We start from the raw sequence: 576716 nt of genomic DNA on the forward strand, positions 1-576716 counted from the left end.
TGGTTGTTTCCTTGCTTTGCATTATCTTGGAATTCATGGTATTTTGATTCATGGACGGTCCTTTTACCTTGCCTACCTGTCTCGACCCTTGCCTGCTTTTCACCTTTGGATTTACGCAGTCTTGTTGTGACCCAGAACGCTGCTCGGATTCCCCTGGTCTTCTGTATTCAGCCTTGGTTACCATCAGCCTGTTGCCAACTCAGAACACATTGTGGACTGCTTTAGCTTGTGACTTCATTCCAGTCTTCTTGCAAAGGACTCCTCCTCACCTGTTGGTACATCTGTCACCTGCAGAGTCTTGCAAATCCCCATTATTCTGCACCTGAACTTGAGACTTCCGAGGCGTGGGGCCGTAAGGTGTCCATGTGCTGTCGTGCATAGGGAATTGGACTAGAGACCTCTGCTTCCCGTTTAGTTTGTTCTCGTGCCATTGGGTAGGGACCAGGGGATATTGCATACTCTGCCATTTATTCACGCGAGCTGCAAGAAAAGCCACCTGCTGCCATGCAATCCTCTCTCATTCAATACTGGTAAGGATTAGCTTAACACATATTGAAACACCCTACTGTCCACAGCTAAGATTCACACTAGATTAATCAATACATCTGCTATCTTGCAGGGAATCCAGTGGTTCCCAGTGTTACCCTTACTATCCATTCCGCATAAGTAACTCACTGGATCAGGTCAGATTATATCTTGTTTATTTTGTTGTTTTTCTTCACCAACCTAGCTCATTGTTAGTGCTTATTACGCATTCTTGTTCTTTGTCCCAACAGCCTGGTGTTGCATTGCGTGCATATCTTCCCAGGAATAGATCCCTCTGCTTTGTTTAGTTATTCAGACAGAGGGTTACATTGCTTGGAAGAGTTCTTCTTCTACACTACAGGGTCAAGTGTACGGCGAGTTCAGACACAGTGGTGGATGTGGATGTTCTGTGTGGTTATGAGGGTTCCCCACAGTTCCATGTATAGATTGAAGATCACTGGGGAGAGGATGGAACCCTGCAGGTCTCCACAGGTGACAGGTAGCATTGGCGATCTAGAGGAGTCCACCTGAACAAACTGCTTACAGTATGTGAGGAAGGCATGATATCAAACAGTGACGACAGACACAAGTGATCACAGTTCAAGGGTGTTTATTGAAGTCCAATGGGTCGGTTGAACGCCTATCTAAACTTAAATCTAAAGATTTGAGCAAGCTATGACCATCAAATAATGATGCAGTCCTATTCGAGTTTGTCAAAATAAAAGGGCCTATACTAATAAACCTATTGCCAATCCTTACTTCTAAATACACAATGGTGTGGGACAATAGTGTATGTAAAAAGAAAAGTGTTCAAGAAATAATATGTCAGGATAGTCGAGCAGTTGGCTTCCCTTCCCCATGTTTTCAGCACGGGGCAGGCGGCATGTTCGAGCTTCACACACACTTTGGCTTCTCTGCCACGAAGATACAGTTCAAAGCATAGATATTAGGGACTTTTGCCAAAGCCCCCTTTCCAATAACAGTCTCTTACTGCAGAGGGCCTGTCGTAACAAACAACAAGCACCAAAGTTCCTTTCTTATCAGGATTTTCAAATGTGCAAGTTCTCGTTTCCAATATTCATCAGGGTTATCCCTCCTTTAGGCTTGGACCCCTTTTTACCACAAAGTTCACAGCTTGTCTCCCTCATTCAGGCCTGGACCATGGATCTCCCTCATTCGGGCTTGGATCCCTTTAGCACAATATCAAAGACTTTCGAATGTGCAATGGAATTTGCTTGAACCATCACAGGACCACTTCGATTCACCTCACACAATGTTCTTAGTTTCGTTTCTGCCATTTCTCAGCTGATACCTTTACAGAGGCCTTCGATTGGGCACCGACGCAGCGCCGTATGACTCTGTCACTGGTATTGTATCGTTCTTCCGTAAATGTTCAAACATCCATCAGCAATTAAGCTTTCCTTGCGTCTTTTATCACACGTGTTTCACTCTTTGTTCTTGCACTCTTTATACAATGTTGCTGTTTGCAACCTTGACTTTAACACACACCGGTCTTGTATTGGTCTCCCCAACTCACTGGCTGTGTTGATCTCTCAGGAGCTGCTTTACTCATGGACCCAAGGACGGGACCACGGCAGCTGCTGATTCTCCCAAACTTAGTCAGCCGTGCAGGAGGGCCCCGGGTATCTCTAACATACAATTCAAGATTCTGATGTTTGGTTTCCGGACCTTATGCTTTCTGATTAGCAGGGTTCTGGAAAGTAAAGGTTTCTCGCAGAAAAGCTCAAGCTTATCTCCCTCCTTGCGTACCCTTCTTGGTTTGCCGTCTTTCTTCCCTTGTTCAGCTGTCGTCGGAAAAGTACTGTTCCTTTGTGTGCTTTGCCTCACTCAGATTGTGCTCTCATGCTCCACCTTTTATCCGTGTGGGGAAGTTTAATGGAAGTCAGGTGTGATTGATTGTCAGTAATGTCCTGCTATTATGAGGCGATGTCAGGTAAAATGCTCGGGTGTGAGTCTGTTTTCTCCTAGAGTGGGCTGTCTGTGTGGTAGTGTTTGTGAGGGGAAAGGGGGGGGCAAAGGTCCCAGGTATTCTATCTGGTAGGATGGGGTAAAGCTGTTACGGGGGGGTACCGCATCTCACCATTTGGTGTCCCACTCCTAAAGACCCCTCAACCAGGTGATCCTCATGTACTGGTACACCTCCAGGCACTGGATCCAAAGGCGATGGCCGTGTCCTGGCCACCTGAGAGAGAAATCTACTGGGACTAGTCGGTGAGCCACCTTCTGGTTTTCCTACAGGTAGAACAAGGTTGCTGATCGCTGTTACACTTCGGCTCATGCCCCTCTTGCCTCCCCTCCTCATCAGGGCGGTTGGAGCCTCCCAAACATGACTTTCAAGAGAAACATGACTTTCAGGAGAATCATAGCTCTCTGTAGGGCTGTGCGCCGCTTTACATTTCAGGAAGTGTGGCTACATGAAGTATGTGGGGCATGATATCAATGATATTACTGTACTAGCTTGGTATAAACGAACATTATTATCCCAGGAGTGTGCACACTCCACTTTTACAATCCAAAATAGTATCCAGCGCTAATCAGTTTTGCAGTACCATAGTACGAATGGCTACTTGTTCATGTGTGATCAGAGAGAGAGATACTGCGGTATCGTTGGCTACCTTTTCAAGCAACTGAGATAATTGGGATAACCTACCCCAGGTTAATTTTCACCCAGTCTAGGTATTATATATCTCATAGCATCAATTATGTTTTCCCATGCAGAACATATCTTGTGTCAGGGAATAGAGTGAAACTTTGTGGAAGGACATATAGCTGGCAGAATATACCATACAACAGATCTCACTCCAATTGATAGGCAGCCAAGAATAAGCATTGACAGCACAAATAATGTAGACTCCCTGTAAGGTGTAGTGTACACAGAATCAAGGAAAGTGTTTGTCAAAATTGAAAGTACCATTGTTGATTATCACATGGGTACTGGTGGAAAGGTAATATTTACATTTACCTACTGCCATACATATATAACCCTTGATATAACACAGAAGACCTGTAGCTGAAGCAGAAAGGTGAATTCCATTTACCAGCAAGTTTCTGCATCAGTAAATTCCAAGTGTGCCAGTAGAGTGCCGGAAATTACCTCCAGCCAAGAGCTGAAGGTAATTCTGCCACCCTACCAGCAAAAATAGCCGGCAATACTGGAAAATTCCCCCATGCAGTCCTATTGGACTCCCTGGAAAGGGGATTTACTGCCCTTACCGGCACTTGTAACCTGTCAGTAATTCCGGCAGACCAACAGCTGGTAATGGTAATTATAATTGATGGTATCCCGCTGGATTTACTGGTGGGATACCACCAAACTTGTAATGAGGCCCTATGTTCATATGTTCTCCTTCTCTTTCCAGGAGCTGAACACCTTTATTCCAGAGAACATCCTCATGTGCTGACTCATTGGGTGTGGCTCTCTAGGCCTGGTCTTCATGTGCTGACTCATCGGGTTTGGCACGGTGCGGCAGGTAGGCTGAACCTGGTGGGCATGCTTCAGAAGCTCAGCTATATAAGCTGCTCTATCCGAAAGACCGGTGCTTCACGTTACTGTGCACTCATGTGCAACGTGACGCTTACCGCTGCTTGGACCAGTTTACTGACCTTTGAAACCAGGTGTTCTCCTGCATAATCACCTCCAGGAAACATCCAGTGATGTTGATCCCGACACCGCAGCACCGCACACCGCACTCCGCATCCACGAACTCAGATCCTGTGAAGAAGAAGAAAGACAAGGTTAGAACATTCGTCCTAGGGCTGCGCTGCATTTGAACCCTGAACGACCCCTAGTTAACAATTTACCAGCTACTGTACCACTGCAGCTTTGTTCCTCATTCCCTCCAGCTGCCGCCTCGAGCTCCGCGGCTTCTGCCGGGCCAGTAACATCACCTGCAGGGGAAGAAAGCAAAAGAGCAAACATCAAAAGTGGAACGGACAGCAATACAAGACAACAAACTTTACAATACAACAAAAACAGACGAGGAAAGCCAAATGCAAACAGGAACACTTACCTGAAGTATAGTGGCTTAGTCGCAGCAGGACAGGGCTACCAGGTCAGACGAACAAGATGAATAGATGCGGCTGTAGGTATTCAATATGGAGACAGGAAGATAGAAGACAGGGGTTTCCAGTTCAGAACCTGGTGCTATGAATCACATACCATCACGTCTCTCCACTGGGGAGATTTTCCCTGTGAAGCTAGTGTGATGGCACAGATATGATATGATATGATATGATATGGCATATGTAACGCGCCTATACACAAGTGTTTCAAGGCGCGAGATGAATGTGTCAGTACTACCTTCTGAGCCATTAACGCAAGCGCGAGAAATGTTACAAACTCAGACACCCCTACCAACACATGAACCTAGGGGTGGTTGATAATATGAGTTAAAGTTGAGCTCCATGGAATAATATGCTTAACTAAAATTATGAACATGCAGTCTGCTAGCTAGGTTGTGCAACACAAGTAAAGACTAAAAACAGTCTGTAGAAAGCACAGATAGTGTGCGGGATAAATAGTGCAACACCGTATAAAATGACAGGATGTTCCTGTGTACCAAGAGAGGGACTAACAATACCGATAGGACAGTTGGATTATAGGTAAATAAGATGCTGAATATATGGGCAGGGATAACATCATATGTCAGACGAACAAGATGAATAGATGCGGCTGTAGGTATTCAATATGGAGACAGGAAGATAGAAGTGCAGCCATTTTCCGAACAGAGACCTTAACAGGTCTCAGAATTAGCAAGGCCTCAGAACGCAAGATGCTGAATTTACAAAAACACATGTATTCTAGAAACTCATGGCCAGACCAAGGTCAGAAACTAGGAATGGAGAAATAGATGAACGGAATGAACGCACAAGATAACAGTTCCCAGGACAAGAAGTGGTAGACTCCCAAGATCAATTCATTTTAATAAGAGCACAACCAACCATTGATGTCCAGGTGCACACGATCAGTAAGTCAAAAGAAACTATAGACAAGTAACTGACTAGTGGCCCCAGTGGCTACAAAGAACACAACATGCATGTCAGAATTAGCTAAAACCTTAATAATTATCAGTAAATCCACTCTCAAACATGATATCCTAACATGTAATCCACATATAAGAAACACTGGCTACTCATTATGAGTCAAACACAGATAGGACAACTGCAGAACTCCCTCAGTGCACACACAGACACCAGATAGCACACAAGGGTGAGTTCAAAGGAAGGCCTCATTGCCTCAGGATAACTAGGATTATTCTTTATTGGAATTATGTCAGACTACGGAGTTCTCTATACCCACTTGTTTCTTGCTCATATGTTGACACCCTGTTGAAATGTCCTCATTGGTTGGCATTTAGCTTACCAACCTTGAAGTCCCCTTGCCAGACCAACTATGATCGATAATGCCAACCAATTAGCTGTTACTGTAGTGATGTATTAGAAATAGTATCAATAGTAGGATGGGTCCAGTCAGAGCCATCAGATAGAACTTGACCAGTTAAGTGACTGACCCCATATGTATCCTATATGTAGCTTGAACTATTAACCAACCAAACTCCCCCATACGTTTGAGTGTAATGTGATGTCGTTGTTGACATAGTTTTGGTAGAAAATTTGTTTGCAGTCACTGAAAATGTTGAGAGTTATGAGAACAAGATGCTTACATGCCTTCTGAGCTAGGATTCATTGGGCCTCATTAGGAGGTTGGAGGTAGGGAATGGGGAAAAATTCTTCCACATTCCCATTGGGCCCAGTAGGGCTCAATGGGAATGGGGAAGCTGGATGCAACGGCACCGTTATGAACGGTGCCGTTGCATCCAACATGCTGTGCTCGCGGGTGCTACCATGCCCACCACGTCCGGCCTGGCGGGCAGAAAGGAACCTGTGAGCACAACTCGTAGTTTGCCGGTCTGGGAACTACGCTACCGGCAAACCTACCGGTACTGTAGTTCCCGGACCGGCAAACTTGTAATGAGGCCCATTGTTTGAATAAAGACTAATTGTGTGATCTTGGGTGCACCTTTACACTGGGGAAATGAGCCCACTACGCAAAACCGTCGCGAGGGGTAGAGGCAAGTGGAATCTCACCAGGAGAGACACCCATTCTGATGAGGAACTCCTTAAACCACATAACATCATTGCATCTTCAAGAACATCTAATGAAAGAAAACTCGAAGAAGACACTAGAATGTGTTATTGCCAAGCAAGCTCTCTGTTTATACGATTGAGGAAAGACATGGATGGTACTGAGATGTAGAAAATGATTGGAGGAATACAGCGGGTAATGCAAAGAGAGAAAATGCTGCACTGAGGAAGTCCCACAGCATCATCATAAAGGTTGGAGGCAGAGACCATAGGGGAGAGAGAACCTGCAAGTTTTGAATCAGCTGGGAGAGGAACACTGAATGAAACTAGGATGCTAGCTGACCAATGAGAGAGAGAAGACTGAGTACATTCTCCTACACATGGCGTTGCTGGAGAGAGAAGACGTGAGTGGCCGAGCCAGAGGCAATTCATTCTGAGCCTGAACGATGGACAAGTGGTGGTGTGACTGCATCATGGAGGGCCTAGGTGTCCATAAATGATGCCAATACCCCTGCCCATAGAGTCTTTTGGTGTATGCGAATCAAAAGAGAAATGAAGGAGCAAGAAGCTGACCTGACATCCAGAGGAAAAGGTCCCAGCCCATCAAAAAGCCCAGTGACTTTACCCCAGAGCAATCCAGGTAACAGGGAAAACTGGATACCCGTGAAGTGGGAAAATGGGACACCTCTTTCCCCCCATTCTCATCCAGACCCTGGCCTAGAGGATCGCGACCCAAGCACCCCCCAAGAGAAGAGTTTGACCCACTCACCTCCTTACCAGATGACAATGTACCATGTTTTCGCGGCCCACATGCACGAGGAGCCTGCCCATTACCATGCCCCGGTCAAGCCGACGCCTGCGATATGGACCAGATTGACTAAAACAACAGGCACAAGCCATCAACATCATTAGAGATGCCATGACGACATAGCCAACTGACAGGAACAAACGTGCCACCATGCACACTGGTCACTCACACACCAACCCACACGAAGAACATACCCCGTGCTATGACATAGCGGACTGACTCATTCACGGGCATGCATCGTTGTTATTTTTCACATAGGCTCAAGAGCACCACAGAAACGCAAGATGCCTGAAGAGCTTGTGTATACGCTTGCCGACGATTTATGCTACCTGACCCCTATAGAGATGCTGTCATATACACATACAGTACTACTACTTGTAATACTTTGTTGCCCCGTGGCACCCATGTTGTGGATCATACATTGCTTCCCAGGAACTAGGACGAGTAGGCCTCAAGCAAGAGTCCCCACGCTGGAGAAAACCCTTTCGAGACGAAACGCACTGCGCTGACCAGGCAGAGCGAGCTTCAGCGAGAGCCCATCACAAAGGCCGAAATGTTGCAACCCACATACCGAGTTCCCAGCGCCAAGGTTACACCTGCCGCCGCCAAGCACCCTCCGGGCCAACAAGCCAAATTAAATGTTCATAATTATGATCCAACTACATTCTCTCCACATGTGACCAAGCCAATCTGACAAGGTGCCAGGCGCACGAGACAGAAAGTCGCCGGGGTCCCACGTCTGGGACACAGATTGCAACAACGATACATCAAGTTGGACATTTATACCGATGGGAAAGGCGTGATCATCTGCCACTAGCAAAGACCTGTCCATTGTCCCCCACTAACAGATAGTTACACAATGTTACAAATGCCAGGTACCTCGCGGACTGCGAACAGCGATGGTCCCGGGCTTGGGGGCTCACAAGGGAACCAATCAGGGGACATGGGGCTCTTTACTGACGCCATTTTTGTTAGCCAATCATTGAGGGTCCCCATGTAACAAGTTCAGTGTAGCAAGTGTTAGAGACACCCCAAAGTGTGCCACCTGACCCGTCCTTACCCAATAACCTTACTTCATATAAGCTTCTATACTAACCCTACCACTTGCGGAGCCAACCCGAAGTGGCGATAGGTTTTGTGATGATTTTCTCAGGTGACGCGAGTAGCGCGTCATGTTACGGTAAAAAGGGCCTGCAAGCCCTCCTAAGAGCAAGAAGGTCTCCCCGGATGCATACGGGCAAAGCTCTATCCCTGCCGTTGTTATAATAAACAGCAGTAACTACTTTGCTCTTGCGTGTGCCTCATACTCCTTTTTGGGACACGGGAGGAGTTGGGGCCTCCACAGCCTCGAAGGTCCACGGACAGCTCTGCCGGCCTCCGGGAGATCACCCCGACAAGTTGGAGTCACTGCTGAGATCTGTTTGAGATCTGCCTAAATTGCTCTAAGAGCACAACTACCAGACCTCCTGCAGCGAGGCAACTTGGCAGTGTGGCCCCCTCTGCTGTTGCCCCCTTTCAAGGACCACAGGACCATTGCGGAACTGCGAGAAGACTGGACGGTGCAATCTGGACATTGGCCCTCGGGAGCCGACTTGGAAAGTATCCCACCCGCGGTTGGCGAGTGTCCGGACGTGGTCCAGATGAGGGGCGGTGGCGAGCCGCTTTCTGGAGGGGTGCCCGCAGTCGAGTGGCCCTAGCTCATGAGGACCTGGTGAGTATGGCACACCCAACTAGCAATGTAATGTTGTGCGGGAGGGGGGAGGAGTTGTAAAGAGGGAGGAGGGCGGTTGACACAGTGTGTGGAAATTGATTTTGGCTGTTCCGCGGCAACAAAGGTGTAAGGCGTAAGGGGACAGACACGAGGGTCGTCCCCATAGAGTCACGGAGTGGATAAGGTGGGGCTTCGAGCACCCACGAGTGATTGGTAAAAGGCACGGATTGGTTGGAGATCGCGGTCACCTGTGTTAGAGGGGGGTGTGGCTTTCCTACGAGTTGATGTTATAGATCAATGAGTGGATGAGGTTCCCTACAAAGTGAGTGTTGAAGCTTGTTAAGTAGATGATGTTTTCCCGCAGGAGGTAGCTAGATTGTTCCAGAGTGCGGAAGATAATTGGCTGGTTAAGCTCCTCTGGAGAGGGGGCGTATCACACGCAAGGCGATGCAGCGTGCGCAGACTGATCATTTTGATTGTGGATTTCATTGCTCCAGTAGAGGCTGTGGGTTTAAAAGGTGGATGAGAGGGTAACTAACAAGCACGCATTTATAAGGATTTGACATTGTGTAGGTACGTACAGTGCATTGTAGAGACTGGTGATGTCACCCACAGGGTTTTGAAAAGGACACCGCGAAGCAATTCACGTCTCGTCTTGCGTTCATCCAAGGATGGTTAGGGACTGAGGGTGCGGAAGAAAAGGATAGGGGGAAGAGGCGGCCGCGCACAGAGAACGCTGGCTGCGTTCAGACAGGGGAGGGCCACGGGGGAAGAGGCGGCCGTGCACGGAGAATGCCGGCAGTGCTCAACGAGGGTTTGTGAAAATAGAGGGAGTGGTTTGAAAAAAAGGAGAGTGGAAGATGGGAGGAGGAGTTGCGGGGCAAGGAAGGAAGAGGAAGGTGGGGCCGCCCAGAGGCACGTCACACCGGACACATCACCGCAGGGGGCTTTGTGTACCACGGTCAAAGGGGGCCGTAGTTATAAGGGATAAATTGTTACATAAAAGTTGCTTCCTTTTCAGCGTACAATCGAAGCCCCCAGTTTACGGGGCCAGGTTAAAGGTTGACATTTGGAAAAGTAAACTTGTAACATGGCGTTGTACTATGGATCGGGGGCAGGAGTGGGGTGGAGAAATATTGGAAGCGCATTAACAACTCCATTTCAGCACATTTGCATGACACTGACACCACACAGAGAGAAAATAATAATGTACAGTATAGAATGGACACAAGGGATGGACAATAAAATAAGGGTACCATGGCCACCCAACGGCAGCTTCGATGCATACACGCAGCATAATTTGTTAACATGCATTCACAACACCTATAAAGGGAAGAAATTAGCAAGACATTTAGAGGTTTTTGACCTCTGGAAGATGTTCCAGGGAACTAGGCCAGGAGATACAGGTATGTACACAGTACAAGGGGTAAAAGAGGAGGAAGGACTGCAAGTGAAGGAAGGGAAAAGAAAGGAAGAAGCGGAGATAAGATAAATAAGAATGCGCCCAACGCTGAGGAAAGTGAAGAGGAGGGGGAAGGTTTGTTTGCGGTAACAGAGGTAAAGGTGAAACAAGAAAGGGCGGAACATGTGCAAGTGCAAAAGGTAGTGAAGAAGGAGGAAGGGGGTTGTACCCATTAACAGAACTAAGGAAAGCGGCCAGACAAGAACTAACGGCTGCTGAAGGGTACTCCAACCCCACATACAGCCCCCCGCCATATACGCCCCCAGATGACTATCAGAAGAAGACAGCGGAGGTAGGTACGGCGGACTCTACGACTGCGTAGGTAAGGAAGGGGGAGGACAGGAGGTCCCTGGGGAGGTTTGCAGACATGGGCCAGAGGAGTGGATAGCAGCACAGGTGCTTCTGAAACTCCGAGGAACATTAAGCAAGGAAGAGGAGGATACAGTGAAAAAGGTAAATAAAGAAGAGAAGAGGGAAAAGCAGATAGGAGGAGAAGGGCGACTATCGCAGGAGGAGGAAGAGATATTGGAGGAAAGGTTGGCGGAATTGAGGAACGCGCAAAGTGCCTTGCTCAGGCAGTTCGGGGAAGAAGCACGGAAGAAGCAGAGTGAAAAGAAGGCACATAAAGAAGAGCTGGCGAGAATGAAGGCGAAGGAGGAAGAAAGGAAAAAGGAAGAAGAGCGCATTAAGGCAATAACAGAAAGAATGGCATGTGCAGAGCAAAGGGAGATGAGGAGAAAGGAGAAGGAGAGAGAAGAGAATGACATAGAAATGGGAATGTGGAAAAAGAGGATCATAACTGAAAGTCCACAGAAGTATGAAGAAGGGAAATTAATAGAAAGCATACTAAGAAGGGAAGGGAGAATGAAGGAGAGAGATGGGGATGAAGAGAGCATACTAGCGAAGGTAAGTGAAGAATTATGGGAAGAAATAAAAAGGAAAAGAGAGGAGATAGGTGGTAAAGTTGCGGGGAAGAAGGGAGAAGAGAAAAGAAATACGTGGACGGAGAATGGAGCGTGGAGACACACACACCACGATAGTGAAATGACATCAACATCAACACGAGTAGCTGAGGGTAAAGGAGGTGAGTGTATAAACGAAGATTTAATTGATCTAAGGACAGTGACAGTAGGGGGCAAACGCACAGAGTGGGGATCGACATTAACTGATGGGTTTTGCAGTGAAGAAGAGGAAGGGTCGAGCGTAAACGAAAGGAATGACAGTAGGGAAAGTTTAGACAAACTGTACATTACACGCACAAATTGCAACTCACCATGGGCATGCGAAAGAAGGGGAGGACCAGACCGGAGGGAACAGAAGGATAGGGACACGACGGGGAAAAAGCCACAACCACTAACACCCACCCCCACATCTGCACAAACATCACGTCCACTGACACAAACACCCGTACACACTCCATATATTGAAAGGCTTAGGGATCTCCCTGGACGTAGGCAGGAAGAGAAAGAAAGTACACATGTAATAGGACCGCGGGGACACCAAAAGGGGAGAAGGGATACAAAGGAAGGAAGGGGACACATCTGCAACATTGGCCACGTTGAAGAACTACCAGACATAGAGGAAAAGGATGAATATAATACCATAACTACATATGGGAAGACAAAGGCAGAGGAAAGAGGATATAATTAAATGCCACTATTGGAGAGGGGGGGAGCGAGGCCACAGTACATCCACTGGACGCATGCAGACAAGGAAAATATAAAATGCAGACTCCCATCACTAAGTGCGGGAGCGGGGAAATGGATATATGAGATGGAAAAACATACTGCAGGGCAGATGCTAGCGGTGGGAGACGTGAAGGGCCTCCTAATTTCCATATTGGGGATGCTGCTGATGACATATGGAAGAGGGCGGGATTTCCATGATGGAGCACCATTTGCCAATTGCATGCATGCGCTCTGGCAGGCATTACGAACACAGTTTCCAGACACCTCGGACATAGGGGCAATTACATCACAAAAGATGCGTGAGAATGAAGATCCTGTTAAGTATATCCAGGAAATTCAGGAGAAGTGGTGCTTGGAAACACAGGAGCAGTGGGACAAAACACCAGCAACATTTTAGCATATACTAATACAAGGGCTCCCTGAACAAGTACAGAGACAATTAAAGAAGTTAGTGGGGATGGAAGCTAAAGGATGGCCGGAAATACAACTGACCATAGTACATTATTGCAGGATGTGGCAGGAGAAGATGAAAAAGGAGGAGGAGGATAGGAAAAAAGAGGAAGCTAAATTGGTTCAGAAGAAGTTACCAAATACGCCATGGAGGGAGCGCTGAAAACAGCCCCCGCACAACTACAGGCAACAGTGACACAAGACAGAACAGAACCACAAGTAGCACCGTCACAGCAGGCACAGGTAGTGACACAGCAAATGCTTCTTCCCCCGACATGTACAAAACAAATGGGGGGAGGTTATATGCACATGGGAAACGGATACTGGAACAGCTAGGGTATCAGGACTCCCCGGGAGGACTCCAATGGCAAGCAAGGGAACCACCGACATGCTGGATATGTGGGATGGTAGGACACATGTCTCGCACATGTAGAATGAGACCAGCACAAGCAGCTTGGGGGGAGCAGGGACAGCAGGGGCCTATGGGAGAACAACAAGTTTACCAACAGCAGGGAGTGCAACAACAATTACCATCACAACAAACACAAACACCACAACAACAGACACTGCAACCACAATTGCAGCAACAACCACAGGTGCAACCGCACGTGCAAACACCACAACAGCCAATTGTACAACAACAACCACAAGCTCCAACTGGCCAACAACTGACAAAAATACAAGACAAGGCAATAACGTCTACTAACATACCTATAGCACAGACACAGTTAGGGAAGGTGACAACCCAGCCACTATACTATGCAGAATACTAGCAGAGGCATCACAGTTCACTGTGATTGACCTCAAGAATGCTTTCTTCTCAATACCACTACACCCTGACTCACAAGATTTGACAAGTTTCACATACCGCAACACAAGTGGAAACACACAAGGTTGCCCCAAGGGTACTGTGAGTCCCCGTCCATATTTAATAGAGTAATACAAATGGACCTGGGAAACATTGAACTGGAAAGCACGGTATTACAGTATGTTGACGACATAATGATATGCAGTACAACAGAGAAATGTAGGAGAGACTCTATCAAGAAGTTCACAGTGTTAGCAGAGAAAGGGTACAAGGTAGACAAGGAAAAGCTACAGTACTGCCGAGAACAAGTGCTCTACATAGGACAGCTCATTTCACAAAATGGAAGGCACCACAACAAGCACAGGCCATTACAAATACACCACAGCCACAGACAGTGAGAGAACTGCAGCAGTTCTTGGGCTTATTCAACTATTGCAGAGCATGGGTTTTTGATTATAGCACATACACAGGGCCATTACTTGAAGCATTAAAAGAAGCACAGTGCCAGCCTTTGGAGACTGAACCACCTCCAAATCCGACCTTTCACCCCTTTCCTCCTCCTCACCTGCAGATTGGTCTAGAACAGAAGATATCTGTGGTCTTCTGGCGTGGTAATCCTTCTCCTTCTTCCTTCTTTCTCTTCTTTCTTTTTTTTCTAGGAAAGTGTCTTTCTCGCGGAAGGAAGCCACAGTGTACCGCTAAGATAAGCACTACCTGCGGCCCCTCTTCCGAGAGGGACAATCTGGGGAAAAAGCCTGTCGGCACAAAAACCCCAAAGGCAGAATAGTAGCAGCAGCGGTCTGCAGTGGAGATACCGAGTGGAATGTGGGCTCCGAAGGCACCGGAAGGAGGGCGAGGCGTTCAGACAAGGAGTAACAGGGAAGTAACGGAAGACTGATGGTGAGAAAGCAGTGAACCAACAAGCACATGGAAGGAGTGCAGCAGGAGAGACAGGCCGCAAGTAAACAACCGCGGGAAGCATGGAAAAAGGTAAACGTAGAGGGAGGCAGAGAAAGAGAAGGCAAGCGAGCCTGAGAAGGAGCAGCGGAGACTGAGGATTGGCCTGAAAGCCAACTGAGAAGGGAAAAAAGAGAGCCAGAGAAAAGGAAAGAAAAACACGCACACAGCAACCGGAAGAAAAACACAGCCGGCAGGGCTGACCATGCAGGCTGCAACGCACTGCGAACAGGGAGGGCGTGGCTGATAAGCCTCCCGGTTCACAGCGTTGGAAAAACTAGACCGCTATAGCGACGTCCGAAAACCTGGTGGGACGTTGCAATGTCGGCTCGTCAGCCGCGATCGGGACCATAATGTCCAAGGAATGCGGCGCATGACACACAGAGAGGAGATAAAAAGTTGACATGGACCACAGAAATGACAGAAGCGTTCAAGGAACTGAAACATGCCACATCCTCCACACCAGTATTAGCCACACCAAATTACGAAGAGCAATTTTTCATATTTTCACATTGCAGCTCGACAGTAATGAGAGCAGTGCTGACACAAAAAAACAAGCATGGTACACAAACCAGTAGCATTTTATAGTGGGCACTTGGATCCGGTAATGTTAGGCCACTTCACGTGTGAGCAGAGCTTGGCTGCCGCAGCATTTGCGGTGGAAAAAGCATCATCAATAACAATGGGGTGTCCAATAACATTATATGTAGAGCATGCCCTTTTTGCCATCTTGAACAAACCCAAATCAACACTGACAACCCAAAGGGCATCATGGTATGAGGTTATATGATCAAAGCCTGAGCTAACAATTCTGAGGTACAACACTGTCAACCCAGCCAGATTTATAGCAGAAGTAGTGGAAGGTGACAACTATGCACACAACTGCACACAGGCTATCGACACATATTGCAACACAAGAAAAGTTGAGGAAAATGCCCTAGAGGGGAAAAAATAATGTACATTGATGGGTCCTCAACAATTGACCAGGGCGATGGGGTACGCAGAACTGGTGTAGCAGTGGTAAAATTGACATAGGACTGGACATATGTTCCAGTAAAATGTGTCCAACTACCACAACACTACTCTGCCCAAGCAGCGGAGTTAGTGCCCTTAATTTTAGCACTCAAAGAAAGCAATGACAAAAAAGTAACTATATATTCCGACAGTGCATATGTCACATCAACTGTAAACTCTGGGTTAATTAAATGGCAGCGCAGAGGTTTCAGGAGGGCTGACGGCACTCCAGTGCAACATGCCCTACTACTTGCTGAATTAATTGATGTAATTGAATAGCCCAAAGAAGTGGCCCTGGTGAAGTGTCAGGCCCATGCAAACGGGGATGATCACATTTCCAAAGGTAATGAAACAGCAGACACACATGCCAAATATGCTGCGTACTATGGAGAGATATGGATCCCCCCAGGAAAAGAAAAAGATAAGGGGAGAACGGGGGTAAGGCAGATGCTGATGAGGGATGGGTACACTCATATCCCTGAGAATGAAATAATGGAGCTACAGGCACCAGCACCCATGGCAAAAAAGGAGCTTTGGGTCAAAAGGGGATGCACAATGTCCCCTACAGATGCGTTATGGTGACAAAATAACACGGGCAAAGTAGTTATGCCCCTAGCCTTATTAAAAATAGCCCTGGTGCAACTGCATCATCCTGCGCATACATGGAAAGGGTTGATTGCAGCACGAATTAAGGAAGGCTGGTTCTGTCCTGAGTTAAATTCACATGTTGCAAATTTCATTAGCAATTGCCTTACTTGCCAACAGTTTACGGCTGGTCACACGCTGCAAGTGATAAAAGGTGTTATACCCCGGCCGGAAGGACCATTCCGGCACCTCCACATAGACTATGTTGACATGATCAACGTATGTCAAGGGTACAGATACATGATTGTAGTTGTATGCCCATTTTCAAGGTGGATTGAAGCTGGGCCATGTTCCCATGCAGATGCTTTTAGAGCAGCCAAGTGTTCATAGTGAGGGAAGTTTTCTCGCGGTGGGGGGTGTGCAAGCGATTGCAGTCAGATAACGGCCCACACTTCGCAAACAAACTGATGCTAAGAAGGGTAGTTATGTGTTGGAACAAACATAAGTTTGCATGTGCATATCATCCGCAGGCGAATGGTGTGTGTTAACGCCTCAACAGCCTCCTGAAAGAAGAGATAGCAAAGTCAACAAAAAAGAGCTGGCTCTATTGTTTGCCCTTAGCACTATTTGAATTAAGAAACAGGCCAGGGTCGGATCACCACCTCACACCCCACGAGGTGGTGACCGGGCGACAAATGCACCTTGCGCTGACCCCCCGTCAAGGGCCATAACTAACTGTCACTCTGTACAAAATGTTTTTGGTGATGAAATGATAGAATATATAAATTCCTTGATTACTAGTGTCACCTTTATCTCTCAACAGCTCGAGAGGACGCGGTGCAGGACGAAGACCACCCAGCAAGAGGACAAAGAAACAGAAGGACTGGAACAACCTTCACAGTGGACAATTAAGGAGGGGGACCATGTCCTCCTCTGTAACTTTAACCACCGGTGGAACAGCCGTAGGTTTACAGGGCCCCACCAGGTGGAAGCAGTAGCTCCTAGAGCAATTAAATTGAAAAATAAGAGTGCCTGGAACCACCTGCATGACGTCAAGCCCTACAAAGATAAGACCCACCCTTGCGTCGACGACAAGGCCAACACAGCAGCAACGAGAACGGAGGAAAACACAGTATCAGCGTTAACAAAAGATACCAGCAACACAGACCCTGTCCCCTCCTAAACCCCAGAAGCACATAAGGACTTGAACGGACAATCGACCATAGCCCACCTCATGGTCACAAGGTCCCAGAGCAAACAAACACTGTCCCGTCCAGTACCGCCCCTTCCACTACCCCAGTGAAGGACATTGTCTAACAAACTGTAATATTGTACCACACTTGTAGACACGTGTATGTTCCCTTTTTTTTTTTTGTCTCGCACATGCAGGTACCGCGTTCTACTGTCTAAATTTAAAGAAAAGTAACTAACATTACTTTTTGGCCAAGAGTAAATGCTGCCCACAGACAACGACACACCTGAAGAACTGTCCCACCAATTTGTATATGTTATAAAAAGACCAAAGTATTTACAGAAGAGGAAAATACGTGTGTATTACAACACATTTCTTTTGGCCATAGAACAATCATTCCCGCATCTTCACGAGCACTTACCAGCCCTAAGAGATAGATCACTAAGGTACGTGTGGGAACAGCTTTTCGCTTGGGCATTAAACGACTACCTAATAGGGAGGGCTTAAAATAAACAAAACTAACAAATTAATGCTTGTTTTTAGACATTTTCAGGCGGGCATCTTTATCACCAGACATAATAAGCTGCAGGACTGCAGCAAAAGTAAGAGGAAAATGCCAGTGATATTAGCTATTGTATTAAAGATTATAGGAGTGTTGTTCATCACTGGTCTTCTTGCTGCCACTGTCTGGCAGGCACACTATGCTTCCCTTGTTATGGCTACATCCTCTACTAATGAACCCCCCACCACGGCTGCAACAGGTACGATTCCAGGTGTGTGAGAAACCACCCACGCAAACTTGGTAATACCAGAATTCGGTTGAGTGCATAGTGTAGCCGTAGAAACCTTCCAGACAATGCAACTCCCAATAGTACAAAGGAACTATTTTGGAAGGGGAATTACCCGAAGATTATAATGTTTCGGAACACAGCTACCTAGACAAAGAACACAATGTCAGGAGTTGAGTTCATGAAATAGACACAAGCAAAGAAAAATAAATGTCGAACAAACAACGTACTCACGTAGTGAATATCTCTGGGCAAGGATAGTAAGCCAGGCAGAGCGGAGGGCCAGGATAACCAGGAGATCAGATTAGGTGCTTGTCCGTATAATGTTCTAGCAATGGAAGGGAAGATGAAAGGAAGTCCGTCCGACGAGTCTGGTTCCAAAACAAGGACAATCCAACCTAAACCTATACCCGCCGGCACGCGGACGCCTAATGAAAAATGTCCGTGAATAATCCCAGTTCCTTGTGATGAGTTCCAAAAGAAATGTGCTCCGTGTGGAAGGTCCAAAGAACCGTGTTCCGAGTGATAGGATTTCCGAAGCAAGTGAGTTCCGTGATAAATGTTAGCAAGCAAATGATAGAAAAATGCAGGAGAAAAGATCCGAGACGCCAAATGCAGGAAAATGACAGGCAAAACTATGGTCGTTCGTTCCGAGGTCGAGTAACAGGTGGAATCCAATACGAGGTCTAGGGTTGTTCAAGATCAGTCCGTGAGACGAAAGCAGGGTCAAAGATTCAAGGCCAGACAAGAACACAGTAGAGAGCTCCAAAAGCCGAAAATTCAGAAGCAGCGTTCCGAATGCCGGGCGGAGATTTAAACAAATCACGTGACCGTGCAGGGAATGTTGCAATGCCGTAATCGTGCACGTACGTGCTCAGGCAACCAACGTTTCCACGGCAACCCCCAGCGTTGTCTGACACTCTGGAAACGCTTCGGCTCCGTGTGTGTTGGAATTGTGGAACTTGTAGTTTTAACATAATGCTTGACGGAACGGGGAGCAGACGCTGATTTCTTGACAGTATCCTCCCCCAAAGATGCCCTCACCCCCCGAGAGGCCAAGAACCGAGCCAAAAGAACCAGAGCATGTAATTTGGATTCAGGCTCCCAAATACGATCCTCGGGGCATAACCCTTCCAGTCAATAAGGAAATACCGAACACCTCGGGAAACCTTAGAAGCAAGAATAGCCTTCACCTCATACTCCTCCTCACCCTGTACTTTGACCGGAGGCGGACAAACGGGGAGCCTGGTCCCCTCCGAACAGGGCTTCAAAAGAGATACATGAAAAACCGGATGGATCTTCCAGTTATCCGGTAGTTCAAGTCTCACTGCAGACTGATTTATTATATCCTTGACACGATAAGGAACGACATATTTGGGTTTCAAACAACTCCTCATGGGAATACGGAGGTGTTTGGTGGAAAGCCAGACCAACATACCCGGGTGGTAATCGGGCGCAGGAGACCTATGTCGGTCGGCGTACTCCTTAGAACGGTCCTGGGCTTCCTTCAGATGGGAATGCACCTGTTGATGTAGAGAAGCAATATCCCTGAGACTGTCTTTGACCGCGGGATTGTCTGACAAAACTGGAAGATCCAATGGCAAAGAACGTGGATGGTAACCATACAAGGCAAAGAAAGGAGAAGTACCTGTGGAAGTGTGAACTGAATTGTTTTACGCAAATTCAGCTGTCACTAATACCGACAACCAGGACTCTTGATGCTGCATGGTTAGACAACGTAAATACTGCTCAAGTGTGGCGTTTAAACGTTCCGTCTGACCGTCCGTTTCCGGATGATACGCAGTGGAGTACCTCGCATCAACACCCAGGGACGTAGTAAGATGCTTCCAGAAACGCGATGTGAACTGCGAGCCTCTATCGGATATTATGATATCTGGAAGGCCGAAACAGCGGAAAACATGGCAAAGAAACAAGTCCGCCAGAACCGGCGCCGTAGGCAAACCCTGGCAAGGAACAAACACGGCCAGTTTGGAAAAAGAATCGATCACCACCCATATGGCGTCAAAACCCTGAACGGGAGGGAGTTCTGTGATGAAATCCATAGATATCATGGTCCATGGTTTGCTTGGGACCGGAAGGGGACACAATAAACCCATGGGTTTCATGTTTGTGGACTTACACTGGGCACAAATGGCACAGGTAGAGATGTACTCCGAGACATCTTTCTGCATTGAAGGCCACCAGCACCATCTCTTGAGCTGTTCCAGAGTCTTGCGCAAACCAGAATGGGCTGAAACCAAAGAATCATGACCCCAACGTAACGCTGTTTGTCTGGAGTCGACATCTGGGAGATACAGACGACCTTTGACATAAGGCATGGAGTTAATTATGGTCATATTCAAACTCTCAATCTCCGGAGGATTCCCCGAAACCCATTCTCTAATGGATTCCTTTAATGAAGGCTTCAAAGTACAGGAGCATATAACCTGATTAGGTAACAACATTCCACCAAATTTCTTGGGAGAGGAGTCATCCCCATGCCTCCTTGAAAGTGCGTCTGCCTTGGAATGTAGAGCCCCGGGACGATACGTAATCTGGAAATTGAATTGTGAAAAGAATTCGTGCCACCTGGCATGCCTGGCTGTGGTGCATTTCACTGACTGCATGGCAAGAAGATTGCGATGGTCAGTGTAAACTTGTACTGGAACAGCAGTACCCAGAAGATGATGTCGCCATACCTTGAAAGCATCACGCACAGACAATAGTTCACGTTCGGTGACAGTGTAGTTAGCTTCATATTTGGTAAGCTTCCTGGAATGAAACGCCACAGGATGAAGGAAACCTGTGTCTTTGCAATACTGAGACAACTCCGCCCCAACCGCTTGATCCGAAGCATCAGCCTCCACGTAGAATGGTTGCATAGACTTGGGATGCTGGAGGACTGGTGCAGAGGTGAACACTGTTTTGAGATTGTCAAAAGCTTTTTGTGCTTCCTCCGTCCACTTGAACCCATTCTTAGGGCTGGTAAGGGTAGTCAAAGGGGCAACAATGGCAGAGAAGGAGCGTATAAAGCGTCTATAAAAGTTCGAAACCCTAAAAAGGACTGCAAGGATTTGATAGACGTAGGAGCAGGCCAGTCCAGTACAGCCCTTACTTTGGAATCACTCAAACCGACTCCCTGGTTCATGATATCGTATCCCAGGAATTCCACATGCTGGGCATGAAAGATACACTTCTCTAGTTTAGCATACAGATGGTTGTCTCGGAGCCTTTGTAGCACCGTGGAGACGTGTTGTACATGAGTATCATAGTCCGGGGAGTAGATCAGAATATCGTCAAGATATACAATGACATAGTGGTCGAGTAAATCACTGAAAACATCATTAATAAAATACTGAAAAGTAGCCGGGGCATTGCTCAAACCAAAAGGCATGACTAAATACTCATATAGACCGTACTTGGTTTTAAACGCCGTCTTCCACTCGTCACCATTCCGCATTCTGACCAGATTATAAGCGCCCCGCAAATCCAACTTAGTGAAGATGCTAGAAGAACCCAATTGGTCTAGAAGAACCAAGATAAGCGGAATTGGGTATTGGTTACGGATGGTGACAGCGTTCAATGCACGGTAGTCGATGCAAGGGCGCAAATCGCCTTCTTTCTTTGGAACAAAGAAAAGGGGCGATGCCGCCGGAGAACGTGATGGCCTGATAAAGCCAGAAGCCAAAGACCTTTCCAGATACTCCTTGAGCACTAAGTCCTCCTTGCGGGTCAAGGAATAGACACGACCGGAGGGTACAACAGCATTAGGAACCAAATCAATAGGACAGTCATACTGTCGATGTGGTGGTAGGATCTCAGCCCCTCTCTTGTCAAATACGTCCTTAAAGTCTCGGTACTCCCGAGGTAATACCGGGTTCATGACTGCTCCAATGACCAGTGCGGAATCCAAGAGATGAGTACTGGGTCCCAAAGACGAGGATCCTGATGTCCCACAAGATGTAGCACAGTATTCAGAATGAAAAGAAACCGTCCCTTTATCCCAATCCACTAACGGATTGTGCTTCCTTAGCCAGGGCAACCCAAGGATTAACTTGAACTGGGGTGCTGTAATGACGTCAAAGGCTATGGTTTCGGTATGACCAGAGGACGTAGTCATAAAAAGATCTACCGTTCGTTCGGTAACCAGACCAGATAACAGAGTCGTGCCGTCAACGGCGTTGACCAGTTCAGGAGAAGGCTTGGGAATCAGAGGAATACCATGATTCTTAACAAACTGGCTGTCAGCATAATTCCCAGTGGCCCCTGAATCCAATATAGCATCCACTGTACAAGAAACCATGGAAGGAGCGAAAACATCAACAGTAATGGGAAACAAAACCATGGTATCAGAGCCTGTTTTCGAGGGACTCGACAAAGGGGCTCTCTCTATTGCCGAGCTTTGGAGTTTCCCTGTTTTCGTGGTTTCTTGGGGCACTGTCTCAGGAAATGTTCCGAGGAGCCACAGTAATAGCATAAGTTGTTCTTCCTACGATTCTCTCTTTCTTCAGACGAGAGCGGAGCCCTGAGGGTACCTATCTGCATAGGTTCAGGCGTACTATGGCTCTGATCAGCAGCTACTGGCGTAGGATAGGGAACCAGACTCTTTTCCCCTTTGCGTTCTGCCCTCCATGCATCGACTTGAAGGACTAGATCTACCAACTCCGAAAAACCAGTAGGAATCACTGGGACAGTGGACAAAACATCCTTGAGAGAATCCGAAAGACCTTTGTAAAATAGAGCCCCTTTCTTTGCCTCAGGCCAATCCGTCTCTGCCACCAGTTGGTTAAACTTGGCTAGGTAGGACAACAAAGGCAAATCCTTCTGTTGTAAAGAGAGTAGTTCCAAATCCGAGGCTTGGGATTTGTACCGTGTGTCAAAGACACGGGACATAGCGGAGATGAGAGCATCACAATCGTACAAAAGATGGCTCCCTTGTTCCAATAATGGATTTGCCCAGACCGCTGCTGTACCCCCAAGGTAGGATAACACAAAAGCCGCCTTGGTGGTGGCATCAGGGAAAGACGTAGGATGGCACACAAAATACAGCCTACATTGGTCAATGAAAGTGCAGAACGTCTTAGGATCCCCCATGAAACGTTCCGGAGGGGCCAAGGGAAACTAGGCCGTCATGTAAACAGGCGCGTTCTCTTGTCGAGGAGCGCCTGCTCCAAGGGCAGAACCAGAAGGAGGGGCGCTAGCACCACTACCTGCCTGCAAACCGGCCTGAAGGGCGTCGATCCGACGCTGGGTGGCATCATGAGCCGCAGTCATATCTGCACGTAAACCAGCAACCAACTGAACCAAAGCTGCCAACGGATCGTCGACAGCTTCCCTCATAATAGGATTTACGGCTTCTGAATATGTGAGAAACCACCCACGCAAACTTGGTAATACCAGAATTCGGTTGAGTGAGTAGTGTAGCCGTAGAAACCTTCCAGACAATGCAACTCCCAATAGTACAAAGGAACTATTTTGGAAGGGGAATTACCCAGAAGATTATAATGTTTCGGAACACAGCTACCTAGACAAAGAACACAATGTCAGGAGTTGAGTTCATGAAATAGACATAAGCAAAGAAAAATAAATGTAGAACAAACAACATACTCACGTAGTGAATACCTCTGGGCAAGGATAGTAAGCCAGGCAGAGCGGAGGGCCAGGATAACCAGGAGATCAGATTAGGTGCTTGTCCGTATAATGTTCTAGCAATGGAAGGGAAGATGAAAGGAAGTCCGTCCGACGAGTCTGGTTCCGAAACAAGGACAATCCAACCTAAACCTATACCCACCGGCACGCGGACGCCTAATGAAAAATGTCCGTGAATAATCCCAGTTCCTTGTGATGAGTTCCAAAAGAAATGTGCTCCGTGTGGAAGGTCCAAAGAACACTGTTCCGAGTGACAGGATTTCCAAAGCAAGTGAGTTCTGTGATAAATGTTAGCAAGCAAATGATAGAAAAATGCAGGAGAAAAGATCTGAGACGCCAAATGCAGGAAAATGACAGGCAAAACTATGGTAGTTCGTTCCGAGGTCGAGCAACAGGTGGAATCCAATACGAGGTCAAGGGTTGTTCAAGATCAGTCCGTGAGACGAAAGCAGGGTCAAAGATTCAAGGCCAGACAAGAACACAGTAGAGAGCTCCAAAAGCCGAAAATTCAGAAGCAGCGTTCCGAATGCCGGGCGGAGATTTAAACAAATCACGTGACCGTGCGGGGAATGTTGCAATGCCGTAATCGTGCACGTACGTGCTCAGGCAACCAACGTTTCCACGGCAACCCCCAGCGTTGTCTGACACTCTGGAAACGCTTCGGCTCCGTGTGTGTTGGAATTGTGGAACTTGTAGTTTTAACATAACGCTTGACGGAAAGGGGAGCAGATGCTGATTTCTTGACAAGCTGGCACGAGCAAGGAAGGAATAAGAAGGGGGAGGGTTAAAAGCAGCATGTCCATTGATAATAATGGGGTTGACACATATCTCACAGATTCTGCACACGTCTCAAACAACATGTGGTATCAGCACATGTCTAAAATTGGCAAGGGAACAACTAAGGACAACTGCTACGTGTGCTCACTGATCCCATACGCCATGAGTGCATCGAGAACGTTTGTGGCTACTGAAGTACCAGCAACATCAGTAGAATGTCTGATATATTTGGCCATGTTCCAGACAAAAGGAAGATTTCAAGGGAGAATGGCAATGATGAAATGGAAGACGAGGGATGAGGGATACATACCCATATGAAAATAACTCCATAAAGACACTACACATGTACAATCACTACTGGCAACTAGCAGAAGGGCTCCAATATGTGACGGATGGGCCAGACAAAGGAGAGACGAAGCAAGTAACGCTGAACTATCTATCATGTGAATGGCGTGCAAGCGAAGTTGCAGGAGTAATGGGGTGCTGGGAAAGATCCCTATTGCTGATATATGGGAAGGTATACACGAAGGAAAGATGGACAGATGGAGTTGTGGGGAGCAAAACGAAGCCAAATATAGCAAAAATGGACGAAGAGAACAACAAGTGTTTCAATGGATGGATAAAGACAGCTGGACTAGTGTCTTGGTTGGAGAAGGACAAAGACCCGGTGTCCATGCTTCCTCTAACTACACCAACACTATGCTACCAACACAGCGGAGACGTCCACGTCGGAAGAAACAACAACGGCAAGAGAATAGTGACAATAACGAAGGAGGGCGCCGGTACAGCAGTTTTAATGGATCACTATTGGGCCTGTGGAGATAAGGCTTTCCACAGCTTGCCAACATCCTGGAATGGACTGTGCACCATGGTACACATAAATGTACCATCCTTAGTGGTACCACAGAAAGATGTGAACTTAGAAAACTTCCCGAAGATGGATGAAGGGATTAAAAGGAGGAAAAGATCTGCAACTATTTCAGAAGAGAAAAGGAATAATAGAAGAAACGTGTTGTCAAGAGCAAAAAGACAGGGGGAGCCACTGACGGGGAATTAGTTGTGGGGAAGATCAGAAACAGCTCTTAGCGATATCCCACCAGGACACAGACTGTTTAGCAGAGTGGCGATGTTCTTCTCTTCTATAATACATCTGGGACTGCAGGCATACGCAAATGCCAAATGGCAGCAAATTACCAGGTCGGAGCTAATGATGACGATAAATTCGACAGTAAACGGATTCAACGCAATAAAAGAAGAATTGAGAGCAGTGTGAATGGTAGTGCTACAGAATAGATATGTACTGGATCTTCTCACCGCAATGGAAGAAGGAGTTTGCGCAAAAATTGGAAAATCACGCTGTACATTTATCTCTGCTAACGACGCAGACAACGGTACATTGAGTGAAGCGGTGTCACAACTAGCCAGAATGGACGCCAAAATGGAAGAAGAAGCTAAGGGAGTGAAGAAAGACGGCAGCTGGTTTTCTTATTTATGGTCCTGGATGCCATCGTGGTTGTCAGGTGGCCTTAAAATAATTGCTGGGTGCATAATATTGGGAATGGCAGCCATTTTAGCATCAAGGTTGTGGAGAGCTCTGACAGCCCGGACGACTGACGAGATGATGGAAATTATTGGAATGCACGCCCTGATGCCAGCTGAAGATGATAAAAACGCAGATATAATAATAAAAGAAAGAGAAAGATTGCACAAGCAGATACTAGAATCAGCACACCCGCCGTCTGTGAAGGTAGAGAACCCAAGGAACCCGAAGAGCTATGTTGGAAAGTGGGTTTATTGCAAACCCGGTGGTGGATGTGTGTACCTGTACTGGTCATTTGAAGATCATGTGAACCAGTATGGACATTTAGGAGGGATAACAAAAGTATGGAGGCCCCACGGAGAAAGACGGGCGGATCATTTTGTGACCAGAGGGGGGACTGAAGTGGGAAAATGGGACATCTCCTTCCTCCCATTCTCATCCAGACCATGGCCTAGAGGATCATGACCCAAGCACCCCCCAAGAGAGGACTTTGACCCGCTCACCTCCTTACCAGATGACAAGGTACCATGTGTTCACGGCCGACATGCACGAGGAGCCTGCCCATTACCATGCCCCGGTCAAGCCGACGCCTGCGATATGGACCAGATCAACTAAAACAACAGGCAAAAGTCATCAACATCGTTAGAGATGCCATGACAACATAGCCAACTGACAGGAACACTCGTGCCACCATGCACACTGGTCACTCAGAAACCAACCCACATGAAGAACATACACAGTGCTATGACATAGCAGACTGACTCACTCACGGATGTGCATCGTTGTTATTTTTCACAAAGGCCCAAGAGTACCGCAGAAACGCAAGATGCCTGAAGAGCTTGTGTATACGCTTGCCGACGCTTTATGCTAGCTGACCCCTATAGAGATGCCGTCATATGTACATACAGTACTACTACTTGTGATACTCTGTTGCCCCGTGTCACCCATGTTGTGGACCATACGTTGCTTCCCAGGAACTAGGCCCGAGTAGGCCTCAAACAAAAGTCCCCAGGCCTGAGAAAACCCTTTCGAGACGAAACGCACTGCGCTGACCAGGCAGAGCGAGCTTCAGCGAGAGCCCATCACCAAGGCCGAAATGTTGCAACCCATATACCAAACTCCCAGCACCAAGGTTACACCTACCGCCGCCAAGCACTGTCCGGGCCAACAAGCCAAGTCTCTCCACACGTGACCAAGCCAATCAGACAAGGTGCCATGCTCACGAGACAGAAAGTCGCCGGGGTCCCACGTCTGGGACACAGGTTGCAACAACGATACGCCAAGTTGGACATTTATACCGATGGGAAAGGTGTGATCATCCGCCACTAGCAAAGACCTGTCCATTGTCCCCCACTAACACATAGTTACACAATGTTGCAAACGCCAGGTACCTTGCGGGCTGGGAAGAGCAATGGTACCAGGCTTGGGGGCTCAGAAGGGAACCAATCAGGGGACACAGGGCTCTTTACTGACGCCATTTTTGTTAGCCAATCATTGAAGGTCCCCATGTAACAAGTTCAGTGTAGCAAGTGTTAGAGACACCCCAAAGTGTGCCACCTGACCCGTCCTTACCCAATAACCTTCCTTCATATAAGCTTCTATACTAACCCTACCACTCGGGGAGCCAGCCCGAAGTGGCGATAGGTTTTGTGACGATTTTCTCACGTGACGCGAGTAGCGTGTCATGTTACGGTAAAAAGGGCCTGCGAGCCCTCCTAAGAGCGAGAAGGTCTCCACGGATGCATACGGGCAAAGCTCTATCCCTGCCGTTGTTATAATAAACAGCAGTAACTACTTTGCTCTTGCGTGTGCCTCATACTCCTTTTTGGGACACAGGAGGAGTTGGGACCCCCCCAGCCTCGACCCCATCCCATCCTGACACCTGAGAGTGGGTTGAAGATAATTACTGGAATTCTCATACTCGTCCCAGTCAAGACAAAGAATCAAGTTTATATAAGAAGAGTGTGAATCATTGTGGAAATGCGCATATTTGTCTCAATCAGGACAAAGTGATAAGAGTTTATAAGAAGAGTGAAAATCATTATTGGAACACTCATACCCATCCCAGTTAAGATAAAGTATCAAGTGTACATAATAAGAGAGAGAATCCTTATAGAAAGACTCATATTCATCCCAGTCAGGACAAAGTGACAAGAGTTTATGAAAAGAGTGGGAATCATTACTGGAACGCTCATATCCATCCCAGTTAAGACAAAGGGCCTCATTACAAGGTGGGTGGTAAGGGTTAACGGGCACCGGTAAGGAGACCGGTGCCAGTAAACCCTTACCGCCCTATTCCGAGGTCCCTTAGCGGGTCCCGCTACGGGCGCCTGGTTTTAGCAGGCGCCCTTAGCGGGACCCGCTAAGGGTCCAGGGAGCTAATAACGGGCCCGCTATTAGCGGACCCGTTATTAGCTCCATCCCCATTCCCATTGAACCCTATGGGGTCTCGAATGGGAATTGGGAATGGTTCTCGGAATGGGGACTTACCGGGTCCTCCAAGGTTGGAATGACCCGGTAAATCCCTATTTCGACAACCCGGACCCGGAATGCGGTAAGGGGGTAGCCATGGTGCGAATAGCACCATGGCTACCGCCTACCTTGTAATGAGGCACAAATTGTTAAGAGCATATGAGGAGAGTAAGAATCATTACTGGAACACTCATAGTCATCCCAGTCGAGCTATACTATTGAGAGAAATGGAAAAACAAGAGAACCAGTATTTGAATCCTGAAATTCAAACACGTCAGGAGAAAAGGGGAACATTAATTAAAGAGGGAGTCTTAAGTTGGATAAGAGAGAGAGGAACATAATTATTCCCTGGAAGTAAAGGAATCGTTCCAAATAGAGAAGACGAGAGGAACAGAAGAGAGATAAAGAGCAAGCGAGTGAAAGAGACCTTTGAGACATTGAAGAACCCAGTGCCTGAACTGCATGATTTGATAAAAGCACTCGCTAAGAACTATCTGAAGATACGCTATTGAACTGAACTTGAAGAACAAACCATCTCACAGGAGAAGGCAGTCATTCTACTGTGTTTTAGTTGTTCTAAATAGTGACAGGGTCGGGATAGGTTAGTTTTGGACAGCGGACGGAATTGGTTTTTGGACTCTCATTGTTGACTGACGAGCCGCCTAGTTAGTTGTGTTAGGTAGGGTAAATACTCAGTCTAGGGAGAGTTAGGAGTTTTTACTTTTTCTTCAACAAAAGTAATAGTGAGATGTAAAATCGGACCTTCTGACTTGCCACACTGGACATATAAATAAAGAGGAAGTGGTGGCATCAGCAGCCGCCCTTGTTCCAGAATTAAATGAAGGATCAGGCAATGACCAAAGTGGGTCGGAATGTGTGATTAATGTTCCTATGGCAGCTTCATTTAGATCTGTTCCAGAGGTGAAGGTGAGTGACAATGTTCTTCAACAGAACAATGCATGTATCCAAGATGCAACACCTTGGCACTTTCCAGCGGTCTGGGTAGTAACGGGGTTACAGTGCTGACTTCTGCTGATGAGCCTTAATTCAAACATATTCTCCAGGTTGTAGAGTATCAGAAGGACCAATCGCTGGTTCAAGTAAGTAAGGCTGCTTTTCCTGTGAATGGAGAAAACAAACAGAGTTTTTGAGGGCCTCACAGTACTTCAAACTCTTATCAATCTCAAATTGAAAATTCAGATTACAGAAATACACTGGAGGTGTGGTGCTCATGCACATTAGGCTCTCAGGAAAGAATTTCATAAGGAGACAGACCATGTTTTCATTGGGGATTATTACACATATGTAACAATGCCAGTGGCAGTGCTTCTGGTCATTTAAATCTAGTTTCTTGAAACACTTAAAGCAATCAGACATTAAGATCTCCATTGCAGTGTTGTATGGTTTCACTACATTCTAGGTGATAAATCCTTACAGATCTCTTTAAAATCCTGTCCTGTACAATAAGTTCCCTGGTCACTTTCTATAATTAATTGAAACGCGAGCTCAAGGAATGAGCTCAAGCAGAAACTTCTTAGATAGTGTAATTTCTACCCAGCCTGAGAAAATGTTGACTATGACAAGAAAATATTTGTAACTCAGACTCTCAGGGAGCTGTACAAAATCACTGCACATTCAAAAAGGGACCTTCTGGTACCAGATGTGACAATGGCTTTGTTTTCACCGTTCTTCCCACATTATAGAGCCAGAAAAGCAACAATTATTACAATAAGTCTGAGGAACAGTAGGTAAGCGAGGAACAAATATTGGTTAACAATTTCCATTGTAGCCCATTCACCTAAGTGTGCAATAGAATGTGCCAGTCTTGCCAAATATGCTAAAAACACCGTAGGTGATATTATGAGGCCAACTAGAGTCAGGACACAACTTACAGGATTTTCGCAACCAGAGCACCTTCTCAGACTCAGATGCTGGATTGGCAGCAATGCCAGATTGGAAAGAGATGCAATAGATGACTGTTGAACTGTATCACAGATAAGGACTTCATTATGAGCCAAGTGCCTGTTTAAGGCTGCATTTAAAGGTCCTTTATCAGTTAAAGAATGTCCTGCTGCAGTAAAGTACTGGGAGGTGTTATGCCCTCAGCACTTAACAATAGCAAGACCAGAAGGAAGCAATAAAGCTTACAGCAAGTAGATACATATTGACCAATACAAATAAGGGTGTCAGCTGAGGTTATATAACCTCTCTGCTGCTAGAGGACAACAAAATCATTAACCACCCTGTGTGCGTACCTTGAGTTAGCAACGAAAGTAGCTGACTTATCCTCAGACAAGATACATGCTCCGGAAAGTGCAGTCAATTTGGCTTTCTGGCAGATTTTATATTAGCCAGGTGACAAACCTCCAACACATCATAAGGGGTACAGACAGAATATCCAGCAACAACTCCACCCCTTTTGTTAATGTGCAAACAAGATCTATCAACTAAAAGAATCATGTCTGAATTTTGTAAAGGTGCATCCTTTAGATTAGCTCTGGGAGGTTTCCAACCAGTACAAAACAAACATGTCAAGTGTTACATTTTCTGCTGATCTGAGGAGAATCTCAGACCTACTTAGTCAGGAGATATTCTGCATTTTACCTTCTAATAGCAAAGCAAGCACTGCATGCAAAGCTACCTGAACCAACACTTCTGCTCTTTTAACCAGTAGAGCAGTATCAGCAACCACTCTAAAACATGAAGGTAACCCAGCAACCAAAGGATCTAATGTCAAACTGTAATTTGAAATTGAAAACTTTTTGTCACCATGCATTTGTATTAGAACATCTTGAACAACTCCATCATGTTTAAAACAGAACAAAATAAATGGTGTTTTAAGTCAGGCAAACCCAGTGCTGGCACTTTTTGAAAGTTCTTGCATAATTCTAACAAAGGCTTCTTCTACTTCTGTTGATAATGGAAAAGGCTCATGGACCGAATCGTGGGTTATGTTTTGAAGGGGATTAACAATTGAGGCATATCCCGGGATCCATTGCCAGCAGTACCTGACCATCCAGAGAAATCCCCTAATGCATTTCTTGGTTTGAGGTTGGTGCACCTGATAGATCACCTTAATGTAATCTGGGGACAAATATATTTGACCACCAGAAATATCATGGCCTAAATAATGCACACGGGCCAAACATTGTTGCAATTTCTCCTAAGAAACCTTATGTCCCTTATCAGCAAAATCTATCAAGAGAATCTTGTTTGTAATCTTTCAATGAGGGTGACACCAATAAATGCTCATCGACATATTGCACCAGATCAGTCCTCATTTGAAATTTAGCAAGTCAAGATCTCGTTTCAAAATTTGGGAGAAAAGAATAGGGCTCTCTACAAACTGTTGGGGTATTTTGTGAGCCCCAGAGACACAGGACTACCTGGTGTTATGACCATTGTATGCACACATTATTGGACTGGTCATTTGAAGTCGATAACGTTTCCAATCTGGTCTATAAAATGAATCTAACTACACATTCTTCCAACTCAAGAATAAAATGGCATAGTAGCAATATAATACAACTTAATTCTAAATTTTTGAAAGACTATGCAGATACCCCCATTGATAGAAAGAGTGAACTCTTCACCCACAATAAATTCTCAGTCTTCATGGGGAAAGTAATTAAGGAAACAACTATGATTCCAAAAATCACCAGAACGCTGAAACATAAACACCAGTATGATAGTTTAGTTAGACAAAACAAAAATGGATTTAACATAGAGATTAGGCAATTGCGGGATTCAAGATTGTTATTGGAGGATAAAAGGGAGGGGGTGTGAAAGATAAAACAACAGTTGAAGAAATGGCTCATTGGATATAGAGCCTCGCTCCTGCAGAGGGATAGTGAGTCCATGATGCGTGCATTAAGAGATGCTTCAGCCTGACAATTCTGGCTGTTGATTAATAATATGGAAAGGACCCAAATTTTGGTCCAGTCGGCTCTAATCTTGGAAGGTGTCTGGGTGAGCCATTTTGGAAAGACCTACTCAGTAACACGCACCACTACAGATTGTACCATTATTAAATAACATCCATGGAATATCACTTTCTCTGTGCAGGATATCCAATTGCAAATCCAGAGATCTAGTTCATCCAGGGCAGTAGGCCCAAATGGCCTCTCCAATACTTTGATCACAGTTCGGAGTGACCCTTGAATAAAGGTTCTGTCGATCATTTTTGATGACATAATCCTGAGCCAAATAATCCCAGTTCCCTGGCACTACTCATACATTATCCACATATTTAAACAAGGGGATAGAAATAATCCCCAGAACTATTGACCCATAGCCATCTTAGATGTGGACTCAAAATTCTTTGCTGGCCTGGTTTTACAGAGGTTAGAGGAGTGGTCACCCAATAATACAATCCTTTCAATATAGCAATATTGTTTCCGTAGGGGAGTAGGTACAAACATGGACCTGTCTATGGCTTTTAATCTTGTAGACAGGTCCAGAATTTGGACCAAACTCAGTATACTGGGCATCCCCCATGAAATTCTGTCTATGCTTGTTTGCCTGCACAAAGACTCTCACATTATTGTTTGTTTTAATACTGAAGGTAAACTATCAAGCCCAATCCCTATTTTTAACGGATTAAGATAAGGCTGCATTTTTGCCCCTACACTCTTTAATCATTATGTCTCAGATGTAGGGGTCTGCCTTGATAAAGCCTCATATGCTCCTCCTAAAGTTGAAGGAATCGAATGGTGTGATGTGCCTACACTGATGATTTTATACTAATTGATCTAACTCCTCGATGTCTTCAGCACCTAATATTAACATTTCTTGATTATTTAAACATCAAGGGTCTAAAAAACAAAACAAAAAAAATTATTATGAGACTGAGCAGTCGCAACACCCCAATAGGCTACTCCTGGTTTATCAATCATGAGAAGCTGGCAATGCGGAGCACGATGAAATATCACGGGTTCCCTATTTTTAGCGAAAATCTTAAAGTTCATTATAGATTGACAAGGTTCGAGGTTTAATCGCAATGATGCAGAAGATCGATAGAAACTTTGGGAAATGTTCACAAATGCCACTATTTTATAACTTAATAGTGTCTCCCAAATGTGTTTACGGTTTAGGGCTATTTCCTGAATGGTTTGATGTGGAGCTACAAACAATTGAGGCACTGATTTGGAAAAGCCTAATTAGTTGATTACCGAAATCTGTGCCTATCACTGCAATTAGGTATGAATTAGGTTTGCAGTCTTTGTCAGCTGTTGTTGTCACCCGCCGCCGCCGAGACTGGTGGATTCTTCTTCATTGGCAATTGTGGTATAGGGTTAGAGAGTTGTAGTCCTTTCTCTTTGTTGTTGCTCAGTGTGCCATTCTAGCTGTTGTAGCGCGGAGCCTGCCGGGAGTACTTATTCCTCCTTTGCGTTCCAACCCCTTTGGATTGTTTCCGGCTCCTGGGTCTAACGCTCTTGTGCTACTGACAGTCCGTGTTTGGATTGCCAGTTTTTCCTTTTTCCTCGGCTTTGCTCTTTTCGCGAAGTCCCTTCGCTCTGCAATCCCGCCGCGACTACCCTGTTCCTCTCTTTCCCGGGCCCACGTCTCCGCTTCTCGAGGCACGGGTCTGCTCTATTTTCTCCACTCCTCCCTATCCCTCCTCCTCCTAGTTTTTCCTTACTGCTACCGGCGCTCCGGTTTTTCTCCTTTTCTCTCTCGCTTACCTGTGGTTGGTGCTTCCTGTGTTCCATCCGGGTTCCCGGACTTTACCCTCACCTACCTGTCCAATTCGTGCAGCTGATCTTCTTCGCCATCCACTCCATTGAGTTCTCCTTGCTGCTGAATCTTCATCGCCATCTACTCCACCACAAGGGGAGCTTACGCAGAGTTTGAGGAAGAGTCTATCATCGTGCCACATAAGGGTTTTTTCTGCCTGATTGGCTTTTTCCCTTATATTTCGGCTTGCCCCCGGAAAAGGAGCAACAGGTCTGCTGTCTCACAAGCATTCACTGTGGCTTCCTTCCGTGACAGGCATATACCACCAAAAAAAGAGAAAGGCTACCTGACCAGATGTAACCTTCAATCTGAAGACATTGATTCCAGCAGTTCAGGTGAGGAGAGGGTGGAATCAAGGGGAGAAGAGAGAACTAGGATTGAAATCATATGAGGGTCAGACTCCTACCTGTATTTCCACAAATGATAGCAATGGTTTCTTCTCTATAATTGTTGGAAATATTATGTAACAACTACTACAGTGAACTGAAATAAGAACGGTTGAAATAACTGATTGAGTGTAAATGTTCTTCTAGATATTGTATTTTAATACATGCTCCCAATAAACTTTAAAAAAAAGAATGTAGTCATTGTGTCAGATGCTTATAATTCCTCATTTAAATGTCTTTTTAAGGCCATTGTCTTTGCTTAATGTTTTTTCGCTGATCATGTATATAACATGTGAGAGGGATGATTTGAAATTAAATGAGGGTTTGATACCTATTTGTATTGCTATAATGGAAGAATTAGGTTTTTATTGCAAAGGATTGGTATTTAATATTATATCAAACTAATGAGTTTTCATATCCAAATGTTATAATTAAATGTAAATAAGAATGTAGTTAAAATGAGTTATAGACCGAATGTTTTGTTCTCTTTGTTTAATGTTCCGACTTTTAATGCTTTCTATTGCAAGTTTCTATTATGTTTTTACCTCACTCTATTTTGCAAAGATTTAGTTAAACCAAACGCAAATAAAGAATAATAAAAATAACTACCTGGTGTTATTCTTATATTGGGATCATGAAAGACAAGCAAAAACCGGATCTGGTTCACACAATTTCTCCAACTTAGTGGTATTGCATTGGTGGCATTTTATTGGTGGTATTTCATTGGTGGTAGGGACTCGGAATAGACTTACCAGGTCATCTGGAAACTATAATATGGGGAATCAGCTCTTTATGATTTGCCCCAGTTCACAGTGTTTTGGTGCACCTTGCTTTTTACCATCAGCAGTAGTAAACATATCTCCTTGCTCCCACAATAGATTTCAATTACACTTCTAGCACTGCCATCCAAAATGCTGCTATCTAATGGCCTTGAAATGTATTGTTCACTTTAGCAGAGCCTTGAGCTTTCAGTTTATATATACTTGAAATCTGCCTCTTGGACAGTGAAGAAAACACATGAAAATAGCTAAATACGTTTGTAATTGGAAGTAGTTACACACACCTCACTTATACCTATGCTCACATAAAGAAAGCTTGAAACATCCACACCAGCAGACTCAGCTAGAAATATTTTCAGTGTCCCCTCGGTCTCAGCACGGCTGTCTCCCCGTCAATGCAACCTCCTTCCTCTGCAGCAGGACAAACCCAGAAGAACACTTGCCAGATCCTCAGTCTGCCAATGCCGGAGGTCCTCTGACAGATATCCCCCACTCTCTCAGCACTTCCTTTTTTAAGGCCTCTCTCTCTGATCTTCCGCTTGATGTATGTTTTTTCTGTAGAAAGTGTAAGAATTGCCTGTCCATGACTGTGATGTCACATGCCAATCAGACACCACCTCCTCCGACCAAACCTCTAGGATCTTCCAGAAACATGTGTTTTGCTTGTCACCTGACAACAGAGATTTAGGGGAGCAAATGGATACCAAAAAGGTAAATTTCTCTATGCTGGCTTCCTGTAGAAGAACATGAACAACAGATTCCATGTATTTATTGCAGACGCAGCTTTACTTATTGCATTTTTAAAGCAATGCTGCACAGCCTCTGTTTGTAAACTAATGTATTGGGCCAATTGTACCCATACTCTGCACCAATGTTTGCACCAATGAGCTATGGACTGAGCTGTACATATTATCAAGGGATTAAAGTTTAGTAGGTTAGGGGTTAATAATTGTTAATCGTATGCTTCATTGCAACTCAGTCCATGCTCTACCATGGTGTGGTGTACTATGCTATGGTCTGGCTAGCATGCAAAGCTGGGTTCAAGCCCCCTTTTTCTTATTGTTTTATACGATGAAATTCTGAGTACTGACTCACATAGATGCACAGCAGAGACTCACACCGGAGTCACACAAAAGAGTTTCATACCAGAGTCTCACACCAGGGTCTCATACATCTCACTGTCAGTCTCCCCCCACGGAAATTCAGAGACCCATTTTCCCTACATACTCCCCCCTTTGTTTCTGTTGAGACCTGACCTACCTATGGGCTACTACAGAAACAAACAATAATCTCAGCTACCGTCTCATGAAAATGTGTGATCTTGTGCATATTGCAAGAAAGTAAGGAATTGACTGCAGAATAGTGTATGCAGAATCATTCACAAATGATCATGTTACCAAATACCATGCGATTTGGACCCAAAATCATATGTTTTTTAATTTTGTTTTTTTAAAAACATTTTTTAGATTATTTGAATGAGATTTTTGTATGTTTTTAGATTCTATATCTTCTCGTCTTTCTCTTTCAACAACTTCTCTTTCTTGTTTTTTATTCATGATCTCTGTTTAAAAAAACTCTTATTTTTTAATTCTTTTTTACAAATACTTTGTCAGCACACTAGAAATACCAAGTCCTTTTTCTACAAAGAAAATGAAAAATATATTAAAAAAATTATAATGTTGTCCCTAGTGCCTATTGCATGGCTGGATACCTGCATCAGTCCAACCCTGGAAATGAATCCATTGAAATAAATGTTTCTGTTGAAGACAATTTACTCTCAAAATGAGTGTTCAACCTTCAATTGTTTGTGAATGCAGATGAATCAAAAGAAAGAACACGATAGGATGCATAATACCAAGTGTAAAATAAAAGTTCTCTTAACCTGGTGGTGGCCATCACAAAGCCTAATTCTGAATTTTCAAGGAGGCCTGTGTCCGTGCCACAACTTCCCTTAATGTTAAGCAAGCTTCCACCCTCTGCTAGTGGGGCTTCCTTCAGGAGGCTCTAGACGTACATATGATTCCCCCATCTTTGGTCCAGGGGGTTTTCTGTCCATCCAGAAATCTCCCGTTCATCCGGAGAACTCCAATGTCCTAGGGTCTGGCGGTCAGCTCCAGAAACGCTGGAGAGGCAACAAGTTAGTTTCTAAATCAAAAGAAAAAAGGATAGATTCAGAACCAATTACACCAAACTCATTCATTTTCCCTTTGCTTTGAGGTTTAGCTGAAATAAAACTGTGGATTAAGCCACATAACATATACAATGTATACAATGATGATTTTTGAATCAAGGATATGTCTCTATGTCTACCTGTGAATAACACATGGATTAAGCACAAAAATACAATATTGCACCTCTTTTCATCTCTGACTGTAAATAAGCATGTAGGTTAAACATAACAAAATTCAACACAGCATTTTCAATCAAGAAACCATAGAAACAAAGTAATCATTGACTATAAATATTTAACATACATTCGTAACACCTGTTATTCTATTCATGCAACAACCTGTAAACTTACTATACTAAACAAGTGCTAATCTGGAGCTTTTGACTCATTTCTACTTTGTTTTTTTTACTTACCTGCTATACCCCTTTCTTTACCCCCCCCTTTCCACTTAAATTAATAGTTGCATCCATCCATATCTACTTACCGGCTACGGTGAATCTCTTCAAGGTAAAAGTGCTTCATCTTCCTGAACACAGCTACACTTTTTACTCCCTACTAGCTTCTCCAATTTGTTCAAGCCTTCTTACTTCATGCTTCGGGTGAAATGATTTGATTTGGTTACCATCAATAAATTGTTCCACAGTCAACTCTCCCTCTTTTACGGGGATCCGGTGGACTACAGATAAAACCTTATCTACAATTTTAATTGGTCTGTGCCAGGATGTGAGGAATTTGGCATTTGTATGCTTACCTTTCCCAAAGTCAAGCTTATAGAGTTGGTCACCTACTTCATATTCTCTCACAGATGTCTTCCTGAAAAAATAGTATGACTTTGCACTTTTAGCTGCTCTTTCCAGATTTCTCCATGCAAATGTAAATGCATGTTGCAAGTACTTTCTCAGCTCTTCCACATATTCGTGAATTGTGGCTCAATTTACCAGAACCTGGCCATGGGTCCGGTACAGTAAATGTTGTGGCAAAACCATTTTCCTGCCTGTTAGAATCTCATGTGGCTGAGGTTTGGTTATCTGAATGGTGTTGACCTAATAGCCATTAGCACCAGAGGGAGTTGTAAATCCCAATTGCACCCTGCCTCAGCTACAAACATCTTTAAAATATCAGCAATTGATCTGTTGCAGCGTTCCACCCCCCAGAAGAAGAGGGCTTGTATGAAATGTGTAGTTTCCCTTTTACACCCAGAATTTTCCACATCTTTGTCATCACTACACTGGTGAAGACTCCCACGGGTTGATTCTATCCTTTGAGGCAAACCAAACCTAGAGAATAAATGGTTGACTAGCAAAGTGGCTGCCTCATACGCACTACAATCTGGTGCCAGAATGCATTCTAGCCACTTGGACATTAAACAAGTGGCCTTCAACAAATACCTGTTTCCCTGTGCCAACCTTTTTACAGGACCAATAAAGTTGATTTGTATATCTGACATGGGAGTGTCAAAGCTCTTTTCATTAATGGCGGACTGGGTGTTGTGGAAGTAGTTCAAAACTGTGCACACACCAAGCATACCCTTGTGTATAGCTCTACATCTTGGTAAATGTGTGGCCAATAGGCATATTCTTTTAAAATTTCCAAAGATTTCTGGGAACCTCTGTGGCCTGCAGTTATGGCATCAAGGGCTTGATGTAGCATCGGTCCCTGAAATGACAATGAACCATCCATTGAATTTGGCCTGACAAAGAATTCCGAATCATCATTCCATATTGTAGCCAAATTCTGTTTTTGTTCTTCATCAACACTTTCAGTTCTTTTTACCCTTTGCAGTCCTCTTTTGTTAGAGCATTTTGTTCTGAATCAAACAAATGATTATATAATAGGCCTAAAATGGGTTCTTCTTTTTGTGCCTTGACCAGGTCCTGGTCTGGAGTATCAAAACTCCACTATACCACAGGCAGATGAACTGTTCCCTCAGTTTTGGAGCTTGTTATTACATCTGAAACTGGAAAATGAGTATGACCGACTAACAGTGTGTCTCGTCCAAGAAAGTCAATGACAGGAATGCTGCACAACTAGAAACTCGAGGCTATACTCCCAACCTCAAAAGTATAAACATACTATTATGAATTGTGCTAGTTGATCGCGCTCGTCTTGATAAATAATTCTAAATAGATGGTCTTTTTATTTTTTGAAAAACAAATACAGCTTTAATGAAGTACACTTTGTGAAATAATTTAGCCACCACGTGTTTCAACACAAGGTCTTTCTCAAGGCTGATAGGTAAACAATAGTAAAATAGAATCATTTGAACCAATGTATGTTTACAGTGACATTCACATACATGAAAATAATAAATCTATACCATGGTCTTGGTTGGGGACAGGACAAATGAGCAGAGACATGGGAAAAACATTTATTACAATCGGAAAATCAGCTCAACTTTGACTAATTATCATGCTTGACTTCAATCTTTATTTTACCCCACCTCGTTTTATGTCAGAGGAAGAGGTTTACAATCAAGTGTGAATTGTGGGCTGGTTTGGTTGAAGCATCCAAAATGCCAGAAAGGTTTTTAGCCAAACAAATGTGGGCAGATTAAATTCACGGGACACCCATGCAGTGTACCAAAGGTTGCAGATGCTGTAGTAAGTATAGATATTAGACAAGTGTATCAGCAAGTCAGTGCTCTCCTTTCGGTGTAAAGTGAAGTAACATGAGATAAACTCACCAATGGTCACAAGTTGTATTGTCCTGTAGATCCAAATGAACAATACAGTCTTGTGAGTCAACTAAGAACTTAAATGGATCTCTCTTCTCAGGCTAGTAAAGACAAACATAGAGACACGCACCCTTCTTGTTGTGGGCAATGCTCAAATAAGATTGGTTTGTCCCTTTGGATAGTGTATTGATTCTTGCTTAGTAGCTGTGCAAGTTTAAAATTTTAAAAAAATAACCTAATTAGAGGTTCATGTTGAATCTTCATCAAATGAAAGCAGTATATTGCTGTGGACTTACTTCTAAATAGATGGGGTGATATTTAAGATTTGACAATGTTTTAAAATGTTAACTCTACTTGACCCAATATATAGTCCTGCAATAAACTAGAAGAATGCTTAGTTAGAATAGTTTTGGCTGTATCTTTGAATCATCCAAAACACATCCAAAATACTGATGCTGTTCTAATTAGTAATAGGCAATAAAATTGAATAGTGGGTTGTAGGTTTAACTATTCTCATTGGCTGTTGCCATGCTGTATAAGAGAGATCCTCCCAGTGTATGCCTGGCAAGAGACCCCGTTTCCCGGTATCTGATCCCACAAAGGTAGCATGCAGGTTTCTATTCTTACCTTATTTGGATGGGGTGTCCTGTTCAGAATCACCCATGGACATCTTGCATTTCAGCTGCACACGGGCACCATATTGTGACATTATTTATGTGTAAAGTTAGCATGTGACATCACCCGTGCATTGCGTGTGACGTCATTCACAGGTTGCGTATAAGATCATGACTACTAGTAGTCAACATTGTCCACAACGGTCATGGTTGTTTTGGGAGCCATAGTCCACGTATAAGTGGCATTGAAAGGAAAGTGGCATTTGTTTATACATTAGTGTTGTCATCAAGAGATTACATGAATTGCTAATAATTTACCTAGCTCCCAGTTCGTAATAATGAGCACAGACTATTGCAGGGGTAATATTTTACCCCAATCGTTAAGTAGACACAACATTGTGTTGGGTTGGTCACAGACTGCTCACTACAGCATATATTATTACAGTAGTGACATGCTTAGACTGTTATGAGTTGTCACTAGTACTGCCGTGGGGCAGTGTTTATTATATCAAAGATGCTGGTTGCATTACTGAAATGCCGTTGACCTTTGATGTAAGTGAATGGCATTTGGGGTGCTTCTTCCCTCCAACCAACACATGTACAGTACAACATCTGTTGTTTAGGTACATGAAGTAAGTCAGTGGGAGATACAATGTTGAAGATGTGGATTTCACTCAGTAGGGGCTCAATAGGAAACAACTCCCCCACCGCAACCCCTATTTTGGCTAAATCATCTGCCTTGTCAATGCCTTCCTTGTCTTTCCCCTGTGTTTTCTCAGATGGCCTTTTATCTTCCTCCAGTGAATGATCATGTCAGGTTTCTTGTTGTAAGTGATCATTCCTCTCAATTTCCACCCAGGTAAATATTCCACAAAACTATTTCGGGCATAGTCAGAATCAGTGACTAAAACTATTTCTTTGAATTTATTTTCTACAGCTGTAGATACTGATAGCAGCCAATTCTGCAACTTGACTGCTTTCGGGGTCCAATCTCATGCTTTCCCTTGAAATGCAATTACACTTAACCCACACATTTCCTATTCCTGACACTAATTCCTTTTCAGAATAACCTCCCACATGGTATGCAGATCCATCTACATACACAGTTGGGAGATCACTGCACGTTTCTTCATTGAACGCCTTCTGCGTGGCTTAGTCATATTCAGTTACATTTGTTTCTAGCTCTGTGTTTTCATCTGCACAGACAGCTGCACAATCATGTAAATCCGCCAGTCCCTGGGCAATTGGACTATTTTTCTTCTCTCCATATCTCACTTCCACTGGTAATCCCTGCAATGCCAATGTTCATGACGTGATTCTTGTCTAGGCCAAATTCACTGACCTGATTCTTTTGCTCTGTCTGAACTGTAAAGGCGGATTGCTTGTTTCAACAATCACCTGTTCTCCTTGAACAATGGGGCAGAAATGTTGTAATGCCGGGACAGTGCTCATAAGTGCTTTTTCTCATTTGCTGAATTTTGTTTCTACCTGTGACAATGCATTACTGGCATATGCAATGGTTTTGTTATTTACATCGTGTTTTTGGTACAGAACCACTGACATACATTGATCTGTGAAACCTATCTAAATAAAGGAATCCTGGTTCTTTATTGGATAAGCCAAACATGGGGCTTTCATCAACGATTTCTTTAACTTGGTTAATGCTTCACTTTGCTCCTTTTCCCATATCCAGGGGACCCCTTGCTACAGTGATTATGTCAAAGTATGTGTGATGTCTTCAGAATCTTCAATGAATGTCCTGTTGTATCTCCTAACAAACTCTTTAGGCAGTTCAAATGGTGGGATCTTTAAGTTTCTTAATAGCTTCCACCTTTTCTTTTGTGGATTTAATTTGTGCTCTATTACTTCATGCCCTAGAAAATGTAACCTTTTTTTTACACCACTGCACTTTCTGTAAAGGTAATTTTGCCAGAGCCTTTTACAACTGACCAAGCACATGTCTAATTTAATAGAAGTCACTTTTTAAGGCTTCATTTCTGATTAGCACATCATCCACATAAATCACAGTTCCTCTCTCAGATGCGCCTTGGAGTGCTTTACTTAGGGACATCCCAAACTCACTTCTACAATTGATATAGCAAAGGGGAGTATGGGACCATGCATATTGTAATCAGCTAAAGGAGAAGACAAATACATTCTTTATATCTTCAGCTAGTGGCACGCACCAGTACCCAGCTGTGAGACTCAGAGAGTGAAATATGTTTGACCCCTGTAATTGTGCAAGACCCTGATCAATAAATGGGAGAAGCCACCATAAAAACAGATTTCCTCTTATGTAATTCTCTCAAGTCTGCACACAAGCGCCACTGGCCATTGGGCTTTAGTCCACCTAATATGGGAGTATTGAAGTACTGTGAATATGGTTAATGATGCCTCTAGATTCCAGATGTTTTGTTATTTCTGCCAGGGACTCCAGGCAGGGCAAGGGTAATCTATATAGTTGCACAAATACTGGTCCCTACCATCCCCTTCTGGTAGTGTAGCAATGTCTAAATCGGTCAGCTCACAGTTATAGGCATCTTTGGCAAAAACCTCTTTGAACTCCATAAATATCTTCCTCACCTGACCTCTCTCTTCTTCATTTGTGCAAGCAACTGCAGCTTGGATTTGTTCCTCTATTATTTTAGAAAATTCCGGGAAATCCTCCAAAGGAGAAACCTCTGTGCTTTCCTCTAGTTTTGTGGCAATGTCTCCTTGGAGAGCTGCCACTCTCAGATATTTTGGCACATTAGTCTCCATCTCAATTTCCGCAATTTCACTTTGCTGTTTTTCTCTTTCAGATTTACCTGTTTTGAATAGGATGTAATTATCCGATACAGCATATCATATCTTTAGGTTTGCAGGGGTAAGCAGACTGGATTCTATACCGAAGGGGATCTTCCGAATACAATTTACCCAGTGAAGTTACATAGCTTTCAGTCACTCCACCCAGCCTCGACCAAACCTTTTGGTTCAAGAAATCTAACACCATACACATTCTGTGCATTACGTCATTTCCCAAGTAGAACTTATTCTTGGTCCCACTTACAATCCAAACATTGTGATGAATGCTTTTGGAACCAACTGTGATCTTCAATATGCACTTTCCCAGAATTCATTGCCCCAATTCAATATCATCCAGCCCAAACATTTGTTGATATTGTATTTTAAAACTTGGTTTTTCCTCTGTGTCAAGTATTTGTTTAAACACACTTTCATTAAAGAAACTCTTTTCTTGCTTTAGGGCTAACACTGCTGGATGCCCTGTGGGATGTATTGACCCACTTTTGCACTTCTATGCTGCATCACTCTGTTATGATGGTGCCAGAAACAGCAAAAGGGCCGCAAAACCCTTGTGTGTGTGCCAAAACCCACAAATCACACTTTTCCACGCACAAAAAGATGGCAGCCCAATCTGCCACGCATGTTGTCAGTGGTGTAACAGAGCTCTCACAACTGGAATGTGTCACTGGGCTCCACAACAATTGAAATGGAGTGCAGAAGGAAAAAGCAGTGCTTTACTAAAGGAAACTCCAAATATTGCTTTAAATCACTTTTCCTTTGTTGCTGAAACTCCAGAATGCCAGTACAGAACACCTTTTAAATATTCAAAATTCTCACTGGGTGCTACAATTCACTTGGTTTAAGGAATCATTGTGAACTTACAATGTCTTGAAAAGCTGAGAGAATAAAGAGATTTCCACATCAAAAGTGGCCTTGCTGGGGATCTGTCAAAAATCTCTGTGCAGCAGAGGGCTGCTGTGATGACAGCTGTCAGGGGCCTGCCTGATTGACTTTCAGTTTATACATGTTAAAGTTTAAATGTTTTGCAATCTAAGAGGCCTGTTACTGATAGTAACCCATATTGTAATTGTTTTGATCCCATGGTTTAAAATCTTGAATGAGAATTCTAGCTGTTATTTGATAACACGTTTGTGTGTGCTAAGGAAAATGCCACAGAATTTAACAATTAATGTAAACCTGGCTGAAGCTGCAGAACTTGAATAACAGGTTTGTCTCACAGAAGGAAAGTCTGTCTCCCCAAGCAGGAAATCAAGGAGAAGTGTTAATTACAGGGTAGGAAGCTGGTCTACAGAGGCAAAAGGAACAATGACAAGCTGCAGAGCAGGAAATTCGAAGTGTAAATGGCCTCTGCAAAGAACAAATATGAGGGATGGTTCCTGGCCTTCCAGGGAGAGACCAAGGGGTGGAGCCAAACTGCCATTTGTTGCTTAACATAGACAAAGAACATATTTTAAAAAGACTGATAACTAACTATTTGTTATTGTTATATTTTTCACAATTTTAGAGTTGTTAATGTAATTTCTGGCTGCATGGTGAAGAGGCGCCAGAACTGTGTGACATGTTCTGGACAGCAATGGCAAGAAATGTGATTTTACGCAAAATGTATTTCTGCTAGAATTGTGAAACTTTATACACTTATTCCCATGTTAAACATGCATACTTGTAGAAATTTGCTTAAAAATTGGACATTGTGTTCATAATGAAAAGGGCAAAATTCTGTGAAAAGAGGAGACAAGATCCCACAGCTATGGTAGTGGCCGTGTAGTTATGGTTAAGTTGCTGTTTTGCAATGTTTATTGAGGATTCGTCCAGGGGGGGGAAAGTTATAGGGGGGGTCCCAAAACGTCTTTTTTTCCCATAGACTGAATGGGGGAAAAACGTTGCGTACGGCTACAGGCCAAACCGCTGGATGGATTTTAACCAAATTTGTGGCAGGGGCAGGGGCTTCGTCTCGAAAGCGTGCTTTTGTAAATTTGGTGACAATTCGTGCAGTACTTTTCTTTAAAATGATCAAAAGTAGGACAAAAAAAAATAGTGATATCTATGTCCGCTCCGCGGTCACACTTCCCTGTTCCCTGCACGGACAAGATATCGATTGGCTAAGGGGCTGGCGTTATGACCACGGACACGTGACGTGTCTGTGGATTGGCTGCAGTGAGACGTGTTGTGCGTCAGATTGTTTGGCTGCACCCGACATCTTGGATCCGCCGACAGCGCAGCGGCGACCAGCGGCAACATGCTATTTTGAAACCTAGTTTGCTGTTTCATAGTGCTTGGGGTGGTTCACACTGTGAGAGATAGGTGAAAAAATATATTTGTTCAGCGGTAGGTGTTAATATTGTATTCTCTATGCACGCCTTGTTCGGAATGTTTGTGTGTACACAAAATGAGGGTTTTATTAGGGGTATTATTTCAGTCTGTCCTGCACACAGGCACCTTAAAACTGTTCTAAGGACACACGTGGTGTTAGCGAACATTGCAATTCAGTACATGTCGTTATTATATCATTTGTTCCTATGGGTGTGCTTTTGATTAGTACTCTGCCAAGGGTGTGAGCATGTCACACCCATGGATAGAGCTGTAGTATTGATTATCGATTAGTTGGTTGTGGGGAGTTTGTACAGTCTTGGCTGCATGGCCGCCGGCCATGCATCTAAGAGCAAAGTTATAAGCACTGGAGGTTTTTAGCCCCTGCACACCCATAAATTGTAATATGTATGGATATACAGGTAGGAGTCTAGCCTCTGGACAGAACCACTGAAGCATACTACAACTATCGCTGCACCTCTACTACTACACATCACTGAGGTGGTTGTCAACTCTAAAGTTATAAGCCAACATGGATTTTACATAATGCGGTAGTTGTGGCCAGCACGTTCAGTTTTGGGTGCATGGCTGCAGGCTGTACGCCATACACTGAAGAGTGTAGACCGTGCCCACAAGCAGTGCAGGATATCACAGACATACATCTCAGCCACACATTTGATTATGAATCTGGTCGGTGTGGGTAGGGCCTAGAGTCTTGGGTACAAATTGAGTACATGCTACAGATAATGTTTCATTGTATGGGTGTGTCACTCATGTGTACACGACCATGGGTGTAATATGCTGTGCTGATTGTGGCCAGGGCGTAGAGTCTTGGATGCATGGCTGTAGGCCATAGGCCTTGGATGCATTATCGCCGTAAAGTGCATGAATGTGCCGGTTTTTCAATATTGCTTGTGCTTCCTGAGATAGTACACCAACTCTAATATTTTTCAGGATGTTGGCATAAGTGAGATCCACAGATTGCTGAATGTTTTCTATTACTTCTCTGTATTGGAAATGTTGCCAAAAGTTGACATTTCCTATCCTGCCAACAGTTTTACGGCAGAGTTTGTGTCCTACAGTTTTAAAAATAGGTTCCCCTTTCACTGGTGTCAATTGTAGAAGATCTCCAAAAACGATAATGTGTTTCCCTGCAGAGAGTTGTTCGTAGTTTGTTTTAAGTACTTCTTGCAATCAGAGGTGAATTTAAGCCAACATTAGGTTCGAGACCATGCTCAGTTCATCTATTAGTAGCATTTTCATTTGTTTTAATACTCTGCGTAGTTCCATTGCAGCTTCTGTAGAAAGTTTGTAGTAGTCTAATTTGTTTTGGTGTTCTACTGGAAGAAGTAGTAATCGGTGTAAAGTGACACCGACTATGTTGTAGGCAGCTAAACCTGTGGGGGCAGTTACAACAGCTGATAGTTTGTTGTTTGTCAATTGCTGAAGGAACTTGCTTATGATTTTGATTAAGAATGTTTTTCCTGACCCAACTTCACCACTGACGTACAGTAGTATTGGTTTGTAATTTTGGCAGGTGCATTCTTTATCGTCGTGTTCTACACCATGTGCAATCTGTTTTGTTACGTCTTTAAAAATGTTGCGCTGCTCTTTGTTCAGTTTTGTTTGTTGTACAGTTAAGTCTTCTATATTTTCTTGATAGTGACACATGGTGTTTTCCACTTCTGTCATAGCTAATTCTGCCTCATTTGCTATTAGTGGCTGTCCTAGTGGTTCTTGACTTCCTGTTACAGAAGGTTGACTACTGTCGGAAGAGTCCTTATCTAGTTGGGCCTGAAGTTCTTCTTCGTGTTGCTGTTCATTGTGCAACATTGCTTTGACTCCGTGAAGTTCACATCAGTGATAATACTTTCATTTGCTTTGAAAACATCTTCATAGCAGTTATAGTTATCTAGTATCTCTTCCTCTTTTCTCCATGGTTTAAAAAGTTGTAGCAGAGACATGTAATTCAGTTCTTTCTGTTGAGGAGTTTTTAATGAAAATTTAACATGATTAATCAAGCTTTGTTTTGTAAGTTTCACTAAGCTGCCTTCACAATCTGTGACTGTATATCTGAATTTGCTTTCATTGGGTTTTACATTGTTTTTGTATCCAAAGTTTTGAGATATGTGGTATAGACACATGCTTTCCAAAGTGCTAGTCCTGTTCGGATAGTATGTGTCCAGTAAATTGTTTTTTAAAATGTCTTGGCTGTTGGGATCATTTCTGGCAATTGTTTCTATGTCCTCATATGATTTCAGAACTCTTTTTCTAGATTTAGCAGGACCAAGACTTAACCATACTATGTTGTCTGATTTTCCGTACAAAGCAGTACCACTTAAACGATCTGCCACTTCATAGGCACCACATTCTCTATGAGAGAGAATTTTTATGCCTAGGCTGTACAATTTCTGAGATAGTGTTTTTTCTGATGATAAGTCATCCCAGAGGTCTTGAAGCTCTGTTTTTTCAGCTTTTGTTAAGTAGGCTGTAACATATCGTGCCACAGCAGTGGGATTGTCTGCAATGTACTGCACATCTATGTTTGCATTCCATAAGAGGTCAATGGTTGCATTGTAATCATTGATATATTTACATTCTTTGGTTCTTTTTATGTAGTACGTGTTTTTATGTGATTTACCTTTCACACTATGTCGAACTGAAGACATGAAGTTGTTCACTTCACCTGTTTCTGTAACTGGTCTAGGGAAACCAAACCGGCATTTGGTGTAGTATTTCCCTGTTTTTGTATTTGCGACGACAATATTTGCCACATTTGTGTCTTTGAAATTGTAAAATCTGCCCATGCAGGTCACTATGTGTCCGTTGTGAAGGGATTTCACAAGTGACATATTTTTGGATGAACTGCAAAACAGTGGCATCAGTGTCCTGACCAAATTTAGGTGCACCTTTGATCCATGAAAGCATGTGAATATGTGCTGTTCCTCTCGCTTGGTATTCTTTTCTCCAAAAAAAGTGCTGCACTTCTTCGAGAGGAGGAACTGTTTTATTGCAAATAAAGTGTAGCATAGCAAAGAAACAATGATGGACATATCTGGACACATTAACTGGATCTAGAGAGCAAAGTTCTCCAGGTGTTGATAAATGTATGGTTACAGTTGGTTGGAGTTATCTGTCCACTGCGCACCTTGTATATGTAAATCGGTGTTATAGCCCGCAGCCCGGCTCCTGGTTTATCTGGGGACCAACTCCGAGGTTCCCAATTGGCTGAAAGAGAACGTGGGATGGCAAACCTGTGGATTCTGGACAAGGCAGCCTATCTGCAAGTCCAACACTTCATCAAAGAGAACCAACTCCTAGGCCTGAGACAATCTGGGTTCCGCCCAAAACACGGAACCGAGACCGCCTTACTGGATTTCAAAAAACAGATGGATGATGCCATTGACCTGGGCAAACCTGTCCTGCGCCTCCTCCTCGATCTCTCTGCTGCGTTTGACCTCCTGGATCACAACGTTTTATGTCACCACCTAACCGCCACTGCAAATTTTTCAGCCCATGCTAGTGCTTGGATCACTTCCTTCCTACATGGAAGGACCATGCAGGTCTTCTCTGATCTAGCTACTGCATCCCCAACCATTATGCTGTGTGGGGTCCCACAAGGCTCCTGCCTCTCTCCCACCCTCTACAATATATTCACTCGCCCCCTCTTCCTCATCCTTGACACCATGGGGATCTCATACAGTAATTACGCGGATGACACGCAGATCCTCGTGACCCTGACAGGCGACTATGAGACTGACTCCAAGACCCTCAACACCATCTATAACGCAATCCAAACCTGCATGGCTGCCAACAGCCTCTGTCTCAACTCTGACAAAACTGAACTCCTACTTGTAGGCTCCCCCGACACCCTAAAAAAACTTGACGCGCAGTTCTCCCACTTCACCATTGACTCTATCATAATTCCAGTATCTGAGTCAGTGAAAACCCTAGGCGTCTACCTGGACTCCAATCTGTCCATGACCAGACAGGTGAACGCCATTGCCTCCTCAGCTGCCTACCAGGCCAAACTCCTCAATGCAGTTAGACCCTACCTCTCCAGTGACACCTGCACAAACATAGCTAGGGCTATCACGGGATCACGGCTGGACTACTGCAATGTCCTCTTCCTAGGGACGTCCACAAAAAGCCTCGAGAAACTACAAGTCACTCAAAAAGAACGCCCTCCGCGCAGCACAAGGCATCTCCAAAAGAGAGCATATATCTACTGCCAGAAGAGCCTCCCACTAGCTACCTATAAAAGAGAGGATCATCTTCAAAACCTTGACCCTCACCCACAAATGCATCCACTCTGCAGCACCAGCCTACCTGGCACAAAGGATCCACCCGGCCATGTCCTCAAGACCAACCAGGACCCCCTACACCAACCTACTCACTGTACCCAGGGTAAAAAAAGCAAGAGCAGGGGGTGCCAGCTTCCCCTACCTTGCGGCCCTACACTGGAATGCCCTCCCCACTGCCCTGCGAGCTGAACCTTCTCTGACCACCTTCCGCAAAACCTTGAAAACCACCCTGTTTGCTTGATTTTCTACCGTCTCTCATGCACACCCGCCATATGTATACCTGACCTGTGTAGGCCTCTATGCATATTATATGTCACGCCTATGTACCCAATCTGTAACTTATGCATAATGTAACTAAGTTGTCTGCAAGTAACAGCACCACAATGCCCTTGGGCTGCCTGTGCGCTATACAAATGTAAAAAATAAAATATAGTGTTGGGTGGTGGCGGAATTTGATACTCCAAGAATTCAGCTGATTAGCTTATAGTTTAGGTTCATCATCCGGTCAGAAGAGTCATGTTGGTGTTTGTAAATTGTTGTTTTATTATTGTTTTCAACAAAGCACCAGAGCAATTGAAGAACATTAACGTGGCCAATACTGCCAGTTTTTCACATAGGTGAGTGCACACAGCTGACGCGCGTTTCGACCTAAGTCTTTTTCAGGGCTAATTGATTAGGAAGGAGGCTCTGGATAGAGCTGGTAACTGGTCCTCCCGGATCAGGGTGCCAGAGTGGCTGTATAGCCAGTGCTCAAGCCAGTCGGCGTACTGGAGCAAGCTGTGTCCCATTGGGTGGCGTGCTTTGTTGAAAAGAATAATAAAACAACAATTTACAAACACCAACATGACTCTTCTGACCGGATGATGAACCTAAACTATAAGCTAATCAGCTGAATTCTCGGAGTATCAAATCCGCCAGCGCCCAACACTATCCACAGGTTTGCCATCCCACGTTAATAAATGTATGTTGGTTTTGTGGTTGTTTGATATGCGTAGGAACTCATGTAAATCTTCCCATGCATATTCTGCACAACTTAGTGTAACAAACCAAGTCGGTGATCCAAGGTTTCTGATCATACAACGTACTTCTCCGTGTCATCGGAACCAGTATTCTTTTGTACCACGCATGTTTGCAAACAAATTTGTTATACTTGACTGTAAACCTTCATCTTTATCTTGTATTTTTTGTATAATTGTGTAGCTGACATATTTTGAAAGTGGGTTCCACATTTCAAAATGTGTGCAACTCTGTAACATAGGGTTGCTAGTTCACTTTCAAAGAGTAGGTGGAATATGTATTCCACATTTTGTCTAAACCTGGGATCTTGGGAATACATTCGTAATGAGCGGCATTCTGATGCCGTAATCTGAGTGGTTGTATCATCGTACCTTCCACCTTTTCCACTGCTATTTCCTACTGGCAAAGCACGTGCTTCTATACTTTTTTCCCATATGCTCATTGGTGAACCTTTGGTTTGTCGCATTTGGTAAGTTTCTAGTGCATCATCTATGCTTTCATTGGAATGCAATGGATGAATTGTGTGCTGGTCCAAAAGAGTGGATACTGCAGCAGGATCCAGAAGTTCAAATTGTCCAGTTTCTGCTGACTGTTCAACTATTGTAGTTGTTTCCCTTAAGATTTCTTCAATATTTATTTTCTTGAAGTATTCATTATTGTCTTTTAGATATTTCAAGGCTTGTCTAACTTTATTTAAGTCCACCAGTTGTTGCCAAATTATTTTGTCTTTGGTTGGTACACCATTTTCCGACACAATTAAAGAATGTTCTATTGAACGTTGCAGTCCTAGAGTGTGCACATTTTCTGTAAGATCTAATGGCAAATAAACTACTTTGCCACAAATGCCTTTCACCAATTCAGAGGGAAGTAATTTGGCTGTTTTTGGGTGAAGGCATATAATTGCTTGAAATGGATGAACTGTTTGAATTATAATGCTCTCGTACAAATTGAGTTGTTGCAAGGTTTTTGGTAGTGGGAGCAATTCCAAATTATTTGTGATAGCACATGAAGGACTTTGATTGTTGTCTAGTTTTGTAGTGCAGTAACTACAACATATTAGGGGTTCACTTATTTCATATTTGTTTTCGGCTAAAAGGTAGAGAGCTAATTCAAACCATTTGGAATCTTCATTGTCTTCTATCTTGTATGCTATGTCTACATTTTTTGTGTTCCTTTTGTAAAACGTTCTGCGGCAACACACACACACATGGTTTGGTATTTCAGCCGATGCACTTTTAAATTTTACTATTTATTTTTTGTATGTGTGTAATAGAAGGTTGCTATGTGCAGAAATGTTGCTAGTCTGTTCTAAAACTATTGCATTTTGTACGTGACTTTCATTCCCAAAATATTTTCTTTGGATACGGTCAATTTCTTCTTGTAGATACTTGGGTGTACCATGCAGAAGAGTCTTATTTAAATTGGCCAATTCTGAAGCTGGACTTTTAGCATAATATATTTTATACATTTTAATGATATATTGATATCCTTTTGATATCATTGAAGGTGCTTTTGCAAATAGGTCCAGAAATGCAGGCTAATGAATGTCCTTGTAGTCCTGTGTATTTGCGCACTGGACAGATATCCATATTTTGCAGCACTTTCATTTTAATTTTCTCTTTACCTTTCACATACTGATTGAGGAACTGACGTAAAGATTTGAAAGATTTATTAGGAATGGCACACATTGACATGCACGGCCATTTGTATACTGGATGGTCTGATTCAGATGAATCGAGAGGTAATTCTGAGTTTTGAGGGGATACCTTTCTAAGCAGTGTTTCTTGTTCCATGATGGTATTATTGATTTTGTCATATCCTCGTCCGCTGCTATGGATGGCAATTGTGTTTGTTTGATTTTGTTTGTATGCTTCTTCATTAAAATATAGTTTTGTGGTTGTTGTGTGACTCCATTCACCTCCACAAATATGTAAGAAGTTGTTTTTGTTATCTTTTATTGATAAGTTTCTTTTGCAGTTTGGTACTTAGTTTGGTTAGTGGATTCATTCTATTTAACACCAATATAAACAACGTCCTTTTGAGAATGATTGCACTGTCCACGAGAGATTGTAGGATTATTTTTCTACGGTAGGTTTTAAGGGGTGTGGATGATTTCAGTCCTCTTCTTATTAGATTCTGTGGCGAAACATTTTTGCTAAAATACTTTTTTTAATATAGGTTCTTCTTACTATATCAGGATTAATGGGAACATTGTTAACGGTACTGGTAGCCGATTTTTTGTGAAGAGTTTTGTGCTTTGTGCCACATTTTGTTGGAGGAGGTAAAGTTTCGGTAGTTGAGGCTTGCTTTGTTTTGGTAAACAAATGAATTAGCTGTTTTGATCCAACGTTCTCTAGAAACTCTGCTACAGATTGATGCTTAGGTTGGAAACTTGTATTTCTATTTGCTCTACTTCTGCGTTCCTTTCTACAAACTTGCTTTTTGGTAGGCATTTATTGTGGTATGTTGAAGAAAAAAAGGCATGGTTTGGTCTGTTGTACAATGTATGTGTGCTGTGTGCTTGTGTGCATGAGTTTGCTGGGTAAGCACTTTGTGGTGGTGTGTGAATGTGTATTGGCCTCTTAGAAAACTAGACTTCCCAAATCCTTTTGTTTATATACTACTACAATGTGCTTCAGATGAGAGTAGAAAGTGGGCTAGTGGTGAGGAGAAGCATTAATAGTGGACGTAGTGGCATAAAATTAAAACAGCTATTTGTTTTCTAGTACTAACATTCTAAGGGGTCTGTATGTTATTTGAGAACCAAACATACAGGGATTTGTGAGTCATTCTGCCTGTTAATCTTTGTTTAGTAAATGGCAATTTGTGGGTATAATGGTTCAGAAATCACTGTTTGCTTTGGTGCACAAACTAAATACATAACCAACACAGTCTGTTTGAGGAATAGCTAGAATATAAAGGTTGTACTGTACTTACTTTTTTTTTGAGAATGTCCAGGTTTCTTCGGATATGTCGTTTGCAGTATAGATGCTGTTGATTTTCATGATGGTAGTCTTGACTGCAATTGTAAAAAGAAGAAGTTAGTAACTTTGTGTGTTTAAAACTGTGATGTTAGAGTACACGTTAATGTTGTATTTTTCGTCGCAGTATTCTTCTTGACATTTGAACACAGTGGATGTGGGCTTTTCACTGCGCTGGCTTCAGAACTGCGTACACTTTTTAGGTTACGCAAATGTCTTGTTTCTTTTAAGCTGTGTTATCTATGGCAGAGAGATTTGTAATCGATAGGTTAGTATAGTAAATGGGGAAAGAATCTGTACTTTCAGATTCTAAGTATGATTTCGAAAAATCGGGAGACCCTCGAAGGGAGATGTCACCACAGCAATCGGGAGCGTTTACTTTTTCTCATACGATCGCATTGGAAGTAGCATTTATGTAGACGGTACACAGTAAAAGAAATGTGCCATTTTCTAATGGAAAATCGAGTTTCCCACTAAAAAGGGAGGGTTCTAACGTATGTATAAGTTATGCGGAAGACAGTAAGAAGATTTAGTTGGAATAATTTGTTTAAATGAAATCATAAGGGTTGCACATGTTCTCTGAGTAAAATATGCATACCTGTAGATTATACGCGTGCATATGCGCATGGATGGAGCTGTACGTAGAAATCCGCGACACTTGCACAGTAGTTTTTGAAGTAGGTTCTTTGCAATGATATGCGACTTGCATTCACAGTGATCAGTAGTACATTTGAAGTGCAACATTTTGATGACGAGTTAGATGTAGGGCTAGTTAATGTGATTGGTGGATGGTTGTGTGACTGCTTAGCTGTGTCAATGAGGAAATGGAATCGCGAGTGATGTGGAAAGGGTAGAAGGACTGGCTAAGAGTTACGTGCCACACGTAGACACCGCTTGTCCGCGGCTAGGGCGTGTCACATACGGGTATCTACAGCAAATAGAACATGGAAAAGGGACTGTGGCCATCAGCCGATCAGATGTTCACATTATTCCTTTGTGGCGAAAGACGGTGCGTATACTGAAGATGGCAGAGGCGCAGAGGGTCAGGGTTTTGGTCCTTGGAGACATTTTGTCCAAGGTTTATAGCTGTATGCCGAAAGTAGGCATGTGGCTTGGCACATCATTTTGATGTGAGAGGAGTGGAGGTGGTTTGGAGTGCTGAGACTGATCGCAATGTTGCGGCACTTCTCTAAGTTTGCACCGAGATGCGAACGATGACAAGTCGTCATGTGGTACTTTTGCACTACGGTGCTTGCCCTTTGGGCTACGTGAGTTCACATACTTTGTTGAAAGATTTGGAACAGTTGGTTAAAGGAGTCATGAACATCTTTCCAACTGCGAAAATATTTTTTTCTGGGTTACTGCCTAGAGGAAAATGGGACAATAGTTCTGTTTTCTGTCCTGATCACCGTATTGGGAGGTGTAACATTAATCGTGGCATGTGTGCTTTTATGTTACGTGCTGGTATGTTTTTCTGCAGCCATGAGAACATTGTACCCAGTAATGCGGCTTATTTCGAAGCAGATGGTGTTGCGTTATCTTCTTTGGGAAATGCCATGTTCTTTTGGAATGTGAGGCTTGCTTTGGAGAAGGTTCTGTAATGGTTGTAGGAGTAAAGTAAGAATAAAAAAAGCACAAAAAAAAGAAAAATAACAGGTGTCTGTAAGGCATCTGCCAAAAAAAAACCAAAAAGGGGAATAATATTTAAATGTACAGTCGGCACGCTCTGGTGTTGTACGTGTCCGCGAACATGGCGGTAGTTTGCAGGTGCAGCCTTTTACAAACGGGGATTTTGGGGTGGAGACGCGTGCAAATGAGAATGTGCGAAGGTAGGGATTGGTCAGTGAAGGTCAATGGGTTTGTTTTGTACAGAGATATTTAGTCAGAACGTCTTTTCCCTGACAGGAGACCAGACAGCCATGACTCTGTGTGCTCGACAACAGATTATCTGGATTATGGGAGACTTGTGGATACATTGGCTGAAGGTGCATGCGGAAAGTTGTGGTCTATCTGCAGATCTTGGATTTCCTCTTGTGGAAGTGCACTGGCATGGCGTGCGCGGAATGAGGTGGTTGAACTTGGTACCTCTCTGCATTACTTTACAGACAGAATGTCATCCTGATATACTTATCATTCATTGTGGCGGCAATAGTTTAGGCCATGTTTCTGGCATTTCTTTGCAATTTGCAATGAAGGAAGGACTTGCGCAAGTCATGGACATGTTTCCAAATTGCCATATACTTTTTTCCCGTATTGCTCAAAGACAAAAGTGGCTGCATTCATCTGCATTTGGCCCACAAATGGAGAAAGCGCGGCACAATGTAAATAAGGCTGTTTGTGCATTTCTAAGAGATGTTGCATGTCCTCATTCCACAATGAAAACATTTTGTTTCACAGCTCTTTCATATTTCGCAGAGATGGAGTTCATCTCACATATGCAGGTAATCAAATTTTCTTCGCAACGTACAACATGAATTGCAACTTATTTTGGAATTATAGTAACCTATTTGGTAATCCATTTTTTTGCACCCTACAGTTTTTGAAGCATACTCAACACCACCGAGAGGCTCTTTTTAGAGCCACGACTTACTCCCAGCGAAACGTACATTGGTTTTGCTTTGCTTGCACCCTCCATTTTTGTGTGTCCCATGACTGTCCGCAGACTTTAAAAAAAAACGAGGGGCCCTACAACGGTCATTTCAAAGCTCTATTGTTGCACTGAGAAAGGCAGCTCTGAAAAGAGCCTTTTGTTAAATGTTGCTAACTTTTAAGTTCATTGCTTTTATGGACATGACACACTAGGAGAGGTGGGCAAGGGAGGGTAAGGAAGGGACACCAACCACGGGGATAAGAAGGGCCAGGTGGAGAGAGAAAGATATAGGGTGGACTTCACTTAGGTAGGGCACAGTTTTTCTCGTGCTCAGTGACTGTAGCCTCAAAAGAACTTTGAAGACTCTCCCCCTGTAGAGAACTGCGTCACAGTACATACACACTATTGTGACCCTCGAAAGGTAAGGGTCAACAGCATTGCAAATGGCTTGTGACACAGCTGGAGGAATGCGCTCCCCCACAATACTGTCTCTTGTGGTGAGAGGATCGGACACGGAGGATGCTGTGGGGGAACTCAATCTACTAGGTTCTTCACATGACACCACCTTACGAATGTACGCACTGTGGAACGACATTAGGAGTCGCTTCATGGTTGTCGTACCAAAGCTGTACGCACCAGGTTTCCCGCGACTTAGCACCAACTGGCACTGGTTGCACTTGACCAGATTCGCATGTGCTTTCGGTACGTTCCCATAAACGGAAAACAACCGCCACACCCACGACTCCCGCCGAGTGTTTGTAGTGCGGAGTTCCTCCACCTCATCCTCTTCTTCCGCTTCTTCCTCGAGCTCCACATCCTCACCCGTATATCCCTCTGCAGGCCCTTGGGAAGTTGGTGGCGGTGGAGGGTTTAGGGGTGGTGCTGAGGGTAATGCAGCAGTAGCAGCTATGGATGCCATAAGGATTTTTTGCCAAATGGTCGCTACAGCAGTAAAGGCAGCACAACTCTAACTGCTATAGCTAGAAGCACAATGAAGATGAGCTCGGGGGTGTGGCTATTTATAGGGATCGAAGGATGAGGCTCGTGACCACATTGCTTGCTGCAAAAATTGTAAACAACACAATCATAAGTGGAGCTATTGTATGGGAAGTGTCAAATGGTGATGTTATACTGAAAAATACTTTCCCATTTATGTGTCAGTTATTTTGCAGAGTTGCGGAAGCAGACAAAGTGCGCAAATTAGTCCACACGCTCAGCGTGGGTGTGGTCACATGATGATGACCTGTACACATCCGCGAGGGAAAAGCATGGCTGCACAACAGCAAATGCAGACTAACACATGTGCGCATGCGTGCCAGTGTTCTACGAACAGTGGTCGGGTCCTGCAACTAATTAAAAGTGCGGCACACGTGAGATGGACAGTTGGGGACAGGCGAGATGTTCACAGTACTTATGGGTGTACTGCGCATGTGCGTACGTGATCTCATGACTGTAAGGACAGATCCTGTCTCCTTAGGACACCTCCATTTTGTTTGATAACGAACATGCCGGCCACTGTGCGTGCTCTACGGACGGTTCCATCTTTCTGTGGACGATACGGACAAATATAGTGTCCTTAGAACACTTCTAATTTGCCTCATTTATATACATCCTGCCTATCTACTATGTTCTAGGAACATGTTTTAATTTGTGAGACATACGGAGAGGTATAATGTCCTTAGCATGCCCCATTCTGTTTCTTTACACACAACTTGCACAGATGGTACCTTCTAAGATCAGTTGCATCTTGGTTGCCGTTGCTACTGGTAGGTATATTGCCGTTAGAATATCCACATTGTATTGCTTATGGCTAACTCGAACAGGCGTGCTGTTCGCTTGAAGTCTTTTAAAAAAAAAAAGATTTCTCTGACCCGTATTCAACAACAACTATACAAACATTTTATAAAAAATTACACGCACTTTAATCAACAGAAACTCAGGGGGATGCAGACACTGACACAAATATAGGGGAAGTAAGGTTCAACACAGGCTGATATGATTTGTGTGGGGAAGAAGGGATGGATATTTCATCAAAACGTCTATTTTCGTCTTGAAGGTTTGGGGACGGTTCACTGGGGAATGGAGAAGGGGGGCAGGTACTTTTCCTCTAACAAATTCTTCCACAAATTCCCTTAAACTATTAAAATTGTCATTCAGTGTCTCCATTTTACGTTCTATCCTTTTCAGCCTGTCTTCATCTGTGTCCTTTGATGGCTTCTCTTTTTTTTCAGGCTCTGCTACAAATAAATATATATATATGTTAAATGGCCATAAAATACTGCATATTATTTTGCTTATGCAGAGCACTGTGTACCATTACTGTCGCTATCTTCAGACATTTCCCCAAGCGGAAAATTCTCCTCCAGCCACTCCAAAGTAGTGCACATTTCTGTAGGCAAAGAACAGAAAGACTTTATTTTTCTGCACTTTATACCAAACGCTCATATAAGAAAAAAGAAGTCAACTTACTTTTTTGCTGTAATTTGTCTTCCTTGAAGTGCATGCGTCTACGGTCGGTCCTGCCCACAGAGTTTCTGTGAGGTACTTACGTTGGAGTCATCCTTTTTCTTTTTATGGTACAATCCATTTCATTCTACATGGTCATTAAATGCATAGTTTTTGTTTCAGACATTTAGGTTTCTCTATTTATTTACTACTAATTGTAATGTCTTTCTGTGTCCTTTCTCAAAGTTGCACATTTTTTGTGTGACACAATAGTACAATTTCAGATGTCCCCTGACTGTTTTGGTAGTGATGACCTCGTCTACGTCCATCCGCAGACAGGCGCTCAGTCTGTGCCTTCACAATATCGACAGCAAGGAGGTTCTGTATGGTCTACATTGTATGTTTGTTAAGTAATCAAACTATACTACATATCTGGAATATCACATGCTGATAGTGTATATTCAGCATAAAAACTTCATTAACGTGCTGTTATGCTTATGTTCCCCTTCAACAAATGTATGCAATTCAGTTACAATAAAAATTTCGTTAAAGGGACGTTATGGTTAAGTTTCCCTACGAAAAACCCGTACAATTCACTAAAAAAAACTTTGTTAAGGGGACGTTATGGTTAAGTTGCCCAACCAAAAACCTGTGCTCTTCACTATAAAACCTATTCAAAAGTGCCATTATGGTTCAAAGTAAAACCGAAAAACCCCTGAAATTCGCCAGTTATGGTAGGCTAAGCAACCATAACTGGCTGCACCATTGTGCACTGCTAACACTAACACCCAGGACATCAGACATCACTGATGACATCACATGTATATTTGATTTTCGGAGAAGGGGTTGTGAATGTCATGTTGGCAAAAAAATATCAGAGGTTATTAGGACATGTGTAATAAACTACATACTCCATTACGCAATATAGGGTGCTAAAGAAAATTCCATTGCAGTGTTCTTTCTAATACCGGAACCTACTCATATAGAAATGTAGGTAGAGCCTGCAGCATACACCATAGAGGTTCTATATTTGCACTTTCTAAAGTTGTACAAGAAAGTGGTGAATACTTCTGTATCTGATTTTTCAGGTGTGTGAAACATGTACTAAGTTGCTAATAATGCATCACTTACTTCATTTGTCTAGTAATGCACACAAAACATAAATAGACCACAATGTTTACAAATATGGGGCTTACACATGGAGAGTACAGTAAACAAACAAGAGCCAGTATCATTAGCAACTGTGTATAATGTACATGATTGTATTCACGCACAAAAACGACAGCTTTCTTTCAGGTCTGCTTCTTCCCCTACATATGTACATTACAGGATGAGATTAAAATGTAAGGAAAGTTTTGTAAGATTATGTGAGAATAGCAATATCTATAAATGTGCTAACTTTTGAAAGTTACCTTTCCGACTGTCAGTAAATTAAACCACCTATCCTAGATGTGGCAGTGAGCAAAAACGAAGGGGCTACACATGTCATGTAATCAGTGATGTCATCAGTGATGTCATCAATGACATTTGTGATGTCATTTTTGATGTCCTGGGTGTTAATGTTAGCAGTGCACAATGGTGCGGCCAGTTATGGTTGCTTAGCCTACCATAACTGGCGAATTTCAGGGGTTTTTCGGTTTTACTTTACTTAACCATAACGTCCCTTTAACAAAGTTTTTTTTTAGTGAATATATATATATTCACTTGATCGTGTATATATATATATATATATATATATATATATACACGATCAAGTGGCAAGAGGTGCCGCGAAACGCGTCAACTGTTTTGTCTGGGAGAGCCGGTATTGATGGCGGCTATATACTATGGAGCTATGAGGTGCGATCTATTATGATGAAATAAAGAAGATATTTTTACATGGAATTCGGAGTACTGGATTGAGTGTTCATTTTTACTGAAAGGAGAGTGATCCTCACTGACTGGCGGTCCAGCCAAGTCCTGGAGAAATATATATATATACATTTAAAAACAGTTTAATAGTTACTCATTACAGGGATTACTTTCCTTAGGCCTGCCTGACTTCTTGCTAGGCAAAGGGGCTTATAAAATGACATATTACCTCCTTTTTTGCGCATCTTTCTTTGCATCTCTTTGTTTATCTTGTTGGACCCAGAACCCGTTTGCAGTACAGACACAGACTGCCCACCTGTCTCGGCACCACCTATGTTAATTTCCCATTCCTCTACTGCTCTTTCCCCATTGCTTGGGTCCTCTCCACTTAGCTCCATTCTGGAACCCAGTGAATCTATATGTTCACAAGTGTCATGTAGCAGAGCATGTCAGTTTCTGGCGTGTGACACTTACCTACATTTTGTCTGATACCTGTAATTATCTCCACCTGAAAAATATGTGGCTCAAAATATTCTTCAAGTGACTGACCTGTACCTATCTCTTGGGGGATTTTCACTTCTGTGGAGGTATGAACCGTATTTTGATTATCAAGCAAGGATACATTGTCACTTGTTTCTCTCTTTTCATGTATTACTGCTGATATACACAGTGTACCATCAGACCTGCACAGATTTATTTTGTCACAAACCATCATTCGCTTGTCGGCATGTGTTTCATTTTCATGCTGCACATTCTTTTTAAATTCCTGCTCTTTGGTTTTTTCCTGTTCCTTATTTTCACACACCTTAATTGTGTGGTTCAAATCTAAGTTACCACGCCATCTTTCTATGTGTGGTTTCATCCCGTCTATCTTGTTTGCTCATTTGTTTTCTTGGTTTTAACTCGCTAAGCAACTCAGTGTTTTCATCTAAAGGTAATTCATGGTCATCTGTGTTCTCATCATGGCAAAAATGAGTAACCAGTCACTTGTTGTCACTCCACGCAAGATCACTCCTGTGACATTCTGAACTTTCATTTGGCTGCAGTTTTTGTACTGCCCACAATTTCCCTATTTGCTCAGACAATATTTAACCTGGACCACTAAGCATTGGAATTTGCCCATGTCCCTAAACGCATCCATCTGTGCTCTAGACCGGTAGTGATTGAATTCACCCTGATCAGGCCTGTTCTGGTACCTTTCAGGAGATTGCGATTTCTGTTTGTGTTTCTTCAGAATTCCTGTGACACAAGAGGTGCAGAGTGACCATCCTTTGACCATGGTGAAACTGTGGTGGGGACTGACAATACTGGCGAGGTGTATAGTTCATATTCTGTCTTTCATGTGGTGGGTTTTGTTCCCTATGCTGATTTCCATTTTCAATGAATCTATCTACACATCTTGGTCTCGCTTGATTTCCATATGCAATTGTGTTAGGGTCACATCTACTCTGGGCCCCTAATGCCTGAAATGGCCCTTTGTAAATTTGATTCTGGGAGGTTTTTAGCCCTGGCCATATCATAGCGAAATCCCGCTATGGGACATTTACCAAGATACTGAGGACTAATGTATGAATTTCTGTTACTGGGATCTATGGATTGGAACACTGGGGTTTTTTGTAGAGATACGCCCCTTTGATTGTGTGGTGTAACATTCTTAGCCTGAATTTGGGCTAGGTCTAGTGGTATATTTATAGATTTTGGTTCTAAAACTGCCGGTGTGGATTCTTTAGCCTTTGGCTTAGGTTCTCTACTATTAGCTGTCTATGCCTTCTCATTAGATATAACCTCATAGATTTTAGTTACCTGTTCAATGATCCATTCTAGTGTTTTTTTCTTGTCAAATTCACAGATTAGCTGAAACACAATATCTTGCTGAAGTCCATAGAAGTAAGCAGTCTTGAATTCAACAAGGGTAAAAGGTCACATTAAAATGTGAGAATGCCCTTGTTAAGCTTTGAAAAGGTTGGCGAGACAAATCATTTGGATGGGCTGTCATGCTATAAACCTGCTTCTTGGCTTGCTGTATAGAATCATAGAGAATATTGGCATCTAATCTCTTTTGTAAAATCCTCCCAAGACAAGTCCTATTGCTCATTTAGACCTCGAATAACACTGGCAGAGGCATACTCTAATGTAAGGTGAAAATAGTGGCCATGTTGTGCCCTAGGAATTTGAAGCATCTTAACAATCTCAGTCACAACTGCACAGTGCATTGTGGGATGTGTTATTCCCCTCGCTCTCTTGTGGGAGAGCATGTGGGTGAGCAGTTGTGGGTGGTTCAGCCTCAAATACTCGACCATAGACAGGTCGTGTTGAGTGGACAGATGCTGGCAAGTTTCCCTGACTAAATTAAGCTTCAGTGAATGTGGTGCACTTTTGCTTTTCTTGGGTTTCAAAATCTGAGATTTGTCACTTCATTTCTCTGCACTGAGCAAGAAGCTATTGTGTTTCATGATAAAGTGCAGAATTCTCACCCTTCACTTTAGTGATAAGCCCTTGCAATTCATTCATTTGTGTCTGGTGATGATCCACTGTTTTGGTTTGTCCCTCATTTTCATCTAACAGCCTAAATATTTCATTTTCAATTGCACGCAATTCCTCAGCCTTCTCACTACTATCCTTCCTAAGTATCTGAACGTCTGAAATTACCACGTCTCAATCATTTCAGACAATGGGCCTCATTACGACCCAGGCGGTAGAGGGTTAATGGCACCGGTAGAGCTGCTGGCGCCGTTAACCCTCTACCGCCTCATTATGAGGTCTGCTCGCGGGTCCCACTAAGGACGTCTGGTAAAACCAAGCATCCTTAGCGGGACCCGCTAGCAGACCAAGATGCTAACAAGGGGCCCGTCATTTATGGGCCCATTGTTAGCATCCTTCCCATTCACATTGAGCCCTATGGGGGCTCAAATGGGAATGGGGATGTACCGGGTCCGGGTCCCGGGAAAGGGAATTACCAGGCCCTCCAAGGTTGGAATGGCCTGGTAATTCCCTATTCCTGGAACCCAGACCCGGACCCGGACCCGGACCCGGTACCCGGTATGGGGGTAGCCATGCCGCTAAAAGCGGCATGGCTACCTCCCTACTCGTAATGAGGCCCAATGTATAACATGGTTTTCAAATGTATTAATTCTTCCTCACTTTCTGAAAACTGTTTATCTTTCTGAATCAGCTGTACACTGAGATTGTTAAATTTAGTTTGAAGCTGCGTGCCCAGCTCTCTATGTTTCAAATTGGCTTCCATCTGTATCAACCGTTCACGTTCTGCATCTAAACTACAGTGCAACTCAGCAATGACATCAGAATCTTTTCCTCACAGCCTAATAAGCTTATGCAAGGAACACTGCAACTTGGCACATAACCGGATAATACAGTCAATGGGCCTCATTATGAGTGTGCCGATCCGGTAACAACAGTGGCGGTAAGCCTACCAGCACCATAGTTACCAGACCAGCACAAGGCGAGTCTGCGGGCGGATGCCGTCCCGCCCTCCAGATCAGACTGGTGGTGGGACGGCACCTGCCCGAAGACTTTCAAGAAAGCACCTGCACCGTTGTTAATGATGCCAGTGCTTCCGTCCTCCCTTTTCCCATTCAGTCATATGGGACGCAAATGGGAAGGGGGATTAACAATTTGCAGGCACCTGACTTCCAGGAACACCGGGGTCATAATCCCCCGGTGTTTCCGTGAAGCCAGGTGCCGGAAAAAATTGCAAGTTCGGCGGCAGCCTGCCGGTTTTACTGGCATGGCTACTGCCGGACTTGTAATGAGCCCCACCGTCTTGTTTGTGTTCTTTTGCTTGAAATAGTCGAAGAAGACAGACACGTTTGTACAATACCCCCCTTTTCAAAAATCTCTTCAGGGGTTTCTTTCTCGACTTCAGTGTTCATCCTGTCTTGCCAAGTTAACACATTTTCAGATGACCATGCAGCAAAAGCAAAAGATGTTGTCTCAAGATAATGAGACAGATCATAAAACTCATCTTCTGTTTCCGACATATCGGAACCCAATGCCAACAACACAATAAAAAGAAATTCATCATGCTCACAGCACAATCAATGCCACATGTCAGGTAAAGAGCACATAATTTGACTGTGCTATACTCTGCAAAGCCACGGCCAGTTATTGCTTTATAGCTTCCCAGTCAATGCACCATAAATATGTTGGGGTATTTTGCAAGCCCCATAAACACAGGACTACCTGTGTTACTCATATATTGGACTGATGAGCAGCAAGCCAAAACCAAACCTGGTGCACACTAGGGCACAATTTCTCCACCTTACTGGTATTGCATTGGTGGTATTTTATTGGTGGCATTTCATTGGAGGAAAACCTCAAAGAATAAGGTGAGCGGAGCTGGTGAGCCAAGGTAGGGAGCCAGTCTGCAGCAGTCTCAGTCGCTTTCCACATCGTTGTGCAGGAAGTGCTTATTTAATCCCCAACACACCGCGGAGCGGTGAGTGGAGCTGGTGAGCCGAGGTGGGGAGCCAGTCTGCAGCAGTCTCAGTCGCTTTCCACATCGTTGTGCAGGAAGTGCTTATTTAATCCCCAACACACCACAGAGCGGTGAGCGGAGCTGGTGAGCCGAGGTGGGGAGCCAGTCTGCAGCAGTCTCAGTCGCTTTCCACATTGTTTTGCAGGAAGTGCTTTTTTAATCCCCAACACACTGCGGAGCGGTGAGCGGAGGTGGTGAGCCAAGGTGGGGAGCCAGTCTGCAGCAGTCTCAGTCGCTTTCCACATCATTGTGCAGGAAGTGCTTATTTAATCCCCAACACACCACGGAGCGGTGAGCGGAGTTGGTGAGCCAAGGTGGGGAGCCAGTCTGCAGCAGTCCGCTGCAGATGCGAAGCCGGAGTCGAATGGAGCCGGAGGTACGACCTCTGAATTCTTTGAAGTCACTCATGAAAAACTCACCGTCGACGAAAACAGCAAAGCCGGTGGGGGCAATGGCCCCGGGAACAAGCGAGAGGAGGAGGAGCAAGTCTGCCTCGGCACCGAGACCACTATCAACACCTACAATTGCGGACTTGTTATCCATAGCCCCTGGGCAAACGCGTCTACAATCGCCGCAACACGGACTCGTCAAGAGAAGCAGAAAAGAAAAGGAAAAGGAAAACAACTTCTTAACTGAAGCCTGTGGACAAGTACGGGAGCCGGTACCATCGATGACGATGCCGATGGTGGAGGACCCTGAGGAGCTTGAGGGGCTTGAGGAGCAACCCGCCCGAGAGGAGGGTGCGGAGGGGGCCCAAGATGGAACACGCCCGCCAGCCCCTGCCTCCTTACATCCAGCAGGCAGCAGCCTGCCGTCACCGGACTCGGTGAGTGGAGTTCATCCGGGCGCGGTCGGAGGACAGCGCCCACCTGACTCAAAGCGGCTGCCCTGCACCGGGGTCGATGAAAGCTCCGAACCTGAGGCAAATGAGGATCTGGGTGGAGTCATCTCCCCTGAGAAACCAGACTGGAGTACGTAAGCTTCTAGCCCAACAAGGCTCCCGAGCAACAGGGGCTCATGGGGGGCAAAGGAGCTAGACGCAGGAACTGAAATATCTGATCATCGATTAGTAAGAGGGGGGCACAGCCTCCAGCACAGTGCTGAGGTGGAAGTGGAGACGAAGGCCCCAGGCTTAGCGGATGAAAGAGAAACTCTGCCTAATGTGATTCGAGTCCAAGCAATGCTCCACATCGCACATAGTGAATGCGACGTTATCACGCAAGGGCAGAGCAAAAGTCAAACAAGGGACCCTAAGCCCATTATTGAGATCAGTGATAGAGAGATGGATGCAGACACAAGCAAAGAGGAGAAATCTGATGAAGACTGCTTGGAAAGCGAAAATCAATCGGAAGGAGAACCGGAGGATTCGAACAAGGAGACTGATGGCGAGCAACTCAAAACTGGTTCTCTAGTGAAAAGAAAAAAGAAAATTAAAAGCAACACCCCCGTAAAAGCAAGACAACAAGGGGCTAATAATATGGCGAAAAGAGAATACCCAATAAATGTCCCGTGATGGAACAGAAAGCAAAAAAAATCATCAGAAGATGGGGTCAAAAGTCCAGAGGGCTGCCTAAGCCACTTCTGTCATGCCCGTTAAAGGCTTTCTTTACTCCACAACATTGAAGGAAACAGAGCATAGAGACTAAAGTATCGGATGCGGAAATGCTAGAAATAACAGTTGAAACACAGCTAGCCCAAAAGCAAAGGAAAGCGGAATCGACACCATCAGTAATAGACAAGCAAGGGCGGGAAGACGGCCTCCCCCATGAAAATGGAAATACAACCACTAAAGAAGTGAGTGAGGATTTAGAAAAGCCTAAGGAGGCAGGGTTTGTGAGCACTACGACATCAAATCCAAAGGACCATCCTAGACGTATGGCTACCAACACACCGATCCAACAGGCACCGAAAGGTGTCCCGGTGACCATAGATGAGACAGTGGTTTTGGTGGATGAACTGGAGGATGAGAGGGAAAAGGAGACAGAAATAGCCTGGGCGCCACACACACAGCCTGAAAGAGAGCAGCGTCTGACCCTTGGTCAGATGGGGCTTTGTCCAGGCCAGTCAATTTTTTCCCCCACCACGAAAGGGGACGAGTCAAAACCCTACTGGGACAACCGTCAAATGAACAATGGATTATCAAGAAATCCGGCGAACACTGATAGAAATCTAAGATCCCCAGTGCAATGTTCAGCTTTTGACTCATCAGCACCCTCGAGGAGATCAGAAAAGATTCTTCTCACTGAAAAAGAGACGACTCAGTGACATTGCAGCGTCAATGCAAAAAGAATCCCCAAATAAGAAACCCGACATGATAGCCATCATGTCGGCCAAGTCTATTGTGTTAGCACCTTTCTGCAAACTGTATGAAGTCATAAAAGAAAACGTACACGATAACACAGCAATTCTTTCAAACATGATGGGGAAACTGGCACATGTGGAAAGCTACATAACAGCAGTTGAAGACAAAGCATGCAATCAGAAAACCATCTGGGAAAAAAAAATTGAAGCCCTGGAAAAAAAATCGAAAGTATGCAAATACAAAATAGAACCGTAAAGTCAACAGCATTTGGCTCTGAGATAACTGGCCAAGAGAACCAGGCGCTGACAAAGGGCAATGGCAAAAGGCTTTCAACCTTGGCAGAAGGGATAACCGAAGAGCGCCAATTTGCAAAAGCCAAAAAGAACCCGTTGCCTATAACCCTCAGATTCAGACAAATACCATTCTTAAGGATAACTTCAAAATGTCGGCAAAACCAGATGCCAGTGCCTGTGGCCAGGGAGCACCACAAATAAAGGTAAACCAACATGAACCAACAATACGGTCTGAGGAAAACATCACACTCAGATCGCCAAGAAGAGTGGAAGAATTTCTAGGCTGTTCGGATTTAATGAACATATCCCTACACTCAGAAAAGGAGATGAAGGGGACAAAGGAGCATTGAACAGCAAGCAGTGAAAAAATGAGGCTAAAAGATCAGGATGAAAGTCCAATCGATGTGGAAAAAGTGGCCAACGAGGGACGTGCCCCGAGCGACAAGAATAGTCCTACTTTGCCAGAGTCCAACGAAGCCTGGTCCAAAGCTAAACCTCACTCAAGCGTCGAGGAGAAGAAGGATAAAAACAAAGAATCAAGAACGAGAAGGAGCCCAGTGAAGCCCCGACCTAAACGAGATCAGGTGGAAAAACGAGGAAGCTTATGGAACTACCGAGCAGAAAGAGGGGAAGTGGACAATCGAAAAAAAGCAAAAGAAGTGATATGAGTTTTCAGGTTGGAACAAATGGAAGCAGATAAAAACTTCCTGATATTAAATAGATCGACAGTATTGCAAATAACTAAGAAAACGAAAACATTGAAAAAAATCAGAATGGAGGACTTCGAGCTAGTGGAACCCTATCATAGGGAAAAGAAGGCTAAGGCTTTTTTACACCTGAAAGCTGCCGGGATCCAATATATTGATGAGTCAGCCTACGAAGAAATTGAACAAATGGGTTTTCGTCTGACTGAAATAAAAAGGAAGACGGACGGACACGATCTAGAAGAGGAAAAGAAGGAAAGGAGCAGATTTCAAAAGCACTATCGATCGAAAACTGAAGATCTATACCGCCAAAATCGATGGGATAAGCCCCAGGAGTTTTATGAACCCCGCAGAAGATCTCACCACAATGGTGGTGTAGTGAAACGTTTCATCGAGTCGACAGAGAGGGATGTTATGAAAATCAATCAAGGGCAAAGATCCAGCAATAAGGAGCACCTTGAGTCAGGACGGAAGGCAGTCAGAAGCCAAAGAGAGGAACAGCAGCAGCACTACGCGCGATAAACACAGACTTGACAAATCAGGGGAAAGCGGAAGTCTTAACACAACCCAAAGGCCCCTGGAAGTGGCTAATTTCAAACTGGAATAAAAAGACCGGCAAATAGCAACGACCTGGGTCAGCCCGCCTCAATGAGAACACAGTAATTTAGGAATCGAGCAAGCCGTAAAGGAAAAATTCAGTCTGGGTTCCTGGAACACGAGATGTCATGTTCACCTCATGACAACCGGAGATGTCGACCTGGGTCTCTTCGACATAGTCTGCCTGCAGGAAACTTAGTTGCTGAACCAACCTGCCCTTGATGGGTTCACAGTGGTGATATCACCAGCAGTTAAAGGCTTGCTAGGTAGACCTTCATCAGGTCTTTTAACTGCTATTAAAACTGGAACTGGTTTGAGGGAACTGCAAATGTGGAAAGAGTCATAGAAACGTTGGTAATTCTGACCTCACAGCTTCAGTCCAACGTCAAGAACCAAAAGGGGCTGGAAATGCCTCTGGCAATTGTCAACTGCTATTGGAACCCACAACGTATGTCGATAAAAACTTTCTGTGCCATCATGAGTGCAACGATAGACCAGCTTTACGTTGAATTCGACAAAATTGAGCTTATCATCTGCGGCGACTTCAACGCCAAATGCTCCGAGGTGGCGGCTGACCAACAAGGACACGGCCAGTCCCGAGGAGGCCTAGACTCTACCGTTGAGAGAGGAAAGGCGTGGAATGAAGTTATCCGTGCAAGAAACATCCAAAATAAATGTTGCATCACTGTTCCCAAAGCAAATAAACATCCTGACGTGGGAACGGAATTTCTCAAAAGCAACCCTCGATTAGATCTTTATCTCCAATGATCTTATACAAGGCTTGGCTGGCTTCAAGGTGCAAAAAACTCTCCATAGTGATCACAACTTATTGATTTGCACGTGGCAAACAAGAAGGCCAAATACAAGGACGTATGACCTGGCTATTCAAACTAATTTCCAACAGACCCATCTACGGCTAACTAAACAAGACATCGTGAAAATTAAACGGGCCTGGGAACACAGAGTCAACGACAACGTCTTGAATGAAATGAAAGAAAGACCAAATTATCTGCCTCTATTATTATCATTTCAAGTACTGGGCACGAAGAAAGCGAAGAAATCAGAGCATATCAACCACACCTATGACAAAGAAAAGTGGGCCTTAGACTGAAAAGAATAGCCAAGAAATCAAATGATTGGAAGAACTGACAACTCGAAGTGAAAAGCTATAACAACTGGCGTAAACAGTACAGAGCTGTCCAATACCAAAATGACGCTGAGGACATGATGAGCAAATTGCAAACAAAAAAATCCAGCGAATTCTGGACCTTGATAAAATCAATGAACAGTACTCAAATTGCAACCCAGTGCAACTCAGTGGCAGAAGCAAGGTGGATCAGTTACTTCACGTCGGAATTTGAGGGTACGAACATCGAACCAGTAATGAGTAACCAGGTCTCCAACACATCCTGGGAAGATCTTTCGAACGCAGAAGATATTGAAGTAACTATAAGGAAGCTCAAAACCTCAAGAGCTCCGGGCCCGGACGGACTGATGAACGTGAATCTTAAAATGTTCCCAAAGGAATGGTCAGAAATGATCAGTAAGATCTTTGCCGAATGTGGGAGAACAAAAATGATCCCTGAATCATGGCAGAAAGCGGTGATAATCCCAATTTACAAAAAAGGAGCTAGAAATGAACCTGAGAGCTACAGGCCAATTGCCTTATTGGACATAGTAGGGAAAATCTATGCAACTCACCTGCTTGAGCATTTGCGAATCTGGGAAAAAGATGGCCATTCTAAAGACTGTCTTCAAACGGGCTTTCAAAAAAATGGCTTCACAATAATCAACATACTGTTAATAAATATCTTGAAAGCCAAAGACAAAAAAGGTGTGCCAAATTTGGCTTTCGTAGACCTTTCAAAAGCTTTTGACAGGATCGATCGGAGCAGACTTTGGCTGAAACTACAAGGCTGGAATTGTCCCAAAAAATACTGGACCCCATAAAAGCCCTTCACTCGCACACGAAAATCAGAGTCAAATTAAACTACCAGGGTGCACTATCAGAAGAGATAGTCGTGAACAGAGGTGTCAAGCAGGGTTGTCCTTTGTCCCCAGCCCTGTTCATAGCTTTTCTAGGAGACTATCAGCTCTCAGAAATCAAAATAAGATCGTTCCCCTCTAAAATTGGGAAAATGGAGATTCCACGTCTTCTGTATGCCGATGACGTCATTCTGTTAGATCAGACCAAAGTGGGGCTTCAAAGAAAACTAGCAAACCTGGAGAAGTACATCAGCGAAAACCGCCTGGAGATAAATAAAACAAAAACCAACATCTTGGTAATTGAGAAAGTACCTAGTAAACCAACGAAAAAACTAAGCTGGTTTCTGGATAACACCAAAATTGAAATCGTACAAAATATCAAATATCTGGGGGTTCAGATTGATAGTTGGATTTGCACACTCTTGTCTGTTCTTGAACTATGGGAAAAAGTGAAACGTCTAACCTCACAAACTAGAGTGGTTGACACCAAGTTTGGAAAGTTTTCCTTAACACCAGCGATAACCTTCTACAAGGCAAAAGTTATACCAGCTCTGGTTTACGGAATGGAAGCGTCGCTATATACCCCTTGTCATCTTTGGACCAAACTAGAGGGTTATGTCTGGAAAACACTGTTAGCCGGCATGGCAGTCGAGTTTGGTAGAGCTATCAGGAAAGAGCTGGGTTTACTGTCATTAGTGTCGATGGTAGACCAAAGTGCAATGAGACTGTACAGGAGAATAATCATGTCGGATACATTACCCATCTTCAACATCATGAGGGAAGAAATCGAAACAGGCAAATGTAAGGCTCTGGAAAAATGGGTAAAGGCCAGAAAGGACGATCTAGCTCAAATAGCATGTACATAAAAAGAACTGAAGGAAAATCCAGATCGAATTAAAAGAAAAATGGAAGAAATGGACTGGATCTTGACAATAGAGAAAGCGGTGGGGAATAAACTCCTAAGCCACCTGCCACCAACATTCAAGTTGAAAAAAACGCAGAATTACTGGCTAAAATTTCCGGACAAAAAAATGAGAATCTGCTTCATGAAAGCGAGACTAAACCTACTGCTAACCCGTGAGATCATAACAATTCAAGGAGCCACAACCGACAAGAGATGTCGCCTATGCAAAGAGGAACCTTCTGCAGAAACTCTTAAGCATCTGGTGTTTGAGTGTTCAAAAACCAACGCCAACAGGAACATCTACCTCCCTCCCACTTTTTCCCTTCCCCCTACCTCTGCACTTGCGCGGTCTGAATGACACCTGGCCTAGTAGGATCGTTGTCTGTCTTCCCCTTGTTCCCCCCTCCCTGCCTCGTCGCGCCTTGAAACACTTGTGTATAGGCGTGTTACAAATGCCATATCATATCATATCATATCATATCCCTCCGCTGGTTGAAAACGTATGGATCTTTTGACCTGAGGATCTGTGGAATACACTGATTTCTGGCGAGAAAACGAGATGGACAATAGCGCTGGTCAAACTATAGAACTTGCATTGTAACAGATTAATCATCATGCGTCCCAGGGTGGGTCTCCATAAGGCGTGGGTTGAAGGAGGCAAGTTTCAGGTATCCTAGTGGCCAGTGTGACGTACCAGTTGTTGGGAGGTTTTTGTAGATAGAGATGTTTTAATTTTATCGCGATTAGCGGATGTGAATAATTTGATAAAACTTAGTTTTAACTGAGTAAAAGATCAAATAAAAAAAAAAAAAGAAATTGGAGGAAAGGACTCAGAATAGACTTACCAGGTCATCTGGAAACTATACTATGGGAAATCAGCTCTTTATGATGTGCCCCAGTTCACAGTGTGTTGGTGCACCTTGCTTTTTACCATCAGCGGTAGTAAAAATACCTCCTTAGCTTTGCACCTGTCTATATGCCAACACACAATAAATAAACCAAAGCTGATCTAATTCTTTTCAGGTGCTTTATAAGAAATTAAGGTTCATGAGTAATGCAAAATGATATGCACAATGCAATTAGTTCATCATGACATGTTTTACAATACAGAAATGAAAGTGCACATCGCTATTTAATATTTTTCCCTTTTTCAGTAATAGCAGACTCCACACTTCAGGCCAAAACAGAGCTGTGGGCACAGTTCATGGTAATTTCCACTCCCACAGTAAAACTCCTTGCTCCCACAATATATTTCAATTACACTTCTAACGCTGCCATCCAAAAACACTGCTACCTAATCACCTTGAAAAGTATTGTTCAATTCAGCAGAGCCTTGAACTTTTAGCTTCCATATGTGACGTCTGCTTCTTGGACAGTGAAGAAAACACATGAAAAAAGCTATGTTTGTAATTGTAAAAAGTTACACACGCCTCACGTTTACTTATGCTCACCTAAGGAATGCTTGAAATATCCACACCAGCAGACTGAGTGGTAAATAGTTTCAGTGTCACCTCGGTCTCAGCACGGCTGTCTCCCGCTCAGCGTACCCTCCTTCTCCTGCAGCAGGACAAACCCAGCAAGACACTTGGCAGATCCTCAGTCTGCCAAGTCCACGGGTCATCCTAGAGACATCCCTCATTCTCTCTACACTTCCCTTTTTAAGGCCTCTCAATGTGATCTGCCCCTTTATGTATGTTTTCCTACATAAATTGTAAGACTTCCCTGCCCCTGATTGTGATGTCATATGCAGGGACGTCATTTAGGGGTCGCCAGAGGTCGCAACTGTGACCTCTGATGTCTCCGTTGCGACCTCTAGAAAGAAAAAGAAAAAAAAGAAAACATTTTTTTTTGTTGTAATGTAAGCTCATGGGCTGTGGCCAGCACCATGTGGCTCTTTAGTTCTGGAGTGGCTGGCTTTCTCGTTAAAGCCCCTTAAAAAAAGACTGACTTCTTTATCAGAAGAATGGGGGCATTAATGGGCTTTGGGTGGGTAAAATAATTCTTGTTTTGGCAATGCTTCAATAATGGGAAAGATATTGGGCCTCATTACACGGATAGCGGTAGGGATTTACCGGTACCGGTAAAATACTGGTACCGGTAAATCCCTATCGCCTTACTACGAGGTCCCTTTGCGGGTTGGGGGATTTAACGCCTGTTTTTTGCAGGCGTTAAAATCCAACCCGCTAAAGGACCTCGGAGCTAATTACGGCAACGCAAAATTGCGGTGCCGTAATTAGCGCCTTCCCCATTCCCATAGAGCCCTATGGGGCAGAAATGGGAATGGGGAAGGGCAATGGTGGAAGGGGGATTTACCGCCCCTCCGACCTTGGAATGGGGCGGTAAATCCCCTTTCCGACAAGGCGGTGCCGGTATTTTACCGGCATGAGCCATGGCGCTAATAGCCTACCGGGTAATGAGGTCCATTGTCTTCTGCTTGTTTAGAAATCGGATACTGCAGAACACTGGGAAGGGGTTTGGCTGGATTTGGCATTATGTTTTCAGGCTCAACATTCAACATGCAGCCCTCATCATTTGAATGTTTGGACCATGGTTTAGAAGGAACTTGATACAACAGTCCCTGTTGCAATGGAGGAGTGTCATCCTGAGGTTCCAGTGTCAAATCAGTATTTTACTGTAACACAGCCAAAACCTCTGAGCCCTGATGAGCATGAACATCAAGCTATATACCATCAGGGGAAAGAGTACATTGTACAGCTCATTTTACACAATATATTAAGACCACATAAATTCACAGGAGTACAGGGACTCAATAGAAAAGCATGATTGTCAGTGATAGGACATGAAGTGACAGTGATGGGACGACTAAACAGATGAGGTATACGGGAGCCCTAATATCAATATCATCAATCACTTCATCAGAAGAAAAGACATGAGGAAATTTAGAAGCTTTCATTGCAGAGCATGAAACTCTGGTATCAACTGAACACAAAACGTTCTTTCCACTTACAACACGAAGTCAAGTGGTATGACCTGGGAAACAATGTTACGGACCCGCTGGATGTCCTATGTGGGTTTGACATTTGTGCTGGTGGATGAATGGGAAAGGTTGGTGTAAATCCCAAAGGGGTTTGAGTCGGTCGTGCCGACCGATTGGATACTCCGGTGTCCAAGGGCCAAGTTCTTTACAATACTTAAATTGATCATTATAAACATTCCCATATTGTCTTTCTTGAAAACCCCCATTGTTCTTATGGAGCGGGAACTCCCCTCCCCCTACCCCGCCCCTTCCTTGGAACCCTACATTTTCTCAAAACTCTACTCTTCCTTGGGAGGTCTGTAACTGTTGTGTTTGTAATGCCATCAACTTTGCTTATTTCCTTATGTCTCCCAGCTTTATCTCGAAAAACATCTCTTCAATCATTAAAGAAAGTGAACCAGATGTTCACCTTTGGTCTGCTGCCATGGAATCCTATTTTACCAATCTGTTTTCTTCAGACTTATATCCAAAACTGAGTGAACCAATATGTTGGTAAACGCTATTAAATTGTGGGGTGCAGGCCCTGCTGCTGGCCAATTACATTTTTGTTTTAGCAGAGTTAAAGTGTCAGCAGAGAGTCTAGCTCTCAATAATTGTTTAAGATCAGTGCACATGGGTTTGCCATCGATTATGAGTGGCAATTCCTTGTGAAATGTCATGGGATCCTTTTGAATCTTTGGAAACAGTTGGACAATGTTAAACAAATCAGTGGTGTTCCAAGGTGCACACACTCACAAAGGTGTTAACGCCCCAGGTAACTATCTGCAAGGAAATGTTGTGGCACCATGTTGAGGTGGGAAGTTCAGAAACCCATCAAACAACACACAAGAACTGTTAAAAAGGGAACACAAAATATTAGACAATTGCCTGAGCTCTCAAAGTATATGAAGAGCTGAAAGCGATCGCAATGGACTAGTTAGCAGGGGCGTTGCTAGGGGGGGGGAAAGTGGGCTATAGCCCCTTATCTTTTGGTTGTAGACCCGGATAGAATCTCAGGAGCTACAGCCAAAAGACTAGCTAGCCCCCAGTCCCAACAGTTCCGACATCAGCTTAGCCCCGCGTCTTTTTCAGACCTAGCAACTCCCCTGCTAGTTAGTGATTTTATAGGTACAGGTGTAGACTGCATATATGCAGGAGATTCACTTAAAGTTGAATCAGGGCTTTTGGCCAGAGCCAGATCCGAGACTGAAGCTTGAATATGTTCAGGACGCTGTTCCGGTGCAAAATTCAAAGTATGAGGATTATATCAATCTAAAATATCCTCTGGCAATTCTTTCAGCCAGGGTACTTTATTTATTTGTATTTATTTATTTCACTTATAAAGCGCACAAACATCTCGGAAATATTGAGGCGCTGTTACAAACTAGTTATTTACGTTCAACAGAGAGCATTTAACCAATAGGTACTGGCACAAGGTACCCCTTGTAAAACTGGATATACATGATAGTAACCTTTTTTATGTTTAGGGACTTCCAGATTAGACTGTTCAGTTTTTCATTCTTGTATCTGATCCTGTAATTTCCCAAGGGCATCTCTCAATGCTCACGATTTAGACTCGGACTGTCTCTTTGTGACTTCACTGTTCCACTCAAAAGAACTGCCCCATTGTTGCTGATGTACGCAGGGATGTCATTTGGGGGTGGCCAGGGGTTGCATCTGCGACCCCTGAGGTCTCCCTTGCTACCCATGTGTTTTTTTTAAATGTTATTTAAATGGACGCCGCTGGGCTGTGGCCTGCGGCATGTAGCTCTTTATTTCCGTAGCGGCTGGCTTTCTTGTTCAGGCCTCTTAAAAAACAGGGGTGTAACACTTTGAGCAGGTAACCTAAATAAGAAAGAATAATAAAAAATAGGAATAACAAATAATGTGCCTTTCTGGAATTCTATACAATAATTGCTAGACTCATTAAAGGTTTATTTCAGGCACACTTCAGGGGGTGAGTCACTGATTTAGTCTGTTCTTAAACACCTCAAATTCACAATGCAGACAAAAGCTTCCAAGAAGCATTTAGAGTAGAATAAGCATCCATTTCGGACTATGTATTTTGCTTTTCGCAAGTTGCAGTTATGGCATGATTTTTTTCTGATTTTTGTCTCTGCTACGAGCATCACAAGACATTCCATTTCGGTGTCCCCGGTCACTTGGCAAAATCCTTCTGACTAAAAGTGTGCAGTGTAGAAATGTGTGACCACAGCACATAAAGTGCCCCCTGATTTCACTGTGCCACAATTAATGCTTTGTTGTAATGTGTCTATCGTCCCTATCTCTATTTCATGCTGTTCAGCATGTGTGTTTGCTTGTATGAGGTAAGGAGTGCCCAGGGTACGGGATGCCGCGTGAGTGCACTGCTTCCCCTGTGCTACTCTAAACTCTTTAATACACAGTTATGAACCCCCCAATGGTATGCATTTTGCCAATCTCTGAAGCATGAAAAGTATATTCACATTGGTTTGACATGTGGCCAACTTTGCACCAGACCTACAGATGAACTGGTCTGCTGTTAAATCTCAGTTACAAGTTTAATAGTATCCACTACAGAGTGTAGTTTTCTTTCCAACTTTGAGAACATTCAAACATGTAATTGCTCATTTTACTATAGACTCTAAGATATCTAAAGCCAGCAAGATTGCTCAGAGGGTTGAGCACTCGCTGCAGAGATGTGTGTGTGATCTGCAGGTTGCAGGTTCAAATACCGGCAAGCCTACCTCAGCCTTTTATCCTTCTGAAGTTGATAAATGTGTACAAACACAGGTTGGGTGATATTTTAGGTATATTTGTTCTATATAAAGCGCTGAAGCGTAAGTGCTATATAATGACACATTATTATCATTTGGCCTTGGGCGTCTGCTTGCATTCACATTAATTTGCCAATATGGGCCTATACACACTGATATTAACAACACGTATGGTGATCTATTAATTTATTAAATGTATATCACATTACAGTGATATCGTAACCATATTTCTTATAATGTACTTAGGAACAATGTTATGTGATGCCACTTCCTGTTCTGTCAATGGGTGTAAGGTCATGTTCCATCGCTTCCCGTAATGTCACTTTGGGTTGTGGTCAAATTACTTCACTTCCTGTGATGTCATTAGAGTTCAAGGGTCATGTGATGTCACTTCCACTACACCTGACATTTTGGTGAAATGAAGTCCCTGGATGTACCTTTGCTCCTTTTGCTTTAAAAACTCTTCATAAGTGGTTATCTCGATCAATATCAAATGTGCCCATTTCAGGGAACTGATTCACTGAGTTGTCACGAGTAAAATATTGCCATTTGCCAAGTGTCCGGAAACGTACATGTTTTGGGAGAATATTGTCTGAGCATGAAGTGAGCTGGACTTCCTTTAGGAGGAATTGTCACGTCCCTAGACTTACTAGCTCCCATTCCTACAGGTAAACACAAGGAATGGCTTATTACAGAAAAGTATGTTCCACAATTACACATCTCCATGCACTACCACTCTTGGGGCAGGTGAAGTCGCCATAGCTCATGCTGACCAAGTTTATTTAAAATTCAGCACATATTACAATATAGCACATGTGTTGTTTCTCTCTCATTACAATCAGTTCCGTTTTGTATTGTTTTCAGTATCCCACTAACCATGCTTCATGCAGAAAGCATTCTGACACAGTTCATTTCCCCCATTAATCAACCCAGTTCCGATAGCGGTCCAGTGACAGGTTATGGAAAGTGACGTGGGAAACAGACACATGAGGACGAAATAAACCCCTAACCAGATTCTTTTCTAGATAATTACAGTCATAAGAAAGATTTAGCGATCAAAGCCTCTATCACATCGTGAATTGTCTATGAACTGTGAAGAAACAGGACAATATGTCCCTTCTCCCCCAAGGGGAGCCACCCCCTGTGAGGCTAGGGAGGTTAAGACCTTACGTAGGGGTCTGGGCAAGTGGGACCGCACTGGAAGTGACTCCCCTCTAGGGGACAAGGACTCCCTGTCCAAAGAGGTCCTCCTGGAAAGGACTACTTTTTCCACATATATGGGACTGCATAGAGCTGAAGGGTTCTAACATGACTACCACCCATAACAGCAATCACCCCCACCCCCCTATTGGCTTCAGGTAATGCTGACTGTTGTCTGAGGGCCACCATAAAGGAAGAAGCGTTAGTACCAGTAAGCCTTCTTCCAACCTTTTGGCTTTAGGTAATGGCGACTGTTATAAAAGGACCACCATAAAGGAAGACGAGTTAAGTACCAGCAGTACTCCGGCCACCCTCTTGGCTTCAGGTAAAGCTGAATGTTATCCGAAGGCCGCTGTAGAGGAAGATGGATAACACTTTTTCTGGCCTAGATTACGTATGTGCCCAGAATAAGAATTGTGAATGGAGAGAGAATGGGGAAGCCGTGCGCAACTCCTCCTCTGTCTGCAAAAGGGGCTGGCATACACAGGATGGGGCACCTGATGATGATCTGGGGACTGCTGTATGCAATAAGTGGAGTGCCTCTGTGGCTCCCTCCTCTGGAACAGCCAACCTCTCCCTCTTCACCTTGAGACAGATCTTCTCAAATTCCAGAACAGTCTCAAGACTTTCTTCTTCACCTCCTCCTACCCCCATGCCCTCCCATGCTAAACCCCTCAGTCGCTGAGATTGGTGGCCTGGGTCTTATGTGTCCTTCTGGATCCTGACCGTCCTCCCAATGACCTTCAAACTCCTCCCGCTATCAGCACTTGCCCTTGGGCACCCACTGCCCTGTGTTCCCTCACAGGACTGCACTTCCTTTATTGGCAGGCAACCCCTTTTATTATGTGACCTATGTCAGGCAATTTATCGGCTCATGGCAACCGACTCCCTGGCACGATCTGAATGCTCACAACACCTAGTACGACCGCCTCTATCCTGTTCATCATTTTATTCTATTGCCTTGGTCCCATGTTCCCTCCCTGTGCCCTGTAGGTGCTCTGAAACAGAATGTCTTGCTCCTTACGAATGGAATGCACAATAAAATAAATAAATACAATAAATGTTGCTTAATGGATAACATAGTAGAATGGATAGCCTGTGTATGAACTTGATCACTGCACCAAATTTAATACAGTGACTTGTGGGTTTTGGGGAAATACATGAATAAATAAGTACGCATCTGAGAAACGACACACTTCATGTCAAGAGTCCAGACTGGGGGCATGTTCACAGAGGTGACGTATCGATGGGCTAAAAGGAAAAAAGGAGGAATGGAGAGCAAGTTGAGGCTGCTGCTATATGAATGTGACACTCAGAACGCAACCAAGTCACACATTAATGCATTGGATGTAGTGGAACATATACTGCACCTGATGAGATGCCCCTTGGGAAGGTGGAAGCAAGTTCTCCTAATTGATATTGGAGGTACAGGGCAAACAGTAAAATCCAAGGATGGACATTTCATTTGGGCATGATAAGCCCTCAAGGGAATTCCACTACCAAATGCAAATGAAAAGGCAGTAATAATGTGACTACGTGTGAACAAAGATGGCATTAGTGGGAGGAACCGAGCATTATCAACACAACTTGTTCAGTGTCATACCAATGGAGATTGAATCCAAGACCACATAATGTGTCAACATAGGAGGAAGAAACCGGAGGATTTCACCCAGAATAGTTGTAATTATGCAAACAACACAGGACCAATGCACAAGGGTTCATCACCTGTAAAAGGTGCATGGTGTGAACAAAGCATGATAGATCAATGGCCATGCAAGCACAACCACGAGTGCATGAAAACCGACATGAACGCTATAAGAGATAGGATTGAAGAAGCAGAAGGTAGGACCAGGCAGGGGTAGGAAGCAACCAACATGGTTGACCATCTGGCCGGCAAAGTCTTTACTTTTCAGGCAGCCATGGTAACCTGGGACACGGATGTCCATCCAACATTGGGCCTCATTACGAGGTTGCCGGTCCGGTAACAACGGTACCGGTATGCTTGCCGGTACCGTTGTTACCGGACCGGCAAACTCCGAGTTGTGCCACGGATGCCTTTCATTCCGCCAGGTCTGCCCAGGCGGAATGAAAGGCACCCGCGAGCACAGCATGCCTGTAGCAGCGCCACCGTTATGAATGGTGCCCATGCTACAGCCATCCCCATTCCCATTGAGCCCTATGGGGCTGAAATGAGAATGGGGATGTACCTGCACAGGCATCCGCGAAAGGGCAATTACCGGGTCTGGCAGGGTCGGAATACCCCGGTAATTGCCCATTCGCGGGTGCCAGACTTTCATGCCGGTATAGAGGAAGCCTTGCCGCTCTTACCAGCAAGGCTACCTCCAAACTCGTAATGAGTGTCTTTTTTTTGCCATATACAGGAAGAGGAAGGCAGGTAAAACATCAATTGCTTTCCATGAAATATACATCCATGAAATCAGCAGTATTGCATTCAGAGCCATCAACTGACACACGCATAATCCAGAGTAGCCCGAAGTACTCAAAGAATGCATGTATCCAGGTACTATGACTGCATACTTCCAAGGAAATTGACAGATGGTGGGGATCCCACAGGAAGTCAAAAAGAGGACATAATCCATCAAACCTAAAGTCATGAATGTCTACATCTCTATGAAACTATGAAGACAGTGAACATATTCTTGGACATTTGACTATCTCTGTGAAAGCGGAATCCACAGTATGGCATGCTGGATCTACCAACGATTCTGGATACAAAAAGAGCATGAAGCTTCTACGACAGGGACAAATAGAAAACAAGAATCGGACATCAAGAATCTTAATCCACCAGTTTCAGGCTACAGGGAGAAAAAAGATCAAGTTGCTGTTTTGAATGCAGGAAATTGAAAGACTGATGGTAGTAGTCCAGATGAAGTGACATGGAAAGGCCAGAACAGACAGCATTTAAAAATAAATAGGCCTGGACTGTCTAGGGAAGGTATGAATCCATCTATCTACTGTAGTACACTAAGGACACCAACCAGAGCTTCAGCCTGACTGTCCATCAAAGCAGCATAAATAGATGTCATTCCAATCTGCCATCCGTGGTAAGTTGCAAACATATTGCAAAGACTTTGTAACTGACCACAATGGGATGATTTTAGAGCTGTCTGTCCCAACAGGGTTGGTGATGGATAATATTGACACACTCATCTATATTTATAAAAGCGAAGATTTGTCTGTGGGTTTCTGACTTGGCGAAGCATTTTTCCTTATATAATTCCACAACGTTTCACCAATCTGCAACAAATTGTGCATAGTTACCTGTTTGGACCCTCCGGAAATTACTGGCTACAGGACAATTCGACACCCCACACCGTCTCCCAAATTTCAGCAAAAGTCAAATGTTGTGGGATTGTGGCTTGGCGAATCATTGTTGCTTATACAATTCCACACTGTTTCACCAATCTGCACCAGATGTTGCATAGTTAGCTGTTAGGACCGTCCAATTATTACTGGCTATATGACACGAGGAACAAAACTTGAGGTTCACATTTCAAGGGCCTAGGATGCATGATTCCTGAGATATTTTCACTGCAATGCAGCACAACTAACTGCACCATGCCAGAGTGAGGCAACAGGAGGGGAGAGAGCACAGAAGGTCCCAGTATGCAGCAGCACACCAACTCTCGCCTCCCCCCAACGTCTGCTTCGGGGTATGTCAGCCAGCCAAACGTACCCATTCTCAGTGCAGTTTATGTTAGGGTGCAAATTATGTCAAACGATTATTGAATCGGATAGCAACCTACAGGATGACTGATTTTCAATAACTGATAAGAGTGTTGTCATGTATGTCTATAGAACCTGTTCGGAGAACAGGTACTTTTTACTAGTATATATAGTCAGTGAAAAAAACTTTAATTAAGGGACAGTTAAGGTGAATACATTCAGTGCAACAAATCCCTTGAAATTCAGAGAAAGAACTTTAGTTAAAGTGATGTTAAGGTACCAATTTAATGCAACAGAACCCCAGAAATTCGGTAGGTGTTTCTTATGCCACCTTCCTATGAGACCCCCTTTGCACAGCCCATAAACTCACTGATGATATCTCAAATTACATCACTGATGTTGTTACTTAAGGCACCCTCAATGACATCACTGGCGTGGAAACTGGTGACATTGAAAGGTGGTGGGGCATACATTTCTGACCCCGAATTTGGGAGTGATCCAAGAACTTCACAAAGGAGAATAGAAGAGTTCATGGTTGACTTCATGAAGGACCATGATGACACCTCTACTGCCTTGAAGTCAAAAATATCAGCCTTGTAGTCAGGATGGCACTCTGGGGTGAACTGACAACCAATGTCAATTCCCAGTGTGTCTCACGAAGAACAATTAAGGCAGTGAGGAAGCGTTGAGAGGCATGAGAAGCAGGACCAAGCAGAAGCTGGCAGCCATGCACAGCCATGACAGGGATACAAGAGGAGAACCATGCAACAGAAATTACCCTGAGTCCAATGGAGGAGGCTATTGCCACCATGATCCCCACAGTGGCAGTGGTCAGCATTGGGGGACCAGACAGAGCTGCAATACAACTAGGTGAGCAATACAAATGGATCATCACTTGTGTGTGCATGGACATGTGCTGTGTGTGGTCATCATAGAAGTGTTATCACTGTGTGGCACTTATCCATTACACAACATGGCCTATAGCTCAGAATGTCATTTTCTGGGGTGATGATTTTGTGTCCTCCATGCGTATTTCACCTCCTCACATGACACACCCTACCAACATGCCTGACTGTAAATTGATTGCAATGACGTGTGTATCATGTATATTTATCATCGGTATGTCATACCATCAGAGCGCCACTTTTGAGCCACTCTAAGTAGTGAAACATGCTTGGTGCATTATCATTAATGTATGTTGACCTTAAAGACATGTACAACCTGTGCACACCTCAGATATGTAACCAATGCATTCTTTTAGAGAGATGTTAGGTCCCTGGATGACACAGACCCACAGATACTGCCCATTGAGGGTTATGAAAACGAAGTGGCAGGCATTGCAGGGCACCACCACACACGCTAGGGCTCAAGGAGGTCCCCTTGCTATCAGTCTCCATTCAGATGAACAGGCAAGTCATGTGGACATCATGACAGGTGTGGCAACACCAACATCCATAAGCTCCTGGGACGATGTGCCTCAGACACCTCCAACATGTGTATGGGTAAGAAGGGGGCCCCATACTAACAGGCTACACCCAAAAGCATATATCACATGGGAGGAGGAGATGTGACAACATCAGCTAGCTATTCATACCCAGCTAAACTCTATGCAGTCCACACTGTGTGAGGGTAAGCAGAGACTGACAACACAAGTGATCACTGCCAGGGAGGCTCTAGTGGGAGAGATGCAAGAGTTGAGGTACTGCTAGATGCCCACGTGACAAGATGATACAACTGCAAATGTGTCAGCACACATACAACATTGCTGCAGCCAAAAGACAGGTATCTACCCTTGGAACTTATGTGGCTGCCATGAGGGGAACAGGGACAGAGCCTTCCTCCGGTGTCTGCAAAACCATCTGGCTCTACAACCTGCAACAGCCACGGTACTACACTGAGGCGTAGCTAGCACCATTCCAAATAGTAGTGTTTCTGTGGTGAATTGTCTCGTGTTTTTGTTTGATTTGGCTTCCTTTATGGGACATGATTTGGGTTTTTGCATTTTTTTAATGTATGCAAATAATTGGTTTATCTTAGGTGAAGATAATTAAAATTGTGTTTTGAAACTCTGCTGTCTGATGCATTTCCTTTCTGATTCCTGTGCTTTTTGGTACTTTCATCATGGATGCTGGGGTTTGAGTGATGCCACCAGTGGAATGCAGATGTACTGCATGTGTGCTGTTTGTTTTACGGCCTGCATATTATGGACAGATCCATGGTGCATTCAATTGGACATTACTGATTATCTTCAATACCTGGGGGAGAGATGCATGCTGGCATGTTATATCTAAGGGCAACTACATGTATGGTGATGTCGGGTAATGGTGGGTTACAGGACTGATCATCAACCATACGCTGGCAACATTGACATCTGCAGGTGACACTATGGATTGTTAGTTTTGTCATACATATTTGAAGCAGCCCTTCCCTTATGTGGTGGTATGTTATGCCCTTGCATTACGGGTGGGTTAGTGTCTGTCTGGAGACTACTATTTTTACTTGAGAAGGTGAAAGGTGATCCTAGGGGCCAGAACAGCTGACAGATCTAAATGACTCAGCCATCTCATGTTTCCTCTTGCACTTATCCTTCTACACATGCTGCTGCATGATGCCTACTGTGTCAGTCATTGTTGATTTTGAGCCAGATTCAATGTTCTGCCCTTACATACATGTAGCGTGCTTTGCTGCGAGGGAGGGTTAATTTCACTTTTTTGGGTTGCCTATGCATTTTACCCACTTTTTGAGGGCCTCAGTTGCTGTTGTGTTTGGAGCAAATAAATGTGGCCATTTTTTGGTGCAAATTAGGAGGCGAAGCTTTACGAATTAGGGTTTTGGCTAGTTGTTGCTCACTTTTACTGGTAAATACCCTTTTGCATTCCTAATTTGGTTGTTTTACAAGAAACACTTATGATATGGCATTTATAAGCCAGTCAACATGCTGTAAGGACGAGGAGGGAGTGAGAGAAAAATAGAGAACTGAGTTAGCAGAGTAGAGGGAGAGAGAAGGAAGAGGAGAAGCGGTGAATGAAACGAGCAGAGAGAATGTGTTCCTTCCATTTGCGCTCATTGCGGAAATACTGAGGCCACCTTATTCTCCAAAGTGACCTGAACATTTCAGCAGGGGCTGGACAATAGTGCAAAGATGCGCTGTCCAGCCACCTCACTGCGCACCCAACACTAATGTATAACAGGTTGAAATGACTGAGAAAATAAAGCATTTTGTTATGATTTGTCTCCCGAGTCTCCCGCCCTTAGAACCTGGAGGGATCAGAAGCACGATTGCATAACGGTTGCGGTTACCAGAGGCAGCTCCGTCGAGTCCTCATGTCCCCGCGTATTGAAGAAACCTAAAACCACTTACCTGCATACATGCCGTCTTTTAAGTGGTGACGAGGAGGGCGCGGGCATGTGTGGGACTCCCATCCAAACCTGTGCAACTCAGGGCGCAGAAGTACCGGCAGAAGGGCTAAGGCGGGTGTATCTTGCCAGAGCCGGCAGAACAAAGCGGGTGCACTGAAATCCCTGTCAACAGGTGAGGGGCGGGTGAGGAGGCAGCACCCAGCACCAGTGGCCCCAAGGGATTTGGAAAACAAAACGGTGCATCGCTCACGGGCTAAATGAAAGTACTCACGTGCATTGACACCACATTTGATCTGGAAGGATGCCATAGCAACCCGGTCACAAACACTGCAAGCAAGTCACAGGCGAAACAAACGGACCAGAAACACGGCAACAAGTGTATGAAACAGACACACAGAGCAAAGTTAGCAGTTTAAAGCAAATTACATTACAGAAAATACAAAAAGAGGCTGTCAGAAGAAAAAAAACAAAGGGAAATCCTTATGTTACGGCTGGAGGAGTCTCAAACAGAGAAATATAACAAAGTTGACAAACAGAAATCAAAACAAGCACCAACATGGCAGCTGCCAGGATGGCATCACCCCCACCCTTCTTGCCTGAACCAGGCATGCCAGAAATTAGATGGGATAGGTGGAACAAGCTTTTTGACACGTTTTTGTTGGCAATAGGAGGTGACAAATCTGTGGCCGGTAGAAAGCAAGCTATTCTCCTGCATAACCTGAGCGCAGAAGGGTGGAGTGTGTACAATGACCTACCAGAACTGGAAGAGGTAGGTCAAGGTGACACTGATGAGTATACCATAGCAGAGAGAAAGTTGCAGAATCACTTTAAAAACAAAAGAAATATCACCTTTGAACGATATACATTTTTTGAGAGAGCACAAGAACCGCAAGAACCGGTAGACTGCTTTGTGGCAGCGTTCAAAACACTGAGTCACACATGTGATTTTGGGATCCTAACCAACTCTCTGATAAGAGATCAATTGGTATGATGTACTAACAATAGTAAAGTCCAAGGAAAAACTGTTGTCGATAGATTTTCTGTTGGAACAGGCAGTGGAAGTCGCTAGAGGAATAGAGCAGACTTCCCAATATATGTGGAGCATGAGGAATGAGAAACAAGGAAATGAGGTGGCGGCATTAAATAACAACAGAAAAACAAATGAAGGAAAGGAAGTTAAATGTTACATATGTGGCAGCAATCGACACCTCTCTTCCAATATATTCTGTCCAGCGTGGAACCTGAATTGCATTAAATGCAAAAGGAGAGGTCACTTTGCAAGAGTGTGTCATGAGTCATCTTCAATTGAACCGATTGAAACAGGAAAGAGACGGCCAGAGCAAGAGGAAAGCCAAATGTATCAATGCATGACACAATACAAGCATGTGCTGGGAGTGGGTGACATGTCACGAAAAGAAAGAGGGACAACAGATGTGTTCTTAATAAATGGCAAGGCGGTGACCATGAAGATAGACAGTTGTTCTCCATGGACTATAATGTCACAAAAGACATATGAGGAGTGTGTTGAAGGAGAGGTTGAAAACTTACTTAAACATGGCATAGACCCTTACGCCTAAGGAAATGTAAAAATTGATTTGCTGGGTACATTCTTGGCAGTCATCAAGTTTAAGGGCAGAAGCTGCATGGCAGAGGTATATGTGACCAAAGAAGGGTTGTCGTTATTGGCTGGAATGAACAGAGCAATTTATGCATTTGCATCTAAGCGAGTGCACCAGTAACAATTACCATAGCAGAAATAGGCGATAAATCGGAAAACAAATTTCCAGATGTATTCTCAGAGGAGTTAGGAAGATTCAATGGGTTTGAACATTGTATCAAACTCAAGAAGGAGACAATGTCGAAAGTCCATAAGGTAATAATGGTTCCACAACAATTATGAAACAAGATGAAAGAGGAACTGGAGACACTGCTTCAAAAGGGGATAATTGCGAGGATTGAAAGTTCTGAATGGCTGTCTCCATTTGGGATTGTGGCAAAGCCAAACGGTAGCATGCGACTCTGCATGGACCTAAGAAACTTAAATAAGAATAAGAATATCTGGATAGATCGCCACTTACTACCTGTCATATTGGAAGCATTGTCGACCCTGAGCAATGCAAAATTGTTTTCATTTATAGGTCTATCTTCGGCATATCACCAGGTACCTCTCTCAGAAGAATGTCAACATCTCACAGCTTTTGTGACAATGGGAGGGACATTCAAATACTGTTGAATGCCATTTGGTTTGGCCTCCGCAGCAGCAGTGTTTCAAGGGGTCATGGAAAAGGTGTTAGAAGGGGTACCAAACATTATTATATTTCAAGATGACATTCTGATTTATGTCGAGTCGTGTGAAAGTCATGATAGTCGGTTGAAGTTGGTCTTGAGTAAATTGAAAGCTGCAGGTTTGACAGTACAAAAGAAAAAGTGCAGGATAGCAGTGGATAGTGTTGAGTATTTAGGTCATAGGGTGTCGGGAAATGGCATCAGCTCAAAACTGAGCCTTGTAGAGGCTATTGAAAAAGCTCCCAATCCCATTGATAAGGATCAACTGAGATCCTTTTTGGGTTTGTCTAAATACTACCACAAATTTGTAAAGAACTTTGCAGTTATTTCCACAACCCTAAGTTTCTTACTCCAAAAAAGTGTCAAGTTTGAGTGGTCAAAGGAATGTGAGGAGGCAATCCAGAAAATAAGAGAGGACATAGTGAAAGCACCTTCAATAGGGACATTTTCATCGGAGGACAGGTGTGTTTTGTCTGTGGATGCAAGTATTTTGGGGCTGAGAGCAACCCTCACCCAGTATGACAATAACAAGAAAGAAAGAGTAATAGCGTTTGCATTAAGAACACTGAAAGGTGCTAAAAATAAATTCTGTCATAGAAAGAGAAGCTTTGGCTGTGTATTGGGCAATATGTCATTTCATTGTAAGGTTGGATCACAAGCCATTGGCCCAAATGTTTGAATGTGGAAAATGGGCTTCAGGTTCACCCAGGATTAGCAGTTGGTATCTAGGTTTACAAGGATATGATTTCAAAGTCTGCTATTTACTGGGGAAAAACAACATTGTTGCAGATTACCTGTCAAGGATGCCTGTGACAGGGGCTGAAAAAGTGTGTATTGAGTGTCATAGGTTCGACTCGGGGTTGGTCTGTCTGGCGCCGTTGGCGTTATCTACATGCGATAAGGTTTCCCTCTACCAAGATGGAATCATCACCTATAAGTGTAGTTTCAGCTTTCCCACGACTGGTAAAAACCGTAACTTCGCCCCTTTCCCAGGAAAGAGTATTTCCGGAAACAACGCCGGCAGAACAGTGCGTTGCTACAATCATCGTCAGCCACGCTTCGTGAGTTCTCAAGATTCACCGCCCAACATTTCTTATTAGAACAAACTGTCCTCTCTCCTATCTCTGCATTACTTACTTCTATTGTATTTCCCTAGCAGTTCTCTCGGCTTCGAACCTTCCAGTCTGTGCCCTCCGGTCCTCTCCCCGAGCAGACTTCCTTCCTGTACCTCATTGGTGTAAGTGGATTCCAACCAGCCAGTATTTGCATTCCGCCATTCGGGTCATTTAGGGTTTATAACATTTTCCTCTTGTCTTAGTGCAAGTCCGATCTATTCCGATTGCGGACTACATTCCCCATCATCCTCTTGAATCGGACGTATTGTGCTGTCTCCACGAGGAAACCCAGACTCCTCTCGCTTACTGGTAGGCTCTACCGTAATTCAAGGCTTAGTTTGTTTTCCTTCTGCCACTACCCTGTCTCATTTCACAAATACTTTTTCCAGGACCAACCCTCTAAAGAGCCCATTAAGCCCCATCTTCTCTTGTTACCCGATCAAGCTCCTGACACCGCCACAGCCCTTTCAGCCAGGTAGGATCTTCAAAGATTCCACTCAAGGTATCCCGCATTCTTAGATTTACTTACCTTCAGACAGTATTGTATTCTCATCTAACCCCTGTTCCTTATATCTACAGACAGTATTCCAGGGCCTGATACGAGAATCCTCAGAGTCCATCCCAGCTGACATCTACGTTCACCCACTCCGTCAGCTCACCCCAGAGATTTTCAACGCACCCCAGCCTCACAGGGTTTTTTCCCTTCAAGGGTTTCCCTGGCACCCTCACTCCATGTCTTGGCTGTCAGACGGGGCGAGGGGGGGGGGGGTCAGGTAGATTCTTACATTCAGCCAGGTCGTATGAAGACAAGCATGTGCTCCGCATGAGAGCACATGCAATCCTCAGATAGGAATCCTCAGATAGGGAGGTAGGTGTATCTTTTGTACCTTATTGGTGTTTAGCTGCCTACACTCATTTCAGGACTGCCTCTGTCAGATTTGCCTAGACGCCCTTCAAGTCAAGCAGTGTGGTAGACTTTTTTAACAGTGAATGGAAAGAGGAGAATATTGTTGCAGAAGTTAAATTGAGTGTGGTGGTCAAATGGATTGTGAGCACTGTGAGCACTTGGAGGAGGACATAAAGATTATTAGCGAGTGTACAGTGTGAGGATGCTCCAACAAAGAGTTATTAGAGAAGAGGTTTGAGGTTTGGTGGGAAGTTAAGGATCAGTTGAATATCATTGATGAGAGGCTCAGAAGGGGAATGTGCATTGTACCTCCTGCGAAGACTAGAGATTGGTTAGTAGGAATAGCTCATCAAGGGCATTTAGGGGGAGGTGCAACCAAGAGAAAGTTGAGACATAGTTTTTGGTGGCCAGGCATGGACAAGGCAGCAGAGAATGCTGTCAAGAAATGTGGCCCATGTTGTTTGAGTGACAAGAATAAGGTTGTCCGGGAAAGCCATCTCATTCCCGACTTTGTACCTGATCAGCCCTGGAAAAAATTGGTGATTGATATAATGGAACCCATTGAGGGGCTAAGTGTCTGTTTGTTTTGGTGGATTTCCACGCTAAATGGGTGGAGTGTAGTGCTGTCAGAGAGGTGGCAGCAAGAGATTTAGTGTCATTTTTGGAGAAGGTTTTTTTGAGAGAAGGCTTTCCCTCAGAATGTTCAGTTCTTTTCGGTATTCATGAAGAAGTTTCTCAACAGTTATGCCATCAAACATACACGCAAAGCTTTATATCATCTAAGGGAGAATGGGTTGGTAGAAAGGACCAACCAATTTATTAAAGGGGGTATCCAGTTGGCATTATGATCAGGGTTGCCGTGGAAAGAAGTGTTAGATCACATGATGTGGAACTATTTTACCACACTCAAGGACTCGAGAACAGTTGTGTCTCTCTATTATCTCCTCAAAGACTAGGACTGCACCTTTTCAGTTTATGTAACAAATAAGAACTGAGTAAACCTTCTCATATCAAAATACATTCAATTTTATTTTACAAAGAAAAAAGGGTTAGCTACATCATCATAAAACCACATAAAAAATCCTCATCACATTTCATCACAATTGCATATACACTAAAAACACACAATATAATATGTCAACATCACAACAATGAACAATACATCTGTAGCCTAAAGGCTGTTTTGATATTAATACAATTCTAAAGTGCAAAAATGCACAAAAGCGTTGGTTAAGGGAAAAAATTGCCACTCTTAATCTTGTGTCTATACATAAGAATATTAGGCGACCCGTACTATCTTACCACACACCATTCTGTAACGAAAGTATCACTGTTTGTATCTCTAAAAGGGAGAGAACCAGGTACAGAATTATGTCCTAGGTGGTTAGGATTGGCTAGTTCAGTAGTTGTGGACAGGAAGAGCATAATTACATAAGAAAAAGTTAATGTATGTTCAAAGAAACATTTGACAGGAAAAGGGGGGTGAAGGATCTGGAATGGAGAGACGGAGAGTGGGTTCTTATATTAAACCCCAGATTCACCCATAAATGTGTGGAAAGCAAATTCATTGGTCCTAAAATGGATCTCTGCAGTGAGGAAGGGTGTGGCCATTGTCGAATGAGGGGATGTGTGGTAAATGGGCCGATTGTCCAAAATTGAGAATGGTTGTAGTCAGTGCTTAATTTGTGGGGGTGGTTGCTGGCACTCTTTTTTGGGCACCGGAAGTGATGCGGGGCCAGCGCACGTGCAATTGCTTTGTTTGTTCCTCCACTTCGCTTTGCTTTGACTATAAATCATTGGGATTTGTCATTCTGATCTCGATCTCTCTCGTGCCTGCAGGTTGCAGGCCAAGGCTGGCTGGGCCTGGGAGGGGCCAGCAATAGCAATGAACAACAAACTGTTACAAACAACAGCCAATGAAAACTACCATTCTGTTGTTACTATGCAGTATTTGATACATTCTGTAAAGTAACACAGAGTGTGCAGTTTTCATTGGCTGTTCTTCTGAGCCAGTGAAATTACATGGTGACGTGTTGTTGCCACAGGAGGCAGTGCCGCGCCACCTTCATTTCACAAGTTACTGTGAAGTGAAGGTGTCGAGGCGTGGCGTCGTCGGTCCTGACTTGTGAGAGAGAGAGCCTGCCCTGCTGCACTGCGTGGTGTGGCCTAGTTGCTTCCTGGGGCCCCCTCTGCCTGCTTTTTCATTTGCGTGGGTGCCAGTGTGTGCACCCACCCCCCCACCCTCAGGCCCCGACAGGAGACCAAGTCCCAGCCGGCAAAGCAGGTAAGTCACTTGTTGTTGCGTGCGGTGCAGCCTGAGCCTGTCACAGTCAAGTGATCAGGCAAGGAAGGTACAGGTCGGGGCCTGGGCGGTGGCACGGTCCCCTGGTGGTGTCCTGACTGCCCAGGAGTCAGGATCCCACCAGGGGCCCATCCGCGCCCGGGCTTCTGTCTGTGGGACCTGTGTGCAGTGTGCTGCTGACTGCAGTCAGTGCCAGGCCCAGGCCAATTTCTGTGACCATGGGCTGCCGGCTGCTGCAGACTGAGTCGGATGACTCTGCCGGGGGCAGCCGGGCCCGTGGATTGTGCCCAAAAGTATGTTTTTTACTTTTTTCTTTGAAAACCTGACCTTCCGTGTGGCCGGTGGCCGGGGCCCCGCCCCACGGAAGGTAGGTTTTAAAATAAATAACTTATTTTGAGTGGCGGCTGTGGCCCATCACTTTGAAAGTGATGGGCCACAGCCGCCCAAATATATGTTTTTCTTTTAAAATCTTACCTTACGTGGGGCTGCTGCGCACCTATTTTTGTCATCATAAGGCTCAGCATGGCCGTGGCGGCGGTGGCCCCATGGAAGGTAGCCTAAGTGATTGAGGCAAGGCAGGGCAGAGCCCAGGTCCGGGCGGGCCATGGGCGGCAGTGTGGTCCCACTTGTGTCTTCACAAAAGGAATTAATTGTCGTTTGCAACTTTGGCCACTTTTTCTTTGGTGCCGAGCCCGACTCGAGACAATTTTATGACCCCAGTCCGACCCTGGATAGCAATCATCTAAGCGAAACATGAACTGTGAATTTTTGCCTGGGTGTTTTCGTTCTTACTTCGGCCTCATTAGTTCACAAACGAGCTTCAGCGAGGACACCTGGAACGGTGCAAGTATTCGGCCGAAACTGAACTGGCTGCACTTCACGAGAAAAGCCCATGCAAAGACGAACGTCCGAAATACCATTTCAGGCTTAAAGATACACACATGGAAACTAGACGGGGATAAACATGGTGCATGTGCCCACTAATCTGTCGTCATAAATAAAAGCACTAGTTGAGTATTCGTGTATAATTCTCAACCGTCGTTTGCTGTCATTTTTTTACATAATTCCAGCGCATATTTTCTATCCTGATGTGTGGTTTATACACCAGATGTGACCCCTTAACCTCGGTACAATATGCTCCGAGCATGTGCTCCGAATGAGAGCACATGCAATCCTCAGATAGGAATCCTCAGATAGGGAGGTGGGTGTCTGTTACACCCCGCAGTTTAGTGAAGTATGTCAAGAACATGTCAGTGGGAAGGAGATATCCGAATATGCACTCTCCTCTGGCTCCTGAATATTGGGTGACAAAACATATTTTGTTTTTTAATATGTGTTAAGGTGGAAAGAGGCCCTAAAGCAGAAGTAACACAGGCCGTTGATTTCACAACAATGTTTTGCAGAAATGACTTTTTCCAAGTTATACAACACCATGCTCATGCTTGAAGGAAGGGTGAAGGGGGATGCATTTATGAGATGTGATGACTGATAAGGGCTTGAGAGTAAATTAATTACACAAAACACCTAGATGAGGTGACTGAAGAACGAGCTGAGGGGAGGGTGCCCTTCCTGGAGTTAACCGATTAACAATACTTGGTGTACTTTAACAGACTGTCAGATGGGGCAGAAGGGGCAGAGACAAATACAGTGCAACAGTGACTGAAACAGAATGCTTTTTTATTTATTTGCATTTTTAAAGCTCTCACACAGCCCGGGGGCATCGAGGCACAGTAACAGGAGGAGCATGTCTTAGTTGCGTATTTACTACTAGACTGTGCGCGCAGTTGCTGCAGCGCCAAGCATGTGACATGGAGCAGCAGCAGTGTGATGGGCTGTGGTGGGCCAATCCAGGTAGGTCTAGCAGTGAAGTGGCGTGGCCGGCGCGTCGGCGCTGAGGGCGGCGCCGCGCCTGCACTGCAGGCGGCGCCGCGCCCGGCATTATGGGGCCAATATTTTTTGGGCACTGGCACTTATTTTTTTACAAATTAAGCACTGGTTGTAGTGGAGTGTCAGGGGATGCTGATTTGGGTGATGGAGAGTTGTTCCTTAAGAGAGTGAGGCGAGAACCCGAGTGGTTGCAGGATTTTGTATGCGAATAATGGTTACGGTAGGAAGGTAACTGTTTGGTGTTTGTCTTCTCTTTTCAGGGTGTCCAGTCATAATTTCGAAAACATAATTTCGAAAGTCAAAAAAGTCGAATCAAAAATGTCGAAAAAAAAATGTCGAATTGTTTTTTTTTCCGATATTTTTTTTTTGGGCTCTAGTTTCTGTGAAAAAAATAGGTAAAAATAAAAAAAGGGGGGTTGGGGGGGGGAACCCCCCCATTTCGAAAAAAAAACGTCATTAAAAAAAAAATCGACATTTTTTTTTCGACGTTTTTTTTTCGACTTTTTGACTTTCGAATATTTTGTATTCGAAATTATGTCTATGAACCTCTTTTCAGTACTCTTGTTCTTATATAACTGTGTTTATTCTGTTTTGTTGTGAATTAGTTTTCAAAGTTTTTGCCAAGTTCACATATGTTATGATTTGTCTGCCGAGCCTTCCACCTTTAGAACCAGGAAGGCTCGGGAGCTCGATTCCATGACCATTGCGGTGACCAGAGGCAGCTCTGTCGAGTCTTTTCACATTTCCATCCCAGTGTGTGGGATAGAAATTCTAGTGTGAAAGCCGCGGTTTAAAGTGCGGTTGTTACACATCAAAAACAAATCATGACAGGGTGAGAAATGACGCTACCATGATTTGCACCTTCCCCTGCGCCTATTCAGAACATGACCCTCTTTTCTGTGCGTTTAAAACGCATCCCGTTTGAGAATTAGGGATGCTTTTCAATGTGCAGAAACACCAAACGTGGGAAAACGGGCATCTAAAATGTGCTCATTCAGATGCCCTTTGAGAATGGGGCTGCTCCTTTTTTTTGGCGCAACTTGCACCCAAAAATGTTTTGAAAATATGGCCCCTTTTCTGAAGTGGCACATCTCCGAGATACGCACATCTGTGAATTAGGTGCATTTATATCATGTGCATTTGTTGCGCATTTGGGCCACATGTTGGATTTGCCCACTTCTTTACTTTTGAATATCGGGAACATAATCGTTATAATGCTTGTTACAGAAACTTCACACCAGGGCAAGTGCAACTTTGCGAGGCATGAGCACTAGGCCAAACATTGCCCAATTGCAAAAACATGTTATTTTAATGCAAAAAAGAGGTTGCCCTGGTAGCACATGGACAAACATTGCACGGTTGTAAAAATGCATTGAAAGAATACTTTTTTTAGTAGGGCAATTTTACCACTGGCGCTAATTCCACGCAAAATGGAACTTGGCAGGATATAACATTTCTGTAATACACATTGTGGTCTTCTGTGATACTCTTATTCTGTGTAACTGGTCTAGCATCAATCGTAGCCGCAAAACTCTCTGTATGGATAATGACTCTAAAAACTTTACATTTTGTCAATGTTTATTCCCTTTTTTGTAGTCTCTCACCTTTCCTTTTCCCGTGCGTTCCTTTTGTTTATCACGCAGGCGGGGGACGGCTTCCCAGTAGTAGGTGCACCCCCTTCTGGGTTATTTTCATGGTTGTTGTAGACATTTCGTATTGCAACATTCTCTACCCGATAACAAAATCCTCATGACCAAATACTATAGAAAAGCCTAATGCGCTTGTATTTATTTATTTATTCACATTTGTTAAGCGCACAGCAGCCCGTAAGCATCGTGGCACTGGTTACAGTGGTTACTCAAATCTTAGTTACATAGAACATACAGTAGGTGCAGTGGAGAAGATGCGCTTGTTGCTGTGGAGTGACATTGCCTAGTTACATACAATAATATACCATAGAAATTACCATACTGGCATGGCAATCTAAGTTGTGGGAGTGGTGGTGCAGAAGGTTGGTGAGCAGCGGGGGTGGATACTTAGTTGAAGAGGGTAGTTTTAGGTTTTTTCGGAAGGCATGGAGAGATGTTTCGGCTCCGAGGTCAGTGGGGAGTGCATTGTGTTTCATTGTAAGTTTCTACGTGTGCACTTTAAGTCGGTTATATGTGGTATTATTGTTGGAGAAAACTTCAGGGGTGTCTGGATATATTTTTTAAAGGTACTAGGCACCCTCCCCAACATATTTTAAGACTGATGCAATCATTTAAACAAACAGCCCTAGAAGTGACCCTCCATGTTTTTTCCAGCGATAATATTACTGGATACCTTTATGTCGAACCTAGAATTCTGCTTCAATGACTGCCATTCACACTCAGGCCTGGTTCTTCCAGCAGGACCCATTATATGACACCCAACTGTAATAGGTCATTCCAGGTCGGTAGTTATGACATTTGGGCCTCATTACGAGGTCAGCGGTAACACGCTGCCTGACTTCCCAGCGCCACCAGTGCATGTCCCGGCGGAGCCGGAAGTCAGGTGGCAGGATAGGGCTCAATGTGGATGGGGAGTCCGAATGCACTGGCATCATTCAGAATGGTGCGAGTGTATCCGACATGCTCTGCTCGTGGGTGCCGGTACACCCGCCAGATCCGACCTGGCGGGTGAAAAGGCAACCGCAAGCAGAACTCATAGTTTGCCGGTCCGGTAACTACAGTACCAGCAAGCTTACCGCTACCGTAGTTACCGGCCCGGCAAACTTGTAATGAGGCCCATTGGCTTCTTAGATGTGAGCTCTGAAATTGCAACTAAAATTGTCACCAGTTTGTATAAAGTTATAGGGAGCCATCTGTTGGATAATCAAATCATAAGGACTATTTCTCAAGCCAGCTAATCCATCATCCTCAGGCACTACACACCTTTGTCTAACTGCATTGCACCAAGGACAAGGTGTGCCTTTTGTGTTAGGTAATATTACAGAGCGTGGATGGAAGTTTCTTTTGGGATGCCATGTGCAGCGTTTTGAGCTGTCTGTATTGACGGTGATTTCTCTTCCTGTGATGTACAATTGAATTAACTATGCTGCGGCGGGTTTCCAGTTACACACTAAATACCCCAAAGCACAATACACGAAATCTATGATGCATTCCAGTTTTAAATTTGCCTAATTTCTTAATTAAAAGTTCAAAAATCACAATATAAGCATTTCCCAGAGGATAATCATTAAAACTTTCATAAGCTGGAACTTTATCATAAAACATGATTGATGATTGTATAGAGTACTTCAAAATTGTTGAATGAAGCACTGCTGGGTAGTTTCTCATTATAAGCAAATGAGGGTACATTTTTACAGTACAAATAACCATCTTAGAGTTTTCAAATGCAAGGGAGTTTTTTTTTTTATATAAACCTTTCGTTCATGTTCAGACTACTGATTTTGCAAAGTTTCCTACACCGTTCACGAACATGAAGAGAGAAACATGAAGAGCTTCTAATTGGCAGGATCAGCACAACGAGGGGCCGAGTAGAAGACACATAGGTTTATACTTTTCTCCTTTGTTTGTAAATACCCGTCTTATCCCACCAGAGGATTGCTGTGGGTTATGGATGGCCTTTGAAGTTCATCATAGTTGTGCCAAAAAAGAACCAGGTAGAAATTATGTATTAATATTTATATTATTATTATTATTATTATTATTATTATTATTATTATTATTATTATTAATAATAATAATAACAATAATAATAATAATACCAATAATAATAATATACTTGTGTATTCTTCTCCCTATGATATGTGATATCCTAGGTACGCAGTGCAAAGTGACTTTGCACTGCTAACAAACCCCGATTCACAGAGCGGTGCAAAGTGTATTCATGAATTTGGCCCACATTGGCCCGTAAAACTGGCCCACGCCGACCTGTGGGGCCCGCTCTTGGGGTATGTCCCTATAGGCCAGCTCCAGTCCGTTGGTAATGCAGGGAGGCTCACTGTGTAGCTTGTGCATTTCCTACTCGGACCTCCCACAATACACTCGTGCCTTTTTGAGAATACAGAAACTGAACTGTCCAGTGCAGTATTGCAACCTGCAAGGAGAACATTGCACATTGCGCATTTGCAAGTAGGGTGATTCAGGCGGCATGTTTTTATAGTATTTTATTGAAACCTTTGCTTCGAGATCCCTGGCCCTGAGGTGTGTTATGACTAGACGTCAGCAATTTGCTGGGCAGTGGGCAATGTGGAGTGAAGCTTTCCAGCGGCCAGATTTGAGGAATTGCCACATACGACATCACAAACAAACTGAGGCACTCATTTATAAGCAGACTGATATCTGAGTTTAAGTACCAAGCAAGTCAAATTGTGGTAATGGCGAATTTATTGTACTGTTCTTCCATTTTATGGCTGAAGGAACAGGCCTGTGTGTTTAGGGGCTGTCGGTTGTACTTGTCTGTGAATTTCCACTGGTGTGTGCATTTAGGCAGCTGAGCACAACCACTCCATAAAACGTGCGAGATGCTCACAGTCAAATTTAAGACTCACTCTTAAATTGCAAAATAATATAACATGCAACTGTGAGCGGCATATGTTGTGTTATGTTATCCAATATTTATACTGCGCCCATCACCACCCTAGTGGTCTTGCAATGCCTGACCTTGAATGGTGTGATTTATTGTCTGATGTCATCAGGAAAAGGAGAAGTTGCAGAGGCAGCAGGAAGATTCTGGTGTGATGGGATTTGGAGATAAACACAGAATTCACTGCGAATAACAACACTACGAGGTTCTTAGATAATAAAAAAGTAATACTTGCAATCAATAACTGTGCATTCTGCTAATAAATCACAGCAGTGGCGTGCTAAGTTTTATTGTATCGGAATAGCCACATGTACATGTGGCTATCCAACAAACCTAGAACTTGTCTACCATCTTGGGAGACACCTCTATATTAATATTCTTCAAAGTCAATGTCCATTGTTCCAGCCAATCTAAAACGGATCTCTTTAGCCGTGTGACAATTTCGGCCAAAATCATCCTGTACATGAACAAAGAGCGGAACTAATTCCTAATAGCAATTAAAAGGGGGACAATCTTTATCACCTTTTTAGGGTGCAGCGAACAAGCTGACTCTGGCAAGCAGATCAACAAGCTGTTATGGCTTCGAATCAGTTTGAAGTGCAATGTAATGCAAATTGGCCATACCTAGCACTGCATTGGCCATTATGTTGAACTTGGTGCATGGTTCTGCATGTGAAGGGGGAAGTGAGGGTTAATTGGAAGTGAGGGGATAAACATGCAAAACCTAAAATGTTGGTGGGTGCTGGCTAGAAGTACTCAGGTCCTTGGTGTTAGTATGTGTCTTGGTGGTTTGTGACTGTGATACTTGGTCATCTGTCTATGCAGACGGGGGAGCCCAAGACCAACTAGCTGTCATCACTGGAATACCTGGGGAGTTGCTGGTCTGGGAGGAGGAATGGTATGTAAAAGGGTGAGTGGTGCTATCAGGCGTTAAGCTGCGGTGTGAATTGAGATTAACATATGTAGTGTAAGGTAGTAATAGACAGAATGTGAGTAAATCAGTTGTGATGGAGGAGCAAGATCCTGGGCTGTTGGTATTCATCTAGAGGGTAGGTTGTATTTTGTTTGGATTGTTATGTGGTGCTATTTCAAGAGTTTCTTAGAGAGTCATTTGTCTGTGGATGGACTAGACTGGCTTAGCCCTTTTTCAGTCAGTGGGCAGGCATCAATGATGTGGCAAAGCTGGAGAGGGTTTACATCCCTGTGTCCAATGTGGAGGGCATATGACCTAATATTGAATAAATTGCAGCAGTATCCGTATTATGGTTGTATTAGGCCCAGTTACTTGCTATGTAGAGAGTATTACTTTTTTTGCCTTCAATGGATGGCCTGATGGCAAGAATAACTTTATCAAGTCCACTCTCATTTGCAGTCCTGTTTACAATGTCAGGAATGTTGGGGTACGGAGTCTCTAATAGTTAGTGTTGATGTTCCAAACCGATTTGGTGTGATCTTAGGAAGATGTGTATCTATGCTAGCTAGTTTGTTTTGGTCTGAAGAGCAGCCAGGTTTTTGGCAATGTTCATGTGGTCTTCCTCTGGGCCTATGTGTGTGGTCACGCTGATCCAAATGTTGATTGTCAGGAATGAGAGGGATTCCCCTTGGTATTCCTGGATGATTCGTGGGATAGTTACTTGATCCACATTTCTATATCAGGGCATTCAGACAACTACAAATTGAATGAACGTGTTATTGGTGGATTCTGGGTAAGGGTGGGTGAGCCTTGAAATGCTCAACTCAAATTTTGACTCGGGCAATGCAGAAAATGGTTCGACTTGACTCAAGCTTCCATTTCGATGGCTTGAGATGGAATTTTGATGAGTCAGTTAATGTCTGATTCGACTCCAACACAGTTGGAATAGGCTTGAAACTCTTTGAGTCAATAGGTCTCCAGTGCATACATTTGAATACAGCTTTTTTGACTGACATATTCTTTCAAATCAGCTTGATCTTTTTCAAGCTACTGGAATCTATTGATTTGAGTCATGTCGAATCAGCTCAACCCAGCAGAAGAAAGTGAAACGGATACCAAACTTCTTGTTTCCAGTTGTTGAATTTGAGTGGGGACTGAGAGACATTGATGCAGAGCCAACAGACACAGAGGAAAGGAGCTGGATGTGTGTTCTTGGTGTGTGTGTGTGTCTTTGGCTAACTTGAGACATAGTAAGGGACTGGAAGAGCAGATAGAAAAGGGAGAAGAGGAGGTTTAAAATTCAGAGTGGGGTGCTACTTTCCTCCACTGCTCCAAGCCAGCTGACCCCTGGTCTGGAACAGCAGTCACTGTCTCATGCTTCTAAAATGTATCAGCCTACACCAGTCACATCTGTACTTTAACAAGTGGAGCCTAGAAGACACCATACATCAGGGGAGGTGGCCACAAAAGGGATTCCGTGTCATGGCAGTACTTCACTACTTCTACAGGGGAGCCCACCAACATAAAAAGCAGTAAAGCTCGTGTGCGACCAATGTGGAAAGGGAGCAGGCATGGGGAACATGGCAGCCCCATCTGATCCAAAGTTGGTAATTTTCTGTGTTTGTTTTTTTCTACGTTTATGTTCCCCTTTTGATCCTTTACCTGCAACCTAGACAAGCGAGTTATCATCATTTTTCACTGTGAATTCTCCTCCGAGCGAGGGCCCAGAATGTAAGTGAGCTTTATACTGGATTGCATGATGGGATTTTTGCACGTTTCTAAACTATTTCCTTGGGAAAGGAGGGTATGTCTAACGAGTGCAAAAAGTAGCAGAATATTAAAAGGACTAGACCGGAATCCAGAGATACTTTGACAGGTAGCCCAAGAAGGCATGGCCACATAGGACTTGCTTAGCTGCCAAGTAGCCCCATGTCTTTTGTGATTCCTTCGGCCATTCCATATTGTATAACAACAAACCTCTCAGAGATCAGGCCCCATACCCAAATGGTACAATCCCAACCTCAAATCTCTAAAAACTCTCAAACACTGTCTAGAACGAACCTGGAAAACTAACCAAACTCCAACTCCTCTAAACAAAAACCCCTGGCAAGACTAGCAAGGGCCTATAAATCGGAAATCATGAAAGCCAAGAAAGCATTCTATGGGAAAATAATCTTGAACTCTTGCAACCAAGTAAGGAGTTTCCTAGAATCATCTCTGAATTCAAGTCACCAGGCTGCTCAAACTCTCCTTCACTTAAATCCCAATCCCTATGCAATGCCTCATCTGAATATTTTCACAACATCGCTATCAACTGACATTCTTCCATCATCTCTAAAATACCAACAATGCCCCCACCTGCTCTCTGCCCTCCCCCAGTGCCAGTTACCAACCTGCTCCTGATGCAAACCTTCACCTCTTTCTCCCTGATCTCGCTCCTAGCACAAAGCCACGCATTAGGATCCCTCGAGGACTCTTGCCCACCACCTCTCCACAAAAACATCCTAGCATCAACCTGAGCAGATTGCACGCTCAATCCTCAACCAATCCCTCACATAGGGAATCTTCCCCGTAGTCTTCAAAACCTCATATATCAAAGCCCTCCTGCAAAATTGTCATCAGTGATGTGTTGACCTGCGTCATTTCCAACGTAATCCTATGTGGCAAACTACAAAACCGGAGGGAGTGATTGGCTCTAAGTGAATATCTAAGTATAAATTCCATATCAGTATAGAACCGTGAAGGAGAGTGATAGGGTACTTAACATTAGGTGGGGCAACTAAGCCATTCCCTTAAAATGGCCACTAAAATGTCCACTATATACGTCACTAAATACACAACATTCCATTGGCTACACAAACTATAGGACCATTGATTACATGGTCCTCTACAATTGTTTGACTTCTAACCCCGACTGTACTTTTCCACCTACGTCTAGCAGCATGCAGACTGAATGTCCAGGTGCTGGTGGGCTCATTTTAACACTAGCTCTCCACTAATTAATATATCAATCCATCATCACCTCAATGGTCCAGTGTCAATTAGTGCCTTGAAGTTTGGCCTTGCGTTTGTACTGTGCTCTGAGATATTTTAAGGAGTGCGGGCACATCCTGCCCTCGAGCGTAGGTGTGACCACCTCGATCGGCCAACTTCCTTTTTTGAGATGACTGGACTCCATGAAATCGAGCCTTTTTGCGTATTTAATATTATTTTCTAATAGTCCTCTGACGTGTTTTGTTTTGATCCAGCATTCCGAACAGGAGTCTCTGACATTGGATACAAATCGTGTGAAAGAACAGCCAATTTCAGTTCTGATAATACCTTGGTTTCTTGGCTCATCCAACTCCTTCTGCTGAGGTTCACTTGTAAATTCAATTAGCTTTTTAACTGCAACACCCTGAAATGAGGCCTTCTTGTTTAACGTTCAGCACTGCTTATAATGCATGGTGGAAACATCCATCTTTTCCTCATCCATATGCATCTATATATACATTGGAGCTTGCTGTAATTTATTTACTATAAAGCTTGAAGCTAGTTTTTAAGATTACTTTGCTGCTTGCGTTTCTGTTGCATCTGTACACGTTTAAACTAGCTTAATATCTTCATCTGTTTCTGTGGCATAAGCTTCTTCACCTTGATCCCAAGATGTCACTTATCCTTGGTACTTTCTTGATGCTTTATAGAATATCTGCATTCTCTGGTCTCTGCATCTCTTCTATGTGCGTCATCTCAGTTCAGTTGTGACATCACCATTCATCTTTGCCTTTCATCTTCTCTGCTTCTTTAGGAATCTCAATTAAATGGCCATCATATTGTCTTGTATGTAGGTATGGTTTTCTCAATGGGTACCTTGCCTCCCAGATATTTTTAGGTATAGGTACTCTCACTGGTACTGCACAGAGTCCACGCTCTGCTCTATGTCTGTTCGACTGTTCCGTGTATGTCACATACTCTGGTTTCCCCTCTATATGTAATAGAGGCGGGGCAGTTGAAGTTGGTATACTTGGCTCCTCCTCTACACTATCTTAAGCCACCAACAGCACCCGCCCATGTGCCTGACCTCCAGGTTGCTCACTAGGGTCCAGCCAGCCCCTAAATCCTAATCCCGTCAGACTGCACACATGCATCTTAAAGTAAACTCTTCAAATTTTCACTTACACGGACTTCGGTCCACAAAGGCTCAAACCTCAAAACACACGGAGGCCATACAATGAGGAAATGGTGCTATATAAATGACAAATACAATACAATGCAATTAAAAATATAGAAAATGTAAAAACCCATCAAGAAATACAAACTGTAAAAAAGCAAACCAAAATAATGCCAGTTTATATAAACGCATTATGATTGATTGCTCCCACCTCTAATCATTGTAATAGTGGTTGTTACTATTGTTGTATGCATTTTAATATTATCAATTTTCTGATTCCTTTTTTCTAGGAATAACTGTGTTGAGTGAGAAACATTTATGACTTATTTTCTGAAGGCCAGAAAGAAACACATCATCCGCCTCGGCTATTTCTTTATGGATTCAGAGATATTATAGCTTCCGGCAAGGTTCATCCCTTGTACTAAAGCTGTGCTTTGAAAAATATTTAAGGTTCATGAAAAGCTGCGCCTTAAAGAATTAAAGGTCATCCCTTGCAGTGAAACCACTGCTTGTAAAATTGTTAAGGTTCATCCCTTGTACAAAATATGCATCTACAAACATTGAAGTCATTTCATGTACAAAAAACAACCTTGAAAAATTGTTAATGGTCATCCTTTGTATGAAAGCTGCTTCTTGAAAACTTAAGGGTCATCCCTTGTTGTGAAGTTGATACTTCAAAAATTGTTATGGGTCATGCGTTGTATGAAGCGCATACCATCATGAATTGTTAAGGTTCATCCATTGTGTGAATGCTGCTCCTTAAATAATTAATGGCCATCCTTTGTTGCAAATCTGCTCCTTAAAGAATTGTTAGGGCTCATCCATTTTAGTAAAGCCACTCATGAAAAAACGGTTAAGGTTCTTCCCTTTTAAGAAAGCCACTGCTTGAATAATTGTTAAAGGTCATCTCTTCTACAGAATTTGCTTCCTGAAAAATTAAGGGGCCGATTCATGGAACAAACGTGTGCCGAAAATTCAGCGCAAGCAGGCACAAAGTGGCGCAAGCGTGAGAAAGCAAGCGCACGCGCACGCGTGCGATTCAAGGAAGGCACTGCGCGTGTATACCACTGGTTGTGCACCAAATCCATGCGTGGCACACGCGGGCGCACACATCATCAAACGGCGTGCGCTTCATGCACATAGCGCAGCGCACACAACAAAAGTGGGCAGATCAGTGGGTGTACCATGCAGAATGGGGAATAACGCGTGAAAAAGAAGGCGTAACTGGGGAAGTACTGTAGGGAACTACACGGAACGCCCACACGCACGCGAACAGCCCGTATTCATTGATCTGAATACGGGAAACCTGCGCACGGCAAAAGACGGCATAGGCATCAACGCATCCGCCACAGGATGGCAGGCGGAAGCGTCCCGTGCACAGTATAAAAGTGCACGCAAACAACAAACACGTATATACCGCTACGATGAATGCCCCATTTGTTGCAGAACTGATCGTGGGACACCGCAGGAGGAGGAGAATAGCCAGGCCATGCATTTTTTCACCCCGGACAAGCCTTTTTGGGATGCCTGACGACCAGGTCTATGGCAGGTATAAGTTTCCAACTTAAATAGGGAGGAAGCCCGGTATACGGTTGACTGAAATAGGTTAGCAACGTATACTCTGTCTAAGTCCGGGAGGACAAAGATCCGTGTTTAAAGAGGAGACAGAGCTATAATGTAGATGCCACACATATAAAGAGCTCCCATAGTAGGGGAACCACAAAGTATTAACTCATACTCTGTACTGTCACCAGAGTCACCAATTTGTTGACATACTAATTCTAATTACTGTAGGGTACGTTGCACTATTTGTAAAGCGTACCTCCTGATGTTGAGTGTATCCCTGTTTTGATACACTGTCAATTAGCTAATCCTAGCTTATCACGTAACGACTGTTTGTTTTGTGTTAAAATGTTTATGAATTGTATGTATTGTGGACCGCACTATTTAATCACTTTTTAGGTCGTAATTCTATTAAATCTGATGTTTATCATTTTAACCACGACTGGTCCCTTTGTGGTTCCCCTACTGTGGGAGCTCTTTATATGTGTGGCATCTACATTATAGCTCTGTCTCCTCTTTAAACACAGGTATAAGTTTCCACCTCGTATCATCCTAGACCTGGTCAGGGAGTGGGAAGATGACCTTACATCCCTCACCCTCTGCTCCCAAGCAATGAGCCTCTTGTAGAAGGGGCTCAATGTCCTGCATTTTTTGGCCACTGGGTCATTTCAGCGGACTACTGCCATAGTGGGGGGGGTCTCACAGGCCATGCAGTCACGCTGCCTACTCCAGGTCTTGGCAATCATGACAGCGCGCCCCTCTCAATCTGCAGGCACATATACATGCCCAGAACACCCGTAGAAAGGTAGGCCATTGTCCAGGACTTTTACAGGGTGGCACACTTCCCCAAAGTGCTTGTTGCCATAGATTGCACCCATGTGGCCCTACGTCCACCTAGGGCCACTGAGCACATCTAGCGAAACCGCAAGCACTGGCATTCCATCAACGTGCAGGTGGTATGAGATGCAAAGGGAATCATCACCTCTGTCTCTGCAAACTACCCTGGCTCCACCCATGACAGTTTCATATACAGAATGTCCGCCCTGAGCCGTGCCCTGGAAGCTGGGCAGCATGGCGACACATGGCGCCTAGGTGAGTACAAATGCCTGTGCACATGCATGCATGTCACACACACACACAAATACACAAACCCCAATAATCACAACCATCATCACCTCTCCAGGGGACGGTGCCTACCCTCTGAGCAATCACATGATGACGCCAATCCGGAACCCCACCACACCACCCCAGGAAGATACAATGCTGCCCATATTGCAACCAGGGCCATAGTGGAGCGCACATTCGGAGTGCTCAAGTCACGCTTCCGCTTCCTTGACCGCTCTGGCGGGCAGCTACTCTATGCACCCCCAGTAGTGTGCAGGATCATTGTGGCAGCATGTGTCCTGCACAATGTTGCAACACGGCAGGGCATACTGGTGGACGTGGTGGTGCCCCCACATCCCCAACCACAGGCATAGGCGCTGCCCATGGGAGGGTCAGGGCACGTGGCGAGGCAGCCCGGACCCAGCTTGTGGCCACATTTTTCATCTAAACTCCCACCCCTGTGGAGTGCACACAGGCCTGGCACATACCAGGTGACAATCGATGATGACAAAGAGACAGTCAACTGTCACAACCTTAGCACCCTGAGAATGTTGCCATGGAAGTGCCACATTGTGTGCATCCCTAGCTACTTAAACATAACCAATCCTGTGTGACCAAAAGGCACACATGCAAGGTGTGAATCACACAGACCTGCAAAACAGGCCATGATTATCACTGCTATGTTACCCAAACCCTCCCAAACCACAACATGGGTACACATTGACATGTGGAAAATATAAAGTGGCATCACACAATGATGCCTGACATGGAATCAGATGAAATGAATGACCACCAACCTCCCACCCAAAAGAAGTCATACCCAAATGCATTCCAACAGTTGTAGTTGTAACATAACAATGAATGCCTGTCTACATACACATTGTGCACTGCAAAATCAACACTGCAGCTTCTGTGTGCTGTGCCCACCTCATGCACACTGCTCAGCGCACAGCATAGTGAACAGCCATTGTGTGTGACGCACAACCTGAACATCACATCCAAGCAACAAACTACATCAAAAAGAAATTACGCATGTACAGGATCCACAACTGGTCATAGATCATGTGCTGCAGGGACACAGTGGGCACCAGAAGGCAAACAGAGTGTGCAGGTGGACATGGACGGGTGGTTGTACATGTAGTGGATCATAGAGGGAGTGTGTGGGTTAGTAGGGACATGCACTCAATATATGCATGTGCAATCAAGTGACCATCAGTTTCCTCTAAACATCACATGTGAACATTCACCATGTTTACACACCAGCATGTCAAGCCACAACTATTCCCTCAGAGCTGAAAGGTAAACACAACACATGAACAGGCATTGATCAGCAGAATACATCATGTACATAGGATACTGCAATTACAATGTCAGGGTGTGCATCACACTGTAGGGCAAGGCAACTGTCAACAACAAAACACCCCCCCTCCCTCACAAATCACCATGACCCACTGAACAACTGCACCTGGGTTATCTAGCCTTCATCCTTGAAGTTTACCTGGCCACAGGATCACCCTTCCCCTTTGTTACCATCTCCCACCTTGTGTGTAAAAAGTGTCAAGCACCCTTAGAGGCCAAATTGACTTGCAAAAACACCACATCAAAGAGAACTCAAAGCAGGCCAACACAAAAGCCAATCAAAAAGCCTGCAGGCAGCAAAACAAAGCAGAAGACCCTCCAGTAGATGACTTGAAGTAGCAGTATGTCACAAAGCCCAAGTACTACCACAATGACGTAACAACCAAGGTAGCACAGTAAAACAATGTCACAACAGGATGCGTACCATGTGTGGTACATAACACAGAATAATGCACCACGAACTGATGTGTACTGTCACTGCTCCCGTGTCCAGGTGCATGAGTGGCACGAACCAACCACCCCCACCATTGCTGGGTGCCTGCAAGGTCAAACTCACACAGGCCTCTGAGACCCTGGTGGTGAAGGAGGGTCAAGGATATGCAGTCGGGACAGGCATTGCTATACTGGATAACCAGAATGAGGGGCAGGAGAGGGGAGTAGGATTCACATGGGAAAATAGGAAATGCACAAAACTGTACTACTCACATTAACACATACACAAATACACCAAACCTGATCATCATGCACATAGTAACAAATTACTCAAATGGACGACAAACAGAAACTCATCTCTGGGCTGGCCTCCTGCCTGCGCACCCTCAGGTCCGGTAACAGGAGCAGTTTAATGCTGCAAAGAGAGCCACAGTTACTAATCTGTGCGTGCCTATAACACACAAACACACCACCATATATGCCCCAAAGTAACAAAATACTCTACAAACAAACAATCTGGTGTGGATGCTTCGTACCCATACGTAACATTACCCCTGTGATAGTTCATACACAGTCAATGCAGTAAGTCATGCGCCGCTGGATGCGTTGCAAATGGAAGACCAATGTGTCACGAATCACACAACATGCAATGTTCCCTGGGTAAGCAGCCAGACGCACATAGCAAGAAATGACTTCAGAACAAGTCGTGTTCCACCATGACCCAAATAAAGTAGGTAGCGCATGTGTCAAATTCTACATGGTAATGAAATGCACTGCACACAAGTCTGTCCCTTGCTGTCTGTCCCTGTGAGCTGCTTCTTTCCATGTCTCGGAATGCTACATGGCTAATACAAGTGCCTCAATGGACCATGGTGGACCGGAGGGTATGTGCCACTGGTCCTGCAGGTGCCCCAGACAACTTTCCCATCAACTAGCCATTAATCCACCAACGCATCTCAGCTGTATTGTGCTCTTCAACACCAATATTTGTCCAAGCTCACCATCAGTGCTGCTACTAAGCATGCATGTGCAACTGGCGAGGTGGAAGGTCTGCTGCATTGTGGCCCCCCTGTCCTGCTCACCTTGCCTGAAGTCCCTTGAAATACGTCAGCTGTTTTCAGATGCATGAGCACAATCCCTGTTCCTCTGCTTGCGCACACATGCGCATGTCGGCACCACCAAATGTGTCCAGCTTCCAGACGTCCAATGGCCCATGTCTGCTGGCAAAGGTGGTCTGGAGGCTCATCACCCTGCAGAAAGGGCATGAAACACATGATTAATGCTTTAAAATCATCTGTGTGTGTCTCTTCAGGCATAACATGACTGGACCATGTCAGAGACATACAACACAAATCACACCATCAGTCCGTCTTTCACAGGCAAACTGTTGAACACACCATCTACGCCATGAATTGCAAGAAGCACATGTACAGTATAGATAATAAACATACTACACAATGAATAGCAATGAATGTACACATCAATCATGAAACCCCCCATCTAGTGAATGAAGAACAGTGGTCAATAACACCCCTATCATCCCCACTAGAGGTGTTAACACAAGTTTCACAGCAGCAGACATGCCACAGATATGACAGTCCAGAGGCCTTGTGTAATAGGCTGTTACACCGAACCATCCTTGTGAGCCCATGGATAAGGGAAGCAGGAGTGGCATATGTGAGTCAAGGATCCCAAGCTGCAAACACATTCACACGACAAGCTTGAAGGGCCCAGCTGGAACAGACAGTGGATGCTCTCAAAAGCCACAAAGCACCACACCGTCACATGAAAGCACAATAAACAAACAATTTTAAACTATATTAACTAATTACACTAACTATGAAAAACCTACATTACCTATTTAAACTATCAAAATGAAACTAAACTAACTAAACTAAAAGAAAAATCAAAATTGGCCACATACAACCCGGGGGGGGGAGGCACCCAGGAGGGGGGAGGTACAGGGTGCTGCTCAACACCCACATGCGATGATGGTGAGGAAAAAAAAAACCTCCATGGGCTCAACGCCTGCACAGCCCGACCTATGTGGGAGATAGATTGTCGTCCGAGTCTGGCTCTTCCTGGAAAGGAGGACGTGGCACACGAGCCTGACCACGCCTAGCCGCAGCTTGCCCCTCGTCGGCAGCAAGTCTGCCGGGCAGGTGAGCCTGGTTCTGTGGGTCGATCACACATAGGTCTGCATGCAGAACCTCCCGTGATACACGTGCTTCCTCTTGCAAGGTAGCACATATAACACAGAGTTCATCCTGCAAGGCCTGGCTGGACAACTGCTGCAACTCCTGGCAAGCATGTAGCTCAGCCGAGATGGTACGCTCAAGCTGCACAAACCTCTCCTCTGCCCGCTCCCTCTGGGACATCAGAAGGACACCCAGAGTGGATCTGAGGGAAGCATACTCTTGCCTCAGGGCTTCCATGTGTGCCTCTGCGTGAGCAGCAATTGCTTTATGCAAAGACATTTCAGCCTGGTGTGCCCAGTCTGAGGCCGCCATGCCCAGCCTGAGCGAGTGGCCTGTGGACCGTGCCACCTGCTGCTGGAGAAGCACCTGCCTAGCAGGGTGGAGCACGGATTGGGCCACACGCTCCATGCTCTCAGCGATGTTCTCCATTGCTGCCCCCTGCCGTTCAGAATTGGCAGTCATGTCTTGCTCCCTCTCAGTATACTGCGGTTGCGCGCGGCGACCGCGTTGCTGGGCTTGACCCCTGCAGGACCCAAGGACTGGGTGTCCTCGTTGTGTTGGCACCGCCCACGGCTGCACGACTACATGCCCCCGTCGACGTGATAGCCCAGGCACATCAGTGACTGGTGTGGAGGGTGACCCTGAGTCCCGATCCACCACAGGCGGGGGTTCCAAGACTGTCTGACCCCTCAGTGCAGGTGTCGCAGACAGAGGAGTGTCCACATCAGAATCACTCACCCCTGACATATGGACCTGATGCTCATCCAACTCGACATGGACGTCAGAGTGGTCATCAGGGCTGGTCTCATTGCCAGCCAGAGACAAGATGGACTGTAGCACATGTGGGTTTTCGTGGCCTACCACCCCACAACCCCCACTTGTGCCGGGTTGCTGTAGTGATGACAACCCTGTGCCTGGCATGACAACACCATCCTCTGGCTCCATTGCGTCATCATCTGAAAAGTAGAGAGAAAAAGGTCACTACACATGCTAGAAGCACACAACACACACACACACAGACACCAAACACATCAAGCAGACATGTCACACATAAAATAGAACCTGCCATGCATGCTGTGTCTACTTGAAATTGCTTCTGTGATTAGGCATGTCGAAAGGTGTCAGTTTGCACTGAAGTGGGTCGATGCAGTGCAGCAAATATGTACGTTACTCACTATCTACATGTACAAGAACTTCATTATGTGTGTCAGAAAATGTGAAGGCAGTGCAAGGTAAACTTCAGGCATCACATGCAATGTGCATTCAATGGGTAGCATGTCTACAAGCAAACCACCCCTACCCCCAAGTGCAAATGCAGGGATGCCTAGCATGGTATCAAAAGGCTGAACATAGACCTGTGTATTGACAGACAGTGTTGACTAGCATCAACTGCATCATGTGAGTCAAGTGACAACACAGCAAATGATGATGGGACAGTAAGCAGGACACATGATGAAACCTCTGGAGTACACCCACGTGTGAAGAAGACACTACACCAGTTGGACAGAGTCATTGGCCATTAAACAGGCTGAGGCCTGTGACCCACACACACTGTCACACCCTAAACATTTGTGTGACGCAGGACTGAGCCACAGTGGAAATGTGAAGGCTGATGAAATGCCATGCAATGTAGGTCCCCATGGACTCCTACTACAATGATCATCCAGTCAAGGACACATAGGGGCATGAGTGGAATACACATGGAGCATGAATTGGCACTCATGTCCCTGCGGGGCATCTGACCTCTGCACACTCCAAGTGAGACACCCTTCATCAAGTACAAAGGATGTACCACACAGCATATGTTTGGCAGATTGGCTGCTGGAAGTTAGCATGTACACAGGACGCATGAACAGGGAAGTACTCAACGGCAAAATTGAAGCATACCAGTGTTAAGGTGGAATTGGGGTGCAGAGGGGGGTTGGAAGGGCAAGGGAGCATGCCTACATGGAGTACCCGCATGCAGGCACAGGACACATGCACGTCAGTCATGCTATGACATAGTCCCTGGGCTGAGAGGAAGGTCACCCCACGCTACATGCAAAAGGGCCAGTTAGCTGGGACATGGACTTGAAGGGCATCCTGGTGACCAGCATGTGAGTAGGGTGCAATAGTGGTGATGCGGACAGTCCCCGTCCTCTCCACATGTCCACCATCCAGCAGAGCAGACATGTATCAGGGGAGCATTGCATTACTTGCACATCAGAACCATGTACACGTGACATGTAGTGGCAGTCATGCAAAACACATCATGCAAGTGAAACACACATGTCCACAACAAACACGCAGCAACACTCACTGGACTGGGCATCAAAGTCTGGCATCTCTCCCACTCCTTCGACCGATTCAGATGGTATGAACTCCGCAACGATTGACTCATGCGGAGTGAGGTCTTCCTCCTCAGGTGCAGGCCCACTGCCAGTCACCAGAGTCAAGTTGTAATTTGAGGCACGCTTAGCCTTAATGCTGCGTTTGAGGTCATCCCAACGCTTTTTGCACTCTTGCGCCGTGCGCACCTCATGGCCGAATGCATTCCGCAACTTGCTTCCAGTGGGTATCACGGTGGGCAGCCATAGTCTGACAATTAGGACCCACTAGCATGTCACGGCTGTGGCCCAGCACGTAGTCCACGAGGCAGTCCAGTTCATGGTTGCAGAAAGGCTTCTTCCTTGATGTGCTAGAGGTCGTGGCTGTGTGTGGGCTCCCAGCCTCTGCTGCAGGTGCAACCATCCTCCTCTTGGATTGTGGCGCAGACCCTGGCTGGCAAATGCCGCCCTGATCACTATGGCCAGTAGCACCGGTGGATTGAGCCAAGGGAGTGGCAGGTGGAGGGTTGACCAAAGGCCTGACTTGCGTCAGTGGCAGCTGGGTGCCCTCTAATGGACCCTGCGCAGCAACATCTGTTGTGGCAGGGTCATTGACCGCGACTGTCCTGGTTGGCAGACTCACAACCGGGGTGTTGTTGGCTGCATCTGCCCCTGCACTTGCCAACACCCGGCCGGTCGGGGCAGCAGATGACATTACTGCCCCAGGGACATGTGTCTTGGTCAGGGCAGCCCTGCGTGCACCTACGGTTTCCCTCCTAGCCTGATGGAAATCTTCCAAGGGCTCTTCAAGTGCCAACGCAGCCTGCGCTGGCAGACCCTGACCCTGGGTGGTGGTGTCCACAGCTGCACCTGCAGCTACCACTACCCTTGAGCCCGTGGCAGTCAATGAAACAGACTGCCGGGTCACACGGACGCCAGTGCCAGATGCAGAAGCTGCATCTCCCGGAACCACAGGGGGTGGTGGCAAGACTGCACCGACACATGGCACAACATTGTGCTCAAGTGGCGCACCCCTGCCTCTTCCCCCACTGCGGCCACCCTGGACACCCTGGAGTCCCCCTACTCCCTGGTCACCCCGGCCATGTCCCTGACCACACCCGCCACGAGGAGGACTTCCAGCTGAGGCACCCCTCACCTTTGGTGGCCTCCCAACCATGGCACAGATGGAGTAGTGCCAGCACAGATGGAGGAGTGCCAATGGGAGGTGTACACCACAATTGTCCTGGGCAATTGGAGTGAAGGGGGTGGGATGCAAGATGTTAACAGCCCCCCTGCACCTGCAAGGCTGTATGTGACCCCGGTGATGTAGTGACGGGTCACGCAACGCTCAGGCACCCCAAAACTGCAGTAAAACTGTGCACGCGACCCTGCAGCCTACGTGCGTGGAATCAACCTCCCGCAGTATGCGGTGGCACCAAGTAACATGAAAAACGCATACGTGTGGGACACGCAGACTACTATGACCTTGAAAACGGGTGCGATACACAGGGGCACCCACTGTGGGAAAAATAGCGTGCGCGACTCACCGTCTGACTAGCGTGATAATGAAAAAACATGCGTAGCCAATACCCCCGCCAAAAGAAGAAATATGTCCTCGATCCGCTGTGAAGTTGTGATGGCGCGCGAAACAACACGAAGCAGCAACACACGTCGGTCTCCAGGAAAGGCACATACAGCGAACTGCTGGCCCCGCTCACCTTTAACCCGTGCTGAGGGAAAGGCCCGCGCGCGTCATGTCACTTACGCGTAGACCCTTTACTCGAATTACACGCATTCACACGCGGACGTGCACTTTTTTCACGTGCGCTGAACCACTATGCCACATCACGAGGGAAACGCCCGCGTGCATAACGTCACAGATGTGCTTACGTGCTAAGGGCCTTTCCTCAAATTACACACAGACGTGCAATTTTTTCACGTGCCAAATCACTCCGTATCAAGCTGGCCCCGCAACAACACACGGAAGACCACGCTCCTGCCCAGAAGGCCGAATTACTGCCCCCCCAGAGCCCCGAGCACGCTACCACCTGCCATCTGCTGCTGCCTGCCTGCCTGCTGCCCACGTGCCCTGCTATTTGCTGCCTGCATATCAGCCATCTGCAGGGGTGCAGTTGTTGTGACCACCCCTGCTGGAATTTAAGACTCCCGACTGTGATACCATCGCTCCACAGCCCAGCCACAGGACCCAGTTGCCCACCAACACCTGCCTCTGGGGTTGCCATGTCGGGCACACCACCATCTGGCACCACTGGCAACCCCCAGCCAGAGAGGCAGAGGGCCACCAGCTTCAGTGCCAGGGAAGTTGGTGTCCTGGTGGAGCAAGTCCACCACGAGGAGGGGGTGGCAGTCCACGACATCAAACATGTCAAGAAGCGCTGGGAGGACTTCAGGTCCAGGACCCTCGACAAGGCCCGGCGCCTCTTGAAGGCAGCGGATGCCAAGGGGCACCGGGGCCACCTGTCCGACCACCAAATGAGGGTCCTGGAACACATATGCCCAGCGCTCTACGTCCAGGTCCTTGAGATGCAGACCCGTCTGGAGTCGAGCGGTAAGTGTACATGCATACTGATTGGACGCTGTGCGTGTCGTGGTATGCCAGTAGTGTGCAGATTGCACATGTATTTTTGTAGGGCCATGTATGTACAGGGGCGTGAGGCTGACACATACACCATCCATTTGTCTCACACATTAGAGGACTTGCATGTGTGGGTAAGCATGCAGGCCAAATGCAGATGTGGGAGCACACATGTTTGAATTACTGTGTATGTACGTTGGCAAGGTTGTGGTGTCACACATGGATGTTGGTTCCAGCTGCGTGTATCTGCACTGTGTACATGTGCATGTTTGTGTATTTGACAAGTGTGCAACTGTGATGCAACATGGATAGATGTGACACTGATATGTAGAAGGCTATGTACGTAGTCATCCAGGTTGGTGGGGGGTTTGGTGGAGGAGGAGGCCGTGGAAGGGACAGACACGGGGTCTGGAGGTGGGGATTCCACTGGTGCTAGTGGTGCAGTGCAGGGGCAGGGACAGGAGGCAGCACAGGCCGCCACGGAGGTGCCTGTGTGTTATCCTGTCCCCGATCCTGTGACTGCATCATCCTGCACCAGCAGGGATGCCTACGTCCAGACCTGTTTTCAGGAAGGGGATTTGCATACAACAACTGGCCTTCCTCTCCCTGCGGACGTGTCTATCCGGGACCGGGTTGAGCCTGTCCTGAGTGGGATGGCGTTGCGTCAACGGGGCATGCAAGGTGACCTGCAGTGTTTTCATGAGGACACTGCACGTCATCTCGAATGCCTCGTTGACCGCGTTGACCTACTGGCATGGGTCACCAGGGCCGGATTCCTCCGTTTGCTGGACCTTGTTCCGACCCCCTCCTCACCTGAACCCCCTATGCGCCAGTTGTCCTCCATGCCATCTTCCCACCCATGTATCACCTGGGTACCCTGTGGAGCTGCCTCTGACCCTGCAGCCAGGCTGGTGGAGGACACATCCCTGCGACAGTCGGGAGTCGGACGTCCAGCAGGGTTGGCCACCTCAACAACTGCACCCCAGCTGGAGGAGGACGTGCAGGCAGCAAGAGCCAGGGCACAGGCACAGCAGCAACAGCAAGGTGGGAGCCATGATGGCTCGGGGCCTTCAACATCAGAGGGGCAGGCATCGGCCAGAGGGCAGGAGGACCCAGGATTGGAAGTGTCTTCCGTGTGGCAGCGGTTGGGCCAGGCCATAGAGGCGGAGCGGCAGCGGGCGGAAGAGGCACAGCTGACAATGGTCAGGGTGGAGAACTCCATGCAGAGGGCTCTGAGGCTAGCCGAGTGCCTAGAGGCAATTCACAGGGAGTTGGAAGTCCACATGTCATCGTCCCTGCGTACCCTCGGGCCATGGAAGAGGACCGCCTGCAGGACATCGAGCAGGAGTTCGATGATGCCCTGGCCTGGGAAATCGGCAAGTGAGCCGTCAGACTAGCCCGCTGCCATTGTGAATAGTTTTTAGAGTTAGATTTCCTTTTCCTTTTCCTTTGATTTGTGGTGAATGGACTATGCCACACACATTTGTATATAGTTTTTTTATTAGGTAGTTTCTTAGGTAAGTTTCATTTCTTTCGTTGGGCTGATGGACCCTTGACAATGGATTGTACATAGTTGGACAATGGATTATTTTGAACTTTTTCTTTTGATTTCACCATGGATCGATGGATTTTTCTTTTTACGTTTCCTTTGGATTTGCGTTGGTGGAGGGAGAGTTTGGACTATTTTTCTTTCAGATTTCTTTGGATTGGTTATACTTTTCATTTACTCATCTTTTGCACATGCTTTTCATTTCATGTTTGCTATTTTGTTATGCTTTCATTTCATTGCTTTATTTTTGGTACATAATACATTTTGATATTTTAGTTCCATGTGTGGGATTCGCTCATTGGGTTAATGCATGTGAAAATGTGGGTTTACACAATCAATGCCAACCAGTGTGTGTGTGTGACGGACATGTCTTGATGTACATAGTTGACTTTTGGTTTGTGTGTTGAGATAGGCATGTCAGTGTGGGGTGGATTGGGAAATCATTGCATCTCAAGAATGGGGTGGCGTGCTGTGGTATTTTGGTGTAGAAGTGGGCCATGATTGTGCATCTTTATTTCATGTGGGGGGCCTGAGTGGGGGCCTGCTGGCAGGTGCCCCTCACTGCTGGGGGGTGGGGGTGCAGGGGGACATGAGTGGGGGCCTGCTGGCAGGTGCCCCTCACTGCTGGGGGGTGGTGGTGCAGGGGGACATGAGTGGGACATGAGTGGGGGCCTGCTGGCAGGTGCCCCTCACTGCTGGGGGTGGGGGTGCAAGGGGACATGAGTGGGGGCCTGCTGGCAGGTGCCCCTCACTGCTGGGGGTGGGGGTGCAGGGGGACATGAGTGGGGGCCTGCTGGCAGGTGCCCCTCACTGCTGGGGGGTGGGGGTGCAGGGGGACATGAGTGGGACATGAGTGGGGGCCTGCTGGCAGGTGCCCCTCACTGCTGGGGGTGGGGGTGCAGGGGGACATGAGTGGGACATGAGTGGGGGCCTGCTGGCAGGTGCCCCTCACTGCTGGGGGGTGGGGGTGCAGGGGGACATGAGTGGGGGCCTGATGGCAGGTGCCCCTCACTGCTGGGGTGTGGGGGTGCAGGGGGACATGAGTGGGGGCCTACTGGCAGGTGCCCCTCACTGCTGGAGGATGGGTGTGCAGGGGGACATGAGTGGGGGCCTGCTGGCAGGTGCCACTCACTGCTGGGGGGTGGGGGTGCAGGGGGACATTAGTGGGACATGAGTGGGGACCTGCTGGCAGGTGCCCCTCACTGCTGGGGGGTGGGGGTGCAGGGGGACATGAGTGGGGGCCTGCTGGCAGGTGCCCCTCACTGCTGGGGGGTGGGGGTGCAGGGGGACATGAGTGGGGGCCTGCTGGCAGGTGCCCCTCACTGCTGGGGGGTGGGGGTGCAGGGGGACATGAGTGGGGGCCTGCTGGCAGGTGCCCCTCACTGCTGGGGGGTGGGGGTGCAGGGGGACATGAGTGGGGGCCTGCTGGCAGGTGCCCCTCACTGCTGGGGGGTGGGGGTGCTGGGGGACATGAGTTGGTGATCATATTGCAATGTGACATGTAGCTTGGCTGGGGGGCATGCCCATGGTGGATGGGCTGCCTGCGGGACATGACCAGGGGTGCAGGCTAGTCCCCTGTGGTGTGTGCTGCCTGCAGGGGCTGTGGAGGGGATAGAGGGGACACCTGGGAGGACCCACACTGCCAATTCATGTGTGAGTATCCCCACGCACCCCACAGGATACACGTACCCCGCTCTGACAGCGAAATGGCTTGTGAAACTTCTGACAGCGAAATCACGTGTGAAACTTCACGCGCACCCCCGAAATACACGTTCCCCGCTCGCACAGGGCCAATTGCATGTGAAACTTCCTGCGAACCCCAGTAATACACGTACACCGCTCGCACAGGGCCAATCACGTGTGAAACTTCCCGCAAACCCCAGTAATACACGTACCCTGCTCGCACAGGGCCAATCGCGTGTGAAACTCACCGCGAACCCCAGTAATACACGTACCCCGCTCGCACAGGGCCAATCGTGTGTGAAATTCCCCGTGAACCCCAGTAATACACATACCCCGCTCGCACAGGGCCAATCGCGTGTTTAACTTCCCGCGAACCCCAGTTATACACGTACCCGCTCGCACAGGGCCAATCGCGTGTGAAACTTACTGCGAACCCCAGTAATACACGTACCCCGCTCGCACAGGGCCAATCGCGTGTGAAACTTCCCGTGAACCCCTGTAATACACTTACCCTGCTCGCACAGGGCAATCGCGTGTGAAACTCCCCGCGCTGGGGTGTACACGTATTCGGAGGGGTGCGCAGGGCGTTTTACAGGCGTTTTCGTGGTTGGGGGCCTGTGCGCCATGTACGGGATTTGTGCGCTGTGCATGGCGCACAGAGAGGGGTTGGGGGCGTAACTGGCACTGCTGCAGGGTCGCTGCGCCACTCTGTACCACGGTTGGTTTTGGATGTTAAAATCCATGAATACGCTGTGAGCAAAAATGGATTTTAGCGCACGTGGCTGGCGCAGACTGTTGCACGCGCACACTGTGCGCCAGCCGCGTGCGCCACTTGTGCGCTGGATTCTATGAATTACCCCCTAAATGTCAACCCTGATCACAAAACTGAAATGTGTATGGGTTCCCCGTTGTGGGAAAGAAGTGCTGTGAATACTGCTTCTTGAAAAATTAAAGGTAATTCCTTGTAGTAAAGCGGGTCCTTGAAAAATCGTTAATACTTTTCCTTTCCAGAAGTGCCGCTCTTTAAAAAAATTGTTAAGGGATATAACTTTAAAAATGGCTGCTCCTTGAAAATCTCTGCACCTGCAAAACTGTTGTCATCACTTGCACGGAAGATGCTTTTTTAAATATTATGGGTAATCCCTTTACGAAAAACTGTTAGGTTTCATCCCTTGTACTAAAGTTAGGCCTTGACAAATGGTTAAGGGTCATCCCTTATATGAAGGTTTCTCCTTGAAAAATTAAGGGTCATCACTTGTAGCAAAGCTGCATATTGAAAATTAGTATGTTTCAACCCTTGCACTAAAGCTGTGGATTTAAAAACTGTCCAGGTTCAACCTTGTATGAAATCTGCTCATTCAAAAATTAGGGATCATCCCTTGAAGTGAATCTGCTCCTTGAAAAAGTGTTAAGTGTTATCCCATGTATGAAAGCTGCTTCTTGACATTTTTTATGGGTTATCCCTTGTACAAAAGTTGCACCTTACAAAATTTGATGAAATAGGCACATTGAAAAATTAAGTCATTCCTTATAGCAAAGCTGCACATTGAAAATTGTTATGTTTCAACCCTTGTACTAAAGCGTTGCATTGAAAAACTGTTAAGGTTCACCCCTGTATGAAAGCTACTCCTTGAAAGGTTAGGGGTCATCCCTTGTGCAAAAGACTTGCCTTGACAAATCGTTAAACGTGATCCCTTGCATGAAAGCTGCACCTTGAAAAATTAAGTGTAATCCATTGTAGAGATGCTCCTTCATGAAAAATTGTTGAGGGTCATCCCTTTTAAGAATGCCGATTCTAGAAAATGAAGGGCATTCGTTGTAGCATAGCCGCTCCTTGCAAAATTGTTAAACGTCATCTCTTGTACGAAAGTTGCACCTTAAAAATGTAAAGGTAATCCCCTGAATTAAATAAACATCCTTGAACATTTTTTGAGAGTCATCCATTGTACAAATCTGCTTCTTGAAAAATGAAGGGCCATCCCTTGCAACAAAACTGCTCCTCAAAACATTTTTTAGAGTTATCCCTTGTAGAAAAGACAATCTTTGCAAAATTGTGAAGGTAAACCCTTGTTCGAAATATGCACCTTGAAAAAGTCCTCTCTTGTGCGAAAGACACATCTTCAAAAACTGTTGAGGGTCATCCATGTACAAAAGCTGGGGCTGATACATTTAGGAGTGAGGACCGGCACACACACACATACACACCACTTCTTTTTGATTCACATATTCATACAACTCTTTCATGCACAAATTCCTAAAAACATGCATACAAATACACACAAATTGCATTAAAAAACACATTTAACTGCATGCATCCACTGTACAGACCTGCAATGTAGACATGCTGCTTGACAGGAGAGGAGGTTTCGCCTGTCAATCGGAGTGTTCATGTTATGTGTCTCTGCAACGTGAACACTCTGGCTAACAGGAGAGGCCTTCGCTCCTGTCAAGCAGCAGGTCTACGCTGCTAGGACAGAGCAATCAGAGCAGCAGGACCTGAGTCCTCAAACCCGTGTCGGCTCTCATTACTTGTGGCACAGTCAAAAGGGCTCTGCAAGAAACAAAAAAAACACACACACACGTAGTGGGGAATGTACCCCTGCTTAGAACCAGGAATTGCAGTCCCCAATGAAAATAAAGCACACAAGGACTGTGTTGCCTGCCACTCAGGCAAGTGGCAGCACCTCCTCCCTCCCACCCAGCTGGTCCTGGCTCTAGAAAAAGTGGCTGATGATAACATTTAAGGCCATGTTAACACAATCCCAAATCTGCATATTTGTGAAAATAGTATGCTATAATTATTTGTGATCTGTTTGTTTGACCTCTCTCAAATTTTCTTCTACTCAAATGTGTTTTCTTGGTTTTACTTCCATCCATCGCAATTGCTAATAATAATCCGCCTTCTCCTCCTCAAATATAAGCAGTGTGTGCATACAGGGACCAGGGTTGTCTCATTGCATATCACCCTTTTGCTCGAACAGCAAAGGTTGGGGGAAATACTCAATGAGTCGAGTACATATCTCAGTCACAATATTTCCAGCTGAGCTAAATATCTGCTTGCAGTAAACATTGGTTAGCATGCAACTCACCATCCTGCAAGCTAATCTGGGAAGACAGGGACAGACAGATATGCTTCTTTTCTCTCCAGTATTGGAATAGAGCAGTGTCAAATGATGTGGCACCTTCCCTGAGATACTGTCAACAGTATAATTTATAGAGCGCTCCACTGACACAACCATAATGTCATCCTGTGGGGACATGAGTAGCTTGGTGCAAAAGGCTTTCTTAATTGGTACTGTTTGTTGTGTATGTTATGGAGTAACTTTTTAACCTGCATGTTCTATCTGACACAGCAGTTGTACTTTTTGTCTCCTAATGTCGGATGTAAGTGTTGGGTATGCTACCAGTGTGCTCATCACAATCCTCTGCCAAATCTTCAATGTCTTCTAGTACATTAGAAATAATCAAGTCATTATAAAATAAACGTTCCTGACACTTAGGTAGCAGTGTAATTTTTATACAAGGGTCAAGTAAGGTTGTTGACTGACAGTGGTTGGATGGTTTAGCATTCATCTTAACCTCTTCCACTCCTCTGGGCCATCCTCCAGACCATTGTTCTTCAGCCTGCCAAGCCATTACAGAAAAGGGAAATACCATATACAAATCATGCTTGGTCCCACCCAAAAAGGGGAATCAATCCCAAACAGCTTGGTCACATCTCAACTGCGCGAGACGACAAGCAACCTCAGACATATTTGTAAATATTGCCTTACAGTAATACATTATGTTTCTAAACATGAAACCAAACTAATATTGGGTGATGTAAACCCGGAGCGAATCAATGGACTTTGCCATGTGAAAAAAGATGAAATCCATGACTAAAATATGCTTCATCTGGTACATCTAAAAACAAATTCTGTCGTATTAAAACACAACTTTAAAACTATAATAAGCCATACCAATCCCAGGAGCCACAAAACCCAGACAACTACAAAATGTTTATATGTTGTTCCAGGCAAACTCCTTTAATAAATGACATTGGACCTGATTTAAAAAACTGTTTTAACATGGGAAAGTCCCACTGAAAACATTTTTGTAAACTCTCTCCGGGACAGGAGGTGACTTGTCTCAGAAAATAATAAATCCAATCTCGGCTGATCAGTGGGTACATTATGTTGAGAACAAGTTTCACAATCCAAATGCCCTTTCCTATTGTAACACTGAATATGCAGAACCGTGGCCGATTCCCATGATCTTTTAAAGTGTAAAACTAGCAATCACAAATTCTAAGAGGTCTAACGCACCCAACCTGAATGGTTTGGCAAACTATGTCTTGAAAAAAGACCCAGATAACTGGGCCCAGGTTCTTCTGACTCTCTTTTCCCGGGTCTGCCGATCTTGCTCTGTGCCTCGGACATGGCAAAGATCGGTTTTAATACCGGTCCATAAGAAAGGAGACCGTAAGGAGGTAACCAACTACCGTCTTTTGTCCATGTTGGATGCCACGGGCAGGATTTTTGCAACACTGGTACTTAGACAGCTGGAGACCTGGATAGTTGCAAATCAAGTGCTTAATCTTGCCCAGACTGGATTTAGACCAGGATTCAGCACTACTCACAACATCAGAGTGCTGGACTCATTGATAAATTCCACACTGAGTAACAAAGAAGCTACTCTATACATGGCCTTTGTAGATTTCACTAGCGCTTTTGACCTGGTAGTGAGAGAGAATCTTTAGTCTAAGCTGACTAGCCTTAACTGTCCCAGCTGGTTGATTCAGATTTTAAAAGCATTGCACAGTGAAAAAAGTGCTAAGGTTAGACTTAATAACAAAGGTATGGTGACCAAACCCATTAGTATTAACATAGAAGTAAAGCAGGGATGTGTGGTGGCACCCACGCTCTATAATCTCTACATCTCTGACTTACTCCAACGTATGGGATTAAAGTCAAAATGTCCTCCAAAATTGGGGACTACTCCAATAGTAGGTATGCTGTATGCAGATGACCTGATACTGTTCGACAGAACATTATCGGGCATCAAGAGTATGCTAGAGGATCTCTCATTGTACTCTTCTGAGCTGGGTCTTGCTATCAACCCAAGGAAGACAAAGATAATGTTGATTAGTAAAAAGGGTCCCCCCCAGTTGGGAATTGAATCCAGACTGGGCTTGATAGAGTGTGCCAATTCCTATTATTATTTGGGCCTGGAGATTGACATATCTCTTAACTATAATGGGATAATTGCACACAGAAAAAGACGAGCCAAATTACTGACACTACAGGCCTGCAAATTCTCAAGAGGGAATGCGGTGTACAGCTTGGCGGGTACGGTAAAGTTATACCAACAGTGCTTTGTCCCAGCCACACTCTATGGGTTGGAAGCTTTGGCTATGCAGGACCTAAACTGGCTCAATATTTTAGAGGGCCAGTATTGGCGGGCAGTATTAGGTCTGGGGCCCTACTGTTCCATGCAATATCTGAGGCTAGAGCAAGGTCTAACCTCCTTGAGGGGTATGACCCTGCGTGCCCAGGGAGTCTTTTATTTAGAATCCTGTACTGCACCAAAATGTAAGCTGCTTGCAATAGTGGGAAATAATTATGATGCTGAGAAGGTCTTGCAGGGAAGTAATTTCAAAAATCTCAATGAATCGCTCTTTTTTGGGATTGGTTGGATCCAAGCCGCATGAAACAATGCGACCATTCATCCATCTTAAAAATCATTTGTGGGCAAATTAAATCACTGGGATTGGTGTGAAAATGACTCCCACCTTGAAAAGCTCAAAGGATACGAGGCTGTGGTCAATGTAATCCATAGATACAGGAGAACACAGCATTATTTATTACTCTGCCCCGAAACGGTGGTGAGGAATTTCCTGCTAAGGTTGCGAACTAAACAATTGCAGGTCCTTGCCATTATGGGTGCACATCAGGGTTTGGCTTTAAGTGACAGGTCCTGCTGTATTTGTAAGGACCAGACTCCCTGGAAACTGCTAGTCATGTTCTTACCTCTTGCCCTAAATTGGGCCCATTATACATGAGCTTGCTGGGAAGACTGGTACACAGATATGAGAGTATTGTTGGAGACTCATTTTGGGATTACTGTCTCAACTCATACACAATATCATCACAACTTGCCCTGTTTAGAGTGTGGTCACAGGTTAGAAATGTATTGCTATCAACTTAACTTACTGTTGTTGATCTGACCATACCGTTATAGAACCCTGTTCTTTAGTTGCTAGTATTGACCGATACGGTCTGCTTTGGCACTGTCCTGAGTCATGCACTTGTTTATGCATGTATCTGTTTATTTAATTAGAGACATACTTATTTTATGTAATAAATGTTATTCTGTCTGATGATTTATGAAGTTTTTGGATCTCTGTATAATTGTGAAAGATGCTATGATTGATTTTTATCTTAATTCGGAATATGTAATAAGTTTTGTGAAAAGTTCACATTTTTGGACTAAAACACAATAAATTATTATTATTATTAGAACATTTTTGTAAATCAGGCCATCTAAATCCTCCAAAATGTCCCTATTCAAAACAAATTTCCAGTGCTCTCCATCTTCCAGTTCCTCTCCACTTTATCACCTGTCAAGTTTGTGCAGCAAATTATGAAGTGTCAGGAAAGATCACTGAACCTTGGTTGATGGGTCCAAATTACTCTTAGTCCTGGAACAAAAAAGGTTTTTCATGTGCACTCATTTTCCAGAGTAGCATAGACTTGTCCAAGTCCCACTTCTTCACATCTCCCAGGAAATAGTGTTGTGTGCTAGATTTGAAATTTTCCCAAATAGTTCTAGGTGTAAAATTGGTGTTCATAAGCACCTGTTATTTTGTCCTTAAAATATTCTTCATTTAATACAAGCCAACCCATTCCAAACTGTACTCAATTGACTCACAGCTCTGTCTCCTTTGTGTCCTCTGCGGTGTCTTTCTTCGGGAGATATTTGTTTAACTCTGTGTTGTCCTCCTTGCAGACAATATCTGCAAAGGATCATTACCATAAAAGATGCCTTGCCTATTCTTTTGCATCATTTCCTCCTCTAGTGCACTGCACACGTGTCCAAATATATCGTCGTTACATCATACGCCTTACAAAGAGAACATGATGTACCCCCTGCCAGTTCTTAGCTTGATGTGTGTGCAAAAGACTGGAGTGGGATGCCATTTTCCGAATTGCTTTTGCCTCTGCTGGTCAATAATTAAGAACCATGCTAACTTTGGATCTTCTAAGAATACGTTTAAAATGTTTCCATATACTATGTTATTGTTCACAAGGCTTATTTTCAAATAACTTCTCAATCATCATCTATGCATAAGGAACATTGAAACATGTTGAGACATTTTTCACAGGACTTGCCATAAGTAATTTCCTTAAGTAACATCCCAAGAAGTACTTTTCGAAACATGCTGCCTTAGTTTAATTTTAAAAAAGTGCAGTTCTAAATGTTCAACTATAAAAAATAAACCTAAAACCATTTTTAAATTTCAAACTTCCTTTCTTCCATCGTTCTTGTTGTTATCAAGTACTTCCCTTAGTTTCTTCTCTAAAAGTCCTCTAAAAAAACTGCATTATCGTCTTTCTCAATAATAAAAACAACTTTTCTGGGGTATGGTTAAAAAACACAACAAAAAAATGAATCGGGGATCGAAGCTGTGTTGCTCTGCGTCATCTTGCTTCAAAGGCGAGGGCGTTGCCCCTGAGATATCCTCCCAGCCGAATGCATAGACACCTTGAGTGAAGGAGAGAAAAGAAAGTCAATGCCTTCACAATGTACTGTTTACCAAATTACAACCCTCTCATTGCTCCAAACTACTTATTTGTTGACTTGCCTTATAATTCTCTATGGGTGGCCTTGGCACTGATGTGCTATTATATTGTGGGAGCATTATGAACATCCTAAGAGTTAGTAGCCATTGTTGGATCTGCCAAATGGTGTACCCAGGGCCAGAAAGTCCCTTCAGCTGCCGATGAAACCTATATTCAATAACCATACTGTCTTTGCAGCAAGGTGGCCTTAAAATGGGTCACATTCTACAGGTACATTAGAATGAAGGAATTGGCTGGATCATTCTTTGAATGACCAACTGTCAAATCGGTAACAAATTGCACTAACCTGGGCAGACTGCGACCCGAAATGGAGACAACTGGCGGATGCCGTGGAAATGGATGAATCCCCCGTGAGAGTCCTGCTTCCCAGCTCCCTGAATGATAAACCAGTTAGGAGGAGAGCAGGGTCCCCAGGGAAACCCTCCTGGGGGAAAAAACCTTGAGCCGCTGCAACTCTTCAGAACGGGAGGTGGAAGTCTGGACGGATCCTCTATGCGCGCTGGACAACGAAGAGGGTCGGAGACCTTTCCAAGGAAACAAGATAGAACAGGTAAGTTCCAGGAAGACTGGTAGCGAGAAATAAGTGAGAGTGGGAAATGTGAAACCACATACAAGGGATTAAGGAGGGTGTCCTCTAAGGAAAGAGACTGCTCTCGGAAGTGTCCGAGGGCTTGAGAAGCCGGTCCTGTTCCGGGGATGTGGTGGCGCTAGCAAACAGAGAATAGAAAGTAAGCTTTAGAATGCCGGGGAGAGAAATCTACTGAAGGGAGATGAGTCTGATTGTACTCACTAACACGGGCGGCCAACCCGCCAGAAAACCCACGAATCCCACCAATTACGGCCAGCAGCTGAGTCTAAGCAAGGGAATAGAAATCAGAACAGAAGTAAGGAATAAGGAGAAACTCTGAGTCAGTAGAGGAAAGGAGTCCTAGAAGCGAACTTACGGAGCGTCCACAAAGGCAGTAGCGACGCGTATACAGACAGCACTTCCTTCCTTATCAGGAGTCATGTGACCCGGCGCGAGTGCGTCAGATGTACGTGAAACAACTAGACCGTTGTTGTCTCTAGGAAAAGTCGCCGTTATGGGAGCCTGCATTATCACGTTATGCGCCGTTCTCCCTATTCTACGGCTTTGCCACCATGACCAACGTTGATAATGTGTAACAGTATGACCCCTCCTCAGGGGAGGTGCTCCTGGTTTTCTGGGGTGGAAACGGTAGAACCTTTTCACCAATTTGGGGGCATTAACCCCCAAAGCGTTTTCCCACGTCCTTTCTGAAGGTGAGTACCCTTTCCAGTCAATAAGGAACTGAAGTCGACCTCAATTGAATCTTGAGTCACAGATATTGGCCACTTCGTATTCCGTACCTGTGTCTGTGTCCACTGGAGGAGGGTGAGAATTAGGTCTTCGCGCAAAACGGTCTGGTATGGATAGTTTAATCTGGGAGATGTGGAAGACCGGGTGCATTCGAGACCAAGAATGAGGCAGCTCTAAACGTACCGCCGAAGATCCTACCAACGAGAGGATCTTAAAGGGACCAAAAAATCGAGGAGACAATTTAGAAGGAACTAAATGTTTGGGGAGAAAACGGGAAGCCAGCCAAACCAGGTCGCCCTCCTGAAGTGTAGGTATCGGTCTGCAATGACGATCTGCATATCGTTTGGCTCGGTCCTGAGCGTCCTTCAAAGACCTGCGGGCCAAGCGATGACCTTCCTGAATGTTGCTCATAATGTGGTTGACCCCTGGGCATTGTGACAAAGAGGGAGAGACGGTAGGGAGAAAGGAAGGGTGATAACCATAAGAGCAATGGAAAGGAGTAGTCTTCAATACAGAATGATACGCATTATTGTATGCGAATTCTGCTGGTGGAAGCAACTCCAGCCGGTCGTCTTGAGCTGCGGAGACAAAGCATCGTAGATACCCTTCCAATGTCTGGTTCAAGCGTTCCGTCTGACCGTTGGTCTGCGGGTGGTATCCGGAACTAAGGGATCTCTTGATGCCCAATTTCCGACATAAAATTCTCCAGAATTTAGAGGTGTATTGACAACCCCTATCGGAAACAATGGTGTCTGGAAGGCCATGTCGGGAGAATATTTCCACTAAAAATATCCTTGCCATCTGTTCTGCCCCAGGAAGCTTGTGAAGAGGAGAAAAGTGAGCCACTTTAGTGAGGGAATCGATAGTTACCATAATGGTCGTGTGTTGAGATGAAACGGGAAGATCAACAATAAAATCCGTAGAAATGTACTTCCAGGGTCAATCTGGGGTAGGCATACGGTTTAACAGACCGTTTGGAGACACACGAGGAGTTTTAGACTGTTGACACACGACACAGGCGGAGACATAATCATTTACATCACTCCTTATCGCGAGCCACCAGAAATGTCGAGATATAAGTTCTAGAGTGTTTTGAACTCCTCTGTGTCCTGCAGCCTTGGAATCATGGCACATATGGAGCACCTGTTTTTGTAAGGATGCAGAAGGTACAAGAACTTGATCCTTGTGAAAGTAGCAACCTTGGGTCAAATTGAGCGAGTGAAGATCAGCTAACTCTTCGCATCTTTGTCTGTTCTGGCACGTGGCCAGTCTTAGTTCTTGAAGAAAGTCACCCGTCATTGCGACAAATTTAGCTTTGGCAAATAAGGGTTCTGGAGAGAATTTATAGGAGGAGTAGTCTTTTCGTGAAAGAGCGTCTGCCCGAAGATTACGATTACAAGGGAGGTAGGTGAACTCGATCCTAAAAGGCAAAAAAAAATGTGCCCATCTTGCCTGCCTGCTATTTGTGGTATATACTTGCTGCAGCACCTTAAGGTTCTGGTGATCCGTGCGCACTTCCACTGGATACTTTGTTCCCAAGAGCAAATGTCTCCACTCTTCAAAGGCTCTTTTAATGGCCAATAACTCTTTTTCTAGAACGGAATAGTTTTCTTCCGAACGATTGAATGTCTTGAATAGATAAACTACTGGTTTCCCGTCTCCTTGTTCGTTCTTCTGGAGTAACACGGCCCCCAGAGCATGGTGAGAGGCATCCGACTCTACCACGAATGGTCGATTTTGATCCGGGGTAGCCAATATCTCAGCAGAAGTAAAAAGACGTTTAAGTTTTTCAAAGGCTGTCTGCGCCTCAGTATTCCATTCGAAGGAAACTCCCTTCTTAAGCAGTCTCGTAATGTGTTGAACGGTTTCTGAAAAGCTTCGGATAAATTTACGTTAGAAATTAGTGAATCCTAGAAACCTCTGGATTTCTTTTATTGACGATGGAGGAGGCCAATCCAACACTGAGGAAACCTTTCTGGGGTTCATAGAAATCCCTTGAGGGGACAGCACAAATCCTAGAAATATAACTTGGCTCTGGTGAAATTCGCACTTTTCTGCTTTACAATATAATTGATTTTCTTCCAGACGAGATAATACGAGGTTTACATGACTGATGTGTTCTTCCTTGTTTTTGGAGAAAATCAAGATGTCATCGAGATAAATTATGACAAAGTGAAGGAGGACATCAGAAAATAGGTGGTCCATAAATCTTTGAAAGATCGCCGGTGCGTTAACTAGCCCGAAGGGCATGACGTGATATTGGTAATGGCCAAAGGGAGTGCAGAATGCTGTTTTCCATTCATCTCCCGGTGTTATCCTGATGAGATGATAAGCTCCCCTGAGATCAAGTTTGGTGTAAACCAAGGCCCCTTGAACGGCCTCCAAGATGTCAGTAATAAGTGGCATGGGGTACTTGTCTGGGATTGTGATCCGGTTTAGACCGCGGAAATCAATACACGGTCGTAATTCTTCTGAGTTCTTTTTTGGAATAAAAAATAGTGATGCACCTGCAGGGGAAGTGGATTCTGAGATCAACCCATTTTGTAGGTTTTGATGAAGATATTCTTTTAGAGCAGCCTTTTCTTTCTGGGATAGTACATACATGCGGCCGAAAGGAATAGGCTCATCAGGCAGTAGGTCAATACGTCAATCATCTCTGCGATGAGGTGGAAGAGTAGGAAATTTGGGGTTAGAGAAAACTGACAGAAATCGCTGATTACAATCAGGAATCCTACTAATGTGACTAATAGAAAGATGTCTGAGCATTCCATCTATTTCAGACGGAATATGAACTCCTACTGTAGTATTGGATAAACAATGATTGGTGCAATACTCCGAGCCTAAAAAGAGAGTGCCCGCTGACCAGTTGATGAAGGGATTATGTAATCTCAACCACGGGAGCCCCAAGATTATTGGAAAATGTGCCGTCCGGATGAGATCAAATTCTATGTTTTCTTGATGTGTCCCTACAGCACAATGTAAAGGTTCGGTTTGTTCCCTGATAAGACCTGAACTCAAAGGTGTCCCATCAACCCCTTGAACTGGAGTGGCTAGTATCTTGTCAACCCTAGGAATTCCTTTCTTGGTCGCCCATGCATCATCCACAAAATTGCCCGCCGTCCCGCAATCAATCAGTGCCGGGACATTGGTAAGGATGATAGTTGGAAGGGTTATAGTTAAAGAAATCACAACCATAGACTGCTCTACCTGTCCAGGATCTGAGGAAGAATTCTTGTTAGTAGGGGAACCCTGTCGAAAGACTCCTACCGTGGTTCCCCCTACGGTAGGGTTCTTGTGTTTCCCGAAAGCTGAGATGGAATTCTGCGTGGTGGAACAAGTGGGCAGTCTCTTAGAAGGTGTAAGGAAAAACCACAATACATACACAGACCGCAAGTCTTTCTTCTCTCCCTTTTGGAGTTGGAAAGAGGGCCCTTCACGGTCCCAATTTGCATTGGCTCTTCTGGAGAGTGTGTCTTGGTAGTTCTGGGAAAGAATTCCATATGAACCCGAGAAGCTTTACCCTTCTTTTTCTCCTGATGGCGTTCTTGCAATCGATAGTCTATCTGCATAGAGATCGAAATCATCTCTGCCAAATTGGCTGGTCTAGGGACCTTGGACACCTCGTCTTTGAGCTCTTCTGAGAGCCCTCGTCGAAACAAAGTAACCAGACCATCATCTGGCCATCCTGTCTCTGAAGACAATTGTTTAAAAAGTGTGATATATGAGATGAGGTCTCTAGATCCCTGCTTTAAATCAAGTAATTTTTCCTGAATTGAAACTGAAATTTCTTTACAACCAAACATGGTTTTCAAGCTATTGTTGAAAGCAGCATAGGAATCGAGAATGATATTTCCCGAAGTTACCAAGGGGGTAGCCCATGCTAAGGCTGGGCCTGATAGCTGGGACATAACGAATCCCACCTTATCTTTTTCTGTGGGAAACAATCTAGGTTTAAAGGTGAACTGAACATTGCAGCTGTCAAGAAACTCTTTTAACTTAAGCGGATTCCCGTCAAACTTGTCTATCTGGAATGTTGACGGAGGAAGATCAGAAAATGCCCGACCTAACTGTTGTTTTAATTGTGAGTTATCCCGTTTTAAAGTCTGCATTTCCAATGTCACGGACTGCATTGCCGCCATAAGTTGGTGCATCTGTTGTTCCATTTCAGATTGCCGTCAACCGCAGCCAGTCTGTTTTTTGAGGCGTCGCTAACTGTCAAATCGGTAACAAATTTCACTTACCTGGGCAGACTGCGACCCGGAATGGAGACAACTGGCGGATGTCGTGGAAATGGATGAATCCCCCGTGGGAGTCCTGCTTCCCAGCTCCCTGAATGATAAACCAGTTAGGAGGAGAGCAGGATCCCCAGGGAAACCCTCCTGGGGGAAAAAACCCTGAGCCGCTGCAACTCTTCGGAACGGGAGGTGGAAGTCTGGACGGATCCTCTAGGCGTGCTCAACAACAAAGAGGGTTGGAGACCTTTCCAAGGAAACAAGATAGAACAGGTAAGTTCCAGGAAGACTGGTAGCGAGAAATAAGTGAGAGTGGGAAATGTGAAACCACGTACAGGGGTTAAGGAGGGTGTCCTCTAAGGAAAGAGACAGCTCTCGGAAGTGTCCGAGGGCTTGAGAAGCCGGTCCTGTTCCGGGGATGTGGTGGCGCTAGCAAACAGAGAATAGAAAGTAAGCTTTAGAATGCCGGGGAGAGAAATCTACTGAAGGGAGATGAGTCTGATTGTACTCACTAACACGGCCGGCCAACCCACCAGAAAACCCACGAATCCCACCAAATACGGCCAGCAGCTGAGTCTAAGCAAGGGAATAGAAATCAGAACAGAAGTAAGGAATAAGGAGAAACTCTGAGTCAGTGGAGGAAAGGAGTGGGAGTCCTAGAAGCGAACTTACGGAGCGTCCACAAAGGCAGTAGCGACGCGTATACAGACAGCACTTCCTTCCTTATCAGGAGTCACGTGACCCGGCGCGAGTGCGTCAGATGTACGTGAAACAACTAGACTGTTGTTGTCTCTAGGAAAAGTCGCCATTATGGGAGCCTGCATTATCACGTTATGCGGCGTTCTCCCTATTCTACGGCTTTGCCACCATGACCAACGTTCATAATGTGTAACACCAACATGTAAATATGAGCCATTTGCACAGGGCACCACCTTTAAATGCCACATGAACATGGAACCCATTCTCTCGGAGTTTGTGGCAGCCACAATGAACATTTTTCGCACGTGTTCAAGCCACACTGAATAAGCTAAGGGAGTGTCATTGGCAGCTCTGTTAAACCAATGGCAAAAGCCTCTCATGACCAACACTTGCTCCAAGGTTAAGTTCCATAAGAAATAAACTCCCATTTCAATGCTTACCAAGAAAACAGTGGGCAGCCAACATTTGCATTGAGAGCAGAAGAATGTTACATTCCCCGCCTGAGCTCTTCATCCCAAGAAGATGTGAAAATTAAATAAGAGCTGGTATCATTGAGATTTGTAATTTTCACCAATAGTCCATGCCCAGTCCCCAGTGACTATGAACAATACCCTTTGTACTGTAGTCTGGTGGTTGGTCGGCGATTGTTAAAATGAAAATGTGAACAGGTATAAACTGTGTACTGTACGGTACTGGACAATATTCTGAATGGAAAGAAATAACTGTGATCAATACCCTACTGTACAGTGTGTGTACTATAGTACAATTGTCCAGCAAAACGCGTGCATCTCCTATCACAGATGCAAAAAGATAAGACCAAGGTGGCTGCAAAATATCAGCGAAAATATACATCTTGGTGGCACAAACTGTACATAGTAGAATTATTGAAGCAATGAGAATTGTACTCGGTGAAATGATGTAATTCTAAGCCATGGCATAGAGGGTTTCTGTTCTGCAGAATACTTTTCTTTATGTGCAACATAGCAGTCAGAAGAACACCAGAGAGAAAAGGCCAGCTCTGCTTAGAAGTCCCATAATCCTGAATAGGTCAGGAGGTCCTATCCTCCAATCATTGTGGAGTTACAGACATAAAAATTCTCCGCACCAGCATTACATTGTCATTTCTTACAGCTTGATAAATTGGACACCTGATAAAATGAGAATCTTCACCAGTTACACATGTAGTGGCCTGGTTTACAATACTGGTATAAATAATATTGATTGGATAATACGTACATTATGATATTTGCATGTACTGGTTGCACATTGTGAATGTTACAGGGTGTGCAGACTTGGGTTGTCTCGTGACTGCAGGATGACATGAAGGCTGCAGGGTTGGTAAGGGGAAATATGCTGTTCACCCCATTCAATCTGCACATGCAGATTTTTGATTTCTCATGGGTCTGCTTAGATGGTGTAGGGCACATGTGCATGCCGCAACATGCTGCTTGATTTTAGATTATGGAGAAAGGAGCTCAGTTCCTACTATAATGGCCCATGCTTTAGTGTATCATGTGAGAGTGCTAGGTTATATTCATTGCCATCATTTTGGCTGCAGGGATTTTGTGGCTGGGCCTGCATGGAGTGTGAGAATATTCAGGGCCCTAGATCCTTTAAGCTGACTATTGTAGCCAGTGATGCCACCTCTGAACTGGAGTACTGTAGGGAGGAACCTCTGTCTTTTGTAGATACATTTGCCTCTCTGGCTGTCGATAGGGTTTTTGATATAAAACTGGAGGCCCCTTCCAGGTTTTTCTATGGAAAAAATGTTGGGGGTTAGACTATTAGGGGTGTGGGGGCTAATTCGGGGGGCATGAAATGCCAGAATGGCATACAAAATCTGACGATGAACGCCAGAATGGCTCTAGTGTCACCACCTACCAACCTGAATCATCCTTTTATATTTAGGAGCAAGAAGAGGGGCCAAAGGATGGTCCCAATTTGTGGATGTTATAGCCGACATGGATCTGTTGGAGGGTCCATCTGTTCTTTCTGTTGCCAAATGGCACACTATGTTCGATTCTTTCTTGGTTTTTTCATCCCAGTTCAAGGGAATGGGATCCCATGAAGATTGTGGGTGATTCCCATCATCGTCATCAAATACCTTTATTCAGCTATCAGACCATTGAAGTATATCCTAACAAATCAAAAAAATCTGATTCAATATAACAACACAAAAGCAGTACATGATTTACAACGACTCCCACGTCCTGCTAATCGCGGTGGGGCTCAGCGGTGCAAACCCCCCTTTTATATCTTAACAAGCCCATTTTAGAATCCTCAAACCCTAAGCCAAAGTGGCTATCAATTTTTCCTTTTCCCTAATGCTGTTATGTTGGCTCCGGATAAAACAAACTTGTGATAGCTATATCCTGAGCAGTGAGTAGTTCTGAAATCGTAGTACGGGCTCATTACAATCATACTATTTGTTGTCCGGTGTGGCTCTTTATACTACCCAAAACACTGTTAGCCACTCTCTGATCTCAGAATTCCAACTTCACAGAATCACAGGTACTATCGCCTCATTGCACACTGTCGAGCACTTTGCTATGGCTTCCCTGGTTACAAAGAGGCAACCCCTTGCAGTGAGGAGCCAGTGCAAACATTTGGTTAGGAGTGCATCCCTTGTTTCTCGATGATTAGGGTATAGCTTGGGTACCACGTGGAGAAATACAATGCCCTACCCTGGCCCTCATGGAATTTATTACTGGCCGTCCCTTCTATAGTGGGAGGTCTATGTGAACTAAGTTCTGCGCAATTGGAACCATGGTTTCTCACTATATTTACAACCCGGCCCTCCCTTTTTGTATGCAATATATATGCGTTAGGAGTCTTATTGGCTTCCTTTGATGTGTGCTGCTGGACAGATTGCTCGTCTTGGGTGCATGTCATAAGGGTATGTAGATAAAGATCACAATGGGTATTGACCTCAGGTGGTTTGATAGTGTAGCATTTATGGGCATCAGTATTTTCTTCAACCTTCGAGGGACCTTCTGCAGTGAGTATTTCTAGCGCCTCACATAGTTTATGAGGGCCCATTGAATGCATGGTGCATGACTGAATTCCCCCATGACTCCCCCTCCTCCTCTCCCTTGGGCTTTTAGCAAGACTATTAGCATCTTCTTTATATCTGCAAGCTTCAGCAGCACTTGCTTGCAGTTCCATCCTTGGTTGGTGCGTGCCTCCCTGGCGAGTGGATCGGCAGTGGGCAATAGACATTGGCCCAATTCTTTACAGACCCTTAATTGGGTTCGACAAAACATGGAGCTATACCCAGGGGACATATTCAGCATGTTCCCACTCCAAGTAGGAGGGGCCCTGACTTTGGGCACATCACCAACCTCCAGTTCCATTTGTGCCTTAGGTTCTGTGGAGCTAATAGTCTCTACAGGCAGGGGCTAGTGCTTAGGTTCCAGGTCCTGATCCAACACAGGCAAGGTCTCATGGGCCATATAGTTGCTCATTGCAATGTTCTTAGCTGTCTTTCCCACACCCAGTGTCCAGGATAGGGGTCGGCCAGTGATAAGGGCTGATTCTGTGTCTACCACTACTGGCATGGATCCTAGCTCTAGTTCATGACTAGTCAATATGGGTTGAGAGGTGTCCACATTAATAGCAACAGAAGAGATGACAGAGGACTTGTAGGGAAGGGAAGGTGCTGCCAGAGTTATCAATAGAGAGCCATTCACATATCCCACACCTTTACCAGAATAGGTATGGGGTTATGGGACAATTGACAATCCCTTGTTCATTGGCAAGTCATCTTGAGTTTTAACGGTGGGGTTCTCTGTCGGGCATAACTCCATCAAATTCCCAGTGCTTCTGGTGGCCTCCTCATTTGCATCACTTTGATGTTCTCAAGTTTTGTTTGCTGGTCCCCGGCAGGCATTCTGATTAGTCTGAGGAACTGATGGATTTCTTTTATCAGGAAGTAGGCCTCACCCATAAACTTGATAGGGCTGCTGACTTTTTCTATGAAGGCAATATCAGTGAATCAGTGGCTGTCTCTGCGCCATGTGTGGGAGAACAATTTGCCAGCTTTAGCTTCACAGTCAAGACCTCTAGTGTTTGGGCTCTGTACAGTCTTACATGGTTGGTGCAGGAAGGGAAGCAGGCTTAGTGAGGATATATGGGCGGCTCCAAGCAGCTCAAAATTAGGGCTTTCATATGGTCCAAAACAGGGAGTAGATCAACAGGCCCCCTGCCTCAGCCAAACCTTTCTATGCCCCCTTATTCTCTCACCTTATGCTGCACTTCCAGGGAGGTTCAATGGGATACCTCAGTTGCAGTTGCAGTATTCTGTGTTCTGTGCTAGGTTCAGGGCTGTGAGTCTTCCACCTTTGTCTAGATAGTTGGTGGGCTGCCCACCCTGCTATCGCGGAACAGCCCTCCGGAGTGCAACACCCTGCAACCTTAATCCTAGCGGGCTTCACAATGGAGGGCACAAAGCAGTCCTTTTACTGGATGGGGAGATGGCCTAGCAGGATCCGTTGACAGAGGCCCTCCTGGGCCTGAAGGAAACAGGGAGCAGAGCACCACACCCTGTGCCCTTAATCCCTACAGGCTTCACCCTGGCGGGCTTTCTGCAGTCCTTTTACTGGATGGAGGCATGACCTAGCAGGATCCGGTGATGGAGGTTGTCGTTGGCCAGAACGAAGCAGGGAGCAGAGCACAACACCCTGTGCCCTTAATCCCTACAGGCTTATTGGGTCTGGTGTACAATATTAGATAAACTGTTTCATAGTTGCATGAAGGCCGAATCTCCACATCCCAATTTACCTAGTGGTGCAGCTGGTACTCAGTTAATAGAGAAGAATATGATCCACCCATTTTGAAAATATGGCCTTGGTCTGTCTAAGGGTGGAGACAAGGCATGGTTCACATAGCAGGAAGGGTTACCTAACACCTATGGCCCAATTGTCAAGATCGTAGATCTTGCTGAGCAGACCAAAATAGGGGTTACTATGTTGGACCTTGAGATGGTTGGTGTCTGGGCATAAAGGGCCCCTTGTTCCCTGGGTAACAGTAACATCTGTTCGACTCAAGAAAGTAGGAAAAGTATACTGTTAAAAATCAACCCTTATTTGGGAATCCCTGAACTCAGGAGCACCAGGTCCCAACACGTTTGGGGATTCATTTTTTTCAGGGCTTGGGCAAATAAGTTACTGTGTTTACAGCTATTGACAAGGCCCAAGTCTCTAGAAAGATGATATGTTCTCTGCCATTCTCTGGAAAGCCCAAAAGTGGCAGAGGCCTCTTGTCCAGTCATTCTACTATATCTGTGGGCCTGTCCCGAATTCAGGATTCGTGCAGACTGGACTTTCAGGCCCTTGGCGCTGCTTTTTTCTCCAAAGAGTGTATGCCTTCAAGAACAGAATTCTCAGAGGACAGCGTGGCTAAGGTCAATTCATACACAAGGGTCTTCCTTTGGGCTGAGGGGGGTTTAAAGCTGTCAATTTTTCTAACACTGGGGTTCTATCTTGCAAGTTCCTTGGCTATTACATAAGGTGTAAGGTTTTAATTTAAATTGAAAAAGAGGGTAGAAGTCTTGTGCAAAACTATCGTCCTATTGCACTGCTAGATTCGCCAGGGAAGATCTTTTCAAAAATTGTACTGCGCGATTTCAATGAGTGGACATTAGCAAATGACTTCCTTGATCCTCAGCAGACAGTGTTCATTGCAGGGATGGGCACTCATATCAATTTAATATCCTTAAATGCAATTAAAGCACAATGCCATGACACTAGGCAAGCTTGTATTTAGCTTGCACTCCGCATTTGACTCTATCTCACGGGTGCTTCTCTTCGATAAAATGATGAGAGGTCATTGCCCAGCAACTTTGTTTGAGATCATTCATGCCTTGCATTCCGACACCTCAATTTGTGTCCGCCTGTCTTTGGATGGGGTGTTATCATCTCCATTCCGGCAGTTCGTGGGCTGAAGCAAGGATGCTTATTAGCATCCTCCATTTTCAACTACTTTATTCATGACATTAGACATATCTTTCAGAAAGTGATTTCCGACTCTCCTAAAATTAATAGTCATCAAATAAAAACACTGATATATGCAGGCGACATGGTACTCATCTCAAAAACTCAGTGGGGTCTACAAAATCTTTTGTCGGCCTTTGATGACTATATTGTGTGCAATGAATTAAAGGTTAATACAAATAAAACACAAATAATCCTTTATTCACCTAAAAGAAATGGCCATGGTAAATTCTTATTGTCTATTGGTCAGATGCAGTTAAATATAGTACAGCAATACATCTATTTGGGTATGATTTTTGAAGGTACAAGCCAGCCTAAAGCACATCTTGAGCAAGTGGAGAGGAAATTAGACACAGCAATATCACAAACCAAGTTCATTATGCATAGATGTGGGACATTTTCCATTAGACCAGCATGGTCCTATTGGAATCAAAAAGCAGTGCCGTCACTTGTGTATGGCCTGGAAACTTTACCAATAAATTCAAAATTGACATTTGATAAATGGGAGGCCAAATATGGAATAAAGGTTTATTTCTACCACTGTCCCTCCCATACTCTTGGCTTTGTTATGAGCTTGGTCTGATTTCCCTCCAAGCTTTATACAACTGATGATTGTGCTCCTTGTTTAGGAAATGCCTAATATCAACAGATCAAAATGACATTTTGAAAGAATTATCTGCATATATATTTACAACTAGCCACAGGTTCATCTTGTTATAGATCTCATCAGTGTATAATATTTTTGGCCAAAGCGGATGTTACTGTTGACATGTTGATTAGTAGCCCAAACAAGGCAAACGTCCAAATTTACAATACGGACCGGATCAAGATGTGTGAATTATGTCTGCTGTATGTCGATGGGGATTTACAGCGTTTTCCACCAAAATAAATGCATCTCTTACCAGCTTACCTTAATAGAGTCCCCTCAGTAAAATACCGATCTGCAATTCTGCGTTTACGCTTCAATATTCGGCCAACCAGAGACCTCTTAACAAAACGTAAGTTATTGGCAAAGCAATATAATATCTGCAGTTTTTGTCAAAATTCAGAAATGCAAGAAACTCTGGAACATTTGATTACTCAATGTCCGGAACTGGGGGTGTCAGAAGCACACACAAGATATTGTATGTATCTAGGCAGTTTGGAAATGGTCCAATGTTGGTCAGAGATATTGAACAGCTCTTTTCTTCCAATTCAATAGCAGCGATACATTTTTTGGAAAGTCTGCATTTAGGAAATAAGAACGATGTCTTTGCACTCAATAAGTACCGATGGCTGGATTATATCATCGTGATCACTGCCAACCAAATCTACAAGTGTTATATTAAGGTTGTTGTATTCCTTCTTTTGTTCTCTTGTGTTACTATGTAAGGTTTTATTTTGGGAATATTGTATTTTGTTCTTTTTTTCTGTTCTGTATTATTTTCTCTCTTTTAAAGATGGTTGAAATTTGAAAGGTTGATTCGATTCAACCAAAACAATAAAAAATATATATTTTTTTAAATTGAGTCATCCCTCTATAGGTCCCTTTCCCCAGGAGGGAGATTACGCCATCCAGGGAGGAACTCCAGGTAATATCTCAAGAGGTGCAGGAACCTTTGCAGAAAAAGGCAATAGAAAAGTTTAGTTGGCTTCTTTGAGTGGTGATGAGCAATATTGTCCTGGTCCGAAAGAAGGACAATGTGTTTTGCCTGGTGATAAATCTAGGGGATCTCAATAGTTTCATAGATTATTGTCCCTTTAAAATGTAGAGCATTGCCCATTGGCCAGCTAAGAGATATTCACGAGAGCAGGCTATTGGCTGGTCCGACTAGATCCGAACGATGCCTATTTAACCATCCCCATTTGTCAGGAATGTAGAACGTTTCTTCAGTTTTGATATTGGGATGGATGTCATTATAATTTCAGGGTTCTTCTTTTCAGATTAGCTTCAGCTACATGGTGCTTTGAATAACTGCTAAAACTAGTAGCAGCATGTCTTTGAACCAGGTGTTTACTTACTGGTTTGTCCAGCTTGGCCAATCATAGAAGCCCTTCCCAATAAACTTCTCGTGGTGTGGCTGTTGTGCACTCTGGAGTAAGCAGTCAACTGGGAGAACTACAAAGTCATTATTTCCAAGGCGATGCAGTTCCTGGTCTTTTTGATAGCCTGTAGAGACTCGAGACAAGGTTGATTATCAGGGAATGGATTCAGGCAATGAGGAGGTATTGACGTTATGCACGTTGGATATATTTATAAGCCTCTTGTGAATGTCAATTCAGGCAATCTTTACAACCCCCTTCATTATAGCACTTTTCAAAGGCTAGCACATCAGGTAATGCAAACAGGTTTGGGTCACTCAATTTGGGCAAAGGTTTCAAAAGAATCAAGATCTGATATAGGCGCGATTACCTGCAACAGTCGCACCCTGCTTCCTTCCTCCCCAGATGTTATATGAGAGTCTGATGCAAGTCTCAGTGGGTGAGGAGGAAGGTGCAGTTCATACCGAACTGGAGGTTCATGGTCACAAGTCCAACTGGCACATCAACCATTTAGAGATGCTGGAATCATCATTTCTTGTTCAATACTCCACAAAGGGTTGTTCATGGTGTGCAACATTGCTGTTGGGCAATATGTCTGCGGTAAAGGGCATAAGCAAGTTGTGGGGTCCCAAGTCAAGGAGTTTGTCAGACTCAGGGTCCACCTTCTTGGAATTTCTTCCAAGATCAAAATTCAGGAAGAATTCCTACCAGATTCTGGTAGCAGATTGGGGTTCTGGTTTCCTAAAGGACTGCAGAAGTTGGAAGCTTCGTGGTTTTGTGTTTCAGAAGATTCAAGAGCAAGTATATCTTTTGGTTTTCTGACTCAACAATTAGCTCCTGCAATCATTCATCTGGGAATCAGACCCATTTGCTCTTGCCATCGATGCGTTCTTTCAGGTTTGGGGTCCATGGATAGTCTATGTGTTTCCACCCTTTTTTATTGACAGCCAGGACCCATCTGTGCATTCAGAGAATGAGAGTGGATATAATTCTGGTCACTCACTGCTGGCCATCCATACCTTGGTTTCCGATTGCCCTCAGACTAGCTCAGGACTTTCCAATGTTGCTACCGATTTTCAGAGATATCCTTCTCAACAACAGAAGCTCTTGGGCAGGCAGGCATATTACTTAATCGTTTGGAGAGTGTGGTTATGCTGGTGCAGTGGTAGAGATGTGGATCCCATGCAGTGGCAGACTGGGCTGGGAGGAAAGAAGGCATTTGTCCCCCAGGTTGGCTGGTGTATATATGCCTGGGCTGGCAGCAAAGTGTGAAAAATGAATCGACTTGAAATGCTGAAGAAGCATGGCCATGGTCTGCAGGGCTTTAAAGGGGTAGTTCACTCAAAAATTGTATTGTTTAAAAAGATAGGCCATAGTCAAAAATATATATATAAAATATTGTAAAAGAAAGTTCCTATGTAAAACTATAAGGAAATGAGGCTAAAAGTCAGACATTTTAAGCACTAGGAGGCATCCATTTTGTGAAATGAATGAGCCTCCTGTGCTTATGTTAAACTCTGCTCTCACAGCAATAATAAAGCAGATGCCCCCTACTGGGAGCTTTTGCTTATTACAGCCAGAGAGCAGAGAATGCTGTTAGCCCCTGTGTGTACTCTTCTTTTACCTGTTTTCCCCGTGGAGCCCAGGAGACTTAAAGCAATAGTCCTGGCAATCATAATAACCTCGCCACACACCATGATCGGCGTGCAGCAAGGTATTTATAATTGCTGTGCCTTTCGTTTTAAGTCTCCCGGGCTCCCCTGGGCTAGGGGAGCCCATAGAGAACTAAAACGAAAGGACCTGCAATTATATATACAACTTTGTTGTATTTATAATTGCTGCGCCGTTTGTTTTACTTCTTCAGGGTCCGGGAGAACTAAAGCAAAAGTACTGGCAATTATAAATACAATGCTGTTGTATTTATAATTGGCGCACCTCTACTTTTGTGTATCCCGATCTCCCCCAAGCCAGGGGAGCCCGGGAGACTCAAAGTGAAAGCACCAGCAATTATAAATACAATACTGTTGTGTTTATAATTGGCGCACCTCTTGTTTTGAGTCTTCCGGGCTCCCCCAAGCCAGGGGAGCCTGGGAGACTCAAAGTGAAAGCACCAGCACTTATAAATACAACGCTGTTGTGTTTATAATTGACATGCCTTTCGTTTTAAGTCTCCCGGGTTTTAATAACTTCTACCGACTTCAGTTCTTCAGAACACTGATGCTGCACAAGTCACTACATCTCTTTGTGTTTCAGTTCTCAAATTCAAATTTAAAAAACGACATTAGGCAACGGAAGTGTCTATTCGCAAGCTCAAAGGATAAATAGCACACATTTTGAACAATTTACACAAGGATCAAGATGGGCCATGTAAACTATGCCAAATATATGCTGTTTACCCCTTGACATTGCAAATAGCATATATTATGCAAAATTTACCTCAGGAAAAATGTAATGAAGGTGTGGATTAGCAACCCTCTCCTTTGATTTCCAGTAAAACCTCAATGGCTCTACAAAGCCTGCTTAGCTGCGTTGTGAAAATACGAAAACCGAAAATCCTTAGCCCTCTTTCTAAGCACTGTATAAATGCAATTTTCAATAGGTGCATTTGACAATAAACGGGTTAGGCGTGTTGTTTAATGGAAGTATATGGACGAGTTGTTGGCCCCTTGTATTGGAGGAAGGCTGCACATTTTTCAGCGCTCTACCTGCCATTCATATTGTATTGCTACATATGGCAGGGCGCTGAGAAAAAACAAACTTAAGTGGGTCAAGCCATATCACACAATGTTTCCGAGGGAGGGAGAGTATTAAACTGTGGGATCTTCTGGTATGACATCTGAAGCGTTAATGCAAGTCCCGTCCTGCCTTCGACAACTAAACCGAAACTCTAAACATGCCAGTATCTATTGCAGTACCCAATGCAAAAAATACAAATTAAATCTCCACTTTGTCATACCCAAAACAAGTAGGTGTTGATGTGCCTGAACAAGATACACGCCCCATTCATGGAAAAGTGTGCATAGATCCCGCAAAGCCCGCGCAGCGAGAGCGACCCTGCGAGGCTGCGTGCATATGTTTTTCTGCATGTTCTGCATATGCATGGAATTGTCCCCACAAAGTAAGCCTATATGCAAGTCGCAGCCGGAACGCCCCGATACGCCCCCCGCAAAGCAACTACAACCACTAATACTTACCTTTGCATGGTCCTCGTGCGCAAACTCATGCACCCCTGTAAACTTGAGGAGAACCATCTCCGGTTCCAGAAGCACCTCAAGACCTTTCTCTTTGCTTCTGCTTTCTCTCCTCCTCTCCCTTGCTGATCTCATGGCTGATTCTGAAACTGCACTGGTTATCTGGCCACCCTCTGATCCCTGACCCAGGTTCCCTCCAGTTGCATACCTGCATTGCCCCCCTGGCAGCCCTTGAACTCGGGGACTGTTTCTGTATCCGTACAGCCCCTTCTAGCACTTGACACCTAATGTCTCGACTTGCCACCAGCAGGCCACTCTTTAATTTATTATGTATTGTCTATTTTTATTTTACTGTTATCTTATGTACTGCACTACCCCCTCCTCTTTCCACCCACACTTTTTCCCCTTTCCACCTCCCCTGCACTTCCGCATTCTGAATGTCACCCAGCCTAGAAGGATCGCTATCTCTGTCTTCCCTCTGTTTACCCTCCCTTGCCTCGTTGCACCTTGAAACACTTATGATATGGCATTTATAACGAGCCTATACACATCATATCATATCCTGCATGGGGTCCCCTGCAACCAAGCCAGCACCCCGGTGACACTGCATAGTGTCCCTCAGAACTATTCCCAGCACCCCATCGACATGCAGAACATGTATCGTAAAGCTTTACATTAAATATGCGTGCAAACCCTGTAAAATGTTCCTGCATCCTGCTACACTGCTAAAGTGCACCCCTAACTTCTAACCAAAACCTGGCTGCATGCACGCACCCCTAAATCCAACACGCAATCTTACCTCTGCACAGTGATTCCTATGTGCAAGTGTCTGTACTCCTGCCTTAGGGTGGCGGTTACATCATGAGCTTTGCGTGGTCTTTTCCCCGACATGAGGTTGCGTGGTCAGACCCATGAATACAATTTTACCTGCACAGTTGTGGGCGTGCAATCGCATTGTGCAGGACGTCCCTCGGAACGCCCACATTTTCCCTTGTTCATCCCCATTTTGCGAGTTCCGCCCCTACTTCAGTCTATGTGCAGGTCACGCTCATGCTCTGTGAGGTGTCTCGCGCAAGGCCCTCGGCCGATCGCAGAGACATGCCGAGCCTGCACAAAGTCCCTGCAGAGTACACAAAAGTCCTGCGCAGTTGATTCCATGAATCGACGTATGGGGTTTGGCGCACAGCTTGGCACACAAAGTTCCTATTTACCATGCAATAAATTCCATGAACCAGGGCCACAGTCTACTGAGTCAAGTCATCCATGTTTGATCAAGTGGCCACTACCAGCAATGCATGCTGAGCATTGTGCGTGTTGCAAGGAGGATGCGTGGGATAGGAACCACCCTGAGATAGGTTTCTGTGAGTTAAGGTACGGAGTGAATAGTGATTAATGATCTGCGGCCAGCTAGTGTAGGCCATATGCTCCTTTCAGGAGGTTCAAGTGACTCTTTATAGAGGAGCACAAGTATTAAGTGGCAAGGAACTAACAGGGACTGAATGAGGGCTAGAGAGCCCTTACAGATTGCTTTCAGAGTAAGGCAAAGCACCTTTAATTCTCTTCTGTGCCAGTAGCAAATATAGTCTGCGGAGCCCTGTGAAGCTGTGCTAAAGGTGCAGATGTTCCACCAGCAGGCAGTGAGCAGCTTTTAACACTCTCCGCAGTTGGCCTACATGATACAGTGAGGAATGGAAACCCAAGTATGAACCAAATTCAATCTGGAAATCCCTAATACATGGGCATCATTTCTTTGCTGTGGCTGGTTTGAGATAAGGACAGCTTCTGTTTAATAGATGAAGAAAATAGATCACGGAAGCTGTTGCATCCATCAGAGCCCCCAAATGTCCATCAGGAAACCCATTTGGCCACGATGGGGCTGCTAGCAATAGTTCAATAGTTGTCCGCAATAGAGTTGGGCCAAATACAATGATTTATATGTTAAGGGAATTTAATTAAAACTTATCACAAATAATCTTAATTATACGTGACTGTGCATTTTTACTTTAGAGCCACTCTAAATATCCATTCGGTCAGTTTTACTTAAACGGTATCTAGAGAGAGAGAGAATCCTTTGGCAGACTGTCAATCAAGGTTTCAGTCATTGCTGAGCTGCATCCATTCTGCTCAGAGCTGTGTTTCTGTTCCCTTTTTAGTCGCCTGCCACCACAAGCCTACTGGCTCTGCCAAGGTTGCAGTGTGGGTGGTCTCCACTGGCCGCACAGCTCAAGGAATAAGGGTAGCTCTTGACTCCTTGTTGTTGCACTTATCCCCTGCTGGGACGGACCATACTGGTATTGCAGAGGGATACTGGAAGTCTGTGGACTTGGAGGGCCCCAACTCCCTCCACCCAGGATGCACGTATGACTCAGTCAATGGCAAGTTCAAACTGTGCTTTATTGCAGACAAAACCAACAGGGATCAGCACAGGAACTGGAAAAATCCATGCACATCTCACTGTTCCTCGGCTCACAGGCCGGTTTTACTGTGATATGTCATCAGCATGACATCACAACTTGGGCCCTTCTCCAGAAAACCTATCGGGCCAATCAATTGGGTACTGAGTATTCTACCACCTATAGTGGACAGTAAAGATGTTATTCTACTGGCCCCAGCATTTCAGGTGGCTGGCCTGGTCCATCCCCAAGTCACTAACTATAAGATTGTTGCAGTGTGGTGGATTTACCATTGGTTCTTGCCCTTTGCTACCCACTCCTAGGATACTAAACTGTGATTGGCTAGACCTGGGATCTGCAAAGATTCTCAGCTCACTGTGTAGCTCTTCAAGGTAATAAGAATGACTATGGGCCTCATTACGAGGTGGGCGGTAAGGGATTACGGGCACCGTTGCCGGTAATCCCTTACCGCCCTAATACGAGTTCCCTTTGCGGGTCCTGTCCTTAACACCTGGAAAAAAACAGGCAATAAGGACAGGACCCGCAAAGGGACTCTACAGCTAATAACGGTACTGCAATTTGCGGTACCGTTATTAGCGCCTTTCCCATTCCCATTGAGCCCTATAGGGGCTCAAATGGGAATGGGGAATGGCCCTGGTGAATGGGGAATTACCGGTCCTGCCAACCTTCGAATGGACCGGTAATTACTCCATTCACCAGGGCGGAGTCGGAATGAGTTTGGAGGCAGCCATGGCGCTAATAGTGCCATGGCTACCTCCAACCTCGTAATGAGGCCCAATGTGTCTGCATTGTAAGATGTGTACACCACCGTAGCTTATAAAAGTGCTCTCCTGTACGGCTCAACACTTGTTGCATATCATTGGATACTTGCCGCTGTCGTATGTGTCTGGTGACCTGGGACCAGTGCTCCTTTCCCAAACACTGCTCTCTGTCCATTGTCTGCTTCGGCTGCATCACGTGTTCAGAGATCACAAATTTCAAATTTGAGCTCTGGATTATGAGGATCTATTGGCCTTTTCTGCAGCTTGCTCCTTTGTCATCTGGGGATGGGAATTCCATCTGTATATCTTGCCCGTGGCTGTGAGTTCTGTCTCACACATCTTGCTCTCTGTCCAGCCTGAATCGGCTCAGTTCATCACTTGCTCTGAGGTCTGAGGCCTGCTGTAATTTTCCTAAACCTTATAATGCAGTTTCTACAGTGTCCATGATATTCTACATTTCCATAGCTTAGTTAAACTTGGTTCTGTCAGGTCCCATAGGTGCTCCTGCAGTTCCATGGGGTTATTTGCATGTGAGCATCTGCAAGCTTTGCTCAGGATCTCTTAAGTCTTGTGTTTTCATCGTTGCTGCATTTGGCTAATGGCAAAAATAATAAAAGCAATGACAGTATGTATATGTAACTGTCCACTAACTATAGAACTGTACGCTCATGTTCTTCATGTATTCAAGTCTGTGTTTATGTCCCGAAGTGCGGATGGCACATGTGCTTCATGTCAAATGCTGCTAGGTCGTGGTGTCTCTAATGACTTCAGCAATATGGCTTCTTGGTGATTAGTGCAGGCTGTCAATAGAGGTTTCCCTGTTCATGGCTTGTGGCTCTTCATCCAAACGGGGATATGTCTGCACTGTCCCTGGTCTGTATGGCTGCCTGAGTGGATACCTCTCGACATACTTGTCAATCATGGGTCCATTGGCTATCCGTCCAAAATAGAATGGGTGATTGCGGTGTCTTCTGGCCTTCTTCCTCATCATGAATTTAGTAGGTGGGGGAGAGGGTGGTAAGCTTTCCCATCCCTCTTCAGTACCTCTGGTCAAACTGTAGATCACATCCTTATATGACAGTCCCTTTGCTCATGGCTGCCAAATCTTAGTTATTCCTCCGAGGTATCCTTAGTAGTTTGTGTGGTCATCGAAAGGCCAGTTCATATAACTGCACACTCCTTCTGGGTTGCACCAAACCCACTTCTATTCGTAGTACTTTGCATCAAATGGGTTGTCCAACTTCATTGATTCGGTTGGGAACAGTTGGCATTGTGAAATTCTTATCTTGTTATTTTCTGCTACAATCTCGTCCTTTGCTCCTCCTATGTTCACAAGTTAGGGAGAATTCTCTGTTTAGGCTGAATTTCCTAACCTAGTGAGTCCCCCAGCAGCGTTGCTGGATTTTTGGGGTTTATTTTTTCACCTGCCAAGAGTGAGACTCTTTTACCCTCACTCTTGGACATGACTTGAGAGTGTTTCTGTGACTTGCTATGTGCTTATTGGCTATGGGGTATTTTTTCCCCATAGGCTATCATTGGTTTTTGAATGTGTGTTACACAGCACCCTCAGTGCAGTAACACAGGGGTGTCATAGTGACCCCCAAACATAGACTCCGCACCCGGGGACTGACTACTGTCTCCCTGGGTCTGTAAAGTCACCATTGACTTTACTAGTCTTAACTTAGGAACTTAACCAGTACAAACCATCATACTGTGGAAGTACTGGTAGGGGCAATTAGATTGCCCCTGGGTCTGTTGTCGAGGGGGTACTGTCCCGTCCCCCCTCGCCGAGTTTCTGGCTGGTGACAGTGGATACCATGGAAATATTCCACTGGAATATTTGCCAATGGGATTTCCCATTGATTTTAATGCACCACTTTTTGGTGCAATGTTAAAGAAACCGCCGGTTTATTTATTTAATATAAATTCACCGGTTGGGATTTTTTGCCAGAACTCGCCGCCAAAATGGCATCTAGGTTCACTTCAGTAACCCTGAACCTGAGTCGAGCCTTTGATCCACTTTTGGATGGCTTCTGCACAGAAGCCCTCCAAAGTGATGCCATTCTGTCTGGGTACCCCAGGGGGTGTGGGAGGGGGTTTAGGCACCCTGGACTGTGTTGCCTTGCCAACTCATGTCGCACTCTGGTGTGATTGGCCCAAATGGTGAGCCGCCCCGCTCACCACTTAGCATGTTTGAGTGACAGCTAGGCTGTATGAATGGGGGTTTGCTGCATAAAAGCAGGGTTTTTGGGACTGGTTCTTCAGAAGTCGCCACAGGACCTAAGAAGCTGAAGAGGGAGAAGCGAGCCGACCTGCCAATACGACACCACCGGTGGAGCCCTGCGGAACCGTCTCACCACTTTTCCTAACGACAGAGGAGATCTCCAGCCGGGAGAGTCTTCGTCCCTTGACTGGTGGGGACAACCAGTTTCTGCCGTCTTTTCGCCTCCCAGAAGCATCTCGTGGCCGCCTTGCCTGTGCCAAGCACCCCGGCAACCGGGATACCACTTTTTACCTCAACCGCGAAAGAGGGGTAACATCCTTTTAACCGGAAAAATCCACGGCTGGTTTCTTCCCTGGTAGTGCAACGACCTTCAGCTTTCCTCCACGTCGAGATCTTCTCTTCTTCTGGACGATGCCGCGGCTTGCACCCACTACCAGGAACAACTGCCACCGCTGGAGGATCCTTTCCATTTTAAAGGTACCGTGTTCCGCCCGGCTTCCCTTGCCACCGATTGTACGGGATAGATTTAGCCCTCGGCTCTCGAACCTGGGTAAGCCTGGGACACCCTAACTAAACTTTTCTAAACTTAGTAAAACCTTTCCTACTCACCTGTAAAGACTTGTGACATTGTGTGATCTTGGACATCTTTTCGCCTGGCTTTCCCTAGAGTGGGCCTGGCAACCGAACTTCCTTGCTCCGCAATAGACTGCCTTTCTAAACTTACTGTGAATCTCTGAAGTGTTTTACCTTGCTGTTTTTATTACTTCTGCCTTTTCCCTCCCTTTTTAACTAACTTGTTGGAGTGCCATCTAACGTTAAGCACTCACTTCTGTTTGGAAATAAGTGGTGTTAACTTAGACTTGTCCAACAAATAACTAGGGATGTACATATAAGTAATAGTGACTGTGTTTTGACTTACTTACCTTTTCTGTGCTAGTGTAATTTATGTGTGTGTCTTTTAAATAAATAATTATATACTTTTACAACTAGCTCTGGTCAGTGTTTGCTCGTACTACTGTGCCTCTGTACCTATTATGTATGCTCTATATACTGCCTAACTCTTCTTGAGGGAAGTCTGACTGTTCAGCCACAACTACCAGATACATCTGGGTGGTACAGACTGCTACCAAGAAGTGGGTTTACTGCCAAACACCTGTAGTCTTAAATCTTTTGCAGTGGTCCCAGAGGGAACTGCACAGGTTTCTGCCTAACATCCCATCCATCAGGATCTGCATTCCGATAGCTTCTTTTGTTGTTTTATTGCATTTGGCCATGCAGATTTTGATCCCACACATTGATGTTCCTGCTAGCACTAGTGCTCCCATTATCACTTTTCTTCCATCTGACAGTCATGGTGGCATCCCTGACCATATGTACGCTATTCAGCTCTGGTCCTTTCCTGTCGCCTTTGCTTCATCTTCCATCTTGGAATGCATCCATGCCAGTTGTGCCACTGCATCTGATAGAGTCAGTTCTTCTTGTCTTTGGCAGGTGTGAATGTGCACCACAAACTCCCTATTTTTGTGCAAACTCCTCCTTCCATAGCTGTGAGGAGATCCAGAATGTATCCATTCTGGAGTGACACCAACCTTATTGCTCTGAGCTCTTCCTTTATTGCGTTGAACCCATTCACGGTAGAATTAATGGTCACCATCAACTTCCAGTGGGTAATCTGTAAACAGTTTGCATTTGTGTATGTCTGCACAGAGGGTATTATTGATGCTAAGAACGTTTGCATCCTACTGAACAACCTGTGTTCTGCTGTACCTTCATCTAGTGCTGTTTCTGATGCTCCTGATAAGTAATTCCCTTCTCTCCTCATCCTTCTCAATCCTGCTGGCTTCTCTGCCTTTTCTTTCTTGGCAATTGTTGCCACTTCAATCGATGTCTTCCTCTTTTTGTTATTGTCCATTTTCAGGAACTCATCGAGCTTCACATCCTGCCTTGGCATGATCAACAAAGGCAATGCAAACAGGGCTTTCAATCTGCAAGTCCAGTAATGATCCATCACTAATGCTGTTCCTGCCTTAATACCTCCGTGCTGCTCAATGCTTCTGCACCCAACATTGTTGCCAACTTCAACTTTGTCATTGTTCTGATAGCACAGTGCTGGTGTCTTCAGGGGTATTATCGGCATCAGACCAGCTTTGTTTTCCACCCATGTCAGTAGCTTTGCACTTGCTTCCCATTCCTTGAGGCACTTGTCATTTTTCTCCTGTACCTTGTTCACTAGTGACTGTGCTAGTGTCAGCGCTTTGCTTTCCACCACTCCATCTTGCCATCCATCGTTTGTGTATACTTGGCCATACACTAGTATCTGTGGTCTTTCGCAACAACCAGGCTCTTCTCCTGTCTCCCTCACTCTTGTCCAAGGACATGGCAGCTCCTTCAGTGTGATGGTCTTTGTTTCTCCCTTGTCTGGTCCATCAGTTATGTACTGTTTAGCTTCATCTAGCTGCCAATGATTGTTCATCATATCTAATGTCTTTATGTAATTATCTTCATACGGGAAGGTCACCTTGGACATCCACCACATAGTGCTCTGTCTTTCCTTGAAATCTTTCTCAGGTTTGCACCATTGAGAGATACATTAGGCATTGTGCTATTGCTGTGGGTATTTCAGTTTCTATGAACACTCTGGAGACACTTATTGCATAGGGGAATAAGGGGCAGACATATCAGCTCTCTGCCGGGGGTGTTTCGTTACCTAATTTTGACATGTGTTTGTACCACATGTTATTAGACACTCGAGCAGTGTTGGTGAGATACATGTCAACCCCCTTCATGTCTGTGTCAATACTGTGCTTACCTCTCCTTACCTTGTCAGCCGTGTACTCCTGTCCACCTGACATAGTTGTTCTACCTGCTTGGGCTGGGGGAGTGTTAGTAGAGGGCACAGTGGTGGCTGTAACAAGAAGATACAATCACCAGAATATGAATTCCATCAACCCACTTGGAAATAATAGACACAACATAATAATGATGTTCTTTATTGTTTCCCTAATTTCCACTTATAGTGCTTGATCCTTGCAGCTTGAAGATATAGTCGTCCGATTAAAATGCACAAAGAAATGCGTTACTTTGTTAGTGTTGTAAATGCTATTAAGCCCTACGGACCAATTAATCTCTGATGGCAAAGGCAAATACGTCTTCCCACAACTTTCTTACTGATGGGTCTCTTAACATGGCAAGGACTGGGGGATCACTGTGCTCAAGCTGTGGGTACATTTGTGTCAAATATTCTATAAATACAAGATACTATAAACCCGGGGATCGGGCTTGGAATCTGCTGGGTCTCCTTACAACATAGACAAATTGGTTGGAGAAAGTATCTGGGTGATGGGTAGAGAGCAGCATGGATGTAAACAAACATTACAGTCACATCAGCTTTCACGTAGACTCTGTGTGGAAAAGGAAAAAATAACAAACAGACAGTGTGCCCTTATTTATGTCTACAAGTTTTGCAGTCTCGACTTCTGTAGCAGAAGAGCGTGTGACCATCGGATATCCTCCTCTTGGTCGTAAAAGTTCAGAACGCGCTTGTAGCTCTTCTAGGTGCTGAACATTGGCCCTGTTGGTCAAGGTGACTTTGTTACCAGGTGAGGCTGCTGCTTTGTAGGGCTTGACGTCCGACAAGTGGTTCCAGACTGTCTTACCCTCTAGTTTGACAGCCCGGTCGGCCACTTTCTCGACCACATGAGATCCAGTGAAACTGGGCGCATTCCAGTGCCTCACAAAATTGCGTAGGAGGACAATGTATTGAGTCTTGTGGTGAGCTGTCGATGTTGCTCTTTTTGCAGTCTTCATGGCCCCCCCAGTGTCGTCGTATCTGGCGAGAGATAAAAGAAGGGCTAGCCACCAAATGTGTAACATAGTCATCTCTTGTCCTAACACTTCTGACCTATTCTCATAATCTTTCAGTGTTATTTTGTGAGGAGCCAGGGCAAGATGCATGTGCCATCATGTCACCACCTCATGGGCGTTAATTGGTGGTCGGACCCAGGCTTATTGCGCAATGCAGACAGGACAACAGGTAAACAGTGCAGCCACTTCTTTTTGGTACCCTGATGTGTATTAGCTATGCATTCCTTCAGGCGGCCATTCAGGCGTTCAAACACCCCATTCGCTTATGGGTGGTACACACAGGCAAATTTGTGTTGGATGCCCAACAGTACTGTGACCTCCACAAGGGCTAATTTATGACCACAAATGCCCCTCTGCCCTGGGAACTCACTCAGGCATGTAATACTACTTACTGTCTTGCCCAATGCAGTCTTACTGGCTCCTCCAGTCTTTATTCCCCTGTCTAAGCCTATGGTTTTTAGACCTGCCACACTGGCCTCTTCCAATCCATCAGCACATGTAGGCAGCGAAGCACCCCCAAAAACAACCTGGCTGTGTTTGGGGCTTGTGGGTGGGGAAGGTTGCTTGTGTCTGCTAGTACCTGTGGATGTATGTCTGGCTCCTGGTGTGTGTGTGGGGCGGGGGGCTCTGCCTCTGTGTGGTTGTGTGTGCCTGCCTTCCTGCATGTGTATGTGTCTTTGTCTGCTTTGGTGTGCCAGACTCACAGCACATGATGGTGTGTCCAAAAATGCAGTTTTCAATGTGATTCCTTAGCACATAAGGGAATTGGCCAAACCAAAATGTTCATAACTCCCTCATGGTGGACAGGGCAATATATGATGTTTCCCACAGCATTGTGGTCACCTGACAAAATGTGTCAATTTCTGTAGCAATATTGACAATGAGGAAACATATGTGAATTACTTTGTCATTAATGGCAATTGCAAAATGTGTGCTCTGGGAGGCGTTGTGGACATAAAGCAATAAGGCAGGTTCATGGATGTTTACTAGGGCATTGTGTAAACTGGCAATACACGCTGAAAACCATTATTCATGCTAAGAGTTGTATTCCTCATATTGTGATACCATGTTTTTCATTGGGGCTATTATTTGCTATGGCTTTCTGACACCTAGGGTCACAACATGCACACATAGCATAGGGGAACTATGCAGTGATATTTGAATCTGTTAGAATGAGCTTATGATGTATGAATAGCAAAACACTCCATGCTGTCACATATGGGGTATGATGTTTGGGTCACATTGGGTATTGGTATTTTAGGGTCACTGGAAGTGCACTTGTGGTTACTAGTACTGATTATGGGTCTGACTATGGGGAGCTCACTTTGATATGTACTAATACCAAATGTTTCCTCGTGTCCTGTTTAATTCCCATAACAACCAACATTCTTGCTTTGGGATTAATGCTCCAAAAACCTTCCTTGTGGCGGGGGAGGAGGGGACACCCACAAAACTCATTGCAAAGATGTGTTGACATCCTATAGAATGTTGACCAAGATTAGTCATTCAGTGTGCATAATAATGCACCCTTAGCCAAACTCACAGTGCAATTATATCGCAATGTTAACATATTGGCCCTCATTACAACCCAGGCGTTAAGGGGTTAACGGTGCCGTAAAAGGTGGCAGCGCCGTTAAACCCTTAACGCCTGATTACGTGGTCCCTTTGCGGGTTGGAGACTTTAATGCCTGCTTTTTGCAGGCGTTAAAAACCAACCCGCAAAGGGACCTTGGTGCTAAGTACGGTGCCGCAATTTGCGGCACCGTACTTAGCGCCTTCCCCATTCCCATTGTGCCCTATGGGGAAAAAATGGGAATGGGGAAGGGCCATGGCGGCATGGGGAATTACCGCCCCGCCAACCTCGGAATGGGGCGGTAATTCCCCAGTCCGCCATGGCGGAGTCGGTAAGTTACCGACATGGACCATGGTGCTATTAGCACCATGGTCCAACGCCAGGGTCGTAATGAGGGCCATTGTGTAGTATATGAATTCAATAATTGTTTACAGTTTTGAACAATGCAAGGCCAGAGCGTGCTTTAAAATGGAACATTACAATTCGGAGACAATTTTGTTTGTGTGCAGGTTCAATTTTACATGCAGGCCAATTCTGTTTGAATGTCATTGTACAATACCACTGCACCCCTTTCCAGACAGTGTGCATGTGTCCACCGATACCCACCCACTCAAAGGATCATGTGTCTGTGCCTAACCTCCCTCTGTGTCTGTTCAATATGACCTTGCCTGCATCTTACCTCCTGTAGCTGGTGAGAAGCACTGAGACAGTGCACATCTCACAGCAAGGTGTGCCTTGTATTTGGATCTTGGGGACCTGGTTATACAGTGGGAATGGTGGGCGTGCGATGCAACACTGTGGTCTATAGCTACTTGGTCATGGGTCACCAAATTGCACTTGCTCCCCAGGCCAAACATAGCAGTCCTCCCTGAATCCCTGAATCCTGTGTTTGTGGATGTTGTACAGGTAGTAGATTTTTGATCTTCCGGTTCATCAACATTGGCATATTGAATGATTAATGTGTACAGGGTTGTTTTTTCGGCTACGAATACCGATGAATGGAACAAGCTGGACGTTTTGAAAAAGAAACGTATACGTGGCGAACTACATGGGGCACATATGACTGAATATCTTCGCACACATTCAGCACATAATTGCTTAATTATCTGCATCGAACCATGTATTTTTCTAGACAACTTGCAATTTAGGAAAGACTAGTCTTTTATTGCAAATAAGTGTATGCAAGATTGGCTTGTTCTCATCATCAATACAACCAAATCCGTGTCTGAAAATCTAATGCAGGAACTGCAGGAGAAGATGGACCTAATTAAAGATCAAATGGCCCATGCAAAACTTTAAAACAAAATTGTCCGCCCTAGAGGCCACTAAGTAAAAGTTTCGCGATTTGAATCCATCAATGGAGGCTAAACAATGTTGGCGTGAAGCACAAATTCGAAACCAAGGCAAATTGCTCGTTCCTGATCGAGGTCGTCGGACTGGAATTATTCCAGCACTAGTTCCGAAGAGTGTTAGGGGGAATTCTCTGTTTAGGCTGAATTTCCTAACCTAGTGAGTCCCCCAGCAGCTTTGCTGGATTTTTGGGGTTTATTTTTTTCTCCTGCCAAGAGTGAGACTCTTTTACCCTCACTCTTGGACATGACTTGAGCGTGTTTCTGTGACTTGCCATGTGCTTATGGGCTATGGGGTATTTTTTCCCCATGGGCTATCATTGGTTTTTGAATGTGTGTTACACAGCACCCTCAGTGCAGTAACACAGGGGTGTCATAGGGACCCCCAAACATAGACTCCACACCCTGGGACTGACTACTGTCTCCCTGGGTCTGTAAAGTCACCATTGACTTTACTAGTCTTAACATAGGAACTTAACCAGTACACACCATCATACTGTGGAAGTACTGGTAGGGGCAATTAGATTGCCCCTGGGTCTGTTGTCGAGGGGGTACTGTCCCGTCCCCCCTCGCCGAGTTTCTGGCTGGTGGCAGTGGATACCACGGAAATATTCCACCGGAATATTTCCCAATGGGATTTCCCATTGATTTTAATGCACCACTTTTTGGTGCAATGTTAAAGATACCGCCGGTTTATTTATTTAATATAAATTCACCGGTTGGGATTTTTTGCCAGAACTCGCCGCCAAAATGGCGCCTAGGTTCACTTCAGTAACCCTGAACCCGAGTCGAGCCTTTGTTCCACTTTTGGCGGGCTTCTGCACAGAAGCCCTCCAAAGTGGTGCCATTCTGTCTGGGTACCACAGGGGGTGTGGGAGGGGGTTTAGGCACCCTGGACTGAGTTGCCTTGCCAACTCATGTCGCACTCTGGTGTGATTGGCCCAAGTGGTGAGCCGCCCCGCTCACCACTTAGCATGTTTGAGTGACAGCTAGGCTGTATGAATGGGGGTTTGCTGCATAAAAGCAGGGTTTTTGGGACTGGTTCTTCAGAAGTCGCCACAGGACCTAAGAAGCCGAAGAGGGAGAAGCCGAGCCGACCTGCCAAGACGACACCACCGGTGGAGCCCTGCGGAACCGTCTCACCACTTTTCCCAACGACAGAAGAGATCTCCAGCCGGGAGAGTCTTCTTCCCTTGACTGGTGGGGACAACCAGTTTCTGCCTTCTTTTCGCCTCCCTGAAGCATCTCGTGGCCGCCTTGCCTGTGCCAAGCACCCCGGCAACCGGGATACCACTTTTTACCTCAACCGCGAAAGAGGGGTAACATCCTTTTAACCGGAAAACTCCACGGCTGGTTTCTTCCCTGGTAGTGCAACGACCTTCAGCTTTCCTCCACGTCGAGATCTTCTCTTCCTCTGGACGACGCCGCGACTTGCACCCACTGCCAGGAACAACTGCCACCGCTGGAGGATCCTTTCCATTTTAAAGGTACCGTGTTCCGCCCGGCTTCCCTTGCCACCGATTGTACGGGGTAGATTTTGCCCTCGGCTCTCGAACCTGGGTAAGCCTGGGACACCCTAACTAAACTTTTCTAAACTTGGTAAAACCTTTTCTACTCACCTGTAAAGACTGGTGACATTGTGTGATCTTGGTCATCTTTTCGCCTGGCTTTCCCTAGAGTGGGCCTGGCAACCGAACTTCCTTGCTCCGCAATAGACTGCCTTTCTAAACTTACTGTGAATCTCTGAAGTGTTTTACCTTGCTGTTTTCATTACTTCTGCCTTTTCCCTCCCTTTTTAACTAACTTGTTGGAGTGCCATCTAACGTTAAGCGCTCACCTCTGTTTGGAAATAAGTGGTGTTAACTTAGACTTGTCCAACAAATAACTAGGGATGTACATATAAGTAATAGTGACTGTGTTTTGACTTACTTACCTTTTCTGTGCTAGTGTAGTTTATGAGTGTGTCTTTTAAATAAATAATTATATACTTTTACACCTAGCTCTGGTCAGTGTTTGCTTGTACTACTGCGCCTTTGTACCTATTATGTATGCTCTATATACTGCCTAACTCTTCTTGAGGGAAGTCTGACTGCTCAGCCACAGCTACCAGGTAAATCTGGGTGGTACAGACTGCTACCAAGTGGGTTTACTGCCAAACACCTGTAGTCTTAAATCTTTTGCAGTGGTCCCAGAGGGAACTGCACAGGTTTCTGCCTAACAAAGAGGAACATAGAACAGGCACCTCATTTTAATGCCCTGACCCATGACAGGGCTGACAGGTCAATTTTGAGGACCATCAGTCTGCAGTGTTGGGCAATGCGCCCCCTCAACCTTTTTTAGACCATTGAGGCAGAAGCAGAGGCAGACAGCGGTGGCAGAACAACTCCCCGAGAGTGACCGGGAGTCGCAGTCAAGGCCTGACACATCAGACAACACACTGATTGTCAATTTATCAACATACACTTTGTCCTCAGCAGAATTCCATATTCTCCAAGAGGGTCTTTCATTCATACCAACTGCCAGATACTATGGCTTCCAGACATGCATTGAGCTGATACAGTTTATGCATATAATCAGGTTAAAGCAGTTTTTAGAACATCAGGATACCATCACTGGGCAAGATGTGACCAGACTACATTTACCCTCCAAATTCTATCCTCCATCCAGCTCTACAGGATCAGCAACCTTTGAGCAAGCAATGTTCAAGAAGCTGGAGGAATTGGAAATGGCAATACCATTTGTCCATAGTAACTGCAACAAAGAGGAACTGAAAGCCCTATCAGCTCTGACCAATAACAGCTATATAGTGATTAAGCCTGCAGATAAGGGGTGGGGGTGATTGTCATCATGAGTGCCACTGACTATAACCAGATGGTAGAACATCTCTTGACTGACAATCATATCTATTGACAAATAGCCACACATCCCTCTCCAGCAAATAGGGCTTTAATCACACCCATAATTGCGGAAGCTGAACTGGAGGGGTATATTAGCTCTAAATAAGCTGCGTTCTTGGCACCTAGCATGTCTCATACTCCGGCCTTCTATGCTCTCCCCAAAATTCATAAGGTGGTTTGCCCTGTACCAGGTCAGCCTATTGTGTATGGGATTAATTCAATGCTGGAGCCTCTCTCACAGTTTGTTGATTTCTTTAACAGAGATGCGTTTCCCAAGATGGAATCATATATAAAAGACTCTCCAGCTATGTTGAATTTATTCAGCACTTTGAACCCAGAGACACAATATGGGCGTCATTATAAGGTTGCCGGTCTGGGAACTACAGTACCGGTAAGCATGCCGGTACCGTAGTTCCCAGACCAGCCAACTACGAGTTTTGCTCGCAGGTGCCATTGCGGCCGCCAGGTCTGACCGGGTGGCCGTACGGCACCCACGAACAGAGCATGTCGGATGCACCGGCACCGTTCATAACGGTGCTGGTGCATCCATCTTCCCCATTCCCATTGAGCCCTATGGGCCGTAATGACCCATTAAGGGCCCATTTCTGGGCACCGGAAAAAAAATGTACCGGCGGCAGCCATGCCTGTATTACAAGCATGGCTACCGCCAGCCTCGTAATGAGGCCCAATCGTTAGTAACCCTTGACATTGAGTCCATTTATACTAAAATCCCACAAGTGGGTACTTTGATTGCATTACAACATCTTTTGGACATGCAGGATGACTTTGGCGATACCACCACCATGCTCATTCTACAACTTGCAGAAATTGTGTTAAACAAAAACATCTTTCTGTTCGCAGGAGATGTTCTTTGAGCAGACATCAGGCATGGCCGTGGGTGCAATATTTGAACACTCACATATATATTCAGAGACCAACCCTTTTTCCTTCCAGATTGAGATCTGGAAACGTTATATAGATGACGTCATCATGATCTATGAGGGTTCAAAACATGATTCGGAAAAATTTGAAATCTAGCTAAATTAACGGAATTCCTATTTGAAATTCAGTTTTGAAGCAAGCCATAAGGAGGTCCAATTTTTGGATTTACACATCATTGTTCTGGCCAGCGGGTTAAAATCAAAAGTTTATAAAAAACCTACAGATCACACAATTTGCTGCTGACATTCAGTAGTTACCATCCGAGGCCGTTGCAAAGAATGTGCCCTTTGGCCAGTTTCTAAGGTATAGGCATACATGCTCTGAATCTGGAGATTATAGATCACAGGCAGAGGAACTAAGAATGCAGTTGACCCAGAGGGGTTACCCAAAAAAGACTGTTAAAGAAGCATACAAACGTGCCCAAAATATTCCCAGAGAGGTTACTCTGAACCAGAGACCCAAGCCACTGCCAAGATAGAAGATCATGGTTGTGCTAAGTTATTCACTGCTATTTAATTGCCTGAAAGAGGGAAATCTTGAAGCTTTGGCCAATTCATAATACTGATAAGATAACCCTGTAGAGACCCTTATTTGCCATTACACAAAGACAAAATCTACGTGATTGACTTGTTCACATGTTGCCCCACAATGTAAGAGATCACAACCAGAGTAGTGGTCAACATGAGTTACGAACCATGAATGAATTAACAGGACACGCACCGTGTGGGTCGTGCTGCATATGTGTTCAAACATATTGGAGCACCTCAATAGATATTGGCTTGATGGCACCATGGCACCAAAGGTGCTTTACTAACTTCAACAGCTCAGGTGTAATATATCTGCACACATGTTCATGCACATTAAGGTATGTATGTATGACCACACATGTAGTCAAGAAAAGGAATCCTATAAATTGACCACCCCTATGGTGGAACAATTTGTGGAAATGGGACACAGTGCCCAGAACTTCAAATGTACAATTCTGGAAAAAGTACAACTTCCCAGATGTGGTTGGAATTTTGAGGTCATGCTTCTAAAAAGGGAACAGCAGTGGATTTTTCATTTGGGTACCAACAAGAATTGGCTCAACGAGGAAATCAAGTGGCATGATCTAGCCACATTATAACTGGTGTTTGCAGATGCAATGTTCAGCATCCCCCAGGTTCTTTACAGGTATGCATAATGCATGTTCAACACTTGTTATAGGGGAGTTCCAATGGGAACCTTCCTGGTTTCCATGTCCACCCATGACACTATGGTCTTCTGTAGCAGATTAGACCATGGATATACACCCCCCCCCATCCTTGTTTGATAACATGGCAAGGTCTCCAGAAAGCATACATCCTATTGACATGGTACCATTAATGCATGGCATATATGATTAAGTTATTGCATCCAAACAGTCAATATCTGATAGCCTTTTCAATATGGCGCCCGACTATGTGCAACTGCCATGGCATCTGTATAGAATAGTGTGGGAAGCAGGTGAGCACTTGATGCTCATTTCTCCTGTAAATGCGTACCAAGTTTTATGCTTTTGCTTCATCAGTGGGGAATGAAAATGGTTGTTTGACCTGCAACATCTATTTCCTAAGAAGCACTGAATGTAGTGATAGGCTACACAATAGCTGTGAATTTCTTTAACTTTGACTCACAAGACTGTTAAGCTTTTCAAAAACTCTACCCTGATAGCTATTCCCCGCCTATCATGTACATAGCCTCACCATGGAGCGTTCCTAATGAGAAGACCACCAGTTTGTGATGACATTGAGGTCTGTTATAGGCTCCACTACTAAGAAAAGCCATTCAAACATAGTGTCCGTAACCATGTGATTGTAATTGGACCTGTCGCAAACAGCCTGACAATCGCATTACTACCTCCATGCATGCCTGTACATTAGAATGCTCAGAGTATCGCATTTGGTTCTATTTTTTGAGACACCCCAGGAAATCATAAAGGAACAAGTTATCGAGAGGTGAGCATTAACTTGATACAGTGGGAGATCCATCCATAGGGGCTACATATGACATTTTGGGATCAGTATAAATATCCTGCCTCTACAATAACCATAATTCAATGTTTGGTCTCTCTGTTCAGGGAGAACATTAATGTTTGCTTGACCCCCAAGATTATCACAGATGAATGACAGGCCTGACATAAGGTATGCAGGGTTTACTGCAGAGGGGATCTAATACAATGTCACAAATGACAATCTTCTTAAGCAGATTTGCAAGTGATGACACCGCAAAGCAGCATTCAGTCTTAAATGTAGACACATGTCCTCTTGTCCCTCATGCAGGTATGGGATGCCACATGCCTGAGTGAATAAAGACAGCGGCTCCTTGTATAAGTTGCCAGTATTGTTGGTTTGGTCTTGCGGAAGATGGCAGATTTGTACACATGTCATTGAAACTGGTCAATCATTCAGATAGGGGATACCCTTTGACTCAGTTAGGATACCCGGAAGACTTTATGTTTTGTCTTTGTGTGTTTTATTTAGCACATTCTTTATTAAGTGTTTACATGTGTTTGTGTTTTATTATGCACCAGGCCTACATTCTTTGTAACATATTACAATGTGGGTGAAAAACTCAATTAGAATTCTCTTTGTTTGAACCCCAGGATGGGTTTGGGCATAGTCCTGGGTTTATCAGGTGCTTTTAACAGTATTACATTGGTTTTGTTCAGGGCTGCTCCGCATTTTGTTTACCTATAGGGGTCCAGTCATAACCTTAGTGACAGTTTAGTGGAGTGTGAGGCAAGTCCCAAATCTAAATAATAAAAATCAATCCAACAAGCCAAAAATTAATGCACAAGATGTGAGAAAAACAAAGGTTTATTACACACAGCCCGTGCTGGGGAATAATCAAAAAGACATTCAACATTGCATCATAAAATGGCTGCATTTATAGTAAAAGGTGAAGTGACAACAAATGTTACAGGTTATTTACAAATCCCGAGCCTGTGATTGGGCAACGTCATTTACAATATAGATTCATCTGTACAATACCTAGCCCTATTGGCTTATCCTACACCTCGGGCCATGCTATGACAACAGTTTATTAATTAATGGGTAATTAGATCATCTTCCTTTCCATGATGCTGATATGATGTTAACCTTTTTCAACTCGGATCCTATAAGCTTAACTGTTGATTGGCTATTCCACAAGTAGTATCATTGGGGTGAGTGACTTGATGGTTTTGACCAATCCCTATATGAGGTGTAACAGTGTGGAAACAAAATTAATAACTTTACATCTTTCCCATAGACTTCATCGGTTGGCACCAACTTACTGTTCCCACCATTATGAGCTGTTCAACTGACAGTTAACATTGCAACTCCTCATTGGAAACATTACTCACTTCCCCTACCAGCTTTTCCTTTCTCATGACTTATGCATGACTTCATGGGATCTGCCTTCAACCTTATGAACTGGGGACTAAGGTGTTCTCAGGCTTCATTCCTGTGAAATGATATGTGTGTATAAATCAAAATAATATACATGTATTTCTGAGCAGAACTGTGTGTTGTTAGGGTTGTTCATAAATCTCCATGAAAGACCATCAGTGCCTAATTAATTATATTCTATTGGCAATGGTGTCTTATATGGTTCCTATCTTGGTGGTTGATCCTCTTCCAGTGAGGTTTTGCCAACAGGGGGCAGTGGTGCTCCTTGATGCACTTTCTTAACACACATGCTTGTCACTTGCTAATTGTTTATACCTACCTTCACTGTGTTGTTTCAATGTCCTAGTTAGGAATATCATTTGTTATATATCCTTTTTACTCAAGCTTGGAAATTCGGCCAGGCTGATGTTTTTCAATCAATCCGTAGCTCAAGGGTCAGTTATTTCTGTGTTGCCTATGCATGATCTGAATACTGCGATTCAGGGCTTAATAATGTGTTCGCCTACCTGTCTTGAACAAATCACTGCAGCATTCAGCCCTGTTATTGGAGATTACAGCTAAGTAAGTGTGTGCTTTTTGTAAAGGCCTGGCTGATATTTTCTGCTAATTCATCATGATTCTTAGGCTTCAAGGATGGCTGAGGTTTTTTGAAGACAGGTATGTGTTGTTTTTTCAGTTAGTGGAAAAGCCTACTTTGCATTTAATATCCTCTTATTGCCCCTAATGGTTTCCTGATTAGTGTTAAATGTTGCTATACTCTTTAGCGATAGGTGTGTATACTCATATATATGGTCTGCACCTTATGGCTTACCTCTACACAGGCTCATTGTTTACTGATGCACTACTGCTGGTGTGCTCTGGGCCTACAAAGGGTGTTTTGCATGAGTAGGGTTTCTTTCTTTACAGCCTTGCTTCTCTTCAAAACTCTTTCAAAAGTTCTATTTCCGTGCATGTTGGGGGCATTGGATGTACTCCCCAACATTCCCCCTTCGTCCCATTAGGGGCAAATCTATCTATATATTCTTTATTGTTCCTATCTTCTTCTTGTTTCCAATCACATACAGTCTTAGGTACCCATATTTTTAATACATTTCTCACATCTCCTCCCCCCTTGGCATATTCCCAAGGGCTGCATCCTAAGAAGTTGCATTTTCCATCTGCGATTTGGTCTAAGTAATATTCCAAATAATTTTCTGGGTCATCGAGTGGTAACCAGAGGATACCTTGTGGGCCTATGGGATGGTCGATTAAAACAATTTTTATTTTCCCTTCCTCTGTTTCTGGGTCAGTTTGACAGCTTTCTTGTTTCCGAGGAGGAGTAGAATCACCTGCCATGACAGCAAGGAGATTCACTTTATTTCCATGGGGCACGCAACATGGTATGATTATTTGGTAAACATACCAGATTATTATAAAGAAAATGCAGATTGGAAATAGGACTCAGTAGGTAATGACAGATAACCAATTCTCATCTTTACTAATCACCCTTCTTTTTCCATGTCTGTTTTTAGTTTTGCCATTGGTTTAATTGCGATTGTCAATGTGCTGTTATCTGCATCATTAGGAGGCACATATGTACAACATGTACTTCCAATTTTACGGCACACGTCATCTTCCATTGCTGTTACGTAATCTAATATTATGCGATTTGGGAGTGCCATAAGCTGCAGTCCATGTTCATTGGCATTTGAGAGCTCGAACAAGTACCAGTGGACTGCCTGGATCCATTTAGCATTTGCAGCTGTTGGTATTCCAGGGATGAGTAGGGAGGTAGACATGTTTCTGTGTTGGAGAAGTCTATATTGTGCTGGTATCTTCTCCAGGGCCCTGTCTGCTTCCTTTGAGAAATAGTTATAAAGCTTTTCCTTCGAATTGTTGCTTGTGACTGTCCGGGGCACTGCAGGGGGCTGGGACTGTCTCTTGGGCAATTATACGTTGCTTTCTGTGACCATACTGTACAAGGGCATGCAGGGTCACTAAGAAACATAGTCCATTCCATGAGGGAGGTAAATAAAACTAAGCTTATATACCACACTGCCACAGGAAGTCCATGATTATGGCTGTTGCCTCATCAAAGGCTGGTATCACATAGGTTCTGTTGCAGTTACTATTCTGGCCAACCGACGCACTTCCTTTGCCTTTGAAACAAAATGAAGATTGAGTGAGTTTTGGAACTTTTACTGGTTGTTCATGTTCATGCAGGTTGGTTAATTTATTCACATGTGATGCCCATACATTTCCACAACTCTATCTGTTCTCATTATAGATTTTTCTGTGAATTCCATTACCCCCTCAGCATTGAATATTGCTTACCCCTTCACCAACATTTTGTTCCAACACTTTGCTCCCTATATAACCGTCTGTGTTTTTATAAGACATTGCAAATCTTCACCTTTCCCCTTTCCTTTGCATTGTTCTTCAGTTCTTTCTTCCATTTTAATTTGTACTGTGTGTCCCTGAAACTACCTTGCACCTTGCAGAGTACTAAATGTGCTAAGCACTGTGCCTTTAAATTCTGCACTTCCTTAGATAAGAACAGCATGGGGATGCCAACCACATGCAGGATATGCCTGCATATATAAAATGACTAATTCACCTGGGCCCTACTGATTGCTTTCATTGTGTCATACCAGATATTGGTATCATCAGAATGGTCCTCATAAACAAATTAATATTTACACCTCTATTCAACAGTTTTTTTTATGTCTGGTCTCAAGGTCATCTCTAATAAAGGCTACCTTTACTACTTCTGTATCATTATTTCCTTTACTCCTCAGACCTCAAATCATTAATTTCATTAATGAGAAGGAAAGAAGACAAAAGAATAAACAACATATCCCTAGAAACATGTCCCTATTTTTCTATAATTGTTCCTTTTGGCTTCCTGAAAATGTGCTACTCCTAAGGAAATTTCTCATAATCTATAAGTTCAACTACACTTTGGCAACTGATTCCCTTTCTTTTCTCTATGTCTGCTGTGTTTCAATGTTGCAATGGTGTGGTGGTGTCCTTCAATAGATCGGTTGGGCACTCCCAGGCACAACAGTTTGTTGCAGTAGGTGTAGTGTTCTCCATCTCATAGGGTCCTATGAACTTGGGCTGATTCCAGCAACATGTGTTTTGTCTGCCATAGATTCTGTCACCTTGCTGTAGCTGAAGGGGTACATCTGTCACTGTGTCATGTTGGTCTGTTGGAGCTTGTTGATGCACTTTGATATTTATCTGGAATACATAAGCTTATCTCAGTTTGACAATTTTTCTGAGATGAACAAAACAATGTGCATCAGTTGCTGTTCATGTGGGCTGGGGTATGCATCATCCTTCCTATCACCACCTCATTAGTTGACAAGTGGTGGTTTTTGCTTGGCTGACTGCACAAACTGAACAGTGCAAGAGGTAGGCCATAGAGTCAGCTCTTCGTTAGTGTATCACACAGTTTGGCCAACTTAATCTTGAGTAAACAGTTAAGACCTTCTACCACCCCATTTGTATGGGTGTGGTCGGCTGTGAACAGCTTGTGCCTAATGCCTGACAATCCTGTTACCCCATTGAAGAAATAATTTACAAAATGAGGGCTAATATGTGACTACAGTATTTCACGGATATTCCATTTGGGAAACACGTCTCTTAACAGGAATGAAGCTGATGATTTGGCATCCACATTCACACAGAGTCCTGCTTTGATTCAAAGGGAAACTATTACATAGCTGTACATACTGCACCTATTTACCATGTCACTGTTATCGATGTGGAGCTCTCCTAAGGGCCCTGATGGGCGGGACAATGTTGCTTTCAATGTCTTGAGAGTATGTCCTGGATGAAACTTGTGACATGTGATTCAGTTATCCACAAATGTATCGACTTATTCGGTCAAGTTGGGCATGAATCAGTCCTCACTGATGTCAGCATCAATGTGCTGGTTAGGTGAATGCGTGGGGTAACAGAGGTGCTCCAATGGCGATATTCAATAGCTCTAGGGGCATATGTACTTTACCCTTTGCTGTTTTGTCTCTAAAAGATGTCAGTGGGTGATAGGCGCATCCCCTTTACACCCAGAATGCCTTTTCTATGGTTATGCTCTTTCTATAAATTTCCTCTGGAAAGGGCATATAAGCTGCCTTTTTGGTGGCTGAGTCAGCAGCTGTCTTTCCACTTGAGATCAGGTCATTCTCATTGGGGTGCACTGCTCACTTCATGATAACTACCTGGAGGGGACATTTCAATGCTTCTATTAATTTGGCTAATAATAATAATTTAGCATTTATATACCGCTACAAACTCTCAGGCGTCTGAGCATTGCTTATTATTACCCACAGTGTGTGGTGCTCATTTATGGACCTCGGAAGGATAAAAGGATGAGTTTGGCCCAGCCAGGATTCGAACCTGCGTCGGCAGGCTCTGCACGGATGTCAAAGAGAGCGCTCTACTCGCTGTGCTATCTGACCGGCTAGAAGGTAGCATGTTTGACTGGTGACCCATCTGCCCTTCTGTAGCCTCTTCTCTTCCACCTTGATAAGCCTGAATGCACTGTAGATGTATGCAAGATAAATCTGCATATATGGTGACGTCATCATCCGATGACGCTTCTAGCACTTGATTCAGTGCTATGAGTTCTGCTGATGTGCTGAATAGTCTAAGGTAATCTCTGCTGCATCACTTTTTGAAATTCTTCCTCTTGGTCTCCTACCTACCTTATTACTATTGTTGCAGTTTTTCTTCATCCACCCTCTTGTTCTATACTCGATGACCCGTCTACATAGAGCACTTCACCTGTCTCTAGGGCATCTTCACGCACCCTGTTGTATTCATCTGGGTCTCCTTCATAAACTGTACAGCCATGGACCTGATTCTGTCGCTCAACTGGTTTTGCTATGCACATTGCTGGGTTAACAAAGTGGCACCTCACTATGGTGTTAGCTATGTTGTCAAGATTACCTCATAACCATTAGTTCTCTGGGTGGTGAGGGGTGATTTATTTATTTCCAAAATGGAGAAGACTGAATGCTCAAAGTACAAAGTGGCTTGGCATCCCATCACTCTGGTAGTAGCTTTTGTACAGCAAATTATGCAGCAGCTAATGCTTGTTTGCATGGGAAATGACTGTCATATGCCATTAGTTTGTGTCTCTGCGATGATCGCTTCATAAGTACTGTTGTTATTACTTGTCCATTTGAGTGTGAGAATAAGTAAAACCGTTTTTTGTAGGGTTTGCTAGTACTATTGCACTGCTGATAGCTATTTTGAGGTCCTCAAAGCATTCTGTCTTCTCATCTGTTCATTCAATTGTGCCTTTTATCTTTTGTGCTTCTTGAGTGCGTGTAGCAGGGGTCTGACATGTGTTGAATAATCGCATATCCATGTTCTACAGTAATTACACAGGCCTAGGAATTAATCTGGCTGTTTTAGGCTGTGGTTAGTTTCTTACTGCTGTGCCTCTGTCTTGGCTTATCATCCTTCCTGCTGAGGATATGATCTGTCCATGGCATACTACTTTCTTTTGGCAGTACTGCAATTTTACTCTGTCCACTTTGTAACCTTTGTCTGCAAGGAGGGTCAGAAGTTGTATTGTTCTTTCCTGCACTATTCTTCTGTGATGCTGCATGTTAATACATTTTCTATGTACTCTAGTACTGTGCTTGTCATGTGGGTGTTTCCTAGGTCCTTCTGGAGGACCTTATTAAAGACACTAGGGGGTTCACAATATCCCTGTGGTAAAAGAGTGTTCTTGAATCTTTTCCCAGAATATGAACATGTGGTCAAGTACTGGGAATCTCGGTGTAATCATATGATAAAGAATTAATTCTTAAGGTCAATCACAGTGAGTGAAATTGACTGTATCTGAAGGGAAGTTCCATAGTATTGATGCAGGGTTGGGCACTAGTGGGTATTCTGCTTACACTATGTCATTCAGAGGTTTGAGATCCTCGATCAATCTCCATGATTACCCTTTTGCTTTCTTCAGGGGGTATATAGCTGTGTTAAATGGTGAGTCTGAGGGCACTATGATGCTTTGGTGAAGCAGTGTGTTGTTGATGACACAGGGTCCCTTGTTTGTCACTTTGGCTAGTGGGTATTGTTTTACTCTGGGTAGTATGGCTCCTGGTTTGAGTTTGATTTCTACTGCCACGATACTGTTCAGTCACCCTACGCCATGTGGATTGTCTATCCATAATCGATGGAGCACTTTCGCCAGGTCCTCCTGTAATTGTGAAGGCGTTGCTGTGTCTGTCAGTATTGTCTGGGGTAATTCTCTGTGGTGCACTACCATGTGGCATGGTATGATGATCTCAAATAGTATCTCTCTGTCCATTTCCATGTTGGAAATAACTGTTCATCTGTGAAGTCTCTTATAGACAGTGCGGGGTATATGTATAGAACTGTCCTCCAATCCATTTCTTCCTCGTCAGTGCCTGTTAGCATGACTGTGTCTTTCCTCACAATTACTGCCTCTATATGTAATGTAAGATTTGTTGCAGGGCTTATCCCATGTGGTACTGCTGGTCTGAATGGGAATTTTGCTGGTAGGAGGAATATTACATTCTTCACTCCTGATAACCAGCCAATCAGAATGGTCACTGCATATGTCAATAGAGTCTCATGTAATGGTAGGGCTTTGATTGTGTTTGTGCTACAGAGTGCTTGTATTACCTCACCTACCTTGTTGCAATGCATGCCTAGTGTGGAACAAGCGATTCCTTTGTCAGTAAATGAGATGGTCATATTTAACTTCCGGAGGACGTCCCTACCTAATAGATTCACTGGTGGCTATGTGCTATAAAGTAATGGTGCTACTATTTCATAATTTCCTACAGAAAGGGGTCATTCTTCTGTAAATGCAACCTTTACAATAGCCTCAGAGAATCCATGCATGTCGATACTTGGTTTGTCAATTTAAATCATCTCTCCCTTATGCATGATCTGTCCCCTATCCTCACTCCCACTTTAGGTTCCTTTTCTGGGACTGGGGTGATTGAGAGGACTAGGCACTTCAGGGCCAGCTGTGTGCTGTCCTATTGTGAATACGTGTTTGAGCAGGGATGAGGAAAAGTACTGCTCCCTAGGACACTGTTTCCGGTATAATGTGTTACTGTTCCTTGTAGAAAGGCATTCTGCTCCCATGGTACTGTAATTGATTGGGATGGAGCCTGATGGGTGACATTTTGCATGATATTTGGAGTTGGGTATTGCATGGGTTGTCTCTATGTAGGTGCAGTTAATTTCACTGGGCATACGTCTGGGTGTGTTCGGACCCTGGGCTTACATTGATCCTGGGGGCTATGGCTTGATTTGGGACATAAGCTCCCTGCACTGATCCTCGGTGTGAGGGGTCTGGTGTATAGTATGGAATTGGAGGCACTCTTGGGTGGTATTGCATAGGAGGGCTGCTTCGACAATCCCTGGCTATAGGCCCCATCTTTCCACATGTCCACCATGATACCCCTAATCGTGGTCGTAACCCTCCAAATCCTCCCCCTTGCCCCGTTTGTGAATTACTCCTTACTCCTTGGACCCCTCCCCTGTCTCCTTGATCATTATCGCAATTTGTGATGGTTCTGACTGCTGTACAGTGTCTGAGGGATATGCTATTAGTGCACCCTCCATACTTAACTTTGCCGATTTCTTTTGCACTACTTTCAATTTGTCGCGCTGTGTATTTTCTTCCGCTGCCTTTTCACTCTCCCGCTAGCGCTTACAGAAATGCAGCATGTGCGCCTGTATTTCGCCCCATCCTTTGCTTCCATACCTCTTATTTTATGTAGGAAAAACAAACCGGAAAGCAAAAGAAAGGTGGACAGAACACAAGTCCAGTATAAGAACAAAGAATGTCAAGTCACCGGTCAACAGACACTACCGAGACCAAAAACACAACATCTCACAAATGAGAATGGTGAACTTGGAAGTAATCCACCCACTACCCAGAGGAGGTGATCTACCAAAACTTTTAGCTCAAAGAGTACTCTACTGGATACAAAAACTAGATGCAATGTTCACTCTGGGGATGAATGAGGAGTACTACTTAGGTCCATTTCTGTAGACACACCTCAGAGCGTGGCCCAGGGATCTCTTGTTTTTATAATGACTATTTAAGTTTTGATAAAAATTAGATTTTCTACTATATCATTTATATACCTAATTACATTTTCCTCTAAATTGATAAAACTGAACCTTATAAGGGTAAATGTAAATTGAACGTAAACATGACAAGGTGCTAAGAATACACCTCTTGCTGGGTCAGCTAAAAGGTTTTATGTACAGTTGATACACACACAATATTGTTGATTTGTTTTAATGTACTGGTGCCTTATGGTTTAATGACAAACAGCTTTTTATAAGTTTTACCTTTACTTCCTACATGTATTTTTCAAATTCTGTCCATTTTACTAGTCCATCTAATTATGTATCTATCTTTTCCACCATTTGGATACTTACCTACTTTTTATCTATCCCTTTTCCTATTATCCCCATGGTATTTATTCATTTTGAGAACAACATTTTCCCCCTCTTTCCCCTGCTTCCGACTCTGAAGTAATCCCCGTCGTTCGCACGAATGTGCAAACGATAATCAACAAAATGGTTGCGAAGTAACGCCATAACGCACATCCCTGGATGACGTCACCCACAATCAATTGTTTCGCCTGCCAACATCCTTACAGGTTGTATATATATTTACTTCTCTTCAGTCATCTGTTAGACTCTGACGTCACCCCTGTCGTTCTCACGCATGCGCGAAACGACTATAAACATACAAAATGGCCGTGACATGACATCACCACGCGCATGCGTGGATGACGTCACCCGCGAGCATAAATACTCGATACGCTTCCCCACTCAAATGTAAGCGGATGGAGATGTTCCTGTTACAGCCACATCCAACATCTTCTGCATAATCCAACTCTTCTTTGTAAGTAGACCTGGCAAGGCGTTTATCCTCTGCTTAGCCACATTGAGCCCTCCAGCTATTATGGCTTTATCTCACCTTTCCCCTGGTAATTATTATTTTGTTTTTTCAGCCTTTAGAGAGGGACCACCTACCATCCCCAGTACCTTCACACAGAGATGCAGTAGATGCCTGTCTGTGGAACCATTTATTACTGTCACAAGTAAGTGTATGACCACTAATCTGTCCATTCTGGCCAAGCTATTTCACTATTTAATTATATTATTCATTATAGGTTAGGAAGCACTAGGATTCTCCACCTCACTACCAATCAGTTTGAATTGTAATTGCCCACACTGGGAAACCACTTTTCGCTTGTTAAGTAAGTACCCTAATATCTACCTTAGAGAAATTGCTAACAATAATAACTGTTTGATTACTTACCTTTACATGTCCGATCCACGAAAAGTTAAGTTTGTCGTTCACCTATGTAGGCACCTAGCATTAGCCATTAACTACAATGATGTTTCCCTTTGTTGAATATTGACTACTGATATTGAGCTAAAATAATGCAGTAATGATTAATACAACAAGAACACATGATGTGCTTTTCCTTAGTTAAAAAAGTTTTTGTTTTGCCTTATATACACAAATGAATATTAAGTATTGGAATTAACTATTAACACTGTATCATCAATCTATTTTCTCTCTAGAGATTAATTATTGTATAAAGAAAACAGAACATTTTTGCCCCTGATGAAGAGTGAAAGTAATACTCGAAACGCGTTGGGCTAGATCAAATATTGAATGTTCCTTTGTTATAATTGCAATAAATAACTGTTTTTTTGATAAACAGATGAATTGTCAAAGATTAATTTGGGCATCTCAAAAGAAAAAAATCTTCTGCTAATGCAAGGAGAATAGAATCACTACAAATACCTCTCCTATAAATCAAATAAGGGACATTTTAGTACTTAAAATCACATACAGGCCTAGGCCCATGTTGATAGTGTGCAGGGGACGTGGGTTTCCTTAATTAGGAAACCAGTTGTTCTATCCCCTGTCTCCTCTTGCCACTTCTCTTGGACGGAATGAATATATGAAGCTGGGTCCTCATTGTGTTTCATTGGACGTGCCATGATTGAACCTGCATCGGGTTATCTGGGTATTCCCTTCTCAATGCATCCCACACACAGGCTCAACAGTTGGTAAATGGAGCTCCATCGTGTGTATCACTCTCCAATCAAACCCCTGGGTAACCTGCTCTTTCCCAAATGGTGTTTGTGTGATCCCCTTTTATACTTGCTAATAAACTTTTCATGTCTCCTTCTGCTAAAGTGAACCCTGCTGTGTGTTTTTCTAACGCACAGATCCACTTGCCCACCCCTGCTGTAAGAGTGGCTAGGTATTGTCACACATCGGGGTCTGAATGACCCGCGCGTCTCCTCATCACGCCAGGTGAAACAGACCACTTTCAAGGTACCTACCAGAGTCGTGACGCTTCGTCACAGTATCCGATGTTTCTCAGCCCCTTACTTCTCTCGGTGGCGGTACCGGACCTTTGCCTGTCCTACGGTTTGCTTGCTTCCTGATTCTGTACTGTCTTTAGCCCGTCTGTGTACCAGATCTCTGCCTGTCCACTGGATTGCCTACCGCTATTTCTTCCCGTACAGAAACTTCTGTCCTTAATTACCTACCACCGCCTTCACCTGGTTTTCCACACCTTCCCAGCTGACTCCAAGTACTGGGAACTGTTTTCTTCTTCAATTCCAGTGTTCTTTTGTGGATTCCGACTCCGTTCCGTTGTGTTGGATTTATTCCCGCAAGGGTACGCAAGGACGCTTTGCTGATTATATACAAAGACTCATTTCTGAAAGTGCACAGAGGGATGCCTTGCTGAGAAGTGCACCTACCCGTATCTAGTGCGCCCCCCGTGCCGCCCGGGTATATCATCCCTACTAACCTTCCTGTTTATTGCTTTGTACCTCTGTTGTTTCTAACCAGGATTGATTAGGTTATTTCAATTCCTGTTCTGGTAAGACTTCCTTAACTTTTCCTTATTAATTCCTATCTGAGCCATCAAAATAGAAGCTAATATCTTTTCTATACTTACAGGGGAAATTCCATTTCTGTTCCTTTTCAATTACAAAGGCAGTTGGGGACCCAGGTACTTTCTGCTTTTGTGAGGGTTTTCTTGTGGTGAGCTTTGCTCTCCCCAAGTATTTACCAATTGTCTTTTTCTTTTTAGCTGGGTCCGTGGCGGTGTGTTCTCCCCGCTCTTTTGGGTGATTGGTCTCTCAGTCCGTGATTTAGTACAGCTAAGAGTCATATCATCAAAAAGAGCTTATTTCCCTCAACAGAGAGGAGGCTCAGGTGGAGGCTCCATCTCAAGCTCTTCAAGCAGCATCCAGTACAACCATCCTGGTTGCTTGCCTGGATCACTCGCCGGCCGGTGAGTAACAGGTATGTATTGCGATCGGCCTACCCCCTTTTGCTTTAATGGAAATTGTCTTTCTCTTTTTGGGCTATCCTTCTTCTTCCCTATAACTACTGCCATTGTTCTGGGGCAACGGCTTAATCGTCTCTCCGATGGAGTTCTCTCTTTCTGATCTTCATCTGTTTCTCAATTCTCCGCACTCTTTCATTGCTCATCTTCACTCTCTACCACCTCAGAGTCATACTATACATCTGGTTGCACTGGCTCTTCTGTTTCCACTTTCACATTTGTTATCACTTTTATATTCAATTGTAATAATATTTCTCCTGCTGCCCAAGTTTCAGCATCTATCATAGGGAAAGGACCCTCCCACTTCCTTGCTGCCCTTCACAATTCTTCTTCTGTTTGAAGTATTGCTGCTTCTAAATCCCTACACACTTTATTTTCTATGTTTGCTACAGCTGGATTTCGTTTCTCACTAGGTGCACCTATTCCCCGGAAGGTATTTGTTTCTGAATAGGCTGGGAGTTTGTGCCAGGGGTTTGTAAACCCTACTTCAGGTTTGGGCAGGGCTGTCGGCTGTGCAGGCACTGGAGCCTGTGCCAACTGGGTGCTTTCTTCTAAATCTGTCTGGGTTGGTGATGGTACAGGCATCAAAGCCTGTTTCATACTTGTGCTATCTTTTGAAAGCAGTGGGGCTGTTGTACTTTCTGTATCTGCCTTTCATTTATTCCTGCCCTAACTTCTTCATACAGATTCCACAATTCTAGTATATTCTGTATCTGTTTTAGCTTTTTACCGTAAAATGTGGACGATATATGGGTGTACATATGTCAAGGCCTGATGCTTGTGTGGAGTATTTATACCACCATCCCTAAGCAACCAACAGCAAGGTATAAATTACTTGCTGTTCGTAGATTAGGGCCACAGGTGGCAGGAACAGGACCTCGGATCCTCCAAGTGGCTGCTGGAAAAGAATTAACAGGTTAAGTGAATACAGAACAGAATTTGAGTGCAGACAACAAACTAGGTCAAAGTTAGAAGGCACCTACCAAGATGTGTTCTGCAGGAATGTTAAATGGAGGAAATGTGGGTAGAGTGTTTCAGGAGTAAACCTGTTCCCTCAGTGAGCCCAAGCAGCAAGTGGCTGAATAAGCAACTGGAAGGATGGTCAGTCACTGAAGGGCTCCCTGGAAGCACCTGCTGTCGTAGAACAAAGTTCAGGCATGAGACGTGAGTTTTCTCCAAAAGTTCAGAAGAAACAAGAGTCATTGAAGGAATGAAGTCTGTGTACCTCAACACAACAAGGAAAATCTAAAACAATCCGTGGTATGAGTCTGTGATCAAAACCAGTTGGAAACTGCAGTTCCAAAGTGAAGTGCCGACAAGGGGAAGGCAGAGGAATCCAATAAACAAGTCCGAGGACAAAGTATTCTATAATCTGGAGCTAGGAATCACGTAACACCAAACCGCTGAGTCAAACAGCTGAGAAGCACTGTGTAATGAAAGAACCGCAGTTTTAAACGTGTTCCTATGGAAACCTGGATCACGTGTTTCTGGACGTGTGTATCACGTGTCGGGAAGTGTTGCAGTAACGTGACGAAGCGTTGCTGTAGAAACTGTGCCACGTGATTGCTGTGACTGTCGATCCCTCCTACTTCGAGATCGCGTAAACAAGGAAATGTGTTTCCTCGTACGGTCATACATACGACAAGGTAATTTCCATTTGAAATACAGAGATGTTCTTCTTTGCTGATGGTGCTGCAGGATAACAGTATGTCTACTCCTGAGAGAGTTGTGTGAATCGGGGGTTATTAATGATCGTGCTAGTGACTGAGACCGGACGTTCATGACAACATATGCTGGATCATATTTCTGTCATGTGTGCCCTCAACAGGCCATGCTGTAAACATTTTCCCTTGAGTTCCCACTGCCCACTCATTATTTTTACTTAATTATCTTCTCTCTATAAGTTGGGAGCTCCTTGCACATATGCTCTAATGGAATTCTCATTTTCTTCTAGACAGTAAAATCACAAACAGAACTGGCCCATACCTACTACTCACAATGAACTAAAACAATGTCCTCTGTAACACCTCTAAGAGCTGTCCCCTTATGGTGCACCCCAAGTTACCTTTTAAACTCAAAAATAACAAAAGAAATTCTGTAGTATTTGAATTTGCGCCTTTATTAAAAAAAAATGTATAGAAAGTTTTGAAACACATTTCTTCTTTTTGCAAAACAGTCACTGAATTCCTTTTCAGTTGGTTTGTAAAATTAAGCTTCATTCTTCATTCACAAATCAGTCACTGTATTTCCATTTTTGTGCAGTTGGTTTGTAAATGACATTCCTTTGGACATTAGTTGGGTTGTTTTGCCAATATGATCAGTAGATATATGTCGTTAGATTGCTTGGTTGGGTTGAAATTTGTAGTTTTGTTCCAAATCCTTACTTATTCAATGCAATCACTACTTTTTTGTCATTAATTGGCTTTGTTAGGTTGAAGGTTCCTCTGGTTAGGTTAAAGGCTCCTCTTTTGTCATTAATTGGCTTATTTAGGTTGAAGGCTCCTCTGGTTGGGTTAAAGGCTCCTCTGGTTAGGTTAAAGGTTCCTCAACACATGTTTCCGTGTCTGAGTTTTTGACGGTTCTTCAGGACGTTCCTGCCTGTTTTTGCATTTTTCTATTGGTATTGCATGAGTTTTTATTGCTTTCTCTATTATATGTTGGATGCTATTGCAGCCATACTGTTGGGTCTTGTTCGTTTTATAATGAGCCGTTACTCTCAGTTACAGTGTTCATTTGCCATAGGTACAGTTGCCTCGTAGGTATTTCATCGCTCAGTGCGAGAGTTCATTTTCCATAGATGCAGTTGCTTTGTATTAATCTTTTTGCTTTTCACCTGTCTGCGTGTTTTTGTTTTTGGAATCTCTTAGTTTAGTTTACGCTCTCTTAAACATGTAGGATGTTTTAACATCTGTATCCTGGAAAGAAACTAAATGCTCGTTTTAGTCACGCTCCTATTAGGTAATTCGAATGGATGTAATCATGGTGGAATGTATTCATCGCACATTAACATTGTGTAAGCGTTTTAAATAGAAAAGCGTTGTCTAAACATAGGGGGTCATTACGAGTGCGGCGGTAAGGGGTTAACGGTGTCCGAAAGGATGCCGGTGCCATTAACCCCTTACTGCCGCACTAAGGCCGGGTCCCACTAAGGCCGGCTAGTAAAACGTGCCCGTTATTAGCTCCCTACCATTCCCATTGAGCCCTATGGGGGCTCGAATGGGAATGGGGATGGGTATTTTGAATGGGGATTTACCGGGTCCTCCAAGGTTGGAATGGCCCGGTAAGTCCCCATTCAGGCAACCCGGACACGACTTTGGAGGCAGCCATCGCGCTAATAGCACCATGGCTACCTCCAAACTCGTAATGACCCCCATAGTCATTACATTTATTCAGAATATATATTTGTGCGTTAATTAATTTTGTAAAGACGGTTAACAATATTGTATCCTCTAGATTAATGGTAAGTACCTTAGGTCATGGTAAATCTTAGTGAGCAGTTTCTCTCAATGAGAGCGTTCATTTGCCATAGGTGCAATTGCCTAAATGAAAGGGAATTGTGATTACTTATTGCTATTGCCATTTTTTATGTTCTAGTAGCATTTGGAATACAGTGGTTTACATTGCAGTAAGATCCAGTCTATAATTCATAAATTGCCTTTGGTATGACATTCCTCGGAATTACCTCTTTCAAATCTTTTCCTTGGGCTGTCCCAATCTTCTCGCTGTTCGCCGATCCTTGGTTTTTTTGATTTCTGATGTGCGATCATATGACTTTGACGTTATATAGCGTGATGACGTATTGTATTACATTATGTAACGTGATGAAGTGTTACGTTTGCGTTTACTTTTTTGTTTCGGCCATCATTTCCTTTCACCATCTTTAAATGGGATTGGTTTTTTAACTCATTTTGTATATAAATGGTATATTGTATTGGGATAAATAAGACTTGTATATTTCTCGTGTTAATTATATTAAAAAAGTAAATTGTGTTTTCAATTTTTCTTATGCCTTTTTCACTACATTTATTTATTTCAATTTTTTTTTAATGTGGGGTATGTATAAATATTGCTCAAGATGGCGTCCGTAAGCTCAAACAGTTAAACGTTTCAATTTCGAACAATATCATTGCCTGCATTGTCGTCTTACGGAAAAAGGTTTTGTTCGTATGCGCTGGAGTAAAGAACCTCAATCATACTGGATGTTAGCTGATGCGTGCATGCATCAGTGCATCACACGGCTCTCTTCACTTCTTCATGAAAGCGTTAAAGGAGGAGGCCTACAGCGGTGACAAAACGGACTGTGTCGTGTGGATGTCTCACCGAAACTCCTCCGGCATTGAAAGGGACTGTATAATAAGGTTAGAAGGGAGCCTCGTCTCTTTGCCTGCAAAATAAGATGATAGGGTTCCAATACCTACAGTGTAATGATGCACCGAAATCAATATTGTTGTTTAAACTTTCCGATGTGGACAAATGCGGAAGTCAGGGTATGGATTTATGCTACTAATCGCAGACACGCTGGATTGCTTTTATGCTTTAATTGTCTGTTGTTTTTCTTTCCGAGGCTAGATAGCAGTGAAGAGGGTTTCTTACTCCGTGGTATATGGACTATGAACTGCTATTCTATTTACTAATCATGGGTGGAAGTGTTGAAAGTTTGTTTTAAATGCAATGAGTGATACACGGTATGGATGCTAGAGAGTTGAGGTTAAACATAGAATGTCTTATTTATGGATTAAACTGCTTCAGGACCTGTCTAGGTTAACTAGAGTGGGTGATTTATTATCTCAGCTGAATGACTACAAATCTACATGAAACGCCATAAATTGCCCTAATTGTTTAAGATGATACGCAATGCTGCTTACACTGTGGCTTTAATTGGCGACTTAAATTTTGGTTAGCTCCGACAGAATACTTGGAAAGAATCTCCAATATGGCGATCTGAGTTTGTGATTTCGGTTTTGGTGTGAAAGCTAATTACATTCTTTATTCTTCTAATTTGAAATGGGACATCAGAAGAATTGGAGCAATTCATGATAAGAGTAAACATGAATGATTTTGGCATAATTTTCACAGGTATCAACAGCAGGACTAGTATCAACTTCTTGGACTTGGTGATCTACGTGGACAACAACAAACTAGTGACAAGAACATTCCGCAAAGAAACCAAAGTCAACTCAACCCTTTCTGCAACTAGTTGTCATTTCGAACCAATCAAACGTAACATCCCAAAGGGGGAGTAAATTAGGGCTCACAGAAACTGTGGAAACCAGGATATTTTCAAGCAGTAATGCAAGTTACTATTCAAGTGATTCAGAGAGAGAGGCTATAATGTAAAATGCATAAAAACTGCATGTGAGCAGGTGAACAGAATGACCAGGGAAGAGACCCTGATCCCGAGAGCACGACCAGAGAGGAGAGAACAAGATAAAGTCAAATTTATTACTACGTACTGTAGCAACAACTGAATACTATGATGAATTTTACGTAAGAACTGGTATCTGCTAAAATTGGATGAACACGCTAGCAAATATATAGATGACCATCCAAGTGTCATCTACCGGAGAGCTCGTACTTTAAAAATTAACATAAGCCCATCTATGTTGCCAGAAGAAGAAAAACCAACCCAAACCACATGGTTACAATCAATAGTACCTGGATTCAGGAAGTGTGGCATGTGTACGATGTGCAAGTATGCACATGCACCCACAAACAAATTCAAGGATATGAATGGAACCATAGCAACCATTAAAGACAACATAAACTGTAAGTCCAAATTTGTAATTTACGCAATCATTTGCATCTTTCACAAAATTTACATTGGAAGTACTATCCGAGAACCAGAATACGTGAACACATGTCCCTGATTGGCAGCCAAGGTGGCACATCGCCATTGGCGGTACATTGGCAGACCAATCATCAAATGGATGACAAATGTGAAATTAAATTTATTGGGCTGAAAAAAGTCAATTTGGGCAGACGTGGAGGATATAAAGAACAATTTTTGAGACAAGAAGAAGTGTGCACAGTCTGTATATTCAGATCTGCAGTGGTTGGACTTAACACGGAAAATGAGATGGGGGTTTTTCTGTAAGGTGACCCCAGGAAATGACTCTGTATCAATGAAAGTGCTTTTTGTAACCCTCAGAGATGAATGCACATAGTAATATTTGTTATTATCTAATATAACTATATTCATTATTATCTCTTAACTATTCTAAATCATCAAAATGGGTTTCTTTGTTCTTTTAACATCCCCCAACAAAGAGAAATGTCAATCCAATATCATTTATGAAAGAACAATGTGATATGATAATTTGCTCAAATCCAATAAAAATAGAGAACAGACTTCTGAATCTAACCTGGCCGATCCGTAGTACATGAATTCATAATATTTAATTTGTGTTTGCTAAGGTTATTAGAACTAATGTCACAAATTCTTAATAATCAAAATCCACCTGGCAAGACTGTAAAATTAGAGAAAAGACTCCCCAGTATGGGCTGGCTACTTGATGCATGAGTACATATTTACCAACCCATTAATCTTTTTGACTGCTAACAGCATTACAACCACTATTATAGATATACAAAGTACAATTCTGTGATGCTTAAAGTTATTATTTTATGAAAGTTTTAGTGAGTATGGGCACCGATAACTCATTCACGGCATCTGGGTCCCAAAATATGGCACCCGTGAATGCCGCGGTAATAGTAAGTAATGAAGGACTAGAGTTGCCATAGGAACGCCAACACAACACGAGAAGGAAAATAAAATAGAAGCATGCCCGTGTTACTCACCACTCCGAATAGGCAGAAGATGCAGAGAAAATGACCTTGGAGACGTTGGTGGTATAAGATTCTGAATTCAGCCTTCTATCCCAGCTCCCCTGATTATAAGACTCATGCTTCCTCAAAGAGGGGCTCTTTTCCACAATGTACCTCTCCGCTGTTTTAGTTAGAACAGACAGAGATGTCAATTGAGTAAAAGAGCGGGGAGAACACACCGCCAATACCAATGCTGCAAAAGAATACCAAAATATTAGACAGTTTTGATATTATACAAGTGATTAGAACAGTTGAAATGATTGGACAACTACCTAGATAGATATTGGAGTAGAGTTGAGTTTCCCCGGGATGATCTACAAAGAATAACACAAATGAGTGGACTTGAACTAAATCAGTATCGGTTCCCACTATAGCTATAGAATTGATAACAACTGACCTGAATAAAGATAATGGAGTAAGAGGAGTCCAGAATACTGCAGACAACGACAGGAGAGAATAACAAAAACACGGAAGTTAGTACAGGTAAGTAACCCCAAACGGCACGAGGGACGCACTAGTGCCGGGTTGGTGCAGTTCAGGAGGGCGTTCATATGCACTTAAGAGCAATCTCACAGGAAAGTCACTCAATGTCCCAGAATCCAACAGAACACAATATCCATGGAAGACAATAGGTATGTACCTGAGTACACGAGTATAGTTGAGTAGCTGTTGAGATGATCCGGATAGTAGACAGCAAATTGATGTGCAGAGCGCCAACCAGGAAAGAACTGCAAGACACAGAAGATAGCCGTATCCAGTAGCGTTTCGAGTCCAACGACCAGACGAGCACGACAGGAATAAAGGAGGAGACGAGGCAATCCAAAAGTCAGGCAAAAGGTCAAAACCAGGAGTTCAGATAAGGATTCGTGTAGGGAGACACGAAGAGGAAACGGATGAAACCGCGTGTAGTTGGTAACGTTAATTAGCAGCAACGAGCCCCTTGGAAGACGGTGGGTTTATAGTCGTAAGAGGGGCGTGGCTTGCTGTACGTCTTCCACATACAAGACGTGTCAGGTGACCTGGAGTACATCGACATTTGTACAGACGCCATGGTAGCTTGTACCTGGACCATAGAGGAGCTTGTAAAGAAGTTGTATTCCGCAAGGATGCCCGCGGGGAAGCCTGAAGTGTAATAGCATCCTCCCCCAAAGACTCCGGCAACCCCCTGGCAGAATAGAAGCTCCTCAGAAGAACCGGACAATGCAAATTGGAGAATGGCTCCCAAGTACGGTCCTCAGGCCCATACCCCTTCCAATCCACGAGGTAGAACAACGTACCCCTAGACACCCTGCAGTCCAGGATACGAAAGACCTCATATTCCTCCTCACCATCCACCAAGATCGGCGAAGGACGAGTAGGCTGACGGGTCCCATGGATGAAAGGCTTAATCAAGGAGATATGAAAGACTGGATGTATACGCCATGAATGCGGCAGAGAAAGCTTAACTGCCACAGGATTGATGACATCAGTAATGACATAGGGTCCCACAAATTTGGGCAGAAGCAAGCGTTTGCCTGCAATTCGCAAATTGCGGGACGATAACCACACCTTCAGGCCACTGCGATAGACTGGAGCAGGTGATCGATGCACATCAGCATACTTCTTGGCACGATCTTGAGCTCGGAGTAAATGACAGCGTACATCCCGATGAATCTTATCGAGATCTCTGATGCAATCTTTTGCTGCAGGATTAATGGCCGGTAATACCGGATCAAGTGGAAGTGCCCTAGGATGACCACCATACAGGGCAAAAAAGGGAGAAACTCCAGTTGATGTATGCATAGAGTTGTTGTATGCAAATTCTGCATACGGCAAAGAAGTAAACCAAGACTGTTGGTACTGAAGGCATAAACAGCGTAGATACTGTTCGATGGTAGCATTAGTTCTCTCGGTCTGCCCATCTGTTTGAGGATGGTAAGCCGAGGAATACCTGTCCTCAATACCCAGAGAAGCTGTAAGAGCCTTCCAGAATCGTGACGTAAATTGTGTGCCATGATCGGAAACAATAACCGAGGGTAGACCAAAGAAACGAAACACATTTGTCAAGAACAGTTTCGCCAATTCTGGTGCTGCAGGCAAACCAGAACAAGGCATGAACAATGCATATTTAGTGAAGTAATCAACGATTACCCAAATAATGTCATAACCCTGAACGTCAGGAAGTTCCACAATGAAATCCATTGACAGCATCTGCCAAGGTTTGTACGGCACAGGAAGAGGTTGTAACAATCCAACTGGTTTGGCTCTAGAAGTTTTACACTGAGTGCATATGGAACAAGTCAAAATGTAATCCTTTACATCACGAACCATGGAAGGCCACCAAGCCCAACGCCGTAAGGCTTCAAGAGTTTTTGACTTCCTGGATGTGCAGCAATAAAAGAATTGTGAGACCACTGAAGCGCTAAATCTCTAGCTTGACCTGAGGGTATATAGACGCGCCCTTGAATTAATGGCATACCCTGACTAATTTCCAGATTGAGGTCAGTGATCTCTTTTGGATGTTTTTTAACCCAATCAAGGATGATTGAACGCAAAGAGGACTGAACCGAACAACCACAAACAACCTTGTTTGGTAGAAGAGGAAGAGCTTCAACCTATTGAGACTGACCATCCGCATGTAAGCGCGAGAGAGTATCAGCCGGAACTTGAGCTTTAGCAGGACGGTATGTGATAACAAATTGGTATTGTGAAAAGAATAAATGCCATCGCGCCTGTCTAGCCGTAAGACATTTCATAGATTTGAAGGCTAACAGACTGCGGTGATCCGAGTATACAGTTACAAGGTGTTTGGCCCCCAAAAGATGATGCCTCCATTCCAAGAATGCGTCTCTGATGGCTAAAAGTTCACGTTCTGTGATGGAATAATTCTTTTCGTAAGCTGTCAATTTACGAGAGAAATAGGCAACAGGATGAATCTCTCCCGAATGCGGACAGGTTTGAGACAATACCGCCCCAAGGGCATAACCTCAAGCATCAGCTTCAACAAAAAAAGGAAGCTCGGGATCAGGATGTTTGAGGACAGGAGCGGAAGTGAAGGCTGATTTTAATTGATCAAAGGCTCTCTGAGCTTCTGAAGACCATACAAATGATACTTTGGCACTTGTCAGAGAGGTAAGTGGTGCAGATATTTCAGAAAACCCATTGATGAAGCGTCTATAAAAGTTTGCAAATCCCAGGAATGATTGTAATGATTTGACTGAATTGGGCACAGGCCATTCCAGGATCGCACTAATTTTGGATTGACTCATGCGCACTCCATTGTTAGTAAGGTCATATCCCAAAAATTCCACCTCTGAGGCATGAAATATGCACTTTTTGGCTTTAACAAACAATCTATGTTCCCTCAGACGTTGGAGTACTGTCTTGACATGTTTTTCGTGGTCTTCCTGGTTTTGAGAGTAAATCAAAATGTCATCCAGGTAGACAACAACAAATTGATCAAGAATGTCGTAAAACAGATCGTTCATGAAAGCTTGAAAGGTGGCCGGGGCATTACATAACCCAAAAGGCATGACAAGATACTCAAATAGACCGTAACGTGTTTTAAATGCGGTCTTCCATTCGTCCCCCTCTCTCATGCGGACGAGATTGTAAGCTCCTCTGAGATCAAGCTAAGTGAATATTTTGGAAGAACCCAATTGATCAAGAAGGACAGAAATCAGAGGAAGAGGGTACTGGTTTTTTATGGTTGCTGCATTCAAAGCACGATAATCAATACAAGGAAGTAGATCCCCTTCCTTCTTAGGGACAAAGAAAAGTGGTGATGAAATTGGTGATTTGGAAGGACAAATGAATTCCATGGTCAAAGCCTTGTTTATGTAATCTTTAAGAACTTCGTCTTCTTTGAGAGTGAGGGAGTACACTCTGCCGGATGGTATTTTTACTCCTGGAATTAGGTCTATTGGGCAATCATAAGCTCTATGTGGGGGTAGAGTCTCTGCCATCCCTTTGTCAAAAACATCTGTGTAATCTGCATATTGAGAAGGTATCACAGAGGTAACATTTTTAGAGACAGCTCCGATATGCATCGTAGGTGAAACTAGCGCCCTGACTGGACTATCATGGGTAATACCGAGTAATGTAGTACATCGAGTATTGCACATATTGGAAGGGAACTGAATCTGAGATGTCGACCAGTTGATGGCAGGATTATGAAGTTTCAACCATGGAATGCCCAGAATGACTTTGTAAGCTGGTGCTTTAATGATATGAAATGATATGTCTTCAGTATGGCCTTCATCAGTACTCATATGTAGTGGAACTGTTTGGTGAGTTACCATTCCTGAGACAAGAAGTGAACCATCCACTGCATTCACTGTTTCAGGTATAGTTTTGCGAACCAGTGGTATTCTTGACATGGCGGCAAAACATTGATCAACATAATTACATGTTGCACCTGAATCAATCACGGCTGTTGTCTGGAATGAAACACCATGATCTAAGGAAAATGTAACAGGTAGGCGGACTAAATGACTCGATTCTGTAATGTAGAGTCCAAGGGTGAGTTTCCCAACATAGGGACTCTGTCTACTGTCGGGATTTGGCGTTTCCCGCCTTTCTTTTAGGTTTTTTGATACACTCAGGTAATAAGTGATCAGAGGCCCCACAATACATGCAGAGATTGTGTGATCGACGATATTCTCGTTGAGCAGGTGTAAGCGGTCGCCAAACCATCCCAATCTGCATAGGTTCAGGCGCAGGAGATGACGAGGACGAGGCCTCTGCTGAAACCGTGCTGAATAATGCTGTTTTCTTTTCGCCGCGTCTTTCGGACTTACGAGCATCAATCTGAAGGACTAAGTTTAGCAGTTCTCCGAATGCCGCGGGAACTACAGGAACAGTGAAGAGGATGTCCTTTAGTTCATCTGAGAGGCCTTGATAGAAGACAGCTGTCTTCTTTTCTTCAGGCCAGTCAGTTTCTGCTGCCAACTGATTGAATCGTGCCAAATAAACAAATAAGGAATTGTTTCCTTGTCGATGTTTTAAGAGTTCCAGATCAGTAGCTTGAGTAGTATAATGTGTATCAAATACTTTACTCATCATAGCAAGAAGGGCATCACAATTGTAGAGAACATGACTATTAGATTCCAACAACGCGTTAGCCCATGCGGCTGCAGTTCCTCCCAAATGAGACAAAAGAAAAGCCGCTTTGGTTGTAGATGTGGGAAATGAGGCGGGGCGACACAGCAAATGCAATTTGCATTGATTAATGAAGGTTCTGTATTGTTTAGGGTTGCCTAGGAAGCGTTCAGGAGGAGCTAGAGGGAACTGGGTTGTAAGCATGATCGGGTTTGGTTCCTGCTGTGGAGGTGGAAACCCTGAACCTGATGCTGTAGCTCCAGCACCAGCCATCTGTGACACTGGTGTGGTAACCAAAGACTGAATGGCGTCCATCCGTTGGCGCAGTGCTTCTTGTGCATTGGTCAAGTCGGTACGTAGATCCGTGACCATTTGCACGATTTGATTCAAAGCATCACTGGCCTCTGTGGCTGCTAATTCTGTTACTCACCACTCCGAATAGGCCGAAGATGCAGAGAAAATGACCTTGGAGATGTTGGTGGTATAAGATTCCGAATTCAGCCTTCCATCCCAGCTCCCCTGAGTATAAGACTCAGGCTTCCTCAAAGAGGGGCTCTTTTCCAAAATGAGTGGAATTGAACTAAATCAGTATCGGTTCCCACTATAGCTATAGAATTGATAACAACTGACCTGAATAAAGATAATGGAGTAAGAGGAGTCCAGGATACTGCAGACAACGACAGGAGAAAATAACAAACAGGGAAGTTAGTAGAGGTAAGTAACCCCGAACGGCACGAGGGACATACTAGTGCCGGGTTGGTGCAGTTCAGGAGTGCGTTCATATGCACTTAAGAGCAATCTCACAGGAAAATCACTCAATGTCCCAGAATCCAACAGAAGACAATATCCATGGAAGACAATAGGTATGTACCTGAGTACACGAGTATAGTTGAGTAGCTGTTGAGATGATCCGGATATTAGACAGCAAATTGATGTGCAGAGCGGCAACCAGGAAAGAACCGCAAGACACAGAAGATAGCCGTATCCAGTAGCGTTCCGAGTCCAACAACCAGACGAGCACGACAGGAATAAAGGAGGAGACGAGGCAATCCAAAAGTCAGGCAAAAGGTCAAAACCAGGAGTTCAGATAAGGATTCGTATAGGGAGACATAAAGAGTAAACGGACGAAACCGCGTGTAGCTGGTAACGTTAATTAGCAGCAACAAGCCCCTTGGAAGACAGTGGTTTTATAGTCGTAAGAGGGGCGTGGCTTACTGTACGTCTTCCGCGTACAAGACGTGTCAGGTGACCTGGAGTGTGTCGACGTTTGTACAGACGCCATGGTAGCTTGTACCTGGACCATAGAGGAGCCTGTAAAGAAGTTGTATTCTGCAAGGATGCCCGCGGGGAAGCCTGAAGTGTAACAGCCCGCAACAGAACGTTGCTGACGCTCGAAGATTGAATGTGAACTTTTGTGGTAAACCCTTAACTGATTGCGGGCTGTTAATATCATCTGAGCTCTAGTATCTACAATGCTTTTAAACAAATTAAGGAGCACGCAAGACTACTGAGACATCATTATTAGCACGCTGGAAGATAGGTTTTGAAGCACAAACGCTGTACTCTTTAGCATCTGAAATGCCTCAGAAGCACGCAATGTCACAGAAATATTTTGTTTTCAAACCAAATGACAAAGTTGGATACGCGATCTCCGTGAACAGGACTGCGCGCACTTATCAAGGCACATTAAGAACAAATATTAATGTACAGTTACAAGAAACTATTTTTTAGGCACAGTGACGCCATGACTTGAACGGGAGAATGCAAACCATGCCCAAAATTTAGGTTTTTATCATGGAAAAGCCCTAATGGAATATATCAAATCTAAAGCTTCTATAATAAATTATAATAGTTAATTCAACTGAATAGTAGAAATACTGAGAACTCACAATGAATATAATTAACATTGTAAAGACCACTTACCTTGTAAAATGACAGTACATTGTTTCTCAGGTGGGATTCAACCCGTTATTTTTGTGCAACCACTACAGACAAAAATTGTCCGAAACCTAAGCGCTGTTTGGTAAGAAATCTTTCTTTTTCAACCCTTAACGCAGTAAAGCAGGATTGAAGGAATATTTTCCGAACATGACTAATATAGAATATGTTTTTTTTCCCTGTCCATGTGTAATTTTCTACATCTCCTAAACATCCACCCATATCCCCCTCCCTATTCTCTGTGATCAATATTCATAATATGAAAATAATATCTTATGTGTTATTATCATTTGATGTGGGACCTATGTACTTATGTTTTTTTTCTATGTGTTTTGATTTTGTGATGGAACAAATAATAATAGCCCTGATTGAAAAAGGCATAGAATTTGCTGAAACACGTGTCTCACAAAGGGCCATAAATATACATCAAATTAAAACTTATTGATCACAATCTTGTTGAGTATTCAATGTGGTGCTGCTAAACAAGTGAAGAAGGCTTGCTTCCTGTTATTTAACTCTTATATTCATACTGTTCGCACAGTTTCCCATTTATGGTTTACCAGATGGGTCAGTAATTGAATTCGAGAGAGGCTTTATTGCTTCTTGTGCCACCACATGAATAAATGTTCCATGAGGTTTTTACTTGCGTCCGTAGGATCTTAGCATACTGCACTGTGAAGCCATTTAAGTTAAGGGGGTTATTGGAGAAATGTGCGTGTGTTACATGCTCATTCTGGTATGAGGTAAGGTTCATGCTTTAGTGTCGCCTTTTATAATGTTGAGATTTAAATGTGTAAAATTAGAAAAAGAACATGTTATCACTTGGCTTTGCAAGCATTGCACTATGTAGTCCTGTTGGCTCATGGCCTATGTGATATCTACAAGGGACTATACTTGTGTAGAGATATGCTTGTTCAGTTGTAGCATTGTTTCCCTCTAGTGCCATGGCTGTTGGGAAGTAGCATGTGTACCCCATATGAAATTGCACTTATTTTGAAAGGTGGTTTTGAAACGATTTAAGGACAGCATAATGATTTGCTTCTACAATACGATGAATGGCCGGTTACATAAATGACGATGATGTCTCCATTAGGGTATGTAAGTCTAAAAAGGTGCAATAGTTGAAGTGAACGTTATTAATGATACAGTTGAATAAGAGCATTATTTTCATTATTGAATGTGTTGGTTTATGCAGGTGAATGATTTTAAGCAACGTTACAGTGTATGAAATCTACACATGAGTTGACCAAAGGTGATTGCTGGTCTTATTAAGGGTAATTTTGTACCTTAAATGTAAGCTATATTTGCTCAGAATATCGGTCTAGCCTGTGAGACAGTCCAGTTTCCGGTATTTATAGTAATAACACCTTCTGAATCTAAAGTTGACATTGGAAAACAAGGGGAGGGGAACAGTGTTAGGAAATTGAATATATTGATTACACAGTTACGATACTATGGTTACATTACAACCATGACGTATGTGATGGTGTTTGTTGATGAGAATGTGATTCGTTGATGAGATGTGTGTCGGCTCATTTACTTCACACATGCCTGAATTAGACCAAGAATGATATGTGATGATAATCGGAGCTTGTATTCAGATTATTTATTTTAAAACAGAAATGAAAATATATGCATGCTCCGGACATGACTAGTTTCTCTTTCAGCGTTCGTTGGGGGTTTCATTGACTTTGCTTTTTGAGGAGAGGAAGACATTTTGCGGCATAGTAATCAGCGCAGAGGGCAGGATAAATTTGTCACGAGCTTGAGACTACATGGTACGGGAGTGCCTGTGGGCAATATGTGTGTCTGGGTTTTAACTATTTTTAAGGTTTCATAATTAAGAATAGGCTTACTATATTTGCATATTGACATAGCTTTCGTGTACTAGTTTCCTGCTAGCCTTAATTCTATGTTATTATTTGTTGAATAGCTTAAGTATTAGGGTTCTATTTTTTGTTTTGGGGAGGGTGCCTGGGGCATGGAGTTGTGCATAGTTAGGTGGTGTTGGATTCCAACATTTTCATAAGAGGGTGGGGTAGCGGTGTTTGTTGTTTTTTGTGTCTATGGTTGGTACTGGCTCATATTTGTAAGTGCGTGGATAGCAGTTGCAAGATGTCTAAAGCAACAGGAACAGATTAGACTGTGACAACTTGGAATGTTAATGGAATTAACAACCAGGTTAAGAGAAAAAAAGGTTTTTCAGGGTCTGGATGACTTGAAAAGTGACGTTTATTTCTTGCAAGAGACACGCATTTTGAAGGGATAAGTTAATCATTTGCAAAAGGTATGGGTGGGGAATGCTTACGGATCATGTTATTCTTCTTGGTCGAGGGTGTTGCAATTCTGATCCGAAGGAACGCACCAAAACAGGTCATAAAGGAACGTTCAGACAGAGAAGGAAGGATTATTATTTTACTGGTAGAACTCGAAGGTTTGAGGGTTATTTTATGTATTATATACGTCACATCTGTTGATGATGGATTATTCTTTAGAAAAGTCTCTCAAATGATTCAGGATTTTGATACACCAAATATTATACTGGGAGGTGAGTTCAATACGGTAATGGATCCCAACTTGGACCGTAGTGGGACAAGGTTGATGAAGAGATCAGACACTCATGGTTCTTCACTCCGGGCACTGGCTGAAGAACATATTCTAAAAGATTGCTGGCGTTTAGACCACCCAGATTCAAAAGAGTGCAGTTTCTATTTGGGTTCTCATAAAACTTGTTCCCGCTTGGATATGAGACTCACGGGTGGTAAAATGACTGAAAATTATAGATCTGGTGTAATTGGAAATATTCTGGTAACCGATCATGCACCTGTATCCATAGATCTGAGGCTGGATTTTGAAATTTGCAAAACTTCTACATGGAGAATGAACCCTTCTATATTAAATGATGATGAAATACTTGATCACATTATTTGAGAGGCAACTCACTCTGTCCAGGAAAATCATACTGACATACTAAGTACCAAAGTTATCTGGGAAGCTTTTAAATGTACCATGAGAGGGGTAGTGTTGGGTTTATCCAGTGGGAAAAGGAAGAGATTGGAGAGAAGACACCTTGGGCCTCATTACGAGTTTGGAGGTAGCTATGCCGCTATTTGTGGCATGGCTGCCTCCAAACTCGGGTCCGGGCTCTTTGAATGAGGAATTACCGGGCCATTCCAACCCTGGAGGACCCAGTAATTTCTCATTCAATTTACCCATCCCCATTCCCATTCAAGCCCCCGTAGGGCTGAATGGGAATGGGGAGGGAGCTAAAAATGGGCCCATTAATAACAGGCCCGTTGTTAGCTCCCTGGACCCCTCGTGGGACCCGCAAATGATGTCTGGTCTGACCAGACGTTCAGAGCGGGTCCCGCGAGGGAACCTCGTAATAGGGCGGAATGGGTTTACCGGTACAGCACCATTACCGGCGTTGTTAAACCCATTCCGCCTGGGTCATAATGAGGCCCCTTGAGTTGGGACGGCAAATTACAGAGTTTACACATGCACTGATAATAGATCAAGATAGTTTACATAAAAAGAAGGAATTACATAAATTAAAGAAGGAGATTAATGAAATTATCACAGAGAGAGATGAGAACTCTATCAACTTAGATGTTCATACTTCGAGAGAGGTGAAAAATGTGACCGATGGTTGGCAAATAGACTACATCAGCAGAGCTCAGAAGGTGTGATTACGTCAATCAATAGACCTAATGGTATAGTCACTTTTAATCCAAAAGAAATTAATAAAGTCTTCAAAACCTTTTACAATAATTTGTATCGGAATGAACCCAGTATAACATGATGTGGTGATTCCTTCTTCAAAGATCTTGTAATTCCTAAAATTACAAACGAAGACAGAAAGAATTTTGAAAAGGATATTTCAATAGATGAACTTAGGTGTGTGATAAATAAACTGAACACAGGAAAATCACTGGGGCCGGATGGCTTACCGGTTGAATTTTATAGAATTCTCCCCGAGTCTGCCTTGGAATTCATGAAAGACATGTATATCACTTTGAAGAATGACTGTCTACTTCCATCGACTACTAACCATGCAACAATTTCAGTATTCTTAAAAAAGGGAAAGGACCAGAATTTGCCCTCTAGCTATCGCCCTATTAGTCTGATCAATACAGATAACAAAATCTTGGCAGTAAATGTTAAATTCTCATTGCTAGGACTTTTGCCAACTCTAGTTCACGACAATCAGTCTGGTTTTGTTAGAAATCGAAGAACATCTAGTAATATTCGTAACTTGATTCTAACGATGACACAGGCTCAGGGATGTTTGGCGTAAAATGAATCTGGGTGAAGATTTCATCTCATGGATAGCTCTCTTATATGCCCTTCCGATGGCTGATGTTAGGACGAACGGTTTGAGGTCAGTGTCATTTAAGTTAGAGAGGGGTACCAGACAGGGGTGCCCATTATCTCCACTCTTATTTGTTTTAGCAAAAGAGCCTTTGGCAATTGCACTTAGATCTGAAGAAAGAATGAAAGGGGTTGGCTTCCAGGGTGTTAAACAGAGAATTTGGTTTTATGTGGCTGATCTTCTATTGATTTTATGAGATTGTGATAGTTCTTTACCAGTATTAATGAATGTCTTGAACGAATTTAATGAGGTGGCAGGATACAAAATAAATTGGTCCAAGTCAGAGGTTATGCCTTTAACTTATTCATGTAATAAGGCTTCTTTAACGGCATGGGGCTTTAAATGGTGCGATAAAAGGATACGCCTTCTTGGAATTTGGCTAACACCATCGGTCAGTGATATGGTGGATGAAAACATGGGTGAGATTTGTAAAAATCTCAAACAGAGTTTGGAAGATGGGCTATGTTAAACTTGTCACTTTGGGGCAAAGTAAATGCACTAAAGATGAATTCGGCCCCAAAGCTAAATTATATTATAAGCATGCTCCCACTGAGAATTAGCCCACATTACTGGAAAGAATTGGATGGTATGATACAATCGTTTATTTGGGATCAGAAGCAGCTTAGGGTTAAATTGTGGAAACTTCAACTTCCTTTGAATAAATGTGGTCTTGGCATTCCTAATTTTCATGCATATCACTTAGCATTCTCTTTCCAGTTTATTGCGCCTTTCCTGAAAGATCTGCCAGATGACTGGACAATTGCTGAGCCTAATATTGCTGACCCACTAACCCCTAGGGCAATTTTGACAATGAAGAATTCGGTGAGCAAAAAAGTTCCCATGACTGATTTCTTGAGAGATACTTGGCAAAATCTGTATGATATGCTGTAGGCAGACGCATTTAAATCACCTAATGCTTCTATTTGGTTTAACCCCAAAATTAAAGACGAGGGGAAAATGTTGTTTTGGTCAGAATGGTATTTGAATGGCATGAACTGGAGTTGGGATATTTGGAAAGATGATAAATGGATACCTGTGCAGGATTTAATAGAAATGGGCTATTCCTAATTTTTCAAATGCAGATTATAGACGACTGAAAAAGATCATTGGACAAGTTGTGTGGTGTAATGATGTGACTGTTGATATTTTTACCGCCAACAGGAAGACCGGAGAAGGTTCTATTGCTAGTAGAATCTATACACTAATTGTGGCAAATTACAATAACAATGTCAGTCTACAAAAAGAATGGAGTACAAGGTTGGGTTGTGTGATATCTTCAGAGATGTGGGAGAATATGTGTGCAACTGTGAATCTGTGCTCGCTGAACCTGTGTGAGAAGTCTAGACAAATCTAAATACTTAATAGAGTCTACTGGAGTCCTGAAAGGTTGGAGAAGAGAGGTATGACTGATTTGAGTGATTGTTGGGGTTGCTATGGTGAGGTTGGAACTTTGGAACATATGCTTTGGAGTTGTGTGTGCGTACGTTACTTTTGGTCTGGGGTATGCAGTGTTTGTTTGAAAGTGATTGGGGAATTCATGGATCTTGATTTCAAAACAGTGATACTTGGATGTGATGAAGGACTAGATGCTTTGTCAATTTCGAAGAAGAAATGGCTTCTCAGGGGAGCTATGATTTGTAAGAAAATAATTCTACGTGGTTGGAAATCTCTAGTTGCACTGCAATTAGAAGACTGGTTTGAGGAGGTGTATAAACTAGCAGATATGGAAAACATAATTTATAGAAGACAGCGGAAAATGAATTTGTTTGATCAAATCTGGGGTACATTTTTAGATATGTACTAGTACCGACTTGAGGTTTTGTGGATCGGGGGAGGGAGGGTGATGGGAGGAGGGATCGAAATAGTTATCTGCATTCGTTTTTTCTTCTGTTATTTAATGGTTTATTACTCTGGATGAACTTGTATGTTCTAATTAATTATTGTTGTTTTCATGTTATGTATATTTTTTGAATATAAATAAAGAACAATAAAAATAAAGATCCACACTCCCACGGTAGGGGGGCGGCGGTAGGAGGGCTTCAGGACCACAGGTATCACAAGCTAGAATACCAGCATTAATACCAGCATTAAACCAGCATTAAACTAGCCAAGAAGAATGAACAGGACTGAATGAGGGCGAGGCACGCTTGACGGCTAAGGGAGCTGCCTTTGTCTGACTCTCCTCCACCCTTGAGACCCAGTCAACACAGTAGAGAACACTACCTGCAGCTGCAGTCTGTGTCAGACCGTCTGCCAGTGTGATTCCCAAATGCCTCGGCCACAACTGGAGCAAAACACATAAAATGAATTCAGCAGTTGAGCATGGGCACGCACACACGCCACTACACCACCACAGTTCTCCAAAGGATGCCAAAGGACTCACCAGGACTCTGCTCGCTCTGCTCCTGCAAACGCTTCTTGAGCAAGCAGGTTCCTCCTTCCAATTGTTAACCCCTTCCTTGCCAGAGCACAGAGACCAGGGGAAAGTTTACAAGGGCCCCAAAGGACTCAGCAGGACTCCTTATTCTTTCTTGGTGGATATTAGAATGTTGATTGGTCTTAGTGATATAATGGAGAATCAGGATACTATTGTAGGCATGGAGGTGAGTTCTATCCCACGTTTGACAGCCCTCCCTCTTGGTTTTTTATAGGTAAACAGCAGGAATGATGGTCAGATTAACCGTTAATCTAGTAGGACAGCAGGTTCAAAGATGGTGTGGAGTTGCCTGGGTGTCTTGCCAATGTTGCTGGGATTCCTTCCACAGACTGTTTTGCAGGGCAGTGAAAAGCATATGCTATGGTGGTGATGAGGCATTTTATGGGTGTATCACCTCCTCCTCCTTGGTGACTTCAACATCCATCTTGACTCCCTTGAATCATCCACCTCTCAGTTCTGTGTCCTCTGTGACTCACTTTCTCTCTATTCTCCCTTCTGGCCTGACCCACCAGGCCGGTCACACTCTGGAAATCCTCATTTCTGAAGACATCCCTACCTGTAATCTAGTCACCACCCCCCTATCTTGATCTGACCACTCTCTCCTTTTCTCCCGCTTGGGGCCCCTTGGCCCTGTTTCCGTGCTACCCCCAGCACTGACAGGCTACTTTGCCTTTATCCAACCTATGAAACGAGTGTCTCTTCGCTGCTTTTGCCTCCACCTTCATCCCCCCTCCAATCCCCACTCTGACTCTCCCTCTGACTTTGTCCTTGATAACCTGCACCCCTCCATCTCTAACACCCTTGACATCCTTGCCTCTGTTATGAGAATCTGCCCCAAAACCTGCCTCCAAGAACAACAGTTAGTACGATTCTGATCTAGCATCTCGAAACCCAAGCGCATAGTTGCTGAACGAAAGTGGCAGACCTTGGGTTTACCCTCTGACAAACTGGCCTGCCGCCTGCTCCAAAGGATATATCGCTTCTCTATCCATTCCAAGAAGTGGGCACCCATCCAAGCCTGCATCTCTGGAGCCACTAACAGCACAGCCAAAATTTCAAAATCTGCAAGGAACTCTCCAATCTATATGCAATCTCCACCTCTCTCCTGCCTTCCAAGCTCTCCGTAGCACTTTGGCCTCCCATTTCAATTCAAAAACACAGGACATCTTCCATCTCCATTACCGTGACCGCTTTCCTGCCTCACATGGCTCCCCTCCTTCCACCCCCTTTCATTCTTCTCCCTCCTGCCCATAGCTCTGGATGAGGTCTCTAAAGGAATCCGCTCTATGAAGGTCTCAACCTAACAGGTGCTCCCATGCTCTTCCAGAACCATTAAGGACAGAGGGCCTCATTACGAGTCTGGCGGTAACCGCGGCGGTAAAACCGCCTGGTCACCGCCGGACTCGTATTACCATTCCGCCTCCGTGATTCCCGGAATTACCGGGGCATTACAACCCCGGTTTTCCGGGAATCACGGAGGCGAAATGGTGTTAATCCCCATTCCCATCGAGTCCTATGGGACTCGATGGGAATGGGGATCATGGAAACACCGGCAGCATCTCGTAATGCTGCCGGTGTTTCCTCATCTGCCTGCAGGCGGGCGCTGTTAAACCCGCCAGGTCAGACCTGGCGGGAACATCACCTCCCGCCTGCAGGAGTTGTGATCGCCTGGCATGGAAACAACGGTGGCAGCGAGTTTACCGCCACTGTTGTTTCCATACCGAGCGATTTGTAATGAGACCCAGAATCTCCTCTATTGCCCCTGCTCTTGCTGACTTCTGTAACCACTCCTTTGCCACTGGCACTTTCCCTCTATCCCTCAAGCACTCTCTTGTGCACTCTCTCCTAAAAAAGCTGTCTGCTGACCCCTCCTTGATATTGGGATTGATATTGTAACGACACATTGAGATTGTTGTGTTTTGTTATGTGATATTTTTTGTGTCCTGTGGATTTGTATGAATTTTTTTTGATGCTTCAGAATTAGTTTCTTCTATTATTAGAAGCAGCACTGTGTTATGTGAGTTTTTTTTTATGTTTTAATGTTTTTTGAAACGCATTGAATAAATATTGTTTTTGTAAGGTAATCTAAGCATATGGTCCATTTTTTCAGGGCTTGAAGTGCCAGGAGATCACACAGAGGTTCTAAATCTGGGTGGGAGGGTGCGAGTGGAGAAAAAGAATCATCTTAGTCTTTACTTTATTATGTAAATCAACTTCCCTGTGGGTGGAGGAAGATGAAATGTTCTGAATAGGGACATTGTTCACCTTTTTTAACATACCCTCCTAAAGGCACCAGTCACATGCCCAGAGGCATAGTGGTGCCAACAGAGACATACGAAACAATAAAAACGAAAGGCAGATTCCCATCACATCAAAGTCAGGTCCCGCATCACCTGAACAGAAGTGTCTTAAATTCAGCTTTGAAAACTCCTAAAGATTGGCACAATCTCATATCTAGGGGAAGCTGGTCTCCCCCCAACTGACCCTCCACACTGATATTGTTGGTTGCCTTCATGACCATCAATCTGGATTCTGGGCATCCAAAGGCACGGGAACTACTCTCCTGGACACCTGTGAAACCATGCTTGCAAATCTCGACTCAAACATTCCCGCTGTTCTCATATTGATTGATCTCTCCTCTGCCTTTGACACAGTCAACCATTCTGTTCTCATAAAACAAGTCTGTACCACCCTGTGCATGACTGACTGGGCGCTGGATGCCTGACCTCTTTCCTCACTAACCGCCCAATGCCAGTAAAATGGAAAATCTTCTCATTGGGACACCTGCACCTTCTTGTCCTCCTACCCTCTGGCCACCCTCTTTGGACCCTCTTCCCCCATCATCCTGTGAGGCCAAAAATCTCGGGGTCATCTTCGATTCCGCTCTCTCCTTCATGTCTCACATCATGGAACTTACTAAGAAGTCCCACTTCCAACTCCACCTGCTCAGAGGCATTCTTCCTTTCCTTACCTCCCCCAGAAACTCAATGTCTTCAGAGCTCTGATCCTCTCCATGCTGGACTAATGCAACAGCCTCTTTCTCAATCTCCCTCTTTCCTTCCTACACCCCCTCCAGCTAATCCAGAAAAGGTCTGCAAGACTTACCCTTGGCTTCAAGCCCAGGGACTGTATATCTCTGGCACTAAAATGTCTCCACTGGTTACTGGTGGCTGCAAGGATCACATTCAAGACCCTCTGCATCACCCACAAGGCCATTTGGGGCATGGGACCATGTTATCCCCAACACTCCCTCCCTAGATAATCCCCTGCTACAGCCCTATGCTCCTCTAACTCCAACTCTTTGACTGGCAAATGCTTCTCCAAGCAGAGAGTGGGGGCAGGTCTCTCTCCTTGGCTGGCGCCTCCCTTTGGAACAGCCTCCCTGCCCTTCTCAGACTTCAGCAAGACCTCCTTAAATTCTGGAAACTGCTCAAAACTCTGCTGTTCTCTACTTCTTACCCGTTTAACCTTCCATGTCAATCCCCTCACTGCCGCTGGGTCCAGTGGCCTGATCCTCATGAATTTCACAGGATTCCAGGCCCTTCTTCCCAGTCGATACCAGAACCCTCCCTCCCACCTCACTCCCCTTGCGAGCCTCTGCTTGGTGGCTCTGCATCCCATCCTTGGGGGTCGCCTGCACTAGCACTTAGCCTGAGGTTCTCTTCCATGGCTCCCCTTAGCACTTCCATCCGGGTCCCTCCGCCTGCACTTGCCCACTCCTCTGCTCATCCCGTCCTCCCTCCCTCTCTCCTACACTTCCCCTCACTGCACTTGCATGTCTGAATGCCACAAGGCCTAGTAGACCAAGACTGTATTTTACTGTTTTGCCATTGTTATTATTTCCCCTCTTTCCTTCCAATTTAGCCTTGTGGCGGTTTGAAGCACAATCTTGTTTTACAAGGCGCCTTACAAGGCTCAGTAAAATAAATACAAATACATGATTGGAGGAGAGAATCACATGACCCATTTAGGATTATGGCACTTGTAGATCCTTGACAGTGCTGGATTTTTTTTTCTGGTGTACTCCTTATTTCTATGTTGTAAATGAAGAAAAAAATTCAGCATAATAGAATCCAGAATCTGAGTCATAACACCATGAGCAATCGACATTCCATTTATCCTGCTGGATTGAAGATTGGAATATAAATTGCTTTTGGTAATGTTGGACATAAATGTTTGCAGTTGTATATTACTTTAGAGGTTTGGAGTATATATCGAGGTGCTTTAAGTACATTGTTTGAGCATTTAGAAGAGATGAATTATGGAGCATGTACTGGGAACAAGCATTAGCCAGTGCAATTTAGTATCTTGTGCCGATAAGAGCGTAGTGATGTCAAGCAGGAAAACATTGTAGTTTTTTTTTTCATGAGGATTTCTCATGTGCATTTTGAAAAGCAGAATGTAATTTTGATAGTGCACGGCAGAAACAGCAGCATTGCTGTGAATTGAATACACAAAGGTTTATGTATGTTGGGTTTTTAGATCCACTTGGGAATACAAACAAATGCACCTCCAACATGGACAGAGTCGATAATAATCCCCATTTACACAAAAGGTCATTCCTCTAGCCCTGATAACAACAGGCATGGGACCAGCAATATTTTTGCCTCATTACTTTTAAGAGAGCTCAAATTTATCCCTTGTTGTACGGGTGCCCTCACTAAACGCCAGGTTGGCTTTGGGTCTAAGATGGGGACCCCACTAAGTGCCACCATAAAGGCTCACCTACAGGCATCTGTCAAAAATGGAAAAGCTGGGCCCATGTACATGGCTTCAATTGATATGGCAAGTGCGTTTGACCAAGTAATTAGACCAATCTTATGGTCAACGTTCTTGGCTTACAAGGTCCCTTTGAAACGTACACAGCTGTTTCCTTTACTACCAATTAAGAAGACCATCAAGGTTAGACTCACAAAGGAAGGTTGTGTACTGGCGCTCGTCCTATTTAATTTATATGTTAGTGACATTGATCGTCTTTGGACTGACATCAACTCACATCCTGTCAAATTGGGCCATTTGAAACTCCATTGGATTGCTTTTGTATTTATTTGTATTTTGTTGCAATGCCATTTTACGAAGGGTTAATATCTGAAATGTTATCTAATTTTAAGTCAACAGCGAATGTTAAAAATGATTTCATAATATTAAACACACTTTTAAGAATGAGAAAAAAACATTGGGTAAATAATGTGGGATTGTAAAATTAGAGCGTGTAGCGACGTGCGTTATTATGTAATGACGCAGAGCCCAACAAACGAGGAGCGCAGGGAGGGACAGGGGTGAGCGTCAAGCAAGAAAGCAGAGGCAGCAGACCTGAGCTCTGGAAAAGCTGAAAAGCACATTTGAATCTGTAAAATGTAAATTAATAAACTAACCAGTAATGATTTGCAACCTGTCATGTTGTTTGTGAAAATATAACTCCTCAAATCACATTGTGCCGAAGGTTGCACCTTGGTGTGCACACTCTTGGGAGCTATTTATCTGCATAACAAATTCAAAGTATTGATTCATCTAATGTTTGGCAGTATTGGGTGAACAATCAAATTGTTTAAAGTTTACAATTTGGGTTGGCTACCATACCTGAACTTTGAACCAAAGTTCTCCTGTATGATTATTGCTAGTGCTATTTCCGTAGGATCCATAGGCATTTTACAGCACAATCCTGATCAGCACTGGTCATTGGTCCGGATTTTCCCTGGTCTGGGAAAACTACCTGTGCCAATTAATGTGATCAATTGGCGTTTGTTCCCGAGATCAGGATTCGACCTCGAGTCATCAAGGCCAAAGTTTTGTATTTTGTATTTTATTAGGTTTTATATAGTGCTTTACACCAAGCGCTTTACATAAGGACAACAAGAATACATAACAAGCATTAACAACATGTGAGTCAAGTATCAGAAAACAGTATGTAGAACAATTTACATGAACAATATGGCATTACATGAGTGGTATTGGACCGTGGTGGTAGAGGTAGTAAAGATATAGGATGTGATGTAGGACTGTCATGAAAGAGACAGCACAGGCGTTAGGATGGTAATTGGAGGAGGTAAGATTTGAGAGAAGTGCGGAAGGAGGAATAGGAGGATATGGAACAGATAGGGAGAGGGAGACGGTTCCAGTGGTAAGGGGCCAGGAGCTGAAAAGATCGGAAGCGGGATGGGGCACAGAACAGAGGAGGGGGAGTGAGAAGGAAGAGATCAGCAAAGCGAATTGGGAGAAGGGGAATATAGAAAGTGAGGAGGGAGGAAAGGTAAGGTGGGGCAAGACCATAGAGGGATTTAAAGATGAGGCACAGGAAGTTGAATTTGAGATGGGAGTGAAAGCAGAGCCAGCTTAGAGAGAGCTAGAGAACAGGAGATGTGATCGTGAGGAGAGAGAAGGCAGATCGAGCGGATATCAGAATGGTAGATGGATTTAAGAGGGGTTAGATGAGTGGAGGGGCGACCGAAGAATATAGTGGATCAGTAGAAGAGTCTCGAGAAGATGAGGGAGGAAATAAGGAGTTTAGTAGCATGGAAGGTTAGGAAGCGACAGACTTTATATATGTTATAGAGGTGGAATCGGCAAGAGTGGGCCGTGAGAGAGATATGGTGGGAGAAGGAGAGGTTGGAGTCGATATGAAGGCCAAGATTCCGGGCGTGGGGAGAATTGGGAAGTTAGGAAGAGGAAAAGAGAATGTGAGGAGGAGCAGAGGGGGGAGAGTGTTGGCATGGAAGAAAAGGACTTCCATTTTGTCAGCATTTAGGGTGAGAAAGTGGGAGCACATCCAAAGATTTGACAGCGGAAAGGCAGGAAGAGAGCTTGAGATGGATGTCAGGGGAGTAGGAAGAGAAGGAAAGGAAGAGCTGAGTATCATCTGCATAGAATGGTGAGATATACCAAAGGAGGAGATGATAGGAGCTATGAAGGAAGTGTAGAGTGAGAAGAGAAAGGGGCCGATGACAGATCTTTGGGGGACACTGTGCTTAAGAGGATGGGTGGGGGAGGTATTACCACCCCAGGAGACTGCAAAGGTGCGGTTGGAAAGATAGGAGGAGAACCACTTGACAACATAGTCTTTGAGGCCAAAGGATGAGAGAGTGTTAAGGAGTAGAGGATGATTGACAGTGTCAACGGCAGCTGAGAGGTCGAGAAGAATGAGAATGGAGGAGTGTTTTGAGTAGCGGGCAGAGGGGAGAGAGTTGAGGACAGATGAGAGAGCAGTTTCTGTAGAGTGGTGAGGGTGGAAGCCAGATTGAGTAGGGGGAGGAGAGAGTGGGTAGAAACAAAGGAGGAGAGTTGAGAATAGACAACATGTTCAAGGAGTTTAGATAGGAAGGGCAATAGGGAAATGGGGTGAAAGTTGGAGACAAGGTGGGGGTTGGCAGATGGCTTTTTCAGGATAGGGATGATAGTAGCGTGCTTGAAGGAAGAAGGAAAGGTAGATGTGGTTAGACAAGTGTTGAAAAAGGAGGTAAGGTAGGGAATGAGGAGGGGGTAGATTTTAGGAATGAGGGAGGTGGGAATGGGGTCAGAGGGAGAGGCAGTAGGGTGAGTTTTAGATAAGTGGAGGGACACTTATGATTGAGTGGCAGGAGTGAAGGAGGACATGGTAGAGGGAGGGGGAGAGAGAGGAGATGGAGGGGGAGAGTAAAAAGGGGAGCTGAGAATGTCTTTTGGCGGAGATTGAGGACTTTGTTAGAGAAGAAGTTGGCAAAATCAGTGGCAGAGAGAGGTGAGGCAATGGAATGATCAGTGGTAGGGGGAGAGAGAAGACGAGTTAAGGTTTAGAAAATTCAGTGGTGGTGGGAGGATTGGGAGTGGAGTAAGTCAGAGGAGTAGGTTTGTTTAGCAGAGTGACAACAGTTATCATAGAGGGTATGATAGGAGAATTAAGAAGATTGGTTAGAAGAAGAGGGGTGTTTTAACCAGTGTCGTTCAAGGCGTCTCTGAGGCGACGCATGCAGGAGAGTTGAGTAGAGAGCCAAGGTTGGGCAGGTTTGTGAGAGGGGCGAAAAGGAGAGAGAGGGTGAAGAAGATCAAGAGTAGAAGTGAGGGTAGAGGTTAAAGTCAAAGATGCATCATTGGGTGAGAGAGAGGAGAAGTGGGAGAGAGGGGGAGAGAAGAGGAGCAGGAGGCGTGGAAGAGAGAGGGGTCAATGTTATGCAGGTCATGTCAGTAAAAGTGGTTGGTGGATGAGAGGGAGGGAGGAGGAGAGGAAGGACTGGTAAGGGAGACAGAGAGTAAGGAGTGGTCAGAAAGATAATTGGATAGGGAGGAAATGGGAGAAGCAGTGAATGATAAGGTAAACATAAGATGAAGAGTGGAGCCAGAAAGGTGAGTGGGTGGGGAAGGGAGAGGAGTCAAGAATGGATAGGAGAGGAGAAATGGGTCGGTTGGGGGAGAGATGGAGGTTAAAGTCACCCAATAGGATTTACGGGGTGGGGCTAGGGAAGATGAGGTTGAGGAGGTGATCAATATCCTTGTAGAAGGAACAAAGGGGGCCAGGAGGATGGTAAATAATAAGGAAAGATATGACATGCGGGGAGTTAAAGATTTTATACATGAACTCGAAAGAGGGGAGGACAGGGAGAGGAGAGGAACAGGGAGAAGAAAGATAGTTGGGGCGAAAGAGAAGGCCAATGCCTCCAGCTTGGCCTGAGGGTCGAGGGACATGGGCAAAGGAGGAGGAGGAAAAAGTGAGGGATGCTGGAACAGTAGTATTGTGTGGGGGGATCCATGTTTTGGTGATACAGAGGAAGTGAAGGTTGAGGAGTAAGAATAGGTCAAGGACCGCAGTGGTTTTCTTGCAAATTGATCTGGTGTTCCAGAGGGCGATGTCGATGGAGTTGGATTGAGTGCAAGCTAGTTGCAGGTAAATGAGGTTGTGACGTCTGATTGATGTGTTGGGGTGGGGAATAGGGTGGGAGTGAGGGGGTGAAGGAAAGTTAGAGGAGGAGATGGCCATGATGACAAGACAGAGAGTGATGAGGGGGGGTGGGTAGAGGAAAGGGGGAAGAAAAGGGAAAAGTGGTGGGATTGGTGGGAGGTCTGATGCATAACGGGGAGCGCAGGCCTATGAGAGTGCAGAGACAGGAAAGGTTGACTGGGGAGATGAGGTGTGTAGCAAGTAGAGTAAAGTCAAGGTAAGTGAAGTGGAAGGCCACTTAGTGGCTGAGGATAGAAGGGAGGAGGACGGTGGAAGTGGGCGAGCAGGGCCCCGGATGGAAGAGCTGTAGAAAAGTAATGTCAAGGTAAGTGACTGGCAGGCCAATTTTAGTGGAGGTCACTGGTAAGTGAACTGGCGGCCACTTAGTAGGTGAGGATATAAGGGGGGAAGACAGAGGTAGTGGGTAAGCAAGGCCCTGGAGGGTAGAGCAAGTTAACAGCAGTCAGGAATGGCTGCACGGCGATGTGGGTCGGAAGCAACAAGACCCAGCCCTTCCAGCCAAGGACAGCAAACAGCACAGACTAGGAGATGGAGGCAGCCAGGCACAGTCCAATAGGCAGGGTCACTGAAGAAATGGCGAGGAGAGTCAGCGGTGGACAGAGACAGAGACTCAATGCCGAGATGGGTGATGGTGAGAGGAGCTAGCTGCACGCAGCGGAGGGGAAAGATGAAGCCGTCCAGAAGGAGCTCCGGTACTGCCGACGGCACAGTGAGGTCTGGGCTGAAGGGGGGATGGAGGCAGTCAGGATCAGTCTCATGGGCAGAGTGACAGAAGAAATGGCAAGGAGAGTCAGTGGTAGACAGACAGAGACTCAAAGCAGAGATGGGTTAAGGGGAGAGCAGCCAGCTGGACGCAGTGGAGAGGAAGCATGACGCCATCTAGAAGGAGCCCCAGTACTGCCGCAGGCACAGTGAGGTCGGGGCTGAAGGGCAGATGAGATGTCGCCGGGTGGCGGCAATGGACCGAAGTGGGTCGGCGGCAGCAGGACCCAGCATGCCCAGATGCACCGGTACAGCCGCAGGCACAGTGAGGTTGGGGATGAAGGGCAGATGAGATGTCCCAGGGAGGCGCCAATGGGCCAAAGTGGGTCGGTGGTAGCAGGACCCAGCGTGCCCAGATGCAGCCGGGCAACGGTGGTGGCCACAGGATAAGTCCTATATAAAGCGCCTATACACAAGTGTTTCTAGGCATGACAAGACAAGCAGGGGAGAAAACTGGGAGGACAAAATAATGATCTTACTAGGCCTTGTGTCATTCAGATTGTGCAAGTGCAAGTGCGGGAAGAGGGAAGGGGAGAAGTGCCAGGGGAGGAGAAGGGGGAAGTGCAGTTAAATCACAAATGCAGCCTGCAAGTGGCTCATAAGTGTAGAGAGAAGGGACTGCAGGGTTGCCTATAAAGACCCTTAACTTCTGGGGAGCCCAGAGGCAGTGCAAGGGGAACATGGATATGCAGGACCCTGGGACTGAGTTCAGAGGGTGACCAGGTAACCAGTGCGCAGAGCAGTCAGGTGCATCCGCAGGGGAGAGGAAGAGAGAAAGCGGAAGCAACCAGGAAGGTCTTGAGTTGCTTCCGGAATCAGAGGTGGTTCTGCTCAAGTTTGAGAGAGGCAGGGAGGCTGTTCCAGAGGGAGGTCCCAGCGGAGGAGATAGATCTGTCCCCAACTCTCGGCTTGGAGAATCATCTGACCCTCATAGAGTTGGCAGTGGATGAGCTGAGAGCTCGAGATCCTCCATTTCCGGTTCGAGAACCCTGGACATTTGTTCCTCAATGGGTTCATAGAGGTCCTTAGAAAAACCACAACCCATTTTAACATTAAAATCCCCACCCCATATAAGTCTTTTCTTGACGTTCATTGGGTCAACCATATACATGTCTACAAATTCCTTTAATTTAGATCAAACCTCCCCCTCTACCTTGTTTGGACTTATACATATATAAGTATGTGGAACTTATAGAAGTTTAAAACATCAAACTCTTCAGTGCCCGGGGACTTAAACCTCAAGAGTTGTAGGAATACCAACCTGGTCTCAACCACCTCCACCCATCAAGCTAAGGAAGCTTTAACCATCACTGCCAAACCACCAGAGCTCTGCCCTCTCCTGTTCTTTTTGGCGGGGATGCAGTAAGAAGCATAGCCATCCTAATGGGGCAGCTCCAACTCCCAGGTTTCTTACAGTAGTATGATCTTGCAGCATTTCAAAAATTCCACGTTCTCATCCAACTGCAATTTACTCCTGGAACCAGATATAGTCCAGGAAACAAATTAGATTTTCTTATCCTCCCTAATTTGTTCGGGCCCTAAGGTATTCCCTGATTCCCCCCCCCCAAGGGTGAGCATGGTTCTCCCTCCTGTTCAGGGCCTGCGTTAGCCTCCACTTCGCCCCCCAGGGGCGATCATTGTTAATCCTGGGCATCCATCAACATAAGCAGCTCAAATTGATTCTGTATGATACAGTTCCCAGTCGGTTCAACCTGCCCCGGTCAGTCACGGTCATTTATCCCCACAGTAACCCATGAAGGCACATGTTCCATTGTGGGGGCGGCAGAAAGAGCAACACTACCCTGATACAAATCCCCCTATGAAAGTCATTCCCATTTACCCTCAGGTAGGGCTGCCGCAACCCTCCCTTGGGGATAAAAATATTCCAGGCCCACCAATCTACTGTCTAATTTTGAATGAGATGAATAGATGCAAAGAATTGTGGGATGAAACAGACATTATTGCATCATTGGAAACTCAAGAGGGTAACCTGATGGCGGGTTTAAATACACAGATTAGGCAGGGTTGTCGGTGGATGAACCTTATGACCAGCTGGGACTTAGAATATCTAGAACCTCACCTGGGTCCAGGTGTGGGGGCAACTTGGACTAATGGGAAGGTAGGCTATAGGTTAGACTATATGTTTGTAAGCAAACAATTAAGCCTATCTACTATCTCCTTTGAACATATTACTACCACTCTGAGTGACCATACACCCATTAGGGGCACATTTACTAAGGGCTCGGTAAGTAAATGTTGGGAAGTGAGTAATGAGATGGACATACAATTTTCAGCATCCGGAAATAAGATCACATGGTCGGATAAAAATCTAATCACCTTTAATGAGCTGTTTGATCGGCTGCCCATTGAGGGGCAGGATATTGCATTGAATGGTCTTAATCCAATAACTAATTTGTTGGGTATAATTCGGAGGCTAAACAGCAAGGTAATTGTGAAAAATATAAGGGGTAAAAATCACTCCCACAAATATGATCAAATGATCTATGATAGAAAAAAAGAAATGCTGGGTGAGATTCGCAAACTTAAGCAGACATGTGACTTGGATGAAGAAGAGAGAAGTAAGAGAATTAAAAACATAAAGACTCATTACAAAAATTGGATCAAGGATTATAAGTATAACACCAGCAATGCCAATTGGAGGTGCTTATACAAGATATGTAAAACCCATGATTCAAAAAAAATTTGGTATCTATATAGACAGTTCCTGATGGATGAGGATTGTAGGGAAAATTCTAATGTGAGCCAAGATGCATGGAAGCAATACATTACTGACCTCTACTTTAAGACTAGTGACATGTCTGCTAATCTCAATGGGATAAACTCATATGACCAAGATAGTATCCCTTTTGGTATACTAGATATTTTGAAAGTGATCTCTAAAATGAAATCCTCACGTGCCCCAGGCCCGGATGGCCTTGCAAATGCTGTCATAAAACAAAATCCTAAGAAATGGGCAGTGATTTTGCTCCAGCTGTTTACTGGTATATGGGAGACAGGCCGCATACCAGATAGCTGGAGGAAAGCCATAGTGGTCCCTATTTTTAAAAAGGGAGATAGAAAACTGCCTGATAACTATAGATTGCTGGCCATGGCAGATAGCAGTTGTAAGATCTTCTGCTCCCTTTTAGTGGAGAGGTTAAACATTTGGATAGAGGAAAAGGGACTGCTATCTACTCTTCAAACTGGATTTCGGAAAGGGTACAGTACCACCGATAACCTAACAATGCTGAATTACATTAATGCAGGGTCAAAAGATAAGGGGGAAAAACTGTATGTGTGCTTTGTAGACTATTCGAAAGCCTTTGATAGTGTTAATAGGGGGCTTCTGTGGAAGAAATTAAGTGAGAAAAATATCTGTCCCAAAATTTTGCACTTTCTAAGGGAAATGTATAGGGAAACTACTGTCTCCATCTGTTTGGGCAAAGGAGGGATGATATCTCCAGAGATCGCCACTAACACTGGTCTAAAGCAGGGATGTGTGACATCTCCCATACTGTACAATTTGTATGTCTCAGATATGTGGGAAAGTTTCTCGACTATAAATAACTTTCCACCAATAGTAGCGGGAAAACCCATTTGTGGCCTGATGTATGCGGATGATACCGTCCTCTTGGATAAAAGTCCAGTAGGGTTGCAAAGAATGTTGAATGGTCTATTATTGTATTCCGAAAAGAATAACCTAAGTATCAATATAAACAAAACTAAGGTTATGGTATTTGGAGCCACCAGGCTCGAAAAGAAAAGGCTTTTTACTAGGTGGCAGATAAACTCGATAAAACTAGAGGTAGTGGAGGCCTACCCTTATTTGGGGATGCCTATTCTGAGCAATCCCTGCATACATTTTTTCCAAGAGGCGGTAAGTTTAAAAATAGTAAAGAAATGGAAAGTTATAAGAAAATATATCACTAGTAAAGGAGGTCACTCTGTCGAAGGTCTACTCGAGATATATAAAAGTTGTATTATTCCTGGAATTTTGTATGCATTGGAAACTGTAGAAAGCAAATATTTGAGTAAGCTGCATCTACTTGAAGGGAAGATTTGGAGACCAGCTTTAGGACTCCCAAATTCGGTACCAATACAAGCGATAAGATGCGAATTGGGGCTAATATCCCTTTCGACCCTATGGAAAATAGAATGTTGCAAACTCTATTTAAGAATAATATTGGGGGATGGGGATGAAGGTAACATGCTCAACCTTATAGGTAAAAATAAAAGTGAAGGCAGATTTAAGAATCCCTATTTTTTAAGTTTACAGAAAATAGTATTAACATTTCTTGAAGTCCTTGGATATAATGTACATATGGGAAAAGATAGCATTATGTACATCAAGAAAAGCCTTAAAGATAAGGCCTTTATCTGGGATTTATGCGAAAACCAGTCCTATTTATACAAAAAGTCTAGATATTCCTCTTATGCTCTCCAAGGCCTCAAGCCTGCTACACCAAGACAGTATCTGCTTAACACGGGAAATAAAGCTATGAGAAGATTCATACTACAATTACGGCTGAACATTCTCCCGTGTAATGAAATTATCGGGGCAAGAACAAAAACTCCTCGTGCAGAAAGATTGTGTAGATACTGTAATATCGAGGTGGAGACTGTAAGACATATTTTAACTTTCTGCCCAAACTTAAAAGAATACTACATTAAAGGGTATTCAAATTTAGTAGGTGACATGCAAAGAATTGAATCAGACCAATTTTGGTCAGTTATTTATGATGGAGAAATTAAGGTTTTTATTGGGGCAGCCTTTTATATTTGGAAGCGTGTAATGGGATGTATTTTGTAAATGTGTTTTTTAGAATCTAGTCTGTAAACAAGAATTAATTATTAAATGTGTTGGCTAATGTTTTTCTATGTGAAATATGTAATTATGTATGGTTAATGTAAAAATTCTGTAGTGTATAAGGTTTTAATTAACCAAAAGCACTTTAAAATAAATAAATAAAAAAAAAACTGTCTAATTTTGAGCCTTTAGCACTCAGGCCCCCTTGTTAGGTCAGAGGTCACAATGTTGCTGACTAATGTGGGCTTGGAGAATGACACCACAATGCAGTCACCTTTAATTGACTTCCTGGTGGGGCCCACCCAACCCACTCTTCTAGCCTTTAGCACTGATTTTGGACTTATGCTAGGGCACATTATATTCCAGTTAATCCACTGTGTAGCTGTATTCATCAATGAAGAAGTGGTTTCTAAAGCACTTGCAGGTAGGCTCTGGACCCCCAGTATCACACCTAACAGGGGGGCCGCATGCGGGGGAAGATTAAGTACTGTACTAGACGTGCATTCCCACCCACTGCGCATGTTTTTAGACTGGACACGCGGAGGATTTACCCCCTCCATAATCAGCCCTGTGCCAGTGCGACTTATTAGTGAAGCTGTAGGAGTGGGCCGCAGAGGGATGTGGCTAGTGGCTATATCCTCCCTTTTCCCCTGCCCCATCTGACTACTTGCCCTGGTGGCAGTTTGCTCTAAGCACAGTCCTCTCCCGATACTATTTTGATTGATGGCATTGACTTTCATTTTTAGATCTCTAATTGAGTCATCCATTATCATCAAAGTTTCCATGACCCCTTTTTTATACGTTTGCAACATGGCATATATGGCCTCTAGTTTAGTTTGCCATTGAACATCCGGGGGAGGGCAACCCATCAGATGCCCCCTGTTTGCATCCAATAATAAAAATAGGAGTTTCAGTTTATTATCTAATAGCGCCTCCAACCAAGTTTTGGCGTCATCTTTTGTAGATGATACTATGGAGTCATCCCTGGATGGTGATGCAGGCCCCAGATCATCTAGGGTTTCCTCAACCATCCTATGGGTGACCAGTGTTATTACTCTTTCCCAGGGGGTGCAAGGTGTTTTGCTATCCTTATTTACCAGTGGCACCTCTGTGGCCCCCCCATGACAATTTCTTGGGGGCTCATGAGACACGGGATGCTGGGGACAGAAATTGTTTCTCCCATTTTCCCACCTGCCATTAAATTAGTAACCCCTATTGAGGAGGCGGCTTCCTAAATTGCTTTTTCTGTCACTTGTATTCTGTCAGCCAAGTTCCCTGCCATGGTTTTTAAATAGGAGTCCAACGAAAGTTGGCTCACATTTTGTCTGGGTTTAAGGGCCCTGACGGCTGGCTTTGTGATTATCTTAGGGATTCTGCTATGCTTAGATTTTTTGGCGCTTGTGCCATGGTTCCCTCCTCTCTTAATTTGCGCTTTACCATCATTGAGCCAAATCATCTTAGCCGGCCCACGCAGGGACCCTTAAAAGACTGATAGAAAAATAGTCAGGGGAGAACGCATAAGATAAGAGGGGTGGTTCCAGGGGCACCGAAACCCGTTGCTGCACAATAGAGAGTACCGCAGCCGAGCAGCCAAGGTACAGGGTACAGAGATTTAGCTAAAAACACAGGCGGACTATCTTAAAATTCATTAAGACACAGCAAACAAATAAAACAATATATTAGCACAAATGTTTTAATAAAAATAAATGCAACAATGCATATAATATTCTAAAAACAGAGAGTTGCACCATACATAAGTTGCACCCAAAGTTCAAATAAAATGCATGACCCACAAGGAGACAGTAAGCAAACTGCCTGCAATTTTCCCCAGAAGTGGGGAGAGGGGAGCAGCCCTATCCTCGCAACCCCACTAACAGCAAAAATCAAGCAAATGTGCTTAATGATGCACACTGCCTGGGTGAAAGGCACTCCTAAACACGGGGGAGAGTTAAATCTTGCAGCCCCCTAGAAAAGAGATGCCCCGTCACACAAGGAGAAAGGGGGAGAGAAAAGCCTTGCAGCCCCCTTTTACAAGCAGGTCAATGGAGAAAAACTCAAAAGCACACTCAAATAGTCCTGATCAATAGCTAAAATACAACTAAACATGAAATGTGAGATATTATAGAGCAAAAACTCACATATAACCCAACATGTGAGCCAGCAAAACAAATATATTGGATACAATGTTTAAACACGCTTCATGGGTAATGCATGGGCAATGCAAAAGTAAGATTGTATGGCATCAACCATCAGCAGTCAATGAGGAGTCCACAAAAGATAGGAAAAAATAAGAAGCACTATGGAACACAAGTCACCAGCACACGGGCACACAGACAGGGACGTTGTGTCAAATGGCTGATACGAGATTGCTACGAGATAGCAGCTTTAAAGTGTCACAAGAGCAGTCACAGTAGCAATGTCAGAATGGAGGTTTTTGGTAGCATTTCCATTTATATTTCCTCTTTCAGGAGTATGCCGGATAGGCTGCGGAGCAAAATAACACTGCAGACCTCTACACGACTAGCAAAGGCTGGACGAGACACCTGGCCATCAACGATCCTCCAAGACGGTTCAGGAAATGTATTTTCCAAAGTACCAAGTAAAAACTCTCAAACAGAGCGAAACGGGTCGGAACAAGATCCACACTCCCGATGATTCCGGAATGTTGGCCTCTGAAGAAGCAGCATGATCCTGCAGCTCATGGGCCCTCTTCCTGAAGAAATTTCATTGAAGATTATGACCTCAAAGAAGAAAGACCAGGAACCAGACAACCCAATTTCTAAGAAACAGAAGAAGCTCTTGTAGATGGAGGATAATCCTAGCACACAGGATGCCTATACATTACTCCTGCAAATTGCACAGGATGTCAGTGAGGTCAAGATTACCATGGCTGAACTGAACTCAAAAGTATCTCATCTGGTTGGCAGAGTCACTGACTTGGGGAAATCATCTATCAGTATGGGCTTGGAAATTTCAGGGAGCTTTAGTGCCTACAACAACTTAAAAGCAGATGTTCACAGGGAGAAGGAGAGGGGTATGGAATTGGATTTGAAACTAAGAAGCAAAAACATCAGACTGATTGGGATTGTGGAAGGCCCTGATTCTGGAAATTAAAACTGAATATCCCTGGTTCTGAATGTATTTAAGGGCTGCTATGCTTTAGACTCTTTGGGTGAAGCTGACATTGTTCATGTATACCTGGTTGGAAGGTTTACCAGCTCCAAAACCAAACATATCTTGTTTACTTTTGTGGTCTCAAGGACAAGAGAAGTCATTTTGAATGCTACTAGGATCAAAGGCTCTACCAACTTTGGAGGAATCTCAATGTTCATCTACCCAGACTACCCAAAGGAGTTTCTGGCAGTCTGGTAGTCTTTTAAAAGCACAAAAGACTTGGCAAAGACTCTACAGATTAAGTTCTTCCTCAATAAATACAACTCTCTTGCAATGCCGGATGGAGATAAAGTTACTTCTGATCCAAAAGAAGCCACACTTTGGCTTGAAAAACTCAGTGAGGATCCTATTACTGACTAACTGTGTAGTTTTCAAATTAACTTTTCTTTCCTTTTTTAGTTGGCTTCTGTGCTTACATTTTTATTTTTTATTTTCTTGTGTTTTTTCAATTTTTCTTATGCCTTTTTCACTACATTTATTAATTTCAATGTTTTTTTTATTTGGGGTATGTATTAATATTGCTCAAGAAGATCCCCACACTGCACTTGCATGTCTGAATGCCACAAGGCCTAGTAGACCAAGACTGTATTTTACTGTTTTTTCCATTGTTATTATTTCCCCTGTTTTCTTCCAATTTAGCCTTGTGGCGGTTTGAAACACAATGTTGTTGTACAAGGCACCTTACAAATGCTCAGTAAAATAAATATAAATAAATGATTGGAGGAGATAATCACATGACCCATTTAGGATTATGGCACTTGTAGATCCTTGACAGTGCTGGATTTTTTTTTCTGGTGTACTTCTTATTTCTATGTTGTAAATGAAGAAAAAAGTTCAGCATAATAGAATGCAGAATCTCAGCCATAACACCATGAGCAATCGACATTCCATTAATCCTGCTGGATTGAAGATTGGAATATAAATTGCTTTTGATAATGTTTGACATAAATGTTTGCAGTTTTATATTACTTACTTTAGAGGTTTGGAGTATATATCGAGGTGCTTTAAATACATTCTTTGAGCATTTAGAAGAGATGAATTATGGAGCATGTACTGGGAACAAGCATTAGCCAGTGCAATTTAGTTTCTTGTGCTGATAAGAATGTAGTGATGTCAAGCAGGAAAACATAGAAGTTTTTTATTTTTCATGAGGATTTCTCATGTGCATTTTGAAAAGCAGAATGTAATTTTGATAGTGCACGGCAGAAACAGCAGCATTGCTGTGAATTGAATACACAAAGGTTTATGTATGTTGGGTTTTTAGATCCACTTGGGAATACAAACAAATGCACCTCCAACATGGACAGAGTCGATAATAATCCCCATTTACAAAAAAAGGTAATGCCTCTAGCCCTGATAACTAGAGGTTCCACCATGATTTTTGACTCATTACTTTTGAGAGCTCAACCTTAGCCTTTGTTGTACGGGTGCCCTCACTAAACTGCAGGTTGGCTTTGGGTCTCAGATGGGGACCCTACTAAATGCCGCCATAAAGGCTCACTTACAAGCATCTGTCAAAAATTGAAAAACTGGGCCCATGTACATGGCTTCAATTGATATGGCAAGTGCGTTTGACCAAGTAATTAGACCAATTTTATGGTCAAAGCTCTTGGCTTACAAGGTCCCTTTGAAATTTATACAGCTGATTGCTTTATTACATATTAACAAGACCATCAAGGTTAGACTCACCAAGGAAGGCTCTATGTCTAGATCCATTAAAACTGGAAATAGAACTGAAACAAGGTTGCACTCGTCCTGTTTCATTTATGTATTAGTGACATTGATCATCTTCGGACTGGCATCAACTCACATCCTGTAAAATTGGGCCATTTGAAACTCCATTGGATTGCTTTTGTATGTATTTGTATTTTGTTGAAATGGCATTTTACGAAGGGTTAATATCTGAAATATTATCTAATGTTAAGTCAACAGCGAATGTTAAAAAGGATTTCATAATGTTAAACACACTTTTAACAATGAGAAAAAAAACATTGGGTAAATAATATGGGATTGTAAAATTAGAGCGTGTAATGATGTGCGTTATTATGTAATGACGCAGAGCACAACAAACGAGGAGCACAGGGAGGGACAGGTGTGAGCGTCAAGCAAGAAAGCAGAGGCAACAGACCTGAGCACTGGAAAAGCTGAAAAGCATATTTGAATCTGTAGAATGTAAATTAATAAAGTAACCAGTAAACATTTGCAACCTGCCATGTTGTTTGTGAAAATAACTCCTCAAATCACTTTGTGCCTAAGGTTGTACTTGGGTGTGCACACTCTTGGGAGCTTTTTATCTGCAAAACATATTCAAAGTATTAATTCATCTAATGTATGGCAACATTGGGTGAGGGATCAAATTGTTTAAAGTTTACGATTTGGGTTGGCTACCATACCTGAACTTTGTACCAAAGTTCTCCTGTATGATTTCTAGTGCTATTTCGGTAGGATCCAGAGGCGTTTCACAACACAATCCTGATCAGCACTGGTCATCGGTCTGGATTTTCCCAGGTCCTGGAAAACGTTTTGTGCCAATTAATGTGATCAATTGGCTTTTGTTCCAGAGATCATGATTCGACCACGAGTCATCAAGGCCAAAGTTGCCTGACTTACCCGTGAGACTACTGGAAGGTCTGCTTGTAGCACTTGTTAGTAATCCTATCTGGATTGTATTCTACAGAAAACAGTTAAGTACAGCTTTGTAAATATGCACACCTTTTCTATTTTAGCTGTAACATTATAGGAAACGCATATCCTTTCTTTAATAATGTATTAATGAATCTCCTGAAATGGAATTGTTTATTTATTGGCGGGCACCGGGAAAAATCTCCTGGATTCCCTCTCCCCTCTGCTTTGATATAATATGATATGATGTGGCATTTATAACGTGCCTACACACAAGTGTTTCTAGGCGTGACAGACAAGGAAGGGGGAAAATGGGAGGACAAAATAACGATCTTACTAGGCCTTGTGTCAGTCAGATCGCGCAAGTGCAGGGAAGACTGAAGGGGAGAAGTGCAGGGGAGGTTAAGGGGGAAGTGCAGTTAACTTACAAGCGCAGCCAACGGGTGGCTCATAAGTGCATAGAGAAGGGACTGTAGGGTTGCAGATACAGACCCTTAAATTCTGGGGAGCCTGGAGGCAGTGCAAGGTCAACTGGACATGCAGGAGCCTGGACCTGAGTTCAGAGGGTGACCGGTGACCGGCGCGCAGAGCATCCAGGTGCATCGGCAGGGGAGAGGAAGAGAGAAAGTGGAAGCAAACAGGAAGGTCTTGAGTTGCTTCTGCTCAAGTTTGAAAGAGGCAGAGAGGCTGTTCCAGAGGGAGGCCCCAGCCGAGGAGATAGATCTGCCCCCAACTCTCTGCTTGGAGAAGTGTCTGACCCTTAGAGAGTTGGTGGTGGATGAGCTGAGAGCTCAAGAAGGAAGATGTTTTTGAAGAGAAAGTCGGTAGATTGGTCCCGGGCCCCAGAAAGACTTGTGGATGATGCAGATGGTCTTCAACGTGATCCATCCAGCCATGGGGAGCCGGCAAAGAGATTTCAGAGCTGAAAAGAGAAGATATGTGGGCATGAGGTCAAGGACAAGTCTCGCAGTCCTGTTCTGGATTTGTTGTTAAGGTCGAAGAGTAGAGGCAGGACGATTTAGAAAGAGGCTGTTGCAATAGTCCAGCCCAGAGAGGACCAGAGCTCTGCAGACAGTGAGCTTCTGGGGGAAAGTGAGAAAAGCAAAAATACCTATGAGGATGTGCAGCTGATAGTTTGACTTCCTAGAGATGTCAGAGATGTGAGGAGCGAAGGAGAGGGTGGAGTCGAAGGTGACACCAAGGTTCTTAGCCTCACAGGAAGGAGCAGGAAGAGGGCCCAGAGTGGGGAGCCAGATAGAGAGCCTGAGAGATAGAGGAAAGGAGGGAGTGGGTGTCCCAATGAGGAGGATCTCAGTCTTACTGGCCCTAAGGCAGAGATCAGTGACGGCACACCATTCCTGAATTTCCGGCCTGACAATCTGGTATGAGAGAAGAAGCAGAGGTGGCTGGGGAGAGCCTGAAAGAGAGCTGAGTGTCATTCGCATAACATGGAAATTGGAGCAGAAAGTAGAGATGCAGTGGGCAAGATGTGGCAGGTAGTGGTTGAAGAGCCAGGGAGAGAGGTTAGGCCCTTGGGGAACACCACATGTAGAGAGAGAGAGAGAGAGAGAGAGAGAGAGAGAGAGAGAGAGAGAGAGAGAGAAGAAAGACCCCAGTTGGACCTCAGAGGGTTGGTCGGTGAGAAACAAGGTCAACCAAGCAAGGGCCTGATCAGTAATACCAAGGCTGTCGTGGAGGCGATTGAGCAGGATGACATGGTTGACCGTGTCAAAAGCAGAGGATAGATTGAGGAGAATGAGGACAGAAAGGAGATTAGAGTCAGGATTGGAGCGCAAGTCTTCATGGGTGTTCAGGAAAGTAGTTTCTATGCTTCTGGCAGCTCTGAAGCCAGACTGGTGGTCATGGAGGCAACCAACAGATTCAGCAAGTAGCTTAAGCTGGAAGATGGCCAGCTTTTCCCAGAGTTTGCCCAGGAAAGGAGTGATGGAGATCGGATGATAGTTAGTCAGAGAGGAAGGATCAGCAAAGGGCTTCTTAAGAAGGGGGTGCACAAGGGAGTGCTTAAGCAATAGGGAGACGTTCCAGTGGCAAAGGAGTGATTGCAGAAATCGGCCAAGGCTGGAGCAAGGGTGTCGATTTTGTTCCTTGATGGCTCTGGATGAGCAGGGGAGAACCTGCTTTAACAAGACTTTCATATATCAGACTTGTCTAGAAACATCGTCAGGAGTGAATAGGGGAAAGGAGGAGAAAGGAGTAGAAACAGCCTCAGATGGACCAGGAGTGGTAGAGGAGGAGCAAGAGGAGGTAGAGGAAGAGTGGGTGGACAGGATGTTATGAGTTTTAATAGTGAAATGAGAGGCCAAGGCCATGCAGAGGGCCTGGGAGGGAACAGGAGAGGTAGAGACTACAGCAGGATTGGCCAGCTCTTTGCAGATTTTGAAAATTACAGCTGAGTTGCTAGATGGCGCACAGATGCAGGCTTAGCTGTAGGCTCTCTTCTTAGAGAGGACAGAGAGTCTCTACTGCCTTTGGAGCAAGCGGCAGGCCAGTTTATCAGGGGTTGTGCCTGAAGCCTCCCACTTCTGCCCTACACTTGCGCTTGAGGGCGGCAAGGTCAGAATCGTACTAAGAGTTGCACTTGGATTTGGGCTTCAAGCTGATCCTCATGACAGGGGCAAGGACATCCAGAGTGTTAGAGATAGAGAGATGAAGGTTAGAGAGGACTGTGTCAGGGTGTGAGTCAGCCAAAGTGACAGGAGGAGGAGAAAAAACAGCAGCGAAAGCCTCAACTGATACATGCTTCATTGGCGGGATGACCAAGAAGTTGGTTGGCAGTGCTTGAGTTGGCTTGACCTGTGGGGAAGAGAGATAGAGGTGAGAAATAAGAAGAAAGTGATCATTCCAAGAGAGAGAAGTGGTGAGAGGGTTACAGAAGGGGAGGTCTCAGAGAGCAGAACATCCAGGGTTTGCCCTGCAGCATGAGTCGGGCCAGAGGGAAGAATAGAGAGAACAAGAGAATAACAGAGGTTGCAAAAGAGTCCTGAAGAAGGGCTGGTAACATCCAGGTGAATGTTCAATTCTCAGAGGAGGAGAAGTTGAGGGGTAGAGGCAAGGGGCGAGGAGGAGAAGTCAGCCCACTCAGAGAGGAAGAGGGCGACCTGGCCAGGCGGCCTGCAGATAGTGGCCACAGTGAGAAAGAGGCCAGGAGAGATAGAGAGCCTGCAGACCAGGCATTCAAAGGAGGAGTAGTCCTGCATTGGAATAATAGAAGCAGGGTTCCACTCCGGGAAAATCAAGGCTACACCCCCACTGGGTTGGCTGGTTCTGGTTTCGGAGAGGATCTTTTAGCCATCAGGAAGGAGAAGATCAAAACTCGTGACGGAGCTGAACAAGTTTCGGTGAGACCGATTACATCAAAATCAAGCTCTTACAGGAAATGGCAGATGTCAAAGGAGTGTTTGACAGTTGAACGAGAGCTGAGAGCAGCAATGTGGAGCAGGTTGCCACATTTGAAGGACTTCCGGGGAGGGGTACAGGCCAGAGGTACACCCTGCAGAATTGTTGGGGGTGCGCGAGAATGGGAAGAGGAGGCAGGAAGAGAAAGCAGGATAGAGAGGGTGAAGAGAGTGCTAGAGGGGCTGCAGAGGAGGGAGGCGGCAGAGGAGCCAGAGAAGCGTAACAAGGGATAGCAGGAGAGGAAATAAAGTTGATAAGTCACGGGAAGCATCTATCAAAGAGGAGGAGATTGGCCTGAGGGCCCTGGACCAAGATGGTGCCTTTTAAGGGGACATTAATGATGGTCTTAGAGGAGTGGAAGGGGGCCAGGAGCGTCTCCCACTGGGTGCCACCATTAATGGGAGAAGAGGAAAAAGGAGAAAGAAGAGAGACCATGTGGGGCACCCATAGGCCTGAGACGGAACATCAAAGTGTGTCGGTAAGGGTCTGTATGGAGGAAGCACTGGTGTAGGTATCAGTGATAGGGAGGTCTGGGTTGGAGACCAGGATGTCCTTTTTGAGCTTCTTCCTGCCAGACTTAGTGAGAGGTATAGGATAGTCGATAGAAAAGCTGTTAGAAAAGATAGGTATATAGAGAGCACCATAGGGGGTGTCAGCAGGAAAGAGGGGAGCTAGGGAGAGGGGAGACAAGGCAGAGGAGGGCGAGGGCAGGTTGTACAGGGGGCACACAGGAGGGAAGCAGAGGGGGGACCCGAAAGGGAGGTGGGCACAACATAGAACAAGAACAACAGACATACAAATCAGATGCATTACAGAACCATCAGCTAAGAACTGAGCACAACAGGGAACCTAGAAGTAGAGAATACAGATGTAGTATGGAACCAAGGAAAGCACAAGCACAAGCACAAGCACAACAGGAACATGGAAGTAAAGATTGCAGATGCAATACAGGACCAAAAGCAAAACACAGAGGTCAGCAAGAAACCTAAATGTGAAGAATGCAGGCATTGCAATGTGATGCCACAATCCGTGGATAGCAAAACAATATCAAGAAGCATAGAGAACAAACACCCAGTCAATACAGTCAACAAGGCACAGAACACAACAGGAACCTACAAGAAGAATGCAGGCAATGCAAAGTAATGCCAGAAAAACAGTGGAGCATGAGACAGTGTCAGAATAATACACACTAGATCGAAGAGGGAATGGCTGAGATGCGTGAGGAAGGAAGGGAAACACATGAGGGCAAACGGAACAGGATGTGCCGACCTACAATGTGATGGAGTGTACGCGGCTAGGTAAGCAAGGGAGCACACACGACCAAGTTGTGCGGGAGCGCACGTGAACCGGATGAGGGAACCTACGATGTGAGGGAGCTCATGTGGCTAGGGAAGCAAGGGAGTGCACACAGCCTGAAGTTGCAGGGGAATGTACGTGGCCTGAGTGGAAGGGAGTGACCAAAGAGGAGAGACACAAGTGCATTGGGGTTGGAGGATCAGTTGGAGGGGGAGCAATGCATATGCATGAGGGGGAAGGGGCACAGGTCAGGGGGCTGCGTGGAGTGAAGCGATGCTAACACTCCCCGGACCTTCCTACCTTGTAGCCACAGACAGGGGGGTGAACTCGTGTCCTCTTAAGTCCCCCATCCCCAGCACTTCATCCTCTGATCCCCATCTGTAGCTTGTGAGATCCCACAGTTAGTCATTTCCATTTCCAGCACGATCTGACAATGTTAATAAAGGAATTGGCCTTTCTCAAATGACTCGTGTTCTGTTGATTCCAGCATCTGACTGCCTTCTTGATGGGATCAATAATAACAGTGGATACCCACAGTCAATTGAAGAGTCATACCCGTGAATATTACATATTGGTTTGCTCAAAAGAGTTTGGAATGTGCTGTGATTCCATACAGGTTACAAGATGTGTTCAGTGACTTAAAGAACATGCTACAAATTCAGATTTCAGGCATACACTGGAAACCAGACCAACAAGAATGTCTGCACTCACATTTTGACAATACCAAACACTAGATTATGATGCACGATGTGTCTTGTGAGCGAGCGACCTTGCAGACAAGTATGCATGGTTGTGAAATAAGAGGATTGCATGTGTGGTGGACACGGATGCAGGTGGGCATAGACAAGAGTTGACATTAGAGAGAAGGTGTGGAGCTTTACTGACAGGAATTGATTTCAGTGATGCATGAAATTCATTGAATGCATGGGATCACAGCATTGTGTGTAGATGCAAGGAAACAATCTCAACACATCCTCAAGGCTAGTCTGCATCACCAATCATCTGAATTATACACTGTATTACATTATTCACTTTCCCAAGGCTGCCTCATTTCTGGGAATATGTTGTTTGGGCTCAAAGTCAGTGGAACTAATCCAATTAGTAGAACGTACTAAGATGTAGAATTTTGAATTAATTTGCTTTGCTAACTGGGGGCTAAGTGAAAGTTCACCATCTATACAATTCCTGTGTAACTTCACTCTGGTGTTATATCTGCGTTCCTCCTCAAAGCTCATTGATACCTCCTCAAAGATTCTCCTTCCTCCACCCTTCTAATAACTCCTTGCCAACTTTTCTCTGATGCACCATATTCCAATCTACACAAAACTCCTTGCCATCTCTCAATCACCCTCCTAACAAACAACACTTTGAAAACCCTTCTCTGTTGCGCCTTCTTCCATCACCTCAAAGCTATTTGCCAACTGATCCTGAGAATCCCGATATACTAACTCCCGACTCAGCATCACCCCGAGGGTGACGTCACCAGGCCCCTGTGACCACCACACCCAGCACTCCCAGTAAAGGACTGGCGGCATTGTCATAGGAGTCTGTATAACCCTATTCTACCTCACTGAATCAGAAGTGCAAGCATCCACTGTGCAGGCTCAGTCCCAGTTTCTGACCCACAAAAACGGATGTCTGATGACTTTCCACTGGCTGAGCCAGAGAAAGACCAATGTAGAGAATAACTTGAACTGAGGGCAGAGGTTTTCATAGCCTATAATTTGGAGATCACAGAAGCCCAAGAGGTGTTACATTGCATGAGGTGGAATGTTGATACACCATTCAGAGACAGATCAATGCAACCAGCTCCTGCAGATGTGGGAGATATCTGCTGCCACCTGGAGGAGCTGCATCAAGCAGATGTAATTGAAAATTGCTGTAGCCCTAATGCCAATCTCATCATGCTGGCTCACAAGAAGGACTTCTGCATGTGTATATAGCACCATAAATCAACAGCCTCACAGTGCTAAATGAGTACATGCCTCCACTTACCAATAAAACTCTGGATTGTCTCACCAGACCCCAGTGCTTTGTTGAGTTGGACCTACACAGTGTCTTTTACCAAATGCCTTTGTCCTTCAAAGATTGAGTGAAGAAAAACCTTATCTGCCCTCTTTCATTCACATGTATGCCTCAAAGCGTATTTGGTATCTGAGCCACATAGCAATGTCTAAAGGACCATACAGTTGGGGGCATGAACCCACTGGAGGTGCTTGTTAATATGAAAGATATGATCTACTTTAGGAAAACTGTGTATGAAAACAACCAGAGACTTGTGAATATCCCGGCACTGCAGAAAAGTTAGGGATTGAAAGTCTCTCAAGAAAAGTGACAGTTTTGCCAGGTCACCATAAAGTATAGCACATTATTTCAGTTGACAAGTCGCTTACCTATTCCCATAGCCTAACTCTGGTACCTGCTTCCTAAAGAAATCATGACTATAGAGGACCATTTGCCTTTTCAGAAACAGTTAAAAACCTGGTTATTCAACCTTCCCGATTTAGAAGCTGACAAATAACAACCAGATATCGATCAACCCTCTGAGAGGTGTTATGTATTTTCCATGCACTGCCCAAAGTATTTATGATAGTGAATTGAGGGGACCCATATAATCTTATGCGGGAAGTGCTATATCCTAGTGTGTCAAGACAAACGCATTGCTCGAGACAGATAGGAAAATCCCAAGTAATGACCTCTGCAACATCAGCTTTCCGTATCCTCTTCTCCACATTCAGACAAGCCCGACATCGCCATACCATGCACTGGAGCTATGCGCTTCGCACACCTGTGGGACAGTGGGTGCCCAAACAAATATGAATTGCATGGCTGCACCGTGTCCAGTGGCGATCTACAACCAGATACCCAAATACCTACTAACAATCTCCTACTCAACCACATTCACTCACTATGCTCTGACCATGCAAGCCTTAGACAGGTACAGCAAAGCCCCTCTCTGAAACACACAAAAGCAGCACCTCTCTGTAACCAACTCATAAATCCCAAATGATATCCAACATCTGACAAGTCAAACACTGGATGTTTCCCATCTGGCATTAATACGCCTCTGGTATACGCAACAAAGCGCAACTAGAAAACACACCTGCACAGATGCCAGCTACTCCAGGTTCTATACACATTAACAGCTCAGCACAAAACCTGTTGTTTTTTTCTCTTTATCCCCTAGCCAAGCAAGCCCACTTTTCCTTTCAGAACCACAAGCGCAACTGGAGACCATTAGAATGGCAGTGGTGCGTGGTGTTAGGAAAGATTTCATGATTGTAGGTAATTTTCCTTCCATGTGGCAACCCCCAAACTTTTTGCTGTTGTTTTACACCCTGATCTAGACTTTGCCAGAGAAGCGCAGCCTTCCGCCGCACACCTCTGGGCTTTCGCTCCATTCTTACGGGGAAACTGACATGCTCTTAAGACAGTCAGTACCGGGAGACTTTGTTTCACTTAGTCCTTTCCTCATGTTGCAGCTTTTGAGCAACATGAAACAAGAGTGCACCATAACTTACATTACCGCGCTCTTGGGGCTCTAGTCATTCTAATGGCCCTAGAAACTCTTGCTGGACTTATCATGAAATGTGCAAGTGTGTCACGGACGGGACTGGTGGCAGGTATCGTTTCTTTGTGTTTTGAACCCCTTTTTGCCATGTTAACCACGCTTCCCGCGTTTGGCCCAAATAGGTGGCCTGGCCTCCAAAATGGCCATGCCACGAGGTTCTTTGTCCTGTCCGCTGACCGTCTTGCCCCTTCACCTTCCCCCAGGTCGAGCCGACCCGGGGCAGTCCTTATTTGGTCATGCACTTTCCCGCAAAACACAACGCTTTCGCCGGCTTCTGCATGCCTTGTGTGTGCCTCCAGGATGTGGGCTGCGATGTCTGTTCCCAATACTCATCCTGGGTGCCAGAGAGTTTAGAGTGTCTTGAATGCCTGGGACCACCGTGGTCCGTGATAGGTCCATGTATGGTGTGAGTGTTTTGTGAGCAGATCTCCCTTTGGGTCCTCTCCGTTTTGGCGCGAAGGGAACTCTGGATAAGAGGAGGCTGGAAACACCACTACCAGGTCGATCTCCTGACTTCTCACGAACAAAGGATAAGGAGACAAGTATCCTGCAACTAAGAAGCTGAGTCGAGGAATCGCTGGTGACCCGCTGAAGGTTTGGCACCCTGCACTGCTGTCGTCCTGTAAGACCCCTCTGCCTCTGATCGAACGAGAAGGCCTGTACTGGCGCTTCAACCTTTTAGAATAGTGGGACCAACTATTCTCGGCATTGTCACCAAACCCTGCACGTAAGCCTTCGGAAGCGTCCCTGGGCCATCCAGTGGACTGACCAGCCTACACAGGAACCTTGCTCTGTCACCGCCGTCTGGCTTACTGCTAATCCTGTGTCCTCGGCACTCTCACACGATTCGTACACTTGGCATTCCCAGGTCTGAAGTGAGACGTGCGCTTTGGGACCGGAATACATGCGATTGCCGAGTTGCCCTGCTGTGGTAACAAACCTGTGCGTGTTCGCTGCATTTGGGACACCCTCGACCCTGACTCCTGCTGTCGCAGAATCTACACGGCGTCCAGACATCCTGCTGATCGCATCTGAACCTGCCAGTACCGAAACGGAACCAGAGAAGCCTGGGTCTGCCTGCATCGGGGAATGGTGAGTAGTCAATACCCTAACCGGTCGCCCTCCCGCAGGAGCCTGTGGCTCTCCACTGCTGTCGTAAACAGCAACACTTTTCCGCACTCGCGCCCTGCTTCTGCCCACAAGTGGAGGCCGCGATTGAGTAGCGGGGAACTGAACATCATTGTTTTGTTCACCTCTCTGAACTGCCTGATCTCCCTGAAGAGACTCTTCTTTGCCCGTTGGCACCCACGTGTGCAGGTACTTTTGAGTACAAGGCTCCACTCTTTGTAGGGCTCGGACTTCCTTCTAGTTAGGTGGCCTCTGATGTCGAACTGGGTCTAACGATTACTTGCACTGCCTGTTTTCCTCCCCATCCAGGTGGTCTGCATATTTTGTGCTTCTAACTCTTTAGACCCCTTGGTCTTGTATATATATTGTATTGCTTGTGATGTGTTGGTTTATTGGAGTTTTACCGTGATTCTTTACTATGGTCGAAGTTACAAAGGCCTTGTAATAAATGTATCTATATTTTTAATATAAGACCTGTCTGGAGTAATTTGTAAGCGTCCTTGCTTTGTGTGCTCATTGCGGGCTTTCAGTCACCCTCACCCCTCTTGAGACCTAGTCTTGACCGCCGCCATCGCTACCCTGATTGGTCTGGCTTGTCCAGAGGTTACCCTGTTCCAAGAAACTAGGCTGGCCTTCTGAACATCTGCCCCTCCAGGACAGAGTTCAGAAATCCATCTTAACACGTGGTACATATCAACATAACATAACATTAGACTCTGCAAGGATTGACGTTTTTTTTACAAACATATTTTTATGGTTTTAAAAAAAATGATTGGAGCATACAATGTTCAATTCTTAATATATGAAGGCAATCATCATCATTGAGTCGGTAGCCGTAGTCCATATACATATCTTAGTTCCTACTTAGAATGGCTTCCCCTGCAGACAACGTTGTTTCTCGCCTCCTACCCCGTTACCCACCATTCCTTACCCCCAATTGTTCACCCCCCAGCAATGCCAATGTCACCTGCTCCCTGCCGGGCCCAAAATTAGCCGAGCCAGGTGGGGTGTGAAGGTTAATGCTGGGTATTCGAGGTCATATTCCAATAGTGGCGCCCAGATTTATTGAAATTGGTGAAGTTTCCCCTCCTTCGATGCAGTCACCTTTTCCGCCACCAGAGCATCCCAGACCTTGATCCACCAGCAGACCAAGCCTTCCACGGATTTCCAGCGCCAGGCCGAGTGGTCCCTCACCTGACTTCTGATCAGCAGGCTGAAGTTAAAAATTTTGCTTAGGCAATTTTCCCCCCTGTTTTCGCAGTCCCCTGGTTTGACACCTTGGTGCAAACATAACATAGACACAGGAGACAGCGTACCTACCAAAAGTAGAGGATACAGAATGTCAGACAAAGTACGGTGTTACATTAAGACAAATGTCAACAAAATGTTAGATCTTGGGGTGATTGAACCCTCTAGTAGTCCTTGGTCCAGCCCTGTGGTTTTTCGTTCCAAAGGCAGGTACTTCTGAATTGAGGTTCTGTTGGATTACAGGGCTCTGAATGCTGTCACTAAGACAGATGCACACCTCTTGCCTCGAACAGATGAGCTGGTGGATACCTTGGGTGCCTCCAAGTATCTCAGCACGTTTGACCTCACTGCAGGCTATTGGCAAATAGCCCTAGCAGAAAATGCCAAGGAGAAGACAGCGGTCTCAACTCCATACGGTCTTTACCAGTTCAGGGTAATGCCGTTTGGGTTGAAGAATGCACCTGCCACTTTTCAGAGGCTTGTGAATCATGTGTTAAACGGGTTGGATGAATTCTCTCTTGCATATCTGGATGATATAGCAGTTTCAGCGCCACCTGGAAAGACCTTGTGAAACACCTCGGGATTGGGCTACAGGCTCTTCAGAAAACACACTTGACCATAAAGGCTAGTAAATGCTCGATTGGACAAGGCTCCGTGGTTTACCTTGGACATGAAGTAGGTGGAGGGAGGATACAGCCTCTACCCAGTAAAGTACAAGCAGTACAAGACTGGCCTACCCCCACTACACAGACCCAAGTGAGAGCCTTCTTAGGACTCACGGGGTATTACCGCAACTTCATGGCAGACTATGGTACCATAGCTGCCCCTCTGACGGCTCTCATCACTCCGAAGAAACCCAAGAAGGTAACTTGGACCGACGAGTGTCAGAAGGCCTTCAACGGCTTAAAAGACTCCTTGTGCCAGGCCCCTGTTCTCAGGGCCCCTGATTACCAAAGACGTTTTATTGTGCAGACAGATGCCTCTGACACTGGGATAGGAGCTGCTCTAACGCAAGTAGATGAGAAGGGTAAGGAACACCCTATTGGTTTCATTAGTCACCAGTTTAAGGACAGAGAGCTCAGATGGTCCACAGTAGAGAAAGAATGTTTCTCTGTTGTGTGGGCCCTACGGAAGCTGAGGCCCTACCTCTATGGGACCCACTTCACTGTGCAAACTGACCATAAGCCCTTAAAGTGGATAATGAACATGAAGGGAGAGAATCCAAAGTTGCTGAGGTGATCCATACATCTGCAAGGCTTTGACTTCACTATTGAGCATAGGCCAGGTGTCCAACATAGCAATGCTGATGGGTTGTCCAGAATGTTTAACCGAACTGAACAAGAAACTCATCCAGGGGTGGATTAATTCCCCCTGTCCTTAGTCTGGGAGGGGCGAGTGTTAGGAAAGATTTCATGATTGTAGGTAATTTTCCTTCCATGTGGTAACCCCCAAACTTGTTGCTGTTGTTTTACACCCTGATCTAGACTTTGCCGGAGAAACGCAGCCTTCCGCCGCACTCCTCTGGGCTTTTGCTCCATTCTTACGGGGAAACTGACATGCCCTTAAGACAGTCAGTACCAGGAGACTTTGTTTCCCTTAGTCCTTTCCTCATGTTGCAGCTTTTGAGCAACATTAAACAAGAGTGCACGTAACTTACATTACCGCGCTCTTGGGTCTCTAGTCATTCCAATGGCCCTAGAAACTCTCGCTGGACTTATCATGAAATGTGCAAGTGTGTCACGGACGGGACTGGTGGCAGCTATCGTTTCTTTGTGTTTTGAACCCCTTTTTGCCATGTTAACCGCGCTTCCCGCGTTTGGCCCAAATGGGTGGCCTGGCCTCCAAAATGGCCATGCCACAAGGTTCTTTCTCCTGTCCGCTCACCGTCTTGCCCCATCACCTTCCCCCAGGTCGAGCCAACCCGGGGCAGTCCTTATTTGGTCATGCACTTTCCCGCGAAAGACAACGCTTTCGTTGGCTTCTGCATGCCTTGTGTGTGCTTCCAGGATGTGGGCTGGGATGTCTGTTCCCAATACATGTGTAGGATGTCCTGGGTGCCAGAGAGTCTAGAGTGTCTTAAATGCCTGGACTACCGTGGTCCGTGATAGGTCCACGTATGGGGTGAGTGTTTTGTGAGCAGATCTCCCATTGGGTCCTCTCCGTTTTGGCGCGAAGGGAACTCTGGATAAGAGGAGGCTGGAAACACCACTACCAGGTCGATCTCCTGAGTTCTCCCGAACAAAGGATAAGGAGCCAAGTATCCTGCAACTAAGAAGCTAAGTCGAGGAATCGCTGGTGACCCGCTGAAGGTTTGGCACCCTGCACTGCTGTCTTCCTGTGGGACCCCTCTGCCTCTGATCGAACGAGAAGGCCTGTACTGGCGCTTCGACTCTTAAGAATAGTGGGAACAACTATTCTCGGCATCTTCACCAAATCCTGTATGTAAGCCTTCAGAAGCATCCCTGGGCCATCCAGTGGACCGACCAGCCTACACAGGAACCTTGCTCTCTCACCGCCGTCTGGCTTACTGCTAATCCCGTGTCCTCGGCACTCTCACATGATTCGTACACTTGGCATTCCCAGGTCTGAAGTGAGACGTGTGCTTTGGGGCCGGAATACATGCGGTTGCCGAGTTGCCCTGCTATGGTAACAAACCTGTGCGTGTTCGCTGCAATTGGGACACCCTCGACCCTGACTCCTGCTGTCGCGGAATCTACACAGCATCGAGACATCCTGCTGATCGCATCTGAACCTGCCAGTACCGAAACGGAACTGGAGAAGCCTGGGTCTGCCTGCATCAGGGACCGGTGAGTAGTCAATACCCTAACCGGTCGCCCTCCCACAGGAGCCTGTGGCTCTCCACCGCTGTCGTAAACAGCAACCCTTTTCCGCACTCGTGCCCTGCTTCTGCCCACAAGTGGAGGCCGCGCTTGAGTAGCGGGGAACTGTTCATCATCGTTTTGTTCACCTCTCTGAACTGCCTGATCTCCCTGAAGAGACTCTCCTTTGCCCGTTGACACCCACGTGTGCAGGTACTTTTGAGCACAAGGCTCCTCTCTTCGTAGGGCTCGGACTTCCTTCTAGTTAGGTGGCCTCTGATGTCGAACTGGGTCTAACGATTACTTGCACTGCCTGTTTTCCTCCCCGTCCAGGTGGTATGCATATTTCGTGCTTCTAACTCTTTAGACCCCTTGGTCTTGTATATATATTGTATTGCTTGTGATGTGTTGGTTTATTGGATTTTTCCGTGATTCTTTACTATGGTCGACGTTACAAAGGCCTTGTAATAAATGTGTCTATATTTTTATTATAACACCTTCCTGGAGTAATTTGTAAGCGTCCTTGCTTTGTGTGCTCATTGCGGGTTTTCAGTCACCCTCACCCCTCTTGAGACCTAGTCTTGACCGCCGCCATCGCTACCCTGATTGGTCTGGCTTGTCCAGAGGTTACCCTGTTCCAAGAAACTAGGCTGGTCTACTGAACCTCTGCCCCTCCAGGACAGAGTTCAGAAATCCATCTTAACACGTGGTACATATCAACATAACAATTGACGTTTTTTTTTAAAAACATATTTTTATGGTTTGAAAAAAAATGATTGGAGCATACAATGTTCAATTCTTACTATATGAAGGCAATCATCATCATTGAGTCGGTAGCCGTAGTCCATATACATATCTTAGTTCCTACTTAGAATGGCTTACCCCCGCAGACAACGTTGTTTCTCGCCTCCTACCCCGTTGCCCACCATTCCTTACCCCCAATTGTTCACCCTCCCAGCATTGCCAATGTCTCCTGCTCCCTGCCTGGCCCAAAAATAACCAAGCCAGGTGGCGTGTGTAAGTTAATGCTGGGTATTCGAGGTCATATTCCAATAGTGGCGCCCAGATTTATTGAAATTGGTGAAGTTTCCCCTCCTTCGCTGCAGTCACCTTTTCCGCCACCAGAACATCCCAGACCTTGATCCACCAGCGGACCAAGGCCGGGCCTTCCACGGATTTCCAGCGCCGGGCGATAGTGATGCGCGCCGCCAGCAACAATTGGGTTAGTAGCTTGGCGTGCATCCCGTATTTCGGGTATATGTCCTCAAGAGGGGCGCCTGGAAGTAAGGTTTTTGGGAAAACCGGGAGTTTAGTGTCCGTGATATCGGCTATGGTTTCCATGATGGCTTCCCAGAACGAGCGGATCCGGGGGCAGTCCCACCACATGTGAAAATAGGAGCCAAGAGCCCCACAGTTTTGCCAGCAGATAGGGAGTATTGTGGCCTGAAAGTGATGTATCTGTGCCGGTGGATAATACCAATGGAACAATAGTTTTAAGGCGCATTCCTTGTTAGTCACACACCTGGAATAGGAGTGATCTCTGGCCCAGATTTCCTGCCAGTATGCGTCGTCCAATTGTAGGCCCAGGTCTGTTTCCCATCTGGACATATAGGGCCTCATTAAGACATTGGAGGCAACCATACCCTTAATAAGGGCATGGCTGCCTCCAAAATCGTGTCCAGGTCCGGGTTCCCTGAATGGGGAAATACCGGGCCATTCCGAGTATGGAGGGCCCGGTATTTCCTCCTTGAGGGAGCCCGGGCCCGGTCCTTCTCCATTCCCATTGGAGTCCTCATAGGATAGGGCTCAATGGGAATGGGGAGGGAGCTAACAACGGGCCCATTACGAACGGGCCCGTTGTTAGCTCCCTGGTCCACTCGCGGGACCCGCTATGGATGTCTAGAAAAACTATCAATAATAGTGTGGAGTGGGTTTAACGGCACTGGCACCATTACCGGCGCTGTTAAACCCATTCTGCATAGTCTGGTATTCGGGGGGTTAGTGGATCATCCCTTAACAGTTTATTTAATTTTAAGATCCCACCCTTGCCAATGCCTTCCCAACTTGACAGTTTGAGTGGGCTCAGGGTCCGAGTGGCTTTTTCTTTCACTTCCGGGTGTGTAATCCAGTGGCGAAGTTGAGTGTATGGGAACCTATCCATTTCCAGAAGATGGAATTCCATTTTGCACTCCTCAAATGAGCACAGTTGAACCCCCTCAAATAGTTGAGCTAGCGTGAGAAGGCCCCCCGCTCTTCCAGTTCCCAAAGGCCCCTGTGGGTATGCCCGGTGTAAAGTCTGGGTTCACGAAGACTGGGGAGAGCCAGTCCATGCCCCAATGATCTTTTTCCTTTTCAGTGCCCCATCCCATGTTTTTTTTTAAAAACATATTTTTATTGTTTTACACGTGAATAAACATCAACACATTATTCTCCCCAGCTTCCCTTCCCTCCCTGCCCACCCCCCCATCCCCGGAAGAGTTCAGGTCTTCGTAGGTTTTCTCTTCGGGAACTTTTAAGTGCTGTATATGTCTGATATTTTGATATTGTTTGGGCACCATTGTTCCATATAGTCTGATTTCAAGTATCCCAGCACTGATCCCCATTCCTTCATGAAGGAGTTGTTTTGGCTTTGAAGATGGTTCGTGATTTTTTCCATGGTCATTTGGGACCACACCTTTTGTAACCAGGTGAATACCAGTGGTGGGTCTCGTTTCTTCCAGCTTTGAGCTATCGTTGCCCATGCCACGATGACTAGGCCCATAAAGCTCCTCCATTGTGCTTTGTGGAGTCTCTTGGCCTGTGGGTCCTTTAATCGGCACATCAACACCCTCATTCCCATTTGGTCTGCTTCTGGGAATATTTTTGACATTTCCATTTGCACTTCTTTCCAGAAGCCCTTCACTCCCTGACAGTCCCACCAAATATGTCTCCAAGTTCCTGCGACCGGACACCCCCTCCAACAGCGATCCGACGTGTACGGGTACATTGATTTAATTCTCTCAGGGGTGTAGTGCCATTGTGTAATTATTTTCAGCCACATTTCTCTGGTTTGGACGGCCCTGGTGAGTTTGGGGATGCCTGCCCACAGTTCCTCCCATTACTGCCTGGGAATTTCCTCCCCTAGCGTGGCGTCCCATCTCGTCATGTATGTCCACTTAATTTTTTCTTCTTGAGTGTTCATGAAATTATATAATGTCGACACCAGTTTCTTGTCACCTGGATTGGTTATTATGTACGTCTCAAATAGTGTGAGATCTCTTGTGGCCGCCTGGAAGACCTCTGGTGTACTTAGCCGATGTTTTATCTCCTCATATTTGTATCTATTCGTTTCTGTTAGCTTCCACATATTTTTACATTCCGCAAAAGTTCGAATTTCTTTGTCTTGGATCATTTCTCCTATTTTCCTGCATCCTGCTGCTTCCCATTTCTCAAAGCCACCAGATTCCTGTCCTGGTGGGAACTGTGGGTTCCTGCAAATAGGCGTGAACGGAGCCAATGGAGTAGCCATGATTCCCTTTCTGGTTTGGACATCCTAGGCGTTAAGGGTGGTTCTCATGACCTCACTTACTCGAAGATTCAGTGTCTGTGTTGTTTAGGTTTCCACAGTAGGTCCTCCAGGGGGATCCTGGTGACCGCCCTATCTATCGTCTGCTGGTCCTCCCCCAACCACTCCTTCAGGACCCAGAGTTGAGCTGCCTGATAGTATTTCCTGAAGTGTGGTAGGGACATTCCGCCTGCCTTTGTTGGTACCGTGAGAATGGCCCTGGCGACCCTCGGGGGTTTCTTGATCCACACAAATTGCGATACTGCTTTGAAGAAGGAGTCGGGGACTGCTACAGGGAGGGCATGGAAATAGTAAAGCACCCTGGGGAGTACGTTCATTTTTACTGATTGAATTCTTCCCCACCATGAGATCCTGAGCGGGCACCATTGTTCTAGATCCTTCTTAACTCTATTTAGGAGGTGTATGTAATTGCACTTATAGATCTTGTCCACCCTGTGCGTGAGTGTCACCCCTAGGTGTTTGTTGCCTTCCTCTACTGTTTTTAGACTTAGGAGGCCTGCCACTGTTTCTAGCGACTCCTTGTTTCCCGCTAGGAGCATAATCTCTGATTTTCTCCTATTTATCTTCAGGCCCGAAATCCTCCCATATTCCTCCAGTGTTTCTATGGTTCTCGGTAGAGAGGTCCAGGGATCTTCCAGTGCTAGGAGCATGTCGTCAGCGTATGCTATAACCTTATGTTGCCTGCCCGCCATCTCTATCCCCCTTACCCCGTCCGATTCCCTTATCTTAATTGGAAGGGGCTCCAAAAATATAGCGTATAGCAGGGGTGAGAGGGGGCATCCCTGTTTCGTGCCCCTTGAGATCTCTACCCTATCCGTGACTTCTCCATTTATTGCTATTCTAACCAATGGGGAGTTGTAATTGGCTTTTACCATATTTATAAAATGTTCCCCGAACCCCATGCGCTTCAGTGTTTTGAAAAGGATGGACCATTCTACACGGCCAAATGCCTTTTCAGCGTCTAATGAGAGTAGTATTGCTGGCGTATGTGTGATGCCTATTTTTTCTATCAGATGGGTTACTCTTCTTAAGTTGTCGTGTGTTTGCCTTCCTGGGATGAAGCCCAGTGGCGGCTGGTGAGTTTGAAAGTTGGTAGGGTGTAAACTTTCCAGGGCGAATTTAGTAGCGAGCACGCGCAGCGCGCGAGCCCACCCCCCCAAGGGGTTGCGTGGGGGTTCTCCCCCGCGAAAATTTTCTTCTGCTGTATACCATTCACCTGGAAGTTACCAGGACATCATGAGGTAAGTGGGAACCACCACCCAATCCTATCCTTCGAAAAACAGTTTCCAAATGGACAGGTTTGCTTCCGATGAACCATAAGCAGGCCTTTTTGCATTATATGTATGTCTTTACATTTTCAAATGCCACCCTCTCAGCTAGTCATAGATGCCATTCTGTAGTCTGTACTGTTCATCAGATTTTCCCCCACCTCATTGACCCCACAAACATGGGCTTCTTTTAAAAACATTTTTAAACAAGATAGCTGTGTGCCTTCTTTACTACAGATGAACACAAACAGAGTTGGAGTGCCCTGAGCACCAAACCCTACAAAAGACTCATGCTAGCTCACCTCGTTCTTGAGAATGGTCACTGCAATGAACTCCTTCGCAGACTATGGGAAATCCAAATCCCGGAAGGTGCACTGTGGAGGTTGAAGTCCGATGTTTTAGTTGCACAATTACCCTAGACTGGTTGGATTTGTTCATGTAAGGTGTTGCTGATGGTCTGTAAAGAGAAAGCGAGAGACTGATCTGAGAAAGGGCAACATAGGCTCACTCAGAGCAGTATTAAAATGGTTTTCACACATGAAGGGGAGAGAGTTAACTGCTTGTAACATTGAAGCTGCATCAGAATAATCATTAGTACAATGTGTAAAGAAAGTACCAGCAACTACCACCATGTGCCAGTCATCAGTTGTATAATGCTGCAATATATACATTTTTGTAATGTTTTCGTTCTAGGGCTTTACAAGTGCGCTTTGCGGAGCTCACATTACAAAATGAATTTGCTGCAGCCCTTTAGGCACCCGATTTATAAGCACTCTACGTGTCCTTCGCTGAAGTCCTGTTAAAAACAGCATTGGCAAAGCCACTGAGATCCTGTTCAAACACAAGCATTGACAAAGCCAACATTTGGCCTTGTGCATACGGTGTAAGCTTCTGCCAGGCACTGCTATTAGATCATGATGCCCAGGAACTTGCACCATGTTTCTGCTTCTACAACAACGGGTAGTTAATTCTGCTACAGCTGTGCCTGGCAATTTGCACTGTGCCTGGCAAGTGTAGCTGTGTTACAGCTGTGCCTGGCCACAACAAGGGATGAAGGGGTGAAGGTAGACAGATCAAGTAAGCACAACACAAGGCAGTGAGCCGAGGTCAAAGGGGAAGGTAGGTGGGTAAACAGCAAGAAGAAGAAGCGCAGGCTGACAGTTAAATACACATGCACATTTAAACCCAGGAATGAAAAGAATATGTTGCTATTTGTGAAGACTGCAGACTGCCAACATGAGGCTCAAGGCCCCTTTCATTTGAAAGGTTTGAAATGGCCTGAAATGGCCTGCAGTAGTGGTCGCTCTGGGGGGCATGACCCCGGCTCAGTAGGAGCTCTGTTACGCGTTGCTTATGAAACTTTATATGTTATATAAGAAAATGGGCCTCATTACAAATCGCCCAGTATGGAAACAACGGTGGTGGTAAACCGCCGCCACTGTTTCCATGCCGGGCGATCACAACTCCTGCAGGCGGGAGGTGATGTTCCCGCGAGGTCTGACCTGGCGGGTTTAACACCGCCTGCCTGCAGGCGGACGAGGAAACACCGGCAGCATTACGAGATGCTGCCGGTGTTTCCATGATCCCCATTCCCATCGAGTCCCATAGGACCATTCCGCCTCTGTGATTCCCGGAAAACCAGGGTTGTAATGCCCCAGTAATTCCGGGAATCACAGAGGCGGAATGGTAATACGAGTCCGGCGGTAACCAGGCAGTTTTACCGCCACGGTTACCGCCGGACTCGTAATGAGGCCCAATGTCTTCAAAGTGCATTTTTCCTTTGCTGCATTTCTTTTGCGACAGTTTGAGCACCACCGATGGGGGAGTTTTTGATGTAATGTGATGCAAAGTGTGCATTTGAGTCCCAGAACCTCACTGCAAACTGTTTCCCTAGAAAACATTGAACGGCGAAAAACGTGTGCAACACATATTATGAAGAATGGTAATCCTGCACACTCTGAGTAAAGGAAGGGTATGTCATAGTGTAGTGTTTATGAAACAACACAACACCGTGGTCATCCTGGGAGTAACTTACCTCCCCCAGCATAACAGAGATTCCTTTAAGGTAGGAACCTCTGCTTTAGAGCTGTTCACAATAGGGACATATTTAGCTGGCGGACCAGAGTAGACCAACTGTTTTGGAACTCTTTTGCAGGTCTCACTCCCCTGCATTACCAAATAAACTACTCTTAAATAATTAAATGGCACAACATTGGACATAATGTTAAACAATTTACAAGTCGAAAAAAATGAAAATGAGGGAAGAGCAGTTTTACTTCGAATTTGGCACGCCTTCCTAATTAGAGAATGAATTGTCATGTATTTAATATAATTAAAAAAGCACCCTTGCGAGATATAGGTCCCTGAGTGCACCTGTACACCTAGCGATCAAGTGACAAAACTCACCAAATTACCCAGCAACATGGAACACATTCAATCGCCTGAAAAAGGCACACTTGTGTTAGCAAAGAATTCCACAACCTAGAGGAAAACGTTTGGTAGTCTGTTACCTAGTTTAAAGTTTTAAGGCCTCCAATTTTAATGTTCAGATTTGTAAAGAGATGCCTCTATTGCTTAGCTTGCCAGAGATATCCAGCATTTGCGATGCATGAAAATCCATGCAGCTGAAAATGCTGGAGCCATTTGTTGAGGAGAGGAAGGATGTGGCGGCAATGGGTTTTGCCCCTACTCTGTGCCATACAAATGATTGAAAGTGGTTGGTAAAATTAATTGAAGGCATAAAAGCCTTACCCAAGACTGTACGCTTTCTGTTAACTGTACGCTTCCCATTCAACATGAGCCTGCTAGAAGTGATTCATTTAAGCGTGCACTACAAATATTCACTTGTATTATTTAAAAGACCACAGTGTTGTTCTCTACATAACAAAGATAGCCAGTGATCGAAGTGGTGTTCCACTACTTTTATTTTTTTTGTTTACCATTCCTCTACTTTTTACCACCATATTCCACATTCTATACGGAGGATTTGTCCATTCATGTCCTTGTGCCAGTGTAAAGTTGTAATAGGAGCCTTAGTTACTAGTCACTTAGAATATTTCAATGCCCTGGCAGCAAGACCTTAGCACATTTTGCACTATGCTTCCGCCTACCCTCTCCCCTGCCCAGACCACAGTTCCACTACTTTTTTCAGCTCGTACTGCAGGCCGAATTGCTTGCTTTTTACCTCTTTCATGTGAATGTTAACTGTTAGGCATGGTTCCCTCTTCACAGACAAGTGAAATACATGATAATATAGCGTTTCATAGGTGGTTGGCACAGAGGCGTTGCTAGGGGGAGGGGTATTTTAGGGGGCTATAGCCCCTGGTCTTTTGGTTGTAGTCCCGGATAGAAACTCAAGCACTACAACCAAAAGGATAGCTAGCCTCGTGTCCTGACAGTCCCGATATTAGCATATCCCCAGATCTTTTCCAGACCAAGCAACACCCCTGATCGGCAGTGTAACCCAGGGTCTTAGTCTTGGAGAGTGCTATGCAGAAATCTGGTTAGGAGGCACGAAGGCATTTGATTAAGCATATGATTATCTTCTGAAAATGCAGGACGGTAGAGTCATCTATGATGAGCGGGCAATCATCTTTGTAATGTTTTCCCATTTAAAAGTGACGATTACCAGCTCGTCATTTTCTCATTTTTATTCGGGGGCAACACAGTACTTGTGGAGTAATCTCAGAATGTATCCCCAGTCCCTCCTCAATTATTCCTGCCTGAGGTAAACGCCAGGACGTTATGTAGCTCTTGCTTGCTTCCTGCAGGTCGGGCTAAGGCAGTCTTGCAGTGGGCCCTGGAGCAGTTAATGCACATGTGTAAGGACGTGTTCTTGTTCTGCAGGGTGCATTGTGCTCCTAGAGGTTCTTGAAATTACACCAAGATTTCAATGCTGTTTTTTCATCAAGCTTTTCCCGATTGTAATACTCAGTCATCCCGTTAGGACGTACCATTGTATCCTTTTGGCTGTGCGGAAAAAATGCTTTGAATGCGGTATGAAGCGATTTTACTGCTTCAAGTATTCTGCTGCCATATGATGTTGAAGCGCTTAAGGGCTGCACCAACTTTACATGCCAGGTTCTTACTCAAATAGGAGATCGCGCGGCTACAGTGAGGCAGTCGGCGGCCTCCCGCGGCTGTGGGAAGTGGGTTGCTTCCACTGGCTCCTCTGATCCTGCAGACACTTTGTGAGCATTGGCGCAGCCTGTCTGGAGTGAGCGGGTGCTTCACCCCTCCAACCCCTGCCGTGGACAGCGGAGGCTTCCCCTGCTGCTGTCTCCTGGCCGTAGCTGAGGAGGCGAGGAAAGTGAAAGTGGATTGCCAGCATTGTTAGGCAGAAACCTGTGCAGTTCCCTCTGGGACCACTGCAAAAGATTTAAGACTACAGGTGTTTGGCAGTAAACCCACTTGGTAGCAGTCTGTAACACACAGATTCACTTGGTAGCTGTGGCTGAGCAGTCAGACTTCCCTCAAGAAGAGTTAGGCAGTATACAGAGTATTCACAATAGGTCAAAAGAACACAATAGAACAAGTAAACACTGACCAGGACTTGGTGTAAAAGAGATATAATTATTTATTTAAAACCACATCTAGAAAAACACACAGGCACTAATAGTAAGCAATTCAAAAACCTGGTCACTAAAAGATATACACTCCCTTAGCAGAATATTAGACAAGTCTTAAGTAAAGCCCCACTTATTTTCAGACAGCGGTGAGCGCTTAACGCACTCTAATAATTTGTTTTAAAAGGGAGAGAAAAGCAGAGAATAAATTGAAACAGGTCCCAACGCTTTTACAAGAAAACAACAAGAGAGGAAGGAAAAGTAAAACCGTGAAGTTAGAGTTCAGTAGGCCGAATCCACTTTAAGAGGATCAAAACGAAATGTGTCCAAGGTCACACGGTTGCAGTGCACAAAAGTCTTGGAACGGTTCAAAAAGAGTTCGACCAAAGAAAGGGACCAGTTAGAAGGTCAAGGCGGCCAGCCCAGTCCAGAAGGTTAAGGGGTTATTATTACCTTGTAGCAATCTTTAGAAAGGGAGGCCTGGCGGACACAGTACCTTAAAGTGGTGAGAATACTCCAGCGGGGGCAGTTGTTCCTGGCAGCGGATGCAAGTCGGTGCTTCGTCCGGGGGAAGAGGATCTCGTCGGGGAGGAAGACAGGAGTCCGTTGCACTGCCAGGGAAGAAACCAGCCGCGGAGTTCTCAGTTAAAAGGAACGGTCCTTTAGTTTCTCGGTCCAGTGGTAAGTGGCTATCCGGTTGCCGGGGTGCTTGGCACGGGCAATTCGACCACAAGCCGGTCTGGGGTGCGAAGGGAAGAAGGTGAACTGGTTGTGCCCACCAGTCAGGGGAAGAAGCCTCTCCAGCCGGGAGATCTTCTCTGTCATCGGGAAGTGGTGAGTCGGTTCCGCAGGGCTCCACCAGTGGGGTCGTCGTGGTAGGTCGGCTCAGCTTCTCCCTCGTCGGATTCTCAGGTCCTGTGGCGACTTCTGAAGAACCAATCCCCAAAGCCCTGCTTTTAGGCAGCACACCCCCATTCACTCAGCCTAGCTGTCAATCAAACATGCTAAGTGGTGAGCCGGCCGACTCACCACTTGGGCCAATCACACAAGAGTGCGACTTGAGTTACCAAGGTAACTCAGTCAAGGGTGCCTAAACCCCCTCCCACACCCCATGTGGTACTCAGACAGAGTGGCACCACTTTTGGAGGCTTCTGTGGAGAAGCCCGCCAAAAAGTGGAACGAAGGGCTCGACTTGGGTTGGAGTCACAGAAGAGAACACAAACGCCATTTTAGAATTGAGTCCTGGCAAAAAATACCAACCGGTGAATTAATATTAAATAAATAAACCGGCGGTATGTTCGAGGCTATGAGAATTAAATAATTAAAGTTGGTAGCCTCGAACAATGGGAAAATCCCATAGGAATATATTTGCGGTCGAATATAAAAAGTAGTATCCACTGCCACCAGCCAAAACTCGATCAGGGGGGACGGAGACGTGCCCCCTCGACTAACAGACCCCGGGGCAATCGAATTGCCCCGACCAGTGCGTCCACAATATGATGGTTTGTACTGGTTTCTGTTAATAATTTGGGACTAGTAAAGCCAATGGTGACTTTACATGCCCTGGGAGACAGTAGTCAGTAGCAGGGTATGGAGTCTATGGTGGGGTGTCACTGTGACACCCATGTGTTACTGCACGGAGGGTGCTGTGTAACACACATAGTAAAAACAGATGAAACCCAATGGAGTAAAGGACCCCATAGTCACAAAACACATTAGCAGTCAAAGGAACACCATAAATCATGTCCAAGAGAGGGAGAAAAAGAGTCTCACTCTTGGCAGGAGAAAAAAACAAACTCCAGAAATCCAGCAAAGCTGCTGGGGGACTCACTAGGTTAGGAAATTCAGCCTAAAGAGAGAATTCTCCCTAACAGGCATGTATCGAGAGGGCCACCCTGGGGCTTCCCTTCCCCTTGGACCCAAAGCATCCAGTGGGGTCGGGCTCCGGTGAGGACTAATGCAGGCTGTATCCTGCTGCGCCAGCTTCCCCAGCACTCGTGGCACTTCCCAAATAAATGCTCTGGCTGAGGTGATTGCTGTTACTTTAGCTGGCAGCCTACAATAGTATTCAACCTCTGCCGTTCATGGTGAGTTTCCTGTAATCAGTTATCAAAGTAAACCATGCACTCCAGTTTCTGAGCTGAAAAACGGGTGTTATTACCCTGTTCTATAGTACTCCATTTATCAACCTATAAACGATGAAAACTAATCTGTCTGGCCCTGCCACAAGTTACAAACTTTTAAATTGAGACTGCCCTCATGTCAGAGGCAATCGGTGGTGAGGTTACCATAACGTGCATATGTTTTACATAATGAATCACCGTACATCACCAGATGCTTGTGACATTAACAAACCAACGTAACTTCCCAAACACCTAATTCAGGATCATTTCACCAGAACCACTCCTTGGAATTATACGGCACCTTTTATGTGTATGGTCCACTCGATTGTAAACCACCACTCATAACGTAATACTACATCAAGCACATACCGCCCACTCCCCAGGGAAAATGTTGTATTGCACTGCCTACCGATGCGTGAAACATAATGCCCTGCTCGGTCGAAAACAGTATGCAACAGATTTGTAGCCAGGATTTGTCTCAACATCATCAAGAAGGGCCCCGTTTTCTCTCACGTTATAGCCTCAATATTGGAACACACCCACACATTAAACCAAAAATGCATTTAACAAAAATACTGCAGACAAAATGGTCACTTTCTCCCCAACAAGCAGAATTTGGTACTGCTTCTTAAATGTCGCGATTCCGACACCCGCAGCCTACCTAACTCCGCAGTGCCCGGGGGGCAGCCACCTCCTTGCGTTCTCCATCCTCTCCCCCGCTGCCGGTTTCGCACCACCCTTGTCCCCAACACATTCACACCAGCCGCGGCATGCAACCACTCCCGGCGCATCTGCTAATTGTGCCGTTTTATATTTTCTGCATTTTTCGACAAAAAATGCCGAAAATATAAAATGGCACAAGTCACCAGGGAGAGCCATGGCAGCGAGAGCCTCTCCCTGCCAGGGCTCTGCCTGGTGACTTGTGCCGTTTTATATTTTCGGCATTTTTTGTCGAAAAATGCCGAAAATATAAAACGGCACAATTAGCAGATGCGGGCGGGAGTGGTCGCGGGCCGCTGTATGGGCAGCCGCAGCAGAAGCGCACGCCTGCCTGCCTGCCCTGAGTCTTGCGTACCGGTCCAGTGTGGCCCAAGGCAAGGCCCTTGGGCCACGCACGGCCCGGGGTAAACAAAAGTAGGCTAGGCCCAGGCCGCAGGCGGCCCCCGCAGAGTTGACTGCTGTCTACTTGGGGCGAGCCTGGTGGTAGCGGGTGGCCCGCTACTACCAAGGCTCGCCCCAAGCTGACGGCAGTCAGCTCGGCACTCGGCAGCAACACTAAACGACGTGTAGGCCCTGGCCTACACGTCGTTCAGTGTTGACTGGGCCCTGGCTGGGCCGTGTGGTGGACCACATAGTTTGGGCTCCGGGAGGGGAGTGTAAGTAACACTCCCAGTCCCCGGGCCCAGAGAAGAAAGGAAAGGGGGTACTTACCGCGGCCGCGGCGCCTGGTCAATGGGCAGCAGCACACTCGTGTTGTTGACTCGTCGTCGGACTCGGCTGGAAAGAAAGTGAAACACAGGGTATGAAGGCGGCGAAGATGCACGCACACACCCTGCGCCTCAGATACAGTAATGTCATTGGCTGTTTGCCAGCCAATGACATTACTGTATCTATGGCAGGGGAGGGATAAGTGCGCTGTTTGCGCACATTTCATACTGGCGGGGCCACCCCTGAAGCGCCCCGCCAGGCTTCTAATTAAAGGGGCTACTTAGAGTGCGTGGAGCTACGAGCTCCACGCACTCTACTATAGAAAAAAAATATACTAAATTGGGACGCGCCCCGCGGCCCCACTGTGAAAGCCAGGCTGGCCTATTTCCTTGCCACAGCGCCCCCGCGTTGTTGGCAAAGGAAATGCGACAGCACTAAAGCTAAAAGAGATTCAATCAGAGAAGTTCTCTGACTGAATCTCTTTTAGCTTCTCTCTTTTTTTGGGGGAGGGGTGGCGCCCAGCCGCCCTATCATAGCAGCCGCCACTGATGAAGCCTGATTGATCTGTGTTTATCAGGGACGGGAGGAGGGGTGATAGTCTGGCTGCCAGTACCCTAGCATATATTTTCGCGTCCCGATTTATTAGGGCTATCGGGCGGTATGAGCCGGGGAGAGTGGGGTCTTTACCTGTTTTAGGGAACACGAGGACTTTCGCTTCATTCATGGATGGGGTTACGTTTCCAATGTCCTTGAATGTATTGAGTAGCCTTGTCAGGACCGGAACTAATATGTCTGCATATTTTTTATAAAACGGGGCCGTAAATCCATCCGGGCCTGGTGCCTTTGAGATTGGAAGGCCTGTTATTGCCTTGAGGACCTCTTCTTCTGTGATCCTAGATTCTAAAGCCTGTTTGTCCTCTTCTGCTATTGTCTGTATGGGGATAGATTGTAAGAACTTATCTTGTTTCTCTTCATCCGGATGCTCTTTTGTATATAGTTCTTGGTAGAAAGCTTTAAATGCATCCCCTATATCCCTTGTGTTTGTATGCGGCTGTCCTAGTGCGTCTTTGATGTTCAATATCGTCATCGATTTCTGTTTTTCCCTGAGTTGTCTTGCTAGGTATTTGTCCGCCTTGTTGGCCCTAATGTAGTATCGTTGTTTAAGGTAGAGGAGGGATTTCTCTGCTTTTGTGTTGCGGAGCATCTCTAGTTGTCCCTGCACGTGTTTCATTGTTTTCTTGAGGCTTCTTGTGGGATGGGTAGCTAGCTCCCCTTGAATTTCTGTTAATTTCTTCTCGAGGGATCTTTCCCATTCCTGATGCTGTTTGTCTTTGGCAGCTTTTAGCGCTATTATATGACCCCGAGTTACTGCCTTAAAGGCTTCCCATACTGACCCCTGTGGGACTTCACCATTGTCATTTAGCTCAAAGAATTCTTTGATTTTGTCCCTTAGTTCCTCCCGCAGCACCGGGTCCGTTAGAATGTCGGGCGGCAGTCTCCATCTCCAGAGTCCTCTCCCCCTTCCGGGGGTCTGTATATCGAGCCATAGCGGGGCATGATCTGATAGTGCTATCGATCCCTTATCGATACCCTGAATCCTCCCCACCAATCCCACTGACACCCAGATATAGTCAATCCTTGACATCGTGTTATGCACGTGTGAGTAGTACGTGAATGCGCTATCTTGTCCCTTCAGTTCTCTCCAGGCATCTTGTAATGCCATCTGCTCCTTTCTTTGTTTGAGTTGTTTGGATGGGGACCCGTGCGCCTGCGTTGCCCCCGCACTCCTATCCAGACTTGGTTGCCAGGCCAAGTTCAAATCTCCCCCCAATATAATCTCGCCCTTTGCAAATTCCTCTAGTTTCCCCAGGGTGTCTCTGAGGAATCCGTCCTGCTCCGAGTTCGGCAAGTAGATTGCTGCTAGGGTGAGCCTGTAACCTTCTATTGATATATTGGCAAATGCAAACCTCCCTTCCCTGTCAACTCGGATATCTATGAGGGTTGCCACCAGACCCCCTTTTGCTGCTATCATCACTCCTGCTCTTTTTTCCCCTGCATTCGCCTGCGCCCATATCGTGTACCCTCTGAGGTCTACTTTCTTTTTGTCCTGGGCCTTAATATGCGTCTCCTGGAGAAGCAGAATGTCCGCCCTTTCCCTTCTTACCAGAGCCTCCATTTTTTTCCTTTTCAACTGCGAATTCAGCCCCCTTACATTTTGTGAATAGATTCTAAGCATCCTCTTCCCGTCTAGTCTACTGCTTCAACCTTCATTCCCGCTTGTTGTGGTCCCTTCCCTCTTCCGGAGTTTCCCCCCTTTTTTCCCCCCAACTTCTATCCCGAGGAGGGCCCGGGCACCTATGGTTGCTATGGCGTTGCGCCTATCGCTCCCTGCCCTCTCATAACTCAGGATTAACTGTGCAAGGAGTCCTAAACCCTGCGTCATCCTCCGACCTAAGCGGTGTTCCTCCCCGTCCCCCACCGGGCCTCATGGCTCTTGGTATCCGAGGTTTTGATTATTCTTCCTCCGCCCTTCCCCTCGGGTGGGTGAGCCGTCAGACCTGATTGCATTTCCCTATTGGTCCCCCATCCCCCGTCTCTGCTTTCCCCCATCCATTTGTTTTCTTCTTTCATCGTATTACTTCCCATCCTCTTGGCCTTTTGTGCGGGTCCCCTTTTGACCTGGCATTTCTCGTATCCGTCTCTTCCATTTGCATGTCCATTATATGGAGGCCTTCCTCACAGGTGGTCACTCTTCTCTGCTTGCCCTCCCACTCGAAAAGTAGACCAAATGGGAACGTCCATTTGTATCTGATTTCTTTCGCCGCCAACTCCCTCACCAATGGGGCCATCTCCCTCCTTTTTAAAAGTGTCGCTGAGGCCAGATCCTGGTACAACTGTATTTCCACTTCGTTCATCCTAATGTGGTCCAGCTGTCTCGCTTTCCTTAGAATCAGTTCCTTTTGTGGGTAAGATGTGAGTGCCGCTAGTACGTCCCGTGGTCTCTCCCCTGGGGCGCCTGTTCTTTTCAGACCCACCCTGTGGACTCTGTCTATCCCAATGTTCTCTGTTTCTTGTGCCTCAATTATATCTCTAAATACCTCTTGTATCGCACTCTAGAGATCTTTGTCCGTCACCGATTCAGGCACATACTTGATGCGGATGTTGGATCTGCGGGATGGTTCTCCAGATCCTCACATTGTATTTCTAAGTTGTGGGTGAGTCTAACCAGATGTTCTTGTGTTTCACTGTTCTGTTTCGCTTCCTCTTCTATATTTTGTACGATTCTCTCCACGGTGTCAGTCCTTTCCTCCAGTTTGGCCACATCTACTTTCAGCTCTTGTACCACCTGCTTCATCTCGTTCCTCATTGTGGAAAATTGGTCCTGAACTGTGGACATGAACTTGTCCTGGAGCTCCGCGAACCAGGCCCGCATATCGTCCTTTGACGGTGGAAGGGTGCTCTGGCTAGTGGGGTTTATGTCCAACGAGGGTTCTTCGCCTGCCCTGTCTTTCTGGGTCGCCGATGCTTCCGAGGACCACAATTGGAGCAGGTTCATATCCTGCCTGCTGGATTGTGGTGTGGGTTGTGAGGCGCCCCCTTTCCCCTTCGCTCGTGACATATTCCTTGCTTGCAGGGGTCTGTGCCGTGCCTGGATGTCTCCCGGGGGGTAGTGTTGTGACGGTTTCACGTGGGCCCCCGCGTCCTGAATGGTATTGTCTTTTCTCTTTATGCTGCAGGAGTCGGGCCCCTGTAATGTGCGTGGGGCTGTTTCGTTTGAGGGGGCGTATTATGGCCTCTCCCGTATCTGCCCTGGGTGTAAGGATTGCACAGGGTTTTATAATGTCTTATGCCCGCACCCGGTTGGCCGCGGTGTCCCCACTGGCTTATTCGCTTTTAATATTCTTTTGTGAAGATGGGGGTGAGGGGGTGGCACTCCACTGACCGTGGGCCTGCGCTATGCTGGTTATACACCCCCGTCTCTGGCCTTGGGTACCCAGGAGATGGGGGGGCGCTTCTGCAGGGGCTCTCACCTCTGAGTCTCCTGTCCTGTTGTTTCCTCAGGTGAGCTGGTGGTGCCTCCGCCTCCTCTCGTACTTCTGTGCCGGGGCCCTGTGTGCTCAAATGTTGCAGGTCTTCCTGTTAGCGTTGTCTGTGGGTGGCCACGCGGGCCAGTCTGGCGGTCGGCACGGTGCTTTGCTCAGGGGGGGCCGCGCTCGCGCAGCACCCGGCTGGTGCTTCGTTGGTCCTGCCGCCGCGTTGCTATCTACGTGGCACCTCTGGGTGATTCGCGTATTCCTCTGTGCGCCGGAGCAGCGGGCTTTACTCTCCCCCCTGTTTCGGCGGGGGGTGAATCTCCCCTTTGGTCTCTGGGCGCTCGATTTCTGACGACAGCTCTCCGCGCTGTCACATCTGCTGGGCCGAAAAGCTTCCAGGGTTAGATGGAGAAAAGACCAATCCACCTTGTCGAACGCTTTGGTCGCATCCAGGGCCAGGGCTATAGGGCTATCTTTCCCTTGGTGGATTCGATCAAATTTACTGCCCATCTTAGGTGTCTTCCATCTTCTCCCCTGTATAAAACCTGTTTGATCATTATTAATAAAAGTAGGGAGAAGCGGGGCCAGGCGGTTTGCTGTTACCTTTGAATAGATATTTGCATCGATATTCAGGAGGGAGATTGGACAGTAAGAGGCACATTCTCATGGGTCCTTCCATGGTTTAAGTAATAAAATAGTAGTGGAGGCCTGCATGGAGGGAGTTACACTGCCCACTTCACCAAATGAGTTAAAAAGGGCTGTTAGGGGGGAGAGAAGCTGATTGCTAAAAAGCTTATAAAATTAGGACGAGAGCCCATCAGGGCCCGGGATCCTGGGTTTTAATGATTTGAATACTGCCTCTACTTCCTCCTGTCAGATAGGGGCCTCGAGTGCCTCCATTTCTTTGTTGGGGAGGCAGGGCAGGACTGTTTCCGCAATGTATTTCCTCTGAGCCAAAACCGATCTGTTAGAGCTAGACATGGTCTCTTGTGGGTGTGCTTGTTCTAAGTGAAGTTTATCCTGCTCCCCATATTGGGTTACTCCATGCTGGTCTTTAAGGCCTATGATAAAGTTTTGCTTTTGGCCTGTGTCAATTTCCTGGCTAGGAGTTGGTTGGCTTTGTTCCTTTCAGCATAGTAACCTTGTTTAACCAACAAAAATGTATCTGCAGTCTCCCTGGCATACAAGGCCTCTAGCTTATTCTGAGCTATATGGAGGGCGGAATGGGTTTTTGGCGACCATCCCAGCTTATATTTCCCTTCCATCTCCAAGATTTCTTGTTCCAGGAGGGACCTAGTCTACTTTTTCCATTTATGGTATGCTGAAGTGTTTGCAATCAAGATACCCCTGATGACTACCTTCATGGCATCCCATGTAATGGCTGGGGAGGTGGGTTCTGTTTTCCTGAAAATAGTTTTTGATTGCTTTTGCTGCCTCATCCCTTATGGTCATGTCATTCTTATAACTTTGCTCCCTCTGGACGAATCCTTACCAAACTTTGCACAAAAAAAAAGTACATGGCCCGCTCTGAATTGTTTTGGCAAGTTTGGTGAAATTTTGTGAAGGGGGCGGCAAAGTTGTAGGGGGATCCCAAAATTTTTTTTTTTCCCATATAGATAATGGAGAAAAAAATGGTGCACACCTACAGTCCAAACCGCTGGATGGATTTTTGCCAAATGTGTGGCAGGAGCGGCGGCTGATCCTGAAAGCGTGCTTTTGTAAATTTGGTGTAAATCCATCCAGTAGTTTTTTTTTAAAACAGGCAAAATGTAGGTATAAAAAATAAGTGATAACTTTCTCCAGCCCGCAGACTCATGTTTCTGTTCGCTCAGCAGGCTGGACTCTGATTGGTGTGGAGGGCTGCATGATGTCCGCGGGTAAGCGACGTGCCCGTTGATTGGCTGGAGGGAAATGTGATGTGCGTCATATTTTTCCAAAACGCCCGTCATGTTGCATCTGGATAGCGCGGTGGGGGCGCGGGCTGTGAAATATGTTTTGGGGCATTTGTGTTGGGAAGAGGGGCTGGGAAGGGTGGGGAGTGAAATACGGTTGATATGATGTACTTGTTTAGGTGGAAGAAGACCGTGTGTGGTGTGGTAGTCTGCGGACACTGCGGTAGTCCACGGGAAAGTCTATGTTAATGCAGGTAGGCTTTATTAGGGTAGGTAAGTGGAATATAGGTGATCTGAGAATGTTTGCATGGGTAATAGATATGCCATGTACTCAAGGATCTAGGCAGTGGCACACGTACTGCAGTGTCAATGTATCCACAAGTATTGCAGTAGGTAGTGTTTGGTGGGAAGTTGGAGAAACATGTTTGGGCTTATTTGGTGATTGCAAGAGAGCTTCGTAGAGTAGGGGAGTGGAGCCTGCATGCTATGGTGATATTGGCATTAGGGAAAAATAGAGTTGGTGGGCTACTTCAATATGTGTAGTTGGTGTTCAAATTGCAAAGATAAGGGTTAATTGTATGGGTTGTGGATACTGGCCAGATTTTTGGGTGCATGGCCTTATTATTCTGTGGAGGTTGTGGCCAGCCCCTAGACTCTTGGGTGAATGGCCGGAGGCCGTAATGCGCCATGCACCCAAGAATCTGTACACTGGCATGCGCATTGCACAAACGTGTATAGAAATCCAATTTGCCCAATACAAAGAAGAATGATATCAATAAGGGTGTATGTTATACTGTTCAGCTGGCCATACACATACGCTGCAGACAGAAGACACGGGAGCCATCCTGCTCTCCAACCTTCCCTTTATTCCTCCGTAACATGACTGCCCTTTTCCTTCCCATGCTCCTCCCCTTCCTCCTGCCTCCCGCTCCTTCCCATCAGTCCTGGGCTTCCCTCTTAAAGGGGCTCTGTCCTTTTCCCACTTACAACACCTCCCCCTTGCTAAACATGAGACTTCCCGGGTCACATTTGTTCGATGAGACGTTGGGGTCTCTTTGTGGCCCGGTGGGGCCTACTTGGTTGCTCGTGGGTCTCTTCCACACTCTCTTGTTGCCGTGTTTCATAGGTCTTTGCGCTCTCCTCTTCCCTTCTCTCAGTCTCTTCTCCCTTCATTGGTTCCTGCTCTTCAAAGTATAGCTCGTGGAGGAGGGAGTCCTTTGGCGTCATTTTGCCGTGGTTCTCTGTCATAGTTGTCACCCGCTCTTCGGGCACGTAGTCTTTCTTGTGGGTTACTTTGAATGACCTGTAGCGGACGCTGATGAGTGCGTGCTGTAGTGCTGTCCGGTGACTGAGACGGCTGTGTCCTCTGGCAGGACTCGGTATCATGCGGATGGTGTCCGGCACTCTGCGGTCTCCTTGGTTCGGGTCACGTCGTGACTGTCCTTTGGGCTGTTCTGTCTGTGCTGTCCTCCATTGGGCGGCATGGTCTTGGGGTTTGTCTAGGGGGTATTCTTCCACCCTTGTCTGGTACGGTTGCTTTGTACTGCCGTTTTCTGTGACTTCTATTCCCCCCCCGTACGATATTTCCAAGGGCACTGGGCGGTTGCGAAGCTCATAGTCCTCTCGCAGGACGGGTGGGATTCGTGTGCCAAGTGCTGGTCCGTAAGGGTCGAGGGGTTGTGCATTCCTGAGACTTCTGGGTGGGCTGGTGTCCACAATCGTGATGTCTTTTCTGATGTCTAACCGTGTTCTAGGTGTACTCGGGACTCTTGCCTGGGGTGTGGGTTGGCATGTCGAGCTTGTGGGTGGTCTTGTCCTGCACATTCTCTGAAGGTGACCTTCCTGGCCACAGCACCAGCATGTTCGTCCAAAGGCTGGGTATGGTTGTCTGTGGGTGTGTTTCCACCCTCGCCCGTGGCGTTGTTCTGTGTCCGGGCTTTCTGGCCAGTGTCTTCTCGGTTTCCTCCTTCTCCAGGGTCGAGTGGGCTCAGAGTATTGCGGTTGCTCTTCTGTGAGGGCTGCGATGGCGTCGCGTTCCATTTTCCTTTCAATGGTGTCTGCCTGTGCCTCAACTCTCTCGTATGTTTTTGCCATATTCAGTATTTTCACTAGGGGTAGGGGCTTTATGAGAAGGTGTTTCCTGAACGTTGACGAGGTGCACCCTTCTATGATCCTTAGTCTTATAGCTTCTTCATCATTGAAGTTGGCGAAGTCACAGTCTCCTATCTTCTGCTGGAGACGTATGACGAACTCTCCAATCGATTTGTGTGGACGCTGCTTGTGTTGGTTGAATGCAATGCGTTCGTAGTCTTTGTTGGATCCTACTATGAATATGTCGTTTACTGCATCGAGGAGACGTTGGTACGTGGTTTTGTCTGTGGCTGGGATTGTCTTGATGATGTCCTTTACCTCTTTTCCTACCAAGTTCTTGAATATGCTGAGTTTGTTTGGCGGGTTCTGGTTCCCGATTGCACCTAGAAAGTCTTTGAATTCTTCGAACCATTCCTCCCATCTTGTTCTTTGGTCGTGGTGCGGGATCAAGGCAAATGGGCTGGGTCTTCTCATGATGGCGGCATATGATGTGGGGCACAAGTCTGCTAGGGCTTGCGCACTTGCGTCGGCATTTGCTTGCTCTTGGTCCGCCATGGTGGCTGGTGTTTAGTTTGGTTGTGGAGTCGCTATGCACTTTTGTATGGTCCTTTGGTTTGTATGGGTGGTGCTGAGTTTACTTCCGTTGTTGCCGGTCCTGTCTGGTACAGGTCTTCTCTGCTGCTGGTGCGCATATGTCTGGGCAGCTTTCTAGGTCTGTCTTCTTTTTATTTCCTGTACTGGCCCGTGAGGTGGTGTTTGGCCTGTGTGTGCTTCAGTTTCCTAACCTTCGTATTGCGTTTCGGTGGCTCCCCGGGCCTGTTCAGACGGCTTTTAGCCCTTTCCCGTAGGTGTTTTACTCAGCTGTTGGGTGGTGTTGCAGCCGTGGGCCTTGGCTGCTCAGTGCACTACTGCTGTGTTGGGCTTTCTTCTTGGGTCGACCTGTGTCGTGGGTGCTGGTGGCGAGCCCTCCACTGTGTGGTTTCGCTCAGCTTTGTGCTGTTTGATAAGCTTTGGCGCGGGCCTGTCCTCATTTAGGATGCAGGTGGCTGTGTGTCCTTCCCTTGGGGTTTGGTTCGTGTAGTGACTGTCACGCCTGTGCTGGCAGCCGTTGGTCTCGACCCCTCTTGGGTGCAGTGGCTCCTTGTGGGAGGCGCAGGGTTAATGCTGCTTGATTGTTGGTGCAGCTTGATCCGGCTATTGTTTTCCTGTATGTATATATATATATTTTTTTTTTGGTATGTTGTCACTTCGTTGGGAGACACGGGGTTTCCCTTTCTTTATTCGTTGGGGTGCCCAGATGAAGTGTCACTTCGCAGGGAGACACAGGGTTAATGCTGCTGGGCCCTGAGTTATGGCTTTTATTTTCACTGCTTGGGTTTATTATTATTATTATTTATTTATTTTTAATGTCACGTTGTGGGAGACACGGGGTTAATCTTGGTAGGCTAGTGTTTCGTCGCTTTGCAATGTCACGTTGTGGGAGACACGGGGTTCCTTTCACCCCCAGCCCCCGTCCTAGCTCCTTACTTGAGGTGTTGCGACCGCGGCAGTCGGGTGATTCCTTTCTCCTCTGCGGGTGGGCGGGATGGATCAGCTGGGCAGCCGGGTCTGCAGCGCGGTCGCGGGCGTCGCAGACACGGCCTTCTACTCTCCCTCTCTGGCGGCTCCGCAGTTGCTGGGTCTCCTCCCGCACGGCTCCACTTCGGTCCTCGGCTCCTGCGTAGGGCACACGGGCCCTTCCGGAATGCTGGGCGCGTAGCCCTCCAGTAGGGCACACGGGCCTCTGCTTAGTTGCAGGGCACACCGGCCCTCTCGAACTGCTGGGCGCACGGGCCCGCCAACAGGGCACACGGGCCTCTGCTCAGGGCACGCAGGCCCACCCAAACTGCCGGGCACACGGGCCCACCTACAGGGCACACTGGCCCTCTTCAGGGCGCACGGGCCCACTGCTACTGCCGGGCACACGGGCCCACCTACAGGGCACACTGGCCCTCTTCAGGGCGCACGGGCCCACCGCTACTGCCGGGCACACGGGCCCACCTACAGGGCACACGGGCCCTCTTCAGGGTGCACGGGCCCACCGCTACTGCCGGGCACACGGGCCCACCTACAGGGCACACGGGCCCTCTTCAGGGCGCACGGGCCCACCGCTACTGCCGGGCACACGGGCCCCCCTACAGGGCACACGGGCCCTCTTCAGGGCGCACGGGCCCACCGCTACTGCAGGGCACACGGCCCTTCCTCTGGGCTCACGGGCCCTTCTTCACTGCAGGCACTCAGGCCCTCCGTTACTGCTGGGCGCACGGGCCCCTCTTTTCTGCTGGGCACACGGGCCCTCCATTAATGCTGCAGAGCGTGGGGTCGCATCTGTCTCGTCGCCAGTTGTTATACTGTTCAGCTGGCCATACACATACGCTGCAGACAGAAGACACGGGAGCCATCCTGCTCTCCAACCTTCCCTTTATTCCTCTGTAACATGACTGCCCTTTTCCTTTCCATGCTCCTCCCCTTCCTCCTGCCTCCCGCTCCTTCCCATCAGTCCTGGACTTCCCTCTTAAAGGGGCTCTGTCCTTTTCCCACTTACAACAGTGTACTTACTAGATATACTGTTCAGATACTGCATACGTTTTGGAACACAGTGACAGAATACTATTGAAGTTGAAATAGCACTTGTGAATATGGTGCCCTTTCGGGCAGAAATTCGGTTTGTTGTATGTGGAAATGCAGGAGAAATGTTTGTTTCGTTGTCTGTGATAAAATAGCATTACATGTTTGGGAAGGTGCTTCATAATGTTATATTGTAAACAATTTCACATATTTATGTAGTTTGTGGACCCCTTCCCTTTCCTGCCTCCCCTCCCTCCTTTTCCTTCCCTCTTGACCATCTCCCTCCCCTCCCTTACCTCCCACCCTCACCTTTCCCTTCCCTCCTCCTATTTTTTTTAAATTATTATTATTTGTTTTAGTTGAATTAAATCAACCTTTCAAATATAAACCTAACATGCTATGTACAATAAAATACAAACTCCCTCCTCCTATTCCCCTTCACCCCTGCCCCCCCACCCCACCCTATTCCACTACTCTCCCTATTCCCCTCAGTTAATTGCTCTTCTTGCTGTTTTGTTGATTGATTCATATTGTTATTTGCTTCTACCGTTACTGTTTATTTTTATATATTAAGTTGTTCAATTGTACAGCGCTTTGGTGTAAAGCGCTTTATAAACTAATAAATACAAATACAAATACATTACACGTACTGTAGAAGAGGAGCCAAAAGCCTCTACCAGACCCACCCCTAACCTGCCTATATGTTGGAAGCCAGAGATAGCGACAAGAGTGACACCTGTAATGATGCCAATAACATGAGCAGCCTTTGAAGCAAAATACCCATTGAGGAAGCCATTCTTTATATATCCACGAAGAGCTGACAGTCTCTTAGAAAATATCCCCAAAGAACGAGAGAAAATGAATGAAAGAGCAGACTGTTGATGTCACAAGATGTAACATGACACATGGAGAAGAGGTAGTAGTGGAGAATGTAAAGAGAACATATGGAACCTGATGAAGAAATAAAGAAATCGAGTAACTTGTTATATGCAAAATGGGGATTACACATTTGAAGAGCACAGAAGAAAATATAAGCTGTTTTACAATTGTACAGAGCTAGTAACGCAAGCAGACTAAGTGATCATAGAAGCTATCTACATGTAGTATATAGATTGTAGGGGGTGCCGCCAAAGTATATATGAAGCATAAGAAACATCACAGTATATATATGAAGCATAAGAAATCTGGATATTCCACATTGTGTTTTGAGCAAACTGGTATCCCATGAACAAAAAGTCTGAAAGCATGTTACAGTTGATAAACAGTGGCTAACGAGCAAGAAAGAATCAATGAGGCTTGTCTGGCCCAGTGTCAAGAAAGGCCAGGACAGACGAGAACTGGTTGTCTATTCAAAGGATACTATTAATACAAGACAAAGGCAAGTTCCTGCCAAGGTGCAGTCGAGAGACAATGAGTGCCACGTTTTATTCGTCTTATTACCATCAAACACAAAATTAAAGCTCGAAGCATGGTTTTCAGACACGTGACTAAGATGGAAATAGACACTAGCAGTTGACTTCGAAGCAAGCAGATGCGAGTATATCATACCTCCGAATTTTCTCAGGAGTTGCAAAGCCTACAATGTCATGTTCAAAGGTTAATTGACTGACAGAGAGTAAGAGTGATGATGAATGTCAGGACTAATTGGGTGGGAAGCTATGGTCAATACCAGCCCACCAGCACCTAGGGTGCCAGCTTGTGCCCCGAGAGCGAGTGGAATATTCCAGAAAGGTACAAGTACGCCAACCAATTGTAGAGGGCCACATAGCAAAGATCCCTATAGTTTGGGAATCAATTGATTGTCGTATATTTAATGATGATGTAGATGACTTGCACTAGAGGAGAGCTTAGGTGCCCATCTGACAGTAGAGACCCAATCACAACTTAAACCCCCATAGAAAGTATATATAGATGTTCCATATTACCCTATCACAGACCCACATAAGTTTTACAAACTGCTATGTAGAATGACGTCAATGATGACGAATGTTTAGTATATATGTTTTTTATGAAATGTGTGGAGATGATGCTATGTGGCATCTGCCGATATTCATTGTACTCCCTGTTTTAGATAATTGTTAATAAAACAGAGTACACCTTTGCCAACTTCTTGAGTAAACCTTATTATTGATGTTTGAGTAATTTCTGCATCTCCATTCTTCCCATAAGAGCGCCACCTCGCCTTAAAGAGATCCTTTATCTGGGTTCAAGTGGTAGCGGGTCGGATGGTTCAAAAGAAAAGTCAGTCGATTTAGTAGACTTGAGTCTCTTGTATTATCGGACAAGATCTCCCCCTAAGCTGGAAGGTCCTGAAGTTTCCTGTGGAGAACGGCCAACATAGTCAAGCTTGCAAGTACAGAAGATACAGGTGGGACAGGTCCCTCTTAGACGAAATCCCTCCTGGTTTCCACAGGCGCTGAGCAGACAGAAGGGCGACAGTGGTCGGATTGCGGGAGGGGAGAGGATACAGAGGGCCTACAGCTGAAAAATAAATCGTGAGTAGTCTAAGAGAATGGCAATAGTGTGGGGAAAAAGGGGATTTTAATAGTGGATAGTAACAGGGTTTATTTTAGTGTGTGACGAAGGAACGTCAAAGATACTTGATAAAGTGGTATGGTGAGGCATATAATGCCTGAAAGCTTGATAGTCCTCATTTAAGAAACATAGAAGAATTTATTTAAAAATCCAAGTGGATAATATAGGCTAAACACAGATAGATCGCTGAAAAGACTTGATTTAAACTCCCATCTGAGTATTTTAGGGGCAAAGTGAAAAGAGGTCATGACATAGATGTGAAGTCGACTGTCTGTTTGTGTGTTTTATGGTTAAAGAAATGTTAGAAGAAACGGCAGAGATAGGCTGTGTTGTGTAGAGACAGAAGGCCATTACTCATTTTAGGTCATTGTCGGCAACGACTAAAGAGCATGTTGATCATAGAGAATATTGAAATTATTGAGACGTAAAGGCTTTGAGCGGCAAGTGTGGAGCACGCTCATATTGATTGTTTTTCTGATACGTACTTTTGTGTAAACCCTGGTAAGTATAGACAGTCGATTGGGACTTGTAAAAATGGGAGAAGACACACCACTGATCCACATGTGCAAGACATTGCCCAAACACATGCTCAAGATCAAACAGTACAGTGGTGAATGGGTGAACGGTACTGCAGATAAGATGTTCATACTGTGGCCACAAGGGGGATCATTGTCAACAGCAGTTTTGCAACATATGACCACATCCCTACACGCAGAATTCACAGGGAAGACATTAGAGAAGAGATTAGCAATTTTAGAGCTCTGGAAAAAGTACCAGGAGGAGCGAGAAGATCTGCCCCCTGAAGAATGGATGCTTAACCAGAGCAAGGAGAAGGGTGTTGAGCCTTCTGCTCCCTCTACTCTGTTGGAAATAAGCAGCGATAGTGCAGAGGATATAGGACTGTATTCGTTAAAGGAACTGAAAGCGGCGACAGGGTATAATAAACCGATATAAGAGCCACCTGCGTATAGCATTGGTGATAGTTCAAAAGACAGTAGGAAAAAGGAAGAAATATTTACGGCCTTGCAGAACAAGGAGGAGAAGAGTGAACAATCAAACTTTACCACAGAAATAGAATGTGCGATCAAGCAATGGAAAGGAGAAAAGGAGAAAGTTGTCGAGATAATGCTTGTGCAGAACAAATGGGTGGGTGGACAGATTTTGCTTACACTTGATTGGAAAAGAATCGAGCAAGTAAGGCAATGGGAAGGTCAAGCCAAACAAGATAAAATAAGAAGCGAATGAGAAAGAAGGTTGAGGGAAGATGAGACCAAGAGAAAGAATAGATAAAGGCGAAAACAGATGTATCAGGAAGAACAGCAGAGAAAGGAAGGGACGAAGAGACGAAGAGAGGGCAGAGGAACAAAGGAAACATGACAATAGGCAGAGAGCACTCGAAGCACAAGACAGATTGGAAAGAGGAAGAAGAACAGAAATTGCGAGATAAAAGAATGCAAAGACAGAGCGATAAGGAAGTGCATAGAGCAAACAAGAGAAGGGAAGAGAAAATAAAAGAGGAGGAAAGAGTTCAATGGGAAGCTAAGAAAAAAAGAGAACTAGATGAAGAAATTGAAAGAGAAAGGAGACAGAGGGCATGTGACATTGATCACATTCAGAAAGAGCTCATGGAACTGAGTTCAGTAATATCGTGGAGCCATATAGAGAAGTTCCTCCCGTCACAGCGAGCAATGACAGAACCACTTAGAATAAACTTAGAGGAGTTTATTCCGTTAAAGGTCATCTGGGTCATCTGGGATAGTCCTAGAGGAGAACCTTGAGATAGGAAGTATCAGAGATTGAATCGATAAGGTTTATGAAGACATGAGGACAAAGGGCAAATTGGGAAGCAGGGGAAAAGAAGATCAATCTATAATTGCCCAATCACGAGGCAAGGAAGGAAGCCTGTTCAGATTCGAGCACAGAACCTTTTCTTTGGACAGGTTAACTTAGGATAAGAGTGACAGGGATGAAAGACATACTAGTTGGGACTCGATATGTCAGATGAAGAAAGCAAAACCTTCCGAGCGAATGAGGGAGAAAATGCCTGTGACCTGAAAGGACGTATGTTGTCAGACAAGGAAGTAAATTGGTCTGATCAAGAACAATGTAGAGATAAAATGCCAGAACCTATGGTATGTACTGAGCACCCGAAAGGATGAGCTCATAGTGAGAGAGGAGAATCGCCACCATATGTGAGTAGGCTAAGGTAATTGCCCAGTAGACGGCAATGCAGAACCATTGTCCCTATTATGTATAGGCAGACGATGGATGCCGATGGCAGAGCAGGGCATACGCAGTTCCCCCTGTTAGAGAAAGTAGGGCCAGGTCACACTATATCCCATGGCCGCAGATGGATAAGGATAATTTAAGGTGTAAACTTCCTAGTTTGATGGCTCGGACAGGAAAATGGATTTATGAGCTAGAGAAAATGACAGGAGGAAATACTATAGCTATATGGGATATTAAAGGTCTCCTAGCAGCCATTCCTTGGGAAAGGGCTGACGACATTTGGACACAAGCAGGTTACTCAAGTGTCACGGCACAGAAAACAGCTCATGATGGAGCGCCATTTAATAATTGCAGATCAGATGTTTGGAGATCTCTGAGAGTACAGTATCCCAATACCTCAGATATGGGTTCAATTAAGGCACATGAAATGCAGTCGGATGAAGATCTGCTTGTTTACATTCAATCCATTCAGGAGCAACAGTCTTTGGAAATGCGCAAGCCTTGGAGGTACTAAGTGGTGGTATTTTACCACATTTTATGTCATGGACTGCCGGAACAAGTGCAGAGGCAGCTCAAGAAATTAGTGGGTATGGAAGCAAAACCATGGATAGAAATACAGTTGACAATTGTGCATCACTGTCGACTGTTGCAGGAGAACAAGAACAAAATGGGAAGAAGCTAGGAAACTCAAAGAAGCTCAATTAGCGCAGAAAAAAATATTGAAATACTATCTAGAAGGGGCAGCTTTAACAAACGGAGAGGGGCTGGGAATGCAGCAAATAATCAACGACAAATGGACCAAGGGGGAAGTGGGTTCATGCAGAGAGGCCGAGGAATGGGCTTCAGAGGGAGAGGCGGTTTTCAGAATAATTCAAAGCAGTTTACAGAATGTGCAGAACATGCAAGGAGGGCAAATTAGAAGAGCGCCCCTTCTATGTTGGGCATGTGGCATGACAGGCCACATTGTATGTATGAGTGGAAACCAAGGAAATGCACAGAATGGGCAATTTTCAAGAGGGGGACGGCTTACGCTCCGGCGTATAGCCCACAGGTTAGAAATGGATTTGCACAAGATCAGACAGTATATCAGCAGCAAGCGCCGCAAATACAGCAAGCACAGCAAATGCAGCAAGCACCATTGAGTCCGCCGCAAGGACAGTCACAGCACGCTCCCATGCAAATACAGCAGAACACAAACATGGGACAATTAATGACACCTACAGTGGGGGTGCTACTGTAATAAATGGAAATATTTTCACGGTTACATGGATGATCATATATCCACAACACAACAGCTCATAGAGTAACTTGATTTGTTCAGTACTTTCGGTAACACCAGACCCCCAAGAGGAACCATGGGTTGATGTATCAATAGGAGCAAATCCTTTTCTTTTTTCGTACACACAGGTACAACTCGCTCATATATACGGGTGGGAAAATGTCCATTATCAGGAAATGCCATGAATGCTCAAGGATTCTCTGGAGCTACAAGTAGTGTTCCTTTTACTAATAAATTACCAATCTGATGATGCAACTTAGTATGTTGATTTCATTTACTGATGATGGCACAGTGTGTTACACTCCTGGAATACACCACTTAAATATGGGCAAATTCATAATGGCATTTACAGGGCATATAGCTCTGTGAGGAGTGCCACTCGACCCTGAGGTTTTTCTGTATGGGGTACGCATTTTTGTAACATAGTTGCCTAGCATAGTGGTAAAGACTATGAGAATACTTGATGAGTTTCTGTTTAGACCACATATACAGAGGGACGAAGTGGAAGGGAGAGTTGTTCCCCTAGAATAGTTGCAACTGTGATTCACGGATAATAAGCTATGCTCTAAGGATGGGATGACGGCAGGACATGGAGTACAGTCATTGCCATTGGGGAAGGTTATAGACTGACTGATGTCACAGATGAGGATCTGTTTAAAGATGATCCAATAGACGATGAGAAAGTATTTGAAATGAACATTAGATATTGGACTAAGATAGAGAAAAGGGAAGTCCCACAGGAAATGATGATAGTACGGCAGTGCCCAGAATATTTTGACGAGGATATAGACAAAGTGCCAACCTTGTTGCGGACTGCAGGCCCCTATGACATAGGTCTATTGAAGGGGGTAGGAGAAGTTCAGATTAATGTTATGTTATGTTATGTTATTTTGCACTTATATAGCGCCGTATGTACCGTTGGTATGGTCTGAAGGCGCTGGTAGGTTGAACGCCCTTAGGAACCGAAGTTCGGATCAGTAGAGAGAGTGAAGAGAGTCAAAGGTGCGTGTGAGCACCAGGTATGTGTGCAGCTCGTGCGGTATTCGTGTGAATAGCTGCTTCTTAGCGGTAGGTGTGGTGGTTGAGAGGTCAGAAGAATGTGTTCGTTCTGGCAGGATATCCAAAACGGCTGCGGCTGTGTTAGGCCTGAGGAGAATGCCTGGATGGGGGGTGTGAAACCAGCAGTGTTTACTTAGAATGATGTGGAGTAAGCGGCGGATGTTGGTATGAGAACAGTTATACCGAATGGTGTCATAGTATCTCTGTGTTCTAGTTGAGTGTTGATGTAAAGGAGTGAGTAAGCGTGGTGGTGTGATATGATGAGTTATATGCTCTTTCAAATGTTCCCTGAATTCCAAATCATACTATACGTCACACAATTCTATGCGCTCCGGTCTGTACTGTGCACTCCTATGCACTCCATGCACCCCAGTCTGGTCCAATATACTACGGTCCGCCCGTGCACGCTAGTCTGCCCCGTGCATGCGCTCTTGTCTGCCCCATGCATGCCCCCCTGTCCGTCCCATGCATGCCCTCTTGGCCGCCCCACGAATGCCCTCTTGTCTGCCCCAGGAAATGCCCTCTTGTTCGCCCCACGCATGCCCTCTTGTCCACCCCACGCATGCACTCATGTCTGCTCTACGTATGCACTCCTGTCTGCCTCATGCTCTCGGCATTCAGTAGCTCTACGTACTCCCGTACTCCTCTATGTACATCCATTCTACGCACTTGCCATTACTGGATGCATCTGTGCTTGTTCGTTCTACGTACTCATCCGCTCTACGCAACACGTCAGTTCATTCTGGGCACTCGATTGCTCTAGGCACTGGTTCGCTCCAGGTACTCATCCGCTTTATGCCTTCACGCGTGCTATGCATTCATCTGTTTTACGCACTCGCTCCCTCTACGCACTCGTCTCTGCAGAGTCTCTGCGGCTTGCAGGACATTGCTGGAAATCGCTGTAAGTGAAGAGACAGTATTGATTTATGCGTCTCTTTATGCATTTGAAACACACGCGGCAAAATTGCCGTAGGCGTTCCTACACGGAACAAGAAAACGATAGCCCCTGAGGCTTGAAATACATCACAGAGACAGCGTTTTTTATGCGATCAGAGCAGCTTAATGATGTAATCAAGAGCCTACGTACACCCCTGATGAAGGTTCTAAACCGAAATGCATTGGCAAAATTGTATATTTATGGCTCAAGATGATCGCCCAACACTGAATATTGCAAATAATTACTATTGCGCAAAAACGGGAATGCGATTAAAACATTCCTGCCTTTAACTACATGGTTATAATTGAAGTTTTGATTTTGAAAGTGGGATATATACATTTTGAAGAAAAATAGTTTGTTGCAAATTTCAGCCCTCTAGATTGGGGGCCAACTGAGATGCGTCAGTGATAATAAGGCAATGTTGCCTTGTTTTTTGTTTTGTAGTTTAAGAGGTCCTTGTGCTATAGGACCAGTTTTGAACTGACAGTTACTATTTTAAAGTTTTAGCCTGAAGCTAACAGTTTTTGAACATTTAATTGGAGAGAATAAATACATAGTGGTTCCCACCACTCCTGTATTTTTCTAGTTATTCGTGAGCATGCCTTGTTTGCAATTCTGGAAAAACCTAAGGGCACATTGACACATCAGAGAGCTTCTGCATATGAAGTAATTATATTGAATCCTGCAATTACGATAGTCAGATGCAGGATAGTGAATCCTGTCACATTTGTAGCTAGGCCCGTGGCAGAAGCAGAACAAATGCATGATTGTGCTAATTATGAGGAATCGTATGACAACATACCACCTGTAAGTGAAAACACATTGTCGGAGGGGGAGATTCTCTTTATTGATGGGTCTTAGAGAATCGATTAAAATAATGGAGAAAGATGGAATGGGTCTGCTGCAGTGAGATATAGGGAAAATGGGGAGTTTGAAGCGGTGGCAAGTGTAAGTCTATAAGAGAAGATGATTGAGTTAAATAATTATCTTGATAGTACAGCACATTTCGGGAATAACATGTGGTATCAGCACATGAAAGAAGTGGGCAAAAGTACTTCTGAGGAGAGTTGCTGTGTTTGTGCTCTCCTACCTTATGCATTTGGGAACTCTCAAATATGTATAGCTAATGAAATCAATGTCCAAACAGCTCATTTCCTGACTCACCTTGCACTCTGTCATACAAGAGGTAAATTACAAGGTCGAACAACATCTTTGATATGGCTGACAGAATGGTCAGCACCGGATGAAGATGATTATGTTCAAGATATAAAGACAAGAGCAAGAGCACACTCAAGAAATCAGGAAGGGAGCAGGAATCAGATGGGAAGTAAACAGGAAGCTCAATTGCCAAGGAAAAATGGAAAAAGAAATGTGAAGCTGTAAAAAAAGAGGCAAGATGCAAGTTTGGGGAACAGTACTTTCATCAGATTGCTGGGAAGAAGGCGTGGTTATATGCAGAGCAGTGACAGTAACTGGATATCGCAAACCAGTTATAGATTGTGTGGAGGCAGGATGCAAACCACTATGGCCAAAGCTTGCCAAGCTACTAACCTGGGTTGAAGATAGAAGAGGCCCAGTGCAGATACACACAATCACACAAATGAAGAGGGAGAATTATTTTTCAGTAAAGTCAATAGCAGCATTTGAGTCCATTCCGTATGAGCACAGGTTGTTCAGCAAGACGGCCTCAACGTTTATGATTATCTTCATGCCAGGCATCCAGACGATAGCGAACACCAAATGGTTACAGATAACCAGATGGGAGCTCCTACAGATGATCAACACTACCATAAAGGGATTCAATGGATTAAAAGAAGAGATGAGAGCCATAAAACTAATGACACTCCAGAACAGATATGTCCTAGACATGATCACAGCTATCGATGGAGGTGTTTGTGCCAACATCGGAGAATCATGTTGCACATTCATACCTTCTCACGATGAAGAGAATGGGACCCTGACAGAGGCCATAATGATGCTGACAAACTTCCACACCAAGATGGAAGGTGATGTAGAAGATGTTGCAGATGACAGCTGGTTTGCTTCAATCTTCTTATGGGTACCTCAGTGGATGGCAAACATTTTCAAGTTCCTTGGAGCACTTCTGGTGATGATGTTTGGAATTTGTGTGATCAGGATAATCATCACACAATGCAAAAAGTATACAAAGAAAGCAATAGGGATGAAGATCATGATTGATGTCGAATCTGGAGTTGAACCAAAGTAGCTGGCGTATGAAGAAATCAGAGACTACATAAAGGCCAGTATTCATGCACCTGAGGGGACGAAGTTCCTGTATCCAAGAGACCATAAGAAATATGTGGGAAGATGGATCTATTGCAGCCCAAGTGGACAGTGCAGTCACATGGTTTGGATTGTTAAATCAGCAGGATCCTTGAAGGGAGTGATGAAGATATGGACTCCAAAGAAGCACTTCATCAAGAAAGGATGTCTAAATATGGAAAATGATGAAAGAGTGCTTTATGAATCAACCAGAGGGGGATGTGTAGTGGAAGAGCCAAAAGCCTCTACCAGATTCACCCCTAACCTGCCTATATGTTGGCAGCCAGAGATAGCGACAAGGGCGATACCTGTAATGCCAATAACACAAGCAGCCTTTTTTTTCTTTTTTTAAACCTTTCTTTATTGCCATGATGAGATCGAGAACAGACAATCAACACAGTGCACGAGATATACACAGATGCAGTTACATGAATGGTTATATGGTATATGGGGAATACAAATGTAGGTAGACTTTCAGTTTTTACAGTTCAGTGAGTCACAGTAATGGTCTATCTTACATCCTCAGGAGGGGGGGATGACAGTAGTTCTAGGTCCTCCTTGCTGTTCAGATAGCTACAAAATTCAGTCCATACATTCTTGGGGCGAGAGGGCAGCGGGAGGGTATTGATCTAATCCTCCTCACACGTTTGAGTCCAGGTGAGGGCCCTCAGCCACATCTCAAAAGAAGGGGGGGAGCAGCGCTTCCAACATTGTAAAATGCATTTTTTGGCCACCATGGTGGCCACATTCAACAACCTGGACACTTTTCTCAATTCGGGCTTGTCCCGCAGGCCGAACAGTACAGCTAATGGCTCTGGGGGGATATGGGACGCTATTATTTCAGAGAGAGCGTCTTTTATAGCTTTCCAGTACGGGCCTAGTGCGCCGCAGGTCCAAAACATATGTATGTGATCCGCCTCTGTAGATTTGCATCTAGGACAAGTGTGAGCCTGGCTGTTTGCGAATCTGTCCAGTCTGTGCAGTGTGTAATATAATCGGTTCAGGAGCTTGCATTGTACACATCTATATCTGGTGTTTAAGGATGTGGTGCAGGTGTGTATGCACATTTTCCTCCACATTACATCAGTGATGGGCAGGCCTAACTCACCGCTCCACATCTCGCGTGCCGTCTGTGGCACAACCTTAGGGTTGGCCATCAGCATTTTGTAGAGTGATGATATTATCCCTCTGGCCCCGGACGAGTTGGTTATATAGTGGATCTTTGGCAAATCTGGGGGTACGTCGGGGTCTGAGGGACACCAGGCATGGACCACTCTCTCAATCTGAAGTATTGTAAGAGTTCCAGCGCAGAGCCAGAGTGACCGGGGCGCCATGTCTGCGGGGTGATAAACTCCCCTTCAGGGTATAAGTCCGTCAGGGCTCGGTATCCCAAGTCATACCAGTGTTTCATTAGGAGTTTGTCGGGTGTGGGGCTGAGGCCTGGGAACTGCCAAATGGGCAGCCATTTGTAGTATGGGTGGTGGCCAGGTTGTGTGTGTAGTATTTGTTTCAAAGCCATGGTTGTTGCCGCTATGGGGTCAGCGGGGGAGTCAGAATGAAATGTATGATGGAGTATGAGAGAGAGGGTGTTAATCCCTTCACTTGCTAGTTTTTCGAGTTTCCCCTGTGGGGGAGGATCGGTGAATGTGTACCAGTGTGTAGCGTGTTGGGCTTGCACAGCTGTCCAGTATTTAGTGAAGTCCGGGGCAGTGAAGCCCACATTCTCGTATGGAAAAGTCATATGTTGCCACTTCTTACGAACCGCGCCAGAGTGCCACAAAAATTGGGCGCATGCAGTGTGTAGGTCCTTGAAGTATCGTTTCCCGGGCCAGACCGGTACATTAACGAAAAAGTAGAGCAGCCTAGGGACAATTATCATTTTGATTAGGGACAGTCTGCCCGATAATGAGAGCGGGAGGTTGCGCCATTTTGACATTTGGGCCTCTGCAAGCTGCGCCGTAGCCACGTAATTGTCGGCCAATAGTGAAGATTTAGTGAGGGATACCTGGACCCCGAGATATCTGATGCCTTGGGTGACCAGCGGAGGGGGAATTTGCCTGCTGGTTGAGAAGTGGCCGGTGTGAGCGGGAAGATTTTAGATTTGGTATAGTTTATGGTGAAGCCCGAAAATGTGTCGATTTTTGTCATGTCCCGTATAATCAGGTCCAAGTGGACAGCCGGGTCTCTGATGTAGCGGAGTACATCATCTGCGTACAATGAGATGACCTCCGGGGTGTTACGCAGACGTATGCCTTTACGTATGTGTTTGTCTCTGACATTGTCCGCCATGGGTTCAATAGCGAGTGCGAAAAGCATCGGGGAGAACGGGCAGCCTTGACGGGTGCCCCTATGGAGGGCGGAGGGGGCAGAGACCCTGGCATTGCCAAGGACTCTGGCCACGGGGTTTGTGTAGAGCAGTTTGATATATGAAATCATGCGTGGGCCAATTCCCATTTTGTGGAGTACAGCCCACATATATTGCCACAACACCATGTCAAATGCCTTCTTTGCATCGAGGGTGACCGCTACGGCGCTTGTGTTGGGGTCAATTCTGGACATGACATTGAATAACCTACGGATATTGAGGGCTGTGGATCTTCCGGGTTCGAAGCCGCTCTGGTCAGGGTGAACTAAGTGGGTCATAATTGGGAGGAACTATTCGCAATAATCTTAGCAAATATTTTCATGTCAGTGTTAATTAGAGACAGGGGTCTGTAGGAGCCGCATTCGTCCAGCGGTTTGCCCGGTTTGGGAAGCACCGTTATGAGCGCCTCACGCATGGATTGGGGTAGGGTGTTCAACCTAAGTGATTCGTTCCACACCTCTAGGAGTCTGGGTGCCAGAACGGCAACATGCTCCAGATAAAACTCCGAAGTGAGACCGTCTGGGCCTGGTGCCTTGCTCTTCGGACAGTTCGAGATGGCTCTGGTTATCTCATCGAGGGTGAATGGAACATCAAGCTGGTCACTGGTCGCGAGGGAGAGGAGGGTCACAGGGATTTGGTCTAGGAGAACGTCTGTGTCTTGTGGGCTGTGTTCTTGCTGGGGGCCGTATAGAGTTGTGTAGAACGCGGTGAATGTCTCGAGGATGCCTTGGTCGGACCAGCACAGGGCGCCCCCTGTGTCCTTGACACAGTCAATACGGGTCCTGCCACCCTCTGCACGGACTAGTCTGGATAGTGTCCTCCCTGGTCTGTCCTCCTCCCCGTATTTCCTGGCTGCCACGGGACGGGCGTGGTATTGTATCTCCCTCCGGGCATGGGTCTCAAATGTTTTCCAATTCTGCTCTAATCTGTGCCAGCGTGGTTGGGGAAGGGGCGGAGGTGTATTCCCTCTCAAGTTCTTTTAGCTTTGCTTCAGATCTCTGCAAGCTATTTTTAATGACTTTGAGCACCCCGTCTTCTGCACATCCCCATGATGTAGACCTTGAATGCCTCCCAGCGGACCCCATCAGATGTATCTTGTCTCTTGTTGCAGTCAAAGAAGGTGTTGATGTCAGCCAAAATATCAGCTTTGAAAACTATATCTTGGAGGGCTTCTGATTTGAATCTCCAGGAGGAGCGGGGGGGCTGGTCCTGTCCTAGGGTAAGGCGCAGTGTTCCTGGTGAGTGATCCGAAAGTGTGCGCGGTAATATCTGAGTCTCTGTGGCCTTGCCCACTATGCCGTCTGATATGAGAAACAGATCTATCCTGGATAGGCTATCATGTACCGATGAGTAAAAGGTATACTCTCGCGCCTGCTGGTTGAGAACTCGCCACACGTCTTCAAGGACAAGTGTGACCATGTGTGCATGTTATCTATGGGCCGCACGTGATGTGGCTCTGCGAGCAGTACCCGATCTGTCCAGCTCATTGTCCAGAATTAAGTTCATGTCCTCCCCCATATGATGAGAACACCAATATACTTCAAGAGTATGGTGGTGATTGCGTCAAAGAAATCCGGAGCATCAAAATTAGGGGCATATGTGTTCACCAGGAGGCATTCCATATTGGCGAGTGAGCAGTGAAGGATTACAAATCTGCCCTCGGGGTCTATGTGATTGGTACGTAATGAGAACTGGACTGATTTGTGTATTAGGGTGAGTACCCCCCTGGACTGGGTCGAATATGTCGTATTGTATCTATTGTTGCCCCAGGTCGGGGCCAGGTATGTCGCTAGGCGCCCCAGGGCATGAGTTTCTTGGAGGAAGAGTATCTTAATTCCATGCCTCTGGGCATAGGCAGTTATCCTGCAGGCTTTGGTGAAGTTACTCAGTCCATGAATATTCCATGTCATGAAATTAAGTGACATAGTGTTGTATTATGGGACATCCCTGCAGTAGTATTCATTACATTCCATAACTTGCGTACACTCGCTGTACAGGTACACTCCGCTGCAGTCATGTACCTCCCTGCCATGCCATTTTCCTTTAATCCATCCACAACAGTGCCACCCCCCACCCTCACTGCCCAACCCCGATATGCAGTGCAACCCCCCACCCCCAAGAAAGGTGCCAACAATTGAACCGACTCCCACCAGGAGGCGGAGGTCGGATGGCCGGATCCAACGTGGATATGCCCTCATCCCAGCCCAACAGGGGCCAAACATTAGCAACAACCAAATGAAATTAAACATTGCAACTGCAGCGGGGATCGCTGATGCCATGCGGCCGGCATTTTAAGCATGATGTAGGGCAGCAGTGCTGTCCCGGACATGTTACTGCGGTAGACAGATTTTGCAATCGGCCCCCAGAGCTAGAGAGCACTCTCAATCTGGGCAAATCCGTTGGAGAGGGTCGGACACATGGCTAGCTCCTGGCATCAAGGGGGGAGAATGGCCAGTGTATAACATCCAGGAGCCAGCCTGCGACCCAAATGCATGTGATAGGGAGCCATGTTTGCTGAGTAGATAACGTCAGGTTGCCATCGACACATCATAAAACAAGGATCAGTGGGTATGATAAGTCTCCATGAGCCACGCTGTTCCTGATTAGCTGTCGTTGGCTCGGTCGTCTCTTGGGCCATGTAGCGGTATTTGCAACTCGATAAATTTCACTGCTTCGTCTGGGACAGTGAAGAAATACAGTTTACCATTGTGGGTGATTTTGAGTCACGCCGGGAACAGGATGGCTTACGGGATTTTGCGCTCCCTGAGCAATTTCTTAACGCTGAGGAATTGACCCCTCTCCTGCTGTACCGCCACCGAGAAGTCTGGGAAGATTCTAATAGTGTGGACCTCAAATCGTAGGTCTCCCTTCTCATGCGACAAACGAAGAATGAGGTCTCTGTCGCGGTAATTGAGTATCTTAGCGATGATGGGCCTGGGGCTGTCCCCCGGCCTAGGGCGTGGTGATAAGGCCCGGTGAGTTTGCTCCACCATAAAGTATGGTGAGAGGTCCGGATTATCCAGCAGGTCTTTGAGTAGTTTTTCCACTGCATCTTCCATCCGCCCCCTGAGGGCATTCTCAGGAACTCCGATAATGCGCAGGTTGTTTCTGCGGGAGCGAGACTCCAAGTCATCGCATTTCGCCTTAACACTCTTCATGTCACGCGACAGGGAGGCCACAGTGTCTTGGAGCGTGTGTATTTCTTCCTCATTGGCGGAGATTCTATTTTCGGTCTCAGTGATCCTAGAACCCACCTGGTCCACCCGAGTTTTTAATGAGGCAACATTTGCGTTAATGTCGTCAAGTTTTTCATGAAAGGAGGCGAAATATTTGGTCATAGATTCCATCAGCGTGGTGAGATCTGTCACTACAGCCTCATGGTGAGGGTTCGGGTGGAATTCTTCCTGTGAAGCTGACGTGTGGCCCGGCTAAGCCCGCGGAACAGATTTAGTAAACTTGTCCATGGTACCTCCTTGGGCAGTACTCTTGGATCTACTCGCCATTACAGCAGAAAGAAGAAGGTATGGTGCGGAGGGTAGTAGTCTCAGTGAGGCCGGAGGTCTCCTGCCAGTGTCTCCACATCAGCAGGGTGCGCAAGTCGTGGCAGAGGCAGTAAGTTGCGGCGAGGCAGCAGTATGAGGTATTGGGTGTGGATTGAGGAATACCACTAAGTGACGGGGCAGTGATGGCACATTGCGTGCTTAGATTTCTTGCATCTGGTCCGCCATGTCGGGCCCCAACGGGGAAACACTGTGCGCACCTCTCTCCTCTCCTCATCTGGACCGCCGCACGGATGGTGCGAGCCCCAGAGTCCTCCCAACTGGGCGGCAGCCAGTCCGTAGCCGCTGGTGTGGTGTCCGTCGCAGCAAAAGGCACGGCCTCCGAGTACAGGGGGAGGCGGGCTCCGCAATAGGCGATGTCGGGTCTCCACAGCACCCTCGCCGATGTTACAGAGGGAGGGGGCCAGGGGCCGCCTCTGCAGTTGTTACGGTGTCGGCCTCTGGGGAGGGAGCCAGGCGAGGGGAGCCAGAAGTCAGGCGAGCGCCAGGCTCTGGTACGCCACACGGTCAGCAGTCACCAAGGATGTCACATCTAGGCCCTTGAAGGTCGTATCGGGCCCAAACTTGCACAACACATGCCCCGCAGTGTAGGCAGCAGCACAGCCAAGCAGCGATGTTAGATGGCGAAGGAGACCACAGATATAGCCGGATAGATGCCTGGGCCGCACGGAGCTGAAAAGCTTGGCAGCCATCTTCGGCTGCCCAACAGCGCCACCCCAACACAAGCAGCCTTTGAAGCAAAATACGCATTGAGGAAGCCATTCTTTATGTATCCACAAAGAGATGACAGTCTCTTAGGGAAGCTCCCTGAAGAACGAGAGAAAATTAATGAAAGAGCAGACTGGTGACGTCACAACATGTAACGTTAAACACGGATAGAGGTAGTAGTGGATAATGTAAATTGAACATATGGAACCTGATGATGAAGTAAAAAAATCGAGTAACTTGTTACATGCAAAATGGAGATTACACATGTGAAGAGCACAGAAGGAAATATAAGCCATTTTACAATTGTACAGAGCCAGTAATGCAAGCAGACTAAGTGATCATAGAAGTAGTATGTAGTATAGTACATATAGTAGTATATACATGTAGTATATAGATTGCAGGAGGTTCCGCCAAGGTATATATGAAGCATAAGAAACATCAAAGTAATATATAAAGCACAAGACATCTGAATATTCCACATCGTATTTTGAGCAAACTGAGATCCCATGAACGAAAGGTCTGAAATCATGTCACAGTTGATAAACAGTGGCTAACGAGCAAGAAAGAATCAAGGGGGCTTGTCTGGCCCAGTGTCAAGAAAGGACAGTACAGCCAAGAACTGGTTGTCTATTCAAAGGATACAGTTAATACAAGAGAAAGCCAAGTTCCTGTCACGATGCAGTTGAGAGACAATGAGTGGAAAGTTGTATTCATTTTAATACCATCAAATTCAGAATTAAAGCTCAAAGCATGGTCTTCAGAAGAAACATGACCACGATGGAAATAGACTCTACCAGATGATGTAGAAGCAAGCAGATGTGAGTATACTCATAATCCCTAATGTTCTCAGGAGTTGCAAAGCCTGCCTCATCTTAAAGAGCCCCTTTATCTGAGTTCAGTACTATGCTTTGTACAATTTTACTGTGCATTGTGCTCAGTTCCTGTGTTCGGTTGAATAATCATTGGGTCTGTGGGAAAAAAATCCATGGAGGATAAAAAAAACCCTAGTACATTTATTTGATATTACATGTTATACTATTTTCCATTGAAGTGTGCAGTACTTACAGGAATGTTTAAGGTGCTGTTATACACCATTGAATTCCTCCTACTCCAACAGTGCTTATGTGTTTTGCTTTTTGGAAGTGGTGGTGGTATGGTTGCAGGTAGATACCAGTTAGCGTATTTTAACCATGTATCTGTTTTTACTTTTTTAACACTATCCGTTTATGCAGTTTGATTCTTGTTGGTGTATTGTAAGTCCTGTACTATTGAAAACTAATATTGCAGTATTGTGGAGGCAGTTAGATACCTGTTGGCGTATTATAACTGTTGGTAGTTTAACAGTTGTCAATAATGAAGTCGTTTTATTCTTGAAGGTGGATATTAGTAGTTTGACGACTGGAAGTAACATTGTAGTATTGTGGGTGTACTGAGATACAAGTTGGCGTATTGTGTCTGTTGATACATTACAAGTTTTGAAGGGTATCTTTAGAAGAAGTTTAATTTTTGCTGATGGATTTTAACTTTTGTAGTAATTGGAAGTATTATTGCAATATTATTGTTGCAGTTAGATACCAGTTGGTGTATTCTAGCAGTTCACAGTTTCACAGTTTTCCCTCTATTGCCAAGTGATATTGCAATATTATGGGACAGTTACAATACAGTTCCTATAATCATTGCAGTGGTACGGGTGGAGTTAAAGAGCAGTTGGCTTCTTCTAACAGTTGATAGTTTTACAGGTTAGTGAGGACAATTTGTAGACCCTCATATTAAGTACTATGGGTGAAACAATATTAGTTTGTGTTTTCCATAGTTGTTGTTTCTGGGTCTGTAATCATTGGGTCTTTGGGGGAAAGGCTGTACAGAAGTGCAAAATATGTACTCACGGGCAAGTTGGTGTATGATAAATTGTTATAGTTTCACAGGGTAGAAGGGTATTTTTTGTTTGCAGTTACATACCTGTTGGTGGCTATTGGGCAGTAGGGTATGCTACTTGTATAGGTCAGTGAGTACATTTTGGTTTCAGGAATATTAAGTAGGCATTTTCTAGATTTGCTGGTAATCCATGCTTTAGAATAATGGAAGCATCATTGCTTTAAAACGACCCACATTTCTTTTTAATGTATGCAGTATAGTGACCTGCACTGGTTGTGGCACCTGTGTGGTAGATTATACCTACAGTTGTGAAGGTTTTCTTGCTGAGCGATACCTGCCCATGTGGGAAGCTAGTAAGCTTACAGTTGTTTTTGCTACCATCTACGTTGTATTTTAGAACCATTATTATTACGTATTGGCTATGTGAGTTTATGTGTAAGGTGGAACGATTGTCTGAATTGCACACAGTACATAATATGCCATGATTTGCATTATGCACCAGCTGCTGAAATGGAATGGATTCACAATTAGGTATAGGTACATACACAAAGTACTTGTTAGGTACTTGTTCCTCTGCCATATGCCTACAGAGAGTGTATGTATGTGTCCACATATAATGAATCTGGAAGATTTGTGTATCTTCTTGTGAGTTTATGGTGAATCTCACCATTCCCGCACGGTAGTCCAATTCCTGCCTTATTCCTCAGACACTGTAAGTGTTGTCGAGATTATTTGTTGTATTTCTGTGATGGAGTAGCATTTGCAAGCACAACTGCTCTGCACTGTTCAAGTAAATGTTTTCAACAATTGGTGGCAATTGGAACAGAATATGGATTGCTCCATTTGCATAGCAGTTTACACCCGTTGTTTTGGAGAATTTGTATGTACCTGACATTTCTGTGTCTGAGTCATTTGCTGGAGCTCTACTTGTTTTTTTTGTAAGACATACTTGTCTTTGTGCTGTTGGATGTGAATTTGCGTTTTCACTACATCTTTTTGTGGTTGTGCTAGTTGATGGAGTAGCAGCTGTTTTTCATTTTTTGGGTGGTACTGTTGGGAGATCTCTTATAAGTTCTGTTTGTATTCATTTTCTTTTAACAAGTTTTGTTTTTTGAGGAGCATGATACATATCGAGACTGGGTGTGTAGAGTGCACGTAGTCTGTTGTACTCTATGATTCAAGGAATATCAGCCGTGGCTTTGTTTGTATCAAAATTGACTAGAAATAGTCCTTCAAGTGTATGTAGCCGTGATGGTGCCACATAACTCACACCTTCTTTAAAGCGTGTGGTGCCAATGTCAATCAATGCCTGATTTAGGGTTAGACCTTGTGATTTATGAATAGGGAGTGTATATGCAAGAGACAGAGAAAACTGTTCTCTTTGTACATACATGTCTTTGACAAACTTTCAGAAGTTAAAAGGATAGGATACTCAACAGCCCGATTCCTTCTTTTCAAAGTGGATGTTGACAAACTGAATGTTGTTGTCACATGGATATGTCTGGAAGCCAACAACTCTACCATGTCAAGGTTACCTTTTAGTATTACTCGATAGTTTAAACACAATGTTAAGATTGTCTCTAAACCAGCTGTGTTGGAGATAGAGTTTTCTAAGCTAGTTAGTCATGATGTGGCTTGTTGACACATAGGCACTGAAATGCTGCACACTTCCAGTTTGTCTGTGGAGTTAATTTGTACTATTGGTTGCATTTCTTTTTTCAGCATTGTTTCATTGAATTGTGCACAGCCTGCTAGGGTTGGCATTAAGGACATACATATGACATTTTTCTGTGCTAATTGTTCCATGACATCAGCAGCAGATGTGTTATGCCGTATAGCTCATTGATGAGTATAGTATTTAAGAAAGACTGTGCTTCCTTAGTAAGCACACCAATACAAATGCTTTTCAAAATGTTAGCATAGGTGAGGTCTGCAGACTGAAGCATGGTTTGAGTTAGTTCTCTGTATTAAAAATGGTGCCAGAGATGTGCATTTCCTATGCTGCCAAGTGTGTTATGGCATAGTTTGTGTCCTAAGGTTTTAGAAATAGGTTCACCTTTCACTGGTGTTAATTGAAGATCTTTTAAAACAATAATGTGTTTTCCTCCAAAGACTTTGAACTGGGACAGTCGACCCAGCCCTTTAAGACGAGGTAGCAATAATTTGAGAGGAATGGGGATGCAGAAGACACTCAAACATCAATAATCAGACTAACTCAGAAAGTTGCAAAAGTTTGACTGTTTTAATGTCAATAATCTAAAACAGGCAGTACAGCAGACATCATCGGACGTCTCACAGCATGGTCTCAAAGTAGTTTTTAAAAAACATGAGTCATATACCAAAAACCCATCATTACCAATGCCAACCTACATCATTTCTGACATCATCCTACATGGCAAAGTACAAAAACCCAGTGGCAAAAGTGATTGGGTCTAAAGAATCATCTAGGTATATGTTCAATACTAGTCTAAGAAAGTGATCGGGTCTCTAATGTCAGGTGGGGCAACAAAGCCCTCCCTTCAAACAGGTCACTATGAGCATCACTAAATACACGACGTCCCATTGGTTACACAAACTATAGGGCTCTTAATTACACAGCCCTCTATAATTGGTTAGCACCCTTACATCCGTCAGTACTTTTCCACCTCTGCCAGTGGCACACAGGCTGGTCTTCCAGGTGCTGGTGGTTGGTCTTGACCATTGCTTCCCACCAATTAGCATATAATCTATCATCACCTCAGTGGTCTGCATGTCAATTAAGGCTTTGTACTTGGCCTTGGCAATGTTCTTTGCTCTGGAGAGTACGAGGGAGTAGAGACACGCTCTGCCTCCTTGCGTAGGTGTTGTTCATCATAATTGCCCATTTTCGTCCATCCACATGACTGAAGACCACAAATTTGAGCTCTGGTGCATTTAAAATACTATTATTTAATGAACCTCTGATGTCTTCCTTGTTTTCGTGCATGTCCTCTGAACAGGACTTTGTTCATTCACACGCTTGTAACTAATATCTGCTCATCCAAGTTCAAAAAGGCCTTGGCTTCTTGGGGCTGGACCAGCCTCGCCCTTCTTTGATTCACTCCTGTAATTCAATTGATTTCTCAACTGCGAGACACTGGGAAAAGGCCTTTCTTTTACTGGTCCCGCTCTGCTATAATGCGTAGTGGAATCATCCATAGTTCACTCACTCCTATGATATGTATACTTTGACACATGCCGCATTCTATTCACTACATAGCTATCCTCAAGAATACATTGTCTGCTTGCGTTTCTTTGCATCTCTACACGTGTAAAATAACTTGATATCTTCATCATTTCTGTAGCATAAGCCTCTTTATTTCGAGCCGGAAATGTGTACTTATCTGTGATACTTTCTTTGATGCCTATAGACTATCTATGTTTTCATGTCTCTGCATCTCTTCTAGGTGCGTCAGTCTTACTTTATGTGACATCACCAATCTGCTCGTTTGCTCATTTCTGACTCTTCTTCTGGGATTTCATTCAAATGACCATCATACTCTTGTATGCAGGTATGGATTTCTCAATGGGAACCTTGCCTCCAGGATTCTCCTTGGTATTGGTATTTTCAATGGTACTCCACGTTTTTCACATTCTGGTTCGCAGCATATAGGCAATCTGGGCAAGATACTTGAGGTGGGGGTACTTGGCTCCTTCTCTACACTCCCCCCCTCTGGGCGATTTATTGACCATTGTCCCATGATCCTTCATATCTAGGGATCCTCTTCTGAAGAAATCCTTTTTCGGGATCCATTTCTTGATTACTCTCCTCAGGCATCCAGATGATTTCACATGTTCATCTTTGTTCCAAGTCATGAGCATGCACTGTCCACTTGGACTGCAATAGATCAATTTCCCCACATACTTCTCATGGTTCTTTGGATACAGGAACTCTCGCAGGTGCATGGATGCTAGCTTTCACAAAATCTCTGATTTCTTCATCTGTTAGCTCTTTGGTTTTCCATCCTGATTCAACATCGATCATGATCTTCATCGCTACTGCCTTCTTTGCAGTCTTCTTGCATTGTGAGATGGCCACCCTGATTACACAGAATGCACGCATGATCATCAGCAACAGGGCTCCAAGGAACTTGAACAAATCTGCCATCCATTGTGGAACCCAGGAAACAAATGATCCAAACCAACTACCATCAGCAATGTCTCCCACTTTGTCCACCATTTGGACGTGTAGTTTTGTCAGCATCTCAATGGCCTCTGTCAAGGTGCCATCCTCGTCATCATGAGAAGGTATGAATGTGCAAAATGATTCTCCAATTTTGGCACAAACACCTCCATCCATAGCTGTGATCATGTCTAGGACATATCCATTCTGAAGAGTCATCAGTCGTATGGCTCTCAGTCCTTCCTTGATAGTATTGAATCCCTTTATGGTAGTATTGATTGTCTGCAACAAACTCCCATCTGGTAATCTGCAACCACTTAGTATTTTCTGCTGTCTGGATCCTTGGCATAAAAATTATCATGAATATCGATGAAGTCTGGCTGAACAATCTGTGCTCATATGGAATAGAATCAAAAGCTTCAATTGATTTGGCTGAGAAATAGTTCTCTCTCTTCACTTGACTTATCAGCTCTACAGATCTCTTCTTCCTCAGGTGAGAATCTGCTTTTGGAAAGCTTTCAATGGTCAAGTCATTCTTAGGAATCACCAACACTGGAACATGAACGCTTACTATGGAACATTGTGTCACAAGTCTCTCCCCTTCTCACCTGTCTTTCCTGTTTGCTTGTGACCTTCTTTTGTGACTCCTTCCGCACGGTCCGGTATTTGTATAAGCCTGCGTACGGGTCTTCGGATTCCAGCGTGCTTCATTCAGATTGTCCAGGAAGGAACCAGGAAGGAACAATGGCCGCGCGCGGAGGCACGGAACCCATGGCTCGAGCGCGGGCGAAAATCCAGGAAAGTTTGGGTAAATTCTGGGATGAAAGGGAAAGGAGGAGGAAAATAAGGAACCGGGAATAGAGATCAGGAAAACAGCCCATGCGTACTCCGGCAGCACACGTCCAGCTACGGCGAGCAGTAGCGGTGAGACGCGCAGAGCCGTGGGGTGTGTCTGTTTTGTAGAACGTAGAGCGTGTAACGCAAAGACTGGTAAGTAGCGTTCTGCGTCAAGCGGCCATGTTGGAAGGATTACTGAGTTCAATCCCTTATGTGTCAGGGACCACGAAGTCCAGAAGGGACGCAGACGGCAGTTCATGACACATCGTCCTCCCCAATCCTTGGGCAGCTTCATGTAAGCTCTGGATCCACAAGCCCAGTAGTGATCCATGATCACTGCTGTCCCAATATTCATTCCTGGTACATCAAAGACTCAACCACAGTTCTGATTCTCTCCAACTTTTCCTGTGCCATTGTTTCTGTAGCACATTTTTGCACTCTCCAAAGGCACTATCTGCAAAGGTCATCCTTTATCTTCGACCCATGTCAGTAGTTTAGCAAGTTTCGGCCATAAAGGTTTGCATCCATTCTGCACTAGGTCAATGGTTGGCTGATAGAAACCAATGACTACTCAGGCTCTGCAGATGACCACTCCTTCCCATCCATCAGGTGAAAGCACTGATCCCCAAATATGCATTTGGCCTCTGTTCTTCCATCTACGAACTTCTTGTGCAGATTTTCCTGGACTCTCAAGTTTTCTGTTTACTTCCCATCTGATTCCAGCTCCTTTTACTCCAGGCTTTTCGTATCTGATCACGTGATTTGTGGTATGCATTCTTACCCTTGTCTTTGTGTCTTGGACATAATCATCATCTTCTGGATCTGTCTATTCAGTTGCCCTTTGAGATAGGCTGTTCGGCCCATGAACTGACATCTTGTATGGCAGAGCGCAATGTGTGATAGACAATGTGCTGTCTGGACATCTATTTCAATAGCTATGAAGATTTTAGACTTCCACATACTATAAGGCAAGAGTGCACATACAAAGCATTCCTCCTTTGAGGTCCTTCTTCCCACTTCTTTCATATGCTTATACAATATGTTATTACCCAAATGTGCTGTACTATCCAAGTAATTATTCAACTCATGATCATCTTCCCTAGCACCCCTTTTAGGTATTCTCCTTTTCTCACAAGCTTCTATAATTATCTCATGAAGTATATCAGCATAATTCCTCCTTACTGGGCCAATCATAGGAACATTTGTAACTGAACCTGATGTTTTTACATGTGCTACCTGTGTAGAAGATAGCTCCAGAAGCCTCATCTTAGTAGCAGAATATGATGGCCATAGGGAGTCCCATATAACTTCCATACACGACCTCCCTCCAAAAGGAAGCCTAGATTCATCTGTCACAGGATAAGGTGCCTTTAAATGTACCTCTTGAGTAAGGTCTCGGTTGCCTTGTAGTTGCCACATCTGTACCCTCCTTCTGCATAAGAAGATTCACAGGGGCCATTACTTTATTTGGATCCAAATAATATGCAGTATGTACTGTAAGTGAGAGAAGGATCACAATAAACAAGATGCGTGTATAGATGACTTTCAGATAGGCCCATTTGACGCAGCAGTAGCTTCTCACTGGTCGTGGTGGCCCCTTGTTGTTAGAAACATTATTTTTGCTATCAATGTTACCTATTCTTAATCTTCTTTAAGGAAAGACAAAGCAAACTTTATTCGGGTAACATCATGAAATACTGTGGCAGCATCTGGATCTGCTCCACAAGTTCTTTGAGCATCTGGCTGATTGCAGGACGATTAACAGGATTATGAATGTACACAAAGGAGTTGCCCTTTTGCCAGACAAAGTTAGGGTGTGTCTCCAGCAAGAAGTAAAAGACCATGGACAGTACGTTCAGGATCTCTTCCCTCGAAAGCCTCATTTAGGACGTTCTCAATGTTCTTCCAGAATATGGATTGACTTGTTGAATGATGTCACATAGCAATTAATTAAGTGCCAGTGTGTTCCTTGGATCTCTCAGGAAAGTACGAACATCAGTTTGTCTTCCAACAAGATGCAGGCATTCCTCAATCAGTTAATAAAAGGCCATTCCTATTACGTAAAATGGTGGTCAGAGCCTGGTTGATTTCTCAATGTATATAATGCAAGTGGCAGGCAATGTAACCATCCTTTCTTCAAGCTCAGTACGTGAAAAAAAACATGCTCATACTACCTCAGACAACTAAAAGCCATTAGGCCCTATCTGTCGTGGGAAAATGTGCCATCATAGAAAGGGTGACAATTCTATCCCACCTGGACTACGGCAACACACTGTTGCTAGGGTCTAACAAACAATGCCTCCAAAGATATCAGGTTGTACAAAACAACGCAGTGAGGATCATAAAGAAAAAAACGAAATCTGACCAAATTAGTGACTCCAGAAGAGAGTTACCCACTGGCTTAAAATTGAAGATAGAGTTCAATTTAAGGCCCTGACCCTGGTCCACAGATGCACCCACAGAAAAACACCAGATTACCTAAAAAACAAAATCCACCTGTATGCACCCAGCTGTAGGCTCAGATATTCAGACCAAGGAAAAATCACAGTAGCCACTCACAAGCGCAAACTTGGCTCAGGGAAATCCTTCCCCATCCTAGCTGCAGGCCTGTGCAACAACCTCCCTGGTAACATTAAACTGGAAGCCAAGTATCTACGCTTCCGTAAACTAGTGAAGACCTATATCTTCAACTGAATTTCCCACCTATGATAGGCCGTTATTTGTAACAGTCAATTGAGTCTCGTCATTTTCTAATGTGAATGTCCTTTGTGTCCATGCTTCTGTGCCCCGAGACTTGCAAGTTACCGGCACAATACAAATTAATAAATTTTAAAAAAATAAAATAAATGTGACCTTCAATTTGGCTATCCTTTCTTTAAGCAGGCTGTTGAGTCTCCCACAGACCCCATTCACTTGCAGGTGATAAGCCGATGAAAACTTGTGCTTTATACTAAGCAACAAGCTTATTTGCTCAAAGACTTCGGTGGCAAAATGAGGGCCATTATCAGATCTTAATATTTCACATATTCCCCATCTAGGAAACACTCTTCGCATCGTACTAAAAATATCGCTGCGCAGGTGGAATCTGGATGTGTACACAGACCAGCTTCAATCCACATTGAAAAGGGACATACTACCCCTATCATATATCTGTATCCATTACAGACCTGCAGCATATCGACATAATACATGTGTAAATGCTGAAAAGGACCATTATGTCACGGGATGTCTCATCTAACTGCACGAAGCGTGTGCCCAGCGGAAAACATTTGACATACGATGCAGTTTACTACAAAAAATGCAACATGTTCTAACAGATTCGGAGCAAACCAGTCCTCTGCAATAGCTACCGCAAGGCTTTCTCTAGTGAAATGCGAAGGGTAGTGCAGCTGTTTCAATGCCACCCTCAATAAGGCTACAGGCATCACGGTTTACAAGTGCTTTCCTGTCACCACAATGCTTCAGAAGAGGATAAAGAACACTCCCTTCGTGTCCACATGTCTTTCTCATCCTGTGGTTCTTCCCCTTGAATTTCCATTAGCAGAGTTTTAGACAAGTTGTTAAAGTTATCATACACACTCATCATCACCACCAGTCTTTCATTCACATCAGGCGTATCAAAGCTCATTATAACTTCTGAACATGCAATGCGTTTTGCGTCCTCGTCTGCGGCTTGATTTCTGTATGAGATAAAGTCTGCTCTCTTAGTGTGAGCTGCGCATTTAATGACTGCAATGGCTACTGGGAGTTGTGGTGCTCTAAAAAGTCTGATTGCAAGGGGTACGGAATTTAGTGTCGGGAGAAGCTGGTCCCCTGCGCAACAAGTTGTCGGTGGTCAGTGTTAGGCCTGCAGCCTAGCACATGGTTTTGTCAGGGAGCCAAACTCCAAGGCTCCCGGAAGGTTTCAAAGTTCTTGGTGGGGTGATAACATCCTTGTTAGTTATCGGCGCTGGCAGGGAGTTGGTGCTCCAGTACTGTCATTAAGTATTCACACTTCAGTCCTGACTTATGGTTGTGCATTTGTATTTATTGGTTCAGGTGCAGCATAACACTTGTGGCACACTGTGCCCTGATGGTGAAACAAAAGACAGCCGACGCGCGTTTCAACCAAAGTCTTTCTCAAGGCAAGCGAGTTGTGGTGGGGCTCGGGTTCGGAATGACCCTGGATAGGATGTTCATTGATGAGTTAGTTGCTCATCTGTGAATGAGGTCCATGCGGTCTGAATGGATCCTATTCAGACCGCATGAACCTCATGGTTACCATCAGGGCACAGTATGCCACAAGTGTTATGCTGCACTTGAACCAATAAATACACATGCACAACCATAACTCAGGACTGAAGTGTGAATACTTAATGACAGTACTGGAGCACCAACTCCCTGCCAGTGCCGATAACTAACAAGGATTTTGTCACCCCTCCAAGAGCTCTAATAAGTCTTTCCAATAAGGCGGCATGTTGCACTGGAGTGCCGTCCGCTCAGAGGTAATCCTGTAATCGTGCTAATCCTGCGTGTACTGTCGACATCACATAGGCAGAGTCACTGTACACCGTTACTTCCTGGCATGCATTTTTCTCGAGCGTGACAATCAGTGCCACTAGCTCTGCAGCCTGTGCTGAAAGGTGAGATGGTAGTCGTGCACTTATCAATACATCAGACTTCCCATTGGCCTTGTGCTTCACCACAAAGACACCTGCCTATCTTTATCCATTATTTTGATCGATTCTAGCCGATCTGTCAATAAAGAGAACGTCCGCAGCTGCTAAAGCATTTTTCTTCACCCTCGGGGTCTCATCATAGAACCCCTCATAGTTTGAGCAATCATGTGCATGCTCGTCTTCTGCCAGTGATTCCGCTACAAACATGGCAGGGTTCACTATTCTGCATCTGACTATTTTAATAGCTGGATTCGATATGACCGCCTCATAGACAGAAGCCATTTGAGAAGTCAAAGTACCCAAAGGCTTTTCCAAAATGGCAAACAAGCATGTTCAACAAATAACGTCATGGAACACCCCATTACTATGCTGCCAGCCTTCTCAATGGCAAACGAGGCGGCTGCCAAAGATTGTTTGCAAGGAAAGTGACCCCTCATTACTGGGTCCATAATCCCACTGTAATATGCTAGAGGCTTACACCCCAAAGTGGTTCTCTGCATGAGTACTGCTGTCATGACAGTGCCATTTGTGTGCAAAAATAAGAAGAATTCCTAAGCATAATAGGGAATCCCTAAAACTGGAGCTGTGCAAATTGCTTTTTTTAACTCATCAAACCCTTCTTCCATTTCTTCAGTCCAGGCAATCTTTTCCTGAGTTTCCTGTGCCTTTTTCAGCGCCTGCAACAACAGCCTTATATATGAACTATAATCAAAGACCCATGCTCTAACATAATTGCATAGCCCCAAAAGTCTATGCATGTGCTTTACCGTGGGTGGCTTTGCTGTCTTCAAAATACACTCAGCTCTTTCTGAAGTAACTTTCTTTCCTTCATGCAAAATGAACTGACCTATTTATAACACTTCTTCTTGGCAATACTGCAATTTCTCCTAGTCTACTTTATATCCTTTATCTGTGAGAATAATCATTGGCTGAACTGAGTATTTTCTGCACTCTTCCTCTGAGGTGCTACAGACTAATATGTCTTCTACGTATTGCAGCACAACACTTTGCAAATCGATATTGCTTAAGTCCATCTGCAGGACTCAATGGAAAATCGACAGAGACTCACACTACCCATGGGGTAATCTCATGTTTTTCAACCTAGCTTATCTGAATGTAAATGACGTCAGATCTTTAGAATCCTTATGCAATGGGATTGAGAAAAATGCATTTTCAAGTCAATCACAGTGAAATATTGTGCCTCAACAGGGATACTACATAAAATCGTCACCAGATTAGGAACTAGAGGAAACTCTGCCTCTACAATCTGAGTAATTGGGCATAGGTCTTGCACTAAATGCCACGACCCCCCCCCTTTGATTTCTTCACAGGGTAAACAAAAGTATTACATGGTGACTCTGACGTTACTAAGATATCTTGCTCCATTGTGGCGGATAATGGGCCTCATTACGAGTCCGCCGTCCCGGAATCCAGTGATTCCGTGATGACGGTGACACCGTTTCCGTGACCGCAAGGTTGCGGAATGAACTGCTGATTACGGCAAGTGGGTCGCGCGCAACACACCGTGGCAGAAACGGTGTCACCGCCATCACGCAAACACCCACGCACATGGACATACTGCCACAAAAACAGTGCAAATCCTGTGTCCGTCCCCGCCGTCACGGACACGGAATCACTGGAAGCAGAAATGCCATGACCGTGAAAAAGAAACAGAAACAGAGAGGCGGCCATTATATAAAGCACAATCTATTGCCTCCTCAGACACCACAAGTCAGAACACCTCCTTGAGACTGAGAACACATCTACCACCATGGCATCCAGGATCCCAGCATGCAGACAGCAAAAGCAGCGCTTCGGTGAGGCTGAGCTCACAGTTCTGGTGGAACACATGCAGAAATGCTCTTTAGCGCAGACCAGCGCACGCTACCCAGCAACGCCGCAAGGATGTGTTGGCAGAGGCAGCACGCAAGTCCACAGCGGTCGGTGTGACGACACGCACTGTGAAGGACAACCATAACAGGTGGGATGAACACAGGCTCCGGGTGCGCAACCTCATTGCTGCACACCGCCAGCACAGCACTGGCACCGGTGGAGGCCCTGCATCCCCTCTCAAGTTGCAATCGTGGGAGGAGTGCTGCAGCAGTGTCCTGCACCTCAAAGGCATCCACGGCATTGGAAACGCAGAGGCAGGAGTGGGCCCACCTGCAGATGCCGTAAGTGCACAAAGCCATAAGTGTGAATGCACCCCAGGAGTGACCCAATGGACACACTGACCCCCCCCCAGCCAGGGCAGGAGTGACCCAATGGACGCAATGACCCCCCCAGCCCTGGCAGGAGTGACCCAATGGACCCACTGACCCCCCAAGCCAGGGCAGGAGAGCCCTAATGGACCCACTGACCAACCAGATGACAAGTAACACATCCCCAATGCATGTCCCCAGGACATGCACACAGTGCGTGCCTGAGTGGAAGCAGAGACACACACACCTGAGTGCATCAATAGTCATAAGTGCGTACATGCAGGTGGTCATGGATCATTCAGTTTCATGCATGTGATGGAAACATCAAGTAACATCACACAACTAACAGCACGCCCTATGTATCCCCACAGCCATGTCAAGTGACAGCGATGATGGCCAAGAGGCGACGCAGCAACCACCATCAAGTGCCCAACGCAGCACTCCTGGCCAGGAGGACAATGCTAGCTGCTCTGGCACACAAGCACCAGCTGCATCGGGCACACTAGCACCAGCGGACGCCACCATCCCCATGCAGGCACCCACCATGGCCCCAGATGCCATCTTGCAGCCCATTTGCACTGCTGAGGAGGCTGCATCTAGTGATGACAGTGCCCCGGCCATGCAGGCTGAAGTCGTACAACAGGGTGAGGGGGACACCACGGATGAGCTGTCATCCATCCATGGCCTACAGTTCAGCCTCCAAACACTGCACAGCCCCATGCACTCCCCAACGCCCTCCATGGCTGAGCTCAGTACGTGCATGCAGTGCATCGAAGAACAACAGGCCATGCTGACGCAGCTCGTGGAAAAGCAGGTGGAGGAGGCCAGGCTTCAGCGTGAAGAGGCCATGCACCAGCGGGAGGAGGCGAGGCTGCAGCGTGAGAGCAGTGCGACGTCAGTGCGTCAGCTCTCCAGGGCCATAGGACAATTTGTGACCACCATCGTCACCCTGGCACGCCATGTCAGGGAAGGAAACAGTGTTCAGCCCAGCAAGGACACTCCTGCGCATAAGCGCCCCTGCAAATAGTGCCATGTGGTGATGGCGAAAGACATGACATTCAGGGACACAATGGGTGTATGGGGGTGGGTACATTTGGGTGGTGGGTAGGTCCATTAGGGGTTAGTAGTTTGGGGTCTGGTTGGGGGTGGGTACGCTTGGGTGGTGGGTGGGCACGGGTATACATCTTCCCTACCCAATGCACCTTCTTTCCTGTTTTGTCAATAATACAACACCTTTGAAAAAGTCCATAATGAGTGGACATCCGTCATTTCATTTGCAGTCAATCCATTTATTCGCCGGCATCGTCATATCCATGCAATGCTGTCAATGTGCGCTCTCTCAAAAGTAAATGCGAATGAGTGTATCCTGTGCTCGTTGGCCATCTTGTGCACCCCCGGGAGGGTGTGGTGCCATCCCATGCCCATCCCCCTCCCCATCACCATCCCCATCACCATCTTCAACTCCATCACCATCCTTTGTTTCTGGGGGCAGCGGAATGTTCCTGCGCATGCACAGATTGTGCAGCATGGCACACACAAGCACAATTTTACCTGTCTTTACTGGGTTGTAGAGCAGTGATCTGCCAGATCTGCACAGGCAGCGGAACCTGGCCTTCAGTAGGCCAAATATCCTCTCAATCATGCCACGTGTGCGGACGTGTGCCCTTTTTTACGCCTCCTCATGCCTGTTCCTTGGACTCCGTACAGGCGTCATCAGCCATTGCGTGAGTGCATATCCAGCATCACATACATGGGATGTAAATGTGTGGGACATGTCAGTGTTTGTGGTATCATGTCTTTATCCGATGCAGTGCAGGGCAATCTTGTGTCATCATCATTCATCCATATGGGCCAAGCAGTGTTCGGACCGGTGGGTGATTACCATTCATGGGTCATTGTTGTCGATGTTGGCCTTTTGACATTGCCCAGCGACTTGCTGTGCATATGTAGTTGCCCTTACGGACAATAGTGGTTGCTAAGTATGGTATTGTGCAGTGATGTACACACATGGAGGAGTCAAACAATATACTGTGATGGTGTGGTTGTTGCAGGATGTCTCATGTGCAGTCATTATGTGCATTGGAGGGGGCAGTGGTGCATATTGTCGGTGGCTGTATTGAGTGGTTCAAGTTGTATGGCCTTGTGGTAGTATTGGTTGTGTGTCTCATTTGGCAGGGTGTGTAGGGGCACACTGTGGCATCCTGTCATGTGTAGCTTAGTGATGTGTGGGTTGTGCTGACCGTCCATTACATGGGCAAGGGGGTGATGAATGTGCAGTTGTAGCACCCCACTCCCACAGGTCATTGCCCTAGACACACCCCCGCTTCCACAGGGCCTGTGCATTTGCAGTTGTACTCACCCAATAGCCATGTGATTTGTCCAGCGTAGCGTTCCATGTAGCGTGGCAATTCGAATTCCGCAGGACCATTGAGTTATGTGTTGACCCCGGGAAACATGCGTAGCAATGTGTTATCACTTGTCCGGCGTCACATACCATCTGTACATTCAGTGAGTGGTACTGTTTCCTATTGCGGTACACCATCTCAATTGCACGTGGTACTGTCAGCTCTATGTGGGTGCAGTCTAATGCACCTATGCAATTTGTCATGGCCGCAATGGCATGGAAGGCCAACTTGGTGGCAATGACCTGTGCAAAGGTATGGGGTAGGGCGATGTGTTCAGACACATGGCGCAGCAGGGCATCCAGTACCTGTACCAATATTTTAGAGAAACAGGGTAGTGAGAGCCCGTGCAGCTATCCAACTGTGTGCTGATAAATTCCAGTGCCAAGGAAATGCAGTACCGACACCACCTTCTGGAGGGGGGGATTGCGGTCGAAATGCCAATGTGGCTGCAGATGTCAATCATGGTGGTGATGTACATGATTGTTGGACGGTCCAGCAGGAATAATGTGTTCATCTGTCCTGGGGTCAGGTTCCAGGGTGAGGCCCTGATGCAGGGTATTGCAGGCTGCCTGTGGGGTCGTGCCGGCTGCACAATTGTGTTTGGCATGGGTGCAGGGTTTGCTAACTGCCACCTGCGCCTCCTCCGCCTCATCCTCCTCTGCACCATTACTGCCACCATGTGCAGTGCTGCCAGTAGGTTCAATAGCCCCAGTCCCAATGCTGCTACAGCTACTGCCTGCATAGTTGTGTTTGGAGTTGTCTGGGTGTGGCCCTTTTGTAGGCTCCCAGTGGCCTGCTGGGTCCAGCTGGGCTCATTTGCTGCACCTGTGGCCTGATTCAGCTCACCAGGAACTGTTTAACATCATGTTCGCGGTGGCGCTGATACCGCCTCCGTGGCCATGGTTTTTCCGCCATTTTCATGGCAGTGTTTCCATGTCCGTGGTACTCGTGATGGCCATGGTGTTAGGTGTTGCCGGTAACTGGAGGATTTCCCCGTTGATGCATTTTACGGGTACCTTAACCCCGTGGTGGCGGTTTGTGGTGGTGGTGATTCCGGGATCGTGGGTTGTGATTTGTCGGTCACGGAAACGGTGCCGCTATGGTTATACCGGTGGTGTTAAGTCCAGACCGCCGGACTCGTAATGAGCCCCATTGTCTAAAAATACCTTTGTCTGCCTCTCGAGACATGGGATACTGTCGTGTTTGAGGCAAAATTGCTCCTGGTTTCAGTTTAATCATAACTTCTCCAGCCCCTTTCAATAGGCCTACGTCATAGTGACCTGTTGTCCATATTGAAACTGGCACTTTGGCCATGTCTTAATCAAAGAATGTTGGACGCTTTCATGCTAACATCATTTTCTGTGGAAGCTCACGTCTTATTGTTCTCACCCAATAATGAATACCCTTTTCTTTTTTTTAAACGTGTTTATTTTAAACCAATACACAGGTGACATTAGTAACAAGAGCAATGAACCTTTAATATACAACCCCCTTTCAATAGTCCACCAGCAATGTGTCACAGTTTCACATGTCCATGGCCTAGATTCGCTCTCGGTCCTCCCCCCTGACCCTGCCCCCCTCCCTTCATGGCTCCGGGGATCCCGCTCCCCGGGGTCCCCCTCCGAGCCAATGATCCTTCTGACCTCAGGGAGTTTATTAGTTAGAGCTGGAAAGTTCTGATCGTAGTGCAGGAATGGCGCCCAAATATTCAAGAAACTGTGTAGGAGGCCTACTTTGGCTGCCAAGTTTTTTTCTGCGATCAGTATGTCCCACACTTTCAGCCACAGAAGAGACATGAATAGCCCCTCAGCTGGTCTCTAAACATATCCTCATCAGAGACATCAGTCAATCTGTAAACCTCTCCAAAAGCAATCACTGTGAACCATCGTCTGCCTTCATAATCAACTCCATCAAGCATAGCTAATACTCCTCGCACGGTAGCTGCTTGTAATTCCAAGGGAAAGACTCCTCCTCCCTCTTCATCCATAGGTATCCTTGGCCTAAATAAAAACTCATCAGGTATTCTTACAGTTTTATACACTAAACCAGGTAAACATGTTAACAAAATCTGTACCCCATAGTGAAAAACCTCCGGTTCTAACGGTACTCTACGTATGGCCATGTGTCCTGTAAATGCCATAATAAATTCACTCACTTTTAAATAATGCATTCCTGGAGTTGAACACACTATGCCTTCATCAGTAAATGAAATCATCATGTTTACCTTTGTCATTAAATCTTGACCTAGTATTTTGGCTGCTGTCTGTCTTGAGTACAATAATGACACAGACGTGTCACATTCTCCCATAGAGACTGGTAATTTCTCAGTAAAAGGAACTCTACTTGTAGCTCCTGTGAAATCTTGAGCATTCAGTGACATTCCCAAATAATGTAAATTTCCCCTCTCATATACATGAGCGTGTTGCACCCGTGTCTACTAAAAATGAAAAATATTCGCCCCCTATAATGACGTCAACCCTCGGTTCCTCTTAAGGATTGGGAGTCACTGATAGCACTGAACACATCGTCTCCTAGCGAGCTGTCCTATTGCGGGTACATGCTTATTCCCATGCCTGTGAAAGGATTCCCTCCCTCAACAGTGACACCCCTATTCTAGGAGTCATTATCTGTTCTGTGCTATTGTTTTGCTGTATCTGCATGTGTGAATGTTGTGACTGCCCTTGTGGCAGATTCATTGTTTGTGCACTGTCTGATTTTAGGCAAACCCCTGTCCTGTTTGTTGACTGTTTGCAGTCTGGTGTGTGGCCCCCCCCTCTTGAGAACTGCCCTTTGTGCACTAACCCTTGGCTTCCACAAATGTCCCTGATTATTCTGGAAGCCTCTACCTCGGAAGCCTCCCCTACCCCTTGGAATGAATCCGTTATTACCGTGGTCAATCTGCCTTTGGTTATTCACCTGTGCCATGCCTTATGGTTGCTGTGAACATGACCCTTCTCCGCTAGTCAACATTACCCCTTTTATGGTGTATTTTGACAATTTTTTTTGCACTCATTTTACTTCTTCACCCTTCCTAACATCGTCTTTCTTTCGATTCTTCTTCTGCAGTAATCTGCAATAATAAACGATTGTCAGCTGTATTTCTGACCACGGTTTTGCCTCCATAGCCACTAGTTTCTTGAGCTGCACTAGGTCTGGAAGCCCCTGACATAATATATGATAGAATACAGGTATAGATTTTCCCCACTGCTTGCGCGTCTCCAAAGACCACTGCTCTTGGAAATTTTGAATGTAAACAAGAGGATCCTCCCCTTCCTGTATCTTCCTTGCCAATATAGCTCCCATATCTGACATGTCTGGAAACTGCTCTCGCAGCGCCTTCCAGATTGCCATTCGACAGTTTTTTAAATGGCGCTCCATCATGAGCAGTATTGTGTGCAGTGACACGCGAGTATCCTGCTCTCGTCCAAATGTCATCTGCTCACTCCCCAAGAATAGCGGCTAAAAGACCTTTAATGTCTCCTATTGCTAACGTGTTTTCTCCTGTCATTTATTCTAATTCATATATCCATTTCCCAGCGCCAGAAGTTTAACTCGGAAGCTTACACCTTAAAGTATCCTTATCCATCTTTTGCCATGGTATATACTGTGGTCTGGTCTCTCCTTTCTCTAGCAAAGGAAACTGCGAGATCCCAAACTCACATTTATCCCCCATCGCTTGTCTGTCCATAGCAGGGACAATGGTTCCGCACCACCTTCTTCCTGGTAGTGACCTTAACCTGCTCACGTAAGGTGTTAAGTTCCCTTTCTCACTACGGGATCGCCCTTTGGGTCGGTCTAGCCGCACCAGAGGTTCTGACACTCGAGATTTAGGTTGGTCTAGATCTGACCATCTTACTTCACTGGCCATCGGAGAACATCCTTCTGGACCACATGCGCTACCTCCCTCCTCCCCACAGAAGGTTTCTCTGTCCTCGTCTGACATATCCTGTCCCCAACTTCTATGGCTTCCTTCCTTTTCCTCTCTATTCAGAGTTAGCCTGTCTAAAGACAACTCCTTATGCTCGAAATTATACAAGCCTCCCTCTTTTTCATGCAACTGCATACTTTCGAGTCAATCATTTTTACTGTTTCCTTTCGGCTCTTTCTTAGTCCTCATCTCAAGAAAGACTTTATCGATTGCGTCTCCAATGCTTCTAGAATCAAACTCATCTTCTAGCTTTAATCTAGACGGACCTGGTATTGACTCATGTGCCGGGAAGAATTCTTCTATGTCCTCCCGTGCTACTACTGGATTAGGTTCCGTTAATTCCTTTTCTACGCGATTGTTAGGGAGAATTCTCCAGAATGGCTAATTTCCCTTACCTACTGAGTCCCTCAGCAGCCTTCCTGGATTTCTAGGATTTTCTTTTCACCTGGTAAGAGTGTGAGCCTTTTTTCCCACTCTTACATGTGTTTTGCTGTGTGTTTTAAATGTTTGTGTTCATAGACTTTGGAGTCTCACCCACTCCATAGGCATCATATTATTACTGTGTGTCACACAGCACCTTTAGTGCAGTGACACAGGGTTGTATTTTTAGACTTCCCACTTTAAACTCCATTTTCTGGGACTGACTGCTGTCTCCCAGAACAAGTAAAGTTGCCATTGACTTTACTAGTCTTTTTAAAAATCACAGACCCAGTACAAACTATCTTCCATAGAGTACCGGAAAGGGTTTAATAGTTATCCTTTTTTGTCTGTTTCTAATCGAACATTATTTCGTTCCCCTTTCACTAAGATTTGGCTGGTGGCAGTGGTATCTACCAATTTTTTCTACCGCAGCCTATGAAAATAGCCCTGTGTCATGATGCCTACCCCCGGAGCACCAGGCCAGGCCCAGCACCCCCGAAAGCAGGCATCATGCCCTCGGGTAAAAGCCCAGCGGCCCCTTATAGGGGCTCTTTGAACTCAGTCCTGGCGCCTTTGGTGCCAGGCTCATGTTGGACATCAGTATTGGCGCCCTAGGCGCCAGGCTCATAAAGGGAGGTGTTTTGTGCACTTACCTGATGCAGACCATGCTGCACACTTCAGGCCTCCCTGAGACCTGAAAGGGACTATTTTTTCATAGGGACTATTTTTTCACTCGGCCGTGGCCAGGGAAGGATACATACCTAGTTGGGGAAGGATACATACCTGGGACTTCTTTGGAGGCTATTTAAGCCACGCCCAGACAGCAGCTCATGTTTCGCGTTGTTCTGCTTCCTGCAGCTTAACGCTCACCGTGTCTGCTCCTGCTCCTGGACTCCAGCCACGCCCGCCTCGAACCTGGAAGACCTGCAAGGAAGGAAGAGAAGAGAAAGATGAAAACCAAGGACTATTTCAAACTTCTTACCTGCATCCGGAATCTTCTCGCCAGCATCCCTGAAGAAAGACTTCCATTTAAAAGCATTGCGTTGCTCGCTGCAGCGCCACGCTTCACTCACCTGTCCTCGAGACATCTCCCGGCTCCATCGCGGCTGTCAGCATCGGACGCCACATCTCTGCACCTAGGGGAGAGAGGAAGAAACAAAAGGTGAGCAGAAGGAACACAGAAGGAAAGCCTGATTAACAGCCATAATACTTACCGGCTTTTCTTCCACATTTCGGGTCGGCACCGCCCCGTTGGCAGGTACCGTACCCCGGCCCCTATGGGGAAAGGACAAGAGACATTTCTGGGGAATGATAAGGACATTTAGAGGGATCGCCCACATCACTACTCACCTCGGCAGTTTAACCCCTCGACGCATCGCCTTCATTCTGCACCTGAAATAAAGGACAGATCACAGGTTAGAAAGACAACATAAAGGGGGCCTCACTTGAACTTTCATACTTACGGCGCATCGCTCAGGAAAGTCAAGTTGATTTTTGCCAGCGCCATTCTGAAAAACAGTGAAGTAACTGGACGAACGCGCGCCCCTGCACCAGAAGCAGGATGGAGAGTTCATCCTTCCAAACCTTAAGGTGAGCTTAAACCGGGGTTTGGAGGAAGTTAGAGAGGAACGAAGGGGGAAAGGGGGGAGCTAGCACACTATTCTGCAGACTGTTAATCCCCTTTCTCATCTGCAGAAGGATATTCCTACGGGCCAGGCAAGCACGATTTGGAGGTCCTGTCCAATCGGTGTTCTGGGTCCTGCGCATCACGCTAGAAGAGGCCACAGCAATCCAGACTAGACCAGCGCCCCGTGGGAACCAGGTGAGCGTTACACCCTGGTACTGTTAGAGGCTATGGTGGTAGCCTCAAACTTGAATCCACTGGACCCCTTTTAATTTAATTGGTTCCGGCTGAGTTTATTCGCCATTTCTTTTTGTAAAGGTCTTTCTCATGTTTTACTCTGTGCGCCAAACCAGGTTTGGTTCCTTTGATCGCCGTCCTTTGGCGGGCTTCTGCACAGAAGCCCTCCTTAGTCGCCTGAGTGTCTGCGTTGATAGTATGTGAGGGAGGGGTTTGAGCCCCCCTGCACAGGGTCTCCTTGCAGACCCAAGTTGCACTCTTGTTTGATTGGCTAGGTGACTGTCCTGCCAGGACAGCCACCCTGATGTGTGATTGTCAGCCAGGCTGTGTGAATGGGGGAAAACTGAAAAAAGCAGGTCTCTGGGACTTGGAAGGCAGAGTAGCGACTGGATTAAGAGAACCAAAGGGAAGCTGAAGGAAGAGGACTACTGCAACTACTGAACCTCCCAGTGAAGCCCTGCTGCAGGTCCGAATCGCATGAAACTTCAATGACAGGGAAGATCTGCAAGGAATCTTCTCCCCTTCAGCTGGTGGGACCAACCATTTCGCCAAACACCAAGCAAGGCCTCCCTCTCCTGGTCAAATTTGCTGTGCATCGCTGCAGTGAACCGGATAGCCAGGAGGACCAGACCCTTTTTGGTTTTTTAGGATCGCACCTTTTATTTGTTGCTTTGCTCTGCTGCTGGTTTCTTCCCTGGGCAGTGCAGGACCCTCCAGTCTTCCTCCTTCTTGTCAGTCTGACAGTCACTTCAGGAACCGTGAGCCTGCTGGACCTGCCAGGAACTTCTGCCTCAGCTACAGCATTCTTCTTCTACTAAGGTACTGTTCAAATCCGGTCGTTTGTCCCGTCCGACTGCGGTGAAAGTGTTTTAAATCTTTTGCTAATCTGAGGGCTTGTCCTTCTCTACTCTTTAAAATAACTTTTCTTCTGACCACCTTTGTTTCAAACTCTTGGCAAAGACTTAACCGCGAACTACTCTGAACTGTGTGATCCTCTGCAAAGACACTTAACCAATAACATTGGCCCAGGCCTATTGATTTGAATCCTAGTTGTAGTAAGCTGTTTCTAGATTGCCCTGCCTACTACTTATTGGTGGTGCTTGATTTCGAATAACCTTGTCTTTCCCTCCCTTTTTATATTGCTGGAGTGCCATTTTGCTCACACCTCATTTTGAGCTTAACTTGTCCAGAATTGATTGGGTGTGGTGTAGTGTATTAAGATTGTGATTTTCTGCTGCTTTATATTAGTAAACTGTTTTATAACTGATGGTCTAAATAAATGTATATTAATTTACTCAGAAACCTTGAATCAGTGTTTGCTTGAACCGTAGTCATTGCTGCCCTTTGTGTAACTTCTGATACTGCTCACTTTACTCGTGAGATAAGTCTGGCTGCTCAGCCATCGCTACCACTTTACTGTGTAGTATAGGCTTGTACCAAAAGTGAATTTGTACTTACACTTGTAGTCTTAATTGTGTGTGGTTTTCCCAAAGGGTACTGCATATGATTCTGCCTAACACTGGTGGCAGCTTTGGGATAAAGTATAGTGATTACACTTAGAGTGCTGCTGTTACCTTGGCTCAACTATCCACAAGGCTAAACTCCACTAAAAACAAACTTTTATCATGAAAAGCTACAGGCAGGAGACCCTCCTTAGTTACACTGTTGATTATCTGAAAAATCTGTGTAGAGAAAGGAATCTCTCTGTTAAAGGCAAAAAGTCAGAATTAATTGAAAGGTTGTTAGAGAAACAAAGTCTGGGGAGTGGGTCTGAAATGCCTGCCCCTCCAGCAAATGTGGGAAATGTTGTTGAGGATGATAATGTTTCAGAATCAAACTCTGATGTTATTGATGAGTTAGATGAGGCAGAAGGGTCTCCAAATATGGCTTCTACAGGTCCTCTACCTGCTCACAAACCTCAACCTTTGTCCACTGGGACCCCTACAGGTCCTACACTCAGTCCTGAATTCATTGCTCTAGAAAAGATGAGGCTTGAATTGGAATCCAAACTTATTAATGCTCAAACTGAACAAAAGCATCAAGAACTTAAAGCTCAGAGAAATGGAGTTGAACCATGCTCTAGAAAGGAAGAAATTGTCTATTGAAAATGCTTCTCTCCCAGAGTATTCTAGGTCTTCCAGTCCTAAGAGACCCTGTATGCCTAAAGAAATTGTTGGTATGTATGAGGTTAAGCTTGATATTGTGGATTGGTTGGCAATGTGTGTGTATAACCATGGGATTCAAGACATTACAGGGAATCAGTTGCTTCCCTGCCTCTTCTGTAGGTTACCCACTGTTGCATCTGATGTTGTGATGGAGTTGGGGGAGGTGGATAGGATGCATTATGAGTGTGTCAAGCTAGCTTTAATTGCTAGATTTGGGAAGACACCTTCCCAGTACCTTAAGAAGTTTAGGAACCTCAAAAATCATGATGGTACCCCTTGGGCTACCTGGGTATGTGAATATTTGAAAAACTTAGATGGTTGGGCTAAGGGTTACAGAGTGAACACTTATGAAGGTATGAGAAATCTTGTTATGTTGGAGTCAATTTATGATGCCTGCTCTCCTGAGCTCAGACAGCACTTGGCTGATTCTAAGGAGATAGATCCAAAGAAGTTAGCTAAGGCTGCTGACTTGTGGGTTGCCGACTGCGCTACTCACAAGGATTCTGGGGCAACTCAGAAGAAGGATGAGGGAAAGCAGCCAAAGAAAGATAACAAGGAGAATTTGAATACCTCCAATCCATAAGAGGGCCCCAAACAAAACAATAATGGTAAGCCACAAGGGAAACCAAATCAGATGGAGGTCAGAACAAGCTCCCATTCATCAAAACATTTGGGAAATGTTATGTTTGTGGGTCAACTGACCATGTGAAAGGGGATCCCAGATATAAGGGTAAACCTTCAGGGGTCCACACTGTCTCCTTAGCCTTCTCCCCAGAGGAAGAAGTACCTATGGCAAGTGGAAACTTTCACCTACTGGTTGATGAACCCATGAGAGTCTCAGCTAGTACTTCTTTAGTGTCCCTGGGTTTGTGGGAACAACAGAATTTAGATGTCTATAATTCCATCCCAGATAATACTAAAGAATTTTGTAAAGATAGTGTTCTTGTGATGGCCATGAGACCCCTGCCATCAGAGATACTGAAGCCAGCATAACTGTGGTTGATGAATCATTGTTCAAGGTGGAGGATGTTGCTAAGGCACCCAAACACCTAACCAAGTTAGCTGGAGGCCCTGTGCAAATGCTTCCCCAGTTACCAGTTCTCATCCAGTGCAATGATATGACTGTCAAGATACCTGTTAGTGTGCAGGGTGAAGTGCTTGGGAGAGTCCTGGTGGGTAATGACCTGAAAACTCTTGGAGTTGTGTCTAGTACCCCCAGGCCTCTCAGTAAAAGGAGACAGGAGCTCACTAGGCCTGCAAGGGAGAGGACCTTGAGAGGCTCTCCAGGGGAATTGATAGAGGAAACTATCACCTCCAGTTCACATGAATTTCTCACTGCTATTTCAGGAAAGAAAGAGGCAAAGGAGAAACCTAAGACCTATAAGAAGAAAACAGATAGCACCCCTGTGCTACCAACAAGGACATCCCCAAGATTGTCCAAAGTCACACCTGTGACTCCCCCATCTGCTGAGGCTGAGTGTGAGGTACAACCCTGTGTGGTTGAGCCACCTTCTGAAGAGACATATCTGGAAGAAGACAGTACTCTAGTTGGAGATATGGATCCTGTTGACCATCCTGAGCTGCAGTCTTTACTGGCAGAAGGTGGACCCAACAGGGCAGACTTCAGCAGAGGACAAAGAGAGTATCCTACTCTTGAAGGTCTTCGACAACAGGCAGCTTCTCAGCTTGATGGGAAAGAAATTGGGGAGCATAGGTTGCACTGGGAAGATGGCCTCTTCTACAGTGAACCGACTGTGTCTATCCCTGGGGACTGCAAAAGACTTGTAGTGCCCCTAGAAAACAGACTCCAGTTCCTACAGTTGGCCCATGCGATACCTTTGGCTGGTCATTTGAGTTTCAAAAAGACTAAGGAAAGGCTCTCTTTATACTTCTACTGGCCTAAGATGGGTTCAGAAGTTCACAAATTCTGTAGGAGCTGTCACACTTACCAAACCTCTGGCAAGAGTGGAGCCAAGAATGTGGCACCATTGGAGCCTCTCCCAGTGGTGGGAGCTCCTTTCGAGAGGGTGGGCATCAACATTGTTGGTCCCCTTGATCCTCCCACATCTTCAGGAAACAGGTTTCTCCTGGTTGTATTAGACCATGGTACTAGGTACCCTGAAGCAATACCTATGTGGACTGTTACGGGTCAGGCTGTGGCTAAGGCTCTACTTGGTATTTTTACCAGAGTAGTGTTTCATAAGGAAGTGATATCCGACAGGGGATCCAATTTTATGTCCCACTACATGCAAGCCATGTGGAAAAACTGTGGTGTCACTTACCGCCTACCATCCACAGACAAATGGACTGGTAGAGATGTTTAATCATACCTCTAATAGGTTTAATAGCTGCATTAGAAGAACCCCTTAAAAGAAAGTGGGACCTTCTACTGCCATGCCTTGTCTGTGCTTATAGAGAAGTCACTCAGGCGGGAGTTGGATACCGTCCCTTTGAACTTCTTTATGGCCATCCAGTCAGAGGTCCATTGGCCCTGATTAAGGAGGGGTTGGAGAGTGCTCCTCCCCCCAAGGCAGTCAGAGTGACTGACTATGTGATAGGTCTCTGGAGTAGAATGTCACACATGATGGCAGAAGCTAGTGATAACTTGAAAGCAGGTCAGGCTCTGATCAAACATTGGCATGACCAGAAAGCCAACATGGTTGAGTTTACTCAAGACCAGCTTGTACTAATTATGGTGCCAACAAAGCAGAGGCCCTTGCAGGACAAAGGGATAGGACCCTTCAAGGTTTTGGGCAAACTTGGAGAGGTTGAACTATCTGGTGGACTTAGGCAGACCTAAGGAGGCTCCCAGAGTCTTTCACACTAACCGTTTGAAGGCATATGTCTCGAGACCAGAAGTGGGAGCTTTGCTTCTAGCTTCAGCTCAAGAGGAAGAGGAGAGTGAACCTCTACCTGATCTACTCAGAGGCCAACCTTCAGATGAGACGATAGAAGGAGTTAATCTCTCTTCTAATCCGACATCTGAACAACAGGATGCGTGCAAGTTTCTGTTATATCAGTTTGCCTCCCTGTTTTCACTTTCACCAGGCTTGATCCCTTGGGGCGAGCATGAGATTCTAATTGGTGACTGTTTACCGGTGAAAAGCAGAGGTTACAGAATGTCAGACCATGTAAGAACCCACATAAAGGAAAAGGTCAATGTTAGGGAGAATTCTCATTTCATGGCTAATTTCCCTTACCTATAGAGTCCCCCAGCAGCTTTTATGGATTTGAAGGGCTTATTTATTTTTACCTGCTAAGAGCGAGACTCTTTTTCCCGCTCTTAGGCATCTTTGCTATGTGCGTTCTAGGCTATTTTTGTGTTTAATGCCTAAGAGATCTTTTCTCTCACCCATAGGGACCATCTTTATGCACATGTGTTACACAGCACCCTCCGTGCAGTGACACAGGGGTGTCTTAGCGACCCCCAAACATAGACTCCATACCCTGGAACTGACTACTGTCTCCCAGGGCATGTAAAGTCCCCATTGACTTTACTAGTCAATCTCTATGAACTAAACCAGTACAACCCATCTTAAAATGGAAGTACTGGAAGGGGTTAATAGTTTTTCCCCTATGTTCATTTTCGAGAGGGTACCTTAAAGTCCCCCTCTACAAAGTTTCTGGCTGGTGGCAGTGGTGCCTACCTTTTATATTCAACCGTGTATATTTCCCTATGGGATTTTCCCAATGTTCGAGGCTAACACTTTTACTGACAGCTTCCAACATACCGCCGGGTTATTTTATGATTAACTTTATGCTGGTAGGTTTTATTTGCCAGAACTCTGCTATAATTTCTTTCTCGTGTCTTACTCTAAACTCCTAACCCAGGTCGGGGATCCTTTGTTCGCTCTTTTGGCGGGCTTCTGCCAAGAAGCCCTCATTTTGGTGCCTCTGAGTCTGAGGTGGGTCTGTTGTTTGGGAGGGGGAGTAGAACACCTGGACAGAGTTGCCACAGCAACTCAGGTCGCACTCTAACCTGATAGGCTGGAGGGTCTCCCGCCAAGAAGACCACTCCACTGTGTGAGTGACAGCAAGGCTGTATGAATTGGTCTCTTTCTGCATAAAAGCAGGGTCCTGAGGACTGGAAGAGCAAGACGTCACCACTGGAACTACGGAACTGAAGTAGAGAGAAGCCACAGACATCTTCAGCATCTACATCCCCGGTGAAGCCCTGCCAGATCGTCTCACCACTTTTCTTCCAAACGACGAGAGGAGATCTTCAGTGAAAGAGCCTCCTTCCCTTGAGCTTGTGGGGTCAACCAGGTCACCTATTGCTTCCTCGGACCTGCCTTGGTCGAATCGACAGCGCCCAGCACTTGGAGACCGGATAGCTAGGCAGCTATCGACCCGGACCGCGATTAAAAGGAGCGTACCTTTTAAACTTCTAACCTTCCTCCACAACGAGAGCCCCTCTTCCTCTGTTGGACCCCTCGACCTATAGGAACTACCAGGAACAACCGCCACCGCAGGAGCCAATTCTTCACGTTTAAGGTACATTGTTCCGCCAGGCCGCCCTTTCTCCGTAGTAGCGCTAAAGGTGTTTTACATCCTTTTACTAATTGTGGGGTTGGCTTCCCTCTCTCTTAACATTGTATTTCACCTCGCATCTACCTCTTCAATATTTTTCTACTAAAGACTTGACTGCAGCTATAAGAACATTTTTGCTCCTAAGCTCTTGGTCCTGTACCACTGACTCTGGCTAAGGCCTATTGACTCTGGCATATTTGTTAGAATCTGCTCTCACTAGATTGGTTTTCAATGAGAAAAGTGTTGATGCACCTAAATCTTCTAAACCCCTCTTCCTTCCTACTGTTTTAACTTGTGAAGTGCCATTTTGCTCAGTTTTCATTCACTTATCTTTTGGCTAAAGTGTGACTGTGCATTACTTGTTCACAAAACTTCAGGGAAGTGTTGCTAGGGGGTGTCTCAAGATATTTCAGTTTAACTTGTACTTTCCCTCCCTTTCCTTGAATTGCTAGAGTGCCATTTGTAGTTGCTTTTCACTGTACCATTTTGCTCAGTTTTTTATTTTACCGCAAACTTGTCTACAATTAAATAGGGAGTTGTATATGCTTTTCCTTGACTAAACTTAACATACTTTATCAACTGTGATCTATGTGTTGAAACTAGATGTGTATAGAAGAAATATATTCTCTTTTTGATACAAAGCTTTGGTCAGTGTTTCCTTGATCCATAGTACTGTACTGCCTATTGTGTAAACCCTGAATACTGCTCATCTCCCTCTTGAGATAAGTCTGACTGCTCAGCCACAGCTACCAACTAAATCTTTGTGGTACAGACTGTTACCAAAGGGGATTCATTGCTCTCACCTGTAGTCCTAATCTGGTGTAGTGCTCTGCACTGGATTCTGCCTAACAGTCAACAAGATGCTGGGTCTCAGGGTTATAGAGCCATCTACAAGTCCATGGTTTAGTCCAGTTATTCTAGTACCAAAGGCAGGATCCAAGGAGTTGAGATTCTGTGTGGACTATAGAGCTCTAAATGCAGTCACAAAGACTGATGCCCATCCTTTACCAAGGACAGATGAGCTGGTGAATAAACTTGGTGCAGCCAAGTACCTCAGTACATTTGATCTGATGTCAGGAATTGGCAAATAGCCGTGACAGACCATGCCAAGGATAAAACTGCATTTTCAACCCCAGCAGGCCTCTACCAGTTTAAGATTATGACATTTGGATTAAAGAAATTCCCTATTATATTCCAAAGGATGGTCAATCAACTTCTGAATGGGATGGAGGACTTCTGCATGGCATACTTGGATGACATTGCAGTGTTCAGCCCTACTTGGAAAGCACATGTTGATCACATAGGATATGTATTGCAGGCTCTTGAGCAGGCCCATCTGATCATAAAGGCAAGCAAATGTCAAATTGGTCAGAGCAAAGTGGTCTACCTTGGTCATGAGGTAGGAGGAGGTGAAATAAGGCCATTGACTAGCAAAGTACAAGCTGTACAAAACTGGGTCACCCCTACTACTCAAAACTAAGTGAGAGCCTTCCTAGGTCTCAATGGGTACTACAGGAATTTCATAGAGAACTATGGGACCATAGCTTCTCCATTGAATGTAGTCTCCTCTCCAAAATTCCCCAAAAAGGTTAGACGGAATGAGGAGTGCACTCAAGCCTTTGAAAACCTGAAGAAAGCCCTTTGTCAAGCTCCAGTCCTAAGAGCTCATGATTATCACCAACCCTTCATTGTGCAGACAGATGTATCCAATACAGGTATAGGTGCAATCCTTAGTCAACTGGGTGAGAAAGGTAGGGAGCACCCCATTTGCTTCATCAGCAGGAAGCTGAAGGAACCAGAAACAAGGTGGCCAACCATATAGCATGAGTGATTTGCTATTGTGTGATCTCTGAAGAAGTTTAGACCACACTTGTATGGATCTATTTTTGTGAGTCAGACAGATCTGCCTGCAAGTGTTTGATTTCACCATTGAGCACAGGCCAGGATGTCACCACCAAAATGCTGATGGTCTCTCTAGGATGTTTATAACCGACTAGATTGAAGAGCTTCATCCAGGAGTGGATTAAATCCTCCTGTCCCTTAGTCTGGGGGGGAGTGTTTGGGAGAATTATTCAGAATGGCTAATTTTCCTTACCTACTGTGTCCCTCAGCAGCTTTGCTGGATTTCTAGTCTAGAATTTTTTTTTCACCTGGTAAGAGGGTGAGTCTTTTTTTCCCACTCTTACATGTGTTTTGCTTTTTGCTGTGTGTTTTGCATTTTTGTGTTCATAGACTGTGGAGTCTCACCTACTCCATAGGCATCATCTTTTTACTGTGTGTCACACAGCCCCTTTCAATCGTTCCTCCCGTTCTCTATATTTTTTTATCTTGCTAGTATCGATCTTTCCTTTGCCTTACTTCCTCAATGCTCTTCCCATCGAGGTTGAGCAAAATCTGACCGTCCATTCATTTGTTCCGTATTAGCGCTACCTCATCAGCTTTATCTTTCTCTCCTTTCCATTACTTTATTTCCCGTCCTATATCTAAGGATATACTTGGTCGATCACTTCTCTCCTTATCCCGTGGGATTTTAGAGATCACATCTCTTTCAGGAGTCTTCTCTGGACTCTAGTCGCTGCCATGCACAGGGGACTCATATGCCAGACTGCTGTACCCTATTGCTGCCTTAACTTCTCTTAATGGGTATACTCCGTCATCCTTCGTACTATCGCCATTTATTTCAGACGTGGCAGGGGGAGCAGAAGTCTACTCACCCCCCTCTTTGCATATATTAAATATCCAATCTTCAGGAGGCGGCTCTTCCCTTTCCTCCTGGTACATTTTCCAGAGCTCTAAGCTTGCTAGCCTCTTGTCTAACTTTTTTCCTGTGTATGCTGCCTGCATGTATGTTGTCATGTGTTGCAAAACTGCCTTTGATAGTGATCCCCCTTGTGGCTATGGCATGAACATCTCATCTGCCGTGCCCTTAAGCCATTCCTCACTGTACTGCTTAATCTTGGGTGCGTGTTTTGGCAACTGCTTGCGTAGATGTATAAGTGGAGTAATATCCTCCATTTTGACTCATTACACTTGACTGTCAATTCTCACCTTTACATTTTAAACTTTTCAAAAATACTTTACAGAAAAATAACACAATATGAGCGTGCACCAATTGTCGCAGCTCCAAGCCTTTTATATCACGTTTTACTTCAATTTACTTATTCACTAAACATCATCAGTTCAATTAAATAAACAAATCATTAAATTTCAAGTCTCTGTGCTTTCTTTTTAATGTCTCTTAATGTAGCCACTATTTCTTCCCCACATACATATTACAATATATAAAACAAATGAACAAACTGACAGACTTGGCCGTCCTACGTACATCCTAGTCTACGCTCCTCGAGACTATTCTTTTATTCATGCTCTTCATGACTTATCCTTGCCCCTAACAATACTCCTACAGAGTTTGAGTCATTACCTTTAGACAGTCTTTAACCCTTTAGGTTTTTTCCCCCAGTGCCAAGGCCTTTTTTTGTGATTTCGGTATGTCGGCATTCAATGCCTTGTAATTTTTTTGTTACATGAGATATCTTGGTCAAATTTGGCCCCTTTATTTCCCACATGTAGGCAGTCGTAACACCACACCGGAATCCTAGGTTGCTGTAGGGGGGTGAAAGAAAATAACCAAAAAACTGCAAAAATGTGTTTTTTCAAAAAATGGCAATAAAATGATGTACAAAGAAGCCTGTGGTTTTTATCCTTGTAAGAGCTAGGAACACATGGTTTGCTCTGCTAAATTCCCCAATTGCCTGGCTTTCAAGAACAGGTTGAGGGGAATCAAAAATAAAAAAATAAAATATTTTGATGTGGTTATCAACCATTTTGTGAGAGGTAGGCGATGTTGGCCATTTTTGCCAATTGAACTTGTGTGGACGGAATGGAAGAAAAGAGTAGGAAAGCCAAATTGGAGGACAGAAAGGCATACATTTCTGAAAAGTAGACACAATTCTAAGTTTAGGAAGGAGAGATTTGCGCAGGTCGGGCAACAACTAGGTAGGAGAAAATGCCATAGTTTGGGGAAAAAGTGGAAAAATGACCAAAATAAAGGTATTTGGTGGACATTGTTGGCTTGGTACGTCAGTGGCTTCTATGAATTTTGAGAAAAACAATGCTCCGCTACATTCCCCCAACTCTTGCAGTTAGTAAAGCACACATTTTTTGTAGTGTTTCACAAAACAAGCAATACCACAAGCCAAACACTGAGCCATGGTACACAGGAGTTTCAGGCTTATGGCCTGAACAGAAGTACTTAGCTGTGATGAGTGGTGCAATTCTAACTCTTCCTCCCCCACAAGCACACTCTCCTCACCTGAGTTGGTGGTATCTTGTAGACGTCGTCGTGCAAGGTAGTCTCTTCCCTTTTTATGATGAATGTGCATGTCACAGAGGGAAGCCACAGTGACCGCTGTATAAACAGTTGTCCCGTGACTCCCTTTCCGGAACTAAGCCGGAAACAGGGAAAAACCCAAAAGGGAAAAAAAACCTGCAGAGCAGTGTAGACAGGATGGTCGCTATTGAGAGCGATGGAGCGAGGCGGAATAGTGGAGTAGAAGAAGTCCAGCCGACTAAACCAATGGAGTAGTGGAGTCAGGAAGATGAAGGCTGCTTGAAGCAGTAAGCAGATAAGGCTGTGCTTCCAGGAAGAGGAGGTATGTATAAGCAGGCCAGCTCAGAGGAGCACAAACAGGAAGAGAATACGGGAAGGGTTCCCGAAATCAGAAGGGAGAGAGAAACGGAAATAAGCACACCGGAGTACCGCCCGGAGCAGCGGAAGTAATAGTAGCGTTCCGAGGAAAGAAACAGGAACACAGGTGAACAGGAAAAACCCTTTGGCAGATCCGAAGGTGGACAGCAGAGGATCGGAGCGAGGAAACACAACACAGCATCTATCAGGAGGCGGGGAGTTTAAATACTTCTAGCGCCGCTGCGTTACGTAACTGGGCTGGTAGCAAGAACACAGAGAAAGGACTAAAACATCTTACCTCTGTGTCTCCAGCGCCAACGCGGAAACAACCGCCAATTACGGCTATGGCCGTGACGGCGGATGACAGTATGCCCCTCCTTAGACCGCAAGCACCCCGTCTTCCCCAGGTGTAAGCGGTGGAATCTGGCAAGCAACCGGGGGGCATGTACCTGAGAAGCCGGTTTCCAAGAGTCCTCCGACTCTGGGTAACCCTTCCATGACAAGAGGTATTCCAACCTACCCCGGTAAAACCATGAATCTCTAACCGCAGAAACCTCATACTCATCTTGGGTGGATGTAGGCACAGGAATTTGTCAGGAGAGAGACCTGTGGTGTGGATTTGGATAGTAGGTTTTGAGGAGAGAGGAATGAAAAACAGGGTGAATGCGTTTAAGAGAAGGGGTGAGTTGGAGACGATAGGTAACAGAATTGATCTTGGAGAGAATGGAAAAAGGCCCCAAGAAGCGTGGAGACAATTTGGAAGGTCTTGTCCATCGTGGAAGGTACTTTGTAGACAACCACACCTTGTCTCCATGAAGGGCATTCTCTACGGTGCTTGTCAGCTCCAACCTTATTCCTTCATCTGCTATCTTCCAATCCTTGCAATGTGTTGTTCTGAGCCTCTTGAATATTTTTCAAAACCTCCTCAGCGGCTGGTGAATTGGAAAAATGGGGTACCTCTGGAATTAGAAATCTTGGGTGTACTCCATAAGTACAAAGGAATGGAGAAAGGCCTGTGGTGGAGTGTTTGGAATTATTGTAGGAGAACTCTGCCGTGGGAAGTAGAGAGACCCAATTGTCTTGATGTTGAGAAATGAAACATCTCAGATATTGTTCTAGAGTTGCGTTGAGACACTTGGTCTGGCCATTTGATTGCGGATGGAAACCTGAAGAAAGGGCTCTTTCTACCCCTAATCGGTTACACAATATTTTGAAATGTACTGACTTCCCCGATCAGAAATTATCTTGTCAGGGAGACCATGTAATTTGAAGATGTCTCGGGCAAAGGTCTCCGCCATCTTGGTTTCGGTAGGTAATTTCGCAAGGGGCGAGAAATGTGCCAATTTGGAAAAAGCATCCACCGCCACCATAATACAAGTACATGATTCGGACTCCGGAAGATCCACTATAAAGTCCGTGGAAATGAGTCCCCATGGGCGAGTCGGCTTCTCCACCTGAGTGAGGAGTCCTAAAGGTTTTCCCGAGGCATACTTGGCCTTGGCGCAGATTGGACAAGGTTTCACGTATTCAAACACCTCCTTTCGTATGTTGGGCCAGAGAAACGACCTTGAGATGAGTTCTAAGGTGCCGTGTAAACTTCTGTATCCCACCATTCGTGAGTCATGACACCATCTCAGGATCTTCCTGCGTAGCGGTCCTTCTGGAATATACCACTTCTTCTTGTAAAACACCCATCCATCCTTTACTTGAAAGGGGGAATCGGAAAAGAAGGAGATTTGAGGCAATTCTTGCGTGACCGCAGCTTTCACCTCTTGAAGAAAAGACCCAACCACTGCTAGGATCTGGTTTCGGTGGAACATGGGCTCGGTCTTGATGGACACTGTTTCAGTATGGGAGTCCTTACGAGACAAAGCGTCAGCTAGTCGATTAAGTGACCCCGGAATGTATGTGATCTGGAAGTCATACTGTGAAAACAGATAAGCCCTTCTTGCCTGTCTGGAGTTTGAACATTCCATCTCTTGTAAGACCTTCAGATTCTTGTGATCTGTGTAGATGAGGAACTGGTGGCGGGCACCCATGAGGAGGTGTCGCCATTCTTCACACACCAATTTCATCACCAGTAACTCCTTTTCAAGAACAGAGTAATTTAGTTGACTGGGAGAGAGAGTCTTTCATGTTTGATGAAAAAATCAAGATATCATCCAGATAAATGATGACTGATATTGAAAGCATGTTGGAAAACATCCGGTCCATTAATCTCTGAAAAACCGCTGGTGCATTCATCAAACCAAACGGCATCACCTTATATTCGAACATACCCAGAGGGGTATGGAATGCTGTCTTCCATTCGTCTCCTTGGGCAATCCATAACAGATGGTACGTGTTTCGAAGATCAAGCTTGGTAAATACTCTAGCCCCTTGTATAGCCTCAATGATGTCAGTGATAAGGGGCATCGGATACCTATCACGAACGGTAACCTTATTTAGACCCCGGTAGTCTATACAGGGACTAAGATCGGTGGAGTCTCTCTTCTTAATGAAAAATAAAGGGGCTCCTGCAGGGGATTTAGATGGTTGTATAAGGCCATTCTCCAGATTGGTATCTAAGTATTTCCGAAGGACTTGTTTCTCCGATTGTGTGAGAGAGAACATCCGACCAAACGGAACCAGGGCATTGGGTTCCAAGTCGATGGTACAGTCTTCTGGCCGATGAGGCGGCGATTTGGCATGAAGACACTCTTGAAACACTTCAGAAAATCCAGAGCAAAAACTGGGTAATGCATGGACTCCCACATGATTGTTGGAAAAAATCGTGACCGGCTGTAGATCTCCCCTACACTCTAACCGAAAACAGTTGGTAGTGCAATAAGGGGAATGGAAGCTTAGATGATTCTCAGACCAGTTACTGCGTTACGTAACTGGGCTGATAGCAAGAACACAGAGAAAGGACTAAAACATCTTACCTCTGTGTCTCCAGCTCCAACGCGGAAACAACCGCCAATTATGGCTATGGCCGTGAAGGCGGATGACATTAGCATGTGTAAATCAGGAAAACCAATGGGGTGAGGAACGGCAAGCATTCATTTTTTAAAAGAGCACGGGCAGACCTTTTCAAGAGTAGGTGACTAGTGCAGGTTACAAAAGTGTATGGTGCCTAAAGTAGCGACAAAATGTAGGGCACATTTGGGAATGAAAGGGTTGAGTGACAAAGGGAACCAGCAAATGGATTGAAAAATTATGAAAACTACACAAACACAACAAATGTCATACCATCCTGCGTTCTCACAGGTGTCCCGATGAAAACGGTACCTCACATGTGTGGGTGCACCTACCTGGGCGCTAAAGGGAAAGCCTAAAACACCCCTAACCCCAAGTCTTTTCCGACAGCTGAATTTCAGGATTTTTCCAGACGGGCACACCATACAGATATGGGCCTAGGGTGTCCAAGCCACCAAGGAAAACAGGGAACCCCATGCATTTACAAAAAGAGGAAATCCGTGGGAATCCATAGAGGTCTGACTTGTGCAAATCGGCCCAGACTTTATCACCCAGAAACCCCGGCAAAGTCTGGAATGTGGCGAAAAAAACCCAATTTCCACATATTTCACTCGGCTCACCCTCTGAAACACGCCGCCAACAACACATGGCCCACCGTCCTGCGTTTACAGAGGTGTCCCGATGAAAATGGTACCTCACATGTGTGGGTGCACCTACCTGGGCACCAAGGAGAAAGCCTAAAACACCCCTAACCCCAAGTCTTTTCCGACAGCTGAATTTCAAGATTTTTCCAGACGGGCATACCATGCAGATATGGGCATAGGGTGTCCAAGCCACCGAGGAAAACAGGGAACCCCATGCATTCCTGAAAAGAGGACATCTGTGGGAATCCGCAGAGGTCTGACTTGTGCAAATCGGCCCAGAACAAATCCACCTAAACAGTAAATAGTCTCAAAACAGAATCCTCTTCGTGAGTGCAAAGAACCAGCGAGCCAGAAGTAAGGAGCAGAATGTCCAGGTGTCATCTAAGGCTTAGAGTGCCCAATGCCAATGTGACTGTTGTTGACTGAATGGGATGTAAGGATACGGCCAGTACAGGAGTACTGTATTCCGTGGAACAAGTCTTGGTTTTTTCACGCAGCGGCTGCACACAGAAAAAGAACAGCTAAGTGTGCCAATGTGCTGCGGTCGGACTGGAATCAAGGGAAGGAAGAACAATGCATTGCCGATGAGGGGCAAGAGAGAAACAGAGTCGGATAGCATTCCAGGGGTCTGTTAACCAAGGGGGAATGCACGAAGGAGGAGCCGGGCGCCAGGATACAGAAAGGGTAATCCAAAGCGTAGCCAGTAGATCAATCCAATATCAGGAAACCAAGAACACAGACGGTGACAACAACGCGACTCAACCCAAAAGCACTTCCAACAGTTAAGGAGCGTTGGAACTCTGTTCTTCTGCCATTCAAATAACCGCGGATCACAGAGAACGGGGAAAACGTTACTTGTGAGTCATGTGATCGCTCTGCATTCAGGGACGCCGGGAACTGTAGTTACTGTGACCTTGGCATTGCAATAAACGCCAAGGCAGCCCCCAAGCCTCCCGTGAAGCAAAATGAAGCAGAGGCGAGCGGGCTCGGGTCACAACAAATTCCAGACAATTTCAGAGACATTTCCCTCTGTCCACTCACCAAAACATGTTGCCGACAACAGATGTCATACCTTCCCGTGTTCCCACAGGTGTCCCAACGAAAACGGTACCTCACATGTGTGGGTGCGCCTAGCGGCGCAAAAGGAAAAGGGTAACCCACTGGTAACCCCAAGCCTTTCGGCACAGCACATTTTGTTTGTGTGGGCAACCTACAGATTTGGGCATAGGGCGTCGAAGCCAGCAAGGAAAACAGGGAACCCCATGCATTTCCGAAAAGAGGACACTCGTGGGAATGCACAGAGGTCTGACTTTCGTGAAGCGGATCAGAATTAAAAAAACTGGGGCAATTTGCGCAATTTGTGGCCTGCCCCTGCAATTGTGTCCCAGCCCACCAAAATATCTGCCCAGATGGCCCATTCCCACCCACACCACAAACAATCCAGCGCCAGTCTCACTCACCCCACTGACAGTGGGCCCTAACCATAGAATAATAAAAGACAGTACTCACATAACATTGCAGCTGCTCGCGTAGAAAAAGCTGTAAACAAAACAAAAAACATGTGTTACCTATGGTTGCACCAGCAAAAACAAATCAATACTTTCAAAGCATGCCCCCCCTTGCAAGCCATCCCTGGTGGTCTACTGAACCTCACCCCCTCAGTGAAAACCCATTTACCCCATCCTACAGGCATTTATCATTTTGGAGTGGGGGGATAAGCCCACCCCACAATGTCAGCTAGGGCCCCCCAGTGGGTGGGGAAGTAGGGTCTGGGCACCCTGGTGGCAGATTGGCATGCCACTGTCCCCCTCTGCGCCAAGGCAAGTTTGGTAAACAAAGAAAACTATTGAAAATGGCAGGCTGCACTTTAGGGGGACTGAGGGGCACCCTATACCACTAGGGAATGTTGTAATATGAAGGGGGGTGCATCTCATGTAGCCCTCCCTTGGGGCAGATAAGGGGGGCTGTCCTGCACTCCTCCCTGGGCTCAGGTGTCCCTTCCTAGGAGCAGATATCTACCCCCAGGGAGGGCTGCATGACATGGCCCCCACTCCATTGTGAGTGGGGGAACGGGGTCACCACCCCTTCCCATTAGAAGATTCCCTGCCCCACAGCCCCCCCTAAAATGCGGTCCACTATTTTCACTTTTTTCCTTTGGTAACTTAACTCCCCTTGTCACAGAGGGGCACATTGGTGTGCCAATCTTGCCCCAGGGTGCCCAACCCTTACTGCCCCACCCACTTGCGTGTCTGACCCCCAATTTTTGGTGGCCCTCTCTCACCTCACTCCAAATGGGTGGCGGGGCACCTCATGCAGGCATCCCTGGGCCTCCTACAAACGGCTGTGTGAGGTACATTCCCCCTCCATTTGGGGTGGGGGGAGAGGGCTACCAAAAATTTCTGCCCCCACCCGGTGGGTAGGGCAGAAAGGTATGGGCACCCTGGGGCCAGATTGGCACACCAATGTGCCCCTCTGCTCCAAGGCAAGTTTGGTAAACAAATAAAAAAAAATGAAAATGGCAGGCTGCAATTTAGGGGGTGCTGAGGGGCACCCTAAACTTCCAGGTAAATTTCTAATGTAATGGGGGGTGACCCTCTCCCCCCACAGCAAATGCAGGGGGGTATCTCATTCAGCCCTCCCTGGGGGCAGATAAGAGAGGGCATCGCATGCCGACCTCCCTGGGGTCAGATGCCCCTTCCTAGGAGCAGATATATGCCCCCAGGGAGGGCTACAAGGGGTGCCCACATTTCCACTTGGGTTGAGGGGTAGAGGGCCACCCCCCTTTTCCGTAAAATAAATCCCTGGTGGCTAGTGCCCTCCTATTCCCACCCAAATCTCTCTTTTGTTTTTTTGTTTATTTTTTAATTTGCCCCCTTCCCTGGGGGCAGATGATCAGCCATCTGCCCCCAGGGGGGTCCTAACCTGCACACTTATTCCTGCTGGCCCTCCCCCTCCAATTGGATGGAGGGCCACCTCACGTACTCCTGCCTGGGGGCAGAAATCGCCTCTCAGACAGATCCCTGGTGTCGAGTGGGCATTGCTGGGCACGGATCGAGCGCTCTGCGCCCGATCTGTGCCCAGCAATGCTTTTACAAAAGGTGTCGTTGGAAACGGGAGAGTCTCCCCTTTCCAACGACACCTCCCTTGATCTCCGGCTTGAAATACAGCTGGAGATCGAGGGGGAGAAAGGTGGAGACTCACCTTTCATTTTCACTGCAGCAGCCTGAAATGGCTGCCGCAATGAAAATTACTTTCACTTTCACGCCGGCATGCATTACGCATGCCGACGTGAAACTGAAGGTAATCCAGCCCCTGGGCAGTGAGGGGGGATCTCCCCCTCACATAGCCCGGGATTCGGATTACAGTTTTGAGCGATCCCTGCTTTCCAGGGATCGCTCAAAACAACATGCCAAAAAGGATGAACTATCTCGTCCTTGGCACTACTGAGGTAATGTCAAGGACGAGATATCTCTTCCTTGGCACTTAAGGGGTTAAACATATCCGTAGTCTACATCATCCGCTATTGGGGCTCTGGATATGACTCCTTCTGATACGTGCCATGACGCAGGGTACGGGACTTAATCTACTGCTACTTTCCTCGTCTCACAGTTTCTCAATTGCTTTGCAATCCTTGTCTGAAGTCAATGGGCCTCATTCCGAGTCGGGCGGTAAGGGTTAACGGTCACCGGTAACGAGACCGGTGCCATTAAACCCTTACGGCCCTATTCCGAGTTCCCTTTGCAGGTTGGTACTTAACGCCTGCTTTTTGCAGGCGTTGAAAAACCAACCCGCAAAGGGACCTAGGAGCTAATTACGGCAACGTAGTTTACGGTGCCGTAATTAGCGCCTTCCCCATTCCCATTGAGCCCTATGGGCCAAAAATGGGAATGGGGAAGGGCCCATGGTGAATGGGGAATTACCGCCCCCGCCAACCTTGGAATGGGGCGGTAATTCCGCCATTCACCATGGCGGAGTCGGAACCATAACGGCGTCAACCAAGGCGCTAATAGCGCCTTGGTTAACGCCAGGGTCGGAATGAGGCCCAATGACCTAATAACTCCTTAACGCTCATCGTCTTGAGTTGTTTTATCCCGACCTCCCACCATTGCTTATTTCCCCTTATCACTCTCTCCACTCACTGCCCATTCACAATTTTGCCACCTCACTCAGTTGTACTCACCATTCGCATTTATGACTTCCGACGCTCGGGATCGTCATCTCCTCGACGAGCCTCTTCAGCTTTCTGTCCATTCAGCTTCTTGTAGAAATCGGTGGGGGATTCTGCCTGAAAACAAGGGACCCGTCCTACCTAGACTTGAACGTTTTTTCATTAAATTAAACTACCATTATCTACAAGGAGCCTCACGTCCTTTCAGCGAAATGGCAGAGGATGTCCGATATTGCTGGGCCCCAAAGCTTACTATGTCGACAGTTCTTTAACCATCATCTCTGCTATCACGTGAACTGGGACAGCCAACCCAGCCCTTTAAGATGAGGTAGCAATACTTTGAGTATCTTCTGCATTCACATTCATCTCAAACATCAATCATCAGACTAACTCAGAAAGTTGGCAAAGTTTAACTGTTTTAATGTCAATTATCTAAAACAGGGAGTACAACGGACATCAACAGACGTCTCACAGCATGGTCTCAAAGTAGTTTATAAAAAACATGAGTTATATACCGAAAACTTGTCATTACCAATGTCAACCTACGTAGCTGCCGACGTCATCCTACGTGGTAAACTACAAAAACTTAGTGGCAAAAGTGATTGGGTATAAAGGAACACCTAGGTATATGTTCCATACTAGTCTAAGAAAGTGATAAGGTCTCTAATGTCAGGTGGGGCAACTAAGCCCTCCCTTCAAACAGGTCACTATGAACGTCACTAAATGCACAACATTCCAAACTATAGGGCTCTTAATTATGCTGCCCCCTATAATTGATTGGCATCTATCAGTACTTTTCCACCTACGCCAGCAGCACGGTGGATGGTCTTGAACATTTCTTCCCACCAATTACATATCAACTATCATCACCTGAGTGGTCTGCATGTCAATTAATGCTTTGTACTTGCCCATGGGAAGGTTCTTTGCTCTGGAGAGTACGAAGGAGTAGAGATACGCTCTGCCTCCTTGTGTAGGTGTGGTTCATCCTGATTGTCCATTTTCATCCATCCATGTGACTGAAGACCACAAATTTGAGCTCTGGTGCATTTAAAATACTATTATTTAATGAACCTAAGACGTCTTCCTTATTTTCGTGCATGTACTCTGAACAGGAGTTTGTTCCTTCATATGATTGTAATTTATGTCTGCTAATCCAAGTTCAAAATGGCCCTGGCTTCTTGGGGCTGGTTCAGCCTCACCCTTCTTTTATTCACTCCTGTAATTCAATTGCTTTCTCAACTGCGATACACTGGAAAAAGGCCTTCCTTTTCCTGGTCACAAAACTCTACACAATGGACCAGTGGACGAGAGGGATGACCTCTTCTAATATGTTTGTCTTTTCATAAATACTGACAAACCAATTATTTCAGTATGGACATAAATTCACTTTAATTGAACACACACACATTAAAAAACTTTAATTTTACAGATTATTCTAAAAAAATTAGTTATTTCACAAAAATGTTTTACAAACAAAGGGCTCATCTCACATATTCAATTTCCTACCATTCACACACTCTCATTCTACCTTACACTCATACCTCATATTCACTTTTTCTTGGACCATTTACATTTGGTCACCCTAATTTGCTGTTGCATTTCTATCTAGTTCCTTAGTTCTATTGAAAGGTAACTCAATCTGTGTAGCTCTAGTCTCACAGATGTATATCGTCTGCACATGGTTCAGTTGTCTCTGGACTATTTTTTAAGTCCCCTAATATAGCAACCTTCTTCAGGACAGGAGAGACACCAACCTCTCTGTGTCCTGTCTCGTTTCGTAGGTTGAGCAACAGTAAAAAATTAAAAACAAACATATATCTAACTCAAAATATCATCCCTCTCATTCTTTTGTTTATACACTTAATGAATGTGCACTGACTAGCAAATAGTCATACTCTGTCTCACCTCCGCTGTGTAATCTGTGGGGGAGATTCAGATTAAGGAATTAATCTACCTTCATCTACAGATGAGATGCAGAACCACCAAAATCTGGATAAGCCTGTAGAATCAGAAACATCAACAATTAGTATTTTAGGAAGTAAGCGCCACCTTGATCGAAAAGTCAACCAAATGTCCCTTTGTGTAGGTCTAAACAAATGTTTGCACTTACATCAAGAATTAAGACACTCGATCATCCACTTTGTGTGTCTTCCTATATATGTCGGGGTCACCTGATCTCTGACGGGGATCTTTCTTCACCCTATATACACGAAGTCCCTCCTTAGTACTCTCAGTCATACCTACGAGTACAATCTTACATTTTCTTGCTTTACTCACATCAGGCAGTTCCCATAGCCATGTTTGTTATCATTTCTGTGGTGCAACCGCTCGGTAGGGAATCCCCTCCTCACGGGTCCATGTGTTACAATCACATGGTCTATTCTCTGTCTCGCTTTGTTTTTCCATTCTTATTTTCGGGGCCTTGAAAGTTAAATGCTTACCTTAAAGGGATCTTCTTACTCGACTCGCGTTGCTCTCACGACTCGCGAGTAGCTGCACCAAATGCTTATAATGCAGTCATGTTTACTCTCTGATGTATAATCATAGAAAGGGGACTGGAACACCCAACCGGTCAAGAATACTTTGGGCCTCATTAGAAGTTTGGTGGTAGCCTTGTTGGTGAAACCGGCAGGCTGCCGCCAAACTTGCAATTTTTTTTCCGGCACCCACAAATGGGCAATTACCCGTTCATTACAGCCCAGCCAAACCTGGTAATTGCCCATTCGCGGGCTTCAGAATGCATTACTACCCATTCCCATTAGAGCCCCATCGGGCTCAGTGGGAATGGGGAGGACGGTTGCACTGGCACCATTCAGAATTGTGCCGGTGCACCCGAAATGCTCTGCTCGCGGGTACCGGTATGGCTGCCAGGACAGACCTGGCGGCCGTAATGGCAACCGCGAGCAGAACTCGTAGGTCAGGGTCAGGGAACTACAGTACCAGCAGGATTACCAGTACCGTAGTTCATGGACTGGCAATCTTATAATATAATGAGGCCCTTTTGTCTGCTTGCGTTTCTTTGCATCTGTACACGTGTAAAATAACTTGATATCTTCATCATTTCTGCAGCATAAGCCTCTTTATTTTGAGCCCGAAATGTGTACTTATCTGTGATACTTTCTTTGATGCCTATAGACTATCTCTGTTTTCTTGCCTCTGCATCTCTTCTGGGTGTGCCAGTATTACTTTATGTGACGTCACCAATCTGCTCCTTTGCTCATTTCTGACTCTTCTTCTGGGATTTCATTCAAATGACCATTATACTGTCTTCAATGCAAGTATGGTTTTCTCAGTGGGAACCTTGCCTCCAGGATTCTCCTTGGTCTTGGTATTTTCACTAGTACTCCACATGTTTAACACTCTGGTTCCCAACATAAAGGCACTATGGGTGAGATGCTTGAGGTGGGGGTACTTGTCTCCTTCTCTACAAGTTCTTTGTTGTTTCTTTTAAGAACCTCTTGCAATCTGAGGTGAATCAAAGGCAATATTAGGTTGGAGACCATGCTCACCTCATCTATTAGGAGCATTTTCATTCTGCGAAGCTCCATAGCAGCTTTGCTTGGAAGTTTGAAGGAGCAGCAATCGATGTAAAGTAACACCCCCTATGTTGTAGACTGCTAAACCTGTGGGGCTGTTACAACAGGTGAAAGCTTGTTTGTTAATTTTTGGAGGAATTTGATGATGATTTTTATTAAGAATGTTTTGCCTGAACCAGCTTCACCACTTACATACCGGAGTACAGGTTTATAATTTTGACAGCTACAAGTTTTAGTTTCATGTTGCACACCATGTTTAATTTGTTTAGTTACTTCTAGTAAAATGCTACGTTGTTCATCATTGAGTTGTGCTTCCAGTAGAGCAAAGTTTAGTTCAGATTTCTCATACTGACACCTGGTGTTTTCTATTTGACTCATGGCTAATTCTGCATCATTTACTATGAGTGGCTCTCCAAGTGGTTCTTGGCTTCCTGTAATGGAAGGTTGGCTGCCCCCAGGAGTGTCTACATTAAGTTGTGCTTGAACTTCTTCCTCCTGTTGACGTTCATTGTCCAACATGTTTTTGTACTGCTTGAAATGTATATATGTTATACTGCTTTCCCTTGCATTGAAAGCATCTTCATAGGAGTCATGGGTGTCCAATAAATCTTCTTCTTTTCTCCATGGGTTAAAAAGTTGGAGTAGGGACATGTAGGGTAGTTCTCTATGTTGAGGAGTTTTAAATGATAGCTTCATATGATTAATTAAGCTTCGTTTGGTAGGTTTAACCAGGCTGCCATCACAACTTTTGCTCTGTATTTACCTTTTTTTTCATCTGGTTTAATGCTATTTTTGTGCGGGTAATTTTGGGCTATATGATATATGCACTTGGTTTCCAAAGCAGTACTCATTTTGGGTAGTATGTGTTCAATAAATTGTTTTTCAAAATGTCCTGGCTGTTGGGATCATTTTTGGCTATTGTTTCTATGTCTTGGCACGATTTGAGCACTCTTTTTCTGGATGCAGCAGGACCAAGGCTTAGCCAGACTATGTTTTCAGATTACCCATAAACGTGTGTGCCTGTTAAATGGTCTGTAGCTTCGTATCAACCACATTATCTATGAGAGAACATTTTTATGCCAAAGGTGTATAATTTTTCTGACAGTGTTTTGTCAGATGATATGTCATCCCAGAGGTCTTTCAGATGTGTTTTCTCAGCTTTCGTTAAGTAGGCTGTGACATATCATGCAACAGTAGTGGAATTATCTGTGATGTACTGCACATCTATGTTTGGATTCGACAAGAGGGCGATGATTGCATTATAATCATTGATGTACTTTGATCCTTCACTTCTTTTAATGTAGTATATGTTCTTAGGCAATTTGCCTTTCACACTGTGTTTAACAGAAGACATGAAGCTGTTTACTTGTCCTTTCGCTGAAACTGGTCTAGGGAAACCAAAGCAGCATTTGGTGTAGTATTTGCCTTTTTTATATCTGTGTCGACAATATTTGCCACATTTATGTGTTTGAAACCGCAATATTTGAGCATGTTGCTGACTATGTGCGCTTTCTGAAGTTATTTCGCAAGTCACATATTTGTGAATGAACTGCAAAACAGTGGCATCACTGTCCTCACCAAATTTAGGAGCATTTTAATCCACAAAAGCATGTGTATGTGTGATGCTCCTCTGGCTTGATATTCTTTTCTCCAAAAGAAGTGTTGAACCTCTCCGAGGGGAGGAATTGTTTTATTACAGATGAAGTGCAGCATGGCAATAAAGCGGTGATGTAAGTACCTTGATACATTTAAAAAGTCAAGAGAGCAGATTTCTCCTGGTGTTTTCATGTCTATTCCTGCTTTACTTTTGTTTACTATGTGTAGGAAATTGTGCAAGTCGTCCCATGCATACTATGTACAACTTAAAGTGACAAACCATGTGAGTGGGCCAAGGTTGCGTAGCATACACAGTACATCTTCGTGACATCGGAACCGGTATTCTTTCGTACCACAAATGTTTGCCAAGAGATTTGTGATACTGGACTGCAAAATCTTTGTCTTGCACCTTTTTTTATCATGTTTAAAAAATTGAAACGTGTTTTCAATGTGCGTACTACTCCGTAACAAAGAGTTGCTAGTTCACTTTCAAAGAGGAGGTGGAATATGTATTAAACGTTTTGTCTGAATCTGGGGTCTTCAGTATACTTTTGTAATGAGCAGTGTTCTGATGGTGTTATTTGTGTGCATCTTTCATCATGCCCTCTCACCTTTTCCACTAGGAATAGAGGAAAGGCTTGTGCTGCTACACTTTTTTAACCATATGCTGATTGGAGATCCTTTGGCTTGCCACATTTGATATGTTTCTAGTACATCGTCTATGCTGTCTTGGGAGTGGAATGGGTGAATTGTATAGTGGTCTAAAATATTGGATGCTGTAATAGGATCTACAAGTTCAAATTGTCCACTTGATGAGGAATCCTTAATTATTTCAGTGGTTTCTGTTAGGTTTTCTCCAATGTTTATTTCTTTGTAATATTCATTGTTCTCTTTAAGATAGTGTAGGGCTTCTGTAACTTTGTTTAAGCCAAATTGTTTGTCTTTTGTAGGTACACTATTCACTAGGTTAATCAAAGATGGATCTGTTGGCCGTTGCACTCCGAGAGTGTCTACATTTTCTTTAAGATCCAATGGCAAATAAACTACTTTGCCACAAATGCCTTTTACTAATTCAGAAGGAGGTAACATGGCTGTTTTAGGTTGAAGGTGTATTATAGCTTGAAATGGGTGTACTGTTTGAATTATAATGCTCTCATACAAATGTAGCTGCTGGAGTGGTTTTTGAAGTGGGAATATTTCCAAGTTATTATTGATAGCTGTGAAGGCATTTGGTTATTATCAAGCTTTGTAGTGCAGTATGTGAAAAGTATTTAGGGGATAGTAATTTCGTATTTGTTTTCTGCTATAAGGCAGAGAGCTAATTTGGACCATTGGGATTCCTCATTGTCTTCTATTTTGTACCGTATATCTACAGTTTTGATGATCTTTATATAAAAAGTTCTGCAACAACACACATATATTTAGTTTGGTAATTGTCACACCCTTAAGAAAGCGTTGGTCTCTTTGGCATTGTTGGTCTCATAGACATGTGTCATCCATTACTCCTTCCAAGATGGTGGCGCTATCTGACGGCATTGGTCTAGTTTGTGGGTCCTCAAAGGATAGGCAGGCTCCGCCCTCTTTTCCGGCATCCAACATATCAGATCCTGGCAACAACGCACGAACGCATTAATTCTCCTTATTATCAACGCTTCGTAAGTTCAAACCACGATTGCTTCTTTTTCTCACAAATTCTACCTTCGTCATTACCTAAACCCTTCTCCTAACTCCCATTTCCGGTCCTTAGATTTCCCCAGGCACTACTGCGAAGTTCGAGTCACTTACCCGGTTGCGTCTCGATCCATACTACGAACACCCACATACGCAGGTGCGGGTCAGATCCTCATTGTGCAGACTTTCCAGCCTTCTCAACCCAGAAAGCCGGGTACGAAAAGATAGAGTCATTAGTCTCATAAGTGAGTTGATATTTACAGCGGTGTATTCATTCTGCAGTTGTTTTTGTTTGTATAGTGGTGGCGGGTTGGTGTACATATCGAGGGAACACGCCTTCGAATTGCAAAGCCGCCCTAGGAAACCCTCTACAAATACCTTCCCTCTATCAGGTTAAACTCCTGCCTACTTTCTACAATTCATTATTGTGCTTCTTTCTCTGTCTTAACAAACCCTTCTCCTATCAGGGATTGTTCCGGGTCATCTCTTCTCTACAAGCCACACAGTAATTAACTCCAGTCCTCTCTAAGGGTAATTGTCATCTTATCTTCAACCTTCTTTTCTATCCCGTCTTGCATTCAAACCACTTACCTTTCTCTCTTGCCTCCTTGATCAGACTCCGCTGATTACCATCCTGCAAGATCAAGCTGCAGCACGTCTCCACCTGACAACAGCGGTCCTCCAGATGACGACGCAGGATTTTCTTCCCCAGAGGGTTTCCCTGGAGTCCCTCTTCCCTTCTGAGCTTTTGCCGTAGGGAGTGGGGGAGGGAAACCAGGGAGATTCCTTACTTACAACTCACCCCCCGGAATCACTCCGTGAACGTGACTAGACCGAGTGGGAGAAAGATATTTGGTGAGTCCTTTTTGTTATTTCATAGCCTGCTCCAGTCATTTATAAACAGAGAAATATATTACGGTAATTCCGTTTATTACAGTAATTCAGCAGGTGTGCTTTTAAACTGTGCTATTTCTTTTTTGTACGTGTGTATTCGAAGGTTGGCATCTGTAAGGTTGTCGCTATTCTTTTGTAAAGTTACTGGATTTTGTAAGTGTTCTTCACTTGCAAAATATTTGCTTTTGATGTGGTCTATTTCTTCCAAGAGTTCTTTGGGCATGCCATGCAGGAGAATGTGATTTAAATGGTCCAGTTGCAAAGCAGGAGTTTTTGCATTTTACAGTCTCTGGGCGAGACTCCATATAGTGGAATGATGTGTTGCTAACATTTTGATGTGGTGGATGGTGCTTCTGCAAGCAGGCCCGGAAATTCAAGCTAATGAATGTCCTCGTAGTCCTGTGTATTTGCGCCTTGGACAGGAGTCTAGGGTTTGCAACATGTTCTTTCTAATTTTTCTTTCGCTTTGACATACTGATTGAGGAATTGCCGTAAAAATGTGAAGGATTGTTTTTGTACGTTACACATTGAGGTGCACGGCTATTTGGAGATGGGACAGATTGGTTCGGCGCAATGGAGAGCTGATTGTAAATTTGTTGGAGATGTTCTTTCAATGAGCATTTCCCCTGCCATAGTGGTGTTGTCTACCATTTCATACCCTTGGCCACTGCTATGCATGGCAATTGGGTGTCTCTGCTCTTGTTTGTATGCCTCTTCATTGAAAGATGGCTCTGTGCTGGTTGTGTGAATGCACTCACCTGCACAGAAGTTTGCAAAGTTATCTATGTTGATATTGCACATGTTGCAAAGTACTTTTTGTAGTTTACTAATACATTTTGTTAGTGGTTTTATTCTGTTTAAAATTAATATAAACAATTTCCTTATGAGGAGCATTCCACTATCCATGAGAGCTTCCAGGATTATTTTTCTTCAGTAAGTTTTAATGGTTGAGCGTGATTTCTCTGCTGGTTTTATAAGGTTCTGAAGGACTCTATGGTGGAACATTTTTGTAATATACATTTTTTTGAATACTTACCTGTGGCTGCGTTAACAGTGGTAGATGCAATGTTAGAATTACTGGTAGTTGTATTCTTCTTAATACATTTCTTTTAGTTTTACATTTTGGAAAAGGGGTTGCACTTTTTTTACTGCTAGCTGATTCAGTTTTGCTCAGTGACTGTATTAGCTGGTTTGTTGCAACATTTCGTATAAACTCTGCTATAGGTGGATGACTATTTTTCATCGTTTTACTTTTATCGCTTCTATTTTTGTGTTGTTTTCTACAGAGTTGCTTTTTGGTAGGCATTGTCTGCTGTCTGTTGGAGAAAAAAATAAATTGTGGGTTTCAAAGTTGTGCAATGTATTTGTGTGCACTGTGCATGAGTGTTTGAATATCTGGGTAGGTATAAACAGTGGGGTTTGTGTTTGTGCAATGGGCTGTTACTTCTGGTTGGGAGGGTTCTTGTGATATCTGTGTGTGTTGATGTGTCAAAGGTTTAGTTTAGTGTGTATGACAGTGTAGTGTGCAAGAATAAGTAAGGTCATTACAATGTTTTCACAAAACTAGTGGGCGTTACAATACTGGTGTTGAGATGAGAATACTAAGAGTGGACCTTCTGAGGTGTAATGAGTAAGAGTGAAGCAAATGCTGTTGGGTTGGATAGAATTTTATAGTCTACAATACAACAACCCTGCACTGTCTGAGTAACAGGAAGAATAGTAGTACACTACTGCACTTACTTTGTAGGATGTGAAGAGTAGGTTTCGTCTCAGTTTTATCTTCCAGTAAAGATGTTTCTGGGCTTCAGGAGAATGTTGTTTACTGCAATTGCAAAAGAAGGAAGTTAGTGGGTATATGTGTTGGTGGCACAACAATTGCACTAGAAGAACATACTATTTTATATTGTAGGAGGATTTGCTTGGAGGAAAAGTTAGTAACAGTGCGCGTGATAGCAAAACGGTTGTAACACTGCTGTTGATGGACACAGGTTGCCACTAGGTTCTTAACACTTGGTTTGCAGCCAGGTTCCCAGTGTCACTAGACTATTACAGGTGATGTTGGCCTGAAAAATGAGGTGTTGGAAAATATTAGTCAGTATGTGTGTGCAATTGTAAAGCACCGTATAGGAATGGGGACTTGGGACCATGAGCATCGTTGGTATGGGGGCCAGTTGTGCAGTGATAGGTATGCCCTGCCGGGCTGCATTTTTTCAAGTGTGTGAGTTGTTGTTGCACTAATTGAATTGGAAATGGAGTAGCAGAAGTCATAGTAGGGTGAGAAAAAGGCTTAAGCCCAGAAAGATGTACAATTAAAAAAGAAGAATGTGAGTGTGTGGAATTGTATTAACTTTTCCACACATAAATGCTTGTTACATGAGTGTTATTGCTGTATGTTGCAGAAATGTTTTCCTGTTGCTTCCATTTATTTATTACGATTAACAGATAGGACTGTTGGCAATGGGCATATGTATTTGTTTGATTTCCTTGAAAAGGTGCTGAAATGAGTAGTTGTAAATGCAGTGCATTTTGTTAATTGTGGAATCTCTGTAATTGCATGCTTTGGAAACATACATGCAGTTTTCGTTTTGTGTGTGCATTCTGGGCTTTTTACAGCGGGTGTGTTATTGGGAGAAGTGATTGTAAAAGTGACAGAAGGAAAGAAGAAAATAACAGCTTGCTTATTACAATGGGTGATGTGGGCAAGCATGTATCTGGCATTTGAACTTGCTGTGGAAATATTGCGAATGTGGTTTACGTTTTTTTATTAAAACATCACAGAGAGTGCTGCTGAAATTGTAAAATGTGGTTTGCAGCTGTTATGCAAGTGGGAATTAATAGAAAACTTTGAAATCGCACAGCATTGTAAGTAACTGCTACATGATGTCAGGAGATGGTACAAATGAGAGTATGATTATTGAGTAGGTTATGCAGGGTAAGTGGCAGGCACCCTGTTCGAATGCATTTGTAAAAGAGTTGCAAATATACTCTATAAAATATATGTATATCTGTAGTTTGTGTTGATGGATGGAGATGCGGATGAATTTGGAAGTAGACATCTTGGAGAGTTTTACAGTAGTTTCTGATGCAGCTGGTTTCAAAGAATACAAAACCTGTAGTCTGAGTGTTGCACAGTACATCTGAAGTGTTGAACGGAGTTTATTGAGTTAGATGTAGAGTTCTTGGCTGTGATTGCTGCATGGGTGTGTGACTGCTCAACAGTAGCCAATGAGGGAGTGCTGCAAAGAGTAAAGTGGAAAAGGAAGAAGGGGTGCCCTTATGTCACGGGGCCCCTGAACAGTGCGGTAGCCCGCGGATGGCACGTACTCCTGATGTTCTATTGGTGCAATGTGGAGGAGTGAATTTGGGTTACATCAGTGCTACAAGTTTTCTATGTGTACCAAAGCACTTGGTGAACTAACTGATGCTGTTTTTCCCCGTTCAAAGGTGCTTTTCTCACACATACCACCTAGAGCAGTATGAGAGAACCCCAATGTATTGTGCCCTCAGCAAGATAAAGGAAGATGTCTTGTAAACAGAGGCATGTTTGCATTTATGGGTATTTCTGGGATGTTCTCTGTCGAGAATGAAACATTCATTCTCGTAGTGTGGAATTTTTTGGTGCAGATGGTGTTTCTTTGTCGAACATTGGAAATGCCATTTTCCCTTACAATGTAAGGGGTGCTTTGAAGAAGTTTTTGTAAGGAAGTAAGGAGGAAAAGAAGAGAAACACCTAAAAAAATACAAAACAAAAGGTGTTTGTTTACGAGCACATTACAAAAAAAAGCCACCACTACAGAGGAAGTCTCCTACCCTCGGTTACATTTGTGCCCCCCCGCTTCATTTGGCCAATTTATCCGTGGACACTGCAGTAGTTTGTGAAGCACACGTGCCACATCCAGGGCTTTTGAGGATGGCAGGATGAAATGGGACTGTGGGGGCCAGGGGATTTGACCAATAAGGTTTCCAGGGTGTGGCATGCAAGGAGAAACTGTGGCAGAAGGTCTGTTTGCTGAGAGGAGTACAGATGGCTATGGATATTGCTGTGTCTTTCAGGAGGCAGACTGTGTGGATTTTGGGGGACTTGTGGATCCATTGGTTACAGGTGTATGCAGACCAATGTGAAGTGGCTGCACATCTTGGATTTGATCATATTGATATGCAGTAGTATGGAGCACGCAAGATGAAGCGGGTGGACTTGCTTCCACTTTGTGCCACTTTGGTGACATGCCCTCATCCGGCTATTATTTTTGTTCACTGTGGACGGAACAGTTTAGGCCATGTTAACAGAATTTCTCTACAGTTTGCGTTGAAGGGGGCAATTGGGAAAGTCATGGACATGTTTCCAAACTCCCAAGTAATTTTTTCTCGCATTGCTCAGAGACAGATGTGGTTGCACTCTAGTTCATTTGGTCCACAAATGGAGAAAGCGAGGCGCAATGTCAACAAGGCTGTTTGCACATTTTTGCGAGATGTTGGCATGTCGTCTTTGCACAATGAACACATCAAATTTCGTAGCACTACTATTTTTTTGCAGGGATGGAGTCCATCTTACTGATGCTGGCAATCAGCTTTTATTGCAAAATATCCAACATGCTTTGCAGCCCTTTTTGCAGCTATAGCAAGCATTTTTTCAGATGGTGTTGCCCTCTTCAAACGTTTGAAAAACAAAATAACAATACAAAAGGGTCTTGTTAGAGCCACCACTTTTTCCCGCAAAAGAGTGCAATGTTTTTGATGGCGCCACCATCTACATTTTAGATTTCTGTGGACCGCTGCGCTGTCCGCGGACTTCACAAACAGCACATGGGTCTGCACCATTTTAAGGGTACTTCTATTTTTGAACTGTGAAAGGTAGCTCTGAAAAAAGCAATTTTTTGTGTTGTTTTATAATTTTTGGTGTTTTTATACAGGACACACAAGGAAGAGAGAGTAGGGAACGGGCACCAACCACAGGGATGAAGAGACAAGTGGAAAGAGGAAGATGCTGGGTGGGCTTTACTTAGGTAGGTAGCAGTGTCTCTCGTGGTGCCAGACCGTAGTCTCGAAAGCACTCCGAAATAGCTCCCCCTGCAGAATACTGTGTCGCAGTACATACATAATACAGTCAACCTCGAAAGGTAAGGGTCAACTGCATTGCACATGGTCTGTGAAGCTTGCTTAGGGATCTGCTGCCCCACAGGAGTGTCTCTTGTGGTGATAGGAGCAGATGTGGAGGATGTGGCAGAGGAAGCCAACCTACTACTTTGTTCGAAGGGGACGACCCTCCCAACTGCTGCCTTGTTGGTTCGACTTTGGGTTACCCCGTATGGAGATGGTCCTGTAGGTGTACAGCGCAGCCTTGCCATGCCTGAGTACCATCTTGCACTCTTTGCAGCGAACCTTGGCCAAACACGCTTTGGATACTTCCCCAACGGTGGTAAAGAACTTCTACATCCAAGACTCATTTTGGCAGCTGGTAAAGCCGACTTGCACTATCCCATCTTCTTTCTCTTCTTGATCCCCCTCTACATCACCATGCCTGTTCCCCTTTCCAGGCCCTGGCATTTGTAGTGGTGGTGTTGATGCTGGTGATGTCACAATGGTTCTCGAAATTACGGCTGTCTGTAGGACACCTATTGGGTGGGATTGCGTGTGCGCATGCAAATAGGTGTTCTACAGACACGGTTGGGATCCCCGAACTAATTAAAAGTGCGACAAACATGTGGCGGAAAGTTCCGAACATGCTCAGTGTTTGTAGGATTTAGGGGACGAGGTGCGCATGCGCCAAGGTGTCTGTAGGATAGGGGTGGGCTTCCAGAACTAATTAAAAGTATGTCACATCTTTGCAGATGTGTGCAGACAGGCACGCTGTTCTGCGGACACCTCCATTTTGATTACGGACAGGCCGGACAGTCGCGCTGTCCACGGAGTAGAAACTGGACTTTTTTAAAAACAAAAAACACACACACATAGCAACAGTATACACATAGAAATTTATTTACACATACAAATATACATAATTAGGAAAGGGAAGGGATAGCGGAAATGAAAACATATAAGGGGCATTGGGATTTTGCTCAGGCGGGTTATCAGGGGAGGAAGGGATTGAGGTCTCATTGTAACGTTTTTGACTGGAGGGAATTTGTGGGGATGGTTGGCTGGAACAGCGGGAAGGGGTACAGGTACAATTGGGCAGTGGTATTTAATATTGTCCATTATATGTCTTTGTACAAATAGTTTTAAGTCTGTAAAACTGTTATTTAATTCATTCATTTTTACCCCCACACTTATTGTTCATTATGTACTCTGTTGGTTTGGGTTTGTATGGGGCCATCCGCTTGTAGAGGAGCTGGTGGTTCCGGGATGTTCCATTCGTTTGTAGCATGTAATGTTAAAAAAAAAAAACATGTATAGTTAAATATGAAGCAATGTGCATTCATTTTCCTAATTCTGAATTTGCACTGTGTACCATTACAGTTGCTATTGACAGTCATTTCGTCAAAAGGGAAATTCTCTTCAAGCCACTCAAGGGTGCTTTACATTTCTGTGTATAAAAAAAAGAAAATCTACTAGCTATGTACACAGGAGAAACATCACAGTCATAGGAAGAAATATAGTGTACTTAGCACTTTGTTGTATTGGTCTGATGTTACTACTTTGCAGTTTCCTGTGACAGTTGCTTATCAGTGTGTATGCAAAGTTGTACTGAGGTAATACTGTTGGATGCACAGGTTATTATTGTAGTAGTTGCATTCCATTATGTTACACACCCTATGTAATTGCACTGCTGCTTTTCTAAGTACAGTTTTTAGACCTACATCATTTTTCTTTATAATACACTTATGTGTTGCTGTTTAAACATCTTTAGTTTCTTTGCTGCACTCTACAACAATGTAAGACAACCCCTGATCTTTTGGTCAGTGTGGATGCTGCCTGTGCTCCACTGACAGTTGCATGGTGGCATGCATGGGTGCATGAAGTAGCAGTTGGCCTGTTGAAGGATTAGACTATTGGGTGCATGCCACCATGTGCCCAACTACCGCAATCCATCCACAGAGCACAGCCACCCATGCTCCTACCCAACCTATGTCATGTGCAATTCACTCCCCTTCTGAGATTCACCTGCCACCACTCAGTTGTGGAAATGCGGAGTTGTTCCAAGCAACTGGCATTTTGTTGTCGTCCATTGGTAATGCAGTTTTCTTTGCTCGTCTCCAGGATGCGCTGAAGAGTTTACTGTAATAATGTGGGCACAAAAAAACACAAAATGAAATAAAAACCAAAAAAAGTTGTACTCTAGTAGCATCTACAAAAAAAAAGCTCTTTTCAGAGCTGCCCGTTACAACAAACTCCCCCTACCCTGGTTGCAATTTATTCCCCCACACCCACACACAGCACAAAAGCCACATCCGGGGATTTTCAGGATGGCAGTAATGGAAATGGGACTGTGGAGGGAGGCAGAGGGATTGCGCAGTAACATTTCTGGGTGTGGTGTGTATACAGTATACTGTTGTACAGAACTGATACTGTTACATGGGGAGCTCTTCAATGTTATTGGTGGATGCATGTGGAACTTTTTAACAGTACGCAATGACAGCGTACTACAAAGAAGAAACTGGTAAGGGAAGAAGGAATGTCTCTGCTTTATTGGGGCTCGGCCCTCGCCGTCCTTGGGAAACGAACGTGCACATACTCCCGGTTTCAGATTTCTACCCATGACATTGGGACAGTGGGGACTATCACATCTGCGGGTGTGGGTCACAGGAAGGGCTGTTCTTAATTTTTTACATTACTATGCACACTGAGCCATACTGACATGGATGCAATTACTTGCAAACACAATGCAGCACAGCCCATTTGGTCCCACATCACTTACATGCCAAACCTATGTGGCCTGTTACTGTGTTCTGAAAATCTGCAAACAGATTCCGAAAAACACTCCCTACATTACTCAACACTGTACTTTGCCGCTGTCCATGGGTCCGGATCGTGTCACCGAAATAAGGGCCCACACGCAGCATGGGTGCGGTTGCATGTTAACGTCGCCACTGATTTCCTTTCAAATTGGTGTCCACAGGACGCGTTTTGGGCAGAATATGTTGTGTGCATGTGCATACCGTTGCCCCTTCTATACTGAATAATAGGGCGCCAAACGTGTGCCGAGCATTTTGGGAGATGATGGCTGTTTATAGGGTATAGAGGTGGAATGTTTATCTGTATAGGTAACTGTAGGCCGTGGGTGGGTGCAGTGACCTAATTAATGTTTGTTCGCATATGCTGCACAGTGGCAGTGTTACCAGGACATAGAGAAACAGATAAACATGCGTGTACTTGCACAACAACAACATTTCCCCTCCCACATGTCATCGTAGGTGGAGGACAACATGCGGACATGCAGAGTGTGCTGGCATTGTACGGATGCCTCCATTGTCATTGTGGATAGGCCGGGCAACTGTGGTGTCCGTAGTACACCTACCTTTTTCTTAATTGCGGTCATTCCAACAACGACTGTGTGCCACTGAGTGAGAAAAGCATTTCAACAAAATAACCATATCACATATACACGCAACAACCTTTCACTTATTAACGTTTACACATTCATACACACCATTAGGAAAGGGTAGGCGCAGCATAAGTGGATAGTTAATGTGGGGAAATGGGGATTTCCTCAAGTTGGTTGTGAGGGGAGGAAGACATTGAGGTATCACCTTAACGTCTCCCATAACATGGATTTTGAGAGGATGGCACCGTTTGACATGGAGAAGGGCTACACGTGCAAGTCTGCTAGAGCTGTTTCATTTTGTCAATAATACACCCTTGTACGCAACCTTTCAGCTGGCACAATTGTTCACCAATTTTTACACTTTGGCTTCCAGCTTGTCCTTTTTGTTATGCACAGAGTTTCTTTCCTTTGCTATGGTGATCTGCTGTTCTGGAAGGGTTGCCACTTGTGCTGTCTTGCTTTCCTTTGCAATATGTTCTCTCACAGAAAGGAAATGTGTTTGCTGTACATATATCAATATATATTACATAATGTACACTTCAAAGTACTGTACATAACAATGGGATTAGTCGTGTAAGTCATTGCGTCATGAGGGGAATTTTCTTCCAGCCACTCTAAAGTGCTTGCCATTGCTTCGTATTAAATGAGACATTATGCTTGTTTACTGACCACCTATGCAATTAGTAGACAAACTTCAGTGTGCTTACTACATTGTAGTGACATTCTGGTCTTGGTATTTTCCAGTCCGTACTCTCTGAAAACAAGACGTTATTCTTAAATTACGCTACTAAAAAACGATTGCCTTTACTGAAAGCACTATGCTAAAGCAACGTTCTGCTTACAGTGCCCTACTAAAAACCTATGAAATTCACTAACAAAAAACGTTGTTAAAGGGACATTATTGTTAAGTTGCACTAGCAAAAACCTATAAAATTCCATGGAAAAATGGTGTTGCAGGGACGTTATGGTTACAGGTAAAACCGAAAAAAAAAATGAAATTCGCCAGTTATGGTAAGCTAAGCAACCATAACTCACGCCACCAGTGTGCACTGCAAGGAGTAACACCCATGACATCAAAGATGCCATCACAAATCTCATTGATTATATCACTGATGACATCACATGTGCATTTAGTTTTCTTGGAAAGCCTCCACAAGGGATTGTTATTGTAATGGTAACAAAAACTATCAAAGATCATTGTAAGAACTATCATGAGATAAGTAGTTCATTGCGCAATGCATTGCTACACACACCAATATATTACAGACTTCTTTGCAGTACATGAACCAACTCATGCGGACACGTACCCATAGTCTGCACCATGCCCCATAGAAATGTAATCTTCAAAATCTTCCCATGTTACATAAAGATACCACAATGCATACAAATATGAGCATAAACAGGGAAATTACAGGGAAATTACAGTAAGCAAAATAAGAGCGGTATTACCAGAAACTGTACATAACATAACTGATTATCTTCATGCACAGAAATGATTGCTGTGTTTTACGCTTTTCTCTTCCTCTGTATGTGTATGTATCATATGATGTGAGTGAATCCTAAGGAAAGTAGTGCAAGAACCTGAGAAGGATGCCGTACACAAAGATAGAACCTTTTTGCATTGTTAGTTCCTGACTGTTAGTGAAGAAAATCACCTGGCCTACATATGTCAATGAACAAAAAAGAGGCAGCCACACATGTGATGTCATCAGTGATGTCATCAATGAGATTTGTGATGGCATCTTTGATGTCATGGGTGTTAGTCCTTGCAGTGCACACTGGTGGCACGAGTTATGGTTGCTCAGCTCACCATAACTGGCGAATTTCGGGGGGTTTCGGTTTTATCTGTAACCATAATGTCCCTTTAACAACTTTTTTTGGTAGTGTATATATATTTATGTTATATTCATGGTAGTGACCGTGTAGTTATTGTTAAGTTGCTAAACCCATAGGAAGGGCACTTTTTGGGCGTCTTATAACTTCACTCCCCCTGGACGAATCCTCACCAAACTTTGAAAAAAAGTATATGGCCCGCTCAGAATATTTTTGCAAAGTTTGGTGAGCTTTCGTCCAGCGGAGGAAAAGTTATAGGAGGGGTCCCAATTCTTTTTTTTCTCCATAGACTGAGTAGAGAAAAACTTTGCTCACGTCTACAGCCCAAATCGCTGGACGGATTTTCACCAAATTTGTGGCAGGAGCAGCGGCTTGGTCCCGAAAGCGGGCTTTTGTAAATTTGGTGTAAATCTGTCCAGTAGTTATTTTTAAAACAGCCAAAAAGTAGGTCTAAAAAAATGACTAATATCTTGGTCTGGTCCGCTGACTAATTTCCCTGTTCGGTCTGCAGACCGGACTCTGATTGGCTTAGAAGGCAACGTGCTGTCCGTGGACATCGGACACACCCACTGATTGGATGGTGAGAAGCGTGAAGTGCGTCAGATTTTTGGATTCGCCCGCCATCTTGGATTTGCGGACGTTGGCCACTGTCTACGGACATCGAGGTAAAAACATATTAAAAACACAACATTGCACTTGTCAAACTTATCAAATAATCTCTGGGGAGGTGAGCGGTGATGAGGATGGGATTGGATATGGCTGCAAGAAGCAAATAAACTTTTGTTTTCCACCGTAAAAGTCCACACACAGGGCCTCATCACGAGTTGGGCGGTAACATCGGCGCTATTAGCCCTACCGCCAAACCCCCCGGCGCTATTAGTGCCGGATCATGGGTTTGGCGAAGGGTTATTGCCCATTCTCCATTGGGCGCATTCAGGAATTCCTCATTCCCCATTGGACCCAATGGGGAAAATTTGCGCTATTACCACTGGCGAATTTCCCGTTGGCAGTAAACACGCTGAAAATCGGCAAGTTTTGCCGCGGATTTCCCCCCAGCTCAGAGCTGGGGGGAAATCCGCCAAAGCGATGATCTGGCGGATCCTTAAATGAGGCGGTAATAGCGCTACCGCTGCATTTAAGGGTTACCGCCAGACTCATGATGAGGCCCACAGTCTGGATGTTCGCGAACATTCCTGTGAAGTTTGCAGACACCTCTGCATTACAGGGTTGGTGAAAAGCAGTTTTTGTATTGCTTATAACCTTGGTGCCACTTAATAAAACTGCATGATATTTTGCAGTTATATTTCTGACCTGACTCTAAATGAGTCTGCAAAGTTTGGTGGGATTTTGTCAAGAGGGGGCAAAATTAGAGGGGGGTCCCAAAATAATGTGAAGTGTTATAAATGAGGTGCCATTTGACGAATGTACACTTAATTTGGCAAACTGATAATAGATCTGGATATAAATGTTTTTGCAAGGAGTGGTGGGATTTTGTCGATAGGGGCAAAATTAGAGGGGGGGCCTAAAATATTGTAAAAGCTCATAAATGTGGTGCCATTTGATGAATCTACACAAAGGTTTGCAAAAAGGTTGCAGATCTAGATATAAATGTTTTTGTTAAGTCTGAATGGATTTAGTGAAGTGGGGGCTAGGTTATATGTCTATTGTATGTGCATACATTTGACACTTTTGGAAAAATAAAACATCATTGGATTTCCAGCAAACTTGTGTACGGAGCATTGGCAAGGACCTGAAAGCATGGTTTTGCAAATGTGCCCGTGTTTTATTTTTTTACAAGTGTCATAATGTAGGTACAAAAAATAGTGATATACCTTTGATGACTGAGGTGTACCATGGGCAGTGGCCAGATTTTGCGGGTCATGGAATAAGGTCATGATCCGGACAATCTGGCTACTGGCCATGACCACGAAGGATAACACATGGGATTAAAGTGCCCATGTCCACCTGGGACTGGCTTGGGGTAAAGTTATTCGAAATTGGGATAGGTTTCAAAGGGAAAAAAATGTGCTTGTGGTAATATGGTTCTCTTTTTGCCTTCTGCAGGCTGCCATTGAAAGCGAAGAGGGGCCCTGTTTGGAACCCCGCCTTCCCTCTCCCTGGGAGCCATCTTCGAAAAGGATTTTCCTTCCTACACCTGGACTCCACAGGCGTCCAAGTGTAGGAAGAAAAATCATTTTTTAGCACCCTGCATTCCCTCTTTGGGAACCTAGGGTGCTAATGGCCTTTATCCCCCATTACAGGGGTTGGAATGGGGGGATAATGGTCCGGAGACCTCGTTATCCACCCTTGCTTCGCTTGGGGTGATAACTTGGGCTGCCAGGTCGGGATCCACCGTTCCAGTCCCTGGAACGGGGGATGAACGCCACAATATTCCCATTAGCATAACACAAAATGCAAATGGAAATGTTGGAACATTTTATTGAGTCTATGTACTTTACTGAGAAATGTAAAGTAGATGGAGTCTATACGTTTTTTTTAGTTCTATTTTTTAACTGTGAAAGGTGGTTCCTAAAGGAAAATGTCTTTTGTTGTTTTCAGATGTTTATGTTTTTGGCAGGAGAGCTTAGAACGAAAGGTGGGCAGGGAAATGTGGGAAGAGGCACCAAACAGGAGTATGGAGGGGCAGGTGGACAGGGCAAATGTTGTGTGTGTGTTGTTTCTAAGGTAGGGGGCAGTGTTTCTCATGCTCCTTGATTACAGCAGTGGTTGTGGCCCTTGTGGAGGAGGGATGGCATTAGCTGATGCCATTTTAAGATAAATAGCAGTTTTGCTAAAAGTATGTACTGTGTACTAGATTGTCAATGGATAATGAGTAGTAATAGGTGTAGGAGCTGTGCAAGGGAAATTTTGAAGTTGAAAGTTCCTAGATCAGTAGAAAATGCAGTTCAGAATTGTCCTCGAAGCACAGATCTTATTGTGAAGTGCGGACGGGTTCTCGGACACGTCATAAGGCCGCGCGCCAGCGTATGGTCATGTGCCATTATCCGGAAGGTCCACAATGAAGTCAGATGGTCGTAGATGTCTACGGATGCAAAACCAGTTGAAATAGTTGCAAAAAGTGTATAGAAGTGTTAAACATGATTCTAGAAGGCGGGGAATGGCAGAGTTTTAAGGTGACACTTTGTAAATTGGACACAAATATTGCTATATTGGGTAAGTATGATGTTAGTAAGTTGTAGGAAAATAGCATGCACATGAAATGCACTGAAAAAACATTGCTAAAGAGACTTTATGGTTAAGTTGCGCTAATAAAAACCTTTGAAATTCAATTGAAAAACTTTGTTAAAAGGATGTTATGGTTAAGTTGCACTAATAAAAACCTATGAAATTCAATGAAAAAACTATTGTTAAAGGGACATTATGGTTAAGTTGCACTAATAAAATCTATGAAATTCAATGAAAAAACTTTGTTAAAGGGACGTTATGGTTAAGTTGCACTAATATAAACCCATGAAATTCAATAAAAAAACTTTGTTAAAAGGATGTTATGGTTAAATTGCACTAATAAAAACCTATGAAATTCAATGAAAAAACGTTGTTAAAGGGACGTTATGGTTACAAGTAAAACCGAAAACCCCCAGAAATTTGGCAGTTATAGTAAGCTAAGCAACCATAACTCGCACAACCACCGTGCACTGCTAAGACTAACACCCAGGACATCAAAGATGACATCGCAAATGTCCAGAGCTGGAGGGAGCCCCTCTCCTTGCCACTGTCCCTGCAACTTTGCCCCAGCCCTCGCTGCTCAATGATCAAACTTATAGTAACCCCTGAATTTCGGGCAATGAAAAATCTGCTTGTACATTGCAGCAGTAAGGACCCAGGATCGCTGTGTCCTGGATTCAAACGGCTATCTGTTTGCCGGTTGAATCTCACTTCCCTTCCCCTCTAGTCTAACTGTAACCTGTAACTTCCTGCCCCCCGATATGTCGATCTGCACTCAATTCACTTCTTGCTCACTTTCTACTGCTTCCAATGCCCAACTCATAATTCCTCCAAGTGTGCCTTTAAATCTTTGGCAAACTCGAATTTAGGTGTGCTTTCATATCTTTGCATCCTTCATTTTGTACTGTATTTAGTGCTTTTTGGCAAACTTGAATTTTGGTGTGGTTTCATATCTTTGCATCCTCCATTTTGTACTGTATTTAGTGCTTTTTGGCAAATTCGAATCTAGGTGTGCTTTTATTTCTCGGCAATGATTGTTCCTTTTCACACCTCTTCATTCTGTGCCTGCCTAGCTGCTAGACCACTTGGTATGTTCCTGTGCATTGTGCAGTTCCCCTGCTTATCCCATTCTCTCTCTCCACACTGCCCCATAACACTCTTTATCTCTCCTATCTATTCCAACTTTTGTTCTATCACCTATCCCACCTCTCTCACGAAGTCTGTAAGAAAAAAATCAGAAAACACTATTGTGGTGTCTAATCAAGACCTACCTATTGCTGAAACCTAGGTCAATGCCACTTCCAGCAAGACGATTACGGATATCCTCTTCACTGTCCCATCTCCTGACCTGTTTCCCCTCATCTGGTCTCCACTCTTTCCCCTTTCTTCTCCTCACCCATTAATGGTGGCACTAGGTGGGAAGTACTCCTGGCATACGTCTCATCCTCTAGGTGTATCATTAATGTCTATCACAATGGCACTTTCATGGCCCAACATTCTCAACCTACTCTTCTTCTTCCTGATCAGTGCCTGCCCTCTCTCATAAACTTCCTCCATTCTTCTGCCACTCCTTCTTCCTCTCCTCTCACCTCTGCACCACCTCCGACGGGTGTGACATGTCCCTGCACCCCCCCTGGGAAAGCTGGTAACCAGCTTCACTTAGCAAGTCTGAATTCTCGCTTTGCTGTCAAACACTCCTCCAAGATGTGTCTTCTTCTTAAAGACTTTGACCTAGATGTCATTGCTCTCACTGAGACGTTTTTTAATGCCAGCCTGTCACTGCCCTTGACACTCTCCTTCCTGAGGGTTACACAATCCTCTCCAAACTCAGACCCAATAGGTCTGGGGTGGAGTGGCCCTGATCTTCCCTGAACGGATCCCTGCCTCCATCATACCTACTCAACCATACTCCTCTTTTGAAAGCCCTGCCTGCAAGCTTGGGGACTCCCCTACTCTCTCTCTCATCCTTGCCCCCATCTACAGGCCCCCTGAATATATCCCGCTCTTCCTCTCTGAATGGGCTGATCTCCCCTCCTGCCTTTTAACCTCTTCTTCCAAACATCCATCTCGACTCCCCTGAATAATCCACCTCTCAGTTCTGTGTCCTCTGTGATTCCCACTCTCTGTCTATTCTCCCTTCTGGCCCAGCCCACTCTGCCAGTCACACCCTGGACATCCTCATTTCCGGCAACATTCATATCTCTAATCCTGTCACCACCCCCCTCTCTTGGCCTGACCACTCTCTCGTCTCTTCCCACCTGGGACCTCTTGGCCCTCTATCCAAGCCACCCCCAGCACTGCCACACTCCTTCACCATCATCCAACCTATGAAGCGAGTGTCAGTTGCTGCTTTCGCCTCCACCTTCATCCCCTAACCGCTTCCTTTGATTCTCCCTCCAACTCTGTCCTTGCTAAACTGCACCTCTTCATCTTTAACACCCTTGACATCCATGCTAATGCCATGAGGATCCACCTAAAACCTGCCTTTAAGAACAACAACTCATATGACTCTGATATAGCTGCAATGAAATGAAAGTGCAGAGTTTCTGAACGGAAGTGGCAGACTTTGGGCCTACCCTCTGGAGCAGGTGGCCTGCCAGTTTGTCAAAGGCAATACTGCTTCTCTATCCATTCCAAGAAGCATGCCCACATCCAAGCCCGCATCTCTGGAGCCACTAATAACACAGCTAAACGTTTCAAAATCTGCAAGGAACTTGCTAATCCAGCTGCAGTCTCCCCCTCTTTCCTCCCCCCCAGGCTCTCTGCACCGCTTTGGCCTCCTACTTCACTTCAGAAACTCTGGACATCCTGTCCTTAATCTCCTCCACCCCATCACCACTTCCATGCCTACCCCCCTGCCTCCCTTGGCTCCCCTCCTCCCACCCCCTTCACTCTTCTCCCTCCTGCCCATAGCACCAAATGAGGTTTCTAAAGTGGTCTGCTCTATGAAGGCCTCCTCCAAACAGGTGCTATCCTGCTTCTCCAGAACCATTTAGGACAACATCTCCTCTCTCTGCCCGGCTCATGCTGACATTCGCAACCACTCCTTTGCCAGTTGCTCTTTCCCTCTATCCCTCAAGCACTCCCTTGTGCACCATCTCGTAAAAAAGCAATCCGCTGACCCCTCCTGCCTGGCTATCGCCCTATTTGCACTACACCCTTTCTTGGTAAACCCTTGGAGAAGTGGGTCATCCCCCAACTAACCCTCCACACTGATCTTGTTGGTTGCCTTCATGTCCATCAATCTGGATTCTGGGCATCCAGAGGCACAGAAACTGTTCTCCTGAAGACCTGCGAAACCATGCTTGCAAATCTTGATTCCAACTCTCCGGCTGTTTTCATTCTCCTTGATCTCTACTATGCTTTTCATACGGTCAACCATTTCATCCTCATAAAAGGACTCTGTGACACCCTCTGCATCACTGACCAGGCACTGGATTGGCTGACCTCTTTTCTCACTAATTGTCCATCCCAATTACAATTGGGCCGTTTCTCTTCCACCACCTCACTCTCTACCTGTGGTATCCCGCAGGGCTCTATCCTATCACCCTGGCTCTTTAACATCTATCATGCCTCTCTCACTCACCAGATTTCCTCCTTCCCTTCCCATTTCCAGTGTTATGCTGATGACACACAGATTTCTTTCAAACTTCCCTCTACTACCTTCTCCTCCTCCTCCTTCTCCTCCTCACTGATCCCTGACCGCCTGTCTGCCATTCAGGCATGTTGGCAGCTAACAATCTCTGTCTTAATGCCAGTAAGACAGAGATCCTTCTGATTGGGACACCTGCCCCCTTTTTTCTCCTACTCTCTGGCCACCCTCTTTGGGCCCTCTACACCAAACCATCCTGTGAGGCCAAAAAAACTTGGGGTCATCTTTGATTCCTCTCTCTCTTTCATCCCTCACATCATGGTCCTCACAAAGAAATCTCACTTCCAGCTCCACCTCCTCAGAGGCATTCTTCCTTTCCTCACCTTCCCCCAGAAGCTCAATGTCTCCAGAGCTCTGGTCCTCTCCAGGCTGGACTACTGCAACAGCCTCTTTCTCAATCTACCTCTTTACTCCCTACGCCCCCCTTCAGATATTTCAGAATAGGGCTGCAAGGATTAGCCTTGGCCTCAAGACCATGGACCCTATCTCTCCAGCCCTAAAATCTCTCCACTGGCTCCTGGTAGCTGCAAGGGTCAAATTCAAGACCAACTGCATCATCCACAAAGCCTTCTGGGGCCTGGGACTATACTATCTCCAACTTGCCCTCCCTAAAGATTCTCTTGCTAGAGCCCTACGCTCCTCTCACTCCAACTCTTTAACTACCAAATTCTTCTCTAAGCAGAGAATGGGCAGGAAGGGCTCTCTCCTCGACTGGCACCTCCCTCTGAAACAGTCTGGCTGCCCCTCTCAGAATTGAGCCAGACCCCCTCAAGTTCTGTGGCCTGATGATCATAAATCTCATAGGATTTCAGTCCCTTCTTCCCAGTTGATACCAGCACCCCCCCCACACCCACCCATACTGCCCTGCTGGCCCTGCTTGGCGACTCTGCATTCCACCCGTGGGAGCTGCCTGCACTAAACCGAGGGGACTCAATGAGGGAACAACATCCTCTAATATATCTAGCACCGATCAAAAGGCATTTCGGAGACTGGAATTAGACCCAGTGGCCACAGCCTCTGCCACGGCAATTCCAAATCAGGCACCTTTTGTAGAAAGGGACAAACCCGACAAGGGAAGAAGAAAAAAAACACAGTGGAAAACAGTACCAACAAAGAGGACATAGTGGTGAACATTTCCAAACATCAACTATCCAAGGTTGAAACGGTAATTCTACAGAAAGGACTATCATTTGTTCCACAACATAGTAGCACGCTGCTTAAGGAGAAAATCGATATCTTCAAATTGATGAGGAAACTCAAATTGAAAGTATTTTATGACTCATTGGAGACATGGAGTGACAGTGAGGAAGGTCCTGAATTCCTAGAGATGACACTGAATATCACTTTTTATCCACCAGTGCAGAATTCGATCTTAACAGCTTTTGAGAAACAGGTTTTGGAAGGTCTTAGGAAAATATAATTCCAACCCAGGAAGCATGGTAACTTCACAAGCAGGAAGCGACAAGCTTTAAAAGATCTGCTCAATAACCAAGATCCAATTTTCAAGCCAGCAAACAAAGGTGGTGCCCTTGTATTGATGGACAAAACCAAATATCTCAAGCAGGTGGAAAGGCAACTTGAAGGCAGTGAGACCTATCAAGATATCTTGTTTGATCCCACAATGAAAGTGCGAGAACTCATCAAGGAGTCTCTGGATGAAGCCAAAAATAGAGGGGTAATCTCTGAGTGGACAAGGACATTCTTGGAGCTGGAACACCCGGTGATGCCGGTATTCTACATACTGCCAAAAATACACAAGAGTTTGGTCAATCCACCAGGACGTCCGATCATAGCAGCAATGGGCAGCATACTGGAACCTCTAGACAAATATCTGGATAATGCCATACAATTGCTTATGCAAGACAGTCCAATGTGTCTTATGGATATCATGCATTTTTTAACAAGACTTAACAACCCACAATTTGTCGGGGGACGCAACATCCTCTTCACCATGAACGTCTTGTACACTAACATAGTACATGACACAGACCTGGAGGCCATGGAGTAGCTACTTTTGCAGTCCGATTCCCATGCAGCTGTTAGGATTTTTGTTTTTACCCTCCTGAAACTGGTTTTGTTGAATCATTTTGGTGAGAGACACTACCTGTAATTGTCAGGCACTTGAATGGGAGTGGAAATGGCACCCAGCTATGAGAATACTTACATGTTATATCCAGAAACAGAACATGTGTTGGCGCAACCGAGATGGATGCAACACCTTGCGATGTATGTGCGCTACATCGACGATGTGTACGGCGTATGGACTGGACCTATTAGTGAACTGAATCATATTTTCACAATGATGAACCAGATGCATCCACGGATACAATTTACAACAGAGTTTAGCAATAATAAGATACACTATCTAGATGTGGAAATATACTATGAGAATGACACCCTGAACACGAGGATCTTCACCAAACCAACAGACCGCAATAGCCTGTTATTGGCAACCAGCTTCTACCCTAAACAGACAATTGACAGCGTGCCTCTGAGCCAATTCATTAGATATCGCTGTAACATCTCCAATACAGACGAGTACAAGCGACAGGCGAGCACCCTGAAGGACAAATTCCTGAAAAGGAGATATAACAAGGACCTATTTCAAGGGATATCAAAGAAGGTAGAGCTCATACTGAGAGAGGCTCTACTCACACCTCAACCACCAAAACCCAGCCCTTCTCTATTATATGCCACAACGCACTCTACACAGAGCGCCAGGGTAAAAAAGGGATTGAGCAGAACTGGGGCATAATGCAAATAGACTCAGGGCCCCATTACACGGAAGGCGGTAAGGGTTAACGGTCACTGGTAATGCTACCGGTGACCGTTAACCCTTACCGCCTTACTACGAGGTCCCTTTGCGGGACCCGACCTTAACGGCTGGTGTAGACCAGCCGTTAAAGTAGGGACCCACAAAGGGACCTTGGTGCTAATTACGGTACCACAATTTGCGGTACCGTAATTAGCGCCTTCCCCATTCCCATTATGCCCTATGGGGCAAAAATGGGAATGGGGAAGGGCCATGGCGGCATGCGGAATTACTGCCCCGCCAACCTCGGAATGGGGTGGTAATTCCCCATTCCGCTATGGCGGAATCGGTAAATTACCGGCATGAACCATGGTGCTAATAGCACCATGGTTTAGCACCTACCGTGTAATGAGGCCCCCAGTCTTACACAAATTTTACAGACTATTTCCAGAGTTACCCATATTTGCATATAGGAACAGCCAGGCACTACGTAACACACTGGTGAGAGGAGACACTACATCACACAACAGACCTATTGTGCGTTACACAGGCACGCAACCATGCAGAAATTGCCAGCACTGCAGGAATATCATTAGAGGTAACAAGATCACGCATCCTCATTCAGGTAAGCAAATTGAACTGAGACATTCATGCACTTGTGACTCTATGAATGTAGTATATGCCTTGAGGAGCCTGTGTGGGTACTATTATATGGGCATGACAACGTGGAAAATCTAATATCAGAATGAAGAGTATTAGGTGCCCAGTGGAAACCCACTTCATAGAGGATAGACACAATGTAGCACAACTAAAGTGTGTGATTCTAGAACAAGTTCTACAGTCTAATATAGGAGGTGACCGGCAGAGAAAAGTACTACAGAGAGAGATCGTTTGGATCCATCAGTTAGATTCACTCACCCCACTCGGTATGAACTGTGAATGGGACCTCATGTGTTTCTTGTAGACTGCATTCGAGAATATCAGGGTTGAATGGAGGAAAACTTCCCTCAGGAACCTCGACCACAGGGTGGGATGCGCATTCCCCTGTAGACTGTGAACAGGATCTTCCTGGGAGAGCACTATGGACCCCATGGTCCCCATAGACAACCACAGAATGTGAGCAGGAATCCCCTGAGAGTCTGTGTACAATATCTATAGATGGTAATGTGGAGTTTAACCCATCACAGAATGTGAGCAGGAATTTCCTGTGAGGAAGTATATTATCAGTTACTTTGCAATATGGAATGTTCGATGACCATTGAGGGTGATAGGGTGCGATCAGAGTGGATCTGCCAGTATAGTTTGTATGGAATAACACAAGGGGTTAATGGGAGAATGTACCGTTCTCAAGAGGAGACTTAATAGTCAGGTGGCTGATTGCCACCTAAGGAATCAGCCATAATAACCATTACATATGTAAAATTGATGCCTACACGCACTTCTATTTACCTGTGGAATAGATTTATGAATGGAATTTGCATGAAGTAAATTTTCGCTAAGTAAATTTGCCTCGGTAGTGAGGGACACACTGTATAGAGAGATTTCATCTCCCAATCTGAAATGGCTGCCATGTGGGCATCAGGCAAAAGCGTTGGCCAGCAGTCCATCACCATGGAGACGAGAGTCATTTATTGAGGAACGCAGGGCACCCAACCGGTGTTGTGGGTCTGCTGCCCCATGGTCTGTCTGCTCGATACTACCCTAAGTAAGTACCTGTGGCCCGTTATCTTATTACAGCTTTTGTAAGTATTAGCAAGATCGCAATAGGCGGAGCCCATACAGTATGCTCATCACACAGCACTCTAATGTGATCTAACGTGATAGGCAGGAGTGCTCCTGCTGCTCAGTAATGAGTAGGTGGCCTTAGTTGCCATGGGAACCCTGATGCTTAACAGCATGGGAGAGAAAATTAGATTAATGTATATCTCTGTGGGGATAGGAGAGGAGAATTCCCCTGTACATTTAAGTGGGATATTTGAACAGATGTGGAGGTGGTGCTGATTTACAGTGACAGAATATGTGTTGTTCGTTTTTTGACACCAGGTTAAGAATACTAGCGGTTTTATTTTGAGAGTAAGAACACATTCTTTGCAATACCCAGCACACTGGCATAGAAACAAGCTGGGTAAGTGGCCTTCATTGCTTTAGCGAGGAAATCATGTGCATATACCACATGTCAATAATGGCTCCTAGTAACAGTGTATGTTTTATTGCAGGTTAGATTCTATCTCTGTGAATCCACATAAACCTAAGGTTAGTTTTACTTGATTTATACTTACCACATGAGTATGTTCCCCATGAAAAGATAATGAAATAAACGACAATGTATTTATTACCTGTTGTAGGTTACAGATGAATGTACAAGATTGTTAATCATCAATGAAAGTACATCTTATGGCCCTGAAGATGGATACAATGGCATATTTGAAACGTTGGCAGTTAAATTTGAAACTTGAGACTTAATTATTTAAGTCTCTATATGTTTTTTACTAGCATTTGAGTTCGAAATTTTGTTCAAGAAACTGTCCATATAACAGAGACATTAGCCCAGGCATTGGGTGCTTAGTTATATAAAATGTTTTTGTCTGTGAGAGTGTGATTAAAATCATTAATATTGATGCATCAATGGAGGATAGCACAGGGGCAACGTGCTGGTGTTGGAAGCAAGAACACACAGAGAGCAACAGAGGTTCAAATCCCGGATCTGTGCTTAGAAACCAAACTCAGGTATTAAATGTGTTATAAAAATACAATTAAATAAATATGCTCAATTTAGTGAAGATTTATTTGAAAGACCCTGTCCATTAGGAGTCCATGTAGGTTAACCGTTGGAAACAACATGCTTCTATCTTGCACTTATTCTGAGGTTCTCCTTCCTGGCTCCCCTTAGCAATTCCCTCCCAGCCCCGCCCCCCCCCTATCTCTTGCACTTGCACGGCCGAATGCCACAAAGACCATGACTGTATTTCACTATATCTGACATTGTTATTTTTCCTATGTCCCCTTCCCATTTAGCCTTGTGGCAGTTTGAAATACTATTCAGTTGTATAAAGCTCCTAACAAATGTTCAATAAAATAAAAATAAATAAATATGTCCATGACACACAGCTATACCTCAAGATCGACTCCATCAAGGACATCCATAGGCTCAAAACCAATACATACTTGAAGCTCAACCCCTCCAAGACCGAATTCCTACCCCTCACCAACTACACCAAACACCCAGATATACAGACCTTGCTATCAACCAAGCTCACCTACTGTGTCAAGTCCTTCGGGTTCCACATAGATAAACACCTGTGCCCAAAAGAAACCTAGAGGGATGTACATGGCCGAAGGCCCTGGGTAATGGGCCCGAAGACTTGCATAGCAGCCACAGACAGAGTCGTGACCACCTAGTTAGTCCAAAAGAAATATATTAGGGGCATATGTACAGTGGTCACTGCACCTAGTGGCCAACAATTCAAGGGGCCACAGTGAAAGGCCATGGCTAGTGTGCCCGAAAGAAGCCTAGTGGTGTATCCACGGCCAAAGACCTGGGCCACGAGCAATGGCTATTGCTAGTCGGCCTGTTTATTAAACCTATTGGAGCAATATGCAGAGTGGCCAGGGCAGTCGGTCATAGGCACTGAGCACGGCTGAAGGCCATGGCTAGTTGGACCATAAGAAAGCTATTTGGGCAACATCTAAAGGGGCCACAGCCAAATGCCTGGGATAATGGTCATGGGTGAAGGCCATGGCTGCCGACCGGGAAAGAAAGGTAGTGTTTTAAAAGATACAGTGGCCATGGCTGAAGGCCGTGCTCACTGGCCAGGGCTAAAGGCCACCTAGTGGGTCCAAAAGAAAGATATTAAGGGAACGTGTACAGTGAACACACCCAAAGGCCATGGCTAGTGGCCCATAAAAAACAATGGTATAACAAAACCTTTGAAATTCACTGAAAAAAAACCTTAGTTAACATGCAGTTAGTTTGCACAGATTTAACACAAAAAAACCAGTGAAATTCAGTAGATCTAGGAAGTCATGACCAGCTTTACTCAGTGTCAAGATGTGCGTCCCTGGGACGTGGCGTACCTGATCTTCCAGAGGATGCATGTTGTGGAGATTCCAGGCTGTCAATTGACGTTGGTCCGAAGAATGGTAACGCCAGAAGCCAGCTCCACTCCCGCCCTATGAGCACAGGGTTGAAGGGGAACTAACTCCCGACGCCACAGTCAAGGCACTTCCCCGGGGATTAATGTGGCGCCAGAACAGTGCAAGCACTGATGGGGAAGGCCGTCCAGATGTCCTCTTGGGCAGGTAGAAATTGGTCCAGCTTCTGATGCAGTAGTTGGAGGAAAACTGATGCTGGCAACAGGAAGGACGAATGATCCAACCAGGGAAGGTACAGGCCAGGAGGGAGCAGACGGGATCAGGCAGTGAAAACGGACAGCCCCTTGGTTGGTAAACAGAGGAGGGGACAGGACCCAGGCTGGGAACCAAAGGGGTAACTGGCAAAAGGAACAGGGCAGAAAGGAGGCAGGGACAGGAGGAACAAGGCAGATCAAGGCAGGGAGGAACAGAGGCAGAACAGGGCCTTCCCAGGGGCAAGGGGAAGGACACGAACAGGCAAGCAGGTAAGGACAAGGTTCTGACAGGCAGAAACTTCAGGAGCGAAGCGGTGGGTCAGGAACCAAGCCGCGTTGAGACGCGACTGGCTCCCGACTCGACCGCTAATGAGGAAGTCCTCGCCTGCGCATGCGCGGAAACCGGAAGCAAGGCCTGCAACGCAAGCCTCGCGCGTTGCTCGACCGCGCATGCGCGCCAGTCAGGACCCGGCGAGAAGATGTCCCATATCCCTGCAGACCCCACCAACGGTAGCGGGGATACAATCCCCAGCGGCGCCTGGCGCCAAGGCAGCCCCCCAAGGACCGCCCAACGGTAAGTGAAGGTGGTGTCCTAACACTCAGCATGTTTCCCTTGCAAAGCTCATGAGCACATACATATAAGAGAAGGGATTCACAATGACATTATTGAGATAAAGAGGAAATCAAAAAAATGAATTGCTAATAACTTTAGACTCGGCCCAATTCCTCTGACTCCTGTCAACTGGGCTCCAATCAGTGGTGCATTTCAATGCACCAAACTTTGTTCTCCACTGATGTAGATGCAGGAGCTTCCTTCTACAACCCATGAGTAGTTGGTGCCAGGCACATACCAACTCTATTTATGCTCCAAACTTGGCCATTCCCTCTTCTTATAGATCCAAACTTTACCTCTATAACCTTAGTGTGTGAGGACTGTGCATTTGATTGACATCCTAAGGGCTTGCATAGTTTGATCCTTAGACTCCAATATGCACAACTATATCTTAGATGACATTGCATTGGTCATTGTCCATCTTATTGCTCTCTTCTCTTTATTCTGTCTTCTATATGTTCTTGATTCACCATCACCCTACAAGCCCTATCGAGCCAATGGAGGGAGGGAAAAACGTAGTGTTTGGTTTTGTTCCCTACAACAATGAAAATGAGGACACTCTTGGATTGCAACACGGTGTACATCTATGAGCTTCTACCATTTCCTCAACCGCCCATTTCAAATCCCTTCCTACTGCTAAATCTTTCTGAAAGTTGTTTTCTATCACACAATTGAACTTTTCTGCAATAAATTGAGTACGTTTGGTGTTTTATCCCATTATTTATTGAGAATTTGCACATCTTGTCTGACTTGAATTGCACACCACTATCTTTGGGAGTGGTCGTGGGAAAGCCCACCTTTCTAAAATCTCCTTTCAGAAATGTGATAACATCTTTGGTGCATATGTTGTTGGTATATAGCACTTTCACCATCCTGGATAATAAGTCTATCAGTCATACATAATATGTGATTCCACTGTGAGGGAGCGCTCATATGTCTAGTGCTACTCTTCCCCGTGGAAGGCTGCAGATTGACATGATGTTTATAAGTGGGGAACATGAACTTGCAGCCCTTCTCACTTTTCTCAGAGGTTGGGCGTTCTCTCAAAACTCTCTCAATCTAGGGTTCACATCATGGCCACACCAGCAAACCAATTGGCTCTAACATGTTTCTTGGTTTTTATTATGCCTTTGTGTCCCTTGTTGGTCAGGGTTATGACTTTGGGTCATAATCACTCAAGCACAATACTGTGTCTCCTCTCCTTATGAACCCTGCATCGACATAGAATAGATTCCTAACTTTCCATAATCCTTCACACTCCTGGGGATTGTTTCTTGCTCTACCAACATCACTTTAGGTCACATGCAATACCACAATCTTACATCCTGTTTTTATTGTCTTCCTTCTTGGTTAATCATGGACGACAGCCTGCAGCCTTTTTCTTATTTTAGAAATGCATGTGACCACATATATGTGTTCTTCCAAACTGGTGACCCATTTTCTGATGCATAATGATACTTTGTCCATACTTTTGGTGATGAGGACTTCCTTTAATCGTTTGAAGTTGACACTGATCTAAACCTCTAACTCCTTATGAAGGATATACATTTTTAAATGGCCCACTGTATGGCCTATGCCTCCCTAATCTACTTCAAAAGGTCAGCCAAATATGTCACACAAGTCAAAAGTTATTAACAATAGAATATTTTGAGGTACCTATGGCAGTCTGACTCACCGACCTTTAGTTAAGTTGAGTATCGAGACATGTAGGAAACCCAAAAAATGAATTGCTGCAGGGGGGCTGGGGGACGGGGGGGATTTGAGTTATTCCATCCAGTAGTTGTTAAAATATTTGAGGCAGAAGGGGGCGCTCCCAAAATGATAGCTATAGCACCCATGGAGCTTTGCAGCATGGAAGGTGACAGGAATTTCAGAAATATAAAAGCTGCATGTTTTCCCACAATTCCATTACTAACAACCTTTGACTTGTTGCATGGATTTTAATACAATTCTCAAAACCAACTGCAAATTGCACATTTTGGGAACAATACGTTATAAAATAAAAAAGTTATTAAGAAAACAAAACACTGCAGTTTCACAATTTTCATCCACTTCATTTTCCCATAGAGAAAACATGCATTTTTTGAACAGCCATAGTTCGAGAACCGCTAGGAACATTTTGGACCAAATAAGAAACAACTTGGGCACACAGCATTGACTTACATTTCTTCACTGGTTTGAGGTGAATTCCTCATGTAGTTTTTGAAATATTTGACAGAGAACTCAGTAACCCCTGCTCCTTGAAACCTTTATATTGGCCAACAAGCTTTTGACAGTAGAGAGGCTGAGCGAGGCTAATAACATTTTACTTACTAGATGGATTTTGATGACATTTCTCAAACAAATAGTTCATCAAGAGCCCACATCGACTGGGCATTTTGGGAACAATTCGTTAGAAAATGAAAAAGCTGTTATCTGACCTACTCGCCTTCATTTTCCCATAGAGAAAAAGTGCATTTTCTGAACAGCTGTCAAGTGTAAACGGCTTGGCAGATTTGGACCAAATAAGAAACAATTTGGGCACAACGCATTGACTTAATTTCCTTGACTGGTGTGGGGTTATTCCGTCCGTAGTTTTTAAAATATTTGATGGATAAGGGGGTGCCCCTGACTCCCAAAATTATAGCTAAATAATGTCCAACAGCCATTTTATTTCTTGCTCCATGCGAGAGATAACCTCAGTTATAACGGGTATAACTATGGTTAGCCGAAAAAGAAAAGTGTAAAAATGCCATTTAGGACAAGAAAAATGATGAAATGGAATCATGCTAGAGGTGGGAATGGTGAACCCATGTGAATTCTGGTGTTGGGGGATGGGGCTGGGGACCAAGTTCAGAGCTCGAATGCTTTCGCTTAACCGTGATTATCCAGCAGGATAACCACGGTTATGATAGAAAACTACATCAGTAAGGAAAGTGAGTCAGACAAATTAACAAGTTCTGGGGTGAATGGGAGAGGGCTAGTGAGGGGAAAATAACTTGAAGGGAGTGGGGGAGCATGACATGAGAAGGGTGGCACTTGGTGAGTGCCTGTGAGGGCAGGGAAGAGTTTGGGATTTTGCATGCTTTTGACAGATAACCACAATTATTACTGTGCATTTATGGATAACCACAGTCATATGTAGTACATTAATAACCATAGTTATGGGGAAAACATTTTAAAAAAGAGAGCGAGATAAAAAAAATGTGATCAAGACAAAAAAGAGGGAATTGTACAGCTGCAGCAATGTATGTGGTAATGGATGTGGCTGAAGGCTACGGCTACTGGGTTACTTTAAGGAACTGAATGGTGCAACATGGAAAGGTGCCAAAGGCCATGGCTAGTGGACCCAATGAAACCTAGTGGGCAATATGTCAAGGGGCCACAGTGAAAGGCTGTGGCCAATGGCCAACGCCAAAGGCCATGGCTAGTCTGCCCAAAAGAAACCTAGAGGACTGGACACTGCCAAAGGCCCTGGATAATGGGCCCGAGAAACATGTATAACAGCCATTGCCAGAGGCGTGGCCACCTAGTGGAACCAAAAGAAAAATATTGGGGTAATATGTACAGTGGATACTGCACCTAGTGGCCAACAAGTCAAGGGGCTCAGTGAAAGGCCATGGCTAGTGTGCCCAAATAAAGCCTAGTGGTGTGGCCACGGCCAAAGGCCTGGGACGCGAGCCTTGGCAAGTGAGCCTGTTTATTAACCCTATTGGAGCAATATGCAGAGTGGCCAGGGCCAAAGGCCTTAGGCACTGGGCATGGATGAAGGCCATTGCTAGTCAGACCAGAAGAAAGCTATTGGTGCAACATGTAAAGGGTCCACAGCCAAATGCCTGGGTTAATGGTCATGGGAGCTGGAAAGAAAGGTAGTGTTTTAAAAGACACAGGGCCTCATTACACGGATGGCGGTGAACCATGGCGCTATTAGCGCCATGATTCGTGCCGGTAAAATACCGGCACTGCCTTGGTGGAAAGGGGAATTACCGCCCTATTCCAAGGTTGGCGGGGCGGTAATTCCCCCTCCCACCATTGCCCTTCCCCATTCCCATTTTTGCCCCATAGGGCTCTATGGGTATGGGGAAGGCACTGATTACGGTACCGCAAATTGCGGTACCGTAATTAGCTCCCTGGTCCCTTTGCGGGTTGGTTTTTAACGCATGCAAAAAGCAGGCGTTAAATTCCCCAACCCACAAAGGGACCTCGTAGTAAGGCGGTAAGGCTTTACCGGTACCGGTAAAATACCGGTACCGGTAAAGCCTTACCGCCATCCGTGTAATGAGGCCCACAGTCTGTTCTCACTGGCCAGGACTAAAGGCCACCTAGTGGGTACAAAAGAAAGATATTAAGGGAACATGCACAGTGGACATGGCCAACGGCCATGTCTAGTGTCCCGTAAAAAAACCATGGTATATCAAAACCATTGACATTCACTGAAAAAAAAACTTAAATAACATGCAGTTAGTTTGCACAGATTTAACACAACAAAACCCTTGAAATTCAGTGGATGTGGGAAGTCATGACCAGCTTTACTCACGTGTTCCCCTTGCAATGCTCATGAGCACATACATATTATAAGAGAAGGGATTCACAATGACATACAAAGTGGCATTTTTGGGATACAGAGGAAATAAAATAAATTGCTAATAACTTTTGACTCGGCCCAATGCCTCTTTATTTTACTTTAATAATCTATACTGTGCTATCCAAGGGCACCAAAAGGGCCTACACCACGAAAAACATAGATGCCACAAAAGTGGCAAAAACCAGCTAAAAGACTAGTAAACTATAAAAAGTTCATTAAAAAGCCATGCCTTGAGTTTCTTTTTATAAACTTCAGTCGATTGTATTCCCCTGAGCTCGGGCGGTGTGGGGGGGGGGTAACCCATTCACAATTCTGGGAGCCACATGCAAAAAGGCTGTTTTACTGGCCTTGGCCTTGTTGGATTTCTGGACATTCATCAGACCAGTATTATTAGGCCTAAGACACCTGAGTTGGTCCTTTTCATTAATCAGGGCCTGAAGGTACGCTGGCATCTTACCCTGCCGATATTTATGTACAATAAGAGCAAGACGATATAGAAGTCTAGACTCCACCGGTAGCCAGTGAAGGTTACGGCGAGCCTCTGAAATGTGATCTCTACGAGCAGAACCCATAACCACTCTCACCGCACTGTTCTGCACAACCTTCAGTCTTTTGCACTCTCCTTTATTAATACCTTTCAGCAAACAGCAACAGTAATCTATTTTTGCACCCACTATTGCTCTAGCAATAGTCTCTGAATTCTGTTGAGTGATAAAAGAGCACACATGAGGCAGGAGTTTTATACAGTATGCAGAAGATGACACAATGGAACTAACATGATCTTTCATATTAAGGTGTTGGACCAGCACTACAGCCAGTGTTTTAACCTTTTTTAGTGTAGTTGTTTTAACCTCCTCTAGGCTAAAACTCTCATAAGCTGGACCCAATTTTATTTAGCAAATTTTGAGAGCCCACAACCAGGAGCTCTGTCTTGTCCTTATTTAGAGCGAGGTTATTCTGGACCATCCAGTTTTCTACGATAGAATAGAGTTTATTAATATAGCATTTGTCCTTCTCATGATTACTGGATAAAGGTATAAGACACTGTGTGTCATCAGCGTAATTGGTGAATTCTATGCCATTGAGTTCAAGATGTTTAAAAAACGGAACAGTAGAAATATTGCACAAACAGGGTGAAAGGCTAGCTCCTTGGGGCACACCAAATTAAAATATTGTCTGTGGAGATTCTGCCTCACCGGAGAAGAACCTACATTACCTTTCATTCAAGAAGGAAGAGAGCCACATTGTTGCCTTATTGGAATGGTTTGCCACCTACTTCAACCTGGGGATCATTGTAGAATGATCCACCAGGTCGAAGTTGGCCGATAGGTCTAAAAGCATAAGAAGGGATGGCAAGCCTCTATCCAGATGGTCTACTAATCTAGACTTCAATTCCAAAATGGCCAGCTCGGATCCATACCCCTGCCTGAAACCTGATTGGTGCAGATGAAGAATAGGATAGGAATTCAGGTGGGCAGTTATCTGGGCATAAGCCACTTCATCAAAAATCTTCAATAAAAAAGGGGTGTTGGTAATAGGTCTAAAATTCAATGGATTATCCTCAGGCAGACTAGGTTTTTTAATAATAGGCGTAATCCATGCCTTTTTTATATCCATTGGCACCAGATTTTCGGCAAAGGATGCGTTGATAAACTTGCAAATAGTGTCCAATAGAATGGCCAAGCAAGATTTAATAATTAACACTGAGCAAGGGTCACCTTTGCACAAAGTGGTCTTGAGTTGCTTGATTTAATTGATAGTTCATCAACCATTATAGGGATAAAATTAAACTCTGGGGCCCTGGGAATTAAAGCCCAGGCGCACTTGATTTGTGGCTCCGGAAGTGTTTCCGAATACATAACCTTTTTACTGATGATGTCTGATCTGATTTTATTTAGCTTACCCTGCATTGCTTCCTGAATTGATGTACACCAAGCTGCGTCCTTAGTAATAGTAGACATCTCCTGCCTAAAAGGTGTTGCTTGTTCTTTTAAAATTTTAAAAAAGTTCCTTGGTTTCAAATTGTGCGTTAGTAATTCTGTTATTAAGGCTATTTTTCTTTGCATTAGTGATAGCAATTTATAATCTTTTACTGCTCTTTTATAGGTCACTAAAAAGGGAAGGGGTTGGATTATTCTCCCAGCCATAAAAACATTTAAGCATATACATTTTAAGTTTCCTGAGTTCTTCCAAAAACCAAGCATTTCTAGGAACAGCTTTTTTTTTGTTTCATCCTAGGTGGGGCTAAAGAATTAGAAATGTTGTCAAAGGAAGACGTCATAGCTTTAGACAACTCTTCAGCAGACACTAGGGTATTGATCTTTCCTATGGAGGATCTTAGGAAAGAATCCATACGCTCCCTAGTAAGGTTCCTTGTATTTCTATGCAACATAGCCTGCTTAGTCCATTCTTTGACTTGAGTAGGATTTGTTGATATTAATGTAAAATGAACAAAAAAATGGTCAGCATGGGTATACAGACAAGTCTTTGATAGGAACATTAAGGGTGGAAACCCAATCTAACATATGTCCTTTAATATGTGTGTGTACAATAACATTTTGGGTAAGACCCAGATTCAACAGCATGCCCTCAAGTTCCAGAGGTCTGCTGTCGGCACCATGTCCCAGCCATACATTAAAATCACCAATCAATACCAATTAGGTTTGAGAAGAGGGAGAATAAAGTTAGAAAGAGTTGGAGAAAAATCATCCATGACCACAGGAGGTCTATATAAAACCAAAAGATTAACGGTTACCTCAGCATTCAAACCTATTTTCACGAGTTTCATTTCAATGCCTTCAATAAGATGATGTTTTACTTCCCAAATGGACAGGCAGGATCGGTAGATAAGGGCAACCCCCCTACCCTACCCTAAGACCTGTCATGCCTGACCATATTGTATCCGTTTGGTACAGCCAAGTCCAGAGAAGGACCTGCGGCTTCATGACCCCAAGATTCTGTTATAGCACAGATATACATTTTTTGCTCCTCGATAAAAACAGCCACAACGGTGGCGTGTTTAATCAGAGAGCGGGTGTTAAGTAAAACTATTTTTAATTCAGACACAGAAGTTTTTTTGTCTTTGAGACTGGCAGTCATATCTGTGACCTCCATGTCCTGCCTCAAAGAGTTGAAGGGCTCATCTTCAATAGAAGAATGAACGGCAGACTGGTGATCCTGCCCATATAAAACCGGCGATGACCCAGCATCCATAAATGGAGAAAACGGGGCATTATAGGAGATCCCGTCAACCCCCAAATCATTCAAAATAGATGTTTTGAGCATATAGAATTCTTCCTGGCTGAAGAGGATTTTCTGGTCAGTAAGCATTACCTCAGATTGTATAGGTCCATGTTACACTCACCTGGTCTCTGTGGAGGTGTTGGGGCATGGTTGCACCCCTCCCTGAACTTGGCTCTCCCTCAGTAGAAAAGCTGTGTGCTGTGGTACGTGGTGATACTGCTCCTGCATGAAGATAAGAGTGTGTGAGTGCGCCAATCTGTGATAGTTGTACCTCTCGAACCCTTCACCCCAAAGTACGGTTTCTGTAAGCATACGCCAACCCATAAACCTCACATGTGAATTATGGAAGATAAGCTCTCAGTTCTGCTACTTCTGGCAGGGGCGCATCGAATGGGATCTAGTTCCTTCACTGATCACTGATAAGGATTAGTCCAGTCCAGCTGCGACTATGCTTCTCCTTATGATTGGTAAGTTTTTCTTGAGCTCTTGTGATGCTGTTCATTCTGTTTAATGTCTTTATATGTTGTTCCTGTTCATGCCCACAATAATGTCTCTCTTCTGCTTTCTTCCGTTAGATGGAAATGCGGCCTCAATGAAGCTGTGAGACGCAAGACGCGGCCAGATGGAAGATGGATGCTACCGCAATGTTCGACAGCAGGTAAGTGATGGTTTAAGGAAAAGCACAAAGTATGGCAAAGCGCAACCTTAATCTGACTGTTTTTTTTATGTCTAACCTTGTCTAACCTTGTCTTCTGTTTTTCCTTGCAGGCGCTGCTGTCGACGATGAAGTATGTCGTGCTGCGGTGCCAATATGAAGATTTCAGCGTTCCGGAAAGTGTAAAGATGAATGCTTGGTTCGCTGAAGAGATGTCCATGTAAAAACAGCTTCCCCCCAGTTGGTAAGTATGGTGGCAAGAAGCAGGATGTCCAGGAAGCAGGATCTTCAAAGGTAAGTCTGACATCAGGCAACGGTGAGCGTTACGCTGTTTGGAAGTGCAGAATAACGCAAAGCGTCTGTCTTGAGGTTTGGGCCAGCTTATATAGCTGAGATCATGGGCACGCCCATTAGGGCCGGCTTACCAGTCACACCCTGCCACTCCTAGAGAGTGAGCATGTGCGAAGGCAATCCATTAGCAGCCACAGCCAAGAATACACTTGGGGCTGCTTAATGGATGGAGTTTTCAAGGTTAATGCATCTGAAGTGCTATGTGCATAATAAAAGCTTTTTGGTGTTAAATGGATGTTCTTGTTTACTTTTGTTCATGAGCCTAGCGCCAAAGGCACCAGGACAGTGTCCACCCAGGTCTCCTGTGCATGCGACCCCTGCATGCCTGTGCCCCTGACTTTCATGAACATGACAGTCCATCTGTATTAGTTGCAAATATTTTCCTTGCTTCGGCTATTGCTGCAAGGACTTCCACAATTCCCATTATTGCCACCAATGCCAACAAAGATAGGGGCTTCCTACTTCTGCCCCTTCACGGGCCGCCACAGACTGCTTGGTGGTCTTGGACTGGTGCTCTTGGGCCTGATATGCAAATAAAAGGGCGAGAGACTGACCAGGCGGCCTGGGCAATGTAGTTTGTTGAAAAAAGAGTAACGGCTGCTTTAACACCCACTAGATGGGATGCAGACCAAGACTCTGTGAAAAGTAAGGAGGAGGGAGGAGCAACATAGAGCAAGGATATAGAACAGCAGGGATGCAACTACGAAATGAGAAGTATCATTTGAAATGAAAGCACAGGCTGAAACGGAAGATGGCACAGTAAAAGAGTTATAAAAAGCGGTACGTGCAGTTAAAAGAGACCAATCAGTACAATTCCAAAAACGAAATAAAATGCAATTAGGAATACAAATAACAGACTCTGGGCCTCATGACGAGTTTGGCCCGGTAAAGGAGTCCGTCATGGAGCCATGGAGCTATTAGCTCCATGGCTGCCGCCAAACCGGACTCCTTTACCGGGTTCCCAGGATGGGGAATTACCGGGCCATTCCGAGTTTGGAGGGCCCGGTAATTCCTCCCTCTGGGAACCCGGGCCTGGACCTTCCCCATTCCCATCTGAGCCCCAATAGGGCTCAATGGGAATGAAAGAGGGGTCTAACAATGGGCCGATTACTATGGCCCGTTGTTAGCTCCCTCTTCCACTCGCGGGACGAGGTAACAACGCCTGGTTTTACCTCGTAATTTTGTGGAACCGGTTTAACGGGTTCAACGGGTCCGCCTCCATTAGCAGAGCCCGTTAACCCGTTCCGCGAACGTCATAATGAGGCCCTCTGACTCCTGTCTACTGGGCCCCCATCACTGGTGCATTTCGATGCACCAAACTTTTTTCTCCATTGATGTAGATGCAGGAACTTGCTTCTACAACCCATGGGTAGTTGATGCCAGGCACATAACAACACTATTTATGCACCATATGTGGCCATTCCCTATTCTTATAGGTCCAAACCTTACCTCTATCAACTTAGTGGGTGAGGATCATGCATTTGATTGACAGCCTAAGGGCTTGCATAGTTTGATCCTTAGACTCCAATATGCACAACTGTGTCTTAGATGACCTTGCATTGGTCATTGGCCATCTTATTGCTCTCTTTTCTTTATTCTGTCTTCTATATTTTCTTCATTCACAATCACCCTACAAGCCCTAGTGAGCAATGGGAATGGGGGAAAACTTATTGTTTGGTTTTGTTCCCCAGAATAATGGAAATGAGGGCACTCTTGGAATGCAAGGCGGTGTACATCAATGAGTTTCTACCATTTCCTCAACAGCCCGTTTCAAATCCCTTCCTAATGCTAAATCTTTCAGAATGTTGTCTTCTATCACCAATTTGAAGCTTTCTGCAATACATTTAGTAAGTGTCATGTTTTTGCACTATTTCTTGAGAATTTGCTCATCTTGCCTGACTTGAATTGCACACCACTATCTTTGGGAATGGTCGTGGCAAAGCCCACCTTCCTAAAATCTCCTTTCAGAAGTTGATAACATCTTGGGTGCATATGTTGTTGGTATATAGTGCTCTCACCATCCTGGATAATAAGCCTATCAGTCATACATAATATGTGATTCCACTGTGAGGGAGCGCTTCTATGGCTAGTGCTACTCTTTCACGTCGAAGGCTGGAGATAGCATGATGTCCATAGGTGGGGAACATGAACTTACAACCCTTCTCACTTTTCTCACAGGTTGGGCATTCCCTCACAACTCTCTCACTCAAGCTCTTCGCTCTTCCACCTCCAACTCCCTCAGTTTAAGTCGCTTCTCCAAGCAACGAGTTGGGGGTAGATCTCTTTCCTCGGCTGGGGCTTTCCTCTAGAACAGCCTCCCTGCCACTCTGACACTTGAGGAGAACCATCTTGGTTCCAGAAGCACCTCAAGACGTCTTTGCTTCTGCCTTTGCTCTTCCTCTCCCCTGCTGATCTATCTGCTTCGGCTCTGTGCATCTGGCTACCCTCTGATTTCGGGCACAGATACCTGCCCACCCAGCCACACACCCGCATTACCTCCTGGAAACCATTGCACTTGGGTCTGTATCTGTAACCCTACAGTCCCCTTACCTGCACTTATCAGACACCCCTTGTCTGCGCAATAAACCGCGCACTTGCCACCATGCTGTTTGCACTATCAGTTGTTCTTTGTATCCCTTGCTTGGCACTTTCCACCTCTCTCCTCTCCCTTGAACTTCCCCCCTTCCCTCTCCCCTGCACTTGCACATTCTCAATGTCACTGGGCCTAGTAAGATCGTTGTTTTATCCTCCCTTGTCCCCTCCCTTGCCTCGTCACGCTCTGAAACACATGTGTATGAGCATGATACAAATAAAATATTATATCATATCAACCTAGCATTCACATCATGGCCACACCAGCAAACCAATTGGCTCTAGCATGTTTGCTATGTTTTCATTATGCCGCCTTTGTGTCCCTTGTTGGTCACGGTTATGACTTTGGGTCATAGCCTCTGAGGCACAATACTCTGTCTCATCTCCTTACAAAACCTACATCCTACATCCACATCGAACACATTCCTTACTGTCCACAATCCTTCACACACCTGGGCATTGTTTCTTGCTCTACCAACATCACTTTAGGTCACATGCAGTACCACAATCCTACATCCTGTTTCTTTGTCTTGTAAGAGGATTCAATTCAGCACTACAGCTAAGTCGATGCCTAGTCTGGGATACTGAATGGAAACCCTTATTGATATATCTTTACGTCCAGTTCATGAGTTCTGGATGACTACCCCTATATAACACCCCTCTCTTAGAATCCCCCTGACCCCACTGAGCCAAGAAGTAGGTTTGTTTTGCAAAATAAAAAGTTTATTTTGAAAATGTAAACAATATATATATATATATATATCACACTTTATAATAAATTAATATCTGATAGTACACTTAGACATATGATGTTGATCAACAATGGGTAATCTGGCATTAGCACACTTCTTTACAATCAATGAGGAGTTAGTATAGGATGGATAAAGTAGCAAAATACTTTTATGATTTCAAGGGAAAAGCAATGAGGAATAAATGCAGTACAGAAATACTTGATATGATTTTAGCAAAAGATAAGATAATCACTTTTCTCTGGCAATTCACACCCCTCCCCTATGCAATGTAAGAAATGGAAGGAGATGGAAAGAGGAGCACACAGTTCTCAGGAATGCAATCAAATACAATACGAAATTCAATTCCCACCCCAGCAAGCTTAAAGAAAACAGGTATGAGTTTTAAAACACAGGCCCAAGTGCTTTGAATGTGGTGGCAGTGAAGTGAGAAATATGCTGAAAATGCTTTTAATTCCCTTTAGGAGGTTCAGGGTGAGTGAGAGATACTTGGGATGAGCTCAGGCTCGCTTTAGCAATGATTCAGGGATGGTTATTAAGAGACAAACGAATTTTTAGCACAGGAAAGCAAAAAGCTGCTATCTTTTTACAAGAAATCAGGCCAAATCGCAAATTGCGGCAAAATTCGCGAGTGCGTGAATCGCGATTACGGCAAAAGTATAGGATTAGCAAGTCGGTATTAGGTTTGTTGGAAAGCTTAGATTCTAAGCTTTCAGATGAAAGTTAAATTTCGTTCCTAGCCCAAACGGTTCCAGAGATACGGACGATTAAATAAAGGTAGGTTTCGGATTTAAAGTAAAACACAAAATGACAGGTGACAGCTTGCAGCTGCAGAATTGACAGGTGACAGTTGTGCAGCTTTAAAAATGACAGATGACACGATTTCTAGGAGGCAGTTCTACTTAGGTTAAAATAGTTTGGATTAGAATATTTTAACTAAGAGATTGGTTCTGCACAATTCTGCTAGGTACTCACAATATATTTTGTGCAGGAATGGGCCTCGCCACGGATCTGGTCAGGTTTTGGACTGGACTCCGGTTCTGGTCTCGGCACTTCACAGCGATCTGGGTCACTGGTTCTGCTCACAGCGGTCTGGGTCACTCTGGATCTCTGGTCTCTGGCAATTGTTCTTGGCAAAAGAATTCAAACAGCTCGCCCGGCTGTGGAATAGTTCGCAAATGATTTTAAGGTTGCTGAGGCCTGCTGAGAAGAGTTCTCAGTTTTTGTGGGTTTAGGCCCTTGCTTTAAGTTCTGAAGTAAAGTTCTGGTCTTTGGAGATTGATGGATTTGAAGTCTGGTTCTCTGGATGTGAAGTCGTCAATCAGCATGCTCCGCAGCAAATGGAATTGAATGTCTCTACCTGTCCCAGCAGTCTCTTTTTATGTGTTTTGAAAATGGGTGTGTGCCTGGTCATAACTAAACCTGCCCCTCTCACTTATCATTGGCCAATTCCTCCTCTCTTCCTTGATTGGGGGAAGGAAATGTGAGTCAGAGTGATGCTGTAGGTTTTATGGTCAGAGGAACCTCCCCTTGTCAGATTGCACACAAATCTATTTCTGACCCAAATACATATTTATCTATGTACCATTTTTCTAATATTGTAGGTCCAGTTAACATATTTTCTGTAGCACCAAACCATCCGATCCCTGTCTTTGTACGATGTTGTGTCCACTGATGACAGAATTCTCCCCTTTTCATCCAGATAACGACCTCTAAACCTTTCCAGATTTTACACAAATGTGCACCAGGGATATGGGTTACAGATGATAAAGTGTCAGATTTTTAACATGCATACATTTGGAGTGAGACCCTATTTTCCGCTAGCAACCCCACAGAATACACCACAGGGTCCTAACACCTCTTAAAATGTGCACCGAAAAATCACAAAAATAATGATATTACTTATATAATTCTGACAAGTCCGCACTATGAGTTATCTATCTTTTTAAAATTATGCTCTGGTCAAAAAGGGGTGTGGCTTCCCACATCACAGGGTGGAATAACTGGTTTATCCACTTCCCCCAAGCTCAGCTGCTAGCAGAGGCACTGCCCCTCCCAGTTTCCCCTAAGAGGAAGCCACTTTTACGACGCCCCCAATATAACATTTGCCTGAGTCCAGGACAGGCCTTTGTTCAACTCCCTGTAGTCCCCAGTTGCTCCACCCCTAATCTAATCAGAGAGGTGACAACTCCTTTTGGCCAGGGACAGCAGGATGCAGCTAGGCCTGGGAAGAGTTGCTGAACAGGTTTCTCCTGTCGGGGGTAGTTGTCAGGCAGAATCCAGTTTCACTAAGCCAGGTTTCAGCTAAATGTCACTTTTTGTTCCCAGTTTTCTATATTCAAATCAAACTGACAATTTGTACCTATACATTAAATAATTACTTCCTTCAAGTCATTTCAGAATATGGTTTTACATTCTTCCACCTCTTAGCAAGTCTTTCCTTGGTCTGGTTTTGTTTCATTTGTTCAGTTTTAGACAAAAGTCTGGTGGTTTTAAAACGCCGGCTTTCTGATAGTGGTGAGTACTGGTAATGCAACCATTTTTGGGATTAAGAAAATTAATTCCCCACAGTTCTGGGTTGCTTTTGGCAATCAGCATTTGCATTCCCAATGGTTTCAGGCTACTGTGTGTGTAGCCCAATGGTGGTTAGGCAGTGCCCTCCTGTGTTCACAACATAGGCAAAAATGGGTGGCAGCCTATTCTTCATGTTTTCCCTGTGCACTCTCTGGGGAGTTCTGGCCATCATGATGTTTTCCATGCCAGTACTGCACAGTTTTATTGTAGGGCTTGGATGCATGAGTAAAAACATCCCACAGTCTTCCTGCTTGGTTAATCATGGAAGACAGTATGCAGCATTTTTCTCGATTTAAGAATTGCATCTGTGTTAAACCTCATACCCCTTATGAGGGATATACATTTTTCAATGGGCAACTTTATTGCCAATAGCTTCTTCTCTATGGTTGAATATATAATTTCTGACCCTTCTTTGTGAGTTCTTTAAACCTGTGTGAGGGCGGCCCAAAGTCCTCTATTGCTTGCATCTGTAGTAAAGAAGGGCTCTTGCCAACTTGGAATTCCTCAGTGAAGGAGCTTATTCCCGGGGTTGCTTGATTTTTGGGAATTCATCCTTGCGTTTATCTCGCCACTCAAAAACTGTTCCCTTTTTCGAAAATTCTCTCATTCCTAAATTGGAAAGCAATTGTTCTTTGTCATCTGGATGTGGCGCTTTCCTTATGGTGTCCATGAAGCACTTCTTGGCTCCACACCTACTCCTGTTATAGCATTCACGTAGTACTGTGGCTAGTATCTCTTCTATGTTGGGCAGGGGAAGTTGGTACTGTGGCTAGTATCTCTTCTATATTGGGCAGCGGAAGTTGGTACTGTGGCTAGTATCTCTTCTATGTTGGGCAGGGGAAGTTGGTACTGTGGCTAGTATCTCTTCTATGTTGGGCAGGGGAAGTTGGCCTGTTAGGATCCATGTGTTTGATTAACACACGTCGATGCATAATATCAGTTTTCCAGTTGGCTTTTGAATTACCATTAAGTGGGAAACCAATTCTGTTACCTCTATTATTTCTGTTATGCAATGTTGTATCACAGCTAATGGTTCTGCCTTACTTTCTTCCTTCATGGTGACTGGAGAGTTATATACTTTATATGCAGCTTGTTGTGCACCAAGCTTCATGCTGTTGGGGTTCTTGAACTTTTTGAGGCATCCTTGGCCTCACCTAAAGGCATCTACATACTTGCTTATATCATCCCTGCTTGCCATAACCCCTTTCTGGGGTCTAGCTTCATATTCAAATTCCTTAGATGTGTCCAACTTAGAAAGCGGTGCTCACTTTGCCTGAAATATAATTTGCACTCGGGGAATGGCCATTAGCCAATCAGTTGACTGGAAGAGCAAGCAATAATATACATTATCTGCTCCCTGTGCCAAAGCCCTTAACGGGGTGGCACAATTGTTTTTTTATGTGGCGAGGAAACAGGGAGCCTCTCTCTGTTGCCCAGCCACTCCACCAGCACCCCAAACCAAACTCAAACCTCTTCTCCACCCACTCCCTTACTCCCCACTTACCTGCAGGACTGGAGCTGTATGCTCTGGTCTGGTGCACCTCCCTCTCCGGCCTCCGCCATAGAAATGTCAGTGGCAATCTTGGTTTCATTTATTTTTTTTCTTTCGGAAATTGGCGTTGCTTACGGCGGTTGAATACCGGAGTGTGAATTGCTTTCACTCCCTGGCTGGTTTGGCAGATATGGCTGGTAACGGGCCACAGCCCTCGCCGAGGACCTCACTTCACTTGGGCCTACCATGGCTCGAGCTAGTGGGCCATTACTAGCCATGTCCTCCCCGCAACCAGGGGGTGGAAGCCATAATCTTCCCTTCCACAGTTCTGCTCTTAAAGCTTTTCCCTGTCGAGAAATAGTAGGCTCTTCTTAGTGTCAAAGGTTTCATCACATATTTTCTTGAACAGTATTGTGTACTTTGCGCCTGAATACACTGTCATTTAAATCGGTTGCATTTCTGCATTACCTTCACCAACTTCAATGGCAAACGCTACTTGTTCTAACTCTTTGCATAAATCCTCCACTTCATTAGTTGAACTTATAGTTCTACAGCACTTTCACTGTAGTCTCTTTTATTACATTTTCTGCAGACTATCTGAGTTTGGAACATGCTTTACTGCTGGCTAAGTGTTATTATCATTACAACTGGACGAAAATGAACCCCATACTAGTTACCTAGTTGTTTTAAACACTTTCATATTCATCAGGATCTTTGGCTTCTTAGGTAGAAGTGGGACAGGTTCTCAAGTTCAAGCCATTCCCAGGCAGTCGGCAAGAAGTGATGTTTATCCTTCTGTTTCATAGTTGGTGTTGAATGCTGCTTGTTCATAATGTCCATAGCATTTCCCACACTGTTTCCACAGCTCTGCAGGCTCCTAGTCCTAGCCCGTTCATTACGGGATGCTCTATTACGAGGCCTGCTAGCGGGTCCCGCTTTTCACGTCTGGTCTGACCAGACGTGAAATGCGGGACCCGCTAGCAGGCCAGGATGCTAACAACGGGCCCGTCATTAGCGGGACCGTTGTTAGCATCCTCCCCATTCCCATTTATGGGAATGGGGATTGCTTTTTACCGGCTCCAAGAAAAGGGCAATTACCGGGTCCGCCAAGGTCGGCATAACCCAGTTATTGCCCTTTTCTTGGACCCGGTAAAAAATCATTACCAGCGGCAGCCATGCCCTTAATAAGGGCACGGCTACCGCCAGGGTAGTAATGAGGCCCAATGTCTTTGATACAGCAGTTGTTACAATGTTTCCACGTTTTACATGTGTGTTTCTGCCAAGCACGAGGATGGCGTGTATGCGTCCTTAATCTATAGTCAGCGATTCGGTAATTTTCACTTGACATGTTCTGTTGTTTAGTGACGCACTTGTCCAGCGTGACTGCTGTCATGTGCAGCTTTACATATCGTGCATGTGGCTTGCGCTGTTGCAATGCTCTAGCTTGGGCACAAAATGGTTTGCTTGTTTGGTGGCGTGCACCCTGCTTGGTGCCTTAGTTTATTTATTTATTTGCATGTGTAAAGCGCACAACTGCCCTTGGGCATCGTGGCGCTGTTAATAAGGCATACGTAGTTACATAAGTGCGTGTGAGAAATCTTAGTTACAGAAGTGCTGACAAAAACATACAGTTTGCCTGATCCCCTTTAGAGGCCGGCATCAGCAAACAATGCATAAAGTCCTGATATGTGGCATAGATATGATGCGCAGCCCCATCTTGAAGGCGGCATCAGCGTACAATGCAGAGAGTCAAAATATGTGGCACAGACATGATGCACAGCCCCATCTTGAAAGGCGGCATCAGCGTACAATGCAGAGGGTCAAAATATGTGGCACAGACATGATGCACAGCCCCATCTTGAAAGGCGGCATCAGCGTACAATGCAGAGGGTCAAAATATGTGGCACAGACATGATGCACAGCCCCATCTTGAAAGGTGGCATCAGCGTACAATGCAGAGAGTCAAAATCTGTGGCACAGACATGATGCACAGTCCCATACTGAAGGACGGCAGCTGCATCGGATGCCTAGGGTTCATTTTTATTGTAGTGGGGGCAACCCCCATCCCCACGGTCGCCTTGGTTTAGATTAATTTGGGTTTGCCTCATCTTCACGGCATTAGCAGTCTGTGTGAAACGATTCATGTGATTTTTCCAAATATTGAAGGCTTTCAATATTGGGACTCATCACTATTTCGAGTCCCCTCTCCACCCCCCAAATCGCCTATACATTGATCCCCCACTGGCCCTTACTTTTTGATTTGTCGTTTCACCTCCAGCCCACCTTTTGCCACCCCGCCATCAAAAATGATGTTCCATCCTCCTGCCCTCCCTTCACAGTCACGGGCACACACACCAACAAAGCAAACACACTTACTCCTCCACCCACGTGCCCCCCCTTCTCTTCCACGCAACAAAGACGCCTCATCCACCACGCAAACCTACTGAAACACGGACACTTCCTTTCTCCCCGCCGTTCCACCTATAAACATGCCACACACAAACACACGCACACAGACACACACACACACACAAACACACACACACACACATACCTTGATCACATGTGGCTCCCGTTTTCTGGACTGGCGGCATCTGTGACAGATTTTGAAAGATCTTTTGAGTGGTCTCAGAGCAGTCTTTCTAAATCAGTCTTTTTCATTTTCGCTACAATGACAAAGACGTTTCACTCCATACCATGCGCACGGTCCAGTCTAAACTCACCGTGTGCTAGCGGCACCATCCCAGGTCCATTGACTATCTGTATTCTCTGTTGACAAGGTCACCGGTAGCTCTGCATATTACAGTCCACGTGGGGTCCACGTACCCCCATGTGATGCAGGTGGTAAGAGCAACTGTAGGACTCGACCATGAGCCTGCCGGCTTCGGCTTCATGTACCTCCTCTAACCGTCACCTGTGGCATTACAACATTGCAGTGATGTCACAGGGAACACCGAGATGTAACGGACTGCATAAACAATAATAACACAGCGTACAACTTTACGTATAATACAAAGCTATCGTGCACGTCATATTTAGTGCATACAGCACTTGAGAGGTGCACTATATTTTGTGTATGTGAGGCACCCAAATGTCTTGGGTAGGTGAATCATATATGCATCGGTTTATTTGTATTGTTATTGTACTGTGCATTTGTAAGGCACTTATACATCAAGTGAACTGTGTTAGGAAGCGCCCATGCCATGTATGTTATGAAGCCCTGTTTTGCATCATCTTGCAAACGGAACGACAGACCTGCCATAAATCCTTACTTGAGTGGATGATGTTGCAAGGTTCCTAAACTGCCATTTAATTCCAAACCTTGGAAGCAATCACTGGGAAATGAAAAACGTCCCCAGGGCCAGGTTGCTGTGCTCTGCTCTTTAGATTTTTATGGTCCCCTCGTCTGCATACAAAATGTGTCATGACTACAATTTATTGGAAAAAGGTGTCAATCTAGCTCCAAACTGCAAACGGGGCTATTTCTCTGAAGTGAAATTGTATTTTAGAGACTCTTAACACAAAATGATACCATCATTGAACATAATACTGTTTCAGTTTTCATTAAAAAATGAAAGCTTCAATCCTCGGCAGAGGATCGCTTCCTATAAAAACAATAAGCCCTGGAGCAATATCTGCACATGTAGTAATGACACCAACCCCAAAAGTGAGGGTTCATGTCATGGAAAGTCTCAAACATAGGATTCTAATAGATCAACTAATTGACAATTAAAGGCATGGTCTAGTAACATTTTTTATTGTCCCTACTGGTCGGCCATGTTTTTTTAAGCCTACGTGGCTCGATTTTAGAAAACTTTCCTATGGACCTTACCCGAGTTTTCGTCCATTAAATGCACGCGAAAACAAGCACCAGGGAGCCGCCATTTTCTGATAATCCTATCTTTTCCCCCATCGCCCTGGCTGACCTGCTTTTGCGGCACTAAATCAATTCCCCCGCCCCTGAGCCTGACATTATCAAAACATTCATATTCCCTGCCTCTCTCCGTGACGTTACTGTGCTGCGTAGGCAAACGCGCCCAGTCGTCTTCTACGCGACTCCACACAGAACCCGGAAACCAACACAGACCATCTCACAACACAGCGCGCCACAATTCGGAATATGAAACTGTACTTTAAAATCAAACAGCAACACGGTACATTTGGTAAAGTACATTTATTTTACATTAAATGTTTAGAGAATATTCAGCAATTGCCATATGAACTCCGAAAGCCATTTATTTTATTTTATCTGTATCCGCCATGGTACACAGGGTGTTGCTTTTCGTTAAAAGAAGCACTTTGGAAGCACGGTGAACCGCAAGGCTGTTCCATCAACTAGGCACTAGTCCATCGTAAAGGTTGATATGTTGCTTCTAGCCACTAGTACAGCGTAAGGGCATATGGGCCCTTGGCGATCGTCCCATAAAATTGTTAGTGTGCTCCAGTTGTTCACACAAAGCTGCATGTGTCTACTGTAAAAGCCATCTGCTGGTGTCTCAAACCGATGGCAGTAGTAGAAGGGGAGCAAATACCTGTTGTGAAAAAAAAAAAATTATAATTAGTCTCGCCAGCCGATCGTCATTAATATTACTTAGTTTCTGATTGGCTGTAATAAATAAAATATTTGCTTGCAAGGATAGTTCAATGGAGTATGTTCGGCTCTAAAATCAATGCGAAAAGTAACGAAATAAATCGAGGCCAACACACAATGATAAACGACAGTCTACATGCGTGAGGAATGATATGATATATGATATGGCATTTGTAACGCGCCTATACTCAAGTGTTTCTAGGCGTGACGAGGCAGGTGGGGAACAAGGGCAGACAGACAACGATCCTACTAGGCCAGGTGTCTTTCTGATCGCGCATGGGGAAGGGCTGTACATGGTTAGTTGAATACAAATTAAATAATAGGGCCAGCTGGTGGCAACTGCAAGGTAAATGCCGGGAGAAGGGGCTGAAGGATACAGAGACAGTCCCGTAGGTAGTGCAGGTAGGCAGTGCAGGGAAAAGTGGCTGGGCCAAGGACCGAGATCGGTGAGACCAGTGGACCTGCATGCCCATGTGCCCTCTACGAACACATTTTACTTGCTTCTCCTAGCTCTTCATTCATTCATTTATTCATGCATCCATTCATTAAATCTTCATTCCGGTATAAAAGCGTGTAAAGATTTACTTACATTATATTTGAAATTTCCATTGTGTGTCTTCGTAATGCAGTCTGTAAAACGGACCGTGCTCTTGACAACGATTTTTCGTATACTGAACTAAAATGAAACTCTGTCTAGTTTCTGAATTTTCTGCCTTATCGTCTCTTACATTATTGCGCACCCCCTTCAAATGTAGTTCTTTCGGCATGGTCCCTCTCTCAAGGTCAAAAAACAATAGACCCTTATACTTCCAGTGCGACTTGTGGGCCTCATCTGGGCGCTGTCCTTTGCATTCTTTATTTGCAACATCAGGTAGTATAGGCATCTGTGAGAACTTGAAGTTTAGAATCCGTCTATGTAGTGCACCTCAATGTGCAAATGCGAACTGGCTTCTCTCCCAAATGCCACGGCCCGCTTGGCTGGCGCGTTCTAAGTGCCCCAATTTTGTCCCCGTTGTCTGCGAGCTTTGCAGCCCAAATTGAGACATTTAATTTTTGGCGGAAGGTCAGGGAAAGTATAAAGTACCACAGGAGTTGAGTTAAAAGTGAGATTTATTGTTTGTTTGTTTTATTATTTGCAATACGCAAGCCTCCCCTCCATTAACAGTGCGCAGCATTTACATTTACATGAGATGAGACATGAGAAAAATATATACATACACATATATGAGGTGAATAGAGAGAATTCAAAGATGACACCCAGCTTGTTCGCCACCCATGATGGTGAAGGTAGGGGTTAGGTTTACAGGTACACTGTACAATAACATTTATTTACAAAAAGACAATCGTATTGCAATTATTTAAACCGGGATTTGTACTTCACAATCAGCTGTGCTTCGGGTGGGCATGGCACAGTCGCAATGTTCGGTGGCAATGGATCACTGCTCTGCACAGAAACGTCCAAAATCCCATATCTGTGCTTCTCTAACACAGCAACAATAAGGCGTTTCACAAAGTCGAACTCATTTCATCATAGACTGGTTTGATCACCCATTGCTTACTTCGTTTTGAAAATACCTTAGTGTAGCGAGGCATCCTTACTTTACCCCTAGTCCTAGATTGTTCACGTCCGACATTGCTGTTATGGGCCAAGACCGCTAGTAGAGTGCGATGTTTCATGCCCTGAAAGCTAAAATGCAAGCGCTTTGGCCTGTACTTTAGGCACATATTGTGGAACACCTCCAAATCTCCTGTGTGACAGAATTCTGTCAGTCCTCTCAAATCTCTTGATAGAGTTTTGTCGAAAACAATCTTCTCAATGGCTTTGTGTGTTGGTGAAGATGGAATCAACCACTTCTTCTTCCGTGCCTCCACTGGGGACAAAGGGCCATGTTCACATTGGTGGAAATGTTGATTTGCTGTCCAGCGGTGAACGTTGGTACAGTGGTGCATCAGTGACCGCCATTTTTCAAGTAGTATTTCCACTGACCCTTCACAAGTTTTTGAGCTCCACCAGAGATGGTTGGTGATAGAATGTGACCACTGCAAAATACTTTCAAAACCTTTTTTTTTCCTGCAGCTGAGATTTTCTTATTGATTGATTTAGCAAGATGCCATACGTCAAATTGATGTTTAATATGTGGGAACTGCTCTCTCATTGTCTTGGCAATTGAAAGGTGTCTATCCGTGGCTATGAGGTCGATGTGTATTCCCCTTGATTGTAGATATTCCACTGATTTTATAAATCCTAGTTTCTCCATGGCCACTGACGATGTACATTGTGTTACCTGCACGACCACCAAACTCACAATTTTCTTACTATCCATGTCCTGAAAATGGTAGGTACAGTACTTGGCAGAAAATCCAGGGCTGTCGCACTGTCCATCGCCGGCTAGCCTGAATCGTTTGCCTTCGAATGTACTTGCTAGAGACAATTTTTCAATTTTCCAAGCATCACTAATGGCCGGAAACAGATAATCACGTTGGTATATGTAGTACAGCTCTTTAGAAATGAAATGGAGTCCCACAAACTGAAAGAAAGCCTCTAACTTTCTAAAACTGGAGCCACTAAAAAGTGATGCAGCTGCACACAGTAGATTGCCTGCTGGCAGTTTCCCCAGCATCAGTTGTGCAGACCATGAGAACCTATGATTTAATCTACAGGCGGCATTTATTTTGACGTTACTGCCTTTTATTTGACGAGTCACATTAATCAATGGCTTCCCACATACTTTCCCTCTAATGGAATGCACACATTTCAGCATACTTCTAATTTCCATCAAACAACTGTCGAATACAATGTATTTTCTCTCTTTCATTAGACTGTCATCCTGCGTCAATGTTGTTTCGGCCTGTGACGTTGTGGAGATTTCAACACATTGGAAAGTAATATCGCTGATATCAAGTTCTGATGCGTCTATGGATGCTGCGGCTGGTTCATTCTCTGTCATTTCGACATCTATTACTTCAACATTGATGGGAGAACACAACAATGTCGACAGGTTTTTGGGTGGCAAATTTTTGGCGGGTGTAGATTGTGTGAATTGATCTGCAACTACTTCAGAGCTATCTTCAATACATTCAATAACATCTTCTTGTGGTGGTGCGGTCGCACTGTAGCTATGGTCCAATGCAACTTTGCTGTAGTCTCCAAACACAGTTAATTCATGTTCTGGCCATTGGACATGAGCATCTCGAGCGTGAACACGCCTCGCCTCAATTAATAGTTCCTCCATAGTGTACACGGTCTGGCAAGCCACATCTCTCATTCGCTTCACTGTCTGTGTATGTATAGTTCTGACACCCACGGGTAACTGGAGGAGAGATTGGAAAAGGGATGTTCAGTTTAAACACAAGATGAAGTGTAGTAGAATTGACAGGAAAAAAACATAAAATAGTCCCCAGCACAAACATTTTTTTAAAGTTATGAACTGTTTGTAACTAACCTTTTTATGTTTTTTTTTCTTTGCAACTTTTTTGACTCGACCTTCAACATCTGCACGCTGTAGCTCCGATTCGTTTCTGCATGTCCTCCCTTCCTCTTGCGCTGCAACGACTATATTTTCTGTATCCGCATAGACAGCACGGAATGAGGCTCCATCGTCTCCCTGAAACATAGTACTTTCATTACTATGTATCAAAATATTGTTAGCATAAAACACACGTGAGGACGAACACACAGGTACATCTCAATAGCCAAACACGATTTAAACATTGTGTGCAACAATCAAACGACAAGTATTCGACCAGTGATGATCTATTTCGATGGAACTGTCAGTATCCATACCTCTGGCTCTCCATGGACTCCCATGAATGGTTGCATTGGAGAGGAGGCATCCGCATCTCCCTGAAACACAGTACTTGCATTAGTATGCTTTTCAATATTGGAAACACAACACACACTTGGGGTCGACGGCGCAGGTACATATAAAGAGATAACCACAAATGATGCATTGTCCAAAAGAATCAAGGAAAATCTAAATATGATCACATTTCATCGACTTATTTCTCCGATTCCTTTACATCTGCATCATCTAAATGAGATGTTGTGATTGTGGTGGAAGCTCCGTCGTCTCCCTGAAACACAGTACTTGGATTAGTATGGTTTTCAATATTGGAAACACAACACACACTTGGGGTCGACGGCGTAGGTACATATAAAGAGATAACCACAAATGATGCATTGTCCAAAAGAATCAAGGAAAATCTAAATATGATCACATTTCATCGACTTATTTCTCCGATTCCTTTACATCTGCATCATCTAAATGAGATGTTGTGATTGTGGTGGAAGCTCCGTCGTCTCCCTGAAACACAGTACTTGGATTAGTATGGTTTTCAATATTGGAAACACAACACACACTTGGGGTCGACGGCGCAGGTACATATAAAGAGATAACCGCAAATGATGCATTGTCCAAAAGAATCAAGGAAAATCTAAATATGATCACATTTCATCGACTTATTTCTCCGATTTATTTACATCTGCATCATCTAAATTGGATGTTGCGATTGTAGTGGAAGCTTTGTCGTCTCCCTGAAACACAGCACTTGCGTTAATAGGGAAGAAAGTATAGCAAATGGAATCACGTAATATGATCACGCATGATGCAGCTGTCATTATCCATACCTCGTGCTGCTGAAGAATATCTATGGATGTTGCAAATGTAGTGCGCACTTCCGAAAGCTGTTGCGCCGATTCGTATACGCATGGTCCCGCTTCCACTTCCCCTGGAATTACTTGAATGTCAGGCTCTGCATCAAGTGCAGGGGTTGACGCTCAAATAACTGCCTGAAACATAGTACTTGCATTAGTGAGGATTACAATAGTGAAAACATAACACACACCTGGGGTCGACAGCACAGGTACATATCAACGGCTAACCACGAATGAAACATTGTGTAGAACAATCAAACGACAAGAATTCCAGCTCTGATGATGACGCTCGATGGAGCTGTCAGTATCCATACCTCCTGCTGGTGAATAACATCTAGAAATGTTGTAGATGCGGCGGACGCTTCAGCATCTCCCTGAAAGACAGTACTTGCATTAGTATGGATAACACTAATTATAACTGAAAACAAACACCAGTGGACGATAACTAAGGTGTATATCAATTGGAAAGCACTAACCAAACATTCGGTAAAATAATTACACGATAAAATAAAACTATTACTTGACATGCATAAAACAAGTCTGTAGCCGATTAGCCTAGTAAGATTACCTGATATGCGCTAGAAGTGGTTGATAACTGCGACCACGTCAAGGATGTAGAATGTTCTTGCTTCAGATTCAAGGGATAGTCAAGAAGTTGTAAAGGTAAATTAATGATTGATAATGAAATGCCAATATTAAAAATTGCCATGTAAGGCGACAGAATACTTGAAAAATGCTCAATACAGCACAGTCCCTGTTCCCATATATATACATTGCGTTTGTGGGTTATGAAATCGAAAAAGAATATATGGATAAATGTCATTATTCAATAAACTATACACTCATATCAATATCGAAATTATTACAAGGGATAGAACACCTACAATATCAATTAATCCGTTCGGATACCTACACACTACCGCAAGGCCTAAAGCTAAATCCGGACACTTGACTCACCGGTGGCTGAATGTGGACGAATAGAGTGGGAATAGCGTTTTCGAGCAATTTCCGTGTCGTTCGCCGTTTATTCTTCTTTGTTACCCAAGATGTTGTGTACATGTCCAAGGAAAAGTGCCGGCTGCAGATGCGGTATCGATCACCCCTCTTGTCCTGTAAGACTTGTTGGACTCTACTTTCCAGCTCATCCAGTGGATATCCGCAATGTCTGACCCATTCTCTTATTCGATCAACAGTTTTCGGGAATGCATGCATTTTAGTGCCTTCAGATTTTGCATGGGTCTTCGAAGGGCAACCGCTAATCGAACAGGCAGGCATTGTTGATAAATCTGAAAAGTAAATATCAACATTATTATACAATCTTCAAGAATAAAGATTTGATACAAAAGTAAATAAATCATACAATGATCAATGCAAGGTTTGTTTTGGTCGCAGGAACTATACCAGTTCATTATGTGTGGCTTAGTATTTGCATAAGTTGCAGAAATGTATAAATGATGTGACTAAAAACTGAACATGTGACTCGTCCCTTGGATGTTCTGTATTGCACGAGAAGGAAACATGCTTACATTATAGACTGGACCCCCGAAGGATGCAATTCGATGACAATAAACACAGATGAAAATAAATAGATCTATTGATAGCATAGCAATGGAAACTCAAGTCAATAGCAATGAGACCAATGAACCTAGCACTATTGTGTACTCAACTCGCAAATAGATAGAAATTTAAAAATCTGCGAAATATGACTAGGATACATGGCCTTACCTTGACCAACAAACAGTTGGATTCAGCAAGCAGAGCAGTATGTTGCAGGAGAATAGGTGGGTGGCCACAGGTAGCACACTGATGGGTTTGCTCTAAGCGGTCACAGAAGTTCACGGATAGCACGACGACGAGCAGATTAGTGTAGATCTCAGTGGTTGCCAGGTAACACGTTCAGGAGTTGACTTGCAAAGCACAAAGATGTTCTCATGAGACATATCAAGTGGTTTATAAAGTATTAGAAACAGGGGTGTGTTTGTGAATGAATGACGTATGTATGTCGTGGTTTTAGGGGGGCGGCCTGCTTCAAGGGGAGTACTGGCTGGAGACACGGGGTCTGAGGAGGCCATGTGACCGATGGCCCCTTGGCGTGGGATACCTTTTGAAGTGTACATGTAGTTTGGCACCTTGGCCTTTCGCGCCCCTGACAGCCCCCCATGCCAGCGCTCATCCACTGGCGCGAACCGCCTTTGATAGAGGGGGGTGGGATGGATGGGCCTGGGGCGTGCAGATAAGGCACAGGAAGACTGCTGAATGGAGACACACTTATGTGGATTGCAGGGGGGCGGCCTGCTTCAAGGTGAGGCCTGGCTGGAGACACGGGGTCCGAGGAGGCCATGTGACCGATGGCCCCTTGGCGTGGGATACCTTTTGAAGTGTACATGTAGTTTGGCACCTTGGCCTTTCGCGCCCCTGACAGCCCCCCATGCCAGCGCTCATCCACTGGCGCGAACCGCCTTTGATAGAGGGGGGTGGGATGGATGGGCCCGGGGAGTGCAGATAAGGCACAGGAAGACTGCTGAATGGAGACACACTTATGTGGATTGCAGGGGGGCGGCCTGCTTCAAGGGGAGGCCTGGCTGGAGACACGGGGTCTGAGGAGGCCATGTGACTGATGGCCCCTTGGCGTGGGATACCTTTTGAAGTGTACATGTAGTTTGGCACCTTGGCCTTTCGCGCCCCTGACCGCACCAGTGGATGAGCGCTGGCATGGGGGGCTAACTGCCTTTGATAGAGGGGGGTGGGATGGATGGGCCTGGGGCGTGCAGATAAGGCACAGGAAGACTGCTGAATGGAGACACTCTTATGTGGATTGCAGGGGGGCGGCCTGCTTCAAGGTTAGGCCTGGCTGGAGACACGGGGTCTGAGGAGGCCATGTGAACGATGGCCCCTTGGCTTGGGATACCTTTTGAAGTGTACATGTAGTTTGGCACCTTGGCCTTTCGCGCCCCTGACAGCCCCCCATGCCAGCGCTCATCCACTGGCGCGAACCGCCTTTATATCAATATATAGTATATCGTCTTTATATCAATGATAGTATATCGTTGCTTATCAATAACAAATGCCACATATCGGAGATTCTTGTGAGCACAGACCCACACTTCAACCGGTGTATTACAGTGGTCAAGACCCTAAGGCCTGTATAATCCAATGGTAATTGTTAGTATAGATATATGTGTGACTTTTATAGAGACATAACCCACTGAAAGACTTTGAACAAGTGTTATTTAGTGCATGCATTATCGAGAATATGTTATGTTAGCTTAGATAGATAGTGACCACCCTGCTTCACAGCGACCAGACCTTCACCCATTCGGAGCACTGATGTCTGACGTCCATCCTTGAATGGAGATACACTTGATTCATTTAAAAAATTGAAACAACCGTTGTTAAAATATATGTGGTGTTTTATTTTGTATCTTATTTTCATGACACAAAAATACAAGACTTTAAAGATTATACAGGTCAGGTTGCAGCACAGCGAGAGAAAATCCCCTGTACTGACCACTGTCACTAGGGAACGTTTCTCTAATGGCACGAACAGCACAGGCGGGTATCACTCTTCGAACGCGGTGTCCAAGCCTCCCGTGGAGCCACCATGTAAAGGAACGATAGGCCACCAGCCTGTACTACTTGTGAAAAGGAATGAAGCAAACTGTTTTTAAATGACCAAGATAAGTTTAATAAATGTTTGTTGTCAATGACAATTCTTGTAACTAATGGCATTCTGCACGGACAAATGCTATCTAGACAATGCACACTATTGAACGACTTACATGTGTTACAATGATATGTAGATGTAATTTTGGATATAGTAGAAGAACATGAAATAGGAGTGGCATGACAAGCAGAGTATACTTACTCGTTACTCGGATTACGAGGACGAACAGTTGCGCGAAGTTCGTGCATAAGCACCATCATTATTCTCAACACGGCCCGTGTGAGGCAGGCTGCCCTGAAGTCTGGCAGCTCGGTGATGCATTGCGGTCGTGGCTCGCCTTCCGAAATGTAGGCCAGGCATCCCGAGTTTTCTCGGCAGCAGCAGTTCTCGTCCTCAGTTGGCATTAGCTCGCACCGATTGCATGTGCACCAGGTGGAGACGCCGTCCATTCGACTAGGCCCAGGCTCTTCATCTGTTGATTCGTCCTGCCAACTGCCGTCCAAATCCCCATCGTTTTTGCGTGCTTCCCTTTCCAGTAGTTCCTCCTCGGTATACTCAGGCTCGTACATGTAGGGCATTATTGTAGCCATTGTGTGTTAAACAAACTAAAATAATTTATAGCGGTGGTACTGGTATCTGTTCACACGGGCTACAAGCGGCGAAGGTAGCTGACCAGAGCACTGAAACGAGTCACAGAATACTCAAAGTAACACAGAGAGAGGAATGTAATCGAAAATCTGCTGCTGTGTGTTGTGAAACAGTCTGTTTATACTTATTGAGGAAAGAGGCGTCCTGCCATTTCCATGGCGACACATCATTAGCTGAAGCGCAGCGAATGTTGACACAAGACGTGCTTTGGCGTTGGGAAATGGGCGTTACGAGTCTGCTGATGACAGGCTCTGGGGCGGGGGATTTGATTTAGTGCCGCAAAAGCAGGTCAGCCAGGGCGATGGGGGAAAAGATAGGATTATCAGAAAATGGCGGCTCCCTGGTGCTTGTTTTCGCGTGCGTTTAGTGGACGACAACTCGGGTAAGGTCCATAGGAACGTTTTCTAAAATCGAGCCACTTAGGCTTAAAAAAACATGGCCGACCCGTAGGGACAATAACATTTTTTACTAGACCATGCCTTTAACTACAACCATTTTGACAATTAGCTCGCTGTGGTTTCTGAGAAGGCGCAAGAGCAACCGAGCGGATCCTGAATATCATATTGATCCTGGATTAATATGTGTTTGCTCTGAGAACCCAATGTAACATGACTTCTACAAGGGTCTGCTATGGCCACTTAGATGAACTCTGGCCATAACGGGGCTAGCGCCTCTCCTCTTTCATTTATATGTGACCCCGTTAGCCCAGGAAATAGATAAAATAAGCAGTGGTAGACTTGAGAAGCGAGGCCGGAATATCGGATGTTAAATTGCCATCACAAATGCTTTCTGCTCTCCATGCGCTCCTTAAGGGCCATTAAACCAGTGCTCATGTCGAGTGTACAGTCCACCCACGACCACGGGGATCGAACCGCAGCCGTCAGGCTTGTAGTCCGGGCACTTCACCAGTGCACTTTATGACCTGATGAAAAATATCACACAACTAAAGGTGCAATGTCACTTTTCGGTACTGCATGTTCCAGGGAAAACATTTGTATTGGTTCTTGGAGCTTAAAACATGCACACCTTTTAATGTTTTCAAAAACACAATTAGAAGAAAATATCCTCTCTTGGTTTTGTGTGTGTTGATTTTTATGACACACAAATGCCATTCGTCCTGTGCAGTTTGGGTAGCTATGCAAAGCCAAGTTAATGAAATGTGCATATTTCACCTTGATATTCTAATTTCTAGTAACATTCTAATTTCTGATGACGTCACATCCCATTGTGTTTGTTGATGAGTCTCTCCACTTTTTTTTAAGGACTTGACTGCTGCATTAAACTAATAGTCCTGAGAGATTTGACATCAACTATAGCAGAGGCAACACTGGCAACGCTTTTGGTATATAGCAACAGCTATTGCTGCTCTGGGGAAGCTAGACCGGGTAAAAAGCTGAATGGGAACACAGAAAGGCATACATTTCTAAAATGTAGAACCAAATCCAAGTCAAGGAAGGGGTCATTTCCACAGGTCAGACAATTATTCACCTAGAATTCCCATAGTTTGGGGAAAAAAGTAGGAAAAGTGACAGAAAAAAAATATGTGCTGGACATGTTTGCACTTATAAGATAATGGCTTCTGTGAATATTAAAAAAACAATCCACCGCTACTTTCCCCCCCGACCAATCTAATTAGGAAATCACACATTTTTCATAATGTTTCACAAAAAAGCAAAACCATGAGCCAAAAACGGAGCCATGGTACACAGGATTCTTATGCCGATGGGCTAAACAGATGTACTTAGCATTGGAAGATAAGGAAAACGAACGTGGTGAAGATTGGCAAGCATACATTTTTAGAAAAGGCACAGTCAGACCTTTTGAAGGATAGGTGACTTGCAGAGGTTACAAAAGCGTACAGTCCCTAAAGCAGCGACTAAATGTAGGTCACATTTATGAAATGAAAGATTTGTGTAACAAAGTGCAGTAAGAAATGTATGAAAACATTATCAAACCCAAAGGAAAACAACACATGTCCTACCTTCCCACATTCCCACAGGTGTCCTGATGAAAACGGTACTTCACATATGTGGGTGCATGCACTGACATGGGCACAAAGGGAAAAGGCTAAACCACTGGTACATCAAACGCCATGGGGAAGATTTGATTTGTCTTTGTGGACAACCGACAGATTTGGGCCTGGGGTGTCGAAGCCACCAAGGAAAACAGGGAACCCCATGCATTTCTGAAAAGAAGATCACTGTGGGAATCCAATGAGGTCTGACTTGTGATAATCGCCCTAGATTTTATTACCCCCAAGGCCAGGCAAAATCCAAAATGAAGGGAAAGAAACACAATTTTCTGACATTTTCCCCAAGGAAACCACCAAAAGACGTCTACAACAACACATGTCCTACCTTCCTATATTTTCACAGGTGTCCCGATGAAAACAGCAGCTCACATGTGTGCGTCCACTGACCTGGGCACAAAGGGAAAAGGCTAAACCACTGGTACATCAAACTCCCGGGGAAGACTGGATTTGGCTTTGTGGACAACCAGTATTTCTAGAAAATGGGTACTCCCAGTTTTTTGATGTTGGGGGGTCAACTCTATCAAATGGAGGCTAATATGACAACAAAAAGCAGCGATAGGTCAACTATCCCTTCCACCATCAGTGGAGCAGACGCTGAGTACTTGTAAGCACGGCCTTTTGTGAGTTGGTGTATTGTCACACTATAAGACGGAATCTACAATGTATTGACAAAATTAAAGCCACTTTATCAGGGCTCTTCTGTGGAGATAGTCAACTAACGACCTCCCTTTAACAGACCTTTAAGGTATGGTGAATGAACACATCCTGCCAATCAAGCATTCGCTAAGGAGCCAGATGTGGTTAAGAAACATCTTTTTTTTTAAAATGTCTATTTTCTTCATACGAACAACATGTATAACATGCAAACACATAACATAACTGGCATATTGACATTTCCACGGATTTCTTCTATGGGTGCATTATCCTGGAGCCTTCTGATGACCTCGCCATCTTTGTCTATAACGGTTTATGTGGGCAGGTTTGACCCTCCGCCTGTACTGTCTTGGTTGGTTACCTCTGCACCACTGTCATGTGTCCATCATTATTCTCGCTCCTCCTCAGGGCCTTCTCCTTCTTCTTCCTCCCCCTCTTGTCTGAAAAAGTCCTGTCCCAAGGAGTTCCATGCAGCTATTTTCTGTGCCATTTCTCCTCCCCCCCTTTGCACTGCTCTTATCCACACCGCAGTTTCCGCTAGTGTCCACTTGCGGAGGTCCGACCACCATAAATCTACGGTCGGGCCTTCTCTTGATTTCCAGGACATCTCTACCCTTCCTTTGGCAAATATACATATCAAGTCCTTCATTTTTGCTAGGTGCATCACATGTCTGCCTCCTCTCTGGAAGAGGCCCAGCAAGTACCTTTCTGGGTGCTCCGCCTGTATTTGGAGTCCGCTTTCTGTTATTTTGGCTCTGATACCCTCCCAGAAGGTTTGTATAATTGGGCAGGTCCAAAACATGTGGACCATGTCTGCTTCGTCGGCTGAGCATCGGGGGCACTTTCCAGGATCACCCCATACATCATGTTCATCCTCTTGGGTGTGAGGTACACCCTGTGTGTTATGTACAGCTGTGCCTTTCTGAACCTTGCGTTCCTAGACACTTTTTTCGGATATTTTAACACCCTGCTCCATTCTTGGTCGCTAAAGGGCCTGTGAAATTCCTCTTCCCAGCTCTGTCTTATGTGTAGCTCTTTCGCGTTGTTGGCTCTTAGCATATGTTAGTATAACCTGGAGGTTGTGTGTGTTCCCTCGGCTATATCATACCATGTGTCTAGCTCCCCTGTGGCGTCCTCTTGTCTTCCCATTCTGGCCATCTTTTCTTGATTTTAAGGATTATTCTGTTATAGAGGATGAATTGGCCTTCGTGTATATCGCATTCTTCCACCATTTCCTGAAAGTCCGCCAACCTCTCCTCAGGTCCCCAATTTGTGCAACGCCTTTGGCTTCCCACTGGGTTCGGTATATTGCTAACGTGTTTGTGTCCATGCCACAAGGCCCGCAAGAGGGATTTGTGCCGACTGGGAGTCTCGTGTCCCTTACAATTTCCACGCTCTGTTGCATAACCCCACCGTGAGGTCAAGCAGGCGTGGTAGGGTCCCGAGCAGGGGTTTGTCCAGCCATAATATTTCTCTCAAGTAGTATGTTTTTAGTGCTGGTTAAAAGATGATTGTATCGATTGTCTCTTCCTCAACCAGCCACTTGACTGCAAATTGCAGCTGCCCCACTAAATAATACTTTTCAAAGTCCGGCAGCCTAATGCATAGTCTCTCTGCAGAGTCTTCAGCGCAATCCTGCTTCTCCCCCCTGCCCATAGAAAGTTCCCTGCTATTGTATTCAATTTGGTGAAGAAGGCCTTGGGAATACTGTGTGGGATATTTGTGAGGTAGTATAGCAGGCGTGGGAGTACCACCATTTTCCAGAGGGCCGCCCTACCCATCATCCCCAGTGGCAGTGTTCCCCAGAATGTCATAGACCTTTGTGTTTTTTCGAGGGATGCCTGCGTGTTATGTTGATGGGAATTTGCGGTGTCATGGTGTATCTCTATTTCCAGAGATCGGAAGTGCCCAAGTTAAACCCAGGTCCGGGAGCTCTGCCGGGGGAACCCGCTTCAGGCCAGCCAGGGGAAAGATCAGGGACTTCTCTTCGTTAATTGCTATACCGGAAAGTCTTGCGTATGCCCCGATTGTTTCTAGGAGACAGGGCAGACTAGTGCGCGGATTTCCCACAAAAAGCAGCATGTCGTCTGCATATAACGAGATTTGATGCAGCACTCCATCTAAGTCTATCCCTGTGTCTCCATATTCCGCCCTGAGAAAAACCGCCAGCGGTTCGAGGGCCAAAATATACAGAATTGGTGACAGTGGACACCCCTGTTTAGATCCCCTATGGATTCTCCATTCTTCCGAGATATATCGCCCCGTCTTTACCCTCGCTCTGGGTCTCTGTACAGTAACCTAATCCATCTGAGGAACCCCTCCCCAATGCCGAAATGGGTGAGGACCCTCAGCAGCCACCCCCAGTTCACAGAGTCAAATGCTTTGACGGCATCCAGAGACACTATCGCATATTCCCCCTGTCTTTGGTTTGTCTTATCTACCACATGGTGTAATCTACGGAGGTTCCATGACGTGTTCCGCCCTGGGATGTAGCCTGTTTGATCAGAGTGTATCAAGGTGGGGATTACTTGTTTTAGGCGGTTGGCTAGAACTGCCGTGAGTATTTTGGCGTCTTGGTTAGTGAGGGAAATCGGCCTGTATGCCGCGCATTTCGTGGGTGGTTTTCCTGGTTTAAGGAACGGTACTATTATTGATTCCGACATGCTAGTCGGTAGTTGTGCACTTTCATATGCATTTTGATATGTCTCAAATAGTTTCGGGGTGATGGTACTTTTGAATATTTTATAGAACTCTCCCAGGAGTCCGTCCGGACCCAGGGATTTGCCGGTAGGGAGCTCAGCGATTACGCTCTCTATCTCCTCCACTGTGAGTGGGGCATCAAGTATTTGAGCTTGCTATTCTGCTAATTTTGGCAGCCTGATCTCTGCTAACGCATCTGTTATGTCCTCCGGGTCAATTTCCGGATTAGGGGCACACAATTGCTCATAAAAGCGGGCAAATGACTGATTAATGTGTTCTTGATTCCTAATCCCCGTCTTCTAGTGCTGCTATGGGGTCTCTTTTGATTTCTTGCTTAGTGAGCCATGCCAGGAGCCTACTAGGCTTATCCCCTTCTGCATGCAATCATTGTAGATATCTCCCATAGTTCAACCTTCCCAGTTTTTCCCATAACTCTATACATCTTGTCCTCAACTCCGTCAACTCTCTAGGTTCCTCTTCCGCCACCTCTGCTCTATGTTCCTCTGTTTCTATCTGCCTTTCCAGTTTGTTGAGTTTTTCTATTACTGCACCTTTCAGTCCCCCCATCCTGCCCATAACCACCCCCCGTATCACAACTTTAAACGCATCCCAGAGTTTGGCGTTACTTTCTACACTTCCCTCATTATGTTCGAAGTAATCTTCTATCACCTCCTGAAGGTGTTCCTCAAACTCTCCCTCTCCTAAAGCCTCTGCCCGGAGTCGCCATGTTGGTATGGGGGCTTTCCTGTGTGTATGTGCCCATGTTGCTAGTATCGGGGCATGGTCTGAAAGTGTGCAGGCTTTGATGTTAATCCCTGTAAATTCCTGCAGTGACTCAGTGCCCGTGAATATATAGCCTATTTGTGTAAATGTTCTGTGGGGTGCGCTATAGTGTGTGTACCCTCTTCCCCCACCATGTACCTGTCTCCAAGTGTCCACCAGCTGTAGACGGTCGAGGGTTCTATGCAGCTCCTTGGCAGGGGGTGCTGGCTTCTTGTGCTTGTCGTCCGACCTATCCAGGAGCAGGTCCAAAGTGCAATTAAAGTCTCCGGCCCAGATAAACGTTGCTTCTCTCTACTGGGCCAGCTTGGGTGCCAGCTTCTTGAAAAATTCCGTCGCATCGTGTTTCGGAGCGTAGGTGTTAACTAAGCACACCTCTTTGTTCTCCAACATGCCATGCACTAGCACCAATCTGCCTTCTGGGTCAGTTTCCTGTTTTATGAGCTGGAATGGCACTCCTGGGGTGATCCATATTAGTACTCCTCGCGCATAATTTGAGTATGTGGCACTGTATCCCTGTCCTCTGATTGACTTTGGCCTGTTTCGTTGGTGTCAGATGTGTCTCCTAGATTATAGCCATCTTGACCTTCATCTTGTTCAACCAGGTGTAGACTCGCAGCCTTTTGACGTATGAATTTAGTTCTCTCACGTTCCAGGTTGCTATTATTAACTCATCCAGGCGCATGTGTACTTATTTGATCGGGCTCTGTCGTCCCCTAGCCTCTTGCTTGTCCTCTGTCTCTTGCGGCTGCTCTTAGTGGTGTTACTTGAAGCCGTCACTACCGGGCTCCCTCTCACTATGTCTCGGCAGTCATGTCTCCAGATTTGTTGCTGTGTGCTGCACCAGTCACTTTGTGCTGGAATTGTCCCATTATAGTTTTTACTAATTGCTCTGCTGCCAATGCCTTTTACAAACCATTCACTCAAGTCAATAACTCGAACTGTAACTACATAAAACCAAACTTCCAAACTAATGAACAGCCACCATCCCCCTGCTCGGGCCTCGCCACTTCTCTTGCTCTGTCCGCCAAAGTGAAACAGGCTCGCTGCAGGATGATGCCTCCAAACTGGCATCTGAACTTGTGAAACATTCATTTTGGGGTTGTGGTTTTCCTTAGCCATCACAGCTGGATTGAAGCAAGTCGCTCCTTCATGCTCTGCATCTGGCTTAGTGGCCTTACTTTATGTTGACGTCTTGTTTCTAAGGTCCACGTTTCCACTCACCAGGGCTGGTTCTCGTTATTATTCCGGTTCCTTTGTCTCGGCTGGGCGATGCCCTGCTGGTCATCCATGCATGAACATCTTCAGTCGAGCCAAAGAACCATGATTTCCCTTGATAGAGTACCTTAAGTTTGGCGGGGTATAGGAGCATGTATCTCACTCCTGCCGTCCTGAAGCGCTCTTTCGTCGGACCGAATTTTGCTCTCTGTTTTTGGACCATGACTGTATAATCTGGGTAGATAGTAATTTTGGAGGTGTTCCTTGTGATCACTCCCGCTTCTCTTGAGAATGATAGTATCATCTCCCTATCCTTGAAATTCATGATCCTGGTGATCATCGGTCTCAGAGGGGCGCCTGGCTGAGGTCCATTGGTCAGTGCTCTGTGCGCCTTCTCCACCGTGAAGCCCTGGGAAAGAGTTCCTGCTCCAATCTCCTGGAGCAGCATATTTTCAATATATTTGGTGGGATCTCTGCCTTCTTCGCCCTCCAGAAGCCCAACTATGCGAATATTGTTCCTTCGTGCTCTGCCTTCTGTGCCTTCCACCCTTTGTTCGAGGATCTTGACCTTTTGTATCACCTCTGACATTTGTGTTTGCGTGACTGCCACGTCTATGGTGTTTTGCTCCACTTGCTGCTCCGTTGTTGTTACTCTGTCCGTCAGATTTCTGGTGTCCTGGCGGAGGAGACCCATGTCTACCATGACAGTGTCCAGTTTATTTTCTAAGGATGCCTTGAGGGCGCCTATCGCTGCGTCCATTTTGGCCTCAAGGGATGCTTTCAAAGCGGCTATTGCTTCTAGTATCGGTCCTTCATTTGTATTTCCTGCCTGTTGTGTTGTGCTTGAGGTAGCCATTGCTGTATCTGGCTGGACAGGGTGTTTTAGTGAAGGCTTCTATGCTGGTTTGTTTAGATTTTCCCTCTGTTTTCCGATTTGGCATTATCTCTATGGAACTCACCTTTGTACTGCTAGATGGTCAGCGGATCCGGGTCCATCCGTGCCCTGGCCCTATCAGTCTCTCAGTATCTCGTATTCCGTTCCTGGGCTTCCCCGCTATGGATTTGTAACCGTCCTGTTAGTTGTTGTGCGCCCTCTTTATGTGCGGGGGAGCTTGCTGCGCTGAATGTTGTGCCTTGGCTTATTTTGTACCGACCCTCCTTTAGTGCACTTCAGTAGTTCTTGTGCGGCTCTGGCCTCTCAGGCCTACAGGATGGGTGGTGGTCCCGTTTAACGTTTTGTTTGCATGGATTAGCTCGTAGTCAATATTGCTCCATGTGCACCGGTTCTCGTTCCTTGCATACTCTGTTTCTCCCAGTCTATATCTGGTCTGCCTACTGGGTGCCATGTGGTCTGCTCCGCGTGTGTTTTCCGTTCGCCGCCAGTCCCGGCACTACGGGGTCTGCCTCCCCTTATATTGTCTGCCCCTCTTGCTGCTTCGAGCCTCTGGGTATGTTGTCTCCGCCGGACACTTGCGTTCCTGGTTGGCTATCTTGACCTGCCTTTATGATCCTTGCCAGCGGAGTGGCTCTGGAGGGAGATGGGGCCTGTATGGTCGAGCTCGGGTGCGCTCTCCCCACTAGGCTTCTTCCAACCCCGTACCTTTATGGTGTCCGCATTGACTCCCGGCTCCCTTTCCTGGTCCGCTTCTGTTCGTCTTCGGTCAGCCGTGGGTGTTTGTGGCCGGTTAACTGGCTTATTGTTCTTGCAGCGCCCGTGTCTGAGTGGAGCTCGGGTGCGTTCTCTACACTGGGGTTTCCAGCTCCGTACCTCTGTAGTGCCCGTTCTTTGGACCGCCTATGTTCGTCTTCTGTTACCTCTCCAGGAGGGCTCCTACTGTGCAGGGTGTTGTCTGTCCCCCGCCAGCCGCACCTCGCCCTTGGTTATGAAGCTCTGACTTTCTCTCCAGCGGTTCGGCCGTTCGCGCCCGCCATTTTGTTTCCCACGGGCGCTGTCTTCTTTTGCCATTTTCTCCTCGATTCCTGCTCCGATTTCCGTCGGGAGGCTCAGCCAGTGATCTACAGATGTTCCGACGTCTGTTTCTGTTAGTTTTAGGTGCTTTTTAGTGGTTTTGCGCCAATTTTAGTTGGATTTGCTTCAGGATCTCGAAGGAGCTCTCGATCGTGCCTCCTACTGCATGGCCGCCAAGCCATGCCCCCGTGGTTAAGAAACATCTTATTAAGATTCCTCCTCACACGTCCCGAAGCAATTTGAGTCATATACAGATTGCAATAGGAGCACCTGGGAAAGTATTTATTACCTGTTTGAACAAACTTATTATCCTGTCCTGAAGACGGCCATTACCAACCAAACCAACGGCACTGTGAGAGTGCACCGTATGCGTGATAAAGGCCGAAACATATGTCGACTTTACATAAGGAAATGTGTATCTTTGTTTCCTATCTCTCAATCAACATCCAGCATTCAATAAGGGGACTCTTGTAGAATATACACTTGATACCTCTGATTGGCATTTAGAACAACACAGAGTAGTTGTAAAATAGCTACACTAAATGAACAATTAACAACGGCTCCTCTAGAATTTTGTGACATGCATGAATGCAGAAGGGATCAAGACTATTGATACCAGAATTGGTGTAATAACAAATTGTGTAAACCGTATCTTATACTGCCTTCCCATTCTTAAGAATCATTTTTTGTTCATTTGTCTCTGTTCCTATTCATTATGAAAGGTTTGGTGCTACCACACTATTTAGATTGTAAGTGGATAGCACAGATTTGGTTGTTGTAGTCTGTCATGTATAGGGCTCTGTTATAGTCCTTTTCTAAGTTTTGCATAAGATGCATAAAAATAAACAAATACTTTTTTTCTAAGTGATGAAATTGTGGGATGATTAATCTTTGAGTTAACTAGGTTTCTTTGGATTTAGCCTGTTAATGTCTCATGGACTTTGTGGACAACCTGCAGATGTTGGCCTGGGGTGTCGCAGCCACTAAGGAAAACAGGAAACCCCATGCATTTCTGAAAAGAAGCCACACGTGGGAATCCAAAGAGGTATGACTTGCCTGAACCACCCTAGATTTTATTACCCACAAGGCCCGGCCGGTTCCCAAATGTAGCAAAAAAAAACTACATTTTCAGACATTTGCCACAAGCAAAAAAACGAAGCATGCTGACAGCAACACATGGCTCAACTTCCCATATTTTCACAGGTGTTCTGATGTAAATGGTACCTCAAATGTGCTGGTGCACTGACCTGGGCGCAAAGGGAAAAGGCTAAACTACTGGTATATCAAACGCCCTGGGGCAGACTGGATTCGACTTTGTGGACAACCGACAGATTTGGGCCTTCGGTGTCGTAGCCACCAAGGAAAACAGAGACCCCCATGCATTTGTGAAAAGAAGAAGCCTGTGTCTTAGTTGTGCAAATCGTCCTAGATTTGATTACGCACAAAGCTTGGAAATAGTCAAAAATATAGGGGGAAAAACTCAATTTCCAGACATTTGCCACCAGAAAACCACCAAAACACACCAGCAACAACACATGTCCTACATTCCAACATTTCCACAGGTGTCCTGACGAAAACGGTATGTGTGGGTAAACTGACCTGGGCGCAAAGGGAAAAGGCTAAACCACTGGTACATCAAATGCCCTGAGGAAGACTGGATTTGGCTTTGTGTCAATCCCCAGATTTGGGCTGGGGTGTCGCAGCCAACAAGGAAAACAGGAAACCCAATGAATTTCTGAATAGAAGCCACCCGTGGGAATCCAAAGAGGTCTGACTTGTGTGAATTGCCCTAGAATTTATTACCCACAGGGCCCAGCAAACCCCAAAATGTAGGGAAAAACCCGTAATTTTAGGGCATTTGCCACCAGGAAACCACTGAATCACGTGGGCAACAGCATATATTCCACCTTCTCACGTTCCCACAGGTTTCCCGACGAAGACGGTACCTCGCATGTCTGAGTGTACTTACCTCGGTGCAAAGGGAAAAGGATAAACCACTGCTAAACCAAACGCCCTGCGAAGACCACATTTTTACTGTATATGGTCTTGAAGACAACCCACAGATTTGGGCCAGGGGTAGCTCAGCACTTCTGGATTGCAGACAGACAATCTGGGATGAGAGAAGGAAAAGAGGCGGCAAAGGGAGCCTGAAAGCGAGCTGAGTGTTGTCCGCATAGCACTGGAAGTTGGAGCAGAAAGCAGCAGTGCAGTGGGCGAGAGGTGCCAGGTATTGGTTGAACAACCAGGGAGAAAGGTTAGAGCCCTGGGGAACACCACAGGTGGAGAGAGAGATAGAAGAGAGGAAGGACCCAAGTTGGACCTGGGAGGGTGGTCAGAGAGAAAAGAATTCAGACTGGCCAGAGCCTGATTAGTGATACCCAGGTTATCACAGGCCCGTTTGAGCAGGATGGCATGGTTGATCATGTCAAAGGCAGAGGAGAGATCAAGTAGGATGAGGACAGAAGGGAGATTAGCATCAAGGTTAGAGAGCAGGTCTTCATGGATGTTCAGGAGATGATCAGTTTACATGCTTCTGGCTGCTCTGAAGCCAGATTGATGGTCATGGGGACAACCAACAAATTCAGTGTGAAGATTAACCTGGGAGATGGCCAGCTTTTCCTGGATTTTGCCCAGTGAAGGGGTGATGGAGATTGGGCGATAATTAGCTGGAAGGAAGTGGCTGGATGAGGGTTTCTTGAGAAGAGGGTGCACAGGAGAATACTTCAGAGGGGAAGAGAAGGTTCCAATGCAAAAGAGTGGTTGCAGAAGTTGGCCAAGACTGGAGCGAAAGTGTCAATGTGGTCCTTGGTGGTTTTGGAAGAATAGGGAAGAACCTGTTTTGACAAGGTTTTCATAGATCGGGCTTGTCTCGAAATCTTGTCTGGTGTGAAGAGACGAAAGGCAGAGAAGAGAGGGGGGTAGATGCAGGCGGGCCGCAAGAAGAGGAGAGAATGGATGGAGAAATAGGAGAGGATGAAAGGGTGGACAGGATGTCCTGGGTTTTAGAGATTAATTGAGAAGCCAGGGCCGTACAGAGGGCCTGGGAGGGGACAGGAGAGGTAGAGATTGCGGCAGGATTGGCCAGTTCCTTGCAGATTTTAAAGAGTTCAGCTGAGTTGTTAGACGCCGCAGAGACGTGGGCTTGGATGCAAGCTCTCTTCCTAGTGAAGTCAGAGAGCCAGGATTTCCTATGGAGTAAGCGGCAGGCTGGTTTGTCAGAGGATGTACGAGATGCCAACCATTTCCTCTCATCCACCCTACACTTGCGTTCAAGAGTGACAAGGTCTGTGTCGTTCCAGGAATTGCAGTTGGTTTAGGCTTCATACGGATCCTCATGACAGGGGGAAGTACATTGAGCGTTTTAGAGATAGCAGAGTGGAGCATAGAAAGGGCTGTTGTCATGATCACTGCTTCCAAGGAGCCAGGACCAGCCCAACGTCCTTGGAAGCAGGCCCCTAACCCTAATCCTAAGCACCAGCTGGTCCCCACTGGGACCTTTTGGACCTTGTCCTTGCGCCGGTGGCACCAGGTCATCAAAACCATTGGTCCCGGCACTGGAAGCGGCGGGCTCATAATAGGTGTGAAGATGCTTGGGTGGACTTACCTGCAGCAGACCATGCTGCTTACTTACCAGCCACTTAGAAGCCATCTGAGAACAGGGACTACTTTCTTACCTGGGTGGGGCAGCTCCACTCCCTGGATACAGCACTGGAACTCTTCTGGAAACTGGAACTCTTTTCTTACCTAGGCGGGGCCGTGGAAGAAGACGCCTCATCACTCCAAGGCTATTTAAACCACACCCGATAGATGAAGCGTGCTTCGCGTTATTCTGCATCTGCAGCAGAACGCTCACCGAGTCTGCTCCGGCCTTTCTTCTTCCGATCCTGGACCTGCAAGAATCCTACTTACCATTTCAGTATCCAGACATCATCAGCACCTGAAAAGAACAGAAACAACAGGTTAGCAAGGCGAACTTTACACGCAGTGCTTACTTACCTGATCCATCGGCTGCGGCCGTTTCTTCACGCCGCATCTCCACCTGCAAGAACAAAAGCATTGCCATACTTACCGGATTTCTTTGTTCTGCATCGCCGCCTGTGAAGACAAAGTATCGTTAACAATTTACTGGCATTCCGCGGACTCCGGCTCTGCAACCCAACATCTGAAAGGCAAAAGAAAAGACATTAAGCAGGTATTTACTTACGTCCATCACGCTCGTCGCAATAAAACGCCTGCGAATTCTCCGGCGTCTCTAAACTAAACTGCAAGGAAAGAGACAGTTAGAGCGCTTGCCATACTTACGAACTTCCAAGCGCTTCACTTCATCTTTCATCTCAAGAGCCCTGCAATACATATGGGAAAGGCATTATACAGAGTCTGCATATAAACGTGCCACGTATGTAAAGACTATAAAGACAAAAGGTGTCCAGAAACTCACCGCTCGTGCAGATAACGACGGTAACCATCCTCTGAATTCAAGAGGCCTGTGTTTCACCAGTGAAGGAACTGGCAACGGCACCCTGCACCAGACGCAGATGGAGAGCCCAGCATTCACCTATATAAGGTGAGCACGTTGACCTGGGGGCTCTACGAAAAAGCTGGGAAGAGAGAGAGAGAGAGAGGGACATTCAACAACCCAGACCATTAACCCCCATATTCTTTCACCTGCAGAAACCTCACTCTTCGAGTCCGACACACCGTGGGAAGAGGTTCGACCCCAGAAGCCCATCGAGTCCTGCACATCACTTTTCGAGTCACAGACAGCTTCCTGCTAAGACCCGCGCCTCCGTGGGAATCAGGTGAGCGTTACAGCTGTGTCAGGGTGTGAGTCAGACAGAGGTGCAGGAGGGGGGGAGAAAAATGCATTGAAAGCTTCAACTGACACACGCTTCATGGGTCGAATAACTGAGTGTGGCAGTTTGGGGGTTGGCATGGCCTGAGAGGTAGAGAGAGAGAGAGATCAGAGGAGAGGAGAAAGAGGTCACTCCATCAGAGAGGAGTGGTGAGAGGGTTAGAAAGGTAGAAAAGGGGAGGTCGAGGAGATCAGAGCATCAAGATTGTGCCCTGCAGAATGAGTCGGGCCAGAGGGAAGAATGGAGAGAGAGAGAGAGTCTCAGAGGTCACAAAAGAGTCCTGTGGTGGACAGGAAGCATCCAGGTGGATGTTGAAGTCTCCTAGGAGGAGGAGTTGAGTGTTCGAGGCCAGGAGGGAGGAAGAGAGGTCTGCCATCTTAGAGAGGAAAGAGGAGATCTGACCAGGTAGCCGCTAGATAGTAGCCACTGTGAGAGAGTGGCCACAAGAGAGAGAAAGCCTACAGACCAGACATTTGAAGGAGGAGTAGGTCTGCATAGGAATGATAGAGGCAGGAATCCATTCCGGGAAGATGAAGGCTACACCCCCACTGGAACGGTTGTATCTGGGCGCAGAGACGATCTTGTAGCCATCACAGAGGAGAGTGTCAAAGCTCATGACGGAGCTGGCCGTGAACCATGTCTCGGTGAGACCAAGAACATCAGGGTCGAGTTCTTCCAGGAGACGGCAGATTTCAGAGGAGTGTTTGACAGCTGAGCAACAGTTAAGAGTGGGGAGGTGGAGAAGGTTGCCATCCTTGAAAGACTTCTGGGGAGGGGTACACATCAGAGGTACACCCTGCAGAGGTGTAGAAGGAGCCAGAAGGTGGGCAAAAGAAGTAGGAGGAGAGGGCAAGGTACCCGAAGAGGAAGAGGAAGAAGATGCCAGAGAAGTGCAGAGGGTGGAGGCAAGGAAGCCGAAGAAGGGAGAGATGGGACAGTGGGAGAGGAAAGGAAATTGATAAGGTGTGGGAAGCTTCTATCAAAGAGGAGGAGGGTGGCCTGAGGGCCTTGGATCAAGATGGTGTCATTCAGGTAAACATTAATGATGACCTCAGAGGAGTGGAAGGAAGCCCGGAGGGCCTCACACCCAGTGTCACCATTAATAGGAGACGAAGAGAAAGGAGAGAGCAGGGAGACCATATGAGGAGTCCATAGTTCTTGCGATGGAACGACACAGAGGATGTCAGTGAGGGTCTGTCGGGAAGAAGAGATGGTGTAGGTGTCAGCGATCGGGAGGCCTCGGTTAGAAACCAGGATATCCTTTTTGAACTTCTTACTGTCAGGCTAAGTGAGAAGGGGAGGATAGTCGATAGAAACGCATTTGGAAAAGATAGGAGCAATAGAAAGCATCATAGATGGTGCAGAGGAGGGGGGAGAGGAGAGGTAGGGTGTGGGTTGGGAGAGAGAGAAGAGTTGAGGGGGAGAAACTGTAGTAGAACAAGGGGGGTGGTTCAAGCAGAAGAGATGGAGCGAGACAAGAACAAGTGGTATGTCGATGATTAACTGAGCTAGATGGAGGGCTCAGGAGAGAGCACAAAAAACACAAGGCAGTATGATGAACAACAACCAGGTTAGCAGGGCAACAAGACTAGAGCAGTCAAGAAAGAGAACCTAGAGGAAGAAGAGCACATTAGTACAAAGACAATTCACAGAACACGGAACCACATATATTTCTGAAAAGATGAGAAGAACTATGGGAATCCAAAGAAGTCTGACTTGCACTCATCTTCCTAGATTTTACTACATAGAAAGCCTTGCAAAGTACAACATGTAGGGAAAAAAACTCAATAATTTTCAAACATTAGCCACCAGGAAACCACTGCAACACACCAGCAAAAACACATGTCTGACCTTCCCACATTCCCACTGGTGTCCTGATGAAAACGGTTCCTCATATGTGTGGGTGCACCTACCTGGGCGCAAAGGGAAAAGGCTAATCCACTGGTATGATATGATATGGTATTTATAACGTGCCTATGCACAAGTGTTTCAAGGCGCAATGAGGCAAGGGAGGGGAACAAGGGAGGACAAGACAATTATCTTACTAGGCTTAGTGACATTGAGATTGCGCAAGTGCAGAGGAGAGGGAAAGGGGAAACATGCCAGGGGAATGGGAGGAGGAGCAAGTGAAAGACACAGCATCAAACATCAAAGAACACGTAGTGCGTCCAACAGGTGGCAATGCAAGGTTAGGTGCAGACAACAAGTGTCTGATAAGTGCAGTGAAGTGGGAGAATGGGAGAAAAAGCTCCCCCCAATCTCCTTGCGACCATGGCCCAGAGGATCGCGGCCCAGACACCCACCATGAGATGAATTTGTCTATCTACCAGACGACCAAATACCCTGGTTCAAGAACATAAGGATATGCCCACCAGCCTGCCCTACTCAAGCCGACACCTGCGGCATGGATGACCTCGACTAAGACCTCAACAACAAGCACCCACATCGTTAGAGATGCCATGACGACTTAGCCAACTGCCAAGAACACACGTGCCACCATGCACACTGGACACTCAAGCACCAACCCACACGAAGAATATATTCAGTGCTATGACGTAGGTGACGGATACACCCACTGACGCGCATCTTTATTATTTTTCACATAGGTTTTCCGTAATGCAGAAACGGAAGACGCATAAAGCACTCGCGTATACGCTTGCTGACGCTTCTCCCACCCCCTGCATCGTGATGAGAATATAACGAAGACGTAATACTACCTAAGAAGCCATGTCGCACCACAACACAGGTGCCGTGCATTACACCTCCCCACCTATGAACCAGGCCCAAGTAGGCCGCAAGCAAGAGCCGCCATGAACACTGAATGAGCGAGAGTACAAGTGCTGATCCCGCAGAACAAGCCCAGCGAGAGCTCACAGCCAAGGGGGCGATGTTGCAACTCGTATGCTACCAGCCGGCGCCAAGGTCGCACCTGTAAGCAAAGCCAAGCACACAGAAGCAAAATACAACTTTAAATGTGCAGAATTCTGCCCCAGCCACGGTCTCTCCACACGTGACCAAGCCAACCTGACAGGGTGCCAGACCCACGAGGGAGAAGTCGCCTGGGTCCCACGTCTGGGACACAGGCTGCAACAATGAAATGACCCAATGGACACCTACAGCGATGGGAATGGTCTGCTCTCAAGCCTATGAGCAAATCCGCACATTGTCTGCACGAACACATAGTTACACATTGTTGCTAGTGACAGGTACACTGCGAGCTGGGAACAACGATGGTCCCAGACTGGGGGGCTCGCGGGTGGACCAATCAGAACATGGGGGCACTCATCACTGACGCCACTAACATTAGCCAAACATTAGGGGTTTTCGTGTAACAATTTTCAAGTATCTAATAGAAGGGACAACCCAAGTATACCACCTGATTCATCCTCAACCACTAATACTGTTCTCTATATGTATGCTATACTAACCCTACCACTCGAGGAACCAATCCGGAGTGGCGATAGGTTTTTCGCTAACTTTCCCAGGTGACGCAAGTAGCGCGTCATACTGAGGCAAAAAGGGCCTGCGAGCCCCACGAATTTTGAGAGTCTGGACGGACGCATACGATCCTAGACCCATCCCTGCCGTTGTTTAATAAACAGCAGAACCACCTTGCTTCTTGTGTGTGTCTCATACTCATTTTTGCGGAACACAGGAGGAGTTGGGGCCTCCAGCCCGGAGGTCCGTGGACGGCTCAGCCGACCCCGGGATAATCACCCCGACAAGTTGGAGGCACTGCTGAGATCTGTTTACGATCTACCTATTTATTTTTCCAAGGCCTCTCGTTGCGAGGAGGCCCGGCGGCGCGGCCCCCTGTGCCGCTGTCCCCTTTTTGAGGACTACAGGACCATCGCGGAACTGCGAGAAGACCGGACAGCGCAATCCGGATATTGGCCCTCGGGAGCCGGTTGAGAACTATCCCGCCCACGGTTGGCGAGTGTCCAGACGTGGTCCAGACGAGGGGAGGTGGGTGCACGCAGTCGAGCGGCACCGCATCAAGAGAACTTGGTGAGTATGTCACACCCAACAAGCAATGTGAGATTGTGAGGGAGGGGGAGGGGTAAAATAAGGGCGGTGGGAGGTGTTACTAAGGTGTGCGGCGAAGATTTAATCAATTAGTGTTAACGGTAAAGTGAATGGTAGCAGGACAGGCGCGAGAACCGTCCGCTACCTCGTCACGGAAAAAGGGTGGGCGGAGCAAGAAAACATCACATGCGGTTGCTCGTAGACACGGATTGGCCTAGTTCGTGGCCACCTGTAAGAGGGGTATGTGTGTGTGTGTGGCTTCCTACGAATTGGCGATTATTGATCAATGAGTAGATGAGGATCCCTATTGATCGAGCAGTGAAACTCGATAGATAGATGACGTTTTCCTGTAGGTGGTAGCTAACTTGTTGCCTAGTACGGAAGATAATTGGCTGGTTAAGCCCTCCTGTTGAGGGACGTATCACACGCGAGGCGACGCAGCGTGCGCAGTCTGATTATATTGTTAGTTACCTTGTTCCAGGCGTAACAAGAGGACAGCTGTGGGATTAACGGGGACAAACAGCAAAACTTATTGGGAGCTTTCTGAAGTGTAAAAGATCTTACCGGTAGTTTTGGGAGAGGTCGGTGACATCACCCGTAGGGCTTTCATGGGATACCTTGACCACACAGCATTGTTGAAGGGTGGTGGGGAAGAGAATAGGGGACAGGGGGTGCGCACGAAGGTTGTCGGCCACCCCAAACACGGGACAGGTGGAGAGGGGGAAGTGACCGTGCACGGAGAACGCCGGTCACGCCGAGCGAGGTAGGAGGAGGAGGGGTGGAGAAAAGAAAAAAAAAAGGGTGGGATGGCTGTATAAGCACGTCACACAGGGCACGCAGCCGCAGGGGGCTTCGTGCGCCGTGGCCGCAGGGGGCCGTAACGGTATTAAGGAAGAAAAACAAATACAGGATATTTGCAATTGTTATATTTGACCGTTTTCCCTTTTAGCGGACGGTCGCAAGACCCCAAACTACGGGGCCAGGTAACATATATCCAATTGTCATATTTGACTGGTTTTCTTTTAGCGGACAGTCGCAAGTCCCCAAACTACGGGGCCAGGTAACGACAACTATACTGAAGGGAGCTAACAACACAGTGTAACCATCTCATACGGGTCAGGATCGGGAGGGTGGGGGAATACCCTCAATACCCCGCTGCAGCATATGTGTAAAACACTATCGCCCCATAGGGAAAAACTGGTCAAATACAGCATAGAATGTACACAAGGAACAGACAACACAATGACGACACCCTGGCCGCCTAACGGCAGTTTCGACCCGTACGTCCAGCACTCACTACTGGCACATATACATAACACATACAAGGGGAAGAAGTTGGCGCATCACGTAGAGATGTTTAACTTATGGAGGATGTTCCAGGGGTCCCGACCAGGACCCACCGGGATGTTCACTGTGGAGGAAACGAAGGAGGGGAAGAAGATTAAGGAGGAAGAGGTAAATGGAGAAAAGGAGGTTGACAGCGCACAGTGCGCGGGAAGAGACAGAGGGGGGGAAGAAAAGCTTAGCATCACAAATGAAATAGAAATAAAAAAGGAAAGGACCGACGACATGCCTTTAGCGAAAGTAGTGAAAAAGGAGGAAGGGGGGTTATATCCTGTAACGGAACTATGAGAAGCGGTAAGGCAACAACTAACGGCGGCTGAGGGGTATTCAAACCCAGTGTACAGCCCACCACCATATACAGCTACAGGTGGCTACACAGGGGGGGAAGTGGCAAGTACGGTAGGCCCAACTTATACGAAGATGCATGCAAGGGAAGGGAAGAATAGTGAAGAACCAATCCCAACCATAGGACACGACGAGTGGGTAGCCGCGCAGGTGCTGCTAAAGTTGCGAGGGACACTAACGGGAGAAGAAAAGGAGGTAGTACGGAAAATGAACGAGGACAATGAGGGTAGCAGTGATATAAGAGGGGAGGAAGGTAAAAGGAAAGAAGGGGAGCTGTTACGAGCAGAGGAGGAGATGTTGGAGGAACGATTGATCATGGCGTTTTGCTCATTCCTTAATTCTGCCAAACAGCTTGAGAAAGAGGAACGAGAGAGAAGGAGGGAAAGGAAGGAGAGTAAGGATGAGTTCGAAAAAAATGAGGGAACGAACTGAAGAACGGAAGAGGGAAGCTGAAAGGATGAAGGCGATAGCAGAAAGGGTATCTCGAGCAGCACAGCGTGACAGGAAAAGAGAGGAAGAAGAGAAAGAAAAGGAAATGGAAATATGGAAGAGGAAAATACTATCTGAAACCACCAAGAAATACGAGGAAGGCAAAGTAATAGAAAGCATATTAGAAAGGGAGAGAGGGAGATGGTAAAGGAGGAGAGAGGAAGAAAGGATATTAGAGAAGGTGAGTAGTGAGGTGATGGAGGAATTAAAAAAGAAAAGGGAGGAAATAGGTGGTGAAATAGTAGAGAAGAGGGAAGGGGAAAGAAGAGATAGGAAAGGGGAGAGTGGGGTAAGTAAATATGTACGCAGGGATGCAGAAGTAGCCACAACATCAGCACAAAGGGGAGCAATTGGTAAAGAAGAAGTGGAAGGAACGGATTTAATAGACTTAAAAACAGTGACGATTAGGGGAAAAAGACAGGTTGGGGGTTGTCGCTCCTGGACGACTTTTGCAGCGAAGAAGAAGAGGGAATGAGGGGAGAAGGAAGAAGCGGCGATAGGGAAAGCTTAGACAAATTGTACATCACCCGCACCAACAGGGAATCACCATGGGCATGCAGAAGGAAGGAAGAACTGGGGGGAAGTGAGGAGAAAGAACAAGAAGTGGCGGAAGACAAACACGTGCAGCTACACCCACATCATCCCATCCAACATGTCCGCCCACACCCGCTCCTGAACACACCCCCTACGCCGGCAGGCTTAGAGATATTCCCAGACGTAGGCAGGAAGAACGGACACACACACCCACATTAAATAAAGAAAATAATAAGAGAAGGGGAAGAGATGAAGGGGAAGCTGCAACGAGCTGCGGTAATATGGACATGACAGATGATCTAGACGACACAGAAGAAGAGGAGGGGTATGCGGACTCCACACCGCGACAACTGGTGGGGACAGATGGGACACAATCTAATGCCACTATTGGAGAGGGGGGGTTAGACCACAATACGTCCCTTGGAAGCATGCCGATAAGGAAAATATAAAGTGTATGCTCCCATCACTAAGTGGAGGAGCGGGAAAATGGATATACGAGATGGAAAAACACACTGCAGGACAAAAACTAGCAGTAGTAGATGTGAAGGGCCTATTAATATCAATATTAGGGGATGCGGAAGATGACATCTAGAAGAGAGCGGGTTTCCCCGGGGTCACAATAATGAACACATTACATAACGGGGCACCATTTGCGAATTGCAGGCATGCATTATGGCAAGCTCTAAGGGTGCAATACCCAGACACCTCAGACATAGGAGCAATTACGTCACACAAGATGCGTGAGAACGAAGATCCTGTTGATTATATCCAGGAGATTCAGGAGAAGTGGCGTATGGAAACTAGAGAGCAATGGGACAAGACACCGGCAATATTTTACCACATACTAATACTAGGGCTCCCGGAGGCAGTACAAAAACAATTGAAGAAAGTAGTGGGGATGGAAGCAAAGGCTTGGCCGGAAATACAATTGACAATAGTACACCATTGTAGGACGTGGCAAGAAAAGATGAAACAAAAGGAAGAAGATAGAAAAGCGGAAGAGGCTAAATTAGTGCAGAAAAAACTGACTAAATACACCATGGAAGGTGCACTAATAACTACACCAACAACAATGACACCAAACCCCACACAAGTAGTGGCCACACAGGATCCCTCACAACTACAAATACCACCACTACCACAATCACCATGACTTGTAACACAACAGCTGCCTCCACCCCCACCATACACGGCTAACATGGGAGGAGGGTACATGGCACCAGGAAATGGATATTATAATAACATCGGGGGAAGAGGAGGAATGATGAGGGGGAGGGGATATGGCCAACCTGCACAACAGCAAGGGGGAGGATTCCAAAGCTTCTACCCCACTGGTCAACTAGTGTACCAAGATAACGCAGGAAGTTTCCCATGGCAGACCAGGGAACCACCTGTATGTTGGGTTTGTGGGATGTTAGGACACATGTCACGTACGTGTAGAATGAGACCCTCCACACCAGCATGGGGGGAACAAGGACAAGGGCCTATGAGGGAGCAGCAGGGTTACCAACAACTACAGGGGCTACCACAGAGCAGCACACAGCAACAATTAGCAACACAACAACAGCCGCAGACATATTCACTACCGCAACAACAGGTAGCAATAACACAACAACACCAAGTGCAGCCAGTGCAGCAGCCCACTCAAATACAGGACCATAAGGTAACCTCCACCGATACACAGCTACAACAAACACAATTGGGAAGGGTGACTGTCCTGGGACACAACCCTTACACAGGAAGTGGTCAGTCATTATACCCACAATAGGACAGCCCACAGAGGTCGTTGGTGTACCCCATCCTGTCGATAACACCTAATAGTGCGGAGGAACCACGCATTGAGGTAATGATAGGTGACAAAAAATTATCATTCCTTGTTGACACTGGGGCAAACCGGTCTTGCATAAGGGAGGGTAGATTTAAAATGTCAGGTGAGGCCATGAACACCCAAGGATTCTCTGGGGCTAGGGGGTTGGTTCCCTTTACTGATAACATCTCCTTATCTATTGGAGATTATGACATGTCTGTCCCGCTCCTGTATTCAAGGGAGTCACAGTGAACATACTTGGGAGGGACATAATGAGCAGGCTAAATATGACAATCTCCTGCACGGAGGATGGCATAATTTGCTCCACTCCAGGAATAAACATGCTTACTGCACAACAAATACTGCAAGCGTATTGTGGCCAGACAGTAGCTCGAGCTGAGCCAGTGGATGGCGAACTGTTCCAGTATGGAACAGACATGGCATTCGCCTGGATGCCAGGAATAGAAGGAAAGATCTGGAGGAGGCCAGCAGCATATTTGTTCAGACCTGAGACCCCAGCCAATGAACCAGAAGGGAAGGTGATTTCAGTGAGCATCAAGAGTATTATAGCAACTGCTGATTATATCGCAGTACATGCCCAAGACCGGGAAGGGAGAGCATGGAGGGCAGTGATAGCCCTGGCTTAGGGGTGCAGGCTCACCGAGGTGTCCAATCAAGAGCTCTTTTCAGAAGACAAGGAAGAAGGTGAGATGGTATTTATGATGAGTGTAGATATATGGCTAAGAGTGACATATAAGCAAGTGGCACAGAAAATGGCCATCGCACTTGAAGCACCCGCATCTACCCCAGTTCCCTTCTACGCGGAAGATATGGCAAAAGTTCCAACATCACTGTGGACCACCAGTCCCTATGACGTGGGCTGCATAAAGAGTATCGGGGGAGTAAGAATAAAGCTGAAAAAGGGTGCAATACTACCTAGAGTGAAACAATACCCACTATCAAAAGAGGCAGATGAGGGCATATACGAAACCATAAATAATTGCATATTGGTACCATCAGAATCACCATGTAACACGGCCGTGTACCCAGTGCGCAAAGCTAAAGGAGGGTCTTGGCATTTTATCCAGGACCTCAGACCCTTGAACAACATTGTAGAAGCAGAATACCCCATAGCAGCAAACCCGGCCACAATATTATGTGGAATTCCGGCAGAGGCCTCACGGTTCACAGTGATTGACCTCAAAAATGCCTTTTTCTCAATACCTCTGCACCCAGATTCACAAGACTTGACAAGCTTCACATACAGAAACACAAAATGGAAACACACCAGGTTACCACGAGGGTACTGCGAGTCACCCTCAGTTTTCAACAGAGTAATATGATGGACTTGGGAAACATTGAATTGGAAAGTACGGCGCTGCAATATGTTGACGATATAATAATTTGCAGCACAAGCAAGAAAAGGTGCAGGGAGGACTCATTGAAAATGCTGACAGAGTTGGCTGAAAAGGGTTACAAGGTAGACAAAGAAAAGTTACAGTACTGTCAGGAACAGGTACTATACATTGGTCAACTAATATCTCAACACGGAGGAAAGATTGCACCACAGAGAGCACACGCTATAACCAACATGCCACTACCACAATCGGTGAGGGAGCTGCAGCAGTTCCTGGGATTATGCAACTACTGTAGAGCATGGGTTTTTGACTACAGCTCATACATAGGACCCCTACTTGAAGCATTGAGAGAAGCACACAAAAGGGACTGTCACAACTTAGCGGGAGGGATAAACACTCTTGAGACGGATTGGTTAACAGATTTCTTTTATTCAGTTCAACTCTCAACTGGCACTAAAGAAAAATGGGAAAAAGGAAGTCTCTTTAGAATTTCGGGGTCGGTGGTGAGTTTTTCTAGCAAAGGGGTTTTTTCGCAGCCATATACAGTCTCAGTTCTCAGAGGGGCTCTCTGTTCGTTCCCAGCTTATACGTTGGGTCTGTGGGTTCGTACCCCGTTACCCCAAAATTCCCGATATGGACCCTCCTCACACGCCGAGCGCCTCACCGTCTTTCTGCTGTATTTTCGTTCGTATCAACTCCTCGGCCACTCGGTTAATTCTTTTCCTGATTTCTCTTGTCCCCTCGATCAGCAGCGGCGTGTGCTGCCCCTCCGGCTCCTCGGGTACTCCCTCGCTCAGCGGCGCACCAGCTGTTCGCTTACACGTAGCGTTGCATCTTCTCGGGGATTCCCCGGCCAGCCGCTCGATATCGGGATTTCTTCCCCAAACTCCTCCCACACGAGGGAGGGCCCCGCGGCGAGGTGCCCTCTCGCCCCCTCTTTTCACAACCAGGTGCGACACAACTTATGGATTTCGGCAACGTGCCTCCTCCTCATCAAACTGGGCACAACCGGTGCCAGAACAACTTTTCTCAACAGGATTTTCTTAGGGCTTTCAGTACGCCCATTCATAAGACGGTTCCTCCTCTTCTGGATTCGGTCCCTGTTCAAAAACAAACCACAACAACGCCAGGATTAGAGAAAAGCCCTTTACTTCTTTCCCCTCCACCGATTGGCTCTTAATCACCGTCAATCAATTCACTCCCTCCCTGGTGACATCACCCTATTGTCCTCTGCTTGCTGTGATGCCGGGCCACTCCAGAGTCTCCAATGGTCCAATCCTTCACTGCATCACAGACCCCCTCTTCCGGGCTCTTACGTTCAGGAAGAGCATGCATCCTAGACAGGAAATCTGCTTTTGCCATTCCACGGCCAGGTCGATGTATCGTCTTGAAGGAATATGGCTGAAGGGATAGAAACCACCTCAATACTCGAGGATTCGTATCTTTGTTTCTAGAGAGCCACACTAGAGGAGCGTGATCCGTCACCAACGTGAATGATCTTCCTAACAAATAGTACTTTAGGGCTTCTATTGCCCACTTTACCGCCAGACACTCTTTCTCGATGGTGGCATATCCCATCTCGTTGGGTAACAGTTTACGACTTATAAACAGGATTGGTCTCTCCTTGTCTCCATCGTTCTGAAACAGGACGGCCCCCAGACCATAACCTGAGGCATCCGTATGTAGGAAGAATGGCATTTGGAAATCGGGACATTTTAACACCGCTTCATTCGAGAGGGCATTCTTTAGACCCTCAAAAGCTTTCTCGGTTTTCTCATTTCTCCACTCCCTTTGACGGGGGGCCGTGGACTTTAACAGATCAGTCAAGGGAGCCGCAATTGTTGAAAAATGTGGGATAAAACGTCGGTAATAACCTACAAATCCTAGAAACGCTCTCACTTGTCGAGCATTTACTGGAAATTGCAAACGCTGGATGGCCTCTAGTTTTTCCTTCTGGGGCTTAATTAGTCCTTGACCCACCTGGTACCCCAGGTATTTAGTGTGGAAGTTGGCCAGGTGAGATTTCTTTGGATTAATGTGTAGTCCGGCCTCTCGTAGTGTGCGCAGGATGGCCCGTAAATGACTTAGATGTTCTGTCCAACTCTGGCTGTAGACAATGATGTCATCTAAGTATGCTCCCACATAACCTTCATGACCCTTTATTAGGAAGTTCATCAGTCTTTGGAACGTAGCCGGAGCCCCATGAAGGCCAAATGGCAGCACAGTAAATTGATATAAGCCGGTGGGAGAAGCAAAAACCGTCTTTTCTTTATCCGCTGGATTCAAAGGGATCTGCCAGTAACCCTTGGTTAGATCTATCGTTGTCAGGTATTCGGCTTTCCCTAGTCTCTCCAGAAGTTCTTCAATACGTGGCATGGGATATGCGTCAAATTTTGATATTTCGTTCAGCTTTCGAAAATCTAGGCAGAACCTCGATGTCCCATCTGCTTTGGGTACGAGGACTAGGGGAGAGCACCATTCACTATAAGACGGCTCGATTACCCCCAATTTGAGCATTTCTTGTATTTCTTGGTTCACCGGCTGGACCTTCGCTTCGGGAATCCTGTATGGGCGAAGTCGGACCTTGACTCCCGGGTCGGTTTGGATCTGATGACAAGTTAGCGTGGTTCTCCCGGGAAGTGACGAGAATATTTCTGCATACTCTCCCACCAAGTTCGACAACTCATTCTTCTGGCTAGTAGTCAACTCCGGATTAATGTTCAATGCCTCCTTGCCTATTTCTTCCCCACTGTTAGGCATACTTTCCTCCGTCATCTCCTCCACGTTGATCATGGTTATGGTTGGCACCGGATCGACCCACTTTTTTAACATATTGATGTGGTAGGTCTGTAGCTGTATCTTCCTCTCAGGTTGACGAACCCGGTACGTTACGGGACCCAAGACTTCTTTGATGGTATAAGGTCCCCTCCAGGAGGCTAACATTTTGTTCTCCGAGGTGGGTAGGAGAACTAAAACTCTGTCTCCCACTTGGAAACTTCTCATGCGAGTCTTTTGGTTATAGTAATGCTCCTGGTTGAGTTGAGCTTGTAGAAGATGACTTTGTGCAACTGCCTGAAGTTTCTCCACCCTCTCCTTCAATTGTAAGGCATATTCGGTCAGCGTAATCTCTGAGCTGGGTTGTTCCTCCCAGTTTTCTCGTAAGATATCTAATAAAGTTCTCACCGGCCTGCCAAACAAGAGTTCGAATGGCGCAAAACCTGTCGAAGACTGTGGTGTATTCCTTAAGGCCATCAGAATCCAAGGGATTAGTCTGTCCCAATTCGGTTCTCCGGGCAACATGGTTTTCCTTAGCATTAGTTTTATAGTTTGGTTGTACCTCTCCACTAGACCATCTGTTTGTGGGTGGTATGCTGCTGTCTTAATCTGTTCTATGTGGAGGGTGTCACACACCTGTTTTAACACAGCCGACATAAAATTGGTGCCTCTATCCGTTACGATTTCTTTGGGGATGCCGACTCTTGTAATAAAGGGGACCAAGACGTCACAGACTTGTTGCGCATTAATGGATCGTAAAGGAAAAGCCTCTGGGTATCGAGTTGCATAATCTACGATTACCAATAGGTATTTGTGACCTCTGCTTGTAGGATCTAGTGGACCCACTATGTCCATCCCGATCCGATGAAACGGTTCCAGTATTAAGGGCATCGTTTGTAACGGTACTTTTCGGACATTAGCTTTGTTCTTTTTTTGACACTCAGGACACTGTTGGCAGAAGCGTGTCACTTGCCCATATACCCCTGGCCAAAAAAACCTAGCGAGTATCTTCTTGGTAGTTTTTTCCACTCCGAGATGACCTTCCCCTAACTGGACATGTGCCACTTCCAGCACGGACCTGGTATATTTGTTGGGTACCAGCAGTTTTCGAACTTCTCCTTCGGTGGGGTCGGTGACCACCCTATAGTACAATCCTTTGTCTTTGATGAAGTAGGGCCCTTTCCCACTTGTTGTTTCTCCTACCGACGTTCTAGCGTTTTTTAATAGGGGATCAAGTTCCTGTGCAGAACGGAAACTGTCTCCCTGATCCTCCATAGTCCAATCTACTGCTACAGGATACATGTTTCGCGCAACCCATTCTCGTTTCTCTCTTCGCTTCTCTACTCGACTCTTCCTCTGTTTGTTTGATTCTGAGGTGATCTCTTGGTGGTGGAAGGGCGCCTCTTTCAACCACCCTCTCTCAATTTTCTGGATAATGCGTGATAGGTCTGGTACATCGGATCCGACTAACAGGGGCTCCGGAAGCACCGGCATCACAGCTGCTCGTATCCCTATCTCTTCCCCGACTAACTTGAAATGAATTTTTTTAGTTGGGTATCTTTTGACATCCCCATGCACACAGCGTATCTGTACAGGAAATTCTAAAGAGACTTCCTTTTTCCCATTTTTCTTTAGTGCCAGTTGAGAGTTGAACTGAATAAAAGAAATCTGTTAACCAATCGGCCTCAAGAGTGTTTATCCCACCGCTGCCACCAAATGTCACAACTTAGCGGGAGGGATAAACACTCTTGAGGCCGATTGGTTAACAGATTTCTTTTATTCAGTTCAACTCTCAACTGGCACTAAAGAAAAATGGGAAAAAGGAAGTCTCTTTAGAATTTCGGGGTCGGTGGCAAGTTTTTCTAGCAAAGGGGTTTTCGCAGCCATATACAGTCTCAGTTCTCAGAGGGGCTCTCTGTTTGTTCCCAGCTTATACGTTGGGTCTGTGGGTTCGTACCCCGTTACCCCAAAATTCCCGATATGGACCCTCCTCACACGCCGAGCGCCTCACCGTCTTTCTGCTGTATTTTCGTTCGTATCAACTCCTCGGCCACTCGGTTAATTCTTTTCCTGATTTCTCTTGTCCCCTCGATCAGCAGCGGCGTGTGCTGCCCCTCCGGCTCCTCGGGTACTCCCTCGCTCAGCCGCGCACCAGCTGTTCGCTTACACGTAGCGTTGCATCTTCTCGGGGATTCCCCGGCCAGCCGCTCGTCATCGGGATTTCTTCCCCAAACTCCTCCCACACGAGGGAGGGCCCCGCGGCGAGGTGCCCTCTCGCCCCCTCTTTTCACAACCAGGTGCAACGCAACTTATGGATTTCGGCAACGTGCCTCCTCCTCCTCAAACTGGGCACAACCGGTGCCGGAACAACTTTTCTCAACAGGATTTTCTTAGGGCTTTCAGTACGCCCATTCATAAGACGGTTCCTCCTCTTCTGGATTCGGTCCCTGTTCAAAAACAAACCACAACAACGCCATGATTAGAGAAAATCCCTTTACTTCTTTCCCCTCCACCGATTGGCTCTTAATCACCGTCAATCAATTCACTCCCTCCCTGGTGACATCACCCTATTGTCTTCTGCTTGCTGTGATGCCGGGCCACTCCAGAGTCTCCAATGGTCCAATCCTACACTGCATCACAGAGACAAAACATTGGGGTGGACAAGGGAAATGAAGGAGGCATTTGACGAGTTGAAGGAAGCTATATCCACTGCTCCGGGACTAGCCACCCCAGATTATGAACGGCAGTTCTTTATCTTTTCGCATTGCGACTCAACAGTAATGAAAGCAGTATTGACTCAGAAAACCAGCATGGGACACAAGCCAATAGCGTTCTACAGCGGTCACTTGGACCCTGTTATGTTAGGACATTTCCCTTGCGAACAGAGTCTCACCGCGGCTGCATTTGCGGTAGAGAAATCATCATCGATTACAATGGGGTGCCCAACCACACTATTTGTGGAGCATGCGCTGTTTGCAATATTGAATAAGCCTAAGTCCACACTAACCACGCAGAGGGCGTCAGGTTATGAGATCATTTTGTCTAAACCTGAACTGTCAATTGTCAGATGTAGTACAGTTAACCCAGCCAGGTTTATAGCGGAAGTTATTGAGGAAGGTGATTATGCTCACGATTGTACACAGACTATCGAAACGTATTCATGCACTAGAAAAGTTGAAGAGGATGCACTCAAGGGTGGAGAGATTTTGTACATTGATGGGTCATCAACAATAGACCAAAGTGATGGGATAAGGAGAACTGGGGCAGCAGTTGTAAAAATGACAGAAGATTTGATGTATGTCCCGGTGGAATGTGTGCAGTTACCACAGCATTAGTCAGCTCAAGCAGCGGAATTGGTTGCACTGATCTTGGCATTGAAGGAAAGCGTTGACAATAGAGTTACTATATATTCTGATAGCGCATATGTCACGTCAACTGTCCACTCGGGGTTGATAAAATGGCAGAGAAGGGGGTTTAGGAGAGCTGATAGCACCCCAGTGCAACATGCTCTCTTGTTAGCAGAATTAATTGAAGTAATTAATGATCCCCAAGAGATAGCTTTGGTTAAATGCCTGGCACACACTAATGGAGATGACCATATCTCGAAAGGGAATGAAACAGCAGACGCACATGCCAAACATGCGGCATACTTTGGTGAAATATGGAGCCCCCCAGAGTCAGAGAGAGGGAGAGGGGGGGGATAGCAAAACAGATGTTGATGAAAGAAGGGTACACCCATCTCTCCGCCACACAGATAATGGAATTACAGGCAGCCGCTGTCGCGTTTCGAGGGTTCCACGATCAGTCTGAGGAATCACTTGGGTTAGATGCCGCTAAAGTAATTCAGACTTCCTTCCTGAGAGCACAGCTTGCAGGGAAAAGAAACACCTGTCAGGCCAAGGGCTCAGGCAAAAAGGCAGAACGCACAGCGGAGCTAGAGGGAAGAAAACAAACAAAGCAAATATTACATACCGTTTGTTGACAATTCCAGTCCCTCTACCCCCTCCGAGCCCCACAAGCTTACCTGTGTATTCTTTTTCCTTCAGCGGAATACCTACTTGTGACAATTCACAAGAATGGGAGTGCGTGAAGGTCAGGGGAAGTTTTCTTGCTTGAATGAAGGGGGACTATAGACTTCCCTCAATGATGGATTAGTGATGTCAACAGTAGAGTGTCCCCCATCCCAATGAGTGAAAACAAAATCAAATGTTCCAAGAGCAAGTAGGCAAAAGAAAACAGCAGAGCGTCCCACTATCCAAGGAGTGAAGCCAAGTGTCTCAAGATCCAAGGGGGCGGAGTAAATGAGGAGCACAGCAAAGCGTCCCAAAAAATCCCACAAGTGATGAACACAGCAAAGCGTCCCAAAAAATCCCACAAGTGATGAACACAGCAAAGCATCCCAAAAAATCCCACAAGTGATGAGCACAGCAAAGCGTCCCAACAATAACCAAGAAGTGAGGTTTCTCCACTCGGGGAGCGGGTGGCCAGGAGTGATTTGAAGACTACGGGGTTGAAGGGAGCCGGAAACCAGACATGAGAAGCAGAATCCAAAACAAGTCCGAGGTGTATTCCGTGGTCAAGCAGGGGAGTTGATCAAACGAAGGTCTAAGGCAGAACCAAGGAGACGATAACAAGGTCCAAGGTCCAAGGTAAGCATAGAATTCAGGAACCAGAAAGGCAAGGAAAAGGGGAGAAGGAACTTATTCCAAGAGCGTAGCTCGCGTAACGCAATGGTTTAGGAGCACCGGCTTACTGGGGGCGTGGCCAATTATAGGAAGTGAAATGCAATCGAGGCGTGGAACGCACGCAAAAAGAAAGTAAAAAACGTTCCAAAGGTTCCTTGCAGGCATCGTCCTCTTGGGAGATGTAGTTGATTACCGGCGGTGGCGTCGGCGTTGCCGCAAACGCCAAGTTAAACGCCACGGGCTTCTCCCCTGGGCATAAGAATACCCTAAGAAACCGGGGGACGTGACAGCCGCACCAATGGCAGAAAAGGAACTATGGGTAAAAAGAGGATGTACGATGTCCCCAACTGACGCACTGTGGCGTCAAAATAACACTGGAAAGGTGGTCATGCCGTTGGCACTGCTGAACACCGCCCTGGCCTAGCTCCATCACCCAGCTCATACAGGAAAAGAAGTAATTGCAGCACGAATTAGGGAAGACTGGTTCTGCCCCGAGTTAAATTCTCATGTAACAAATTTCATCAGCAATTGCCTCACATGCCAACAGTTTATGGCCGGTCACACGCTGCAAGTGATAAAAGGTACTATACCCCGGCCAGAGGGACCCTTCCTGCACATTCATATTGACTACGTTGATATGATCAATGTATGTCAAGGAAATCGGTATAGGATTCTAGTGGTGTGCCCATTCTCCAGGTGGATCGAGACCGGACCCTGCTCACACGCAGATGCGTTCAGAGCAGCTAAATTTCTAGTGAGAGAGGTTTTCCCCAGGTGGGGTGTGTGCGAAGTGCTGCGGTCAGATAACGGCCCACACTTTGCTAATGAAATGTTTCAGCACATCACGTCCTTGCTGGGTATTAAGCATAAATTTGCATGTGCGTATCACCCACAGGCCAACAGTATATGTGAACACCTGAATGGCCTATTGAAAGAAGAAATAGCAAAGATACAGCAAACAACCAAGAAGAGCTGGTTATACTGTCTTCCGCTAGCTCTATTTGAGCCAGGGTCTGATCACCACCTCACTCCTCAAGAGGTGGTGACAGGACGTCAAATGCGCCTTCCTCTAACGCCTACATCAAGAGCATTCACAGACTATGAAAACAGTGCAACTGTTCTTGGTGACAAAATGTATCAATATGTGTCTTCTTTGATTACTAGTGTAGGGTTTGTATCCCAATAGCTCGAGCGCACGCGGGGCGGGTCGAAGAGTTCTCAACAACAAGACACCAACAAGGAACTGGAAAAGGAAGGACTAAGCAAAATTGCTAAAGGTGACCATGTGCTACTCCGCAACTTCAATAGAAAGTGGAAAGAACAATACTTTACTGGTCCACATTTGGTAGAGGAGGTAGCTACCAGAGCGGTGAAATTGCAGGATAAGCGTGTCTGGAATCACCTACACGACGTGAAGATCTACAAACTCCAGACCCGCCCTAGCGTTAACGACAGGGCCATTGGAAGAGCAACGACAGCAACAGCATCGGCTACAGAGAAGGAGACATCGACCACAGCTGATGACAGTAGTGTCACTACACCTGATCACCCCCCAGATTCCACAGAGGCAACTACTGAAATGGACATTGGACGCTTGCCCACAGCCCATCTCGTGGTCACGAGATCACAAAGTAAATTCCCGCCAATCGAGCCCCAATCCCCTCCCCTCTAAGGTCACCCCCGATTGAAGGACATTGTATAACAAACTTGGGTATTGTGCACACACACATGTAAAACACTTCTATGTTTTCTCTTCTTTTCTCGCACATGCAGGTACTGTGTATAATTGCATTGTTAAGAAAATAAGTAGCTAACAGTGTACTGTGCCCAGGAGTAGATGCTGCCCACAGATGATAACACCCCTGAAGCCCTATCACACCAATTTGTATATCACATAAGAAGGCCAAAGTACCTGAAAAGAAGGAGGGTACGCGTGTATTACACGGCATTTGTTTTGGCCATAGAACAATCATTTCCCCATCTTCACCAGCACTTACCTGCTCTAAGAGATAGATCACTAAGATTAGCGTGGGAACAGCTCTTCGCCTGGGCACTGAACGATTACTTGATAGGGAGAGCTTAATAACAACCACTAACAATAATAACAAGCGTATTGAGGATTTTCAGGCGGGCACCTTTAACGTTGCAAGAATAAGCTGCCGGACTGCAGCAAGGTAAGAGCAAAATGCCGGTAAGAATAGCTTTTGTAATAAAAATGATAGGAGTATTGGTAATAACTGGTCTGTTGGCTGCCTCTGTATGGCAGAAAAGTTATGCTATCAATATTATGGCTGCACCCAAACCTAACATACCCCCTCCCACGGCTGCAACAGGTATGACGTCAGGTGGCACTAGCAAACCTCCGCATAAGGGAAGTAGAGCTAAACGCAGCACATATACAGATAACAAGGGTATTGATAATTACATAACAGATTCAGCACACGTCTCAAACAACATGTGGTACCAGCACATGACCCAAATTGGTAAGCAGACAACAGAAGATAGCTGTTATGTGTGCTCATTGATCCCATACGCCATGAGCGCTTCTCGAACATTCGTCACCACAGAAATACAAGAAAAGACAGTTGCAAATATACTATACATCGCGCTATTTCAAACGAGAGGACGATTTCAAGGAACGGTGGTGAGACTGCAGTGGGAAACAAGAGATACGTACCCATACGAAAACAATTTCCTCAAGTCATATTTGAGCTACCATAAGAGCAGTTTACATGCTGAAGCGTTCAGATACATGACGAGTGGCCCTGAAAAGGGAGAAACAAAGAAAGTAACGCTACAATACCTACCATGTGATTGGTACGCCACTGAAGTTCCTGGTATACAAGGCTTTTGGGAAAGGCCATTGATAACAATAACAGGGAAGGTATACATGAACAATGAATGGGAAATAGGAGTGGTCGGTAGCAAAATGATAACCAGAGAGAATATTACCACCATACCGGAACACAACGACAAATATTGGACGACATGGGGCAAATACGTACCCATGCTGACATGGATGGAGAAGGATGAAGACCCAATAAGCATACTACCGCTGACCGCGCCCAAGTTATGCTACCAACACAGAGGCGATGTGGAGGTGGGATACAACACCAACTGTGGAAGTGTGTTAGAATTACCAGAGGGGGGTGCTGGAACGGCAGTGATAATGGATCACTATTGGGCCTGCGGAAATAAGGCATATCACACCCTGCCCCCATTGTGGAATGGTATGTGCACAATGGTACACATCAACGTACCATCACTAGTGGTGCCCCAAAAACATGTCAACATGGCCAATTTCCCCAAAATGGATGAAGGGAACAAGAGGAAGAAGAGATCCGTACAATCACAGGAGGGAGATAACAACAACAACAACAGTAATGTCCTAAAAAGGATAAAGAGACAAGGAGAAACCCTGACAGGAAACTACCTGTGGGGAAGGTTGGAAACAGCACTCACTTCTATCCCACCAGAACATAGACTATTTAGCAGGGCTGCTATGTTCTTCCCGTCAATCATACACCCTGGACTACAAGCTTATGCAAACGCTAAATGGCTCCAGATCACCCGATGGGAACTAATGATGACGGTTAATTCAACAGTAAACGGATTCAATGCAATAAAAGAGGAACTGCGAGCGGTAAGAATGGTAGCACTACAGAACAGATATGTACTGGATCTTCTCACAGTGATGTAGGGAGGAGTTTGTGCAAAAATAGGACAATCATGCGGCACATTTATTCCTGCTAACGATGCAGATAATGGTACACTTACCGAAGCAGTATCACAACTGGCCCAGATGCACTCCAAGATGATGGAAGAAATTAAAGGAGTAAATAAGGATGATAGCTGTTTTTCATTGTTATGGTCATGGATGCCATCATGGCTGTCGGACGGGCTGAAGATAATAGTTGGATGAATAATACTGGCTGCAGCTGTATTGATTGTAATAAGGTTTTGGAAGGCCAGGAAGGCACGCAGTACAGATGAAATGATCGAAATGGTCGGTATGCACCCCTTGATGCCAACTGACGATGACTAGCACACAGACGTGATAAAGAGAGAAACTGCGCAAACAGATCATCACCAATCACTTAGATCCACCATCCGTAAAGCTTGAGAACCCAAGAAACCCGAGGAGCTGTATCGGAAGATGGGTATACTGCAAACCGGTAGGGAGCTGTGTATACATGTACTGGTCATTTGAAGACCATGTCCACAACTATGGACACCTGGGAGGAGTGACCAAAATATGGAGAGTAAGAGGAGATAAAGAAAAAGATATGTTTGTGGTCGACAAGTCGACCAGAGGGGGGACTGAAGTGGGAGAATGGGAGAAAAAGCTCCCCCCAATCTCCTCGCGACCATGGCCCAGAGGATTGCGGCCCAGACACCCACCACGAGATGAATTTGTCTATCTACCAGACGACCAAATACCCTGGTTCAAGAACATAAGGATATGCCCACCAGCCTGCCCTACTCAAGCCGACACCTGCGGCATGGATGAACTCGACTAAGACCTCAACAACAAGCACCCACATCGTTAGAGATGCCATGACGACCTAGCCAACTGCCAAGAACACACGTGCCACCATGCACACTGGTCACTCACACACCAACCCACACAAAGAATATATTCAGTGCTATGACGTAGGTGACGGATACACCCACTGACGCGCATCTTTATTATTTTTCACATAGGTTTTCCGTAATGCAGAAATGCAAGACGCATAAAGCACTCGCGTATATGCTTGCTGACGCTTCTCCCACCCCCTGCATCGTGATGAGAATATAACAAAGACGTAATACTTCCTAGAAGCCATGCCGCACCGCAACACAGGTGCCGTGCATTACACTTCCCCACCTATGAACCAGGCCCAAGTAGGCCGCAAGCAAGAGCCGCCATGAACACTGAATGAGCGAGAGTACAAGTGCTGATCACGCAGAACGAGCCCAGCGAGAGCTCACAGCCAAGGGGGCGATGTTGCAACTCGTATGCTACCAGCCGGCGCCAAGGTCGCACCTGTAAGCAAAGCCAAGAACACAGAAGCAAAATACAACTTTAAATGTGCAGAATTCTGCCCCAGCACGGTCTCTCCACACGTGACCAAGCCAACCTGACAGGGTGCCAGACCCACGAGGGAGAAGTCGCCTGGGCCAATCATTAGGGGTCTTCGTGTAACAATTTTCAAGTATCTAATAGAAGGGACAACCCAAGTATACCACCTGACTCATCCTCAACCACTAATGCTGTTCTCTATATGTATGCTATACTAACCCTACCACTCGAGGAACCAATCCGGAGTGGCGATAGGTTTTTCGCTAACTTTCCCAGGTGACGCAAGTAGCGCGTCATACTGAGGCAAAAAGGGCCTGCAAGCCCCATGAATTTTGAGAGTCTGGACAGACGCGTACGATCCTAGACCCATCCCTGCCGTTGTTTAATAAACAGCAGAACCACCTTGCTTCTTGTGTGTGTTTCATACTCATTTTTGGGGAACACGGGAGGAGTTGGGGCATCCCAGCCCGGAGGTCCACAGACGGCTCAGCCGACCCCGGGATAATCACCCCGACAGCAGGTAGGGGGAGTGTAGGGATACAGATACAGGCCCGAGTGCGGGGTTGCCAGGAGGCAGTGCAGATGTGCAACTAGGAGCTCAGGGACCTGGGCCTGTGGTTCAGAGGGTAGCCAGATGACCAATGCAGTATCAGATAGGAGATCAGCAGGGAAGAGAAAGAGAGAAGGCGGAAGCAAAGAGGAAAGTCTGCAGATGCTTCCGGAAACGGATATGGTTCTGCTCAAGTTTCAGGGAGGCAGGGAGGCTGTTCCAAAGGGAGACGCCAGCCGAAGAGAGAGATCTGCCCCCAACTCTTTGCTTGGAAAAGCGACTGGCCCTCAAGGAGTTGGCGGTGGAGGAGCGAAGAGCTTGAGTAGGAAGATACTTCTGAAGAGAGCGTTGGAGGTATTGTGGTCCCAGGACCCAAAAGACTTTGTGGACAATGCAGAGGCTCTTGAACATGATCCTTGCTGCCTTTGGGAGCCAATGGAGAGATTTCAGGACTGGAGAGATACGATCCCTGGGCTTGAGGCCAAGGACAAGTCTCACAGTCCTGTTCTGGATGAGTTGCAGAGGATGTAGAGTAGAGGCAGGCAGATTTAAAAAGAGACGGTTGCAGTAGTCAAGCTGAGAGAGAGAACCAGAGCTCTGGAGACAGAAGAGGAAAGGAAGAATACCTCTGGCGAGGTGGAGTTGGTAGTTTGACTTCTTAGAGACGTCAGAGATGTGAGAAGAGAAGGAAAGTGTGGAGTCAAAGATGACCCTGAGGTTCTTAGCCTCACAGGTGGTAGCAGGAAGAGGGCCAAGGGAGGCTGGCCAAAGAATGGCAGGAAAGAAAGGTATAAGTGTGCCGATGAGGAGGATCTCCATCTTACTGGCATTTAGTCAGAGATCTTTGGCGGCACACCACTCCTGGATTGCAGACAGACAATCTGGGATGGGAGAAGGAGAAGAGGCGGAAGAGAGGAGCCTGAAAGGGAGCTGAGTGTTGTCCGCATAGCACTGTAAGTTGGAGCAGAGAGCAGCAGTGCGGTGGGCAAGAGGGGCCAGGTATTGGTTGAACAACCAGGGAGAAAGGTTAGGCCCCTGGGGAACACCACAGGTGGAGAGAGAGAGATAGAAGAGAGGAAGGACCCAAGTTGGACCTGGGAGGGTCGGTCTGAAAGGAAAGAATTCAGACAGGCCAGAGCCTGATCAGTGATCCCCAGGTTATCACGGAGCCGGTTGAGCAGGATGGCATGGTTGAACGTGTCAAAGACAGAAGCGAGATCAAGTAGAATGAGGACAGGGGGGAGATTAGCATCAAGGTTAGGGGGCAGGTGTTCATGGATGGGCAGGAGATCAGTTTATGAGCTTTTGGCTTCTCTGAAGCCAGACTGATGGTCATGAATACAACCAAAAGATTCAGTGTGAAGATTGAGCTGGGATATGGCCAGCTTTTCCTTCAGTCTGCCCAGTAATAGGGGTGATGGAGATTGGGTGATAATTAGCTGGAAGGGAGGGGTTGGTTGAGGGTTTCTTGAGAAGAGGGTGAACAGGAGAGTGCTTCAGAGGACAAGGGAAGGTTCCAGTGCGAAAGAGTGGTTTCAGAAGGTGACCAAGGCTGGAGTGAGGGTGTAAATGTGGTCCTTGATGGTTTTGGAAGAACAGGGAAGAACCTGTTTTGACAAGGTTTTCATAGATCGGACTTGTCTAGAAATCTTGTCTGGGGTGAAGAGACAGAGAAGGGAGGGGGAGGTGGCTGCAGGGGGGCCAGAGGAAGAGGAGAGAATGGATCGAGAAATAGGAGAGGATGAAAGGGTGGACAGGATGTCCTAGGTTTTAGAGATGAAGTAAGCAGCCATGGCCGCACATAGGGCCTGGGAGGGGAACAGGAGAGGTTGAGACTGCGGCAGGATGGCCAGTTCTTTGCAGATTTTAAAGAGTTCGGCTGAGTTGTTAGATGCCGCAGAGATGTGGGCTTGGATTTGAGCTCTCTTCTTAGAGAGGACAGAGAGTCAGGATTTCCTATGGAATAGGGGGCAGGCCAGTTTGTCAGAGAATGTACAAGATGCCAACCATTTCCTCTCATTCACCCTACACTTGCGTTTAAAAGTGACAAGGTCTGAGTCGTACCAGGAATTGCACTTGGTTTTGGGCTTTATGCGGATCGACATGACAGGGGAAAGTACATTGAGCATTTCAGAGATAGCAGTGTTGAGCATAGAAAGGGCTGTGTCAGGGTCTGAGGTAGCCAGAGGATCAGGAGGGGGAGAGAAAGATGTGGCAAAAGCTTCAATTGACACACGCTTCATGGGTCGAATGGCTGAGAAGGTGGGTGGCAGTGTAGGAGTTGGCTTGGCCTGAGGGGTAGAGGGAGAGAGATGACAGGAGAGGAGAAAGTGGTCACTCCAGGAGAGAAGAGTGGTGAGAGGGTTATAAAGGGAGAGATCTGAGGAGATCAGAACATCAAGATTGTGCCCTGCAGAATGAGTTGGGCCAGAGAGAAGGCTACATCACCACCGGAATGGTTGGATCTGGGCACGGAGACGTTCTTGTAGCCATCACAGAGGAGACCATGAACATCCAGGTCGAGTTCTTCCAGGAGACGGCAGATGTCAGAGGAGTGTTTGACAGCTGAGCGACAGATAAGAGTGGCGAGGTGGAGAAGGTTGACATCCTTGAAAGACTTCTGGGGAAGGGTACACATCAGAGGTCCACCCTGCAGAGGTGTAGAAGAAGCCCAACGGTGGGCAGAAGAGATAGGAGGAGAGGGCAAGGTAGCCGAGGAGGAGGAGGAAGAAGGTGCCAGAGGGTGGAGGCAAGAAAGCCGAAGAAGGGAGAGATGGGACAGCGGGAGAGGAAAGGAAATTGATAAGGCGCGGGAAGAGTCGATCAAAGAGGAGGAGGTTGGCCTGAGTGCCTTGGATCAAGATGGTGCCATTCAGGTAAACATCAATAATGACCTTTGAGGAGTGGGGGGAAGCCAGGAGGGCCTCCCACCCAGTATCAACATTAATGGGAGAGGAAGAGAAAGAAGAGAGCACAGAGAACATATGAGGAGTCCATAGTTCTAGTGAAAGGAACAACACAGAGGATGTCGGTGAGGGTCTTTCAGGAGGAAGAGATGGTGTAGGTATCAGCAATCGGGAGGCCCGGGTTAGAGACCAGGATATCCTTTTTGAACTTCTTACTGCCAGGCTTAGTGAGAAGGGGAGGATAGTCGAAACAAAAGCAGTTGAAGAAGATAGGAGAAACAGAGAGCACCATAGATGGTGCAGAGTAGGGGGAAGAGGAGAGTTGGGGGGTTGGGAGACACAGAAGAGTGGATGGGGAGACACTGGAATAGAACAAAGGGGGTTGTGCAAGCAGAAGAGATGGAGCGAGACAAGAACAAGTGGTATGTAGATGACTAACTGAGCTAGATGGAGGGCTCAGGAGAGAGCACAACAAGCACAAGGCAGTATGATGAACAACAACCAGGTTAACAGGGCAACAAGACTAGAGAAGTCAAGAAAGAGAACCTAGAGAAAAGAAGAGCACAGCAGTACAAAAGACAATTCACAGAAGCACAAAGAACACAGCGCAGTATGGTGCACAACAATAACCAGATTAAAAGGGCAACAAGAGCCAGAGCATTCTGAGAAAGAGAACCCAGAGGAAGAAGAGCACAGCAGTACAAAGATAATTCACAGAGCCAGAACCAGAGCAGTCAAAGAAAGAGAAATCTAAAGGAAGGAAGAGCACAGCAGTATAATAGACAATCAAAGCAACCACAGAATAGACAATGGAAGTGGAACCTAGAAGGGGGAGAAAAAGCAAGGCAGAACACAGAGCAGAGCCTGGCAGAAACTTCAAAAGCGACAGTAGCGCGGCTCACGTGAACGAGGGATTGCGAAGGAACGCATGGGCAAAGAAAGCACAGTGTGCACACAAGGGAAGAGGGGTGCGAGGAATCACGCAATAAAGGATCGCTTGGGAACTTCAGACTAGGACGTGCAGGCTCAAGGTGGCCAAGGATGGAGGAGGAGCTGGAACACGCGAACCGGAAATGTGAGGAACAGTGCAGACCAAGGGTGCGTAGCAGTCAGGCCAGGAAAGGAAGGGACACAGAGGCACATGTGATCGAGGGATTGCGAGCATGCCAGAGCAACCGTGGATCGCATGGGACCACGCAAAAGGGGGTGTGCCAAGGGCAGAGTGTTTGGGAGAATTCTCAAGTATGGCTAATTTCACTTACCTAGTGAGTCCCTCAGCAGCTTTGCTGGATTTCTAGGATTTATTTTTTTCACCTGGTAAGAGTGTGAGCCTTTTTTCCCACTCTTACATGTGTTTTGCTGTGTGTGTTTAACATTTTTGTGTTCATGGACTGTGGAGCCTCACCTACTCCACAGGCATCATCTTTTTACTATGTGTTACACAGCACCCTCAGTGTAATGACACAGGGTTATCTTTTACTCTTCCCAACTCAGACTCCATTTTCTGGGGCTGACTACGGTCCCACAGAACATGTAAAGTTGTCATTAACTTTACTAGTCTCTTTGGAATCCACAGACCCAGTACAAACCATCTTGCATGGAGTACTGGAAAGGGTTACTACTTATCCCTTTTTGGCTGTCTCTCTTGGAGCATAGTTTTGCTCCCTTTCCATTAAGACTTGGCTTGTGGCAGTGGTAACTACCCTATTTTTTCTACCGCGGTTATCTTAAATAACCATGGTATTGTTTAGGGCTATCTTGGTAGCCTCGAACTTAAGGCCGCTTGACCATATTGTTTTTAATATTGTTCCGGCTGAGTTTAGTCACCATTTCTTTTTGGAAAAGTATTTCTCATGTTCGTCTCTATGCGCCAAACCATGTTTGGTTCCTTTGTTCACTGTCTTTTCGCAGGCTTCTGCACAGAAGCCCTCCTTTAGGTGCCTGAAAGTCTGCATAGGCAGGATGTGAGGGAAGGGATTTAGGACCCCTGCCATCAGTTCCCTTGGTAACCTAAGACGCACTCCTGTTTGATTGGCTAGGTGACTGTGCCCGCCAGGACAGCCACCCTACTGTGTGATTGACAGCCAGGCTGTGTGAATGGGGGAAAACTGCATAAAAAGCAGGTCTCTGGGTCTGGAAGAGCAGAGTCGCCACTGGAATGAGAGAACTGAAGAGGAGCTGACAGAACTGAACCGCCTGCATGTCTGAATCTTCAGACTCCAACAACAGAGAGGATCTTCCAAGAATCTTCTCCCCTTGAGCTGGTGGGACCAACCAGTTCACCTAAACTCCAAGCCAGGACCCCCTCTTCTGGTCAAATTCACTGTATAGAGCTACCGTGGGCCGGATAGCCAGGAAGGTCGGACCCTGCTTGGGTTTTAAGGAGCGCACCTTCTATTTGTTACTTTGCTCTGCTGCTGGTTTCTTCCCTCGGTAGTGCAGGACCCTCTAGTCTTCCTACTTCGTGTCAGTCCGACAGTCGCTTCAGGAACCGTGAGCCTGCTGGAACTACCAGGAACGTCCGCCCCAGCTACAGCTTCCTCTGCATTTAAGGTACTGTTCAACATCCGGTTGGTCGTTTCGTCCAGCCACGGTGGAAGGGTGTGAAACCTTTCGCCAATCCGAGGGCTTGTCCTTCTCTTCTCTTTAAGCTAAATTTTCTGCTGACCAACTTCGTTCTGAACTCTTGGCAAAGACTTAACCGCGAACTACCCTGAACTGTGTGATCTTGTGCAAAATACTTTTGTCCTATTGACATTGACCCTAAGCCTGTTTGACTTGATTCCCTCACTGTAGTTCCTCTTTCTAGATTGCCCTGCTTACTTATCTGTTGGTACTGATCCCTTTCTGCCTAATTTTGTCTTTCCCTCCCTTTTTAAATGTCTAGAGTTCCATTTTGCTCCCACTTCATTTTGTGCGCTTAACTTGTCTGGAAACTATTAGGAGTGGTGTGGTGTATTAAGAGTGCAATTATTCTTTAGTGAACTGCTTTACTTTAGTGAAATGTTATACAACTGAAGGGTAAATAAATGTATATTCTTTTACTTGGAAACCTTGAGTCAGTGTTTGTTTGAATCATAGTAACTGCTGTCCGTTGTGTAACTCTTTGATACTGCTCAGTTGGTCTTGCGATAAGTCTGGCTGCTCAGCCATTTCTACCACTTTACTGTGTAGTACAGGTTTGTACCAATGGTGAATTTCTGCTGCCATTTGTAGTCCTAATTGTGTGTAGTGTTCCCAAAGGGTACTGCAAATAATTCTGCCTAACACAGAGTGGGGCGAAAGAACAAGTGCTCACCACAGAGGGGGATGGGAGTGGCGGGAAGGCAATGCGATAATGGATGGAAGGGGCCATGCACTTCAATGATGCATGGCCGTGAAAGCCAAGGATGGAATTGGCGCGGATGCTCATGCATAAGGAATGCACAGGACCATGCAGGGAGATGACCGGGAAGGGGGCAGACTGGAGGGGTGAGGGGGGACCTCAAGTAGGGGTGGGAGGGGAAGCTCAGGTAGAGAGTGGCAAGGAAGGGGCACACGCAACAAGGGCAGAGGGCAGAGCAGAGGCAACGCTGCAGGACACAGAATGGGAAAGGCTCAGGAGAAGCGCAACATAATCTAAATGCCCAACCCCTTACCTGGCGGCCGCAGACAGGAGGGTGAATCGTCTGCACTCACTGTCTGCACCACGGACTCCTTAATCGCCAAACCCTTGGGTTGCTCGACACTGCAGCCTTGTCCTGAAAAGGCTTTGCCACAGAGGGTACGAACCTCGAATTTTATAGGCTTGGTAGTGTGGATGTAACAAACGTATTACAGGACATTGGTGGGCAACGTATTCTGCAAACCTGGTTTGCTCAACAGTGTGGCCGTGCCCTGCGAGGGCATTGCAGCAGAGGGTCAGAACCTCTGATTTTATAGGCTTGGTAGTGTCAATGTAACAAACGTGTTACCTGTCAACGTTGGGCAGCATATCCTACAAACCTGCTTGCTCAACATTGAGGCCTTGTCCTGCGAGGGCTTTGCCGCAGAGGGTCCAAACCTCAAATTGTATATGCTCTGTAGCGTGTATGCTCTGTAGCATGGACATAAGAAACATGTTATGGGTCTTCGTCGGGCAGCATATCCTGCGTATTCTGCAAACCTGCGTTGCTCAACACTGCAGCCTTATCCGGCGTATATGTCTGCTATCCAGCTCTGGTCCTTTCCCATCCCCTTTGCTTCTTCTTCCATTTTGGCATGCATCTGGGACAGCTGATTTACTGCTTCTGTTAGTGTACCATTACCTTCATCATTGGCAGGTGAAAATGGGCAACAGGAACTCCCTATTTTTGTGCAAACTCCTCCTTACATTGCTGTTAGCACATCCAGAACATATCTATTCTGGATACCACCAACCTTACTGCTTGAAGCTCTTCTTTTATTGCGTTGAACCCATTCACTGTCGAGTTTATCAGTACCATCAGCTCCCAATGGGTTATCTACAGCCATTTCTCATTTGTATATGTCTGTATGGATGGTATTACTGATGCGAAGAACATTTGCGTCCTGCTGAACAGTCTGTGTTCTGCTGGCACTTCATCCAGTTCTGTTTCTGATGCTTCCGAGAAGTAATTGCCTCCTCTCTTCACTCTACTCAATTCAGCAGGCTTTTCGCTCTTGCTTATTTGTTCCTCCAAATTAACAAGGGGGGTCCTGGGAGTCTCTCTGCCAGACATTAGTCCTGGTAACAAGAGCCTTACCCAGATTCTTTAGCTCACTATCTTTCACAGAGGAGAAATATCCAAAACATATCAGTCTTTGTCCTGCCCTGGGGCAGTCCAGCACCGAAATGCTAAACAATTTTCTTCTGAACAAGAGTACCAACAGCAACCCCAGACATGTGTTTCGGTCTAGTTGGACCTCATCAGTAGGGTGGAGCTGTGCCTCTCTAAGAATAGTGAGCAAGGGGTCCACATCTGGATTCCCCTAGTAACTTAGAGCTATCTAAAGTTACTTAAATTATGCAAATGAACAAGGGGGGGTCCTGCGAGTCCCTCTGCCAGACATTAGTCCTGGTTACGAGAACCTTACCCAGATTCTTTAGCTCACTATCTTTCACAGAGGAGAAATATCCAAAACATATCAGTCTTTGTCCTGCCCTGGGGCAGTCCAGCAGTGAAATGGTAGGCAATTTTCCTCTGAACAAGAGTACCAACAGCAACCCCAGACACGTGTTTTGGTCTGGTTGGACCTCATCAGTAGGGTGGAGCTTTGCCTCTCTAAGAATAGTGAGCAAGGGGTCTACATCTGGATTCCCCATGTAACGTAGGGTGACCTAGGTTACTTAAATAATGCAAATTACCAAGGGGGTTCCTAGGAGTCCCTCTGCCAGACATTAGTCCCGGTTATGAGAGCCTTACCCAGATTCTTTAACTCACTATCTTTCTCAGAGGAGAAATATCCAAAACATATCAGTCTTTGTCCTGCCCTGGGGCAGTCCAGCACCGAAATGCTAGGCAATTTTCCTCTGAACAAGAGTACCAACAGCAACCCCAGACACGTGTTTCCGTCTTGTTGGACCTCATCAGTAGGGTGGAGCTGTGCCTTTCTAAGAATAGTGAGCAATATTTGGACCCCTTGTGTATGTGCTCTAGTCAAAACCCCATGCTCTGCAATAATTGCACAACCCCAAGAACTGCTGCATCTCTCTTACTGTCATGGGTTTGTCTGTCTGGCGTATGGTGTCCGACCTCTCTGGTGTGATCTTGCTGCCATTTTGGGAGATTGTCTGTCCATTGTATAGCACCTCCTTCTGACAGTACTGTAGTTTGGCCTTGTCCACTTTATATCCTTTGTCGGATAACACTGTCCTCATGTGTACTGAGTCTCTTCTACGCTCGTCCTCTGTCTTGCTGCAAATCAAAATGTCATCTATGTACCTTAGGAACGTGCTCTCCATCTGTACATTCCATAAGTCCATCTGGATGACCCTGTTGAATATGGATGGTGACTCGCAGTACCCTTGAGGAAGTCTTGTATTTTTCCACTTCCAGTTTCTCTACATAAAGGAAGTCATGTCTTGTGAGTGTGGGTGTAATGGCACTGAACAAAACGCATTTTTCAAGTCTATGGGCCCCATTACGAGTAGGGCGGTAAGGGATACCGGGCACTGGTAAGGAGACCGGTGCCGGTAATCGCTTACCGCCCTACTACGAGGTCCCTTAGTGGGTCCATTCCCAGATGCTTGACAGACACCTGTTATTTTGTATTTTTTTTCTTTTTTTTTCCTTACTTCACTCCTAAAATCTTCACATAACCTTCTCCAAAGCAACCCTTACATTCCAGAACAGCATGGCATTTCCCATAAAAGATAAAGAAATGCCATCTTCTTTAAAATAAACAGCATTACTGGAATCAATATTCTCATTATTACGGAAGAACATACCAACTCTAAGCCTGAAAGCACACATGCCTAGGTTGATTGCATACCTAGCAATGTTTTGCTGAGGACAAAAAACAGAACTATTTTCCCATATTGCCCTAGGTACTAATCCAGAAAAAATAAGTTTGGCATTTGGAAGCATGTTCATTACTGCTTGAACCAAGTGTTCCAAATCTGCCAACAAAGTAGGGGCACTGACATAGGCCAAATGGAAAGCACCATAGTGCAAAACTATCACATGGGGATTGTTCATCCTGCCCATATCTTCACAAACTTGTACAATTCCCTGTACATTGCAATCAGGCACAGTGCTCCACACCACCTCCACTCCTTAAACATCAAAATTGTTTGTCACATGCCTGCATTGAGCATACTGCTGTAAACCATGTACAAACATATCTCCAAGCACCAACACCCTGACTTTCTCCACCTCTGCCATCTTCACTACACTCTCTTTCAACACAAATCCACAACCTCAACATCTGATTGGCTGATGCCTACAGTCCCCTTTCCAGGGTGTCCGCGGACAGCGTAACTCTTGGACAGCCCTTCTACCCTTTCCACTTCACTCTCTGTGTGACTGCTTAGCTCTATCCAATGAGGGAATGGCACAAACAATCCACCAATCACATCCAAGACCTCTACATCTAACTCCATCATCAGAGTTCAGAACTTCAAATGTACTGTTGATCACTCTGAATACAAGTCTCATATCATTGGAAAGCACCTACTACAAAAACTACTGTACAAGTCACCAAGATTTCTACTTGCAGCTACAGGCATATCCACATACAAGAATACAAACTACAGGTATGCATATTTTCTGCACAGTACATGAACAACTCTTATGAATGCATATGAACAGAGTAACTGACACTTAACCTGTATAACACAGCTATCTAAAAAATTATAATATAAAAAGATGGGAGAAATAACAGTATAATTATAGAAAAACACTTTGTAGTGTATTATAAAATGACACAGTCAGGATAAGATTATGCATCTTCATACACTCACACAGATAGACAGTATCATTGAAAAGCTCCCAGCTGAAATAACACCACTGCCTATAAATCACATTCTTCTGCTTTATTACCCATACCTTCACAAATGCATACATTCCATGCTTTTCTATACAATTTCTGCCATTTACCTTATAATAACTGCAAAATAAGTATATCATTATTTCTTCTATCTCCTAACATTCAATAACACAGCCTTAAAAAACCAAGTGAGTTTCATAGACTTAGGGGCTAATTCATAGAATTCGGCGCACAAGTCGTGCTGGCGCACAGTGTGCGCATGCGTCAGTCTGGACCAGCCGCGTGCGCCAAAACCAATTTCAGCGCACAGCGTATTCATGGATTTTAACATCCATAACCAGCAGTGGCGCAGAGTGGTGCAGCGACCACGCACCAGTGCCAGTAGTGCCCCCAATCCCGCCCTGTGCGCCAAAAACATCGCACAAATCTCCTACATGGTGCAAAGGCCAGGGGACCAGCATACAGCACCCCCCCCAAGCACGAAAACGCATGTAAACTGTCCCCGCGCACCCCTCGGAATACACGTACCCCACTTGTGCTATCGAAAATGCATGTAAAAGTCCACGCGCACCCCTCGGAATATACGTACCGCTCTCGCGCTATCGAAAACACGTGAAAAACTCCCCGCACCCCCCTCGGAATACACGTACCCCGCTCGCGCTATGAAAAACGCATGGAAAACTCCCCACGCCCCCCTCGGAATACACGTACCCAGCCGGCACTATCGAAAACACGTGTAAAAGTCCACACGCACCCCTCGGAATACACGTACCGCTCTCGCACTATCGAAAACGCATGGAAAACTCCCCAGGCACCCCTCGGAATACACGTACCCCGCTCGCGCTATCGAAAACACGTGGAAAACTCCCTGCACACCCCACGGAATACACGCACCCCGCCCGCATCAGGTAAAATGCGTGTAGAAATCCACACGCACCCCTCGGAATATGCGCAGGCAGCCCATCCTCCCTCCCCATGCCCAACGGGCAGCCCAAACCACAGGGGGGACTTTTTCCACTCATTTTACCTAATGCATGTGGGGTACGCGTATTCCGAGGGGTGCGCAGGGAGTTTTACATGCGTTTTTGCTAGCACGGGTGGGGTACGCATATTCCGAGGTGTGCGCGGCGAGTTTTACATGCGTTTTTGCTAGCGCGGGTGGGGTACGCGGGGAGTATTACACGCGCATTGGCAGTGTGGCCCCTCGGGTGTGCCCTTTCCCCCGTCCCCATGCCCCGCAGGCAGCCCACATGGCACCATGCACTTGTGAGCCCCAACACATGTCCACCATCCACCCACCCACCAGTGACAGGCACCTGCCAGCAGGCCCCGGCTCATGTCCCCCACCCACCCAGCAGTAACGGGCACCTGCCAGCAGGCCCCGACTCATGTCCCCCACCCACCCAGCAGTGACGGGCACCTGCCAGCAGGCCCCGACTCATGTCCCCCACCCAAGCAACCCACCCACCAGTGACGGGCTCCTGACAGCAGGCCCAGATTCATGTCCCCCTGCACCTCCACCCACCCAGCAGTGACGTGCACCTGCCAGCAGGCCCTAACTCATGTTCCCCACCTACCCAGCAGTGATGGGCACCTGCCAGCAGGCCCCGACTCATGTCCCTCCACCCACCCACCAATGATGGGCACCTGCCAGCAGGCCCGACTCATGTCCCCCACCCACCCACCAGTGATGGGCACCTGCCAGCATGCCCCGACTCATGTCCCCCATCCACCCAGTAGTGATGGGCACCTGCCAGCAGGTCCCGACTCATGTCCCCCACCCACCCAACAGTGACAGGCACCTGCCAGCAGGCCCCAACTCATGTCCCCCACGCACCTAACAGTGACAGGCACCTGCCAGCAGGCCGCAACTCGTGTCCCACAATCACCCACCCACCAGTGATGGGCACCTGCCAGCAGGCCCGACTCATGAAGCAGTGACGGACACCTGCCAACAGGCCCCGACTCATGTCCCCCACCCACCCAGCAGTGACGGGCCCCTGCCAGCAGACCCCGACTCATGTCCCCTGACCCAACCACCTAACCACCAGTGACAGGCACCTGCCAGCAGGCCCCGACTCATGTCCCCCACCCGACAGTCATCACACTCCAGACCCATGGCCCTTATGGCCACCCAAATCCCACCCCACGCCACTCAGTAAAACACCCAACCAACCATGGCATCGACTCCACATTGAATTCCCAATGTCATGATAGAAAATACATAACCAGCATGCCCATGATGACATGTGCCTCAGACCCACACAATGGCGACACATGACTGTGAAAAACCACATTGTGACATGCACAAAATAAATGAGAGATGAGCACACAAGTAAAGTATAAAAAAAAAGTGTATTGAAGAATGAACCAAATTAATAAAACAAAAGCAGACAATAATAAAATAAAAAATATTCCAAGTCCGGAAGTACAAAAAAGGAAATAAAAAAATGAATGCTGTAACCAATAAAATCCAAAGTAAAATGGCTCCAATGAGTCCATCCATCAAACAAAAATCAGAGTTCCAAAAAAGAAAAGTATTCCACCATGTGTCCAAGAAAAAGAAATCCAGGTCCAAAACTATTAACAAATGAACATCCAAGGGTCCATGAGCCTAACAATCCAAAGGAAACCTAACCTAAATCCTACCTAATAAATAACCATATACAAAAAGGCGGGGCATAGTCAATGCACCCCAAAGGAAAAAAAAATAGAAAGGAAACTTAATCTACATAACTATTTACAAAGGCGGCGGGCAAGTCCAACGGCTCATTTGTTCATGTTCCGGGCCAGGGCATCATCGAACTCCTGTTCAATGTCCCGGAGGCGGGCCTGTTCCCTGGCCCGAGGTCTCGCAGTGGTGCAGCCATGGCCTCCTCCAACTCCCTGCGAGTTGCTTCGAGGCACTCAGCCCGCCTCAATGCCCTGCGCATGCAGTTCTCTGCCCTGACCATAGTGAGCTGTGCCTCTTCCGCCCGCCGCCGCTCTGCATCTATTTGCCAGCCCAAACGCTGCCACACGGAAGACACTCCCAATCCAGGGTCCTCCTGCCCTCCGGCCGATGACTGCCCCTCTGGTGTTGATGGCTCCGAGCCATCATTTCTCCCACCTTGAGCCTGCTGCTGTCGTGCATGTGCCCTGCCTGTTGATGCCTGCACGTCCTCCTTCTGCTGGGGTCCAGTTGTTGTGGTGGCCACCCCTTCTGGACCTCCGACTCCCGACTGTGGCAGGGATGTGTCCTCCACCAGCCTGGCCACTGGGTCAGGGGCAGCTCCACAGAGTGCTGAGGTAATACTTGGGCAGGAAGATGGCACGGAGGACGACTGGCGCATAGGCGGTTCAGTTGAGGAGGGGGTCGGTAGAAGGTCCAGTACACGGAGGAACCCAGCACTGGTGACCCATCCTAGTTGGTCGACGCAGTCAACGAGGCATCCGGAATAACATGCAGTGTCTTCACCAGAACCCTGCACGTCATCCCGAATGCCACGTTGACACAACGCCACCCAAGCCAGGACAGGTTCAACACGGTCCTGGATTGCCACATCCACAGGTAGAAGAAGGCCAGTTGTTGTGTGCGCATCCCCTCCCTGAAAACGGGTCTGGATGAAGGTATCCCTGCTGGTGCCGGATGATGCAGTCACAGGATCAGGGACATGATTACACACAAGCACCTCTGCGGCTGCCTGTGCTGCCTCCTGTCCCTGCCCCTTGACTGCACCACTAGCACCAGTGGAATCCCCCCCTCCAGAACCTGTGCACGGGCCTTCCATGGCCTCCTCCTCAACCAAACCCCGCACCAACCTGGATGACTCCGTGCCAGCTTCCTCCATAGGCCCCTGTGGGGTCTCAGCTGCCCCTTCTGCTGCGGTGGAGTCCACCTCTGACCTCTGCCTCTTGGACCTACCCTCGGCAGCTGCGGCCGTGGACTCGGCACCAGACTCCTCACTCCCAGACGAGATGACAACATGGGAGAGGAGCTGGGCCTTGCGTCTCCGGCTGGCAGTGGGATCCCTGCCGCTGTGCTCAACAGCACCGTCTCCGCCCTCTTCATCAGTTGACGCTGCAGACAGGGAAAGACAGAACACAGGCATCACAGCACTGTACAATGGTCTGATACACACATGACAGTTGCACATGAGTGGCAGTGTCAAACTTCACACATGGCATCAAACTCCCCAACACACATTTCATTTTAACCCACACACATGCACAAATCAACAGGAATGTTGCAACAGGCAGCACCATCCTTACACATACAACAGCATGAGCATCCGAAGGTTAGCCTGATGTCACATGCAACACAGGGAGTGCCGAAGATATGCGCACATGCCACCAGACATACATGCATCTGTACATCTCCACCACCTGTCGCAGTGAAATCATCGGCATCCATGTCACATCTGCCAATCTGACTCCTACATGTCAGTGTCACATGCATCCATGGTGTATCACAGTGGCACACATGTCACATACACACACATGCACATTGTGCACATACTTGAAGGTGGAACCAGCATCCATGTGTCACACCACAACCATGCCACAGTGCATACACAGAAATGTATACATGTGTGCACCCACACATGCATTTGGGCATCATGCATTTGAACACATACACCATTGATGTGCCTCACACATGACTGGACTCACATGCGGCAGGCTCATGTCCCTGTACATACACATCCATACATTGGCCTTTCAAGACATATGTCCAACCTGCACACTCCTGGCACACCTCAACATGCACTGCGTCCAATCAGTACGCGTGGACACTTACCGCTCGACTCTGGACGGGTCTGCCTCTGAAGGACCTGGAGGTGAAGCGCTGGGTGTATGCATTCCAGGACCCTCATCTGGATGTTGGTAAGGCAGACCCGGCACCCCTCTGCATGTGCTGCCTTCAAGAGGCGCCGGGCCTTTCTGAGGATCCTGGACCTGAAGTCCTCCCAGTGCTTCCGGACGTATTGCATGTCGAGGGCTGCCACCTCCTCCACGTTGATGGCAGCCACAATGTCCTTCCAGATCCTCTTCCGTCCTTCATTGTCGGCGCGTGTACTTCCAAAGAGGGCATCATAATGCCGCAGGACTTGCTCCACCAGGATGCCAACTTCATTGGCGTTGAAGCTGGCAGCCCTCTGCCTCTCTGCTGGGGGGTTGCCACTGGTGCCAGATGGTGTTGTGTCAACCCCTGAGGCAGGTGTGGGTGGGCAACTGGGTCCTGGGGCTGGGCTGTGGAGCGATGGAATACCAGTCGGGAGTCTTTTGTTCCAGCAGGGGTGGTCACAGCAACTGGACCCCTGCAGATGGCTGACATGTCGGCACCAAATAGCAGGGCACGTGGTCAACAGGCAGGCAGCAGCAGATGGCAGGTGGGAGCGTGCTTGGGGATCTGGGGGGCAGGAAAATGGCCTTCTGGGCAGGAGCGTGGTCTTCCGTGTGTTGTCGTGTAGCCAGCTTGATATGGAGTGATTTGGCATGTGAAAAAACGGCACGTCAGTGTGTAATTCGAGGAAAGGCCCTTAGTGCGTAAGCATGTATGTGTCATGAACCACCGATTTCGGCCCTTCTGGACTTCGTGGTCCATGATGCACCGCGGCATGAGGTCAGTGATACTTCCAACATGGCCGACGGCCCAGAAACGCTGCGCTCTAGTCTTTGCGTGCAACACTCTGCTTCCTAGAAAACAGGCACGTCCCCACGGCTCTGCGTGTCTCAACGGAGTTGTTAGAGTGTCTTTCGAGTCTGTATACCGTACCATCTCCATTTCCTTACCCCTTTTTTCTTCCTTCCTGGAGGCCTCTCCTGATTCCTGCATTTTACCTTCTAGCCTATATCCCCTCCTCCCAGATCCCGTTTTGTGCTCGGTGCCGCAGTGCCCCGGGCACTCTCCGAGCATAGGACACTTGTTCCTCCTCCTTCCTGGATCCAACGCTAAACATTCCTAGATACTGAACGCTATCCAGCTTAGGCAGCCGGCTACCTCACGCTGGACCCCGAAGATTCGCGCGTTCCAGACAGTGAGGAAGAAGGAAAGCGCTTCCAAAAAGACCACAAGCAAGGAAAAACTGGTGAGAAAGAAAGAATCTTGTGACAGTATGTGACGTGATACGCGCGGGTGTTTCCCTCAGCACCGGTGCATCCGCACGTGCAAAAAAATCACGCCCGCGTGTGAATGTGTGTAATTTGCGTAAAGGGCCTAAGTGCGTAAGCGCGTATGTGATGTTACGCGCATGGATGTTGCTCTCTGCACGGGTTAAAGGTGAGCGTGGGCCAGCAAAACACTGTATGTGCTGTTCATGGAGACCGACACGTGTGTTTACTCTGCTGCAATCACACGCGATAACTTCCGTACCTCTTCTTTTGGTGGGGTGTTTTATTTGTTTTTTTCCACGCAAGGCAGACGGTGATTCGCATACGCTTTTTTCCCACTGTGGTTCCCCCTGTGCATGCATACTGTTTAGAGGTCATTGTAGCCGCGTGTTCCACGCGTACATGTTTTTTGTGTTCCTGGGTGCCACACCATACTGCTGGAGGTAATATTCACACACGTGGGCTACCGGGGTCACGTGCACATTTTTTTTCAAATCTCCTTAGCTTAAATTTCTTTGTATTTTTTATTTTTTTATTTTTTTATTTTTTTATTTTCATTTTGGGGGTGCCTGAGCGTTGCGTGACCTGTCATTTCTCTTCAGGGGTCACAGACAGCCTTGCAGAGGCACCGGGGTACCTAGTCCATCAAGTACCCTGCCCCTTCTAGCCAATTGCCCATGACAATTGTTGAGTGAACCTCCCATAGCCCATTTTCCATCGGTACCATGGTTGGGAGGCCACCAAAGGCTAAGGGTGGCAAAGCTGGGCATCCTCCCAGGGCTGGACGTGGTCGAGCACGTGGGCGCGGAGACCATGGAGGACAGGGAGTCCAGGGTGGCCTGGGTGGCTACAGGGGAGGAAGAGGCAGGGGTGCCCCTCTGGGACGGGATGCCCAGCCACATGCTGGTGCAGACATGCCACAACCCCATTGTGGTTCCTAGTGATGCAGCTGTTGCATCACAACCTGGCGCCCATATCACCCAACAGCAAATTACATCTGCTGTCACAGGCCCACCGGTAGTGGTAGCTGCAGGTATAGCTGTGGCTACTTCCACCTGGGTTCTGGGTCAGGCAGCGCATGTTGTGTTGTGTGACGAGGACTCCCAGGATGATTTCCATCTTGTCCGGAGGTTGGGGTCATGTGTGTTCAATGTGGCTGTGACTGTGGCACACGTATCTGGGGTAGTTATGACATCTGCTGCCCCAAGCAGCCGGGTCGTGGTAGCTGCATGTGCAGATGCAGCCAACACCACTCCCGCAGTGAGTCAGACCCAAGCCAGACTTTCTGTCCTCATACCAACACCCACTGCCTTGGTCCAGTCCACCAGTGCCACTGCCCCCATTGATCAGAGCCACATTGCCCACTCAGGGTCAGTACCACCAGCCAAAAGGAGGAAGCGTGCTCCTGCACAAGAGGCTGGGACCCCAGACAAAGCTCCGGCCTCCGGCACGTCAAGGAAGAAACCTTTCTGTAATCAGGAACTGGACTTCCTTGTGGGCTACGTGTCGGAACACCAACACAAAATGCTTGTGGGCCCACAGTGCCATATAACACATCACCAGCGTTGGGTCCACTGGCAGCATGTTGCGGATGGTGTGACATCCATGGGATTCCAGGTGCGCACAGCTCAGGACTGCTACAAGTGCTGGAATGACCTCAGACGCAGTGCTAAGCAAAAGCGTGCCTCCAATTACTCCATGTCTCTGGTGACTGGTGGTGGGCCACCACCAGAGGAGGATGAACTCACTCAGCATGAGGAGATCGCTTCAGAGTTCATCCCGGAGGAACAAATCCGTGGAGTGGGAGAGAGGATGGATTATGATGCATCATCTGGTGAGTATTGATGCGTGTAACTCAATGACATGTGTGTTTGGCATGTGTTACCCACCCAGCTACATGTTGGCTCTTTCCTATCTTCAATCTCCCTCTCCATCTGTGTTGTTGACCAGGGGTCTGACCTTTCGGCCTCAATTCACAAAGAGCACCTGGCAGCTCTTAACTACTGCATTAGCTTTTTTTTGTACGAGTTCTGGTGCTATGCTGATGACAACCATCTCATTTCCTGGCTGCCCCTGGCCACCTCTTGTCCCTCCCTTATTCCCGATAGCCGCATTGCCATTTGCTTTTGGTGTACTACCAACGGTCTCTGTCTGAATGCCAGCAAGACTGACATCCTCCTCATCGATGCACCTTTTCCATCCTCTGCCATCAATCTCTGGCCAGCCCCACTTGGCCCTCCTCCTGTCTCCACCTGCTAGGCCAAGAACCTCTGGGTCACCTTTGACTCAACATATCCCTTTTACACACACATTTGTGATGTATCCTGGAATGGATTAACTTCTTGCTCCGCCACTTCAAGGGTACCTTGCCCTCCCTAACATTCCCCTACATGCTCACAGTCTGTCAAGCTCTGGTTCATTCAAGGTTGGGGTACTGTGACAGTCTCATTCAATATTCAACATGCCTCCACCCTCCACCACTAATCTGGTACAGGACTGCAAGACTTGTCCTTGGCCTCAAGCCCTGGGATCCCATCTTTCCAGCTATGTGACCCCTTCATTGGTTACCAGTGGATGCAAGGATGTTACTTCAGACCCTCTGCATTGTGCACAAGGTTTTTTTTGGGACTGGGTAGAAAATACCTTCGACAATCCCTCTACCAATTCCTCCCCCTTGAGTCCTTTGCTCCTCTACCCCACACTCCCTCAAGGTCAGTCGTTAATTTAATAAATAAGGTAGGAGCAGATCTGTGTGTACAGCTGGGAGCTCACTTTTGAACAGCCAACTGGCCACGTTGAATCTTGAGGAGATATATATCTGCTTCTGGTAGCCCTTAACACCTTCCTTCTTGCTCCTGCATTAGCCCCTCTTCTACCCAGCTGAACAGTTTCCTCTGTTGGCACTGTGCCCCTGCACACACTCTGTCCATCGGATCAGGTACCTGCTCACCCTGCCTCCCTGCTGCACTGCCTACAGGCCTCCCATATCAATGGGTCCAGTGCATTTTCCCCATACAGTCCAGCACTCTTTGTCTGCGCTCATCAGATTTGCCCTGTCCAAATCATCTTGCACTTGCCACTTGCTGGCTGCCCTACTACTTTTTGAATGGACATTCTATCATTGCACTTCATTTTCCTGCTTTGGTCTCCTCTGTTTGGCACATTCCCCTTCTCCCCCTTCCTGGGTCTTCAACCCTTTATCTCTTCCCCATGCACTAGCGTGTTTTGTATGTCACTGTGCCCAGTATGATAGTTGTTTTGAATTCCTTTTCTCCCTTGTTCCCCTCCCTTTGCTTGTTTGTGCTCTAAGCCACTTGTGTATGTGTGCAATCTTGATGAGATGTCACATCATGTCATATGCATCCTTTGTCCTTGGTGCAGTGTGGCTCACTTTGAGTGTGCTGATGGCAGTGGCTCCCATGCACATATGTGCAGGATCATGTTACATGTGCATTCCATGTATGCCCCTAGGTGTCCTTCACCACCTGCTCATTGTTGTATTTGTCCAGGATGATCCAAGTGTCATCTCATTTGGACAGCCATGTCATGCTCACTGTAGGTCTGTGTGTCATCACGCACGTCTTTGAGCTGTGCACATCTGTATCATGGCCATGGCTCCCCCAGTTACAGGCCCATGACCACTTTTCAACTGGTGTTGTCTTCTACATGCATGGATGTACTATGGATGGTTCCTCAACTCTCCTCTATCATGTCCACTTCTCATTGGCTGTAAAGACATTTGACTGATGAAATGCAATACACGCACACCTACACTGTCTGGCAATGCACAGTTCTGCATGGAACATGTCATTGCCATGCAGTACCTCCCTGCTATTGGCCATAGAGAGGGTGTTTCACAGAAACCATGCTGCCTGGTGCATGCCATTTGCACATGATGGCTGCAATTGCCGTTACACTGCCATAATGTTTGAATATTGTCATCACTACGTACATCTTGATGTTGTAAGTTGAGGGGCTACACATGCACTGCAACACACACACCCACTCCTGTGCCAAGTTAAGCCCTTCAACGTGCAATCATGATGGTGCTCTATGATGTTGACCTGACATGTATGTACCCATGTCCCTACCATCACAGTATGGAAATGCACTAGCATAGGTGCCTCCTATGACACATGTAATGTGCATAGTTGATTGTAGTTGAGTGCTGCACATGAACATGCATGTTACATGTATCATGGTGTGTTCGGTTACATTTCTAGCTGTGTCTATCTGTGTGGTAACACATGCTTATGCTAGGTGCTGACTATTTGTTACCATCTCTCATTTTGGCATTGGATGTATGCCCACTAGAGGTTGTGTGTGATGCATGTGATGTGCAACATGCAATACATGTGTTTCATTCACATTTTGCACACATCCTTTACTGCTTTTGTGATGGCTGTGCATTGCAATGCTACTGGATGAATGTTGGGGTTTGATTTGCATGTGACATGGCTGTTTCATTATTTGTCTGTCAATGTTGTGAACTGTATGTGTGTGGTATGTGCTACTGATGTGCGTGTTCTTGTTTCTCATTTTTATGTTGCAGGTGATGACGCACTGGCGGCAGACGATGAAGATGTCATCCCAGACACGGTGGCCAGTTCAAACCAGGCACCAGTGGTGGTCGTGGGGTGGCAGCCCACGAGAACCCACAGGTGCTCCAGGCCATCATTTCCAGAGTTGACTTTGAGTCAGGTTCTGATGTATCCTCTGATCACTATGTTGAGCCAGATCTGCATCATGACGTGTCATCGCCAGTAGGTGATCCTATGTCAGATGGTCTTCTGTCTGCAACACCTGCAGTAGGGGGCCAGGCAGGGTTGGAATGTCCAATTGTGGTGGTTACGGGTGCACGGTCACACTCGGCACCAGTTGTCCATGTTCCTGGGGCATCATGTCGACAGAGGGATGCAGTCCTGCAGCCGGAGGCAGAACCAACCCAGCAAGGACCACGGCTCCTTGGGCCCAGCAGGTGTGGTGGCCGGCGATGCAGTGGCCGTGTGCCACCGGGGTCAACTGAGTGGGAGCGTTCCATGATTGCCATAGCACAGCAACAGGGGGAGCAGTTGAGATGATTGCTCAAGGTATGGAAAGTGTGGCCCATTCCATCCTCCCCTCTGTTAGGCAAATGGTGCTCCATCAGTGGGCTACGCAGTCCACGTGCCGCTCACTCAGGCTGGGCATGACGGCATATGACAGGGCGCGCCGGGCTGAAATGGTGGTGCTGTGTGAAACACTTAATGCTCAAGCAGAGGCACACTGTGAGGCCCTGAGGGTGGAACAACAAGCCCTCCGATCTACTCCAGCTGACCTCATGATGGATCAGAGTAGGCGGACAGAAGACAGATTTGAACAGCTTGAAAGAACCATCTCGGCTGAATTCTGTGCAAGCCGGGAGTCACTCCGTTTGTCATGTGAGGCCATGCAAGCAGAACTCTGTCTCACACGTCAGTCCCTGCAGGAGGAAGCACGTGTGACACATGAGGTAATGCATGCTGACCTCAGTCTCATTGCCCGCCAGGACCTGGCTTACCAGCCACGCATTCTTGCTGCCATTGAGGGGCAAGGCGTGGCTAGGCGTGGTGAGTCAACTCCACCACCTCCACCTTTGGATTCAGATGCAGAGGGTGGCGATGACAACCTATCTCCCAAATAGGTCGGGCCGTGCAGGCGCTGGGCCCAGTGAGGTTTTTTGTTTTTACCTCGACTTCTACACATGTGGGTGTAGAGGTGCACCCTGTACCTCCCCCCTCCTGGGTGCCCTCTCACCCACCGGGTCATATATGGCCATTTTATTTTTTTTCCTGCAAATTTTATTTTTCAGCAGTTTTTATTCTGATAATATTTTTGATTTTTCATTCAAATTGTATGGTTTTTGGTAAGTATGTTATCTTTCATTTTCATTTTTCATTTTATTTAATGTTTCTGTTATTTTGCTTTTCTTTTTCAATGATTTCACTTCGCTTTTTATTTGTTATGTTTTTTTCTGGTTTTCTTCTATTTTATTGATTTTGCTTTTGTTTCTTTCATTACTCTTTTCATTTTTTTATTTCAATTGATTATTTGATTTTATATGTATTTTCTTTCAAATTCTTTTTTTTCAATTTTATTTTGTCTATTGTGCATACATGTGACAGTGTGGTGCTTTGTGACATCGGAGGGCATCCACTGTATGTTCCTGCTGGGCCCATTCAGGCTTGTCTTCTGTATGTGTTTTGCCTGGGGTCCTAACACATTTGCTACTCCTGCTTCCCTTTTAAACGGGCTTGCAAGGATGGCTCGGTGTAACAGCATATCACACATGGGCATTGGGCTTCCGTCATATCTGTGGCCAGCCTGCAGTTCTACTTGTGTGTACACCCCTAGTGGGTATTCCAGATGGGTTCTCCAATGCATGTCTGCACTTCACTTTGGTGAGTATTAAGCTGACTGTGCATTTCATCATTTTGCTTGAGATGTTTGTTATGTATTGAATGTCAAACTTCCTGCTGTAGCTGGTACCATGCACCCTCTGGCTGCATACAACACACTGATGGTGGGCGGGGTCTATATGCTGAGAATGTTGAATTGGGACAGTTTACCCACAGTGATTTTGATATGCCACATGAAGGCTGCACGCTGAGTTATCCCTGTCACCATGCATTTCAACAAACCCCCATTCCTTGCTAGCACCACTTTGGACATTTCCCAGCCCTGGCTGGTGTTTGGATGTGACATCTGAGTTATGACTACATTGTTTGTCATTTAAATTTTCAGTTTGTGTCCTGGACCTGCTCTCTCCCTCCCACTGTTTGCACTTGGCCCTTGTGACAATCCGGCCAACCAGGATGCTTGAGCCTGCCACCACTATCAAAAGCCCACTAAGGTGGCCCTGTATAGACCTGCCCACATGCCTTCTCAGTCACTTCAATACCCCCCTTTCTCCCGTGCCCCTGTCAGTGTCCCTCTGTCTCCCCCCTTCATCATCACATCCCCTACTCTCCTGAACCGTCAGGTTTCCCTCTGCCTCCTGGTGTGCTTTCTTTCACCATCTTCCGCATTGGTCATTTTGAGCTTGGCCCCCTCCTCCCTTCTCTCCTCCCTTCTCTCCTCCCTCTCCCTCTCCACCACCCTTTGGCCTCCTCCTTGTACTCTGCCTATCATTTTCAACCACTAGCCCAATTGCCATTGACCATGGTGATACGTAGACGCTTGTTCTTTGCAGACATTTACCCTTCTGCCTCTGTCCTTCCACACCCCACCTTCACCATTTTAAGTATTATTTTGACTGTTAATTTGATCATTAGTCCCTCCACCACTGATTACAGGTCATCTCTTCCCCCTTTCCCTTCTGTCTTTCTTCTCCACCTCCCCAGCACTATGTTGATTCTTTGTAGAGCAACCACAGTTTGTCACTTGTTTTGTTACTCTCCTCGCCTCTTCCCTCCTTTTCCGTCACTCCTCTCCTTATGTGACTCCTGCACTGCGACTATTCCCGTCAGGCATAGGAATGTTGATGCTAGTTATGTCATCCTACATTCCCTCCCTAGGCTCTCCCTTATTGGCCCAGGCAATTGTAATATGTACTTTGCTTTTCCAGTTAATTCTCACATTGTGGACTGTTTTAAGGAAATGTAGGAATGTACTGTTCTTTTCCCTTATTCACTCCCTCATTGATGCGCTTTGATGAAGTTTGTGTGTTGTTCATTTAATCGATTTCCATGATTCAGTGATTCTGCCATTGCCGATGTGGTGTACTCTGTACATGATATGTTCTGCTGGTCAATGGCTGATCCAATGTAGTGATTTCTTTTGACATGTAAGGGGATATGGTTTGAGACACAAGGGGTCCTTGGTGCTATGTTCATATGTGCTGTGTATGGGACACTGGCATTCACTTCATTTCACATGCATGTATTCTAGACATGTCCATATGGACGAATACACTTAGGCAACACCCCCCCAACTACATTGCACTCAGATTGCCATCTCATGCATGCTGTGTCACAACAATCCATCTTCACTTCCGAGTTATTATTCGTGTACATGCATGACAGGGTGATATTTGGTTGTATGCCATTTTTTGAAATGATGCAGAGGGGTTTTCACCAATGCATTGCACGCTCACTGTGCTGTGCAGTGTGCAGTGTTTGATATGGCCATTTGCTATTGTCCAGTGTGCATGGCAAAAGGTAAACAGACTTGTGTTGCTTGAACGACTGGTGGCATGCATTTGTGGCACCGTTTTCAGGGTGTGAGGTTTTGGTCACTCCTTTCTTCCGATTCCATGTGAGGTATAATTGTCTGGTGACTATTTACATTTCTCACATGACTATTGTGTCATGTGTTGTGCATATGGTTGGATGTTTTGAGATTGCATGCCATGGTATGGTATGGCAGCCAGGGTTGAGGAGTGTTGGGAAGGTTTGGGTGGCATGCCAGTCCTTTCATGCCCTGTTTAGCAAGGGGCGGGGGGAAAAGCCTTGAATGTGTTCCTTTGGTCACATGGGATTGGTTATGTTTAAGTAGCTAAGGATGCACACAATGTGGCACTTCCATGGACACTTTCTCCGGGTGGTAAGGTAGTGACAGTTAACTGTCCCTTTGTCATCATCAATTGTGACCTGGTATGTGCCAGGCCTGTGTGCACTCCGCAGGGGCTGGAGTTTAGGTGAAAAATGTGGCCACAAGCTGGGTACCGGCTGCCTCGCCACATGCCCTTTCCCCTCCCATGCGCAGCGGCCATGCGTGTGGCTGGGGATTTGGGGGAACCACCATGTCCACCGGTACGCCATGCCATGTTGCAACGTTGTGCAGGACACATGCTGCCACAATGATCCTGCACACTACTGGGGGTGCATATAGTAGCTGTTCACCAGAGCGGTCAAGGGAGCGAAAGTGTGACTTGAGCACTCCGAATGTGCGTTCCACTATGGCCCTGGTTGCAATATGGGCTGCCTTGTATCTTACCTGGGGTGGAGTGGTGGGGTTCCGTGTGGGCGTCATCATGTAGCTGCTCAGAGTGTAGGCACTGTCCCCTGGTAAGGTGATAATAGTTGTCATTAGTGGGGCTTTTGTATTTGTCTGTGTGTGACATGTATGCATGTGCACAGGCATTTGTACTCACCTAGGAGCCATGTGTCGCCATGCTTCCCAGCTTCCAGGGCCCGCTCAGGGCGGACATTCTGAATATGAAACTATCATGGGTGGACTCAGGGAAGTTTGCATATACAGAGGTGATGATTCCCTTGGCATTGCATACCACCTGCAAATTGATGGAATGCCAGTGTTTGCGGTTTTGATAGATGTGCTCAGTGGCCCGAGGTGGACGTAGGGCCACATGGGTGCAATCTATGGCACAGAGCACTTTGGGGAAGTGTGCCACCCTGTAGAAGTCCAGGACCACAGCCTGCCTTTCTGCGGGTGTTCTGGGCATGTATATGTGCCTGCGGACTGAGGGGCGCGCAGTGATGATTGCCAACACCTGGTGTAGGCAGCGTGACTGCGTGGCCTGTGAGACACCCCCCACTATGGCAGTTGTCCGCTGAAATGAACCAGTGGCCAAAAAATGCAGTACATTGAGCACCTTCTCCAAGGGGCTCAATGCTTGTGAGAACATGGTGGGCGATGTGAGTTCATCATCCCACTCCCTGACCAGATCTAGGATGATATGAGGTGGAAACCTATACCTACCATAGACTTGGTCATCAGGCATCCCAAAAAGGCTGGTCCTGGGCAAAAAAATATGGGGCCTGGCTATTCTCCTCCTCCTGCGGTGTCCCACGATCACTGCTGCGAGGAACGCGACATTCATCGTAGCTGTATATGCTTGTTTGTTGTCTACGTGCACTTTTATGCTGCGCGAGGACACTTCCGCCTGCTTTCGTGTGGTGGACGAATTGTGTGTGTGCGTGTGTTTTGACGTGCGCAGGTTTTCCCTATTTGATTCCATGTAATTCACGTGCGTGTGGGCGTTCCGTGTACTTCCCAGCAGTACTTCCCCAGTTACGCTCTTATTTGCACATGTTGTTCCCCATTCTGCGTGTTCCGCACCATGTTCCGCCCCCTTTTTGATGTGTGCACTGACGTTGTGCGCTTTCGCTGTGCGCGTCACGCACGGCTTTCAGGATGTGGAAATGATGCGTGCGCCGGTGTTTGCCATGTGCGGATTTGGCACACATCCCAGAAATTACACATGCTGGGCCTTCCACGAATCGCACGCGTGCGATTCGCACGCGTGCGCTGGCTTTTTCACGCTTGCGCCTGCTTGCGCCACTGATTTCGGTGCACATTTATACCATTAATTACCCCCTTAGTATTCTACTCATTTTCAAAGCATATTGAATTAACATATTGTAAGTAAAATATAAAGCCTGTACATAGTCAAAGGAAACTGCATTCATACACTATGTTCACTTATTAAACAAGAATACTACTACAACAAACATAAAAATAAATGTCTAAATTAACATCAGTGCTATAAAATCACAAAATTACTAATTTCTTTCTTTTACAATTGCAGTGAAGACCACTCTCCTGAAAAGCAGCAACATCTGAAGTACAAACAACAACTCAGAAGAAACCTGCTCATTCCAAACAAAAAAGTAACTACAAACTATCATAATATTCTTACTGTTACTCAAACTCACTGTGCAGTTGATTCATGGGATTTGTGCTCCAAAAAACAGATATTTGTACACCATTCTGCCCACAAATCCCCATTTGTTAAACAGGGATTAACAGGCAGAATAGCACACAAATCCCCGTTTTTCGATGCACAAATGACATAACTCAGCCCCTAGAATGTTAGTATTACAGAACAAAGAACGGTTTTAATTCTATACCATTAGATTTAGTATTAGTGCTTCTCCTCGCCACTAGCTTACTTTGTCCTGTCATTTGAACCCAAGTATAGTAACACACAAATACAAGAATAGCCTTCCCAACTACTTGTAGCTCCCAATGCACAATCACACACCACCACATACATCCTTACCATCATACTGAGACACACACGCACACAGCACACATAAATTGCAAAACAGCCCAACCTGTACCTTCTTTTTTTTCAACAGAACCCAAATAATGCCTACCAAGAACCAAGTCCGTAGAAAGCAACACAGAAGTAGAGCAACTGAAAATAAAAGTGTCCAAAATAAGCATCCATCTCTAGTAGAATTTGTACAAAAAGTTCAAACAAAAGATCTAATAGAGTCATTAAGCGAAACAAAACAAGCTTCCAGTACAAAATCTTTCCCTCCTCTTTCAAAAATGTCCCCAGAAAATACAGTATCACCTCTCCATTCAACTGAACCAGAATGTCCAGTATACAAATGGCCATGCACGTCAATGTGTAACATTGCCAAAAAATCTTTGAAATGTTTACACCAGTTCCTCAATCAGTATGTGAAAGGCAAAGACAAAATCAAAATGAAACTACTACAAAATATGGATACCTGTCCAGTGCACAAACGCACAGGACTACAAGGACATTCATTATCCTGCATTTCAGGACCTATTTGCAAAAGCACCTTCCATCATATCAAAATGATATCAACACATCATTCAACTATAAGATATCCAGTCTATAAACTGTACTATGCTAAAAGTCCTGCTTTAGCACTAGCCAATTTAAATAACAATCTTCTACATGTAACAGCCAAAGACCTACTTGAAGAAATAGAGCATATCCAGAGAAAATATTTTGAAAGTGAAAGGCACTTACAAAATGCAATACCTTTACAACAGACTAGCAACAATTGTACAAATGGCAACCTTCTACTGCACAAATACAAAAAAGAAATACTAAAACTTAAAAGTACATTCGCTGAAGTACGAAACCAGGTGTGTGTGTGTTTCCGCAGAACTTTTTATAAAAGTAACACAAAAACACAAAAACTGTACACATAACATACAAAATAGGAGACAATGAAAATTCCAAATGGTTTGAAGTAGCTCTGTACCTTATAGCAGAAAACAAATATGAAATAACTGACCCCTTTATACTTTGCACTTACTGCACTACAAAACTTGACAACAACCAAACTCCTTCACGTGCTATCACAAATTACTTGGAATTATTCTCACTACCAAAACTTCTGCAACAACTCAATTTATATGAGAGCATCATAATTCAGACAGTGCACCCATTTCAAGCAATAATACGCCTTTGACCAAAAACAGCAAAATTACCTCCCTCAGAATTAGTGAAAGGCATTCGTGGCAAAGTAGTTTATTTACCACTAGATCTGAAAGAAAATGTGAACACTCTGGGAGTGCAACATCCAATAGAGCAATCTTTAATTGTCTTAGTAAATGGTGTACCCACAAAAGACAAAAAAATGTGGCAACAGCTCGTAGACTTACATAAAGTTAGACAAGCCTTGCAATATCTAAAAGACAATAATGAATACTACAAAGAAATGAATATTGAAGAAAACTTTAAGGAAGCCACTAAAATAATTCAAGAGTCACCAGAAACTGGTCAATTTGAACTTCTAGATCCTGCTACACTATCCAATATTGTAGACCATTATACAATTCATCCATTACACTCTAGTGACACCATAGATGATGCACTAGAAACGTACCAAATGCGACAAACCAAAGGATCACCAATCAGCATATGGGAAAAAAGTATAGAAGCACGTGCTTTTCCTCTACTCTTTCCTACTGGAAAAGGAGGAAGGTACGATGATAGACCCATTCAGATAACAGCATCAGAATACTGCTCGTTATGAATGTATTCTGAAGATCCCAGATTTAGACAAAATGTGGAATACATATTCCACCTACTCTTTGAAAGTGATCTAGCAACTCTATGCTACGGAGTTACACACACAATAAAATCAGGTACCCAATTTCAAAATATGTCAGCTACGCAATTACTACAAAAAGTGCAAGAAAAAGATGAGGTTCTATAATCAAGCATTACAAATATGTTAGCAAACATGCGTGGTACTAAAGAGTACTGGTTCAGACGTCACGCAGATGTACGTTGTATGATAAGAAACCTTGGCCCGCCCACTTGGTTTGTTACATTAAGTTGTGCAGAATATGCATGGGAAGATTTACATGATTTCCTATGCATAGCAAACAAAAACAAAACAAACATAGATATACTAACACCTGGAGAACTTTGCTCTCTAGATCCTGTTAATGTTTCAAGATATTTCCATCATCGCTTCATTGCTATGCTACACTTTATTTGTAATAAAACTGTTCCTCCCCTCTGAGAAGTGCACCACTTCTTTTGGAGAAAAGAATACCAAGCCAGAGGAGCACCACATATCCACATGCTTTGATGGATTGAAGATGCTCCTAAATTTGGTGAAGACAGTGATTCCACTGTTTTACAAGTTTATCGAAAAATATGTCGCTTGTGAAATTCCATCAGAAGCAACAAATAGTGATGTTCGTGCACAAATTGTACAATTTCAAAGACACAAATGTGGGAAATATAGTTGTCGCAAATTCAAAAACAAAGGGAAATACTACACCAAATGCTGCTTTGGTTTCCCTAGACCAGTTACAGACACAGGATAGTGTTAAAGGTAAATCACCTAAGAACACATATTACATAAAAAGAACAGAGAAGCAAAATATATCAATGATTACAATGTAATCATTGCCCTCTTATGGAATGTAAACATAGATTTGCAGTACACTGCAGACAATTCCACTGCAGTTGCACGGTTTGTTACAGCCTACTTAACAAAAGCAGAAAAAAAAGAGCTTCAAGACGTCTGGAATGACTTATCATCGGACAAAACACTGTCTCAGAAATTGTACAGAGAGAGTCCCGCAGTGCAGGGGGTGCGATGCCAGGGAGGCAGTGCAAGTGGAGAGTGGCTAGGCCCAGGACCGAGGTCGGTGAGAGTGGCCCAGTTGCAGTTTCAGTGCAATTACAGTGTAGAATTTAGCAGGGGAGAGGGACAGAGAAGGCAGATGCAAAGAGGAAGGTTTTGAGGTGCTTCCGGAACCGGAGATGGTTCTCCTCAAGTTTCAGGGAGGCAGGAAGGCTGTTCCAGAGGGAGCCCCCTGCCGCGGAGAGAGATCTACCCCCAGCTCGTTGCTTTGAGAAGCGGCTGACCCTGAGGGAGTTGGAGACGGATGGGCGAAGGGCTCAGGAAGGAAGATATTTAGGGAGAGAGAGTTGAAGGTATTTTGGCCCCAGGCCCCAGAAGACCTTGTGGATAATGCAGATGGTTTTGAACTTAATCCTCGCAGCCACTGGGAGCCAGTGTAGAGATTTCAGTCCTGGAGAGATACGGTCCCTGGGTTTGAGGCCAAGGACAAGTCTCGCAGTTCTGTTCTGGATGAGTTGCAGAGGGCGGAGAGTGGAGGCAGGCAGATTAAGATAGAGGCTGTTACAGTAGTCCAGCTTCGAGAGAACCAGGGCTCGGGAGACAGTGAGCTTCTGGGGGAAGGAGAGGAAGGGAAGAATACCTCTGAGGAGGTGCAGCTGGTAGTGTGACTTCTTAGAGACGTCAGATATGTGAGGAGAGAAGGAGAGTGTAGAGTCAAAGATGACCCCGAGGATTTTAGCCTTGCAGGTAGGAGCAGGAGGAGGGCCAAGAGAGGCCGGCCAGAAAGCTGCAAAAAGAAACTTAATTAATCATATAAAATTGTCATTAAAAACTCCTCAACATAAAGAACTATATTACATGTCCCTGCTACAACTTTTTAAACCATGGAGAAAAGAAAAAGAGATACTAGGTGCCTCATTACGACCCTGGCGCTAATGGGTTAATGGCGTCGTAAAAGGCTGCGGCGCCGTTAACCCATTAGTGCCTTACTACGAGGTCCCTTTGCGGGACCCGACCTGAACGGCTGGTCTAGACCAGCCGTTAAAGTAGGGACCGGCAAAGGGACCTTGGTGATAAGTACGGTACCGCAATTTGCGGTACCGTACTTTGCGCCTTCCCCAGTCCCATTGAGCCCTATGGGGCAAAAATGGGAATGGGGAAGGGCCAATGTTCAATGGGGAATTACCGCCCCGCCAACCTTGGAATGGGGTGGTCATTCCCCATTGAACATTGGCGGACTTGTTACGATACCGGCACCAACCATGGTGCTAATAGCGCCATGGTTTAGCGCCAGTATCGTAATGAGGGCCTAGGTATCTATGACTCTTATGAAGACGCTTTCAAATCATATGAAAGTACTATAACCGATGTAAACTTTACACTGTACAAAACAATGTTGCACAATGAACAGCAACACAAAGAAGAACTCCAGGCTCAACTAGATAGGGACACTCCTGACAGTAGTCAACATTCTGCAACAGGAAGCCAAGAACCACTGGGACAGCCACTAATAGCAAATGGGGCAGAATTAGCTATGACAGAAGTAGAAAACACTATGGGCCTCATTACAATTTTGGCGCCAGAATCGGGTCCGGTTTCCCAGAATGGGGAATTACCGGGCCATTCCGAGTTTGGAGGGCCCGGTAATTCCTCCCTCCAGGAACCCGGGCCCGGACCTTCCCCATTCCCATTTCAGCCCACGTAGGGCTGAATGGGAATGGGGGAGGGAGCTAACAACGGGCCGATTATGACCGGCCCGTTGTTAGCTCCCTCTTCCCCTCGTGGGACCCGCTCTGCAAGTCTGGTGGAACCAGAAGTGCAGAACGGGTCCCACGAGGGGACCTGGTAATGTGGCGGAATGGTGTTAACGGGTCCGCTTCCTTTTGCGGCACCCGTTAACCCATTCTACCACTCTTGTAATGAGGCCTCATGTGTCACTATTAAGAAGATACAGAAGACTTAACTGTACTACAATCAAAACTAAACAAAGAGCACCATACCATTTTTCAAGAAGTAACAAAAGAAATTGCACATGGTGTACAACATGAAAATAAAGAATGTACCTACCAAAATTAGAAACTTTTATTACTATATGTCAGTGGTGAAGCTGGTTCAGGCATAACATTCTTAATAAAAATTATCAGCAAGTTCCTTCAACAATTGACAAACAACAAACTGTCAGCTGTTGTAACTGCCCCCACAGGTTTAGCTGCCTAAAACATCGGCGGTGTCACTTTACATCGATTACTAGTCCTTCCAGTAGAACAACAAAACAAATTAGAATATTACAAACTTTCTACAGAAGCTGCAATGGAATTACGAAGAGTGTTAAAACAAATGAAAATGCTGCTAATAGATGAGGTGAGCATGGTCTCCAATCTAATGTTGGCTTTGATTCACCTCAGATTACAAGAAGTACTCTAAACAAACTACGAAGAGCTCTTTGCAGGAAAACATTATTGTTTCCGGAGATCTTCTTCAATTGACACCAGTGAAAGGCAAACCTATTTTTAAAAACTTAGAACACAAACTCTGCCGTAAAACTGTTGGCAGCATAGGAAATGTTAACCTTTGGCAACATTTTAAAAAGTATTAAAGTTGGTGTACTATCTCAAGAAGCACATCCATGCACTTTATGGTCATAACTCATGTGCTACTGATGTCATGGAACAATTAGCACACAAAAATGTCACTTGTATGTCCTTGATGCAAACTCTTGCAAGCTGTTCCAAGTTCAATGAAACAATGTTGGAAAAAGAAATGCAACCAATAATTGAAATTTGCTCCACAGACAAACTGGATGTACATGGTATGGCACTACCCATGTGTCAACAATCCACAACAAGATTAAATGCCTTAGAAAACTCTATCTCCAACACAGCAGGTTTGGAGAAAATATTAAAATTATCTTTAAACTGTAGAGTAATGCTTAAACGTAAACCTTGACGTGGAGCAAGGACTAGTTAATGGAGCACTTGGTACAGTTGTTGGCTTTCAAACATACCCAAGTGACAACAACATTCAGTTTGTCAATATTCTCTTTGACAAACTATCAGAAGTAAAAAGAATAGGACACTCAACAGCTCGATTCCTTCTTTTCAAAGATAAGTATGTACGCAGAGAGCAATTTTCTCTAACTCTAGCATATGCGGTCACCATTCACAAATCACTAGGTCTTACCCTAGATAAAGCATTGATATATATTGGGAACACAGTCTTTAAAGAAGGCATGAGCTACGTAGCACTATCACACTTACGTACACTTGACGGTCTACTTGCATCAAAGTTGATTAGAAATAAAGTAAACGCTGATATTCCTTGCATTTTAGAATACAATAGACTACATTCACTGTACACCCCCATCTAAAAACCTATCCTGTTCCACAAAAAGCAAAACGTTATAAAAGAAAACTACTTTAAACAGAAATGCAACAGGATCCCACTGCAAATCCTCCAAAGAGAGTAAAAGAAGCTAATACTTCATCAATTACTACAACCAAAGAAGAATGTACTACTCAAAGTAACTGACATTCTTCTTCAAAGAAGCAACACACACTCCAAAGAAATAACTTGCACACAGAACTATCTGTTCCATTCAAATTTTCAAATGTAAATGGTGTAAATTGCTACGCAAATGTAGCAATACATATTCTATTTCAATTGCCACCAATTATTGACAGCATTTACTTACAAAATACAGACCAATTTTGTTTGCAAATGTTAGTCCTTCATAGAAATGCAACCAACAATCCTGACAACACTTGCAGTGTTCATGGAATAAGACAAGAATTGGACTACTTTGCTGGAATGGTGAAATTCACTATAAACTCACAAGAAGATCCACAAGAATTTCTAATGTACTTACTACAAGTACTGGAAAACAAAAATATACCTATAAATGACATCTTCCAGATTTCATACATGTGGAAACATACATGCACTCTCTGCAACAATGTGGCACAGGAACAAATCCCTAATGAACACTTTGTGTATGTATCAACACCTAACTGTGAATCCATTCCATTACAGCAACCTGTACTAATGCAAACCATGGCAGATTATGTACTACCTGCAATTCAGATAATCGCTCCACCTTACAAATACGAACACATAGTAAATACGTAATACTAATGCTTTTACGTTACAATGCAGATGGTACCAAAAACAACTGCAAGCTGACTGGATTCACACATGGTCAAGTATCACTTGGTAAGAAAACATTCACAACAATAGGTATAATCTACCATGCAGGAGCCACAACCAATGCAGGTCACTACACTGCATATATAAAAAAGAATTGTGGATGGTCCGAATGTAATGATAATACCATTACTCTAAAGCAAAGATTACCAGCAAATCGTATAAACGCTTATTTAATATTCTTAAAACCAAAATTTAATAACTAATCTGTGCATAATCGTTAATAAAACTTCAATTAGAAAACTATAAACTGTTACAATATGCCAACAGGTATCTTACTGCCTCAAATTCTGCAACAACCAAACAGATAAATCAATACCACTAAAATATAACAAAAAATAAACAGTTAGAATACGCCAACAGGTATCTAACTGCCCCAAGATTTTACAACATCCAAACAAATAAATCAACACCACTAAAATATAACAACACAATAAACAGTTACAATATGCCAACAGGTATCTAACTGCCCCAAAATTCTGCAACAACCAAACAGATAAATCAACACCACTAAATTCTAAGAAGAAATAAACAGTTAGAATACGTCAACAGGTATCTAACGCCCCAATATTTTGCAACAACCAAACAGATAAATCCATTCCACTAAATCATAAAAAGAAATAAACAGTTTGAATACACCAACATGTATCTAACTGCCCGAAGAATCTGCAACAACCCAACATGTATAAAGCAAAGTTAATAACATAAATAAAAAACTATAAGCAGTTACAATTCGACAACAGTTATCTAACAATCTGCAACAACCAACAGATAGAACATTGGCCAGAAACAACAAGTAAACACTAAAAACAAAGAAAAAAATGTACTGTGCCATAACAAAAAAGTTTTTTTTTAATCCAACATGGATTTTTTATTTCCCACAGACCCAATGATTTAAGCAACAAACACAGAAACTGAGCAAATTGCACAGTACACTGGTTTGTAAACTACTAAATATAAGGGTCGAAATAAAGCAGACATGTCTATTATGCAATGTAATAAGTCTTTATAAACTACCTACATTAACATGATCTTTTTTTTAATGACAGAAATTGAAAAAGAATATCTGCTCCATTTACCCACATCATGAAAAAAATATATCCAATCACAAAAAATAAAACAGTAAGTATATTATAATAAGTACAACTCACAAATACTGCTCCATAACACAACCATTGAAGCAAACATCTAACCATACACCACAATACAAAATGTTTACTTTACATGTTATACTGCAGTACTTGTTACCAAACTCTACAATCTTAATGACATGACGTAGCCAAAACATCACATACAAACTATACAAATCAAACACAACACAAACTGTAGATTTGCAAATATTTGATAGATGTTTGATTGTATGGGTGTGATCTATGGGTGTGATATGCTGCGGTGGTTGTGGCCAGGGCCTAGAGTCTTGGGTGCATGGCCTACGGCCTACGGCACCATGCGCCCAAGACTCTAGGCCCTGGCCACAACCACCGCAGCATATCACACCGATAGATCACACCCATAGAATCAAACATTTTAACTGTGCTATATGGGCTACTTATATAGAATCAAACATTTTAACTTTGCTATATGGGCTACTTATACAGGATATTAATTACAATCAACGCTGTACTAACAACCCAAAACCAATATCAGACTAAAATAAAATAGCCAGAAGCGCATTTCTTTATGTCCGCGGACAGCCGCAGTGACCACGGACATGACAAACATATCAGGGGTGCCTGCCACCTAAACAAATACTGCATTTGACCCATCACTTACTCTCCCACCCTCCCCAAGCACTCTCACACATCAACACACTTGAAAAAGTTGTATTTCTCCCCCGTTCGTCACCACACTGTCCGTGGATTCAAGATGACGGGCACATCGAAACAATACGAAGCACCTCACGCTTCATTCCAGCCAATAAGCGAACACGTTACATGTCCGTGGACATGATGCAAGCCGATTAGCCAATCAATGTCCTGTCAACGGAGCGAACAGGGAAATGTGTCCACGGAGCGGACATAGATATCACTATTTTTTTGTGACCTACTTTTTGGTCTTTTTTTAAAAAAACTACTGGACTGATTTTCACCAAATTTACAAAAGCACGCTTTTGGGACCAAGCCGCTGCTCCTGCCGCAAATTTGGTGAAAATCCGTCCAGCGGTTTGGGCTGTAGGCGTGAGCAAAGTTTTTTCCCCATTCAGTCTATGGGAAAAAAATACATTTTGGGAACCTGCTAATAACTTTGCCCCCCTGGACCAAACCTCACTAAACTTTGCACAAAACAAAATCAGAGTGGGCCATATACTTTTTCTGCAAAGTTTGGTGAGGATTCGTCCAGGGGGAGCAAAGTTATAAGCTGCCCAAAAAGTGCTCTTCCTATGGGATTAGCAATTTAACCATAACTACACGGCCACTACCGTGGCCGTGTAATATATATATATATATATATATTTTTTTTTTATATATATCTCTCTATATATATATATATATATATATTGCTATTGTGCAGGTGCATGGCATCAATTAAGGACGAATTGCCTATGGACCTTCATAAAATAACTTTTATCTTTTCTCAGTAACTCGTGGGACCTACCATAAAAAAAATTAAAAAAAATATTCCAGATCGAAGTTTCATAGAGGGCTTTATATTTTAAACAAATGTTGTTTTGAACAGCTTTAAGCGTGGGGCTTTCTGATTGGGAAACAAATATTTTTTCTGCCCAAAAGCCTCAAAATTGTCTCTTTGATTATCAAGATTTTTGGCATACAACTAGTTATTGTCATGAATTGGTGCACTGAAAAACAAATTGAAATTGAAGCTAGCCAATTTTGATATATTAAAGTTTTAAGACTTATCGTTAATTCAGTTTTCTTTATTCAACAGAAGTCTTCCAGCAAATACTCACATAAATATGAGCAATGCATGATAAAACAATGCATTACAATAAAACATTTATTGAAGGCAACACTGAAACAAGAATCATGCAAAGTTACACTTAAACCCCTGCATTATATCATGACTAGGTTCACAAACATGAATGTTAGCAGGACCCAATAAAACAATAACATTTCAATACAATATTCTTTGAAGGCATCCTCTGTACAGGGATCATTCAAAGTCAGGCTTGAGATCCCTGCATTGCATTATAAGTAGATTTGCAGACAGCAACCTGACTAGCATCTGTATCAGATAAGCATGCATTGTTTACCGTAGGTGTCAATTTTAGAGCATTTCTTTGAATACTACTCTATTTTGAGCCCTGCTCTGTGGGTGTAGACACTTACCCTCACTGTGACTTTGACAAAGATAATTGCTTCAAGCCTACAGAAGGAAATACAAATAAGAATAAGAAAAAAGACAACAAAAACAATTTATCTTCCAAATCTGAATGAAGCTCAACTACCTGATAAAGTGATCATGATTGGGCCTTTTGACATTACTGAACAAGACTTCTAAGATACAAACACAGGAAACCCTGAGGTTTTAGATAACAATTCTGTACTACTTCCACCCAGCACACCTCCAGTAACATCGGTATTAGCAAATAAATTACAATCTCCTGTTATGAATCAAACTCTATATCAGGTTTAAGTTGTGCAACTCCAAGGTTTATGGGTCTATTTGATTGAAACCCGCATTATAGACCTACTTATGCGCCTGTCGCCAAAAAAACCCTGTAAAAGGGAATGTATGGAAATCCACCCAATGGAGGGAAAGTGCACATGGATAACAGTCGACCATCACAAGAGGTTCTAGTCCTTGGATTAAACTTGTGGTTCCTACAGATAAAAAAAATGATCCTGAATAGGCTGAACATGTTATCGCTTTTTCAAGAGATTCCTAGATTACATTATGTGAACAAATAGAGTTCCAATGTTTTTATAGTTTTCACAAAGCAATATTACATATCCATTCACGTTTCACAAAATATTCCATATTGGTGGAGGTGACAGGCTTCCCAACTCTGGGATAAGATTTATTTCAAGTACAGCCAATAGTTTGTCTTCAGATTACACAGCTAATACAACTAATATTACATTGGGGTAACAAAATAAATTGTTACCTAGTACAATTATTCAATGTAACAAATCTGCTGATCGTATGGTAACATTTAAAGATCAGAATGACCATTTGCCTGTTGATAATCCTAAAGAATGGTCATGGCTGGCATCTGCATTGACTTCAAAGAATTCATTTAAATAAAAGAAAGAGACGGCTCCTTGAACTCTAATGGGGCTATCTTGTAACTGTCAAGCCTTTAGCGATTAAAGACAACAATGGCATTTCTAAAACACAATGGCAACCTAGAACTGTGGACACACAAACCCTTAAAATAGTTTGGGACAAAACAATATACCATGATATGGAAGATATTTTGATTCTTAATATTTACTGTAATTCAGCAAAGACTAACCAAAATCTTCTCTTTAAACAATTTACTAAAATACTTTCTAATTGGTTTTCATGCCACTCCTCTGAGAGCAGGATCATATCTGGTGACTTGAATTGTAATCGTTTTCCTACTGAAAAAACTGGTGCAAGTAGACATTTTCTTCATATATTACAATCTTGTATTAGGGGAAAACAATGGCTTGAGCTAATGAACTGCTGGCATTGGCAACAAGTTAACTGGAATATGAGTGGTGACATTCCTCTCCAAGACACATGGTTAAGAATTACAGTTCAATTAATGATCACTTCTTTATATCCTCAACAGGATTTAGAAACTTCTCTTCTAACATGTGCTTTCAAATACATGATAAAGTGATCATGCATCCTTAATGCTTTCCTTGGAACTCTCTAGGATAAACATCAATGACATCAAAGCTATGCAAAGAAAAGGGACCAACATAGAATTACCTGGAATACTCATTCAAAAAGCTCAATGACAATTTAATGACTCATAATAAAATCTTTCAGGCTTTACCATTTAAAATCAAAAACCTGGATGAGTATTCCAACATTCTTATACAAGTTGGTCAGGGCAGTCCAACATCTAACAATTGTGGTAAACCTAAACCAATCTCTATTCACACTTATGCCTATAATGCTATCCTACAGAATATTAAAAAGGAGTTGAGAAGAGATCTGCAAGCCAGTAAGGGTTTCCCCAGTCATGTGTGTCTAAAAAAACACAGGTTTCTCAAACAACGATATAAAAAAAGAGTTAAAGCATGCAAGAGAAATTAGTGGAACATGACTCTGAAAAGATGCATTGTTTGACTGCAAATAATAAAATGTTCACTCCTTTGATTCAGTGAAAGATTTCTCCTCTGGATTGGGTGGCAGTCCAACTTATCTCTGGCTCTCCCCTTGAATCTTTGAGTGTGGCAATAAGACAAATGACCTATTTATAGGATTATGAAAAGTAGTATATACATCTATCAACTAATGTTCCCTTTAGTAAGAAGATAAGCATGTGCAGGGCCTTTTTGAGGCTAGAGTGGGGTTGGACATTATCGTGTTTTCCTCGGTTGAGGCGACACACAGTGAAAGAAAAGACATGGTCCAGTAGCATGTATCAACCTACTTCATGCATTTAATTTCTCTTTTCCCCTTTCCTTTTCCCTTTCCTCGCCATGCCCTTCCTTTTCTACCCAACACCATTTCACGCAAATAGGACATTTGCCAGTGACGGCTCCCTCTACAGACATGTAGGAATGGTTAAGCCCTTGAGGGAAGGACATAACAGAGTAAGCACAAGGAGAATGGGGAACAAAAAGGTTGAAGAGAGATTGAAATCTCAGTTTCAGCAGTGAAAGTTAGAGTTAGTCACGTGGGTGGCAGCTCATATTGAGGAGCATTGGAGTTTCAAGAGATTGTGGATATCAAAGTTAAATATTATTCTGGGGGAGTTAAAGAGGTAGTCTATTCTACAGGAGGTCGGGAACCATGCAGGAATGGCACAGGAGGCTTTCTTGTGCAAGGTGGGCTTTATTGTTAGTTCCAGGTTCTTCAGTAAGCCACAAGTATATAAGAGACATGAGACAACCGTTGGCTACCTCAAACAGTATAGCTCAGCCCCAACAGACACATACACACAGAATAGTCTTCCAAACGGCAATCAACCAACATTATCTGACTTAGCATTCACTATAGAGAGATCTAGCAGATTAACATTCCTTACTTAAAAACATCAGCTAGTTGGCAGACTTAGACACCAGATATACGAGATAGATGGTGCAAAGGGTGACCCTCCTTTTTTTTAAGGTTGGCCTGACTCGAGAGGGTGTGTTACGTAAGAAGACAAAAAAGGGAGTCAGAAGCTACCCCTATTCAAAGACGCATTTAAGGGTAGGTGCGAGTTGCAGCAGGGAGCTAGGTTTAACAAATACTAGCCAGGAGTAATGGTTACACAAAGAGCAAGTTGAATTCAACATTTAATTAATGTACAAACAGCTAAAAGTTGTAGGCCTATAACTCGAACAAAAAGGCCTTAAAAAGCAACACATGAGCCCATGAAGGCAAAAAAACAACAATTATATATTTAGTTACACATTGTAGTGAAGGTTAGTAACACAATTATTTGTGCAGATTTCTGTACTACTTAATAGTAGTAGTATGCCATTATTGTCCACACATTAAGTTGGTGTTTCTGGTTCGGAATATAAATGACCCTCAGCAGTTGCTGTATCTTGGCAAGTTCACTGAAGGGCCCGAACTGTCATCAGGACGAAGTTGGTGAAAAAACGTGTAGTGTGAAGTACCTATAGAACTAGATGATATGATGTGTGTCAGGGGAAGGGTGACCAAGGGGTAATTAAAATCAGCTGCAGGTCAATGACCTACCTTGATATGTCGTCTTGTGAACTTGAATGATTGGCTGGCTGCCGTGCTTTGTACTGGCATAAATAATTGGATCCTTGTTGTCTAGGAAAAAGTGGTGCATAATTACCATACTGTCTATACAAGTGTATCATATTGCAGTAAAGCGATTTAGAATAGAAGCACAATGCCTGGTATGGTAAGTAGAACGAGGCGAAAGAAGGAGTTGAGGTATGCAGGATCTCCTATAGAGTGAAACAAATTGCGTTGTTAAGTATTGTACTTAGCTTATCTGAGATCAATATGGACTAAAGTGTCATAGATCTCTTATGCTTTTACTGCAGGTGGTTTGGAGCCAGTGAGGCCCCGGTGGGGGATGAATTGATAGATTGGAGCAGGAGACATGTCTAATAAAAGAAATACTGATGTGCCCTATGTCTCTTATGCTTTTACTGCAGGTGGTTTGGATCCAGTGAGGCCCCAGTGAGAGATGAATTAGTACGTTGGAGCAGGAGACGTGTCTAATAATAGAAATATGTGTGCTGGAACTGCGTGCAATAGCATTACGGGACCAGTACCAACTGGTAAGAGATGGCTGTCAAATGGATCGGCCTCGGTGAAGGCAGACAGCAACTGCATAAACGGTTTTTCCTGTCATGTATTGCCAAGTGGTCAAAATGAGTGCATAGCGAATTAAGACTAGAACACCCATGCCTAATGGTAGACAAACGTACGCTTGGGCTACGCGCAAGTTTGTTGAAAATTATATTCGTTTAAATCAGATTCGAGACAGTTAACCAGTGACAATGGGCCCGGCAAGTGCGTAACGCACTTAGTATAGCTTACCTCGTACAGGGGGGCTGCAGAGCTGTGGCTGTGTCGGCTGCTCGATACTGTATGCAATGCGCGCATGCATATCGCGTGGCTTGTACTAAGAGGCTCTGGATTGAATAAAGCTTTATTGAGCCTCTTTAGAAGACAGCATCCGGGGGTGCTGGGCGCCTGTAAGGGGTATTAATTTGAAACATTTCAGGTTGTATGTTGCCTGGGATTAATATAATTGTAATGGGCTTGACGGGTAAGTATATGTCCTGAGTTGTGCATTAATGTATCTCGGAGTCAATGATAAAAAACATTAATGGACCCGGGCACACAGAATTTTATGTTGTAGTTTAGACAAATGTAGTGCAGCACATGCCCATGTATTCTGAAACACAATATTACATCACATATAAAACAGCATTGTATACCGAGTTGTGTTGAATGCCATTCAGTACAGTTTCCATGTGCATCATGGTATAGACATTTGTCACTGTTGGTACTTTTTGGTATTTATAATGGCAATTTAATGTAGCCTAATCATCACACAATAAAACATTGTACATTTTTGGATAATGCGCTATTCTAGATCTAGTTCACACAGTTATACATAGTTAGACTTTTTTTGGTGGACAAATACATTTGTTGTATCATTCTAGATAAGATGATCTGATTTAACATTTTGATATAGAAACGACAAAATGGTGAACTATCATTACAGTTGGTAAAAAACTATGTAGGTATCAGTAAATTAGGAGTTACCTCTATCAGACTGTTGTTTGAAGCAGGAAAAAATATATACATATTTATTAAGGTATCAGTGTATAATATTTTACACGTTTGAAATAATATTTCAAGTGCTGCTGGCTATGACAACTTAAAGCGCTGCCAAAGCAATCGAAAGATTTCCAGGAATGGATAATAGGTTATGCATTTTGACATACAATAGGACAGATGTATATTTTTCATAGTCATGTAAGTAGTCATGCAATAAACGTATCCACTGTCGACAGTGATTACTGGACCCACAGTATCCAGAGAATGAAAAAAGAGGTTCCACTCGATGGACACATTCAGGCCTTGTTTTACTGAATTTAAATGAAAAATCCACTGCTGTTCTAGTTTGCAAAGAGCAAGGTCTCTGTTTCCGCCTCTGAAGGTGTTGTTGGCTGTTTGGAGAATAGACCAGAAGATGTCATTATGGCTATGTTATTTTTCCTAAAAATGAGCTACCATGGGTTTGTTGGGTATTGCATTTTTAATGCATGATCTATGTTCACAGATCTGCTGTATTATTTCCCGTTTATTCTTGCCTATATACAGTAACTTACATGGGCACTGGATTGCATAAAGTGTCCATTTGCTTCTGCAATTTGTGAAGGTGTTGAATGTCCAGGTTTTGCTGTTCAGGTCAATGGTTTTCAGGTCCTTAGTAAGTCAGCAAACAGAACAGGCTCAGCATCTGTGGTGGCCTATGATTGGAGGTAAGATCCACAGTGTCAATTGTGGGTTGGGTGGTGGACTTGGTTCAATATAGGTTTCACCAAACGGTCTTTCAGGTTCCTACTGCGTTTAAAAGCAAATCGAGGCTTAGGTGGGTTGAAGGATTCTGTGTGTATAGTGTCCCAGAGTCTACAAGAAATCAGCAAAGCGCAAGCCCATCTCATTGTAGAACAAAACATGTTAAACAATGCCATGAAAAACATTTTCCAAAATGGCCGCCACCATCCAAAAAGGGACCTAGTCCCTTTTCCAATTCAATGTTGGTGGGCTCGGGAAAGGCAGATTGTGATTGGTCAATCTGTCTTTTGAATGGCATGTCTAATTTCATTTTTGACACCCAGTGCACAGATCTTCAGCCCATTTATGGAAATAAGTGTAACGCTCACCTGATTCTCGCAGAGGCGCCGGTCTTGACTGGGCGACTACCGTATCTTCAAAGGTGATGTGTAGCAACCGGTTGGCTCTTTGGGCTGGACCTCTGTGCACTGTATGCCTGAAGTGTAGAGTAAGATGTCTTAGGTAAGTGAATGCCGAGCTCTCCATCTGCCTCGGGGCAGGGTGCTGTAACCAGTTTCTTCACTGGATAGGTAGCGCAGGCCTCTTGACTTCAGAGGACTGCTGTCCGTCGTTTACTGCACGAACGGTAAGTTTCGAGTCATTCAAATGTCTTTAAAGTCTTTAGTAATGATGTCTCTTGTTTTGCAGGGTTCCGGCGATGGCGGATGACGGGCTGAAGTGAGTTGAAGATGGAGCCCGTGTGATGAATAGAAGCGCCTGGAAGCACGTAAGTAAGCGCTTGTTGCCTGCTTCACTATGCGCTCTAACTGTCTTTTTATTTTGCAGGTACAAGTTCGGAGCGGCTGCAGGGTGCCGGAATACCCACTGGATTAGATGTGGAAAGGAGTCATGGCACGTGAGTATTAAAGTTCCCCAATGTCTTTAAACGCACCTTGTTTTGTCTTTCAGATGCGGGATGCAGCGCCGAAGAGTAGGTAAGCCTTTGCCTTTCAGATGCCGGAATGCTAACCTGTTCTTTCTTGTCTTTATAGGTGTTGCTGAAGACTGGATTCAGGATGGTAAGCCTTTGCCTTTCAGATGCCGGAATGCTAACCTGTTCTTTCTTGTCTTTATAGGTGTTGCTGAAGACTGGATTCAGGATGGTAAGCCTTTTTCCTTAGGCCCAGGACCGGATGCAGAAGACACGATGAGCGTTCTGCTGCAGAGGTTGCAGAATAACGCAAAGCAAGATTCATCCACCGGGTGTGGTTTAAATAGCCTCCTGTAGTGCTTAGGTGTCTCCTTCCACAGCCACGCCTAAGTAAGAAAAGAGTTCCTGGTAAGAAAAGAGTTCCTGCCTTCCAGAAGAGTTCCAGTGTTCTGAATCTAGGGAGTGGCTCCAGCCCCACCCAACAGGAAAAGTAGTTCCAAACAGAAGAGGATCAGAGGCTCAACTGGCAGGCAAGTAAGCAGCATGGTCTGCTGAAGGTAAGTCCACCCAAGCATTATGAGCCCGGCGCTTCCAGCGCTGGGACTGGGCATATTTATGAGCCTGGTGCCACTGGCGCCAGGACTGGGTCCAAAAGGTCCCAATTGGGACTGGTTGGCCCTCGGAACCTGGGTTATGGATCTGCTTCCAAGGGAGTTGGGAAAACCCTGACCTTTTGGAAGCAGAGATCATGACAATAAGTGTACTAGCAGAAATATGTCAGAAGTGTTCTGCCCTTTACAGCTCTTTCACTATCCGTTGGGCCCACTGCTCTAGTAGACAGGGGCTGTAAACATGGGTTCAGACCATCAGTTGTTGGAATTGGAATTCTATGACTCACTGCAAAATTACACAAGACAAAGGGGGCAAATGTGATCTTTCACACTTTTTTGAGGTTCCTGCAAAAGGCCCAACTAAAGTGATCAAGGCACTGAAATATGTACTTGAGTATATCAAAAGTATGCTCTGAGACACCACTTTATAATTTGTGTGCTATCTTGTAACCCACAAGGGATTGTGTTGGTGACCGACATAATGGATATCAAGCATCACTTCTTACACAATGTTTACATATCTCATCATCAAGACACCCAATGTGCTGGAATGATGTACAGATTGGGTAAGTTATATTCATGTGGTACTGGAGGTTATGTGCATATTGATGTGCCTGTGTCCTATGTTAATGGGCATGTGCTATGTACACATTCATGTGAGTGTACCTTGGAGCCACATGTCTGTGCACAGTCTTGCCTCCATCCGTACAAACACAGAGTACTGACTAGAAGGTATTCCTGTTGTAGTTCTCTCCTGGGAAGCTTGCAAACAAATTCACTATCAATGTTTTGGAATTCCAAATGCCTTGCACATACATGCATTGCTAGCAATACATGTAGCTGTACACGTGATCTTTTTGGCGGGGTGGTTCGAGGGATTTGTGTAGTCTGATGCACACACCAACAGGCAAAATTGCTCAATGCTTTCAAATTCTGCATCTGTGTCACTCTTTTGTCCCTCTATATGAGGGATACATGTATATTGATATGCATGACCTAAAATGCAGTGTATGACCTTGTGGTGCTGGAAATGCATTAGAGGAACAAGACCTCCATGTCCTTGTCCGGTACTCCCTTATCATGTGTGTTCTGTGTTGTTTTCTGCACAAGTGTCCATGTGGGACTCCTGGCAGTGCAGCTCTTCCTAGTTTTGGTTGCTGTGAACAGAGACCCTTGGGATACCCTTATGGAACATATGGGTGGGGGTACAACCCTGTAACCCTAGTGTATGTTTTTGGACACATGTGTGTGGCCCACAAAGCAGGGTATGGGCTGGTGGCAGCTCCATGCTGAATTTGACAGGTGCTCTGAGTATCCTCCATTGTGGGATACCCAGGCTCTGCCATTGGAATCAGTTGATTTCTGATAGGCGACACGATGGCCCCTGTGGTGACTTGGTTTCTGTTACGTGTTACGTGTTACCTTGTTTTCCCAAAGTCCTCTGACTGGCTGTTGGGTGGAAGAACCACATATGGTATTGTGGGAAAGTCCAGGCCAGACTGGCTGCTGCCTTCCCAGTGACTGTATGTTGTGGGTACACCCTTGGGGTGGGACCTGTGTGAATCAAGTGTGAGACCAATATGCACTTCATGTTATGGGCGTCTGCTTTCTGGTGTGTGACACAGTGAATGAGACAGTGTTACGAAGTTCGTTGGTCGTGTAGAGTATGAACAACCCCTCTGTCCCCAAGAAACACCCTGACGGTTTAGAAATATCGTCAGTGTGAATATTAAGGCCACAGGTGGAAGTCCGGAAAACCAGGACGCGGGAACAGCCGGAAGAACCCCTTGAGCGCTGTAAGGAAAGGTACAGTGGTTAAGTAAAGAAACAGGGCCCGAATACCTATATGTGCAGAACCCCAAAATACCTGAATACCTGTGAGGTCTTGGGTCAAGGCGTGGGTCTCCTAGCTGTAGCTGGAACAAGCTGTAGGGTAGAACAGGTAACCACCTATTGTAGGACTGAGGCCCTAGCCAGTAAAGGGTTAAGCAAGTGGAGTCCGTGGAGCAAGCGTGGGTCGGTAACAGGCAAATCCAAAGTACTTGAAGGGTTAAGCAAGAGGAATCCGTGGAGCAAGCGTGGGTCGGTAACAGGCAAGTCCAAAAGTACTTGAAGGGCTAGGCAGAGGAATCCGTGGAGCAAGCGTGGGTCGGTAACAGGCAAGACCAAAAGTACTTGAAGGGCTAGGCAAGAGGAATCCGTGGAGCAGGCGTGGGTCGGTAACAGGCAAATCCAGAAGTTACTGAAGGGCTGAGAAGGAGCAATCCGTGGAGCGAGCCGATGTCAGAATCAGAGCAGGTCCTTGAACGAAGAGAGAACGTCACGTGATCCAAAACAAGACAGCTGTGAAGCAACGCCTTCGGTTCACAGACTCCTTTTATCCTCAGAAGGGTCGTACGTAGAGTCACGTGTGATGCAAACCGAAAGCGTTGCCATGCTGCTAGGCAACAGAAGTCACGTGATCCGTGAAGCGCCGGGAAGCGCCGGTCTCCGCAAGGGATGTGAGTTCCTGAAATGACGGAGCCTCCAGTTGATCTGCCACCGCCGTGAAGGGCGATAAACACCCGTTCCCCCAAACCTGTCATGCCGTGCCCTGCTGTGTGCGACGTGAGTGGGGAGCATAATGCACGAGTGTCGGGGAGTGCAGGAATGGGTAGACAAGGAGGGGCGAGCGGAATGGTGTGTCCGCGGTCTAGGAAGCGGTGTGACAGAATCCCCCCTCAAAGGCCCACGACCCCGTGGGCTAGCAGGATTGTCCCTATGAAAACGAGAAACCAGAAGCGGAGCCTGGACATCCCGGGAGAGAACCCAAGAGCGATCCTCGGGACCATAGCCCAGCCAGTCCACCAGGTATTGAAGCCGACCCCGATGGAAACGGGACCCAAGGATGGCACTGACCTCATAAACATCCTGAGAAGCCACCGAGACAGGAGCGGGCGGGACCAGGACACGGGTAGGAGCAAGGTAAGGTTTCAGGAGAGAAGTATGGAAGACCGGGTGAATCCTCCAAGAAAGGGGAACCGAAAGCTTGAGAGCCACGGGATTCAAGACCCTGGAGATCCTATAAGGGCCCACAAAACGAGGCAACAACTTGCGACAACCAGGGATCCGCAAATGCCTGGTTGAAAGCCACACCCGGTCACCCACCCGATACTCCGGGGCTGCAGCCCGTTTGCGGTCAGCCTTCGTCTTCATAACTGTTTGGGCCTCACGGAGATGGACCAAGGTCTGGGCATGGACACTGGCCAGATCACGGACACAGGCATTAGCAGCGGGAGTAGCAGAGGGAAAATCAGGAAGTGGAAGGGCACGTGGATGCTGCCCGTATAGAGCAGAAAAGGGCGAGAAACCAGTGGTCGAATGACGGGAGTTATTATATGCAAATTCAGCAATATACAGTAGTTTGGCCCAAGAGTCCTGGTACTGGAGGGACAAACACCGCAAATACTGCTCCAGAGCCTGATTTACCCGCTCGGTCTGCCCGTCGCTTTCGGGGTGATAAGCCGAAGAGAAGTGAGCATCGATCCCCAGAAGTCTGGTGAGAGCGCGCCAGAAACAGGACGTGAATTGTGACCCTCGGTCTGATATGATGACCTGTGGCAAACCAAAGAGACAGAAGACAGATCTGAAGAATAAGCGAGCCAGGGTTGGAGCAGATGGTATACCCGTACAGGGGATAAAGCGGGCCATTTTGGTGTACGAATCGACAATAACCCATATGGTATCGTAGCCCTGTTTGCGGGGTAGGTCAGTGATGAGATCCATCGAGACGGTGTGCCATGGTCTGGGAGGTACGGGTAGCGGTAAGAGTAGCCCTAAAGGCCGTCCTTTGCGTGTTTTACATTGGGCACATATGGAACAAGTGTTAACGTAATGTTCGACATCTTTTCTCATGGAAGGCCACCAGCACCAGCGTTGCAATAGGTCCAGAGTACGCTGTTGCCCGGGATGGCCGTTTACCGCAGCATCGTGTGACCATGTTAACGCCTGGTTGCGTACGTCACACGTTGGAAGGAACAATTTATCGTGGATAAAAGGTAACCCCTCATGAAGGGCAATGTCCCATTCGTTGAGTGCCTGAGGGTTCTGGGAAACCCAACGCCTGATGTCAATAAGCATGGTGGGGGATGGAGTACATGTACAGATGACATGGCCCTTTCCTAGCAGCGTGTCGGGGTACACGGACAAGGACTCCCCCCCGGGAGAACGGGATAAGGCATCAGCCTTACCATGAATGCGTCCTGGTCTGTGCTTGACCACAAAATCGAATGCGGCAAAAAACAAATGCCAACGCACCTGTCTGCTGTTTGCACATTTTAGAGAGGCCAGGTCCTGTAGGTTTTTGTGGTCTGTATATACCACTGTCTGATGTTTTGCTCCCATGAGATGATGACGCCACGTTTGTAAAGCATCCTTGATGGCCAATAACTCTTTTTCGGTTACCGTATAGTGTGATTCAGCCACCGAGAACTTACGTGAGTGATAGGCCACTGGATGAAGACAACCCGTGGTCGGGCATGGTTGAGACAACACTGCGCCTAGAGCAAACGAGGAGGCATCTGCCTCCAGAACGTAGGGGAGATCGGGATCAGGATGCTGCAAAACAGGGGCGGACACGAACCTGGCCTTGAGTTCCTCAAAAGCCTTCTGATGAGTGGAGGTCCAAGTGAACGGGACCAGGGGGCTGGTCAGAGCGGTCAGTGGAGAAACAATAGAAGAGAAGCCGACGATAAATCGCCGGTAAAAATTCGCCAAGCCGAGAAAAGACTGGAGTTGTTTCAGAGTAACGGGAGTCGGCCATTCAGTGACGGCATGGACCTTAGATAAATTCATGGACAGGCCTCCAGGGGATATGTGAAAGCCCAGAAACTCCACTTCCTTGGAATGAAATAGACATTTTTCAGGTTTGGCAAACAAGGCATTAGCCTGAAGGCGAGAGAGCACTTCCCTAACATGCCCGACGTGTTCCTCCAGGGAGGATGAATAGATCAGTATATCGTCCAGATAAACCACCACGAACGTATCCAGGATGTCCGAGAATACGTCATTGACAAAGCGTTGGAACGTGGCAGGAGCATTACAAAGCCCGAAGGGCATTACAGTGTATTCGAATAAACCCTGTCGGGAGCAAAACGCCGTCTTCCACTCATCCCCAAGCCGCATACGAACCAGATTGTACGCCCCTCTGAGGTCCAGCTTGGTAAAAACGGATGCTTTAGTCAACCTGTCCAGTAGCGTGGATATGAGCGGAAGAGGGTACCTGTTTTTTATAGTGATGGCATTTAGCCGTCTGTAGTCCACACATGGACGGAGATCGCCCTCCTTTTTCGGCACAAAGAAGATCGGACTAGCAGCTGGAGAACAAGAAGGACGTATATGACCCAACTCCAGAGCTTTCTGTATGTAATCCTTAAGGGCTTGCTCCTCTGACCGTGACAACGAATAAATCCTACCCCTGGGAATAGGAGCATCCGGAACCAGGTCAATCGGACAATCGTACGGTCTATGAGGGGGAAGGCCCTCAGCAGTGGCTTTATCGAACACCATGTGAAAATCGTGATAGGCCGCAGGTATGTTGGCTGTGACAGCCCCCACAGTGTGTGAAGGCACAGGGTCCGAAACTGTGTCGTTGAGATGGGTGGCGGTCATGGCACCAAGAATCGAGGCAGGAGTGGACAGTGAATCTGTGTCGATGAGACAGAAATGTTGACACACATCCGACTCGAACGTGACCTGTCCGTTGCCCCAATTGATCAATGGATTATGTTGCCGCAACCATGGTATTCCCAGTATGATGCCGAACAGTGGTGTGTTAATCAAATCAAACACCAGGGTTTCTCTATGGGTGTTTTGAATCACCACTTCCATAGGAGCAGTTTGGAACCTGATCGGGCCGGAAGATAGCGAAGTACCGTCCACAGCATGTACTGGTTCTGGATGTTCCTTCCTAACCAGGGGCAGGTTGAGACGATGGGCCAGGGAAATATCGATGAAACAACCAGTGGCCCCAGAATCGATCACAATATGGACTATGTGTTTGATCTCCCCAGTGGGTTTTAGCAGGGCATGGACCACTATCGGTCTGACAGGGCCAAAGGCAGGTTCGGAGGGGGTCAAAGATAGGCTCGCCGGTGCCCCCAGTATCATGGGCGAGCCCTCGGAAAACCCGATGCTTTGTTCTTGGGGCGTCTGGGGCATTCCCTTACAAAGTGTCCATTTAACCCGCAATAAAAGCAGGCATTGTCATTTCTCCGGCGTTCTCGTTCGGATAGGGTTATCGGACTACGGACACCTCCTATTTGCATGGGTTCAACAGGGGCGGTGGATAAGGGATGTCCAGAGTGGGCAGAAAAAGATGTTTCGGCCCTTCTCTCGGATCTCCTTGCGTCTACTTGTAACGCAAGATCCACCAAATCCGAGAATACCGAGGGAAGGGCAGGAACCACTGTGAGAGCATCTTTCATGGAGTTGCATAGGCCACGATAGAATACAATCGCTTTTTTCTCCTCTGGCCAGGATGTCTCAGCAGCGAGTTGGTTATACTTAGTAATGTACTCTATCAAAGATTGTTTGCCTTGTGTTAGATCTAGGAGTTCGAGGTCTCTGGAGTGGGCTTTATATCGTGTATCAAAGACTTTGGCCATTTCTGATACAAGAAGATCGAAGTCATAGAGGGCGGGATGGTCGTTCTCTAGCATCGGATTGGCCCAGGTGGCCGCTACCCCAGACAAATGGGATAGCAGAAATGCGGCCTTTGTAACAGAATCGGGGAACGCTAAGGGTCTACACAAGAAGTGTAACTTACATTGATTAATGAAAGTACGATACTTCCGAGGGTCCCCCTGGTAACGTTCGGGGGCAGCAAGGGGAACAGGCGTAGGAAGCAGTATGGGAGTGGGTGCAGGAGCCATAACCGGGGCTGATTGGTCTGAGGGGACTGTGTCACCGAATTCAGCATCCGTGGGTAAAGGAAAATGTGTGCTTTGAAGGGCATCCAGACGGTGGTGTATTGCTGCCGTGGCGGTAGTCATGTCGGTCCTAAGGGCCGCCACTGCTTGTAACAAGGCGGTCACTGGATCCCCGGCGGAGGGATTCATACTCTGGACGACCAAAAAAAGGCTTCACAGTCTGTTACGAAGTTCGTTGGTCGTGTAGAGTATGAACAACCCCTCTGTCCCCAAGAAACACCCTGATGGTTTAGAAATATCGTCAGTGTGAATATTAAGGCCACAGGTGGAAGTCCGGAAAACCAGGACGCGGGAACAGCCGGAAGAACCCCTTGAGCGCTGTAAGGAAAGGTACAGTGGTTAAGTAAAGAAACAGGGCCCGAATACCTATATGTGCAGAACCCCAAAATACCTGAATACCTGTGAGGTCTTGGGTCAAGGCGTGGGTCTCCTAGCTGTAGCTGGAACAAGCTGTAGGGTAGAACAGGTAACCACCTATTGTAGGACTGAGGCCCTAGCCAGTAAAGGGTTAAGCAAGTGGAGTCCGTGGAGCAAGCGTGGGTCGGTAACAGGCAAATCCAAAGTACTTGAAGGGTTAAGCAAGAGGAATCCGTGGAGCAAGCGTGGGTCGGTAACAGGCAAGTCCAAAAGTACTTGAAGGGCTAGGCAAGAGGAATCCGTGGAGCAAGCGTGGGTCGGTAACAGGCAAGTCCAAAAGTACTTGAAGGGCTAGGCAAGAGGAATCCGTGGAGCAGGCGTGGGTCGGTAACAGGCAAATCCAGAAGTTACTGAAGGGCTGAGAAGGAGCAATCCGTGGAGCGAGCCGATGTCAGAATCAGAGCAGGTCCTTGAACGAAGAGAGAACGTCACGTGATCCAAAACAAGACAGCTGTGAAGCAACGCCTTCGGTTCACAGACTCCTTTTATCCTCGGAAGGGTCGTACGTAGAGTCACGTGTGATGCAAACCGAAAGCGTTGCCATGCTGCTAGGCAACAGAAGTCACGTGATCCGTGAAGCGCCGGGAAGCGCCGGTCTCCGCAAGGGATGTGAGTTCCTGAAATGACGGAGCCTCCAGTTGATCTGCCACCGCCGTGAAGGGCGATAAACACCCGTTACCCCAAACCTGTCATGCCGTGCCCTGCTGTGTGCGACGTGAGTGGGGAGCATAATGCACGAGCGTCGGGGAGTGCAGGAATGGGTAGACAAGGAGGGGCGAGCGGAATGGTGTGTCCGCGGTCTAGGAAGCGGTGTGACAGACAGCCCTGCCCGAAACTGGTATGAATGCAGTGTGGTGTGCTGAAAGGCTGGGTGCTTGCCCCGATCCACATTCCTTGTTGTGAGTGTCTGGATGGAAGAGAATGGCCTGAATGCACTCTGAGCCTGATTGGCTGCTTGCCTGCATGAATGCCCTTCTGAATGATTGGCTGTCTGAGGCTGTCTCAACAGTGTGAATGAGAGACAGAACTGTATATCTGGGGACCTCTGACTTACCAGAATTGCTCAGCAGCTGAAGTCGAAACTTGATGCTTAACTTTGAAGCCCAGCTGGAAGAAGACAGCTCTGCTGCTGCTTTCCTTTGACGCAATCCAAAAGCTGTTGTGCCTCCAAGAACTGATCCAAGAGAGGACCTGGCTAGGAGACCTCTTCCCGAGCTTTGAGGGAACATTGTGTAAAAGCTAATCTTCTTCAAGGCGCCCTGGAAGTCAGTCCTTCAAAGGCTGCTGTCAGGAGACGTGGTCCACCAAGAAGCTGAAGTGAAGCACCCAGACATCGAAGTCCATTGTCGTCGACCAGGGGTTTGGAGGTTTGCCGTAACCGCTGGAAGCCCATTGAGTCATATTGCCCAGAAGCGGGGACAGCTTGACGCTGTGCTGCTCGACGACTGGAGCCGCAGTGCTCCACCTTTGCCTAACACACTTGGAAACCAAGGACTCCCTTGCCATCACTGTCGACCGCTTTGTCCCACCGGAGAAAGTCGAGGTCGTTGACAAACGGAGGAGAATCCGCTGGTGAGTTTCTCACCACCCGAAGTCCCGAAGATCTGAAAGCCAGCCGTGGTCGAGTCCCGATCGTCAAAGCCAACGCTGATGACCCGACACCCTTGCTGGGCCTACATTCTTCACCGATCTGCTTTGCGGCAACAAACTCTCATCATGGAGGTACACAGAACGCCTCATCTTCACAGGACATCCACGACCAATCGTCGACGAGCACCGCAAAGGTCGAAGTTGCTCTCTCGACAACATTGTTCACCTTTTCTTCATAGGAATCCCGATGACCTGTGGCTCCTGCTTTAAAGGGAGTCCACTCAAGAAGGGCCCATCGCTGAACCATCGAAAGAACTCTGCTAAACTCAGGTACATGGGGTAGTAGAACATTATAGCAGGAAACAAGACTATCTTAAACTTATATTGACTGGGCTTGTTAATAAACTATTCACAGGTTTCCCAGATGGGGCATCCTCATACAGAACTGTGTCTGCTGGGAGGGACCCAGTATTCTGCCATTTGTTTAACCTAACTTGTCTTCCTTCCTATGTCTATTGTTGATTCATTGTACATATTTACCATAATAGAATTCACAAAGTGTTTTTTGATTGTGTATATATATATATTGAACCTTATTTATATAAAGAACTGTGTTTTCACCTAACATAGTGTGTGGACGTTCGTTCGTGGGGGCTTGGGGACTACACTGTACATAAGAACCAGCCTGCATCACCTCCTGAGAGTTTAAGCCTTGATTGCTCGTCCATAGCTACCCTATAGAGGATCTTGGCTGAGGTGCTCTATGCTTTTAATCTGCCACATGTAGGTCAGGAGTACAGAAACCCTCCTCCATTCTTTACAGACCTCGCTTATGCCCTGTGATTGGCTCAGCTGTGAGATGCCCATCATGCGGCAACTCCTTCTCTAAAAGCATCCAGTGGTTCGGAAGTTAAACATTTTCAGTATCTTAACATGACCAGTTATGGTTTTGCCACAATTTGGGGGTGACTGCTTCTGACTCTCCTGCTCATCAAGCATTTTAAGTATTTGTACCTCATCATCAAAATATATAATAAAGGGTGCCTGGCAGTGTCCTGATATGCCCAGGGGGGAAATAGTAAGGATGGGAGATCAAAACAGTAATATTTTAGATTAATTTAGTTAATCTCAAAACAATTTATTTTGCATACTGATAAGTATTTGCTTGTTTTCACAAAAAGACAGTAAACTGACAGATTTGGCACTTTTAGCAATGGGGGTACTTCTGAGTACCAACCTCTTCATTATTGAGGTAAATTTCCTTGTATTAGTGCACATGCTCTAACAAACAAGTGAACATTTCAATACAGACATGAGTAAGTGCTGCCCAGTACTACTGGTGGTCCATGGGTTTTGAAAAAACAGAACACACAACAATATGTACAAACACAAAAAGTGGACGAAGAGTTGTGTCATAGATCATCGACACTGTAGTGTTTTGGCCAATGGTAGCAGCTGTTAGGAGCAAGCTGTTGTGGTGGCCTTCTTCAGGATAGGAGTCAAGGGTGACTCTGTCCGTATGATATCTGTCAGAGTATAATAGAGAAGTGAAAGGCTGTTATGATCTCTGTGATGTGTTGTTTATACTTTTAGTTAGTTCTTATTGGCTGGTTGGTGCTAAAAAAATACACTGGCACGTGTTTTTAGGGTGGAGCTTACCGTCGAGCAGTGGTGCGGCGGTAGAGCTGCTACAAAAAGTGCCTGAGTATTTCATGGTGGAGACTAATTCAGTGGTGTGCTGAATACACTGCTATGGAGCAACCTGGATATCCTGGGTTCAAAGGGTTCGCCAGGATGTGGCAATGGCTGTTATTGACATGTCGAATCCCCAGGTCAGCGAGAAAAAAGACGAAGAAATGGCATAAATCCAGTCTGTTTAAAATCAATGTGAGAAGTCACAACAGCAGTGGTGCTTGGTGTTAGAGAATGTGTGCTGAAAGTGAACTGCGTGGTGCTGGAAGGTATGCCACAAGAAAATAATTGGGTGTGTCTTGATCACATGGCACTGACCCCATCAGGGGGGCACATAACTGGGTTGTATGTGCGCACCATGTGGGGGCAATGCATGCGTACAAGTCACTACCCATAATGTAGTGACGGCGTGAAAGTACAAATCACTAGTTTTGTGTCTAAAAAACACGTGGTACACCCTGCACTGGGTATGTGCCCGTGATGTAGTGAGGGCGTGGGAATACAAATCACTAGTTTAGTGTCTGAAAGGCATGGGGTGAACCCTACACCAGTGACCGGGTGACAAAGTAATGTCTGCGCAAGTGAAAAAGCCCTGCATTTGGAGGAACTTTGGGCAGATAGATCGTGCAGAGATCTGTGTCCAGATCATGCGGTCAAGTGGGCGTGACCTGCTCTCTGTGATGCGACTTACTTGGAGGTTCTGCGAGCATCTGGATCTCTCTGCAAAAGCGGCAGTGTATGCAGCAAGTTGCCATAGAGATAAGTTCCTATGCAATGGTAAGCCCCACCCCTCGGCTGACACCATCAATGGGGGTGTGCCTAATGGGACAATGGGGATAGGGGTGTGTGCGTTATGTGTCGCACAGCTGAAGGAAAAGTGAAAGTTAGTTTGATAGGCTGCCGGTGCTGGTGGCTTGGCCAATACTGATCCACCTGTTTTGATTCGAGCAAGTTGCATGACAAAACGGTGCCGGATGTTAGAGCATCATGGGAATTGTAGTCTAAAAATAGACTTGTGCTAGAGCATAAATCAGGACTTGTGCTAAGATCTAACGGGGCACCAGAGAAAGTACTGATTCGGTGTGAGGCAATGCCTGTGTATGCAGGTGTAAGATAGACTATCATCGATTGCAAAATATAAACTTAATGATGATGTAGTGGATGCAGTTGGCGACAGAATAGTCAATTGCGTTGCTGCGTAGTGGGTATAGCGGTAATAATCAAGTACATCACGTCCCCAGGAAGTCGACCGTGTGGATCACTGGCACAGTATTCGATGTTAAAGTATGTGGAACGTGATATGGTACAATTGCATAATGTCAAATGGGTGCAATGGATGGGTGACTTTTACAAATGATACGATGATGGATACAAGTGACATCAAAGAGGTTAGTCTGCAAGAGACTCAATAAATTATGCAGTATCAATGATCACATACATTTTCAATGACACAAGCAACAAGAGTTTCATGAGAAATACTCAATACGTCTATGTCACATATATCAGGGTACCAGAAGCATTTTTTAAAGTAGTGCCTACGCATAGTTTCATACTGATTTGTACATAGGATGGCACTGATTTTTATACATCAAAGAATGATGTATAACTGGCTTGCTGTAAACTACAAAGGCGTGGCATGTCTGGGTAGAGGGATGGCATATGACTCAGGCTACTAGTATCTGTGCTCTTGTGTACTTGCTAAAGTACAATGATGGTGGGGCATAGGTAATGGTGAAATATGTCAATGTCGTATGGTTCCTTGAAAAACTATCTCATGTGCCAGGTGTGGTCGATTAATTCCAAAAATGCTTCCATTCGACTGTGACATTCAGTCCATTCTTCACAGTATCTGATCTGTGGACCCATTTTCGTTCCAATCTTGTTAGCGATAGATTGATATCCCCCCTGGTTTTTGTGGGGTCAGTTGCTGTATAATCGTCCATGTGAATTGTTCATTGGTGTGTCCTTTCTTGGTGAAGTGTTCCACAAGTGGTTTATCAGGCACCACATTTTTGATGCAAGATCTGTGTTCATTGATCTGTTGTTTAATGGGCCTGATTGTTTTACCGATGTAGATTAGGTCACATGGGCATCTGATGACATAGATGACGAATTTGCTTTCGCAGTTGGTGTAATTTTTTGAGTCCAGTTGAAATCCTCGTAGGTGAATGTTTTGCTAGATTTTGTGTATCTACAAGCTACACATCGACCGCAGCTGAAGTGTCCAACCACAGGTGGTAATCCCATTATGTTTGCCTTTCCTTTACTGGTTCTAAGAAGGTTTGTACCAGTGTGTCTCATAGGTTTCTGTTCTTTATAATGCAAAAAGGTTTTTTTTTTTGACAGAGTCCCCTCATTTTTGATAAGATACCAATGTTTGTTGATAGAAGCTTTGATGAGATTACTGATAGGATTGAAGGTGGTTACACAGACTGTCCTGTCAATGGGGTTCTTATCCTTGGGGGTAAGACAGATGGTACAGTCTGTGTTTGCTGCTGTCTTTTTAGCCATTTTCATCGATTTCTTTGGGTTCCGGATACAGTTCTGGATAACATAGGAGGTGGCAGAATGGTTATTTCCAATATTCATGGAGTCCAATAGGACTCCATGGCAATGGGAAGCCTGAAGCACCAGCACGTTAGTAACGGTGCTGGTGCTTCAGTGAAAAGTATGCCGGTAGGGGACTGAACTCCCGGCAGGTCAGGGCTGCCAGGAGTTCTGTGCCCCTACCAGCAGACTCTTAGTCTGGAAAGGGTGCCGGTATGTTGCTTCCGGCACCTTTATTTCCAGACCGTCAAGCTTGTAATGGGGCCCATTGAAGCATGTTTGTAAATACCCATGAGAGTTACTATTGTGTGGGTGCTATGTGTTATGTGTGGGCTCCTCCATGATGCACCCTTCAAATGCCCACTTCTGCAATACTGGCAGTTAGTTCCTTGATGATGATCAGCGTGTACAGTGCGCATTTGTACATACATTTTACACTTTACGTTGAGATTTGCCTTTTTCAATACCTACTGGATTTATGTAAGCAATACTTTTTAACCTCTGACAAATCGCCTCCTACTACTCTATTACTACTCTATTCCTAAATTCAAACGACAGTGGCAGTGCTTATTTTGCAATATTTGACTGGTAAAACAGCTGCGTATGTTATTATCTGAAAGAGTGTTTCTTTAAATTGTATGTTTAAGGTTGTTGGGAAACAAAAGAAAATGATGGTATGTAAATTGCAGCGTAAGTGGGGAAGAAATCGGTCTAACTCGTTTAATCTGAAGAGGTCAATTAGAGGTGATTTATTCATGATCTGGCAAGTCATGGAAAGCAGTGAAGCAACCCAACCACCAATCTTACCTAGCTAACTAACCACCCTTCCAAGCCAAGTATCTTTGTACGTCCCTCTGGAACAGGCTCCCTGCTACTCTAAAACTCGAGGAGAACCATTTCCGGTTCCGGAAGCACCTCAAAACCTTCCTCTTTGCTTCTGCCTTCTCCTCTCCTCTCCTCTCCTCTCCTCTCCACTGTTGATTCTACTCTCCCTTGGCACTATGCACCTGGCCACCCTCTGTCCCCCCAGCACAGGTACCTGATCATCTTGCCACCCTCAGGCACTGCCTCTGGGCCACCCCTTGCACTGGGGTCTGTATCTGTACCCATACAGCTCTCCCCTTTTCTTCCTGCACTTTCAGACCTACCCGGCCTGCTCCCATAAACCCAGCACTTGCCACTTGCTGGCTGCACTCCCATTGTTTGTTGCCTTTTTATTTATTATTTTATTAGAATTTTTGTTTTTTCCTTCTCGCTCCGCACTCTCATTTTGTTCCCCCTTCCATGCACTTCTCCCCCTTCCCCCTCTACCCTGCACTTGCGCGTTCCCGATGTCACTGGGCCTATTAAGATCGTTGTTTTTTATCCCCTGTTCCCCTTCCCTTGCCTTGACATGCTCTGAACACTTGTGTATGAGCGTGATAGGAATAAAATATCAATATCAATATCAATTGGTCACCTGATCACAGAATATATTTTAAAAAACTCCTCCTAGGCCTTCTTGCACATTCATTCCGCCTATGCGACAACAATTAGATATACCTCAGAGTGTCCATCATTACTGTCCATGAACATATATGACACAGTTCCGGGAATATGTAACCTGTACAGGATTGAGATTACTTCCAGGAAAGTTCTTCAGGTCCTGCTGGATCAGCCGGGCAGCGTCTGTCTTCTGCAACCTGTGAACACTTCCGGCAACATAAAACAGTTAATTGTTTATACTGTTTTGGGCTGGTTAGCATGAACATTATCACACTTTATAATATTGATATCCAAATATCAGGTGTATCTCTGATTTTGACTCCTCACCCTCCCTGTACTTCCTCTTGCTTCCACTCTTTCTTTCTTCTTGCTCCACTTGAATGGAATTCTCTTTCCCCCCGATATCCGAGAAACAGTCCACTCGGATGTGTTCAAAACCAAACTAAAAGCCTACCTCCTTGCCTCCAAGTTACCCTCTTAACCTACCTCTCATCTGCCTGCTAGCAAACATTGTTTCCTCGCCTCTAACCTGCCTCTGTCTCTCACTTCCTCTGCCTCCACTGGTTAAAGTGGGCAGGGATGTTTGAGAGCGGTGCTCCTCCATTTTCTTTTTAACATTTTTACTGTTCCTATACTTTTATTTTAAAAAGAAACTGTACCGGAATGGTTTACTTGTGAAATAAAAGTGTAGGAAGAAGATTACACTTGCACTTCAGTGCATTGCACTGACCTTTCCCTTAAAAAGCTGTGTGTGGATTTGGAATGCATGCAGAAGGAGGCATGGCTATGGGGTTTGGGGGGGAGCTGGGGCAGTCAAGGAGCAAACATATTCCACTACTTCTTTTCGTACACTTTGACCACTGTCTACCTCGATTTTAGCACTTCACCCAACATGGTCAAATCGCAAGCACAGCTGGTGGTACCGCCTAACTGCACTTAAAAATGTCTAATGTTGGTTGCCCTTAATCTATGTATGTCCACTTAATATTGTCCCCGGTGACTGTTCCATTTACTCGCCTCCACAACCTGGTCATACTCACCCCATTGAAAGAAACTCACTGCTTCTCGTCAAATCTGAGTTCTTATCTATTGTACGTTCTTTTTGTGATCAAAAGAGCATTGTTCCACATATATAGAAATAAATAAATACATGAATAGAAAAGGAGCATCCATAGCTGAAGTTCACAGGGGAGGGTCCCAATCCTTTCTGCAAAGAGGAAACTCCTTCCCCAAACCTTATCTTCTTCCCGGTACTTATGTTCATGCATTTATTTATATGTGAAGGTCATGGACCCCTGCTCCCATGTAAGTAAGGCAGTAACATACTTAAGACAGAAAAGAAAAAAATAGAATGTGAAAATGTATATTCTATACAACCAACAAATACAATTTAACTCTTTTAATAATTGCACGGCAAGCATACCGAATATCATCTAACTGGAGCAAATTGCGACGTCTCGCTCAAACAAAATATCAAATGTGAGACACAGTAAGAGAGACATTGATCAACTAAGAACCAGCAAAATTAACAATTCCAAATAGAAATGGAAAATCGTGTAAGATGAAGATCCACTTGTTGAAAAGGCTTGCCCTCAATCAGTATTTGTATAGATTTGTCCTGTGAGGAAATAAATGATGTGCCCTAATGAAATGATGCGATTATATTAGCATTCTATAGAGATTAGGGAACACGCCGAATAATCACAGGCTATCCGTTTCTAGGGAAAGCTCTTTAATCGGAGTAGCAGTTGCCCACAGCAACTACGCACAGAATGTACCAAAAAGGGGAACTTGTATGCAAACATTTCCAATGATATAGAAATTGCCAAAGGGTTATCAGTTTATCATTTTCCAAGCCTCCAGTCCAGAACTTTCATGGTAGAATTCCTGCCTATGCTGCTGCACAGATCTGAATAACGTGTAGGACAGCCCGCAACTGGGGGGCTAACATGCATTCCTTTGCTTAAGACACCCTGGGTTCAACCACTGGGCTGGTAGGTGCTCTGCGGAAACTCGCTGTGCTGTGACCACCAGAGTTTGAATTTCCTATTCAGGTTTTGGAGCTTTTCAAAACACATTCTTAAATGAAAAGCATGCTACACGAATCATGTCAAAAGCTTGTTAATACAGATTAACTGAATCGTTTTTTTTTAATCCTGACTCCAAAAATCCTCTCACACAATAGAAACATGAATGTTTGTTTTAGTAGATTAGTTTAGAACGAAACAATTATATCAGCCGCATGAGTGGGATCTCATCATCTGGCTTAGGGTAGCAGTTCCTTGTATTTTAGGATAAGATGTTCATATACTACTACTGATGCTAGGAGATAGACATACAGCATGAACAGCAATGGCTGCCAGTGTAAGGATGCTCATAGACGACCATTACAAATAATGATGATTATCCTTATTGTTTCCTCTATCAATATAATCTGTTTCTTGCTTATTTGTCTGGTGACAATCAGAGGCCCCTGCACTGCTGCAGATTTAACAGGGTGGGGTTTGCGAGAGAGAGCTTGCTACCTTGTGTGTCTTGCACGCTGACTCCCGTAATGTTTGCCTTACTTTCTCAAGTGCTTCTGCATTCAGGCTCGGACTATTTTAATGACCGTACCAAAAATGCAAAATGCTGTTGTGGGCCAGTTTTTCTGGTCAAAGTGGGCCAATTGTTTGGCCAATATTTGACAGTTTGATGAGTTACTTTACTATGCCGCTAGTCGTTTTGACCAGTGTTGCTGAATAAATATTCTTGAAAATGCACAATTTGCATCACATTTTATCCCGAAAATCCCCCTTGGGTACTATTCAAACAGTGTCACAAAAGAAATGAATAGCTATTTGCAACTGTGGGCCACTTTTTTATTGGTGCCCGGGACAATTTTATGGCCCAGTCCGACTCTGGCTGCATTTGATCGAGTCAGTGGAACTCGTCGAAGAACCTGCTGCAATACAGTTCTGAGGGTATACTCTCATTTTACAGCGGCCCTTTCAACAAATTTTCCAGCAGGGCATTTCACGGATGTAAAATGTGGTAAAAGGAGGTCTGGTAAAGGGTAAAATAAGGGACTGGGGGTCAGGGACGTCATTTCACCAAAATGCCAGGGGTAGCGGAAGTGACATCACACGACCCTTGACCCCGTGATGACCCCACCCTGAAGTGATATCGTGGGATGCGATGGAACACGACCTTTCACCCGTTGACAAAACAGGAAGTGCTATCACATAGCATTGCACACTACAATAAATATGGTTACGATATCGCTATAATGTGATGTACATTTCATACAAGAATGGATCGCCATATGTATCGTTAAGATCAGTGTATAGAGGCCCATATTACCAGATTACTGTGAATGCAAGCAGACGTCCACGACCAAACGATAATAATGTGTTATTATATAGCACTTACGCTTAACACTTTATATAGAAACAATATACACCCAATATCACCCAACCTGTGTTGGTACTCATTTATCGACCTCAGAAGGTTTAAAGGCTGAGTTGAGGCATTTAAGAACAGACTAAATCAGTGACTCACCCCCTGAAGTGTGCCTGAAATAAACCTTTAATTAGTCTAGGAATTATTGCATTGAATTCCAGAAAAACACATTATTTGGTATTCTTTTTTATTTAGGGTCAGTGCTGAAAATGTTAGACTTGTTTCACTCCTTTTCTTCTTTTTCTTCTTTTTTTTAAGGGGCTTTAACTAGAAAGCCAACGAATGCAGAACTAAAGAGCCACATGGTGGTGGCCGCAGCCCATGAGCTTACATTACAAAAAAATGTTTCTAGAGGTCGCAAGGGAGACCTCTGGCGACCCCCAAATGACGTCCCTGCTGGGGGTTCTGGGTTAGGAAAGAGAGGTGGAGGGAGATTAAGGTATGTGCGGGACAATGCAGTGAAATGGCCAGAGCATGGAACTTGATACATGCATTCTGCATACACATTGGAAGGGTGAAAATGATGCAGGATCTCTTAGGTAAGCAGGGGACATCAGGCAAGCAGAAATAGCACCGGAACAGTTTGTAAACGCAGATCCATATCCCCCGAGCACAGGGGTCAAGTCCTAAAAAGTAGGGGGACTCATCACCAAACGCAATGGGATGTGACATTGTCAGAAATTAGCATATCAAGGTGACATATGTGCATTTAATTAAATTGGCTTTGCATAACCACCCTCATTGCAAAGGACGAATGGCATTTGCCTTTCAGAAAATCAAAACACACACAAGAGGGGATATTTTCTTCTAATAGTGCTTTGGAAAACGTTAAAAGGTGTGTATGGTTTAGACTCCAAGAAAAAAATGGGAATGTTTTCCCTGGAACTTGAAGTACCAAAATGTGAAATGTCACCTTTAGTTGTTTGTTATTTTTCATTAGGTTATATAGTGCAGTGGTTAACTGTCGCGCCTGCAAGCCGGACAACTGCTGCTCGATCCTGCGCTGGGCTTTAATTCATAAATTCAAAGAGGACATTCAGTGTTTCTCATTTTACCTGGGGGGGACTGAGTCCACCCTCTGAAAAAAGTGAGTGGACTCCATCCACCCATGTGTACCCTCGACTTGAGCCCTGCCCGGGCATCAAAGTGCTAGAGCTCATTTGCCAAGGACATTATTCCCCTGCAGTAACACATATGATTATGTGCACGTTAGATCTCTGCGTATCCGCAGGAGTCACTGAATGTGTATCTTACATGTTAGCGCTAAGGAGGAAGAGTGTTTACCTAAAACATTGGGGGTCATTACGACCCAGGCGCTAATTGCGCCATCATTACCACCATGGTGTAAACTACGTTTACACCATGGTGGATGGCGGATTTACCGCTCCATTCCAAGGTGAGTGGGGCGGTAAATCCCCATTTCCCGTTTTCCCATTCCCATTTTTGCCCCACAGGGCATAATGGGAGTGGGGAAGGCGCTAATTACGCCACCGTAAATTACGGTGGCGTAGTTAGCATCATGGCAGGTTAGCGCCATGGATTTTAACGGCTGCTAAAAGCAGCATTTAAAATCAGAATCAGGCGTTAAGGGTTAACGACGGCGTTAACCCTTAACGCCTGGGTCGTAATGAGGCCCATTGTCTCCAGAGCAAATAATGACCAGCCTAAGGCCGGTGCCAGAAGAAATAGGATCTGTTTTATGAAGTGTCAAGAAATGTCATACCCAGTCATTGTGAATGTGCTAGTGAATTATACGTTCAAATTAATGAGCCAGAAAAAAAGTATCATCACAATATCCATATCAACCTAGGATAGGTTGTCCCCTTTAGCCATCATCACCGGGGATCGTAGAACATAATTAAAATTGAGTTTGTGTCTGAAGAGATACATTAATCTAATTAAATTTCATCTGGATGCTGAATCTCTATCCAAATAGAGGTAGGTCACACAGCTTTTAAGAATACCACATAATTCAAGTGTCATAATAGATACAAATATTTCATTCAACAATTAGACATATACATGTTTGTCATCAAAAAGGCAGCAAAAAGAGCACAGTGCTAAAAATATGATCTTTGGCAAAATTACAAAGTCTGGAAGCCCTTGCTTTTTTGATTTTTATGAATTAATAAAATGATGTCGGTAAGTCCATCTCTGAATGGTTAATACGCTGATCAGATTCCTCCTTCATGAGCTCCATGCCGAAAGCATAGTGCGTACCTGGCCCCTGCTACATCAGTTTCCTGATCTGCAGCACCTCCTCTACCAGTGACACAGAGTAGGTTCAGCGGTCACAGGTTCCCTCTTGACAGCCAAAGTGACTGTCAAATCTCTCTGGCACTGTGGCTGCATTTTAAGAAATGCACCGTGCTCCAAAATATTATCATTATAAGTAGCCCATGCTGGTGGCAGGGGTTGCTCTAACTAAAAGCCATGCCCGAGCAAGGGAATGGTGGATGGCGCTATTCATAATCATTGCTGCTGCATCAAATTCAATATCACACTTGTCTGCTCCTATGTGCCAGCTCAGCTGTGGAAGGTGATGTGTGTTCTGGCCAGACAGGCTGGTCCTGCCAAGTGACAGGACAGGAACCTGAACGGCCATGCCTCTTTTTCAGATTTCTTTGTGATGGTCAGTAATGTCCTCCCCTAGAGACAGTCACTCAACAGGAAGCTGTCCTGGACCCCGGAATCAATGTAGCACCCCCATTAAAAAGGAGCAGTCTCACACCAGGTTGCTGCATACCAAAGGGACCTTTGATCATATTGAGAAGGGAAGGGGGGTTAGTGTAGAAAAGGATAGCTTTATACAGTTGGGGCAAGGTCTCATTATCTTGTTTCTCTCTGACTCTGCCTGTCCTTCTGCCCCCCTACACCTCTCACCCACTTTCTCTGGCACAAAGTACTTTGGGCATGACATCAGAAGGGCAAAGTCCACCTCATTCAAGAAGAGGGATTGGACCCCTCAAGCAGGGTAGTTTTAGTCCAATCACCTACTGACTTTGACCTTTAAATAAAGGGATCTCACACAGCTTCTTTGAATCATATTTTGGACTTCACCCCTTGAAAATATTTTGCTGCTGCCTTCTGGGAGAGCAATCCTTTCTAAAGTCCTCGAGCTGTGAAGGCAGGTGTTCCAAGGAAAAGGTGGGCTCTGTTCCCCTAATCATCTCTATGGACCATTGGGGGTGAACTCTGCTGCTGGATGAAGACCTGCCTCTCTGCCAGCCACGCTGCTGCCCAGGATCTCACTACGCAGGAGGAGCCCTGAAGTTGTGTGCTAGCCTACCCAGTGTTTGGGAGCCCAAGAAAAAAGGACTCGTCTTTGTTTTCAGAACCTGGAGTGGGACTCACTGCCCCTGCTCATAACAGCTGTGATCTCTGTTTTTGATGTTAACCAACTATGAAGGATGATTTGAGAGCATTCAATGGAGAGTGAACCACCAGGACACCCCGGAGCGGCCGCTGGTCCGTAAACAGTATACAGACTGCTGTTTGCACATTCGACTCAGTTTTTCGCCTTACCGTGCCAGCTGAAGCACGTTGTTGACTCAGCTTGAGCTGAAGAAATGCTGATGTCCTGCATTCCTCTACCGTTCAAACTGCACCTTCTTCACTGCTGCTCCTTTAAGTCGATGAAACCGATTCTGGTGTTCCACCGACCAACGACCTCTGTGCCTCTGCATCGAACCAACTCTCCTTGCATCCTGATACCAGCTTGTGCTGTTGGATCTCGACTACCGAACCAAACTTGGTGAAAGCATGATCTGCAAAACTGGAGTAGATGCTTTGAGACTGCAGCTACCTTCTGTTCGACCCTGACTCGACACTGTCTTGCTGCTGAAACTTCGGGACCACTGCCTCCCCAAACTGAAACAAACCAGGGAACAAAGTCGAGAAGCTTGGTTCAGTGCTGTTGGACCGCCAAGACATTTTCAAAGTCATTGTTGATTCCTGTCCTCCCCTTTGTCGATCCTTATGCCCAAGAGACTGGCTAGGTCATTTTAATCCCCTTATCCCCTTTTGCAAACTCAAGAACATATCCTTTGAACATTGTGGTATTTTTATTGCCTTTTCTCCCATTGTCTCCTTACCCAGAGTGCTGCATCTGCTATCTTTGCATATTATGTGTTCTTTCTACAGGGGTGGGTTATGTAGTGTTATCTAGTTAGTTATTACTGTACTTGGTGTGTTTAATTAAAGTATATAGATTTTTTATAGAACCTAGATTGGGTCTTCCATTATGTTGGCCTGGTGTATGTCGCTGTTTGGGTTGCTACTGAACCATATTCCCACCCCTCTTGAGAGTTTATATTTCCCTCTGCCCACATTGCCACAAAAGGCAAAGGACATAAATCTCTTGCTTGTTGTACAAGCATGATTGTGTTGACTCTTGGTATGTAGAAGTGTGAGGACTGAGTAGGCACGTTAGCCTCTACTCATCTTTGTACTCCAGCAGGGCAGAAGTCAACTCATCACAGTGAGCTCTATTGTGGCAACAGTAATCCTCAATATTACAAGGTAGCTGCCTGGCACCTGCTCAGTTATGCTGGCAAGGCTAGGCAATGTTCAGTAACAGTAATTGACTTTAGTAAAATATTTAAAAACTGATTCGTGGATTAGAAGTGATAGGTTGAAGTGTGTTTACATTTTATAGATAAGAAACAGCTCTAGTTTTTTAACCTTTTGTCTTTATTTTATGATTGGAGTATCTGATTGTTGCTTGAAATCATCCCCTCGTTCGGATTTGTTTCGATATAGACATATCATTAAAGCAAGTAACACAAGTATATTGCACGATTTTCGGTGCCAAATCAATTATGAAAAAATAAAATATTTAAATAATAATATGGCAGTTAAACCTACAATTTATAAAATCTTCTAATATCAGCAACATGTTAGATGCTAGGAATCAGCATTTCATGCTCTTGCATTTAAAATAATTGTGAAAAGCCAGGTACATACAAATAACAATATGGCTCTGGTACTCAAAAATGACAGTATCTGCTAATAGCAGAACACAATCAATGGGCCTCATTATGACTTCGGCGGTAGCCATGCCGCTATTGGCGGCATGGCTGCCACCGAAATCAGGTCTGGGTTCCCAGAATGGGGTATTACCGGGCCATTCCGGGTTCGGAGGGCCCAGTAATTCCTCCCTCCAGGAACCCGGGCCCAGACCTTCCCCATTCCCATCTGAGCCCCCAAAGGGCTCAAGGCTCAATGGGAATGGGAGAGGGTGCAAACAATGGGCCGATTACGAGTGGCCCGTTGTTTGCACCCTCTTCCCCTCACGGGGAGATTGTAATGAGGTGGAACGGATTTAACGGGTCCGCCTCCTTTAGCGCAGCCCGTTAACCCGTTCCGCCTCAGTCGTAATGAGGCCCAATGTATGTCAGCAAAAACCTTAGACACCGGAATAAATCACTGCAGTCTACAATATCTACCATTGGTTTCAGCAGGATGTCAACCCGAATAATTCATTAATGTTCAGTTGCTAGAGTTCTACTTGCTCACATGCTTTTTCCTAAATCGGCAAGCACTAGCCAAATATCTCGATGTTGAATAAACTGCAAGTCCATCAGTGGTTTTACAGCATAAGTTCATTGCTTCGTCAATTAATCGACTGTCTCTTTCTCTAAACAATGGTTTTAAAAATCTCTTTCTTGGCATCAGGTAGCGCAGCAAATCAAAACAAAATGAACACAGTCCTCAGATACACCTGGGCAGAATGAACATTCATCTGACACACTGGGGTTGCATCTATTCCAGACACTCGCCAGCAGTAGAGTGCCTATGCATAGTGAAAAATATAGGACTCTTTCAAATTTAGGGTTGACGTAGTCAAGGTAAACTTCATAACCCAGCATGGCTTAAGACTCCAGTACCTTGACGACAAATGAGATCACCCAACCTCAGCCAAGATTGCCTGAAATGTATAGTTTGTTTGTATCTTGACGCCCCCTTATGGCAGCTGTCACATAAAGTTTGTTGCATGAATCAGACAGCCTTGTAACAGTCTCCATCTGATTCTGTCAGAGTCTACCCAGTCCCACAAGTGAGTCAAATATTCCTTCAAGACTGCTGCCTACATTTCTCTGTGGTGGCAACAGGGTAAGATTGCAATATTGTCAATGGGTTAACACACGGACTAGGCTCTCATGAATACTTTCTTGCTTCTTACATTCACGGCTGCGATTGCCGGCTGCACCATTCACAGTCCACATGCCTCCCTTGAAGGGTTTCTGGAGAAATGTGTGTGACCGTAAGAACGAGGGCAGGTACAGGTGTTGGGCATAGGGAATTCTGCATATTCTGGCTGTAGGGTCAGCATCCTGGAGTGTGTGATGACCCCAAATCCACAAAGTCACTCTGAGCCCAGTTCCCAGCCGTTCTCTTGTGACTGAGTCACAGTGTATTGCCTACATATATAGTGTCCTGCCTGTAGATCATTCAGTTTGGTAACAAAAGCTTATCTCAATCATACCAGTAGCTACTCATTATTTAAGAGCATCTGAAATTGGGTTGAATGAATTTAGCCTTTTACTTAGCTTGTACGTTTGGTTCCATCTCAATTATTTATTTCATGACACCCTACTAAATGTGGGGGCACCAACGAATTAATGAGCAGAGCTGAGCCAGAGCCCAGCCATGAGGCCCGGTTTGGCACTAGAAGACAAACAAGAGCCGAGCTGGCCAAATATGAATCCTTTGCTGCCTTCCTCTGCACCGATAAACAAAAAAGCCATACCTATCATCCTGCCTCCTCAACCCCTTCAACAAAAATCAAGTACCTGACACCCACCTGACATCCACCTCCTTGCTCCCAAAATATAAACCCATACCTAATTTTATGCCTCCCCACCTCCATAAAAGAAAACCTATTCCTGGCATCCCAATTTTGAAAGATACAGCACTGAAAATAAAAGAATGTTCCAGTGTGACAAAATGACTTCTGCTTTGCAGGAGTACATGGATAAGTAGTGGGTAAAAGGCCAACTCAGCCCACATACTTCCACAAACCAACAGTGACCCCAACCATAAAGGTACATCAGGAACTGCTAAAATATGTACTTCTGTCGTTTTCTGTGGTAATGTGGACCGAAGGAATGCTAAACTCTCAGAAGTGGTGTACATTTACCCAGTTGGATCCCAAACAGCAATAGTGCAACTGTTTCAAAATAATAGAATGTCCAACCAAGGTTCTACACACACATCTGGTTTAAGAACAAACATCAATTCTACACTTAACTATCAAAAACCCACCCATGTAAAGGAAGAAAAGAGAAGAGAAGAATGTAATGATGCAGGCACTCTGGATACAGAGCAGGGCAGAAAAACAGGCAGGAAATGCAAGAAGGAGTTTAAAAAGGATATATCTTGCAGGAAAGAGATGGAAAAGGGACATAGCCATTCTCCAGGGCCCCAAAGGTGGGCCACAGGGATAGGATCTCTTTAAAGAACATGATTCCAATGTCTGATGGCTCGACAGTGTTGAAAAAGGCTTTGAGGTGCTGAAGATAGTGATATTAACCGAAGCGGCAAGCCAGCCTCTGTTGTTCAGTATAGTTCAAAAGGCTGGGGTTGATGGCCCACCAGAAATGGTTTAAAGGTTGAGTCCATTTGGGACATTAGTACCTGCTGCTTCTGGTCGATGTATGATGCAATGCTCCACAGGTTCTAGTTGAGGTTCAAGGATGTAACCCAGATGGTCCGCATGGGAGGAATGATTTTCACACCAGCAAGCTGTTTGTTCGAACCAAACAGGTGACCTGGTATGATGTAGTGGCAAGCCAGTTTGAATGTGCAACAGTGGTTTGGAGTTTGCGTGAGTGCCAAAAGCAGCACTGGCTCGTTCTTCAGGTTCAAATGCTGGGAACATGACTCAGACGTGGTTTGATAGGTTTGATGCAGAGAAAGCAGGGATTGTTTCTGTTTGTGCCTCAGAAAGCTGAGAGATCAACTGCAGGCGGCTCTAGGACAAAGTGAGATGGTTCAGGTTCTGCTCTTCCAGCATAGGGAGGCTTGCTAGCAGAGAAGTGTCCTTGGTCCTCAGCAGGAGTCACCCAATGTGCTCTTGGAGTGAGTAAGGAGGAGAACATACCTCTGGCATGGAGCATTATTTCTTCACCTCGATGGCTAAGGGTTTTGAAAAGACCTACTCTCCCAAAAGAGGTTCAAATGGATTCCATTGTATTTCCTGGATTGTCCAAAGGTGAATCAAAGAAGGAGTGGGGACCCCTCTGTTATAGACAAAATGTCCAACAGGAGTAAGGAAAAACAAGCCTGCTTTAAGTGCTCCAATCCCTGTCCTTGTGACAATTGGCCATTGCCTGGTTGCACCATACCCAAAGTGCTTAGTGCTAAACGAAGTACAAAGAATATCAGAATGGGGGGACCCTTTCCCAACTGTGTTGAGCTCCCTCTGACTGCTCTAGCCCCCCCCCCCCGTTCCCCCTTCTCAAACCCATCATTGAACCTCTGGTATACAACATCCTGGTGTGAGACTAGTCCTTTTTGATTTTTGAGGGTGCCCTATGAATTCTTTTACCAGGAGAGCTCCTGCTGAGGGTTGTCCTGCTGGAGAAAGGTGTTACCCAACCTCCTAAAGGATCAATATAAATGCAGCTCACACTGGCTGCTGTCCATCCTGGTGTAGCAGAGAGACAGCCACTCTAGGGAGAATACACACTGCCTGCCTTAACTTGTCTGTTCTCACAGTGTTGGAATATGTATGATGCAGATCAGATGTGACTCCAATAATTATGTGAATTACAACCCACCATACCCCATACCCAGGTATGGGTTAGTTCTATAGATCAGACTGCCACCAGGATAATAATTCATCATATGTGTGTGATTTTGGAATCAAAGTGAAGTCATCCACTTGAGTTACTTGGAGTCATCATCGACTCCTCTCTCTCCTTCCTCCCTCACACTCAGGACATTGTGAAGAAGACCAACTATCAGCTCTTGCTTCTCAAAGGAATTTTTACTTTTATCACTTTCCCTCAGAGGCTCAATGTGACTCAAGTGCTGGTTCTCTCTAGACTTGACTTTTGTAACAGCCTTCTCCTGAATCTTCCATCTTCCAATCTGCGACCCCTCCAGCTTATCCAAAATAGGGCAGTAAGACTAATCCTTGGCCTAAAGCCCAGGGACTGCAGCTCTCCTGCACTAAAAAGTCTTCACTGGCACCTGGTTACTGCACATATTAAATTCAAATCCCTATGCATCAGCCAACAGGGCTGTCTGGGCCCGGGGACCATACTATCTTCAACTTTATCTCACTAAATACTCTACTAGTAGACCACTTTGCTCATCTGGCACCAACTCTGTTTGTAAAGCATTTTGCTAAACAGAGGGCAGGGGGCACTCACTTTCTTCTGCAGGCTCTCTCCTTTGGAAAAGTCTCCCCCTCCCTGCACACCTTGAGCAGGATCTTCTCAAATTCTGGAAGCACCTTACTTTCCTCTTTTCCTCCTCTTTCCCCCCTTCTCTCCTCCGCTAATCCTACAGCTGCTAATCCCACATTTGCTGAATCAGTGTCCTTGGTCCTTATGTATTCTCTGGCCTTGACCTCCCACACCAATTCTTCCCAGCTCCTGTTTATCCACAGCACTTGCATCTGCACACCCTCTGCTCTGGAGGCTCACCCTTACACCCAGACCATGTAGCACTCAACACTCCTAGCACTTTGTCTATGGCTCACCCACAAGTTTAGACTCCCCAGCACTTCCCCCTTCCTCCCCCTTCCTGTCTGCACCTGCACATTCTGAATACTCACAAGGCATAGTAGGCTTGTCCCTCTCCCACTCCCCCTTCTGCTCTTAATTATTGTGTTGTAATGTATTTCCCATCCTCGCTCCCTCCCTGCCCTGTGGGAGCTTTGAAACATTATTTTCTTATTGTATAAGTACCTAACAAGCAAACAATAAACAAATAAATATGTGTTTTTTTACTTTAAATGCAGTTTTTGTGGTGAAGTGACTTTGCTGTCACCCCATCTGTCAGCCACTGCACCTGTAACCTCTGAACCTGCTCTGTGCCACGGGAGAGCAGGTGCTGCAGAATAGGATATTGACACAGCAGAACATATGTGTACACTACGCCTTTAGCATTCATTTTGTTGAAAGAGGGGTCTGGTTAGCAGACAACCCTTTTTTATATTACCTGCATCAATTATATAATTAATCAAAATAAAAAATATAGGGCTTTTACACCATTGGCTGATGGCAATCAGTCACATTCTGTATCACACACATTCTGTAAAATGTGATTGAATTCCAGTCTGCTCCTGAGACACTTGAACACATATCTTCTCATGTCTAGCAGATATATTATATGTGTGTTGATGGGGTTTTAAGGAGCTAAAAAAATGCTCTGTTTTATGATAATGATTTCAAAGTACGCATATCACAATATTAAAAGAATTGACCAATATATAAAACATTACATTAGGCAAAAAGAGTGATTATAGTTTTATTTTCACCATCCTGAATGGAACTCTGCCCATATCACAATGCAAAGTTCCGTCTTCCTAAACAATCCCCTGTGTTTTGAAACTGTACTTTCAAAACATAGGCACAGGACAACAAGCCTACTACTTGTCGTCATTTCTATACACAGACCTGGAGCTGGCTATTATGTAGAGATTCTAGCATGCTTAAAACTCAGCTGACTCATCCTCAGACATTCATTAGACACACGTTGGAAAAACAGGCAGCACCCACCTGTACTGGGTGGTCGATGATTGAGGACAACACCTAAGGGGCTGTGTGACAGGTGGAAAGACTCATTTCTAAGCAAGCATCCCCTTTCCCCAAGACCAGAATGACTTATCACCACCTCAATTTCAAACTGGGTAGTACGGGGGAAACCCATGGCCACCACCCATAACCCGGGTGGTGGTGGGGGGAATTATCCTGGCGTGCTCCTTACATACGGAAAAGAATTATGAGAACATCTCTAATGTAAGGATGATTTTTACTGACTTAAGTGATCATGCCTATTTAACTTTCAGGGTATGAATGAGAGCCCTTTGCTACCCAGGTCCAATTATTTGGTCTTGTGCTTGCTGGCAATCAAGGCAGTGGCATCAATTGGAATATCCCAGCTCTGAAGAAATGGTGCAACTTATTGAGAGGCATCTATTAAAATATCAGTATGTCACGTAGGGAAGAAGTCCTTGGTATTCGCCGTGTAAATTCTACCTTGGTGAACTGTATTAACTGCATATTAATAAAAGGGCGCTGCTCTAGCCAACCTGCGGGAAAACACATGTGCAATGCCAAAAGTACTAAGAGCTAGGTTAAATGTCCTATTGGAGGACCTTGCAAATGATCCCTTTTGTTTCAAGAATGTAAACGCATATTTTGTCAATCCTATCGCGATTGTTGGAAAAATCACAAATTCCAAATAGTCGTCAAAGATAGTCAAAGGGAATTGCGCCTTTCTTCAAGCGATAACGCTTCTAGATTGGGGGACCTGTTAAATGGTACTACTATTCCAGATAAAGAGGATGTTGACAAAGTTATTGACAAAGCTTTCTTTGTCACTTATTATTCAACTGTTTATGCCCCAATTTATGAAAAGGCTCAAAATCCTCCCACTAGCGGACAGAAGATGGGAGGGGTATTTTGGAAGAGAAGATAGTTTGGAAGTAATTAGAACATCTAAAAAATCTAGAGCTTCTGATCCAGATATGTTAGATCCAGTTGCCATTACGTACAACCCTAAACTTTGGCCGATATTTTGAGACCTTTATTCAAAGCCATCATAGACACAGATTTAGTGCCTGATTCTTGGAGAACTGTCTATCTGATCCTGATCTTCAAAAAGGGTGTAAGGGCTCCCTTCTCCAACTATCACCCTGTGGCCACATTGGACAATACTAGTAAAATATGTGCAGCTCTGATTGTGAAGGAGCCAAACAAAATACCAAACAGGCTATTGCAAAAATGTGGAAGTGTCGACCTTGAAGCCCATGCAAAGCTGTTCCAAAAATGGGAAGATGATACAGGTAGCAAGCATGGAACTTGCTAGTGCCTTCAATGAGAATATTAGAAACATATTATGGTATAAACTCAAGAAATGGCCCTTTATCAAGGCCCTACTAAACCCCATCATGTTGTTTCACTGTAATACTAAAATGCAGGTGAGATTGACCAGCAAAGGCGTTTGTGGTATTGAGACAGGAATGTATCCTTGCCTCAATCCTTTTCAATATATACCTCTTTGCTATAAACGATCTATGGGTGAAGATAAACTGTTATCTGGTAAAACTATGATTTCTGACTCTACGCTAGCTGGCATTTGCATGTGTTCTTATTGTCTTTGATTTTACCTGATAGGTCTGCTAAGAAAACTAGATGACTTTTGTGCATGTTGTCAAGGAGTTCCCCCCTTCTCACCTGAGTCGGTTCTTTACTGGCGTCCTTGGTTGCTGCCTTCTTTTGGATGGAACGGGTTTTGAAGAAGGCAGCCCGTGTCTCTGCCGAATCCAGAATGCGTTCAGTTTTCCAGGAGGCCGAATCCAGGAATCCAGGAGGCAATGTAAGTTCGCTAGAACTTGAATCCAGGAGGTAAGAAGAAGGGGGGGTTCAAGGAAGGGAAAGCGGAGTGGAAAAATAGAAGAACAGCGAGCTACGGAGCACACGTCTGGTCACTACTTCGCTATAGCATTGAGACGCGCGAAGCCGCGGAAGGCGTGGTCTAAAATAGAGAAAGGTTACGTCCAACGCATGGAGCGAGAAGGGAATGCGTTGGACTTCCATACGATTCATGACACCATGCCTCCTCCGAAGACCCTTCCCTCCTGGTTTGCCCGGGTGGATGAGGTGGAACCTTCTGAGCAGCCGTGGGGCCTTGATGTTTGAGAGGCTCCCAGGTTGGTTCTTTCGCTAGGAGGATATCCTTTCCATTCAACCAGGTATTGAAGCTGGCCCCTTCCATACCTGGAATCACAAATCCATATTCCAATTGGTCATCGACCAGTATAGGAGGAGGTCTGGAGGGTTTTTAGGGAGGATGGATAGTAGGGTTTCAGTAAAGATGTGTGAAAGACTGGGTGTATCTTCTTCCAGGATTCAGGCAATTTGATCTGATAAGAAACAGGATTTATAATTTCTTTCATGGAAAATGGACCATAGTACCGAGGGGCCAGTTTACTAGGTCGTAGATGTCGGGGTAGTAATTTTGAGGATAACCAGATCTGATCACCGACTGCATAAGAAGGGCCAGGTCTTGTTCTGGAATCTGCATATTTCTTGGTCTGTTTCCTGGCCTTCTCCAAGAATTCCTTGGCTTCCTTATGTATGTTGCCAAGGGTTTCGATACAGGAGTCAACTGTAGGTACTGGTGTAGATTGAGGAAGAACAGAAGGCAGGACCGATGGATGAAATCCTTGACTGCAATAAAAGGGGCTGATCATAAGTGCCGAATGGTCAGAATTATTTAAGCGAATTCAGCCACGGGTATCAGGAGCGACCAGTCATCCTGGACCTTGGTATCGAAGATACTGTTCCAGAGTTTGATTGACATGTTCTGTGATTCCGTTGGTTTGAGGGTGGTAACCTGACAAAAGGGCACGTTGGATCCCTAAGCATTGACAGAGATGTTTCCAGAATTGTGAGATGTACTGAGGTCTGCGATCCGAAATGATCTTGGAAGGGAGTCCATGCAAACGGAATATGTGTTCCAGGAAGATTCTTGCTAGTTCAGAAGTGGATGGTAATTTACGCAGGGGCGTAAAATGAGCCATATGAGTGAACAAGTCTATGGTAACCATGATGGTGGTGTACCCACGGGAAGGTGGCAGTTCCACAATGAAGTCCGTAGCGATAATCTCCCAAGGCCTAGTTGGCAGTGTAGGTTGTAGTAGAAGGCCCGCTGGTTTCTTGTTATTGTGTTTATTTTGGCTGCAGACAACACAGGATTGAATGTACTGCCGTATGTCAGGGCTCATCCTAGGCCACCAGAATTGCCTTTGTATCAGACGGAGGGTATTGGTGACACCACTATTTCCGGAGTGTAGGGTATCATGACAGAGATTCATTATTCTCTGTTGTAGTCTTTTTGTAGGGATGACCAATACATTGTCTTTGAACAAATAACCTTCCCGGACCTTTATATTCCAATGATTTCTTTTGGATGTGTCCTTCCACAGATCAGAGGATTGGGTTTGGGCTTGGATTTCTTCGAGGAGGTTGACTGCCTGGGCCACAAAGATCGTGGGGGAAAACATCTGAGGATATGCCTTGTCTTCAGTGGGCTCGTAGTCAGGTCGTCGAGATAAGGCGTCGGCAATCAGGTTTTGTGATACAGGAACATGAGTGATATGGAACTGGTACTGGGCGAAGAAATATGCCCAACGCGCCTGACAACTGTTCCTACACTCCAAAGACTTTAGAATCTGGAGGTTCCAATGGTCCGTACGGACCTGAACTGGATGTTTAGCTCCCAGAAGTAAATGTCGCCATTCAGTGAAGGCTTGGCGAATGGCTAACAATTTTTTTTCCAGGACTGAATAATGTGTTTCACTAGGAGTCAGGGTTCGTGAGAGGTAAGCAATTGGGTGTTCCAGTTTATCTCCTAATTCTTGTTTCAGGACTGCACCAATGGCGTAATTTGAAGCGTCTGTTTCTACCAGAAAGGGACGGCTAGTATCGGGTTGAGCCAACATAGAAGCTTGTGTAAACTCTGCCTTTAAACGCTGGAACGCCATATCTTGTGGTGTTGACCAGAGGAAAGGAATGTCTTTCTTCAGGAGAGCTACAATCGGTTGTACTATCTCAGAGAAATTAGATATGAATTTCTGGTAGAAATTGGCAAGTCCAAGGAAAGATTGAATTTGTTTCATGGAAGTAGGAGCAGGCCAGGTCAATATGGCTTTTACCTTTGAAGGGTCCATACCAATTCCTTCTGGGGTAAGAATAAACCCTAGGTAATGGACGGAGGTCACATGAAACAAGCATTTTTCAGGTTTGGCCAGGAGTTTATGATCCTGGAGTCTCTGCAACACTGCCTTCACATGCTCTTCATGTTGTGTAGGATCCCTGGAGAAGATCAGTATGTCATCCAGATATACAATAACAAAGAGAAACAGCATGTCAGAAAACACCCTGTGCATAAAGCGTTGGAAAATTGCTGGGCCGTTAGCCAATCCGAAAGGGCATGACTAGATACTCATAATGGCCAAAGGGTGTTCTGAAGGCGGTTTTCCATTCGTCCCCTTCCCTGACACGGATCAAATGATAGGTGCCCCTGAGATCCAACTTGGTGAATATTACTGCGCCTCTCACGGCTTCCAGGATATCCAAAATCAGGGGTAACGGGTAACGGTCCTTGAGGGTGCATTGATTTAGCCCGCGATAATCAAGGCAGGGTCTGAGTTCCTTGGTATCCTTCTTGGGAACAAAGAATAGAGAAGTACCAGCAGGAGATTTCGAAGGTCTTATGGTGCCATTTTCAAGGTTGGTATCCAGGTATTCTCTTAGGGCCTTCTTCTCGGGTTCGGAAAGAATGAACATCCTGCCGAAAGGAATCACCGCAGAGGGTTCCGTATCTATTGCGCAGTCTTCAGGTCTGTGTGGGGGTAAGGCCTGGACAATGGCAGTCGAAAACACATCAGCATATGCTTGGTAGGCTTCAGGAACTTGCATGACATTGGATACCATTAGTGGTGTCTGTTGTTCCTTTGTTGGTTCCTTTGGGTGTGTTAATGCAGGTTCTAGGGATAGACAGTGAGACATGCAAAACTCCGAGCCTAGGAATAGAGAACCTGCAGACCAGTTGATATATGGGTTGTGTTTCTGTAGCCAGGGAATGCCCAATACCAAGGAGTAATGAGCAGACTTAATAATGTCAAACCTGATCAGCTCTTGATGGTGATTTATTGAAAGCTGGATCTCCTTGGTCTGCAGGCTATGGGCCCTGATGTGAGGGGTCTTCCGTCGATAGCATCCACAGGTTGCATGGTGCTTCGTGTTTCGTAGGGAATCTGATGTTTAGCAACCCACTCATGATCGATGAATATTCCCATAGCTCTGCAGTCTACCAGGGCCAAGATGGAATAGTTTGTATTTTTGGATGGTGATAAAAAGGCCTGTAGTACCACCAAATTGTTTTGTCCAGGAGAGTTCAAGGATGGAATGGATGTGGAGCAAACATCTCTCTCCCGAAGCTTTGCTCCATCTAGGATCGGGAGCTGGCGTTTCCCGAACGCCGAGGGGGTGCTAAAGGAGATTCCCTAACCAAATGCTTATCTGAGGCACAGTACATGCACAAGCCCGTATGAATTCTCCTCATTCTCTCTTGTGGAGATATGGGTCCACGAAAGGCCCCAAACTGCATGGGCTCGGATTCTGAGACTGGGCTTGGGTTGATGTCTGGTCTGGGGGTACCCTCAAATGATACCTTGGAAGGAGTTCCCCTGGATTTTTTCTTTTCTGACTTCCTTTCCTGGATACGGAAGTCAATCTGCATGGCAAGATCCATTAATGCCTGGAATTAGCTTGGTCGTGCCACTATGGCCAGCTCATCCTTAATTTCTTCGTTCAATCCTCTCCTGAACAGGGTAAAACTCGCCTCACTGGACCAGTCATCTTCCTTTGCCAGTTGTTTAAATCGGGGCACATACGTGAGCATATCCTGGGCCCCTTGCTGAAAATCTAACAAGCGTTCTTGTGCGCTGTAGACCTGTTCAGGGCGGTCAAACATGTCTTTTAGGGCCCATATAAACCCATCATAATCGTCCAAGAGGGTATCACTAGAGTTAACGAGGGGAGTGGCCCAAGTCAAGGCATTCCCGGAAAGGTGAGAGATTATAAAACCCACCTTGGCCCTTGGGGTCGCAAAGTAGTAAGTCTTGAAGGTAAAGTGAACAAAGCACGAATCCAGGAATGCACAAAGGGTCTTTGCTGAGCCGTCCTATCTATCCACGACTCCGCCCAGTATAACACTTTCTTTTGTAGCAGAATCCCGGGATAGGACCAATTGTTTGAGAGCGGCATTCTCCGCTTTCAGATTCAGTACCTCGGTTGATAGTTCCTGCATACGACGCATCAAGTCCTGCACGGCAGCCTCCATGTCGATATCGCCTTCTATTGGGTGGCGTCTCAAACTGTCAAGGAGTTCCCCCCTTCTCACCTGAGTCCGTTCTTTACCGACGTCCTTGGTTGCTGCCTTCTTTCGGATGGAATGGGTTTTGAAGAAGGTGGCCCGTGTCTCTGCCGAATCCAGAATGCGTTCAGTTTTCCAGGAGGCCGAATCCAGGAATCCAGGAGGCAATGTAAGTTCGCTAGAACTCGAATCCAGGAGGTAAGAAGAAGGGGGGTTCAAGGAAGGGAAAGCAGAGTGGAAAAAGAGAAGAACCGCGAGCTACGGAGCACACGTCTGGTCGCTACTTCGCTATAGCATTGAGACGCGCGGAGCCGCGGAAGGCGTGGTCTAAAAATAGAGAAAGGTTGCGTCCAACGCATAGAGCGAGAACGGAATGCGCTGGACGGCCATATTGGAAGTATTTTGTGTATAAGCCCGTTGTGACAGGGACCATGAGGCCCAAAAGGGGCGCACCCTGCGATTCATGACACATGTGCTAAATTGAGCAATTTAGGGGTTAGTGTTCGCAAGTAAAAAATTTAATTTGTACAAAATTAAGAATTCCACGGGGGTTTAGTCTAGATCGAGTTCATATGGGCTCATTACAAGTATGGCGGTGTGGGAAGAAAATTGGCGGTAAAGGAATTACTGACACATTTCCCTCAACACCATACTACGAGCATGGCCCAGGAGTGTGGGATTTACCTTCAGCATCATGATGGTAGTAAATCCTCCCACTTTCCGTGGAAAAATTGGAAAAATCATTGGAATTACTGTGGAGATAATTTCCCCAGCTGCTATTTTGCCAAAGGAGCCCCATAGTGTCCAATGGACTATGCAAAAATGGGGATTTATTCTGCTACCAGCACTTGTAATCTGGCAGTAATTCCACCGGTCCAAGTGGTGGTAACAGTAATTCAGTTGGAGAGTATTCCTGTGGATTTACCACCAGAATACCGCCCAACTCGTAATGAGTCCCCATACATGAGTTTTGGATTTAACATGGTGCCTGCAAAGGCCATTTTAGGCCCATGGTTTGGCCTACATAGATCAGAAAGAACCTGTGCGCTGTGCAGGTCTATGAGTTCCATTGAAACATGAGACATTTGACAACTGTTTGTCCAACCGTAAAGGATTTGAGAACTTTATATTTTGATAAATAAGTTCATGCTTACACAGACTATGGGCCTCCTTACAAGTTTGAAGGTAGCCTTGCCGGTTTTACCGGTCAAGGCTACCTCCATACCGGCATGAAAATCTGGCACCCGCGAATGGGCAATTACCATGGTATTACGGCCCCACCGGACCCGGTAATTGCCCTTTTGCGGGTGCCGGGGCTGGTAGATCTTCATTCCCATTTGAGCCTCATAGGGCTCAATGGGAAAGGGGGTGCCTGTAGCACTGGCACGGTTCATTACCGTGCCAGTCCTACAGGCTTGCTGTGCTCGCGGGTGGCTTTCATTCCGCCAGGCCGGTGCTACAGGCTTGCTGTACTCACGGGTGCCTTTCATTCCGCCCGGGCAGACCTGGCAGAATGAAAGGCACCCGCACCCCAACTCGGAGTTTGCCAGTCTGGTAACAACATACCGCATACCGGTACCGTTGTTACGGGACCGGCAACCTCGTAATGAGGCCCTATGACATTAAGACCCTTTTGAATAGACTCATTAATTGTGAACAGGTTCCTTTGATCTAAACCCTAATTCGATTCCTAAATCAACTGTTTGAAAAGTTGGCCTCCTAGAATAACTTTGTAAGGAGATTTGCTTAAATTACATGTATGCAACGTGTGGATTGTAAATCAAGATTTTCTGGTACATTTTTATAGATTTTTATATGTGAACTACTTCAAATAAGTTGTTTTTATGATTCCTTTTTAGTGTTGTAAAGGTTTCTGTTTTTGCAGAGCAAAGTCAATTGACACTGCAAAAGTATTCTTTGCATCGTGCTAAATGGGCCTAATTCACACAAAAATCACCAAGTCTGTGCTACTTCGTGCTTTTTTTTTATTAGACCAATTTAGCACAGTGCAAAGAGTACTTTTGCAGTGCAAAATGACTTTGCGCCGCAAAAATACACTTTGCACTGCTCAGTTAATTAGGTCCGGTTCTACGTGTTTGGTGGCAGTGCAAAGTCGTTAATGTTCCATGAATTAGGCCCTTGATGTTTTGTTAGCAGAAAATTCCATGACAAGCATTTGGTTGCTTATGGTAAGTAGCAAATGGTATACGATTCTCAGTGAAAGATCAGTGAATGCCCGGTAGCATAAGATGAAACCTTGGCGTGGCATTCCCGCTCACATGACGTATCACCCATGTGGTGTGCGCTTCTGAGTGAAAGGAGATGTCAAAGATCTGTGAATGCCCGCTGGCATTGGATGAAGCCTTAGCATGGCTCACACGGGCTATCACCATGTGCTATTTCAACCAATGAGCGCGACTGCAATTCTATGGTTAACTGACATGCACATTAAATTCCTCTCAGAATCTAGGAGATCATAATTTAGCAGAATCTGAATCAATGAAGCAGCAGTAACCACATACAAAAGGAATGAGATAAATGCTTTTTCCACTACATTTTAATATTTATGGTTTGATGTCTTCAAGCTAAAAGGGGGGAAGAGCTGGAGTCTGGCGAAAAGGGTGTTATAAAGCGGGAGGGCAGCGTAAGCCTAAATACGCCACCCCCTGTGCCCCGAAAGTGCTAAAATCACTAGTTGACATCTTCCCCTTGTTTATGAGAAAACTTTTAATAAATATGCTAAACTCCAAGGTGAGGGCACTGGAGCCAAAGAAGATCCCGAACTTTAGAATGATCTAATAAAGTGCTCTTAAGTCAATGTGAATTTCTTGAAACAGATTTACCAGTGGACTAACATTACATAAATCATGGAAATTGGATATTACAAAATTGTGTTGCACTGAATCTCATTATGGGCTAGATTCTGAAAACATTTGTGGGCACAAGTCAGGAGATGCGCTATCATAGGATTAAACCACGGCTGTCACACAAACCCTCAAACTGGGATGGAAATGCTTTCGCCCCACACTCATGTATGCAACGGGGCTGGACAGGGCAACTTTGCATCACTGTCTGTTACGGGGGGCTGCCTCCGGTCTCCAGGGCAGCCCTCCAAGGCAGCTGGGATCTCCCGGCGGCAGTCGACACGCCGGTGGGCAGCCGGCGTGTCTCAGACAGGGATGCAACCTGTCGTGCTCGGTATCACCGAGCACTGTACACAACGAGTGGGGATGTCACCCCCGGGTTCCACAGCGGTCACGGCTCCGAGGTCACTCGGGCCGTACCGCACACACAAGGCCACGACCACGTGGCAGGCCCCAGTCACACACAAATCACAGACACGAGTTGCCACTTCCGGGGGCTCTGCTGCTCTGCCTTTGCAGCGCAAGCAGAGCCCCTTTTATTAACTGGGCGCGCGAGCGTCATGACGCCGTCATGACGCCCACGTCGCCCCCAACAACTAGACCCCCACACAACATCCCTCCTTTATTATAAACAAACAAACAACAACCCACCGCAAACATTGGGTGCATTCCAGTCCGCGCACCAGCTAACAGCTATTCCAGCCCACACATATTTCTTTGAACACTGCAAAACAAACACAGGTGTGCTCCAGTCCCCACACCATGGGGCCCCATGACGGGGTCCTCCCACTCAGACGATTCCGGGATCAAACTGGCCCTCGGCGCCACTGCAGGACAAGAAGAATACATTTTCCTCGTATTCATCCACCACCTCATATGGTCCTGCTCGGGGACTCTCCACCACCTTGACCGCCGCCACCTTGGGGGTCTTTCTCCCCTTCACCTCACTCCCCCCTGACGCCCCCATCATGCCGGCCGGGGCTGGAGCGAGGCACACTCGTGCGAAGTGGTCCTCCTTCCCGCACCTTCCACAGATTTGTCCCATCGCCGGGCAGTCCTGTGGGTGAGGCAGATCCCACCCACACTGTTGACATATTGCGGCATTGGGGTCTCTCTTCGGCCAGTCTCCCCTCCTCATCATTCTTCCTCCTGGCCACCTACTGACGGCCGCCACCTCCTCCATCTTCACTCGCTGCGTGGAGAACTCCGTCACTAGCTGGTTTCTGGAGGAGTCCATGACCGAGGCCCGTGCCTCCGCTAGTTCCTGGGCCCGGCCGAGCTCCATTATTCGATCTAGGGTCAGCGCTGGGTCTCTTAGCACCTGCTTGCGCAATTTGGTGGAACTGCAGCCATAAATGATTTGCGCCCGGATCTCATCCTCCTCAAAGTTCCCCAGGTCACAGCCCAGTGCAATGCCACGCAGCTTCCCGTGGAATGCATCAAGGCTTTCCCCTTCCTCCTGCTTCGCACACCTCATCCTGAACCTCTCATAGTCCTTGTTGACCATGGGTCTGAAGTATTCGTTCAGGGCTGTGACGGCTGCACCGTAAGATTTATCTCGGGGCCTTAGTGTCTTGAACAGTCTTTGGACAGCCTGCCCGGCAGAGTATAGTAGTGTCGGGCGCTTGGCGGCCTCTTTGATTTCCATAGCTTCGAAGTACAGCTCCAGGTTCTCCACCCAGGCCATCCACCGGGCCCCCAGGCTGGCCGGCGCATCAAGGACATCGAACTGGGGTATCGGGGCCAGCTGACCCCTACATACCCCTTCATCGTCCGACATGCTGTGGGAAGGTGAGGACGTCATCCGCCACTCACCCGTGTTAGTGGGCACTTGCAGATGCCAGGCTCAGGTATCCGTCAATGGGCGCGGGCGCACGAGCACTCCCAATGGAGCCGCAACCCTCGGGCGTGGCACTACTGCGGCCTGCGGAGATGTTGTTGTCCCCTTTTGTCTGAGCGGAACGTTCAACGCTGGGGCCCGGGCATGGCGAGCCCTCCTCCCGGTCGGTGTATGGGGAAATGCAGGCAGTTAGCGAGGTACTCCAGGCCCCGTCCCCTGTTTCTTCCCTGCGAGCACACACAGAAAAGCTCACCTCATCTCATTTCCTTTTTTTTTTTTTTTTTTTTTTTTTAAGGCAACTTTCACCCGTGGCAGCCCGGGTGTTCGGCGGGCGTCGCCGCGGGTCGGAGTGCCAGGCCCCGCCTCCTCATTAATGGGGGCCTCTCCGCAAAGCAACGTGCGACCAGAAAAGCTCACCTCATCCCCTTTTTTTTTTTGAAAGAAATATTCACCCGTGGCAGCCCGGGTGTTCGGCGGGCGTCGCCGCGGGTCGGAGCTCCAGGCCCCGCCTCCTGACTGAAAGCGGCCGCTTCGCGCGACTTTGCACGGCCGCCGACTGCAGCCGTGCGCGTGGGCCCAACACACCGCCCGCCGCACGCACCAGCTGGCAGGCGCGACTTCCTCGTCGCCAGTGTTACGGGGGGCTGCCTCCGGTCTCCAGGGCAGCCCTCCAAGGCAGCTGGGATCTCCCGGCGGCAGTCGACACGCCGGTGGGCAGCCGGCGTGTCTCAGACAGGGATGCAACCTGTCGTGCTCGGTATCACCGAGCACTGTACACAACGAGTGGGGATGTCACCCCCGGGTTCCACAGCGGTCACGGCTCCGAGGTCACTCGGGCCGTACCGCACACACAAGGCCACGACCACGTGGCAGGCCCCAGTCACACACAAATCACAGACACGAGTTGCCACTTCCGGGGGCTCTGCTGCTCTGCCTTTGCAGCGCAAGCAGAGCCCCTTTTATTAACTGGGCGCGCGAGCGTCATGACGCCGTCATGACGCCCACGTCGCCCCCAACAACTAGACCCCCACACAACACTGTCCAGCCCCTCCTGATATTTGCAGGTCACCTTTGAGGATAAGGTGTGCTGTGCATTTCAAAAATAGCATAAAAGAAACAAGCGCATTTCATTTGCGCTATTTTTTGTGAATCCGGCACTTTGGCTTTTCAAATTGGCCAGTACAAGATACCAAAACTTAGTGTTATTTTGGTCCTATACAATACATAACATCTTTTGCCGTAGCAAAAAGGTAGCATACTCCCCGTAATGTTGCAGAATCCTATTTGTATTACATTTGAATTCTGTTCCTGTTAAATACGGTCTAGAGGCCAGATTGCGCATTTCCTGGTGAAGCAAGAGTGTTCTCTTACTTAATAGCAAATCATAGGTTGCAGACTTTTGTCTGTGTGCAGTATGTGCTAGCATGGATGGCTTATATTGGAAGGACGATATGAATACTTGTATAGACTCTGAGAAAATGTTGGGGAACTCCAGTTATCAAGATTCTGTGTATAAGTGTTAAATGGTCTCATGGCATTTTCAAGCATCCCAAAAGAGCTGTTATTTTAGGTTTTGTCCATCTTATTTGATTCCTAGCATGGAGTATGTGCAAGGAGCTGGTCGTGGCCTTACCGATTACATCCAATATGTTAATGTTGAAATCAGCCATCACAAAGGCATGATCACGTGCCCTTGAGGGAATTACCTCAAATAAGAGACATGGGGTCTCATTACAATAGTAGCGGTCCGGAAAGAAGGGTGCCGGTAAACTTACCGGCACCCTTGTTTCCGGGTCGTCACACTACGAGTCTGTACTATGGCCCCTGCAGGCAGACTTATTACATAATCACTGGCCGTTAGCAATGGTGCTGGTGCTTCCATGAGCCCATTCCCATGGAGTCCTATGGGACTCCATGGGAATGGGGACTAACATTTTCCGGCACCTAGCTTCCCGGTCCGCCAAGACTGTAATTTCCCGGTGACACCGGGAAGCTAGGTGCCGGTAAAATGTTAAAAGTCCAGCGGCAACCCACCGGAAGCACCGGCAGGGTTACTGCCGGACTCGTATTGAGGCCCACATTGAATAAGCGTGATTGAGACATGTTAGGCAGAATTATATGCAGTACCCTTTGGGAACACCACACACAATTAAGACTACAAGTGACAGTACAAATTTACCTTTGGTACAAGCCTGTACTACACAGTAAAGTGGTAGCGATGGCTGAGCAGCCAGACTTATCTCAAGAGCAAATGAGCAGTATCAATAGTTACACAAAGTACAGCAATTACTATGATTCAAACAAACACTGACTCAAGGTTTCTGAGTAAAAGAATATACATTTATTTACACATCAGTTGTATAACATTTCACTAAAGTAAAGCAGTTCAAAAATCACACTCTTAATACACCACACCACTCCCAATAGTTTCCAGACAGGTTAAGCTCACAAAATGAAGTGGGAGCAAAATGGCACTCTAGTAATTTAAAAAGGGAGGGTAAGACAAAGTTAGGCAGAATGTGAGCAGCACCAACAGGTAAGTAAGCAGAAAGGGGAACTACAGTGATGAAATCCAATCAAATAGGCTTAGAGCCAAAGTCAATAGGACAAAAATCTTTTGCACAAGATCACACGGTTCAGGGTAGTTTGCGGTTAAGTCTTTGCCAAGAGTTCCGGACGAAGTTGGTCAGCAGAAAAGTTGGTTTAAAGAGTATAGAAGGACAAGCTATCGGATTGGAGAAAGGTTTCTCACACTTTTACCATGGCTGAACGAAACAAACAACCAGATTTGCACAGTACCTTTAAATAGAGAAGAAGATGTAGCTGAGGCGGACGTTCCTGGCAGTTCCTGCAGACTCACGTTTCCTGAAGCGACTGTCAGACTGACATGAAGTAGGAAGACTGGAGGGTCCTGCACTGCCCAGGGAAGAAATCAGCAGCAGAGGAAAGCAACAAATAAAAAGTGCGCTCCTTAAAACCAAAGCAGGGTCCGACCTTCCTGGCTGTCCGGCCCACTGTATCTCTGTACAGCGAATTCGACCAGAGGAAGGAATCCTGGCTTGTAGTTTGGGTGAACTGGTTGGTCCCATCAGCTCAGGGGAAGAAGATTCCTGGAGGATCTTCTCTGTCATTGGAGTGACCTGCAGCAGGGCATCACCGGGCGGTTCAGTCGTGGTAGGGGTCCTCTTCCATCACCTCCTCATCGGTTCTTTCATTCCAGTGGCTATTCTGCCTTTCCAGACCAAGAGACCTGCTTTTTATGCAGTTTTCCCCATTCACACAGCCTGGATGTCAACCACACAGCAGGGGGGCTGTCCTGGCCGGACAGTCACCTAGCCAATCAAACAGGAGTGTGACTTGGGTTACCAGGGGAACCCATGGCAGGGGTCATGAAAACATCTCCCTCACATCCTGCCTACCCAGACTTTTAGGCACCTAAGGAGAGCTTCTGTGTAGGAGCCCGCAAAGAGATGGTGAACAAAGGAGCCAAACCTGGTTTGGCGCGCAGAGAAAAACACGAGAAAGACATTTTCAAAAAGAAATGGCGAATAAACCCAGCCAGAACCGTATAAAACCGTATATGGTCCAGCGGGTTTAAGTTCGAGGCTACCAAGATAGCCTAAAACAATACCAAAGATATTTAAGATAACCGCGGTAGCAAAAATAGGGTAGTTACCACTGCCACCAGCCAAGTCTTGATGAAAAGGGAGCAAAACAATGCTCCAAGAGAAATAGACACAAAGGTATAAGTATTAACCCTTTCCAGTACTTCAAAACGACACCTTCCACTGAAAATAAAACAAATCTCATTAACACCACGTCCTTATATTAAAGTGGGATAATATGTGCTAAGAAAGAAGCCTACAACGTTAGGATAAACCAGGCAGTTTCCAGCACCAGAAAACTATTCAACATTCTAAAGGAATTAGAAAACCCTCATCCGCCAGTAGATACCTGTACGAAGGACAAACCTTGGTGCACTAGCATCCAGAATGCCCTAGCCAACAAAATCATAGGGCTCCAAACCAAAATAGAGTCCAAACGACAACAACTTACTTGTAGCAAGGCCACAAGCCCCAGCACACATCCTACCACCGACACTAATTCAGGCTTCACATTCAAGAAGTTAACTATACCTGAAGTACAAAAAATGATAGCCTCTCTGAAACCTTCCAACTGTAAAGGAGATAGTTGTCCAGCCCAGATTATAAAAGATGCAGCAAGAGATCTATCCCCTTTCATCACTAAACTTATAAACCTATTTTTTTATACCAACTCAGTCCCTAGTAATCTAAAACAATCTTGTGTTCTCCCACTTCTAAAAAAATGAACATTAGACCCGGCCATACCCACAAACTACATACCCATCCCCACCGTCCCATTCCTGCTAAAAATCCTTGATAGAGCTGCTTATCTGTAAATTCAAGATTATCTAGAGACCAACCAACTACTAGGAATTCGTCAATCTGGCTTTACACCCCAACATGAAACCGAAACGGTCCTTGTCGACCTCAAAAGCCAGATTGATGAACTTAAAGGCAAGGCTGCCATCCTACTTCACGAAATCCTCTGCAACCACCTATCATCAGCAGCTCACTTCTCCTCCTCTGCTGTCACGTGGATTCAGTCCTTCCTCACTAACAGAACCATGAGGGTCTTCTCACCTGAAGCGGCAGCTGACCCTATCCCCATCACATGTGGTGTCCCACAAGGCTCCTGTGTTTCACCCACTTTGTATAACATATTTACAAAGCCTCTCATTGACAAACTGGACCATCTGGTTGTCACCTACACCAATTATGCAGATGACACCCAGATACTCCTGACCTTATTAGGTAACTACAACACCGGCATCACCCGGATCAACGAAATCTTCACCATCATTCAGGCATGGATGGCCACACACAGTCTCTGCCTGAACGATGAGAAAACCGAACTCCTCCTTGTTGGCTCACCCAACAACCTGCTGAAACTCAGCCCTAATTACAATAGTATCATCATCGATGGAAACAGTATTCCCATTGTTAAAAGCATTAAAACTCTAGGTTTCTACCTTGATGCCAACACCAACCTCTCTAAACAAATCAACATGACTGCCTCAGCCACTACCCACACAGGTAAGCTGATCAGAGCGTGTAGACATTTTTTGTCCTCCAATAGTTGCCTCATACTGGCTAGGGCCCTTACACACTCCAAACTGGACTATTGCAACAGTCTTTACCTAGGTGCAAACCAATCCATAATCAACAAACTGCAGGTACTCCAAAACAACGCTTTGCGAGCGGCATTAAACATTCCCAGGCGAGAGCACATCTCTACCATACAACAAAAAATCGACCTAAAAACTATCTGCCTCACATATAAAGCCTTGTACCACCAAGCCCCCCCTTATCTCACCAACAAGTTTACCTTGAAACCTGCCACGAGAACCACAAGAACCACTAACACCCTACGCCTAATGGTGCCCAGATTCACCTTAAAAAGAGCTGGAGGAACTTGCTTCACGGTCCTTGCCTCCCAACTGTGGAACACTTTACCATTGAACATCAAATCCATTTCTACCTTTCAATCATTCAGAAAACACGTCATCTCATGGCTACTGAATAAAAACTACCACTTCTCTCCCATATCCCCCCTTTTCCTTCCTCTATTCGACATTCTTGCCCTGTATTTTAAATGTGATGTATAACTTGTAAAATGTACCTTGAACATGTTGTAGAACTGCAAAATGCATAAAATGTATTCTGTAACTGCCTTCCTATGCGCCCTCTTACCTCCGGGTCTGGAGCGCTACATAAATAAAATAAACAAACAAACAAACATTCTAATGAATCTGTATTGAATCTGATATCTTATAAAATGACATTATATACTTTAACCAAGTACGGGAGAACAGGGTCCAAAGCACCTAGAGAAGGGGGCAGTTGTCAAATAAGTCTATTTAGTGATTGGTGAGGTGGACAAGACTCCCTGTGAAAGTCATTGTGGTGATATACCTGAAAATTCCAAAAGATCTTGAGATGTTATTTATTTTTCACTGCACATAACCCGCAGGCATGTAAGCGCTAGTTTCATTGTGGAAGGCAGGTTATTTATAATGCGCACGTGTTTTGATTTTTCAAGCATGGGACGAGATTTGAATCTGTGTTTGCTCAGCTGTTCTTGCTTCCAAGACCCACGCGTTGCTGCAGAGCTATCCTCCCATTGTTGTTGCATATTTGCTTCCATGAGCTAAGAAGGCTGGGGTTGGAGCAGAATCATCTACTTCCTCTTCAAGACTTAGACAAGCTTGCAGAAGCAACGTCTCTAATACTGAATTTGATGAGTGAATGAACAGTGCAGGTGATTGCGACGGAGGGGTGGAGTTATCCAAGATTATATTGCCATCTCACATACTTATGGGTTGAGCGTTTGTAACAGCAGAGAAGAAAGAAGTCGTTTTTTGTTCACTCTTAAGAGCAGCATCTCGTGCAAAATCATTATTAGAGTTCAACCATTTGTAACTGTAGAAGCTTCACAATGTATAATTGATTCATAGTTTAATCAGTCTTACACGGCATCATCAGTAGATAAAGTAACATTGTCATGTTGATATTTGCAAGATGGGAGGCACAGAATATAACCCTCAACTTCCATCTTAAAGAGAAGTTATCAAGTGTACTGTTAAGAAAAATACTTACAGTCTCAAAACCGTGAAGACTGTCATGTCACTTGTGCAGTGCTTTCATGTCCGTGTGGAGTTTAAATAAAACTCTGCTAGCTCCTTCACTGAATGCTGATCCGGTATGAACACATAGCAGCATTCACTGCCAGCAAAGGCAGACTTTCAGGGTTTCTGTCACCCTTCCACTCACCACCAAGACTGGGCATTTGGCTTGTCGTGTCATGTGGTGTTTTGCCACCTGTGCATAGTTTAAGTGAACCTCTTCTTGCTCCTTCCTGGGAACGTTCTGCTACACTGAGGGTGTTAGATCTTGCACACAAATTATTGTGCTACATCTCCTTAATATATGAAAGCAGCTTCCTTCCCATGTTCTCATAGAACAACTACCAATATTTACCCCCACACTCACACGTTTGGTCATTGTAGTGGGGCATGTAGAGCTCATGGGCAGAAGGGTGTGCCCCGCAGCATCTTTGGCAACACTGTCCTTATGCTCTGCCGAATTCATCCCAGCCCAAAAAGGAAGGCAATTTGTGTCCCCATGCCATAAAAGGGCATTTTGTTGATTGCCTCTGCATGTAGTCACAGTCACTTTCCAGCACAAGTCTATAAGCATACAACACATGCCTGATCGCTTAAATGGGGCCTTTGTGGCTTCCCACCTTGTCATGTTTGAAAATTAAAAGGAAAATCAACAGCATTTCAGGATGCACAGTCAGATGCTTAATTTGCACCACTAAGGAGTGCCAGTGAATTGGGCGATGTGATAATAGGTAGGTCCTATTGGTCACTTTGTGCCCCAAATGATTGTGTTGACACATTGCGGCCAAACCCAATGTTTAACGGTTAGTCCTCTTGCCCTTCCTACCATTCTTATTGTAGAGCTTCTACAGAGCTTGTACACAACTGTGCACTCAGCCTGCATCTGAGTGCATCCGCCTGCATCTTCTCTTCACACAGGAGCAAGTATTATGAAGACCAACAAGAGGAGCATATTGTAGACATTGATTGGGCAATTCACTGTCCTTTGGCTTGACCTTTTGTCCACCTAGCCTTTACAAGGGAATGAAGACACCAGCATTATTATGGATGGCCTTCTCCTCCTGCTCCTCCATCTATGAGTGCTTCACACTAATTCCCCTTCTCCTACCACTCTTCTTGCTGCACCACATCTCCACCTTTGTTTTCCTTCACATGCCCTGCTTCCACCCCTCGTGTTTTTCATTCTGTTGCCCCTCATCTTCGTACCTCTCACCTGCTTCCTCTGGTTCTACCTGCTCTCTCTCCCCTTTCTATTTTGCATCCTTGTTTTCAACTCCTGCTGGCCCTCCTCCTGCTATCCTACACTTACATCCTCTTGTTCCACCTCCTGTTTCCTTCTTGCTTCAATTCTCATGTTTTTCCTCCTTCCTAACATCTGTTTCCTTGTATGCCACATCATATCACCTCACTAGTTTCTCCTTCTGCGCCTCATCTATCTCCACATCTGGCACCTCATGTTCTCTCACCACTACCTATCCATTTCCCTCTCCTCCTGCCTCGCATCTGCCTCCTCATGTTACACATTCTTTTACCTCTTGTGGCAATAAGGAATGAAGAGACTGACCAAGTGGTTCCATAGTGGTTGCTATAGACTTTTACTAAATGATAAATCAAGCCTATCCATCCCTAACTCTAAGGGGATTTCCCTACCTACACTAAAGAAATGTGGGTGCTTGTCAGGAAGTCTGTGTGAGTCAAAACAAAAAGGTACCATCCCGGTCACTAAGAATCCTACTCTATCCCTGTTACTACAACAAAACACCATTATGTCCAGCTACTGTTTGTAAACCAGGAACATGTTTTCCTTCTCCTGGATGCAAAGCATACAAACGCCGCTCAGGTTGTTCAAAGCAACATCTCTATAGACGTTCCAGGTTGTCTGTTCCAGCAAAATAATCACATGAAGTTTCCGTGCAGCTGAGATAATTACTCCCTTCTCCCCGCTGGTTCCCCAATGCCTTACACAGTTCTGAATAAGGTTTGTATCTCCATTATGGAGGTTTTCACAATCTCTAGGTTTCGCAAAATGGTTGATCTGACCCCACTGGGACGATGATGCTGTACCACGGGGCTTCCTCCCGACTCTTCAGCACCACACTCCCGTGGGAAAGGAATGGAACTGTATCACAAAATGGTTTATGGTTTTCTCTATTTCTATATGGTTTACAGTCTGAAAGGGTTTTCTATTTTCCTGGCTTTTCAGCAGAAAGAAAATGACAACAATAATGGTTTACTTCTTATCTTGAGGGAGGCACAGTTAAGGCCACGAGCTGAAAAAACAGGACTCATGGCAGGATCTGGTGTTGACCAATCAGTAATATGTAACAGATTGATGACAGAAGACGATTGGGTGTTGGCTCGATGGAGCAGCCCTGGATGATTCTGGGTGCGCCCAGGGGGACCGCTCTGTCTCTATCAATGATTGCCCTCACCAGAACTCTGTTCCTGCCAATGATGCTCCCAAAGACCCGTTGACAGATTTTAGTTTCTTTGGATTACACTCGAGAAGGTAAACCCTTGAATATAGTTCAAGAGGCGTCTGTTTTCCAGACCAGTATGGACAGACTTTAATCACAACTGCCAAGGTGAGGGATTTTACTGGTACTGTTTTTACTGTTCTTAATCTTTGCATGCGCTATGTATACCCTCCTGTTATTACTAATGTCCTGTGATGCTCTCTTAGATTTCACTTGGACCTCTCACATACTTTAATCATTCCTGTTACCTGGTACTTGGTGGCGGGCGTCTTCACCAGTATGAGCTGGGTTTTCGCGACGGTCAATTGCTTTTTCCCACTTTTGTCGGGGTTCGCTTCTTGGACCGTGCACAGCTGGCGGCTGAGAAGCAGACCAGGGGCTCGACTTTCCCTCCTTGTATCAATTGCCAGCCACCACCTCTCTGGATACTGTTCAGGTTTTTGTAGGTAGCTGTGCGAATGTGTTGGGTTAGAGGTTTTGGTGCAGTTGTTGGACTCTCCGTTTCACACATTGCAGGTAACGCCACCATGACCCAATCTCTGTCATTAACAGGGCTGACTATCAGCTGACTGGTATGCTTTCCCCCGGGTTTTATGAACAATGAACTTCTGGTTAAAAAGGGTGTTCTGTCATTCCTTCTCTTGTTCAGCTTGCCTCTCACCCACTGGCCACCAGCTTGCAGTTGTGTAGCATTTGGCATTCTGCCTCTATCTGGGACACCTATTCCCTTTTTTGTTTCGGCTTTCTCCATGGCCAACACCCCATAGCCCTGAGAGACGTCCTTGTCCGTTCACTTGAATCACACCCTCCATGTCTTTTGCTCATGCTTCTCGGGCCTGCCTTCAGGTGTTCGCTTGGCTTTGATATCTCTCTGGTTCTCAATTTCTTTCTCCACCTCGACTGATCTCTCTGTCTCGTTTTCTCTCTCTGGTTCTCTCCTTGGTACTCTCTCTAGTACTCTCCTTTGTACTCTTTCTGGTGCCCTTCCTGGTACACTTCCCCCTTCATTTGTTCATGATACCAGGATATATATTGATGCCGGTAAAGTTCATTCCATTGACTACAGCTTTTCTGGTGTTTTACCAGGTCGCTTGTAGCATTCTTGAGAGTTTCTTCATCTCAGTACCTAAACCATCAGGGTGGTTTGATGTTTCACTGTAGCATATGGTTTTAGACATAAGCTTAGATCTATAAGTTTCAGGTCCTACCCTCAGCCTACCTGGTTGGGGTTAAAGGGGCTGTGCTTCCCAATCACATCCTTGTCCCCAGGAGAGGAGTCTCTCTCCATGAGATCCTCCCGCATATGACCACCCCTAGGGGAACTATTGGTTAGCAGCCTCACCTCCCTAGTCTCACGCAGAGGGGTTCTCCCTTGGAGAGAGGTGATGCCATCTGAAGGTTTGTCACACCCTTCACCACTTGCCACACCATCTCCTCCTTCTCTTGCCCCACATCCACCTCGTTGTCTTCCGATTTCCCCTGCACTTCTATCTCAACCTCACAATGAAGCGTCTCCTAATTTACTGCTGCCATCTCTTGATGCTCCATAGCCAGAATTTCCTTCATCAGTCCCCTGCATGATATTTCCACATCTTGTTCTTGTGCTGTTGCTGTCCTTTGCTTGGCAGCTCTCCACAATATCACAAAATAAGACCACTCCTTGTCTCCAAGACTGTCCCCAGCACCATCATCAATCTTCAAGCTACCACATCTGCATTCTGGGACAAGGTGTCAGTCTCTGGTTTGGCCAAAATCTGACCACACCCATCATAAAAACCAAGTCCTCCTTCTCATCTGAAGAAATCTTCCCAAATAGGTCCAATTGGACCCTTTTTTAAGGTTTATTTAATTGTATTAAAAAGTAATTAAAATAACTTAATAAAATATACATAAACAAAGGTTTTCTAATACCATGAACCCTAAAAGATAACCAAATATGAAGAGGGGAACAGCCATCTAGTGTCAGATCGAATTGCATAAAACAAATGGGTGTTAAAACAGCATAATTCATAATTCAATTCACCTCTATAGAAACTGCCAGAAAAATTGCAGCAGGCAAAAGACATACAGAAAAAGTAACTTGGAGAAGGATAAGGCGAAAGGTGTAATAAAGTTCTTCATAAAAGGCTTCTTTTGGGGGTGGTGAGGGCAAGGGTAGGTGAAAGTGTTTAAAGTGTCAAAACATTTTTCAAAAGTTTTCAAAGAGGCTTCACAAAGTGTTTTTTAGGTTCAGTGAGAAGGATAAGGGAAAATATTTCTGAGAATGCCATAAACAGGCGATCAAATGACTACCAGACACAAAAAGTGGTCTGAATTGGTTAAAACACAGAAAGTCCCATTCACTTGTGTACAGACAGGTTATAAATGACTTATCATATCATATCATATCATTCCACATTTGGTGGATTTCATGGTGGAAATACAGCAAAACTCGAATATCATTACAACCGCTCAACATTGTGGTGAATCCAAAAATTATGAGTGGTGGTTTGCAGGTGATAGTTTCCATTCGTGGGGTCCATAGTGCTCCATTGGGCATTTGGAGTATTAACCACATGCAGTAATTCTACCTAAAATAAATTATCACATTTTTTGTGGACGATATGGGGGAAAATTTCTCGCCAAATCGGGTGTTATTGGCATAGGAAAAACCTCCAGCACTTGGCTGGAATTGTCCCCCATATTATCACCAACAAATGTGCCATTAGCACCCCATGTTTCAATGGAGAATGGAGCGATGGCAGTGATAGTGCTGCTGCCAAAAGCATAAGGTGAATGTGGTCAGAGACCGGAGAGAGGAGGAAACCTTGACCAGACGGGAGGTAAGGGTGGGTGGGAGACAATTTAACAGAAACAATTAAAGATGCTTTTTTTGCAACTACAGTTTAGTCCCTAAATAGTGGTAACCTGAAAAAGATGAATGGTTAGACTCTAGTAGATACTCACCCACATTGTTCTTAGCATTGTTCTTAGCACTTAAAATCCCAAAGGCCTGCAGCTCTACATATACAAAAACACCAAATTTAAAGTCCGCGAGGGTCAGGATCGAATTGCGCTACTGTCCATTGCATTGTTCACCATAGCAGATCCAGTAAAGGTGGTAAAGTGCAGACAAATATTGTGATACCCTTTTCCCAGGTATTTTTTGGCACAATTTGGAGTACATGGCGATTTCAATAAAATTACAGTGAGCAATCATTCGGCTGCAGTAATACTGCAGATTTTTTTATGATGCTGGAGGAAAATCCTCCGTTGTAAGGTTAAACCTGTAGTTCGGCGATGCGGTTGAAATGGCTTTAATTCTGTTTCTGCCAAACAAAAGTGGTGTAACAAAATAACCACTGTTTTATTCTGAACCAACAAACTTTTAGTGAGGCCCAATACTGCAGAAACATCACTGCTGTACTTTTTAGCAACTTTGTTGGGTTCTATGTCAAAATCCCACATGTTGAAGGCCACATCCAAAAAAGGTTGCTTTAAGTTACAGGAAATACTTGTTTAGGGGAGCTTTAGCCCCCAAAACCCCCATTGGAACTTCCCCAAACCTGGCCCTCCACTTTTCTCCTGTATTGGCTGGAACGTCTTCTTATTGGGGAGTTCCCTGCACCCAAACTCCATTTTTGCTCCCCAACCCCTTCTGCCCTCCAAAAACATGTCAAGTCTGACCTCTCAAACACACACAAGCACAGAAACCCAAAAATACAGACATACACACACACCCTGCCCACAAATATTGCACACTGCTCCTCCAAATACAAACAAGCACAGACACACAAACATACATTCCAACATCCTTGCCACAAACATTGTGCACTGGAACGCTGGAGGTAATTCTGACAATTTACTACCAAAAATCAGTAAATTTGGTGGAATTTCTGCAGTGGTAATTCCGCAAAGATCGTTATGGAGTATGGGCTGCATAAATGGTGACTAAGAACGCCATACCAGCACTTGAAATCCGGCAGTAATTCCGATGCACAAAGAGGTGGTAAGGTAAATCCATTTGGTGCCATCTTGGTGGATTTACAAGCGGGATACCACCAAACTTGTAATGAGGCCCTGTATACCCTTTCTTGCTGCATAATGCAGGGGAGTCGTTAAACAAAAAAGGGGGGAATGTTGCTGTGCCCAAAGAGGAGGACTGGGATAGGTAGTTGAGATAACCACTCGAAATCGAACTCTATCTATCCAGAAAACGAATTTATGTTCTGGAATGTGATTTTTATTTTCATTGAAACCAATCGCGTTCAAACGTATTCGACAGAAAGAACGAAACAACACAAAGACTGAAAACCTGAAACAATTCTATTTGTAATTTTTAGTAAGTGAAGTAAATAAACATGTGTGTTCCAAAAATAAAAAACACAGAAAAACAACATCAAACATTCAAATATACATCTGTGATATATATAAAAAACATAATAAAAAAATTATTGTTCACATGCAGTTATTTTAAATTGATGAAGAAAATAACATGAATTCATTCAAAAATAATACAAACTTCCATTTTCGTTGTATGCAAATAAATTATGACATAAATTGATTCAAAACCAATGCAAACATCAATTAGCACTGTATAAGACACCAAAGTGAGGTAGAATGAAGGTAGGGAAGACCCTACTGAAACCTAAACAAGGACACTTGGGTTGAATCTTCAAATGTGGCTCATATAAGTGATTGACAATTATCAAACATATCTCTCGGGCTTGAATCTATTTGCTGAGTTACTGTCTGCCGAGGGTCCCACATCCATACATAATCCGGCACTTACCCTCTTCCCATTCCACATTACCTCACCCAACACGCTCCCCCCTGCATTGTGTGGCAACAATCTGGTTATAAAAGGTGATAAAAATGTGCAGTGTGATTTCTATGGTAAAAAACTAGATACCATATTTTCCGGTGTAAAGCCCATCCCTTTAGCTCGACCACCACCTGTTATCATCTTCTGACAAGTAGAATCATGTTTCTACCTTAGTGGCTGAGTAGAGTACCATTATCTATTGCATGAGGACTTCTTCTACCATTCCTGAATGCATTCGTATGGCATACTGGTAGTATTTGCAATACGTAACAGCTTTCCTGAACATTTTTGGAAAATCAAAGATTGTAACCTTTTTCTTTTTCTCGAATCATTTTTTCCCTTTCTTCATAATTGTTTACTTGTCCATGAATGAAGCAATCTGATTATTTGATGGCTTTTATACTAATTACATGAGCTTGACATTCCCTTTTCCTCTTTTTTTCTTTTGTGGTACATGGATTAATATTTTCCCTTTTTCCTCTTTTTTCCTTTTATTGTACATGTATTCATATTTTTCCGGTTTTGTTTTGTTTTTTTTAAAATGAGTATGTTCGTACGCGTATTTTACCTTAACTAACTATCATGTTGTGGGTACATGGAATCTTAAATAAACAATTAAGTTATTGGATGCAAATCATTAGATGGGTTTGCTTTGGCCTCCCTTAATTTCCTAACATCGAAGATTTTGCAATTAAAAACAAGGGTCTTTTTCAATGTCAGTATTGCCATTCACCTTAACTACCATGAGCACAAATGATCTAAACACCACGAAACATGAGGAAAGAGAGAAATGTGGAAATTGTTTGGGCGTCTTTGAATTTAATCAGTCCACTACAAACAATATAGCCTCTTTCGGAAAAGTCCACTTGTAAACATTAATTGAATACGTGCACCTCAGCCTTCCTGCTCAATCCTTACACGGAGTGTTTGTAAAATGGAAGAAATACTAGAAAGAACCTTAAAAAAACATGTCCCACATAAGTAATTCGTAGGAAAAGCCCTCCAAGGGATTAAATTACACCCTGACTTCATACATCCTGTAATTTAAAATCACTCAACTCCAACGGCTCAACACTTTAAATGTCAAGTGCCGATTAAATCCTTTTAGGACATCATTCACCCTTTTCCGTGTGACTATATATACAGAATCAAACCATCTGTGTTACAAAAATAGCCCAAAGACTAGAATTTGCACAATTGTCCTCGATTTCTCTTCCATATGAAACTAAATACTTTGCGTGCATATTTGCTAAGTTCAAACACATGAGCGCTCAGGATCTTCAGTAGAAAATAATTAGGTATTTAAAAAAAACGAGTCTTAGAAAAGCGCAGGTGCATAAAATGTATTTCCAATGCATGCCATTTACTCTGATGTTTACAGTTCAAGGTACACACGTAAATGCAGGCATTCTTAACCACTTCCAGCACTCACGCAGAAAGGATTGCCTGCTGGGCATCACACTCCGGAACATCTCCTGTCAAACCCATAATCAAAATGTGTTTCCAGCAGAAAGACCTCAAAGCTAAGAGGTGGCTGCACCTATTTACAAAATTCACATTAGACAGGCATGTGTGTGGAGCCCAAATAGAATGTAGACAGAAGCGGGCCCAGTATACAAAATAGCCGCTAACATAGCGCAAAAGTATTAGCGTGAGCACAAACATTGCGCCGTACAAATGAATGGCGCGGCGAGCAGATTTACAGAAATACCAGCGTGCAGAAACCTGCAGCATGTTTGCGTCTGACATGCCCACAACATGCCCACAGAGCAAACCAAGGTAGCAATGTAGATGATTGTTGCATCGCAATGTGAATGGGGTGCATGGACACGCAAATGTGAAACACGTAATCCAGGATTACTCATAGATAATCACCATTATTTCAAACTACATCCACTCGTGCTCGTCCCAGTACTTCCACCAATCTGAACACCCAAATGCACATTACGCCTACACTGAATTTCCTTGTGCTGGTACAAATATGCACATCCCAAATGCACATTAAGCCTACACCCACTCTTTGCCGTCCTAGTACTTCCACCAATATTTCCCCCCAAATTAACATTACACCTACACTCACTCTTCCCCCTCACAGTACTTGCACCAACAAGGTGCACCTCAAATGTTCATAACTCTACACCTACACATCCTCCTCACAGTACTTGCACCAACAAGGTGCACCTCAAATGTTCATAACTCTACACCTACACATCCTCCTCACATTACTTGTGCCAACAGGGTGCACCCCAAATTCTCATAACTCTATACCTACACTTCCTCCTCACAATACTCACCCCAATAAGGCGCACCCCAACTCCTCATAACTCTTCACAAACTCTTCCTTCACAAAATGCCAGAATTGACAAGGTGCATCCCAAATTCCCATAAATCCACACACACTCATTCAAGGGTGTCACAAAAAATGACAATACTCTGAGAAATTCCCTTTGCACTCAGTTTGCCTCAGGGGTACATCAGTAGGTCCCCTGCACTCCCAGAGTATCATACAAGACGGCTATCTTGTAAACTGGTGAATGCATGTGTCCTTCTGTTCCCTTGCACACAGGAATATGATCATTGTTCTGCCTGACAATCATGTACAATAGTTGTATGCTTTATACACAGAGCTCTCAGCTGCCTTTGAGACGGGGACTGACCTCATTTGTCCACAATTCCATATGTGATAGAAACCCCCCTCACAGGCCTAAGAAGCTACACAACAGGCTGGCCACCTTCCTGACTTATATCAAGATGTAATTGCTATGATGGTAGCAAGTTCAATGATATTTTGTAGGTGTGTCCCCTGTTGTTCCGTGTACCAAATTGCATTTGAAATTGTCCTGTAGTCATACCCTGCTCTTCTTCGCTCTGGCTCTCATGATGTACACTATAGATAAATGAATGATTTACTTGGTCAGGAGGCAATTGTGCTGGTGTCTCCACGCAATCACCTACTGTATGTGTTGAGCTTGGAGCACCCATAGGCACACACTCATCCTCACTGCAAATGTTGGAGGGAAGGATTGGGGTAGTGCACATGCATTCCTTGCCACTCTAGTGAAATTGACCTCATCGAAGGAGGAGTACAGCCCATTGAATTTGAGCATGTATTCAGGATATGTGACCACTCATATTGCCTCTAACCCACATCTCTTGTGAAAGTGTAATGTCACCCACATGGACATGTATTAAGACACAGGGATGCCGTGTGGTGGGTAAGTACAAGTGTCTCTTTATACAAGTATGCTGGTAGGAGCTCCACTGGTATGATCAACTTCACAGCCTAATGTCACTTCTCCCTAGAACCCTCATACATAATATGGAACCTGGTGAGGACCACATTCCATATTACAACAGCATGCAAGTGGAGAAGGGACAACCAACTGACATGGTAGCGCACAATTACAGTTATCACCACATTCTGCTCTCTAGATAAGCCATAGTTGCAAAGTCCTCTCACCAATGCTCCCATATCCCTGCAATGCAGAACATCTGGGAAACCACCTTTACAAGTGGGTTCCTGTGCTCATCTGTCTATGTTGGAAGGGGCCTTCTGCAAATGCATGTGTCTCATTATGTCAATAATGATCAACCTACTATGCCATATTGGCTCAGCACTGAAATCTCGGTCATTGATACAGCATTTATAATTTAGCATCATACCACTTACCTGCCATCATAGTCAAGAAAAAGGTCATGTGGTTGAGTGATCCATCGATGAACATCAGACAACTTACTTCTGCACCTGGTAGAAATTCCAGAAGCATGGTTTGCGGAAGAATGTATTTATTTATTTATCAACTTGTATTGCGCACCCGGTGCCCTGAGGCTTAAGGTGCGCAGACATGAAACATGAAACATCATACGAGACATAGATGTATACATGTGGAATGTGCCTGTCACAGAGATGACCACCTGCTCACTTGATGTTAACTGTCAATCTACCCCCCCACAACAGCCAGACCATCTGTACTGATCCAAGGCCCACGCTATACTCTGTCTAACATTGTTTCAGTGTGCAGTGTACACACTGCATGCAGTGAGTCATGGAATGAGGGGAAACACACATTGGTTGCTCTGGCGTACAAGGCTGCCTCCCTAGGCAGGCCACCTTCCACTTGCCAACACCTCAATGTGTTTGCCTTATGCTTACCAGAGATGCACCGTATTGTATTCCGAACTCCCGCTTAGCCTCCACAGCTGAGTAGGAGGTATTCATTATGTGCTACAGTGTAAGGGCAACTCTGCAGGGTGTGCATACACGCAGGTGCATGAAGTATCAAAATTATGCAACAAAGTGGAACGTGCACAAGGAGTGACACTTTCCTTCAATGAAGGGCCATGAGTGTCAATCCATGAGAGGACAATAAATCTCATGAAAAATGCCACATTGTACACTTGGAAGTTACAAATTCATGTAAAATGAGGTTAGCTCACACATCTGTGGAAGTGGATGATGTGCACGTGGAACGGATGTTGAGGGAAGTGCTCATATACCCCAAAACAGTGTAAGAACATCACATGCAAGCATGTCAGTGGCCGTGGTTCATGGAGAGTGTAATGTCTGTTGTCACAATGTGTGCAATACACTCAACTTGCCACAAAAGGCAGAGTCATACAGTACAGGCATACACATTCAATACACTAAGTAGGATAGTGAGCAACCTATGTGCATACTCTGTCTGCAATAACATTTGCAGAAAACAACTGAACGTAAATGTTCCTTCTGTGCCAATGGCATGAATGTGAAGCATGTGTGGGACAGAATGTATTAGAAAGTTTAAAAATCAACACCACTAAAAAATTCAACCCTGTGGTGTTGAGGTATATGAGAGTGGATGCAGCGGAATCGTGGTGAATTGCTGCACAGCAACAGAGAGGCACCAACACCCTCACTGGCAGCATCCCAACCCCCAACACACCTGTAACTCTCATAAGCCGCCTGCAAAGTCTTTCAAAAGCAACTGATAACCATACATGCTTGACGACTCCCACTTCACACTCAGAACCCCATATTACTAGCGGGGTCATTCACAACTGTTACATCTCCAGATCGCATGCGTTGTCTGTACCAAATATATGGCTACTGTAGGGCACAGTTAGTACTGGACAACATAGAAAGTCACACTTCACTACAGACAACATGCACGTCCACATGACCATATGGCTAAGGATTGCAAGGTAAGACAACCCTGAGTAGCACAATGAATATCCATAATGACAGACCACCAGCCTTAAACATATACAGCAAAAGAGAGAAGCTCATCAGTCTGCATACAACAAAAAGCCACCCACCTATTCAGTGAACAGGACTGGGAAGTTCGGAAGGTTGAAAATCACATATGTGTAGCCTAAAGTGCATGACTTTGAGCTGACACATACATTCAGCGCACACTGTCCATATTGGTAATATGCACATGCAACACATAATCATGTCTGCACAGTGACCCGACGCATGGATACATTGTGCCCAGGATTTTGCCAACTGTAAAGCATGAGCTGCTGAGTGAGACATCCAAACTCCTGACATGCATGCCACATGAGTATCAAAATCCAATAACCCAACCACCCGAATGTGTCATGCATACCAATCAAACGAATGCACACAGACATTAGCATCTGAGAAAGTGGTGCACATTGGAAAATGAAAAAACAACATCAAATAGACTAAAGTTGAAATATAACAGTATTATAAACAATACATACTGCATTCTGTTCAAATAGCAGCAAAATAAATATAAGAAACCTCTATTAGAAAAATAAAAAATTCAGAAGTAAAATAGAAATCAACAATCTTTTCCTAGTCAGCATGCTACAGTCTCTCAAACTCCACCAATGCCAGGGTCAAGGCTGCTTGTCCCTCACACTCCACCTGCCACAGGTGGGCTTCAGTAGTCACCTGGAGGGCCTACAGGAGCTCCCTTGTTGTTTGCTCAATGTCCTCAAAAGTGTTGCAAATCTCCTCCATGACTGAAGCCCGCACCTGCTCCATCCTCTTGTGTTCCACCGCCGTATCCCTGGCAGCTGCCTCCTCCATTCAGAGATGTCATTTCACCAAAATGCCTGGGGTAGCAAATGTGACATCACATGACCCTTGACATCACAGATGACTTCACAGGAAGTGATGTCATTTGATCCCACCCCCATGTGGCATCACAGGAAGTTGTACTGAAGAGGGAAGCTCGAACTATGCCCCCATCCCGAAAGACACTCCACCCGAAAGAAGAACCAAAGACAATATGCCCGTCGATCTTATGAGCTGACACCAATTCCCATTGTACCTGCGATGGACAAATACCACGAGAAATATCCTCTCAGTCGACCCTACAACCCAGGAGCAGTGCAAACATCGCCCAAAGTGGACGAAGATGCACAAGACGGAACCAAAGACAACTATATTGAGTCGACTAAAAGCGCTGAAAAACTATGTCTCAAGTTGTTAGATACCACACGACATAGCAGCATTAGACATGAAGCACACGTGCCATCTGCACATTTGGGAGATACACACACAAATACACAAAGAACACATGCATACAGTTCTATAAATTAGAGGACAGTGACATGCATATACTCTCTGCACATTTATTATGTTGCCATTCAGCTTGTCGCAGGAACGCAGCAACAGCAAGAAGCAAGAAGATCATGTGTAAAATGTTTGCAGATTATTACATGCACATAATCCTATGGACTGACAGGAGCACTCGTGGGACCTGACAGAGCCACAAGCCACTAACCTATGGATACTATGAGGAAGCACATACAGTAGAAAACAGACCATGGCTTAGGAAATCATAGAAGGCCTCAACACTCTCAGCAAAGCTAAAGCCAAGCAGACACAGCTAAGACCAAAAAGGAGTCCTGCATGCGTGGAACAGAACCTGCTGCCAAGGTCCCATTGTTGCAAGTGACATTCTTTACTCTGAACCGAAGTAACACCGACAGCAGAGGAGCACAATTCTTCCTAAATGCAGAATAAGTCAGAGCTCCAGAGCTCCCAAGCCGATAGTGGGCCAAGAATTGGCAGCTGGGAAGAACAACCGTCTTACGGACCAGACAATAGTTGTAACAAAGTTGTTACACTCGAGCCACAGTTATACACTGGGAAAGGAGCACTCTCACGGAAATAATGATCTACTCATGGTTTTAATGCAGAAACATAGTTACACACCACAGACACATAGTTGCACATAGCACCAAATGAAAGCACAAACGGTACGGCCGGAAGTACGCCCACATGTACTTGGGCTGTTTGGCTATGAACGTCTGCTCCTTTTTGCTCCGTGCTCCGTGATCCTGGAAATCGTGTATGCACAAGAGGAAGTTGTGGATGTACATGCTGCGAAATCTACGTCCCTGAGGACTTACCATTGAAAGGCTTCTTTTTGTCACTGCCCGGCACCGCTTAGCCCCGCCCACCATCTCCCAACATTCCACTTCACTGTAGTGCACACGCACCAGTGCACGCGCACCAGAAGTACACCCTCAAGTACTTAGGCTCTTTGGCTGTGAACGTCTGCTCCTTTTTGCTCCGTGCTCCATGATCCTGGAAATCGTGTATGCGGAAGAGGAAGTTGTGGACATACATGCTGTGAAACCTACGTCCCTGAGAACTTACCATTGAAGTAATTTTCTGTGACCCTAGTCTGCGCTCTGGACTTTTTGAGCCTGGTCAGCACTCTGGACTCAGTAAGCTTACGCCTCTCTGTGTTCTTCTCATTGTAGAGGCTTCTTTTTCCCACCGCTGGGCCCCGCTTGGCCCCGCCCACCATCTCCCAGCATTCTACTTCACAGTAGTGCACGTGCCCGAGCACGCGCGCACCAGAAGGACGCCCATAAGTACTTGGGCTGTTTGGCTGTTTGGCTGTTCGCCGGTCGGGCAGGAGGCAGCACTATAACATACGTTATTTAGTTTAAAATACTTATATTAGTATTATTGTTGTTTCTGATAATTACACGTTGTATCAACTGATCAGATTTTTTTATGGGTTCTTTGCACGCGGACTAAGGTGCGATAGGTTGGCAACACATATGTTTATGCCCATGAGAACTTCTGAGAGTTTCTGAGAACTGAAGTAAGCACTGTTCTCTGGATGCTGAGACAACGCTATTTAGAGGTAGTTAGTCTCAGCACCCAGATTATGGTGGGATCATTACGGAGTGGCAAGCTACCTACTCCTGGCGCACACCTCAGAAATGTGCAAAATTGATTAGACAACAAAAGGAAAGAATGAAACAAAAATGATGCATTCCAAGGACACCCAAACATTGCCTGAACATATAGGTGGAAATGATGCTGTAGAACATCTACCCTCTAATGCTACTTTGCTAATGGGTCAGTCTCAAGTGGATACACTAGGATGTAGGAAAGAAATGAAGTTACCAACAAAATGGGACGACATGGAGGAATTAAAGAGACTGGTTTTAACCAACTCAGAGAAAATTAAAAGTGTGGAAAATTTAATGGGAACAGCATCATTGAAGACAGACAGCGAGCAAGCAAATAATATGGACAAGAGTCCACTGATTAAGTTGGATAGTCCATCTGCACTGTTGGACGTGATAGAGGAAGAGACTATCTTAAAACAGGGACAGGAGGATGAGCATGGTCCCGACTCCACTCCTCATAAAGAGGCCCCGTTTGAGTACTATATTTCGCACAGAGAAAGAAAATGGGAGCTAGGGCTCTCAAAAGAAGAGCCAAGACTGTCAATGCTACAAATATAGTCACAAACAAAAAATCTGAAAACTTAGCCTCTCAAAGAATACTAATACAAACATTAGAGATATTTGTAGTCTATCGGCTGAAGAAGGGGTTCTGGACTTTACTCAATTAAATGAGGAAAGTAAAAAGACTTTAGAGGTAAAGGATGCCTCTGCTCCACACAAACTTTGTAGAGTGGGTACCATAGACTTAACTATAGAGAAAGTAAATGAGGACTCCCCTAAGGAATATGGAGAAGCCATTAACTCACTATCTGAAGCAATGAATCACAAGGGAGTGAAAGCTAATATATCTAAAAAGAAAAACAAAAAAATGAAATCAATAAAAAAAGGAAAGTAATAAACAGAACCCCACTAAAGTAGAAGGATGTAATGAGGTAATTGGTATCCACCAGTTCTTCAGTCTTAAAACAAAGAAAAAGACAAACAGTACACTCAGGGTGACTGGAGCTGTGGATACAAGTAATGACACGAAGGACTCAACCTCATTTAACTCTAATGACAGCATCAACACCCAAGCTACAATAACACCTAAAGATGGTAATGTAGCAGTGGGTTGGGAATGTATGGGGGACACCGAACCTAGTGACTCAACCCTAACTCCAAGTGAAGATATTAAAAAAAATGGTACAACAAGCACTATTTAACCTCCTTCAACATACCTCAAAACATGGCCTTCAACTACCTTTCCACGATACCAAGGGTTATGAGGGAATTCTGAAGAAGGGTATCCACAAATGTGTACACCTACTGAGCAAACTTCCCAGAGACCGAATGAACAAAAAGAACTAGAAACAATCAATATACCGGTAATAACATTAAAACATGGGGGCTGTATAGTTAACCCACAGTCTAATCCCGTTGATAGCCATGAGGAATGCATTGGAGCTGGTTTCACGAGGAACCAATTACTTAATGAGGACAATGCACCTGGAGAGAAGATGAGAGAGAGGCATGAATTGTGGAATACAGATAGGGTACAGGAACATGCCAGAAGCTCTACACTAGACAACGCCAGGGGAGAAGATACACTTGGAGGAGGTGCTAAAGTGGGTGGTAGTAGAGAATACCCCCCCACAGAGAATCATGAAAACGTGTTTTCAAAAACATGGATGGGGGATAGAATTGCCTGGAGGCAGTCTAAATTTGTGGATGACCCCAGTGTCATACTGAATTTTATGTTGACAATGGGGGGTCCCCCTCCTTAAATCGATGGAGGATCCTTTGCCTGTTTAATGAGATACCCCGGCTTTCACTAATATCTTCTAGCGATATTAAGCTTGTTTACTACATACATCCCACCAGGTATGACTATGTAAGGATAGTCTTTCACTCCAGAACAACATACAAACTTGTTTTTTCTGAAGTAGCATCAATGCAAAGGTTTGGGTATGATATAGAAAATTATAGTCAGAGCTTTTTGAAACCACAGAGAGGGGAGCGGGTGGTAAATTCAAGAGATACATCTGCAAGCAACTACGTACATGGTAGAGGAAGTATAAATCCACAGATATCTATCAATGAGGCTGATCTTAGATGGATGGCATTGATACTCAGAGAATCTATCTCCAAGATTCAGGGCATGAAAGATATCCCGTAGAATCCCTGTAATTCCACCTTTTTATCATGGAATTCTAGGGGATCCCGATGTCTAATTCATTCATTTACTTTGTGGGTTCTCGTTTTTGTGTATTCAAGAAACCTGGGCCCTGACATCGCTATCTCTGGACGGTTTTACGTTGTTTCAGGAACTTGCAACAAAAAAACTAAAGGGAGACCTTCTGGTGGACTCCTTATAGCAATCCAAAATAATATTCAGTTCAAAGCCATAAAGAACTTTAAAATCAACAAAGGGTGTTTCGCTGTTTTTTTTAAATTAGGACATGAGGAGTCCTTGATACATCTACTAATTATAAATCTATATTGGTGTCCGGACCTGGATTTGAAGAAAAATACTGAGTCAATAGACTCAGTCCTCCAGGAATGTCAAGATATGTGTAATGAACTGAATGTTATTATTGGTGAGACTTCAACTCTGATATCTGTATGGGTGGTGATCTAACTGAAAACAGAATTTACCATATGTTCAATGAAAGGGGTATTACCGGCAAATGTTATCAGGGTGGTATTTGGTCGCAATTCCTTTTAGAGTGGGGGCTGTACTATGTTAATGACCTACTGGAAGCCACACAGGAACAATCGACATGGTCAAATGGCAACTGGCACTCCTCCATTGATTATATTTTTGTTAGTGCTAAGATATTTAGGGAGTAATTAATGGATTATTTGCGCCGAAAAAAACTGAATTTGTGCGCCATTCTGTCCGCAAATCCCTGTTTAACAAATGGGGATTTGCGGGCAGAATGGTGCAAATAATCCATGAATTACCCCCTCTATCTCATACAAGAGTTTGTGTTAATTCCCACACAGGAGAGTGACCATAAAATACTAAAAATAACTCTGCAAGTAGATCTTAGTATGCATGAGGGGGGACATTATATCCCTGGGCTGTCAATTAACAAACCACTAAATAGAATCTCTTGGCATTGTGTGAATATTGAGAAAATAAACACCCTCCTTCAGCAGGACTTTCAAAAAAATGATTTTGGTAAAAAACGAGAGATTTATTCTGATGATGTTTTTGAGAACTACATTGAGTCAGTGATAAAGGGAACATCAGGTATATGGAAAACTCCTTCAGGTAGAGTGACGCATAAGCATTCCTTCTGTGAAGAAATGCATATTCTAAAGAATGATAGGAATCGAGAAATCCAAGCCTTTTATAAACATCATTCTACAGATCTAGACCCAGATGTCTGTGCGCTAAACTGTATCAGAAGGATGCAGAGGATATGCTCTCATCTCTTCGTGATTCCAATACACGAACATTTTGGGCCCTGGTCAATTAAGGTGGGCCCGCACAAAAGAAAGCACAAACGGTTTGTATTAACTCTGAGATATGGGAAGGACATTTTGGTAAATTATACTGCCCCTCGACTTTGAAGTGGAATCCGCCGATAACTATTAGCAGTGCTTCATGGAATATTCCAATCAATGTAAGTGAATCGAAAGAATAATTGTGCGCAGCTCCACCTCCCGAGCACCGGGTCCAAATTTGCTTTGTAACATGGTCATGAAGGGGAATTCAAACTTATGGGAAAAAATGTTCTTTTTTTCTTTTTAAAGACATCCTGAATACAAAATCAATTCCAACGAGTTGGCAAATGTCATATGTTGTGTCAATCTATAAGAAGGGCGACAGGTCGATCCCGACCAGTTATAGACCGATAGCCCTCCTGGACGTTGATTCCAAAGTCTTTGCAGGCCTCCTAGAGCACATTCAGAACTGGATGGACAAATTTAACATCTTGTCACCGTACCAGTTTGGTTTTAGGAAGAATGTGGGAACAGATGCAAGAGGCCTACTGATTAACATCATGCAACAATATGGTTGGATTCCTGGGAATCCTCCTATTTATGTGGCTTCTATCGACCTAACATCAGCCTTCGACTTGGTGGATAGAACAATTTTGTGGACAAAACTGGTTAATTTAGGAATGCCTTCTACTTTACTGTCTATTATATATAATATGCATGAAGACTGAAGAATAAAAGTGTGACTTAGCTCTGATGGGACACTATCACAAGAAATAATGGTAAAGAATGGTCTAAGGCAAGGCTGCATATACGCACCTACTATCTTTAATTTGTATTTCTCTGATGTTGGCAACTACCTAAAAAATCTTGTTATAAACTCACCTAAGGTAGAAGGTGTTAAGATACATTGGACAGCATATGTTAATGATGTGACATTGTAGGATCACACCCCCATAAGCATGCAGCGCCTCCTTCCCATAAGCCTGCAGCGCCTCCTTACTGCCTTTAGAGAATACATCTGTGTAAATGCCCTAAAAATCAATTATAGAAAAACTGTGATTCTATGCTTGACCCACAAGAAAAATCCCCAAAAATGTTGCTGGTTTCTAAACCATAAGAAATTATCCACAAGTACTGCTAAAAGATACTTGGGAAATCCCATATTTGGTGACAGAAAAACGGCAAATTCCCAGGATTACCTGGATTCTAAAGTCAACCCGATGATATCCCAACTACGTTAAACTGACTCAAAGTATGGCAAATTTTCATTATCTCCATGTCTACGCATGTATAAAAACAAAATAGTGGCCCAACTATGTTGTGGTATGGAATTAGCACCTTTATGGTCCTGGGGGGAAGTTGGAATGTATGAGTTCAGATTGGTAAAATTGATTGTTAGATGTTTGCCTAAATATGTGCCCCTTGCAGCTGTTCACTATGAACTTGGACTGTTTTCATTTAGAAGTGTATTAGAATGGCAGAGATTATCACTGTATATGAAATTAATTACCTGTAAAGAACCAACCTTATATGAAACCATGGGTAAGGTTATTAGGAGTGGTTGTCACGGCCGCCAGCGACTGGCGTTTGTGGCGAAGGTGGACGCGAGGACGCCATTAAAATGTTCCATTACGTTCCTCCTCGTCTATCAGACGCGGTCTAGTTGTTTTCAAGATGGCCGCCGCCGTTTGTACATATACCACTCGGCTGCCGGCGGTTCGGCGCGTTGCAACTGTGTTTACTCATCGCCCTGTTGCTTGCGCTAGTTTTCCCTTCGGATAGTCTTCTTGCTATTTTTTTCTGTTGTTTTCTCCACCTCCCGTTCCTTACGGGTCCCCCCTTCCTCTGTATCCTGTTTGCCTTCTCCTGTGTTTCTGTTCTCGTGTTGAATCTCTGCTGAGAATTTCTTGCTCTAGAGACACTGCCCTCGGATTACTCCGTTCACTCTTGTCCTCCACCCTGAGGGATGCCTACCTGAAATCTACCATCTCCTATTCCCTCGATCAGCGGTATCGCCAACCTTACCTATCATCTGGGTCTTCGGCAAAGGATCATTCAACCTACGACTGCGCTGACTGCGCCCACAATCTTCACGTCTATATTGGATCCAGGGGTTTTTTGCCGTTCCAGTGGCTTTTTCCCCTCTGGCTGTCGCGGAGGGGAGTCACCGTGGGGTTTCTTTGTCTGAGAGTCACGGTGGCTTCTTTCCGAGGTAGACCATATCTTCTAAAAAAGAAGAAGCCGTACACAGGACTTACCCGCCGGAAGAAACTGGACTATTCAGGTGAGGAGGAAGAGACAGGGGAGGGTTACAAATCGAGTGAAGACGAAGATATAGCTGATCACCTAGCTAAACCCGTAGCCAATATTGCCAGTTCTGATAGTTTGCAATGCCTAACAGAAAACATGTCTACGCCACAACAACTGCAAGAGCTGGTGACAGCTGTCCAGACCCTCAACGTAGAAGTCCAAACACTAAAGGCTGACAACGTGGCGCTCCAACAAAGAGTAGCTGCAAGAGAACAACAGACAACCGATTTACCTCCACTACCCCTGGTGTCAGGTAAATTCGACGGCTCGGAAAGAAAGGTTAAGGAATTCCTGGAGGCCTGTAATATTCACTTCACCTTCCGCAGAAACGCCTTTTCCACAGATCATTCCAAGGTGGGTTTCATGATCACGCACATGACGGGAAACGCCTTGGCATGGGCTACTCCATTGGTATCCCTATCAGACCCAGTGTTGCAGGACTACGCGGCCTTTAAGGAACTGCTGCGACACACCTTTTTACGAACCGAATGCTCACACGTGGCTAGCGAAGACCTGCTGGATTTACGTCAAGGGAGTACCGACTTACTATCCTATATCTCCACGTTCAAGAAACTTGCTGCAGAGGCAGGTTGGCAAGAGCAGGCCCAGTATACCATATTCCGCCGGGGCTTGCGAGAAGAGCTCAAGGATGAGCTTGCCCGGATCCCGCGCCCAGACACCTTTCTGGATCTTCAAACTGCAGTTCTAAGAATCGATTTCCGCCTGTTGGAACGAAGAAACGAAAGGAAGAAGGTCCGAGGTCCACAATCTTTCTTGGATATACCCCTCGCCTCCTCCTCGCCTGTATAGCGCCACGCCAGAGAGGAACCCATGCAGATCGGAAGCACCAGATCTCCGTTGACTGCTGAAGAAAAGAAGAGGAGACGTGAAGGGAACCTTTGTTTATATTGTGGAGGAGCCAACCATTTGCTGAGAGATTGTCCCGACGTGCCCCCAAGGAGATCGGGAAACGAACGCCCTCGATAGTCCGTGGAACGGACTATCGAGGGGCTACGCCTTGTTCCTACACTACACTTTCTGTGGCCTCTTCTCAGATGAGCGAAGATGTGCGTCTCATGGTGATAGCCATCAAACTCCGCTTCCGGAATAGAGAGGTAGAGACGCAGGCCCTACTGGATTGTGGTGCGGCTGGAAACTTCCTTGACACTTATTGGGCTGACAAGATGGGTCTGCTAAGACTTGAGAAAAAGGAGGACCAAAAGGTTGAAGGAGTGGATGGTACACCCTTATGTTCAGGACTCATTACCCACACCACTGAGGAGATACAGGTGTCCATACACCAGCATTCTGAAATCATCAAGTTTGATATTATACGGGTGGCCCATTTCCCTGTCATTTTAGGAATAGGCTGGCTCAGGAAACACAACCCAACGGTGGATTGGTCTAAGAACCTACTAAGTTTCCATTCCGCCTTTTGCCTAAGAGAATGCCTTCCAGAACCAACATTCACCACTGTAAAGACCATGTCTGCTGTTGAAGGCAGTACAATCCATTGCATCCCAAGATGTCTTTCAGAATACAACGAAGTCTTTCAGGAGCAGACCCCCATTAGACTCCCTCCACATCGCCCAGAGGATTGTGGTATCGACCTAGTGCCACAAGCATTGGTCCCCTTTGGAAAGATGTACTCCCTCTCAGTATCGGAGAAGGCTGTACTCCGATGCTACCTTGATGATAATTTAGCCAACGGACTCATAAGACCTTCCAAATCCCCCGCTGGGGCCTCTCTGTTTTTCATACCCAAACGGGACACCAAGGAGCTGCGGCCCTGTATCGACTATCGAGGGTTAAACAGAGTGACCATAAAAGACCGATACCCTATGCCCATTATATCAGAGATCCTAGAGGCTGTCCAAGGCTCTGTGGTGTTTACTAAACTTGATCTACGGAATGCGTATCATCTACTCCCCATAAGAACAGGAGATGAGTGGAAGACGGCGTTTCGCACACCCTATGGGTTGTTTGAGTACCAAGTCATGCCGTTTGGCCTAGTCAATGCACCATCTATTTTTCAGAGATTCATGGACCGATTGTTTTCCGACCTTCTTAACCTTAACACAGTGGTTTACCTGGATGACATTTTGGTCTTTTCACGGAGCCAGGAGGAACATACCCGACATGTAAAGGAAGTTTTGCGCAGACTACAAAGTCACTGCCTTCTGGTAAAACCTGAGAAATGTGCATTTGCTCAATCCTCATTGTCTTACTTGGGATTTATTCTATCCGACAAGGGGGTTACTATGGACCCCAGGAAGGTGGATGCCATCTTGTCATGGCCATCGCCTTCTTCGGTGAAGGACATTCAACGTTTCCTAGGGCTGGCGAATTTCTATAGGAAGTTCATTCCAAGTTTTTCTTACTCACTCTTCCTATTACATCCCTTCTCAAGAAATCCACAGGCCCTTTCATCTGGTCTAGTGAGGCTGAAGAAAGCTTCCTCAGCTTAAAGCACAAGTTCTGTGCAGCTCCTATTTTGAAACAACCAGATCAGCTACTACCCTTTATCCTGGAAACTGACGCTTCTGCAGCAGCCGTAGGTGCGGTTCTTCTTCAGAGAGTCGAGGACCTAGAGCATCCGGTGGCGTATTTCTCAAAAACTCTAAATCCTAGCCAACGAAACTACTCAGTCATAGAGAAGGAATTACTTGCTATGAAATTGGCTTGTGTGGAATGGAGGCATTTGCTCCAGGGAAGCCTACACCCGTTCCAGATACGTACAGACCATAAAAATCTGCAAATACTCAAGCAGCAAGAGTGTTACAACACCCGCCAGGCCAGATGGGCTCATTTTTTCGCCCAGTTTGATTTTGTCATCACATTCATCCCTGGCTCTCAAAACCTAGTTGCTGATGCTCTCTCCCGCAGAGACGATGTTATCGTCCCTTACAGAAAGGAGTTTATGTTTCCTCGTACCCGGATCATATCTACAGTGTCTAACTTTTTGGATGAAGTACGAGGAGCCTGCCTCCAAGAACCTGCTCTCACTATGGGAAACCAACCGGTCACCACTAAGGACGGGTTGCACTTTATCCACGGAAGACTGTTTATTCCTTCCAGTAATCTTAGAAGACGAGTCACTCAGTGGTGCCACGATTCCAAGACCGCTGGTCACCGAGGAGTACGAGGTACTCTGGAACTTCTCCAAAGGGCGTTCATCTGGCCGAACATGAAGGCTGACACACAAGTCTATGTTAAATCCTGTATGGTATGCTTACAAAGCAAATATTCCACCTCGAAACCTATGGGGCTGTTACAACAGGAGCCGGTTCCGCTTGGCCCCTGGAAATGCATTTCTACGGATTTTATTGTGGAGTTGCCGGTATCCCGAGGCTGTACCTGCATTATGGTAACAGTAGACGCTTTCTCGAAACTTGCACATTTTTCTCCATTAACAAAGATCCCATCCGCCTCGGTCATGGCTGACGTATTCCTAAAGGACATTTTTAGGTTACATGGGCTTCCTCAAAAGATAATATCAGACAGGGGCAGCCAGTATACCTCCAGATTCTGGGCAGCATTGTGCAATTCATTGGGCGTGGAGAGAGCTCTTTCGTCGGGGTTTCATCCCCAGACAAATGGACAAACCGAGAGGTTAAACGGTACCTTAGAGCAATACCTAAGGTGTTTCATAAATAAACAGCAAGACAACTGGGTGGACCTGCTTCCCACAGCAGAGTTTGCATACAATAACGCTATCCACACGGCTACAGGTACTAGCCCATTCTTTTGTACCTACGGATACAACCCGCAGTCCATAGTTCCGTGTTTCTGGGAGGAAACTAACGTTCCTACTTTGGAGAATACCCTTGCGCAAATCAAGGAGGCCCATAACACAGCCAGTCAGAGCCTCTCTAAGGCTAGCAGTCATTACAAAGAGCAAACGGACAAACACCGAAGTCAAGTTCCTGCCTGGGACAGAGGGTCCAAGGTCATGCTGTCCACCAAGTTCCTTCCTCGATGGGTTCGGCCTTCTAAGCTGTCACCCCGCTACATCGGACCCTTTGAGATAACTTCAAAGGTTAATCCGGTGGCCTTCCGCCTCAAGTTGCCAAAGGTACTCAGGCGAATACATCCCGTGTTTCACTCATCACTCTTACGCCCCTTTGTGCCAGATACCCGGAAACAAGCATCCCCCAAACTGGGTACTTTGCCAGTTCCAGCTTCCGAGGAATATGAAGTTTCTCGGATACGGGACTCCCGTTATCATCGGGGACGTCTTGAGTATCTCGTTCATTGGAAAGGATATCCTTCCTCAGAAGACACCTGGGAACCACAGTTCCATATTCACTCTCCTCAACTGTTACACAAGTTCCACCGACTACATCCAGAAAGGCGGGTGGGAGATGCCTTCGGAGGGGGCATACTGTCACGGCCGCCAGCGACTGGCGTTTGTGGCGAAGGTGGACGCGAGGACGCCATTAAAATGTTCCATTACGTTCCTCCTCGTCTATCAGACGCGGTCTAGTTGTTTTCAAGATGGCCGCCGCCGTTTGTACATATACCACTCGGCTGCCGGCGGTTCGGCGCGTTGCAACTGTGTTTACTCATCGCCCTGTTGCTTGCGCTAGTTTTCCCTTCGGATAGTCTTCTTGCTATTTTTTCTGTTGTTTTCTCCACCTCCCGTTCCTTACGGGTCCCCCCTTCCTCTGTATCCTGTTTGCCTTCTCCTGTGTTTCTGTTCTCGTGTTGAATCTCTGCTGAGAATTTCTTGCTCTAGAGACACTGCCCTCGGATTACTCCGTTCACTCTTGTCCTCCACCCTGAGGGGTGCCTACCTGAAATCTACCATCTCCTATTCCCTCGATCAGCGGTATCGCCAACCTTACCTATCATCTGGGTCTTCGGCAAAGGATCATTCAACCTACGACTGCGCTGACTGCGCCCACAATCTTCACGTCTATATTGGATCCAGGGGTTTTTTGCCGTTCCAGTGGCTTTTTCCCCTCTGGCTGTCGCGGAGGGGAGTCACCGTGGGGTTTCTTTGTCTGAGAGTCACGGTGGCTTCTTTCCGAGGTAGACCATATCTTCTAAAAAAGAAGAAGCCGTACACAGGACTTACCCGCCGGAAGAAACTGGACTATTCAGGTGAGGAGGAAGAGACAGGGGAGGGTTACAAATCGAGTGAAGACGAAGATATAGCTGATCACCTAGCTAAACCCGTAGCCAATATTGCCAGTTCTGATAGTGGTTCTCCGGCATCAAAGTACCTTAAAGATATGGTGGCGGAAGTATAAGTGGGTGTCTCCACCTTCACCATTATTGATGACACCACTTACCGCCTGAGGTACTTACTTGTTTCCTCATCGGCCAATTACCTGCCATCCAGATATCTATACATATGATGGATACCTTTACTTACCCCTGTACTGGATAAGTCTTCGATAGAGATCCCGGGACAACAACTTACTCCATCACACATCCTGATGAAGGCCTGCCTACAAAGCTGCATTCTACAGATCTCTTCTAGGCCGAAACACCTCTGTGTCAAAGATTACACCACCTGTACAGTGCACAATTCACGCATTGTTTTTGTTCTTTGTTATATGTCCATTAAATTGGGTTTTTGGTCCTTTTTGTAACTGCACAACTGAAAAAGTTGACCAATACTAGCAGTTTTTGTTTGTTATTCATTAGAATCCAGTCCTTTCCACTGGATTATACTTACCTGTATTGTTTTTCAATATCCCTGGGTGCTCTATCCCCACTTGTGTCGTTATTCATATGTCATTAAATACATTCAGTCAAAAACATGTACTGCTATTGACTGCCATAGGTGTCAACATGTTGGATTGGTGTGACCTCTCACCCTGACATTTTGTTTTGTTTACGGAAGTATATGCAGCCCTTGACAAATTGCAGGTTCCTCGTGAGCTGCTCCTTTCGAATCCAATGAAAGTTAAGAAATGACTGCTACATTTTGACTGGAATCTTACTGTCAATGAGACTATGAAGTCTAGATTGTATAAGCATCTGGTACCTAATTACAAAAAGACGGGGGAGCCTGAGCCATATTTGATCCAATTCCCTGACAGAGTGTGGAAACAGGAGTATATGAGATTCCGCTTTAATGTCCTCGGAACTGGGGAAATAATGGACATAAGAGCTGGTCGCACTGAGCGTTCCACCACCTGTAGATTCTGTAAACAAAATGAAATTTGTGAAACATTATTACATATCTTGACAGAATGTGATGGCTTAAGGACAGAACGAATTAGCAGCTTTAGTCAATATATGCCCAATACGTAATGTGTCGATTTGAATCTTTTATGGCTGGATATGTTACATGGTAAACAATTTAAACTTCAGTTGACCGTATTAAGATTTCCGAAGAACCACTGTGGACTATAAAGAAAGGACATATGTAGGGATGATAAAAGCTGTCTATTTGTAAATGAATGTATATGTATTATGTATCAGTTGATGTGGTAAGGTATTATGAGCAGGGTGTTTATTTATGTGGTGTATTTATGTTTGTGACAGTATTTTTTATCGGTATGTTTTAAAACAAAAATCTTTTGTAAAGGTTACTTTGTAACCATAAACAAATAAAAAAAAAGAAGAAAATAGCACCATGAACAGGTGCACTCCGAGCTGGGAACTGATTTTGTCTCAGGCCTGGGGGTTGGCGGCCCAACCAATCACAATCCATGGCCCTAGGGGTGGGTAGTTGGAACCGGACCTGAACGGCTGTGGGACCCTCACGGGTATTGCGAGAAAAAACAAAAAAGCGCAACCGGAGAAAGGTTGTCAGGAGCCGTTTTAGAAATGATCCCACCTGTGATCGGCGTAGGGGCCAAGGCAGACCGGAAGGGCGAGGCGAGCGGTTGACAGGGAGCCAGCAGCTGAGTAGTGACCACGAACACGGAACATAAGTATTGGTTCAGACAATTAGCAATGGAAGGTGTGAGGGTGGGTATTATATGTGCGGGAGACAGGAGGTGTTGATTGTAATGTATAGTAGCAAATAGTGTTAAATGAATAGTGGTAGCAGGTGCGTGGGAGTAGAGACCGGAGAAGAGGGAACATCCGGTCTAGAGGTAAAAGGTTCCGATGAGAAACCAGGACTATAGACTTGACAGGCTTGGACTATAGAAGTATTTAAATAAAGTATTCCTATGAGTTGGGCGTTTTAGTTCGGAGCATAGATGACGGTATCCACCTAGGGGTTAGCAGGAGCTATCCTAGATTGCGGAAGGTGAACTAGCTGGTAAAGTCTCCTGGAGCGAGGCACTTCACACGTTAGGCAATGCAACGGGTGCAGTTAGTCACAAGAAATAAAAGCATTCTCTGCCCTGTAGAGATGGGAAGACAGGTGTGGGGTTTTGTGCGGTTTTGTGTGGGATTGGAGCTATGGGCCTTTGTTATATGAGTGCATAAATTGTCTATCTACCTGTTCGAACTTTAGCGTGGTGACGTCACCCATAGGTCAGTGCATAGGACGGAGTGTTGTGACAGTGAGGAGCCAGAATTGTGGACTTGTGATTGGTAGAGAGGTGAACGAGCAGTGGTGCGTGGAAGACGCATGCACAGGATTGAGGTGATGTGCCGGAGAATGGCAGTGCTGGTGAAGGAGGAGCTGTACGCAGAGTACATCATCTAAGGTGCAGAGCCACTGGGGCTCGGAGTAATTGAAGATGATAACCATTGCATTGTAACTTTTCTCCATTGACAGCAGAATATCAAAACCCTCAATAAGAGGTCAGGTAAAATTGATAATGTATCCGATGTACCACGGGATGGTGGGGGGAGTAACACCAATACACCATCTGTGCAAAACCCTGCCACCATACAAGAGTAAGGTTGTTAACTATAGTATACAGTGGTCAAAGGACACTGAGGGTAAAAGCATGAACCCATGGCCGCCTAACGGCAGTTTCTCTGAGGACATGCTGCAATCACTACTGACATACTTACAGAGGACATACAAGGGAAAGAAACTACCAAACCGCATGGCCATATTCGAGCTTTGGCGCATGTTCCAGAAGGGAGTGGGGGACCGGGTATGGATGATGAACCAGCAGGAGGTAAAGGCAGAGGGATCTGACCCTTCCACGTCTCCTTGAGCCCTGCCCAGTGTAATATCCGCTGACTCAGATGATGAACAGGGAATATATCCATTGAGAGAACTAAGGCAGCAGAGGGATACTCAAACCCAACATATAAACCACCACCATATACAAAAGATGAAAAACAGAGAGGTACAGGGCAGGCCCCCAGCAGCACCAAACAATAGGAGTAGGGGCTGTGGAGCATGAAAACAGAATTTGAGGGAATAGGTGCAGAGGAATTGATAGCCGCACAGATACTACTGAAATTAAAGGGGAAAACAACAGGAGTAACTGAAGGGGCAACAAGAGCAATAGAGGGCTTGGAATTGGAACAGGGAAAACATGACTGGGCAGTGCAGGTGAAGGAGGAGGAACAACGACAAAGGGACAAAGAAGCAAGGCTAGAACGTGAGGACAGGGAACGGAGAAGGGAAGAGAAATTGGAAATAATGGAGAGGGAGCGAAAGGAGAAAGTAGGAAGGGAGCAAAAGGTGAAAATAGAAAGGGAGCGGAAGGTAAAGGTGCAGGAAGAATGGGAGAAAAAGGGGAAATTACGAGAAAGAGGCAGAGATGGCAGAATGGAGGAGGAAACACGTAAGTATGAGGAGAGAAAACTGAGCAAGTCACAGTTGGACAAGCTGGCAAGGAAACGGGCCCGGGAGGAGGAGAATGCACGAGCAATAAGGGAGGTCAGTGAGCAAATTGCACTAGAGTCGGACAGGAAAAGACGGGAGGAGGAAAGGCGAACAGAACCAGACAGTACAGATATACCTACGGAAGGTTTGGCAGGGTGTGGCGCAGAATGCCTCGGGGTACTAGAAGGAGAAGACAAATGTAAATTGCCAATCATTGATCTTAATGTAGAACATACTTCCAGCCCAACATCACGAAACATTGAGTTTTTCAGAAGGGTTCTGTAGCAACATGGACGAAGGGTCTGAAAATGACAAACACAGTGATGACGACAGAGGGGGGCACAGCATATTGTGTCTCACAAGGACGGATGAAGAGACATCATGGGAGTGCAGGTCTCATGGACAAAGAACTGAAGGGACTGATTTAGATGAACAAACGTAACTCACTACAGATGGGGGCACCCCACAAACCCTGTACATTAACATACCAAGGGATCGCCCAGGGCGCGGGAGAGACAAGGCAATGCTAGCACAATCCAGAGGACGACTGTCTAGAGCACACAATCTATTACAGTGGATATCTGGACTAGAACCCACAGACATATGTACAGACCTTGTGGACAAAAGAGGGCCTATCCAGATTAGACAATATAGATGGACTTCGGAAGAGAGGGCAGTCTATTCACAGATGTCCCTATTAGAGAGGGGAGGTACGATACCTCAGTACGTACCCTGGAAACACACAGACAAGGAAAAGGTAAAATGTTGATTACCATCATTGAGTGTGGCGGCTGGGAAATGTATATATGAAATGAAGAAGCTGACAGTAGGGCACAGGCTAGAAGTGGGTGATGTCAGGGGGTTGCTGGTCTCCATATTGGGTGACGCAGCTGATGACAATTGGAAGAAGGCATGGTTCTCAGGGGTGAACATCCAAACACCTCCCATGACGGGTCACCATTTTTGAATTGTAGAGCAGCTGTATGGCAAGCATTACAAACACAATACCCAGACACGTCGGACATAGGGGCAATTACGTCACGCAAGATTCTTTTATCATATCTTGGTGCAAGGGTTACCAGAACTATTACAGATAAATTTGAGAAAACTGGTGGGGATGGAAGCAAGGGGATGGCCAGAATGCAGCTCACCATAGTGCATCATTGCAGGCTATGACAGGAGAAGGCCAAACAAAAGGCAGAAGAGAGAAAGGCATATGAAGCCAAACTAGTTAAAAAAGTCAAAATATACACTAGAAAGGGCGGTAATAACTAGCACCATGCCACAAACACAAGCACCGACACCACAGCTACAATACCAACCATAGCAACAGTACCACCCTATGCAACAATACGCACCACTCATGGGAGGAGGGTACATGGGAAGGGGTGGGTACCAGCAGGGTTATCGAGGGAGGGGAGGTTTCCAGCAGAGCCTGGTTTCAGACCACAATCACACCAACCCCAGGTGGATTTCGGGGATATAATCAGCAGATGCCACAGGGACCAGGGGATTATGCAAGAGTTTTCCCAGGGCAAGAGAGGGCACCCCAGTGCTGGACTTGTGAACAGCTAGGACATATTTTAAGAGCATGCAGGACTAGAGGGATGTTCCAAGGGTGGGGAGATCATGGGCAGCAGGGCTACCATGGAGGACAGGATGATTATTATTATACCCAAGACGTACAAGAACAAGGACAGGTGCAGAACATCCAACAACAGGAACCACATCCAGGACAGACACAGCCTCAGGCTTCACCCATGACAGCACCACAAATGACAGCACTCCAAGCGACACCACAAATGATAGCACCACTACCCCAATATTTGCAAGCAGCACACATTAGGAGTAGCACACAACAGTTAGCGCAAATACAGGAATGTCACTCCCCAGAACCCATGGACACAGTAGCAACAGTACTGGTCAGACGGTTGGGTGGAGTAACCATGGTGGAGAACAACCCTTACACAGGGAATGTATTATCATTGTACCGTCAATAGGACAGCCCACAGACAAACTTGTTGTGTCCCATCCTGTCGATCACACCGAATCCTGTGGAGGAACCTTGCATAAGGGTGGCAATAGCTGACAAAACTTTTTCCTTTCTTGTTGACACTGGAGCAATTTGGTCATGTATTCAGGAAGGGACATTTGCTTTGTCAGGCGATGCCATGAACACTCAAGGATTCTCTGGGGCTCGAGAAGTGGTTCCTTTTAGTGATTACATCTCCTTATCCATAGGAGATCAGGACTTATCTTTACCCTTGCTCTACTTCAAACACACACCTGTAAACATATTGGAATGCGACATAATGAGCAGACTTAATATGACCATCTCATTCACAGACAAGGGCATTGTATATTCTATACCAGAATTACACATGCCAACGGTAAGGCAGATTGTCCAAGCATATTATGGGAGCACAGTATAGAGGGGGGGTACCATCAGACCCTGAGATGTTCCAGTATGGGACAGATATCACACTTGCGTGGATGCCAGGCATAGCAGGAAAGGTATGGAGGATGCCAAGCGAGTACCTGTTCAGACCAGAGACACCATTGGATGAGAAGGAGGGAACTTTTGTGTCCATAGACATTGAGGCAGTTGTGGCAAGAGAGGATTGGGTTGCAGTACACGCAACAGATGACCAAGGGAGAGCATGGAGGGCAAGAATTGTAGTGGCAGAAGGATGCAGGCTGACAACGGTAACAGATGAGGAGTTGTTTTCAGAAGAAAGGGTGGAGACAGAGATGATGTTGGAAATGAGTGTGAGGTTCTGGTTACAGATTATACACAGAGAGGTTGTGCAGAAAATGGCAATGAGCCTGAAAGCGCCACCACCATTCTGGGAGGAGGATTTGGCCAGGGTACCCGACATCTTATGGACCTCAGTCCCTACGATGTAGAGTGCATAAAATGCATAGGGGGAGTAAGGATTAAATTGAAACCTAGAGCAATCCTGCCACGAGTGAAACAATACCCCCTGACCAAGGAGGTAGATGAGGGCATTTATGAAACGATCAATACCCTTATTGAAAGAAGCATTTTGGTAGCAACAGAATCTCCATGCAACAATGCAGTGTAACCCATACGCAAAGCAAACAGGGGGTCATGGCATTTTATACAGCATTTATGCCCTCTTAAGCACATTGTAGAGGCAGAGTATCCGGTAGCAGCAAACCCTGCAACAATTCTGTGTGGCATTCCAGCAGAAGCCCCCTGCTTCACCATTATTGATCTCAAAAACACCTTTTTCTCAGTACCATCACTACACCTAGACTCACAGGATTTGACCAGCTTTATGTACCACAACCAGAAGTGGAAAAACACTAGGCTGCACCAGGGTTACCGTGAGTCACCATCTATATTCAATCGGGTGATTCAGATGGATTTAGGCAACATTACCACAGAAAGCACAGTACTACAATATGTAGATGATATCCAAGGACGGCAAGCACATTTCCCCAAAGAGAGAACAGGCAATACACAACATACCACAACCTAAAACAGTGAGGGAAATGCAGCAATTCCTAGGGTTTTGCAATTATTGTAGAGGATGGGTTGTGGATTACAGAACATGGACCAGACCACTTCTAACTGCATTGAAAGAAGCTCATAGAGGAGCAAAAACACTGGTTTGCACACAAGAGATGACTGAAGCATTTGACAAGCTGAAGGAAGCAATATGCATGGCTCAAGTGTTAGGGACCCCAGACTACAAACGGTGTGGTTATGAAGGCAGTAGTGACACAAAAAACAAGCATGGGCCATAAGCCAATTGCTTACTACAGTGGACAACTTGACCCAGTGATGAAAGGACACTATCCGTGCAACCAATTATTTGCTGCTGTAGCTTTCACAGTGGAGTGGGCCTCAACAGTAACACTGGGATGCACAAGCACCCTTTACATGGAACACAGCCTGTTTGCGATACTGAAAAAGCCAAAAAGCACATTGACAACACAACAAGCATCAGGCTATGAGATAATACTATTAAAATCAGAATTGAGGATAGTAAGATGCAAGACTGTAAACCCAGCATTATTCATGGCAGACATCTATCAACCAGGAGATTGGGCTCATGACTGCACCAAAAACATAGAACAATTCACTGAGACACGCAAGTTGGAGGAAGATGCACTTGAGGGGGGAGAAGTACTCTACATCAATGGGTCTTCAACTATCAATCAAAGCGATGGGATCAGGGGCTGCCTTAGTGAGATTAAAGGAGGATTGGACAAGTGAGGTAGTTGTAGTGTACAATTAACAGCTCATTATTCAGCTCAAGCAGCAGAACTAGTGGCCCTTATATTGGCTCTGCAATACAGCATAAGGAGGAGTGTGACAATATACTCTGACAGTGCCTATGTCAGTACATTCAGGATTGTCCAGATGGCTCAGGAGAGGGTACAGGAGAGCTGATGGAACTCCAGTACGACACGCCCTACTGTTAGGAGAACTGATTGAAGTAATAACATACCTGCAGGAGCTAGTATTGGTGAAGTGCCAGGCACACACTAAAGGGGAAGATGCCATCTCAAAATGAAATGAAGCAGCTGATTATGAGGCAAACTTTGCATCATATTTTGGAGAATTGAGAGAACTGAAGAAGGGGACAAAGGTCCATGGATGAGTGAGACAGATGGTGTTGAGAGAAGGATACAATTACCTACCAGAAACTCAAAACATGGAACTGCATTGAGCTGCACCCAAGGAAGAAAAGGAACTCTGGGTAAGGAGAGAATGTTCAATGTCCCCTAAAGACATCCTATATTGACAAACCAACACATGGAAAGTGCTCATGCCACTTGCATTACTGAAAACAGCATTGGCGCAGTTACATCATCCAACACACACAGGGAAAGAGGTCATTGCAACACGCATTGGAGAATAATAGTTATGTCCTAACCTAAATGAGCCTGTGGCAAATTTTATTAGAAACTGTCTAACATGCCAGCATGCCACCTCTGGGCACACCCGAGAGTTGTGAGAGGAGCCATACCTAGACCCAAAGGCCCAATTTTACATCTCCATGTCGACTACATGGACAAGATCCAAGTATGTCAAGGATACCGCTACATGATAGCGGTTGTCTGCCCATTTTCAAGACGGATAGAGGCTAGGCCCTGTTCCCATGCCAACGCTCTCTGAGCTGCTAAATTTCTGGTCCGGGAAGTATTCCCAAGATGGGGTTGTTGTGAGGTCCTGAGGTCTGACAATTGCCCTCACTTCGCCAATGAAATGTTCTAACATATCACTACCTTGCTATGAATAAAACACAAATTTGCATGTGCGTACCACCGGAAAGCAAATGGGGTGTGTGAACGCCTCAATGACCTCCTAAAGGAGCACATTGCCAAAACTTAGCAGATCACCAAGAAGAACTGGCTTCACTGTTTGCCATTGGCATTGTTAGAGTTGCGCAACAAGCCAGGGTCTGACCACCATTTAATGCCCCACGAGGTGGTGACAGGATGGCGCATTCACCTTCCACTGGCTCCTCCCACTTAAAAGACTGTGAACGTACTGCAGAAGTGTTGGGCTAAGAAATGTTCGATTATGTCATGTCACTGGACTCTAGCGCTTCTTTTATCTCTCGCCAGATACAGTGGACCCGTGGCAGGACAGAAGACAACGTGCAAGAGAATACTGATGACACAGAGCAGGAAGCACCTAAGGAACCTGTAGTACAAATAGGTGATCTAGTTTTGTTAAAGAATTTCACCAGGCTTTGGAATGTACCGAGATGTACACAACCTCATACAGTTGAGGTCATTACACACAGAATAGTACACTTAGAGGAAAAGACAGTTTGGAACCACTTGCAAGACATCATGCCATATAAAGCATCGGCCTCGCACAGAAGCATAACAGCAGAGACCATAAGGGCCAATGCAGCAACTGCCGACGAGCCACAAGAAAGCACAAACACCCCTGAACTAGAGACTACTGGCCACTCTATGGTCAGGCGTTCCCAAACCACTGAAATACCCACAGCAACATTGGTAAAAATTGACCAGTGAGACACACTGTTTTTTTTCCCTGCCCAAAGCACATGCCCATTGTCAAACCTACAACTTGGCTACATGTACACGTTGACAGCAGTAAGACGATTTAACCTTCTCTTTTTTTCCGCAAACGCAGGATATGCACATTTGACAGCTGTAACGTGATTTAACTCTCTCTATCTCACTCTCTCTCTCATTCACACATGCAGGTTGATGCGACTGTTGAAAAAATTGTTAAGAAAATAGATTGATGTTACCTCCCATTAATCATCCCAACGCATTTTCCAACCAATTTGTCCACGCTAAATGAAGATCCAGACACTTTAAAGCATAGTTACCTGCAATATACGTCCTGGTATTCATAGAGTATTTTACCCAAGCATACCCACAACTCGAACACAGTGCACACCCCGTCCTGCCCACATTACGAAACCGATCCATACAGAAAATTTGGTAGAAAATATTTGCATGGGCACTTAGTGATTACTTAGTTTGCGGAGCTTGAATAATACTCACAATTACTAAACAAATAACGCTTTTTCTCACAAATTTCAGGCGGGCAACTTTATCATCTCTTCAGCTGCTCAGAAAAGTAGCGTAAGTGGTTATGATGAATAAAATAAACATTTTTCTGACTGTCGTGTGGTTCCTATTATCTACTGGGCTCTTGGGTATTGCTTTCTGGCAGCTGTACTTTGCTATGCATGACACTGCTGTGTCCCTTACTAACACTGCCTCAACCCAAGCAGCAAGGACAACCATGTCAGGTGGAAGAGAAGACACGGCTGATAAGGTAAGGAGAGGTAAGCGCAGTGTTGGCACAGACATTAAGGTAGTTGACATGTATCTCATAGATACAGCATACAAAACAAATAACATGTGGTACAAGCACATGTACAAAATTGGCAAAGATACGACCAGGGAGAGCTGCTATGCCTGCTCTTTAAGCACTTTGCCATGAGTGCCTCCAGAATCTTTGTGGCAACACAAATACCTGCAGCAAGAGTGCAATGCTTGATGTATATCGTGTTGTTCCAAACACTAGGAAGATTTCAAGGAAAAACAGCAACATTAAGGTGGATGTCCAAGGGGACTTTTCCATATGAAGACAATTATAATAAGACATTACCCATGGTGAACAATTACTGGCAGCTCAGTGAGGGGTTGCAATACATAACCAAAGGGCCAGAGAAAGGAGAAAAAAGATGATCACACTGAAGAACCTGCCATGCCCATGGATGAGAGTAAAGGTAATAGGAGGAGAGCCTGGTTGCTGGTAAAAGCCGCAGATACAGATCTATGGAAGAGTATATACTAATGATGGATGGGAAGACAGAGTAGTGGGCAGCAAGGCACTGACTCTAGCAAAATCTGCAGTGAATAAGGTACAAGAAGAAAATGACAAATGCCTCAAGGAACGGGACTGAAGTGCAAACTTAGTGACATGGGTGGATAATGAAGCTGGACCACTGCCTATAATTCCCCTGAAAACACCAGCTGTGTGTTATCAACACAACAGTGATGAAGAAGTAGGAGAAAACATAGAATGACAAAGGGTAGAGAAAATACCAAAAATGGGAGCAGGAAGTGCAGTGCTGATGGACCACTACTGGGTTTGCGGATCCAAAGCATAAGACAAGCTGCCACCAAACCGGGGAGGAATATGCTCCCTAGTACACGTCAACATGCCCTCATTGGTGGTTGTGAAGAAGGATGTGAAGATTGATGACTTTCTGAAAATGGAAAACAACAAGAGAAAGACGAGAACACTGCATACTGTACCATCTGTGCAAACAGACAACACTGACCCACAGAAGGGACTGAGCAGAGTGAAGAGAGGGGGGAATTACTTTTCAGGGAAATCAGAAGCATCATTGGACGAAATGCCAGAATTGCACAGACTGTTTAGCAGAACACAAATGTTCTTCACATGACTAATCCCTGGAGTACAGACATACAGAAATGCCAAATGGTTACAGATCACTCGCTGGGAGTTGATGGTAACTATAAACTCAACAGTGAATGGGTTCAACGCCATAATATAAGAGCTCAGAGTGATAAGTTAGTGGTGCTCCAGAATAGATACGTCCTGGATCTCCTCGCAGGTATGGAAGGAGAAGTTTTCACAAAGATAAGAAGTTCCTGTTGCACATTCATACTGGCTAACGATGAAGATAATGGAACTCTCTCAGACGCAGTTACACAATTGGCCCAGATGCATGCAAAAATGGAAGATGAAACACATGGAACAGGGAAAGATAAGAACTGGCTGGAATATCTCTGGTCATGGTTGCCGTCCTGGCTGGCTGATGGACTGAAGGTGATAGCTGGAGCTCTAGCACTGGGAGCAGCATCCCTGTGTGGAATAAAGATATGCATTGGCAGGTGCAAGAAGACAGCAGGAGAAGCAATAGGGATGCAAGTACTCATGGGAATGGAGACTGGGGAGCAATGGATGATATTGTGAAGGAAAGAGAGATATTAAGAGAAAAGATAGCAGAATCAGACCTATTTCCACCTGGAATGAAGGTAGACAACCTACGCAACTCAAAGAAGTACGTAGGAAAATGGGTTGGGTGCAAACCTGAAGGTGGGTGTGTCTCTATGTACTGGTCATTTGACGACCATGTCAACTACTAATGACATCTCGCAGGGATAACGAAGGTGTGCAGTTGGTAGACGATGGAGGAGATTGTGGTGGTGTAGTTGACAAGTCGACCAGAGGGGGGACTGAAGAGGGAAGGTCAAACAATGGCCCCCATTCTGGAAGACACTCCAACCGAAAGAAGAACCAAAGACAATATGGCCACCGATCGTATGAGCTCACACCAATTCCCACTGCACCTACGATGGACAAGTACCACAAGAAATACCCTCTCAGTCGACCCCAGAACCCAAAAGCAGTGTGAACATTACTCAAAGTGGACGGAGACACACAAGACGGAACCAAAGACAACTATATGGACAGAATCGACTAAAAGTGCTGAGAAACCATGCCTCGAGTCATTAGAGACCACACGACATTGCAGCATCAGACATGAAGCACACCTGCCATCCGCACATTTGGGACACCCAAACACCCAAATACACGAAGAACACATATGTACTGTTCTATAAGTTAGAGGACAGTGACATGCACATACTGTCTGCACATTTATTATTTTGCCATTTAGCTTGTCGCAGCAAGCGCAAGAAGCAAGACGATCACGTGTACAATTCTTGCAAATGCTTACATGCAAATAACCCTATGGACTGACAGGAGCATTCATGGGACCTGACAGAGCCACAACCCACTAACCTATGGATAATATGAGGAAGCACATACAGAAGTAACCAGACCATCATAGTAGGCCTCAGAACTCTGAGCAAAGCTAAAGCCAAGCAGACACAGCTCAGACCAAAAAGCAGCTCTGCATGCGTGGAACAGAACCTGCTGCCAAGGTTGAATTGTTACACGTGACATTCTTTACCCTGAACCGAAGTAACACCAACAGCAGAAGGAACATAATTCTTCTGAAATGCAGAACAACTCAGAGCTCCTGAGCTCACAAACGTGGGTTCTGGACACGTGACCCAGCCAAGCTGATAGTGGGCCAAGAATTGGCAGCTGTGAAGCACAACCGTCTCACGGACCAGACAATGGTTGCAACAAAATCTTTACACTAGAGCCACAGTTATATGCTCGGAAAGTAGCACTCTCACAGCAATAATGGTATACACAGGGTTATAAACCAGACACATAGTTGTACACCACAGACATATAGTTGCACATAGCACCATGAACAGATGCACTCTGAGCTGGGAATTGATTTTGTCCCAGGCATGGGGGCTTGCAGCCAACCAATCACAATCCATGGCCCTGGGGCGGGTAGTTGGGGCCATTGACCAATCATTAGGTCTGCATACTGTAACAATTAGTAAGTAACAGTTTTCAGGGATGGTCCAGGCCTAACGTCTGACGTGGTAAGAGCCAATCCATTAACCTCTATAGGGGCTGCTATAGGGGAACTACCACTCATCACCCAATCCAGAGTGGAATTAGGTTTCTGGAGAAGGGCCCAGGGTGTGACGTTCTTGTGACAAAATGTTCCATCAAAACTGGCCAGCGAGCCAGAATTCTTTGAGCTATAACTGGATATCTCTCCATGTGCTAATCCCTGTTGGTTTGTTGGCTGTAATAAAGCTCAGTTGAACTTGCTACTTGTCTGGACTTGCATTCCTTTTGGGAGTGGGAAGGAGTTAGGCCTTCCATGAGTTTGATGTCAGCGTACTCCTAGCAACCAGTATAATGTCAATTGACCCCCACCCCAAAATGACATCACAGGAAGTGGTAGCACACATCCTTTCACCACTTGACATTGCAGGAAGTGGCATCACATAGCATCGTCCCTTGGTAAACTATGAAAAATATGGTTATGATATCACTGTAATGTGACATACATTTCAAACAAGAATGGATCATAATGTGTATCATTGTTTTATCGGCGTGTCAAGGCTCATGTTACTATGGGAAGTGTATGAACCCAAATCCCCTCGTTATGTGGATCTGCCCTGTTATTTGAACATGACTACAGGGCAAAATCACATTCTGGGCGACAGGGGCGGATAGGCGGGTATAGGGATTGGGGAAAGCCAGGAAAGAAGGGGAGAGGGAGAATATTTCACCACAGAACATGTGTTCTTATGGGTTCCATGCGTTTTAAATGACACAATAAATAACAACAAACATTTTTAGTGACACTTAATACTTTTTATTTTGGGGGTCTCCCCAAACCCCCTGTTTATCTCGCTTTGCTAATCCCCCTCGAGCCCCCGACCCTTTTTTATCCCTTATCCAACCCCCCGCATATACTTTTATTAAAAATGTCAACATATTTTTTTCATTATTTAGGTTTAAGGAAAATGTTTGTTGTTACGTTTTTTTCGTTATTAATACTGTATACCGTTATTATGGCCGATGGCATACACAGTTTTCAATGATTATGGAATTTACCTTCAGCATTATTTTCTGATTCAACAATTGTGTTGAGATGTACTGATGTACTGTTTGCGGTTGTTTCATGAACTACATTATTCTGGTAAAAAAAACAGCCAGATTTTTCCGATATTCATCGCCTTTGGAACCCAGAGCTAAGTTTAAAATGAGCTTCATTGGTGTCTTGGCAAATACTGCTACCTGGTCATCTTCCTGTATCTCTCCAAAGTGCTTGCATAACTCAAGAGGAACAAACCATTTCAAGTTATTATTTCTATACATTTCTAGTATCACTATCTCACAGCTTTAAACAAGTATAATAGTTTGGAGTGTTACAAATCCTGATTACCAACATTGAAAACTTGATAGGGAGAAATGGGATATGAGGAGGGACACAGAGCAATGTATGTGTTTGGTTATTTGCCTGCCCTTTGACTGCCCATGGCCATTCTAATTCCTATGGCCCTTCCACCCAGTTCCTACCCTTCCCCACCCAAAACAGCTACTCCTGGGAACTCTTTGAGCTCGCTTTAATCAAGCTGTATCATCAAACATTGCACTCAAGTGCCTGCAGGTTTTTCTTTCAAAGCAGTCTATTGCGAGTGGAGTTGTAAACCCACTTCTGGTTTAATAGAAATGTCTACCAGGTCTTCCTTCAGTCACTGGATTTATAAGCCTGTCCGTCACTAAAGTCATTTTAAAAACAAGCCATGGCAGAGGCAACCGTTTGGCTTGTGTATAAGTATTAGGCATTTGCCAGGCACTGCTATTCGAGGCCCAGGTACTCATACCATTTTGCACCTGCTACCCCCAATGTCCAGTTAATACCACTACTGCTGTGCCTGGCAAGTGCATTTCCCAAGCCTAAACAAAAACCCAAACTGTTGGCATTGCCAATGCTTGTTACATATCTGGTATGGTGCATCTGCATGAGGGTATAACTTGACTTCTCAAGCTCACACTGTTGCTTTGTTTCATCACTTTGATATCAAAACATTAACCGCTAGATCCCACAATTTGACGGCCTTCCAAATGATACCCACATCTAATGTGTAGTTCCCTTGAGTTTCTGCTGCCCAAATGCATTATATTGCCCTTGACTGCTGCCACAAGCAACCTTAGGTGACACTTTGCAGACCATGTGAGCAGTTATTTAAAGTCTCCTATATGTATAGATGAATTGAATATAGATTTTTGGGTCGCCTATCTTAAAAAATGTTTTTATTTTGTTATATAACACTTCATTTCGAAATTGATGCCGCTTCTAACCACGGTAATCATTGGTGTTATTTTTCTCTTTTTAATGTAACCAAGTTTATAGACCTTATAAGCATTAAAGTCTAGGGCCTATAATGGAATATGCTTTAAGGGACCAATGTTTTAACTTCTGAGTGATGTCAACATTGTCTGCAAAGATTGCAATGTAATAGCATGTGTGTGGCTTGTTTGGCTTGAAGCAAGCGCATATCCAGAATCACAGCAGTCATTACAAAAGTCAGCCAAATAACACACTAATTGCAAGGCTAAAAACAGGATAATGGGAACTTTTGCCAGCTCATACATTCAAATGGCCCTGAAGCCCCTCTTCTTTTTTGATTCATTTGGCAGCTCGACTAGCCCTTCAGCCTTTGGAAGCAGCCAAGTAGATAAAATAAACACACATACTATTTAATAATATTATGCCCCTCACCTGCTCCTAAAATATATAGGGTCTCATCATAGCCTTGGCAGTATCCCGGGGGTAATTGCGTCAGGATACCGTCAATGCTATTAATGTTACCGCTACTCAGTCCGGCGCTATTAGTGCCAGATCCTGAGTAGTGGTAAGGCAGTAATTCCCCATTTGTTTCAGAGTCCATAGGACTATATTGGGATTTTTGGCACTATAGCGCTGGCTGCAATAGTGCCCAAAAACGGGCAGAAAGCCGGACATTCACCTCCAGCTCAGAGATGGAGGTAAATTTCAAGCTTTCCACCCAAACTCGGGATTGGGTGGAGCGGTAATGCATCGGTAAAGCTTTACTGCTCAATTCTTGCCACTCCGCCCAATCCCAGATGAGGCCCATAGAGATACAATAATCCATCATCTGGTCATGACTCCCACAGCCATGAATTCCCCAACCACAGCCCCAGAAGTATAGACTTCAACATTGCGAGTCTCGCTTCAGACTTCAGACCGAAAACAATAAGGATTTTACAAAAAAATGTAAACTTTTTCTTCAGCTCAATCAGTAATATACTTTAACACCAAAATGTCCCTTCTTGCCCCACACATCCCACTCAATTGCATACATTGTCATTCACCTTTCACGTCACATACACTATTAGAATTTAGAATTTAAAGTTGTCCACAAACATTCACAAGACAAGCTTTAACCTTTGTTAGTGCACATTAATTTACAGTTTTGTGGGACTGTTCAGCTTCCCAGTTAATCACTATATTCACAAATCCTCAATTCCCAATCAATCCGTTGGAGAGTCAGTTTGTGTCTTGTAGGCTGCTACTAGATTGCTACCAAGCAATACACTTGCTGCCCATGTACATAACCATGCTGAAGAACATGCCAGTAAGTACTTGCATTAAAAGGTGTCCCGTCTGCTGGTGCAATATGCTACTCTTTCCTGATTGAAGAATATTTGTTGTAATACAGAGAAGGAGTGAATTTGGGTTTAAATGCATTCAAAGTTAAATGGCCTAGTCTCTGAGGTTGTAGAGCCATGTGAATAACTTATGAATATACAATAGGTAAACTTCACCAAAAAAGCTGTTCTTCACTGTCAAGCTAAATGTGAGCCTCAAACATTTCGGATGAAGCATGGACCCTGCGATTGCCATGAAGCCCTGAGCTATCTTTGAGGCACGTGGCACTGCATCCATTTAGTAACCGGGCAAAAAAGGTAATGAATGACAGTCAGACTAAGTTGCCCCCAGCGCAAGGGCACATCCTTCGAAGTGTGCTTGTTTTCAGCGACCAACTTCCCCTTCTGCACTTGTGTATCACCCAAGGAATCCATTACAGCCTCCTCCAACCCGTGAAATGCTGCAGGAGAAAGCTGCTGAGAGAATGGGCCAGCACGGCAAGCAAGATGCAGAGGGGAGCTTCATACTGCTGAGAAGACAAGAAGCCGGCCGGTGAACAGGGTTTTCTTTCTACGAGAAATCGGCATAGACACCAAACTCCATGTTATACAATATAAGATATTGCAGCAGGCCTACCACTCCAGGTACTCGATGAAGAAATTGGGTGGGGGGGGGTGGAGGCTGCAGAATGTCTGAGATGCCGCAGGTCGGTAGGAACCTTCTTCGACATGATTTGGGAATGTGAGGTCATACAAGATTTCTGGCACAAATGTACTGGTGAGATCAGCAGGGTTCTAGGCTTTCCGGCCCAGCTGGATCCCAAGGTGGCACTTTGGGGATCTGAGGTGAAGGAGACTATACGTGATATGAGTAAACATTCCTCGCGGTGGCGATGTCGCTAGTTAAGAGACTCATACCCGCCACATGGGAGGCATCAGAGTGACTGACTCTAAGTCGATGGACCAATCAAATGGACTGAAGTGCGTCCCTGGAGAAACGCATATATAACGCCAGGGGCTGCCCGGGAAAATTCTTGAAGGTCTTGTGCAAGTGGACTGGAATTGCGTAACCTGGTGGCACCCGAAGGCATCAGCTGCGGCAGATACATGCTGACGAAGGCGGACTCTAAATTCCTCCCTCCAGTGCCCCTCGATTCTCCCAGCCCTGTAGTAGAAATTGTCCACACGCTCTGTGCAGCAACCCTGTCTTGTTTCTTTTTTGCTTTTCACACTAATATGTATATATTGTATGGCATGCATATCCTTTATGTGATGCAAACCAATAAAACGAGTTTATAAAAAATAAATAAAGAATGATGTAAAGTTCTAAACGATGCACCGTTAAGGATATTTTCTATCCACATTGTCTGGTTAGTTCAGAAAATAGGGAACACACTTTTATCTCATACACCAACCAAGCTAATTTCATAAGGCATTGAAGCAACGCTGATGGCAAGCTTTCTAGCTAATCAAGGAAGGCAGCGATTGATTCCGACTCTGCACGCCGCTAGGCCAGTCCTGGCCTGACACCGACACAAGTGTATGTTAAGCGCTGCAGGCCGCCTGCTCGAGTCAACATCCCTCTTCCTAAGAGAGGAGACCCAGGGTTGCACTTGCACAACTACCGCACCCTTGACCTTCCCAAAACGAACATGATATAAACCTTAGATGCTGTACAATGCTCACACCGATGTATTCTAACGCTGCCTTCTTGCTTCACATGTGGGCTGCTGCTAAACAACATGAAGAAAGTCAGTCCATGCTGCCTGCATGCCGTGCCCCCAATATGCAGCGATATTATCGGATTATGGGATGGGATGGCGAGGGGTCACAACGGATTGGCCAGGGGTCGAAAACTAATGGCCGGGGGTTGGAGCTGCAACCCCTAGCGACCCCCATAGTATGTCCATGCCTCCATTGCCTGCTGCCTCTGCTCCTTCTGCTGCCTCATGCTTTGGAGCTGGACTGACACTGTTGCCTGCTTTTCCAGCCTTGCCTCTTGACTGTCATGTTGATGATCAATGCCCTTTCTTGCATCAGTCTCCTCTGTGCCTGCCTTCCCTGGCACAACAACTGGCAACCCAATTATTATCATTTTGTTTTATTGTAAAGTGTTATGGTTTAATCAAAAGTTTTCACTTTGACATACAGATAAAACAAATCCATGAAAAATAGTACAAGCGAATACAGAGCTAAAACCCTAAAATATAAACAATTTACTAAGCCTGCCCTGATGTGGGTCCAAATAATCCTATTACCTTGAGCATTAACTTGAAAATCACCCACTATATGGTGATTGTATGATCACTTATCTCTGTAAAAGCATGGATGAGCCCCTCAATAGGGAGCCTCGAATTACCTTCTACAAAAATGTAGTCCAGTCGAGTCTAATTATTGTCCCGAAAACACATACATGCATAACATCCATCCATCTGCACCCCACTTTCGGGAATGAGACCCCCGGTGGCCGGGCCCTCTACCATGTGGTTCTTATGGTTAATCGCCAGTCTGTCACAACATGCATTAACATCTCCCTCCCCCCCGCCCCACCTCCTCCAATCAGGACTTCACCACCTGGAGAATTCCAGAGCAACTCAGCTAAGAACCCCACAAGGAAATTCATAATGACCCGCATCACAATCCCCCAAGAGGGTTCATACAAATAAACCAGTAACAGGTGCCCCCCTCCTCCCCACTTTGATCCAAAGTCCCTGTAGGTACACAGCCAATGCATGGGCACAAGGCGCCCCTGCATCAAACTATGGCGCTTGGACTGCATTCTTGACACAGATAATCAGAACCCCCCCCCACTTGGTCTGCCCACTGGGCCTTTAACAGCAGGCTTATTAAAACTTATATAACTAGCTATAAACAAATTAGAAGTTTGGCATGTTTCCTTTAACATGAAGACATTGCTATCAAGTAATTGGTACAAACCTTTTTTACTATGCACAATATGGGAATGGCCCTAGTATTCCAACTTAAAATTGCAAGCTTTCCTACCTTGTCGAACCTTAGACTTCAATCTACATTGTTACTATTCCGGGTAAAACGTCGCCATACCCGCTCCCCCTCATTGGGACACTCCATAGGTAGTTGTTGTATCCTCTCCTCACCTGCATCCAACCTTAGAGCCCATGTAACATGACTCTGTTTACTTGGTTGCCAACCAATCCCTTTTGTAATATAAGGGGAACACTGTTCGAAAAGGTATCCCACATTATTAAGAAACAAGGGGCCATTGCCATATTACATTTTGTAGCAATGTTGCCATGGAAATATAAACGGGACCAAATGACTTCCGAGCAAGAGTCGGGCAGCACAACACGAGCAATGTCTTTAGATGTTATGACTCTCAGATGAGGATAAACATGGAGCTGCCTCAAAAATTCCTGGCAGTTCAAAAAGGGGCTTTTGCATGTTGTAAACAAGACGTTAATGGTGATAGACAGCTCATCAACTGGGGGAGGGATGCTAACCTCTTCCTGCATTTGATCAACGGACATGTGTGCAGCGTCTTTGGCTTCTCCAGCCTCTTCTAATAGTGAGCAAACCTATGCCAAGGCCCCCTCCCCTATTTCTTCCAGTGCAGATTCACACACTTCGATGTCTGTGCCTACACTCAGGGGAATGGAAGTCTCCTCGTGTTGAGGCACATTCTCCCTGCAGGCTGGTCCAATCACTCGTACCCAATTATCAACAGGGCCCCCTTTGTATCTCACTTTTTGTTTGCATGGTTTCATTTTCCCTTTTTTTACCAAATGTTCTTTTTCCACAAGATGATAGTGATTATCTGCGGTTACACAGGAATTATGGAAATTCGCAAAATCCGCCAATGCACCAAAGCTTTTTCTGATTAAGGCCTGCCTTTGGCACTTTCTTTTCCTTTGTCAGGCTGCTTCCACCGCCTTTTTTCTTCGGCATCTTTGCCTTCACGTGACATAAAATTTCCCATCTGTTTCCATGCTCTCGGTTTCAAGTGCCACTATTGTGTCATTTCTAGGAGCACTCTACTCTTGTTCCAAACCCTCATCCTCTTGATTAGGGGGTTCTTGCCTATTTGAAGTGACAGTCCTAGATGCCTGCTCCACAGGAGTACCATCTTTGGCAGAAGGGTACATTATTTCTTGCTCCAATACCTCCTCACCAATGTCGATTATAGTCGAGGAGTGGAAAGTTGGCCTCGCTAACACATTTTCAATAAGCTTGAGGAGGGAGGCGTTGGATTTATACCCTTTAAATATCTCTGTGCACATGGCAAGCATAGCTTTCACCAAAGAGCGAATTTTGGTTATTTCAGAATTAAAACCTTCCTCTGAATTCACCCCGCTCGGACCCTCACTCATTGAAGTCAAGCTCAATTCCACTAACTTCTCTAAATCAGGGGATGCCCACAGGCGGGAACCAATGATGTTCGGATGAGAAGCATAATTAATAATTTGCTCCATCTGTGCTCCTGTCTTGCCCGCTTCCCTTCAGAGACTGTAGCAAAGATTCAATAAAGAGTTGTTGTCTTCAGGAGGGAAAGATTTGGGTTTTAGCTGGGCATAAATGTGCACTCCTCTGTGTTTTGGAGTAATGGGAAAAATGTTGTTATTTTCCCAACTTTATTTAGGCGATGACCGCTGCTTCCAATAGCCTCCATCTGATCAGATGCCATCATGGACTTGGCTCTTGTTATAGTGGGTTGCTTTGTTGCTGCGTCCATAGTTTTGCTCGCTTTATTTGCAGGTGCCCGAGAAGCACAAGCTCTGCTGCTAGTTAGACCTTGAGTGCCTTTCTTTCACATGGGGAACAAAGACGTGGCTTACCCGTTCGCTTCACAGCGGCTCTGGAAGATGGCAGACTGCCGACTGCACACATTTGTACTCTCTTGCTTATGTGCATGCACTAAGCATGGCAGAGCAAGTTTTAATGTTCTCAGAAGCTTTGTTAATTGGGAAATACCAATCAGCAACCCGATTATGGCACTGATACTCCCCCCGATATGATGAATGCCTTCTGGAGGGGAGTACTGCACCACCACTTGCTTCTTGTGCCATGTTGTCCTCCACAGCCCGATCCTTTGAATGCTCCATCACAGACTCTGGGACCACCTCATCTGCCACTGTCTGGACTTCTACCTCCACCAAGGCCAAAGGCACATCCAGAAATTCTGATGCAGGACTGGGGCAGAGGAGCAAGCGTTGTTAGATAACATGGAGGCCACACTTGAGGTTGCCTGGGGCACAGATGTGGAGGAAGAGGGAGCCATCGCTGTCACCTGTCCTAAAAGGCTTCCGCTGAGCAGTGCTGTTGTCAGTTGGTAAAATAGGTGGCAGAACTGCCTGTGATGAATTTGAAGCTGTCTACGAATAGTCTCAATAGCATCAAGGTCAGCGTCTTACCATCTAAATCCAATCAATAGCATTGGCAGCACTGCTTTGCGGATGGCCTCATTGGCCATCACTGCAGGTCTTATCTATGCAGAGGCATCACAGAAGGGTGTTGTCCTGCACCAGATGGGTCTGGTTCAGGAGGTGGTGCTGACTCATCCATGGTGCCCTGCTCATCCTCCTGTTTTAGGCCAAAGTTTGCAGCCTGCCCATCCCCTCTGATACCCCACCTGACACTGTGGACAGGACCACAATGGCCTCCTCCTCCACCTTCACACCAAACCCTGATACCTCAATTGAGGTTTCCATTCTGAGTGGATCCTCTGTGGGGATGTTGGAGCTTCCCTGTCCATCTGCTGTTGAGGTCTCCGCATCCACACCTTTTCCAACATCATGCACTAGGAGGGGTTGTACAATAGTGGGCATGACCCGGGTCTGCAGAGGCATCTGGATGCCTTGGCCCTGGAATGCGGCTCCTACACTTCGGTTGTTCCCTCTTCAGTAGCAGTGGACACTGGTTGAAAAGGAATAGAGAGGAAGTAAGAAATACGTGTGTACACATGTGTAATTCACACAAGTGGCCAAGTAATGAAAATCCACTATGCCACTGCCACACAGACACACACACACACACACCCAATATATGTTAAGTCTGTGTAAGTTCTGTCCAAGAAGTCCTTGGAAACTGTCAACTTGCAATGATAATGCCTACAATTATGCACATGTAACCATCACCTGTGACCACAAGACCATGACAACTACTCCTTACATATACATTTCGCAATGATGCCATTGCAAAAGTTCATTGCGTAGGCAGTGTAGCAGAAAGGGTGCATGCCACCATATGTCCCTCTTTCTCAATTGTTCTTCACAGTATGTTTTGTTTGTTTGTTTGTTTATTTTATTTATATAGTGCACCAGACCCTGGAGTAAAAGGGCGCTTACAGACAAGTTACAGAAGGCACAGTATATGAAGAATTTACAGCTATACAATCTGTGGAGGTAATATACAATATATACTGTCAGTGTAATTAGGGTAAACAATTGAAACATTTGAATAGTATGTACAGTATATACAGTATGCATGGTTTTAGTCGGGCTGAGGATTAGTTTATTGTTTGTCCAGTAGCCAACCAATGACAAGCTTCCTGAACATATGGAGTGAGGGGGCAGACTTGGTGTTCAGCGGTAGGGAGTTCCAAAGTTGAGGGGCGAGGACCGAGAAGCTTGAGCCATCAGCTTTTTTGGAGGAGAATCTGGGCACCATGAGGCAGAGAGTGTTGGCGGATCTGGTAATTCTGGTGTTAGGTTTCAAGGAGAGTTTGTTGGTAAGATAGGGGGGGCGAGGTGGTTTAGGGCTTTGTATGTGAGGCAAAGAGTTTTTAAGTCGATTTTTTGTTGAATGGAAAGCCATTTGCAGGAGATTCTGATGGTGGAGATGTGCTCTCTTCCAGGGACTTTTAATGCTGCGCGCAGCGCGTTGTTTTGGATAACTTGGAGTTTATTAATTATGGCTTGGTTAGCCACTAGGTAAAGGCTGTTACAGTAGTCAAGCTTAGATTGTATGAGCGCTCTCGCCAATGTGAGGCAGCTGTTCGTGGATAGAAAAGGTCTGCAAGCTCTGATTAGTTTCCCGGTTTAGGCGGTAGTAGAGGCAGTCATGTTGACTTGTTTTGAAAGGTTGGTGTTGGCGTCAAGATAGAAGCCTAAGGTTTTGACGTGTTTGGCAACGGGATAGCGTTGCCATCAATGGTGATGTTGGAATAAACAGGGCTAAGTTTCTGTAGATTATTAGGAGAGCCGATCAGGAGAAGTTCCGTCTTCTCATCATTCAGGCAGAGGCCATGTGTGGCCATGCATGCCTGAATGATGGAGAAAATGTCATTGATCCTGGTGATGTCAGCCAGGTAGTTGCCAGAGATGGTGAGGAGTATCTGGGTGTCGTCTGCATAGTTAGTGTAGGTGACACCCAGATGGTCCAATTTGTCGAAGAGGGGTTTTGTAAAAATATTGTAGAGGGTGGGGGTGACACAAGATCCTTGCGGGATGCCACAGGTGATGGGGATGGGGTCTGCTGCAGCTGCCAGTGAAAAGACTCTCATAGTTCTATTGGGTAAGAAAGATGGTATCCAGCTGACAGCTGAAGGTAAGAAATGGGCGGCAGATGAGAGGTGGTTGCATAGTATTTTATGATCAACCAGGTCGAAAGCTGCTGAGAGGTAGAGAAGGAGTAGTATGGCCGCTTTTCCTTTGTCTTTGATGTCATCAATCTGACTTTTAAGGTCAACAAGGGCCGTTTCAGTTCCATGTTGAGGTCGAAAGCCAGATTGACATAGCCCTAGTAGTTGATTGGATTCTAGGTATTCCTGAATTTGTAAGTATGCAACTCTGTTGAGGATTTTTAGCAGGAAGGGGACTGTGGTGATCGGCCTGTAGTTTGTGGGAATGGCTGGGTCTAAAGATTGTTTTTTGAGGAGGGGGAGAACCCATGATTGTTTCAGATTGTCAGGTATAGAGTTGGTGGAGAAGGATAGGTTTATGACTTTGGAGATGAAGGGAGAGAGGTCTCTTGCAGCATCTTTGATGATCTGGGCAGGACAGCTATCCCCTTTGCAATTCAAAGGTTTGAGAGATGCTATGATCTTTTGGACTTCCGGTATGGTGACCTGTTTGAATGTGAAACCAGCTGAGGTATTGGTAGGGGTCGATATGCTAGGGGTAGAGGAGTTGCTATTAGATAGTTGTAGTCGTTTAGCCTCAATTTTAGTTTGGAGGCCAGAGATTTTGTTGGCAAGGGCATTTTGGATGCCGCTGCACCAGGGTTTGTCTTTTACGCAAGGTAGGCTATATGCCTCTTCAGCTGCTTTTCTGATGCCAGCAACGTAAATGCTTTTTTCTGCACAAAAGTATGGCGATATAATTAATTATATCAGCGCCGCCTATGGATTGGGCTAGCTGCCCCGCCATTGCCTGGTTTTGCCCCCGATCTGCACTGTGAGTGCATTTACCTTCATTACAAGCCACGAGGCTTGCCACCTTCAAAGATGGCCGACCGCCATCCTCACAGCCACCCACCCGGCCCCTGTGCACTGCGCATGCTGTGATTGGCCGAAATCCCGGAGTTACAGCCAACCACAAGCCGGCAGGCTTGGAGCTGGCCCACATCCAAGGCACTCATCGAGGGCACTGTGCCTGTCTTGAAGCCTGTCTACGCCTTCGCGCCGAGGGCCACGACCCCTGCTTCTCCGATGTCGCACCTTTCATAACTAAGATAAGTGATACTCCCACCCTACAGCACTGCCCACCTTTGATGCCGGCACTTTGAATACGTTTCTCTGCCTCCCTCGATCCAGCACTCCACATCCCAGCGAGTCTATTCCCTTTGCCTCCGAATCAATGAACCTACAAGCAGCCTACTGTCTCGAGCAACCAAACGCCCATTACAGCTATGAGTCATACTATGCATACGATGAACAATTCCATGCAGCTTCACTACCTTTGTACTCCGGACTACTGTCTCACTGCACTCAACCCCGCCCCAATGCTCTCTATGCTCGCTAACCCTTGCAATGTACTTACTTAATTGGCCCCTACTGATCGTTGCTACACACGAAATCTATGTCTATGCATTAGCCAACTAACCCATGTTCTAACCATGCTAGTTACACTACTCTAGCCCTCTCATACATTGTATTAGCAAATAAATCCGCCCAACTTTGTCTTAACTAGTAAAGTTGAATTAGCCCACTTTCCAACTGTGCTTCAAAGCTGAACTCGCCCATCTTTTGCATCTATTAGCATACTTGATTCTGTATAGTTTTGCATTTAATTCATGCACATATCAGCAATGCTGCATTTGTCTGTATCTAATTAGCAAAGTTGATTTACTCGCCCACTGTGCTTCAAAGTTGAATTCGCCCATTTTTGCTTCTATTAACAAAATTGAACCTGCATAGCCTTGCATTTAATTAGCCCATTTTTGCATCTATTAGCAAAGCCGAATCTGCATATCTGTAACGCTCACCTGATTCTCGCAGAGGCGCCGGTCTTGACTGGGCGACTACCGTATCTTCAAAGGTGATGTGTAGCACCCGGTTGGCTCTTTGGGCTGGACCTCTGTGCACTGTATGCCTGACGTGTAGAGTAAGATGTCTGCAGATAGAAAATATGGGGTTAATGAACTGGGGTTATTGGGGTGTCCCTATCTCTTTCCTCTTCTCCTCTCCTGTAGACCCCCAAAGGTTAACGCTCTCACCTTAGGTAAGTGAATGCCGAGCTCTCCATCTGCCTCGGGGCAGGGTGCTGTAACCAGTTTCTTCACTGGATAGGTAGCGCAGGCCTCTTGACTTCAGAGGACTGCTGTCCGTCGTTTACTGCACGAACGGTAAGTTTCGAGTCATTCAAATGTCTTTAAAGTCTTTAGTAATGATGTCTCTTGTTTTGCAGGGTTCTGGCGATGGCGGATGACGGGCTGAAGTGAGTTGAAGATGGAACCCGTGTGATGAATAGAAGCGCCTGGAAGCACGTAAGTAAGCGCTTGTTGCCTGCTTCACTATGCGCTCTAACTGTCTTTTTATTTTGCAGGTACGAGTTCGGAGCGGCTGCAGGGTGCCGGAATACCCACTGGATTAGATGTGGAAAGGAGTAATGGCACGTGAGTATTAAAGTTCCCCAATGTCTTTAAACGCACCTTGTTTTGTCTTTCAGATGCGGGATGCAGCGCCGAAGGCCTCCGGAGCGTGCGAAGAGTTGGTAAACTTTTGTCTTTCAGATGCCGGAATGCAGTGTGAAGACCTCCGGAGCGCACGAAGAGTAGGTAAGCCTTTGCCTTTCAGATGCCGGAATGCTAACCTGTTCTTTCTTGTCTTTATAGGTGTTGCTGAAGACTGGATTCAGGATGGTAAGCCTTTGCCTTTCAGATGCCGGAAAGCTAACCTGTTCTTTCTTGTCTTTATAGGTGTTGCTGAAGACTGGATTCAGGATGGTAAGCCTTTTTCCTTAGGCCCAGGACCGGATGCAGAAGACACGATGAGCGTTCTGCTGCAGAGGTTGCAGAATAACGCAAAGCAAGATTCATCCACCGGGTGTGGTTTAAATAGCCTCCTGTAGTGCTTAGGTGTCTCCTTCCACAGCCACGCCTAAGTAAGAAAAGAGTTCCTGGTAAGAAAAGAGTTCCTGCCTTCCAGAAGAGTTCCAGTGTTCTGAATCTAGGGAGTGGCTCCAGCCCCACCCAACAGGAAAAGTAGTTCCAAACAGAAGAGGATCAGAGGCTCAACTGGCAGGCAAGTAAGCAGCATGGTCTGCTGAAGGTAAGTCCACCCAAGCATTATGAGCCCGGCGCTTCCAGCGCTGGGACTGGGCATATTTATGAGCCTGGTGCCACTGGCGCCAGGACTGGGTCCAAAAGGTCCCAATTGGGACTGGTTGGCACTCGGAACCTGGGTTATGGATCTGCTTCCAAGGGAGTTGGGAAAACCCTGACCTTTTGGAAGCAGAGATCATGACAGTACCCCCCCTCAAGGCCCCTCCCAAACCGGGCTTCTCCGGGGGTTTTGGCTTGTCAGGAAATGTTCGGTGAAATCTTTTGATTAGGCGAGGAGCGTGGACATATTCAGCAGGTTCCCAGGATCTCTCTTGGGGGCCGTAGCCTTTCCAGTCAATTAGGTAGAATAGTTTAGATTTGGAGATCTTGGAGTCCAGAATACTTTTGACTTCAAACTCGAGTTCTCCATCCACTAGGATAGGTTTTGGAGATTTGGTTAGTCGGGTTTGAGGTTGCACGGGTTTTAATAGAGAGACGTGGAAGACCGGATGTATCTTCATGTGCGGGGGCAAGTCCAACTTGACCGCTACTGGGTTTACTATGGTAGTGATGGAATAGGGACCAAGGTATCTTGGGTTGAATGTGCGTGGCCCTTTTAGAGATAGATATTTGGTGGATAACCAGACTTGATCCCCTACTTGATAGTGAGGGGCTTCCTTCCGATGTTGATCTGCTCCTTTCTTGTATTGTTCTTTAGCCCTTTGAAGGTGAGAAACAGCTTCCTTAAAGGCTTGGGTGATTGTAGAATGCAGGTAGTCTACTGCTGGTGTTTCAAGATCTTGGAGGGGATCCAACTCCGAGGTTCGAGGGTGACTGCCGTACAAAAGAAAAAACGGGGTTTTCCCAGTTCCCGAATGGACAGAGTTATTGTAGGCATACTCGGCTATCCAAAGGATATCTTTCCAAGTTTTTTCAGTTTGTTGCAGCATGCAGCGTAAATACTGTTCCAGAGTTTGATTGGTCCTCTCGGTTTGTCCGTCGGTCTGAGGGTGGTGACTGGTCGATAGTCTCACATCAATTTGAGCCGACCGACAGCAACTTCGCCAAAAATGAGAAATAAATTGACTACCTCGATCCGAAATTAGAACCGAAGGAAAACCGTGCAGTCGGACGATGTTTTCGAGAAATTCTCGGGCCAGAGTTGCTGCTGTTGGCAAGCCTTTGAGCGGAATGAAATGCGCCATCTTGGAGAATAAGTCCACGATTACTAGAATCGTATTGTATCCGGAGCATGGAGGTAGATCGGTGATGAAGTCCATAGAAAGCGTATGCCAAGGGCGAGGTGGGATGTCAATAGGGCGTAAGAGGCCTGCTGGTCTTTCCTTTTGACTCTTGTTTTGGGCGCATACTCCACAGGACATTATAAAGTCTCTGATATCTTTTTTCCAAGACGGCCACCGGAAGGAGCGCTTGATCTTTTCTGATGTCTTGGCTATACCGGGATGACCTTCCATTAAAGAGTCGTGATAACAAGAGATTACTTTTTTCTGTAAATCTGTGCTGGGTAGGTATAATCGTTCTTGGAAATACAATAAGTTGTCCTTTACTGCAAAGTCCTTTCCCTGCAGATGCCAATTCTGTATGTCTGCTGGAGTTACAAGTTGCCTGGCTTTATCCTTAACTTTCTCTATGGATTCTGTGGTGATTACACCCAGAATTCTTTGTTCGGGAATGATTGGTACAGGTTTAGGGTTGACCAAGTGTTCTTCCACTCCCATCCGAGAAAGGGCATTGGCTTTACCGTTCTTTGTACCAGGTCGATAGGTAATTATGAAGTCAAACTCGGCAAAGAATAATGCCCAACGGAGTTGTCTAGAGGATTGGGCTTTTGCGGTCTTCAAATATTGCAGGTTTCGGTGATCCGTAATCACAGTAACGGTGTGTCGGGCCCCCAGCAGATAATGCCGCCAAGCCTTAAAGGCAGACTTGATAGCCAGAAGTTCCTTGTCAGTAATCGTGTAATTAATTTCAGGAGGCGAGAATTTGCGGGACCAAAATGCCACGGGATGCAACTGATTGGTTACCGGGTCCTTTTGTGATAGAACTGCCCCCATGGCAAGGCTTGAAGCATCAGTTTCCACGATGTAGGGGAGTTCGGGGCGAGGGTGTTTTAAGATTGGTGCAGAGATAAATTTAGTCTTCAAATCCTGGAAAGCTTGTTCCGCCTCGGTAGACCATTCAAAACGTTTGTTTTTCTTTAACAAGGCAGTGATGGGCTGGACTATTCGAGAGAATTCGGGGATAAACCTGCGGTAAAAGTTAGCGAAGCCTAACATGCTTTGCACACCTTTTACGGAGGATGGTGATGGCCATTTGAGAACTGCATCGACCTTCTTTGAATCCATACGCACTCCGCCAGGTGATAATATGAATCCCAAGAATTCAACTTCAGTCACGTTGAAAACACATTTTTCCAACTTAGCGAAAAGTTTGTGTTGACGCAATCTTTCGAGGACCATTTTCACGTGTTTCCGATGTTCAGATTCCGATGAAGAATAAACGAGGATGTCGTCAATGTAAACAACAACACATACATCTATGAGCTCTCTGAGGACATCGTTCATAAAATATTGAAAGGCGGCCGGGGCATTGCAAAGTCCGAAGGGCATGACCTGATATTCAAATAGCCCATACTTGGTGCGGAAGGCCGTCTTCCATTCATCGCCCTCTTTTACTCGTACCAAGTGGTAAGCTCCTCTAAGATCCAGCTTTGTATATATGCATGCTTTTCTGACTTGGTCCAGGAGTTCAGGGATCAAAGGTAACGGATATCTATTCTTAACGGTGATCTGGTTCAGGGAGCGATAATCGATACAAGTTCTAAGGTCTCCTTCCTTTTTTGGAACGAAGAACAAAGCTGAAGAAGCAGGGGACTTGGAAGGACGAATAAACCCATTTGCCAGGTATTGATCCAGGTATTGTCGAAGGTGAAGGTTCTCAGGCTCGGTGAGGGCATAAATTCTACTACAAGGAGGAGTAGATCCAGGTATCAGGTCTATCTGGCAGTCATAAGACCTATGAGGAGGTAGAGAGTTAGCCTGATCCTTCCGGAAAACATCTTGGTATTCTAGGTATTCGGGAGGTAACTGGGGAGTCTCTGAAGAAATTGCGGCCAGTGCAACACCAGGTGGAGGGTGACAAGTAGAGACACATTCTGGAAACTGGACCGTTCTTGCTCGCCAATCGATCAGAGGATTGTGTTTCTCTAACCAAGGTATTCCTAGAATAATCTGAAACTGAGGGGCCTTGATCACATCGAACACGATCTTCTCATGGTGTCCATCTTGACTTACTAGCGTCACCTCTTGAGTGGTATGCGTTACTGGCCCGGAGGCTATCTCTGTACCATCCACCGTAGTAATGACGTCCTTTACAGCCTTGGGACAAAGAGTTAGATTCATCCTCAAAACCATTTCATGATCCACATAATTGCCGATGGCACCGCTGTCGACGTAAGCTTCAATTGCATGTAATCGATCCGGATTATCAGGGCTAATGAGGACCATAGGTATCACGAAATGCGAGGTCACGGAACTGGTTTTCACGCTCGGCAAGAGGACCTCTATTCTTGTCGGGCGAGGTCGTTTCCCTGCTCAGAGTTTGTAACTTTGGTAACTGCAGCTCCTACTGCCTTCTTGGCAGGTTTCACCGGACAGTCTCGAAGAAAGTGCCCTGAGTTTCCGCAATATAGGCATAATTGCAACTGTTTCCTCCTTTCCCGCTCCCTTTGTGTTAGAGGACCTTTCAGACCCCCTATTTGCATGGGTTCCCCGGAGTCTACTCCTTTGGAAGGAGTTGGCGGTTTGGAAAATACTCGAGCATCAAACTTGGAACGATCGGCCTTCCTGTTCTGCAGCCTGTGATCTATTTGAACGACCAAGTCTATATAATCCGAACAGTCTTGTGGGGGATTCACTACTTGGGCTAAAACGTCTTTGAGCTCTCCACGTAGACCTCTATAAAACAGCGTAATCCTTGTGTCCTCAGGCCATTGAGTTTCCACTATCAGTCTATTGAAAGATGCAATATAAGCCAAAAGGTCTTGATTACCCTGTCGCAACGAAAGAAGCTCATTGTCCAAGGCCTGCCCCTGTGAATGTCTTGCGAACAGTTTTTCCATACTAAGCTGAAAGGCTTGAAAATCATGGAGAACCGGATCATCTTGATTAACTAGAGGGATCGACCAGTCTGCCGCATTGCCACTAAGGTACGAAAGTACAAAAGCTACTTTTGCTTGATCAGTTGGAAAGGCTGCTGGCCGGCATAAGAAGTGCAACCGGCACTGATTGATAAATACTGCAAACCTCTTTGGGTCACCAGAAAATCGTTCGGGCGGAGCCAGAGGTACATTCCCAGGTAGGTTGATCTGCACTGGATTCATAGAGGATGTTGAAGGAAGATTTGCCCCTGATGCGGGTAACGGGGTCTGTCCGGCTTGTGACTGTAGCACTTGTCTAGCAAGATTGTCTGTTCTCTCCTTGGAAATAATTAGTTCCCTTCTTAGAGCATTCGTTTCCTGACGAGCTGCATGCACTTCTGCCCTTAGTTCCCCAAGTAACCGGGCTAGGGGGTCAGTATCCGAGGTTTCCATAGCGCCTGGGCGAGAGTTTTGCGGTAGGCTTTGCGTTCTGTAACGCTCACCTGATTCTCGCAGAGGCGCCGGTCTTGACTGGGCGACTACCGTATCTTCAAAGGTGATGTGTAGCACCCGGTTGGCTCTTTGGGCTGGACCTCTGTGCACTGTATGCCTGACGTGTAGAGTAAGATGTCTGCAGATAGAAAATATGGGGTTAATGAACTGGGGTTATTGGGGTGTCCCTATCTCTTTCCTCTTCTCCTCTCCTGTAGACCCCCAAAGGTTAACGCTCTCACCTTAGGTAAGTGAATGCCGAGCTCTCCATCTGCCTCGGGGCAGGGTGCTGTAACCAGTTTCTTCACTGGATAGGTAGCGCAGGCCTCTTGACTTCAGAGGACTGCTGTCCGTCGTTTACTGCACGAACGGTAAGTTTCGAGTCATTCAAATGTCTTTAAAGTCTTTAGTAATGATGTCTCTTGTTTTGCAGGGTTCCGGCGATGGCGGATGACGGGCTGAAGTGAGTTGAAGATGGAACCCGTGTGATGAATAGAAGCGCCTGGAAGCACGTAAGTAAGCGCTTGTTGCCTGCTTCACTATGCGCTCTAACTGTCTTTTTATTTTGCAGGTACGAGTTCGGAGCGGCTGCAGGGTGCCGTAATACCCACTGGATTAGATGTGGAAAGGAGTAATGACACGTGAGTATTAAAGTTCCCCAATGTCTTTAAACGCACCTTGTTTTGTCTTTCAGATGCGGGATGCAGCGCCGAAGGCCTCCGGAGCGTGCGAAGAGTTGGTAAACTTTTGTCTTTCAGATGCCGGAATGCAGTGTGAAGACCTCCGGAGCGCACGAAGAGTAGGTAAGCCTTTGCCTTTCAGATGCCGGAATGCTAACCTGTTCTTTCTTGTCTTTATAGGTGTTGCTGAAGACTGGATTCAGGATGGTAAGCCTTTGCCTTTCAGATGCCGGAAAGCTAACCTGTTCTTTCTTGTCTTTATAGGTGTTGCTGAAGACTGGATTCAGGATGGTAAGCCTTTTTCCTTAGGCCCATGACCGGATGCAGAAGACACGATGAGCCTTCTGCTGCAGAGGTTGCAGAATAACGCAAAGCAAGATTCATCCACCGGGTGTGGTTTAAATAGCCTCCTGTAGTGCTTAGGTGTCTCCTTCCACAGCCACGCCTAAGTAAGAAAAGAGTTCCTGGTAAGAAAAGAGTTCCTGCCTTCCAGAAGAGTTCCAGTGTTCTGAATCTAGGGAGTGGCTCCAGCCCCACCCAACAGGAAAAGTAGTTCCAAACAGAAGAGGATCAGAGGCTCAACTGGCAGGCAAGTAAGCAGCATGGTCTGCTGAAGGTAAGTCCACCCAAGCATTATGAGCCCGGCGCTTCCAGCGCTGGGACTGGGCATATTTATGAGCCTGGTGCCACTGGCGCCAGGACTGGGTCCAAAAGGTCCCAATTGGGACTGGTTGGCACTCGGAACCTGGGTTATGGATCTGCTTCCAAGGGAGTTGGGAAAACCCTGACCTTTTGGAAGCAGAGATCATGACAATATCCTTGCATTTAATCAGCCCATTTTTGCATCTGTTAGCAAAGTCGAATCTGCATAGCCTCGCATTTAACCAGTCCATTTTTTGCATCTATTAACAAAGTCGAATCTGCATAGCCTTGCATTTAATCAGCCCATTTGTTGCACCTATTAGCAAAGCTGAATCTGCATAGCCTTGCATTTAATCAGCCCATTTTTTGCATCTATTAGCAAAGTCGAATCTGCATAGCCTTGCATTTAATTAGGCCATTGTTGCATCTATCAGCAAAGTTGAATCCGCCCATCCTGGCATTGCTACAACCAAGTTTAACGTGCCCATTTTGCAATACACTAGCCTAATCTGAATTAGCCTACTCCCCAGCATTATATCAGCAAAGCTAAGTCACAGCTGGCTGTAACTGCTTACAGCACCCACGTGCTTGCACCTAGCCCTTAACCTATCTATATTCATAACTATGCTCCCCTGGCTCATCCTCATTATGTTCCCTTTTTGTGTCCTGAACAACAACACAACTTGCAGCTCTAACAGCTACATATCACTGAGCAACGGACTAGCCAAACTGGGCTGCCCAAGACACTTCCCTATTCCTTGTCCCACTCCATTCCTGCCCACCCTACCACCCTTCCCCCCACTACCCACAGTCATCTTGCGACCAAAGTTAGCCCTACTCCAGATAACACGCTGCTCAAAACTCTTAGCCCTCCTAAGTATGAATACACTACCACGAACACTAACTAGCCCATACCACCAGGCTACCAGCTAGCATCCAACCCGGACCTTCCCACCCGCAACAATAGACCAGGCTCGAGACTCCATTCTACACCCAGCAAGTCGCCCACCACACCTACTATCAAGGAAACCAACAAGAAAGATACCAACACTACAAATGTTGCACCCTTAAAAGGCGCACTACTCAATGTCAGATCCCTTGTCGCTCACCCCATTGAAATTGCCGACATCATCCTCTCAGCAGATCTCAACCTCTTTGCTATTACAGAAACATGGCTACACGAGGCAGCCGGACCTTATCTAACCCTTGCCGTTCCTAACAACTATTCCATCCACAGAGTGGATAGAGTTAATGCTCGCGGAGGAGGTGTAGCATTCATTTTAAAATCCGCACTTCGTCATGACCCGGCGAAATTGCCCCTTCTGGACCTCATGGTCATTGTCACGAAGGGCTTGTACTCCTTATTCCTCCCAACATGGCCTACCAAGCTCAGTGCTACGCACTAGCTTTCACGTCGTAGCACGTACTATAAATTGGTCAAACCCGTCCGTGCGTCTCAACGCTATCTTCGATAGTTACCCGTCGTGTGTTTGCTCTCTACATTTGCTTCCTTAATCCTCATACTTCCTTCCTTGCCTTTTTTCCTGTTCCCGGACTTCCCCCCTACTTTGCTTGTTTATCGCTAATCCTGGACACCCTGGAACCACAAACTTCCCGGAACTCTGAACACGCTCTGCAACCTGACGAGACTCGGGCGAGCCTATTCAAGACCCGAACCACCCACAGGAAGAGTCCTGCGGCCGAACAAGGGAGATCCCGATCACAGGTGAGACGGGGGGAGATTTATGACAGTTTGAGATGCCAAACGATCAATACGGATTCTACCATGGAGAATGCTATTCAGGACCTGATGCGCGGAATGCAAGAACTTTCCACAGAGATGCAGAATATAAAAACCGAGAATGCGGCACTAAGACAGCTCGTCTTGTCACGCGACTCCGCGAACAAGGACAGCATATTATTGGGAGGAGTGGTTGATAAATACGACGGTTCAACAAAGACCTTACGTGGATTCCTGGATTCTTGTTTGGTACATTTTACCTTTAAGCCCTACTATTTCACAACTCCTAGGGCTAAGGTGGGCTTCATAATATCGCATCTTTCCGGTAATGCCCTTACATGGGCCACTCCATTACTCAATTCAGGGGATGCTCTCCTGGATGACTATGAAGGGTTCATCGCGGAACTCAAGGCCATGTTCGAACGACCAGAGCTGGTTCACAGTGCTCAAGAAAAGCTACTTGACTTCCAACAAGGATCCCAAGACATGTTGTCCTATGTTACCAGATTCAAACAGCTAGCCAAAGAGGCGGACTGGCCCCTGGAAGCCAGTTTTACTTTGTTTCGCAGAGGTCTAATTGAAGAGATTAAGGATGAGCTAGCCAGGGTGGCACGTCCTAGTTCATTCCAGGCCCTCCTGGACTTGTCTATGCAAATAGACTTTAGAATCCAAGAAAGAAAGGCCGAAAAGAAAAAGAATAAAGTATCAATTCAAAGACACTCCCTAGAGAATACTACAAGGACAGAATCTGCCAAGAGTCCGGGCATTGATTCTGAACCCATGCAACTTGGAGCCTTTCGTGGACCAATTTCCCCGCAGGAATGGTTAAGAAGAATACACACAGGCTTATGCATGTATTGTGCCTGGGATAAACATCTAGTTAAAGAATGTCCTCTGGCTCCTCCCCGACGCTCGGGAAATGCCAGCTCACGATCCTAAATGGAGCAAGGTTTCGGGAGAGCGATGTTTGCTCCACATCAATTCCATCCTTGAACTCTCCTGGACAAAACAAATTGGTGATATTACAGGCCTTTTTATCGCCATCCAAGGACAAGGTCTACCCCATACTGGCCTTGGTGGATTGCGGAGCAATGGGAGTCTTTATTGATCAAGATTGGGTCAGAAGTCATAACATTCCGTATGAAGCAAGAAGTTTTTCACAGCCAGTGGAAGCGATTGACGGAAGACCTCTTTCCTCAGGACCCATAAGTCTGCAAACAAGGGAGATCCATCTTTTCATAAATCATCATCAAGAAAGAATTGTGTTTGACATTATAAAATCAGCCCATTACCCCTTGGTTTTGGGCATGCCCTGGTTACAAAGGCACAATCCATATATCAACTGGACGGCCGGATCCTTATTCCTGGGCTCGGAGTTCTGTATGAACCATTGTTTAAACCTGGATACCTCAGTCACAGCACCTAAAAGTCCACCAAGGTGTCCAGAGACACCACTCATGGTTTCCAATATTGTACAAGTTCCAGAGATCTATCAAGGGTATGCTGATGTATTCTCTACTGCCATCGTTCAAGCCTTACCTCCACATAGACCCGAAGACTGTGCCATAGATACTGAACCCTCAGCAGTGATTCCCTTTGGCAGGATGTTTATCCTTTCAGAACCAGAAAAGAGAGCCCTCCGGGAATACCTAGACACTAATCTTGAGAATGGCACCATAAGACCTTCAAAATCACCAGCTGGTGCTTCATTGTTCTTCGTTCCTAAAAAGGATACCAAAGAGCGCAGACCTTGCCTGGACTATCGGGGCCTAAATAAACACACCCTGAAAGACAGATACCCACTACCCCTGATCTCGGATATCCTTGAAGCTGTGAGAGGTGCAGTGATATTCACGAAACTGGATCTCCGAGGTGCTTACCATTTGATCCGTATCCGGGAAGGAGACGAATGGAAAACAGCCTTTAGAACACCCTTTGGTCACTTTGAATACTTAGTCATGCCCTTTGGTCTGACTAATGCTCCCGCAGTCTTCCAGTGTTTTATGGATAGGGTGTTCTCTGACATGTTATTTCTCAATGTTATCGTCTACCTGGATGACATACTGATCTTCTCAAAGGATTCCTTGAAACATGAAGAACATGTAAAGGCAGTACTTCAACGTCTCCGTGAAAATCAACTCTTAGCCAAACCAGAAAAATGTTTGTTTCATGCTACATCAGTTCACTATCTGGGGTTTGTCCTTAGTTCAGAAGGAATTAGTATGGATCCTTCAAAGGTGAAGGCCATACTGGCTTGGCCCGCCCCAACATCTGTAAAGCAAATACAGTCCTTCCTGGGGCTTGCCAACTTCTACCGGAAATTCATTCCCACCTTCTCTGAGATTGTTCAACCCATTGTTAATCTCCTGAAGAAAGACGTTCCATTCAACTGGTCTATACCACAAGACAAGGCATTCCAACGCTTGAAAAAAGAATTCACTCAGGCCCCCATCCTGGCCCAACCTGACATAAATCGTCCTTTTCTAGTGGAAACAGATGCCTCCAATTACGCCATAGGAGCAGTTTTAAAACAAGAATCTGATGATAAGTTGGAACATCCCATTGCTTACCTTTCACGGACCCTGACTATCAGTGAGACTCACTACTCAGTTCTGGAGAAGGAGTTATTGGCCATTCGTCATGCCTTCACTGAATGGAGACATCTACTCCTGGGTGCTAAATATCCAGTTCAAGTCCGTACTGATCATCGAAATCTTCAGGTCCTACAATCCATGGAGTGCAGGAACAGTAGACAAGCTCGATGGGCCTACTTCTTTGCTCAATATCAATTTCAAATCTCACATGTTCCTGGACCGCAAAACATGATTGCTGATGCCCTTTCTCGGCGTCCCGACTACGTTCCCTTGGAGGATAAGATCTATCCTAAAATGTTTCCACCTACAATCTTTGTAGCTCAAGCGATCAATCTCCTGGAAGAAATCAGAGTAAAGACTCAATCATCTGAACTCTGGAAGGACATATGCGAGAAAAATCCCTGGCGTTTGACAATCAAGGAAGGATATTTATTCAAGAACAATTCAGTGGTCATTCCGACAAAAGAACTTCAACAGAAGGTAATGAATCTATGCCATGATACTCTTCACTCCGGCCATCGAGGGGTAACCAACACCTTCCGTCTTATACAAAGACAGGTCTGGTGGCCAGGGATGAAGTCCAGTGTAGTTCAATACATCAAGACCTGTGCAATTTGTAGTCAGAACAAATACGATAATCAGAGGCCGGCGGGTCTGCTTCTACAACCTACGTTGCCAACCAGACCCTGGGAAGTTATTGCCACTGACTTCATTGTTGAATTACCACCTTCCCGAGGATATACAACCATCATGGTAACCATTGACTTGTTCACTCATCAAGCTCATTTTACACCATTGAATAAACGACCATCTTCCTCAGAACTTGCTGGAATTTTCCTGGAACATATTTTTCGTCTTCATGGCCTCCCTTCCAAGATTATTTCGGATCAGGGACCTCAATATATTTCACAATTCAGGAAACATCTCTGTCGTGTTCTAGGAATCCAACGTGCCCTTTCTTCAGGCTATCATCAACAAACCAATGGGGCAACGGAACGAGTAAATCAAACCCTGGAACAATATCTTTGTTGTTTTGCCACCAAGGTTCAAGACGATTGGTCTCTCCTTATACCTTTAGCCGAATTCTCCTACAATAACTCAGATCATTCAGCTCTCAAGATCAGCCCTTTCTATTGCAGTCAAGGTTATCATCCGTCTGTTTTACCATCAGTTCTTCCAGAATCTACTCCGGTACCTACCCTTGACTCTTGGATTCAGACGCTGATCGACTTACAAAGAGAGGCCAAGGATCAGTTAGAACAGGCCCAGACTCGAACCAAAAGATATGCGGACTCTAAGAGAAGACCATCACCTTCCTATTCAGTTGGCGATCAAGTCTGGCTAGCCTTGAAACTGTTACCTCGACATCTACGACCAAACAAATTGGCTCCTTGCTATTATGGTCCATTTCCTATAAAGGAGATCATCAATCCTTTCTCCTTCCGACTTAAGCTCCCGGATTCCTGGAAGAAGATACATCCAGTCTTCCATACTTCCCTGTTGAAACCCTACGTTAGTTCTACTCGAAAACCCTTCAAACCCACACCTGTTGTTGTGGACGACCAGTTGGAATATGAGGTGTCCAGGATAGGTGATTCCAGGTATAGAAGGGGTCGATTACAATATCTGGTCGAGTGGAAAGGCTACCCCCCTAGCGAGAGAACATGGGAACCAGTTTCTAATTTAAAGACCCATCGTTTGCTCAGAAGATTCCATCTTATTCACCCAGGCAAGCCTGGAGGAACCAGTCTTCGGAGGGGGCATGCTGTCATGACCCGGCGAAATTGCCCCTTCTGGACCTCATAGTCATTGTCACGAAGGGCTTGTACTCCTTGTTCCTCCCAACATGGCCGTACCAAGCTCCGTGCTATGCACTAGCTTTCACGTCGTAGCACGTACTATAAATTGGTCACGCACCTGCGGGTCCGCGCATCTCAACGCTATCTTCGATAGTGACCCGACGTGTGTTTGCTCTCTACATTTGCTTCCTTGATCCTCATAATTCCTTCCTTGCCTTTTTTCCTGTTCCTGGACTTCCCCCTACTTTGCTTGTTTATCGCTAATCCTGGACACCCTGGAACCACGAACTTCCCGGAACTCTGAACGCGCTCTGCAACCTGACGAGACTCGGGCGAGCCTATTCAAAACCCGAACCACCCACAGGAAGAGGCCTGCGGCCGAACAAGGGAGATCCCGATCACAGGTGAGACGGGGGGAGATTTATGACACACTTGACCTCAGATCCATCACCTCCCTTCCACTTGAATCATGTGAGCACCTATCTAACAAAATACAAACCACGCCTGAGAGCTGAATCAACATGCAACTTATATACAGACCCCCAGGTCCCACAGGCACATTCGAGGAAGATATCACTTCATTAATAGCCGAGAATTCCAAGCCTTCCTCACAAAACGTCATTCTAGGAGATTTCAACCTCGGGTACAACAACCCTAATGATACGCACGCATCATCCCTCACCAACACCCTAGCAGAACACAACTATACTCAAATCATCACACTACCAACACATCAGAAAGGCAGAACCATCGACTGGGTCACAACCCACAATTGCAACAATACTTGCAAAACACCCCAACCTCTCGTATGGACAGACCGTCTCCTTATACCGTTTGACATCAGTATTAACAATCCCAATCCCAAACAATCCCTGCTCGCACCTGCCTGTCTAACCAGAAATAAGCGCAACATCACAGCAGACACCCTCACACCACTTGTTCTCCCCCTCCTTAATTCGCTCCCAAACACTGCTGACCTCAGCCTCCTAGTCAGCACTTACAATGATGCCATGTCGAACGCTATCGACGCTGTGGTCCCTCTCAAGTCATGTAAAGGCAAACCTAGAGCGCATCTGAACTCTTGGTTCACACCTGAACTCAAAATCCTCAGAAAACAGAAAGCCACGCTGGAAACCCTATGGAAAACCACCCCCTCAGCCGAAAACAAAACAAATCTGATGACCTTCTCCTCCCACTACAAAAAAGAGATAATCCGAACTAAGAAGGAAGCCTACAATGTGAGAATTGATAAGGCAGGATCCTCTACTAAAGAACTCTTCACCATCTTGACGGAATTGGAAAACCCCAACCCACCCAGTCATGTCTCTGCTTGCCTCTACTCCATCAAACAATGGATACATATCCAATTCTACCATTGAAACATTGTCAAAGTGACACTTCCCAAATGAACTGAACAACACTATTCTTTTCTCAGTCACTCCTCCACTATTCCTTTCCGAGCATCATTGACTCACCAACTGCACATAAGAAATGCTTACTACTTTAACTCCTCACTTCCATTACCACTCATATTGCAAGCATTGACTGCACCTCAGACACTCCCCCAATAAAGGTAAGCAATTGGACAAGATAAGTGGCCAATCCTTGGACGGGGTTGGATATTTAAGTGACTGTGTGTGAGAGTCTAGTGTGAGGACAAGAGTTGGTGGAAGATGTCTGAGAAACCAGCAGAAGTGAGAGCGCAAGGAGTCCAGAGACTTTTGGAAGAAGGGGGTCCGTGGAGTGTTTATGTGTGAGAGATGTGTGTGTAAAGAGCAAAGGTAGAGTAGGAATAGAAAAGTTGCAGTGGTGGTAACTGTGTGGGGCGGGTAATACGAGGTGGACAACTGCTTGTAGTTTGATCAGAATTTGACATTTTATTTTAACAGAAAAATGCAAATAAAATCGAAGCCTACTCTACCAGGGAATTCCCTACCTAGTCTAGGATCTATGGGAAAATATCCTAGCATGCACACAAATGGCCCTCACTGTAAAGAACAGAGCAGTCAAAACAAAGCATAAACAACATGAATAAAAGATTACCAAATAACCAGTGTCTTGAATGACTTCTACTTGTCCTGGGTAGAGCTTGCTTCCCCAGGAATGTCCGAAGTCAATTTGTCCCACGGAAAAAGAAAGTCTTAAATCCAATTGTTCCTTCTTCGTTTGATGAAAAGATTCCCTTTCCAAGTTCCACAAAGAAAACATCACCAATGGGAACCCTGGATAAGCTCCTTCCAGGAAAGAATGGGTACAGTTCAGAATAAAGTATCACTTCTGCTTTAAAACAACTTTTCTTTATGTAACCTCTGTAGCTTCGTTAATTCACTTTTTCAGGATGCGTCTTCTATGGGGTTGCTTTCTCCCTAGCAACTCCCGTATGCCAAGGATACTGTGAGGGCAGGCCTCTTTGCCTCACATTCAACTACTGCTTCAATAATGTTCAGACAAAATGATAGACAACCACAGTTATATTACTTCTACTGCTTGTAAATTAATTTAGGGAACATTAAACAAGACTGTTCAACATCAACAGGTAAGAAAAGGCACTCTTATTTCTTGCATGGTGAGAAAGGGAAGCCTCTTTGCCTTTCCTTTCAGTCTTGCAGCTACCACAAAAACATGTCTTAGCTTCTAGACTGCTTCTACCTCTTTCAACCTTTGCAGTCTCAGATCTACACATTAATGATTTAGTTCTCCTAATAAGCACCCAGCTCCCTTCCCCGGCTTCATGTACACCTTCTTTCCAGCAGTAAACCCAAAGCTGTATTGCCACTCTTTCAGCATTGGATAACTTTATCACCCTTGTATCAGAGGACTCTGGGTTTCACAATAGCTTCAACGACTTTAAATAAATAATGTTCAGTTCTTAATTGGGCTGGTTTCACCTTAGAAAGTGTTTGACTACTGACTTGGGTAATGCTTGATCTTCTTTTGACTTCAACAAATTCTATGATAAGTGTTATGAATGTTACAAGAGGTGCATTTCTCTGTGGAAACCAATTTAGGTACACATGATTTTGCTTTGATGACAAACTTCCAATTAAAGGTTTGTGTTCCCTTTTATTCTAATAGGGCTGTGCTTCAATATGAATCGGGAAAAACAGTTTCATACGCACAACCTCTCTTTGTTGTTAGATAGTCCTGCAACACTTCAGGAAAGTCAGCTACTATGTCTTAAAGGCTTACAGGCAATGTTCCCTTCTTAATAGGAGGCACGCGACCACTCAGTAATAGTTCAAATACAACAATGGGAAAAAGAAAAGCTTTGTCTTCACGCAAGCACTTTAACTTGGATGAAACTAGCATGTGATACAATTTCCCTGTTATAGTGACTTCCCACAACTGTGAACAACTTTACTCACTTTTACTTACACGCGAGCATCAATTAAGTGGGTTACAGTTACTGGCAAGGTATTCCTGATGATCTGAAGTACGGAGCATTATTCACCGGCTCCACAATCACAGCAGCTGCGGGCTACTTCTGATTCCGATTTTATTACTTCTGCTACTACTGCTAGAGACACTCTTGAGACCCACACCTCTATGCAGCACGGCTGTCTCAGATCCTGCCTCAATAATGAAGACTCTTCCTTTTTCCAGCTTCCCTCTGCTTGCATTGCACATGGTCCTCACTGGATGCACAATTTCAGCTCTGCATTGACAGCAATTAGGCACACCTGGAAAGACTACCAGTTTCTTCCAGTCTCTTTCAATGCAGCCACAGCCACACATGGTTTGTGAGCACAGGTGCAACTCAGAGCCTGCAGGTAAAATCTGCTCTTCCTTTGCTCTGGCTCCTCTTCTGTGGTCACACTTCCTGGTGAAATGCCAGCCTCACGCTGTGCTTCTCCTTTGGCTACTGCTGTCACTCTTCTAGCTCCTGCTCCAGCTTCCTTCTCCTGCTCCTTCCCTCTGCAGCCTTTTATGCCCCTTAGGTGGGTTAATTGGTTTCAGGTGCAGCCCCTTACAGCTAATCGCCTGACCTTCCCAAAAGCTGCTAGGACTGCCTGCCTGTCCTGGGCCTCTACATGCCTCTTCAACCCTCTTCTTCATCACAGTCCATGAGGAACTCTGGGACATGTAGTCCATTTTAGAGAAATTCGATTTTCCTACTTCTTTAAATTTGCAAAAGGCCATTAGAAGGGAGGGGTTATGGGGAAAGTTAAAAAAGGGGTTCCTCCAAGTCTCGCTGGTCGGATTTACCCCTATGGGATCCCCCCACAGTACACCACCTCCAGGGTCACGATCAGAGAGCACCTGCCTTCCCCTGGTCACATGACAAGGGTCCCAGACCAGGTTCCATGGAGGAATCCCATCGGATTCTCCACATAATGGACCTGGTAGTTGTAGAGGTAAGTGGAGATAGTGGTAGTTGGTGATAGCAGATGATAGTAACTGTTGCTGAGTTGTACTCACAGAAGAGGGAAAAAGCAGCGGTAGTGAGAAATAACGTTAGTCATAGGATAGCAGTAGTAGGGAGAAGGAGTATTGGTAGTGGATGAGTAGTAAGAGCAACGAAGTATCGGAGGAGGAAGGAAAGAATAGAAGACAACAAGGGAGATAGACGATAGGTATTTGGAGGTAAAACCAATAGTGAAAACAGGAGTAAGAAGAGGATACATAACATCAAAGTGTGGAGGTGGAAAGGTGGAGTGGGAGACCAGAGGGACAGTACTAAGGTGGAAGAAAAACATTTAAAGGGCAGTGTGCTGAAGGGTAAGGTAAAACCATGTGTGAGAGACAAGAGAGTGATACCAGGTGAAAGAAGGCACCATCCCTAAGCTCCAAGAATACTAAGTGGGCTTGGTCAGGGAAAGACTGGAAGGTCCTAGGGAGTGATCTGGCCATCACTTCAGACAAGCCACTAACAGAACCAGATAGAACATCAAACAGATAGGTGTCACCACAGGCAACATCCAAACATCCCATGGAAGGATGCCTGGGCTAGGCTGGGTTTAAACAGTCAGGAATCAGATAGAGAGTGACAGCCCTAGTGCCAACTTCCCTTAAGACCTTGGTAGACCTTAAAGTTTCCCAAATTAACCCCCTTGTCCAAAGTATTTTTAAGTCCCACTAAACACCTCAGAACCACTTTGAGAGCCAGCATGTTCAATTGTGCCAGTCCACCCCCTCACAACATCTAAACAGTACTATTCTAATTCTTAATGCCATTTGCAACAGTGGCTATACATACTTTGTGTCAAAAGTCCAGCATCCTCACTGCATGCATCCTCTTTCCGTAGTATTTTCATTCAGTGACACTGTTATGGCTGTAGGAACTTACCAGCATCTTGGATCTGGTCCTGAGAATCAAGGACCGGGCATGAAGTGCTGGATTGACCCTCTCCAAGATCCAGATCTAAAGTGGTGTAATGCAATGGAGGCCTGCAGAGTTCATCTCCACGGTGGGTCCAGCCTCAATGGATATCCTTGCTTTCATCTTGCTCCGGATTCGAAATTCATCTCACAGTTTCTTGATGTTGTCTGGGATATGGACTGCCACCCCTTCCATATTGATTGCAGCTGTTATGTCTTCCCGGATCATACGATGTACAGCGGCCTCAAGCTGATTCTCCAGAATGAAGAGGAACTCAAAATGTTTCAGAACCTGTTCACCTAGGATGCCAACTTCTGCTGCTGAGAAGTTGCCAGTCCTCAGCCTCACCACCTTGAATGTTCTGGAAGGAGCGGTGCAGCTGACGCTGGTGGGGTGAAACAGGGTCCATACTGTACATGTACAGAAGAAATGTGATTATACAAGGAAGGTGTGGTGGTCCAAATGAGGCAGACAAGGTTGAGTCTGCCAGGGAACACACAGAAGAACAAGCAGTGGAGTAAAGCCAGGCATTCCAAGGCAGTGATAGTTGTCAGGAACCAGTGAGAGGTTGCCAGATAAAAGGAGTTGCTGCTGAGAGAGGGTAAGGAAAAGTAGGAGGAGTCACAAAAAGGCAGAAAGCAGGAGGACAAATAATGCTCAGGTGTCTCCAGGAGCTCAATGAGGTAGCATTGCAATTTACAAAGAAGTAAGGTCCTTGTGCGTACGTTCTGCACGTTGCATTACACTTGGAACACTATGAATAGTGGGTGCATGTGCAGAGTGCACTTGTGCTGCTTAATACTAATGGCCCACATTCATGGAGCACTTTGCATTTGAGACATGCAAAGGCAGGGTGGCACACTTTGCATTTGAGAATGACAAAGACAGGATCCCTGGGATTTAGCACATACATTTTTTTCCACCTATCTTAAGTGAAAGGGGATCTGACAGAGGCGTGGGACCAGGGAAGAAGAAGTGATTACCAGCTAAACATGGGAAGAAGACGCTAGTATCACCACGTGGGAATAAAGCACCAGTAGCACCGAGGGCTAGAAGGGGAGAGCCCACAGACCCTCCCATTACCCAGGAAAATCCCCAGGTTCCTGTGAAGGGGCCAACCAGGAAGAAGCGCTTCTTTGAAGAGGAGTTGCTCATCCTCACTGATTATGTAGATGAGCATCAGGTATACCTGTACGCTAAGGCTGGCAGTACTCTTTCTGACCCACCATGGAGGATGAGTGATCTAACAAGGCAGACAAAGGTAAAGCTTGGCAGCAATGTGGTTGCTGCCCAGGCAACTGATGGTGGATCACCACATGTTGAGGAACTGATTCCATTTGACGAGGTCCCCTGTGACCTCATCACAAGTGAGCTAGTGGTTGGTGTGGGAGTCATGATCACCTATGCTGAAACATCGGGTGAGTGACATGTGTGGCTGATATATATAATTTCCGCACCACATTACATGGACATGAATTAGCGCAATGATTTTGGCCATGTCATTCTCTTCTAGCCCTTTTCAATCCAGAAAGATATCCAAGGGAATTTAGTTCACATGATGTGCAGTGTGCCCGGTGGATGCTTGATGACTGGTTCTGTTAGTCATTGATATTTTGCCACTCATATTTGGCAAATGATATAATGGCAATTGCAACACCAACATGTTGCAAACCTCTGTGTGAAACATGTAACTGCACACAAACTCAGCGTCATGCCTGTGCAAAGGGCACTTAGAATTCTTAAGTTGATTCACATGCGAACATAGTTAGCAGTGGATGATGTCAGAGTAATTAATTCACTGGTCGGGACAGACAGTGAACTAGAATGAGTGAGGTACAATGTCAGTCGTTGGTTGCATGGGGGATGTTCTTGACTGCTGTTGTAATGCTGGGACAATACATATTTGAAATCTAATGTGTAATCTTCTTTTGAAGTGTTAATGCTTTATTCTTCATGCAAGTGCACA

General features: G+C 45.4%; 1 long non-coding RNA gene across 1 annotated transcript; it reads right to left on the reverse strand.

Moving 5' to 3' along the window:
* Positions 1-153036: 153036 nt before the first annotated feature.
* LOC138566040 (uncharacterized) lies at positions 153037-453538 on the reverse strand. Its single transcript, XR_011301808.1, has 5 exons — positions 453501-453538; positions 452679-452759; positions 449174-449210; positions 235041-235195; positions 153037-153891 (listed from the first exon to the last, which is right to left on the reverse strand). It is a non-coding gene; the product is annotated as an uncharacterized lncRNA (long non-coding RNA).
* Positions 453539-576716: the final 123178 nt, after the last annotated feature.

This window comes from Ambystoma mexicanum, chromosome 2p, assembly GCF_040938575.1.
Source record: "Ambystoma mexicanum isolate Mex_15411 chromosome 2p, UKY_AmexF1_1, whole genome shotgun sequence".
NCBI classification, from domain to species: Eukaryota; Metazoa; Chordata; class Amphibia; order Caudata; family Ambystomatidae; genus Ambystoma; species Ambystoma mexicanum.